Below are 576,716 nucleotides of genomic sequence, written 5' to 3'. Positions count from 1 at the left end.
CAAAGCCCAGCAAATGACAATCTCACAATCTCAAGTGATTTTCCAGTTTAGGAACACAATGGGAAGTGATTGATGGTACGGATGCTTTGGTGGTGTGAGAGAGGAAACAAGTCAATCTTTAGGCTTGTGATAGACCCTGGAGTGATTGGACACCTTCCAATATTTTCAAACGTGTCTGATTTTTAAGACTGAATATGTTGAATCCTGTAGTGTGAGATGGTCAGCAATGTAACTCAACAGGTGATCCCTGCAACATCCAAAGAGAGCTAGCAGAGTGGAGAAAAAAAGGTGAAGGACTTGCTTAAAGATCACAAGCGAATAAGCATCTTTATAATGTGTGAATCCACTTTCTTTACAATTTCTTCTTTTTTTCTTGTGAATGATATTTGATTGGGTTTTACAAAAATATCCATATTAACACATGAACATACATATACATAAAAATGATCTCCGTGATTAGACTTGCATTATGGAGCTTAGCTGTAGACTGTTTCATGATCAGAATGTCCAAGAAGTACTGCAGCCATATGTTCATAGTCACACTTTAGAATCATTTTTATAGACACTGTCATGAATCTTTCTTTTGTGGAGATTCAGGTTAATACCAGAGTCATTGGATAATTAGAATTCAGAACAATTGATCAATTGTGCTTTTACACAGAGGAATTTGACCTCCACTTTTAACCCATCTGTGCAGCAAAACACCCACATACACACACACTAGAGAATGCACACACTAGAGGGCAGTGAGCACACTTGCCCGGAGCGGTGGGCCGCCCTATCCATGGTGCCCAGGGGTTTAGGTGCCTTGCTCAAGGGCACTTCAGTCACATCCTGTCAGCACAGGGGATCGAAGCAGTGACTTTCCAGTCACAAGGCTTGTTCCCTAACCTCCAGCCAGCAATGGCCTCCAAAACGCAGGAGTTGTTCTTCTCCATGTTGTAGCTGCCGGCATGCAGGGCTTTCTTGAAGGCGGCGAGAGACACGCCTCTCCTCTCCTCGGACTGCAAAACAGCCTTGACGATGAGCTTGCAGACGCAGGGGCTGGCTTTCTTAGGCCGGGCGGCAGTATTCTTCCCGGAAGCTTTGGCCGCCATGGTGGCGGCTGGAGTGGGAGCAACAAACGGCACCGTTCAGAGGAAACTTATAACTGAAGAGCCAGACACATTGGTAACCCAGTATCTAACAGTTCAGAATTAAATTTAGTTACAAAAGGTCTTTTGCTACAACTGAACATTCCCAATGAGTACACACCAACGCAAGACGGCATCTGCTGCAGTTTTTGTCAGTACTATGTTTCATCTGGAAGGCCAATCTCTTTACAATTTAAGTCACTGCCAGTTTGTAGGGAAATGTTCTCCAGCTCTCACTGTGATTTCTGTTTTCCAATCCCATTTTCATCCTCAGTTTGCATTTTCGCTACGCATTAAAGCATGAACATGTCCTGTCCAGTTTAGTTTTATTTGTGTCACAGAAAAATGGGGAGATTCAATGTTTTGATTTTCTCATAGACAAGACTGTTTTTTTGCTTATTTTTTTTGACTAGTCATCTAGAGTTTGTGCCTTTACAATAAAATACTCTGAAAGACTGATGTTAGGTTGGAGCTCTCCATTATAGAATCTTCTTAGGATTTTAGAAATGATGCAGTGTATGCCTTTAGTTTGCATGTATCAACATTTGTACTTTGACTCTTTAAGAAGCTCATAAATCAGATGATCCAGTGTTATTCATTCAGGTGACAAAATGTACCAAGAACAAAACATAGTTGCTTTGGGACACTTGTTCGCCACATGTTGCAATAGCAGCAATTTTTAAAAATGCCATTCGCTTTTCACATAGAGAAAAACAGCCTAGACCTGATTTACCTTATTTTGGCACTGACTACAGAACGGCACACAACTTTGGAGGTCTATGCAACCGTATCATCAGATACAGCAGAGCGGGCCTAGCTGTGGTTCACTCACAAATGCATTCTTTCATAGCAAGTGTTGTCAGTTTGGACAGGCTTGGTAAAACTCTCAGTCTATGTAATGAGAAACTGAAGTCAACATGTGTTAATTTAGTAAGTATTTATTTCAAAAGAATCTATGTGAGTGTAAAAAGTCACACCATTGGAGCAGTTTGGGTGTAATTTTCTCATCTTCTAACAGGTGGTGTTTAATTACCTACGTTATGAGAACACTTGGGCCCAATTTCATTTCACCCCTTGCCCCTTCCACTTAGCCCTACTTCTCCATTTTACGCGTTCATGTCTAGGGTTAGGGTGTCCTGATTTTTGTTGAGATAGAGGGGTAGGGCGAAGTGTTAGGGCTACATGGCCCTCCAAACGGAGGTTTTTCAGAGACACAATCCAAACAGAGTGTTATGAGAAAAAAAGAAAAACCGGCAAGATTGCTGCACAAGCGACTAAAGAAACCTACAAATGTGAGTATTTTCTCTGTTAAAAATTTACTATAACTATTGTATTATCTTAGTTTAATGTCGTTTCTATGTATTATGGTACTTTTCATCATAACAAGCATAAAAATTCACGAATAGTATGCGGATGTCTCAGTAGCTAGATGTCTTAATTTCCCATTCCACCTTTAATGGTGCAGCAGTTACATTCTAGCACCTCAGGCTTCAGAACTGCTGCACCATTTAAGGTGGAACTGTAAAATTTGAACGAAAAGCTGGCGAATAGCTGACTTCAGCTTCATATCACTGAAGAATTAGGGGTGGGTGATAATAAATAATTGTCCATCCCCCCTCTTTGAAAGCATATAATTCCCTAAAATTAACTAAAGCCCATCAGCGAGGTTGATGAACCCTCCTCTGCTATCACTGCAGACTGACAGGGTCGCCTACAGAGCACCGCTACTAGCCTGTTAATGAAGTAATATTTGAGGGTTGTTCCATTTCATAGGGGAAGATTTCAACCACTACACTCAAAAACAAAAGGGGAAGGGTTTAAAAATAAGAAATGGGATTGGGCCCTAAAGCATACCAGCATAGGAAATGCCAGCTTTCCTAACATTTAGCTAGCTGTACACTTGTAATGTGACATTATAACCATATTATGTAATGTGAATGTGTTTATGCAGCAACAGCAAATGTTCATACATCTTTAAAAGCAACTTTCATGCAGTTGATTAGAGTATATGTGTTGTAATAAACCAAAAGCAAGGTAGATTCTGGATTACCAATCTGTAATTTGACTGTAACACTGTAACTGTAACTACAGGAACTGTCCATTCATATTAACATGTAGCTTTTATATAGGTACTGTGGAATATTTGTGTTGTAACATGGTAATTGGATCACAAAAATTAAAATTTGTAATTACACTGTACCTACAAAATATATATTTTTTAAAAATAAACAGATGTCTACTGTTCCTGTATATACCGTCACATTACAGTTACCATGCCACAACACAAGCGTAACACTGCAGCTAACTAATTGTTAGGAAATTGTAGTTGGCATTTCCTGTGCCTAATGTAGGTAATTACACAAAGCCTTGCTGGAAAAACAACAGTCCACTCTATTACACATATGTAAATACATAAGAGAAAATATGCTGCTACAACTATCAAGATGCGCTTGTGTACTTCTATATGTACAAACTGAAGTTGATACGCATATACAGCTACATAAGCTATACGACGGTAATCCATCTGTAATGGTGAATACATCCTTAGTAGTTACATTGTTGTTGCTTTGTTGTTAATGTGTAACTACACATTTTGTAGTGACACAATATAAAGTGGGCCCAATAGTATTTAGCAACTAAACAAACACTGTATTTGATGCATTTCTCATTAGGTTACCGGGAATTGTTGTAAACATTCTCCAAAGCTTGTCCAATCAGCAACAGTTGATACAAAAGAACAATTTTTGGCAGTGGAGCATGGATCGATTTGAGGTCGATTTGTGCTTAACATTGAACACCTCCAAAAGTCTACTGACCAGTGTGACACAGGTGAAATAAGCAGTGACACTTCACAGCCTTTATGAAAAGACAAGCGAACCTCAACTTGAAAGGTGTTTTACCAGCCATTCCCCCTGAACACTGTAATCAATCAAGCCTCCTGTCAGCTGTGCACCCTGTAAACCCTTTCTCGGTGCTTTCAGAGCTTCAATGACCTAAAAAGAGGTATATGTAAGATATATGACCTAGCAAATGAAAGGGGGGGAAGTCTGAGTGTAAAAAATGTCAAGAAAACAGAATGAGAATTTCAGACAGATCTGTGTTGTAACTGTGAACATGTTGGTGGTGAGAATGTTTGTGATTTTTGTGTTGATGGTAACACCATTGCGCTGAAATAACAGGGCAAATGCTGAGAGGAAAAAGAGGGAAAAGGGGGAAATTTTCCTTTCCTGCACCGCACTGCAGCCTGAAAGCAGCAGTACTGATCACGCACACGTACACACATACAATGAGGGATGGGGGCGCTGGTGGGGGGAGATGTAGAGACATTTACATTAACTGGAGCTTTGCTGCCATCATGTGGTCAACAAGATATTACACACACACACACACACACACACACACACACACACACACACACACACACAAACACAAAATATATATATAATTTAATGGTAATTTCATGATGAATGGACCAAAAGAAACGGCTCAAAATTACTTAGAACAATGTCTGGTTCCACTGACTTACATTAAAAGTAAAGTGCGTTTTTTCCTTCTCCTGTAAACTATTTTGGAGATATGAGGTTTTGTATGAAAAATATGAAATATGAAATAATTGTAAGATATATATATATACATATAAAACCACTGAGGAATGATTTTATTACCCTGTAAAAATGGCTCATCAATTCACCAGTCATAATTTTTTGAGTTGAAAAAACTAGTTCAGTTGATTGTTACTGCATAAGTAATATTTTAGGCTGATCTGATGAGCCACTTTTTACAGTGCAGAATATCTATTAGAATAATTAGAATTAATTTTTATTTTTAGAAAAAGGAAATGAATGTTAAATTCATGGAAATATTTAAAAAATTCTACTTTTCACTCAAATAGTTATGCTGATAATGTAATTGTTAATATATCTGTATTGAATTATGAAACATTCAATTAAAGAGTCAATCCACTTTCTAAATGTAGAGGTCAATGACTCCAGCATTACAAGAGAGAGGTCTCTGTTTTGAATATAGATGAGCAACACATCTATTGCCAAATGTAAAAGATGAACTTGTGTTGTGGTAGTATATTTCACTCATGTGGAAATGATGTCATTTCAGTGGAGCATGCTTTTTTTAGTGTTTACCATTTAGAAAAACTGGCAGTGAAATCTATGTGTAATATGTGTAATATTTAAAAATGTATGTGCTAAAAATACTTAACTGTGACATTTTTAAATATGTAAATGTATGCTAATATATGCATCTGTATGCAACTTGTAGATGAAATATATGCAACAGTGTCACACTGTCCCTGTCTAAAATAAATAAATAAATAAATAAATAAATGACCAAAAGAAGTGTACACTATTTTACATCCACTTACATTGAAAGTGAACATGTTTGCCTTCTCCTGTAAAACTTACTATCTTGGAGATACAGGTTTCTCTTTTGACTGCAACAATATGGCATTGGAAAGACATTACAAACTTCATATACGTTTTGAAAAATATAAAGAATGTAATCTGTGAAAATGAAAAAAAAAAAAGCAACACAGTTAAACCTTTGCTTCACTTTGTTGACTTTAAATCTAATATGGACATGGATTAATGGACTCCCCTCAGTATACCCCACTATGACTATGGGCTGAAACAAACTAAAGAGTGTAGCAATGGTCCTGGACCTGTGGAGATCAATACTGAGATTAGAAAGAAGAGCAGAGAACAGAGTGGGTGACATTCTCCCAGCTGCCGCCGTGTTGCCGATAAACAGAAACTCCGTAAATAACAGAGTGCACCTGCTGAACACAGCTGATCACCTGAGGCCATCGTTATTGATTTTCTACTATCAGTCAGAAATGATGGATTCAGTGGAGTCCCTGCACACAATTACCATCTAATGACTGCATGTGTGCCATAGATCATCAGGAGATAAAATGCTATGAAGAAACACTTGTTGTTTGGGGAAAAAAAAGTAGGAAAAAAACAAGAAAGAAAAGAAAACAGTGCAGGATTTACAGGTGCTGTGATTTATCTAAGTAAACAGTGCCTTATCATCTCTGGGCATAAACACATTTCAGTATTAGATATTAGAAAAACAATGTAAAAAAAAAATGTGTGTTTGTTTTTAGCAGCAGCACGCAGGGCTGAAAGCGCAAGCACAAATAAAACATGTAAACATACTATATGCTCTCACAATCATCTGTAGAAATGTTGCTCAACAATCAAAAATAGATTTCAATGATTAAATGATTCAAAACTATAGAGAAAATGGGGCTCCTAACAAGCACCTGGAAGACCTGGTAGACCCCAAAACTGTCCCCATCAGATAAGCAGCACTTAAAGCTTTCATTTTTGAGAAAGAGGAGAAAATCAAGCTGCTTCAGATTTGAAAACATCCACAGGTGTTTCTGTCCATCCTTCCACGGTGAGAAGACAACTCAGCACTATGAGTCTGAAAGGATGTGTAGCTGTTACTCAGATCTACTTGGACCTCTCCACAAACAACTATAGTCTCCTTGACTCACTTTGTAAGTGCCTTGAGCTCATCACTGCCTGGATGGGACAAAACTTTCTGCAGTGGAATAAATATAAAACAGAGATCATTTTATCTCGAAATAGCAAATAATGGCACAGACTAGCTGCCTATCTGGATTGAAGAGCCCTAAAATCTAAAGAACTAGTATGTAAGCTTGGTGTACTAATGGACTCGGATCTCAGCTTATTATCACCTTAAGAACATCAACAAGATCAGAGATTTTCTGACTAAAGCAGACTTGGAGAAACTCATCCAGTTCTTTATTTCTAGCAGGAAAATTGATCACTGTAATAGTTTCCTAACTGGACTTCCAAAAAAGACAATCAAACAACCTCAGATAATTCAAAATGCATCTGCCAGAGTCTAGAAGTAAAAGAAGGGAACACATCACCCCCATTCTTAAATCTTTACATGGCCTTAAAGATACTATTACTGCTCTATAAATGTCTTTATGGTGCAGGAGCAACATATTTATCTGATCTGCTGCAGCGATATGAGCCAAGCACAACTCTCAGATCATTAGGAACTAGTCAGTTAGTCCTGCAGAAGGTGAAGACTAAACATGGAGAAGCAGCATTGAGCTACTATGCTACTCTTAAATGGAACCAGTTGACAGACAGCATTAGAAGAGCCCTGACACTGGACACTTAAATCCAGCCTGAAAATGTTTCTACTTGAGCAGCTACCTTTTGTAGAGCTTTGGTGTAGATGTCATCTTTTTGCATGCTTGAAGTGGCTCTGGTCATGTGCCATTTGCTCCAACCACATAAAACTCAAAGTTTCAGAGATGTGAGTGATTTGATCAGATACATTTGCAGTCCATAAGCACCAACAAATGGTGCTGAACCACAGAGTGCAATAAAACACCAACACAAAAACTAGCCTTGCCCAGCCGTCTCCTGCACACCTGCCCTGAAGATCTAGCTCCAAACCTAATCTAATAAAGTCTGCTGGTAGATTTGCAATAAGTTGTTTCAGAAGTTATCTACTACTTTGAGGCCTAAATTGGATTTAATGTCTGGCAGTTGGCCATGTCGGTTATATAATTCAGTACACAAGCCAAAATCCAATTAGATAACTTTGTCCAGAATTAGCCTGAAGAAGAAGGGTAGGGCTCTATGATGCCCAAACATGCCTTTGCAAATTTAGCCTACTAACCTGAAGAGTTTGACTGAACTTTTGTTTGATTAATCTGACACACCTTTGTTTCATGTGCTTAGGAGTGTACAGGAGCAGGTTTGGGCAGCAGGTGTGTTGGTTTAGGGTTAGATCTAAATCTTCTGGAATGACAGCTCTCAAAGAGCAAGGCTTGGTGTCACTAATGTAAACAAAATTTTACAATACAAAAACATCTTTTTCTATAACAGCTCTCGTTATGTAAGCTGTCAGTTCTGCTTTGACACACTATCACAAGCCTTGAAGCTTTAATCTTATGTAATATTGTGTATCATCAGCATCCAGTAAAACATTCAAGTAATAAATAAAAGATCATTTGCACATACATACTATGTTTAAAATTCTTAATTTAAAGATTGAAGTTGTCATTTTCTTTGCAGTGGTGGTGATAGGGGTCACAGTGTCTGCAACACAAATATAGACATTATATTTATGATTCAAAACCACCAGTGAGCCTGCATGTGTCCTCTGAGCTTTTATGCCAAAACCTCCTCTAAATTGTATTTAAACAATGTCTCCAGCAGTGTGTTTGTAACTATTTCATTATAACTTTCTGTGAGGGAGATTTTAGAGGTGGACGTGTGGTTCCTGTCACCACCACTGTGAACAATTCTGACTCTGTAAGTTTCTCTACATCAGAGCATTTCACACCAAACCACTCAGAATGGTTCTGTTTACATCTACATGTGAAATTTAAAGTGTCTTATAGGAGATGAAATAGTGTTCAATTATTAACCTCAACTATGGTTCTTCATGCTAAGCAAATATTCCTCACCCACTTCACAGTTAACTAACTAGATTGGATATATTGTATATATATGATCATAATGTTATGCCTGATTGCTGTATATATCTTTATATATATATGAAATTTGCCCAATGTATGTGTATGAGAGGCCGTTTAGGCCAAAACTCCAACTTACCTCTCACATTCACTATCAAACCTCTCACACTCACTACCAAACCTCTCACACTCACTATCAAACTCTCTCACACTCACTATCAAACCTCTCATACACACCATCAAACCCTCTCACACTCGCCATCAAACTCTCTCACACTCACCATCAAACTCTCTCACACTCACCATCAAACCCTCTCACACTCACTATCAAACTCTCCCACACTCACCATCAAACTCTCTCACACTCACCATCAAACTCTCTCACACTCGGCATCAAACCCTCTCACACTCACTATCAAACTCTCCCACACTCACCATCAAACTCTCTCACACTCACCATCAAACTCTCTCACACTCGGCATCAAATCCTCTCACACTCACCATCAAACTCTCTCACACTCGCCATCAAACTCTTTCACACTCGCCATCAAACTCTCTCAAACTCACTATCAAACTCTCTCACACTCGCCATCAAACTCTCTCACACTCACCATCAAACTCTCTCACACTCACCATCAAACTCTAAGGCGTTCTTGATAGTGAGTGTGAGAGAACTTAATAGAGTGTATGAGAGAACTCGATGGTCGCATTTTCTGACTGGCCCAGAGAGTTATCCTTTAAATTAGCAGTTTCTGATTCGCTCATAGTTAAATATGCCCGTCCCCCACATGCAGTAGTTCACTCTTAAAAACAGATGGTTCTTCAGAGGTCCTTTAGTAAAGACGGTGGTTCTATATAGAACTAGGACCACAAAAACAACCACTTCCCTGATTAAAGAGCTCTTTGCCTGGTGAAATGGTTCTTCAGATTGATAGACAATGTGCAGTAGATGGTATGACTGAAGTCCTTTTGGTGCTATAGCGGTCCGTGTGTGTCAGGTCTGACATCATCACATGCTTGCAAACACATAGAGATTTATGGTAACAGTCTTCAGATGAACTGCTCCACAAGACTCACATTTCTACATTTGTAAATCTCTGAGAAATCATTACTGGCATAGGCTATTATTGTTTCTCCAGATTAATAATTTGAACATATGTAGATATTTTATCCAAAATAACATGGCCCAACTTATGTGTAATGTTGAAAAATATGACCTCAGGATTTCTCTACTCAAATTTGGACATCTCAATATTAGGATGTGTAAAGACCTATGTGGAAAAACAAATCATATTGTTCCTGAAAGGAGCCAACATGGGCAGCATTCATAGCATTCATAAACTGCTCATTCCAAAGCATTAGTGGGAAAGCAAAGGGACCATGGCAGATGCTCAATACAAATTTTATGAAAAATATTTAGTGCCATCCGACTTTGACCTTAGATGTGCTAATGCATTTTGGAAAGCCAAATGTCCACCAATTTCTAACAACTAGAAGGTAGGCTAAACGTTGGCTCACCATAATAAACACAAACTACTGTCTTTTTGAAAGAAAGAGGTTCCCCTACATAACATCCCTTACCCTCACCTCTGTGAATTGTTCAGAAATTGCTGCTATGCACTTTATTTAAACTGGGTTATAACTATTGTGCTAAAATATGTGGAAAATGTAGCACTCTAACTAAATTTTCCAGCTGATTACACCAGAATGAGCCATTTGAATGATACAAAAGACAATACACCCTGGTTTCATTTCCTTTTACCTGAGACAAAAAGGTGCTGTTTGCACACATGGTTAGTGTAGATGATTGACCTGTGACTCTTTTCCATTGTTTACTTATGCAGCTAGACACATTTTCTAGACTGTGTGATGAGAGCAGCTTTACACACATTGCACAAGACACTGTACGTGACTTTGTGGCATCAGTTTTGTTGACGTGTGCTGCGTATGAGATAATACGGTGAAAATTCTCCAGTGATAGGTCTACTATGTAAATAATGACCATATTCTGTTTGCGATGTCCACCTTCTGAACAAAAACAGGCCCTGTTTTTATGCTTAATGTTAATGTTTTAACACAAAAATGATGAAAAAAATATAATTTCATGTAAATATGTATGATTAATAAAACCAGAAGCAAACTAGATTTTCATCTTTATATGTGAGCAAGCAAATAAACATTTATGAGTGTTTTAGTGTGTTAGTTGTACATGCTTGTTTGATGTGAAGAAAATAAGTACATATGTTGTTCAGTTTATCTCTGTCTTTTTGGAGACTGTGACTTGTATTCACAGCAGGGGGTTCTCATCCCTCCCCTTTCACCACTCATTGCTCACTAGTAACTCAACACAGTCACAACATTTCACAGACAGAGAGAAAACACAGTCTTACTTTCAGGGTAAAAATATGTGATAATATTAATTACAAATATTTGAGTTGATTTTCATTTCACCGCTGGAATGATCACTTGGGGGCCTGCAGAAAGAGTCAAAGGCAAAGTTTTTATCTATTAAGAGGTTTAAGGGGGGAGGTGCCCCCACTGGACTATGGAACAGTGGAAACGTATTCTGTGTAGTGATGAATCACGCTTCTCTATCTGGCAGCCTGATGGACAAGTCTGGGTTTGGCAAATGCCAAATTACTGACACTGCCTGACTGCATTGTGCTAAGTGTGACATTTGGTGGAGGAGGGATAATGCTATGGGGTTGTTTTTTTCAGGGTTTGGCCTAGAACCCGTAGTTCCAGTGAAGGGAAATCTTAATGCTTCAGCAGACCAATACATTTTGGACAATTTTATGCTTCTACCTTTGTGGGAACAGTTTGGGGAAGACCCTTTTATGTTCCAGCATGACTGAGTCCCAGTGTACAAAGCAAGACTCATAAAGGCATGGCTGGGTGAGTTTGGTGTGGAAGAACTTGACTGGCCCACACAGAGCCCTGACCTCAACCCCGTCAAACACCTTTGGGATGAACTAGGACGGAGATTGTGAGCCAGGTGCTCTCATCTGACATCAGTCTGACCACACAAATGCTCTTCTGAATGAATAGATCAAAAATTCACACAGACACACTCCAGAATCTTGTAGAAAGCTTCCCAGATGAGTGGAAGCTGTTATAGCTGCAAAGGGGGGATCCAACTCCAAATAAATGTCTATGGATTTAGAAGGGGATGCCATAACAGCTCCTGTAAGTGTAAAGTGTAAGTGTCCCAATAATTTTGTCCACAAAGTATATCGGTTCATAGCTGGATCATTGTGCATCATTCCATGCTGCTTTCTTTTGGCTGTTTTTTTTGTTTGTTTTTTTTTTGCATTATAGCAGTGATCTTAGTTTTAAATTTTGGTCCCAATTTTCTGATTCTCCAACATTTTTGGTGCATGTACTTTCTGATGACCATCTAAATGTGTCCCATTTCTCAAGTGTGCAAAAAGACAAAACTATACACACACTTTTCCCAATTCTGCATCAAAGCAGTGTGGGACAGCTAGTTACAGAGTTTCTCACAGTCTGTGGGATATTGCCCCAATACCACATGGAAGTGGGATCACAAGAACAAATCCCACAAAAGCATAAGCTGTTCTGGTACATATCAGCACACTTGCAGCCTTAATGAGCATTTGTTTACGTCCACTAAATTCAGAAGTACACTATATGGCCAAAAGTATGTGGACAACTGACCATCACATCTAAATGAGCTTGTTGGATGTCCCATTCCAAAACCATGGTCATCAATTTTGAGTTGCCCCTCTCTTTCCGACTACAACAGCCTCCACTCTTCTGGGAAGCTTTCCACAAGATTTTGGAGTGTGTCTGTGGGAATTAGTGCCTATCCAGTCAAAAGAGCATTTTTGAGGTCAGGCACTGATGTTGGAAGAGGAGGCCTGGTAGCAACTGATGTTCCAATTTGTCTCAACAGTGTTCAGTGGGGATAAAGGCAGGGCTCTGTGCTCTCAGTGGCCCTGCTTCACAGCTGAACTGTTGTTGTTGATAGATGCTTCCATCTTACAATAAAAGCACATACAGATGACTGGGGTAGATCTATCAGGACTAGCGTTTGTCTATAGAGATTGCATGGCTACGTGCTAGAGTTTATACACCTGTTGGCAATGGTATGGCTAAAACACCTGAACTCAATAATGTCCACATACTTTTGGCCATGTTGTGGATGTCATGCAAGTGTGTGCATGTAAGCAAAACCATAATCCACCAGCAGTGGAGGAAACTCGAGGTACTTGAGTAACTGTACTTTGTTACTGTCCTTAAGCTTCTTAACTGCTTAAGCATTTTATTTTCTCAAATCTCTCATAACTACATGAATTATTTGTTTTTAGGAAGGACTGAGTCTTTACTTTACATTTCCAACAGAAAACATACACTTTTAACTCCTTACATTTTCAATTAGTCCTTCTAAATAAATTGTATAGGGTCCCAGAAGGCCCTCAAGAATGACATTGTATATTTTATTGTTATTTTTATATTAGCCTATTTTACATTCCGTAGGAGCGGCAGATGTGACAGAAAGGCTTTGAAGCACCGTTTACCATCAGGGGCTGAAAAAAATAGCTGACAGTGAGATGAGACAACAAGATGCAGGTAGCTACATGTAGTATCACTCATATAAGTAATCATTACAACCTGTCGTCTCAGCGAGCGATCAAAAGGGTTTGAATGCTTTCTGGCACTTACTTGCTGCTGCTGGAGTACATAGGAGGACTGTGCCAGTTAACATTCTACCATCAAGTCAGTCTAAAAGGGTCCCAAACTCTGATCACTGTTGAAGGGTTGACACAGTTAGAAATTCTAAGTTTACAAGCTAAACTGCATGACATGGCACAATGTGAGGGCTGTTTGCCATATGACAACATCATTGACTTTGCATCCAGAAAATGTAGAAAAGCTCAATTCTACAATAAAGTCTTCTTCATCAAAGACTTAATTAAGTACACAAATATAACTGAAGAAGCACTAGATCAAAATTATGATTAACAGCAGATACTTGTAAAGGGAATTAAGAGATGTGTGTTCAAGTTTAAGTTGTTAGAGGACTCAGATATGCAGATTACATTGCGGGGGTGTTGCCATAGGAGCAAGCCAAGCTTTGCTCAAGGCCCAAGTATGGCTAGGAGTGGCTTTGGTTTTAATTATTAGAATATCATTCATATCATAGCTAATTTATCTTTGTTGGAAAACCAGTATTGAGAATTAGTCATCGCACCACACCACCAAACAAGTAAAGCTTTTGATCTATCTGTTAAAGCGTTTACTTTTTACTTTTATACACTTGAGTATTTCCAAATGTAGATACTTTTTATTTTCACTAACTACACTGATTATCAGGATCTGACGTGTTCAATGAAGGGCTGGCCAAAAACCAAAACCAAAACCAAAATCTCATACCCAAAAAGCAGAATTGGGTAGCTTTGTACAGTCATGCTGTTATTGAGTCTTGTTCCAACATTAGTCCAGCTGGACACAAATGAACACTGTATAAGTTAGTCCATGACAAATACTAGCAAGTAAGCAAAGCACAATATTTTGATCTCAAATGTTTTTAATTTAAATTTTTTTACATATTAAAATGGGTAAAAGTATTAGAACTACTTAAAAACGTCCATACTGACAAAACATATATGAGGTCATTGAAAGGAAAACAACAGACCATTAGATTACAGGCAAACTTACTCTCTGACATGTTTTACCAAGAAGAATATTCATCAGGAAGTCTTTATTAACACATAAATGTCTGTCTATGAAACATGCATTTAATTAATATGCTCTTTTATATTAAATTAAATAAGCTATACATTACAGCATGTAGACTATACATTATAGTCTACGTGCTGTAGATAGATAGATAGATAGATAGATAGATAGATAGATAGATAGATAGATAGATAGATAAATGAAGGTTCGACTGCAGTGCATCAGGTTGATCTATGAGTAAGACTTCAGCTGATGTCACAACATTGAATTTTTAAATCGGAAAGATATAGCGCCATACTGCATGAGAAAACTTTGACCCTTGCCTTGAACAAGAATGTTTGGTATGTAATCTGCATTGCTAAGGGTAGCGTTGTGTGTGTGTGTGTGTGTGTGTGTGTGTGTGTGTGTGTGTGTGTGTGTGTGCGTATGGGGGTGTGTGTTAAGAGGTGATCCTTATGTGCTTTGGTGGTGCGTCACTACATTTCGATGACTGACAGTCAGATGTGAAACAGGGCAGATGATAAAAGCAATGAGCTTCAGCAATCCAGATCTCAGATACATGTCAAATTAACCTCTGACCACAGTGTGCACGGCATATTGTGGTAACCCTTTATTTTAAGGTCTGCTTCTGAACTATTACTTATCTACTAGCAAGTGATTAATAATGCCCTAGTAAATAGTAATATATCATTGCAAGCTTTAGAATGTGATATAAATGCATTTATAAGATGTGTTACTAAGGTTGTCTGGAATTCTATAACGTGTGACCAATTGTTTCCAGATACTCTATGTACAAGCGATCATGTAAGCATGATTCTACACGAAAATAATGCATTAAATGTCCATAGAAAGCTGTGTAGGATGTGGCTAAAACAAAAAAGGTTTTAAAATTGGCATATTTTACCATTATTTTGGGTGTAGAGTTCATCATTTCAGTCTATGCAGTGAACTACATAGGGAGTTTGGAGCCCCTTCAGACTGACTCGATGGTGGAACGTTAGCTAGCATAGTCCTCCTGCCCTGTTAAAAATGATTTAATCTTTTAAGTTAAAAAAGTCGGAAACCTGGTTGCCTTAAAATTTTGAGTTTATTATACTTCAAATAATAGATTAACATAATATAAAACACATTGTTCTGTTAACTTACTATTAGAAGTTCAGTGAACTCAAAATTTCAAGACAACCAAGTTTCTTACTTTTTAAGTTAAAACACAGAACCATTTTTAACAGTGCAGGAGGACTGTGCTAGCTAACTTTCCACCACTGAGTCAATGTGAAAGGGTCCCAAATTCCCTATCTAGTGCACTACATAGACTGAAATGATGAACACTACACCCCCAAATAAAACCATTAGAGTTTTAGCTATATCCTGCACAGTTTTCCATAGATATTTAATGCATTATTTGTGTGTAGAAGTCATACGTATGTGATTTAAGTAGTGCCATATAAAGACAGGGTATGCCACTTTACCTGAAAATACAAACATACATCATCTAGAAGATGAAGAGTATTTAAATCCTTTATTTCGTCAAGCATGTAGTCGGTTTCAGCGTCACTCCAAAAGTGTTTTGCTGCCGTCTTGCTGCAGCGCTACTTGCTTATTTCCAGTACCACAGTCTGTGTTCGCACATGCGCAGACAGAAAAATTTAGAAAGAAATCAGAGTAAGAGTTTACATGCACTAAGAAATCTGATTACTGAGCTAAAATCCAGCTCTCTTTATCAGATTTCTTAATAATTTTTCCAGACCTCACTCTGATCTAAGAAATTAGAGTGTGCTGCTTACATGACCATTTGAATAATTAATTAACTGCAGAAATCCGATTATGATAGGATTATTATGTGCATGTAAACACACTCACTGTTAAATGGTTAGAAATTGTGAGTTTACAAGCTGAACTTCATGACATGGCACAATGTGGTAGCTGGTTGTGTTATGACAACATCATTGACAGTTTTGAAAGGTTTCTTCATCAATAATTTAATAAAGTATGTAAATATAATAGAAATACATAAATATAATAGAAGAACCACTGGGTTAACATTATGATTAACAGCAGATAATTGTAAAGGAAATTAAGAGATGTGTGTGAACGTTTAATATTATGTTTGTAGAGGATGCAGATATGTAGATTATGTGGGAGGTGGCATAGGAACAAGCCAAGCTTTGCTCAAGGCCCCAGTACAGCTAGGAGTGGCTCTGATTTTTCTTATTAGAAAATTATTCATATTATAGCTAATTTGTCTTTGTTGGAAAACCAGTATTGCAGATTAGTCACTGCACCACACCACCACACAAAGAAAACTTGCAATTTATCTGTTAAAGCGTTTACTTTTTACTTTTATATACATGAGTATTTCCAAATGGAAATACTTTTTTATTTTCACTAAGGTATATTTGGATTTTCTCCATATGTCAGTAAGAGTTTTACACAATACTCATAATTTACTAAGGTACAGTTTCATAACAGTTTCACTGTCAGGCCCAGTTAGGATGACTTCCATCAGGCTGTATGTCAGAACTTTGGATAGAAATTACTCAATTGGCCTCCAGAGACAAAACGCTTTAAGACTACTGATTTTAACATCTATGTATCTGTCTATAAAACATGCATTTTACTAATATGCTCTTTCATAATTAATTAAATAAACCATACATCAGTACATAGCCTACATACTGTACATAGATATATATAGATTTATATACTAGATAGATAGATAGATAGATAGATGGAGGTTCCACTGCAGTACATCAGGTTGATCTACGAGGACTTCAGCTGATCTCACAACATTTAATTCATATCTTAAATTTTAAATTAAATTGACTCTAATTATCTAAAAACATCTTTTTTTTCAAACCGGAAAGATATAGCGCAATACTACATGAGAAAACTTTGACCCTTGTCTTGAACAAGAATGTGCGGTATGTAAACTGCGTTGCTAAGGGTAACATTGTGTGTGTGGGGGTTGGGGCGGGGGGGGGTGTTGGGAGGGTGTCCTTTGGTGGTGCGTCACTGCATTTTGATGACTGACAGTCAGCAAGCCAGATGTGAAACAGGGCAGAGAGCCTGAGGTAAGACAGGGACACAAACCTGTTCTTGAATATGACTTTTAGTGCTCTTATTAAACCTGCATACCAAACCACTCTGTGGTTAAGAGGAGAAGGGAGAGGTAAAAGTAAATACTGGACACTGTTTCCCAATCCTGCTCCTACATTTACACAGATCCTACATGAGTTTCATGTGATCACAAGCAGTTATATCTGTTATATTCTGATTAAAATAATTCAAAATAAAAGTTCATATGATAAAAGCGACGTGCTTCAGCAAACCAGATCTCAGATAGATGTGAAATTAACCTCTGGCCTTTTACAGTTTTACAGTGTGCACAGCATGTGATATTTACTAGGGCTCTATTGGTTATTTGCTAAAATTGCTGACCTTGAAATAAAGTGCTACACATGAGTTATAGTATTTCTAATCTGCTTCTCCTGTTTTAACTTCTCAGCCAACCACTTTAAGAGGTGAACATGCATGATTCTTAGCAGGGAAACACAACCATGTGCAGCACAGAAGGACAATGGGAGGAGTTTTGTGAAACAAGTGGGGAGAAGCATTGATTTCAGTTGTGAAATCTGCCCTCACCCTTTTCGAGGCATGGCTGCAACCCGAGCCCACCCACAGAGCAGCTACTGGCAGAACTATGAGCAAAACTGTGAAGGCGGATCTTTCGGTTGCGATGTGCAATTGGGGGCGTTACTGCATTTGGGTGTTTCTGTACGACACACCCTCATGTCCTCATGTAGATGTTTGGTGTGGTTTATAAAGCATTCAGACAGTGAGCGTGTCGGTAGCCGATGCTTTTGTCTTGTTTTTGATTCTCAAGGTATTTTCTACTCCATTTCAGATGGTCTTGTTGAAATAGATTTCTGAACAACACCAAAGGCAGTAAGTAAAATCCACTTTTATTTGATTTATTGTGCAAATGTTGGGCTATTACTGCCATTTTCACTCTAATTATCAAATTATTTTCTATGCAGAAACATTATTTTAGCCAACCATGGGTTATTTCACTCATAGTTTTAGAACTGCACAGTGCTTTAACGTGAGGGTTAAGAAAGTTAAGGTTCTTCCTTCCCTTTCTGTGGCCATTTGGCTGGCCTTAGGTCATCCTATAGCCAGGGTTCAATGCTGTTGTGCAGAAGTGTGAAATACAGTGCAATCATGGCATTCTTTAACTTTTTAAACCATCTGTCTCTTTTCAGTGCACTTTTGAATCAGAGGACGCGGTGTTTATTGACCAAAAATGACTGCTGCCAAGTAAGTCCTAGATAAGTCACCCCGGGCATGTTAAAGCAATGCAAAGTTCCATCTGCTCCAACATTCCTGATCCAACTCATCACTTCATTAAGTTGTACTCAGACATGTTAGAACAGGGAAATTGATAAACTGTACACAAAGCTTCTTAGTTACCAGCTTCTTACTGGAATTTCCCTTCCCACTTTGAATGATGCAGGAGTTACTTTTTGGCACATGGAAAGGTGATATAAAAGTAATGTAACTGCTGCACCATTCAAAGTACAACAGAAAGTTCAAATAAAAAGCTGGCGAATTAGGTTTTCAGTACTGCACAGACTACTTTTCAAGAACATTTAAGTGTTTAAAGCACTAGTTTGGTGAAAAAATAATCAATCTTGCGCACCCTTCTCCTAACCCCAAGTGTACTCAATACGCTTTTTAGTTCTTTTGTTTTGCAAAGGGTAATGTAACAACAAGTGCTGGAAATTTAAACCTCATCTGGTTAGCACTTTGCTAACTGCATGCATGAATCATCACTTACCTCAAACTGTGTTGAGTTGTTACGTAACCTCAAATAGACTCGCTTATGAGGTTTCCGATGCTGTATGATGAACTGTTCTCTAATTAGGCCTAAATGTGGCTGCTATTACTGTTTTTTTGCTATGTGACATAATTTTATCCATGTCATACAGAATATGTGGTGCTAATTGGTATTGTATTAGCTTCCATTGCTTATTAGCTACATTAGCCTCCTGTGAAATACTATAGGAATAGCAAAGGACACCAAACACATCTTAATTCATCACCTACATTTGGAGTTAGGGGAAAAATTATGTAAATTTTGCTAAATTATCCCTTGATAAAACACTTTACCAGCTATTATCATGACTATCCATAGTATCCGATGGTTCAGGGCCTAACTGCTCCATCATCTGTTTCTTCCCACCAGAGTGATGCCTGTGGACCTAACCATGCATATGGGGCTGAGCCGGCGGGCTGCTGTACGCCAACGTTCAGACATCTCGCTTAGATATCAACACACAATCCCAAGGTCCAGCACACCTACAGACAACTCCCATCCATCTGGAGCTGCTTCACCACCCCAGCTTTCTCTAACTCCTGTCATTCCAATGAACTCTGCTAGCAGTGGTGGGACACTGAAAAAGAAAAAGCGTGTTGTATTTGCAGACGCTAAGGGACTGGCTCTTACAGCCGTGAGGCTTTTCACTGTGGATCCGCCAGAGCCTGAACCTGATACCATCCCTCAATCAGAAAAGCCGAAAGACCAGCCCCCTGTCCAGGGCAGGATTCTGCGGCTACGGCTTGGGTTCCCTCAACCTTCTGCTGATCTACAGTCATTTCTTGGAGGCTTGGCAGGTTCTCTGGTGCAGCTGGAAAGCTGCAGTCTGATGGGTGGTTTGCTGAGTGGAATGGTGCGGGTCTGCAACATTAGCCTAGAGAAGGCCGTACACATTCGCATCACGTTTGACTCCTGGAGAACCCACAAGGACATCCCTTGCACCCACGTAAAACAGCAGCCTGGCTCAGAGACTGACCTTTTTGTCTTTCAGTGTGTCTTTTCCTTCTGACCTGAACCTTCAGGATCGTGTGGAGTTCTGTGTGTCGTTCCGTCCCGGAAGTGGCAGCACACTTCTGTGGGACAACAATAGTGGACAGAACTATAGAATCTTTGTTGACGTTGTGGACCCTGAGGATGTCCCTTTGGCTTGGAGCAGACCCTTCATGACACAAAGCCCTAAGAGGCCCAAAGCTTGGCCCAAAAGACAAAGTCAAATTGTCCATTACCCAGCATGCTTCAAGCCACGTTCTCCAAATAATATGACCCTTCCGCCCATGTGTAGGCAAGAGAACATCATGCCATTGTGTTGAAGTAGGAGGCTAGGTCACCCCAAAATTCTAACATGGCTAACAATGAAGGGAAACCAATGAGAGCCAATTAGCATGACACCATTAGAGTAATGCAAGCTGGCCTCTTCTAATCTTCATTATTAGCAATGTTATTATTTTTACATGAAGTATTCCTTTAGAGAGAGTGAACTGGGCCAAAAGTCTCTCTTTAGAGCAATGCCATAGAAGAACCACTTTCGGGTCCCTACAGAACCTTTCAATTGATGGTTCTTTAAAGAAACATTTTTGTTAAATTTGAGTGTGAAGAATGTTTTGAGGGGTTAAATGCTTGCAAAATGGTTGCAAGTACTGCCACCCCAGTCAAGAACTATTTTACTAGTTCAGCCCATGCCTTGGTCATAGGTAGGTAGAAACGCAAGGTAGAAATGGAAATTTATAGGATATTAGATCGGAAGGACAAAGAACTTTAGGCACAGTCCTCCTCCTAAACTTTAGTTATTCCAAAACTTCATTTAAGTCCCTGTTTTGTTTTGTTTTGTTTTGTTTTGTCTGTACTACAGTATGCCTGATTGAATTAGTAGTGGATTTGAGGTTTCTTAGGAGTAGGGGCCCCAACCTCTGTTCCCAGGGGGCTGGTGTCCAGCAGAGTTTGGTGTTCAAGCAAACTACCAAACCTTGTAATTATCTGATGAGTTTGAGCTGGATTACAGCCCTCTAGGACCAAAGTTTAAGACCCTTGACCTAATACAGTGGTTCAAATCAGTCCTCAGGGACCCCAACACATGGAGATAAAGCCAAAAATGTGGACCGTCCAGGGGCCCCTGGGGACTAGTCTGCAAATCAGTGCCCTAGAGCATGTATTTCAATTCCAGTGCAGTCAACTATTTGTGATTCCATTTGCTAATAAAACATCAGCATCTACAGCAGCCAGGTCAGCAAATTTCCTGTTATGAGATTATTCAGGTTCAACTGGGACCTATCGGAGACCCGTCTTACTTTTAATGAATGTTGCTACAAATGTGAAAATGTACAATATGTAAAACTATATAATATGTGAAATTTGTAAAATATGTAATATTGTAAAAATGCCTTATTTATTTGTGCCTACACGATGATGTGAAATGATTCCAATGTCAAATAAACAAGCATTCAAGCATGACAGTGGGTTTCTTTTTTTTTAATGGTACCAGAACAGCATGTCACTGTTTTGTACTCTTCCACAAGAACTCTATCATATGACGTCTGGTGTGTAAACCGAGCCGCTGAAGTTGTCAGGCATGAGAACAGTTCTAAAAGTTGTGGGACATGTTGTTCCCTGTCTGAGGGTAACACACCCAAACATTGCACTTTGAGTTTCTCAAATGCCCTGAATTGTTACCTGCCTGAGGCGTGTTCACATCCTAATACTGCACTTTGAAACATATCTTTGCCCTAAGTTACCTTTGCACTTGAACAAGCAAGAATACAACACATCTCTTAGATTATGAATACTCTCATTTTCATCCTAGTCAGTCACTCGGAAAAAGAGTCTCTGCCAAATGACTGAATATAAAATGTTATTTTAGGTTTTAGAGAAGGCTGTCCTTGATCTCTAACATCTGCATCCCTGAATATAGATCCCTATAGTCATTTGCAAAAGTTTTAGCACCCTGATAAATATTTTGTGAAAAAGTTAACACGTCCTCTACGCACCTCTGCACATTTATTGTAAATTTACTGAATTGAGGGAAAAAATAAAACACAATTTGGCCTGTGCAAAAGCTATGGCACTTTTTAAGTATTACTATGTATTATTATTTTCCCCAGTGTGTTAAACTCAGCAAATTTTGGTGTGTACTCTTTTAAAGTTGTGTTAACTTATTTTCATGAAATGTCAGTGACTGGGGTGCCCAAACTTTTGCAACATTTGCTGGTTTAACTGGGTTAGGTCTACTGGATGAGAAGTACCCTAATTTGAAACCATTACTTTTTAATTAAATAAGGACAAATGCTTGCATAAAGCAGCAATGTGCTAATCCAATGTAAATATTTATATATATTTATATAGTATATTTATCTTTAACACTCATCTTCAGTTTCAACAAAGTGTTCTCCTTGGCATACAGAGCAAGTTTTGCCTAAATAATGTTCTCTCTTCCATATTATTGTTAAAAGCACAGGCTCCCAAGTGGTGCAAAACGTTGACCCTACCTTCAGGAGAGAACACACTTGATCCCTGGTGACACCACATGTTCATTCATGATCTGCACTCATGTATTAGTATTCATTGTGTTTGCCCAACATCATGAGCACTAAAGCTATGCTTTGCTCTTGTGTCTGGTTTAAAAATTCAAATTACATCTATTAGCTGACCTAACTGAATTAGCAATAAGAGCTCTCCTTAAAGTGTGTTGAGCTGTACAATGGTGTTGTGTTAGTAGCAGTTGGAAAAGATGTAGTGGTGCTTCATGTATCTTGGAGAAAGCTTGTGCTCACCCTCCTAGATGATCGTTGATAGAGGGAAGCCTAGCTAACAGTTGGAATTGGTCATGACTAAACTGGAGAGAACACACTAGACTTGACTGTTCAGATCTTCTTGAAGGCATCAATTATCTAGGTGTGTTAGATCAGGGTTGGAACCAAAGTTATGCAGGACATAGATTTTCAGGAGTCAGGGCAACCAGATCACTGTGTAGCATTGTTTAATGCTTTATCTGATTTACCAAATCTGGCTTGGATAGTCATGCTTTTCATGAGCAGAAACCGTGAACATTTCTGCATTTTTGCATTTCCTGTTTTGTTATAACAAACAAAAACATGAGCCAATGCATAATGAATACCCACAGCTGTAGAGAACAGCATTAATTATCTCATACCAATGGTGTACTTTAAAGTCTGGGATATATTAGATGGCAAGCAAAGAGCCAGATCTCATAGTCGACATGTTGAATGTTGGAGAAATCCAAGCTAAGCCCTGATTATCATTAAAAGTACCTACAATGGACATGTGAGCATCAGAACTGGACTTTGGAGCTATAGAAGAAAGTTGCCTGGTCTGATAAGTCCCATTTTCTTTTACATCATATGGACAGCTAGGAAAGTGTGCACCATTTACCCGGGTAAGTGATGGCACCAGGATGCACTGCGGGAAGAAGACAAGTTGGTAGAGGGAGTGTGATGCTCTGGGCAATGTTCTGCTGGGAAACCCTGGGTCAATTTGACACATGCCACCTACATAAACATCGTTGTGGGCCAGCAACTCTCCTTCATGGCAATGGTATTCTTTCAGGAATTCTATTCAGGAATGGTTTGAGGAGCATGATAAAGAGTTCAAGGTGTTCCACAGATCTCAATTCAAGCATCTGTGGGATGGGCCGGACCAAGAAGTCGAATCTATGCCTGCTCCACCCTACAACTTCCAGGACTGCTGCCAACAACTTTGTGTCAGATACCACAGGACACTTTCAGAGGTCTTGAAGAGTCCATGCCATGTGGAGGACCAACAGCATATTAGGCAGGTGGTCATAATGCCATATTCATATGCAACAATTTTAGAAATAGTGAGTTTTTGAAAAAAAAAAACAACAACTTTTTTTCTGCCATATCATGAAGAGATGTTTGGAAATTTGGCAGACATAAAATCACTACTTATTGTATTAATGTTATTTGTATTTGTTCTGATATTATTGTTGAGCAAATAAACTGACTGCCTAGATAAACATCTTACATTATAGGAAAAATAAATTTCTCAAGTGCACAGTACTGTATATATTAAAACTCTTTTGACTAAAAAGTGGTTTAAGAGTGCTGACATCACAACAAGGAGATAACATGTATGGCCTTTGACAAATATTCCTGCTTGTGATATTGCTTTAATACATATAAACCTGCTCAGTCTTTAACATGTTAAGTTTTTGCAAAACAACAAAGAAAACTATTTTTGGAAAAGCTACATGTCCTAAAGCAGCGGTTGGCAACCCAAATGTTAAGAAAAACTATTTTATGCTTTTAGCAAAAATCAAACCACATTGGGAGCCACAATGTATTATGTCTATTTTACCATTTTGTCTGTAAATATGTCTCAGTATGTGCTAATGTACTAGTATAGGCTAATAATATAATATTAATCAAAATGCATTCTACTTTTGTGGAAATTTTCCAGTTCCACCATAAATGGTGCCTGAGGTACCAGAATGTAACTGCTGCACCATTTAAGGTGAAAGGGGAGCAAGAAGCTGGCAAATGAGAAACTGACTTAAGCTTCACAACTCTTTAGTGTTTGACAGTTTCTCGCTGCAGATTAAACATATCAGGAAACCAGCTGGAGTGATTATAAATGCAAATAATTCCACATGTCTCTAAATTATCGGTGTTCATCTTAAATCTTAAATCTGCCGTTAGCTACTTGCTAGCAAGACTGTCATCTGCATTGCTATGAACCTGCAGTCTGTGTGCGAACCTTCAGGGTTAAAGGGTGAATTAGCAGTTCTACACTAACTCCAGCATTTAAGACCATTTATTGTTAGAACCGTGTCAGAAGAATTAGCAGAGCTTTATTTTACTGCAAAGGAGGATTAAATCATTTTCACCAACAAATCTAATTCTGCTGTGGAGCCACAACAGGGCAGTAAAAGAGCTGCATGATGCTGACCACTGTCCTAAACTTTTTAAAAACAGTGCATTTTGTGAGCTAAAAGTTTTCCAGGTACAGGCCTTGAATCATCGTCCCCTAAGACATCTTTTAATACCACTAATGGCTTGACAATTAGTTTCTAAGTGTGCTCTAGTCTGGAAAACTTTGTGGCTCTTCAGGACTTTAGCTTTTGCCCAAAGCTTATCCATTACTTCTATTTTAGGAAATCTAATAGAGGAAGAGAAGTATAGCACTCCTGCTGACTAAAACTACCATTATTTAGCTCTTTCATTCCATGATTCATCTTGATTTCACAATACTGTAGGTGTATCAGATCTTTTATAGGGGTGCCCAACCCTGATCTACCTTTCAGCTGAATTCGATTGCAACTCTAATCCAACACACTAGACATGACCGTTCAGATCCTTTTGAAGGCATTGATTAGCTGTATCAGGTGTGTTAGATTAGGGTTTGAACCAAAGTTATGCAGGACGTAGATCTCCAGGAGTCAGGGCTTGGCAGCCTGAGTCACACCATGGTGCCGGGGTGTTAAAATCTAATTCTGGAGAACCAGTCCACTGTGTAGCATTGTTTACTGCTTTATCTGATTTACCACATTAGGCTCGGCTAGTCAGGCTTTTCATGAGCAGAAACCTTGAACATTTCTGCATTTCTTGGTTTGTTATATCAACAATCTTGTTATCAACAAAACATGATAGTCTTTTAAAATGGAGCTGTTTTAAAGCAAATCCAGGAAAAAAAAAAACATCTTGATTCTTTTAACATACCTAAATGTATGAATGGACTCCTTAATTAACCATTTTTAAATGAGATGTATAAATGTGAAGAATATTATTAAAGTTTAATCATTTTTTTACATAATATAAAGGTTCTATACACTGTTGAAGTTCTTTAACGAGTCATGGCTTGGATGCAAGGACACAGTGCTAACAGTGCCTCCTTACGGAGAATCATCAGTGAGTACATGAGTAAGCCAAGTCTTTTCATCTTATGTAAGACGTCTTTAAACATTTCATACTTGCTTTTTAAACAACCAAAAGAGTTTATTCTATGGTGCAGCTCAAAAGAAATCTCTTTTGAAGAGTGTTTTTTCTAATTTATCTAGTTTTTAGCATAACATCATTGTCAGAACAAAACCACATATCTCAAAATTGGTAATCTTACGCTTTTATCCAGCTAATTTTGGAGCTAATATTGGTGTATCAATCATGAAACCTTAACACAAAGCAAAGGGTAACTAGACTTTTCAAATTATGGAAATAAATAAATAAATAAATAAATGAAAATGACAAAAAAGAGAAAACAAGTTTTTGTGCAAAATTAAGCATAACAATGACATGATTTGCGTTATTAAGAATATTCACCATCTTTTCAAAGATGACCAACCATAAAGGAAGTCAAGTCATTATGAAAACCAGTAATAATGAAACATAGTGTTTAGCATTTAAGCACTAAAGTGCAGTTAGGTAAACCACTGAACTATTATGTCCCAACCCTTCAGGGGAATGCCCCACAGATGGTTCATGTTTTTACTCTCCACACACTTCCAACACATTTAAACCAAGCAAACATGAATACGTGAGTCTTTGAGTAGAGCAAAAAAGTGGACCCCTGTGGGAAAGGGTCTCTGAGGACCAGGATTTAATCCTTGTCATGTTGGAATTTAGACATCTAAAGCATACATGCCTATGGGAATCTCTCTAATTGTCCTTTCCTCATTAAAACAATAGTTCAATGAAAAATGAATGTAATTTCCCCATAAATTTCCTCCTTACACCTAATGTAGTCAATCAGCCAAGACATGTCTGCTGTCTGGAGTCTGCTTCTTTAGTTTTTTCACTGGAGCTATGAGGCTAATGCAGCTAAAGTAATATAAGCTTATATTTCTCCAATTAGCACTGTACAAACCCCCCCCAGCATGGTAACATCGTGTGACAGGGGAGACTTAACAAGCTGGTGGGAATTGGCCATGACCAAATGCCCCAGTACTTTTGTGCAACTCAAGCTGCTACTACTGTTTTTAGCTATTTAACATGCTTGTGCACATTTTTACAGATAAAAGTGAATGTGTACAGTACAGAACCAAAAACCGAAAAAGTCAGAGACCACAGCATTTAACAGCATTTAAGTACAAATGAATCATATTTCAGGAAATATTTCTGAGGAGATTAAATATAAAATAATCCACTTGTAATACTGGAGTTCAAAATTCAAAGAAATAAAGAAAACCTTATAAGACCTGGCAGACCACCAAAACTGTCCCCATCAGATAAACATCACTTAAAGCTTTCATCTTTCAGAGAGAGGAGAAAATCAAGCTGCTTCAGATCTGAAACAATCCACAGGTGTTTCTGTCCATCCTTCCACTGTGAAAAGACAACTCAGCACTATGGGTCTGAAAGGATGTGTGGCTGTCAAGAAGCCTTCAGTGTCTGTGTTTACACGCAAAGATTTTTACCAATTATATATATCTGCTCACTCTACTCAACAATCTGATGGAAAATCTCTGTTTACATGCACACTACAAATAATCTGATCCAAAATTGCATGCTTGCATAGAGAACCACTTAGTGTGGACATTACCATAACAACAAGCATCATGTGAGTCCAGTCAGAGTGAGATGAGTAGCAGTGAGCAGTGCTTGTGTTTTTATTACTTCAAAATGATGTCAGACTCAGGAAAACATACTTCACATGTCCTTATTAAAGAAGGGCGAGAGGAAGATGTTGTGTTCTGAGACACATAAGATGGACGCCCATCCAACCACTGCCTTTTAAAGTTCAAAGCATAAACTTTGTCTCCTCTGCAGACCAGTTTCTGCTTCCGCCATGTTAACCGTTATAAAGTTTTGCTATGACACGAACAAACATGCACAGAATGTACTTTAACTTTCCTATTGGGAATGTAATCAGATACAGGCGTTTACAAGGTTATTATTCTATTTAACAGATTATTTACAGAATTACCCACCTCGTTCAGTAGGATAGAATTTGTATTCTGAGTGGCTTCAATCGGACTAGTCTATTGTATTGAGGTATATTTATAGATGTATTCTATTCCGATTGAGCTATTAGTCAGATTATTAACGGATTGTTAGGCTGCATGTAAACATGGCTACTGAGAAAAGGAGACAGATTTAAGAAGGAGAATCATTGTGAGAGGCAGAAAATGCAAACACAACTTGTAAGAAAATAATAATAATAAAAAAAATTTCAGTGCAGATACTCTCACATGTTATTATACTTGGATTATGTCATTTTTAGCATTTAGCATAATTGGGTCATTAAAAAGCACTATATAAATGAAACGCGTTATTATTATCAGTAGTATTAGTATTATTACATCAACCATTTAGCTCATTTAAACTTGAGGCAAAGGAGAAAAACTGTAATTTTTTGTTTGTTTTGCCAAATTATTGCTTTCAGCAAGCACAAAAACAAATAGGCAAACAGTAAACAGGCATAAACAAACAATACATAGAGAATACAGAAATAGGCCCAGCATGGTTTAAACACACAGAAATGCTTCTGTTGCGGGTGTTAACACAGGAACCAGGAGCGAACATGTGAGCTCAAGCTCACCTGGCCTAAAATACCAGCAGGCCGCATGTTACTATGGCAACGCAACTCTCTGTTTGTACCAGCGGGAGGGTAGAGTCCTGTTGGAGTCTTGCAGGAGAGAGAGAGAGAGAGAAAGAGAGAGAGATAGAGAGGGAATTCCTTTCTCTTTCTCACTTGCCTCCAGGTGTTTAATGTCTGCCTCGCGTGTCTCGCTCAGCACAGCAGGATGGAAAACTACACTGTAATTTTCTCACACTCCCTCTGAGCCTGGCTGGGTGCGCTGTGTTCTAACACCTCTTACGTATCAACAGTTATGATATTAAAGCAGCGTTTACTGTCTGATCCAGCTATGCTTCTTTTAGAACGAAGCCTCTGCCTGCTGGCACAAAAACACAACTCACAATGAGGTGTATATTTTGAGAAGACAGGAGCTTCACAGAAGTGTGTAAAATAAATCCTGCCCCCAAGAATTTATCCTAAATAATACACACACAGTGCCACGCTGAGAGGTCTCAGGTGTACACAGTTTGGGCGCCCCTGGTCAAATGACATGTTCTGTTGATTTTCTAGGTGAAAATAAGTTAACAAATCCTCTACAGAGAAGGCATTTGAATATGCGATTTCTTTGCCAATTCTACTGTACAATTTCTGATTATTTGCAGAGTTTAACACACAGATAAACAGACAAAATATAAAAAGTGCCATAACTTTTTTCTCTTTTTTGGAAAAAAAGGTGCATTAAAATGTTCCGGCTGTGCACTTATTTTCACTTAGAAACTTTTGCATATGACTGTATATTTAACTGTCACTCCGGCCCATTACACAGTACTTCTGGATAAATAAATATATATGAATAAAGCATACTACATCAACACAAAAATTATCCCAAAAGTTTCTGTATAATTAGATGGGTAAGATGTAAACAGTCATTTAGAGTGGTTTGGTATGAAATGCTCTGTTCTAGAGAAACGTACCGAGAATTGCTCACAGTGGTGGTGATAGGAACCAGACCTCCACCTATAAAAGCTCCCTCACAGAAAGTTATTACATGAAATGCTTATGAAAACACTGCCTGATATGAAGTTTTCCATTATTGGTGAAGAGTTTAAAAATATAGTTCTTCAATGGTGCTTTAGTAAAGACAATGTTTCTAATAGCACCAAAAAGAAGTCTTCTATTGTCACAAGCTTGACATCATAAAAATAGAAGAACTCTTTTTGGTACTATATGGAACCATTTTCAAAAAGTCTCTATATAGAACTTTACACAACACATTCTCCATCAGTCTGAAGAATTGTTTCACCATGCAAAGAACACTTTCAGCAGGCAAATGGTACTTTAAGTGTTCATGGTTCTACATAGAGCCATCGTCTTTGCTAAAGAATGCTTGAAGAACCATCTTTTTAAGGAAGGAAAAATAGTCCCCTAAGATTTAGCACTGTTATATCACTATCAACATTACATATAAAAACACAGACACATGTAAGTAGAGAATGCACACATTCAATCAGATGTTTTTCAGTGCTGATTAGTTATTATTACTGCTACTGAGTGCTGATTGGTTAGCATTTCTGCCACTGAGTGCTGATTGATTAGGATTACTGCAACGGAGTGCTGATTGGCTATCATTACTGCTACTGAGTGCTGATTGATTAGCATTACTGTATAAAAGCATTTAAAATATAACAGCAGTGTTTATATATTTCATGCAGTTCTTTGTTCAAAAAGGTATATTTTTCTGTATTAAAGATGATTAAGCTGGAATGATAAAGGTGATTTACAAAAACCATTAGAACCAATTCCTTGTGGACTCACTTGGGAGCGCCCTTTAGTGTCTGACCAAGTAGAAACACATTTCTGAGTAGCAATTCTCTTTGCTAGGATTTCTCTGTCACTTTTTTGTGCCACTCAGAAAAGTCCTTGTTTACTTGTAATATTGCAATGACAATCAGCCGTTAAAAGAATTAGCCACAACTTTATTATAAGTAATAAGCATGCTGAAAAGAGCTGTAATGAAACCTAGCAATGCAAGTTAGCAACAACGACAACACTAAAACACTTCCATTGTAATCAACATAGCTGATTTCACCAAACATGAGTGACAGAGTTTCATTTTTTTCATTTTTTTGTTTTTGACATGTCACATTGCACTAATGTTCCACCTTAAATGCTGCGTTTAAGCTGACGACTTTTGTCAAAACTCTGTTAAATTAGCCAAAAACAGATGAGAAAGTGAGCTGTGTGACCCTTCCTCATATTTTTGAGGACACTGCTGGAAGTTTCAGTTGTTAGTACCATGTTTTATTCTGCCATGAGCTTCTCAAATCACTTTTTCTTTTTTCTTTCTGTTTGTTTATTTTTGTCTAGACAAGCAGGCTCTACATGGTGATGCTTCATTTACATGAAGCAGTGCTGGATTGGAGCCATTTTTCTTTGCAGAGTATGAAAAAACGTCCTTGTTAGCCAGTTTTTGTGCCAGTATTTCACAGTATAGCACTTCCTCTAGTGCATTACTGTGTCAATAAACTGCAAAATGTATATGAAATATATTGTAGCGTAATTTCAATATATATATATATATATATATATATTTTACCAGTAGACCTTAAAAAGGATTTCAATGGAGTATGAACACGATATGGACTGAGGTAGTATTAAACTGCAATGCTAATGGTGATTCATCATTTAAAAAGCATTTGTAGTCACGACTAAGGCTAATCTGGGTCTGGAAAACCAGCTGTTAGAATGCGAGATGACACAAGAGTGACTCTTTATCTGTCGTATGAATAATCAATGTCTCTGTCTAACAGATACTGCACAAGCTGTTCACCAACAGCTTTCTTATGACTAAGAGCACATTCCACCCCGCTGCATTCTTTTCTATTAACGTCTATTCATTCATTCATTCATTCAGAACGGTGAGAACAGGAACAGACAAGTGCAGGTTTGAGCAATCCTCAGAAATCTCACCACTCTCAAAATATTACCTCAGTGCTTCAATAAAACAGAACCTTTATTCTAATAATCTGGAGAGGTCACTGGTGCATTTGGATAGGAAAGTCATTTTCTTTCCATAGAAGAATGGAACACTGGACATACTTCACTTTATTTATTTATTTCTTGCTTTTTTAATTCATTCTTATTTATTTATTTATTTATAGCTGACATTTAAATATTAACACTACTTCACACATACCCAAAACAAAAATCTATAAGGTAACATTAAGAAGGCACTTGCAGAACTTATACTGCAAAAAATTGATTTGTGTCAAGTAAAATTTTTGTAAATATAGTCAATAAATCCAATATTTCTCATGTTGAGATTGTTGTTGTAAGCTCAATGCAAGATTATCTATCTTATTTCTAGACATTATTTACTTGGTTTAAGTAATTTATTGAGTAAAATGTGCTTGAAACCAGCAATATTATATGCCAGTATAGTATACTACTTAATAAAATGACCTAAAACAAGTGAATAATGTCTAGAAATAAGCTAAATAATCTTATAATAAGTGCACAACTATCTTAAAATGGGAAATATTATATATATTGACTAGATTTCAGATCATTTCACTTGACAAGATACCATTTTTTGCAGTATAAACATCTAAAGCAAGAAAGTAAAGAGTAAACACATAAAACTGAATTACAATACATATACAATATATATATATATATATATATATATATATAGGGATTAGGGGTGGAAATCTCTAGGCACCTCACGATTCGATTCGATTACGATCCAGAGGGCTGCGATGTGATTATAAAACGATTATCGATGCATCTCGATGCATCTTTTTTTTCTATACAGCGTTTCTGTTTTCTCACTGTGTGAGTTCAAGTTTCAAGTTTATTTGTCACTTGCACAACATGTCAGGACATTTATGCATTGAAATGCTTGTGGTGAGGCTCAGCTAATCACTCTACAGAAAGTAAATAAGTAAAAATAAAAATACAAGAAAAACCAACTGAAATATATTAAATATACACAAAATATACACAAAATATACACAGAATATAGAGACAATATACATTTTAAAGTGACTAAGTAACTCAGTGTTGTTATTTAAAGTGACTTGGTACTTTTAAAGCAAAGTATTTGTAATGATCCATAATGAATTTACTTCCAATATCTCTTATTAATAAATCAAATGGAAGTGATGTGGCAAATGAACTGGAAGACTCTCATCCACTGCTTTTGTTTAGAGCACATGAGACGCTGCTCCAACTCATCTGCGATAAAATGCGCAGTTACGGTGACAAAAGATCCTGTAGTAATGGATGTCCGCGCAGCACGTTACAGCTATTCTACCCGTTTTCTTTATTTCTTTGGTCTCGTTGTAGACAGAGGGGTGGGGGGATCGCTGTGTCAGTAAAGTATCTTTGAGACGGGTCGTGTGCAACATAGCGCGAAAACCCTGTTTCGCAACGACTGAGAATTGCCGTGCAGACTGCAGGTCACCTAGCAACGATGCGTTATTCGCATTTATTAGCGGCGCAGTTGGTTTCCTGGTACTTTAAATCTGCAACGAGAGACTGTCTCTCTCTAAAAAGTGGCGAAGCTGAAGTCGCTTCTCTTTCGAATTTTCCTGTTCCACCTTAAATAGTGTCGCATTTACATTCGGCGCCTCAGTCAGAATTTAAGGTGGAACGGGAAAATTCGAACAAGAAGCTGGAGAATAAGAAGCAACTTCAGCCTCGTAAAACAGTCGAACGCTGAGAGACATTTTACAAGAAACTGATCTAGTTTTGAATAAACGTTTCCTGAGGGAAAGGGGGGGGAAAGCGGCTATAGCTAAAGCTTAAAGCAGAGCAAAGTAACGCTAAGTGCGCTCTCGTTTATATTGTTTAGTCTATACTAGGACATTATCACATACCAACACATACTGGACATTAAATGTTGCGGCTCCCAAGGTGGTTTGATTTTTGTTGAAAGGACAAAATGTCTCTTATTAACGTTTGTGCTGTGACTCCTGACCTAACCTGGCTTTTAATGCAGGGGGAGCCGGTCGGATTTCTCGCTCATCCAGTGGTTTTTTTGTTATGTGCCGCCACGGACTGTCCGGGCGCTGCACTTCCGCACTTCCAAGTTCCGCCGTTTGCGTTCCGTCAACATTACGTTATAAATTAAATATTTAGAAAATCGATTTTTGACATTTCTTAATCGATTCAGAATCGTTCACGACCGCATCGCGATGCATCTAAGAATCGATTTTTTTCCCGCACCCCTAATATAAATATATAAAAAATCATCATTCATAGGGAATTTTCTCTAAGGAGGTGTCTCTCCCAAGCCCTAACCTCCAAATGTATACTTTTTTGTCAACTAGGTTTTTTTTAAAGATCATTTTGATTTCTTTTAAAGTGGAAGATTTATATTTATCAAGAGTTTAATTTTAAAAAAATAATTTCAAAACACTTCTATATTTTCATGTCATTACTGAAACACAAAGAGTAGGAGGAGCCTTATTTTGGGCACACCCCTGTATTTTAGAGCAGGAAGTGAGACTGCATCCCTGTCCCTCATGGCCACATGGTGAGCAGTTAGATCCCATTGTTTTGAAATAAATGTGTCCCAAAATCTGAAAAGTCAGTGTGGAATATTAAAAATTGTCACTACTGAAACACATTTTCTATGATTAAGTAAACATTTTTTGTGTGCTTTAATGAATTGTATGTTTGTACAGCTGCTCAATGCTGTGTTTGCTAGTCATGTACTGGCTAGTGTTTTTGAGTTCTGCTCAAAATGAGGCAAAATTGTCACTACCGAAACAGTCACTACTGAAACATTGGGTTAATTTTTACTAGTGGCAAAATGAGATGTTCAATCATTTGCTTCAATAAAATGAAAATAACTAAGTTATAGGGTCACTCAAAGCTAAAAAATTTTAGTCTAAATTCCAAGTCAGTTAAAAGTCTGAAATATAATTTGAACTCTGACTTTGAACCCATTCAGCTCAATAATTTATACATTAAATTTTCATATGGATTTGCAGAGAAAGGTCTTTTGTTCCTTTAACTGTCTAACCCTGCAATGCTAAACATGAGAAATTGTTCAGTTTTGTGGTTGGGTTGGGTAGCCTGGGGTCGGATTCCCCGCCCAGGCAAACACACCGCACTCTATCAAAAACTTGCCCTGGGTAAGACTCCTATTGCTACATTAACCTAGCCAATCTTTCACTTATCCCAGATGTAGTTGATCAGGTAAGGCTTGAGTCCAAATTTCGATTTCCTGGTTTAGAAAAGGAGCTAGCACAGCTAACAAACACTAAAACTCAATAGTCACCCAAATTGTTTCTGTAAGAATCATCACCAAAACGTCTCTTAACCTACTCAACCTGCATCCAGGACTCAATTGAGCACAGTGTGACTTACTGTGAGCTATAAAAATGAACAAACCTTCAACCACTTCAGATAACAGAGCTGCTATTCACAAAACAGGACTGATCTTGGATCAGATTCCTCTGTATTTATGATAATCATTGTCACAATACTAATTCTAGATCAGCCTTCAAATCCTGAGGTGGTTTTGTGAATATAAGTCTTGTTGTCCAAAGTGTCTGCCCACAGTTTTGCTAATGTTTATAGTTCACAGTAAGTCACACTGTGTTCTAAATCATATCAACAAGTCTGCATGACCTCAACAAAGACTTGGATGCAGTTTGAGCAAGTTTTGGTGATGTATTTTTTACAAATAAATTTGGGCTGTTTGGGTGACTATTGAGTTCTGGTGTTTGGTAGCAATGTTAGCCCTATTGCTCCAGTTCTAAGCTAAAGAAGCAAAATTTGTACATCAAACATCTATATCTGTTTTTTTTTCCTTAGAACTATTCCTTTAAGGTCAGATTACATCCATTAAGCTGCTTATCCTTCTGGGTTACAAGGGGTGCTGGAGCCAGAAACCTGCAAACTCCACACAGAAAGGACCCTGGTCAAACAAACCCAGACCCTTCTTGCTGCGAGATCACAGCACAACCCACTGTGCCACCTGTCCAAGTACACACCTTGACTAAGCTTTAAATGTACACTACATTCACTTTTCCAGGGTAAAAATGTGTATATTTGTATTTTTTCATAATGTATGATTTTTAAATAGAAATATATAACAAAAAGCCTTGAGTCAAGACACAGGAGTCAATGCAACATAAAAATATGACTTCAGTGGAATATGGTACAATTATTTTCTCCAACTAAAGGTATTGAAGACAAGCCTCAAGGGTCTAGTGTTTGTACCCTGAAAGGGAGAAAGGGCAGAAAGGAACTGACCATTGTTGTTGTGGACAAATGGGAAGCAGACGCAAAGAAAATCAGCTTATTTTACAGTATTTTCTGTACATATGAATGTTCTGTCTGAAGAAAAAGAGGAACATGGGCGTGTTATGTTTCAGGAATTTCACAATGAACAATGAACAACCATTCTTCATACAGCAGCACTGTCTTAACAGGAGGCGTGCCCAGCCACACCGCGTGATATACGATGCCTTAAAAGGACAATGCTTCAAATGATCTCATCCCACACAATAGACATCAGATACTGTATGTCATATCATGTCTTAGCAGTCTTAAATGCGGCTCTGACTTTCTCATCACACCGCTGCCATACACCAATGCCATAGAATGACCACTTTTGGTTCCCTAAAGAACCTTTCAATTAATGTTTCCTTAGAGAATCATTTTTCTAAATGTGTCAGACTGAAGGACCTTTTTAACAGTGAAAGAAGCTCCATAGAGATAAAGGTTTCTAGAAGAACCCTCTACTTGGTGAAGAACCTTAGGTAATGTGAGCATTTGTTAATACTTTACAAATTTCTTCACACTCATAAGTCTCTTTTTCATAGATGGTGGTCTAGGGAACCTAAAGTGGTTCTTTAATGGCATCGTTGCCACAAACCTAGGCTGGTGGACTTAATTTCAGTACAGATGGAATGGCTGTAACAATACACCACATACAACACCAGGGCAAACATAGAGATGAAACATAAGTGCCTAAGTGCAAACATAAGGACATAACAAGAAAAAACATACAGTACACGACAATACATACGCTGTTATTTTTCGTTCATCAAGGTACAAACAATGTAAATGTTTCCTCAAAGATACAACAGATGTTTTAAGGTCCAATTGTAAACCTTAAATAAGTGTTTCCAGGTGAAAAGTGCAACTTTGCACCTTTTCATAACCTAAAGTTTTAAAACAGATCAATAAAATAAAAAGCCTGGAGACGAGATGGGGTGTGTGGAGTCAATCCAACTTAGAAAATATATTTTTAATGGATTATGGTACCATTATGTTCCTTGACTAAAGGTACTGAGATGTACCCTTGAGGGTCCCATCCCAGTGACAAGAGGGGTCCTGCCTCAGTGACAGTTCTGTTCCTTTGTTTGTGAGAATACATCATTCAATTAGTCTGACTTTTGTGTATTTATCAACTATATTGCTTTGGGGAAGAAGCTCCAGTTAAGATGTTCTGTCCTGCCCCCTATTGTGACCTCTACCTTATGCCAAAGGGAAGACCCTGAAAAAGACAGTGAGCTGTTTGGAGAGGGTCACCTGCTGGCTCGTGAGATGGTGTGTTGGGTGTATATGGAGTCCAGTAGAGGGAGTTTGCAGCCTATGATCTTTAATGCTCTAGTGATAATTCTGTCCACTTTCTTTATTGTGTGTTTAGATGTGTTTCCATACCAGAAAGTAATTGAAAGTGACATGTTCTTGATAATAGCTGTGCAAAACTGGGCCAGTAGAACCTGCCAGATTCTGTGTTTTCTTAGTTGTCTCAGGAATTAGAGTCTCTGTTGAGCATTTTCGTGAGACGAGTGGCGTTGAGGTTCCATTGCAAGTTATTGTTGATGCTGTGTGCCAAAGAACTTGAAGGAGTCAGTTATTGTTACCGTCAGCTGTTGATGAGCATAGCTGCTTTTATTGATTGTTCTGAAGTTGATCATATAGTCTTTGTTTTCATCCAGGACCAGGTCATTTTCCTGCACTGACTTCTCAACCTCCAGCCTGTAGGTATCTTCATTATCTTTCTACTACAAACTCAATTGTGGGGTCTTAATGTCATTAAGAAAAAAGGAGAAGAGCAACAGGGATGGAATACATCCCAGTGGCACCCTATCAATTCAACTAAATCATGTGAGAACCATATATTGCTGCCATATGATGTCATGGATTTAATAGGTTTGCAGATGTTCTCGCAAACATCTATGTATGATGTCATTGTGTCTGTGTATTCATCCAGAGTTTCACATTACTCACTAAAAAGGCTCCAGTCGGTGCCTTCATAGGAGGCTTTTAGTGGTTTATTTGCACCATTTGATTTTAACAGTTCTTGTTTGGGGTTAGACAGACATTACCTTTTGGCTGTAGCTAACTGTTGCATGGTGGGCAGAGATGGGAAACAGGTCACTAAGTTGTAAGTAACAAATACATCTCAAGTCCTGACACTTGAGTCCTGAGTCAAGTTCCAAGTCAAGACAATCGAGTTTTGACTTCTGTACTGAGTGAGTACAGGCAAGTCTTAAGTCGAGTACCAAGTCCTCAACAAGTCAGTATGCATTCTTCAACTAATAGAAGCCCATTTCAACACTGAAAACCAAAAATGATGGTAACAGTATTAGAGCCTTTTAATGACAGCATGTTAGTAGTGTATGGCTGTACATTAAGTTTTTTTTTTTTACCTTTCCAAATAAAATACAAAATACATGGTACATGGCGACAACCATGACAGACACAATGTCATACACAAAGAATAGTGCATCTAGACATGAAAAGAATTTTCAAAGTACTATTGAACTAAAAAAACAACAAAAAAATATTTAAAGATAATATTTTTATGATTTCTGGGAGCAATGAGAGCACAGATTTCAAATAAAAACTAGCTCAGCAAACTAAAAAACAACTGCTAGTTGAATTTAATTTATACAACAACAGAAACTAAAACAAGCAAGCTGAACAAAGTTTACAGAAAAGACAGTAAAATGGTGGTGAATGTATGAGGCTGAAGTTGGCTTCTTCAAATTTTGTGCTCCACCTTAAACGGTGCAGCAGTCAAGCGCCGGAATACTGCTGCACCGTTTAAGATGGAACAGCAAATTTGAATATGAAGCTGGCAAGTAACAAGTCAACCTTGGCTTTGTGGTGAATGTTGCACTTGTTTTTACTGCAGAAGTGAAAACTGGTCAGATAGACAGAGCTGTGATTGTTTTGCTATCATAAGAAAAATGGTAATTCTCTCTAATATGACTGGAGACTGGGGCCTATTGATGCTTTGCTTGTTTCTAGCTTTTGGAGGTGAACTTGAATTCTAAACGCTTCACTTGTTGTCTGAAATAAAATAAGCCAAGCATAAGTGCAGTAACAGACATTTGATGACGTTGCTGTACAGCAAATTTATGGTAGTAAACGAATCCCTTTACATGAAAAGTAACTGACTGTGTAGCAGTTTGCAGACAGACGCCGCTCCACATTTCTTCTGATTTGGGTCTCTTTCCACATCCCAAGGCTCAAGTCTGAGTCAAAGTCATAGTTATTGATGTTCAAATCAAAGCTGAGTCGCAAGTCTTTCTTGATTTTGTTGAGTCTAAAGTCATCGAATTAGTGACTTGATTCTGACTCGAGTCCAAGTCACACTTCTGGTGGTCAGATGTTCCCAGAAGAGCTTTTGCGTACACATGATAGGCAGATGTTATTGTGTTGGAGCAGTGGTCCAAGATCTGATTCTCTCTCATGAGGCAGTCAAGTTGTTGTTTGTAATTAGAGGATCTTTAGATATGTCAGTCCAGTTATGACACTGTAATGTTGCAGTCGAGGTGGTCTCGGCCAGTTTGGAGATACATTGCGCCAGCTCGTTAATGATCCAGTCTCTGTGACCTTTTTACGTGGAATATAGACTCCTGTTAGGATCACCAACACAAACTCTCTTGGGATGTAGTACAGTCTGCATTTGATGGATATGTATTCCAAATGCTTATGAAGCAGAGTGGAGTACACTAGCATATCCCACCTCCCATGGATATCTGGCTAAGAGCCTTTAAACTGTTGGTCCAGTATGTTGGGAAGCCAAGAGGGAAAACCACTGAGTCCAGGATAGACCCATCCAGCCATGTTAGGCAGATTGCAAAGCAGTTCTTAAGGTCCAGATTGGTTTGGATCAACAGCAAGAATTCGTCAGTCTTATTCCTGAGTGATCAGACATTTGCAAACCACAGAGCTGAGGTTTGAAAGGGCATCTCCTGTGTGAGGAGAGGGTTCCAAATTGCCTGCTGGTGCACAGTTTGTGCTGCTGGCTGCATCGGTCCCTGGTGGAATTCTATTGCCTCCATCCAAGTAAGTTGCTGTTTGTTCATATCTCTTCAGGTAGAGGGTGGTTGCATATTTATAGACCATAAGCAGTTCTCCCAATTTCCAGTAGCGTATTTTTGCTGCCAATGTTGCAGCATATCATCGCTGTCCAAAAAAAAACGTGCATCTCCATTTTCTTCATCTTTTATTTACTACATCATTTGAGCACAGTAGCTGTGGTTTACACTGTGTGAAAATGTCATGACGATTAGACCAACAGAAATGCTCCAAAAATGCCTGGAATAAAAGTTCTTCACATTAACTTACATAGAATGTAAAAAACATTTTTTCCCTCTGCTGGACAACGACGATATGTTTGCCTATTGTAGCAGTGCCAGTCTTTCCTCTTTAGAGAAGTGTCGACATCACTGATGTGCTGTAGCACCATCTAGTGGCTATGATTGTTGGCATTGTTGAAATCAACAAAGAAATCAACACCACCCCCATAACTAATTTCAGTAATTCATGATACATAAGTAGAGTGGACTTAGATAAAGGATCAGGATAGTAGAACATAAACCAATTCTAACAAATTCAGAATTTCTTGACAGAAGCTGGCTTCATGAAACCAAATACTCCTCGTCCTTAATCTGGTGGTTAAAAGCTAGTTCTCTCAAAAAGGGTTGGATCTAGCATGATCCCTAACAAATTTAAAAAATAATAATTGTTTCGCATCATGTCACTGTTTCAAACTGGAGAATGTTGAAAAATTTATGAGAAAGCTAGTTTAATAGACAGGAATTAAGACCTACCTTGGTGGTTCACCATTAAAAAATCCTGTTTAGTCTGGGTTTAGGCTTACTCTGGGTTTGGGAAACCATTTTGCATGTACTGCCATTAAAGGCTTCACAATTCATATGTATTATATTACATTTATTGCCCACATAAAGTCATACAAGTCTATCAAAAGAATATATTTATTCCATTAAAAGTACAACAAAAAACACTGTTTGTTCGTATCTCTTCAGGTAGAGGGTGGTTGCATATTTATAGACCATTCTCCCAATTTCCAGCAGCGTATTTTAGTCATATGTATTCAGACAAAAGATTGACTTGACACACAGCAAGAACAGAAGAACAAACACAAACACCTGGTGTATTGCCAGAGCTTGTACTGTGACTGGTCTCTGTGGTGCCATCTTGTCAGTATCATATTCACTACTCAAAGAACTCTATGCAGCACCTTTATTCTTAAGAGTGTAGTTATTTTTTATAATCTTATAAAACATTTTACAGAAATGATTGTGTGGGAAATCAATGTTTTTAATATATAACAAAGTTGTTGCTGACAGATGTTTAAAGGAGGTCCGTTATGATGCTGCTACCCCACAACTTGTAGACGTCACATAATTAAAGTAGCAGGAAGCTGTGAACAATGAAGAAATACTGTATGTAAAGTTATAACATAAATATCCAGAATGCTTCATATGTGAAATGTAGTGATCAAAGTTTGCAGCAGAAAACAAGAAATTACTATAAACAAATACAGTGTATTCTTCTTCATTTACTAACTGGTGTCAAGTGTGTAGTATTTCAATCTACATTGTACAAGTTACCATTGAATAAAACAGACAGCAATAGTACAAGGGATTCAACACTTTGGAATAGCATTGTATAACTATTACATGCTTCATAGTGGTTTAATATTTATCCACTTATATTCACTTAATATTAAATATTTGTCTTCAGGGTCCAGTTTTTCAAAAGCTCTTAATGGAGTTTGGTTTAGACTGATCTCCAAATCTTTCTGGATCCCCAGATCTACAAATAGTAAAACAAGCAACATTTCTCAGTTATCCAGGTAATAGCCAAAGTAGGTGTTCAGTATAGCAATTATCAGTGTTGTTGGAACTTCTAATTCTTCAATAGAATCCTTGTTAAGCCTTTACTCAGACCATGGGATTAATTATTGATTATCGGTCAGCTGAAAAAGAAAAATGGGGGTGAAGCAGAGGTGAGTAATATGGCAATAATACAATGACAATACTTCAAGAAATGGTCATGATGCTTAATGATATTTATGATACTTCATGATATTTATTTTATCTGACATCTAATAAGTCAGGATGAACAGAAACAACTAGTAGTGCCACCTCTTTACAGAAAAATCTGTGTCCGAGCCCCCATGAGCGTCGACAGTGGCAAGGAAAGACTCCCTAAAGCAAGAGGAAGAAACCTTGAAAGGAACCAAGACTCTGAAGGGAACCCATCCTCTTCTGGTCGACACGAGATAGCAAACAATAACACAAGAGCAATATGAACACAGAATAAGGTTTGAATATTAGTATAAGACACAGAAAAGGGGAAAAGCAGGAGAAGCAATGGCTCTAATTAAATAGAGTCTGTGCAGCAGCAGTAGGATCAGGAGGGTCAGTTCAGGCTGGTGAGGTTTGCACAGCGTTGTACAACAACATTGTATGTTCAGTATTTCACATGTTAAACTGCAGTAAATCCAGTCAAACAGGACTGTTTATGCTTACTTTGTAATGAAACAAACTGTCTTTTTGTAATGACAGTAAACATCAATGATTGTTTTCCTAAACCCAGATTAGGTTGGTACGAATTTCAGTTTATTTAATTATTCTTTTAGGTAGCATCTCATCGTATATATATTATTTTCTTATAATCTCATGAAGATATTCTCCATATTTACATGCATTGCTCTATAAATGCAATTGCTCAGTACAATGTGTAAATGTTTCATGACTAGAAAAAAAAAAAAAAGAACATTGTTCTTCCCCTACAGTTCCTGTTGTGGAGATATGATGTTCCATTAAAGCTTAGAAATGCTTTTTCGTCGTGTAGTTCAAGACGTCAAGGTGGCTCATTAAAACTTTTTGCTCAACCCAAATAAATAATGAATTACCACATTAAACTATTGCCTGCCTACACTAAGCTCACATCTCCTGCATTATAGCACCCCGCTGTCTTTCGGCGGTGCTGTTCTGATTGATTGCTGATTTTAATATGTATGTAGAGTCATAGGGAAATATTTGGGCACCCCTGGTCAACTGACATGTTTAGCTGATGTTCTAAGTAAGAATATGTTAACACAGCCTCTCCAGGAAATATACTTTTAAGTATGACAATTTTCTGCAAATTTTAGTGCACAAATTCTATTTATTTGCTGAGTTTAACATATTGGAAAAAATACAGCACAAAATATGAAACGTGCCATAACCCCCACCCCCCATTTTAAGTTCAGTAAATAAACAGTTATTGTGCATTAAGATGTGCAGTAGTGTGTTCTTTGTAGAAGATGTGTTAACTTATTTTCACTTCAAATCAACACAATGTCATTTGACCAGGAGTGCTCAAACTTTTGCATATGACTGTATAAAGGCAGACAGACAGACAGACAGACAGTAAGGTGGTATGGATGGTAAGGTATAATAAGTGTAACAGTTTTATAAAGTTAAGCAAAAACAAGTTCTTTACCACCACACTGTTCGCCTTTCTACTGAAAACACAATATATTGACGATCTGTCAGATGAATAAATTAAACAATGTATATAAAGCAAAACAAGTTTCATACTGGTATAAAATTGATTTAACTGAAATAGTGTTAACATACAAATGATAACCTGTCCCTGAACCTTACAAATACAGATCATCACAGCTTATTATCTCTCCCATACAGTTTAATGTAGCAGCATATCATCGCTGTCCAAAACATGCATCTCCATTTTTTTCATCTTTTACTTTACTGCATCATTTGAGCACAGTAGCTGTGGTTTACACTGTGTGAAAATGTCATGACGATAAGACCAACAGAAATGCTCCAAAAATGCCTGGAATAAAAGTTCTTCACATTAACTTACATAGAATGTAAAAAACATTTTTTCCCTCTGCTGGACAACGACGATATGTTTGCCTATTGTAGCAGTGCCAGTCTTTCCTCTTTAGAGAAGTGTCAACATCACCGATGTGCTGTAGCACCATCTAGTGGCTATGATTGTTGGCATTGTTGAAATCAACAAAGAAATCAACACCACCCCCATCCCAGCCCCCACAACTAATTTCAGTAATTCATGATACATAAGTAGAGTGGACTTAGATAAAGGATCAGGATAGTAGAACATAAACCAATTCTAACAAATTCAGAATTTCTTGACAGAAGCTGGCTTCATGAAACCAAATATTGCTCATCCTTAATCTGGTGGTTAAAAGCTAGTTCTCTCAAAAAGGGTTGGATCTAGCATGATCCCTAACAAATTAAAAAAAAAAGGCTTCACAATTCATAAATATTATATTACATTTATTGCTTGTATGACACAAAGTCATACAAGTCTATCAAAAGAATATATTTATTCCATTAAAAGTACAACAAAAACCACAGACACAAACGAAGCAAACATTTCAACTACTTGCTATCATCAGTGCTCATTAAGCAACTCTCTCAACTTACTTCCTTTTGAAGACCCAGACAAATTGCCCTCACCTGTGTAGGTTCTGCTAAGGCCTTCTTAAAGTAACAGTCCACCAGCAAGAGGATTTACTCAGTTGCAAAAACAAAAAATCAAGTATGTCAAAAATATCAGAAACCATTTCAAAATATAATACATTACTCAAAGATAATCTTTTTACAGAAAACAACTGAGATTAAGATCCTCATTCTTACCTTTAGGGAACAGAGATAAAAGTACCTCCAAAAGGCCTCCCTCTGTCATAATCTTTTGTCCCGATCTCCATCTCCTCTTTGCAGTGAAATATTTTTGAATCAATATATACTTTCGATAGACTTGTCTGACTTTTCAACAGCATGACTGCCCAATTGACAATATATCCACATGTTATGATGCCTGAAGATACAAACACAACTCATCATCATTAACTTCATTTTTAACTGCTTAGTCCAGATAGGGTTGGGGCACAAACACAGCTCCTCTAGACAAATTTTTTAAAAACACTGTAAACAACATTTTTTGAACAAAGGACTACTGGAGGCACCGTAAGGCTGAACCAACACATTTTCACTTTCGCTGCAAACAGAAAGGTTTTAAATTTTAAAAAATATTTAAAAATGCATTCAAGAGACACTCAAGAATAATTTTGAGGAAAGCATTTGGAAAAATAATATTAACTATAATAATACGGGGCCTCATTCACCAAGCATTCTTAAGGAGAAATTTCCTCTTAAAACCCTCTTATGCAGTTTTCACAAAGATTCTGACATTTACTAATTTGGGACTAACTAATTTGGGACTACCTTTCTTATTTGGGATTTGTTCTTCGGTAAGAACAGAATCCACACACACTCAAGAGCACAAAACTGAGAACAATTCTGCAGTTTAAGAACACGTGATAAATCTGATGTAAACTTTTTCTTAGGACCTTTCTGAAGAACGCATTTAAGAAAAAACTTAGGAAGATATTGTTAAATGAGATCCATTGTTTTTCAGGACAATTTCTCTGGGACACACCAGAAAGAATCTGATGTCATTGGTCATGTGACAAGTGAGCAGGTGATACTAATTAGGATTCTTTACCAAAACGCTCAAAAAGACAATCAGATGCAGGATTGGTGGTGTTTGTAGTGTTTTGGGTGGTGTGTGTTTTAGGAGTTTGTCTTCTCTCATTTATATTTCAAAAAAAATGGGATGGGAGTGGAAGAGGTATTTATACAATTTCCCTTTGTTTCTCAGATTTAATTCATGTGTAAATCCTGTGTAAATGTCTCTTTGTGTTGCAGACTGTACTTATTTTCCATTGGTTTGATCCTCTTGGGGAATACAGATGGATTTAGTGGTAAGATCTCAAAAATCTTTCAAATCTAACCAAGTCATGATTATCTATATTTTAGCTGACTTCTTGTTGTCCTGCACAGTTCAGCCTAAACCATCTACCAGTGACTGGCAACCTGTAGGTTCTGTTGTCTCAAAGAACCAACCTCGTCCTCCTCCCCAAAACCACTTTAACTTTGACACAGCTAGAACCCAACCTTCTGAGCTGCCCTCCACAAATACTGCAAGTGGTAAATCTGGGTGGGCAGAATTTGACCCTAAAATCCACATGTCCACCTCTAAGTCCCAAATTGCTCAGCATGGTGCTGTTTCAGTTCAGACTTCTGGTGCTGGTAAACCTGTACTAAATGTCCAGAACCAATATGGTCAGCCCCTTATGCGTCAGGGAAGCTACAGGACCCCACCGTCAAGGCCATATTGGTATGCTTCAAATAATTGGAAGCCTGTTAACTGTGGACATCTTGCTTCCCGATATCCTGCCAGAAATCAAGATGTACCCAGGCCTGTGGCCAAATCCCAGAGCTCAGAAAATGAGCTTATGTCTACCTATAATCAGAACAGCTATGGTGCTCAACTCTCAGGAGCTTCTCGCTGGTATACTTTGGAGGGACGGCAGACTCCATCTTCATACCAAAGCACCCCAAACCAGCCAAACAAGCCCATGCCTCAATCATCTTGGAGTTTAGCAAACCAGTATTCTGCCACCTCTCTGAATCAAGGTACCTATAGAGATCAGCCCACTGTACCTTCAAGCCAATATAGCTCTTCAGGGAGGCTGAGTGTTCCATCACCACCTAAATCTCAAAGCAAGCCTAGTGACTATATCTTGGGATCTTTGACCCAGCCAGCAAACCAGCTCATGACCCTATCCCAGACTTCAGGTGCATCTCCTGTTGTCTCTTTGGGTCAGAGCAGATATGGGGCTCAATCCACAGCTGCCTCTGGATCGTACAATGTCCAGGCCTCTAGCCAGTATACCTTTTCCCGGGGGCAGAGCACTCCTTCATTTTCCCAGTCAAGAGACACCCTGACTCAAGTCCAGTCCCAGCCTTTGTCCAAGCCCATGATCCCAACAGAGAGTTTAGGCACTAAGTACATGTCTTCAATTCCAACTAGCTCAGGTGCTAAATGGTATAGGGTGGATCCTCTTAGGCTCCAGGTTTTGCAATTATCCCACTAGGGGATGACCAGGCTGCCTCAAGCAACTATCCTCCTACAACTGAAAGCCAAAGCACCCCAACCATATTTGTATTTCAAAGCCAACGTTAACATACTTTTTTAAATGCAGCCTTGACCCAGAGTGGTGTTCAGCCTCCAACTTTACAAACCTCAAATGCTTCCAACCCTTCAGTCCTCATGTCCCAGGCCCCCTAGAGAGTCCAAAAATAGTGCAGAGAACGCAATCCATCATCTCCTAGCCAAATTTCAATTACTTCTCAAAGCCAAAGCACCCCAGGCACTTTTATAATTGCTTTCAAAGCCAAAATTTCAGTTGGAGCCTTGACCCAGAGAGGCCAGTTTCCATCTTTCCAAACCTTCAGCAGATTCTCTAGTATATCCCAAGATGCCTCCACTTCTGTTTCTGAGCCATCCCAGAGGGCCCAAAGCTCAATAAGACCCCCATGGGTTCTCACCCTTTGCTTCAGAGTGGTGCATCTCAGGTGGGACATATTGACCAGTACAGCCCACTAAGTAGTCCCTCATCCAGAGCCTTCATGTCTGCTCAAAGAACCCCAACCAACTTTGGACTTGTGCAATGGCAGAGCAGCCAGGCACTGGGGGACCTCTGACCAACCAACATCTGCTGTAGGCTCTTACCTCAACCAGCAGATATTTGAAGCACAAGAGTCAAGTGGCTCTTCAGCTTTTCAGGTTGCTCCAAGCCTTACTGATTCCTCTAATAGGTTGTGGTCAACCAGCTACAGCTTTGCTCAAAACCTAAATGACCCCAGTGACTGCAAACCTGCAACCTGGCATTTGTCTGAACTGTTTTGACTCTGTGGTCAAGTGCCGAGTATTGTATCAATTGCCACATGTTCCTGACCAAGTCTTGCTTATTTGAATGGTACTATGTTTGAATGTTCAGCATTAAAAAAAATAAGCTGATTGGCCATTTTGTTCTGGTTCTTTTTGATGGTCCTTGTTCTGGTTCTTGCATGTTAACATAAATGCATTGATTCATTGCTGTTTTTGTATTTAAAAATACAAGGGTTACTCCCCAGGTTACTTGTGCGCTGCGTACACAAGTGTCTTTCTATTTATTTTTGTGTGTTGAATGCTTTTAAGATCAAGACTGAGTAAAGCTAGTGAAAATAATTCTGTAAAATATATACCATAGCAACCAGTCAAGCCCTACTCACAGTGTACATAAAATGTGGCCTGTGCAAAAGTTGCAGTTTGCATAATGTGTTGCCTTTTTTACATTTCAAAAATCAAGGAAGTGTCATTTGACCAGGGTTGTTGAAACTTCTGGATATGACTGTATAAGCTGGTATCAAACACTTGATCAGGTGGAGAAGTACAAATTCGGTACAATCCACTTTTGTAGACTTGTTTTACACTTTCTAAGAACTTGTATACTTAAAATCTGAGCTGAGCTCATTGTCTCCTGGATGAATAATCTGGGTCTTTGCACTAAATGATATCTAAACCTGACACTGTGACAAACAGCAACATGTTTGATATGCAGTAAACACATTATGTATTTGCCATAATCTTCCAAAAGGAATGCCTGTGTTATATGGAGAAGTCATAATGTGTAAAATAAGAAGCAGACACCAGATGATGTGTCATGACAGCTGCTTGTTTATGCTGAGTTTATTGCTTAATGCACAAAAGGTTTTCATATCTGTCCAGTCAGAAGCTCTGTGTGGTTCATTTGCAGCGATCGCTGGGCAGGTGCTTATTCTCCTCATTGTAGCCAGCAACAGCAAAGCACTCAGCAGCCTTCCTGTCACACTCGCAGATGAACATCTCGCACTCGTTGTTGTTGCCTGAGAAAGATTAATTGAATTTTATTTAAATAAAAAAAAACTGTTTTCCTTGCTATGGGCCCTTTAAGCGATAATCATGTCCACAAATTGTTTACTTTTTTCGGCATGAAATTCCACTTAAAAAAAGCCTCATGCTGATCAAATTGCTGTGTGCCACTTACTTTTGCAGGTGATCTTCTTATTGGCTTTGTCACACTGGTAGGCATAGATCTCAGTGTAGGGATTGTCCAGGATGGGCCAGCAGGCGTCATGCTGCATAGCATCACTGTAGCACTGGTCATGAACATGACAGCATCTGTAGGCATGGGAGAGAATTTAAGGAGGTTTCATTTTTGCTCAAATAAATGCATTATGACAACATTAGATGAAAACATGACCAATATATCTAGGATCTTGTAAAACTGTTCATATTCACCTTCTACACTTTCTTCAAGCATTATTTAGTAAAGAAAATGGTTCTACATAGAACCATGAACACTCAAAGAACCCTTTGCATGATTAAAGGGTTTTTGCATCATTAAAACATTTAATAGTTCTTCAAATTGATGGAGAACGTGTTGTAGATGGTTCTACAAAGAATCCCTTTGAAAAGGGTTCTGTATAGCCTCAAAAAGGGTTCTTCTACTGTTACAAGATTGACATCATAACAATAGAAGAAGGTTTTGGTGCTATACAGAGCCATTTTCAGAAAGGTCATCTACAGCCCTTTTTTTGTCATGCAAAGGGTTCTTTAAGTATTTATGGTTCTATATAGAACCATTTTCTTTACTAAAGAACCCTTGAATAAACATCTTTTTTAAGTGTGTACAGGGGTGCAAATCCATGCTACAACCAATTATTCAATGTGTAAAAAGAGTTTTTTTTTTCCTGGTTCGTTGTCTCTGACCTGTCCAGCTCGTCGACAGGGGTTCCTGAGCCACCCTTGCCGCAGTAGCAGCCGTAGTCGCTGTAATCCAGGGCTGGCCAGCTGTCAGGCATGGTGCAGAGGATCATACCCCTGAACTGCCACAGAGCCCTGTAGTCGAGGTAGGCCTGAGCTGAATCAAACAAACACACATACACAGTTAATTAAGGTACATGATATTCAACAAGGTGAATCTGACACTGATGTGGTGGTGGTCTGTTAGTGTGTGTTGTGCTGATGTTGTTGGTCCACCTTATATATGTAAAGTCAAAGACAGTAGCTCATCTGTTGCTGCACAGTTTGTGTTGGTCATCCTCTAGTCCTTCATCAGAGGTCAAGGACGCTGCCCACAGGACACTGTTGACCGGATGTTTTTTGGTTGGTGGACGATTCTCACTGCTGTGTCTGATCCACTCGCACCAGCACAACACACACTAAAACACGACCACCATGTCAGTGTCACAGCAGTGGTGAGAATGCTCCACCACCCAAATATTACCTGCTGTGTGGGGGTCCTGTGGGGGTTCTGACCCTTGAAGAACAGGGTGAAAGTGGGCTAACAGAGTATGTAGAAACAGATAGACTACAGTCTGTAAATGTAGAACTACAAAGTGCTCCTATATGGTAGGAGATGCAAGGAGGCAGGTTTAATATGTGTGTGTGTGTGTGTGTGTGTGTATATGTATGTATGTATGTATATATATATATGTATATATATATATATATATATACTAGCAAACACAGCTTTAAACAGTTGTACACACTATAAAATCATAATGACTTTCTTTAAAATACAAAAGTTTTCTAATCGCAGAAAGTGCGTGTTTCGGTAGTGATCATTTTTAATGTTCCTCTCATTAAGAATTACCCAATACCCAATTAAAAATACCCAATAAATGATGCTGTTGTATATATTTATTATTATCTTATATACTGTGGGGCCTCAATTTGAACTTATTCAGTAGAATGACCCATATATAAATAAACTTTTGTTTGCGCACCAGATAAGTTGGCTTGCTCATGAGAAAGCATGCTCCCGATACTAAGCGTAAACATTTCTCATGTGCACATGAAACTCTCTGGTGAGCATGTTCATTTTTGGTGCACATGCAAATGTTTGTATGCTCACCTGAAAGCTTCAGGACTTTTATTTTGCTATAGTATGTGGCTCAGTATGTGGAGCTCTGGGCTCTGCTCTAAACTCATTCTAATAAAAAAAACAGGCACTTACTGACTGTGAGGCCAAGGGCCAACAAGAGCACAGTGTGGAGGGTCTTCATGGTGTCCAATAGAGAGATCGACTCAGACTCATCTCTCAGCCAGCTCTCCTTATGTAGCCTCAACGCAACCTTGAAATGTTTAACTGGCACAGATAACATAGAGAGCTGCAGGCAAGTTTCAGAGCACATATGGAACCACGCCTGGAAACTCTCACAGCCTGACAGGCATTGCCTTATCTCACACCATGACAGCCTGACATGATATGCACTGGTAAGAAATGTAGTTTCTTTAAAATAAGCTATGCTTTGCAAGGCATAATTGATGCTGAAATATTTAGAGCTGGTGCATTACAGCAGGGAAGACTGAAGTGTGCATTTTTTTTTTTTTTTTCCTATTTTGAGATTGCTGTAAAAATATAAGATTACTCAACATACTTTTATTCATTTTCCTGTTTTAAGCAATTTTATCTAGTAAACCTGTCTTATTCTTTTGGGAGATAATTGTGCTTGTTTCACGCATTAAGCCTGCATTCCCAGTTTTTCTCCTGCTGTGCAGAAAGCCTCACCTGCAGGCCCTATTCACGCTCCTAATGATAATGGTGCCTGCATGGACTCTAACTAGCTCTATTAAATCTTGGTGTTTACCTGCCTCCACACTTCACTGAGTTGAGTTCTACACATGCTATTGTGTTGTCATGATAGGACTCTAACAGAGGTCATTGGTTTTCACGGATTTAGGTCTCATTTTCACAGTGATGCGCTTCCAACAGTCTGGTTTTCATAGATCTATTTTTCATGTGTTACTCTGACTTCTAAAGTAGTCATCTGTTGTCTTTGGTTAATTTAAATATTTCTGTCATCAGTCATCATTGGTTAATCTAAACACCTCTGTCATCGATTGTCATCGGTTGTCACTGGTTAATCTAAATAGTTCTGTCATCGGTTATCATGGGTTAATTTAAATAATTGTTATCAGTTGTCATTGGTTAATCTAAATTCCTCTGTCATTCTTCCATCAGTTGTCATTGGTTAAGCTAAGCACTTTTGTCATCAATTTTCATGGTTAAATCTAAATATGTCTGTCATTGGTCTGTCATCATTATTATTGGTTAACCTAAATACTTGTCATGGTTATGATTGCTTAATCTAAATAATTCTGTCCAATGACAGGCTCAATTATTTTCTTTATTCCATATTCACTATTGTATATTCATCATAATTTCTTTGTTTTGTTTATATTGCAATTTTCGTTTTGCTATCCAGTGTTGACCAGAGCAGTTTCTCAAAATAAAAATATACATTGACCTAAGATACGTGTGTGTGTGTGTGTGTGTCAAGACCTCATTTTGCTGTGCTTTTGCATGGTTTCTTGAGCCATGCTGTGGTTCCCATAATGTAAAGCTTCTTAAACTTTTTTTAATGTTCCTTAAACGTAAAAAAAACGTTCATCACACACATCTCATTTACAAAAAATGTTTCTCTAACGAAACATCCACTGACCAGTTAATTAGGGAACCAAATGTGGTTTTTCTATGGTGTCACTCAACGAACCCCTTCTGGAACCTTTACTGTTAAGACGTACATGGAGGCATTTAGCATTTAGGAAAAAGGAACTGCACTGTTCGTTATCTGTCCAAGGTCACTCTGATCTTTTCAACACACAGAATAAACAGAGGAAACAACATATTAAGGGTGCTAAAAACAGACAAATGCTTTATTTAAAACTGGTTTCCATTGTTTTACATTCAGGAGTGTCTGTTAAAACAACAGGAAGAAGTCCAAAAAGTGCAAACAATAAATTAGACAATAAAATGATTAGTCAGATATTTGGAGAGAAACATACAAAAATACAAAGGAAATCATGCTTTGTCAGTTAACGGCAAAAAACTGGCACCAGAAAAAAAAAAAACTGGCATTCTGTATGTGACATAAACCTCCCGCCTCGCCTCAATGCTTTCTGTATGTTACATTAAAATGTACATATTTCATACCTTTAATGTTGGTCCACTCTCTGACTGACAGAACAACACGCTACATGAAATGATTAAAGTCAAAACTCTTATTTAATATATTAAAAAAACTATACTATAACTATGACACAGCAAGTACCTTCATTGCGTTAATGCCCTCAATATCAAACACTTCATTTAACATCTCAACAAACTGATCACTTTCTCACTTTAGCACCGGATTTATGGTCCAGAACTGATGCAATCAGCTTTTTCGATCTCCGTCAAGCAAAGTCTAACAAACCCACCCTGAGAACTTCTGGACCCACTTCTGCTGGAGTAATTCTCTCAATTTTATCCAAAATTTCATCACTGTCGGAAAAGAACTTGTATCTCTAAATGGATTACTTTACACAAAAAAGAAAAACTTTTCTTTGATGAATGCTGAAAATATTTTTCTTTTCAATTATTCTAATAAATATTACCTAAATATCTGAATATCCTATAAGAATTAAGAAAGATCAAGATGTGTGTTTCACTCTAATGATTTTTCTTGTAATTTACTGTTATTATTATTACAATTCATCTTTTTATTAAAGAAACAAAATAAAACAAGATAGTGGAAAAAACATCGCTGATAAACAACTACTGTCATAACAAATGGCATAAAATGCTATTCAAACAGATCCTGCACTGTTTGAATGTGTCAGTGATGAGCAGTGCAGGACAGCAGTGCAGCGTCTTTATATACATAATGTGACCTTGTTTTAGATTCTACGCATCATAAGCAAAAGTTTGTGCACCTGTCAAAGTCTTTTTTTTTTTTTATTTTCTAAGTGCAAACAAGTGAACACATCCTCTACAGAGAGGATTTTAATGTAAGATTACTGTTTATGTGCTGAATTTAACATGTTGGAAAATAATAAAACAGAAAATGTGACCTGTGCAAAAGTTATGGCACATTTTATATTTTACATTTTATTTTATCCCCAATAAGTTCAACTGAAAAAAACATAGAAACTGTACACGAATTTGCAGAAAATGTTACATTTCAATTTGTTCCATGTAGGGAATGTGGTATTTTTACATAGAAAATCAAAAAACAGTTTTAACTGGGTGCACACAACTGAAAGTTTTTTAAGCTGCTATATATTCTAGTGTGCACTAAACTGTATTACTCTTAACATCTTGGGCAGTTTTAATAAGTTTCTGCTCCGGATGGATGGCTCTCTAACCTGCATATTCTCGTTTATTCTCAGAAAATTCTCAGAAAGCATTTGGACTCTGGCAGGCAATTTAAACCAACACTATCCACTGAAATTAGAGCTCTAATATAGACGTCTGACTACTGCCGAGATGTCACTGCCGCTTTGACAGGAAAGGTTTGAGCAACATGAAAAAAGAGTTTAAATCGCTGCTTTTGCATAAAGTGCAGGCAGATTCTTTCTCTCTTTAGATGCACTGCTGCTGCTGACTTGCTAGCATTTAGCTTCAGAAATAAAACTGATAGAATTTGGTGCATTGAAGCGTGTGCTTTCATAAAATTGGGTAAAAGAACCATTTATTCAAATTGCTTTTCAGTTTCCAAATATTTTAATAATCCAATTTTACTAATTATCTGTTTATTCCAATTTTGGAGCATTTCTATTGGTCCGCTCATCCATTCATCAAGAAAAACCACACAATGTAAAGGACAGCTGGTGTTTTCAAATCATGTCAAAAAATAAATCATGACAAAAAAGAGATACAATGTTTTGTTCCAACCAGAACCATATTCTGGGATCTGATATGGCTTGGAGAGTACCTACATGATCCAAGCAGTCATATACATGTGCTTTGGCTCAGTTACCAAAGTGGGTGGGGTTTATTTCTGCAATGATATTGTTATTTATGCCTGTATTCACTTGGCAACACCCAAATGCTGAGCACTTGGCATCAACCCCACAGAAGCACTAATAAAAACCAAAAAGGGAGAGGAATAAACCTACACTAGACAGCAGTTCTTCAGGGTGGAACAAACAGAAGCGTGGCAGATGCAGTGTAGTTTATGAGCTGGCATCAGTCAGATTGGTTTGTACAGCAGAGTGGTGACGTACTTCTTCTTATAACGATGTGTGGCACTGAGGACCATTACTCCGTCCTGTAAAAGACACAGCAAGGGAACATTTACAATCAGTAATTGTGTCACTAAAAGCCTACTCACACCAAGGCTGACTGTTAGGGATGGAAAAAAACATTTTATTTTAGTTTTTTTTTCATGAAACACCCCGAGAATGTGTTAAGAATGCAACCGCCAGCAAAAGTCTGGGTGCCCCTGTCAAATAATGTTTGAGATTCTAAGTGAGTCATATGCAAAAAGCTGGGTGCCCGGTTAAATGCTCTAACACATCCATCTAAAGATGTGCACATTTTAACACACAATTACTGTTTACTTGCTGAATTTAACATATTGAAAAAAAAAGTTATGTGCACAGGTTATGGCACATATCACAGGTTGTGTTATATGTTATACCCAATTTTCTCCCCAAAATTTAGACGTATCCAATCCACCCACTAGTTAGGACTCCCCCAGTCACACGATACCTTCAGCGCTGAGAGGGTGAAAGCTAGCATAGGCTTCCTCCAAGACCTGTGAAGCACCACCACATATTTTCAAACTGCCACTAACACAATGTCATTGGACAGCCAGCGCTCAGAGGAAAGCACCGACCACCAATTCTCTCACATCAGCTAACAGATGACTGCACTGACTGGCATCACACTGAGTGATTGGGGGAGACAGGTGGGTCATCCTAGCCACCCAGAGAGCGAGGCGCTCTCTTGGACTCCCGGCCACGGATGGCTGTAGCATCACCAGGGATCAAACTCATGATCTCCTGAAGAGAGGGCCAACGCTTAGACAGTTGCACCACTCAGGAGCCTAAGCGAATTAAGGTGTTAACTCACTATAGGTTGGACATTGCTTTGAAAATGCAAATAAAAATTTCGGCAACAGAAATATTTGTTTATAATTTTTGTGTCAACGTTATCAATAATGACGAACAACTGTTTCATACCCAGGAAAGATCTTGGTTTAAATGCACACATACAGTGAGTCTGACACCGCTCTCACTGACCGTAATAAAAGAGAGGTCTTTCAAAATGAGTGAATCAGAGACTGGGTGGCTTCTAAATAAGCACTGGATGCTTAATGCATTTCAAATCCTGCACGTCAGAACTCATTCAACCCATAATTTTCTGGGCACAGTAAAAATGTTCCAAAATGAGAGAAAGCAGTTACAGACTGTAATAGAAAAGGTAGAAAGGGTCCAGTTCCCTAAAAGCAATGTAACATTACAATTATCTTCACTGCTAGGAGAGTGTGTTCGAAATGGTGTGAATTCTACCATCTTCGATTTTCTAATAATGCTAGTTTAACACCCTTATCAGTTTCAGACCTGCCTCTTACCTTGATGGACAGAGCGTAGAGGTGGTTCAGCATGACGTGATTTGGCTCAGGGAGTAAGGCAGGGTCACACTGGCGAAGGAAAAAAAAAGACATTTTTCTATGGTTGGACAAATCTTAACATGCAATTCAGGAGATTTTCCAAAATGTCTGCATAATTAAATCATTAAGATGTAAAAAAAAAAAGTCATTCAGAGTGGTTTGATATGAAATGCTCAGAATTTGTCAGAGCGATGGTGATGGGAACCAAATGTCTAAAAACTTTAATGCCTCTAAAAGCTCCCTCATAGAAGGTTATTACATAAAATGATTATAAATACGCTGCCTGATGCCTAAAACACTATTTTACAGTAGTTCTGAGTTCTTTTCTTATTTCTTTCAGATTCTACTATTTGACCATCAATATTACATACAAAAACTCAGAAGACACGTATAGGTTCATTGGTCTTGAATAATACATAAAATGATTTTATTTGTGTTGTAGACATGGCAACCCCTGGTTCACATCACCACCACTGTAGAGTGTCTGCAAAAATTTGAAAACTGGTTCCTCTTTAAGCATGCTATATGTTAGACACTGCATTTACAGTTTAATTTCTGAATAAAGAGGAAAAAAATTATGGTTTAGTAGCAAAAGGTAGCAAATTTGGAATTTTAACAATTTGGAATCAACACATACAATTCAGGATATACATACATATTCAAATTTAGCATTTTATCATTTTATTCAGAAGTAAGGGTATCATGGTGTACAACCATATACAATTTGGTGACAATCAGCCAACTGTTCATGAATTATAGCTGTTTAAGGTAAATAAGCCACACTTGTAAAACTGTATTTGCTATGATATACAGGCAAATCTGCTATTCATTCAAGCTCATTTTGATGCAGATCTGATGAAAGGCCTAGTACTAGTTTGCAAAAATAAGTCAAACATATGATGCAAATAATCTCAAAATGAATTTTGGTGGATGAGCACTACAACCACAATAACGTCAAATTAAGTCAGTTCAGTTGTCTGAGTAGCGGGGCGGATTCTGCACCAAATTTAGTGTGACGTTCTATGCAGCCTGTTCTATATTAGAAAAATAAGAAAAAAAAGAATCTAACAAAAGCAAATGTTCCTGCACCTTTCGCTTGCATTAATACTAATAATATAGTACTCTGCAAAGTTTTAGACACCTGAGAAAATGATTTACAAAACTAAAAGAAACTGTTCTTCAAACTAGCTCACAAGATATCAACTACTTTTCTCTAAATAACATTCTTTTTTTTAAATGTACTTAAGTTTATTTGCATTTGTTTTTGCATTTGTTTTTTTTTTTGTTTTTTTTGTAATGACATACAGTGTTTAATAACCAGCATAACAATCTGAATGACAGTTAGAATCCTTGAAATTTCAGCTTGCATTTCAGAATTTCTTAGTGTTTGGAGGTGTGTCCCACTTTTGCATTTATGACACCTGAGTTGCCATGGACTTCTCAGGTTTGTGCAAAAGTCTCTGATGACAAGATCAAATCCACCTGAAAGTCATCTGAACAAGAGCTTCAGTGAAAGAGATAAACCTACAAAAATGTACCTTTTTTGTACAAAGGCCTGAACATACTCAATTTCACAAATTTGACAGTTATCTAGAAACAATGTAGAATTTCACTTCTTCTTCTAAAATCTAAAACTTGCTTACTTTTAGGCTTAAAGGAAAAAAAATCCAGATGGTCAAAGCAGTCTCAGACTTTTGGACTGTACTTTGTGTGTGTGTGTGTGAGTACATGAAGTCTCTCCTCAGTGATGGAAGGGACTTCATGTACTCAGTAAAACAGAACATTTAGAACTCAGTAATAATTTAACAAAACTTGTAAAAATTTTAGACTGGTGGTTGTGAGCATTGTGAATTAAGTACAGTGGCTATCAGCGCAATACACAATGAGCAGCACCTCTTAGGGTCTATTCTGTGCTTGGAAACCAACCACAGAACAAGCTACCCAAGACTGTCCTTACATCTGGACATAATGCAGATATAATCAATATATGATTTCAATCCCAAGAGATCAGCAAACATAAAATAAAAGAGACATAACTGTTTGCATTGTTGTTAGACTACTTTTTACTGTAGACACATTTATATAAGTTTAATTTATTCAGTTATAGTTGTATGACTGGACATTTAAGCTTCATCAGCATTTGAACGAGAGGGTTACAATTGCAGATTAACAGCACCACACAGCACAATGCAGCTGGGCCTCAGCCTGCACTCTACAGATGGTTAAAGGCTCAATCTAGGAACATGCGTTAACTCTGTTAAGAAAATATAAGTACCATTAATAAATTACACCCTGTTATTATCACGTTTACTTTGACAGCTCTGTAAGTTTACCATCTAGAAACCTTTATGGGTACTGGAGGAGGAAAGGATAAGATATTAGACTTACTGAGATGCCTGTGTCCTTATTGAGGATGACCTGTAGAAGGTGAGGGGGGAGGATGGGGGGAGACTTGAACTTCTCATCCTGTTTGGGGACGTAAGCGTCCTGATGATATGGACCAGGAGGAGAGCTTGATAAATCTGAAGATTAGAGACAAAATCAGATGTCTCAATAGGATTGACATGTGAAACAATACGCTAAAATAATAATTCTGTACTTTCTCCAATCCAAAATGCTTAAGTATGCCTCAGGATTAAAATTTTCCACTGCACTTTGCAGGAAATTTTATTTAATAGCATTCAGATTTTTAATTGTGCTACGAATAACCTTCCTGACAGTTAACAGTTAACATGACAGTGATTTATAAATCTACTTTGACATGCATTTGAATGAAAACTTGACATAACTTGAGATATTTATTGTTTTTCCTTATCAACACATTTACAAAAGAAAATTATGTGTTCATTCTGAAATTGATGCCTGCAACACGTTCTAAAAAAGTTTAGCATTTTGAAAGTATCAAAATGACCTAGTTAAAATATAACAGCAAAGCAAACATGCCATTTAGAATGAGTGTATGTTTAGGGAAAAAACAATGCCATTTGTAGAGTGTATGTGTATATATATATATATATATATATATATATATATATATATATATATACACACACACACACACATTATATACATAAAGGCATTCATATCTGCATTTGTACAGATATCCAAACATCTTATATATACACATCTCCTGAGCCCTTTCACACATTATATATCACTCTTTATTCTATATTATATTCTTTGTATTTTATTTTACTTTTGCCTTAGCTCAGTACTTGTTAATAGTCTGTGTGCCTGCCTGGTCTGTTTAGTATGTCATACCTGTGTGCACTCACCAAGACTAATTCCTTGTATGTGTAACAGACTTGGCAAAATAAAGCAATTTAGATTCTGGTTCTAAAACATGAAATATTGCGTTTTTGTACCATTTTCAATTTAACACACATCAAACAGAAAGTGAAGCTTGACCATACCTGACATGTCAGAGCACTTCTGCGAGTCCACCATGAGGGCGTCGAAAACCTCAAAGTCTGTCTTCTTCACCTGAATGATGTTGTTGACAGTGCCCAGCTGATTGGTCACTACAGGCTGATAAAAAATACAATTACGCAAAGTGAGTTAGCATGTTGCGGCACAGGAACATCAGCAGTAGATGATAGAGCGTTACAGTATACTGTAACTTTGTCAGGTAAATCATAAGCGTTGGCCCAAATAATCTGAATAATCAAGTATTTGCTATGTTGTTATGTTGGTTTGTTTCCTTGTTTGGTATTCAAAAGCTTTGTTACCCTTTAGGCCCCAACAGATTTACAGAACACTTGTGGATTCAGAGTTAGAGGCTTATTTATCACTGTTTTAAACAAAACATTATCATGAAACCAGGAAAATGGTAATTACTTAACAAAAGATGTGATATTAGGCAATAAAAAATCATGTCATATCCAGGTAACATTAGTTAAAGGCTACCCCTCTAAGATTTCACAACGTCACCCCTTTTCTTTGAAAGGCTGAAGCAAGATAAGTTGGTGAAATGTGTTAAAATAGCAAACAGTGTTTAAGGACCATTCAACTCAACTGGTTCAAACTGCAGTTTAGAAAGACTATTCAAAAATTATTTAGATCATAGACATAATGCAAGCAATATACTATGATATATTTAAACACAATAGGCATTATAAAAGGCATTAATTGAGATTCTTTTCAAAAACTTTACTCAAAACAGGTTGTCCCAAGTTTCCATGTCACTACCAAAACATGAAGAGTTTTAGTCTATAGGCAGAGCCTTATTTTAGCCATGTCCCAGCATTTTACAGCAGGAAGTGAAACTGCATCCCTGCCGCCACAGAGAGACAGGCAGTGAGAGCAGGCTACTTAATTGGTTACGCTGATTCCTATAAGACATAAATGGCTGTAATCTGATCTCAGAGTCGTAAGTCCTAACTGGTATTTATGTTCTCTTATAGAAGTCATTTCATTTGGGAAGGACCTTGAACTTGAACCACTAAGCAATCAGTGGAATCTGAACTTGTATGCATTCAATAAACCAGCTAAAGTAGAATGTTTGATCAAAAAACAAAACTATTTAAAATAAAAAAAACAAATATACTTAAATTAAGTTTAACTGAAATGTAAATATGATTTTTAAGAGTAGTAACACCAACTGGTTTCTGACACCTGTAAAAAGCTGTTCAGGCCAACCTTAGAAATTGCAACACATTCTGCTTGAGTATTGTGACATTTGTGAGTGAAACATGGTATCAGAGAGGGGCTCTGAGCAAAATAATGCAGGTCAATCTTTAACTATGTCACAATGTTTCATCAGGGCATCTTTAACATACTGCAAGGCATATCGCAATCACAATATGGATCAATACATTCCCAATATAGCATTTTGTCCATATTATGCATGTTATTTGTGTGTCAGTGGACTCTGCATAGATTGACTTAAACCCACAGGTAGCTGTAGCTTCACCCACAGCTCAAGCAGTAAGAAAGTAGGTCATTTTACATCAGGGTAGCCAGGTACCAGATAAAGCAGCATACTGCCAAAGGATAACAGCATCAATAATTAAATAACCCCCCCTCAGTTGTCCATTTTCTGGATTAAATTTGTATTAAGTTAGATCCTAATGAGATTTTTCTATTCTACTCTACTCTATTCTATTATCTAAGGCTCACTATAAACACTTATATCAGTGACTGAAGGGAAAATGTGATGCTCAAGTTGGTCACCTCTGAGGGGTCGTGCGTCCATTGTCCATCCACATAGAATTTATACTGGTGTTCACCCTCAGGTAAGTCCACAATTGCCACAAAATTGTTTTGACTAGTGGAGAGAAAGAGAGAGAGCAAGGCTTTGAATCAAATCTCATATGAAGCCAGATACAGCAAGATAATAAAGGCAGAAAATGAAAGGCAGAAAGCAGCTCTAAGCCACAGGCGGCAATGCTCCACCTGGAGTTCTCTGCTCTAGTTCTAACCTTGATATCATACTATTCAAATATTCATTTGTAGATGCAAGGATGAGGTATAAGACTGGCTCACTGAAAAACACTTAAGCAGTGAAGTTAGTGGTGTCAAAGTTTATGTGTTAATATCATCAAGTTTATCATCAAACTATGTCAAGTCTGAAGTATCATTTACAAGCAAAACGCACCACTGATGCCTGAATACCAGTAAATTGTCAGAGTAAACTATACAGCACTATCAGGAGAGAAATTCACAAAGGAAAGCTCCCTCAAAACAAGACATAACGTAACAATACGACAGTGGGAGGCTACAATCGCAGAGGAGTTCGAACCGTTGACTTGTTTTATTGTTTTTCTAAGAGAAAAATATGTAAAGACATGCTCTACAGGGAAAAAACGTAAATATAGTGTTTTTCTGCAAATTTTACTGCACAAGAATTTAACATTTTGAAAAAACGAATATATAAACATATATAAAATGTGCCATAACGTTTACACAAGCCACATTTTTTGTTTTGCTTTTATGTTAAATTCAGCAAATAAAAAGTAATTGTGCACTAAAATGTGCTGAAGTGTGTTCTTTGTATAGGATGTGTTCACATATTTGCACTTAAAAAAATCAATAACAAATGTCATTTGACCAGGGGTGCCTAAACTTTTGCATATAACCGTATGTGATATATACACTCACTATAATAAATAACAAATAATTTTGTACTTTTTGTAAGTCTTTTTAAATAGAAATAAATAGGTTCAAATGAGGAAAGAAGACAAATGAAATTAATCACAACAGACTACCCAAAAGGATGCGACTGATCCTGATTAATTATTTATTAATTATTAATTGTTTGACAGCCTTAACTGAATTTACTGTGTACATCAATATTTCTCTTTCTGTTTTCTTAGATTTGGCAACACCTCTGCTGATATATTTTATTCATGTGGAAATGATGTGCACATTTGAAATGAGTAGATTCAATGCAGAACTTTGCTCAGTGTGTGTAATATAAGACGCCTCAGGAGCATTTTTTAATATCTCCTTCAATTGCATTACAGGTAATACAGCCCTACTGGCCAAATAATGAAGTTTCCTTTCATACCTCCTAGTCAGAGGAATCTTATTTGTCCAGTTGTTAAAGGATCCAGAGATATAGACTTCTTTCCCTACACCTGTCCAGCGAAATACAGTGGGTCGTGCCAAGGGACCTTTATCTCTGCCCTCTATGTCCTGCCTCCAGTCAAGAAACTCTTCTTTCTCTAAAGGAGCCTGAGAGGAGAGGAGGAGAAACACAATACAACCACAGAAACAGCTAAATTACTCCAATAATGATGTTTTTCAGGCAACTGAGCACAGTCCTAAACAGCACCTAGTTTAATAATATAACCGTTTACTTGCACACCTATGGTTTGATATTAGTCTAAGACTGCTAGTTCTAAGAAATGACTGTGTAAGCAGCACATTTTAACTAGTGCAGACCGAATAAGCTTGCACTTTGGAACATGTAAACACTTTGACCACTCCACTGACTTTAATGCAGAGATTTGTGACAGTTTAAGAGACTTCCTGCAATGTGTCTGATGATGGCTTTCTGACACCAAAACAAGCCGCACTTGCTGTAATCTATTTTTAAACAGAGCTATTAAAAAGGCTTGGAGCAAAGCGTTTCTCAATATTTGCATTACTACCACAGCTAGAGTGGAAAACAGGAAACATAGAATGGAGGGAAACTCATACCCTAACTTTTAAAAGTTTAGAATCACAATTCAGAAGTTTGGATTCACTGTTTTAAACAATACAAAACCAGTTTAGTTACAGATACATGTGTAATGACTTTAATGCAGAGATCTTTAATTAAAATTCAATAACGTCTAGTTAAAGAAAATTTCCTCAAGCAAAGGTCTGGAACATCATAATGTCTACCTTGCATCATGATTCAGTGCCATACACTGTATACTGAAGTAGCCTAGTAGTTATATCAATATCTTATACAGTCAACAACTGAATGTCAAATCAATACACAATTCAGTACAATTCAGTAATATTTTAACAATATTTATTGTCAGTTTTCTCTTTTAGAGCACACCATGTAAAATAATATCTCACCTCGTCCCTCCCCTGTGTGTGCGTCACTCACTCGAGTCTCAGTGCTCATCGTAATGCACCGATCTGATTTTTACAACGCATGCGATTGGTCTGTGAGTTTCCCGGGCTGCTAAACCGGTACCGTAATGACTAGAAATGATACGCCAATTAAAATAGGACTAATTCTCCATAGTTTATCGGTTGTAGGTCCCGGTCCGCATAGCGCCTGGGTCCGGACTCGGACCGTGGTCCGCCTATTTTTGACCTCTGCTCTAGTGTGATGCTAAGACTCTACAACTTCTCAGGTTTCTAATACTTTAAGGAGGCTACAGTCCAACATGATGGACAGAGAAAAAACTGGTGAACAGTGATACAATAAAAAAGTCACAAGATGTTTATGGGCGGGGCAAAAGTCCATAAAATTTTGACAGAACAATTTTGTTTTGTAAATGATGTTTTGATGTTGTTGATGTCTGATGTTTCAGGCTGACTATAACGAAGAAAAAACACAACAACGTTCAGCTCCCCCATCCTCCCATAAAAAGAGATTGATGCTCATGATGAACAGGTTGGAGAATTTGTAAAAGATTCACAGCTTACAAATTAAATCACGCTGCCAAAGTACCTTAATGTCATCCCCGTGAAAAATATCAGCATCTTCAGGACTGTCCATCAGGATTTTTGGACGATCCCCCTCCTTAGCTCCACGGCTGTCTCTGCGATGGGCTTTCTCGCCCTGCCCAACAGCTGCCCTTTCGCTGCTTGTATTCCCCATTGTGCCTTCAGAAGTGCCGCAAAGAGATCACACGGGGCACCTGGCCAAGGCTTTGATTACACTGTGGGCAAACAGATAAAACATGGTCCACTGCAGTGGGAAACATACTGCAAAAGCACATGCCAACCTGTAACTTGCACTGCTGTATCAACAAATACATGTTTGGATAGAGCTGGTGGATATGTTGTCTATATTCAGACATGCAAACTCATGAAAAAGGTGACAAGTTCAGATACCAACCACCACCCACCCCTACGCACCACACGGAAGTCTGGAAGCTCTGCCCCCCGGAGAAATTCTAATGATTTTAAAATAAACTTAACCATTACTGCTCACTGCAAGACTAAAATATAGGAAAAGACATAAAAATGAACGTCAAAAATGATAAATGAATGTCATTATAAAAATCATAAAAACTCACTTTATTTGTGTTCCATCTGCTAAAAGGTCTATTTTGGTTCCTAAGTGTTTGTATTGGCGCACTGTGCTTGGACCCCATTGATCGTTGCTTGTGGCTATATTTATCGACTGCCGCTTAGCAAGTCATAGCTTTCACAACAGCTCATAAAAATCAGCATGTTGTATGAAGAACAGCATCAATTCCAGATGAAACTTGGTTGCAAACAATGATAATTTACACTTATTAACCTATGTTCGAAAGCTTAGAGAGAAATCCTATAGCTTATTTTACTGTTAAGCTAATATATGCTAAGAGTTTATTTCCAAATTGCTGCTGTAGCATCTGAAACCAGGTTAAAGGAGAATCTGCTTCCAATCTGTAGGGAGATGCTGCAGATGTTTATCTTGGTTCTGAATGGCTCACAGAAATAAAACACTATATAGACTGGATGAAAATAACATGCTGCAACATTTCCCTTAGAATTATCCTTGCTGGCAGGAGAACAGTAACTTTTACTGATGTCTCTTCAATGGTTATTTAATAAAGAAAATGGTTCTGTTTAGAATCATGAACACTCAAAAAACCCTTTGCATGATTAAAGGGCTCTTTGCATTACGAAAGTGTTCTTCAGATTGATGGAGAGTGTGTTTTATATGGTTCTACATAGAGTCTTTAAAAAAAGGGTTGAAAAGGACTCTATATAGCATCAAGAACCCTTTTTGGTGCTATATAGAGTCCTTTTCAAAACGGTTTCTATATAGAACAATCTACAGCACATTCAGTTCCTCAATCTGCTGAACCATTTAATGATGCAAAAGGTTCTTTGAGTGGTCATGGATCTATACAGAACCATTTTCTTAACTAAAGAACCCCTAAAGAACCATCACTTTTAAGAGTGATAAGAGAGGTAAGTTATGTTTTGTATTTTAAGGAGTTAGTTATTAACTGTATCATTAATGTAAAGCAAAAATCTTTAAATAGAACAGATAGTTAGATCATTTGTTTCTATCAGTGTGCACTAATATTTTCTATTTTACCGTTATGATTTATGTTGTAACACTCACATTACACACACTTCTACCAATACAAGTACACCAAAGGTGAAACTGATGAATAACAAAACTGAGTGAAATCTGTGTGCACTCATTTTATGATCAGATTCCACCACACACAACTTACTATACCGATCATACAAACACTGCAGACTTCAGCACACTGCCTCATTAAACACACCTGATTTGGCTCATCAGCTAATTAGCAATGCCTTCATGAACTGTATTCAGAGCGTTAGATGAGGGTAAACGCTACTATCTGCAGCTCTTTGGCCCGGAAGGACCCCAGTTTGACCTGCCTGATATAGGAGCACTTTGTAGTTCTACAACTGCAGACTGTATTCCATCTGTTTCTCTACATACTTTCGTAGTCCCCTTTCACTCTGTTCTTCAATGGTCAGGACCACCAAAGAGCAGGTATTAATCAGTGTAGATCCATGTAGGCATCCCTAATAAAGCGGCCATGCATAGAGGTACTGGTAAGAGAGCACACTTTCACTGCTCCTCAGCCCAGAGCTGGGGGTCTTAATACCCGTCCAGCCGACACCAGGCACTGGGCATGAAGACCCCAGGCTCATGTGCAGCTGCTCCAGGGGATCCCATTCTATTGGTCAATGCTTTTCTATTGAGATTATAAACTGTGCATGCACAGCAATGAGTGCAGCTGAATTCAGAAGGGATCTTAACAAACTCCTGGGTGTATAGTATACCTATAATAATCACATGTCCGTCAATTCCTTGCCTATGCAGCAAAATGTACCATTCCTCCTGCTCTATTCCAAGAAGCAGGACTGGTACCTGGAAAACACAAAGGTTTTCCACCCACGTAGCAACACGTAGGATTTACCCCAGGCACAACGTTACATTTTTTCCCCACAAATGAGTTGCAATTTAAGCACAAGGTCAAACTGACCGAGCAAACTAGTAGAGCAAACAGAGTCTGCTGCATTTCAAGGACGACTGCTTATAGCAACACATGGTGGGAATGTAAAGTGATGCATATTCCACCATCTGCTGGACTTTAAATGGTTAGTGGTGCTGCATGTTCACCTGCAATCACAAGCCACAATGAAGCTGAAGTTAGCTTCTTGTTTGCCAGCTTCTTTGAACTTCCCGTTCCACCTTAAATAGTGCAGCAGTTGCATGTATTTAAGGTGGAACAGGAATTTCAAATATTGAGCCGGCGATTAAAGGGGTATTTTTCACAAATGCTACGTAATTAAATGGTTAAGATGTAAAATAAATCGGTCAGAGTGGTTTGGTGTGAAATGCTCTGTTCTAGAGAAACTCACTGAGTCAGAACTGTTCACAGTGGTGGTGATAGGAACCAGACGTCCATCTCTAAAAGCTCACAGAAAGTTATTACATGAAGTGGTTATGAATACACTGCCTGATGTCCGACACATAGTTTTGTGATAATGTTTTGGCTTACAATGTATTTGAAACCTTTTATTTTATTCCATTCTTGGTGGAGAGGTAAATGCAGGGTGTTGTGAGGCAAAACAGTCCCCCCTAAAAACTTATATATACGACTATTTTACCATAATCAACATTACATATAAAAGCTCAGAAGACTAGGTTAAGTGGTTTTGGATAGAAAACAATATGTCTATATTTGTGTTGTAGACATGGTGACCCCTGGTTCCTACCACCACTAGAAAGAAACCAGAGTCTCTACAATGAACCATTTTACATCAAACTACTCTGAATGACTCTATTTACAGCTCAACCACTAAATTATGCAGAACTTTTGAAAGAAAATGGCATAATTCCCCTTTAAGCATCCAACATCAGCCTCCACAAGTTAGCCAGCTAACCTAGCGAGCTAAATGTAAACAGTACTGTTGCTAGCTGGTAGCCGGTAACCAACAACAAGAGGGTGGGCAATGTGGGCATCAGCTGAACCTAGCTACGTTTTACAGTTTTTACGACTGGAACTGCTAGTTGTTCCCTACTACGCTAAAGTGACTACAAAGACTAAATAAACAAATATATTTTTGCAAAAATACATAAAAAATAAAAGCTAACGTTAGTGGTAGATGGTCCAAACTTGAAAGCTACACCCAACACATTAACCCAGACCGTTAACTACCCTGCATTTCTCGCTCAAACGAGGCTAAAGTCAGCTTCATATTCGCCAGCTTCTTGTTCGAATTTCCCCGTTCCACCTTAAATGGTGCCGCAATTACATTCCGGCTCTTGGTGCGTTATAATCATAACTGCTGCACCTTTTAAGGTGGAACGGGGAAATTTCGAACAAGAAGCTGGCGATAAGAAGCTGACTTCAGCCTCGCCGCACTCAAGGTCGTTAGCAGTTTCATCGTCACTCTAATGAATGGTTGTTAAATCTATCACTCACCTTATTCCTTTTCTGAACAGCTGGTACGCCTTTTATACGGCAGACAGAGACCTTCAGCTGATTTTACCTCATTTTTTAATCCACATTTATTTTTTATCGCTACATCACATCTCCGCCCCCTACAGTGCTAATCCCACTGCGCATGCGTGGGTTTAACCACTGTGGGCCACTAGATGGAGACAAACAACAGAGGGCGTTAAACTGGAGTGGCGCTGGAGTCATAGCACCGAAATAAAATATATAATACATAACAAAATACATGGAAACAAGCTATAAATACTGTTTTCTTGTTTAAAGTTGAGTGTGTCTTTTGTTTATTTGTTTGTTTGTCCTGTTTTTGAGATCTCTCACACAACTCATGGAAAAAATCCTGTAACAAGACTGAACAAGCAGAAGACTGGATTCTAAAAACTCTTAAATTTATATTTTGCAGCAACTCAGAGTCTTCTTGTTCGCTACACAGACCAACTTTTCCCAGCTATGTGCAAACATGAACTTTACTTTTTGAATTTAACACAAACTATAAGCCTTTTTCAAAGGTTTGGGCACCCCTAGGCAAATTACCTTTTTTGTTGATTTTTGTGATAAACTACTAAAAAAACAGAAAATATGAGTGCACATATGAGTGTTACTTTATGTTTGATGCACTTAAAAACTAAAACAGAAACAATAATAAAATAAAAACATAATTGTGACGTGCAAAAGTTTGGACACCCTACTAAGTCAGTACCTCTTCTGGCAGACCTCATAGCTTGCACACGCTTTTTGTAGGCATCTAGGAGTCTTTCACTCATATGTTAGCTAAACCTTCCCGCAGGTCCTGCACTCATCAGCTGACAGTCCCTAATAATGATTCTTTCTGCCTAAGCGGTCCTAAAAGTCAGTTAAGGCTAAATGAGTTCAGTAAGTTCTGAGACTGTGTAACTGGAAGGGTGTCCAAACCTTTTCACCACTATCCTTTTCTTCTATTTTTTAAGTTCATCAGATACAAAGTAACCATACATTAGCATTTGCTGGAATTGGTATTTTTAAAAATAATTTGGTGCAGAGGTTGTGTTTACTTCTTTTCAATTAAAAAATATAAAAAATAATAAAAGTAATTTGGCCAGGGGTGCCCAAACTTTTGCATACAACTGACTTGCACTTTAGACTTTTGCTTTGGCTAGCCCTATACCTCAATTCTGTTTATTTCATTGAAATATTGGCAAAGTTTCAGTAGTGTTATGATTTTTTTATTAGTGACGGTTTTGGTAGTGAGAATTTTAGCTAATTTCAAGCAGAACTCAAAATGGCTAGCAGGTACATGACTAGCAAACACAGCTTTGAACAACTGTATACAAATAAAATCATCATATTTTCATTAAAACACTAAAAGATTTACTTAATTGCAGAAAATATGTGTTATATATGGGTAGCGACAATTCTTAATGTTCCACACTGATTTTCAGATTTTGGGACACACTTACTTCAAAACAATGAGATCTTACTGCTCACCATGTGGCCAAATCTTGACTAAATCTTCTTGTTTCAGTAGTGACATGAAAATAGGAGACAGCAAGGTTTTTTTGTTTCGCTTTAGTTTTTTATTTATTTATTTATAAATAAAGCTAAACATAAATCTATACCTTTCAACTTCACTTGAAAAGAAATACAAAAGATCTTTAAAAAAATGTCAAAAAGTTTCACAAGTGTAAATTTAGGGTTAGGGTTTGGGACAGACACCTCACAACAGAAAATACTCAATAAATGATGATTTTATATATATTTTACTTATTACTATCTCTATTAATGTGTTGGGTTTAAATAGATAATTCTTGTAAATGTCTGAATACGTAAATAAATGAATACTAAAGTTTTGTTTGTTTGTTTGTTGTTATAGTGGGTCTGTAGTTTATATTGTAGTATGTGTGGTGCTCAGAAGAAGCTTAGAGAAGTCAAGCCCATAGTGAAGCTTTATTTAGAACCAACTCCAGCGTACAAGAAAGGAAAATCTCTGTTATTTCCAACAGACAGAACCGTGCTTTTTTAAACCTATAGTGCAGCTGTAGCTCTACAGAATCCTGCCGGGATTATGAATCAGGACCCAAACCTGGATGTCAGTAGCTCCACTCACAAATGCAATGCCTACCCGAACTGCTCCAGCATGGTTCACACAACCTGGATATATTAATATCACACACTTGAAAATGCAACTGAAAACCTTAAAAGCTTTACTTACTGTTGTATGAAGGAAATATAGCATGGATATGCATAAGCAAAACATATATATATATATATATATATATATATGTGTGTGTGTGTGTGTGTGTGTGTGTGTGTGTGTGTGTGTGTATTTTGTTTATTTGTTTACACTAATATTACACATTGCACACTGCACTGTCACTTTGTCTTTGCATCACATATTACCCTTAATGTTTATTGTTTGGTTTACTGTTTAGTAGGGGTGGAAATCTCTAGGCACCTCACGATTCGATTCAAATACGATTCAGAGGGCTGCGATGCGATTATAAAACGATTATCGATGCATCTCGATGCATCTTTTTTTTCTATACAGCGTTTCTGTTTTCTCACTGTGTGAGCTCAAGTTTCAAGTTTATTTGTCACTTGCACAACATGTCAGGACATTTATGCATTGAAATGCTTGTGGTGAGGCTCAGCTAATCACTCTACAGAAAGTAAATAAGTAAAAGTAAAAATACAAGAAAAACCAACTGAAATATATTAAATATACACAAAATATACACAGAATATACACAGAATATAGAGACAATATACATTTTAAAGTGACTAAGTAACTCAGTGCTGTTATTTAAAGTGACTTGGTACTTTTAAAGCAAAGTATTTGTAATGATTTTCACTTATCACTGCTTTTGTTTAGAGCACATGAGACGCTGCTGCCACTCATCTGCGATAAAATGCGCAGTTACGGTGACAAAAGATCCTGTGGTAATGGATGTCCGCGCAGCACGTTACAGCTATTCTACCCGTTTTCTTTATTTCTTTGGTCTCGTTGTAGACAGAGGGGTGGGGGGGGATCGCTGTGTCAGTAAAGTATCTTTGAGACGGGTCGTGTGCAACATAGCGCGAAAACCCTGTTTCGCAACGACTGAGAATTGCCGTGCAGACTGCAGGTCTCATAGCAACGATGCGTTATTCGCATTTATAAGCAGCGCAGTTGGTTTCATGGTACTTTAAATCTGCAACGAGAGACTGTCTCTCTCTAAAAGGTTGCGAAGCTGAAGTCGCTTCTCTTTCGAATTTTCCTGTTCCACCTTAAATAGTGTCGCATTTACATTCGGCGCCTCAGTCAGAATTTAAGGTGGAACGGGAAAATTCGAACAAGAAGCTGGAGAATAAGAAGCGACTTCAGCCTCGTAAAACAGTCGAATGCTGAGAGACATTTTACAAGAAACTGATCTAGTTTTGAATAAACGTTTCCTGAGGGAAAGGGGGAGGAAAGCGGCTATAGCTAAAGCTTAAAGCAGAGCAAAGTAACGCTAAGTTCGCTCTCATTTATATTGTTTAGTCTATACTAGGACATTATCACATACCGACACATACTGGACATTAAATGTTGCGGCTCCCAAGGTGGTTTGATTTTTGTTGAAAGGACAAAATGTCTCTTATTAACATTTGTGTTGTGACTCGTGACCTAACCTGGCTTTTAATGCAGGGGGAGCCGGTCGGATTTCTCGCTCATCCAGTTGTGTTTTTGTTATGTGCCGCCACGGACTGTCCAGGCACTGCACTTCCGCACTTCCAAGTTCCGCCTTTTGCGTTCTGTCAACATTACGTTATAAATTAAATATTTAGAAAATCGATTTTTGACATTTCTTAATCGATTCAGAATCGTTCACGACCGCATCGCGATGCATCTAAGAATCAATTTTTTTCCCGCACCCCTATTGTTTAGTATATTTTATTCTATTATTTATTTTACGGCAATACTCTACTTCTGTTCATTTTGCTCTTATTTGCTCTTTACTGTGCTTTGTACTGCTGCAATAGAAGAATTTCCCTTTGGGGTTAATAATCTATCTATCTATCTATCTATCTATATATATATATATGATCCACACATTGAAACAGTAATATTAATGACCCTGTAGGTTCCCTGGATGGAGGCGAGCAGGAGACTGGTGCTGCTGGCAAATGTGTCATTTGAAATGAATTAATATGTTTAATTAAACTCAGATGGGCAGAAATACACATGCAGAGAAATGTACTTCACACTTCAGTCACATTTTTTATAATGTATATTAAAATCAAGGTTTTTTTTTTCTTCTCCTGTAAAGTTATCATTGTGACAGTGATGCTCTCTCTGTCTGAACGCTGCCTCCTACTGGCACTCCTTCCTTCCTCACACTGCACTTTAGGATTCACGCCTGCAGGATAACTACAAAATGAGGAGCGATGTGAAAGAGTAAAGCAGGAGTAAACAATAAAGGAGGAACTCTCAGTGTTGCAGGTTGGTGTGGTACAGTGTGTGGTGTTTATACCCTGCCAGGAAAGCAGCACCACCCCCCACCCACATCACCCACCCTCCACCACCACCACCACTTGTGCTGCTAAAATGTCACACTGCCTTCATCCTCTAGTGCTATTGTCCTCTCTGTTTCAGTATAGAGAGAGAGAGTGAGAGAAAGAGAGAGAGAGAGGGGGGTGGGAGAGGGAGAGGGAGAGGAGAGGGGGTGGGAAAGGGAGAGAGCGAGAGAGAGGGGAGAGAGGGTGGGAGAGGGAGAGAGAGGGGGGCTGGGAAAGGAAGAGAGAGGGTGGGAGAAGGAGAGAGACAGAGGGGGAGAGAAAGAGAGAGAGAGGGAGAGGGTAGGGAGGTAGAGAAAGATGGGAGGGAGAGGGGGAGCAGGGGAGAGTGAGAGAGAGAGAAGGAGACAGTAGTAATGGAGAAAGAAAGGAGAAAGAGGAATAGAAATTAAGAGAATGGGAGAAAGAAAAGAAAGAGAAGAGCAGAAGGAGGGAAATAAAAGAAAGAAAAAGAAAGAAGATAGATCATAGAGAAGAAAAATCTAGAGATAACAAGAAGAAAGGAGGGAAGGAGAAAAAGATGAGGAAGTAGAGAGAGAATGAGTATAAGAGAATAAGAATAAGATAATTTCTTTACAAGATTTCTGTTTCATGCATGTCTCTCTCTCTCTCTCTCTCTCTCTCTCTCTCTCTCTCTCTCTCCCCCCCCATCCACCCCCCGTTATAGGTTATTTCAGTAGTGTATCTCTGTGCTGTGGTGCTCTGTGAACTGCTGCTTGTTTAAGTGACGTGTCTTAAGCAGGTCGTTCTCCCTCCTGTCTGAGAGGCTATATTTGAATATAATATCAGTATTTGCATTTCCAATTTCCTGTCATTGCGCCTTCATCCCTGAAGAGATGACAGTCTGCAGAGAAGGAAGAGAAGAGGAGCATGAGCAGCTAAAACCGTCAGCACTGACGGTTAATTTAGCACATGTAGGACTTCTTTATGTAACATTATAGCAAAGGACACTACATGTACAAGGTAACCAACAGTATTTCTATAATTACCATAAATATGCATATTTCCAAATAGACTGATCTAGTGCACTTTTCTTGCAAGTAATTTTCCATATTATTTTCATAATTTTGTGTTTAAAGGGGAATTCCACCAATTATTTAAATTTTCTGCACAATTTAATTGTTAAGATCATTTCTAGTGGTTTGATGTGAAAAAGTTAATTGTAGAGAAACTTACCAACTCTTTACGGTGGTGCTGACAGATTCCTGTCATAGTATTTATAACAGAAACTAGTACTATCCAAAACCACCAGTGAACCTTCCGAGTTCCTCTTAGTTTTAATATGTGAAGTTAATAATATTAAAATAGTGTTAAAGTTTTCTTTACAAACATAGGCCAAAATCTTCTCAAAACTACCATGAAACAATGTCTCAGACAGTGCATTCATGACCATTTCATGACCATTCATGACCATTTCATGACCATTCATGACCATTTCATGTAATAACTTTCTGTGAGCTTTTAGAGGTGGACGTCTGGTTTCTGTCACCACCACTGTGAACAATTCTGACGCGGTAAGTTTCTCTAGAACACAGCATTTCACACCAAACCACTCTGAATGACTGTTTGCATCTTAACCATTTGATTATACAGAAATTTGGAAAAAGGAGTGGAATTCCCCTTTAAATAGGCTCTGTTTTAGTTTCTTTTCATTTGAAAGCATTTTTTAATTGATCACTGATACTTTAATGATCAGCTTTTATTTCCCTTTCTCTTTGCAAACATTGTTTATGGTTTATATTTTTACTTTCCAATAATTTTAATGTCTTTATTTGCTTTATATTCCTTGTTTATCTGTTAAACTGATGGTTTGAACTGAGACTAAATGATAATTTTCTGCCACTGAATGTAATTCCTCTGTGCTAGAACCCTTTCCTTCCCTTTTTGTCCTCTATCACGCATGCAGATGACCTCGCTGTGGGGCAGGTCTCATCTCAAGATCTTTAGATTTACTCATGCATGCAAAAAGCAACCAAGAAATCAAGGCCAAAGCAGAGTGCCTCTGGTTGTTAAAAGCATTCTCAGTGGTTTTAGAACAACAGTGGTGGTGGTGATGCTGCTGTTTATTGTACTTCAAAGCTGAAAGAAAGGGCTGAAGACACAGTGACCTCTGCAGACTCATTAAGCAAGGGCTAATAGTCGGTTTAGCCTGAGGAAACACATTTCTTCTCTCTTCTATATGTGCCTATTCTTTCTTTTATAAAGAGTACGGTTCAGTCACTGAACCTTAACTATTCAAGCTAGGCTTAAGGGTTCAGCCATGAAAGTCAAAACTTGGTCAAATAATGAGAAAAAACACCTCAGTGATAATGCAAATATCAGCTAGAGCCCTTATGGGATTTCTAATGACATGTTAGCACTATGGCTGGTGCTTATTTTTGGCCACTGTAGATTAAACACGGACATTTGAAGTTCATGAAATTGGTCCCATCTGTTGTAAATCCAGAAGGAGCTTAGCTTTCCTGAAAGAGATGTGTGCTTCCCTGAAAACAATAACATCTGATGTTTGGAGGAGTCAGTTTATGTGGCTTTGGTTAATGTGAAAAATACAAATTAGATCAAACTCCAGAGATTCCTGTCTCTCCAGTGTGTTTCTAATAAAGTGACCAGTGACTGAAAGTACAAGAAAGGGTGTTTCTAAAGAAGTGGCCAATTAGTGGAAGTATGATGTAGTTATTTCTAATAAAGTGGCCTATAAGCATGAGTAGAAGGTATGTGTTTCTAATAAAGTGGCCAGTGAACGTAAGTGGAAGGTTGGCATTTCTAACAAAGTGGTCAGTGAGTTGACGTACAAGGTGGGTGTTTTACAATAAAGTAACCAGTGACTGAAAGTACAAGAAGTGTGTTTCTAATAAAGTGGCCAATTAGTGGAAGTATGATATAGTTATTTCTAATAAAGTGGCCAGTAAGCATAACAAGAAGGTAGGTGTTTCTAATAATGTGGCCAGTGAGTGGACACACAAGGTAGTTGTTTCTAATGAAGTGACCAGTGAGCATAAGTGGTAAGTGAGTGTTTCTAGTAAAGTGGCCAGTGAGCGTAAGTAGAAGGTAGGTGTTTTTAATAAAGTGGCCAGTGAGTGGACATACAATGTAGGTATTTCTAAAAAGGCGGCCAGTGAGCTTAAGTAGAAGGTAAGTGTTTCTAATGATGTGGCCGGTGAGCATAGGTAGAAGGCAGGTGTTTCTGATTAAGTGGCCAGTGAGTATAAGTGCAAGATAGGTGTTTCTAATAAAGTGGCCAGTGAGTGGAAGTAGAATGTATGTGTTTCTAATAAAGTGGCCAGTGAGTGGAAGTACATGTAAGGTGTTTCTTATAAAGTGGCCAGTGATTGGAAATAAAAGGTTGGTGTTTCCATTAAAGTGGCCGTTAAGCATATCATTATACATATTCACATTCATCAGCTCCTCCATGCTAAAGCTAGGCCCATCCTTATCTTCCTTATTTTCAGCTCCATATACATTGAAAAGGCGAGCTTTGGCAAGAAATCTCACACGCCACAGAAATAAAAGTGTGGAGGAAGTGTTGCAGAGGAGTATGTGCAACTGTGACCCACAAAGCACTGAATTCTTGCTATGAGTAGTATTTTTCTTCTACTGCCATGGTGTATATTTAGTGCAGTGTTGAGGGGGGTTAGAGGTACTGCATTCTGTCTGAGAAAGCTTTCAGAGGAGCCTCTTAATTTTTCATGAAAATGTGCTTAAAAAAGATGGAGACAAAGTAACAAGACAGGATTTCCCTCAGGCTACAGCACAGACTCCACCAGCTGGCTTTCTTTCTGTGTGCTCGTGTATTTTGGCACAGGTCACCTTTACTGTGAGATGTGGAATGTTCCTGTAAGCGTTCACCGGCATTTCAGTGTGTGTGTGTGTGTGTGTGTGTGTGTGCGTGTGTGTGTGTGTGTGCATGTGTGTGTGCGTGTGCGCGTGCGCGTGTGGGTGGGTGGGTGGTCAGTTGTTTGTAGCTGATGTTGTTCTGTTTGTGTGGGTGAGGCTTATTCCCTCCAACAGGCATTATTGCCTTCAAATCCCGTAGAATAAATCAGCGTTTTCTTCCTCTTCTCATTAATGAAGGATAAAAATAAACTAAAAAAATCCCTCAGAAAATAAACAAGACAAATGCCCTTTTCAGCCTGTTTGCATTGCAGAATTTCCCCTCTTGAGACTAATTGGTGCCCTCTGATATCCTCTGAGTTCACGATGGTGATCAGAAGACCCGTTTGAGCGCTGAGACAAGGCCGATGTTGTGACCTTTCAGGCCTCTCTGTCCACCCCCGCTCTCAGCACAGCAGCAGTGCTACCTAACAACACCCTGATTCACCCTGCAGATTCACTCTTCATGACATATCCACCCCCGGTAGCCAACTGCAAGATTAAAGGGCCCATACACTACATTTTCTTGTATTTGTTCCCTCTGATGTTCACTTACAATATTTTTCGAAGGTTTATGTACCAAAACCAGTCATAATTCATTTTTACATTTCCGTGACCATTTCCACCCTCTCTTTATCACTTAGAATTAAACCGGCTGCCTTTCTTACTGTGCCGTTAAAGGGAAATTCCACCAATTTTCCAAAATATCAAAAATCATTGAGAACATTAACACAAATTAATTCAGAGTGGTTTGGTGTGAAATGGTTGATTGTAGAGACTCAGATTTCTTTACAGTGGTGGTGATAGGAACCAGGGGTCGCTATGACTACAACACAAATATAACCATTTTATTTACTATCCAAAACCACCAGTGAACCTACACGAGTCTTCTGAGCTTTATATGTAATGTTGATGATGGTAAAATAGTGGCAAATCTGAAAATAAATCTGAATGTTTATCTTTGGGGACTATTTTACTTTCCAGTGCTGTGCATGTACCTCTCCACCATGAATGATATTTAAGGCCAAAATCTTATTACAAAACTATCATAAATTATTTAAATATTCATAACTATTTCATGTAACAACATTAAACTCTTCAGACGTCTGGCTGTCATCACCACCACTGTGAACAATTCCCTGTAAAATTGATCATTGTGTTCACTGTTTTTACATCTTAACCATTTTATTATGCAGAAATTTTGAAAAATCAGTGAAATTCCTTTTTAAGACTGATGCATCTAGATGACCTCTAATTGCCTGCCTCTCATCTGGGCTGCAACGCTCCTTATAACTTCAGCATTAATGGGTTGAGCTTAACTGCTGTAGGCCAAATAGGCGGTTATATGTAAATAAGTTGCTTTTTGTGGCATCACAAAAGAACTGAATTTAAAACAGGCTGTTTTTCCAGCTTAGTTTCCATATATGGACTGACAAGTGAACATTTAAAAACTTTTATTTAAAAAAAGGGCAAACAAGACGAAAAAGGGAGGTTTTCCATGATATGGATTCTTTATCTTATTTATATTAGCAGTTACCAGTCCCAGTCATGAGGAACCCATGCTCTGAACATTTTTGTGTTTTTCTGCTCTAACATATGTGACTCAGCACACAAAGAGCTCATTAATCAGTTAATGAGTTGAATTAGATTGGAGGAAAATAAAAAATATTCAGTGCATGGAGTCCCTGAGACTGAGATTTGCTTACATTGTAGATATTTAATAAGATATATTTAACTTGTTGTGTTTAAAGGAGAATTTCACCAATTTTTCAAAATTTCAGTATAATTCAACAATACGTTTGAAGTCCTTTCTTGAAATATTTCAAGAAAGTAAGAAAAATTCACTTTTCCATAAAATGGGGCCTTTAAGGGGCAAGTCTTCCCATAAAGCACTTTGTAGAATCAATAGACACAGTATAGTTCTCATAGACTTCTATATGTAATCTGGCCACAGGCATCAGGCCATGGGCATCTGCTGATCTCTCTTGTTGAGGCTGATGTTCTAAGTGGCGATCTGGTGTTTAGCTTGGAATGTCAGATTGTGGACATGTCTCCAGAGGAAAGACAGCAGAGCAGCACAGCTCACACAAACTGTTCTCCTGTAAAAATCAGCCAGCCTGAGGGGACTGTTTCACTGCCATTACTGCAGCCTCAGCCCAGCTCCCACAGGAGATTATACTGGAGCTCTGTTAGATCTCATCACCCTGCACATCACTTACAGCAGTGGCATTTCCCAGGACAGTCCTAGTCTGGGCTTTTTCTCAAATATTGTGTATGTGTCCCTTATTAGAGTAAGAAAGCTTCACTAGCACAGAATATGCATGTCTGCTCGTCCTGAATTTCTGATTTCAATAAATTGTGAATGAAAAGCTAAACTGGCATGTCACTTTGCATGCGCTTTCAGCCATATTTGAGGTCTGCTTGAAGAAGATGGGGTTCAGTGCTGGAGCACAACAGCCTGCAGAAAGTAATGTTTTTATTATACAACATGTCGTCAAAAATATGTGGACTCCCCTCCTAGTTAATGAGTTCAGGTGTTTCAGATACACCTATTGCCAACAGGTGTATATAATCAAGCACATAGCCATGCAATCTCCATAGACAAACATTCTATCGGTTTGTGACATTCATTTTTGCTCAGACAGCAGACATAGAAAATTGAAATTAGTGCACTAATAAAAGCTTGATGGATAGCTGTCGGTTGAAATTACTTCCAGAGTTGAAGTTGAATGGTTGCTCGGGGGGTCCCATACCTCCCCTTAGAGTAAAGAGACTCCCCATAATAGAGCCAAAATTGAGCTTGGGTATTCCTGACAAAATGAATGTCCTCACACAAGGTGACCATCTTCTTTTACTACTTATGGGCTTCACCAAACCTACCTAGACCACCAAGCCTACTAAATCATTTTTTTTACTACCCACTACCCACATACACATAAGACACCCCCGGTCAAACAACATGTTTCTGTTGATTTTCTAGGTGAAAATAAGTTCACACATCCTCTACAGAGAACACACTTCTGCACATTTTAATACACAATTACTGATTATTTACTGAACTTACCATATTGAAAAAAAAAAACATAAAATGTAGCCTGTACGAAACTATGCCTTATTTATTTATTTATCATTTTCAATATGTAAAACTCAGCAAATTAACAGAAACTGTGCACTAAACTTGGCAGAAAATTGCCATGTTTATGTTTTTTTTTCTTTGCACAGAATATGTTCATTTATTTTCACTTAGAAAATCAAAAAAACATGTTATCTGACCAGGGATGCACACAAACGTCTGCATACAACTGTATGTATTTTCATGAATTAACTGAGAATGTAACCGATGACATTGTCAGCTTGTAAGTCATAAAGAACTTGAAGCACCACGGTCATATGACATGTTTTGTTGATTTTCTAAATGAGACTTAAGTTTGCACTTCCTCTACACATTTTAAGTTACTGTTTATTTACTGAATTTAAGATACTGGACAAAAAAGAACATAAATGTGGACTGTGCAAAAATTATGTCACATATATCATATATTTTCCAAAATGTTAAGTTTGCTCCTGGTGCAAATTTATGTGTTAACCATGTGTGCTAGGTGGAGCAGATATGTTTTGATTTATATTATGTAAACCACTGATCAATACATAAGTCACCTCATAGACAGACCTCCCAACAGGGGACCCCTACCCCCCAGACCTCTTTCACAATTTCAACCCTGATCATTACGCTCAGTATAAAGATGGCATACACAGTTTATTTTTGGAGTTAATGCCATGCGTTTATTTCCATCACTGTTGCAAAACGTGGAGATTTGCACTTTCATTGGAACCTGTTTCTCCTTCAAGGAGTGATTAACGCGGAAGCAAATACACGGCCTTGGACCCTCATAAAAAAAAAAAAACACAGAATAAGCCACTCAATACCATTTTATAAGAGCTTTTAGACAGTGTAAACAGAGTTATTTATTTATTTATTATTTATTTTTTAGGAGTGTGCATGTTTTGCTTCTAATAACAATCTAAGATTTTGACACGTTCAATTTTTTTCCCTCCTTTCCTCCATATCTAACTGCAAAAAGATAATAAGTAAAAAAACATTCAGGGATTGTTCAGGAGAATCTAATAATCAATAATCAGAAGGCTAATTTAATTACATGCCAATATATTAGTCTTTGATAGTGGGCCTCTGTAATGACTATTAGGTCAACACTGATTAATTTAACCTATATAATAATATTACTTTTTTAAAAAATAACAACATCTAAAACCATTTTGAAAAAACAGCAGGTCATCTGGAAGGTTCAGGAATAAATACACATATATAATACATATTAATATATACTGTGTATATTCATATTTATATGTCTATATCTTATATGCAGATAGCTTTCATTCCTTGTTTAGTCCCTGTGCTATCCACAAATTTATGGCCTTAGTAACTGGGGTTTGTGGTGGTCCCCACATGTGCTCTGATCACGAGTGACTAACACTGTAAAATTAAAGGCTGACAGTACAATACTATGGGTCTGCTATTGTTCCTATGCAGTAGATTGCAGTGCTCCTTACAGCTTTACATACAGAAATAGCTATTTCTTTCCCCACTGGACCAACCACAGAGCCATGATCAGAAGTGTTACATGTTTGCAGATAATACATCTCACAAAAATCCTAAAATCTCAGTTTTTTTTTTTCCCATGTGGCCACTGGCGTGCTGAAGTTTTGAAGTAAGAGCGAAAAACAGTATGCAGTTTGACAGAGTGGTCTGAGAAAAGGTGCGTCGATGGCTTATACAGTCTCTGAGTGTTGTGTCTTGTTTAGTCGTTTAGTCCAGTCCTCTTGCCGTGCCGGGGCTTATCCCACGCCTCTTCGCCGCTGTGTGACCCTCGCTGCTGTGTGTGTGCTCCAGGGTGCATTAGCCGTGGTTACAGTGGCAGGCGAATGTGCATGGCGGAGCTGTTGGGCCGAGCAGCCAGGATGTAGATGGCGCTCTCACGCAGAAACGCGTCCCACGTCACCGGCCTGAAAAACACGCAAAGAAAGTGTAGAACACTTTCAGTCTTGACAGACAAATGCTGTCAGTAAAAGGGTCATACTAAAGAACTAAAGAACATATTCTGTGTAGTGATGAATCACGCTTCTCCAGCAGGCAGTCTGATGGACGAGTCTGGGTTTGGCGAATGATAGGAGAACATTACCTGCCTGACTGCATTGTGCCAACTGTAAAGTTTGGTGGAGGAGGGATAATGCTATGCTGTAGGGTTGTTTTTCAGGGGTTGGCCTAGGACCCTTAGTTCCAGTGAAGGGAAATCTTAATATTTCATTATACCAAGATATTTTGGACAACTGTATGTTTCCAACTTTGTGGGAACAGTTTGTAGAAGACCCTTTTCTGTTCTAGCATGACTGAGCCCCAGTGCACAAAGCAAGGTCCATAAAGCCATGGCTGGGTGAGCCAGGCCCTCTCATCCAAGATAAGTGTCTGACCTCACAAATGCGTTTCTGGATGATTGGGCAAAAATTCCCACAGACAGACTCCAAAATCTTGTAGAAAGCTTCCCAGAAGAGCGGAAGCTGTTATATCTGCAAAGGAGGACCATCTTATATATATGGATAGATAGTTACAACATAGCACACTCTCCTTACAGACCTGTTGTCGTATTTCTCCATGGCTTTGTCTCTGCTCTTGTCACTACTGGAGCTGGCTGGGCTGCTCTCTGATATTGGGCCGACGTGGCTGATACTGCAGGGAAGAAAAACAAGTTAAAACACGACACATTCAAGCACAGTCTGCTCCATCACTCTGTTTCTTTTCTCTCCCTCACACACACTCACGCGCACTGACAGGGTCACTGAACACAGCTCAGGGTTTCATTTCTAGACAGTTATTCTTTTGTTTACTCACAGGCTTGACAGGACCTGCCATAACAGCCTACACAAATTCTAAACAGCTAGCATTCGCTACACGTATATGCTTTCGTGTATATATTCAAACTTCAGTTCCACAGTAAAAAAAACTGTTTAAAAAAACAATGAAGAATTCAGACTTTAGATATTTACAAGATTATATTCTGATTCTGTAGGCTTAAAATAAAAAGGGGTCACTAAAGCATAAATACAGCACAGTTTGGCTTTTTAATATAAAAGGTTGTACAAAATAAGATACATATAATAAGAGAACAAATAACAGATGGAAAAAAGTGTGGAATAGTATGTGTATGGTTTTTGTTTGTAAGGGATCAACTGTTCAAAGCTGTTTGCTAGTCATGTACTGGCTAGGAATTTTATGAGTTCTGCTCAAAATGAGATAAAATTGTCAAAACTGAAACATTTAGTTAAGATTCAGTAGCGTTATAAATGTTTTGGTAGTGAAAAAATGGAGTGTTCAATTGTTTATTTTAACAGAATATACAGTACATAATTAAGGTATATGGTCATTCAAAGCAAAGGGATTTTAGTCTAAAGTCCAAGTCAGTTAAGTCTGAAATGTGTTTTCAACTCTAAAGTGGGAACTTTACAGGAGAAAGAAAAAACATTCTTAACTTGGAATTGAAGTTAATGTAGCAAGATATGTTTTTTTTACTTTATGTACTTTTAGACTATTTCTATTTCATTCATCATGGAATTTTAACACAAAGCAAAAGCTTTCTGGAATTTATTTATTATGCAAAATGACAAAAACAGAGATACAACAATTTTGAGCAACAGCTATAATGTGTGTGTGTGTGTGTGTGTGTTGTTTTAGACGCATCCATAATCAACAGCGATCTGAATGTTTCTGAAATGAGAATCTGTACAGAAATGTATATATTTGCGTTAATTGATGCATGTATATATAATAAAATGATTACAGTCAGTGGTGTGTGATGTTTTCAGAGCAGATAAAGTAGGTCAGTGGTAGAAGGTCTTAAGCTCCGGGCATAAGCCCAATTCAGCACAGGTGGTGGTCAACACAGCTTTAATAATATATCATCATAGTCTGAAAAGATGTTTTATCATTAATACAACATCATTTCACACATTACTACAGATAGGGTACTATAGTTATGTGTAGTACACAGTGCTCCATTGCTGATGTGATAATTTTGTGTATAGATATCAGTGTTTTAAAATCGAATGTGCATGTGTGCATAAGCCACTTAATGTGTTCACATGGAGGCAGAAAGTGAGTTGAAAAACATTGATTACTTAGCGAACGGTGAGTCTATGCCATTGCATTCAAAGCGCCTTACTTGGTGCATGATCTTGTTTGTTGTATGTCTATATAATCAGGGCTTAACTTGTGAATCATACATTTATTTCCTACAAACAGCATATAAAATAATGAAATGCGGAGAAGTTAATTAAAAAGCAGCATGCTGTGCCACGGTGCACACTGACTTTCACTTTTAGTTCCTGCTTGGGTGTAAAAACAACACCTGTAAAATACTGTTTATCACTCGCAAATGTGCCACGACTGCTATGACTGTTCATTTCTCAAAAGAGCTCAGAACGAACAATTAAAAAGCTTAAAGATTCAAAAGAATTTATTTTAGTGCTATATAGAACACCTTTCAAAAAGTTCTATATAGAGCCATATAAAACACACTCTCCATCAATCTGTAGAAACCTTTCATGATGCAAAGAACCTTTTAATCATTCAAAGCATTCTTTGAGTCTATATAGAACCATTTACTTTACTAAAGAACCCTTTAAGAAATTTTTTATTTTTTTAAATTGGTAGTTCCTCATTCTGGTTCCGGAGAACCCATGTACTGAATTGATGTTTTGTTCCTGCCTCCAACTCCCAATTTAGACAAGTTCAAGCACTTTTTTTATCATATTGACTGTGTTGTACCTTATTGACATATTGAATAAGGGTGTAACAGTATACAAATTTCATAATATGATATGTTTTGTGAGTCCAGGGTGTATCCTGCCTTCCGCCCAATGACAGCTGGGATAGGCTCCAGCACCCCACCGTGATCCAGAAGGATAAGCGGTTTAGATGATGGATGGATGGATGGATATGTTTTGTGATTTTTGCACCACATTTTGATACATTTTCAATACAGAAATGAAATGTCAACACTGATTTTACATCTACCTTTTCAGTCCGAGTTCCACTGCCAAAACAAGAACGCATCTAACAAAATGAAACTGTGTTCGATTCACGGTGCACATCTTCTCACAATCTCCATAAAACGAATATTAATATGCATATTCTGACACTTCTAGTAGGTCTTGATAACTTTCATAATATTTACATAGCACTTCTAACTCTTTTACAAAAATACAAGAAAATAAAATCCCACGAAATCTTTGAAACGAGCATGTTTTGAACATTAAAATGTGCAGTGCAGGTCATCACTTTAAGTGTGAATCTGCCACTCTGTAGTGAAACAGTGCCCTGTAAACAAACCTAAACAGCCTCTCCAGACTCCTCTCTTTCATCTTCAGCATTCAGCTGATTTTAATGAGCACATATTAGAATGAAATCTTGTTTATGGAAAGTGGAGGCCAAACGCACAGAGCCGTTTAACCTGCAGTGCCCATTTAATCAGATGAGAGATGTTCCTAAGGGCTTCTCTGAGGAGAACAAAAGCCTCTTGTTTGATCCTGAAAATGGAAAGGTTGGGTCAGCTTTAGCTAACAAAGCCATAAGGACCAACAGAGAGATGCTGAGAAAAGCGATGAGGATGAGGATGAGGAGGATGATGATGGTAATGATGATTAGAATGATTAGAGAAAGCACTCTTCCTTTTGTTTTTAATACAAATGTTCACTTGTTTGTTTTTGCTGTCATAGGAAAAACTTCACAAAGTTTTTTGGAGAAATAATAAGTACAATGTTCTTAACTTCACTGTACATCAGTGAGTGTGTTTACATGCACTTAATAATCCGATAACTGCAGAAAATCAGGTTTTGTCAGTAATTCGATCAACACCTTTACACGCTCTTGGGCAATCAGATAATGGGGAAACTCCAGGTCTACATGAGTCAGACAGTAATCAGATAAACTCACAGAAGAAGACATGACATAGTCGTAACAGAAAAATAATGCCGTGGCTTTTTTTTAAAACATCGCACCACTTTACCTGAAAATATGTACATACATCATCTGTAAGATGAAGAATATTTAAATCCTTTATTTCATCAAGCATCGCTCCAAAAGTTTTTTGCTTCCATCTCACACCAATGTTGCTTGCTTATTTCCAGTACCACAGTCTGTTTTTGCACATGCGCAGACTGAGAAAACCGAAATCTGATTACTGAACTAAAATCCAGCTCTCTTTTGTCAGATTTTATGACACCCTGTCTACTCATTTTCGTGATTTTCTTGTGACTGTTAATTGTAAGTTTTGCGATGTTTAACTGTAAGCTGGTGGAGAAAGAATGCTCTAAGTATTTTCTGTTGAGAGATTTTTTTAATTATATTTTTCTTCAGTTAAGTTTGAGCTGGGTGGGACTAAATTTGGCACAAGTGATGTCACATCTGTCAATGTACCAATCAGAGCCAGCGCTGTATACACTGTATACTCATGTTCCTCTCCATCACATGCAGTGACCTCTGCATGTGATGGAGTTCTCAGACAAAACTCTCAGCGAGTAGCTTATTTAAGGTTTTCTAAACCTGCTGCAGGGTTCTACTATAAGTGCTTAACTTCATCTACAAGAACGTGATTAATAGCAGTCTACCTTAACTGTAACCCCGCCAAAAAACACACAGATCAAGGCTCACACTGTTGTGTACAATTGTACTTTACAGGTGTAATGCACAGCAGGCCACATGAGAAATCACTCCACAGTGTCCGCAAACATGACCGACTCATAACGGCAGCTTATGTGGTCTCAATTTTCAAGAGCGCGGTCCCAGTTAGCAAGCTGGATAGGTCACGGATATAACATTGTTGCTGACCATTCAAAAATCAGACATGATGCCCATGATCTGCCAGTCATAAGATGAAAACTTGAGTTCAAGAACATTTGCTGCAAAATGCAATTAGATCTCTGAAAAAATGACCATTAGCCATCTTATTTTCCATTTTGCACTCACCATATAAAGGGCAGTGGAGTAGAGTGAAGTGGTCTACTTTTCTGCAAGGGGGCTTGAAAGTGTAGGGCTGAACACTGTTTGGCAGGGTTGCTTAGCACTGCCACTGGTGCTGGGCTTTTTACACTGCCTTTGAGATGCCACCGTCAATCATTTTGCCTTCTGACACGCCCACACAGTTCTGAACAGGCAGCAGCTCAAAGTTTTTGGAGCATTTATCTACTCTTAAATTGCATTCATTTGGATATTAATATGTATTTATTGAAAATAACAGTGGTAAATGTTTTTACCGCATCATATCTCTACTGTCAAAAACCAAAAATTCACACATTTGAAACTATGTTGAGTGAGACTATGTTAAATAAACCTATTTTTGCAGGTTAAGAGTGGCTTAGTATTCTGAGATAAGCAATTTTAACAACCAAAGTAAATCTGAAATATTTCTATTACGCAAAATAGTAAAAATAAAACTGAACAGTAGATATATAAACCTATGCTAATGTTTCTTTCTAACACTAGCCCCACGGATCTGGCAAAAACAGTGCTAAATGTTTGCTGGGGGCTGAAGATGAAGATTCTAATTCACCAGCTTTTTGTTTGAATTGTCTGTTCTACCCTAAATGGAGCGGTTACAGGCACCTGAATGTAACTGCTGCACTATTTAAGGTGGAACAGGAATTTCAAATAAGAAGCAAACTTCATCTTCATTACATTTCCCAAATCATTTGTCTCATACATGCATCCTGTACAGTCACCCCTCTGACCATCAGCAAGGTGTGAAATACAGGGGGTTCTGGGGGGGTCCAGGATCCCCTAATCAACCTCTTGGGCCCCCTGAGTACCACAAAATCAAAATTCTGGGGTGTCTCTAAAAAGAAACTTATTAAGACGTTATGCTGTCTGTTCGGAAAAAAATACCCTCTAATACAAATTCAGGGAAAGGTCATTGTTTAGCTTCTTCACTCATAATCAGCAAGCTTCTGACTCTGGTATTCTTACTAGGGATGCAGCACTGGTCTGCCTCAGGGTGGCGCTGTAGCAAATTGGTTCGCCCAGTTGGTCCACAGCCTAACAACTGTAACTATGTCCAGGATTCCTCTGAAAAACTTTGTAATATACTGTAGCATATTTGTAAATCAGAAGACCTGCCCAATTTCCCAAGAGACTGGCAGAAAGAATGAACTCTTAGTCATTTCTCAGACTGAAAACAGAAGAGGAGATGTGCAAAATCTTCTCAATGTGTGGAAGTTACCAAACTAGTGAAGAGCATTTCCAGTAGGAGAATGGTTAAACCAAACATTTTGGTTCCATTAAAGCTAGCATCAGAGCCACTATGGCTAGTGAGTTAGCAGCCAGTCAGTGCTGGAGTAGCCAACATGGGACCCCTTGAATACTAGGGAGTATTTTGCATACTGATCAGACACTGCTGGGATTTGGATAATATTACAGTCATTCACGTTTCAGTTCCAGCAGGTCTACAGCAATCTGTTCACGTTAGGCTAAGGCTAATCCCAAATGGCAGGCCATATCTTTATGTTCCTTCCTGCCTCAGAAACAAAGTGAACTGGACCAGAAAGCGTGGGTGATTAAGGGGCTGCTGAAACATCCCTGACTCAGTCATTCAGCTAAATGGTATAAAGTTAGTGTGGTTTGCATTACTTGTAGGTTGAGTTATCTTCTCTTATTTGTGGCACACCGGTATAATAGTCATGACAAAACTTACACTTGAATTTTGGTACAAGTCTGGTATACTGGACGCATTTTACCAGTATACCAGCTAAACTGGTATACCACCCACTACTAATATGAGGACAAACTGGGGCGTATCTATGACAACTTATATGAAAGTTCAGAACTGAAGCACATTTGTTAATTGATGAAGGATGATAGTTTCTTGAATTAGACACCATCTTGAGCACAACTTTGATGAACTGGGAGCCGTTGTGAACCAATCAGCATTTTGCAACTGCTGGGCTAACTGGTCACCACTAGTTTTCACATGTTAGCCATGTTAGCTACACTTTAACATTTTCCAACAAGTTTGTATACAATGGAAGCTCATGCTGATTGTGACTTACCCCATATTCACTATAGGGGAACACAATCCCATGAGTCTGTGCGGGAAACACACATGCAGTAGCCACAATGAGGATGGAAAGATGGATGACAGCAGTGAGTGAGCATGGAAGACAAAAGCAGCAGAAAGACATTATGGAGAGAAGCAAAGGCTGATTCCAAAACAGCTCCTGAATTGACCAACAGGGGCAGATTTACTAAAAGAGGCACTAATTACTGACCGTCTTAAGACACTTTGTCCTGGTGGGGGCCAATTTAGCAGCTTATCTGCTAAAAACTTCCATGCACATGAACATTGAAAATTAAAGCTTGTTTTTACCAGATTACAAAGAATACAAAGAATTTTTTTTGTCCAAATTAAATCTGGTTCCATTTTTGATTTCATGGTCGAAATAATGACCCTTTTTTCCTGAGATGTTGACTTAATAAGTCAAAATTAGTGAACAATAATAATTAAGTGAAAATTATTGTTATCACTCATCAAGAAAGTACATGATAATACATAATATGTACTTTGATAGTGTTGTAAAATTTACCAAACTTTTTAGGAAAAAGCAGCTTAAAATATATTTTTTCTAAAACTTTTTGGCTTTGTATCATACAGTCAGTCACTATCAGTCTTGGTAAATGGGAGTATTTTATTATACTAATCTCCTCCCAGTAAAGTTTTTTATAAATGCATATTGTCACTGTCCAAAGAAAAACATGTATTTCCAAAGTAGTAACTTTACAGGAGAGGGCAAAACTTTCTTAACTTTTAATGTAAAATAATGTAAAGCATTTTTCATTCCAGGTGATTTTGGAGCACTTCTGTTGGTCCGCTCATCATGACATTTTCACACAATGTAAAGGACAACGGCTGGGTTCAAATTATACAGAAATATAAAAATGACAAATATGGAGATACATTTTTTTTTCCTTTTTTTCCTTTTTTCCTTTGGACAGCATCAACATGCCAATAGGTATAAAGCACAAAAGAGCGGTGACCACCCCTTTGGTCTTATTATAGACACTAAAGGGCTGCTGCTCCTATTTAGTATGTTTTAACAGCCAAAAAAGGACTGAAAGCGTTTTGTCAGAAAGCGTTAGTAAATCTGCCCCACAGTGTCCCAACTAACATGTACAGTGGTGCTTGAAAGTTTGTGAACCCTTTAGAATTTTCTATATTTCCGCATAAATTTGACCTAAACTTCATCAGAAGTCTTAATAGTAGATAAAGAGAACCAAATTGAACAAATGAGACCAAAATTATTACACTTGGTCATCTATGTAATGAGGAAAATGATCCAGTATTACATATCTGTGAGTTGTTGTATGTAAGCCTTTAGGATTAGCAGATAATTTGAAGGTGAAATTTGAGTCAGGTATCAGGTTTCGATGAATGGGATGGCAATCCAGTGTGAGTCACCACCCTGTTTTATTTAAAGAACAGGGATCTATCACAGTCTGATTTTCACTACACATGTTTGTGGAACTGTATCATGGCATGAACAAAGGAGATTTCTGATGACTTCAGAAGAAGAGTTGTTGATGCTCATCAGACTAGAAAACCCTAGAAGACCGATCCACAGTCAGGCCCAGGCGTGGTCGACCAACAAAGATCACACCAAAAGCAAGGTGTGTAATAGTCAGCGAGGCCGCAAAGGAACCCAGGGTAACTTCTATGCAACTAAAGGCCAGTCTCACAGTGGCTAATGTTAATGTTTATAAATCCACCATCAAAAAAAACATTGCTGCCTGTCTGCAGTTTGCTAAAGATCACATGGATAAGCCAGAAGGCTTTTGGAACAGTGCTTTGTGGACGGATGAGACCAAAATCGATTTCTTTGGTTTAAATGAGAAACGTTGCTTGGAGAAAGGAAAACACTGCATTCCAGTATAAAAACCTTATCCCATCTATGAAACATGTTGGTGGTAGTATCATGGTTTGGGTCTGTTTGGCTGCATCTGGGCCTGTACAGTTTGCCATCATTGATGGAACAATGAACTCTGAATTATCCCAGTGAATTCTAAAAGAAAATATCAGGACATCTATCTGTGAGCTGAAACCTAAGAGAATCTGAGTCATGCAGCAAGACAACAACCCTAAGCACACATGCCATTCTACCAAAGAATGGTTAAAGAAGAGTAAAACTGACCAAGTCAAAATCCTGAACTTTGTCCTATAGAATTGTTGTGGCAGGACCTGAAGCAAGCAGTTCATGGGAGAAAACAACCAACAGTTACCAGAAATGTTTAGTTGCAGTTATTGCTGCATAAGGGGGTCAGACCAGATAATGAAAGCAAAGGTTCACACACTTTTGCCAATCACAGAGATGTAATATTGGATCATTTTCCTTAATAAATAAATGACTAAGTCTATTTTTTTTTTCTAATTCGTTTATTTTGGTTCTCTTTATCTACTATTAGGACTTTTGTGAAAATGTGATGAAGTTTTAGGTCAAAATTATGCAGAAATATAGAAAATTCTAAAGGGTTCACAAACTTTCAAGCACCACCGTACAAGCCATTAGCTCATGCTACACTGTATGCAGTGTAATGTTTAGCTATACGTAGCTCGTGAGTAAAAAGCATTTGAGATTCAGCCTGAGATTTTCATGCACTTCTTTAACCCAAAAATACCTTCTCTAAGACATATGACAGACAGGCTTTCAGACAGCTTTCACAGTGTGTTGATGCAATGTGCCTTCAAACTGAAAGACAGAGCTATACAGAGAGGAAAATAATTATGCTAACTTTCACAAGAACAAAGAAGAGGGTTATGGGATCATGTGGCATTAACTTCATTCATCTAATTCAGCTAATTCAAAACTTATACATGTGATAAATTGATCTGTTACAGAGAAATTTGCTAAAATGGTGTCAATCACACATCGCAAACCTTCCACGAGGCTTTGAGCTGGCTGACAGCGCATTCACAGCTGATGCTGAATACATTATTTCTGAGTTATTAGCTCTCAGATGCTGCTTGACATGACAGGATTGTCAAAAATTGCTCCGTTAATGTCAGTCTTTATCTCTCTCCCTGCCTAGCTTATGCATTTTCCTGAAACTTTTCAATTCTCGCTTTTCATTTCCCACTACTGATGAGCTGGCATGGCTTCCCCTTCACTTAATATGTCAGGCCTGAAATCCCTCAGTGTGGCTCAGTGCTGTGCAAAAGTCTTAAGGCTACCTTCTTAAGGCACAGCACATAGCATCTCATACTAGAGAGTATAAAGTGCAGCAAGAATGCATTGCAGTGAGAGCGCCAGTAAAACAAGCTCAGTTTCATTTTACACTCTATTTGTGTAGATTTAATGGAATAATACATTCAACACAATCTGGTGAATTTATCACATTTGGTATCAGCTAACTAACTCCTCGAGGGACGAGGTGAGGTTATGATGGGACTCAGGTACTAACATTAGTTGAAGTAGCAAATGATTCTGTTGTTAATTAAAGTCTGTTTATGATTCCTGCCCTCATGTTTGATGGTGCCGTTGATTTTACCAAGGGGAGATTATCATTGACCCTACCACAGACCAAATAATTATATGATTCTGTCACGTGGCCCTCCGGCTCAGACTCGCACTCGGACTCCATTTCCCAGAATCCTCAATCCTCCTATCACTGTTCATAATCACCAGAGTACTGATATGTTGAACCTATTTTCTATGACCATCTATTCAGGCTACATCAGTTTAGCCCCGACCACTCACACAGAAGTTATAAGGAGGCCAGAATTCATTTACATATATCAGTCTTAAAGGCATAACAACAAAAATAGCCTGTAGAGAGAAAATGGTCCTGTTTTTGGTACATAAAACAACAAAAATAAATAAATAAAATACAGGAAAAATGTAGGATATGGGCCCTTTTATATAAAAGGTAGTGATTTTATGTATGTCAATGTACAGTTACCACTAATACCTACTTTAACCAATTCATTAATGCTGAGATGAATGGTTTTAGACAATTTGCTTAAGAGCCTTAGGCTTTTGCACAGCACTGTACATCTAGCTAATTGCTAAGGTGGCTAATCTGTCAAAGTAATACTGAGACTATACTGGATCTTCCAAAGAGCAGCAGTTTCATTTGCTAACAGTAGACAACTGCACTGGCTGCTGCTGTCATTGTTATTTTTGCGTTAAAACTGAGGTGCATATGCAGATTTATTGGTCTTCTGCGGGTGGAGAAGGGCTTGAGATTGATTGAATTTGACTTCTTTAAATCCCAGGCTTATTACATAATAAGGCTTATTTTTTCAGTAACTACAGGAATTTCAATGCAAACTGGCTGAGCTATTCTTAGATTATAGAAGTGTGTAATAAAACTTGGGGCCCGCAGGTGGGCCCTGGCCTTTTAAGGTGTTAACTGCATCTTACCTCTGATTATTTAAGTGCCTGTTATCGACAGTGAGTGAAGAGTCTTTTGGGGCGGTGATTACTCTGAATGATGGGCAGATTCTTGGCTCACCTGACATTGCAGGACTGAGACTCTTTGCTGATTTTGTGGAACCAGGAGGCCTGGGCCCGTCGGCTCTCTCCACCTGTGATGACCCCGTCTTTATCCTGGTCCAGGCTCTGGAAGATGGCCCGCGCTCTGTCACGCTCTTTAGCCGTTAGCAGACGCACCAGCGAGTTCTGGAGACAAAACCATAAATTAGAGCTAGACCACAGATGGTTTGACAATCATTATCAAAATGTTGGCCTTACAGTCATTTGCAAACGTTTGAACACCCTTGGACAAATGACATGATGTTGATTATCTAAGTGAAAATAAGTTAACACATCCTCTACAGGGAACATGCTTAAATATGGCATTTTCCTGCAGATTTTAGTGCATGAGTTTTATTTATTTGCTGAGTTTTAACACATTGGAAAAAGAATTAACATAAAATATAAAATGTGCATAACTTCTGCACTGGCCACATTTTATGTTTTATTTTTCCCCAATAAGTTAAATTCAGCAAATAAACAGTAATTGTGCATTAAAGTGTGCAGAAATGTGTTCTGTGTAGAGGATGTGTTCACTTAGGCAGGTAAAAGCAACCCAAGCCAATCTTTTTCTTTATATTTGACACAGGAGTGTTATCTGTGTGTCAGTGTGAACAGCAAAAAACGCACTGAATCTGACAATTTAAATTCCGATTTGAGACGCTTTCATATGTGGTACTGAAATCCGACACGTATCTGATATGTGGCAGTGTGACTCAGTCTGAACGGCCAGATCAGAATTCATGCTACATTTATGCCAATTCAACTCGACATTTGTGATACTTTCGAGCTGCTGAGACCTCATAAACATTTAGGCTGATGTTTCTGTACCAAAAAATTAGAAGAGACTTCTCCAAAACCCCTCCATGTTCGAAGAGATTTTGAAAGAAATGCCGTAAGAGAACAAGGCTGCAGCGTCAAAGAACAGTTAAAAGCTTGAAAACAAAGTTTAAAGAATGCGAGGACATGAACCAAAGAAGTGACCGTGACTTTTTACAGCTAGCTCAAACACATTCTGGGTGATGAGCCCAGCTGTCAGTTAATGAAGCTTCATGATGGCTCCTGTGATGGTGGCAAAGATGAAACTAAACCCTCTGGGAGCGAGTGGAGTTCGTTGGCAGTTATGATTTTTTACCTCTGAATGAGCCACAGAAAGCAATGTGAAGCCCTGTTCTTTTGTGTATGCAGGTCAGTTTAGGAGCGTGATCTGTCTAATGCAAATAATGTCGCATTAGACAGATGACGGATTACAGGTCACATTTAAAAGATAATGTGAACAGCCACACAAAAAAATCAGATTTGGTGAGAAAATCAGATTTGGGCCACGTTTACCTGCTGTGTGAACGTAGCTTTTTTATAGTTAAATAAGCAACAAAACATGTCATTTGACCAGGGGTGCCCAAACTTTTGCACATGAGAGCACATCTCTGATTGTGTATGTATTTATTAGTCAGTATGATTATTAAAGACTATGTCACAGTAAATCAAATTAAAACTGTATAAAATGCTGTTTTTGCTAATGATTTTAACGTTGCAAATTCACTATGACAGGTTTCAGTGAATTTGGAGGCTGTGAACATAAAGCTTACTATATCTAGACTTACGCAGACAAAACATGTCCCATGTGAACTCCCCTTTAAGGGGTTACAGGATTCCAGAGTGGTTCTTAGCAAGGACAAATAGAATTTTAATTAAAACATATCTTTTACATTCCAAAAATAGTTCTTTATCCTGTGATTTTTTTCTTTTAGGGGCTAAAATGTTTTTTCTGCGTCACTCCAAAATAAAACCTTTGTAAGACCTTTGTTTTTAAAACTACACCTTTAAAAAAAAGATAGTTCTTCAAGGGTTCTTTAGTAAAGAAAATGGCTCCATATAGAACTATGAACACTCAAAGAACCCTTTGCATGATTAAGGGTTCTTTGCACCATGAAAGAGTTCTTCATATTGATGGAGAGTGTGTTTTATATAGTTCCATATAGAACCTTTTTGAAAAGGGTTCTGTATAGCACCATTAAGTGTTCTTCTATTGTTACAGGCTTGACTTAACATGTAACAACCGAAGAACCCATGTACCCGGACCCTCATTACCTCTGTTCGAAATTTCTGCAGTACTGACAGGGACTCATGATACAGGAAGTCTGACCACTCTATTTGACCCTTCTTCTCCGGGTCAAGGGCAGCGAACTGGGCCAGAACCTCCTCCTCCTGCTCATCCGTCAGATCCTTCTCAAACAGCTGCTTCGACACAAAGTGCCTATACTGGAGGAGCTCATCTGAGACGAGGCAGGATTCTGAAATGCAGCGACAGAGCACAAGAACCTCAGCCATCATCAGACACAAAGCTAACTGACCTATCTAGGCTTTGCTAACAAATGCATTTTTAAGAGCTCCTACTGCGAAATTGAACAAGCTGGTAAAAATCCTTTTCAATCTTATTAGAAACTCCAGTGCACGACTCTTTTCAGAATATGTGAATGTATGATTAAATCCAAGTGATAGAGATTTGATACAAATTATTGTTGATTTTGTGAAGGAAAACAGTAAACACATTTAAATGCACCATTTTTTCTGAAAATGTTTCAAGCTTAATGTGCCATACTTATTCATAACATAACATAATCTTATTTTATGTTTTATTGTTTCCTAGTATGTTAAATTCAGGAAAAAAGCTGTAATTGTGCATTAAAATGTGCTTATTTTCAACAATATCAACAATACATGGAATATTACCAGGGAGCCAAAACTTTTCCACATGACTGATGTTAGCATGATGGCAAAATCACTGAAGCTTTTGAATCTGGAATCTTAATGTTATGTTGCGACCCTATATAAACACTGGAATGACCCAAAGTACATGGGTGTTTTTCAGTGGTGAACTGAGACTGTTAGAGCTAGTGCTTTAGTTCAATACATAAAAGTCAAAACTCAAGGAAAAAAACACCTCTAAGATAATGCTGATTTCTAGCTAACTCTAGCGCTAAGCTAACAACAATTCACATGAACATTTTTTGGGCACACTAGATTTAACGTGGACATCTAAAGGTTGTAAAGACATTTTGTACGTAATTTGAAGCTTCTAACAGACATTATCAGACATTGGACTTTGCATGTATCTGTTTTACAGTGACTCTTTCAGTAAAGAGTGCCATAAAGCTGCTGCTACTGCTTTCCATTCCTAACAACTGACCAAAACCTGCTTAGACCATGGCTCATTTTCAAAGTCAGCGATCACTCCCAAATCTCTCTTTCTCTTTTTCTCTCTGTCTCTCATTTCTGGAGTTCGCTGACTGACACATAGCAGACTAATGGAACACTCAGCACTCTCGGCCCAGATCGGACCACCAGGGTCACAAAGAGCTCTGTGCTTGAGAAGCGAGATGGGGTCCGGTTCCAAAGACGAAACGTGCCTAAAGACACAAAGTCCACACTACATTAAAAATCAGAAAGGGAAACACTTTGATTAACTTCCAGTTACTACATGAACACAAGCTACATTCCAAACAGCATGTACTTTGTAGACAGGCTGAGCCAATGAGAACCCAGTAATCTTTAGATGTCTGTTGAGCCATTATGTTTCAGTGGGATCCTATTCATTTTCCTCTTAAAGGAATAATCCAGCATTGTCAACCTAATCTCTTTCTGATGCAGCTATAGTAGACAACTAGTTACCACTAGAACTATCTAGAACTTCCAGATGAACTAGAGTTGTCACGCTTCCCAGCTCTTAGACAAACTTGAATTCTCTTACGTTACATCAGCGTTACAAGAGTGCAGTTTTTTCTCACAACACGGGTCCCACTGTAAATCAAAATATGATGGGTTGATTCTTCTGTCACGTCTTTATTAGACTGGTGGTTAATCTAGCTTGGCTGCTGCAGTAGATACCATAGAGAAAAACCCACAATTCTCAAATACCATAGAAAAAGAATCCTGATTGAATCATTTCCTATTGGTGATTTAATATTCTACTGATTTGTTTCTGAACTTAAAAACAAAATAAGAGTATTACTGCAATATATGCAGAGTTTTTTTATCTTACAGAAATTTATTGGCCTTCTCTGAAGGCCTAAAATACCCTGAGGGCTCCCTACTGGTGTTCTGACAAAACTAGCTGTGTGCTGCAGTTTCTCATTAAGTTGAATGGGATTCTGACCAACGTTTTGCAAACCTTGTCTAACTTGGCAACAGTCGCTATGAAAGGAGACATTTCTGAGCAGAGAATGAACAGGTCAACAAGCCACCACACTGATTTATGAATGATGGTTTTAAGTTTTTAATATGTTAAAACCATCTGAGGTGCGCGTTTTTATGCTGAGTCACAGAAGGGTGATTTAAACTGTACATAAATGTGGACATACCTGGAATGATTTTGCATTGCTTGAATGTTTCCATCAGGCTGTACATTTCTTCTTCAGTCAGAAGCAGGTTCACATTGTCCTGAAGTGGAGAGTGGAGGAAAAGGCTTTTAGAAGGCATATGATGTACATTTAAATGATTATGAGTTATTTTCTGAAGAAAAGTTAATGTAATTGGTTAACATCATTATTATTTATTATTACTGTCACTACGGTTAGTCTTATTTGATGTAAAAATATAAACAAATAGGGCTGTCAAATTATTAAAACAATTAATCATGACTATTACGTCATTCTTTGTAGTTAATCATGATTATTCTCTTTCTGCAGACTCTCTAGGGGCCAATCCGCTGGATAATTTTGATTATTGTACTCAAATAAAATGTCTTCCCGCAAAACTCTGCTATCAGATGAACTAGGACACTGTTGTCGCTCTGTGTGTTGAAGAATCCAAACCCACCAAAACCAGAGAGCAGCCTCATGTCTGGGGAACTGAATCTTTATTTCTTGCATGCAGGTACCAGACATTAGACAGCCCGTTAAACAATGGATGGTCACAATTATATAGGCTGGACTGATGCCAAGATTATGCCCAGCCTATACATGAGCAGTGACAGACATGACCATGTAGGGATAAACCAAAATAGGCAGAACAGAATGAGTATAATCACATCACATGCATGGTACAACACAGACAATACTGAATATAATAACATATAACACAGCACTAAACACATTACAGAGCAGTACATTCCTTCAGTGTTACACAGCTTTTATAACACTTTTTAATAAGACCTTTATAAATGTTGATGTGCTTGGTCACCTGCAAAGACGAAAATTCATTTTACAGTTTCATAAATCATACACATATCCATCTTTATATATTTCATCAACATTATAAAAAAAAAATGGGATAGTGTAACCCTCTGGGGTCTGAGGGCAGATTCTCAATTTGTGCGTATCTTCTTAAATTCTCCTTTAAAGGCTCTTGCATTTGACATAATTCTAATATATTTCATATCAAAAAGCAAAGTTATCTTCATCACTACTTTCCAAAACCGCTGCAGCAACTTCAGCAGCTGTAAACTCTCTGCACATCATTTCACATGTGCCTCCGATGTGGACTGAGTGAATAATGAAGGGTTTCCGGCGTGATGTGTCAGTCCTTAGTGATTTCCTCAGTATCCATTGGTCAGTTTTGCTCAGATTGAAGATGGACACATGAATCCAGTAGTTCCAAATGGTGAGAGGCAGATGACGTGTATCTCATCCCCTCTTCATAGCCTCATAACTCCGGATGTGAGTCACATACGATCTCGTGGTGAGATGGAATGGAAAGGGCGACTCTACAGATTCAGGAAATGTTTGCACTGTATTTTTGTGCTGTATTATCACAAAGATAGATCCTTTTAAAAGCAGTGCATTTTGTTATAGCTATATGAGTGCACAAAATTTATTACTTTCAAAACTTCACTAACAGCACTGTCATCATGTAAACACAGAACCTGAACATGAGAATTTCCACAGAGTAAATACTGTATTAAATTTTCATGTCCAAAGTCCAGTGAGAGCAACACTGGCTGCATGTTTCAAATAGAAGTCAACGATATGGCAAAAAAGTAATAATGCTTCAAGACGTTTTCACAGTACATGATATGTCACAATATTTATATTTTTCTGATAGTTGGAGCGAAAACTATAAATACAGTGATTTGTATTCAACAATTTACTACCTGTGCTGACCTAAATCCAACTAATAAAAGAAATAACTATGCTCTCTTTGCAATCAAAGATGGAGTTTGTAAATGTTTTTTTTAATAAGGATGATATTTGCAATATGCTTAGAAAAGCAAATTCTGACAATTTGTGATGTATTTTATTATGGTAACAATAAATAGTAGGTCCAACCATATTCTATCACAGCAACATTCAGCGCACTGCAGTTGGGCTTTAGCCTGCACTGCTGTCAACAGTTCAGAGGATCAAATTAGTAAAATGTATTAACGATGTTAGAAAAGTGGTGTTAATAATTTAGCATGTTTACAGCCCTAATCCAAATCAAACAAACATTTCAAATCAACCTCTGGCTTTCCTCACAAGCCAGTGAGTGTGTTTATTTGCAGTTCACATCATATCCTAATCAGACTTCTGCAGTTATCTGATTATTCAAATGGTCATGTAAACAGCATACTCTGCTTTCTTAGATCGGAGTAAAGTCTAGAAATCAGATAAAGAGAGCAGGATTTTCGCTCAGTAATTCTCAGATTCTCAGTGCATGTTTATACTTTGATTTCTTTCATATTTCTCAGTCTGCACATGTGCAAAAACAGACTGCTGTACTGGAAATAAGCAGGCAGCACTGACACGGGACAGCAACCTAACACTTTTGGAGTGACGCTGAAACCAACTACATGCTTAATGAAATGAAGGATTTAAATATTCTTCATCTTCTAGATGATGTACGTTCCAGTTGCAAAGCAGAAATCTGATTACTTCCTGACTGATGTAGACCCCGAGTTTCCCCATTATCTGATTACCCAAGGGCATGTAAACACACTAAACCAGTTACAGACAAAATCTGATTTTCTGCCATTATTGACCGATTGAGTGCATGTAAATGCACAGAGTGTTTACTCATACCCGTCCTGGTGGACTTTCCCTGCACTTTTTCCCATCTCAACTCACCTGCTTCAACTTTTCAGATAATTAATAGCCATTGAGGAGTTTAACATGAGTCTGTCGGAGCTGGGAGGCAGAAAAAAGTACAGGACATTGTCTGTATTTAGGAACCAAACATGGAAAAACCATCATGAACTTGCAAGCTATTTTGAAAAGGTTAGAAATAAGATTTTGTTTTAAACAAAAAATAATGAATTAATCATCCTTTTATGAAGCTAATTTTAACAAGCTTTTATAAGGTAATTACCTTAAGCTATTGTATCATTGTATGTAGGCCTCACCTCTCTCTCTCCTTCTCTCTCTCTCTCTTTTGCTCTCTCTGAAAGAGGTGGTTGAATATGACATGAAGAGAGAGGATAATAATCACGCTGGCTAATTGGACTCTTAAAAAGGCCTGATGAGTTTGCGGTGTGTGGAGGAAGACGCTCTTCAACATCAAATGCAGGCAGGTCCCTTTGATATCAAAAGCTCATCCTCAGCCACACTGCTCGTTTCACTAACCACTGGCCTTCAAACGGAAGCTTTTAAAAGCCGTTAGGGCCGGGGGCGACTGAGATCCGCGTTTTTATCGGCTCTGCCCAGCCCCGTCTTAACAGTGGGGACAGAAGCGGGAGGGGAAGACCCTCAGGGCATTGAATCATCGTACACTTAAATGCAGAGAGAAACCCTGACATGATCTGGTCCAGTAGGGTTGAAATATGAAAGATTGTGGTAGCGTAGCACTGGCAAAGACTAAAAACAGAAACTGATTAGCTTTTATAAAGTAACAAAACATTATTATAAACAGTGTTCTTTAGCACAGCACCGTATCCTTCAGCCTCAGCAGTTTGTCATAATTCATGATTTCATAGTTTTTGTTTTCATTCATCCAGGACAATCAATGTTCTCTCATTACAATCCCCAGCATGCATCACACAAACGCATCATACAACCATTGGGAATCCCTGTGGTGTCAACCAATCCTGACTTCTAGCCTAGCCACTGAGCTACAGGCGAATAAATACAACCAAGCAAGCATTAGCGCAACTCTTACCTCAGTCGTCGAAACAAAATCATAAAGAAAACAATCTTTGTTTAATACCAAATGAGAGTGGGACATCAAAATAGCCAATAGTAACCTTGCTAACTGTTGCTTTTAGCCTGCTGTCCTCCTCATCTTGTCATTTCAGTGGTTTGAGTAATTTATTCTCTACATCGTAATGATGATTTTAAGACAGTTACTATAGTTCTAGGGCTGCAATATTATAGGGCTATATAGGGCTGTTCGACTGCAAAAAATGTTGTACATTTCTGAAAAAATAATAGCTCATATAGAATCTGATTTGACAGCCTGCAGTGGGAAAATACAAATTTTTTGAAGGTTAAGCACTTACTGTGATTAATACTCTGTCAAAAACACCACAGAAAAAAGTACATTTTTAAAGAGTTTTGAGGCCTAAAATGAACACTATTCATAGAAGGTGCCAAAAATATATTTCAGAGCTAAAAGCAGCAGTGGCAGCCATCTTAAAGCCTGAATTTTGTCTGTAGCTTTGCTAGATACATTTTTATAAACCTCATAAGCAAGTCTATTTGAGATGGCGTAAAAGTTTGAGGCCAGCATGTGATGATTTAGGCATGAGGTTAGCAAGATGCTAATTTCTGGAGTGCAAGCTTTCAGTACTTGTTAGCTACATTAGAAGAAGGAAACTTCAGACACCAATCATGTCTTAGCTGATCAACTACATTTGCAGTAACAGGGGAAAATGTGTGAAACTTGGTTTTTCTTTGCCAAACTATTATTTAGGGAGTTTTCCCGCTGCCTGGGGAGAGGTGGCTGTGCAGGTATCAGACAGATTCCTGAATTGCAAAGGAATACTTCATCCAAACAACACCAATAGCAGTCACTAGCAATACTTCTGTCTTGGTTAGACTATGTTAGTTTGTCCTTATTCCCTTTCATTTATTGTTAGCCATGTTAGCATTTTAGAGTAGCATTTCTGGAGTTAAAGAGTACACTCTAAAAAAGATGGTTCCTCAAAGGTTCTTTAATAAAGAAAATGGTTCTATATTGAACCATGAACACTCATAGAACCCTTTGCATGATTAAATGGTTCTTTGCATCATAAAAATGGTTATTCAGATTGATGGAAAATTGTGCTGTAGATTGTCCAATACAGAACCTTTTTGAAAAGGGTTCTATATAGCACCGTCTTTTACTGTAACAAATCTTGCAACAACAGAGGAACCCTATTTGGTGCTATATAGAACCCTTTTCAAAAGAGGTTCCATATAGAACCATCTACAGCACATTCTCTAGCAATCTGAAGAGCTTTTCCATGGCAGAAAGATCTCTTAATCATGCAAAGGGTTCTTTGAGTGTTCATGGTTCTATATAGAACCATTTTCTTTATTAAAGAACCCTTGAACAACCATCCTTTTTAAATGTCTAATTCACCTTTAGACAAAATTCCCATTAGCTGAAATTTAAATAAGCCAAGACATGTTGAATATCAATGATATTGAATAATAAATATAAATGTAATTTTTATGGCATGCTTTCATAAGAACACTGCAAGAACACTGTGTCCTAAATGTAATCAATATATCTAACATTTCTCTTTTTATTATATATATATTGCTTCTATAGTTTTGCACTGTGGCTAATGTGAGTGGAGTAAGAGAAAAATGATGCAAATGAGATTTTCACCACATTTTCCTTTTCCTTTAAGAGCCTAAGGCATTTCTGCTTGCTGTGCTCCAGATTGAGGGTGGTACCTGCTGATGCATAAATGCCTAGAAAAGCATGTCTGATATCAGCAAAATGTCTAATAGGTGTAAGATGAGGTGCATCGCGGATAAGACTTTAGGAAGCTGTGTCACGGTTAAAAGTGCATTAAAAGCACCTCGGCTGATGATAGTGGCAGTTACATCATTCATGACTGGAAAGAGTTGGCTGGGATGACAAGGACTGTCTAAAAATCAATGTGACAACTTGGCTAAGCGTCTTTTCTAACTGATTTTCAATGACTGTCCTTTTGCTGGAACCTGCGAGATGCTGCTGTCGTTACTGATTATCCTTCAGTTCAGTTCGATCTGTGCTGAAACTTGCCTAATAAGAGCGACTACACAGAACAACATGCAACAAATCATGTCCACTGATGACTGAGAGAAGTACTTGAACTCAGATCTAGCAGGAGGCCAACACAGACGCAGACGCAGGGGATTAGGCAGTGGGGAATATGGAGTGAGAAAAGCAGACAGATGAGCTGTGAAATGAGTCCTCTGAGGAAACACGTGTGAGACGCATCGGCAATAACAATCACAAACTGTGGAACGAGGCCGCATCACAGCTGCTAATAGCTGTTTGTAGTCCAACATGTGGAGCAGCAGGCTGGTGGGTGAGAAACTGCCCTGAAAACTGTGGAAGAGGAGAAGTGTGGGTGGGTGTGTAGGCGTGTGTGTGTTGTTATGATACATACAGCACTGAATCCGAGAGACGATTCTAGAACAGAGTGAATGGACTCTAGAACAATGTGAATGAGAAGAAAACATTCTAGAGCAAAGTGAATAGACCCTACTACAGTGTGAATGAGAGGAGAACATTCTAGAACAGAGTGAACAGACACTAGAACAGAGTAAATGGGAGAGACAATTCTATATCAGATTAAATATGAAAAACAGTTGTGGTATGGTGTGAATATGGAGAACATTCTAGAACAGTGTGAATGAACTCTAGAACAGTGTGAGTGAGGGTAGAACATTCTAGAACAGTCTGAATGGACTATAGAACAGAGTGAATGATAGAGACAATTCTAGAACAGTGCGAATGATCTCTAGAACAGTGTGAAAGGGAGAGACAATTCTAGAACAGTGAACGAATTCAAGGACAGTGGGAATGGGACAGACAATTCTAGAACAGAGTAAATGAACTCTAGAACAGTGTGAATGAGAGGCGAACATTCTAGAACAGAGTGAACAGACTCTACTACAGTGTGAATGAACTTGAGAACAGCGTGAATGGGAGAGACAATTCTAGAAAAGAGAGAATAATAGCTAGAACAGAGTGAATGGTAGGAGAACAATCTATATCAGAGTAAACTGGAAAAACAGTTTTAGTACAGCGTTAATATGGAGAACATTCTAGAACAGAGTGAATGGACTCTAAGAAAGTGTGAATGAGGGTAGAACATTCTATAACAGTGTGAATGGACTTTACAACAGAGTGAATGAGAGAGACGATTCAAGAACAGAGTGAATGAACCCTAGAACAGTGTGAATGGGAGGGACAATTCTAGAACAGAGTGAATGAACTCTAGAACAGTGTGAATGGGAGGGACAATTCTAGAACAGAGTGAATGAACTCTAGAACAGTGTGAATGAGAGGAAAACATTCTAGAACAGAGTGAAAGAACCCTAGAACAGTGTGAGTGAGAGTAGAACATTCTATGAGAGATGATTCTAGAACAGTGTGAATGAGAGGAGAACATTTTAGAACAGAGTGAATGGGCTCTGGAACAGAGTGAATGTGAGGGGAACATTCTAGAACTAAGGGGATGATAGGAAAACATTCTATATCAGAGTAAAAGGGAGACACAGTTCTAGTACAGTGTGAATGCGGAGAACATTCTAGAACAGCATGAATGTGGGAGTGTTCTTGAAAAGCCTGAATGTGGTAGAACTGCACATGTGTGCATTTTCTTGTATTTGCATACAAGTGTAAGTGTGCATGAACTTTTGGAACCAGACCAGTTCACAGACAACACCACAGTCTCCGCCACATGGCTCTATTAATGGCCTCTTTTGGCTGTTCTATGCATGCGCATAGATGCAGGAATTGTGTGCATGAATTGGTGTGCATGCATCTATAGAGGCAGTTGTGAAGACCAGTAATGGAGACCAATTCTGATTCTGATCTGATTTTTGCTCGCTAAAACACTTCATACTCTTCCAAAGAAAGCAGACCCATGATGTTGTAACAAAGCATGCTTGTAAAGCATAAGCATGAATGTGTGCATGCATTTTTGTGTTTGGATGCATGCATTGGTCTGTGTATGTATAGAATAAAGCCAATTCCCAGTCTTCAGACTCTCACACATAAAACAACGCCTCACACTCTCCACAAGCCCGCAGAACAGTTTAAGCCTGAGCGGCCTGCAAGGCTGTGATAAGCCGTGTGCTTCAGTCTGAAAGACGCTGGCAGAGTCTGACAGCCGCTCTCCGCACATACAGCTTACAAACCTCCAGCAGCCACAGAGACCACTCCATCAGACGAGTACAAACCCTCCAACATGACACAATGATCCACTACATGCTCTTTTTTCCCTTAACCTTTCCCAAGCGCAGCACCAGGGGGAATCTTGATGTAAATGAGTTGAGCCTGACCTAAGTAAATGCAAAATGACCTTAAGGGTAAAAGGTGGTTAGATACACTCTATGTTGTGTATGGAATAAACACGGAGACAATGGATTGAAATGGCTGGTTTGCTCTGAGAATAGTCAAACTGATACCAACTCATTTTCGGGTATTGTAGCATCCAGCTACTGGCTCATATATCCACAAATGTTGTTAGTGAAAAGTGTGTACATGTTTGTGTGCTATTATGTTGGTCTGTGGGCTAGTTAGTGCAGTGCCTACAGTCAGGTGAAAGTGTACGGGTGAAGTGACCTGCCTGCTGTCTTATCCATTTCAGCAGTGATTAAGATTCTCACCTACTGCTATGTTCAATAAAAGAGCATTTACTTAAAGCGCTATTTTTCCCGCTGTTTATTTTTTTGCTGATGCCACAGTATCACACATTTCCCAAGGTTGAGATGAGGGCTCAGATCAGTCAGGGTTATCTATTAGTGCACACAGTATTGTGCAAAAGTCAGAAACCACTCTTCACCTTTATTTATTTCATTTCCATTAAATATTAAGATAATTTAATATAAGATAACCCATGTGCACAAGGATTGAGAAAGTCAAAAGAAAACAAGTTAAAAATAGAAGTTTCCAAAATTAGTGTTCCTAACAACCAACTGGGACACATAACTACAGCAGGACTCTTTTTTAGTCCTGCTCCCGCCCACTCCCAAAAGATTTCATCCCACTCCCACAGAAAATCAGAGTGATTTGTCCTGCTCCAGCTCATAACCAAAATGTTTTGGCTTGCTCCCACCTGTGCAGTTCCATCAATGCAAACTGACATCCAATATTTGATATAGTCTATTCACAAATACACTATTCTCTGCGGAAATAACACAGCAGTCATGGTCATCAGGCTCTTCATCCTATAACTTCATCCTATGCCACTTACATCCAGTAAAGACAAAGCAGGAATTAAACCACAGAGTGGTTATTTTTGGTGTTTTGGCAGCTGTGGCTGTCGGAATGAAGGCTCTGCCATTTCTGTAAGCTACAAGAATTTGCATATTGTTCATGATCGGCTGCTTCGCAACTCTTTAGAATGACTTAATTCATTTTTAATGGTTTACTGTTTTCATTTTATACTGTTTATATATATATATATATATATATGATTTGATGATCATTCTACTTTATTTAGGCTGTTTATTAATTTGCAGGATTTCTCATCCTCGTCCCTCGTCCCTCTCCTGCCTGCAGGGGGCTTGTTACCCACCCACTCCCATGCCCAGCACTGAAAATTAGTCCTGTGTCGCAAGATATTGTGGTGGGTCCTGCAGGTACAGGGGGAATCCTCTGAGAGTGCAGACCTCTACTCCTAATTACCGTGCAAAAAAGTAAACAGTATATTACGCTTTCATCTTTGAGAGAGAGGAGAAAATCAAGCTGATTCAGATCTGGAAAAATCCACAGGTGTTTCTGTCCATCCTTCCACTGTGAGAAGACAACTCAGCGCTATGGGTCTGAAAGGATATGTAGCTGTCAAAAAGCCTCACTGAGAAAAGGAGACAGGATTGGAAATACCACTAATTCTCTTTTCTTATTTTCAAGGCAAATATCCCAGTGCCAATACCAATACTTTCAAAAGAGGGAATTCTATTTGCTTTCTACAGTGAAAACCAGAAGAACAGTGGATGTTAAAATTATATTTGAAAGTCTTTGCATTGCTAAAAAATAAACTGCCACATAAATTGTCTGTTTAGAGAAAAACAGCCAATTTTAATGTCACACATCCCTCCGGCTCTGAGATGCTCATGAACTCCATTTCCCAGAACCCTCTTGGGGATTACATGACCGATGACTCTTCTCAGCGATCATCGATCACCTTCTCCTGAGTACTAATCTTGCACACCTGTTCTGTCATGTGTCTAGTTAGACTGAGTATAAATCCCTGGCTTTTAGACTAGTTACTTTGCGAGGTATTGCTTCTTCGAGTGAGAGCTACTGAGCGTTTTTCCGATTGCCTTCTTGTTACTGTTTTGTCTGCCTGGAATTTTTCGACTCTGTCTGCTTGTCTCTGCCCCTTTGAATTGGTTGCCTGGTTGTAATGATTTTTCTTTTCTGTCTTTGGATTTTTTCGTATTTGACCTCTGCCTGTTTCACGACTACAAGTTTCGCTTGAGCCCTTGACAAAAAAAGGCCTCTCTTTTTGATTTTTACCACAAGCGTCTGATTCGTCTGGTTGCATCACATTTAACATATATACAGCAAAATTTAACACCCCAATCAAAGTACATTTTGTTGATTTTCTTAGTGAAAATAAGATAATAAGTAAGGAATGTAAAAAAGACATTTTAGTGCACAGTTAAATTGCTGAATTTAACATACTGTAAAAACATAAAATGTAAAATGTGCCAAAACTTTTGCATGACCATTTTTTCTTTCCCCCAATATGTTCAATGCAGCAAATAAACAGTAATTGTGCATTAACAGAAGTTAACTTCTCTGTAGAGGAACTTATTTTCAAAACCAACAAAACATGAAATTTGCCCAGGGCGCACAAACGTTTGCATACGACTGTAACTCCAAATGATGTGCAATTAAAGAGCATTCACTGTGTCTCATGGGGCTGTCTGTGCTTGTGTGTGTGTGGGTGAGAAGTAGAGGGAGAGTTCGGAGCAGAAAATAGTTCCTATCCTTCACATTAATTTGCTCTTTGATTTTCCTTTTTTTTAACTTTTTCTCTGTCTGTTTAAGACTGATGTAGATTCAGTTTATATAAAGAAAACACCTAGTTTTGATAAGGTCATATGAGGATCGACCGTCAAAAAGAAACATCAGGCTCAGAAGAATCACCATTTCAGAATCGATCTGCACATCTCTTATCAGACCAATGGATTGTCCACCCTCAACATCACTAAATTTGGGATTACCAAAAGTGCAACCAACTTCTGAAACTGAACTTTGGAGGTGTGGCTGCAGATTCCTTTGAAAAACTGAAAGTGAGTCTCGTAAAAAGAATGGAAGCTGTAGTAAAGGTTAAGAGTGGACACACAGAATCTAACATTATGTTTAGTTGTTGATGCTTCTGCGTAAATTTCTATTTAATGAATGATATAAATTGACAAATTCTATACAAGCCAGTTTTATTTACAGTGAGTAGGTTTGCAGTTACTGCAGGCCACAGACTTACAGAGTGCAGCTCATTTTTTGCTGCACTGTAAAAATGAGGGGGCAGCTCTACTGAAAATGATATAGTAGCTGATTACATGGCTTTTCTTGAGTTGACTCAGCTTGAGGATACAAGAGTTCACATAACTCAAATGTCTCAGTTGAGTAAAAAATCTCAAAGCTACAGTTTCTAGGCTTGTATCTCAGTTAGATAAACAAAATAGAATTCACATTTTTCACCCAGTTTCCCCACTAGCTGACAATCCTTCCATCACACAGTTTCGTCTGGCTTTTTTTTTCCTCCTGGGCTTCTGGATATAGACACCTGTGGCATTGCTGGAACTCAAACTCACAATCTTCTGATGTTGGGATGACTTATTAGACAGTTGCACAACATGAGACCACACCATTAAGCAAAGCTGAAAGAACAAATATTGCCTATTGCGTATTATGCTTTGTGCTTCATGTGTTCCTGAGTGGTACAAAGACCTAATCATTACTACACCAGGAGTTGGTCAGTTTGAACCCTTGTCAACTCAAGAAAAGCCATGTAATCAGTTACTACATTAGAGTTCATTTACCAGCTCCCTCTGCCCTCCAGCATGGTCACTGACAGGTTGAGAGTGGTCCACCACCCAAAAATGTCCAGAACAAAGAGTGGCTCTGTGAGGGAAAATGGTTAGCACAAACTGTGCATCTATAGATGGTCTCTAACTGTACACCAGCAAGGTGGAGCTAAGAGAGGGGTTTCTGATAAAGTGAGCTAAGAGTTTATGTGTGTAGACTCACGCAGTAGTAGCAGCTCCAGCCTGTAGTTGTGTGTGCTGACTCCCGCATCTCCTGCAAAGCGTCTGCCCGCAGGTATCCAATCTCTCGCAAGCAGCCATCGTGAAACACCCTCGTACACGTCCGGCACGGGAACAGATCATCCGCCGTCCATACCTCACACACCTCACACATCTCATCATTGACCGGCTGACCAGAGAAGAGCCAGAAAGAGAACAAACAACAGACACGTTGGGGTCAGTCAGCAGTAAAATATAATAAGACTGTAATAAAGGTCAGTAGTAGGTAGCTGACCATAATATCGCTATAAATAAACAGAAGTTAAATCTGATATCTTGTGAATCTCATTAGAAACTGAATAGAATCCACACTAGACATGACACATCAGTGTAGCGTGTATGTGAAACATGAGTGACCAGTCCAAGACTTCAGCTCTGTAGTATAAACACTTCAGGCGGGAACATCTGCTCTTTTTTTATTCCTAATTAAAAGTTTGGTAACACTTACTTGAAGGGTGTCTACATAACACATTTGTAATATCTTACATAAACACTTAATAATAATAATTCATAACTATTTAAATCAACATAAATTCATAAAGCATACATGATACATGATACTAATATGAAATACTATGTCATTTCACTGAAAGATTTTTTTTTCAAAATAAAAGTCCTCCTTTTCTATTTCGATAAACTATATTATTTTCAGTGAAATGCCTCATCTCAGGGCAGCCAAAATAATAATGACCTGGCTTTACCCCTTTGGTCATTAAGTGCTTTGACGCTTTCAACTTCTTTGTAATTCTTTGTTTCTTCTTAAGCATTTATATTTTGCATTTTTGTTCTTTCCGCCTTTTACTTTATATGTTCTTTAACATTTTTATTGTGCCAAAGGGTAAAATCAACAAAACATTGTTGAGGAAAATGTTATTTATACTAAGTTTAACTCCCTTGGAGTTAAATGCTAGCCTTGTTAGTGATGTTCCTCCTCGCTTATGGTACTGAAGAAGGCACAGTTGTGCGTTGGTTACCCCATTTAATTGCCACTCTTTGAGGCTAAATGTTGCACTGTTATCCCAAGTATTAATAAATTCTGTTTTACCTCAAAAGTGATGGAACCTAACCAGACTGAAATGCATGTTCTGTGAATCTTTAAACTGCAATGCAAAGTAGTCTACTTATATTAATCTGGCTATTTAGCATCTACAGAGAATGGATGAGTATTATGGTCCTGTAAAATTCCCACCACCATACTAAGATTCAGTCAAATGATTGTTCATAGCATATTTATGAGTAATTTACTGTCCATATAATAACTGACACGGAAATCAACAAATGTTTAAGAAAAATCAAAAAAAGAATTAGATGAAACTATAGGTGAAAAATGTCAAAGCACTTAATGGCCAAAGGGATGGCTAAAAATGAGGTGTTTACTGAAAATAAAATGACATTGTAGTCCATATTAATGTCATGTAAAACATGTACACTTTATAAATGTTGATTTAAACATTCATTAAAATGTTATGAGGTGTAAATGTAAGATGTTGTAAATGTGTTATGTAGACACCCTTCAAGTAAAGTGTTACCAAAATTTTCATAGTTTTCAAGTTTTTTTGATGAAAACATAATTATAAATTTTTACTGTTGTTTCCTCACATAAAACAATCATATGCACTTCAACTCCTGCATTGTTAAAAAGCTGTGCCCAGCACTGACACTAACTAATTAGCTAAATAAATAAATCAATACAAGAGTGTTAACATGCACCTTGCAAAATGCAAATTAGTTTCTTCTTTGTTTAGAAAAGAAAATTGGGCCTCATTCGCCCACACACATCTTCCTATGTTTTTTCTTAAATTAGTTCTTGAGAGGGCAGCACGGTGGCGCAGTGGGTAGCGCTGTCGCCTCACAGCAAGAATGGCCTGGGTTCGATTCCCGGCTGGGTGACCAGGGTCATTTCTGTGTGGAGTTTGCCTGTTCTCCCCGTGTCTGCGTGGGTTTCCTCCGGGTACTCCGGTTTCCTCCCACAGTCCAAAGACATGCAGTTAGGCTGATTGGACATGCTGAATTGCCCCTAGGTGTGAGTGAGTGTGTGAATGTGTATGTCTGTCTGTCTGCCCTGCGATGGACTGGCGTATCCTGCCTTCCGCCCAATGACAGCTGGGATAGGCTCCAGCACCCCACCGCGACCCAGAGGGATAAGCGGTTTAGATGATGGATGGATGGATAGTTCTTGAGAAAGGTCCTAAGAAAAAGTCTATGTCAGATTCATGACATGTTCTTAAAGCACTGAATTGTTCGCCCCTCAGTGCTCTTGAGTGTGCGTAGATTCTGTTCTTACCTAAGAACAAATCCCAAACAAGAAAACACTGGTGAATGCCAGAATGTTCGTGAAAACTGCGTAAGTGGATTTTAGAAGAAATTTCTTCTTAAAAACAGTTGGTGAATGAGACCCAATGATTAGCCGTGTTAATGTGTGATATACTGTTGTGTCTAGATTGTGACAGTTTGTACCTGTGCAAGATCTGTATGTCTAAAGATAAACTTGAATCGTGATAGTAGTAGTAGTACTACATGCTTTGAAGGGTAGAATCTACAACCATCACACCATCTAAAACATCCCTTTTGAACAGCAACAGCAAAATCTCATATTTGATCTTGTAAATCTTGTATTTGAGCCTCTTTGGGCCTGTGGCCGTCCGAGGCCGTTCGAGGCCCCATGACAGTCAAATCAAATCATGTTTATTGTTACATCACATTGACACAGTTGTGAAGGTGAGTGAAAATCTTAGGTGTGTACCCAACATTGTAGTCCTTAAATACAGAAGTAAATAAAAAGTATATAAAAACATACACATTAGACACTAAATACATATCGTCAGAGAGTCTATGTTGTCTATTGTCATTGTAACATGTAATTTGTTTTGATATTGAAATGTTATCTATGTTTTCTCTTTATTATTGTTGAAAATGTTTATGGGGGGTGGGTTAATGGATTTCAATGACAAGCAAATATACCTGAGACAGTGATTTGAGAGAACACAAGACGCCGAGGTGCTCAAGAGTGCCATAAGAATAACATTAGAAAAAAACAGTCCTGTGAAATGAACTGTAGACTAAGAAATACAAGCTAATTAGCAGAAACAAAACCACAAGTGAGCCTCTGTTCAGAGGCAGGCTCCTCAAGACTGCACAAATTAAGTTACTTTCCCAATTTACTTCGCAAATAATAGTTAATTACTTCTATTTCTTTTTGGACAAGAAGCTTGACCTGTATCGCTTAGAATGTATAATTTTTACAATGAGACTTTAATTACTGTTTTATTTCAAGTCCAGTTCAGAGCCACAACAACAAAAACTGTCAGCTGTGCAGTTACTTAATGTCTGCACTGTATAAAGCAGTCTAAACCGCAGCCTCATCATTCTTATATAAAGGTTTACCCAAATCAAATTAAAGGGCCCTGATGTGGTTTTATGTACTAACAATGCTCATAGTTCATCTTTACACAACTGTTTTCCAACCTCTCTTTATCCCCTAGAATTAAATAGGCTGTTTTTTGTTACTGACTGATATGTATATAAGCCTTGCTCTGATTGGCTGCCCTGTGTTGCACCTCATTCAATAAGCTCACAGAGCAGAAACACTCAATATGACTGGGTGGAGCTGAACTGCTGTAGTCCGAACAGGTGCATATATGTAAATGTGTTGGCTTTCATGACATCACAGAAATAGTAATTTAAAAATGGCCTGTTTTTACAGCTTAGTTTCCATATATGGACTGCATTTTGAAACTTTTACAATGTCTACCTATAATACTTTCATCTCTTTTATATCAAAAAAATGTAAGTATTAACCCATTCTTGATTCAGCGATACAGTGCTTGCACATGAATAAACTTTATTGCCTCCAAACAATTATTGTCAAAAGTAAGTAAACAGAAAGACAGTGATTGTGTTGATGTGATGTATTTCATTAATGTGGAGATGAACTAAATCAAAGCTCTTTTCTCTGTCAGTTGCGTAAACTGTGTAAGAGAGGAGACCATAAACTATCATTTCAACATTTCAACTACTGTCTTTCCTCTTCTGCCCACACTGAGATGCAGCCAGTATGTACTAACAGGATAATACAGTCATTTTGTCTGTAGATTTGACTGCGCTGTAGAGCAGTTTGGTCTGCTGTCTTCGACCCTCATCTGAACTTGTATTTCCATAATCAAATTTTTATAGTCACTCCATTAACCCTCTTCCATTTGCGAGATTTAAATATAGAAATAATCTCCCCTGCGTGGCTCTGAGTGTTGCAGCGGCACAGCTGCTTCAGCCGCTGCTCAGTTTACATCTCGCAATTTCATAGCAGGAGTCCATACAGGCTGAGCTGCTTTATGAAGCAATGAAGCCAAATAAGTTGTATATATACTTTATAAGAGGTTACATTTTGAAAGATACCTCCACTAAACATCTCACCTGCAGTGTTTTTTCTTCCAAAATATATTTGATTATTAAAGTACTTATTAAAGAAAAGTGAAGTAAAACACTCTTAACTGTTATAAAATCACACACTCACCTCAAGTGACTTATTGCATTTCTTAAATGCCGACAACATGAATACCTTTCAGTTATTATTAATTATAATCATAATAAACAATTCTTTCACAAAGAAACTCATTTAGAGTGAACTAATATTGCCAATACACAATGGGCCTCATTCACCAACCATAAAACTCACTTTCGCAGTTTTCACAAAGATTCTGACATTTATCAATGTTTTATGTGGAATAAGTTCTTAGGTAAGAACAGAATCTACACACATTCAAGAGCACAAAGGTGTGAACAGTTCTGCGGTTTAAGAACACATCATGAATCTGATGTAGACTTTTTCTTAGGACCTTCACAAGAAGAAGTTTAAGAAGAAACTTACTGAGATATTAGTGAACAAGGCCCAATGTCCTCCTGCTCACAGACATTTCTGTTCATCATTTCAATTATCATATAATAATGAAAATGTCATCACTTAGTGGCATTTAATACAGAAACCCCTGCCTTGTGGCTGACTTTACACAGTGACACGTTCATGCTGCTAGTTGCATGTTGTAAGTTGCATGCAAGTTAACAACTTGACACATCTTTCTGTGAAATTAGGGGTTATCAAGTGAGAAAAAAAAATTAATAACTTAGCTACGTAGATGATGACAGCAGCCTAGAAGAATGAACGGCGGTACAAGCTGCTGTTGAATTAGCTGGTAGCATTAGCTGGCTAATTAGCTGTTTGCAAAAACGATAGCTTTGAGAAACCCTATGTGTCAGTTATCGTGGCTCAGGATGGCTACCAACCTTGCATTAAGTCAATCAAGATGATTTCCTTTTCAACCATCTGGTGAACATCCTCTGTTTTATTTTCTATGTCCATTAATTCAGTGAAAGTGAGTTGCATGACACTTGCCATTATGCAGCCCAAGTAAATTTTAGTTTCATGTAAGTTTCAAGCAACCAAAATTCCTAAATGGGACTTTTTTGCATATATGCACTGGTATATTTTGGTGCAGAAGCCATTATTTTAAGTGATACATAGTGCACTATGTAAGGAGTCGAGAGCCATTTGAAAGTCAGGCCTATTAGGGGAAAAATGTACAGTACAGTGTGAATTAGCATTAACTTTGCAGTGGTAATTTGGTGAGTGTAAAAATAATGCTAAGTTCCACTGTGTCGCACATCCTCTCGACTCCTTATATAGTGCACTTAAAATAATGGCTCCTGCACCCAAACAGTATCTAATTAAGAGCCATTTAGGATTTAACCACATGTGCACAATTCCATATACACACATAAGATATTCTTTACTTTTTACCTTGCAGTTTTCAGTGAATCATTCAGTTAACAAAGCCTCACACTGAATTCTAATGGAGGGGCAGTTCAGTCTGGCAGCCATCTGCCAAGTTGATGTACCTAGTTCTAGTTGTTTAGAAGTTGTCAGCCACTTATGTTTCAACTAAACTGGGTTCTTACTTCATCTATCACTACTCTGTGATTCATGTGAGCACAGCACAATGTTCTTTACTGATTTGGCGTATTAATACAGAATGTGGGCGTGTGTGTATTTTACCTTGGCAATTAGAACCGGAAGTAACTCAATTATCAAGTCAATTTTCCAAAATCAATAGAGTGGAATCACCACCTTTAGATCAATTATTTACAATGCATTTTTACACCCCTACTAACTGGCATTCATTATGTATACCTTCAAACGTCACCGCAGTCAAATGTAATAAATAAAAAACAGCATGTTTCCGGCCTGTCACCGTTATTCCTGTCCACGTCCTCAGAGCACATTTAACTGCAGCCGCTTGGGCTGTAAAATCAATTCAGAGCTACTTATGTAATGGATGGTTATATTTTTTTATGCTCTTCATGCCAGAACTGGCTGACCTCATTAATGTCAGCTTAATCAGCATTCCAATTAGCCTCCCACAAAACACCCATACAGGGGAACAAGCGTTCCTCATTCTGCCTCTCTCCTCATAATCCCAGCACTAGCAAAATTGTGAATGTGCTACAATTTGGATATGAAACAGAGGATTTTAGGCGCCTTATGATTTAATCCGCTGTATAATACACTGATAAAAAAACAATTTAGCCTTCGTCATTGGTGTACACAGGATAACAAATAACAAATGTCATTCAACCTTAAAACATACATCTTGTGGTAGCACAGTCATGTCAAATATGCAGATAGTGCTTCTAATGAGTGAATTCAGCTACTTTGCTGGAGCTCTGGAGTAGTCATGGAGCGTAAGGTCACCAAGCCCTATGCCAAGCGTGGGTTAGAGGTGTATAAAGCCCCCCCAGCACTGGGCTGTGGGGCAGTGGAACTGTGTTCTCTGGAGTGATGGAGCTCCATCCAGCTGCACCTATAGAGTAAGTGGAGCTGATAAAATGGACAGTGAGCGCAGAAACAAGGAGGTGGTCATAATGTTATGCCTGATTGGTGTATTTATTTATTTAAAATATTGAAGCTTATTGAAGCTTTGCTAGATAACTTGCTACACTGCAAAAACTGATGTTGTAGCAGGTGAACACATCTTTAATCCTTAATATTAATATCAAAAATATTATTTTTGATTATGAGAATGTGAATGTAAGAATATTGCAAGGTGATTCAACCCATTTCCACACGTTGCTGCTTGTTTTAAGTAATTTTATCTAGTCAAGTTGTCTTATTTCATTGGTAGATGATTGTACTTATTTCATGCAATAATACTTTAAACAACTAAAATGGTCTCCCCATGAAATAAGACACTTTAATTAGATAAAATGGCTTAAAACAAGTAAAAAACGCCCAGAAATAAGTACAATAATGTTATAATATAATATTTTCAAGTCAAGTCAAAGTTTATTTATATAGCGCTTTTTACAACAGCCCCCATGAGCACCGCCAATGGCCACATTGGCAGGAAAACTCTCTAAGAGCAGGAGAAGGAAACCTTGAGAGGAACCAAGCCTCAAAAGAGGAACCCATCCTCCTCTGGTCGACATCAGATAGCAAACAATAACAGCAAAGAATGAGGTTTGACCATCAGTATAAGATACGGAACAAGGGAAAAGCAGGAAAAGCAACGTCTATGATTTAAATAATGCAGCAGCATCATCAGGAGGGTCAGTTCATGCAGGTGAGGTCTGCTGTGCTCTACAGCAGGAAGCTCCATGGTGGTCAGATTGGTCCAGAAAGCTGGCGAGCAGCGGGCACGTTTGACTGCATGTCAGTCAAACAGCCCCTTCCTGTCAATCTAAGTGGTTCTTGGTCATTCTATGCAACAAAATCCATCAGTTTCTCTGAGAGTTAGTGATGCGTCGGTGGCACACGAGTCAGGGCTTTGAGCCAATGTTTTAGGTGAACGTTGGGATTCATCTTGCATTAAGGAGCTGTTTTTTTTTCCAGTAAATTAGAACAAAACAAATGGTTACACAGTTTTACTATCCACAACACCTGTTGCTTGATGTGTTGTACTCTTTGGGTGTGGTTTTGTTCTGGGGGGTTTTCATATAATTCTTAGCTGTGTTTCCAAGTGTGCCTTATTAGTTCTTCTGATTTTTGACTTCTACCTGCCTTTGTGTATTGATGACTGGTGGTGGGATTTGCCTGCATTTTGCTCGTCTGCCTTGTGATTTCTGCCTCTCAAAGCTCATCCTGTGAAACCACTTATCAACATCTGACTTATTAGATGTTTGTTTTTTTTAAATAACAAACATAACACAATTTTTGTTCATTATATTATTATATTATTACAAGTATTATAAATGTTTAATTGAATAATAAACAACAGCACTAACACAGCTAGTTTTGATTAATTCAAAATAGACAAAGCTACTGAATGAAGAGCCAGACTGTTATTCATAAGCTGAACCAATTGATCTGACTCACTAAAACCGATAGAATGCACACACTGCTGTGAATAATCAGAAGTAGGACATACTAGAGGCTGAAACTGCTGCCATTTTTATCCGATATTAATGAGTTTAAATGATTTACCTTACTTGTTCTAATCTTTAATGAATTATTGTAAACACCAGGATGAATTCACTGTAATATAAATTCTGATTTCTCATCTGCATAGTTATATATTTGTCTGGAAACAGATTAAACATTAATATCACACAGTGTATCACATATATGTTTCATTCATATACTAGAATACTGCATTTCCTGAAGAAAATGCAGAGTGACTGCACAGTTGCTAAGGTGTTGCTAGCTGTTTTTACTGGTTTACTGAGTGGTTTTAGGGAGTTGGCAAGAGGTAGCTATGTGTTGTTGAAAATGAACAGGAATCTGTGAGAGGAAGGAGGGATGAAAAAACAACACATAGGGGTCAGTTTGCCTGTGGATTAGAGCTTAGGGATCTGCCCTGAGTTACTACTTGCAGTTTGGTGGCTGTCATAATAAATAAAGATTAGGGCTGAGAAAAAATGACAAACAGATGAGTGCGGGTCAGAACAACATTGAATTCATGCTTGGGGGCCTGCCCTGAGATAATATATGCGAAATGGTGTCTTTCGGTCGAGCAGAAGTAGAGTAAAAGAAAAAAGAAGAAGAATGCAAATCAGGTAACGATAGTGTTGCGCATTGCAAAGCATTGCAAATCACTAATAAACCCATTCTGAGTGATTTAATGTGAAATAAATCATTATAGAGAAACTCACAGACTCAGATTTCTTTACAGTGGTGGTGATAGGAAGCAGGGGTCGCCATGACTACAACACAAATATAGACATTTTATTTATTATCCAAAACCACCAGAACCTACAGTCTTCTGAGTTTTATATGGAATGAAGATGAAGATGATGATGATGATGATGATGATGATGATGATGATAAAATAGTGGTAGATCTGAAAAAATTAAGTTTTCTTTGGAGACTATTTTGCCTCATAACACCCTGCATGTACCCTTCCAGCAATAAGGTTTTCAGAATAATGTAAAATAGTGTACCGAACTATCATAAAACACTGTCTCAGACATCAGGCAGTGTATTCATAACCATTTTGTGCAATAATGTTCTGTGGAGAGCTTTTATGCTAATATGTAAGCATTAAACTCTTTAGACGTCTGGTTCCTATCACAGTGAACAGTTGTGACTCAGTTTGTTTCTATAGAACGGAACATTTCACACCAAACCACTCTGACCTCTGGGGCCTTGTTTACATATGAACAACCGAAATACACAGTTTTTCCGTTTTCTGTTTTTTTACAATGCAGGAGGGTCGTTGATTAAGAATTTTGGTCTTTCCTTCCCTCACAGCCTCCATCAGTGAAGCAGAGTGACATCAGTCTCTGAGTGTGTGGGTGTAAGACGTCCTTTCTCACTCTGGGCTGATCCCGACTGCCAGAAATGGTCACAGTCACCTTGTCACTCGCCAATCATTCTCACTGTCAGAGGGATTTCATTTGACCCAGAACAGCGGCCCACCTTCTCTGAGTTGAGAAGAGTCTGCCTGCCAATGCAATTACCCCCCAATTTCCTCTGAGCTTTAACCCTGCTAGGTCCTCAACGGCATAGACACCCTGGAATGCCTCTTTTTTGCATGTTGTTTAATTATCTATCTCTCACAGCTCATTGAAACAAGCAGAGAAACCATGTGGAAAATGCAGGTACTGTCAATCCACACCACAGTTGTGTCTGTAAGTAGTAGAGGAGATATTTTTTGCTGTGTTTTTGCTGTTGTTTGACTTCAGAACAAACAGACTGATCAGGCTCAATCCTGTATATACAGAATATAAATCAAATGTAAATGTAACTCATCACATAACTAACTATATCCTGAGGTATGTACTTATGCTATATGCTTATTCCACCCATTTTTCAATTTTTTTTACATAACGCAGTGGTTGAGATGTAAAAAAGTCATTCAGAGTGGTGTGAAATGGTTCATTCTAGAGAAGCTAGCTGACTTTACAGCAGTTTTGATAGGGGTCACCATGTCTACAACACAAATATAGCCATTTTATTTATAGTTCAAAACCACCAGTGAACCTATACATGTCTTCTGAGTTTTTATTTGGAATGTTAATATTGGCAACATAGTGGAAAACCTGAAAATATAAGTTTTCTTTGGGGTCTATCTTGTCTCACAACATCCTGCATATACCCCTCCACCATGTCTGTATTTTAAAAAGACCAAATTCTTACCTCAAAACTTACGTTAAACAACAGTTTAGACATAAGGCAACATATTCGCAACCCTTTTGTGTAAAAACTTTCTCAGAGGGAGGTTTTAGAGGTGAACGTCTGGTTCCTATTACCACCACTGTGAATAATTCAGACTGAATAAGTCTCTCTAGAACGGAGCATTTCACACTTTGTTTAAATGTTAATCATTTTGTTATGCAGAAATTTTGAAAAATTCTCCTTTGAGTCTGGTAAATGGATACAAACATAATTAATTTAATGCAGTTATTTGATGTTTGAACCAGACAAGCTTTTCAAAATAAATACAGATGAATATTTTTGTCATAATAAATATGATTAGTGCAAAGAGGCTTTGTCAAACATTGACAGATTTATTTTAGACCAGAATAAGAGGAAATATCAGAAAAATAAAATAAAATATAAATGACATCTATAGTATGTTTTTGATGAATCAGTGTATAAAGTGTATATAGGGGGAATATTGACTTATTTTCATTGCAAGTCTGAGTTGTAACAATGTGTTGAACTAACCACAGCCGCTCACTTAAGCCACCCACCCCCACTATCCCCAACCCTGTGCTGTGACTGTACTGTTTTTGTACTGTGACTGTACTATTACTGTACTATGACTGTATTATTACAGTACTGTTACTGTACTGTGGCTGTACTGTTACTGTGCTGTGACTGTACTGTGACTGTACTATTACTGTACTGTGACTGTTACTGTACTGTGACTGTATGATTACAGTACTGTGACTGTACTATTACTGTACTATGACTGTATTATTACAGTACTGTTACTGTACTGTGGCTGTACTGTTACTGTGCTGGAACTGTACTGTACTGTACTGTTACTGTACTGTGACTGTTACTGTTGGACTGATTACAGTACTGTGACTGTACTATTACTGTACTATGACTGTATTATTACAGTACTGTTACTGTACTGTGGCTGTACTGTTACTGTGCTGTGACTGTACTGTGACTGTACTGTTACTGTGCTGTGACTGTACTATTACTGTACTTTGACTGTACTATTACTGTACGATTTGGCGTCCTGTTTCATAACTATCCATTTGCTTTCAGCTCTCCAACTAAATAGCCCAACACCTTTACCATCGACTTCACAAGACCCTCTGAGTGAGCGTGAACGCTCACAGCAAACGAGTGCAGAGTGAGGAGCCTCTCTCTCCGCTCTCCTGCGCCGCACTGCCGCCAAGAGAGCGGCTGAGTAAACAAAGCCTCAGTGTGGAGGGTCCTCAACCAGCAGCACGCTGTCAGCCTCACTGACCCGAATTAATCAGCTGGACCCTAGTGGCGCTCGCCCACTCTCTCTCTCTCTCTCTCTCTCTCTCTCTCTCTCTCTCTCTCTCTCACCCTCTCTCTTTTTCTTTCTCTCTCTATCTCTCTCTCTCTCACTCTTTTTCTTTCAATTTCTCTTACACACGCTCTCTTCTCTCTTTCACCTTTTGACCCTGTCTCTCGCTCCTTTCTCTTTTCAGTTTTCAGTTTCAGTTCAAGGTGCTCTCTCTTTCTCTCTCTCTCTTTCTCTCTCTCTCTTTCTCCTTCTGTCTCTCTTATTCTGTGTGTCATGCTCTCTCTTTTAATTTCTTTCTTGCGTGCTCTCTTCTCTTTCACCTTTTTGCCTTTTCTCTTTCTCACTGTGTTTTTCCTCTCTCTCTCTCTCTCTGTTTCTCTCTCTCTCTCTCTGCTGTAGGATGTTCTGTTTGTGGTAATGATGCAGGTGAGCTGTAGATAAGTAGGTTAAGTAGGTAAATCTGTTTTTCTTTCCTGTTTTTCTTCCGGCCTCTTTTCTCTTTTAACTGCTTAATTGCGACTCTTCTCTAAATGATGCATAAATAAGGGGATTTCAGGTCAAAGTCTCTCTCTCTTTCTCTTTCTTTCTCTCTTGCCTTTTTCTCTCAGTCTCTTTACTTCCCTCTTCTCTCTCTCCATCATGTCTCTCTCCCTTTTATCTTTCTCTCATTCTTCTCTCTCTCCATCTTATCTCTCATATCCTCTTCTCATTCGCTCTCTCTCTCTCTCTCTTCTGCCTTTTTCTCTCCCTGTTCTTTTTCTCAATATCTTCTCTTTCTCTATCCTCTCTCTCTGTCTCTCTCTTTTCTTTATCTTTCCCTCTCTCTCTTTTGCTTTTTTACCTATCTCTTTCTCTTTCTTTATTTATTTGTTGTCTCTCTCTTCTTTCTTATTTCTTTTGTTTCTCTTTCTTTCTTTCCTTCTTTCTTTCTTTCTTTTTTCCTCTCTCTTTCTTTCTTTCTTTCTTTCTTTTCTCTCTCTCTCTTTTTTCTCTCACTCTTTCTTTATTTGTTTTCTCTCCCTCTCTCTCTCTCTCTCTCTCTCTCTCTCTCTCTCTCTCTCTCTCCTCATTCCGCCCACAGACTGTTTGGAAGTAAACAGGAGAAACAGAGTAACGGTCACTCAGCTCTGCCGATGAAGCAGAAGTTACCCTTTAACAGAGAGCTGGAATCCAACTCTAACTTTCTGAGGATGAAAGACTGAAGTGGTCTGAGGAAACAGAGCCGCCCCCGCAGCCGAGCGCGCTGGGCCCGTTTGGGATCAGTGTGGGAATAAAAGGCCGGACTGACGCGCGTTTTGTACCTCTCATGAAAGAAGGTCTCAGATGGGTGAGATGTGAATCAGGGCTCTGGATCGGCTCGCTGGGCTGCGCACTAGATGACATTTACACAGGTTAAGAGAACGATGAGTCTGACAGCAGCATGTGAAAAAGAGGAAGAGAGCAAATCTGTGTTTGTTGCCATGGCATCCCGTCCACGACAGGGGCTTTGTTTGGATTGTGATTTTATGGTTTGATGTTTATTCTTATTACTGTTGTTTTGTTTTTGTCTCCATTGGAGCTGTCTTCTCTAAGTCCACTAACCAGTCATATCATTCTGCCTTGCGATTCACTACTGGAGACCCATATAACACTCATCACTGCAGACTGTATGAAAGAGTTGGTTGGTCCTCACTAGCAGTACGACGGGAGTCACAACCTACTCTAGTGATTGGATCACCTGTCAGGTGCTGAGGTTTTTTACTGAACTGGGAAAATCTGCTTTTAGCTACAGAGCAGCAGTGAGCTGGAATTTACTACACTCCAACCACCTTTAGAAAGCCTGTAACTTTATTATTATTATTATTATTATTATTATTATTATTAACGTTTTATTGCTTCTGTTTTATTTAATTTTAATTCTTTTACTGTTGTACCTTAATTGTTTGTTTCTTTTTGTTTGTTTTATTTTTACTTTATTTTATTTAGTCATTCATTCATTCAGTCAGTCATTCATATTTTTTTAATTAGTTTTACTGGTGAATTACATTCTTTGAAACATAATGTTTGGTTCTAGCAAAAACCAGTTGGCCCTGGTTGTTCATATTAATTGGAGACTTTAAAAGGGCTTGTTGCACTTTTTAAGCATCTCATTTATAAAAATAGTACCACTGATAGACCATTCGTTGATAAAAATCTTTCTTCTATGGTAGCATTTCTCAACCCTGACCCTGAAGGCCCACTGTCCTGTACATTCTAGAACAGGGGATGGCAACCCAAATGTTAAGAAGAGCCGTTTTGTCCCTTTATGTTTCTTTATTTAAGTAACATTTTACCATCTTGGCTGTAAATATGTCATAACATGTGCTAATGTACTAGTGTAAGCTAAAAAATTATAATAGAAATGAAAAAACAGACTTACTTTGCTCTGCTTTAAGCTTTAGCTCAGCTATAGCTGTTTTTCTCGCATTTCTCGCAGAGTCACATACGGCTCTGAAGCCGCATGTTGCCGACCCCTGTTTTAGTGCTTTCCTTGCCTTAATACAGCCACTTTAACTCAGTAATGGGCTGTTAATGAGCTGGTGTGTTAAGTGCAGGACAGTCGGCCTCCAGGACCAGGGCTGAGAAATAGTGTTTTATGGCATGACTCCAAAGAAGCTTTTTTGGCCTTATTCTGAACAGTTCCTAGTTAAAATTGTAGATATTCCAGCAAATAGAAGCCTGGCCCATACAGCTACTGAATCTGTTTATGAATATCAGCATCATTCTGTTTTACTGAATGTACAGTCATGCACTGTGTAATAACAGCAAGGTGGATGTATCACAGGAAAAAATACTCTATGTAGGTGCACGTCTAAATGTGAAACAATGATTTCCAGAAGGGAGAATGTCAACTCTGCAGACATCATTTTACCTTTCACAATACAGCCTTAAACATTGTGTATCACCTAAAAACATGCAAAAAAGTTCATGCTAAATTGTAGCATGCTTAGGTTCCCCTTTAAAAACTAATAAGGAGCCTAGATGACCAAACATATCATTGCTGTCCAAAAAAAACATGTATCTCCACTTTTGTCCATTTTTATTTTTCTACATCTTTTGAACATGGCAGTTCTTCTTTACATTGTGTGAAAATTTCATGATGATTGGACCAATAGAAATGCCCCAAAATCAATCAATTTTCATTAAAGTTAAGGGTGTTTGCCCTCTCCTGTAAAGTTACCATTTTGGAGATGCCTGTGTTCCTTTAGACAGCGATGATATGGACCATTATGCGGAATTGGCTCAAACTTTTTAAAAACATCATACTGTTCTCTTTCCTTAGTCATTGCAGTCCAAAAATGAGAAATAACCTGCAAAACAGCCCATTTGAAATGTACTGTTTTTATGATGTCACCAAAAACAAAGCTTTTGCACATATCTACCTATTCAGCCAGCAGCAGTTTAGCCCAAGCCACTTATATGGGGTGTATTAGCCCGGGCTGCTTTTTGTGAACAAGACACAGTAAGGATAAGCCAAAGAGGACAGAGGTCATTCACATATATCAGTTCTAAAGGCACAGTAACAAAAAAAAAGCCTGTTTAATTGTAAAGGATGAAGAGGGGTTGGAAAATGATCGTGTTAAAATTAATTATGATTGTTTGCTGGTGCATAAACCCAGACCCAAATAAAATTGGACCTAAGTGGAAAAAATGTGTGTGCAGCACTCTTACCTGCTCTCTCTGTCCGAGCTCTATCAGTACAGGCTGGTCATCGTTGGGTTGCCTTTTCGGCCTCACGAACGCTGGGGGAGTGAGCTGATGTGCCTTTTTTAACTCCTCTGGCTCCACCCCTTTTCCATCGCGGAGGCGGCCCCAGGCCTCCTGATTGGCCTTGTTCTCCTCTCTAGGCGGGGCGGAGGCAGGCTGGGCCGAGGACGGACCTGGTTTCCCCTCATCCTCTTTACGGCCGGACTCCTCCGCGTCCGGCTGCTCCGGAGCATCGTCTCCAGCGTTTTCGGCACCGTTGTGGGCCTGCACAGAGCTGGACTGGTTCTTCAGGCCCTCTCGAAAGGCGGAGACCACCACGCTGCATTTCTGCACCTTCTCCACCTGTTGCTTCTTGGACATCAGAACGCCCATGGCTGCAGCACAGAGAGATAGAGAGAGTAATAGAAAGAGAGAGAGAGATTAGAATCAGGAATCAGCAGAAAACCTTGCTTCAGCTGTCTTTCACACTCACGGAGCTGAGCTGTTTAATCAGTGCAAATCAGCCTGAATCAGCTGCTCTTTTTTATGACTGGTTTAAAATGCTGAGCAATTCACATTAAATATTACATTGAGAAGAGCGTGCTAGAAGGCAAGCTGGGTGATTGAATTTTGAAGAAAGAGGTCATTTAGCACTTGAGTGTCGAGTGCTGGGTGAAGCAGTTAAAGTGAAAAATGTGATTTCCAAAATTTTCCTATCTTGATCCAAATGCAGCCGATCTTGTTTGATGTCCAAAGTTTTCTTCCTTGGCTTTCTTCCTATCTCTAATAGACTTGCTTATGTGGTTTCTGACACTGTAACATACTGTTATGGACATAGGAATTCCATTAGTATGGGTAGATAACTGGGTAATGCTTTATTTTGAGTGGTTCTTTTTAGATTAAATAAACACTCAACAGACACTCAGTAACATCAACAACATCACAATGATGTAGCAGCAGTGAATACATTCAGAAGATAATCAAGAGACTTTTAATTAACTGTAAATAAAATGTGTTTATAATCTACCGAATTCAGTTGTTTTTCACTTTATTTGGTGTCCAAGTTCATATCTGTAGGTTTTAACCTGAGATGAACTGAATATGTAACAGATTTAATACTGACCATCTCAACATCCTCAACAAGCTGTTACAGACACACTGACAACATTCTGTACCTGGAGCTTAACTGGATTATGTTGTGGTTAAGTTTAGGATTAGGTTTTGGGTTGAGGTTAAGGTTAAGGATAGGGCCAGAGTAAAGGTTGAAGTCAAGTTTAGGGTTAGGTTTAGGGCCAGAGTGAAGGTTTAGGTTAAGGTTAGGTAAAGTTAGGATTAGGTTTTGAGTTAAGGTTAAAGTTAAGGTTAGTATTAGGGCCAGTGTTATGGTTATGTTTTAGGGTAGGGTTGGGTAAGGTTAGGTTTTGCGGAATCTAAGTGATGTATGAAGTTTGCTTCATGTAACATATTAACAACACATCTACTTAATCTACTTAATGTAAGTGATGTATCAACAGCACATCTTTAAGATATTTACCTCAATGTATTCAGATGCTTCACTACTGCTACTTCACTGATATGTTGTTGATGTGTTACTGATAATCTGTTAAGAGTTTATTAATCATCTACAAAGGACCACTCCAAAAAGTGTCACAGATAATTGGCCAAAAATTACCGCTAGTGGACAGATACTAAGATTTAACCAATATTGCAATCCAACATTTGATAATGTATTTACTTAACTCTGGTAGAGCAGACCCCATCTACACTGTTGTTATTTAGCATCTCCAAAGAGAAGCGCTGACCCAGAATCAGCTGATATTAGCGTATTCATTAGAATGTAAAAGTTAAAAAAATCATCCTCAGTATTGATGAATGTGGGCCATTCTGTCCCATTTTATTCCAGTTTCTATAGTGCCTTTGTCAAATTCAAGGTTCCTACACAACAAAAGGGAATTCTATTAAAAAAATAACACTAAACAGATCAACAAGAAAGGACAGTGATTTGGACAGTAGGGGTGAAACCCACACCCCCACCCCCTTGCCAGTTTTAGGATTATTTTACTGTAACTGCTAAAAACAGCAACGGCAAAATAACAACAGAACAGAGGGCGTTTATTCCATCTGTGAGTTCATACATAGACTACACTGTTAAAAAGATGGTTCTCCAAGAAAATGGTTCTATATGGAACCATGAATGCTCAAAGAATCCTTTGCATGAATGCATCATGAAAGGGTTCTGATATTGATGTAGAATGTGCTGTAGGTGGTTCTATATAGAACATCTCTTTGATACGGACAAAAATACATTGCAAAGATAAAACCAGTATTAGTAGCCGTTTCATTTCCGCTTTAGGGGGAGACGCACTGCTCGTACCACCTGACTTATCATTACACTTCGATGCTCAAAAAAATTGTAATATCTCTGATCTCTCTAACACAGATCAGTATAGCTGTTCGACAGAGCGCTGAGACGGAAGAGCAATGACGAGGCTAGAACAGCACTTTATCGGCTTCAGCAACTCCAGAGCCTTTAGACTGAGAATGAACTAGACAGGGACACAGGAAGATTGACTGCTACTGCTAAAAAATAATAATACCAATAAAAAGGTCTGAACTTTAAAATGATTTGAATGTAGTTAAAGGCCTATGTGTGCTTGATTTAGAGTGGATATTTTTAATTTAGATATTTTCAAAATCAAATTTTTCAATTTGAGAATCTGCAACATTTAAACAAACAATATGTTTTCATTACAGCATGCTAAATCAATGTTGAGGTGTGAAAGGGGAACGCGTTTGCAGAGCAGGCTATTTCTGTACCACAAAGCTGCTAATGCAGTTTTTAACTTTAAGAAGCCATCAAATGTAATTATCCTTTGAATACATTCATTTTTTCCAACTGTTTTATCTCCTGCTGTGTGTGTTCTAGTGTTGAATCTCAGTGTGTGACTGTGGATGTGACACAATCAGTTACCTCAGCTCATTTACAGCCACGCAGCTTATTTGCATAAAGTTAGTCCAGAAGGAAAGACAGCAGGGTGAGCAGCTTTGATGTGTCAGTTATATGTGCAACATTATCTCTCACCACATTACTGCAGATGATGGTACGTTCTGTTTGCTGTAAATGATCAAAAAGAAATAAAATAAAAAAGGCAAATCATCTTGGCTTCCTTCAGAGGCGTCAGGTCGAGAGTTTTTCAGACTCCCATGTGTCTTTAAGTATTAATATTACATGCACAGACTTAAGATGATTCAGCTCGATGTTTATGTCTCAAATGTAAATGAATATTATACTGATGAAGATTTACTGACAATAGTACATAATTCACTCACATTCATGGAAGATGTGTCCTTTGCCCAGGTTTGACTGAGTTTTCTTTCACTCATCACATTTATTCACTTGAAAATAAGGGCCAAAACACAAAATATTCTTCTGACTTAATATTCTTCTGACAATTACACATTTGCACCAGAGAGGTCTCCAAATCCCTAAAACTTGTATAGTGCAACTTTTAGTTTGATTGATGTATTTTCACTTTCATTCAAAAAAATTGACCAGGGGTGCCCAAACTGTATCATAGGGCTACCATGGCCATAACTAGTTATGAGGACACAGAGGTACGGACCTTGATAGTTTCAGAAGGAATGCTTTTTTTCACTTTTCTCTATCCATGAGATTAAATGTAGAAACAGTGCCATCATGATAATACAGTAGTCCACTCAGGGCCACAGCCACAGTGTCACAGACCACCCAATCAAATGGGGAACGCATATTTACAATGCATTATTTTTTATTATATGAAATTTGATTTGTTTTCCGTGAGCACTGTCAGTCTACTCTGGCTAATCAAAATTTGCCAAGCTCTGCCTTATTTTTCTCAACCCTCCAGTAACTGCTTAGCAACCATCCATTGCCACCCGCAATTGCTTCAGTAACCAGCACCTGTCATGTTTGTAACTAGCGTTAGGAATCCTCAGATATTTCTGAAGGGTTTTATGAGATTCATTGTGGAAAAAAGTGACAAAACTACCCAGTGAGCAGTCACTGGTTGTCAGCTGACCTTAGAACAGCTGTGGCTCAGCCAAAGACTTAACTGCCCACTCTGTTTATCTCTGTATGAGTTGCTATACTGCCCTGAGTAACGTTACCAGAGTAACTTTGATTTTCAGGTATGCAGCACACGTGCTATAGGCTAACAAATGACATTGCTATGGTAAAAATGTAGCTAGCTAAGAGTTTATGAGCACAATTAACACATTACGCTTGGAAAATGCAAAACCTATATTTCATTATTTGTTTGAACAGCTCGTAACATGGCCAACTCAAGTCAGCATGCTTTAGTCTGGCTCCAGAAGCTGCTCAGTTTAGGCTACAGGCTCTGTAGTTGGCTACATTAGTGATTAGATGATCAAAGTTATATTGTGTTACTGACTCATAACATACAACAACCAGCATGAGTAAGTTCACTGTTAACCAGCATAGTGATGGCCTAGCATCATGTAGCTAACATTATTAAGGAATCAGAAGGTACATTAGGCTGTATTTTGCCTCATTTGGTACAGACAGCCTTTTATGACATGTTTAATTTGTGCCTTTTCAGTAATCAATGAGGACAGAGATTCAACAGAGACAAGCAAAGATCGAGAGGGAGAGAGGGGTAAATGAAATAAATTCAGTTTGAAACTATCACTTGATTTAGTGTAGGTTTCAACACGTTTTTTCAGCCAAAAATAAACATATAAATAGTTAAACGAGTAATTAAATAAACTTAAACAGGGCAACTGGAGTCAAATATGTTTATGGAAGCGTAATAGCAATTAATGAAAAGGTCCATAACAGTTATGGATGGTTAAAAAAAGGAGCAAATATTTGGTAAAACCTTGAAGATGAAACTTACAGTTGGTGTAATACCCATTTTCGACAGTTAGTTTATTCACTATGAGATGCAGGTCACTTTTCAGCAAAATGGACCTCACTAAAAATGTGATCCTAGTTACAGCCCTTACGACTACATTTCTTCAGTCATACTGTGTCGGAAACTACATTAACAAGTCTCTGCAACCTTAACACAGACCTGGATGTGGGTCAAGAGAAGTTTTGGGCGATGTATTTACAGAAAGGATTTAAGTGACTATTGACTTCTAGTTTTGCAAAGTTAGCCCCTTAGCCCTTATGCTAAAGAAGCAACATCTGGACACTAAACATGTCTTATTTAATCGACTACATGTAGGATAAGTGAAAAACTTAATTTTTAAACAAGCTGTTTTGAAAAAGCTAAATAAAATTGAATTTGAGCCTTCAGTCATTGTTTTCATTATAAACACGCTCCTGCATTTACTGCAGCTAAAGTGCAAAGTGGGAGAAGTCCTTCCTCCCTTCTCCTCCAGTGTCTCTTGGGTTCTGGGTCATGTGATCAGCTGCAGTAAGCTCAGTGTCTATACTGAGAGGCATACCAGTCACGGATAAAGAACATGCTTCATCAAAATGAAACAGAACAATGACAGCGCTGCATGAGGCTAATCTGAAGCTTTCTGCTTGGCCAGGTTCTTCTGCGCTGGAGCTATAATTGCACAGCACTTACAGCAGCTGTGCCTCAACCTGAATCACAGTTAAATGAGCTAACTGTATGAAACCTGATCTGAATAAGATCCTGAAACAGTCCTCTCTCTCTCTCCACAGCATTTCCTGTGAATGAAACTCATCAACAGCCTCGATGTCCTTGAAGTCCCAGACCCATATTTGTCTAGTCGGGTGTAAACACGCATCTGAAGATGGCAAATCATTCGATTTGTTATGTTATAACTGATAATAATAGATAATATTCAAAGCATGCGTCTATTTTTTTGTCCAAAATAAAATTCTTAAAATAAAATGCTATTTTCAAACCAGAAAATCCCAAACAAAACTAGGTATATTGTTGTATTCAGTGAGTGAATTGTCAGCTACATTGAATTGTACTAGAGTATTTGAATGAAGCACTAAAAAAAAATAATGTAGTGAATTTATTTGATTCAAATATGTAAATAATTTCCAGGTTGATAAAATAAATGTCATCAAAACGACTCTTGTCAAAAGTACTGCTGTTAAATTGTTTAACGAAGAGGATGTGTTAATGTATTTTCACTTGCATTAAGAAAAAAAATCAGTAAAACTTGCAACTTGACCAGAGACGCACAAACTTTTTTACAAAATATTTTCATATGTTCAGTCATACTGTGTCTGAAACTACATGAACAGGTCTCTACAGCCTTTTTGAAGACCTTGAGGGTTGAGAGAAGTTTTGGGGATGTATTTACAGAAAGGATTTAGGTGACTATTGACTTCTAGTTTATTCCCTTATCTCCAGCACTAAGCCAAAGAAGCAACATTTGGACACTAAACACGTCTTGTCTGATCAATTACATATCATCATCAAAACGACTCTTGCTAAAAGTACTGAAAGACAGTATTGTGTTAAAGTAGGGGAGAGCGGGGCACAACCTAACACATTTGTTGAATATTTAATCATATTTTTATACAAGCAACATATACATCTCTGCTACAAATAAACACTTGGACTTTGTTTCTAGCACCTAGAGTTCATGTTCAGTTACACCAAAAATGATAGGAAGTGCAATGTTACAATTTGCCCCATGGGTGGGTTCACTGTAACAGACAGAGGGTCAGTTTAACACTTGCTAGAAAAGTCTGATGAATTTGTGCAAATAAAGAGAATTCAATATAATTCTATGTTGTAAGAAATATATTCTCCAACCATACTGCATGATATATTATTTATAACAGAGAGATAGATCAACTGATACAAACACATTCAATTATATTTAAAAACTGACATAAGACTGTGTGTCAAACAATGACCGATTTATTTTTTGTCCAGTGAAGGACAGCAAATAAAAACATCACACATCAGTAAAATATGGAACACTGTTTCTGAATAACTACAGCTTTACCAACTGTTACTGAGTTTCATTAATATACGTATTTAAAATCAAAATACTAACATCTAAAATATACTAATGAAGTAGAAGAAAATCCCTGTTTCCAGATGTTTTCTCTTTTTATCTTGAAATCTGTGTAAACATGTGTGTGAACAAAAAGACTGAAATTACTTTATTTGTCTTTGTTTACTAAAGGTGGCTTAGTTGTAACACCCTGTAACAACTAACCCCGCAGTAAGGAGGCTGTACTCAAACCCAGCTAGTGCTTGCTGTGAGCTTGACAGCTGCTTCAAAATGATGCTATATTGTAGACAACAAGATGTTGATTACAGTAATATGGGGTTGGATTTTGTGATTTACACAAACAGCTCAGAAACCGAAAAAAGTTCTGTTGAAAAAAAATTACTTACAAGCCCTGAAAACACTCCTTGCCACAGATCGCTTTAAAACGCTGACGAATCACTCAATTTTGGTGGGAGACTGTGGCTAGGAAATGTGGTAATGTGGCCAGAAGCACGCGCAGCTTGACCCTCTTTAACAATGTAAAGTCTGTAATTTGTGCACCGCATTAGGCTGTTCCCTGCGCTCCTCATATATATTACATTCATATGGACATTATGTTCACATCTGAATCAAGTGAACTAAATGCATCACTTTTTTTTAATTGAATCTAACTGAAACTTCATGATGCACTGAATCATTTCCTAAAGTATCAGAACTGAATTGCATCACTGAGATGCCATCTGAACTGTTGTTATTTAGCATCTCCAAAGAAAAGTGCTGACCCAGAATCAGCTGATATTAGTGTATTCACTAGAATGTAAAAGTAAAAAAAAAGCATCCTTATTATTGATGAATGTGGGTTATTTTGTTCCACTTTATTCCAATTTCTTTAGTGCCTTTGTCAAACTTAAAGTTCCTTCATAACAAAAATGTAATGCAATTAAAAAATAACACTGAACAGATCAACAAGAAAGGACAGTGATGTGGACAGTAGGGGTGCAGTGGGGGCTGCAGCACCTCCAGATTTCAGGATTACATTACTGCAACTGTAACGGCAAATTTAACAAAAGAACAGGGGCCGTTTACTCCATCTGTACACAAGTTCATCCATAGAATACACTCTTAAAAAGATGGTTCTTCCACAGGTTCTTTAGTAAAGAAATTGTTCTATATGGAACCATGAATACTCAAAGAACCCCTTGCATGATTAAAGGGTTCTTTGCATCATGAAATGGTTCTTCAGATTGACGGAGATAATGTTTCTTTATAGAACTTTTTTGAAAAGGGTTCTATATAGCACCTAAAAGGGTTCTTCTATTGTTATAAGCTTGACATCTTAACAATAGAAGAATTATTTTGGGTGCTACATAGAAGCCTTTTCAAAACAGTTCTATACAGAAACATCTACAATACATTTTGAAGAACGCTTTCACTCTGAAGAACCCTTTAATGATGCAAAGAACCCTTTAATCATGCAAAGCATTCTTTGAGTGTTTGTGGCTCTATATAGAGCCATTTTCTTTACTAAAGAACCCTCGAAGAAACATTTTTAAGAGTGTAGGCTAAATATAGCAGAATTGTTTACTCAGTTCAGGCTTACGCATTACTAAATTAAAACGAGTTCAACAACAAACTAGTTTTAACAGAGAACTTAGTAGTTACTAACTGTTTACACCTCTCTCTCAGCAGCTGTGAGTGTTGGAGAAACTAATAGACTAACTCATAACAACACATAAAGCATAAAACAGACCAAAAACATGATACTTTGGTCAACTAAGCTAAAAACAGTAAATGTAATTTTACTTACAGCTCTAAATATTGCCCTGGTTTTAACTCTGAACATGAAGCATCTATAGCTCCATTTCAGTGAGACTCAGCAACTCTAAACTGATGCTTCTGTTCACAGAAAAACTACCTAAACTCGAACTTAATTAACATGCTGGAGCAGGAACTGAAGGGCCAATATTGTTTAGAGAAAGCCAAAGAGCTGAATGCTCTTAAATCAGAGCTAAAGCGTATATTTTTAAGAAGAGCAGAATTTGTCATGCATCGTACTAAACAGTCCTACTACTTCAATGTTGAATGACCTAGTAAACTTCTAGCTTTACAGTTACAATTTAATGAACAGAGAGCTAATATACATGCAGTTAGAGATGAGGGTATATTGTATACTCATCCGAATGAGGTGAATAGAGCCTTTGAGGGATTTTATCAGTGGTTATACACTTCAGAATTTCAGACAAGCCATAATGAGTACCAAAGTTTCTTAGACAAATTACAACTCCCCAAACTAACAAATGATCAGCGTGATTTTTTGGATGGTCAGTTTTTCTATGGTCAGCTTTGGAACACTTTGGTTTCGGGCCCAATTTCTTGAAAACGGTAAAAACAATTTATTGTAACTCCTCAGCTTGTGTACTTACTGGCTCCTCTGTCATTCAAACTCGGCAGAGGCACACAGCAAGGGTGTCCTTTATCACCATATTTGTTCAATATATCTTTAGAACCCTTGGCTCAAGCAGTGCGGTTAAACTCAGCAATATTCCCTATTATATGTAGGAATACACCCCACAAAATCTCCCTTTACACCAATGATGTTTTGCTTTACATATCCAATATTACCGACTCTGTTCATGAGTGTCTAGAACTTTTTGAAAGATTTGGCAAACTTTCTGGTTATACAATTAACTGGCATAAATCAGTACTACTACCTCTAAATGAAAATGCAAAAGCAATCATAGATACTATTCCCACCCGAATTCCAATAACCAAGAACTTCACCTACTTGGGTATTTCAATTTTTTCAACATTATTACAAACAATTAAATATAACTATTTTTCCCTCTTAGATAAGATTAAGAATGATCTTGACAGATGGTCCCCACTATGTCTAGCTCTGCATGGTAGAATAGCAACTGTTAAAATGAATGTTCTACCTAGATTAAATTTCCTTTTCTCAATGCTTCCAGCAGCACCACCTAATGGGTATTTTAAGGAACTTAATTCTGTGGTGAGTAAATTTATATGGAACAACAAGAGACCCAGAATTCGACTCAAAAATGTACAACGCCTAAAATGTAATGGAGGATTATCTCTTCCAGATTTTAAATTATACTATTTGGCATTTCAAATTAGACCTCTGAAGACCTGGAATAATGCTGATTCCTCTGTACCTTGGGGCAGTCTAGAAGCTAATATTGTTCACCCCATTAGACTTCAGGACTTGCCCTTTACAGGGATCCCTAAAAGACTTTTAAAAACGTTTGGCTCTATAGTTGCCCACTCTTTTAGAATCTGGAAGGAGGTGGAAGCAATTATGGGAGGCCCCTTTCCATATACTAGTAAAACACCTCTCTGGCATAATAGTAACTTCAGTACAGGCAATAAGCCATTTGTATATAAAGTTTGGTCTAAACAAGGCATACATACCCTAAAAGATATTTTTAATGATGAGGGTTTGAAGTCATTTCAAGATTTCAGAGAAGAGTTTGTCTTGCCTGTTTTTTCTTTTTTTTATATCTAAGACTGAGATCTGCCCTAAAGGCTTATGGTGTCCCCTGGTCCAACCAAATTACCGCACACCCTCTACAGAAATGGATAGATTCTACTACTATATCAAGAGGCATGGTATCTGTGGTGTCTATGTCACTCCTTAAACAATCATATTCTAATCCCTCAGTGTCTTTGTTTTGGGAGAAAGAACTTAATGTTAAACCTAATTGGGTTACGGTGTGGAAGAATTGCTTTATTACTTCAAAAAACCCAGCACACCATATAATTCATTTTAAGTTCATACAAAAAGCATATGTCACTCCTAATCTGTCAAATACTGAGAAAGAGTTGTTAAAAGCAGTGAGAGCATAGCAACCTTTTCTAACTGATATGAGGGTGTAAACTTCAGTATACTGAGTTTATTCATTTATCTATTTAGGTATTAATTTGTTTATATGTCTTTTGCTTTGGTGTGTATGTCTTTTCCTCTTGTGTGGTTCTGCCACTGACCATCACTGCTGTCGTCGTCTGTGTTGCTACTTTGATGTCTAGCGATGATTGTTGACTCCGTACTATGTTTGTTGTGGGAAGCTCTGTGGGCATGTCCTGGGCTTTTTGAACATAGTTCTCATGTTTTTTTTTTTTTGTTTTTTTTGTTTACTTGTTAATAAAATATTGATCAAAAAAAAAGAAAAACTACCTAAACTCACCTCAGCCGCCTTCAGATTTCTCTCTCATGCACATCTAAAATGACTAAAAGAGATGTTTCAGAGGAGATTAGCTATAAAATAATCCACCTGCATAAGGAAAGTCAAAGAAAAATAAGTGAAAAAACAGGAGTTTTCAAAACTGGAACTCAAAGAAAATAAGCTACAGGGAAAATCAGACTCCTAACAAGCACCTGGAAGACCTGGTAGACCACCAAACATGTCCCTATCAGATAAACAGCACTTAAAGCTTTCATCTTTGAGAGAGAGGAGAAAATCAAGCTGCTTCAGATCTGAAAACATCCACAGGTGTTTCTGTCCATCCTTCCACTGTGAGAAGACAACTCAGCACGATGGGTCTGAAAGGATGTGTAGCTGTCAAGAAGCTCTTACTGAGAAAAGGAGACGGACACATCAAACAAAGAAGCTGAACAATGGACTGACCACCCCGGAGTCCAGACCTCAACATCCCTGAATGTGTTGGATGATCAACCAACATCTAAGACTGAACTTTGGAGGTGTGTCTGCAGATTTCTTTAAAAAACTGAAAGTGAGTCTCCTGAAAAGAATGCAAGCTATAATAAAGACAAAGAGTGGACACAATAAATAGTGAAAGAAGTCATACTATATTTAGTTGTTGAGGCTTTTGTGTAATGTTTCTGTTAACTATGTTTTTCTGATGCTGAAAAATGAATAACTTGAACTTAATGGCAATCTTTACTGGAAATTTAATAAATAGTTAGAGTGTTAAAAAACATTTTAAAATATCCTCTTCATAATATTAAGGTTCTACAACACTTAAAGGGTTTTCCTAGAACACAACATCCAGGCCAAGACTCATTTAGGAGCATTTCTGTGGAAACGTAGCAGGCAGAAAAGAGAGAAGTCTGATGCTGATTTGAAAGAAGAAACAGAAGGGATATCAGAGAGATTCTGCGGAAGTGAGTTTGATCATTTTGGAGTTGTGACTGCCCGCTGTCCTCAGCCAGACCTTCTCACACAGCTTTCCTCTCTTCTCGCCAATCAGTGCTGTTATGTCACCACTGTTTCCTGAGGGCTGGGGGTTCTGTGGCCAACTCTAATTACAGGCGAAGGCGGGAAAGCGCTCTGGAGCTTCAGATCCCCACTCGGTCTGCATGTGTGTGACAGAAAGCTCGCTGCAGTAATTAATCTGAGTCCTGTGGACTCAATCTGAGCTTTACCACCACAACCCGGCGCTTGCTTCTTCAGCATCAGCCACCGGACAGACGCACGTCTGGCTTTTCAGACAGCCAAGAGGGAGAAATGCGCTGATCTGGAGTCTCTGTCTGCTCGATTTATGAATTAATATGTTTGATTTAAGCGATGATCAATAAATTGTAAAATGCTGCAGCTCTGACTTATAATAGATCAAGCGTGGTGCTCATAAAGCATTCCGGGAAGCTCTAGAATCTGCCTCTGTGAGTGATTTATACAGAGAAACCTGCATTTTATCATGCTTTTGTCTGAATTAGCTTACATTCACTATGAAGCTCCCCATGCTGGTAATAGTTTGGTATGAAAAAAATCCAATTTTTTACAATATTCCACTTACAAAAATGGAGCCTGGAGCCAGTCTGGACTTTGCTTCTTTACTTTTGCACTGAGCTAATGTAGACTCTTAAATATGATGGTTCCTAAAGTTTCTTTGGTAAACAAATAAACCACGAACACTCAAAGAATCCTTTGCATGATTACAGGATTCTTTGCATGGTGAAATGGTTCTTCAGAATGTGTTGTAGATGGTTCTATACAGAACGTTTTTGAAAAGGGTTGTATACACCAAAAAAAACTCCAGCAGCACTGCTGTGTCTGATCCACTCGTACCACCACAACACACACTAACATAACACCACTATATCAGTGTTACTGCAGGACTGAGAATGATCCACCACCCAAATAGTACCTGCTCTGTGAGGGTCCATGGGGGTCCTGACCACAGAAGAACAGGGTACAAGGGGGCTCACAAAGTATGCAGAGAAACAGATGGACTACAGTCTGTAACTGTAGAACTACAATGTGCACCTATATAGTAAGTGGAGCTGATAAAATGGACAATGAGCGTAGAAACAAGGAGGTGGTCATAATGTTATGCCTGATCAGTGTATAGCACCAGAAAGGGTTCTGCTATTGTTAGGATGTGAAGCCTCTAACAATAGAAGAACTCTTTTTGGTGCCATATAGAACACTTTTCAAAATGATTCTATACTGAACCATTTACAGCACATTTTCCATCAATCTGACGAGCCATTTCACCATGCAAAGAACCCTTTAATCATGCAAAGTGTCCTTTGGTTGTTCATGATTCTATATAGAACCATTTTAATTACTAAAGAACCCTTGAAGAACCATCTTTTTTAAGAGTTTGGCTAACACACAATTAGGGACATTTTTGTGCAATGTAAATAGTTTATAAGCAGAATTATACGATTCTAACTGACATTTTTTGCTGTGATTGACTTGAAAATATACATATAGTTTACCATTTACTGCTGATTGTTGTTGCTGTGGTGATTTTTTTTTTAAAACAAACATAGAGTCTGTATTTTAAAAAGTTAAAGGTTCTTACTTAAAATAGCATACTAATGTGTTCAGGTGCACATCAGAAGGCTGAATGTACTAGATGGTAAAATAGTAAATATGACTTCACTCCTTTGGGTACTCATTCATAGATACCCCCACTACAAAGTGAAAGAATTGAAAAGCACATAGATTTAATAGAAGCATGTCAGTATATATTTTAGACATTCACTGCAAGTTGAGTATTTTTCACTTGAGTAAAAAGGTTCAAGCTTGTGTTATATGTCACATCTTATAAGACGGAGTATCGCCTAGAATCCCGAGTTTATCAGTTGTAAATATGACTTTGTCAGCTGTTTGAGCACAATTTACATGTGGGAAAATTGGTATTTCTTAGTTTCCAACACCACGAAAGCAGCATAAGTTAGCGTCATAAGGTGCTATCTCCATCAGCCAATCAGGATGGCCAATGAATCAAAGTTCTTGTTTTACCCATATGCCCAAGCTCAGCTATAAGCTCTTTACAGGGCTAGTTAAATGAGCCTGTAAACTTTTTTAACGATTTAGTAAGAAATCATAGCAGCAAAACGTTTGTTAAGAAGGTAGTAACACTTCCAACTGACCAGCTAATTTAAAAATAGCCTTTTTTTTTAGTGAATGCTGATGTTCACTAGGTTTGTTAGCTTGGTCAGCTTGGTAGCCAGCTAGCTAAATTATCATCTCTACAAATCAGGGCAACTAACTATCTCATCAAAAGCTGAGCTCAAAGATCAATCATTGATCTGCTAATGTGGCCATCTTTGGAGATTTTAAGCTACTTAAAAATAAATATTAAAGTTAGTGAACTTACCTTCCTTATCTAGCTGGTGTTAGCTAGCCAGCTAACAAACTAATATCCAGTTCAATTAGTTACTTTACCTAATCTGCATAGCAGAAAGCTAGCTACAAGAGTAACAAGATAAATTAGCTAGCTAGCTAAAATAATGTCATAACAGTATATTTTAAACATGGACGTAGATAGAAACATACACCCGTAGAACAGAAATACTTCTTTTCTTCATATGGGGACATAAGAGGGTGTATTGAACTAATTTTTAATCTAACAATCTGTTTTAAAGTAACATTTTCTCCTTTTGAGCTAGCATACATGTACATAGCGCTATGGGTGTTTTGAAAAGTATTTTTTTATTTTGCTATATCGCTGCAAATTTGGTCTGAAATTACATTTTATTATATAAATATAATAAAGGACATTTTAATTTGAGCAGAAACCCTGATTTATTAAACTTTTTTGAACATGGACAATATGCCACAGAGCTAACTCATGATGCCTGAACATTGCCTGTTCTTTTGTCCATTTTTATAGATAACTGTGTCATGCAGTGTCAGAATCCACATAAGCAAGTCTACTAGAGATGACTAGATACTAGAGATGTTTTGAGTCAAGTGATTATTTAGGCATGCAGTAAGCACAATGCTAATTAGTCTACACAAACTGCCATTACATTAGACTTGTAACTCCAGAGCAAAACCTAAGAAGCAACACTTGAACACCAAACATGTGTTGTCTGTTTAACTACATTCAGAGTAGAAAGTCATGCAAGGTCGATTTATTTTTTAAATAAAAATATTCCTTTAATACCCCTTCAAAACTAATTTTGAGATCCTCAGTGGTTTTTGTGCAACCAAAACTTTAATACAACATACTCAAGCACACGCAGTGCTTGTATTTGACAGCATGCCTGGGCACACATTATTAATGCAGAGGAGGCCTCTATATGGAATAAACGATAATGACATTGGACTGAAACACCTGAGCACCTGCTGAATACTAATTGGATAGCAAAGTGTCCCAAGTGTCCTCAGGTACACAGCCAAGAAAGTCCAATTCCCAGACACAATTTATCAGAGGGAAACTTTCCACAGAATAAAATCAGTCTGACCAACATGATGAATAATGAATTGAAAGGAAATAAACCTGTTTAAAGAATGAAATTGCATCTGCAGTGGGAAGCTGTTAATAGCTATTTAGTGACTTGTAGTGACTTCTGTTCTGTGTTAGTAAAGTAATGTGTTTGCAGAGAATCAAAAGGTTTAATTTTTTTTTTCTAATTTTTGCATAATTAAAACTTGCACAAGCACCCTGGCCATAATGAACATTTTAACCTTGACTTCATCTGTTGTAAAGATGTCTACTTGCCTCCTACTGCAGTGCCACAATGGTCTCCAAAGTGGGATTTTCTTCTTTAAAGACTGGAAAACCTCCTTCTGATGACGTATCTTGAAAGCAAGAGGAACTTTGTAAAACTACAGCTGCTTTTGGGGTGGAGTTTTGTGGGCTATGTGAAATGTGTTCCTTCCAGCTTGAAGAATGGAAGCTAGATGCTAATATTACTGCTAGGAAGCCATATATTAGATCTATCTCTATTAGCCATTTATTATCCTCACGCCAGGAAGTTATTAAATGAAAAGGTTATGAACACATTACCTTTTATGTATATGCAGGGCAGTAAAAGCCAGAAAAGTCCCAAAGGGAAACATTTTTTCCTGATTTACCACTATTTTATCATAATTAACATTACATATAAAAACTCAGAAGACATGTGTAGGTTCACTGTTGGTTTTGCTTGGTAAATTGAATGTCTATATTTGTGTTGTAGACATGGCGACCCCTGGTTCCTATCACCACCAGTATAAAGAAATCCAAGCTTGTAAGTTTCTCTACATTGAACCATTTCACATCAAGCCACTCTAAATGACTTGTTTACATTTTGACGTTTAAATTATGCAGCCATGGTGAAAAATAGATGGAATTCTTCCCAAAAAACTGTGACATGATCAGACAGACCAACATCACTGAAGCAGAAAGACTAACATGCCCTGCTTTGTCTTTTAGACTTGATCAATATTTCATTTAACTTAGCTGGAGCACCAGTTTTTAGTCTCTTCGGGGAAATACTGGGGGTCAAATTCAGAGTTTCGCTTCAGGCTCTTAAAAAAATGCAACACTTTAATGTTTAACAAGACTGCTCAGGCATGGGGTAATTACATTGCCTCTGCTTTGCTTGGCCTTCTTTAAAGCTGAGTTAAACTTAAAAGTTTCAAATTCCATCTGATTTAATGCAAAATGCATTCAATGCATATTTGTGACATTCTAAACATTTTCTGCCTTAAAACAGACTAAATAGCTCTTCTTCTGGAATATAAATAACCTCACTGTCTTAGTCATTTATAATCTAGTCCTTCTACGGAAATTGATACAGGCCTGAATTTAGAGTCTGCACTCATTCAGAGGTATAAGCAGCCATCACTCATGTCAAGTTTTGCTTCGGGGTTGTCATCTTTTCCCCTCCCCTCAAATCTGTTTTTTAAAGCAGAGGCGTTTAAATTTTCCCCGAGAGCCATGATTGTGAGGATGCCGATTGGCTCAGCACAGGGGTTTGTGGGCAATAATTTGCCACTTTACACATACATGTTATATATACACACATACAAACGTAATAATTTGCCACTTAAAGATTACTTATCGCTGCTGACAGCACAAAACCTTGTATCTCCAATTTTGTTGCTTTTCAGTTTTTGACATTATTTGAAAATGCCAGTAGCCATTTATATAGTGTGTACACTTCCTGATGAATGGACCAAAAGAAATGGCCCAAAATTACTTGTAAAAAATCTGGTTACATTGACTTACATTTAAAGTAAAGTGAGTTTTTTTTTCTTCTCCTGTAAATTTCTCACTTTAGAGATACAGGTTTTGTTCTGAGAGCAGCTTTATACACATATGCAAATGTAATAATTTGCCACTTCACATGAACAGATTAGGGGTTGCATTGAATACTTGACTAGTTGACTAATAATCCACTGGTCGATCCACTGGTCGGTGCTGTGGGCAGCAGTTGACTAGTTGAGGACAGTGCCTGGACTACAGCAGTGGTAACAGCTGAAGTGATCAAGCTGGAGGAGAGGGTACTGTGCAATAAAATCAGATCTAGAGTAGTTGGTAAATGCACAAGGATATCTCATTGACTTGCTGTGGTTACAACTGAGGAATAACTGGGAATGTTTCCTGGTTCAGTAACTTGGCCTGCATCTTGCTCTGAAAAGCTCAATGGTGAGTAGATGCTACTGTGTGCTACTAGCTTGATAAACAATTGTATGTTTCCCCTCAGACAGTGCATGGACCAGAACCAGGTTCAATTCTTTGTGAGATTCTGAGAGCTGTGGTGATTTTAGTGTGCAGTTTACATCAGACAGTCTGTGCACTTCTGAGAGCAGAGTGCCAGAGACAGAAAACCTGAAATACAACAAAAAAATCTTCTTAAGTGCACATCTCGCACCTCAAACCGTAGCATCTGCCACCCCATTAGCAAACTTCTAACAAAATACTTTGCACAGATGTCGGACATTTTTTAAAAAGTGGAAATAACAACTAGTTCCAAAGTTTTTTGAATGACTAGTCCCTATTATTTATTATTTATCTTTAGCTTAGCTGGTTGTATCTAAGGATGGTTTTCCATGGTGAAACTTTAATGCAATTAGGTGCAATTTGTGAGTTGAACGCAAAATTATTTCTAGTTACAGTGGACAGTTACGCAAAGCAATTAAAAAACAAAGCACGCAGCACGTTCCATTACTTCACTAAATAGACAAATTAGCAGATTGTATTTTTTGATACGCCTGATGTAGATGTTATGTATAATTAAACTTGGCAAATGCAATCTCTATGACAAATGATGCCTATTAGAATAAGTGTTTATAAATGTTTCTGTAAGTCTGTCAGTTGTCATGACAAGCTTATATAGGTGTCATACAGCCTTATGAACACTGACCCACAGTAAAGTACTACCAAAAAGCTCTATAAAGGCTAAAATTAGTCTGCCAGTTGTATCCATGACATTAGAATCCACACAATAGCTGCTGAAAATCGCTCGCTGTACCAGTTTGCAAAGCCCACTTTCCATCCCTAAACTCAGTTATGAAAGCACTGATAGAGACGTTGGCATCAAACCTGCCAGAGAAGAGGAAAATAATTAGACTTTCCGTTTAAAATTCATAGGTTTGGCTCAGAATATTCTCTTCCTCTTCACGTCAGAGACCGTCTCCCACTGGAGAATATTAAGAAGCGGGTGATGTGTGTAACGCTTTAGTAGCTGTGGGGGTATATTCCGCGAGAGGAGTCAATTTGCAGAGTGATGAACAGGATTCTGTCATAATCTCAGAGCTGGCAGATTCAGACCTTTTTCCAGAGGCCCAGCGAGCCTCTCATAGCTGCCCATGTTTTACTTTTTCATCAAACACACGTCCCACTGCGAATACTCTTTCCATTTGTGTTCTTGCTCTCAGGCTATCCTCTTAACCGGGGCCTGCTGCTTCACACGGGAGCTCAGAGTAGGAGGACAAGCTGTGTTTCTGGTATTTCTGGTACTTTACAAGCCAGGAAACTTGGACATGGGTCAAGAGGTCGAGGGGTTGATCTCCAAACACGGCTTTAAATAAGCAAAGCACTTAAAGTCATTATGAATGAGAAATCACATTTACCTTGGGTGGTGCACTCGCGAGTGAAATGCAGCATCAGGAAGGGTCTCTGAGCTAGCTGAGCATTGCCTCTCAGGGTCTGTGTTTACATGTAAACTTACATGTAACTTTACATGTAACTTCACATGTACTTATTAAAGAAGGGCGAGAGGCAGGCGTCCTGTTCTGAGACACATAAGATGGACGGCCGTCCCACCGCCGTCTTTTAAAGATCAAAGCATAAACTTCGTCTCCTCTGCAGACCAGTTTCTGCTCCCGCCATGTTGAACGGCGTAATTTTTCACTTTGACGCAAACACACATGCGCAGAACGTATTTAAACTTTCAGATTGGAAATGTAATCAGATTCAGGCATTTACACAGCTATTATTCTTCTATTTAACAGATTATTTACAGGATTACCCACCTACCCAGAAATTGTGTTCTAAATGGCCTCAATCTGACTATTCTAGTCTATTCCGATTAAGGTGTTTACATGAATGTATTCTATTCTAATTGAGCTATTAGTCTGATTATTAACAAATTATTAGGCTGCATGCAAACATGGCTAGTGACAGATAAGGGTGATGGGAGGGAGGAGGTGGTGGAACTTGATGATATTATTGGTTAATATCATATTATTTTTGTGCACAGTGACATAATCCAAACTCATAAGATGTTTTGTTAACATTTTATTTAGACCTTGCTACATAACAATGACATGCAATTATTATTATTATAACGTCTGTTGTATTATTATTATTAAATGCCATTAAGTCAATTCTGACTTCTAGTGACCATATGGATAGTGTTTCTCCAGAAAATCTTGTCTTTAGGCTTCTTAATGGCTTGTTCATGAGTCCTCTGACTGTATCCATCCATCTGGTAGCTGTTCTCTTCCTCTTTTGCCTTTAACTGTTCCAAGTATAATGGTCTTTTCCAATGAATTCTAAGAATATGTACAAAATATGACAGCTTCAGATTCTCTGGGCTTCAAATAAGAGATGAGGTTTAACCCATTTTATTACACACTTCTATAACCTAAGAATAGCTCAACGAGTTGGCACTGAAGTCCCTGCAGTTATTGAATAATAAGCCTTAAGTATGTAAGCCTGAGATTTTAAGGGGTTAAATTTATTTGAGGATCCATTCATTTGTTCTCTTTGCCATCCAAGCTTCTCTTAAAAGTCTATGCCAACACAAAAGTTTAAAGGCACGAATATCTTTCTTGTCTCAGTTCTCTCTTGTCCAACGTTCTCATCTATAAAAACACCAAAGACTACAGGACAATTCTGATTATTGTTTGTTGAGACAAGTCATTGCATTTGAAGATCTTTTCAAGCTTCTCCTTCCTCGTTCTGCTGAGCTGGATTCTTTGTTGTAAATAATTGATCAGAGTTGGCAAAAGCTGTCCACCGTTTCCAGATCGTCTCCATCAGTGGTAAAGTTAGTGGTCTTTTTTGTTGTCCTAACATTAGCCTCCTTCATGTTGAACAGGAGTCCCATCTCTTCACTCTGTTCTTTAACCCTCCTTGTTCCAGGTTTTCCACTATGAGTGTTTTATCCGCATGTCGAAGGTTATTGATGTTTTTTCCACCAATCCTGAATCCTCATCTTCCTGCAGTCTTGTGATAAAGTGTAGCCTTGTCTAATCGCCTTTTCTGATGTGGAACCAGTGTGTCTGTCAATTATCTGCTTGTTTGAGTGAGTGCGTTTACATTGCTGCGAGACAGCAGCAAAACACTTTTGGAGCGAGGCTGAAACCAAATACATGCTTGACGAAAACAAGAATTTAAACATTCTTCATCTTTCTGGATGATGTGTGTTCATATTTTCAGGTAAAGTGGGGCAGCGTTTTGTAAAAAAAGCCTCAGCATGAAGTTTGAGTATTACTTCACGTTTACGTTCTTCTTCTGTGAGTTTATTGTTTGGTTGCAAAGCAGAAATCTGAAATCTGACTCATGTAGACCCAGAGTTTCCCCATTATCTGATGACTCAAGTGCATGTAAACGCAGTGATGGGATTACTGACAAAATCTGATTTTCTGCAGTTATCGGATTATTAAGTGCACGTAAACTCATTCAGTGTAGAGGTTCCTGATTAGAACCATGAGTGCGTATACATGCACTCAATAATGTGATCATAATCGGATTTCTGCAGTTATCCGATTATTCAAAAGGCCATGTAAACACCATACTCCCGATCTAGAAATCCGATTAAGAAGTCAGATAAAGAGAGCTGGATTTTAGCTCAGTAATCAGATTTCTCAGTGCATGTAAACTTGTACTCCGATTTCTATCGGATTTCTCAGTCTGCGCATGTGCGAGAACAGAGGGTGGATGTCATGAGATGGCAGCAAAACACTTTTGGAGCAGCGCTGAAACCAAACACAAAATAACGGATTTAAATATCAATCTTATTAATCTTCTAAATTATTTAATAGAGTTTTATGTCATGTTTATGTCATGTTTTCTTCTGTGAGTTTATTGGCTGGTTGCAAAGCAGAAATCCGATTACTGCCCAACTCATGTTGACCTGGAGTTTCCCCATTATCTGATGACTCAAGTGCATTATTAAGTGCATGCAAACACACTCATTGTAGGGGTTCCTCATTAGAACAATGAGATGCTGTGGTATTCCTAATTTGCTGAGGACATTCCATAATTTCACATAGTTGACACAATCAAAGGCTTTGCTGTAGTCAATGATTCACATGTTGGCTTCCTTCTTGAACTCCTTGGCTTTTTGAACAATCCAGTGAACATCAGCAAGGATAATTCTCGTTCCTCTGCCTTTCCTGAATCCTGCTTGCACATCTGGAAGTTCTCTTTTGATACATTGTCATGGCAGATGTCATATGCTGTAATGTTGTCATGACAGTGTCAAGATTTAATTGCTAGTAACTGTCATGATGGATGTTAAAATGTTTGATGTCAGGACAGCTTATGTCACATCATTTTGGTTAAACATACTCTTTAAGCTGTCATGACATCAAACATTTTAACATCCTTCATGACAGTTGAAGATACTAGTAGGACAACAACTCATGACAGAATACAACCTCTTCCATGTTTCTGGCATGGTTAGGTCAACTATGTAGCAGGTCCCAATGATTTTGAGGTGGACAAATGTTGATGGAAGCTTATGGGAAAACAAAAGTGTTGTCCTGCTGAACATGACCAGGGATGTGAACTAACAAAAAAAGTAAAAAATTGATTCTAGGTCGACTTTAAAGTGGTAGTTTGTTGAAAAATCAGGTCTATGTGTGATTCTCCATTTGGTGTGGGAAACCACATCACATAGGTTGCAGGGCTTAAAAAGATGCTTAAAATATTAGACACAGCTCCAAAAGTCAATATGTACATTTACACAGTTGACCTATGATTACATAATACTTTATCCTTATGATTTCTCTGATTTTTCTGTTTTATCCTGTTTCATAATTGCTCTGCTTATGTAAAACAGCTCGTCACAAAACCAATTTCAACATTTGAAAAACTATTTTTAATATAAAACAATTTTTTTAAGAGATTTAACTTAGGAATTTGTATAAAACTGATTCATGTTTAGTTTATTAATTAATATTAATATCCTTTTTGCATATATGATAATAGGAGATGATAATGGACATATTAAGATTATTTAGTTTTGGGATAAAATATATTTTTTGCATTTTTTTAAAAATGTATCCACCTGAATTCCCACTCCAAATGGAGAATGACCTCTATAGATCTTTCAACTCACCACAAATGTAGTCAATCAGATGTATATGGTGTTCAAAGTTGACTTCTTTAGTTTTTCACTTTAGCTAAGAGCTAAGAGGCTAATAGTAAGCATAGAGACCAAGTAATGGAAGCTTCTATCCATCAATACCACCAATAAGGCAATTGAACTAGAAGATAATTGACCCTAGTAGTGACTTATCCATGCTCCACTCACAGAAACTTTTTGTTTAGTAGCTGCCCTTGTGAGATCTGGAGACGTTTAACAGAACTTTTAATTTGCTACCACACCACATAGCTTAATGCAATGCAGCAAACCCAAACAAATGTTTGAGTGCTCCAGTATGAACTCACTAGGTTGAATGGGATTTTGGCCAATGCTCTGTAAAGCTTGTCCAAGGTAGAAAGAGAACGCATTTATGGGCGGAGCATGCGTAGGTGAATTATTACAGTATTCTTAGTGTTAGACTGTAAAAACCATGGACGTTGAATCAGAAGTAGAATTCATACTTGGTTAAATTCTTGTCAGTAATCACTTCTATCATAGTACCTAAAATTAATGCTGCTCCAACAGGCCTGTAATTGTTTGCTTTCCCAAGAAACACTCCAAATCATGTGTTACGGTCTGTGACACTTTACCCCGACCATAATGAGGCATTGCTTTTACATGCTGTCATCACTGTAATATCATGTTTCACCGTGTTCTCCTTCAGCACCATTCCGCATCGCACTGACTGGAATCCCAACCAGCTCAGCCTTTCATTCCCTTCTCCTGCAGGGACACGCTGTGTGAATGAGGCAGCTACAAAGCTTTTATTCTCTCCATGGGAACGCTTTTTCCCATTGATTCTAGTCCCTCATCTCCGCAGCACACGGAGCAAAAGCCCTGGAACTAATCACTCTAACGAGTTCAGCAAGGCCACCTTCTGCCAGAGCGCCAGCAGAATCACAAACACCCACCCGAAAAAAACTCAGCCAAACAAAAGCACCGGCACGGCCAACGCTCGCTGTAAGACAGCGCGAGCGGCGGAGTGATAACTGCATAATCTCGTCACTCTGTGCAGTATTGGCTTGTACCGAGGAGCCTGAGCAGAATAGATGAGAGTAAATGTGCTGTTTTTGTTTGTTTGTTTGTTTCATTTGTCTAGATTTCTAATCTTTCTACCAAGCACAAGTCACACAGAGCACTTGTCCCTCATTCTCCCTCACTCTGTTTCTGTGTTTGTAACCCTGGGCCCCCTTAGATGCCCCAAACAAGAGCAGCCAAACAGCACACAGGGAAAGCTGTAAGTGGATTCTCACGCTGGCCCAATGACGGCTCACAGACGTGGAGGAATTTGAATGAAAATGCTCTGGAGGGAAAAAGAAAGAGAGAGAGAGAGAGAGAGAGAGAGAGAGATAGACCCTTAAGCTAGCATTCAAAAAATACTGTTTACTATTTCCTGTTTTATTACTTTTTTAACAGTGGACCTCTCCATGTCTCCAAATTGTGCAGCCTTAGTGTACATAGTGTCCAGAGACTTTCGCTACTTTAACACCCAAAACATCCAAGTGTCTGTCTATCTATCTATCTATCTATCTATCTATCTATCTATCTATCTATCTATCTATCTGTCTGTCTGTCTTTCTGTCTGTCTGTCTATCTGCTGAAGAGGCTGCAGTTAAGAGGAGCAGGCTGCGTGGCTCTAGAAGTGAATAGTGAATGAGCTGTTGGGGCTCTAGAGGCAGGGAGGCAGATCAGAGAGATTATCTGAGTGTTGAGACTAAGCTGGAGAAAAAGGTAAACCTGAACAGGAACTACACACGGCAAACACATCCGACACTGACTTGTTTAAAAATCTGCCTGAAGACATTTTTATTTAGAATGGCCTTTTATTAAATGTTATAGTGCTTCACTGCTTTTTTATTTATTTACTTATTTTTCTTTTCGGCTATGTCTTTTTCTAAATGTAATGATGTTACAATATTATTATTATTATTATTATTATTATTAAAGGAATCGTTCAGCAAAATTGGCTAACGTTGCTAGCTATGAATAAAAATGAATGGCCATGAATTAGCATTCTGTATTGAGTCATGCTTATAGATCCTTCTACAATGAAAAAAGTGATGTTCTAAAGTCATCTGATTGAAATACATGACAATTTCTATGATAATATGTGGCACATTGACACAATTATTATTATTTCATTTGTATTATTAATGAAAGACAATACGGTGTTGCCATTTTTTATTTATAATAGAACAAAACTTTTTATTTATTTATTTATTTATTTATTTATTTATTTCATCTGAACATACGAGCTGCTCTTTACATTCAAGGCCATTTCAAGCAAATTCCACTCATCACTTTTCTCAGCATAGCTTTGTTTCATGTTCACATGTTTGGTCAAGATTTTTTCACTCGAGGTCCACTAAAATAACTTGTGTGCTTTCATATACCAAAAACTGTTAAAATTCATTTTTACATTACGTTTTTCAACCTGTCTTAGAATTAAACTGGCTGTTTTGTCACTGTGCCTTTGAGACTGAAATATGTAAATGAACTCCGTTCAGAATGGATGCCCTGCATTGTGCCTCATTTAAAAAACAATTTAGGTTAAATACTGCTTATAACGTCAGCGTGAAGTGGAGGGCTGATGTGCTGTAGGCTGAACAGCTTGGTTTTGTGTCATCAAATTCAAATCAGGCTGCTATGCAGCTCAGTATCTATGACTCTGAATGGACAGCTGATCAAACGTTAGGAAAGACAAGGTTTACACCCACAGCACTGAGGTGGTCAGGAAACACAAGACAGGAAAGGAGTCTACTAAAGAAGGTCATTTCTTCTTCAGAAAAAAAGAAGTGTTACGTGTCAGAGAGAGGACCAGTGAACTGGCACAGGAACACTGCCAACAACCTGCAGTGATTACTGCTGGGAGACGGTCAGGGGAGCTGACCTCCACATGACATCCCATTGAAGGACATTTGCTGTTCAGAAAGAACTTGTATATGACAGATTTATACATATAAGCTGTGAATAAATTTGCCTGGCTAAAAAAACAGTTCACTGGAATGGACAAGGACAAGACTACTTGAAAAAGGAATCTACTATGAGTAGATGTTAATTTTGTTTGAGTTTACAGCTGGACGCATTTCTTTCTGTGGCCTCTGTAGTGTCCTTTCCGCCAGTGGAATGGAAACCAGCTCTGACATTTTTAATTTGCATAATCAAATAAGATATTTTACCCTGTAACTCTGTTATCAGATGAACGAGGACAATATTGTCTCTCTGTGAGTGTTGTGACTCTGTTGAGCTGCTAGCAAGCAATGAGGGGTGAAAGGGGAGGGGTGAGACCCCCTGCTGTGAAAACTATTCACTCCCCATAATTTTGCCAGTTCCATCCGTTAGCTAGGTCTTCTCCTCTCACTTCCTCAGAGACACATGAAGCTCCACCACATTAGAACATTCATTCACTGGAAAATACAAAGTTAGCAAGCAACCTAACAGTCACTCTGTTCCCTCAAACATCACATCACACCATTTCTGCTCATACTTTCATGTGTTTTGGTCCATTCTGGTGAAGACAATACTGAGGCAAAAGTGTGACGTGCTCAAGAAAAGCTAAACAGCTGCAGTTTTCAAGGCTGCCACTAATAAGCCACTTAGTCCAAAATAACTAACTATCCAATAGGCCTTAATATAACATTATACAACAGTTACTTCTGGCCAAGCAAGCTGATTGGTTGAGAAGCATTCTAGCTGTACTGATATTTCGCCATAACATCACCGGCTATTCACAAACACTATATCACTCCGCTAAGACGCCGTTGCTAAGCAACGAGTTTGACAGCTGTAGGAGACGCTCAAGCCATTTGAACGTTTTTACTTCTTACTTTGCACAAACAGAAAATGGATACTTTTAAAATCACATTTGACCTAAAGCCGATTTGGTCAGACTCTGAAGATGAGACTACACTAAATTCACAAACTATCATTACCACTGAGCAGCTTTTCAGTTAGCAGCTGTGACAGAAGAACACCTAAACAACCTGAAAGTAGCCAGACATGAGCCAAATACCATTCGCCAAACGTGTAGTCTCATCTTCAGAGTCTGACCAAATCGGACTGAGCCATAAAACTGCCGCAATAAAAAACAAGAAAGGTGCTCAGTGGTGATGACAGTTTGGGAATTTAGTGTAAGGAGCTGGAGAACGAACTGCCAGCTGTGTAGCGAGTGAGCGGAGCTCATTATTCTAACATAGCAACGAGTTGCTTGTTAAGGAACTATGATTTGGCGGAAGGAATTGCTAACATTAAAACATATTAAATGACACGTTCACGGCCCAGTTTATTAATTTCTTACTTTATTTATTTAACTGTTGTATAAAAGCAATAGAACACTCAAGGTTGTGTGTTATCACGAATAACATCACACATCATGGCTCGTGCCTGCGACCAAATCACAGCCGTGATGTTATTTCACGATAACACACTGCCTCTCGTGTTCTATTACTTAAGTATAAATTGTTACTTGTTATGTTAAGCAGTTTCTATAGATCAGCATTGTATCCCTCAGGCTAATCGGTTTGACAGAATTCATGATTCTATATCATTTTAATTTTTTCCTTTTTTCAGCATTCTCTCACCTAGTGTGCATTACACAAATACATCATATAGCCTTTGGGAATCCCTGTGGTGTCAACCAATCCTGACCAGTAGCCTAGCCAACAATCAATACAACCAAGCTAGCATTAGTTAGATAAAAGAAGCCAAACTGAGGTGAGGTATCTAGAAAGCCAGCTACCCTGCTAACTTTGGCTTTTAGCATGTTGTCCTCCTCATCAGACGAGACAATTCTGTGGCTTGAGTGATCCATTCTCTCCATTGTAATGATGACAATACTACAAGCATGAATAGCACAGAGCTTCAGCAGTGAATGTGACTTCATAATGACTCCTTGAAAAAGCCCAGTTGTTAAGAGTTGAAATCTGAGCCCATAAAATGCAACCAGATGATGAGCTTCCAGTTATTATTCACTATTTGCTGCTAACAGACTCACTTTAACAGGTTTACATGTTATATTCTCTTCATAACTCATTAGTAGGCCAAGCAGATAGCAGAAAGCTAACCAGCTATCAGGCTAACGCTGCAGTAATAAAATACAGGGTTCAAGTTCAGGCCTTTGAATAAAGCATTACTTAAAACTGAGACATACACAGTAAAAAATGTAACTTACATGCCTGTTATGAGCTGAAAAATGTCTGTTTAAACTAGACCTGGCATAAAATCTCATATAGTGGCAAGCAATCCTACTAGCTAGCTTGATGCTAACAAAGCTAGCTCCCATGGTGAAAAAAGTGCATTATTGAAATGCTGGTTGAAAAAGCAGATTTCTAGATTAGACATTGCTGTGAAAAGGGTATATGTTATGGTTCACTGCCTGATTCTCAGTGTAAACACAATTAAAAACTTTAAATGAAATGACTTTATTAGCATGAATAATTTATGTAGGATATAAACAGGATCCTCTGAATAAAGGATCTTTCATGCAGGTTCAGATTTCTGATGACAGATCGATTAAGCTACAAACGTCAGCACACAAGTATTCGAGTAGTGAAACAATGAAGATGACCACTATTTTTATTCATCCCCAATTTTCTGTCATGTTTGGATGTTATAAGCAGTCGAGACACTCAAGATACTGTCTGTTTACCAGAAATTCCGTCCATCTTGATATATTTATCAGAGTAATTTTTTGTTTCTTTGGTTTTTCTTTTTTAAATCAATGTGCTCCGTTTTACTAGTTGTTATTTTTTTATTTATTTATTTATTTTGCCTGCTTTATTTGACATTATTATTTTGGGGCTGCATCTTAAAAAATAAAAAAACATTTAATCACAAAAAAGTATCATGGTGTGCAGCAATAAGCTGGATACTATGTCTAATTCTTCAATTACACCTCAGTAAACATGAACAGGAGTTTGTAAACAGATCGTTTTCTCTAGATAGGATGTTCTCAGCATGGACAGACATCAAATTCAGTCACACTTTTTCATTGTTATACCATATAGCCAACTCTAACATCACATCATTGCATGTGACAAAGAAAGCTACCATATGCACATAAAAAAATCAAAGGGGTTATTTTAGGGGTGACTTAAAAACTGAAAATATGTTAAACATTGAATATGTAATGTAACAACTTCTCCCATAAAGACTACATTCAGTGTTTTTAACCCAGAAAGGCCCTGTGTGGTTTAGAGGCTTTGCAGCTGATACACAAATATTTTATCAAAATAGCCTGATCTGCCACACTTACACATAGAAACATATGATCATAAAACTCACTCACACTAATAAAACCATCACACTACATTAATATCACATCACCGGTTCTAAATAGGTTGCTTAAACCCATTCTATAGCTTATGTACACTGCTTTTAACCCTCTAAACCCCACAGGACATGACCCTCTAGAGAGCTTAGGGTCCAGTGGGATTTAGAGGGTTAACACATTAGAGCTGATGTAGAAATATTCTACCAAAATAGCCCTGGTTGATCTGGCACACTCATGCGTATAAACATATGATCATAAACCTTGGTTCACTCTATCACTTGCTGCATAGCCACCATCACTGATCACGTCACTGACCACATCAGTGACCACACTGGTCCCATATAGGATACTTAAAACCCATACCTCAGGCTACATACAATATATAAACCTTTCAAACCCCATAGAATCCTTAATGGCCTACAGCGTACATTGGAGGTTTTAGCGTCCATGTAAATGAATGATAGACCTCAGTGTGTATAGAGTATATAAATAGGCACCTGTACTCTTCTAACCAACATAGTAATAGCTTTTTTAATACATTTTACTATATTTATGTTAGTTTGTTTGTTTATTTATTTACATACAGCCATATGCAAAGGTTTTGGCACCCTTGTCATATTGCCTGTTTTGCTGCTTTGTTCATTTTTCCAAGTAAAAGAAAAAATCAATGCACAATTCATGTTTACATGAATAAAACATAAAATGTGGCATGTGCAAACTGCATTAAAATTAGCAGGAATGTGTTCCCTGTTGAGGTGCTGTGTGTTTTCATTTAGAAAATCAACAAGCCACGTAATATGATCAAGGGTGCCCAAACATTAGCACATGGCATATTTTGTTTTATTTTTTCCCAATATATTATAGAAACGTGCTACTGGCTCACACTGCTTCTGAGAAGCTTGGGAGGTGTGGCCATGTGGGCGGCCATGCACGGAGGCTCATGGTTTGTGCACAACTGCCTAAAAAAGTGTTTATTTTTGTTTATTGCTGTTGTTCATTAGTTTAAGTTGTGGGAATGTGTTGGTAATGTTTGTGTGTGAGGGAGGGTCACTGTGAGGTTGAAGCCTGTGGTTGGTGGTGACCTGCCCTGCGGGGTTGGCTGGATGTTACGTGCTGTTTCATCTTTCTGATGTTTAATAAATATCACTTATTGTGGTGGGATCATGGCCTTCCTTTTGTCTTACTTTACACTGACACCACAGTGGTGTCAGAAGTGGGGTAGTGCCTCTAGACAGTCCAGAGTGGTACTGTGCTACAAAGAACTTCAAGGCGAGACAGCATGGTAAGGCTCGATTACAGAGCTGGCACAGGAAGACTCGACAACGAAGCACCACGTGAGGCTTGATACTAGATGCGGCATTGCAAGCATGATGGCTGTGATGGGAAAAGGGAGGCCAGCGAAAGCAATTGTTGAAGGCTTCAGCGTTGAGGCACCACGGCAAGCAGCAGAGCAGTTGGTGAGCCGGCGTTGCAGAAAAAGAGAACACCGTGCCACATGGTGCCATGAACCTGAGCCAGTGGGTAAACGGAGGCCAGCCAGGAGGTCTGGTGGCCGCCGCAGGCTGTGGGTCAAGCGCAGCAGGAACCGCCATCATGGGCTTGCTGATATCCCCACTGTGCCCAGGCATGCTAACGCACACATACAAACTGCTGGAACGGCGACCATCCGGCTTAGATCAGTCACCAGCAGCAGAGGCAGCGCCTCAGCATTTGTGCTGGCCAGGACTACACATGACCAGGGATTTGGCTTGAGCTGGTGGGTTGCTCAAATGGTTGACTTTTGTGGGGGGGGCAGGGGGGTGTATTTAGCAACCTGCTACTGGCTTGTACTGCCTCTGAGTAGCTCAGGAGGCTCATAGTAGGGATGCACCCTCCTAAAAAGGGTTGCTTATTGTTGTTGTTTGTTAGTTTAAGCTGTAAGTATGGCTTGGTTATGTTTTAGTATGTCTGTGGCGCAGGTTGTTTGTGTGTGAGGGGTCACTGTGAGGGTTTATCCTGTGGCTGGTGGTGACCTCCTTCTGCCTGGCACATAACATAATAATAAAGGGCACTTCTTGTGGTGGAACTGTGACCTCCACTGTGGCTAACTATATACCAACAGCACAATATAAAATTCAGCAAGAAAATGGAAAATGTGCATTAAATTTTGCCAAGTTTAAACACATTTTTCCAATCTGTATATATCACAGTAAACCTTGGTCCACTGTGTCACCAGATAGCCAGCACTGAAAGGACATCAGCGACCCCAATGACAATGTGATATTATTCATGTGGAACCGACTGGAGGACCCTGTAAATCCTACAGGACCCTCAAGAGCTCATAAGGAGCCTATGGGGTTTGGGGTTGGGGGGTACATACGTCACGAGCTGATGCACGAATATTTTACCATGATAACCCAGACTGAGCTGATACAACACGCGGTGGAGATTTCAGTGCACACATAATAACACACGCACCTACACACTCTCCTCGAGAGAGTGTATAGCTGCACGCGCATAAACATCGAATAACTCCAATGCTAAAGTTCTACTTGCTTTTAAGTTGGTTGCCACCTTATTTTTTGCAGGAAAAGGTGATGCACGAAGTCAGGGTTGTTGTTTTTTTTTCTTTTTTTTTGTGCAAAAACGCACGAAGCCCATCCACACCCTTCAAGCTTACTCGCTGACCTACATCGAGCGAGTGGGATACGCACGAAAATGAGTAATTCACACCCTCGCCGCCTCGAGCTGCTGCACAAAGAAAGGCTCAAATGCGCTTTCAGAGGCGGTTTTTGAGGGAGATGAAAGGAAAAAAACATAAAAAACATAAAAACATAAGAAAACTCCCTTTTCTGCAGAACGAGAATCCGCGCGCGGTCACTGCAGATCCGGGACGCTGTCTGCGAGACGTTCGCGCACAATTTCGGCTTCCCAATCCTAAAAACAGCGAGCAAAGCCTTCCTTCTGATTCCCTGAGAGTTTTCAAAGAAACGGGCAGAAGGAGAGGACGGTCACTGCAGATCTTTTGGCGAGAAGCTCGTGCACAGTCGGAAAGCAAAAGCAAAAGCCTTCCTTCCCTTTTGCGCGAGAGTTATTATAGGAAACGGGTACATACCTGGACTAAGACCGGCTGGGTTTCTAGTAGTACTCCTGGACTTGGCGCTCGGGTTCTCCTCGTTTCCTTATGCGCTGCAGCCCGGCATTGCAAGGCGCCGCTTGCAGTGGGAAGGGTGTGTGTAGCGCGCGCGCGCGTATGTGTCTGGTCGTGACGGTGCACCGCACACTAGTGTTGGGTCTCGTTGGTGTAGCCCAGTCCCCTTTCGGCCACCAGCACGCGCGTAATTGGGGAAGAGACAAGTTTGAAGTTGACCGTCCAGTCAGGTCAGTTGTAGGAGCAGTGGACAGCGCCAGTGCTGAAATCTTCGCAGCGTCTGCAGCGGGCGAGATCTGCTTGGCTGGAACCGATAAACAGCACGCAGTAAAAGTTGCATGAACGGGGATTCGCCCGCCTTCTAATTGCCTCTCAGGGTACCAAAGCTCTTTCAGCTCCTCTGGTTTGGGGAGGGGGGTGAAGGGGAGGGGCTTGTCATCAACCTGCAAAACTTGAGGCTTTTCATTGGCTCGAATGGAAGCACAAAAATGACGTTCGTGCTAAGAACCAATACGTCTATAGCGATCCTGCGAACGTCAAACAGCCTCTGAAATGTGAAATGTGAAGAGTCCTCGTCTTCACTGCTTGTAAACACCATCATCATCATCATTTCAAGGAACAGAGACACTGACACAGATCAAATGCCTTAATGGGCTGCTCATGTGGGCTGCTTGGGCTTTTCAGAGGCTGCAGGACGAAGCAGAAAGAATATTTATAAAACTAGAATATTTATACGGGGGTGGATACATTAGATGCATAGACAGATGTCAGATGTTTCATTTGAGATGTAGTTAAGAATCGTTTTTCAAAGATTAGAACAGGCTGCTGGAAAAGGTTCTGTGCAGGTACATTTTTCGTTCATCAAGGTACAAACAGTGTATATGGTCCCTCAAAAGTACAAGTGATTTTAAGGTCCAACTGTGAACTATACATTTTTTTTCCCAGGTGAAAAGTACATATTTGTACCTTTTCATAACCGAATGTTTTAAAACAGAACAATAAAATAAAAAGCCTGGAGACAAGGCGGGGTGTGTGGAGTAGTACAATTTAGAAAATATAATTTCAATGGATTATGGTGCAGTTATGTTCCCTGACTAAAGGTACTGAGACATACGCTTGAGGGGCCCACCCCAGAGACAAGAGGGGGACTGCCCCAGTGACAGTTTAGTACCTTTTTTCTGAGAGTGCACCTTCTTGTGAACCTACAGGGCACCTAAATACATTGTTTACAACCATTTATTTTGAAAGTAAAAGAGTTTTTGCTGGTAGAAACATCATATATTGTTAGAATACAGTAGATGCAAATAAACATAAATACAGTAAAAAGTGACAGGAATTTCATATTTTGAAAAAAATAGTTGATACCATGTGAGCTAGTCTGAAGAATAAAGTTTGTTGCCAGATTTCTCCTGGATGCTACCACCTATCAGATTTATCAGCATTAAGTATTGGTTAGCAAAACCAAGTATTGGATAATAACTACACAAAATGCTGAGCTTCCTCCTGGAGAGGTTTGGAAATTGTTAAATAAATGTATTGACTGCGTGTTGTAGGAATATTATTTGTAGTTATTCTAATATTAGTGTTTTTCAGAATAAATGCACATAAACTGCTTTCTCAGGAGCCTAAAACTTTTGCACAGTACTGTCTGTAATCTTTGTTCTGCATCTGCAATGACAGCAACATCAATAACAGCAATAATACTAATACATCTTCTTATACTACAACAATAGCAATAACATCAAAAATAATACAAATACTATGTCTACAACATTGACAATAATGACATTTATATTGACACTACTTCTATAACAACAATGACAACAGCAACAAAAATACTAATGTAACTTCATTATTATTGTTGTTATTTTTATGATGATTATTTTTAGAACAATAAAAACTTGAATGATCCCATCATCATCATCACCATCATCATCATTTTTATTTTGATTATTTTTGTTGTCTCTAATATGTCTGTGATGAGGCTGTTATGAATTCACAGCTAAGGCAACTATTATGATTATTATTTAATTCCAGCAGTAAGCAAAGTCAATAAATCTTTAATGATGAGATTATCCTAAGAATCCTAAGTAACTGTAATGTCCAGTGCTTCCCAGCATGTGGTCCATATGTGCATAAGCCTGGTTAAATGGAGTGGGCAGAACTAATGGTCAGCTAAATACACATACTTTCATCCATGAGCTCCTTAGAGAGAGAGAGAGAGAGAGAGAGAGAAGAGAGAGAGAGAGAGAGAGAGAGAGAGAGAGAGAGAGACAGAAACAGAGAGAGAGAAAGAGAGAGAGAGAGAGAGAGAGAGAGAGAGAGAGAGAGAGACAGAAACAGAGAGAGAGAGAGAAACAGAGAGAGAGAGGGGCGGGGGGCTTAAGCTGGCATTCAAAAATATTGTTTAGTATTTCCTGTTTTATTATTTTAACTGTTGACCTTGAGAGACAGAATAGAAGAAAAAGAAGAAGAAGAAAGAAGAGGAGGAGGAGGAACAGGAGGAAAAAGAAGGAGGAAAATAAGGAGAAAAAGGAGGATGAGGAGGGAGAAGGAGGTGGAAAAGCAAAAAGGGGGAGGAAAAGGAAACAGAGGAAAAAGGGAAGAAGAAGAAGAAGAAGAAGAAGAAGGAGGAGGAGGAGGAAAAGGAAGAGGAACAGGAGGAACGGGAGGAAAACAAAGAGGAAAATAAGGAGGAAAAGGAGGATGAGGAGGGAGAAGTAGGTGGAAAAGCAAGAAGGGGGAGGAAAAAGGGAAGGAGTAGAATAAGAAAAAAAAGAAGAAAGAGAAGAAGAAGGAGGAGGAGGAATAGGAGAAAAAGGAGGAAAAAGGAGAAGGAAAATAAGGAGAAGGTGGAAACTAAGAAGGGAAAGAAGAAGAAACAGAGAATAAGGGAAAGAAGGAGGAGGAAAAGAAGAACAAGAAGAAGAGGAAATAAAAAGGGAGGGAAGGATATTATTGTTTTATTTATTGAGCACATCTCATTTCAGTTACAAACATTAAAACAGGTTACATAAAGAGTATAAGAAAAAAATACAAAATACAAAAGAAGAAAGAGAGAAAAAGATGAGCATAACTTCAAGAAGCAAATGAGCTCCTGTTACTGAAGCTGCTCTGTTCTATACTTTCTCAGACTCAATCTCTGTTCTTCAGTGCAGATGAGCCAGTAGTTGAACAGCCGTATCATTTTACAGCCTCTGTAATATAAAACCACTTTAAACAGCAGCTGAATAACCTCATCCTACATCAGGCAGTGTTAGAAGGAGATTTCAGAAGGTCAGAACTGTAAGAGTGAGAGATGAGACTCCATTCTGACCGTCTTCCTCACGAGAAGATGAGGAGGACAGTGTGTAGACACAACTTATCCAGCATATCTTTTGGTATTAATGGGGAGTTTAACACTCTTTAGCTCTACTCTTCTAGGGAGGCGTTACTCTAGATGTTGGAACATTGCTGTGTGGATTTGATTGAGCATTAGTGAGATCAGCTACTGATGTTGGATGATCAGTTCTGAATCACTCCGACTCAAACTAAAGGAATTGGATGGAGCTCTGTCATTCCAGAGAGCACAGCTCTACTGCTCCACAGCCCAATGCTGGGGTGCTTTATACCTCCAAATGTATTTTATTTGTGTGGATTTATATCAGTGAAATCCAGCTTTTCATTGCCTGGTGTACAATGAAAATTACCCCAAGGCCAAAGCACAGAATCGGTTCACTTAACTGTATTGTAACCTGCTTTGTGACAGGCTGACGCGCTTATGATGCATTTCATTTGCCATTTTCTGATCAGACTATTTTAATCTCATATTTACAAGCAATCATACATATAGATTTGGAATCATAAGAAACCCAATACATAATCAGTGTATGCACTCTATTTAATTACATTTGTTTGTTCTATGGCTGGCTGAACAGGAGCTGCAGCATTATTGGCTTAAACAGCCACTGGCATCACGTGCTGATCTCTACTTTCACCTGCCGATTTCTAGCAGCTTGTGGACTTATCTGGGGAGTTTGGATATGCAAATGAGCTTAACATGGATTCTTATTGAGATTATGGTCTGCGGATCAGATGCAATAAGCTTGGAAAGCATCACAGGATGGCTGCATGCAATAAAATCAATGCATTAGTTTTATCAGTGAATCGTCTGAGAGATCAACACACTTCAAATTCCACATTAATCCAGAGAAGCCCTTTATTTTTAAAGCTGATCTATGTAATATTTGGGGATTTGGAGACCTCTCTGGTGAAAATATGTAATTGCATGCAACGTGTGGAAGAACATTTTGTAGAGTGGGCTTCGGACCCTTCCCCAAGCGGCTGAAGTGAACTTAGTCTAAACTTGGTGAAAGACATTCCTTCTGAGGATGTGAGTGGATTATCTATTGTCTTCATCAGTATAATGTTGACTTTGAGGCCTAAACATCGAGCCAGACCTTCTTTTTGAGCCATTATGAAACATTAATACATAAAGATGTATGACATGGTGTGAAAAACCCTCAAAGCCTCTGACTTTTAAATAATTATTTTGAGGCTTCATAGGGCAAGTCGCAGCAGCACACGCTCACCATATTTTAGCATATTTTTACTCTCCAGACTCATAAATGACAGTTTGTTGAATTTTATCAAAGAAATCTTACATAGTGCAACTTTAACAAAGTAGGTAGAACCTTCCTGTGAAATCCCGGTACATCTGCGGAATCTTCTGGCCTAGCTGATCACTACACAGCAAATGGGCATGGTGATCATTTCTTTCTGCATACATTTCTTTCATTTTGTTACCTTTGGTTGTCAGTTTCTGGCAGACAATCAGAGGGCTCAGTCAAATATCCAGTTGAGGGTTTTAGCCTGTTTTTTCCACACTATGTTCAACCTGTGTCAAAAGTGAAAGTGAGAGTATCTGCTGAATTGGGAATTAAGATCACTTGATTACAGTGTAATATATCACCAGGTTACAGTAAACAATGTAAAATAAGGCAGAAACTTTGAAGATTCATTGTGGTTACAGAATAATTCATAGTAGATGCTGAATAATTAATAGTGGTTACTGACTAATTCACAGTAGATCCTAAATAATTCATAGTGGTTACTGAATTATTCATAATGGATACTGATTAATTCATAGTAGATACTGAATAATCCATAGTAGTTACTGAATAAGCTATAATAGTTACTGAATAATACATAGTTGATACTGTACCATGCATAGTAGATTCTGAATAATTCAGAGTAGTTACTGAATAATTCATAATGGATACTGAATAATTCATAGTAAATACTGAATAATTCATGATAGATCATGAAAAGTCATTGTAAATACTGAAAAATGAACTGTAGATACTGAATAATTCATGGTACTGAATGATTTATAAAAACAGACTGAATAGTTGATAGTAGTCAATGCATTGTATCATATCTAAACTCCTCAGAAATATCTCCAGAAAAAATAAACAACTTGCATAATATGGAATGACTTACTGTACTGGAATAAAGGTGCTTAGTTTATTTTACTCCATACTCCTCTATCACATATGCATGTATTCATTGAAATGTTGAATTACTGGTAGATACTACATATTTACCATTAAATTCTGAGTAAGTATTATTGTACACACCTAACACTTTTCATATAGTATGTGCAAAGTATGTACCATAAATGTATTAGTAAGTACTTCATATTTATGTAATAAATGTTAGTGTCAGGACTGGACAGAAGTCAGACACTCACGGATTAAGAATGGAGGATTTAATAAAGGAGGATTTAATAAAGGGCTTAGAAACAACGGGGTAGTCAAAAACAGTCCGGGTCAGCAACAGCAAAAAACACAAGTTGTAAAGGGGCATACCAAAAGGCGAAGTCGAAATACAAGCCAAGATCCAAACCGGAAAACAGAGTCCAAATGGAAGGGGCAAAACACGGAGTCAGAAACAGGCAAAGGTCAAAACACGAGAGAACATACAGACTTGGAACGCTTCGTATTGCTAGTAGGCTAGTCAAAACTCAACAAAGAACAATACAACAGGGTGAGTATATCTAGGCTGGAGAATCAGGAGATTGCGAAGGGGGGGGCGGGGGGGGTAAGTCATGTGACTCAGGTTGGGAGTCATGTGAAAGTCAGTGGTATCATGGGAAATGGAGTCCTGTTTGGCCTGGGAGCTGAAGGGAAGCGTGACAGTTAGTAACTTACCATACCACAAAATAAAGTCATACTAAAAATGTAATTGGTTTCTTGTAGTTGTTCATTTAAAGTATAGCTATGCAAAATTTCATTGTTTTAGGCCCAAACGCATTAGCCCTTAGTCTTCCGTTTTGCCTGTTCATTCCTAGGGGTAGGGTGTCCCGATTTTTGTTGAGACAGAGGGGTAGGACAAAGTGAGCTACATTGCCCTCCAAATGGAGGTTTGTAGAGGCACAATCCAAATGGAGTGTTATGAGAAAAACTGGCAAGATGGCTGTGCAAGCAAGCAAAGAAACACACAAATATGAGTATTTTCTTTGTTAAAAAAAAGGATGATAACCTTTGTGTTATCTTAGTTTAATGTTGTTTCAATGTATTATGATCATTTCCTTCATAACAAGCATAAAAATCGCTAATGCTAATGTCTTGCTAGCTAGCTAGCTAAGTTGCCGGTTCCACCTTAAATAGTCCAGCAGTACTGACACCTGAAGCGCCAGAATGTAACTGCTGCTCCATTTAAGGTGGAACAGGAAAATTCCAACAAGAAGCTGCCGAATAGTTGACTTCAGTTTCATATCACAGAACAATCATGGATGGGCAATAATAAATAATTATTATTTATAATTATTATTATATAAATAATTATTATCTCCATATTTTAAAGCATATGATTCCCTAAATTTAACTAAAGCTCAGCAGTGAAGCTGCTGAACTTTGCTCTCATTTGATATCACTACAGACTGGCAGGGTCACCTACAGAGCGCCACTAGTAGCCTGTAATGAAGGGTCCCATTTTGTAGCAGAAGATTTCAACCACCACCACTGTAACTCAGGTCCAAGGGGCAAGGGGACACTCAAAAACAAGGGGTAAGGGTAAAAATAAGAAATGGAATTGGGCCCTTAGACCAATCAGAACAAGTTCTTTGGCATAAAATCACTCGCATATAAGTTTCTAAAGAGTTATCAAATCCTTGATAGTAGTTATTGAATAATAAGTTTAAGTTCAATCACTGAATAATAATGTAGCCGGAGGCCGAGTGGAGCTCTTTCTGTGAAAGTTGTGGAGAAGGGCGCAGTCACAGTGCTTCCATCACCATTAGAGCTCCATCAGTGCAGCAATCGCTCCAGCATTAGTGTTCATTTGGCAGAACCCAGGGGAGGAGGCCAAGCACATCAGCCACTCTGTCCAGCACCTTGATGAATGGGTGTGCTTCAGCGCCAGACATACACTACACTCTAATCATACACACACATCACTCCTGCTAGGGGGGCAGGGGAGGGGGGTCAAACAAGGCCAAAAAATATGATGCTGTAAATTTACAGTATTTATTTTTCAGTGAAATACTGATTTGTGATTTTACAGGATCATACTGTGAAAGATTGGTCATTTAAAGTAGAGCATTGGTTCACAGTAACATACTAGCAATGCAATGCATAGTGGAACAGTATATAGTAAATAAATGTGAAGCAAATATATCGCTGTTGTCGGAAGAATATCTTGTATCTCCAAAATGATAACTTTACAGGAGAAGGAAAAAACTTACTTCAAGTCAATGGACATTTTTCCAAGTCATTTTGGGTTGTTTCTTTTAGTCTGTTCACCATGAAATTCACACACAAGGCTGATAGGCGTTTTCAAATTATGTCAAAAACTGAAAAATGACAAAAATGGAGATACGAGGTTTTGTCCCGACAGCAGCGATATATAGTGTGTTAAACAGGTTCTTCCAGTAAATATTTTGCAGTACTTCACTGTATATATGCTGTACAGTTATTCACTGTAAGTAACATAGCAACTCTGCCAGTAAATTACTGTAAATTGCACTGTTGTCATTTGTTTCAGTGCAAAAAAATGCAGAACATGGGCTCTTTAATATAGTGAATTACACACTGGCAATTAAAACAAACTCATTTATATGAAAAAAAAAAACAACAACCCTTTTGAATCCTTATGTGTCCCTGTACCTATAATGATGGCTAGTTCAGATCAATATGTAGGGGACTTTCCAGGAGAGCGTTGAGACCTGAATGAGGTCATGCTACATGTTATTCTAGCTGTTGATAGAGTCATGAGAGCATTCAATTTATTGAGGATCTGTCAGAGGTAGCAGCCTGAATGCATGGGGGAATTAGGTTAGCTGTGAATGAATACACAGCTAATATATTTGTGTAGTGTTTCCACAAGTGAATGTCAGCCCCTTGTGTTTTGAAGATTCCATTGTGAAAATTAAATCTAAAAAAAAAACTTTGTTTATGAATGTCATTGACTTCACTTGACCTTTGCTTCTGTTCCAGTGCAGATGGTGCTGACGGGGAAGAAAAAACAACAGCATGACGCTCAAATGCTCTTCACGGACACTGTTAGAGCACTTTACAGACTCTAAAGAGAGCTGCATGTAAGGTTCCTGAAAAATTGAATAAAACAACAAAAACACCTTTTGGTGAGTATTATTTAAAAAATATAATTGAAAAGCAAAAAATAGAGACACAAGGTTTTGGTCTGACAGCAGCTATATGCAAATGCGTCTATATATGGAATATATATATCCCTTCACTACTCACCCAGTAACACAAACATATCATGGCAAAATATGCTTCAGTATTTCAGGTACAGCTCTGGCAGCTCATCTGCTGCATGAGTCACTTCCTTTTCTCCCTGTGAATCTGTATTATATATAATGCATAAAACCTCCATTCATCCTTTCAATAGATGTACATAATTTCCACATGAATAAAATATGTTACATCAACACTATTATTGCCAAAAGTATGGAAATAAAGTATACATTTGAATTGAACTCTATGTCTAATTTGCACTGGGGATGGTGCAAGGGTTAGCTAGAGCAAGAGATTGTGGGGAAGAGACTAAATCTTCTGATTGCTAATTAGTCTAATAATGTTTTCTAATCCAGATAATAGAAACAGAATAAAGTGGCTGATTGATACAAACATTACAGGATACCTGGGTTGACTTCACTAATACTAATGTTAGCTGTTGCCATGCAGAACTTTAATCTTGCCCCAAAAATTAACTAGCTGTTAAAGCTAACATTATGTATGCAATTTGTACAAATTTACCTGCATGTATATGCGTGTTAGGGTGGGGCTCCAACTCCGCACTGTTCACCTCCCTCACCTTCCCACACACACACTTCCACACGCTTGAATTCAATGCATCACTTTTTCAGTGCATGGTGCAATAAAGGCCTGGTGTTAAAACCACTGTTCTTCTGAGCCCAGTTTTAGAAGATGATGTCTGCTGAGCGGATGGCAGAACTCAGACCGTCCTCACCTTGACGCTGGGTGTGCTCCAGCGTGCATCCCCCTCGGTGCCGGCGGCAGGCCTGTCAGCATTAGTTAGAGTTGATTCTGGGCTAATTCCCTGCTTTGACACAGCCTTCATGCATTAATAAAGCACAAAGGCAAGGCATGCGCACAGAAACGAGACCCAGCCAGCTGAAAATCGACTGTAACTTCTGCAAAAGGCAGAATGACATTGTGGGGTTTGGGTATTTTTAATAATAATGATACAATTTTGAGGAAAAAATGATTTTTTTGTATTGCAATAAAGGCTGTTCAAATATATGAAGAGTGCCATTGGATATAACCTTTCTTCAAGCTTTTGAACCCCAGTTCATAGAGCACCTTCAACATTTTTAGGTCTATTTTCCTACCAATAAAGGTTTTTGAAGATTGATGATAGAAATTTATCCATGGGCACTTTTACTTTCACTTTCTTAATTACATAAAAAGATTTAGAGAAAGCACATACAACTATATGTAGCAGAATTTAAAAGAGATAAACAATAAATCATGCATTAAAGATTTGTAGATTTCTCCATTTCATTACAGTCGCTTTGAGTTTTCAAAGAAATCTGCAGGGATATTTTTCCACACCAACAAAGTTCAGTCTTAGAAGTTGGCTTTGCACTGTCTACTTTCACCATCCAAGTAATCAAACACGTTCAGTGATGTTGAGATCTGGACTCTGGGGTGGTCAGTCCATTAGTGTCATTATTCATGGATCAAACAAGACTAGGAAACAATAAAATTAATAATATTGCAAATTTCATTTTAGTTACAAAATCTGAAAGTGCTTTACACAAGAAGATAAGCCCAATTAAACACTAAAATAATGAGAAAGTCAAAAGAATGAAATAACTACAATTGTAGAAAGAAAATGAAGGTACAAATGGAGAAGATTCAACCAAGCCTGCCTATTCAGAAGACTCGCAGGACACTGTAGAGCAATATGAAGAAGCAGAACCACACCCACAGAGATTAAACACTCATTAAACACCGCTCTCTCAGTGGCTACGCCACAGCAAAAAGAAAAACAACATGAATCTCCTACTGAGAGGAAGAAGAGCAACAATCTCTCATTTTTTTCTGCCAAAAGTGTTGCCTAGCAACCTTCTCTCTGTCTGATTTTAGCTCTGTCCCATTTGCAAAGGACTGTGCCAGGCCTGTGAACTTCCACAACCACCTATATTCAAAAGCAGCACCCATACGAAACAAACAGTAACAGTCATGTTGACCTAGTATTGGGCGAACATTTTACTGCATGGTTTCAAGATAATAAAGAACTTTATTGTCTTATAAATATTACAATGCAACCAAAAAAAAAATACAATGGAACAAAATAACACAGGACCATATGGTGCAAAGCAAAACAAATTAAGCAAGACACGCAGAACAAGATAGAATGAGACTCACAGCAAAGTGTTTAAAAATGTGAAAACTGCAAAATAACACACGAATAGTATAGAATACCCCAACCCTGTATTTCCACTCACTGGCCACTTTATTAGAAACACGTACCTTGTATTTCCACTCAGTGGCCACTTCATTAAAAACACCTGCTTTATACTTCCACTCACTGGCCACTTTATTAGAAACACCCACCTTGTGTTTCCACTCACTGGCCACTTTATTAGAAACACCCACCCTGTGTTTCCACTCACTGGCCACTTCATTGGAAACACCTTATATTTCCACTACCACTTAATTAGAAACACCTACCTTGTACTTCCACTCACTGGCCACTTTGTTACAAACACCCAACTTGTATTTTCACTCACTGGCCACTTTATAATAAACACCTACCTTGTAATTTTACATACTGGCCACTTTATTAGAAACACCTACCTTATATTTCCACTCACAGGCCAGTTTATTAGAAACACACACCTTGCACTTCCAATCGCTGGCCACCTATATATATTTTATGTAGAAACAAAGCTGTTCATCTATTTAATAAATCTTTACTACAGACCACCTTTCATACAGTTAGCAACACAAAGTCATTTACAGTCAAGTGATTATAAATCAAACTAAAGCAAACCAGAGTCTGGGCTAAAAGACAGACACACAGCAAAACTAAAAGACAGACACACAACAAAACTAAAAGACACAACATTCACTTTTCCATGTTTTTCTCCATAACATGTTCAAAGTGCGCCATAGCCACACCCTGTATCCGCACAGGCAGGATATGAAAAGAAAATGCTTCTCAGCTCGACATAATAGAATGGATCTCTAATTGTGTTAAGGCCAGTAATGCTGAAATCTGATAGAGAGCACTACAATCACTCCTCATTTTCATCTTCTCCTGATATCTGCAGGAGATAGAGGCAGCTTAGCAACACTGTGTTACACAGCAGAGTAATATCCTGAAAATACAGACTTTTTGCTTGATAATCTTTTAATCACATCTTTTAAAGAACATTAGTTCAGTAATGAGACAGTGATTAAAGCATTATTAGTCTTTTCACTCACGCCACTGCTGAATAAAAAACAGCTGTTATAGAGTTTGTATCAGTATTATTGCCTACATTAAAGCAGCAAGTTATTGTAAAACAAAATCTTTCATCTCTCAGTGAGAAAAAAAAGGATCCTTCTTATGTGTTTTCATTATTTTTGTTCTAAGGACTAATTCAAGTTATATCATATGTAAATATGAGGTTGTTTGAATTTGCTGTAACTACAATATTTCCTTAGAAATAAATGAAGATAAAGCCAGATAATCTATCTATCTATCTATCTATCTATCTATCTATCCATCCATCCATCCATCCATCCATCTATCCATCCATTCATTTCTGCACAGTTTCCCATGTTTTAACCCTCCTGCTATATTTTTACTGAGTTTTTGCTCACTGCTTTTGTTTCACTGCTAATTCAGAAGCTGTCTTGAGGTTAAACTCTGCACATGCACTGTGTGGGTGTTTCACTCTGACTCATTTCACTTAGTTTTTGTGTTTTTGTCCATGAGAGACTATGCTATGGAGAATAAAGTTGTCCTCAGTGCAATGAGGAAAAGAACTGCACAACATGATTGTTTTCTTTCGTATCAGAAAGGCGAGCTTGTAGCCACTACGCGAGACTCAGTTACAGTCCGCAAAACAGGTTGTACCACTTAAGGTGAGGGGCACTGGTTATCCCCTTAAATGGCCAGGGCCCACCGGTAGGCCCAAAGTTTTATCACACACTTCTATAACCTAAGAATAGCTCAGCCAGCACTGAAGTCTCTGTAGCTCCTGAATAATAAGCCTTAGCATGTAACAAGCCTGGAATTTAAAGGGGTTAAATTACAACAGATATACATTTACACTAACATTTATAGTTTGTCTGAGTGTTCTTGTGTTTACATGTGTGAGTGCACATTACACATTAGCACACAGTGACTCTCCCGATTACCCCCTAGCATTGGTACATAGTCCAATTATTCTTAGATGCCCCCCACTGATTCTGTGCCATATGTGGTGGAATAAGTAATGGAGTCGACTCAAAAGTTTCTGGAATTGAACAGCCCTACTTAACACCTTGACACCATTTAAAGCAAATGTGTGATGCAGTTAGCACAGTGCTAATTAATGGCTATAGGTTTTCACTGCTTATTAGCTGCATTAGCATCATTGGAGTCCAAAACAAAAGAAACTTGACACCAAACATGGCTGATCGACTACATTTGGGATAACCAGAAAATTGGTGCTAATTATGGCTTTAAAACACATTTATCTAAAACCGTAAGCAAAGCCAAAGCGGTCGACTCTTTCTGCGGTAGCTGTCGGACCACCCTGTGTTTTGCTTCGCCTCACTTCAACCTGTCGATGTGTTTCATTTACGCCTGTGGAGAGCTGTGTACAGAGCCTACACCACGACACTCTCCACAGTCCATCTGCTGCTGCATCATATCACCGTCCAGGCCAAGGCCCAGACCTGATAGATCAGCGTGAATGGGAGTGAATTGAACTGCAGCTCAGGCTTCAGGCTTTTTGCAGGATTTATTAAGAGAGTTTGCTTATGGAGGGTAAGCTACACCAACACATAATTCTGCTGGGCGGACCGCAGACATCCATTAAAGAGTGTTACAACGAGTCAGCGCAGCTTTAACACAGCACAAGCCACTGTTTTAATTAAATGTGTTGGACGTTTCGGGCTTATTTATTGCAGTAACTGGCACTGTGGGCAGTGGCTATTGTGGTCAGTTCATTAAAGTAAAAGCTTAAAAGGGATGAACATGAATTCACAATTCAAGCTGCTGTGTTGTCTCAGGAGAAAGACATTTGTGTGCAAAATGACTTGCAAAGTATTGTTCAGTATCATCAGCTTGTTTTGTTTATCTATGATATTTTCTGGAGCGATGTGTAACTAAGGCTGACATAGACACTCACATATTTGTGTATGGCTGAATGCAAGGCCACCTCTTCATGTAAATCCCATGTGTCAAACACAAGGTCCATCACACAATCCTGTCCAGCCCACAACAGTGTTTTAATTTTCTATTGTTACTAGCCCGTTTCACAGTGCACTGCACTACATTCCCCAGCATGCACTGCAATGTAATGTGCAATCCAACTCACCTTCCCCAACAATGCTGTCTCTGGGACAGCGGTGACACCTCAGTTATACACAATTCCACATCAGTCATATCACCAAACAAACTAGCTGCGTTTCAGTTGCAGTTCAACCAATATACTACATTATATACATTACATACATACATTATATACTCTGGCCCATAGATTTGTTGAGATTTTTTAATATGGCCCTTAAGGCCCCACAGGTTTTTTATTTATTTAAATAATTTGTGTTAGTCATGATGTTGGCAGAAAAATCTCTTATGGGGACCTCATTAATAATTTTGCTTCCAAAAACCGATGAAAGCACAAAAAGTGCCACTTAAACACATACTGTCATTTATTATATCACTGTATTTATATATTTCATTACATTTACATAAACCAGATTCTGTCCCTGTATAGAGTTCATTATGGTTTTATTGTGTTTTATTAGTACACTGTAAAAAGGTTTTGTCAGTTCGACATAAATTTGTATGTGTTAAAATTAGTTTATTCCTATTATTATTATTCTTATTATTCTTCTTCTTATTATTATTATATAGTGCTGTCAAGTCGGTCCCGACTCCTGCCGGTAGTGTTTACATCCTGTTTTCTATTTGAGTCTTTATTCAACTCAAATAAATACTTCGAATGAAACAATGCAAAACAAAATTTTAGTTCACATGAACAAAAGCAACATTTTATATCAGTTCAGACCTTAATTCTAACACTGTCATGAATGAATCCACACTGGCAGACTTAACTAACTGTTGGTCTAAATAAGAACCAATGTAGTTATAGCTAAATTAGAGTCATGCCTGGTCAGTGTGCAGCAATCATGCTGCATCAGGTTTTTCATTTGAATGCTTCTTGCATGCAGAACTCTGTTTTTGATTTTAAAATCATAAATATAAGTCTAAGCTAATTTCATAGGGCTAATGTTGGGTATCCAAGCTAGAGTGTCTGGTGGGTGAAGCCAGTCCACCTATCAAATAAACATTCCAGTAGCAGAAAAACAAACAAAATAAAATTTTGCAGGCCTGATTTAAAGATAAATGGTTAATATAATTATAATAAATGGTTAAAATATAGGCCTGTGGATCACCTTCGGACTTTTCAGTTTAGTTTAAACCAAAATAGCAAGTACCAAAATTTAGTCTAGCCAAAAGTGGTGGTCTCGGTCCGGATCAAACTAAACCATGGTTTGGTTTGTTTGCAATGTGCAAACACTGTTTTTGGATGGTTCAGACATTCTGACCAATTACAGGAAACTGAGGCAGGCTATCATCACCCTTTAAACAACTGAAGAAGAAAAAGAACCGGGAGAGAAGTAAAAATGAGCTAAGGTAGCACACAGGGAAAGGAGGAGACCAAATATTTGTAAGTGTAATTTACAAAAAAGTTACCTTGAAAAAATGCAGAAACTCATATCTTATTTTCTGAGAGGATGAGACAGAGCTAATTATTTTTCTCCATTCAAACAGAAAAGGCTACCTGCTGAATTTGACAACACTCCAACGTCAGACGCTCCTCTACAACCCAGTCAGTGTTATGTATAGGGACACGCAGCCCACTGATGAAGAAAGCATGCTCATTCATGTTCAAGCCTTTAGAAACGCTACATGTTCCCAAAATTTTGATGGACAGTGCATGATAACTCATTTCTACTGCTGTGGCCTCTGAAGGCCTGCTTGAGTCAATTAATTAGAAATGAAGTGACAGGGGGGGCGGAAGGATCCTCTAATTGGGGCTGAACCGCACCTTGGTTCTGTAATGAAAATACATGAGGATTTAACACAATTAAAAGCGTATTAGGCGTGCTAAATCTCAAGGAAATGCCAAATTCAATCAGATGGAGTGGAAAACTGTGATGTAGCCGAGCTAACAAACAAGCGTGTTACAGTTTCTGTTAGTTTTTGTACGTTTTCAGGACCAATGTTCTGAGTGAAATAAAAGAGAAACAGGAGGAACCTGCTGCTCCTCACTGCAAAAAGTATGTTTCATTTTTTTAAAATGGAAAAAGCAAAACAGTTCTTTTCGGTTCCTGAGGTTAACATTAAGGTTAAGTTTGGAATCCGGCTTAGAAAATTCTTATTACGTATAGATATAAATTATTATTATACAGAAGTGTTTATAAGTCCTGCACTGTAAAAGTACAGTGTTAGGCACCTAGGCATGTTATTTAAAACCAGTTCTTGGCAGTAAGATTGTTTTTTACTTTCTTTTTACTTTACTTTAAAAACATCATATATCTTTAGAATAAGTGCAAATAAGCATAAATAAAATACAAATTTTAATTCCACATTTCTTCTGGATGCCCTCAACTGTCACATAGGTTCCACTTTAACAGCTGAACATAATAAAGTATTGATTAAACAAATCAGGTATTGATAACTACAAGTAATACTGAGTAAACACATGGGCACACATAAAATCACTACTTATAGTGTTAATACTACTTGTATATAAATGAATAGCTTTTTAAATACAATTTATATCATCACTGTCAGAAAATAAAACTTTGTATCTCCAAAAAAGTAACTTTACAGTGGAATGAAAAAAATACATGGAAGTTAGATGACAGTGACAGTATTAGCAATATATATGGGAACATGTTTGACTGCACGTCCTGACACTGTATGAAAACAAGCATGTGTGTGTGTGATCTCATACCTGTTCTTAGCCTTTTTTTCCAGAATTAAGCAGCAGTGCATCTTTAATTCATCAGCACGGCACTTCAGCTAGATTAGACTATTTTAAAGTGGGATGCTCTTAAGAGTTTGAGGACATAATGAATTGAAAACGCATCAGGGTGGACGCTGAGAGGTGGGTGGAGTGATGATGGAAGAGAAGAACAGACAGGAGAAGCTTCCGTCTCATACGATTATCACTTAATGCCAAAGTTAATAGTGTTTACGGTAAGAGGAGGTATCCCTATCGTTTATTGGCTAACGGTACAGCCTTTTCCCACAATGAACTCTCTTCTTCTCTCAGCAAAGTCTCTACACAGTAACAAATGTGGGTTCTTTAAACTTCAAAAAAGTAAGCGAAACGCTCTAAAACATGAATCCAACAGAACTTTTACCACTGAGAAGTCATCGTTTTCAATGTTATTACAGGTGATAATAAAAGTATGTTCTAACAATATATATACACCGATCAGGCATAACATTATGACCACCTCCTTGTTTCTATGCTCATTGTCCATTTTATCAGCTCCACTTACTATATAGGTGCACTTTGTAGTTCTACAATTACAGACTGTAGTCCATCTGTTTCTCTGCATACTTTGTGAGCCCCCTTTTACCCTGTTCTTCAGTGGTCAGGACCCCCATGGACCCTCACAGAGCAGGTACTATTTGGGTGGTGGATCATTCTCAGCACTGCAGTGACACTGTAGTGGTGCTATGTTAGTGTGTGTTGTGCTGGTCAGACACAGCAGTGCTGCTGGAGTTTTCAAACACCTCAGTGTCACTGCAGGACTGAGAATAGTCCACCGACCAAAAATATCCAGCCAACAGCGTCCTGTGGGCAGCGTCCTGTGACCACTGATGAAGGACTAGAGGATGACCAACAGAAACTGTGCAGCAGCAGATGAGCTACTATCTCTGACTTTACATCTACAAGATGGACTGACAAGGTAGGAGTGTCTAATAGAGTGGACAGTGAGTGGACACAGTGTTCAAAAATTCCAGCAGCACTGCTGTGCCTGATCCACTCAGACCAGCACAACACACACTAACACACCACCACCACGCCAGTGTTACTGCAGTGCTGAGAATGATCCACCACCCAAATAGTACCTGCTCTGTGAGGGTCCATGGGGGTCCTGACCACTGAAGAACAGGGTAAAAGGGGGCTAAGAAAGTAAGCAGAGAAACAGATGGACTACAGTCTGTAACTGTAGAACTACAAAGTGCACCTATATAGTAAGTGGAGCTGATAAAATGGACAATGAGCGTAGAAACAAGGAGGTGGTCATAATGTTATGCCTGATATATATATTATATATATATATATATATATATATATATATATATATATATTATATATATATACACACACACATTGTTTCTACACTTCAGCAGTCAGAACCCCCACAGAGCAGGTATTATTTGGCTGGTGAATCATTCTCAGCACTGCAGTGACACTGATGTGGTGGTGTGTTAGTGTATGTTGAGCTGGTGTGAATGGATCAGACACAGCAGTGTCTGATCCATTGTCAGCATCACTGCAGTACAGACAATGTATATATATCTTTTTTTCAGATTCTAAACTTTCAGTCTACATTACATTTGTATCTGTGAGTAAAAGAGTAGAATGTTTATTATTTTATTTTGATGCTGAAAGTGACTCATTGTGTAATTCTAAAATTAAATAAAGCAATTAAATAATTGCACTTGAAACAAAACTGCTAAGTCTTAACATCTGTGGGTTACTATCAAGTTTATTCAGTTAAAGTTTTCTAGTTTGGCCAATTACCCATTTGCTGTGACCACTTATCTTGCCAGAAGGTGAAAAAACAAGTTGAGTTTAATGTAAAGGCTATGCAGTTCATCTCACCGTGGAAGTACAACATTCCAGGAAGAAAGACATTACCGGAGTCATTACCGCTAGAGCAACTCTTCAGAGGACCACAGCCAGCTCATATGTGGTAACTCAACACCACAGTGGTTCTTCTAGCCATTCACAAACTCTCTTTACTACAGTAAAAGTAGAAATAGCTTATAATGAACCTAATACAAGTAAAAGTCCAGCATTTAAACCATTTGGGCTAAAGTATTAAAGTACTTACATACTTAAAATGCACTCAAGTAAAAGTACATCTTATAACCTCCAGATAGTACACAGTATCACTACTGATGGAAGCCCAAATTATAACAGTTTTTACCGATGGTTTTCACTGGTCAGAGTCCAGTTTTAAACCCTATAGAGAATATTTGGTCTCACATTAAACACAATCTAGCTTGGCAGTGTTTTTAAACTGTTCGAAGCCATCAATGAGTGGAAAACACTGACTCTTCTTTCTGTAAAAGTTGTCTGCAAATTTACACTCAAAACTTCAACACTTAAAGAAATCAAAGGGAAACTTTCTCTTATATTAAGTTACTTTATCTATTTGTTTAATGATTTGTTGTTAAGACTATTAAAAGATTAATGTTTTATCATTTTGGCCCAGGAGTGTACAGTAATGAAACCAGATTTTATTTAAGTGTTCTTGGATTATTTCTATTGCTGCACTTGTCACAAGATGTGAAACTATAGAAATGGACAGCCGGTGTTTTCAAATTACACATAAATAAATATCATCCTATGCGAAAGTTCAAATGACATGTTTTATTGATTTTCTTAGTGCAAATAGTGGAAACATCCTCTACAGAGAACAGACAAGTTTACCATATGGTTCCTTTTTTTGTAAACAATAAGTTGAGTTCAGCAAATAAAGAGTAACAGTGCTGAAGTGCTTCTCTGTAGAGGATGTGTTAACTTATTTTCACTTAGAAAATCTATACAACATGGAATTAGACTAGGCGTCCAAACATTTGCACACAACTATACACACACATATATATATACACACATGTACATGTGGTGGTTCGATTGACACGTGTATTCTGTCTAAGAATAATATATTTAGATGGATGTTGAAACTTTGAAAACTACAAGCGTCTGTAGCCAACATTTGGTGGTTTCCACACAAGACTCACTAAACTTTAAAATATGTACAGTTAACAAGGTTTTGGAAATAGTCACTGGAGTGAAAAAGTAGGACAGGTCTAATTGTATTGGAGTAAAATTATTCAGGTAAAGTAAAAACACTCAAACATGGCTCTGGTAAAAGTGGAGTGTAAGTGCCCTGGTCATCTGTGATCAGGCCTCCCTCCATCCACAGCATTACGTCAATAAGAAAAACGTAATGCTTTTAAACTCCGCTGGAGCTGGATCAGTTTTATCCAGGTTGATTGTGTAATTCAAGTGTTGACTGACAAGATCTGTATTGATTTTAATCCAGTATGAATCTGAGGTGTGTTAGTTTTTACAGTCTGACAGTAATAATTGTGGAGTGATTTTAATTCAGTATGAATCTGCATTGTGTAGTTTTTACAGTCTGACCACAATAATTGTGGAGTGATTTTAATCCAGTATAAATCAGCAGTGTTTGTGTAGATTTTACAGTCTAATGGAATTACAAATCCTACTAATAAACGTGGCGAGGTGGGGTGTTGTTATTGTTATTAAGTCCTGTGATGGAATGTTGACATGACCATCCAGGCTATGACCTCTCAATTCGAGCTATCTGAGGGAATTTTGACAATTTACATACTTTATCCAGAACTAACTGACCGATCAGTCTCAACATGTTGCACTACACAACAACATGCTTTAATACATCTTTGGAATGTCACTGGTCATTAACATGTTTACAGACATGCTACTGATGTGAGGGAAGGCACAAACTGCATCAGAGTGAAGTGAGGAGAGTTGTGTGTATGTGTATGCTAAGTTGATGGGTGTTGTCAAGTGAAAGTAGAGCAGCTCTCACTGAGTGTGTTCTGCTATTAAAGAGGAGATTTCTCTGCTGGACCCAAACGAGCGGAAAATTCCCAATTACGCTGATGTGATTACCCACCTCCGCACATCCTCCACAATTACCGCATGCCTGTCCCCGCCGATCACTCGCCGCATTCGTAACGGTGTGTTTACACTCTGCCGGGCCAGGGACCACTCTTAGTAAACGAGCGGGAGGGGAGGATTTTTTTCCACTGAGGTTTCAGTCATAGTCAGAGCTGAAAGGTGTCTCTAATCCACTGGATCTGGAGTGACAGCATCTGATATACAGCACTGAGTACTTTACAACATTGCATCAATAAACAAAATTAAAATCAACATTAAGACATCTCGCCAAGACAAACTGCTTGCAAGTTTACTCAGCCAATAAAGGGATTTTGATTCTGAGTCTGAAGATACAAGAAAAGCAGATTATGCACTGACTGCATCTCATTTGACTCCCTATTACCAACATAGTGTACTATAAACATCATTAATTATTAGCTTCTACACTGAAATAGTGTACTATATGTGTACTATATCTAACAGAGAGTAATTCAGCCATAGACTAGCCATAGGCTGGGATTTAGCCATATGCTACACATATACTGTAGGTCTAAATGTTGGTAGACATCTAATCTAAGGTTTCGTCTGAAATGAAGATTAAGAGGAAGTTTATACTCCTTTGCTGTAGTAACAGCCTCTATTCTTCTCAGAAGGCTTTACACTAGATGTTGGAACATTGCTGTGAGGATTTGATTGCATTCAACCACAAGGGCATCAGTAAATCGAACTTGCAGTAGTAACTCCAGCTCATCCTAAATATACCAGAGAACACAGTTCCACTGCTCCACAGCCCAATGCTGGGGGGCTTTATACCCCTCTAACATCAGACATGGTGACCTTAGGCCTTGTGTGGCTGCTCCAGAGCATCCCATTCTATTGGTCAGTGATTTTCTGTGGAGATTATACATACGGCATGCGCACAGTTGAACACCAATCAGTGCACAAAGTAGCTGAATTCACTTATTAGAAGGGCTGCCTGGATATTTTTGGGCTGCCTGGATATTTTAAACAATGTACAGTCCACTGTTTGGCTGTAGTTCCTCTTGTAATAGTGAGCTATTTGAGATCCAGCTACTGGAAAAAGAGATATGAAAATTTTTAAATTAGGTCAAAAAGTCAGCTTGATGTCTAAATAAATATTAGCTGCATAGTTTGCTTGGCTTTTAAAGGGCTCTTGTTGTGGGAAACTGAACTTTCCTTGCTTTATTTAAAAAAAAAAGAGTTTGATGGACTAAATAAACATTACATTTCAAAACTGTTCACGCCCTAGTCTACAGGGACAGCTCGTTTCAAATTCATTTATTTTTGTGATGTCAAGAAAACTAACACATTTACATATTTTCACCTATTCAGTCTACAGCAGTTTAGTCCTATCCACTCACTCTGAAGTTGTAAGGAGTGTTTCAGCCTGAATTGTTTTTTGAATGAGCTACAAAACAGGGCAATCAGAACAGAGCTTATTTACATAGATCAATCCTAAAGGCACAGTAACAAAAGCAGCCTGTTTAACTTGAAGGGATAAAGAGAGGTTGAAATGGGCATGTAAAATGAATCACAAGTGTTTTTGGTACATAACACCTCAGAAATGTCATAAATGGACCTCAGTGTATTAGATTAATGTGAAAATGTTAGAAAAATGTGAGATGAGGGCCCTTTAATGAACAGAGTTCATTGTGTTGTGATGTAGCTCATGATAATGGGCTTATGAAAGACATTCAGCCATAACAAACTGCTCTACTTATTTATTTATTACTTCCAGTAGACTGTGTCATATACCTATTTCGACATGCTGTAAAGATTACATACACTCACCAGCCACTTTATCGGAAACCACTCCCTTGTAGCTCCACCTTGCTGGTGTACGCAGTTCATGTTAGCCCTTCATCAGTGGTCTATTTCTGACCACAGAGCTGCTCTTGGCTGGATATTTTTAGGTGGTGGTCCGCTCTCCACCTAGCAGTGACACTGATGTGTGTGACCTCAGCTCATTGCTTTCTGTAATGAACCCAAGCTGCAGTGACAGCAATGCATGTATAGTAATGCTCAAGCACACAGTGCTAAATGTGTGACATCATTAAGACAGTAAAAACAAGCTGGTTTATTGATGCTTAGCAGTTAATAGAGTTACCTTGGTAACAGCCCACAGTGACTGTAAAAACTCTGCCGGTTTTAAGAAACATTGTTCGTTTATTGATTTATTTCATGCAAGCCATAGCAAGGCACTAATATTCTCCGGTATAAATATGCAGTTGTAAGCAAACATTTGGGCACCCCTGCTCAAATTAAATGTTTTGTTGATACACCCCCTGCAGAGAATAATTGTTCAATTTAACATGTTGGGGGGGATCCGATATGTTAAATTCCACAATAAATAGAAATTGTGCAATACAATGTGCAGAAGTGTGTTCTCTGCAGACAGTGTGTTAACTTACTTTCACTTAGAAAATCAGCAAAATATGTAATTTGATTGGGATGCCCAAACTTTTGCATACGACTGTAACTGATGTGATATCTAACAACAAAACCACATTAATTGCACTGTGGCTTAGATGATGATGTTCTAAAAATGTGGCTGTTGAGCTGCACTGGTTAAATGTGTTTGAAGTGAAGGTGGACTGAGTGTATGTTTCAGGGCAGGGACGTGAGAAGGTGTTTTAAGTTGGGGGTGCTGAAATTTTAAGCATTATATACATGATGTGAATGCAAAATTATTTGCCTTTTTTTATTTTGTTTGATAAATTCAAAGCACAGGACATTATTATGTTGGGTTTTTTTTCGAGATTAAATAACAATATTAGGCAGATTTGGGGCTCAGAATTAGCCTACAGCTCTGCACACACTTTCCCACTTTGCATCTCAACCTGCATGTCTTTTTATGACATGCCCCCCAAAGTGGCCAGTAGGGTGGCGAGGGAAGCAGTTCAGCTCACTGTAATAAAAATGCATTGTTAATGTAAACAGTGCAGCTACTGCTGGCTTTTCAAATATATGAATAAAATATAAAGATACAAGCTTCACTCTAAAACAAAAAGATAGGTCTTTACTACATTCAAATTAGGTCAGGTCTTTTTTTAGCAGTTGCAGTCTGCCAACCCTGAAATCTCAGCATCCCCACTTCCCATGACCCTGTTTCCTCTGACCACAGCGTCAGGTTTCAGACATCAGACAAAAAAGCTTCAGGTCTCAGGAAAAATACTGTCACATGTTAGCTCTTGTACAATTTCACACATAAGGCAAAATGGCCTTGAACAAAAGGCATTAATCTAAGCTAAGAAGCCACAGTCAAAACATCAGACCGTAAAGTTCATGTGACATTCACATTTCCATTCTTTCTTAATAGATTAATTACAGTGTTAAAGGCCACAACAAAAAGAGTGTTTAAACACTTTCTAGAAGTCAAAATTAAAGGTAAAGCACCCCCATCACAGCGTAGCTGTTTACCATGGTTGTTTTCCACATGATTATCTGAACCAGAGGATTCTGTTACTGACATGGGCTATTTAAGTAAATATCTGTTATCATTATTTGAATGGTGGATAGTAAATATGCAAAATGTGCTTAGGATTGGGTCGATTTTCATATTGGCATGGTTTTTGTCCAAAAAGTCCTTATATATTCAGTTAAGTGTCAAACTAAAAGCTTACAACTGGTGGTTTCCTCTTGGAGTTCCCTCAATTTTTGAAATACACACCATTCACAAGATGTTTCTAATTCTAACCCTAACCTTAACCTCAACCCCGAATATAATCCTAGAGAGGATTAACCTAAAGAACAATAAAATTAAGATAAATACAAAGTTATGATTAACACAAAAATGAATCTATAGAAAAGACCACATTACAGATAACATTATAAAGGGTGGTTTGTTAATACTGACATTTAGCAGCTCTTCAGAAGATCTTCCACAGTTTTGGGGCTTTTTGAGAGGTGCAGTCACTTTTATCAGTATGTTTGAAAAATCTGTGAAGCTGATAAAGACCTAACATCTCAACACAGCAACTGGACAACAGAACACAAACTGCCTTTAAAGTGATAAGTAAAAATTTAAAGTCAGTGTCTAGTTTAACTGGCAACCAGCGCAAAGCATCAGGTACAGGAGAACTGTGGGGCATTTTTAGTCCTAGTTAAAAGCCTTAGCACCAGGATTTTGTACTAGGAGTCTAGCAATAGCCCCACTTAAAGTGGTGGAAACTTGAAGAGAAACTTAGATACTCATCGAAGTGGTGGTGATAGGAACCAGGTGTCACCGTGTCTACAACACAAATACAGCCATTTTACTTACTATCTAAAACCACCAGTGAACCCACACATGTCTTCTGAGTTTAATATGGAATGTTGATGATGGTAAACAGTGTTAAAATACATTTTAGGGCAAAAACTCTTCAGACGTCTGGTTCCTATCACTGCCACTGTGAACAATTCTGACTTTCTCTACAACAGATCACTTCACACCAAACCACTCTGAATGACCAGTAAACAGGGCAGTACTCTAGTCTAGTCTAAGAACTAAAAGCAATTGTTTTCTTAGTGTCCGGTGCCTTAGATAATTCAATTTAAAGTGGTTCTAAAACTAAACTAAACAAATACAGCAGCATGCTATCAATTTAATATACTTTTATCTTGTATGTAGAAAGCATTAAACAGATGATTCGATGTCTGTTGTCTACATATTTTCTGTTTCTGTGTCTATTGTATGTTGTGGTGTCACACTGTCTTTTTGTTTTATGATATTAATAACAGAATGGAAATAAGCTCTAAGGCTTATCCTATTTTTATCCTCTGAGATTTTAATGTGAGTAATGGCTGCAGCTCAGTATTATATACATTTTAATCATCAAATAAATTTATTCATTCATTCACTCAAAAGATAAAAGATGTCCAAGCAACATTTGTCATTTTGTTTTATGATATGAGGACCATAATAGAGGTAAGCTCTAGATCTCAGACTTTATCCTCAATGATTTTAATCTCTATAATTACTGCAGTGTAGCATTATATATGCATCGACCAGCCACTTCATTAAGTCCACCTCCTTGTTTCTATACTTAACGTCCATATCAGCTCCACTTATCATGTAGGCGCACTTTGTAGATCTACAATTACAGACTGTAGTCCACCTGTTTCTCTGCATACTTTGTTACCCTGTTCTTCAGTGGTCAGAACCCTCACAGAGCAGGTGTTATTTGGGTGAGGGATCATTCTCAGCACTGCAGTGACACTGACGTGGTGGTGGTGTGTTAGTGTGTGTTGCGCTAGCGCGAGTGGATCAGACACAGCAGTGCTGCTGGAATTTTTAAACACTGTGTTCACTCACTATGCACTGTTTTAGACACACCTACCTTATTGGTCCACCTTGTAGATGTATAGTCAGAGACGATTGCTCATCTGTTGCTGCACAGTTTGTGTTGGTCATCCTCTATTCCTTCATCAGTGGTCACAGGACACTGTCCACAGGATGCTGTTGGCTGGATGTTTTTGGTTCTCAGTCCAGCAGAGACACTGAGGTGTTTGAAAACTCCTGCAGCACTGCTGTGTCTGATCCACTTATACCAGCACAACACACACTAACACACCACCACTACGTCAGTGTCACTGCAGTGCTGAGAATGATCCCACCACCCAAATAATACCTGCTCTGTGGTGGTCCTGTGGGGGGTCCTGACCATTAAAGAACAGGGTAAAAAGGGGCTAACAAAATATGCAGAGAAACAGATGGACTACAGTCTGTAACTGTAGAACTACAAAGTGCTCCTATATGGTCAGTGGAGCTGATAAAATGAACAAGGAGTGTAGAAACAAGGAGGTGGACGTAATGAAGTTAGCTGGTGTATTTTAATAACAAAAGAAAATATTTTTTCCATTCACATCTGACTTTAACAATATTTGTCAGTATATAAGGTGACATCATGGCTCATATGCCCTACCAAACTAATATAGTTTGCATATATGAAGACTTAACGCTGTCTATCCCTGTGCATTGGGATACTGGACTGAGTATAAATTTGGTCCGTCTGAGGCTCCCAAGGACCAGTATGAGAATGAATATTTATGGAACCAAAGGTGGTTCCTCTATGGTGTCACTCTAAAGAACCCTTTTAGCACTTATATTTTTAAGAGACTGTCGGAGTGTCTGGGTAGCCCCAAAAGAAATGAGCCGACTTACCCATTATGGCTCTTTTGTCACTGGGGAGGAAATAAAAATCAAAGGAGTCAGAAGGTTAATAAGAGGTTAAAGAGAGCAGGGACCTGTAATGAAAGGCTTATAGGCCCAAGGCGATTTGCTGGAGGCTATTGCAAATGTTCACTGCTACTACTATTAGGGGGGGAATAGTTTTTTAATGAATCTCATAATCTCAGATTACACAAAGTGAGATTTACAAGTAGAGTTACACCATCCACTTCCACAGTGGAACTTCCTGCAGTCACTGCACCCCCTAAATCTTTATAGGGCTGCTCAAACTGATACTGACACAACTGACATCTATGACTCACAGGAGGATCCAGTTTCTTACCTGCATATCTCACCAGTTATCCTCCATCAACACTACAGAGAGAGAGCTGACGTCTATTTATCTCCCTCTTATTCATAATGCAGCTCATCCTTCAAATCTGCAGATGGATCCTTCACAACTGACAACATCACATATTCATTATTTGTAACTATAAAATTTTCAATAAATAGTCTAACAAAGACAGTTAAGGTTAGATGCTAGTAGGTGGAGTGGCATGCCTTGAGAGCATCAGTATAATAGTGAGTAAACAAGCAGATATAATCTTTTATTCACTGAATTATTTGATAGTTATTTGATATGGCATTGCACCAGGTCCATTAGATCCTTGCTGTGGACAAGCTTTACTGAACTATGGCAAAAGGGGTGCTCAATCAGAGAAAAAACATTGCATTGCAGGCACGCCCCAAACAAGCATTAGAAAATGCTGCCCTAAAGAACTCTACACTCTACACACAGTTACTGACGGACCACAGCGATTTGCTAATATTCACTTTAGCCTTGCTGAAGTGTCCTTGTGCCCACATTACTGATGCCACTAAAAAATAAACATATTTATCTACAGGGAGCAGTTCAGCAGTCCATCGTCTCCAACAGACTGTCTTATACAGTACTGTGCGAAACTAGAGACCAGCCTACATTTAGACCAGTGAGTGGAAGTACATGTGGAGTGTTTCTAATAAAGTGGCCAGTGAGAGGAAGTGCAAGGTAGGTGTTTCTAATAAAGAGGCCAGTGAGTGGACATACAAGATGGGTGTTTCTGATAAAGTGGGCAGTGAGTGGAAGTACAAGGTGAGCGTTTCTAATAACATGGCCAGTGAGTGGACAAACAAGGTCGACGTTTCTAATAATGTGGCCAGTGAGTGGAAGTACAAGGTAGGCGTTTCTAATAAAGTGGCCAGTGAGTGGACAAACAAGGTAGGTGTTTCTGATAAAGTGGCCAGTGAGTGGACATACAAGGTAGGTGTTTCTAATAAAGAGGCCAGTGAGTGGACATACAAGGTGGGTGTTTCTGATAAAGTGGGCAGTGAGTGGAAGTACAAGGTGAGCGTTTCTAATAACATGGCCAGTGAGTGGACAAACAAGGTCGACGTTTCTAATAAAGTGGCCAGTGAGTGGAAGTACAAGGTAGGCGTTTCTAATAAAGTGGCCAGTGAGTGGAAGTACAAGGTAGGTGTTTCTAATAAAGTGGCCAGTGATTTGAAGCACAAGGTAGGTGTTTCTAATAATGTGGCCAGTGAATGTATTTGCACAATGGTATTTATTTCCAATGCTACACCAAGCAGAAGCTATTTTTTTTCATTTTAGCACATCTAGTTGAGCTCATAAACGGCTTGATAATTAGCTGATGAGTGGAACCAGGTGTGGTGAGAGTAGTGTTACTACACTATGTCATGGGACCTTGAGGCCCACCGAGGAGATTCATTCTCATTTTTTCAGTCTCTGCTCAGTGGCCAAGTGAGACAACAATATAAAAAAGGAAAGGGTAAAGGCGTGATGGAAACCGCAGAGTAGTGCACTTCTTTAACAGCCAGTGGGCTGTGCAAATGAGCTTGTGCCATGGACTGCTCATTAATCATTCATAAGCATGGTGTCTAAGGTCCGATAGCTGCTGTGGCTCTTTTTTCTTCTCTATATACATCCATATGTGGTTATAAGACACCTTATCTAAGCCCATAGCATCATCCCTAAGACATGCTTCATGGGTGGGTTCATCCATATGAATGAATCTATGGTTTTTCTATTAGATTTCCTCACATTCATTTATTACTGGAGTGCATAGCCATTTGGTGTGCGGTCATACAGCGAGGCGATCCAATGTGTTTGGTGTTAAATGCCTATCTGTTCATGTTTACTCTGGCTCGCTATCTGTTTTCCACACTCTGTGAGCATGGTCTAGCTCAGCAAAGTTCTGCTGCTCCAATCTGTGGAGCCAGAGAAGCAATTAAGAGACGGGCTGCTGGGTTCAAAACAAGATAGATGACATCAAACTCACCACAATATGGTAAGAACTGAAGACGACATTATCTCAGCACTTCAGTTTCAGCATCTCTCTCTTACCTTCCCTCCCTCTCGCTCCCAACATGCCATAAATTTCCCAACGCTATCGATCTGTTGACTTTTTTGTTGTTCTTTCTGAGGAAGTAGAATGCAGGAGAAGCATGAGAAGCTTCCGTCTAGTTCCTCGCATAATGGCAGTCGTCTGATGTAGAGTACCTGAAGGAAGCCACTTTCCATCCTCCATCTCCTGCTCAGCCATCAATTAGGCCATTCTACTGCAGACCTCGTTAGCGTTCCTGCACTTCTGAAGGGCCTCAGGGCCAATGTCCAGCACTGCCCCCTTTTTTTTCCATGGACGTGCATGTGTAGGGCACTTAAGGGAATTACAGGAGAAGCAGAGTCAATCAAAGAATCCATACACATCTCCTTATCATGGGAAAGCACTGCTTATATCATTAAAAGCACATCAATTAAAGAAGCGCTTTAGCCGCCCACTGAGCCACAGCAGAGAGCACTCAAACACTAATGGTGAACAGGTGGATGCGCAGAAGTGGAAAGTGGCGAATTAGCTGCAACCAAACTAGTCATTTGACCATGTTTCCCCCTTTAAAAGTGTTGTGTGTAATAAAATTATATGTTTTAACTTTTCTTGAGTTGATTTCCAGTAAAGTATACGACTCAGAGATGTTGGTTTTAGCAACTGCTACAGAGTAAAAACAACAACAGTCATTTTTCACAACTTCTAACCTGAGGAAGCAATTAGCTGGCTAGCACATTACAAATCTAAGCTAAATAGCTGCTTTATTCTTTTGTTATTATCTTTTTATTTTGTTGTTTCAGAGTAGCAAGCAAAATATTGTAGATATTGTCAGTACTTGTAGAACATTGACCATTGAACACTGACTGCCTGTAAAGTTTTAAACTTGATACACAACTGTTATAATGTATGTAATTACAAAAGTTACAAAATTACCCGAAGTGTTTACGGAGGCTCGCACCTCACATGTGCTACGCTTACGTGTCACGTCCAGTGTGAATTCAGAGTTAGTGTCAAGAAAGGGGGCAGCATTTTACATGTAGATTGGAGCTGAATCCTAGAAAAAAGGAGGAAAGTTGGTGACCACTAATTTGAATTCTTATTTAAGTGCCTTGCTGAAGCGACTATGCTAAAGTAGATACTTTGTCCATGTTTACAGAAAACAGTACATTTACTTTACAAGTTACTTTACAATTGTACATGGTTTGAGGCAAGTGTAATGATTTTGGCATGCAGTTTTGATAATGCTAACTGGTGCATCATTAGCTTCCATTAGTTGTTGGCTACATTAGTCTCATAGCTCCAGTACAAAACTATACACTGCAAATGGTATCTTGGCAAGCAAAATTATCTGAAATGTAGTCTATTTATCTAATATTTCTGATTTTGAGATGTTGTCTCTCCTCTGGGGAGACTCCACTTGGACTCTCCCTGGCTCCACCCACTTTCTCCACATATGCACACCTGCAAGCGATGTAGGACTCAGTCATGTGCACTAAGCCTCCAACATCACAATAAGATTATTTAACTTATGGCCAGATATTTTTTACTTGTTTTAAACAAGCATATTTTATTTTTCAGTAACTGAAATTATCTGCCAATGTAGTGAGAATTCTACTTACCAAAAGTACTTGAAATGACTATAAAACAAAATAAATAAGTTATATAATCTTACAATAGTCCAACAGTCCTCTCAAAATAAGACATATTTGACATTTAGACTAGATTTGAGGCAATCTCACTTGCTAAGTGATCATTTTATTAGACACAACATTCAGGCATCAAACATGTTTTGGCTGATCAACTATTTGGAATAATGGGAGATAAAGTTGGGGACATGAGTGGGTTATTAATTTAATTGATATTGGGGAATTTTTAGCGTTTGGTTTACATAATTTTCTATTGCATTTGTGTTTTTAGTATTAGTCATATGTTCACCTGCCCAGGAACTACAGATGGTAAATGATCTTATTAGCTAACTCTGGTACAAAGCATCTCTTCTCTTTTGAGATGAATGTATTTTGTGCATGGCCCCTGACAAAAGAAACGTAATAAAAAAGTAAGTGAAAGTACATATTTGGCTGAATTCTTACTTTAAATTCACTGAAGCACTCTTTCCTTCCTTGTAGATGTTTTTCACTACCTTTTGAGGCTAATATTAATTTTGGAGACCAGGTAAAATCCCATGAAAAGAGCTTATTGACAATAAAAGACAGTACAGGATGTTCTTTCTCTGTCTCCCAGTGTGGCGTTCAAAGCCGGCTGTCAGCTCTATTAGATGCGGCGGCGTGGAATAGCAGGCCTTCCATGCCTGGCGTCAGTCGCGGGCAGAGCTGTGTGTATGGTCAGAGGTTGAGGAAGGAGCTTAATTGGCTTGTGAATAGATTCCTCATTATGAAACACAGCAGGGGGAAGCCTGCTCATGGCCCTTTCGTGACACATTGATCTACCTGATTAACAGAGCTAATAAGACTGTGCCATGCTTTGGTCTGTCAGCAGGGGCATCCCCACCTCCCTCAATTACATCAGACAGCAGGGGACACACGGGCCCTAAATATATGTGCTTTGAAGAGCTGTCTGAACAAAGCTTGCTTATTAAGCCCAATACACATTAACCCAGAGTTCCTCAACAATAACAAATACTCTAATGGTCACTGTGTTCACAGCTGGCTGTCAGACGTGCAGAGAAAGAACTGACAAGCTAAATGAACCAGTGTGAATGCCATGAATGGCAATGAAATACATAAGAAGCCAGAGAAAGGGAGCTGAGCTGAGCTGAGGTATCTATAGTAAGAGTGCAGTATTCTGTGCAGTACTTTGGTACTTTTGTGTTTCAGTAGTTATTGCAGTGTCTCAGATGTTTCACTGATAAATGATGAAAAAGTGTTTTTTATTACAGAATTAGGAAAAGTTAAATGTGTATGGAATACTGTGCTCCTACATTAGCTAGCTAGTTAGCCAAAAGGCTGACTTTACCATGTATCTTGTCATCACCTGTATAGCAAGATGTAAGTAGGGAGTCATTTCTCTTGCTCGAGTAATCCATGCATGCCACTGTAATGATGATTTGACTGTTAGTAAAGTTATACAATTGCAGTGAGATACTCAGCTTGATAGCAGTAACGTTAGCTAACTGTCTTCAAGCCTTTAGTCTGGCGAGTATCTTTGTACATACCAGAAATGGTTACACAGTCATTAACATTTGTGCTGTTCACGCATCTCAAAATATGACTTAGTTTCTTAACTTTTTGTCTTACTATGTTGAAAAAATTACTTATCGTCCTGAAATAATGATTTATTTTTTCAAAATTTAGACTTTAGACTGTTTTGAATTGATATCTAGTTTTCTTCAGGTTCTCTTTCTATGTCAAAATAATGGCCTATCTAGACATAATTACTTATTTTCTTGAAATTTTGCTATACAATATCAAAACAATAACTAAGTATATCAAAATATTGATTTATTTCCACATCATTTTGACTTACTACATTAAAACAATGGCTTTTTATAAATTTGACTTACTACATTAAAACAATGGCTTATTATAAATTTGACTTACTAAGTCAAAAGGAAGTGAGTTTATCTCACAATAACTGCTTACTTTCTTGAAATTCAATAACTCATTCATTCGAAATAGTATTGTAGTGTCCCACCACTGGCTCGCATGACTGTACACTGTTAGAAATAAAGATTCTGCGCAGGTACAAACAATGTAAATGTGCCTTCAAAGGTACAACAGTTGTTTTAAGGTCCAATTGTGCACCTTAAATAAGTTTTACCAGGTGAAAAGTACATTTTGGTACCTTTTCATGATTTAATGATTTAAAACAGAATTAGAAACATCATTAATATCACAGACTCAAGTTAAAGTACTTATGGCATGATAACTGTAAAACGGCAGTATTAAAGTCTAAAAATGTCACTTGAAGGACTTAAACACTTCAGATCTTCGTGTGTAAAATGACACAAAGTACATGCTGCAAAGTAGCGTCAAACCCAGACTGAATACCAAACAGCTCCATACTCCCTAAATAGTGTGCTAGCTAAGAAAGTTTAGAAATTCTAGCCTCTTCAGCCAAATAGTGCATCGTTTATTGAGTGTGGATGCGGCTGAATCCCAAATGACTATGTCTTAGCTGTATTTTGCAGGATCCAGTACTTAAATCCCTACGTAGTGCACTATGTAGGGAGCAGGGAGACATTTGAGATTCTGCCTCAGCAGAAGAAGAGAGACGCTTCTGGATTGGTGCTAAATAAGACTCACGGTGGTAATTTGGTGACCAAAAAGTACAGCAAAAAGCAAAGGTTTTTGCATTAAACAGTGCTGTGTTATCATATGTTTGTTGTTATATGACAAAGTTTAAAAATTCATGAAATGACTGCAATATACAGTGATGGGCGACTGAACGTTCTCCTCATTCAGCGATCCATGGTTGCTTGGCAACGATACCATACTCAAACTACATTTCTTGGCAGAATACTTGTTTATGTCAATTATTATTAATAATAATCTAAAAATTGTGTATTTTATCATATTTTATGTTGGCTGCCATTTTATAAAAACGCAGTAAGCTGTTTGAGGCTGTGTGTTACTGTGATTTTATCACAGGGAACAGAGTTTTAGGCACTTCGCTTCATGTTGTGCCTAAGAACACAGTAACAGTAACTTCCCGCAGTAACACACGGCCTCTCATGGCTATTTGCTTTATTAATAATAACTCAAAATCTTAAGAAAATAAATCATTATTTGGAGTCAATATTTCAAAAAAGTAAGTCATTATTTCCAGTAATAAATTGGAAAACTCTGAGAACATATGAAAAACAAATGTACAATTTTTTTAAGTATACATATCTATTCCAGAACACTGGGAATTTACTCTTACCTTCATAATCTAGTCATGTAGAGATTCCTAAAGCACTGCTGTACAAGGTGGGTCAGTGGGTTTGCAACACACTGACCCACCTGGTTACTTACTTCATTTTGTCTGCAGTGTCTCTTCAGTTGGTAAGGCTTTTTATTCAGCTTTAATTCAGAAATAACCCGCAGCAAGGGAATGACTGATCACACGTGACAATAAATCTCCTTGAAAATCCTTCAAAAGGGGAGCAGCCATGTTTGCAACAATCTAGGAGCTCCAGTCTCAGTGGAGATACAGACTGTGTGTAGGAGGCATTTAGAATCACTCTCAGTCAATGGAGAATGAAACCATTTGTCAGGCGTGTCAGAGGAGTCCTGTGTGTCTCTATGGCTGAGAGTATTGATATATCAATAAAACCTCTGCTTCTATACCCAGATCCTCTATTTCAGTCACTACTACTCTACTGCAGGCTTTGGCCACCCTGCAAAACCGCAATGTAAGTGATTCTCTGCTCTTTAGCGTGAATGGAAATAGAATTAGAAGTAAAACAGGTTGCCATTGGCCAAAAAAAATAAATATTTAGATTATTAAATATTTAGATTTATGATGAGCTTAATTTCTAAATACATAAAACTTTATCAGTAAAATGCTGTCCCACATTTTCATATTATTACCGAAACAAAGAGTTTTAGTCTGTAGGCGGACTCTTATTTTAGCCACGCCCTTGCATTATAGAGCAGGAAGTGAGGCTGCATCCCTGTCCCTCATGGCCACATGGTGAACAGTTTGATCCCATTGTTTTGAAGTAAATGTGTCCCAATGTCAGTGTGGAACATTAAGAATTGTCACTACTGAAACACAGTTTTCTGCGCTTTAATGAAATATATTATACTTTTACGTGTGTACAGCTGTTCAAAGCTGTATTGGCTAGTCATGTACTGGCTAGCGTTTTTGAGTTCTGCTCAAAATGAGCTAAAATTGTCACCACCGAAACGGTCACTATTGAAACATTTTGTAAAGTTTTGATAATGTTATGATTGTTTTGTTGGTGACAAAATGAAATTTTCAATCATTTATTTTGATAGAATAAACATAATTAAGGTATAGTGTCACTCAAAGCTAAAGGATTATAGTCTAAAGTCCAAGTCAGTTGAAAATCCAAAATATGTTTCAGTTCTGACTTCACAGTTCAAAAAATGATCCATTTTGAAATGAAAGTCATCATTTACAAGCAAAAATGTACATCCAGGTTTAACAATATACAAGGTTCACTGTAACTGTAGTGTATTGAAGACCCAGTGAAAACTGAAGTGGACTGTGGGTGCCCAGTCCTGTATATCAGCATTAATGGAAGTGCTAAAGAGAGCTACAGTCTTCCACTTCATGTGCAGGCGCAGACAGGAGCTTCAATGGCCACACTTCGCTTGTTTCGCTCTTTTTTTTTCTCCTCGAATGGGAGTTATTTTAGTGACAGCTATTGTTTTCTTTCTAAAGCCCTGCCAACAAAACAGCAGCACAGACAGCAGCTACAGTGAAAGCATCACCTGCCTGTTTGTGAGGAACTTTTTTGGGGTCCATTAGCTCGGAATGAAGCATCTGAACATGGACAAAGGCCATTCAGAAAAGGGCAAAGGTCACAGGTCACTCATTATTTTTTCATAACCCATTCTGTGGAAAAGCCGTCGATGCCACTCGTCCTTTCCATGAGAACTGAAGACATCACTGCTCCATAAAAAGCCTTTGTGTTGTATGTACAGGTTAGGCTCAGTCATTAGCTGGTTTCTCCAAAATAAATACACTATATGGAAAAGTATTGGGACACCTACACGTTACACCTACAAGAGCTGTTATGACATCTCATTCTAAATCTATAGGCATTAATATGGAGTTGGTCCCCCCTATGCAGCTATAACAGCTTCCACTCTTCTGGGAAGCTTTCTACGAGATTTTGGAGTGTATCCGTGGGAATTTTGCCATCCAGAAGAGCATTTGTGAGGTCAGACACTGATGTTGGACGAGAGGGCCTGGCTCTACCTGACCAGTCAGGCAGGTAATGTTCTCCTGGCATTCACCAAACCCAGACTCGTCCATCAGACTGCCAGATAGAGAAACGTGATTCATCACTTCATTCATGACTATGTTTCCACTGCTCCAGAGTACAATGGCAGTGTGCTTTACACTACTCCATCCGATGCTTGGCATTGTGGTTCTTGATGATAGGCTTGCATGCAGCTGCTGAGCCATTGCCATTAAGCTCCCTGCGCCCAGTTTTTGTGCTAATGTTAATGGCAGCAGAGGTTTGGAACTGCAGCTATTAAGTCAGCAGAACGTTGAAGACGTTTATGCACTATGTGCCTCAGCACTTGGTGATCTGCTCTAACTTTACCTGGTATTACACTTTGTGGCTGTGGTTCCTAAACACTTCCGCTTTTCAATAATAACACTCACAGTTCATCATGGAATATCTAGGAGGAAAGAAATTTTGTGAGCACCACACTTGAAATCAGTGAGCTCTTTAGAATGACACAATCTTTCACAAATGTGTGTAAAGGCAGACTGCATGGCTAGGTGCTTGATTTTATACTCCTGTGGCAATGAGACTGAATGAAACACTTGAATTCAATGATTAAGAGTTTTGTCCCAGTACTTTTGTCCATATAGAGTATGCAGCAGGTTATGTAGGTTACTTATTGGCGGAAGTGCAGATAAATGGGTACACAAAAGGACAACAATCAAGGTTTAAAATAACATACACAGTGTAAGAGCGAGTGCTCTCGAGTGGTGCAACCGTCTAAGCGTTGGCCCTATCATCAGGAGATCGCGAGTTCGATCCCTGGTGATGCTACAGCCATCCGTAGCCGGGGGTCCAAGAGTATGGGAGGCAAATCCACCCAAAAAAGAAATTAAAATTAAAACTATAAAATGAAAATGCAAGCCTCTTTTGCCATTTCTTTTTCCAAACATCTGCGCAAATATCCTGCTAAAATTGAAAATGAAATTTTTCACATGAGCACGAGCCATTTGTAACAAAAATAAAAATAAATGTAAAACAGCTGTTTGTCATTTCATTTTAGTCGTTATTCTGGTTTTTCATGGCCAAATCTAAAATGAAAAAGCTAATAGAGAAAAGAAAATCCAAGCTTCACTTTGGCTTTGGCTTTTCTCTATGAAATGCAGAATACGTGTCAAAACTAAAATCAAAATGCAGTGTTGACGTTCTCATTTCTTTTTCACAGCAATCGGCTGCAGATCTGACAAAATGAAAATGCAAAACTGATAAATCAACAGGAAAGTGACAGTTTGTGATTCAGTTTTCGGTGTGGACGCGCTTTAAGTGTCAAAATGAAAACGCAAATGCAAACGAACATCAGCGCCACCTGCTGGACATTTACTTTTCATTTTCCACTTTTCGATTTCGTTTTCAAACTGACCAACATGCAAATATATGTTAATTAGCACTGGGCGGGGCTACGGGGTACATTTTAGGACATCCTCAGACCTCCGAGTCAGAACGGCATTTTCAATTTTGGCAGGATATTTGCGCAGATGTTTGGAAAAAGAAATGGCAAAAGAGGTTTGCATTTACATTTTATGGTTTTAATTTTAATTTCTTTTTTGGGTGGATTTGCCTCCCATACAAGAGAGCACAACTGGCCTCGCTCTCCCTGGGTGGGTAAGATGGCCCCTCCTTCTCCCCCTATATCTTGACGCGATGCTAGTCAGAGCAGGCGTCTGTTAGCTGACGTAACAGATCTGGCGGTTGGCGCTTTCCTCCGAGCGCGTTCGGCTGTCCAGTGACGTTGCGTGAGCGGCAGTTCGAAAAGATGCGGTGGCTTCACAGGTCTCGGAGGAAGCCTGTGTTAGCCTTCACCCTCCTAGCGTTGATGGTATCGTGTGATTGGGGGAGCCCTAACTAGCGGGTGGAACTGGAGACGACTAAATTGGGTAAAAATCCAAAGAGAGAGAGAGAGAGAGAGAGAGAGATGAGTATTCTGCTGTGGTGCTCAGTAATAGCTCACCAAAGACAGTAAAGGAGAAAAAAAGGGGAGGTGGGGAGAGAGACAGATGGAAGGATGAGTGAGTAAGAAAGGCAGAGGAAGGAGGAGAGGAGGAACACAGCCGAGGTGATGAAAAAGAGAGAGAGAGAGAGACTCCCAAAGGAATTGAGATGCATGCAGAATAGAAGCTGTTCTATGCTTTCACTTGTTCAGAGCTCAGAGACTTTCTCAGACACTTTCTCTGAGCTCAGTCACTAGAGAGAGAGAGAGAGAGAGAGAGAGAGAGAGAACAGATGAGAGAGAGAAATAATGGGAAAGAAAGAGAGAGTGGAAAGAAAGAGAACAAGAGAGGAGAAAGAGAGAAATACAGAGAAGAAAAGGAGACAAAAGAAGAGAGGTGCAGAGAGCAAAAGAGAAAACGAGAGATAAACAGAAGAGCAAGAGAGATAGAGAAAAGCGAGAGAGAGCACATGTGTAGAGTGAAATGCAGCAGTATCTGTAGCAAAGCACTAGCAAACAATCAGAACCCCCCCACCCCCCACCCAGGGGGAGAGAATCAGCGCCAGTCCGGCCCACAGCTGATGCAGATGCTGATTCTGAGAATTAGCCGCCAGCTGAGAGAGAGTCTGCACACAGAGAGCAGCAGAGGAGAAATGTGCATTTATCTGTGATCATCACATTACGCTGAGATTATAATGCAGCTCTTCTGCTTTATCTCCCACCAGTAAATAGAATTTGCGCACATGATCTACCAGATAAGCTACCGAGTGCAGCGTTCACCTACATTACAGGCCAGAAAGATGGAAACAAGCAGTGATTTCAGGTTTAACAAATATTTTACAGTTATGCCAATTTGCCTGCAGCCAGCGGGTTGTCGCCTTCTAGTTTCCCCAAAGTGGTGTGTTAAGGATTATTCCACTGGTGTTGCAGTGGTGTACTTTCAGGTTGCCTTTACACGGTGAAACTTTAATGCAACTAGTTGCATGCTGTAAGTTGCATGCAACATAATTTCCTTGCAACTTCGTAGTAATTTTAATCCCCATTTAAATCCCCACAGCACATGTAACTTCTCCCCATCTCTCATACAGTCCTTTGATTGACTCAGACTCTGAGTTTAGTGCTGATAATCAGAAATTTACAGCCAAATACATGTAAAAATGATTCAAAATGCAGTCACACTTAGAAAAATTAGGCCACTGGGAGAGAAACAGAAAAACACAATAGAGCGCAGTGTTCCAAATCTACCACAGTGAGAGCACTTAAAACCTTCCCTCCAAATCACACAAAGAGGCCCCAAAACACAGTTTGACAGATAAATAACAATAAATATGACAAATATTGTTACAAAATTAATAATATTTAGCTCTGTATTTCAGTTTACATTGATTTTGAGTAATAAAAATATCTGATATTAAATATGCAACAATTTGTTAAAGGCTGTCTTGCTGTGTATCAGAGTTTTAGCACTCAGCATGAATCCAAGAGGACAGAAAATCAATAAAAACATGGCCACCCTATGGTAATTTTTTTACTTGTAATGACCAATAGAATGAAGCACCATTAAAATTCTTGCACTTTCAGCTCACAGACACTCCAGACTAACAATTTCCAAAAAGGTATCTGAGGTGCAACTTCTTTTCAACATCTCTATAAGCAAAATTTTACAACATTTTGCAGACACTAGGCAATTTTTTGACAAAAAATTAGCCAAATTCATTAAGATATCAAATTATGTATGTACCTATGTATATTATTATATGCTATTGTTATTATTGTTGTTACATGCACCCAAACTTTTGTCCTGTAATGTACCCCTCTGTATGCAGGGGTAAGGTTATTTTCTCTTTTTACCAGCAGGGGGCTCGCTTCCATAACAGATTTGCAGCCTGTTTGGCACACAGGAGGCTCATTCTGCATCTGCTCTTTCTTCTGACAAGCAGCACTGGTGGGATTTTGATTGACGTATCTAAAAACACTTTGCAACAACATCTTTTTTGTCAAACGTTTGATATGAGCTCCCCCGCTTTTTATCCGTCAGCTGGCTCTAAACACTGAAGAGAGAGTCAGAGAGTCTCAGTCTAACGTGATTCAGAAGGCCTGCTGTGGAGTAGCTGTGGGTATTAATAGACTCTTAAAGCTCAATCAGTGAGTCTTTGTGCTTCAATCGTAGGAGAGAGTTTGAGGGGAGCTGTAGTAGCACTATAAGAAGCTATTTGATTTCTCCAGTGCTATATAATACATCTTTAATAATCTATTATCTTCTCTTCCAGTAATATTGTTTTAATCTGTAACACTTATGTAGTGTCCTCTAGTAAACTACAGTAACTGCACAATATGATCCTTATAGAAGTCCAATAGAAATTCCTATAATGTTTGTATAGATCTTTTTTATAAGAATGCATTATGCTTTCAACAGTTCAATGGATAAAAAAAAAAATTGGATCATTCAGCCAATATTTTCCTCTTACGACCAGCCAAGACATGTTTGGTGTCTTAAAGCAGAATTCCAGCCCAAAACTAGTAATACATATATTTAAAAATAAAAATGACAATAAAAATAAAAATAAAAAAAGTTTTTCGAGGGTTCTTTCATAAAGAAAATGGTTCTATAGAGAACCTTTAAAGAACGCTTTGTATAATTAAAGGGTTCTTTGCGTTGTTAAATGGTTATTCAGATTGATGGAGACTGTGATGTAGATGAAAAGTGTTCTATACAAAGGCCAAAAGGGGTTCTTCTATTGTTACAATGTCAAGCTTGTCACAGTTGAAGAACCCTTTTTGGTGCTTTATAAAAAACACATTTTAAAAAGGTTCTACATAGAACCATCTACAGCACATTCTCCATCAATCTGAAGAACCATTTAAAGATGCAAAAAACCCTTTCATCATGCAAATGGTTATTTGAGTGTTCATGGTTCTATATAGAACCTTTTTCTTTACTAAAGAACCCTTGAAGAACTTTTTAAGAGTGTATATCGGTTTATTTCTACAGTTAGGCTGGGCCACTAGCTATCGCGCTCTCATAAATGAAGTTAATTGCTCATATTAGGATCCTGCAACAGATGGCTTATGCAAGTAGGACACAGCATCTAGCTAAGCTACAAACAACGGTATAATAAACCTTCATAACAAGCACTTTTAAAAGTTTAAAAAGGTTAAATAAGCCACTTGCTGGGAGTTTCCTCTGGGACCTGGAGCAGCAGGAATCAGTCACTTTATGTGAGGGAGGGGAACGCGAGTAGCTGACGCATACATATTGCTAACTCTGATAAAAAACACTATATATCGCTGCTGTTGGAACAAAACCTCATATCTCCAAAATGGTAACTTTACAGGAGAAGGAAAAAACATACTTTACTTTTAATGTAAGTCAATGGAACCAGACTTTTTTCCAAGCACTTTTGGGCCGTTTCTTTTGATTCATTCATCATGAAATTTACACACAATGTAAAGGAGAACAGGCATTTTCAAATTATGTCAAAAAACTGAAAAAACGACAAAAATAGAGATACGAGGTTTTGTTCCGACAGCTGCGAAATAACAGTTAGAATTAAATATGATAGAAGAAATTAATGAAAAAGAGTAAACAGAGGCTTTAAGAAAACATTTGTTACAATATAAATACAAGAATAAATTCACTGCTAAATACAATAAAAAACTTTATTTGTACAACTGCACAGTAGAAACCTGCATTTACATTAATAATAAAAATACACAGCTTATGCCTACACATACATAGCTTCATGTGATATACAGTAGTTACAAACAGGACTAGTAAAATAAACCATCCACTGACAGCGTCCATCTTCTGGTCTTTCAAAGATAAACAAGCTCATAGCTTTAGCAGTGTTGTTGGTGGTTGGTTGGGATACACAGATAAATAATAATATCTTAGTAATGTTAGATAAGAGTTTGCTCCCTTGGCTGTGGTTTCAGTTTTGGGCTTCAACCCAGAGACCACCCCACAGGAGTGTGAGAGCCCACAGACAGGTGTCCTGGGATCAGCGTCTCAGAGTGAACTCGAGGGTCATCCTGACACTGGACCTGCATTTCTCCATCTTTAGGTCAGAAATTGTCCTCTACTGCTTCTTACCTGCACATATTAGAGAGGTCAGTTTGTAAGAACGTATTATTTAAGGATGCAGGAAATAATCAATTCAGATTCGGTGGAAATGTGGGGACTCACCTTTGGATTTCCTTTTGGGGGTTTTCTTTAATCTATCAGTCAGTTTTCTAACCCAGTCACTTTTTGTCAGAGGAGGTGCACAGAGTTTTCTCCCCTTTTTTGTGACAAACCTGTAAATAATAAAAGATTTTTAGAAACTTTCACCATGCAGAAGATTTATAACTCTTACAAATCAGCCTCGTGATGATCGTGTATAATATAAACAACAAAAAATGCTAGATTTGCAAGTTGAAAAATGTTAAATGAAACAATATTTCCTATCACAAGATTATTCAATCTATTTAATTAAATTTATTTCTAGACATTTTCTACCTTTACATTAAGTGAAATAATCTTACGACATCTGCATATTTTGTTTAGAAAATGGTTAAAACAGCCAATTGAAAACTGTGCCATCTGGATTGTGTTGTCTGTTGGATCTAGATAGATTCAGCCAAGAGTGCTTTCCCATTGGTCAAGACTTCAGGAGCTGAACTGAAGGCCTCACACATTAGATTACCAACATGATTAGGAAGTGACGGAGGAATCAACCAAATGCCTTTTTATTTCCAGTGGAGGCAATTTCATGAGACAAAACATCACTCTAGGTTTTCTGGAAGTTCTAAATGCGTCACTGACTGTGAATACGAGCCGCGGCCTAAGCAAGTTTCGGTGAGTTGTCAAAAGAGTCACAGTAAAACTGTATTTTATACAAGATAAAATTCATGGTAATGTCTGTTACAATCTAGAACCATCCTTGTTAGGTTAGCACTAACATACTACTAGAAGTCCCATAGGGGTTACTAGCAAAAATATCATTATTATAGAGGTGTTTTTTTTTTCCTGTGTTTCGACATTTAGGGCCCAAACTGAAGGCCTAGCTGTAATAGTCAAGGTTCACCTAACAGGGTCACTTGATAAGATTGGGTTATATAAATAGAAATGTCTAGAAATAGGTTGAATAAGCTTATAGTATCCAGCATCATAATGAGAAACCTTAATACATATATTATATAACCATATATAAACTATATATATATATATGTGTTGCAGTGTATGTAATATAAAGCAGTGATGCTGAAGGTGTATAATATGAGTAATATAACTCACACTGTGGCAGAAACATTGCAGCCCTTGTCTACTGTCTGCAAGTAGAAAGACTTCACCATTTTGTGTGGGATAGTTTTGTCCAGGGTTGACAAACAGCAGTCTTCTCCTTCAGCTGTAGCAGACAAATAAACAGTGCATGTCAAATACATACTTGAATGCCAGTGTGTATATATATATATATATATATATATATTCACATGATATATGATATATGATATAATATCTGATATTTCATCCGTATCTGATTTCAAAATAACAACAGTATGTCTCACCTACTGCGTAGCACCAGCCGCAAAAGACCAATAGCAGCAGCAGTAAAACAGTTGTGTGTGCCGTCATGCTGTTACTGACCATCCTGCCTCAGTGTGCCTGTGTTCCTCCTCGTGTGCAGACTCCACTGAAAGCAGCCGCTATATATCCCTCCAGTTTAACTTTCACTTTCACATATCAGTTTTCCTGGAAGTCTTGGCCCTTTCACCTGTTTTTTTAACAAAGAGCAGAACTGCCTGCCAAGTGCAAGTAAAGCTGCAGCACCTCCCGCGTGATTTTGTAATGTTCTTATCAGTGTCAAAACTCCTCATGAGAAAAAATGTCTTGGCACAAGAAAGATCTCTTACTGTCAGTGCACTGTGACCATCCTCAGGGGAATTTCACCATTTAGCTTTGAAAGGGATGGACTGTCATCAGCTTCTTAAGTACTGAATGCAGTGAATAAAAGGATAGAACTTTTAAATGATTGAGATTAATGATGTTTGTCCTATCCATCTGCAAAAGCAAGAAAATAGTGAAATAAAAACATGTTTAATTTACACATGAAGAAAATACATTAGGACTAGGATCACAGCCATAAAATATATAAATATATAATACATTTTTTTCTTTTCATTTTGTAAGCGTTAGCGTTCTGCGTTCTGATCCAGTTTGTTAAGTCTGTTGTGACGTCTTTCCGCGTTTGATTTTTACAGATAATTTTATCGCGCTGAAGCTTTTGCCCAGTGCACTTTTCTATTAAACTTGAGAAAAGAAGAAGAATGTTTTTTTAGCCAGTGCAACTCAGAGATGCAGACACTGGTTAACAGCCCATTCTGATAAAAAAAAAACATTCATCACTGACTCTGAAACTGCAAAGCAGGCACTGTATGAGCCTCTGCTTCAGCTCTGAGCTTCAAGCGTTAAAAAAACAAAGCACAAGCAACCATGAGCTCAGACGGCTTTAGTGTTAATGTGTAAATTTTCAACATGACTTTTGTTTTGTTTTTTTTCTTGCTAGTTTTGTCTCAAAAACTCAATGCAATTTGGCAAAAAATCTGATTTCCACTAATTTTCTACTAACTCCAGATGCAGTTGATCAGCGAGCACATGTTTGGATTCCAATTTTATGTCTTTGGTTTAGAATTGGAGCTACAATACAGCTCACATGTAGCAGTAAGTCATACTGTGCACTAAACTATATATTGACCTAAATGAAGACCTGGATGCATTTTGAGGTTGAGACAATTTTGTATTTTACCAAAATCATTTGGGCTATTTTGGGTGACTTTGAAGTTCTACACCCTTGAAAATGATGGCCCCTTTAAGGGTTCTTTAGTAATGCAAATGGTTCTATATAGAACTGTGAACATTTAAAGAACCCTTTGCATGATTAATCTAACTTTTATTAATGCAAAACCATCACACACATTTGAATGGAATAATTACAAAGCACAATTCTTTCAGTACACTGAGTGTTGAATATGTAAAAATATATGAACACTGTCTCAGCTCCTCCACTAATAATCAATTATGGCTGCTGTGTTAATCCAAATCTCTCCTATTCAATATAATATGCAGTCATCATAAAAATAACACAAGCAACCGCTCACATTAGAAGGAATATGGCATGACATCACACACTGCTCTGCATCAGTCACTCATTTCTCCTGATATTTGCTAAACAGGCAGTGAGCTGATATGGACTCAGCAGAGCGAGCGAGTGAAGTTAATAATGAACCCGGGAAAAATGTGGCAGCGATTAGGTGTGACATTTCATTACACAGCGGAAAAACCCCGGAAAGTTTCGTTCTAACTCCATCACTAGTTAATCTACAACCGCGCTTTATTTACACAGCGCAGGTACAACTAATTCACTTAATGGCTTTTTTGGTTAATTTACTACAGTTGTTCCTAATAAACAGACACACGTTCAGCTCAGTCTTCTCATTATTGACCGCCATCACTGTAATACTTTATTTTTTTGTCAATATTAACACATGAAGGTAATAAGAGGGGACAGTGGAGATCGTGGACATCAGAGAACACAGTTAAAAAAGAAAAACACCTCTGAAAGCAGCATTTTACAGTACCTGTAACAACTGCTTAAAAATGATAGAAATGGACAGTTAAAACAGAAGTTAGGTCACCACTGGGGTGGTCTTAAAGTTAGGACAGTATTTAGGAGATTTAGTCTAGTTAGGATGTTTGTGTAATACTGCTTTCTTATCTGGAGTCAATGGAGAAGATAATAAACTTAAGAACTGTTGTTCTGTAATAGCCTCTGTCCTAAATTCAGTCTTAACGGAAGTTATTATGGTGACTAAAGAGATAAGATAAGATTTCAGATTGAAGATACTTCTACAGTCTGGCCCCTGAAGAACTAAAAGCCTACTAAGTTAATACACTCTCAGAAAAAAGGTAGTAAACTGTCACTGGGGCAGTACCCCTCCTGTCACTGGGGTGGTACCCTCAATGGTACATCTCAGTACCTTTAGTCAGGGAACATTATTGTATCATAATCCATGGAAATTAAGTTTTATTGACTCCACACACCCCACCTCATCTCCAGGCTTTTTATTTTATTGTTCTGTTTAAAAATATTAGGTTATGAAAAGGTACAAATATGTACTTTTCACCTGGTAAAATTATTATTATTAATAAATAAATTCTTATTCAAGGTACACAGTTGGACCTTAAAACCATTGTTGTACCTTTGAGGGTACATTAACATCGTTTGTACCTTGATGAGTGAAAATGTACCTGCATAGAACCTTTATTTCTAACAGTGTATGGGGGCTAAACTGTACCTGATTGTAGCCAATTTGTTCTTACAAATTTTACATTGTACTTTGTTTTTCATTTTGTCTAAAGTAAAATACAGCATGTCAATGGGGAAGGATGTATTTTGCAGTGACAGCAGAATATCTCTCGCTCCATGTGTGCTCGGGTGGCGGCAGGCTTGAACATCCCTGTGTGGAATCGGGTCCCACACTTGGACTCTTGATTTCTTAAAGGGGAACTTTATAGTGTGATTCTGAAGCTACACTCAAATACTGAAGTCAAACAAAACCGACAAAGACTAACTTTCTCAAGACCAGTGAAAAAATGCAGAGCAGATTTCTTCAAATGCTCGCTGCTAAAGAAAACTTTTTCCACCACATAAACTGGAATCAAGGTAAGAAATGTTAGTGAGTGAAATAGATTAGCCATCATTAGCCACCATATCTCTGTTAGCCATTAGCTTACAGACTGTCTAAAGTACGCCACGCAATAAAATAACCTAAATAAATAAAAATAAAAATAAATAATCTACCTCACTATTCTACCGCATAAACTGGTAAGCAGAATAGTTTGTTGCTGACCCCACAAATTTCCATTCGCCCTGGGTTGTTCTGCTTCGGCCCGGTGGGCTCAGTCTCTCTCTCTCTCTCCTTTTTGCCTCCTTCTTCTTCAAGCCACTGCAACTCATTTGTCTATTCTGCTTCAAATCGATTTGGCGCTACGAGATTTTGGACACACATCTCCTCAAAGTGCTCCACATACTCTGCCATCTTCCAAAAAAGCGTAAGAAAACTGTAAAAATAAACTGTAAACAAAAGCTGCTGCTGGCATTAGCCATGTTGAACGGCTGTAGCTACAGACTAGAAACAACAAAAGCATGTTAGTTTGCATGTATTGGTCTCAGTTCAGAATGTGGGTCCAAGAGAGGAACATGGAAGTGATCCTGGAGTAATAGTTTATACTAAAAATACATTTTTGGCTAAAATGTTATAACAAAATTATCACAAAACAATGTCTCAGGTATCAAGCAATGCATTCCTAACCATTTTGTGTAACAACTTAATGGGATGTAGCTTTTAGAGCCATTAAATGCTTCGTAACGTCTGGTTCCTAGTACTATAATGGTGGGCAATTTTGACTCTGTAAATTTCTCTAGAAAGGTGCATTTCACACCAAACCACTCTAAATGACTTTGTTTACATCTAAACCATTGAATGATTAAGTAATTTTGCAAAATCGGTGGAGTTCTCCTTTAATGCTTGAAATGAAGGAATCGACTCCCAGCCTTATTTCAGTGTAAAACTGAAAAAGCAAACTTCAGACACCAAACGTGTCTTGGCTCATCAACTACATGTAGTTTTTGAGGCCAACAAAAGAGTACATACACATACGCCTCAGGCCTCCTCTCTGAGCACTCACCTGGATGCTGAAAAAAACAGGTGGAATTTCACTGGAACTCAGGGATGATGAAAGAGGCTGAATAAGGAAGCAAGTCATGTTGGGAAAAGAGACAAAAATGCTTCAGACAAGCAGGAAATCCAACACTTTGTGATCTTTCACGAAGATTAGCAAGACAAAGGGTGAACAGAAGATGGAAGTTATGGAACTGGAGTTAAAAGTGCATTAAAAATGTATTAAAATGTATTAAAGTGACCTGGATGTCACAGCAGTCAGAGAAGAGGTGCTGGGAGGCGCTAAAATAAGAATAGCGCTATGCTAATTCATGCTAATTCATGCTAATTAATGCTAGTCATTGGAACGACTGTATTCTTAACACATTAATCAACACACACATGTAGTATAGTGTTACATCCCAACCCGCACCAGTATTCTCAGGAGATCTATGTCAGGATCAGTGCAAAGGATCCAGTTAATCTGGAATCTGGTGCTGGGTCTGGTCATCTATTCCAAGATGTTTTGTGAATAGAGAATCAGATAAAAGGTGAGTTGGAGCTATTGTAATGGGCTGTGTATGTATCATGTTATGTTTCTTCATGAGTAACAATCCACTATCTGTCTGTTCTGTCTGTTTGAAAAATTATAAATGCGGGCTGTCGGGAAGACACTACAAATGAAAGTACACACCGCATTGGTAGAAGGCTAAGACTCGGCTAGTCACTGTTATAAAATTTATCTAAGTAAAAGAATAAATAACATTGGTTATTGACATGCGGTAAAAGGAAAATTCCATTAATTTTTGAACATTTCTGCATGATTTCGTGGTTTAGATGTAAACAAACTCATTCAAAGTGATTTGGTGTGAAATGGTTCACTGTAGAGAAACTCACAGGTTCAGATTTCTTTACAGTGGTGGTGATAGGAACCAGGGGTCACCATGTCTACAATACAAATATAGCCATTTTATTTACTATCCAAAACCACCAGTGAACCTATATGTGTCCCCTGAGCTTTTCTATGTAATATTGTGGTAAACACGAAAAATATAAATTTTCTTTGGGGACTATTTTGCCTTACAACACTCTGCATGTATCTTTCCACTATGAATGGATTAAATCAATTGATTTAGATACAACCTCATTTCCAAAAAGTTGGGATGCTGTGCAAAATGTAAATAAAAATGAAATGCAATAATGTTCAAATCACGTAAACCCTATATTTAATTGAATTTAGTATAAAGACAATATATCAAATGCTGAAGCTGAGAAATTGTATTGTTCTTTAAAAAATATATGCCCATTTTGAATTTGATTCAAAAACACGTTTTAAAAAAGTTGGGACGGGGCAACAAAAGGCTGGTAAAATTGTGTATTGCTAAAAAAACAATTGGTGGTTAATTGGCAACAGGTCAGTAATATGATTGGGTATAAAAAGAGCATCCCAGAGAGGCTGAGTCTTTCAGAAGTAAAGATGAGGAAAGATTCACCACTCTGTGAAAGACTGAGTGGGCAAATAGTGCAACAATTCAAGAATAACATTTCTCAACATAAAATAGCAAAGAACTTTTGCTTTTCATCATCTACAGTACGTAATAACATTAAAAGATTCAGAGAATCTGGAGAAATCTCTGTATGCAAGGGACAAGGCCAAAAACCAGTATTTGCTGACCATGACCTTGGAGCCCTCAGGTGGCACAGCATTAAAAGCAGACATGAGGAAATCACTGCATGGGCTCAAAAAAACTTATGAAAACCACTGTCTGTTTGTCGCTGCATCCACAAATGCAAGTTAAAACTCTAAAATGCAAAAAAGAAATCATATATAAACAGGATCCAGAAACACTGCCACCTTCTCTGGGCCTGAGTTCATTTAAAATGGACTGAGGTGAAGTGGACAAGTGTCCTGTGGTCTGACAAATCAAAATTTGAAATTCTTTTTAGAAATCATGGACACTGTGTCCTCCAGGCTAAAAACCACTCAGCTTGTTATCATTGCACAGTTCAAAAGCCAGCATCCATGATGAAATAGGGGAGCATTAGTGCACATGATATGGGTGATGTGCACATCTGTGAAGGCACCATTAATGAACAATATATACATGTTTCAGCAACATATGCTGCCATCCAGACAATGTCTTTTTCAGGGAAGGCCTTGTTTATGTCAGCAAGACAATGTAAAACCACATTCTGCATGTGTCACCACAGCACAGCAGCGTATTAAAAGAGTCCGGTTGCTGGATGCCTGCCTGCAGTCCAGACCTGTCACCACTAAAAACATTTAGCACGTTATGAAATGAAAAATACGACAAAGGAGACCGTGAACTGTTGAGCAGCTGAAATCCTATATCAAATAAGAATGGAACAACATTTCACATTCAAAACTACAGCAGTGTCTCCTCAGTTCCCAAACAATTACAGTGCTGTTAAAAGAAGAGGTGATGAAACACAGTGGCAAACATGCCCCGTCCCAACTTTTTCGGAACGTTTTGTTGGCATCAAATTCAAAATGGGCATGTATTTTTCAAAAAACAGTAAAATTCCTCAGTTTCAACATTTCATATGTTGTCTTGGCAGTATTTTCCTCTAAAATATGGTTTACATAATTATAATATCATTGCATCCTATTATTATTTACATTCTGCACAGCTTCCCAACGTTTTTTGGAAATGGCTACATTTTAGGCCAAAACTACATCACAAAACTATCAGAATGGATCAGATGCTTGCAGATTAAAACACAAGGTAGAGCTTTACTTGAGGTTAAGGGATTCACACAACAATCGTGGTGAAAACAGTCCAAGGTCAGAACCAGAAAGTAGCCTATCCAGAATAGGAGTATCAAACAGAGAGGTCCAAAAACACAGTCCAGGGTCAAATACAGGAATGTAAAACAACAACAACAGAGCAAAGTGGAAAAGGCAAAAGACCGGTCAGGAAATGGCAAAAAGCTCATACACAGGTAATCAGCAATAATAATAATAATAATAATTTTATTTATATAGCACTTTTCATGCTGGTGGCAGCTCAAAGTGCTTTACAGACAGGTGATAAAACAGTTATAGAAGAGATCATTAGTATTTAATTAGAATCAGAAGAAAATGAAGATTAAATTACAAGATAAACACCACGAGACATTCAGTTTTAGTTAAATGCTAATTTAAAGAGATACGTTTTTAGGTGCTTCTTAAAAGTGAGCACTGAGCTTGCCTGTCTAATAAAAGGTGGAATTGAGTTCCACAGTTTAGAAGCATAATAACTGAAAGAGTCTCTCCATGTTTTCTGTGTTTTACAGAGGGCATCTGTAGAAGGCCACTATCTGCAGATCTTAGATTATGTGCCAGAACATAAACAGACAGACAGGATGTTGGCAATACTTTGCAATTGAGTGACCTAAAGCTTGGGCTTATATACTGCTTAGCTGCTTAAGTTGAGACAGGTGAGACCTAAGAAAATAAGAAAATAATTCGGAATTCCATGATATGGGCCCTTTAAACAAATTGGTTTTCCATTATTGAAGAAACTGTGCTTATTTCATCAGAAAATCATTCATTATTCTCTTCAACTTACTTTTTTTGTTTTGTTTTTCTTGCACATTTGCCTCACCGAATTTCTGCTTCAGCCGTACACCAGAATAAATACATGAGGCAGGTGATGCATGGGAACTTCTTGAGCACAGTTATATTGAATTGCATCTCATGGTTTATAGCACTGGGTGAAAAGAATGAGTGCCAAGTTAAAAAGCTGCTTTATGGATAGATGAGATCCTGTAACAATGGCCAGTAAAAATCCATAAGCTTTTATTTTTCAGGGCAGGTGGAACTGAGGGCTGTTTTTCTGCCTGTTTGGCTCTGCCAAGCTCTTTTTTCTCCATGACTGATAATAATGAACAGCTTCTTTAAACCTATGTGGCCTGGCTGCTGTTCCAGTTGTTTACATTTCATGTTTACTTCTCTTTCATGGGTGATGATAAATGCATTGCAACCTTACAGTGTCATGCTACAACATTTTTGGTAATACAGTTGAGCTTGGGCCTAATCTCTGTGTGACCTTCAAGTGGTAAACAATCCGCGAGAACATTCAGGCATATTTAAAATGACTTGTCAACCTGAAGCTTGCCCAGGGCTTAAGAACGCAGCAGCTGGTATAATGTCTTTCAGTCAGTGCACATATTCTCTGACAATCCACAATAAACAAGTGGTAATTATGCTGCCAAGCATTTGTAAGCTTACAGGAAATTGCTCAGTGGGGTCATAGAGGGCAGCTGAGAAAGCGGCTGCACTCTCATAACTCGCTTTTTTATTAAGATTATGGGCTGCTTTCACTGAAAGGGGGGTTTTTGAGCACAACTAGAGCTTTTCAGCCTTTGTGTTCTCCTGTTTTAGTATGTTAAACATTCATGATGTGAATTGTGCATTTCTGTGCAAAAAGCTTTAAGCAAGCCAAGGCACTGTGGGTGATGTGTGCTATTGTATAGCATTAAAGTACACAAAACACAAATAAACATACATAAGAGAACATGAAAGAGCACAAGTCTAGATTTGTTCATATGTAAAATTTCAGGTTTTCTTTAGTCCATATGTTCTTTGAGCACAAATGCAAGGAAAATTTGCTCAGTAACACTGAGATTAATAACTGATCATCACACTGATTTATCAGTCTACTCAGGCTTTAGTAGAGCTCAGTAACACTGAGATTAATAACTGATCGTCACATTGATTTGTCAGTCTACTCAGGCTTTAGTAGAGCTCAGTAACACTGAGATTAATAACTGATCATCACATTGATTGATCAGTCTACTCAGGCTTTAGCAGAGCTCAGTCTAGATTTGTTCATATGTACAATTTTAGGTTTTCTTTGGTCCATATGTTCTTTCAGCACAAATGTACAGATCAAATTGAAACTGTATCACTTTTATCACTTCATAGGCCAAAATTAAAAGCGTAACCATTGCTACATCTGTTCTTAGTCTACTGACCTCCTATAGAGGACCCGCAGTGGTCTCTGTTTAAATGACTATGAAAACCCCCTTATGATGATGAAGGTGGGAGGAACCTTTGAAAAACTGCAAGCACTTTAGAGCAGATACTTGAGGGCTGCTAGCTGCTATTGCAGACGGAAGCCAGATAGCTAACGTTAGAGCTGGGAATCACATCTATATTTATTAGCCTCATCACTGTTTTTGCTATGCTGTTTCTTTATAACAATAGTGGGGATTCCCAATGTTTGTACGAGGTGACATGCTTTGGATTAAAAGCAGTTCCTTCCTTACCCCATCCTCTTCTTTTCCCATCATTCTGGTGCAAGTTTATCTTTGTCTCATCTGTCCATTAAATGTTGTTCCAGAATTATCTAGGTTTTTTTTTGGGTTTTTTTTGTTTTTTTTTGGCAAACTCTACTCTGGTTTTCTGGCTTGCTAATAGTTTATATCTTTTGGAAAACCGTCTGTATTTTCTTTGAATTGAGGTCAGATGATAGACTGAGCGATTACAGAATATTCCACTTCTTTAGCTTGAAAAAGTCTTGGGTTGCTTTTGCAGTAAGCTTCGGGTCATTGTCCATGTGCAACGAGGCTCTTTGGATTTCATATTGAGAGTTAGCAGCAACAGATTCCAAATCCAAATGCCACACTTGAAATCAACTCTAGACCTTTTATCTGCTCACTTGAAAGTGAAATAATTAGGGAAAAACACACACCTGGCCATGGAACAGCTGAGCAGCCAATTGTCTAATAGTTTTGAGCCCCTTAAAATGTAGGGCTCTGTGCCAGTTTAGATGTAACTACCCTCAAGTTAAAGCTGAATGTCTGCACTTTGAGCTCAAATCCATTATGTAATGTTCTATTTGAAGCTTCTTAGAGATATTAACATATATTTGTATGTTTACAGTGATTCTTTTAGTCAAGTGTGGCTTAGAGCTGCCGCTGCTGTTCTCCATTCCTATCAACTACCTGAAACCTGCAACTTGTATTTACAGTCAGTGATGTATCTAGACCTTCCAGAAGGGCTAGTCCAGGGGTCGGCAACCCAAATGTTAAGAAGAGCCATCGTGTCCTTTCAACAAAAATCAAACCACCTTGGGAGCCACAACATTTTATGTCCATTTTATTGAAGTAACACCATCTTAGCTGAAAATATGTCTTAATATGTGCTAATACTGTCCTGGTACAGACAAAAAAATATAATCTAAACAAAAACGCAGACTTACTTTGAGATTTAGTTCAGTTGTAGTCACTTTTCTCACATCTCCTGCAGGAAACCTTTCCTCAAAAGTAGAACAGTTTCTTGTAAACTGTCTCTCAAAGTTCGACTTTTTACGAGGATGAAGTCGCTTCTAATTTTCCCATTCCACTTTAAATGGCAACTGAGGTGCCGGAATGCAACTGCTACACCATTTAAGTTGGATCAGAAAAATTCGAACAAGAAGCTGACTTCAGCTTTGTCACTTTTTAGTGTTTGACAGTTTCTCGTTGCAGATTAAACATATCAGGAAACCAGATGAAGTAATTATGAATGCAAATATGAATGCAAATGAGTCAATTTGTCTCCAAATCATCAATGACATGACCTGTAACAAGATACTACAGTGAAAAAAAACCTAATTGGATATTGGGCATTTCAAGAATGTAACCCTTTTGTTTCCTCCCAAACCTAACCATGAAATAAAAATATTACTACAGTACCTGAAAAACAACAAATATGATTATTTAATAATTGTGAAGGCTCTGAGGGTTCCACACAGCTTTAGACCAATCAGAATAAGTTCTGTGCATTTGTCCTGATCAAACTATATATATGCACACTTATGTCTGCACGTTTGCACTTTGTACCGTCTATTTCACTCCACTGTATACGTGTACATAGATGGAATGACAATAAAAGCCTCTTATATATATATATATATATGAGAAAAAAATGCTTACTGCCCAAATAAACTCAGGTAGAATTACACTTTGGCACAGTACTGTAGTTAGTATATGCTTAAGCACAGATAATCAGAGGTAATCGTTGATGTTTTTGGCTTATCTTTGTTTCCCTTTGGACTGCAGCCAGCTTGCAGAAATCCCCTCAGTACTGCCAAGATCTGTATAGGGGTGGGGGGGGTGGGTGTCACTTTCCAGGAAGAAAAGGAGCAGCTTGTCAGCACGGCATTTCATCACTGTGTGACAAAATCATTCCGGTAGGTGTGTAAAGCTAACTGTGCACTGAAAAAATGCACTGCACTGCAGTTTATATGATCCATATGCTGGGCTGGGATGTAATGGAATACAAGTAGTATTGGAAAAACATATTCAGAATCCAGAAATATCTTATCTGTATTCAGGCAGTGTTACATTTTGAGAAGTACTCAGAATACAGTTGAGTACACTGATAAATCAATGCGATGAGTCAGTTATTGATCTCAGTGTTACTGAGCTCTGCTAAAGCCTGAGTAGACTGATAAATCAATGTGATGATCAGTTATTAATCTCAATGTTACTGAGCTCTGCTAAAGCCTGAGTACACTGATAAATCAATGTGATGATCAGTTATTAATCTCAGCGTTACTGAACTCTGCTAAAGCCTGAGTAGACTGATAAATCAATGTGATGACCAGTTATTAATCTCAGTGTTACTGAGCTCTGCTAAAGCCTGAGTAGACTGATAAATCAATGTGATGATCAGTTATTAATCTCAGTGTTATGTTATGGAACTAAGGTCACAAAACACTGACAGGAATCAAGTGTACTTTCAAACGTTTGCAATGACAATGACAAACAGGCAGATGTTTTAGAGAATGATGAAGCGTTAGAACACTTTCCCTTTTGTCTCTCCAATATAATGAAACAACTGGTCCATAAAAGGAATCAGGTGTATTGGACTGTATCGCACTTCGGTGATGGGGTTAACTGCTTACAGATAGTGTTTCATATTGACAAGATGTATAAACAGTTTCAGCTCTGATAACCACATCTGGCATCTACACATAAATCTCCACTGGACAAGAAGAAACAAAGTGAGTCAACTCCCTGATCTGTTACTGTTTTGTTTCAGTTACTTGAGCCTGTTTGTAATGTAATGATGCCATTAAACCAGAAAATTTGATTTCAACAGATGCACCGACTCACACCTTTCACTTTCCGTCAAAAGTAAAAAAGTCAAAAGTAAAAAAAAAGTAAAAGAAAAACAGGAGTTCAAAGATTAAAGGCTACAGAGAAAATGTGACTCCTAACAACCACCTGGAAGACCTGGTAGACACCGAAACTGCCCCCATCAGATAAACAGCACTTAAAGCTTTCATCTTTGAGAGAGAGGAGAAAATCAAGCGGCTTCAGAACTGAAAACATCCACAGGTGTTTCTGTCCATCCTTCCACTGTGAGAAGACAACTCAGCGCTATGGGTCTGAAAGGATGTGTAGCTGTCAAGAAGCCACACTGAGAAAAGGAGACAGACTGAATATCTGAGATGTACTGAAAAATGTGATATTATATTTAGTTATATATTACTGTTTGTTTCCCTAACAAAAATGAATAAGTTATGCAGTGGTGCTTGAAAGTTTGTGAACCCTTTAGAATTTTCAATATTTCTGCTTAAATTTGACCTAAAACTTCATCAGATTTTCACACAAGTCCTAACAGTAGATAAAGAGAACCAAAATAAACAAAAGAAACAAAGATATTAAACTTGGTCATTTATTTAAAGAGGAAAATGATCCAATGTAACATATCTGTGAGTGGCAAAAGTATGTGAACCTTTGCTTTCAGTATCTGGTGTGACCCCCTTGTGCAGCAATAACTGCAACTAAACGTTTCTGGTAACTCTTGATTAGTCCTGCACATCAGCTTGGTGGAATTTTAGCACATTCCTCTGTACAAAACAGCTTCAACTCTGTTATGTTGGTGGGTTTCCTCCCATGAACTGCTTCCTTCAGGTTCTTCCACAACATTTCTATAGTTAGAAGTCAGGACTTGGCCATTCCAAAACATTCATTTTATTCTTCTTGACCCATTCTTTAGGTCAAATTTACGCAGAAATACCGAAAATTCTAAAGGGTTCACAAACTTTCAAGCACCACTGTACACCCAATCAAAATGACTGCAAATCCTTTAACATGCTAAGGCAAACACAACAGGGAAAATGCTGTTTAAACACAAAAGATGACGCAAGACAAACGAATCACTTTAGCATTATGAAGCGCTACAAAGCAAAAAACAAATCTGAACCAGTAACACTCTGAGTATCGCTTGCTGCCTCAGCTGATCTGGCTCCTGTTTAATAGCCAGAGGGTTACTGGTTCAGGTACGCATACACTCTGTGGGGAGTGTAAGAGTGCTGTTTTGCCCTTCGGCAAGACACTTAACCTCCATTCATTTCTTGACCTACACGGTGCAACTTCCCTGTAAAAGCAAAGAAAAAAGATCACCATTATTTCACACACTGCCCGAGATCATAATCTGAAAGTACTGGCCTGGAGGTGAAGGATTTATGATGCAATAGAAGGAAGGTTTGTCTAAATCTGATAAATGTCTGTATGAAACCATTCATTCCACTGTCATCTACTCCCCACCACAAACTTCTACAGAAGCTGTAGACACAACGATAATTTTCCATTTTCTCAAGTTCCTGAACCAGTCGGGACACGTGGCATAAACAACCTAATGACAATTTCGACAACATGCTTAACATAGCAGAACAAATGAACAACATTATATATACTATACTATAGTATACTATAATCATTATCTAGAGCAGTAAACTATAGTAATTGTGTAGTATATTACAGTAATTGTCTAATAAACTATAGTAATTGTCTAGACTTCCTGCTTTTTTCTGTTCACTGCCGTTCTCTGCTTAGCTCTACTGTCTTTCATTTCTCTTAGTTTTTTCCGAGCCACAGTGTTTGAGCTTGTTATATATTGACAAGTCAGCAGCCAAGTCAGAGGCCACAGCACAAAGCCAGAGCAGAATATCAGTCCCAGTTACTTCATTTGCAGAACAGATCTGAACCACTGCAATGCCTCAGTGAGTTTCCTTGAGGAAGTAAACATAAAGCAGAAAGAACTAGAAGTGTCCGCTGGTCAGAGTGCCCCAGCAGAGCCACAGGGTCCCAGCTTGTGGCCACAGCGGACATCACTGTTTTCGGGGATGACTCTGTTAGTGGCATGAAAAACCAAAACTCATAGTTCCATGTGAGCTGAAAAAAGTTTCCTACATCACTGACTGAATACACAACAGTGAAGGGGATCACCATTTTTGGGGAAAGAAGCAGGAGTCAGAAGTGTTAAAAAGAGACTAATGATCTCTTTAACACACTCAGCAAACTCAGCTTGCATTTATCATTGGTCCTCTGCCTGCATGGAGAAACAATGTGTTCTCAAGGCTACTTGGAGTAAACACTTGGCTACATGAAAGCTGCAGGTCAAACAGAGTGAACTCCACTCCCATTCCAGTACTTATCAGAAACAGAAAGAACAGGGGATACATGTCAGATAATGTGAATGTTTCCTATCTGTAGCATGTGGAATGTAAGGCACAGCGTTCAAAGCAAAGCACACAGGTTACTTAGTTAGCTCCTCTCAATATAAGATCTCTTACAAAAAAGTCTCATTTGATTAACAATTTTATCAAAGTTTGATTTAACAGAAACATGGTTAAATGAATGTATTTATTGAGTCAGTCACTCCAAACTTTCTAAATGTCTCACATGTTGGCAAGAAAGGTGGAGGTATAGCTGCTCTATTTGATGATTCTTTCCAATGCAAGCAATTATCATTTAGTGACTTCACATTCTTTGAGTATCTTTGTGTAGTTCTAAAGGGGCACGAAGAATATTACTAGTTATCATCTACAGGCTCCCAAATACAATGTTAATTATATTGATGAATTTACAGATGTTATCTTTTATTTCCATTGATTTTGACCATTTTCTTATTGCTGGTGATTTTAAAATGCATATTGACAATCCCAATGACAATTATGTCAAGGAACTCCCATATTTGACTCTTCTAGTTCATCCCAAAGCTGGTTGATGGGGTTGAGGTCAGGGCTCTGTGTGGGCCAGTCAAATTCTTCCACACCAAACTCACCCAGCCATGCCTTTATGGACCTTGCTTTGTGCACTGGGGCTCAGTCATGCTGGAACAGAAAACTTCCCCAAACTGTTCCTACAAAGTTAGAAGCATACAATTGTCCAAAATGTCTTGGTCTGCTAAAGCATTAAGATTTCCTTCACTGGAAGGGGTCTAGGCCAACCCCTGAAAAATAGCCCCATAGCATTATCCCTCCTCCACCAAACTTTACAGTTAGCACAATGCAGTCAGGCAGGTAATGTTCTCCTGGCATTCGCCAAATCCAGACTCATCCATCAGACTGCCTGATAGAGAAGCGTGATTCGTCACTCCACAGAATACATTTCCACTGCTCCAGAGTCCAGTGGCACATGCCTTACACAACTCCTTCCAATGCTTGGCATTGTGCTTTGTGATGTAAGACTTGCAAGCAGCTGTTTGGCCATGGAAACCCATGCCATGAAGCTTCTGGCACAGTTTTTGTGCTGATGTTAATGCCAGAGGAGGTTTGAACTCTGCAGTTACTGAGTCAGCAGAGAGTTGGCGACTTTTATGCACTCTGCACCTCAGCACTCGACGACCCGCTCTGTAACTTTACGTGTTCTGATACTTTGTGGCTGAGTTGCTGTGGTTTCTAAACACTTCCACGTTTCAATAAAACCACTCACAGTTGTTCATGGAATATCTAGAAGGGAAGAAACAGTGGCATCCTATTACAGTACCAGGCTCAAATTCAGTGAGCTCTTTAGAACGACACATTCTTTCAGAAATGTTAGTAAAGGCAGACTGAATGGCTAGGTGCCTGATTTTATACACCTGTGGCAATGGGACTGAATGAAACACCTAAACTTAATGATTAAGAGGTGTGTCCCAATACTTTTGTCCATATAGTGTATCAGGCCCCTGAATTAGTGTTAACTGGGAGATATAATGACTTTGTGTCTTTTTTAAAACTAAAATCCATAACATTAAACAAGCCATTAGTACATGTATATGCTCCACTCCACCACAGTGTTAAGATATCTTGGTAAAAATGTCCCAGTTTAATGTTATTAATAATGGAATTATCAACATACGGAGCCATCTCAAATCACCCACTTGCATGCACTAGCAGTGGACACACTTCAGATAGTAAATACCTCACTTATGTCCAGCATTTTTCCTAACACATTAAAAGTTGTGAAGCCGCTCATAAAAAGGAAAAATCTAGAAGCAGCCCTGTTAATTAATTACAGACGTATTCAAATCTACCTTTCATCGGAAAAATCATTGAGAAAATCGTCTTCGAGCAACTCACTGGCTTTCTGTCTCTAGATAGCTGTCTACACCAATTTCAGTCAGGATTTCGGCCCAATTATAGTAGAGAGACGGCTCTAATTAAGGTTATTAATGACATTACTTTAAACACAGACTCTAAAAAATGATCTCTTCTACTAATGCTTGATCCCAGTGCTGGTGTTCATCTTGTACTTTTTACCTCAGCTCAGTTAGCATACAAGATGTTTGTTGAAGTAATACTGTAAGTTTCAAGGTGGGAGACAATAATTCTGCAATCTGCACAGCATGCGGGCTGAGAAGAATGCTGGAAAGTCCCTCCTGTCTCCAGCAGAGATAAGGACGTGACTGCCACCATCCCAGTCAAAAACACTTTATCACATAGCAGATAAGAGATTAAGATTAGATTGCTGAACACACAGCTGAGCTTCTGAAACAATCTGTGAAATATCTATTGATATGGATTATGAAGTTAACAATTAAAAATGAAATTTGCTTCTCTTGCTTTTCTACAGAAAACGGCTCCCTCTGCTCGCTAATGATTATTTTTTGTTGTTGTTATTGTCTGGGCTATGTATCAGGGCTAGAGCTTGATCTTAAGGCCATAAAACCATAAGAATTCCAGAGCAAAATGCTCTTCTATAATTTGGTAAATCAGGAGCTCCTGCAGTCGTGTTTGATAGTGTTTACTCGTACGTATACTGCTATATGTACACTTTTCAGTTTGCATATGATGTGTACAAAGTTTTACTTTAAAATAATAATAATAATAATAATTTCAAGTAAAAAAGCATCCATAATAGTTAATGAACTAAAATCCAGTTAAGGTGAAAAACAAACAAAAAAATGGCTGAAATGAATGTAGGGCTGGAAGCTGAAAGCATAGTGTTAACAGTCTTAAAACAAATCAGTAGCACAAAATGTTTAGCAGCAAGCACACAAATACATTTCTAACCACGTTTCATTATTCAAAAATAGCCAAAGGGAATTGTTTTGTGCTGGATGAGCTAACTGGTACAACACAGAGTAGTAAGCCTAGTTAGTAATAAAGCCACACTACCTCAGGCAGTTGTGGGCTGGAGGTTAGTGTACTAGCCTTGTGAAAAGTTGGAAAGTTGCTGGTTTAATCCGCCAAGCTGACAGGATGTGACTAAAGTGCCCTTGAGCAAGGCACTTAACGCCCAACTGCTCTCCAGTCTCCATGGAAAGGGCTGTTTACTAGTGTGTATGTGGGTGTTTCACTGCACAGAGGGGTTACATTCAGATGTCAAGTTCCTCTGTGAGCGCAAGCACAACTGGTTATTGGTTCTGAATTCTCTACCTTCTCACTCACGTCCTTGGCAATGAATTCACATTCAGTGGTTTGGTGTAATATGCATACTTACTCAAGCAAAACCATAAGACTTTACAGTCCTGTTAAAACATAAGCATTTTATTGAACTGGTATATTTTCTCTCACTGTGTCCAAAATGATGCCCTAATCACTGTACCTTACATGCTAAAATCCGGATCACTCAACGGAACATTATAGGGAACAGAATTGATGGTAGTAAAAGATTAGGGACACTATGTCGTACAGGTTTGCTCATTACTGTGTGACAGCAGATTCTGTCACATAAACACTATGAACGTTAGGGCACTAAGACCGCCGAGTTTGACTGCACATGTGTGAAGAGCTCACTTAGATCTGTAACACATCTGCAGAGAGCTTTGTGGAGATGCTACTATTGTAGCAGGGCTCGCTAATCCTTCTCAGAAGAGTTGCATGTAAATATTCAAATTAAACAACACAATGCATTGTGGGCATCCTCTCTTTACTAGGGTACATTGGTTGTACACTACTTATTGCGGTGCACTGTGGGTTTGTTTGAGAGCACTGCACTGTTTTCAGACACCACTACAAAATGGCGGAACTCCAAAATAGTGCACTATATAGTGAATAAGGTACAGTTTGGAACACTGCTTCCATCTTCCTGTGATGAAGCAGAACACATACCAGAATAGTTACGTTAGTATTTGAATACAGACACCTTGAACGGTTAAACAAGTGTTGCACATCTATTTGTTTTATCAAGGGAGTCATATGCTTTCAAAGAGGGGGAATGACAATAATGTATTATCGCCTACCCATAATTCCTCAGTGATATGAAGCTGAAGTCAGCTATTCGCTAGCTTCTCGTTTGAATTTTCTGTTCCACCTTAAACGGAGCAGCAGTTACATTCTGGTGCTTAAGGCGTCAGAACTGCTAGACTATTTAAGGTGGAACGGGAAATTTAGCTACCTAGCTACCAATACATTAGCATACTATTAGCGATTTTTTATGTTTGTTATGAAGAAAAGGACCATAATACATTGAAATGACATTAAACTAAGACAATACAATGGTTATCGTAATTTATTTAATGGAGAAAATACTCACACTTGTGTTTCTTTGGTCGCTCGTGCAGCCATCTTGCTGATATTTCTTTTTTCTTATAACACTCTTTGGATTGTGCCTCTGAAAAACCTCCATTTGGAGGGCCAAGCAGCCCTAACACTTCACCCTACCCCTCTATCTCAAGAAAAATCGGGACACCCTACCCCTAGGCGTGAACACACAAAATGGAGGGGTAAGGGCTAAGTGGTAGGGGCAAAGAGGGAAATGGGATTGGGCTTTAATCTGGGTTAGTATTTTGGGGTTTACTCTGGTTTTTGAGGCTTGTGCTCCATACTGCCCTGTGATGAAGATAAGCCATTAAAAACACACAATTCAAATAGATTTTTAAACCGTATAAAATATTTAATCAGTTTCTCCCTCATTCACTACAACATTTAATTTAAGACAATTTTAAGACAATTAAAAAGATTTCATTCATACCCTCTAAATCAACCTGCTTCCTTTCATTAATATATTAGTAAAATCCACTGAATGTATTTCAGTAAAAGTTACAACTGGCCAAAACCATCCCACACACAATGCACAACCCCACACCAGATGAGCAGTAACACAGCTGTTCAATTTATGGCTAAAAGTGAACCTGATCAGGCTTCACCCATTCATTTCTCATCAAAACAAGAACAATGAAATTATTTATTCATCAGCAACGCAAAAAATATGAAAAACAAATAAATAACAGTCAATGTGCACTGAGCGCATTTCATCAGACCACATGAGACCTCAAGGCAGCCGATAAAGCTAGTGACCTCTTACTTGACCAGACCAGCTGAACAGAGACAAGGTATTGACAAAAACGGCAAAGTAACATTACTGTTTAATGTTACTGGACTGACCCTGAAACTGATAGAGGTTATTGCTAAGAAAGAGTTCCATTAGAAAAGTAAGTAAGCTAATTAGAAAGGTAAGTAAGCTAACCATGGAGCTGTTACTCAACAGAAGCAAACAGAGAAAGATTTAAAACCAGAGTTCAAAAGAGAAAACTAGTGAGAAGAAATACCGTTCCTGCAGGCTTCATATGTTGTGGCAGCAGCATGGCAAAATATTGAATTTTGTTATGTTAAAAAAGTTTCTCACCTCAAAATAACGACTTATTTTCAAGATATTGACTCATCTCAAAATAATCACATTTTCTTGAGGCTTTAAGATAGTATGAAGAAATAATGACCTATTTTCTCAACAAATGTATTTATAATCTTGGGATTTTGGTGACACTTTATTTTAAGTGGTCATTTTAAATAAAACGAACACTCAACAGACTCTCAGGACATTGTCAAGAACATATGAGGGTTAGGATCAGGTTTTGGGTTGAAGTTGAGGTTAGGGTTAGGATTAGTGCCAGTGTTAGGGTTAGGGGTTGGGTAAGGTTGGGTTTTTGTAATGGAAGTAACATATTAACAATACATCTACTTCATCTAGGTAATGTATCACCTCATTTTCAAGTTTTTTTCTTCAGTGTATTCAGATGCTTCACTACTGCTACTTCACTGAAATGCTGTTGATGTGTTACTGACGATCTGCTAAGAGTTTATTAATCACCTACAAAGGACTAAAATAAGGTGTTACCGGGATTTTGAGTTATTAAGACATTCTGTGTTCTGACAAAGTTAAGTAATTATTCCAGGATAAGTCATTATTTTAAGATACGTTGTCCAAATTTTCACATACTGCTGCCAGAAACGAAGAAGGAGATTTTTTCTCTTCTACCTGGCAAAACTGTTCTTCTTTAGGGAGATATAAACTGGTGGGCAGGTTTGGAGTCTATTACTCTACACCAGTGATGCCCACTTACAGCCCTGGAGTATCCCTGCACTGCACAGTTAACCCACTGCTGTAACCCAGCAGATCAGACTCATCAGCTTATTGAGCGATTCAATTTGCTGGATGGTTGCATTATAGTCAGAGGTGAATAATAACTACTTTAAATCATATTACTTTACTTCTATACAAGTACATTAGTGTGGGAAGTAATATCCTTTTCCTCAGTTACAATTTAGACTGAAAGGATCCACACAGAGCTGTATGAACTTCAGTTTCTGTGCTGGATGTCCTAAGACGGGGGTCAGCAACCCAAATGTTAGGAACAGCCATTTTGCCCTTTCAACAAAAATCAAGGAGCCACATTTTATGTCCATTTTGCCATCTTGGCTGTAAATATGTCTCAGTATGTGCTAATGTACCAGTATAGGCTAAAAATTTAAATGAAAATGCAGACTTTGCTCTGCTTTAAGCTTTAGCTCAGCTATAGCCACTTTTCTCACATCTCTAGCAGGATACTTTTCCACAAAAGTGGAATGTTTCTTGTAAAATGTCTCTCAGCATTCGGGTTTTTATGAGGTTGAAGTCAGCTTCTCATCCACAATCTTCTTGTTCTAATTTTCCCGTTTCACCTTAAATGGTGCCTGTGGTGTCAGAATGTAACTGCTGCACCCTTTAAGGTGGAATGGGAGAATTTGCACAAGAAACTGACTTCAGCTTCATGACTTTTTAGTGTTTGACAGTTTCTCGTTGCAGATTAAACGTATCCGGAAACCAGCTGGAGTGATTATAAATGCAAATAAGTCCAATCGCCTCCAAATTATTAACGTTCGTCTTAAGTCTTTCTCTGTGCCTTTTTTGTTAGGTGTTCGCTAGGGGAGATTGTTGTTGTTGCTATGGTGACCAGCAGTCTGCATGCCAACCTTCAAGGTTAAAGGGTGAACCAGTAGCACTCTGCGTTCTGCGTTTAAGACCATTTATTGTTAAAACTGTGTTAGAACGATAAGCAGAGCTTTATTTTACTGCAAAGGAGGATTATTTTATTTTTACCTAACAATCTAATTCTGCTGTGGAGCCACAACAGGGCAGTAAAACAGCCACATGCGGCTCCGGAGCCTCATGTTTCTGACACCTGTCCTAAGAAGTTCCTTTACAGTTCTACAGGCTATTTAAAGTAGGTTTCTGAGTTCGTACTTTTGTATTTCTACTTCTGAGTATGGATTTAGGCTGCTCCACCCACCACTAACCTAGGGCTGCAACAATCAGTCCACAAAGTTGATTATTTGTCTGTTATGTAAAGTAGTTGAATTATCCAAAAGCTCTCTATACAAAAATGTAATATACTGAAATTATACTGCAACGCATTCTATTTATATTTTGCAATATATTGACAACATATAGAATTGGCTTGGCTTCTGTTTTGTTGCACCATAAAAGAAGTGGCTTGTTACTCCACAGAACTTTGAATGATGTACTTTTGAAAGGAAATGAGAAAAGACACAACAGTTCGATTAATCAAATACTAGGTGATTAATTGGATACAGAAATAACCGTTATAGCTGCAGCCCTACACCAAGCTATGCAGTTCAGGGGTAATCCAGAGTATATGTAAAGTTGGATTGACTGGTTACCATGACAACAGGTTTAATTTAAGCTAGTCTGAGCTCAGCGTTGTGTAAATGCAGTCAGTTCAACTCAGTGCTACCTTGAATTGAGCCCAAATTTAGCTTATCCTGCTTCATGATATATTCTGAATGATTGTTCTACATTAACATCCCCTTGAGGTCAGCCTTCATCACAGTAACTCTCCCAATCTGTACATTTCATTAAAATACTGCAGACGTCCAGCCTTTAAAGCCCTTCAGTAAACCAGCCGCAGAGTCAGTGGTGTGTATGGCAGTATAAAGGCATGCTTGACTATCTCTCCCACTTCGACTACAAAGGCAGCGGTGCCACAGATGGCTCAGATTAAGAGTCAAGAGTGTCTGTGTGTTAACAAAACCAGTGTAAAACATTAGCAGCTGTCCATTTACCCCCTCACGAGTTCAGAGAAACAGAGGCCATTCATGACCTCTTTGGTCCAGACATGACAGCGGCCTGCAGAAGAGTCTGATTCTGTTTTCTTTCCATCTTGTTGGCAGTTGTTTTGGTGAAGATGACCTTTAGTGCTACCTGGAATTTTCTGGAAGGAGTTTCTGAAATAAGCAAGCCACGGCCACGTCCACCCTCATGACCAGAGTGACTCCCACCAGCACAAACACGCTGCTCACGATGAAGCCGCTAGCCTCAAACATCAGCCTACATCAAAACACAAACATATAAAGTCATAAATGAGGGGGAAAAAAAATCATAATAAAGCAAGTCCACTCCTAAAACTTGCATCAAATATTGTCCTGTTATATAATAATCTATAGTGCTGCACTGTATCTCTCAGCCTCATCCATTTGACAAACTTTTCTATTGTTTTAATGTTTTAATTCATCAGTGTTCTACAATACCCAGCAGGCATTTAGCAAATGCATTATATAACTCCTAGGAATTCTTGTGGTGTCAACCAATCCTGCTGGCCCAATAAACTATCTGTAAGCTAATAAAAAAAGCAAATCAAGCATTACTGTAACAATATGATACAGAATTCATTGTATTTATTTAGAATTTATGTGATTAATGTATTTATTTAAGACAAAATGGGTGTCAGAGAGAAGGTTTTTACACATTTAGCCAGAAAAAAAGCCACACTGAGGTAAAGTATCTATAGCTGTGCTACCTTGCTAACTTTATATCCTTAAAGTTGTGCTTGTGCTCCAGCCCCCTTCCCCAAGCAGATGAACATCAAGCCGGACCTTCTTTTTAAGTCATTATGTGACATAAAGATGTACAACGTGGTGTGAAAAACTCCTGACCCGACACCTCTGACTTTAAAAAGATTATTTCAGGCTTACAGCAGCGCATGCTAATCAAATTTTGGTTTGTTTTATTCTCTGGACTCAGTATTGCTGCTTATTTCAATTTTAACAGCAAAAAAATCTTAGTGGAGCTTAGCGCAAGTTGTGAACTGATAAAAATGTAATAAATAAAGCTGAATTCCGGAGTATCTCCTCTATAACAGAAACATCGCTGTATGAGTTTGTTTACAACTTACAGACTTAATTATGCAGAAATATTGATTGAAAAATTGTTATGATTCTTCTTTAAAGGGAGAGAATGGAAAGTGTGTGTGTCTGTGTGTGAGACTGTGTCTGTCACTCACTTTGGTGCGAACACTTTCCACACCATGAGGTGCCTCCTGAGGATCGCCGCAGCACACACTGACGCCAAAACCTGCGCGCGCACACGTGCACACACACACACACACACACACACACACACACACACACACACAAACGAGAGTGTGAGCCAAAACAAAAATAAACAACACAAACACAAACACACCCCGATATCAACACCTGCACATATAAGGCCAGCCAACCAACAACAACTGACAACTTCTGGGGTCTGTCTCAGGCCAACGACATACGAAGCTCATGATCACCTTCTGTCAGCTCACAGTTGCCTTGTTTCCAGTGAAAAACTGCATTTGAACACACCGTGAAGACTACAACACGCACAAATTTACTGCACCTGTCTAAAACTGTAAAACTGCATGTACAAAGTAAATAATATGTTGTTTGAATTTATTATAAGCTTCAAAATGTTCGCGTTTAAGCTCAATCTAGGATGTGAAAGTGAAGCAAACCACCGGTAGCAGCGCTGAGTGGATATAAAAAGTCGACTTAACAGTGAATGTTTGTATATTAAACAGGGAACTGAAATGTCTGGTCACATGTTCATAATTATATGACAAAAAGTAAAGTCCATGAAATGAGTATCTCATGCTTTACTTAAATGTTAGTGTGTTAGCTGAACACCTTCAGAGCTGTTTATTCATAACAATATATATTTTTTTCCTTGTTGAGAATACGATAATCACATACTAATAGTTTAAATACTTGGACATTCAAATAGCAAAAACAGTTAAATGCACATTCTTGATGCAAAACTTGCAACTTGCGGTGAAAAATGAGGCAATGAATAGGGTTTTTGAAAAAAGGGTTTTTGTTAAATAAAAATCTTCAGAACCCCATACATTTTGTCCTGTGTACATTTTTCTCCCGAATATCACTGGATCCTCTGAATAATGAGGTCGTTAAAGAGCTATAATACTAATATTGCTACATGCGAGCTAAAGCTATTGTGCATCAATTTGATGTCACTAAGCTACATCAACGTAAGGTGGGCTGTGGTGGTGCTCTGGTGAGTTGTGCTACATCGAAATGTTCTACTGTTACAGGCACAATTGCACAATTACAGGTATTCCCATAAATAAAACCTCTAGGTAGGATATTTTGATAGACTAAAACTCCTTATCAAAAATACTACCCGTGTTAAAACCACGAGGCTGAATTTAGCTTCTTTTTCGCAGCTTCTTATCAGAATTTTCCCGTTCCACCTTAAATAGTGCAGCAGTTGTGATTACCTATCACAAACATTAACACGACAAAACAATACTGACCTGTTAGTTCTGTGAAACAGCAGAAATAAGTTAATGTCACTCAGCTCTCAAGCACAAATACAGAAACCTGCTCATATTATGCCTTTCAACTCTCCTTGAAGCTAAAGTCAGCTTCTTTTTCGCCGGCTGCTTGTTCAAATTTCCATGTTCCACCTTAAATGGTGCAGTGGTTCAGAATGTAAGGTTAACTGCTGCACCATTTAAGGTGGAACAGGAAAATGAATAAGTAGCTGTTGAATGTCCTGAGAAAATGTTTTTAGAAAATGTTACCAGCATTAAAATAATAATTAGGATATTTTGACAGCCTTAATCAGCTTATTAGGGATCAGCGGTAATATTAAGCTGAGTCTGTACTGAATTAGCCTGAGTGCAGGCAAGTTTGTAGAGCTTTTCAAATCAAGCTGTACAGAACAGAAAGATCTATCACGTTTCAGTGAGTATCAGATGAAGAACAGAGAACCGCAGGGGAACCTGCTTCTTTTGTTCTGACTTCTCTTCATCTGCCCTCAGTCTGTACATGGAAATACTCCACCACTTTAGGAGCCTGCCAGTCGTGAATTCAGGGCACAGTAGCATTAATTTACATGTAGCAATGTTCATATTTCAACTCTTTAACGACCTCGTAATTCAGTATTCAATATTCGTATTCATTCTGCCCATAGAGAAATTGAGCTCAGAGCCAGAGTTCCTAATATGGGCATAAGAGCATGACGACGACTACAAAACGATGACATGACTACAGTGCTCTATGGCCTGATGGCGTCTTTGAAGGTATCAGCTTGGTGTGTTCCTGTTTAGCCCGCTAACTTGAAACTTTCACGACAATGGCTCACTTTTTCCCAGGCTACATCACCCTGGCAGCTTATGCTATACGTCTGACCTGCTCCATGGCAAGTTAAGTTTGGGATTTTGGATCAAAAACAGCTCTTCAAACAACTAGGGTCAAGCTTCTTTTATTTTGTCGTGACACTTCAGGTGAAAATGGTCAAAAATAGCACTTTTTTGGCCAAAAGAGAAGGAAAGCAGAAAAAAGCAAAAGACTAAACAGAACTACAACAAACTGTCAAAATCTAACACTTAAATTATTTGAATGGTAATGCAAATGAGAAATTGTGATTAAAAACAGTTTTTTTTTCCTTTCGCTGTCCAGTGCTGGTCAGCGCAGATGCGTTTGAGCAGCAGCAGATAAACAGTAAACATGTTGACTGTGTGGAACTATTTCATGGTTTCTACAAGGAATTTTAGACTTTATGTTGAGTATCAAGAGGAGGTATTTAAGATTTAAGGACTTCTTCACACGTGACAGCTGTAGAGCTTTAGTTTAAAATGATGAAAAAATTCACAAATGACAGCCAAAGAGTTAAATATAACTGAAAAATTATGGAATTCATTGCCTTGGATGACCAACTGTCCGTGAATTTTATACTGTAGCTATGCACTATAATCATTTCAGTGGGTTTACTTTTCATGGACTGTTTATTTTTTGTGAGGTCAGTTTTGTCCTACCGCAAACAGGTATTAAAATACTTTCTTAACTAGAATCAAAAGCATAAATAAAATGGCAAATTAAAAAAAATACATAGATATCAAATAAAAAATACATAGATATCAAATAAAAAATACAGGTATCAAGAATATAAAGCAGCAATTTCCTCAGTAAGCACAAACACAGTGGTGTTGCTTTTTCATTAATATACATGCTTTACGTTTTACATATTTACGTAGAATATTTTCTTTTTCCTTCTTTACAAAATAAGCCCCTTGACTTGTTAGCTACTGTTGTAAAACGAGTTAACCGCGTCTTTTTTGTTAGGTTTTGTGAAGCTGAAATTTAGGAATCCAGTCTAATATGAACCTGTTTCGTGAGACTCCTGAAGACACTGCTGAAGCCAGACAGGACTCTGAGAGGCAATGAATGAGTATATTTATTTTCAAGTTTTTTTAAACTGAAAAAAAGAAAAAAAGAAAAAATATATATATATATATTTTGGAAACAGTACTAAGACTTTCTAAGGGCATAAAGAAACAGCGTGTGTGTACCTGAGCTCCAATGATGAACAGATAGCGCGCCGCAAGCTGCAGCAGTGCTGAGCTGAACTGCTGAGGGTTTTCCCGCAGCCTCATCTCCATGACAACGTCATCCCCATCCTCACCTGCACCCGAGCGACCGGTTCGAGTCCCGCGCACCTCACGCACCAACGGCCAGAACAGCAGCAGCGGACAGCCAACTGAGCAGCCAGAGGAAAAGAGCAAGGTTACGTTAGTGCCCTATGCCTTACGCCAGCCTTACACCAAATGGCTTTTCAAGCGATTTCACTGTCACAGACAAATTTATAATGGCGCAATAAAATCAGAGAGAGCCTTGCTAGAGTTGTGTCTCACTCGCGTCATCTCGATTGTTTAATGTGAGGTGGTCAGGATGGTTGTCTTAGGTCTGTCTCGCATGCCCTGGGCACATCACTATTTGCATATAAATTTTATCACAGTGTAATGATGAGAAACCTGACCGCTAAACTCTAAACGATCGAGATGATGCGAGTACGATGCAACTCTTCCAAGAGTTGTTTATTCCAACATTGGAAATTTGTCTGCGACAGTGAAATCGCTTGAAAAGTCATTTGATGTAAGGCCGGCATTAGTTTTAAGCTGGAGCTATGATGCTAATGTTGCTAAAGACTAGTCAATAGTCACCCTAATTCTTTCCTGTGAATATATCTCCAAAACCTCTCTCAACCCACTCAAACTGCATTCATCTTCGATCTTGCAGACAGCATGATTTAGTGTGAACTATGAAAATGAACAGAACTTCACTGTGTAGTCAAAGGAACAGGAGCTAGCTGAGCAGTTTTCGTGACTGAACCTCCTGCCGTCCATAATAATACACTGTCCTCCAACATCACTCTTCTTCTTGCCATCATCATCTAAAATTGAGGTCAACTGCACCTGCCCACAATTTTTATACATGCCAGAGAGCATAATGCAGTACATCGAAAGCATCTGCACTCATTTAATTCTAGTTTTTCCTTTAATTTGTCTCCCGTCTGCACATTTGGCTGCTAGTAAAAGCCTCTCTTCATGATAAAGATGGATGTCTTTTGAAGCCGCCATATGATTAAGTGGGCGAATCATGACTTTGATCACTGCTTTGTGATCTTGCTTAAATGTGCTCCATAAGAACTTCAGACAAGGTGTTCATAAAGGTCCTCAACACTCCAATTCAATATTACATCTTTACTTCAAAGCCCAAAAGTTATTAACCTTTTAGCCCCCCTTATAATGAATTACTGAGTATGAGAAATAGACGCTACATTAAGAGTCATTAACAATCAAAGAACAGCCGAACCTGAAACGCAAACTCCATCTGACAGCACACATATTAAAGCTTCTAAAAGCGATGAATTTACACAACTTTCCCTTTACCTCCAAAAAAAATCTCCATAATAAATTTATGATGGTCATTCAGAGTGGTTTGGTGTGAAATGCTTCAGTCTAGAGAAGCTTACCGAGTCAGAATTGTTCACAGTGGTGGTGATAGGAACCAGACGTCCACCTCTAAAAGCTCCCTCTCATAAAGTTATTAAATGAAAAGGTTATGAATACTCTGCTGTTTGAGACATTGTTTTACGATAGTTTTGAGAAGATTTCAGCAGCAAATGTATTGCTTTATATCTATTCATGACAGAAAGGTACATGCAGGACACCATAAGACAAAATAGTCCCCAAAGAAAACATATATTTTTTTAATTTACCAGTATAAAAACTACTCAAAAGGCACATGTAAGTCCACCAGTGGTTTTGGATAGTAAATAAATGTCTATATTTGTGTTTGTGACCTTACTTCCCATCACCACCACTGTAAAGAAACTGGAGTCGCCAAGTTTAGCTACAGTGATTCATTTGACATCAAACCACTCTAAATGACTCTGTTTACATCTCAATAACTGAATTATGCAGAAATTTGTAAATTACACATATTCTATACCTTGGCTGATGGGCTATATGTTTAAAAGCATCTAGACAGCCCTTCTGATTAATAAATTCAGTGCACCTGTTGCTGACACAGGTGTTTAACTGTACACATACAGCTTTGTACAATCTCCAAAGCAAAGGATTGACTAATAGAACGTGATGCTCTGGAGCAGCAGGTCACCATGCCCAGTGCCAGGCGTCAGCTGGAGGGGTATAGAGCCCCCCAGCATTGGGCTGTGGAGCAGAGGAGTTCTCTGGAGTGATGGAGCTCCATACAATACTTTGTGGAAGTTGAAGTGATCCAGAACTGATCATCCAACATCAGTACCTGACCTCAATAATGTTCTTGTGGCTGAATGCAGCACCACCCCCCAGTGGGTCATGGTGGTACTGTTAGTGGGATGTTGGCCATCATTTGTTTTATTTTTTAATCCAAAAATCTCAAGAGAACCAAGAAAACCAAGCATATGGCTGGGCAATGTGACTATATATCATTATCATGATAAATGATGTCACAATATAGTATAAGCTTTTCTGAACAGATCATGTATATTATCAGTACTTGTAGTACACTGACAAACAGCACGCTTCATTATAAAGAGAGCAAAATTAGTTCTGTTAAACTGGATTTAGTTCAACACAGTACTCCAAATATTGAATAAAAATCATTGTATTTACAATTTTTCGATAGTATTTCTTAAACTGTAGTATTACTGGTTCCTTTTTCTCTGTTTCAACTGATCAGAATATTGTTATGCATTGTGAAAATTTCTTGAAGTATTGTGATATTATATTTTTGCCATATCGCCCACCTCTATTAGGTGAATCAGAAAAATGATCAGATTGGTAAAATCTGTAGGTTGCGAAAGCTTTCGTGGTCGTTTGTGTGAGCTGTGAGTAGCAAAAGTTTGGGGTCCCCTGAGAGTGTAAAGCCTTCCAAGAAGACTAGAGGATGTTACTGCAGCAAAAGGGGACAAACTCCCTATTCATACCCTCGATTTCAGAAGAAATGCTGTCTACAGACTTTCGGACATATACAGTAGTGTATCTGGTGTCTCAAGTTTGCTTATTTAGTTTTGCACTGGAGGTGCGAGGATAAGAAGTAAATCAACAACAGCATGGATAAACTTTCTTTCACCCATTTTTTTTTATAGATAACATTGTAATATACAGATGTTAGACGTTAGATGATGCATTATGTTAAGTTTCCATTACCTATTAGCTACATTAGCATTATAGCTCCAGTTTCCTACATTTTAGGTAAGGGGCGAACATTTGCATGTACCTGCAAACATAATGTGCGAGGCGAAGGTGTTGAGGGTGACGAGCGAGGCGGGCAGCACCGTTCCCGAGTGGCCCTGTGGGAAGCCAACAAACGCAGCACCCCACTGGATGGAGGGAAAGGTGGGCAGGTGACCTGTAGCATGGAAAAACTGGGAGGCAGCAAGAGACCACAGAACCACTGGAGCCCAGGGCACGCTGAATATACCTGTGGAGGGATCAGAACAAACAGCAGGACAGAAATCAGAGACAAAACTCAGTCAGAAAGTGACCTCAACAAGTCACAATACACGAGTATCTTACATTATCAACTAATGTTACTTCATTAATCTTAGCTACATTAGCACTTACGCTACCTGGCTCCTAGCTTTGCTTAATTCTATGCTACTAGGTTTAATTAAATATGATCACTGTTGGCCCTTATGCTAAATTTTCATTAGTTACTACCAACCTAAGCATTCTAGCTTTTATTCATTATTAGCAATGTTATTATTTACACTAACTGGTTTATTTATTATTTATTATTAGTAAGCAGCCATTATTTTACCTAATTTACCTACTACAGACCTACTATTTGTTAGCATTCTTTGCTGTAGTTTCTGTTTTAAGTAACTGATTTATACTTGCTTTTATTTATTAATAAAATAGCACTCTTCTAATAAAGAACCATTATCAATATATTAATGATTGTAGTATCTGCAGTAACTGGTCGATGTTTGCTTTTATTTTGCCATTAATGAGCAAAATATTTCATTTTTGCTTACTAACTACAAATTATTTACTAGCAATGCAGCAATTCTTCATCAACAGCAAGAACAGACACACTGAACTGAAAGCCATAACTGAGAAACAAGGGTGCTTTTACATCTAATTTGATGATTTATTTATGCTTCTGAATTAACATAATGCTGATAATGCTTTAAAGGTGATATTTGGTGCATTGGGAAAGAGAACTAAGAGGACTATAAGAGTCGTTTAATTTATATTGCATAGTAAAATTACGAAAATAAAATACTTCACAGTTTCCCAAACACATTTAAAGCTGAATTCCAGAGCACCTCTGCTATAATGTAAAGCACATGGACATGGATATAGAGTGTAACAGTGTGAAGTTTCTCCAGCAGGGGGCACTGTAACAGAAGTTGCTTCAGTATTCATCATTTTAGTGAAGAAACAGCTATTAACCTCTGCAAGATCTAACGCACACAGTAACAGCTTTTAAACCAGGGGTTTATAGTTGTTATTTATGTGATATTATTTATGTGATTTCCATTAAAGAATTTCATTTAATCAATTAATGCTTAAAAGCTGACCCTTTTTCCTCTTTTGGATGAGAACTGAACGTGCCACTTTAGACCATTTTTGGCCAAACATTTTCAGTGGCTGGAACTTCAGTGCATCCCTGTTAAAATAATAGGTGGCAAATATTAAAATTGACATGATTTTGTACTTGCCCCAAATACTGTCGATCAGCCAAGACATGTTTGGTAGCGACGTTTTGCTTCTTTGGTTTAGAAATGGAGCTGCTAAGATAACAGAGCTAACAAACACTGGAAGTCAACAGTCACCCAAACCATTTCTAAAATCACATGCAAAAATCTTTATATATTGGCTTCAGATTACATGAATAATTTGGTAAAATGGCATGGATAAACCTTATTTATGCATTTAATCTAAAATTGGAATCATCATCTGCGTAACGTCACACTTTATGGTATTATTCCACCTTTAAACTCGGGGAGAAGGGAGTGCAGGGGTGTGTTGAGAAACATCACTGAAACATAGACCCACAGAGAAGAAGCATAGCATTACATTTAGCAACAATCAGAACATAGAAAAGTTTAAAGTAAGTTTCACTGCACTCTGAACCACACTGACTTGTCTGCGTGACCTGCATTAAGACCTGGATGAGGTTTGAGAGACATTCCGAGCATGAATTTGCAGAAACGGTTTGGGAAACTATTGACTTTCAGGGCTTGTAAGCACTGTTGGCCTCATAGTTCTAGACTTTTGACACCAAACCTGTCTACGTTCATTGACTGCATTTGAAAACCAAGTATGATTTTTTTTTTTACCAAACTATTCCTTTAACTTCCAAGTAAGAAAGAAAGCTGGAGCTTACTGGAGTGACTCTGCAGGCTGGAGAGGGTGCTGGAGGAGGAGTGGAGGTGCAGCATGGCTGCGGCCTGCAGCAGCATTAGCAGGAAGGCTAGTGCCATGCCTTCAGGGTGCAGCAGCAGCAGCCCCAAACCCAGCAGCCCACAGAGCAAGACCAGCGGAGCCGAGTAAACAGTGCCCAGCCCGTAGGCCTCCACAGCTGGACGCCCGTCCGCCTCGTCCCCCTCAGACCCTCCATCCTCCAGGGACTGCCGGATACGCTGGTACAGCTGCGGCACAAGGTGGTGCAGCTCTGCTTGAGGGCTAATTCCAGTACTGGCGCGGTACCTGGGTGGGGGCATGGACGTCGCACGGGGGTTCAGAGGTGCTCGCATCTTCAGGAACACAGTCAGCGGGTCCAGCCACAGCAGCAGCAGCCCGAGGCCCAGGAGGCCAAAGGCGATCCGCGGCAAAACCACCTGTGCAAGGCTAATCAGAAATCAGGAATGTAAATCAGGGCTTTAAAGTCAACCAAAATCAAAAAAGGAACCTTTTTTTTAAACCTTATTAGTTAATGTTCCTGATCATATTAAAGGGAAATTCCTCCGGTTTTCAAAATTTGAGCATAATTAAATGGTTAAGATGTAAACATTCAGAGAGGGTTGGTATGAAAGGATCTGTTCTAGAAAAACTTACCTAGTCAGAATTGATTACAGTGGTGGTGATGGGAACCAAACGTCCTTAGCATTTAAATGCCTCTAAAAGCTCCCTCAGAGAAAGTTATTATATAAAATGGTTATGAATATGCTGCCTGATGACTTTTTTACGACAGTTTTGAGAAGCCGTTCATGGCGGAGAGGTACATGCAGAACATTGTAAGTAATAGTCTCCATTGAAAACTTTTTTTTCAGATTTATCGCTATTTTACCATCATCAACATTCCACATAAAACTCAGAGGAGATGTGTAGGTTTACTGGTGGTTTTGGACAGTAAATAAAATGGCTATATTTGTGTTACAGACATCATGACTCCTGGTTCCTATCACCACCACTGTAAAGAAACCAGTCTGTAAATTTGTCTGTACGTTTACATCTCAACGACTAAATTTTGCAGAAGTTTTGAAAAATCGGTGGAATTCCCTTTTAAGGACTCATCTGTCAATACCAATATGATTACAATATCATGGCTCGTTCCTAGTTTGCACAATGCCAACCGGTTCAGACACTAAAAATCACTTGACTACATTAAGAATTTAAGAAATGTAGTAAGTTTAAAAGAAAATCCATCTTTTACCTAATCAGCTCTGCCAGGTTTCTGAAGCTGTCCTCAGGAGTGGCACTAACTGCCCAGTGCAGACCCATGCAGATAGAAGCCAAAGGGAGCAGGCAGCGGGCAGTGAACACAGCCACACTGGTGCAGTTTAAGTTGCCGTAGTGCCTCAGCCAGCGGTGCAGAAGGAACGCCCAGGCAGACAGCGAGGCGAGGGACAGGATGTAGTGCAGGTTGCGCATGCGGCTGTCCTGCACTCGTGAAAGCGGTGTGAGGAAGGCCGAGGGCTGGCAGGAGCCCTGCTCCTCGCGGCAGCTGTGGAACGACAGGGAAAGGTAGAGGCAGCCCACCAAAACGGCTACACTGACCAGCAGGGCGGTGCTCTCGCGGCGGACTGTGGAGAGTGGCAGAGCCAGTGGGAGAAGCCCAGGAGGTTTCTGCGTGTCCGACGGAGGACTGGGCACCAGGAGCCCATCCCAGTTCAGCCGAAGCGGAACAAAGAGGCCCAATGTGAAGAGCAGGAAGGTGACCACGCGTCCCTCGGAGATGACATAGCTGTCCGAGAGCAAAGAGGCACAGCGCAGGAAGAGGACAAGGAGCGGTGGGGTGAGGAGGCGCCACACAGACAGACGGGCACTAGAGCTGCACAAAGACCACAAAAAACACCACGTTATTACACCACATCATGACTGTGATACTACTTTCAAGATGCAATTGTTTTAATAAGAAAAACCTGTATCTCCCAAACCGTAACTTTACAGGAGAAGGAAAAGCTGTTAATGTGACACACTGTGCTTTTTAACAGTTCTACTGGGCCATTTTTCATGAGAAGTTCACACCAGGTAAAGAGCAGCTTGCATTTTCAATAGAAATTAAAAGTTTACACACACACTTTTTTTGAATATATATATATATACACATGTATGTATATACACACATATATATATATATACATATATATATATATATATATATATATGATATATATAATTATATATATATATATATATACACACACACACACACATATACATATATATATATATATATATATATATATATATATATATATATATATGCACATTTGTATGTACATATTTATATTTACTTTTAACACACACATATAAACATATAAACACACATATACATATATAAAATATGTGTGTGTGTGTGTGTGTGTGTGTGTGTGTATATATATATATATATATATATGAAGTGTGTGTGCGTGTGTGTTAAAATACATACCTTTAACATGTTGAAAATGAAGATTTTCTATATAAGTATATATACTCACACAGTCACATTGTTGATGTTTTCTAAGCGGAAATTATCCTTTTTTATTTGCAGTAGAATTTCTATGCTTCCAATTCTGACCAAAAACCATAAGATGCAAGCTTAACACTGCCCTCTGTTGGAGCATAAAGTTCAGACATCTCCATGGTCTTAAATATGAAAAAATAACATTTGGGAGAAGCTCATTTGTATATACAAAATCTACCTAATTTAGTTTTTTTTTACCTCTTTTTATATTGACTATTCAATGTATGTGATGATCACATACAGGCTCTTATGGGCAAATAACTAAAGATTAGCGTGTATTGCTCAGACCTGTATTGTATTAAACTTACAGAGAAGAATCTGAGTTTGGTCAAGATTTTCACAGCGCGAATGTAATTTGTAATCAACATTACAGAGGCCTATGTTGCCTTACCTGCCACGAGTAAAAGCCCGTCGAGTCCTCCACAAGAACGTGACCTCAGACATCAGTGCCGCCGCTCCAAAACACCATGAAACTTCCACGAAGCCCAGTGTGAAGAGCTGACATGCAGCTATGGCTCCACCCGCCAGTAGCCCGGAGAGCAAGGGAGCCTTCAGCACGCTGCCCTGTAGGACAATGAGGGACAGCTCCGACAGAACGAAACACGCTACACAAGCAAAGCCTAGGACCAGCAGACCTGCTGCCATTTTAAGAGGGTTAAAACGGGCCCACGAGGCGCGGCAGGTCTCCCTAACGGAGCTCAGGTAAGCCTGCATGGAGGCCGTGAGCTCAGCTGAGGGTGGAGCACCTTCGCTGACTGAGCTCAGGTACTGAGAGGACAGCTGGGTGAAGTGGGACTGAAGCTGGGACAGACTGCTTGCTGGAATGTCTTTGGCCATGTTGGAGTAGGTCTCCAGGAACCGGTTTACCTGATAAAAAATAAAAAAAAATACATTGTATTATTAAAACCGAGATCCATATTTATTTTACGTCTTAAATAGAATGTCTTTGTTACTGTGCATTTAAGACTGAAACATGGATATGATCTCTATTCTGATTGGCCCCCTGTATTGTTCATTCAAAAAGCAGTCCAGTCTGAAACTATTTTTACTTTCTTTTCTAACCAATTTCATAAGGAATGGAACAACACAAATGGTCCAAACTTTTTACAATAACATACATTAAATTAAATGATCTATATTCGACTACATAAAGCAATGTGCAAAAGTCTTAAGCATGTTATATAAATAACTGGCGGCTCCCATCTTGGCAATAAGGCCCGATCTCATGTCTTCTTTTTACCCCTACCCCTTGTTTTCGAGTGTCACCCTAACCCCTTGGAACTGAGTTACAAGGGGTAGTGGTGAAATCTTGCCCTACTTAATGGGACAACCCCCCCCCCAAAAAAATAAAAACATTGCTACATTAACAGCTACTAGTGGTGCTCTGCAGACGACCTAGCCCGTCTTTAGTGATAGCAGAGGAGGGTAATGTTCAGCAACCTCACTGCTGGGCTTTAGTTACATTTAGGGCATCATATGCCTTCAAAGAGGGGGTATAAGACAATTATTTATTATCGCCCACCTCTAATTCTTTGGTGATACGAGGCTGAAATCAGCTATTCATCAGCTTCTTGTTCGAATTTTCCATTTCCACCTTAAATGGTGCTGCAGTTACATTTTGGTGCTTCAGGCGTCAGAACAGCTGTACTATTTAAGGTGGAACAGGACAGTTAGCTAGCTAGCTACCGAAACATTAGCATGCTATTAGCGAATTTTTATGCTTGTTATGAAGAAAACGACCATAATACATTGAAACGACATTAAACTAAAATAATACAATGGTTATTGTAATTTTTTTAACGGAGAAAATATATTTGTGGGTTTCTTTGGTCACTCGGGCGGCCATCTTGCCGGTTTTTCTTTTTTTCTCATAAAACTCCATTTGGAGTGTGCTTCTGTAAAACCTCTGTTTGGAGGGCCATGTAGCTCTAACAGTTTGCCCTACCCCTCTATCTCAACAAAAATTGGGACACCCTAACCCTTGATGTGAACACGCAAAACAGAGGGCTAAGTGGTAGGGGCAAGGGGTTAAACGGGATTGGGCCTGAGTGTTTTTGCTTGTTAAAACATTGTTTAACATGAGAATAAATCTGGTAAAAAGTAACAAGAATAATAACTACAAATAATACTGGGTTTCCTCAGCGAGACATTTGGAAACAAACACACTGACTTACACAGAATCACACCTTAATCTATTATTATTTGTGGTTATTGTAATATTATTGTTTTTTCAAGCATATAAGTGCCCTCTGACAAGATAAATAGCTTTGCAGGGAACTAAAACATACATATATAAACACGTTTTACAGTTTATTAGTGAAGTTATTATTTCTCAATAAACAACTTTGCTTCAACTTCTCTTATTGTTCACCTGTTTGACGTTGATCCACAGCGCCTCTGCCTGGCTGAGACTCATAGATGCACCCAGAGAGCTGTTGAGGGGGAAGAGGGGCAGAAGAACCTGTCCTACGCTGCTGTATGGAATAGGCACTCCCAGCAGCAGGGCCAGCGTGGGCACCAGATCAGTCTGAGGAACCACCTCTGGCTCCACCTGCACACATTTCACACAGACACTCCTTCAGTAATCTTCAAATCATTCTTCCACTCTTCTACTTTAAACAGATCTGTGCAAACTCTACATTATGAAAGATATGCACATTACACCATAAACACAGAGCATGTTAATGCAGCTTCTTAACTAACGTGTATCAAACTTATTTTGAACACACTAGAAGGTTTGTGGATGAGGAACCTTTAGTTCGGGGGGCATTTCCCAAAGTGGGATTTCTCGATTAACTAGATCTAGACCTGTGAGCCGGGTGCTGGGAACAGAGGGGATCCGCTGTAGAGAAAGAGAGCTGCATCCGTCTCCTTCTGGCTCTCTCCACCATGGTCTCCTGTGTCCGTCATGCCGTGATCCCCCATCACCACCAACAGGGTGTCGTTCTGCAGTCGCTTAATCACTGACCTGGAGTCAGAAACGGAAGAACACAGACTCTTTTACAACACTGAAAGCAGTGGTTGTTTAGCCAAACATGCTAATGCTGCCAATAAGAATTAATGACCTCTCCTGCTCCTCCTACTCCTCTTTGATAATGTGTGATGTGGTGAGTAATCGGTGGTCCTCACAAAAAGATGAATTACCATAGCATTTCATTTTACAATGATATGAATTTGGATGTATATTTAAATAAATACAATATCTTCAAAGGCACAGGAACTCGACTGATTGGGGAGAGAATAAAAGAAAACTAACCGGGTCTAACGTGGTCTACAGACCAAGACTAACTGGATCAGATGTGTTATTTTGGGGCTAGTTCTCCTGTCACAGGGCTCTGCTTTAAACCATACAACACTGCCACTGACCTGATGACTTCGTCCATCTGTGTGAGCTTCTCTGCCATGGCAGGATGGTCAGGGCCAAATCTGTGTCCACAATGATCCACTCCCAGAAAGTGAGCAATCAGGACATCCCAATCGTCTCCCTCCACTGTGAGGAAGACATGGGGCTGTTACGGTTCTCCATTAAAAAGACATTTCAGAAAAAAGGATATATAGCATATAATGCATAGTAACATACAGACAGAATTCAGGCCTTAAGCTGTCAGCTAACATCCTTTTTAGCTTTGCATTGTTCTTTATATGTTTATAGAAGAATGTCATACAGTGTCAGAAACCGCATAAGAAGGTTTGCCAGAGATACTCACTGGTGGGGAAGATGTTCTGGAGGATTCCGTTGTCTACAGTGTGCAGATCCTTTACGTTGAAGGAGGGGAAAGGGAGTGAGCGGTGGAACTTTCTGGGGAAAAGACTGACCCACGTGTCATCGCCCATGAAGACCACTCGCTTGCCTTCATACAGCACAAAAAAAGGCAGTATGATCAATGACCTGTGTAAACGCTGTATTAGGGTAGCACAGCCAAATGTATTAGGGTAGCACAGCCAGGGTAGCACAGCCAAATGAACCCCCTGCCTGGATTCTACACTCTGATATACAATACAGATTATGTTGTCTTTCTTAATGTTAATGAATAATGTATTTAATTTGATGATCAATCCATGAGAGCTGCGCACACATCATTCCATTCTCCATCTTCTCAAGATCAACACTGCAAAAAACGATATCTCAAATCTACTTAATATAGGTTACATTTTTCATTGTGTGATGCATCTTATTTCTAGATATTTTTACTTGTTTTAAAGGGGAACTCCACTGATTTTTCAAAAATTTTGTATAATTAAATGGTTAAGATGTAGACAAAGCCATATAGAGTAAAAAGCCATTTCTCTAAATAAAAACTTAGTAAGTCAGAATTGTTCACAGCAGCAGTGACAAAATGAATTTAAGTTATTACATTAAATGGTTATGAATACTCTGAGATATTGTTTTACAGTAGCTTTGAGATCGTAATCAGTTTGTTCTGATCTGTTCATGGTGGAGCGATACATTAAGGGTGATCTATGGCAAAACAGCCCCCAAAAAACCTGTCTTTTTTTAAATTTCCCATTATTTTACCATCATTAACATTACATATAAAAACCTCAGAAGACAAAGTGTAGGCTCACTGCTGGTTTTGGATAGTAAATAAAATGGCTTTATTTGTGTTCTAGACATTGTGGCCCCTGGTTCCTATCACCACCACTGTGAAGAAATCAGAGTCAGTAAGCTTCTCTACAAATAAACTATTTCACACTAAACCAATCTAAATGATATTATTTACAGTTCAACCACTGAATTATGCAGAAAAAATGGTGGAATTCCCCTTTAAGGACCCAAATCCTAGATTTTTCTTTAATTTGACTTTTTCTTTCTTGTGGTTCACTTATGTTCTGGTTTTGTTTACCAAAAACAGCCTAATTCATTTTTATATGACCACTTTCCAACTTCACTGCATCCTAGGCTTTTCTTTCTTACTGTGCCTTTAAGGTGTATATATGTAAATGACCTCTGCTCTGATTGGCCACCCTCTATTGTGCCTTATTCAAACAAAAAATATCAGTGTCAATGTTTCTGTGGGTGTTTTTTAATGAATCAAGGTCCAGCAAAGACAAAAGTATTGTGGCCCAAATAATGCGACTACATCCCAATACTGATTCAGCAACACAATAAAGGCCAATATTCTACAATTTTCTTGCATTTTATTATTTTTTTCTATTTTTTTTTCAGTAACACTTTTTTAATAAACCATAAAATATGATTTCAGTCTGTTTTGGAGGTCCTTCAGTTCAGCCTAGAATTTTAATATTTTTATTTAAATTAGTTTTTTTATCTTTACATTACTAAAAATATCAGTTGAGTCAATTTCTACTAACAGGCCACTATCCCTTAACAGGCCAGCAGGGAGTGTTTAAACATGGTGTTTTTGTTACTGTGCCTTTGTTACACGCCAGTGCAGCACATGTTCTTTTTTTATTTTTGTCTTTCTTGTTCCGTTTTTGTTTTTTTCCTCCTCTATCTACCTTTAACCAGGTGGAGAGAGGATTTAACGGGAGGAGCTGTTGCTGGTTGGCTGCGTTAGCACTGTTTCCTCATCTGTGGGCGGGCCTTGGCAAACAAAAGAGCCTTGGTCTACATGACTAGAAGAAATTCCTTTACTCCACGTGTGAGATGAGCTGCCTTCACCTCAGAGCGGTGTGATGGTCGTGGGTCTAAGTCACCCTGTATGTCTGACGCAAGACGCAAGTTTTTATCAGTATAGAACATTTAATGTATGCTAAGTTTAAGCTTTGTTTACATCCTTGACTGCTAATGTGAGGGGTCTTGCCCTACTCTAAACGTGGTCAGGAAAGCTTGAGCACCTGTACATTCACAATAGGTTCTTACACTAGGTTAGGGATGGGTGCCACCTTTTGTATTTTGTTAGGGTTTAGCTGTGGTGAGGCAGGTTAGCTTGACTTTTGTTTCTTTCTTTCCTTGGGCACCATCCCAAGTCCACCTTTATGATTAGCTGGTGGGGTTGTGTTGATGCTGTAAGCCTTCACTCTATAACTTGTGGATCTGCATTAGTTGTCTTTTCACTTTTGTACTTTAACACATTTTTAATATATAACTAAAGCACTGCATATTACAGCCTTTAAGACTGACCACATAAAAGCAGTGAATTAAAAATCTTCAGTTTTCGTTGCTCATGTTTCATATATGGACCTCTGACAATTTACATATATATCAAACAGTTTTATTTCAAAAAAGCTAAGAAAATGTCCATGATATGGGTTTTCAATGTACTGCAAGATGTATCACAATTGCAATATGCAGAATTATAATTGCACTATCCATATTTTGTCTATACAGTGGAGCCCTACTCCTCTGCTCTAACTCACCTGCTTGACCCAGCTGGTGGACAAGGTTATCCTCAAGGACAGCGCTGGAGGCAAAGTTGTTCCCCACGTCGATGAAGGTGGGCAGGGAGCCGGTGGTGAATCCTTTGATCCTCTGCATGGTGGTGGTGGGCGGATCGGCCCTGAAGGTGTACAGCCTGGTCTGGGACGGCCAAGACGAAGCCATCTCATCCAGGACGGGCAGTTTGTTCTCAAAAGCTCTGGGCGAAGTGTTCCCCGGGTCATAACGAGCGAAGTCGGCCTTCAGGGCGTCGATTATGAGGACGACAGCTCTGCGGAAGCGCGGCTCCTTCAGGCAGAAGTCTCCTTTCACATCAGCCCCTGGGGGAAGGACGTCCGCACAGGTGCTGGTCCTGTTGACCTCCAGCCGCACCAGCAGGAAGCCCCCGACGAAAAGAAAGATGCCCACATAAAATATAGAGCATATCCAGAGGAGGAGGGCCAGGACAGGCAGTCTCTTCATCCTGTAGAGGAGGTTATAGCAGAGAATGAATGAAAAGATGGAAATTTCTCCCTTTTTTAAATGAAAGCATTTAATGTAGCATATAAAGAGTGTTTCAAAACATATCATTTGCTCCACAGTCCACAGAGTCCATACAGTCCATATTAAAAACTGAGCTACAAAAACAGCCTGTTTTGAATTTTTGTGATGTCATAAAACCAACACATTTACATATATCCACATATTCAGCCTACAGCAGCTTAGCTCTGCCCAGTAAAGCTGAAATTATAAGGAGTGTTTCAGCCCAGATTGCTTTTGAATGAGAGTAGCCAATCAGAACAGAGATCATTTACATGCATAGTAACAAAAAAGGTCACTCCAAGGGATAAACAAAAGCTGGAAAGGGTCACGTACAAACTAACTGTTTCTGGTACATGCAACCACACAAACATCCTAAGTGGACATCAGGCAAACCGTAGAAAACTGAAAACTGTAGGATATGGACCCTTTAAAGGGTATATATATAACATGCTGAAGCCACTGAGTAAGCCAGACTTAATGTAAAGCGAATAGATACTAATGTGCCAACATGAAATAAAGATAAAGTAAAGTTAGTTCTCAATCCATAATTTTCTGCTGTTGACTCAGGTTGAAGATACTGCCAGTTTAACCAGTTTAACCCAAATGGGGTGCTGATAACTACAGTCACAGTCATGACAGCGACAGGTTTGGCTCAGAGAGAGAGGTGCATTCAGATTCAGGGCTGCTGTGACATTGAGTACAGTAAATGAACTGTATAAGCTCTCTGTCCAGCACGCTTTATCGTTATACTGACCTTGCACAGCTCTGCTCGTCCTCCCTCGCTCTCCCTTGCTCTCTCTCTCAGCTCAGTCTGGTAAAGGACCGTAAAGGCTCACTCCACGTCCGCTCTCAGCGAAGCTCCACAGCCACATCAACAGCGGCTGACAGAGTAAATTAGACCCCGTGTTGTTGAGCCTCAGTTCGGGCGTCGCTGCTGCGAGACTGCGGTTCAATTCATCTCGGACGCCTCGCTGCCCGGTTTCCTTTTCCGTCGACATGCGCTCCTCTCTCCGACAGAACGGAGTGTCAAAATAAAAGTCACGTTTTTTTTCCGTTTTCTTTTATTTTTGTATTTTTTTTTATTCGTTTGTGTGTTTTTAAGTGCCAAAAAAACAGTCCAGTCTACACGACGCTTTTCCAGCTTCTCTTTATTCTTTTGGATTAAACAGAATGTTTTTAATGGGAATTCTTGTTTGTATGGATTTTAAAATAGATTTTAAGGCAAAGTCTCCTCAAAACTATCATAATAGTCTCAGACATCAGGCAGTGTATTCATAACCATTTCATGTAATAACTTTCTGTGAGGGAGCTGTTCCTTTAAAACTTTTATATGTAGTGGGTCTCTGTTCTGATTGGCTGCCCTATATTGCGCTTTGTTTAGAAAGATGTCCGGGCTGAAACACTCCTTATAACTTCAGCATGAATGGGCGGGGTTAAACTGCTATAGGCTGAATAGGCAGATATTTGGATATGACATCACAAAAACAATGTTGTCAATATACTAAGCTGTTTTTGCAGCTTAGTATATTGACCCATGTGGACTGTATGTTATATTTTTAAACTTTAATAATGTTTACATAATTCATCAAACTTAATTGAAAAAATTGTTTTCAATGAAATTTTACATCTTTAATTTTATGACGCTTTCATTACATGCACCAATATTCAAAAAATAATTTATTATCAACAATAAACTCAGTAAGCAATTCTTCCACCAAGCAATGTAGTTCTTCATCAGTAGACTATGGTTACCAAGCAGCCTGATGATACAGAACAACCTGGCACATCAATACAGAATTCAACTGATACGTGCAGACAGTTGTATGTATATTGCATTTTTTTTTGTTTTTTGTTTTTTTTTTACAGCAGATCAGCCAATCAGATTTTAGGACTAGATCTGGCTTATACGCACCACTAATGTTTAGTTTACATTTTTTATTTGAGATCTTATGCAAGTAGGCAACTAAAGACGTTCATCCAAAACTAGTATATTTAAATATATTAGTTTATACTATATTTCCCCAATTACAGGTTACCTAGTGCCATTTTAACATAAAGAAAAGCTGACTAAAGGATGGTCAGCATAAGACAATATTGACAGTGTGTTATTATTTTAACATACAGTAGAAGTGTCTGCTTTTCCTTTGGAGGCCCTAAAAAAGATTAAATGTAAAGTCTCCCAACAACTAGCCAACAAGTCAAACATTACCAATGAGTGAAAGAGGGGTTTGAATATCTTTAAAATGATCACAGGTCTTTTCTGTAGGATAGTTTAAAGTTTCAGTGTATGAGGGGGGAAATCTTTTACAAACACTTCAAATGACTATACAAAAATAATAAAAATAGATTTGTTTCTGAGTGTAATTAGCCTTAAAGGATAATTCCACTTATTTTTCTAGACTTGTGTGTTATTCAGTGGTGGAGATGTAAACAAAGTAAGCGGTTTAATGTGGTTGACTGTAGAGAAACTACAGCTCTATCACCACCACGTGAACAATTCTGATGCGGTACGCTTCTCTAGAATGGAGCATTTCACACCAAACCACTCTGAACGACTCTGTTTACAGCTTAACCATGTAACAAATTTAAGAAAACTGGTGGAATTTCCCTTTAATTAAATCTGTGACACCTTTAATAGGGGCAAAAATTTTGAAAACCGATCTAATTTACTTTCCCTAATGAGTGATTTAATATCAATACCTACTGTTTTACAGTGCTGAAAAAAACAATAATAGGGTTCACACAATGCAGTCATCTGTAAATATGTATATTTTCTATCTTCTGACAGAAACATGGGTTTAAAGCAGAAGGGTAAATGCAACATACTTCAAATATCCCAAAATAAAAATGGTACAAAAAGGGAACAGCACACACCCACACACACACACACACACACACACACACACACACACAGAGAAAACAAAAACTACTCCAGTTACTGCCATCCCTAAAGCAGAAACAGCCACTGTGATCATCTTCTTCATTCACTCTCAGCCTACAACCAGTACTGTAAGGGTGAGTAGTCTCTCTCGTCCTTCTGTAGGACTCTCCGCAGGAATGGAATATCTCCTTATGGGTGTGCATGTGTCAGTCCGGTCCAGGATCAGTGACTGGATCCGAGGTTTGTATCTGGGCCTTGGCTGAAATCACTGAGTTAGACTATGTGAGCTAATGGCTGGAAGTGGACTGAGGTGCTGAGAGTTCAGGCACTGCTTTCTCCTCCAGCTCAGCTTCTGCAGGTATAGCAGCCACATTCTCCAGCGGTTTGGGATTTTGTGTCTTGGCTAAACTGCCATAAATAGCCATTGCCTGGTGAGAAAAAGAAAAAAAAAAGCATTGGATTTTATTAGAAGCACACAAATAAAAGTAAACTACTGAAGGCCTCAATCAGGGCAGTTAGTCATCAACAATGTTTACGTGGGGAATAAAAACACAAATGTGTCTATACTGCTTCAACAGTGGTCTGGTGTGGTCCTACAGTAATGTCTGGTCACTCTTTTTACATCTTGGCTCCACATTTCCAGTCACAGTTCAGTTACTGCTGGCATAAAACAAGTAGTCACGCTAGAAGCTTAAAGGGGGAGGAGAAAATCAATGCTGTATTTTTAATTTTGTGCTGTCAAAAACTTAGGGACTAAAATTTAATTAAATTAAAGTTGATTTTAAATGCAAAAAAAATCTAAACAATGTTTAACAAAACCATTTTGAAATATTGGCAATGACAATAATAATTATAATAATAATGATAAATAATGCATTAATAAGTATAACTACATGTAAGTATTGACCACTACTAAAAATGGCATACTAGCAATCCTAAATTTTATGAATGTGAAACTATATGAATATGCAAATACACCCCCCACTGCCCTGCACACCATCTCTGTTACAGATCAAACAGACTTTCTGTTCCACCTTAAATGGAGCAGTAGTTACATTCTGGCACTTCAGGCATCAGTACTGCTGGACTATTTAAGGTGGAATGGGAAATTTGTCTAGCTAGGTAACGAGACATCAGCATACTATTAGCGATTTTTTATGCTTGTTATGAAGAAAAAGATAATACGACATTAAAGACAATAATGTTATCGTAATTTAGTTATCGTAAATTGTTGAATTTACAGAGCCGTTTGGGATCCAGCCTGTGTTTGGCGTTTAAAGTGTGTAATCCACTCAAGTGACATTTTTATACTGCCGTTTTACAGTTAATCATACCGTACGTCCGTTAATTCAAGGCTGTGATATTAATGATGGAGCTGTTTAGGCTGTTGGCTATCTTTTAGCCTATTAGCTAGCTGACCAGCCTAGTTCTAGTTAAGAACATAAGTTGCCCCTCAGTTTAAACAAAAACGGATTCTTACTTTATCAGTATCCTCGGTGTTCCATACGAGCAGCATGAGAGTCAAAGATTAATCCATTAACAGCACAAGCAGCACAGCGCATTGATACAGAGTTTAGTTGTTGTGAGGCGGTCATGGGTGTGCCTATATCATATATTCTAAAACAGCTTGGAACGCAGCTTAGCAAACCAGATTTTAGGACCGGAACTATCTGTTTTCTAAACCCTCATTAAAATTTTTGGATGCTGGGTGACGCGGCGCATCCAGTGTGCGGTGGCCTTAAGCTCCTAGGTAGCACCCCACAAATCACTTTTTTTCGGATGTACTAAGAAAACCTGTGTTGTCAATGTAAAGATGTGAACTGTGCACTATGGCAACCAATTTATCACACATTCATATCAGTCTATATGAACATAATAAGCCCTCCAAGAGGAATTAACCATCCATATATCCATATATATATATATATATATATATATATATATATATATATATATATATATATATATATATATATATATATATAAAAATAACCAACCAACCAACCACAAATTTCTTGTTCAGGGGGTCTTTAAGGCCAAAATTCACTGAAGATATTTTATGCAAGCAGCCTATAGAGACCTATAAACCAAAAACTAACAGCCACTTCAAAAACATTTAAAAGCCCTGGTAAAATCTGAATAAATAAATAAATAAATAAATAGTTTGTAACCTTTGGCTCAAATAACAATTGTTCTGGCTACTATGCATGGAGATAACTTCACAACAAGTGGGGACTTTTCTTGTTTATGCCTTTACCAACAAGGCAATTGGCTCTTTTTATTCAAGGGCAGGACTTCAAGTAAGCTGAGCGTTACTAGCCATATCATTCAGATTTCAACCAGTGAACTGTCTTTCTATTATGACGTCTCTGCTTAAATCCACTTTCTAGTCCTGAATTTTATAATTATGACATTAGGAGGCCACTGGAGCTGTGTTCAGACTGCAGGCAAAATGAAGTTGACTCTCAAATCAAAATCAAATCTTTTGAGATGTCTGTCCGTACTGTTATTTGCAAGTGATCCGACTGGATTTGTGTGTTTTCAAACGTGGATGCAGGACAGACTTCAAAATCCTCTGGAAGAAGCATGAATCTTTGGTGCTCTTCTTGAATTCCGCACTTCCGTCACTCTGGATTTGACATCGTCGTTGTTTGTCGTGTTGCAAGTGATGCAAAAAAAACACTCTGAAATCCGATAAGAGCTAGAGCATCCAGACTGAGACGCATCTGTAAAAATCTGATTGTAATCATTTCATGTGTTTTTGCTGTCCAAAATATCAAATCAGATTGATTTGAATTGGAAACAATCTGGATATGCCAAAAATCAGATTCAGGCTGGCAGCCTGAACATGGCCTTAGTTATATTATCAGTTGTAACTGTAATCCAGAAAGTGGATTAAAGAAGAGGAACCAAAAGAAGGCACAAGTGTTTTATTATTCAACTAATCAAATAATAGTCAACAGATTAATAAAATCTAAAAATAATCATTAGTTATCTCTTACCAACAAGGCAACTGGTTCTTTTATTCAAGGGCAGGACTTTATGTAACACCAAGCTGGGCATTACGAGCCATAAAAAGCGGAACAGATCTGTTATCAACAGATTTATTAATCTGTTGACTATGTTGATTACTCTATGATTCATATAACGATTGTACAGGAAATTACTAAGGCAGTATCCCAATCACTCAAAGCAGAGAGAATATACTAATATTCCCTGCCTGATAAGTCTGAGGATGGTGACCAGTAGTTAAGTGTGCAGTAGAGTAAGGCAGTCTGACCTGAGTGACCATGCTGGAGATGTCTCCTGTGTTGGAGGGCAGGATGATGGTGTTTGACTCCTTGGCCAGGTTGGAGAAAGCTGAGACGTACTGCTCCGCCACACTAAGGGACGCAGCAGCATTTCCGTTCTGATGAAAACACAAACAGTACCGTCAGCATGTGCAGACCTTATTTGTGCTTTCTTTGGCAAAAAAAAGATGCAAAATAAAAAGTATTTCAAAACTCAGTTAGGATACCTGCTGTGTCAGCGCTTCAGACAGTAGTCTAATGGCCTTTGCTTTAGCTTCTGCTTTGGCAAGCACAGCATTTGCCTCACCTGGTGAAGAACAAACCGAGATTAAACCTCGAATTGAAAGTCAGTGTATATACAGTAGGTTACACACAAACATACGCTGGCAGAGAGTCTCACCTATTGTATCTAATACTAATCAAACTGCAGAGGCGTCTCCACTGCTCTCCACAGACTCTAGAGTTGTTACTCTACCTGCAGCTTTGTTGATCTGTTCCGCTTTCTGTCCCTCAGAAGCCAGAATCTGAGCCTGCTTGCGACCTTCTGCTACGTTTATAGCCGCCTCCCTTGTTCCCTCAGACTCCAGAACTGTGGCTCTTTTCCTTCGCTCTGCTTCAACCTGTACAAGAGTCATACGCCAGATTATTTATCAAACCTGTGTACAATAATTCAAAGATTTCTGTGGCACTGTACCTACTAAAATGTGCTCTAAATATATTTATCACACCGCCTGTGTAAAAATGATAGCAATATATTACAAGATTTACACAATTCCACCTATATAGCCTACAGTAGCCTCTCCCCTTCACACATAAGGAGCACTTCAGCTTTTTAATACAGGACCAATCAGACAGTCGATCCAAACCCTAATTTCAGAATCAGAATACTTTACTGATCCCAGAGGGAAATTTGCATATACATCAGTCTTAAAAGGCATAAGAGCAAAACCAGCCTGTTTGATTCTGAGGTATAAAGAGAGGTTGTGAAAAGGTCTTAGAAAAATAAATTGAGACAGTCTTTGACGCACAAAGCCATACAAACTTAATAGGTGGACTTCAGGGGGAAAAACAAAATACAAGAAAAAAGCAGGAAGGGGGGGCTATTAAAATAGAAAGAAGTAGCATCAGTGAGGAGAATACAAACAGGCTGAAATATGGTGAGCAGCATTGCTGCGGGTTCACAGCCTCTTACTAGAGCTAGCTGAAGTGGCATAATGAGCCATTCTGCAGGTCAGAGGGGAAATTCAAGACCCTGCTTCTGCTTGTTGCTCCTGTCATTAAAAAAAAAAAGCGAATGGTCATAGCCATTTAGTTCGTCATATATAGTCTTTAGTCAGCGTTTGCTTGCCATATAATTTTTTTTCCTCTGTTACAAGAGTTCTGCTGACATCCTGATGCATGTTTGTTTGGGTTGCAACCAAGACAATGGAGCTCTGATGGTCAGCCTGATTTTAACACATCCATAGAAAATAGAGCAGCTCTGATTAAAAATTCGTGCTGCATCACTGGCAATCAGTTTTAGACTCAGTGTGAAAGACATCATTAACATGTGTGTGTTCATTTTCAAAACATGACGTGTTTTTTTTTTGTCCATAAAACTCAGATTGTGTAAATAGGCCTTTAGTCCCGTAGTTAAAAGTTCAAAGACCTAACGTTTAAACAAGGAACTGCAGCGTCCTGTGATGAAGGGGCCTGACGAAGGGCAACAGCAAACCTTAAATTCGGTTCATATGTTTTACGTCACTGATCAGCTCTCAGGATTGGCAGAAGTTAGAGAAATATCACCGATCGCATATTTGGGCTAAAAATCGACCCATACCGATACACAGCCCTGATCTATCATTTCACCTAAAATAATCATTTAAAAGTCAAAAGCATCAGGGTTGGGAGTTTTTTGGACTATGTTGTATGTCTTTATGTATTAATGTCACAAGCGCAGACTAAAAAAGAAGCTCTGACTCAATGTTTAGCTCTCAAATGATCTCAATCAACATTATACTGATAAAGATTTGATGCCAATAGTAATTAATTCGCTTACATCCTCAGAAGATGCGTCCTTCACCAAGTTTTGAATGAATTCGCTTTGAATTCTCTTTCAACCGTCTCATATGCTCAAGGGTCCAAAGCACAACCCACATTACAAAATGTTTAAATCCCCAACACTAATGTAGTATAGCTTTGGGTAGCACTGAATAAGATTAAATAGACTGATTAGGCCTGATCTTAAATCAGTGCTCCTACTCTGAGATGCTTGATAAATGTGGACCAATGTTATTGTTGTTGTTGTTTTTTATCATTTATCACTCCGTGTTATCACTACCCCTGATTAAAAGGTGCTCACCTGCATCTGCATGGACTCTTTAACACGTGGGGGAACGTGAATGTCCTTAATTTCGTATCGCAGACAGCGAATTCCCCACTCATCTGACGCCTGGTTGATGGAGTGCACGATGTTGGCATTCAGGGACTCTCTCTCCTGTTAGAATGAAGCAGAACGTTTTTTTTCAACCACACAATCTAATTGATTGCAAAGTGTCCTACCTGTGCTTTTATATGTGATAACGGCACAGTTTTTTTCAACATGCTAGTATCACACAGAACAACTTACACAGTATACACCATACTAGTATTACACACACAATCATTTTGAAACATTCCCTGCACTTACAGTACCGTACACTTAAATAAAACTTCATAAAAACAACTTTAGTAAGACAATCTTTCAGTACATCACATCCAAGCCTTTCTAATTAGGCTGAAAAACGCTAGAATAGTCCTTTAATGTTCTAGTGAACACAATAAGATGTGGTGGTATGATTAAATGTATAAGAAAAAAACAAAAACAAATAAAGTGTCATACCCTAAAGACTTTGTCCAGAGTGAGTTTTCCTAATTCTGATCTCATAGTGGTCTGTGCCAGCTGGGTCACTGCATATTCTGGATCCTCCACTCCATAACTGGCCTGGGAAAAACAGAACAGAATGACATAAGACCAATGTAGAAGAAGCAGAGCTTAGAACCGCACTGCCTTCTATAACATACCTTAAAGGGGTCGAGTATCCGGAGGTATAAAACTCCATCAATCTGGAGTGTCACATTGTCTGAAAGAGGACACAGCAATTAATCCCTTACAGTGATGCTGAACCAAAATCCCCTCATTTCAGTGCAGCTAAACATTTGAAATACTTTTACTCACCAAGAGATACAGCGGATTGCTCTGGCACATCTATCACAATCTCTTTTAGGCTCTGCACATATCGGATTTTGTCCAGTATTGGTATTAGGAAGTTCAACCCCTGCAGAAATGAAATACACATGATATGTTCAAACATGTTAAAAGTATTAGTGGTTCATCTCTGTGTAATGTGTAATTAGCTCTCCACCTAGTCCCACCTAGACACCTAATACTAATACACACACACACACACGTATATTCACATAACATGGATTACAATTATATAGTATTTCACACTACTGCAATTATTTTGACAATAGAAAAAGTGAACATGTACAAGCTAGTTATAACAGCAAACATCCATCCATCCATCATCTAAACCGCTTATCCTTCTGGGTCGCGGTGGGGTGCTGGAGCCTATCCCAGCTGTCATTGGGCAGAAGGCAGGATACACCCTGGACAGGTCGCCAGTCCATCGCAGGGCAGACAGACAGACATACATATACTTTGGACTGTGGGAGGAAACCGGAGTACCCGGAGGAAACCCACACAGACACGGGGAGAACAGGCAAACTCCACACAGAAAATACCCTGGTCACCCGGCCAGGAATTGAACCCAGGCCCTTCTTGCTGTGAGGCGACAGCACTACCCACTGCGCCACCGTGCCGCCCATAACAGCAAACAATTAATTTTATTTAATAAATACATTTGTAACTATAAACATAGGTGCATTTGTGAGATCCTGCTGTTGTGTGTTTCTTCTTTTTCAGTGATGCACACAAAAGTGACATCAGCACCAACAGCTCCCCTTGTGAAGAACGTTCAGACTACTAAATATTGCTTCATGACGACCTGTGGATTCTCTGTTTAGTATTCCATTAGCAAACTAATCACTAAACAGATTAACCGGGAACATAAATTCTAACTGACTTCTTTAAAATCAAGCTTTGACTTTTAATCGAGTAATGAAGACAGTTCTAATACATATTTATTCATATAGAATGACACCTTGGGCACTAATTTCTTAAAATAATTTGTCATTTATCTGAGAATTGAGTGTGTTTCTGCTTGCAAAAACCCAATTTACACATACAAGAAGAAAAGCAAACAAATACATTACAAAGGAAAAATCTTGTATTTTTCTTTTCAGAAAAACGTAGTTGAGATGTTGAGCTGTTTAGAAGGACACAGGTTTGGTTCAGAATTTCTCCTCAAGGCTTTCAGACATTGTGCGAATTTGTTAACAGCAACAAACCTTTATTAAACCTTTATTAAAGAGTAACCAAACCAAGCATTTTTAAATATATGTACACACTGTTGTTTTTGTATACTGAACTAAAGAAGGCATTGGGGTGCAGGGAAGGGAAGTGGAATATAAATGATTACTGTCCATATCTATAGTCATATTTTGTCATTTTTGTTCACTATAAAAACAAACAAAATAAATCCTGCTGTCTACAACATTCTAAACCTCGCTGGATGATGGTAAACAAGGCTTAGCGTACCGGCTCCAGGATCCGGTGGAAGCGTCCCATCCTCTCTACCACCCACGCCTCCTGCTGTGGGACGAAGAGAACGACTGTGTTCATGGGGAGGCTGGAGGCCCAACGCTGCTGAGCCCGCGTCCCCCAGAGGACCGGGACGGTCTGTCGCGAGTGCTAAAATCATAACAACATACAAGGACACACTTTAGAGAGACAACTGGAGAACAGGACGAGCATTCAACTCCTACAAAGACTCTTTAAACAGTGTTCACTGTTTACACTGAGTTTTAAGCTTTCTTCACTGGTTTTACTTGAACAATAAATCACAACAGCGCAAAAATGTCATGCATGTCAGGACCGTGGAATGCTTTACAGAATCTGAGCTGCCAAACCCAAACAAGAGATTCAGGTAGAGCTGGAACTGAAATAAGATGATAATATAAGATGGTTCAAAGCCACAGACATTAAGATTGTTTTGGACCAGTCCGCCAAAAGCACCTTACTGTTAAGACCACCTTAAATGGTAGAGAGAGAGAGAGAGAGAGAGAGAGAGAGAGAGAGAGAGAGAGAGAGAGAGAGAGAGAGAGAGATGCTCGCTTTACCCTTTAAGAATAGTCTTGGTGCTAAGATACTTTTCGAAAACTCAGCTCAATATAAAACTGTTTTCCATTAATACTTATATATAGTATAGACAAAGTTCCACTTTAGCATTACGCTGTTACATACTGACGATATACACATGATATGTTCAGAAAAATTTAAAGTACATACTTTATCACAATGATGATATATATTGTCATATTGCCCGGCTCTAGTTTCTTCCTCATTCAACACACGGCCAAGAAGCAATAAGAGTAATGAGAGCCTAACTTGACTATCAAAGGCTCTGAATGGGTCTAGATAGACCATCATCATGTATATCAATACAATCTGTAGCAATACTGTCAGCAGAATACTCTGAGAATGCTAACCTGAAGTTGATTTCCTATTAGCCAGCTTCTCGTTCGAATTTTCCCGTTCCACCTTAAATGGTGCAGCAGTTCCATACACCATTTAAGGTGGAACGGGAAAATTCATACCAGAAGCTGGCGAATAGGAAGCGGTCTTAAACTCACCTTTACAAGGCCACTGCCAGCCCGCCAAACCACAGACCTCAGCATATTCACAGCGGATAAAACAGCTCAAAGCCCAGCTTCTCCTAAAAGCGCTCAGAAATGATGAAACTGCCCCGCAACCTTTCAACCCTTCAGCTGCAGCGTGACCCTCCTGCTGCTCTTCTTCTGCGAACCTGCTGCGAGCGGCACTAACGCGCTCAGAGCGCCCCCTACCGACGCTAAGAGCATTAAACAGCCCGGCTGGGAATCTCAAATCTGGTCTCAAAAAGCTTCATAGTGCTTTAATCAGAACCGTATTTGGGCCCCCAACCACCCCAGTAATATGATTAAAGATACTTAATCCTAATCATAAAAACTGAACACAATACAACATAATGAACTATATGTAAGGTAAACTGAATATCTTGGCTGCTAATACTAAAGTGGCAATGTAAACAAAATAAATGCACGATGAATAGGTAAAATACACTCTCTCTCTCATACACACACACACACACACACACACACACACACGCACACACACACACACACACACACACGCAAATCTGTTCGGAGAAGCGCAAGTTCACATTTCCGGTCTGGTTTCACTCAATCTCACCACTAGAGGGCGCTGTGGTGGAGTAAGTGTAAATCTTTTAGTCCGGATCTAGCAGCTACTTACTCCCTACATACTGCACTACATAGGTAATAAAAGTTTGCCTCTTACAATCTAATAGCCCATTAAATGTCCACCAGGCTGAATTCCAAACAGATCTCTAAACATTTAATGCACTGTTTAGATGCAGAAGACATTTTTCACTCCCTATTAAGGGCACCACACAGGGAGTAGGGAGCAATTTGAGATTCAGCCATAGTCTGAAAACGCGCTGCACAGTTATAACCTGACAGGCACTTTTGTCACTAAGCTTTGTCTCAAGTTTTATCCTCTCACTGTCTTCCTCGTCACCTAAATCGATGGCCAAATTAAGTGATGGAGACATATTTTGGACAAATGATAGAAAATCAGGGCAGGTTTTGCTCCTGTTACAGTTCCAGCAGGGCCAGCATGACACAAATAGGCCTACAAAGTACACAAAGGAGTTATATTTACATATATTGTTTAAAGTATGTGTTCAGTTTTAAATATATTTATATATGTTTGTGACAAATATGCAAATGTACGATTTGGACAGTACTACATAGTATAAGTTGTTTTTTTATTGAAAATGTAATATTTAATATGTGTATATGTATAAAAAAAATGTGCAGCTTTACTAAACACGATCTCTTAGGTATTAAAACATTACATTTTGTTTCTTAAAGTTAGCCTGTCTTTTGTTTATTTATGTTCCTGGTCATAATAAAAAACTATTCATCCAATCATCTCATTTAAAAGACAAAATTCATATTTTCACATCATCTTCCATCTAAATATAGTGACTTTAGTCCTCCCTTTACTCACAAAAAGATTATATTAGCAATAGCACTGGTTTAACCTTAAAAAATAAATATAAAAAAAAAATCAATAAGTATATAACGAATAAGCATAACGCTCAATGTTCGATCTACAGTTTCACGCTATTACCAACCGCACTTTCTAGGGCTCCGTGCGTCACACCTGTTCCTTCAACCTGTTTATTCAAGCACTGGCCCCGCCTCTTCACTCCTATTGGCTCTCACCTCGCGTTGCCCCTCCTTCTCGCGGAACTGTAGCGCTCGAATAGGCAGTTTTAGCGTCACTAAAACCTGCAGGCTCCGCCCCTTCTACTCAGTCAACTGATTTTTTTTCTAACCCTGAAGCGTTTTTATGATGGCGATGGGACATCCTGAGCGTCAGTAGGACACTTTAGATGAACTTAATCTAGTGAAAAACTCGAGAAAAGTCACTTTTTCACGCTTTGCAATGTACCCGGACTGCAGGCGGCTAAGCTGAATCTCAACATAAACACGAACGCGGGATTTAGCAGAGAGGAGAAAAGCCTGGCATGTCTCTGCTCTGTGTGAGAGGTAAGGCTTTTCGATATAACTGGAAGTTACTGAGCTTTTAACGTGTAAACAAGACTGTACTCACTTTGTCTGGTTGTTGTTTGTTGGAAAAGTTGCCGTCGCTAAGCGAGGATGAAGTTTATTCGCAGCTTCCCGTTCGAATTTTCCGTTCCACCTTAAATGGTGCAGCAGTTACATTCGGGCTCCACAGGCTCCCAAATAAAACTGCGGCACCATTTAAGGTGGAACGGAAAATTCGAATAGACACTTACAACTAACATTTTCACTGCTGCGTGGTACTTACTCAAGCACTTTTAAACCCTGTTTTTCACATTTCAGCTAAAAGTTTCTTCATATTAAGTAAATTTAAGGTCTAATTTCGTGCTTAAGTGTTATATAATCTGACGTGTGTGAGTCCACAACCTACAACCTGCCAGCTGTTTCTCCACTGGGACTGTGATGGAGCAGCAGTTACCTTCTAATTCATACAAAATGTACTGTTTGGCAGAGCTTTGGAGGGATATCACAACAGAAATTGAGCCAAAAGACATTTATTTTTAAAGTTTTTTTAGATTTAATTGTTTTAACCTGTAGGCCGGTGAACAAGTGCTGCTTTTAGCAGTGCTTTAAGTTTAAAATGTTCATTCAAAACAATGTTCAGAGGCATAAATGCATCAGTGTTTGTGAAAGAACTCATATTTAATTCATGACATACTGCGCTCTCCTGAATTCAGCTGGTGTTGGTGTTATCACCACTAAATTTGCTATTACAAATACTTATACCAATAATACTAACAGTAATGTATTTTTCCTTTCTTAGTCAATGGCATATAAAATTATTATGGTGTATATATTACTGTTAATCAGTTTGAAACAACAGTTAAATGACCTGAAGGGGAATTCCACCAATTTTCAAAATTAATTCATAATTCAGTAGTTGAGATTGGTTGTTTGATGTAAAATGGTTGATTGTAGAGACTCAGATTTCTTTACCGTGGTGGTGATAGGAACCAGGGGTCACCACAACATAAATATAGCTATTTTATTTACTATCCAAAAGCATCAGTGAAGCTACACGTGTCTTGTGAGTTTTATATGGAATGTTGATTTTGAAATAGTAGTAAATGTTTTTATATTTTCCTGTTCAATGTTCTACATGTACCTCTCAACACTGAATGAATTTAAAACACACATTTTAGCTAAAAGACTCGTCAAAACTATCATAAAACAATATCTCCACATATTCATATCCATTTTATGTAATAACTTTCTGTGAGGGAGCTTTTAGAGGTGGACATCTGGTTCCTATCACCACCACTGTGCACAGTTTTTCTAGAACAGAGCACACCTCTGAATGACTTCACTTACATTTCAACCATTTAATTATGCAGAGATGTAGAAAAATCAGTGGAATTCTCTTTTAATTTGCATATGTTCGTGTGTGTCTCTGCTGGTGTATGTTGTTCCCATACACACTCATAGAAATGCCCTGTTTTTTGCTCCCTGGACAGTCGTAGATCAGTATCTCTCTGTTGTCTGACCTCGTGTGAGTGTCTCCTGGCTGGTCCTACTGTGTGCTCAGTGTGGTCTCTGTTTAATGTTGATGTCGTTTTGCTGCAGGACTGAGGGAGGGTGCTGGGACAGAGGCACACAATACAGCCAGTCATTGTTATTACACAGGTCAAAGTTAACAATAGGAGGCCTGAGTGGTAGTGGTTGGACAGAGATACAGATATAATGACTTTTATTCATCAAAGTCACATGTGATCAAATCTGATCGTAAAATGGGTTAAAATTTCGGTTTTGTTATTCGTCGATTTCTTTGGTGTATCTGTGCGATCAAACTCACATCTGGTAGAAGTGTGGATTATTTGAGCGGATTATTAACTAGCCAAAACTTTTAGTGTATTATCTATAATACCAATAGTAAGAATACAAATAGAAAATAACAAAATTAATAATTTGTGCACAAAAGTGTACTTATTTTACACGCACACTCATATACAAACACTGCAGCTATTCCACGTTCTATTTAAAGACATATTTCACTGTACTTTTGTTTTATACTACCGACTCTGCCCACAAAATACACAATACAAAACACAGCTAGTGCAACGGTGCAGTAATCCAGTGTTTACGTATTTTATTTTAGAAAAGTAATCACATCATTTTACCATCTTAAAAAACTAAGACGTTTTGTTTATGTCATTAGTTCATTCTTTCCAGTGGTTGTAATTTTAACGCTATAAAGTTTGGTCAGTAGGGGGAGCAGTGGGCTCACTGCTCCACCTCAAACTCCTCCTACGAACACAGCGGTTGGTTTGTGAGACGCTGAATGCTGTCGTTTTACTGGCGAAACACCTGCGTGAATAAGGGTGTGTTTCGTGTAAATTGTATTTAAATGAGGAGCTGGTAGGCCAGCACTTGATTTCACGCACTGAAGCCAGTTCATCATGTGAACTCAAATCTCCGCTTGTTTCCACGTTGTTTCATGACTTCATGTAATTTCATGATCTCAGACACAGAGAAATTCATATGTCATCAAAGGCGGTAAAATCTACGCTCACTTTTTCCACAACTTTGTTGAATAAGGGCCACTGTATTCTTAAAGGCGAGCAATGTTGTATTCACTTTGTAGGATTTGTTTTGATGAACACTTTTCTAAGGTCCAAACAAGAGTTTGGTTTGTTGTGACATCTTTTTTATTTGGTTTCATATTGCTACAGTGCTAAAGTGCACCAAACTACACATGTTGGTGTTTGCTGATTGGTCAGAAATTAGGCTGGGATACATATCTTTCACATTAGAGCACAAAACAGAGATCTTTGAGTTTAGCTGGATCACGGTCCGTTTGTTTAGTGCACACCTGACTACAGGTGGAGTGTTCACACCTGTCAAAACGAACTGAACTAAACACAAAGTTCGATTACTGCACACCAAGCAAGGTGAGTATGGAAGCACCCTAAAGCAATACAGTCTAAACAGACCAAACACAGAATGTTTTGCTGTCTCCTTTCTTCTTCTTCTGTATGTGGAAAAGATGACGCTGTTTTGACACATGCGTGTGTTTATTCATCCTTTCAGTAGATCTGAATATGTAATCATAGAACAGCCACAGCAGAGGGTTGAGCTTTTTCATACACAGTATCATTTCATCTATCCATTCATGATGAAATGTTAACTCAATGTTATGGACACGATGTTTACAAATGGTGTGAAAACATGACGTTCTACATTTTATCTTAAAGGACTATTTTCAGCTGTTTCTTCTGTAATTGATTGGTGTCAGAGTCCAGTGGTGTAAATTACACATGTTGCCAAGATAGTATACAGTTACCAGTATCATGTAAACAAAATGAAAAAGTAACTTGGAGTGGTTTGGTGTGAAATGCTCTGTTCTTGAAACTTACAGAGTCAGAATTGTTTACAGTGGTGGTGATAGGAACCAGACGTCCACCTCTAAATTTTCTTCACAGAAGGTTATTACATAAAATGTTTATGAATACATTGCCTGATATCTGAGACACTGTTTTATCATAATTTTGATATCAGCTTTTGTTCTAAAACATATTTTTAAAAGTATATTCATGGCAGACAGGTACATGCAGGGCATTGAAGGCAAACTAGCCCCCAAAGAAAACCTATATTTTCCACTATTTTGGCAAAATCAACATTCGGTATAAAGCTTAGAAAACACGTGTAGGTTCACTGATGGTTTTGGACAGTAAATAGAATGCCTATATTTGTGTTGTAGACATGGTGACTCCTGCTTCCTATCATCGCCACTGTAAAGAAAGCACAGATGTTACATTTTTCTGTAGAAAGGAGCATTTCACAACAAACTCTGAATGACTTTGTTTTCATCTCAACCATTAAATTATGCAGTAAATTAATTCTATTCATGTAAAATCCCCCTTTAAGCTTCATAATATGGATCCATCTATAGATATGAACACCCCTCATAGTGGTGTTCTCCGAACGAGATGTTTGTGTTTTTCTGCTGCGGCTATTTTCCACAGCTTTTCTTCCTTTCTGAAAGGAAATGGAGGTTGAACCTGAGCTGTGCCCTCCTCTTCTGTTCTGCCATGCCAGAACAATGACGTGACTTAAAGTTATGCAAACGATGCATAATGAACGATCAGTGGATCTCTACAGCACAAACATACAAACTCATAAAAAGACTTTTCATCTGAGATCTAAAACTGTAAATTATTCAAAAAGACGAGATGTTATGCCATCTTCAGGTCTTCACAGATGCAGCTGACAGTGTTGTGGTTTGGAGGGAGAAGTCCCTTTTGTCCTGTTACTAAAAAGATTTACCAGAACAGTTGTCTTTTTGCTGAAAGCATGTTTATGGTGCATTCGGATGGGCCATGAAAACTCATAAATGCACGAATCAAACAAGTTTACCACATGGAAGTTGCACTCAAAAGGCTGACAAATTCATAAAAGTGGCTAACTTAAACAACCTCCTTTTACGATGGGGTGGGGAATATGACAACGTTTAATTATCATGATAAATTACATCACAATATGCTTTTCTGGGCGTATCGTGGATATCTTTAGTACTGACCAACTTCATGTCTTCTTACAAAGAGGCTTTTACTCTACACACCGCAGCGTAGAGAAACAACTGTGGTAGATTTCGCGTTTGCTAATTTAATTTCCTTAAGCAAAGAATGTGGTAATTCATAATTATTACATGTATGAGGTTTCTGCTCTGTTAATAAAAACAGAAAGTGTTCTTGATGTTTACCACATTTTGGAATAATCCGCTTCAAGAGAAGAGCAATAGCAGCTAAGAGACAGTATCGAATGTGTATTGTATCTGGCCGATATCCAGTTTATTTAATGCGGTCGTTATTGGTGCTCGTCCGGTTCAGAATATTGGATCGGTGAATCACTACATGTAAAACTGAATTATGGCTGTTTTTTTGGTACATAAAAGAGTATAAACTGTACACTTGGGCCTGAGGGAAGGAAATAAGATAGAGAAAAATACAGGATAAAAGAGAAGAATACAGGCCCTTTAAAGACAATTTATTAATGATAAGCCCTTTTCCTGCCAGACAAGGTTGAAGTTGTGTCCATTGTAAAAATAGCCCTAGTTTAGACACAGTGCAGTGTGGTTGTTGACTTACATTAGACGAGGTGTACTGCAATTGTGCTTTCCGATCAGGCATAACATTATGACCACCTCCTTGTTTCTACGCTCATTGTCCATTTTATCAGCTCCTCTTACTATATAGGTGCACTTTGTAGTTCTACAATTACAGACTGTAGTCCATCTGTTTCTCTGCATACTTCGTTAGCCCCCTTTTACCCTGTTTTGGGTGGTGGATGTACCTGGTAGAAACAAGGTGGTCATAATGTTATGCCTGATCGGTGTGTGCATATATATATATATATATATATATATATATATATATATATATATTAAAACCTACTGACGCACTATAGGGGAGAGACCTACTACAATGAGCACTGTCTCTGACTAAATTAAATGGTCCGAGTGGAGAAGGTGTGGGTGTGTTGAGGTGCAGTAATTAAAGATATAGTGCGTAGGGCTTTTAACATTACAATAGCAGTGATTAGAAAAAAATCAGTTGCAATCATGTAATGAGTCACCGTCACGCACTTGTAACTACGACGTCTACATTTGCTGTTGTTTCATTGTTGTAGCTTTTCAGAAAGGTCCCTCCTGCTGTCCCAGACAGTACACAAGAAGCGAACAGCCAGATTGTGCTTGCGATAATGCCTATATGCCATTCAGGGGGCTTTTCTGCTCTCTTCACCCTTTAAATGCTTTTGGTTTTGGTTATGTAATAATCTGTGAAGCGTGTTCAGCTCTGTGCAGGTTAAAACGCCTGGAGTTTTGAGCTCCTGAATTAATCCCAACTCCAGACAGTGGTTATCTTCACACAGATGATGTCCTTGCTTGTGTGGCCAAAGCTGAGGAGTTTAGTTCACTGGAGATGCATCATATTCCACACACTCTCCACTGTAAAAGCAATGCTTTGCTGTTTTAACTTAAAGTTGGTAACCTGATTTCCTTAAAATGAGTTTGAGTTTACTGAACTCCTTATAGTGAGTTAACAGCATGGAAATCAGCCTCTTACATCCTGTAATATCATTAAAGTTCAGTGAACTCAACATTTCATACAACCAGCTTATTTACTTTTGTAAGTTAAAAGATTATTGTTATTTAATGTTGTTATTACACAACATTATTCCTATTTCAGTAGGAACAATGATCATCTGGAAAAAAAGCGAATTAGAACTGACTCATGGGTGTGGACCTCCAGAGACAGTAACCCTCATATTCGCAGCCTCCAAATTCACTGAAACCTGTGCAGTACATTTCTACCATTAAAATGAGTAGAAATGAATGAACATGCTGTGAAAAAAGGCTTATAAAGCACTAAATCCAGAATCCAACATTGACATGTTCCTCTTACTGATCGACAGATTGGTCAAGCCTTTCAGGTTCCTCCTCGTTTTTGTTATAAAATAGCCTCGAGTCTGAAGGACCACCTGGTTCAAGCTTATTCGGTGAAAAAAGTCATTTTTACTTTTTAAGATTTTAGAGCATAATATAAAATGTTACAATTGTGTGGTACGTAATTGCGTCATGGTGCAGAACAATTACACACATCCTCAAACTAAGAAGGTTAGGATCACAGGTTCGTCGACCTTTGTGGTTATTTGTTGGTTCGTCCATGTGGTCTTGACTATGAGCACGTTTACATGAACTTAATAATCCAAAAACTGCAGAAAATCAGATTTTGTCAGAAAGCCAATCAACGTGTTTACATGCACTTGAGTAATTAGATAATGGGAAAACTCCAGGTCTACATGAGTTTTCTGTTTTGCAACCAGCCAATAAACTCACAGAAGAACAGAAGAAGACATGACGTAAACATAATGTATAACTCAAACATCATTCTGCAGCTTTTTTTTTTTTAAACATCGAGTCACTTTACCTGAAAATATGAACATGCATCATCTAGAAGGTGAAGTATATTTTAATCCTTCATTTCGTCAAGCATGGAGTTGGTTTCAGTGTCGCTCCAAAAGTGTTTTGTTGCAACGCTGCTGGCTTATTTCCGGTACCACTGTCTGTTTTTGCACATGCGCAGACTGAGAGTTTACATACACTGAGAAATCTGATTGCTGTGCTAAAATCCAACTCTCTTTATCAGATTTCTCAATCAGATTTCTAGACCCTACTCCAATCTTAGAAATCAGATTGTGCTGTTTACATGACCATTTGAATAGTCAGATAACTGCAGAAATCAGATTATCATCGGATTATTGAGGGCATGTAAATGCACTCATTGTGGGGAAACTAAACAACAGTTAAAATGAGAGTTTGTGAACATATATGTGCAATTAGAAACAGAGATGAGAGATCTCCAGTAGCTGCACATTTTAATAATGCTATGCTGCTAGTTCCTTGTTTCATGGGTTTGCAAAGGCCGTGTGCCGAAACATGTCTTTGCATCTGTGAGTCCAATAAATATTTTGCAGTTATTACATGATTGCTGTTTGGCTTTTTTCATTTGTTTACCATTAAAATGTGAGCTGCACAATGTAGACATAAAATGTGATGTTCAGTGAAGCTGTTGGATATCATGTTGATGATATAAGAAGCAGTAAATTATCATTAAAACAAGTAAATATATAAGTAATTCCTTATGTAGCTACTTAACAGTGTTACTTACTGCATCATTCATTTTTACCATACAGTCTGCACACTTTACAAACAGCACTGAGAGTACTTATAGTCATGTTTTAAGCATTTTTAGATTTTGAGCTCTGCATGTATGTGTTTTGTAATTGGCTGTTTAGCTGAATGGTTAAGTCAAGCATCTGTTAGGCCTCTAATGCTACATTCACACTAATCTAATTCTATACTTTGGCGCTGCGCTAGTGAGGTAAATTGATTGGTTCTGTCATAACAGTGTGTTTATCTCATAAACTCTTATTGCGCTCGTGATATAAATATCAATTCATCCAGTTTTTATTTTCTTTACTGTGGTGTTCCTCTAGTAATCATACTTGCAGAATCTGAGGTTATTTTACTGTGTTTGAGTAAAACTGTAAATGTATTTAACAGAACATGTCATAAGGTGATGAAAGATGACAATAATATTCACATAAAGCTGACACATCAAAGCTCTGATGCTCTTCCTGCTCACTCTACCCTACCATCCTGGATTAACTTTATACAAATGAGCTGAGTGGCAGTCAATTAAAGTAACAGATTGTGTCACTCCCACAGTCACATGCTGAGGTTCAACACTTGAATGTACACAGAGCAGGAGATAAAATATCTGAAAAAACACCTGATGTATTCAAAAAGCGGGGCACTGTTACATTTGTAAGTTTAATAAACGATATTTGGCCGCTTTTGGAGCACAGAAATAGGCTACAACTCTGCATACACTCACTCTGGACACCAGAGTGACCAAAAGTTGGCAAAGGAAGCAACTCACTGTGCTTAACAAAGCACAGCTTTACAAAATACATAAATAAAACATAAAACAAAATGCAATCAATGCTGAATTCTCACCACACCCACTTCTAGCATTTTTCTACAAAGAACAGGAACTAAACTATAATCCCTTAAACAATTATCTGATTATTACAGCACAAGACTATTTAAAATTCTGGCATGTGACATTTTGATGGCATGTTTCTCACATGAGACAATACCTATTACACAAAATAAATCAGTATACCTACACCCCCCACCCCTCCAACCCTGATCTGATGCCCTTTTAGGCCAGAACGTCTAATAAAGAATGACAAACAAACATAAGCATGACAGAATTATTGATATTTAAGAGGAATTTCATCAATTTATTAAAATTTCTGCATAATTAAATGGTTAAGACAAGTCATTCAGAGTGGTTTGGTGTAAATTGCTCTGTTCTAGAGAAATCAGACGTCCACCTCTAAAACCTCCCTCATGGAAAGTTATTACATGAAATGTATTATGAATACACTGCCTGATGTCTGAGACACTGTTTCATGATAGTTTTGAGAAGATTTTTTAAATGCATTCATCATGGAGGGGTACACAAGCCCTGGTTCCTATCACCACCACTGTAAAGAAACCTGTGTCTGTAACTGAACCATTTCACACCAAACCACTCTGAGTGACTCTGTTTACATCACAAACATAAACTGTATAGTTCTAATGTTAATAAGCCTGCAACATTGTTACCATTCATGTTTACAAAAATCGTTTGATACAGACAAAAAAAATGTTTTTACCAGAGAAGTGATCTTTAAAGAGCCCACATCATGAAAGTCTGCTTTGTTTTCACAAAGAGTTTAATGTGTTGTGTAAACATTGCGCTTCCCAGTCCATGTTGCTGTGTCTTTGTTTTATAATGTCATTAAAACCAAAGTATTTCCATAAATCTGCCTGTTCAGCCTACAGCAGTTTAGCGCCACCCATTTATGCTGAAGTTATAAAGAATGTTTTAGAATGAGGCACAATACAGGGTAGCAGGACAGAGCTCAGTTTGAAATATCAGTCTTAAAGGGCCCATTTTTTTTCGCTTTTTGGCAGTACGAGTAGTGCCTTCCGCCCAATGACAGCTGGGATAGGCTCCAGCACGCCCCCCCCCCCGCGACCCAGAAGGATAAGCGGTTTAGATGGTGTGTTTGTGTGTGTGTGTGTGTTTGATGTATAGCATTTGCTTCCCAGTCTAAACAGTCCATATGTGGAAACTGAGCTGCAAAAACGGCCTGTTTTGAGTTTACTGTTATTGTGATGTCACAAAAACCAAAACATTTACATATATCTGCCTATTTAGCCTACAGCAGTTTAGCTCCACTCTGTCACAGTGAACAAGGGGGCTTTCAGCCTGAACTGCTATTTGAATGAGCATGCATAATACAGCCAATCAGAACAGAGCTTATTTACATGTATCAGAAAGGCAGAATGACAAAACAGTATGTTTAATTCTAGGGTATAAAGAGAGTAAATGGTTATTTAAGCAATAGAACAAGAGAGGGAGTGTTATCGCAAAATAACATCACGGCTGTGATTTGGTCGCCGTAGATCATCATAGCCATGATGGTATTTGTGGCAACACACAACTTCGGGTGTTCAGTTGCTTTTATACAACAGTTAAACAAATAAAGTAAGAAATAAATTAATTGGGCCGTAAACATGTCATTTAATATGTTTTAATGTTAGTGATTCCCTCTGCCGAATTATAATTCCTTAACAAACTGCTTGTTGCTACGTCAGAGTAACGAGCTCCTCTCATTCGCTGCACAGCCTGCAGTTCGTTCTCCAGCTCCTTACACAGACCAACTGACAGTTTCGGAAATTTGGCGAAATAATAGCACGGTTAGAACGCTTCTCAACGAATCAGCTTGTGTGGCCGGAACTAAATGTAATAACGGCTTTGTGTGTGTGTGTGTGTGTGTGTGTGTTTGTGTGTGTGTGTGTGTGTGTGTGTGTGTGTGTGTTTGATACAAAAAAAAACATGCAAATGTTATAAATGTGTCTCAAGAGAAAAAAATAAATATGCGAAAATATAGGATATGTGCTCTTTAAAGGCTTTGAAATAAAACAACCTGTTTAATTAGAAATAATTATATATCATATATAAAAAAAATCATATAAAAATAAATTTATCATTGTTTTGCTCTATAAAACCACATAAACTTTATGGCTAGACTTTGTGGGGAAAAATAAATACAAGCAAAACGTGAGATATGGGCCCTTTAAGGTGTCATATAGTGTGATACACGTACAGCTGGATACAGGCTGGCTGATCCCAGTTTTCTTTCGTTTCATTGTGATCTGTGCCAGTATTTTTTAGCTGAAGAGTCTGGCTTGGTGCTGCCCTGCATGTGAAACTACAGCCCAGGAAAACCAGATATTTGGGTCAGTTGTCTCTCAGGTCATTAAAAAATTCCACTCACACTAAACAGCTGTGCAATGAAATGCAATTCATCTTGCTGCTAAATCACTAGACCAATTGTGGGGATTGGCACCGCGATGACGCATGAACACGGAAAATAGTGTTTACACAACAGAAAAAGATGAATTAGTCGGAGAGTTTAACAAAGAAAATCCTCTCAGTGAGGACAACAGACAGAAAACAGCTATATTACACAGATCTGTTAAAAAACCAGGCTCAGATATGAAGCACAATTGCTTTAATTTAGTCCACAAACGTGTGATTTGTAGCTTAGAATACATAATACACAATGTGAAACTCCACATAATACTCAATATTATGGTGATGTCAAGCTTTGGGAGTTTTCCAAATGGCTTTTGTCTGTGGTTCTTTTCTGTGAATGAGTACAATGCTCCTTGTGGGAGTTTCCCCTCAGATTTAATTTCATGTTATCTTGAACGTCACATTCCAGCTGTAGGAGTTCCCACTGTTAGACTGTTAGTTAAGGCTTTGACCTCATCCTGAGCTTAGTCTTACATCTGCAGTAGGTGTTGACTATGTAGTGAGTGTAATGCCATTTAAAAAGCCAATATCCTTCTTGGTCTTGTTCCCGATTCCCTAAGGTCTGCTTATAGTATTTGTTTTGTTTTATATACCAAAACTGTGATAATTCATTTTTACCTGACATTTTCAACCTCTATAAATCACCTGCAGTTAAACAGGCTGCCTCTGCTATTGTGACTTTAAAAATTATGTTTGCAAATGAGCTCTAATGTATGTGCAATAATCAAACGTTACTCACCGCTGGCCTCTAAAGGGGCTATTAACAAACATCATATAAACAAACATTACTCACCACCGCCCTCTGAAGGTGATATTGACAAACATCAAATAAACAAACTCTACTCACTGTCGCCCTCTGAAGGTGATATTGACAAACATCAAATAAACAGACATTACTCACCACCGCCCTCTGAAGGTGATATTGACAAACATCAAATAAACAGACATTACTCACCACCGCCCTCTGAAGGTGATATTGACAAACATCAAATAAACAAACGCTACTCACTGTCGCCCTCTGAAGGTGATATTGACAAACATCAAAAAAAACAAACGCTACTCACTGTCGCCCTCTGAAGGTGATATTGACAAACATCAAAAAAAACAAACGCTACTCACTGTCGCCCTCTAAAGGTGTTATTGACAAACATCAAATAAACAAACATAACTCACTGTCGCCCTCTAAAGGTGTTATTAACAATCAAATAAATGTTACTCACCACCACCCTGTAAAGCCATTATTAACACACATCAAATAAACAAACATTAATCACTGTCGCCCTCCAAAGATGTTATTAACAATCAAATAAACAAACGTTACTCACCGCTGGCCTCTAAAGGGGCTATTAACAAACATCAAATAAACAGACATTACTCACCACCGCCCTCTGAAGGTGATATTGACAAACATTAACAAACGCTACTCACTGTCGCCCTCTAAAGGTGTTATTAACAAACATCAAATAAACAAACATAACTCACTGTCACTCTCTAAAGCCATTATTAACACATATCAAGTAAACAAACATTAATCACTGTCGCCCTCTAAAGATGTTATTAACAATCAAATAACCAAACGTTACTCACCGCTGGCCTCTAAAGAGGCTATTAACAAACATCAAATAAACAAACATTACTCACCACCGCCCTCTGAAGGTGTTATTAAAAACCATCAAATAAACAAACATTTCTCATTGCTGCCCTCTAAAGGTGTTATTAACAACCATCAAATAAACAAACGTTGCTCACCGCCACCCTCTAAAGGCACTGTTAACAAACATCAAATAAACAAACATTACTCACCACCACTATCTAAAGGTATCATTGACAAACGTCAAATAAACAAGTGTTACTCACCACCGCCCTCTAAAGTAGTTATTAACAATCAAATAAACAAACGTTACTCACCGTCACCCTCTAAAGGCACTGTTAACAAACATCAAATAAACAACTATTACTCACTACTGCCCTCTAAAGGCGTTATTGACAAACATCAAATAAACAAGTCACAGAGGGCATCACCGATGCCCTCTAAACGTATTTTAGCACCGCTTGCAAGGTTGGTTGTTTTTTTAAGATCCATGATATGTCTAAATAAATGTGTTTTTCCTTTTCTTTCTTTTGTTTACGTGTATTTGCTTCAGCACAACTGAGGAAGACACACTTGGTTCACCTTCTTCCTGTGAAATCTAACAAGTGTGGAAAATAATTATGATCAGCTCATACTATTGCGGTTATGTAATCATTCTGACAGGCCTACTTGATGAATCAGCGGTGACTTGTTGACAGTTTTCTTGATAATGCATATTTTTCTCTTCATTCTCTTGGTGGTCTAAGAAACAGAGCCTAAGGGACATGATGGACTTGTTTAAATGAATTTCTTTTCCCATGTAGTGTTTTTGTGGTTTTTGATGGCCTTTTTAAAGGTTTCCTAGTTTATTTTTTCAGTAAAGTATTTTAGAATTATCGCTATTGTTCAGTTAAGTGTATTTTTATGGCTTAAAAAACTCTGAAAAATGTTCCAAATAATAGGTAGGTTACTAATGTAATGATAATAACAGCCCTGTTTAAGACATACTACTTGGTAAAGTCTGTTTAGTTTAGTCTGAGCTGTATGGATTGGGGGCTTCTCTCGCTCAATATGTCTTTATCAGTTACGCTAGCCTGAGCAGAGTCACTGGAGCAAATGCTGATGCCTGATCTAGACTGTACTGAGAAAGACAGGTGTAAAAGGCCCGCTCCACGTGACCGGCACGCATGACTCACCTTCTTCCTTTTGTCGTCACTGCCATGCTTTAATTTTTTCTTTATTTATTTCAGTCCCAACAAAAGGCCCATCTCCATGGTGATGTCATTACATGCAGAAATAGCCAGCAAGAACCCATGTGAGATGAAAGCAAAGCGCAGCTCCCCCTATATCTGTCCCAGCTCTGTGGGGCTCCATTGCCAACCTTTAAAATTAATTTCTCAGTGGTTCTTGGTTGGGAGATTCCTTGGGGTAGTATTATGATATTATTTGGAGGTTCTTTAAACTTTTATGGGCAGATTTACTAACATTTTGCACTGTCACAAAGCATTTGTAGTGCAAAATATTCAAAATGGGATTATTATTTTTAAGCCCCTATTCTGGTTTACTAAATCTAAATAACACAAATGGTGCATTATTTAGTGACTGAGACAAGCTCATCTTATTTGTGATGCTATAATGGCTGCCATTGTTTCCGCTGAGAGAGAAAAGACAGAGTTTATTAGACAGATTTGTTTATTTCAGCTGAAAATTGTGTCATATTCTTTTTGCCTTATTCTTTGACCACAAAAAACTGAACCAGTTGGTTTTAGTTAAACAGTGTTAAGCTGGTAGTTTGCCTTAAAACTGTGTGTATATTTCACACTCATCAGAATGTCTTAAGAGCAGGTTTTGTCTAAGTAATGAGTTGACCATTTCTTTCTCAGGCTATTGTAGCTCTTTTGGCTCTCAAAGTCAAAGTGAACTTCATTGTCATTCAGACCACACAACAAGGAGTGCACAGCTGAACGAGACTGCGTTTCTCCAACTCCGATTGGCAAAATATAACATAAATATAAAGGCAAATGCATATAGACTTAATAGACAGCATAGAAAGATATGCAGCATACATATAGGGAAAATAATATATACATATTTAAAAAAAATGCATTGTATAGAAAAATTTTGCACATTGTTCTCAGTGATGGTCTTATTGCACAGTGTAACAGGGAATGTAAGCCTGACACTGGCGAATAGGGATAAAGTCATTAGAACATTGAAAATATTGCACAGAAAATATCTGCTTTGATTTGAAGATCAAACGAATGTCTTTCGAAACAGAAAATAATGACTTGTCTCAATTTTTGTTATTTTGAAATAATATCTTAAATTGTGATTTATTATGTCAAAATAATCACACACTTTCTACAAAAAGTAATAACTTGTTCTTTAGCAAATAGTCATCATTTTGACCTGCTAAGTCAAACTCTCAAGAAAATAAGACATTAATTCAACCTAATGAGTTAGAATTTGAGCCAGAATCAGAGGGTGGTGCACTAATTTTTACACACTGTGCTGTAGTATGTGGTTTGAGACACAGCCTTTTCTCCTACCTGGTGAAAATGGCATCCATACAAAAAGCATGTGGCTATATTGTGCTGCTCGTATGTTAATCATGCTGTTGTTTTCATTTGCATAGAAGATGAGTTGCTAAATTACCCACGTTCACAGATGCAAAGTGTCTGTAGACTGTCAGACTGTCAATTAGTGCCTCTTTTAGTAATTCTGAGCCTTAAAAAGAACAAAAATTGTTCTTTAAAGAGCCAAAAGCAGTTCTTCAGTCTCATTGCTCCAAACAGCCTTTATTTCTAAAGAGTGCAGGTTTATTTAAAGAGAATACGATGGTGTGGTTTATTCTGGGCCCTAATCCTATGTTTTCTTTGTGTTTTATTTTTTCCACTCATAACATTTGTGTGGTTTTAAGTACCAAAAAACAGTCATCATCCATTTTCACATGAACACTTTCTAGCCTCTCTTTATCCCTTAGCATTAAACAGACTGTTTTTGGGTAACACTTTATTCGAATAGTCCACTTTAGATGCTTTGTAGATACTTCATTTACTTTCAAGTTACATTCAACTAAATATCTACTAAATTGACCCTAATTTTCTTTAACTCTAAACCTGGGTCTAATCCTAATCCTAACCCTAACCTTAACCTCAACCCAAAACCTAAACCTGACCTCACCTTGGTCCTAACATTAACCCTAGTCCAAATCCTAAACCTAACCCCACCACTATTCAGAATCAACCAAGTTTTGACAGATAGTTTGTTAACAATTTGAACATTTGTAGATAATCTATAGGGGACTATAGTGGGCTATCCAGATACAGTGAGCTCTGTTCTGATTGCCTCATTGGAAAAGCACTTGGTGCTGAAACACACTCTAGAACTGCATTATGAATGGGCAGGGCTAAACTGCTGCAGGCTGAGTAGGTGGTTATATATAAATGTTGTTGGTTTTTGTGACATCACCAAAACAATTAATTCAAAACAGGCTGTTTTTGCAGCTTAGTTTCCATATATGGACTGTATGGAGTGGGTTGTGAATGGTACATTTTACATTTCATTACAAAGCCTGGCGCCACAGCATCTCCCACTCACCACTCACCATTCAAAGAGCTGAGAAATGCAGCCTTTCTCGGGCTTGGAGACACGGCTAAGCGATCGCTCATTAATCTTCACTAACAGTCTTGAATTAATTTCCTGTTTTGTCTTATTGTTTTTCTTTATTGGTTATTAACATGTATTTGGATTCATTTATCAAAGTTGGGACTTTATTGCAGTTGTTTAGGCCACTGCTTTACTGTGCTTATTCTGTTTGATTAAAGAAATGATGGATTTGCATGCAGTCTGTGCTGCACTGGGCTGAAGACGGGGCTGAGTTTTGCCTGTTATTTGGCTGAGGATGTGCATGGCTGGTCTAATCTTCATTCCTCTTCTCACTTCCCTGATGTGGGCACTGAGGTTTAGGAAACTGACCCTGCTGAATAGCTGCAAATTGATATGAAGCAGACATTGGCTACTAAGTGGTCAGTCAGGCCCTCTTCATCCCTGATATTAACATCCATCTGGACACAAGTGGACAGTGAGATGTGTCACCATTTACACCTGGCATTTCCAAATTCATCTTCAGTGACCATCTGTGGTCAAATTTCGTGACAGGAGGAGGGGTGCCACCCACATTTACTACATTAGTTTCTCAAAAATGTGCTCTTGGTTCGTGTAAATGTACAGGCTGCTTAAACATTTGCTGACGCAAATAATAAACAAACAGGAGGGGAAGAAAAACACCTCCCTGACCACCTCCAAATGTGTTCTTAGTAGTCTGATCACAACATGTCCCCATTCACACTTCTGCTAAGTGCTGTGCAGTACAGTAGTAAAAGTCAGAGACCGCCTTCATTTATTTAATTTCTCGTCAAAACGGCCATTAAACACAAGTAACTCGTTGCTCAATGTAAGAAAACGAACAGAAAATGTCTATTTAGTAGAAAATGACACAGAAGCCTTCGCAATTAAATGTAATATCAGTTTTTTCAGTGTCCGCTCTTTACCTTTGTTACAGCTTCTGTTCTTTTCAGGAGACTCATTTTCAGTTTCTCAAAGGAATCTGCAGGGATGTTTTTCACACGTCTAAAGTTCAGTCTTAGAAGTTGGTTGTATTTGCTTCTCGTGAACCTTCACTTGCTTTTCAAGTGATGTTGAGGTCTTTTCACATTCTTTTAGCATAGAGCTGCAGAAGTGAGGATGCATGAGTTGTTCCCTGTAGAGGATCTGTTAGAGGAAACTTATTTTCACTTAAAAAGTCAACAAAATGTGTAATATGACCAGGGGTGTTTAAACCTTTGCAGACAACTGTATAATGGTAAATATCAAGATATTAAATTCTATCCATACCACCAAGCAATACCTACCTAGCTATGAGAGCTGTGAGAAGGCCACTTGTTTGTTGAAGGCCTAGTTAAACATAGGCTCAGTATATTTGGATTAGATCATTTATCACATACTGATGTATTGATAGGTCGACTCTCATTTACTAAACTGAAAGTAAAATGTACAGAAAGCACAGAGCGATTAAAGAGACGTATACAAAATCGTCATTTATAGGGTACTTTCTATTGGGAGGTGTCTGTTCCAACCCCTAAAAAAATCAAGCAACAAAGAAAAATGTTGAAAAGTCACTCGTGTGGGGCGAAGCTTTTTAATGAGCTGAGTTTAGCATGAGCACAGCAGAGTTGATGTGTATTTAAAATTTTAAAAAAATACCACACTGATCACATTTTGATCCTCACTTTGATCCTCACAAATATGTTTACCTGCTGCTCCTTTACTGTGTCAGCGCAAACGGCAGAGAAAACAGAAGCAGCTGCGAGCTGCAGGCCACTCCACGTTTGTTTATTTGCATCTACTGGTAATGCAAGAGTTCACACGAGTTCAGTGAGTTCCGTTCGGTTCAGCAACAACTTAAAAGTTGAGTAGTGTGAGATTCAGAACAGAGTGTGGAAGTTAAAGTGCGAAAGATAAAGTGAGTTGCATGGCTGCAGTAGCACTTTAGGCTGGATGTTGCTTTAAAAATGTAAATGTAAATCCATTAATATATATATATATATATATATATATATATGTGTGTGTGTATATATATATATATATATATATATATATATATATATATATATATATATATATATATATATATAAATATACATATATATGTCAACATTATTTTTAATGTCAATTAATTGTTTCAACGATAGTACTAATTGGTACTAACTTTTGTCTAGACCAGTCCAGTACAACGACAGTGACACCCTGCCCACCGCTAGTTAATTAACTAGTTAGCTAATGAGCCAGTGTGTGATAGTACGTTAACATTAAGCTAGCCATTTGTAGCATTAGTGTACAAGTAGACTGAATAAACTTCTGCGCTTTGATCCTGTGGTTCCTCACTCCGGTGTCCATACACCCCCTATTATCCTATTTCTCTCTAGCTAGCCTTCGCGATTTAACTTTCCTGGTTCTTATCATTGTGCTTTGTTCTGGGGTCGGTGGCATTTGCATGACTGGCCAGTGATCACAAACTGAGAATGCAGTGAGCCATCAACATTATCTGGTTATGTGCACTCCAGTATTTGCCCAGCACATACTGTCTGTCTTGCCTGGTCTCTGTTGACTTTATGTAGGATTTACATTTGCGGCCCACCCACATAGCAGCCCACCGGTAACCGTCCCGGTCCTCCTAACGGCCAGTCCATTTGTAGTACTGATATGTTTGCCTTTCAGCGTTCACTAGTCAGTGTGCATTGTTTGACTCATATGAATGGGACACTAACAGCAGGTGTTTTGGTGATATGGGTCAAACATCTGTACAGGAAGGGCCAGCTGTGCCAGTGACCAACTTAGGAGGTGAGAGAAGGATTCCAAAATTAATATTTTTTTTGGTTAGGATCCCATTTAAACCTTTTTTCGTGTATGCAGTCTTATTCTGTAGCGTTGTGAGGACACTCTAGTGTTGTATTGCACATTACTGATGCTGCCATTAACACAAATGACTGGGCCAAAACTTACACAAGCGATAGAAGTGCTGATTGTCCAGATATATCATTAACTATTGTGGTGTAACTACACACATTTTTCAGGTTCAAGATGATTTTTGATTTGATTCAGACTTGTTTTTCTTTTTCATATTTTATGTGTTAAAAGGTCTTCATTCTGAGGAACTTTTATTATGTACTACACCAGGGGTCAGCAACCCAAATATTAAGAAGAGCCATTTTGTCCTTTCAACAAAAAACAAACCACCTTGGGAGCCACAACATTTTATGTCTATTTTACCACCTTGCCTGTAAATATGTCTCCGTATGTGCTGATGTCCTAGTATAGACTAAAAAATATAATAAGAACGAAAACGCAGCTCAGCTACAATTGATTTCTTGCATCTCTGGCTGCAAAAGTGGACTAGTTTATTGTAAAATGTCTCTCAACATTAGATTTTTTATGAAGCTGAAGTCAGCTTCTCATTCACCAGCTTCTCGTTGGAATTTTCCCGTTCCACGTCAAATGGTGTCTGGGGTGCCAGAATGTAACTGTAGCACCATTTGAGGTGGAACGGGACAATTCGAATGAGAAGCTTCATCTTCACGACTTTTTCAGTGTTTGGCAGTTTTGTTGCAGATGAAATGTATCAGGAAACCAGCTGGAGTGATTATAAAGACAAATAAGTCCATTCGTCTCCAAAATATCAATGTTAAATCTTAAATCTTTCTCTGTGCATTTTTGTTAGCTACTAGCTAGGCGAGACTGTTATCTGCGTTGCTATGGTGACCAGCAGTCTGTCAGTGCGTCAATCTTCAGAGTTAAAGAGTGGTGAATTAGCAGATATAGGCTGCATTACCTCCAGTGTTTACTACCATTTTATTGTTTAAACTGTGTTAGAAGGTTCAGCAGAGCTTTATTTTACTGCAAAGGGGGATTATTTTTTTTATCTAAATACTTATTCTGCTGTGGAGCAGCAACAGGGCAGTAAAAGAGCCGCCCATGTTTCCGACCCATGTACTACACAGGTTAGTTTGGGTGATGCACAACTCACCTGTCAAATGCAAAAAGATGGCAGTGTCAGTGGTGGAGCGCTGCTTCATTGCCCCAGAGGTGACCTGATCTAATCTACATTTATCCACCTATTCAGTCTATAGCAGTTCAGCCCCGCCCACTCACGCTTAAGTTACAAGAAGTGTTTCAGCCAAGATTACTCTTTGATTATGGCACAAAACAAGGCAACCAATCAGAACGGACGTCATCTACATATGTCAGTGTTAAAGGCACAGTAACAAAACCACAAAAACATCATAAGTGGACATAGGAAGAAAAATAATAAATGTAGGATACAATGAGAAACGAATCCTCTGTCATTTATTTTTAAGTGTAGATTATTTTTGGGAGATGTTACAGGGTTGGTAAAACTGCTGTTAGAGTATAAGGTAGGGCAGACAGCAATGAGTGATCAAGAGAGAGAGAGAGAGAGGGCGGGGGAGAAAGGGAAAGACAGGGAGATTGGAATTGTAATCCTCTGGCCATCTGTTGCACTCTCTGACAGACCAGTCATCTGACAGGCTAACAGGCTCCTCCTCTCTGGCTCTGGAATGGCAAAGATAAACAGCAAACTCTGGCAGCCCCTGCAGCAAACACCAGCTCCGCTTCCTGAAGCACAATTCCTGCTCCTCTTCCTGCTTGCTGACAGGGATTCCCACACTCTGCCCCACGCCTGCAGCCTGTGCATGGTTTTGCTGAAGTGCACACTTATGTGACGTATTTTTACGTGCAAAAGTACGTTAAGCACTCATTAAGATGACATTGATGATAAAAGAATCAATGGCAGTGAATGTTGTTATAGATTAGTTGGCATGATGACGTTTGCACTTCATATTTACAACAGTTTAAATGAAAGAAAACACAGATAACGGAGGCCACAGTAAAGGATTATGCACGACTCAAAAAATACATAATGTGAGAACCTTTCACTTTAAAATTATCTGGAAAATCTGTGATTTTTTATTAGATGTGTAAAACTGAGCGCACGTTTGATGGCAGCAGTGGTTCTCTGGAGTGATGGAGCTCCATTCAATACCTTTAGGAATGAGTTGGAGTAGCTTTTTGTAATCCAGAACTAATCATCCAACATCAGCATCTGACCTCACTAGTGCTCCCGCTGTTAAACACAATCAAATCCTCACAGCAATGTTTTAACACTTAGTGTAAAGCATTCTCAGAAGAGTAGAGACAGTTACTGCAGCAAAGAGGGACAAACTAATTTTTAATACTCTTGATTTTGGAAGAAACATCGGATGAGCAGGTGTCCACAAACTTTTGGCCATATAGTATATTTGTAATGCTCATGGACTTCCACGTTAGGACGTATTTTTTTGAAAGTGGACTTGCAATTTCAAAATTTTCAGTGAGCTTCAAGTCAGGAGATTGGCTAGGTCACACAAGCACCCTCACCTTCCTTGGAAACCAGCTTTAAGTTATTTTGGCTAAATGTTTTGGGGTCATTGTCTTGTTGAAACGTCCATCTTCTCCTCAGATTCAGTTTCATGGCAGATGAGATTCATTCTCCTCTAATATCTGCTAGTACATCACTCCAGTCATGTTTCTTTCAATGACGTGTTATGGCCCAGCTCTGTTCACAGAGAAGCAGCTGCATATAATGATACCCTCACCTTCATGCTTCACTGTTGGTGATCTTATATAGAGATCATATACACAACCTTCTTTCTCCACACATAAACAGCGGAATTATTGTCAAATATCTCTATTTTTGTTTTGTATAACTTGCAAACATTGTTTAGAAAATAGTCCTGATTTTAGACAATCATCTCTGGGCTTCTTTTTTAACAGAGGAGTTTTTACTGTGATGTAACGTTTAATATCGTTATCAGAAAGTGATATTGTGTTATCTGTTTATGTGGCGTACATGCACGTGTCCTCCTCCACGGCTTTAGGGTCTATGATCTTTATCACTGTTTCCTGACGCTGGTCCTGGAGTCCCCCTGCTCTGCTCTTCAGTGTTTTCCTGCTGTACTACTTTCATCTCAGGAAGAACTTGTTAATTAGCTGATTTGATTCGCTGATAAGCTGAGCAGGTGTGATGGAGCAGGGAAATGAGCCACAGGCTGAATTTGCAGGCCAGTGAAATGAACGCTCTGACACCCTATTAACATCTAGTAGGGAAACTCAGGAAGCACCTGCAGGGTTAAACATTCACTGAAAGTCTGCCGTCCCAGAGTTTAAACTCTCCCCGACACATTTTTGTGTTTAAAACACTCATTTCTATTATATTATCCTTCTGGGCTGCAGCGGGAGCTGGAGCCTATCCTAGCACTCATTGGGTGGAAGTCAGGAAACACCCTGGACCAGTCACCAGTCCATCACAGGATTTTTAAAAGATTTTTTTCAAATACAACCCATTTCCAAAAACGTTGGGACGCTGTGCAAAATGTAAATAAAAACAAAATGCAATGATTTGCAAATAAATAAAACCGTATATTTCATTGAAAATAGTACAAAGACAACAAATCAAATGTTGAAACTGAGAAATTGTATTGTTTTTTTTTAAAATATACGGCCTTTTTGAATTTGATGCCAACAGCACGTTCCAAAAAAGTTGGGACGGGAGCAACAAAAGGCTAGTAAAGTTGTGCATGCTAAAAAAAACACCTGCTGGTTAATTGGCAACAGGTCAGTAACATGACTGGGTATAAAAACAGCATCTCAGAGAGGCTGAGTCTTTGAGAGGTAAAGATGAGGAGGTTCACCACTTTGTGAGAGACTGCAACAATTTAAGAATAATGTTTCTCAACATAAAATAGCACAGAACTTTTGCTTTCCATCATCTACGGTACATAATAACATTAAAAGATTCAGAGAACATGGAGAAATCTCTGTATGCAAGAGACAGGGCCAAAAACCAGAATTTGCTGGCCAAGATCTTTGGGCCCTCAGGCAGCACTGCATTAAAAACAGACATGATTCTGTAGTGGAAATCACTGCATTGGTTCAGATTAATTAAATAAAATTATTATTAGCTTAATTAAATTAAAAGTAATTAGTATTCTTTAGTAATAGTATTAGTAGAAATAATATTAGTAGAATTATGTATCTGATATATGTACTCTTACTCGTCAGTGCAAAAGCAGTCATAGCAATTTTTTTTTTTTGAGGTAGGCAGAATGGAAAATAAATGGAATATCACAATAATTAAAACGTTTTCATGATAGATTTCATGATGAATATTTTTGGCTAAAATAGTGTCACATTTCAAAAATACTATCAAAAACTATACATTTAGTGATTTATATTCTATATTTCACATACTTCTCTGTGCTAAATCCAGTTAAAAAGGACTAATTAAGCTCTCATTGTGCAGAAAAATCAGTTGAGAACTGTTTTTTAGTACTGACTATATCCACAATATACTCAGAAAAGCATACTGTGCTATATTATGATGTGATATATTGCAATAACGATAAGTAATGTCATATTGCCCAGCTCTATCGTGTTGTCGTGTTATACCAAAGGTTAGGTTTGGACGCATTTTACATGTTTTTGTTATTTTAGCCCTGATGGTGTTGTGTTCAAAATGACCTTTTTAGCCTACATCACTGTTATAAGGTAAAAAAACTCTTATTGGGTCCCTCAGTGGTACAACTGTCAGGAAAACAGCTGCTAATTGAAAGTGCATCATCTGTGATTTTATGCTGATACCAATGAAACCTCCGGTCATCAGTATCTGATGGTCATCAGCTGACCAGTGTATCAAGCAAGTGGTTCTTTAAAGAAATCTAAAATAGCCAGAAATCTAAAATAAGCCTCTGTTTCCATCATTACTCACCAGCTAAGTGCAGCATCAGGAAGCGACTTTAAGGGACATTTATTCAGGTGGTGTGTGTGTCTGCACTCCAGAGCCACGACCAAACTTTCCATGGAAAAGCTGCGTGCTTGACTCCTATTTTCCAGCACGTGTGTCTCTCTTAGTGTGTAACTTGCTGTTTTTGTTTTAATTTGCATTTATCTTTGAATATGCAGTCTTGCCAGATGCTTGCCTTTCATTGGATGATTTCTGCCTCAGATTTTAGGGAGTAAAATCAGGATCAGAATTGCTCTCTTTGTAATTTTCATTTTTTTATGACTGATAATGAGCTCTCTGTGTTTCTTCTATTATTACTCGAAATAGCCATGCTGCGCTATCACAGTTACTCAGTGGTGAACCTTGTCTGTTAGAGCTGGGCCTTCAATTCAGGCCATAAATGTGAAAACCTCATGAGGGAAAAACCCGCCTCTACAATAATGCTAACTTTTGCTAGCCCCCCAGAGGATTATAGTATTTTTACACAATGTAAAGGACAGTGACTGAGCTTAAATTGTGTGCAAAATTAAAAAAAAAGCACAAAATGGAGATGCTTTTCTTTTGGGGTGATATATTTTAGCAGTGTCACAGTAACCAAATTATGTGCAGCCTGATAGTCTGTTAATAATCCGACTAATAGAATACGTACATGTAAACACCTCAATCGGAATAGACCAGTCTGAGTTTGAGCCCATTCGGACTACGGTTTCTATCTGATTTAAGGAGGTGGGTAACCCTGTAAATAATCCGTTAAACAGAAGGATAATAATGTAAACGCCTGTATCTTATAACATTCGCAATCGGAAAGTTTCAGTATGTTCTGCGCATGTGTGTCACATCATAGCAAAAGTTTATAATGTTCAACGTGGCGGGAGCAGAAACTGGACTGCAGAGGAGACAAAGTTTATGCTTTGATCTTTAAAAGACGGCGGTGGGACGGGTGTCCAGCTTATGTGTCTCAGAGCGCGACATCTTCCTCTCGCCCTTCTTTAATAAGGACATGTGAAGTACATTTTCCTGAGTCTGACATTATTTTAAAGTAATAAAAAACACAACCACTGCTCACTGCTACTCATCTCACTCTGACTGGATACATGTGATACTCGTTGTCATGGTAACGTCTACACTAAGTGGCACTCTACGCATATGCATCATTTTGGAACTGATTACTTGTAGTGTGCATGTCAACAGAGATTTTTGTCAGATTGTTGAGTAGAGTGAGAAATAAACACCTCAGTCTTAGTCTATAATCTGAATGTATTCAATCAGATTGGCAAAAATCTTTGCATGTAAACACAGCCTGTGACTCTTTCAGTAGAGAGTTTTGGTTTGGAGCTGCCGACACTGTTTTCCATTTCTAACAACCCGCATATTCACAGTCAATGACATCACTAGAACGTTTATTTCTCACAAAATTGGTCCCACTGGAAATCAAAACATGACTGGTTGATTCCTCTTTTTCTTTGGTAATCTAATCTCTATAGTTAATCTAAAGTGTTAGGTCTTTTCCTCAGCTCTTAAGGTCCTAACCAATAGGAGAGCTCACTTAGCTGTATCTATCTAATACCACAGAGAAAGACAGTTTTGATTGGCCAACTTTCTGCTGAGCTTTCCAAGAATCTGAAACAATGAATGAAACAATAAAACTGCAGTACTGAAATATGTGTGGAGTTTAAATACAAACCCACCTCTACAATAATGCTAACTTTTGCTAGTGGCCCTATGGGAGTCTAATAGTTTGTTAGCGCTAAGATAATGGCAATGAGAGCATAATTAGTCCTATTTTATTGGATTAGTGCAGTGCAAAATGTGAAATGTTAAATATATAAAAGACTTGATGGTTTTGATGGTACACACACACACACACACACACACACACACACACACACACACGCACACACATCTTCTAAGCCGCTTATCCTTCTGGGTCAGGGGGTAGCTGGAGCCTATCCCAGAAGTCATTGGGTGGAAAGCAGGATACACCATGGACAGGTTGCCAGTCCATCACAGGGCAGACAAACAGATATATACAGTCACACACACACTCACACCTTGGGGCAATTTAGCATATCCAGTTGGCCTGACTGCATGTCTTTGGACTGTGACTCCACACAGAAGGTTTTGATAGTAATGAAGACTAAATATTACAGACATGTATTTTTAAGTTCCCTTAAATCGCTAGGCCTCCACAAATCTCTGAAGGCCTAGAAGGTCATGAGGGTTTCCTACTGCAGCTACTGCTGTACCGGTAGTAGAGAATTATAACCAGCTAACTTGCTGTTTTTAGGCTATCATGCTTTTTTGGGGCAAAAAAAACCATTTATAATGTTCCAAAAATGTTAAAAAAGGGCATACAAACAAACAAACAAAGGAACAAAAAAACAAAGAAAAAAAGATATATGATTATGGCAGTGTTGTGCTAGCCTACTACTATTGCACAATTACTGCCCTATTTTCAACTTTAAAATATGCTAAAGTCCCAAACAGGGTTTCAGACTTGACAGCACCTGAGCAGCGCACTGTAAATCAAGCATGCCTAAACAGTGTATTCAGAAGTATTGCAGGACAGCACAAATCCATGCACAGTCTCTAGAGCGTGCTATCTTTGGCCTTACTTTTCTTCTCGTGGATCTCACAGCTTGCGTCCACGTGCAGGTTTTAGCACTTTAACCACTTAACCTGATCATCATCAGCACAAAAGACTATAGTAAACAAACAGGCCTGCATGTAACAGGGCCTCCTGTTTCCTCAGATATGCAGGGAAAGGTTTAGTGCAGTGGACGTTATAATAATCCAGTGATGCCTCGAAGCCCGCCGTTCAATCCCAGCATCCATCTGCCAGATCCATCCAGCAGCGAGTAATCTCCTTTAAAGCAGCACTCAATCCTGTAATAGTTATTGTGTGGATGTAGGAGTGAGCTAAAAAATCACGTGTGGACTTTAGTGCGCAAAAACATTTTTAAAACTGTGAGAAATGTATTTTATCCTGGCAAGCATGAGTAAGCAATAGAAATGGTAGATGTTATTTTGCATCTAGGGCATTCTGTTTGGACAGAAAAGCCAGAGGAAAACATCTCTGAACGTGGGGTCCATTTTAGGTTGTCCTGTGTGGTTTTGTGCCAGAGCAGAGCAGGCGATTATGTGCCACAATATGAACACAAACGCTAGCATCGTTCCCACAATGGAAGTGGATTGAGTACTAAAGCCGGTCGTTGTGGCCCAGATTACAGCTGTCAGGTGACCAAGGAGATGTAATGTTGTGTACGACAGTGTGGTGAAGGAGAAAAGTGGTGTGAAACGGTGATGCTAACGACCATGTGTTCAACAAAGCAGCAACAATTTTGTAAATGCAATTTTGACAACATGTTGTAGACGTTAGGGATGCATGATACTAGTGAAATTTCATATTGTGATTATATTGCTACATGTTGCATTTGTAGTAACTTACCATATGTTCAAAATACTTTAGTAGGTCCTTGATATGGTTACAAATAAGCCTGCATTACATTGCACCAAAGTAATTGACACTTATCTTAATTAAATAATTTCCCTCAATTTTATTCTTGCATTTTATTTTTCCCTTTGAGATGCACTTATAACATTTATGTGCATTTGTGTACCAAAAACAGTCATAATTCATACGTACATGACCATTTTCCACTCTCTCTTTTAAAACTTAGAATTAAACAGGTTGTTTTTGTTACTATGCCTTTAAGACTGATGTAAATGAGCTCTGGTTTGATTCAAAAAGCCCTGAAACACCATGCTGAAACACTCCTTATAACTTCAGGCTGGACTGGGGAATGAATGGTACTATGTGGAACCTTTCAACCTTCAGTGGATATTTTTTAAAGAACCTCCACATCATGTGAAGGTGTTCTACCAATTAAAAGTAAAACCCAATAAAACCTCTACCAATTGTACGTTTGGAAAATTTAACAGTGTTTACATACATCAAACTCTTTAATTTAAAAAAAAGTGAGAACATTGAGTTTTCAATTATATTTAAAACTACCCACAGAAATACTGGCACTGTGCTTCTCATTGCACTTAGTAAACATTTGGTGATTGCACAATGCAGTCATCAAAAAACACTTAGAAAGGAAGAAAATTCATAAAATGTCCAAAAATTTTACTGAGGTCTGGAAAAGTGTGTATTTGGGACACTGAGATGACATATTTTAGCATATTCTTTGCATATTTTTAGCTGCTAATGCTCAGTTTGAATGTCTTTCCATACAGTAAATCCATACAGCCCTTCTAATGAGTGAATTCAGTACTGTACGTTGCACTCATTGCTGACAATATAATCTCCAAAGAAAAGCATTGACCAAAAGAAAGGGTCACTTCAGAGCAGCCATACATGAGCCCCTATGTGTCACCATGACACCATCATAGGGCCCTTTAGCCACTGTCATTACCTGTTGGATGGGACGTTGAATGTAGGCGCGTACAAACTTTTGGACATATCGTATACTTATTGTAGTTTTTAATGCTGCAGTGGACTCATGTGGACACGTGGACATTCTGCAGTGTGTAATGTTCACTTCTAATCATCCAGTAAAAGTAAATGAATGAAATGATTCACAGAGGAGGGGTTTATGGTTTGATGATTCACTAAGTGGTCATCAGATGTTTAATTATTGACTTTAATATTAAGGATGACGACAGATGTGCATCACTTTGAGATTACATGTCGTGAGCAACAGTTGTCATGCGTACAAGTTCTGGAAAATGACTTCCTTAGAAGTGATAGTGACACCATACAAGAGACACTTTTGGCACTATGAAGAACCTTTCAATGGATGATTTTTGAAGAACCTCCACATAATGTGAAAGTGCTCTACCAATTAAAATAAAACTTGTTTAAAACTCTACCGATGACCGTACTGTTTAGATATCTTAATATTTAAGGCCAGAGAGCGAGAAATCTGCAGCAGTTGGTAGTGAATGAGGCTCAGTCGCTGCGAATATATCGCATTTTAACCCTCCAATCAAATTCTTTCCATAGCTGGCCCCTGTAACATCTAGAACATACAGTTTCCCAGACTTGTCCTCCCGCTACTGTATTCAGCTCCAGTTCCCATTGTCCAATGATATGTAAAGTGTTGTCTTGAAAGTCAATCATTAGTTTCTTGTAGATACAAGATATTTGTTTTTTTGTTAAAGCACAGTGTTCAAACAAATGTATAAAATGGGTTTCTATATTGGTTGGTTCTCTTTTAATAATATCACAGTTTGTGTTTCTTGTAATGTAATGTCCAGTTTGTAAATATCTAAATGAGTCACTTGATGGTAGAGCAAACTGGTCTGGGAGTTGTGAGAAAAATTTATTAATTTAGGAAATTTGACCTAATGATGTAGAGAAAAAATGGATGAGATGACATCACATTTCATCACATTTGAATTGCAATACTGAAAAATCCCCAAATGGTTGAACAGTAGGTTTTGGTCGTGAGAGAATCCTGTGTCAGATCTGGATGGTGCCGACTGGTTGTACGTATATAGAGTGTTTTGCATGCTTTTTTCACATGCTAACCATTGTTTCTCTCTCTCTCTCTCTCTCTCTCTCTCTCTCTCTCTCTCTCTCTCTCTCTTTTCAGTAAAGAAAGCCAAACTCCAGGGGCCTTCAGGTAAGTGCATATTGTTCTTTGTTGTTCAGTCTCCAGTTTACATCCTTGCCTGTTTATATATAATGTAACCTAAGACAGGGCCGGATTCTTGTGTGTAAATCCAGTGGAAAGCTATTTGGTTTCATTTTCCTGAGCCATGTAGCTCTTTCAGGCTAAGGTTGTTGGTTAAAGAATTAGTGCTGATCTTGACGCTTTTACACACATCATAAAGAACACACTGTATGAGGAAATGATGAGATGTATTGTGTGTTTATGATAAGTGCATTTTGTGCTACGCATCTTGATTTGTATTGTGATGCAATTTTTCAGCAATAACATTGATAAGCGTAGTTTTAAACTTGAAGAAGCTTTTGTCAAGTTATGGAATTGTATATGTTATACTAGAAATAGCCTTTTGTTTCATTCAGGGTTCAGGATTCGTACTGCTCAGACCAAGAACTCAGCAGTACAAAATGCATATATTAATAATCAGTCATGATCGATACAGAATCATACTGGAAATGCCATCTCTTGTAAACATATCTACTCGCGTCCTACAGTGGTGCCACAGTACACCATAGAGTGAGATTTTCCAATTTAATGACTACGAAACCCTTTTTCTGATGAGTCTTGAAGGTGGAAGGAACCTTTTTTATTTTTATTTTTTTTAGATAATTTTATTAAGTAAAATTATCTTACTGTATTGGCAGATAATTTTGCTGGTTGTCTGCCAGTACAGTGAGATCATTTTACTTAATAAAATTACTTAAAAGTGTCTAGAAATAAGCTAGATAACCTTATAATAAGTGCACAACCATATAAAAATAGGAAATATTAGATATATTGACTAGATTTAAGATCACTTCACTTGAGAAGATACCATTCTTTGCAGTGTATGCATGGATTTTTCAGGGCAAGGTGTTGTAGAAGGGAAGGCAGATAGCTGACGTTACTGCCAGGAAGCTGAATCGTATTTCAGCCATAAAACTCTCTTTAGTCATCAATAAAATGCAGAGAATGGATTTCTCAAGCAACAGAAATGACTCAGAGGATGAGGACAAGCTGAAAGCTAAGGTTAGCAAGGTAGCTACCTGGATACTTTACCTCAGTTTGGCTTCTTTTCTCTGCACTCTTGAATTGAATTGTGTATTATGGAAGGGTGAGTTAGCAAACCTGAAGTACAAAACCTGGGTGTAATCTTAGATTCTGAACTCTGTTTTATCCCACGTTTTATAATTTGAGAATATCACTAAAGTTCAGCCTTTTCTATCTCAGAGTGACGCAGAGAAACTTGTTGATGTGTTTGTTACAGCAGAGTTGATCACTGTAATGATCCTCTTACTGGGGAAAACAGTCCATCCTCAATTTGTCCAGAACGCAGCAGAATGGATTCAACATCAACAGCTCTGTTGTGTTCACTGGCTGCCTACATATTTATTATTAGTTTTTAAAGCTTTAAATGACCTTAAAGCACCTGAATGTCTGTCTGTTTGTGTTCCAACATGTGATCTTAGATCTGCAGATACTGATGTTCTGCAAAAAATACAGAAAAAGTGGAGAGACTCTTTGTTATTGTGCCTCTTAACTATGGAACTAGACAGTCAAGCTCAGTGCTCACTTTAAGAGACATTTGTAACTGTATCTCTTTAATTTAGCTTTTAATTAAAGTTATACCTCTCTTCTTTGTATTTATCTTGTTCATTTGATTTCTGTCATCACTTCATATTATTTTAATACTCATCTTTTATTTATTTAATTTTATTTATTTTTTCCTTGTTGCTGCTGCTGCTGCATAAACTAAAACTAATCAAGTTAAACATTTGCTCCACCTGTTTTCCCCGTTTTGTACTATAATACTTTATACTAACAATGTTTGCTATCCAGTGTCGACCAGAGGAGGATGGGTTCCCCTTCTGAGTCTTGGTTCCTCTCAAGGTTTCTTCCTCCTGCTCTTAGGGAGTTTTTCCTTGCCACTGTTGCCACTGGCTTGCTCATGGGGGTTTGGACCCGGATTTTTCTTTCTATAATGCTGATTTTTCTGTAAAGCTGCTTTGTGACAACACCTGTTGTAAAAAGCACTATATAAATAAACTTTGCTTGCTTGCTTGCTTGCCTTATGTTGGAAATACCAAACAATAACTACAATATCTTCTTTTACTGTTTAGCTTTATCGCCCTTTTGTAAAGCACTTTGAGCTGCTACTGGTACTAATGAAGTTACCATTATTATTATTATTATTATTATTATTATTATTATTATTATTATCTAATAGCTATCTTGGTGAACTTTATTAGCCTACAACTCACAGTCAGATGTGGTTGACACCACAGGGCTTCCCAGTGGCTGTTTTTATAATGCATGCTAATGCATGCTAGAATTGAAACAACACTGATGAGTGAAAATACGAAAACAATATAAAGTTGTCATAAAACATGATAAATAACAAATTAAATAACATATATTTTATGTCAAAATTTGCCTTTATGCAGATATTGAAACTCTTTTGGCCTAAAGGTGTTTAGGCCACATCTAACATAGTTTTTTATAATTTGAGAATATCACTAAAGTTCAGCCTTTTCTATCTCAGAGTGACGCAGAGAAACTTGTCGATGCGTTTGTTACAGCAGAGTTGATCACTGTAATGATCCTCTTACTGGGGAAAACAGTCCATCCTCAATTTGTACAGAACGCAGCAGAATGGATTCATTCCCAAGCAAGCACTGGCCCTTAAACTGTCTCTAATGTTTACACACATGATATAGTTTTCCTCTAAACCTGCTTAGCAGTTCATTTGGAACTGAATGAAGGTGAGCAGTGAAAGATGTTGCAAAAAAAACTTGCAGTGCAGCTTTACACCATCGCTCAGTCTGATTAATTGATTCTGTGTTAAGTAATCTTGTCAGGCTGCGTGTCCTTCCTTGGCTGGATTTCTTGGCTTGCTGGGAATAAGATCAGTGTAGGTTAAGCCCAGATCCCCATGCTCTCCTCCTCAGCAAATACCCTGCACTGTTTGCCCTCACACCCATCTCATAAGCCCTGTGACTGTGGAGGAAGTAAGGGAATGCTGGGATTGCCCCTGTGTGACTTTCCTGCTCTTCCTTATATAGCAGCACTGTAGACATTATACCTACTCCTCATTTGTCTTCCTGCAAATAATACAGCGCTATTGATAACACTCTAAATGTCAAACCTAGCAAGAGTTGCTTGTAAGACTACATCTGTGGGCGGAGCATGGATAGATCAATTAACTTGTGAATCAAGTGCATTAGAGTGAGGAAGACAACACTCAAGCTCCTCCTCAGGACTAGGTTTGGATACGGTTGTTTATGATACAGTATTACACTCCCTATCCAAGTCCAACATCCAAGGCCCAATCCCGTTTTTGCCCTCTCCCCTACCTTTTAGCCCTTACCCCTCCATTTTGCACGTTCATGCATAGTGTTAGGGTGTCCTGATTTTTGTTGAGGCTACATGGCCCTCCAAATGGAGGTTTTCAGAGACACACTCAAAACAGAGTGTTATGAGAAAAAAATGCAAGATGGCAGCACAAGCGACCAAAGAAATACTCAAATGTTCTCTGTTAAAAATTATGATAACCATTGTATTATCTTAGTTTAATGTACTTTCAGTGTATTATATCATAACAAGCATAAAATGTTGCTAGTAGCATGATGATGTCTCGGTCGCTAGCTAGCTAAATTTCCCATTCCACCTTAAATGGTGCAGCAGTTTTGATACCTGATGCTCCAGAATGTAACTACTGCACCATTTAAGGTGGAATGGGAAATTTAGCTAGCTAGCTACCAAGACATCAGCATACTACGAGCAACATTTTATGCTTGTTATGATATAATACACTGAAAGTACATGAAACTAAGATAATACAATGGTATTTTTATATTTAAGGTAAAATGGGAAAACTCGAACAAGAATCTGGTGAATAGCTGACTTCAGCTTCATATCACTGAAGAATTAAGGGTCGGCGATAATAAATAATTGTCCATCCCCCCTCTTTGAAAGCATATGATACCTAAAAAGCCCAGCAGTGAGGTTGCTGAACTTTACCCTCCTCTGCTATCAGTGCGGACGGACAGGGTCACCTACAGAGCACCGCTAGTAACCTGTTAATGAAGTAATGTTCTTTTTTTATTTGAGGGTTGTCCTTTTTGTAGGGAAGATTTCAACCACTACCCCTTGTAGCTCAGCTCCAATGGGCAAGGTGACACTCAAAAACAAAGGGTAGGGGTAAAAATAAGAAATGGGATTGGGCCCAAATATGAAGTACAACTCATCAGCTCTTCTCTTCTTTTTCAGTGTTTTCAGTGACTTTAGCCAGTTTGAATGCTGAGTTACCCATCTAGCACAGCTAGTATACCTGTTCCTCCTTCACTCGGAGAGGCAGACAGGACTGTAGGGAGATGTTAGCTTGATCTTGGCTCTGTCTCAGCTCTTATACAAACACAGGATCAGATCAGCAGACTGCAATATTGTCCCATTGCTTCCCTTATGGCTGAGGGTAAACAGGCCTGCCAGCCTTGCTTTCATTACTGACAGTTGGCTCTTTTGTTTCCCTGCGATCCAGCATGTTTGCTTAGCTCTGTAAACGACACATCGTCTATTATGCATCGCCTCCTTTGTTCCCTCAATGCCACATTTGTCCTGTGACCAAAAGATGCGTGTCACACATTTTCCCAGGAAGAATTGGTTGAGTGCAATTGCAGTACTACACTGTTAGAAATGAAGGTACTGTGCAGGTACATTTTTGTTCATCAAGGTACAAACAATGTAAATGTTCTCTCAAAGGTACGACAGTGGTTTTAAGGTCCAATTGTGTACCTTAATTTCTATTTGTCCAGTCATCATGAAACATCCACACTATGTGAAGAGCAGCTGCTCTGCTCAAATAATGTAAAAAAAAGAAGAAGCAGAAAAAAATGTAGATATTTGGTTTTGATATGACCTTTGAATGTGTATTTGTTATATACATGTTCAAATTCCATGTTGTGTTGATTTTCTAAGAGAAAATAAATTAACACATCCACTACAGAGGATTTTTCTGCAAATTTTAGTGCACAGGTTCTATTTTATACATGTTTAGAAAAGAACATGCCATAACTTTTGCACAGGCCACATTTTATGTTTTTTCCCCAATATGTTAAATATAGCAAATAAGTAATAATTGTATATTGAAATGTGCAGAAGTGTTTTCTCTGTAGAGGATGTGTTTACTTATTTACTCTTAGAAAATCAACAGCAAATAAACATTAAGTACAAGTTAGTCATTTTTCAGGAGAGGTTTCTGAGGAAATGAATTGCAAGATAATCCGCTTACATAAATAAGGAGAAAGTCAAAGGAAAATGAGCAAAGTTTTAGAAAACAGAGAAAATGGGACTCCCAACAACCACCTGGAAGACCTGGTAGACACCAAAACTGTCCCCATCGGATAAACAGCACCTAAAGCTTTCATCTTTGAGTGAAATGATGGGAGAATGGTAAAAGAAGCTGGTAATCTCCTAACAATGGACTGACCTCCCCAGAATTCAGAACCCAGCATCACAGAATGTGTTTGGGATTATTTGGATGCTAAACCAACTTCTAAGACTGAACTTTGGAGGTGTGGAAAAATATCCCTGCAGATTTTTCTTTGAAAAACTGAAAGTGAGTCTCCTGAAAAGAATGCACAGTATTCTATGCATCAATATTTGTGATGTGCGTTCTCAGACCAGCTCAGTCATTTGATCCCCCTAGAATGTTACCTTTATTATGGAGACCAAAAAAGGCAAATATATTTAATGGTCTTGAGTGAAAAAAAAGCTTAAAAATGAGCAGTTATTCTGAAAAGCTTGTGTAGTGCTTGTTCTCTGTAGTGCCACATGTTTCTCCGCATTAGCCGCTGGGTTTCGAGTGGCATCAGGCCGAGTCTTTGGTCGAGATGATGATCTGTAAAAGCCTGTATGAGAGCCGATGTCTGTGCTTTGCTGTTATTATCGACCGGCCATCATGGTCAGGACGCCGTGTAGGGGGAAGAGAGCTTCCGCTTTGAAGGTGAATAGGTTGAAGCTTGAAGTATGGTGAACTCTTTTTTGCTTTCAGGAAAGTGCAAGTTGTTTTAGTTGTCATAACAACAGTGTACAGTGTACGCTTGAACCCTGCTATATAACATTGACATGAACTTAAACATGTCATGGCAGATTTTGTTCACTAATATAGCAGTGTCATTTTACTATCACTATTAATTGTTGTAACAGATAACTAGACTATACTTATCAAAAATCAGAATGGATATCTGTACATATGCAGATATGAAAGTAGGGCCTAATCTAATTTCTTATTTTTACCCCTACCCCTTGTTTTTGAGTGTCACCTTGCCCATTGGAACTGAGCTACAAGGGGTAGTGGTTGAAATCTTCCCTTGCAAAATGGAACAACCCTCAAATAAAAAAGAACATTACTTCATTAACACGTTACTAGCGGTGCTCTGTAGGCGACCCTTTCAGTCTGCAGTGACAGCAGAGGAGGGTAAAGTTCAGCAACATTTAGGGAATCATATGTTTTTAAAGAGGGGAATGTGATAATTATTTATTATTGCCCATCCCTGATTATTCGGTGATATGAAGCTGAAATCAGCTGTTTGCCAGCTTCTTGTTCGAATTTTCCTGTTCCACCTTAAATGGAGCCGCAGTTACATTCTGGCACTTCAGGTGTCAGTACTACTGGACTATTTAAGGTGTAATGGAAATTTAGCTAGCTAGCTACCAAGACATTAGCATGCTATTATCGATTTTTTTATGCTTGTTATGAAGAAAAGGAGCATAATACATTGAATCGACATTAAACTATAATGCCAAAACATAATACAATGGTTTTCATATTTCTAACGGAGAAAATACTCACATTTGTGGGTTTCTTTGTTCTCTTGCACAGGCATCTTGCTAATTTTTCTTTTTTGTCTCATAACACTCTGTTTGGAGTGTGTCTCTGAAAAACCTCTGTTTGGAGGGCCGTGTAGCCCTAACACTTCACCCTAACCCTCTATCTCAACAAAACATGAGCATGCAAAATGGAGGGCTAAGGGCTAAGAGGTAGGGGTGAGGAGAGAAATGGGATTGGGCCTAAGTGTGCAGGTCAAGTAGACATGTACTCTAAAATAAACTATAAAAACTATTGAATATGGAATATTACAGAGTGATATGAATATTTGCAAAACTTTACTTGTACAAATAAATGGTATGCTACAGGAGGAGTTATGCTCCACCACCATCTCCACCGTCTTTTCCTTGTTCGGCAGCAGGTGGTTGCTACTTCACCAGGAGACCAGCTGCTCGACTTTCTTTCTGTAGGCAGACTTATCCCTGTTGGCTATGAGGCCAACCACAGTGGTGTCATCTGTAAACTTCAGGATCTTCACAGCTGGTTCCTCAGACACACATTAGCATGACATAACATAAGATGTCATGACATCAAGCATTATGGGATTGATCTTGACAGTTGCTGGTAATGGTAATCTGGAAGTGTTATTTTAGTAAACAAAATTTGTCATGACCGCATATGTTTCTCTACTATGGATATGTTTATGGTGTGGTAATGGAAATGTGCCGTAGCAGAAGTCCAGTCGAATGTTACCAACTCTGTCCACTTTCCTTTTTACAGGAATAAATCAGAAAATCTAATTAACATGATTTATCAACCCCACATACAGTCGATCAACGAAGACTTGAGCAGTTTCACGAAGAGGAGTAGGGAAAAATTTCAGTGGCCATATGTGCAAAGCTATCCACATACATCTGTTTAAGTAGTGGCTTGAAGGAGGTGAATACTTATGCAGGTACTTTGCGTTTATATTTGTAATTACAGAACACTTTCTGTTTTCACCTTGAAATATAAAGTATAACCGCATTATAACATGGCAATATGCGGGGTCCACAAATCTGCTCAAGTGAAGCAGACGGAATATAAATAACAGGGAGTCAGAGTTCATCAAATGTCCCTTCATATGCCATGATTATTGATTAGGGACCTTCAATTAAGATATTTTTCAAGTTTTTTATAGATTGACAACACTTAACAGCTTAGTATACTGGACATTGATATACTGAACTGCAGACTTTTAAAAAAAAGTGAAAATTCAGACAAATGACAATTTCTGACATAGCTTGTAATTGCAAGGTTGTTCAGCTAAAAAGCAGATCATATGAGAACTGTTTTTTATCTGTAGGAAACTAAAAATAATTGCAGTTGGATTTTTAATCATTTTAAGTCTAGTTGCACACTGTAGCACCCCTTGAAGGCCAGACTGGGTCAAAATTGCTTGCCTCACTGGACAATGCATGATTCATTTTAGTGGAGAGAATTTTATGCTACGTCCAGCATGGCGCTTGGACCCCTAAAAATAAAATAAAATTCACTTTCATTCAGTGTTTTGTCATAATAAAACATGCAGACTTCCGAAGAAGTGAATACTTTTTGAAGGCGCTATAAACATTAAACTATGCCATCCCATACCAGCCTTTTCTCACTGCGGTGCACAAACATCCAACTTCGGAATTCTCTGCAGTCCGTTGCCTCACTCATACAAGATTTATCAGGGGTCCACGGCGGAAATGTCAGCTCCTGAACATGCTCCATCTCTGACTAATTTATCGAAAAGCTCAATGGGCGTCAATAATGAATGAACATGTTTGTTATGCTGCTGGCTGGTTAGCTTTGTAGAAAACAGAAAGAACCTTAAAAAGTTTAATCCTGCCTTCTGTTTCACATTCACACAGCAATCTAATACAAAAAAGGACAATTTTCTTAGCTTTGTAGCAGTGAACCTCATGATGTTTTTATATAAATTTAATTATATATTTAAATAGGTATGAAATTATTATTTTTTTATTTCAGAAGATTTGGCACAGTAGATGCGGTGATCCTTGCCATCCTGTGTTCAGTTGAAAACACCAACTAATTAACTTCGTTTTTTGAATATATACTGTGAAATTTAATGCCTGCAACATTTTCCAAAAAAGTTATAACAGGAGTGTGTTACCAGTGTGTTACATCATGTTTCCTTTCAACAATGTTCACTGATCATTTGGGATTTCATCTAGACTACAGACAGGCTAGTCTAGTATTTGACCTCTCTTACTACGAAGCAGTAAGGCATGCTGGATGTGGCTCAGTGTTGTCTTCTTGAAACAAGCAGGGACGTCCCTGAAAAAGATGTTGTCTAGATGGCTGTTAATGTTGCTACAAAATGTGTATGTACCCCACTGCATTAATGGTGCCTCACCCTCCCCAACCCATCCCCATGCTATGACAGAGGCTGGCTTTTGACCTTTACACTGGTAACAGTCAGAATGGTCCTTTTCTTCTGTGCCTCTAAGAACATGACATCTATTATTTCCAAAACTGACGTTGACTCGTCAGACCATCTAAGATGAGCTTTAGCCTAGAGATGCACCGATACCACTTTTCCCCTTCTGATACTGATACCTGATCCTTTAGTATCGGCCGATACCAAGAACAGATACCGATAAATCTATCTAACCCAACTCACATAAGTCCTGATATCTATACAGTTACATGTTTAAATATTTTATTTTGGTAAAATCTTTGTTCTGCATTACAAATAATACACATTTAGCCTGGCTAGATGGCATCTACTTGTTGGATTATATTTATTTGATGCTTAAGAAAGCTTACTTTTGTTTATTTACTGTATGTATTTAGTATTTACTATTATATGATTGGTAATAAGAAGCATGTATAACAACTTAAATAAATGTAAAATATCTTTATTGTGCAAAACAGTCAAAAACAGACCTGAACAGTATGCAGATGATCCTGAGGTGTTTACACATCAGCACACAGCAGCTTCTCTGGCTCAAAAATGCAGCTGAATGTTGTTTCACATCCAAATATCCAAATAAAGTCATTTGTCTCATATGTGTGTCTTCTTCATTCACGCTGCATCTCTGGGTATCACCATCGTCAGTATCAGCGACTTTCAGTGGTTTTCTGGCGTGGTTGAAGCAACGGGCCGTGAGACCCCGCTGAGAGATACAGCTGACTGATGGAGGCACAGCACAGGCAGGACTAGTGGATTCACAGGAACGGCTAGCAGGCTGGTATGCTAAAGGCTAGATCAAGGCTGAATGCTATCATTACGCTGAGAGTCCGGTGGTTCCTTCTGTTCTCTTAGTAACATTAACTAAGTGACCACACAGCGGCAGATGAGTGATTACTAAAAGAAGCAGTTCAAGTAAGCGGCTCTGTTAGTGTGTGTCAGCGTTACCGCTGACGTGTTGTTAAGTTCTGTCTACTGGCGCCTGTGCACACATCAGAAATCATATATATCGGTATCCCCATCACTGATGTCGATATTGCAAAAATTCCTTGCAATCCTGCATTGAGAAACATTGTTCTGAAACTACTTGGCTGTTTGCTCAGGCAGTTTTTCAGAAAATGGCAAATGAGTCATTCATGAATGCTCCTTTCATACCCAATCATGAAAGTATTACCCGTTACCTGTTCACCTGGTTACCGGTAGAAAGTTCAATAACGGATTTTTTTGGCCATTTCACAAACTTCCAAGTCTTTCAACTTTTTCGGAATGTGTTCCAAGCATCAAATGTGGAATTGGTGTGTATTATCAAAAATCAATCAAGTTAATAAGGTGAAATTTGAAATTTTTATGCTATTTTCAGTTAAATACCTGACAGTTTGCAAATCACAGCTTTCTGTTTTATTCGCATTTTACCTACTGTCCTAACTTTGGAATTGGGTTTGTATAATGGCTGATAATAGTTCTAAATTGCTCTGCACAAAAAACAGCGCCCAAAACATCTCTTCCACTGAAAACAATAGAAAAGAAACATACATGAGTCTGCAAAAAATCTTTCAGTGTGAACCCCTCATAATAATGTTTGCTGCTTGTTGTGTAAATTCATTCCTCCTCCATGTCGTGGTCTTTGTCTCTGGGTTCTTAAGCTACTTAAGATTCAGGGCAGTAAAATGGAAAACGTGCGTGTGCGTGAAAGAAAAGTGTCATTCCGCTCATCCTCCCAGGTGCCTAGGTGTAAGTGAATAGCCTTTTGTCTTGTAGGCCTCTCTTGGGACGCTAATGCTAATACCTAAAATCTACTCCGGCTGCAGCCTTAGCGGTGCTAATAGTCCCTTAGAGCAAACACTGGCTGTCGCTGTCTGCTGGCTTTTTCAATTAGAGGCTGAATATTCAGCAAAATTGAGTTTTCTCCTTTTGCATCATATCTTTAATGCCACTGCTTTTTGCAGTTTATTAGTTTAGGATAACATCTTGCAGTGTTATGCAAGACAAATAGATCATCTTTGCCATTTAATCTGATTTTGGACTGTATGGTGGATTGTTTGGCTCTTCTTGCCAGGCCATTTCTGTTCATGCGGGGACACTAAGCGACATCCTATTCATTATCTTATGCAATTATTTTATGGGCAAGAATGAAAAAGAATGAATAGTTCATTATTTTGATTGGGAAAAAAAAAACATTAAAGCACAGTATTTTCCATTCTTAGTTAAAATCTTAACCCAGTTTGCAAGTTTATGAAAAGTCTGCATGGCCACCGTTTTGCCATTACACTTCATTTGGTGTCATCATACACAGCAGTTATTAACTACAGCAAGTCACAGTCGAGCATATCCTGTACAGTGAACACACTTCTTCACATTTTAATGCACAATTTTTGTTTAATTAAATTTAACATGTTGAAAAAACATGAAATGTGGCCTGTGGCCTTAGCAAATACCTAGACATTGTGAACTTAAATACACAGGAAAATGCCATCAGTAAGTTTTTTTCCCTCTTAAATCACTTGCCATTGAATGTTAGCATCAAGCTAACAAAGTTGTTCGTTCACTTTCCTCCAGAGCGTTTAGCAGCTTGTCCTGACAGCAAGTAGCATGAGCAAGAATAGAATAGTTAAATAATTATTCTATATAAATGTGATTTATGAGTAAAATAAGTAGAAATACAACTAATGACATTGTGAATAAATAGTGTGTTTATCATGTTTTCATCATTTTCAGTGATTCTTTAGCTTATGAAGGGCTAGCTTCCTGGCTTTTGAGCTTAGTCAGCTGTTGTCCTGGCCACAGATACATCCTTTTCTCTCTCTCTCAGACAGTCAGACCATTTGTCCTACTTCTACTAACTTCTTTTGCTGTGAATGAACTGAGGGTCACTATTGTTCCTGTACATTTTTGTATAAATTAGTTGTATTGTTGACGCTGTTGTCGTGGACAAATCTGGTTCCTTTGTTGATCACCACGGTAACATGAGAAAACAAGCAGGCAAACACAGGAGACTGAAGTTTGCGGAATCTGCTCTGGCAGTTGATGCTCCTTTCAAGCTCTCACACAGGCGACGTCTGTCTTTGTAAAGCTGTACAGAGCTGTACGTGCAGACTTTTATGGCACATGCCTGCGCTCGTCCACAGCCGCTCTCTGAACTCTTACAGCATGGTGTTTGTGTGTGTGTGTGTGGGGGTATGTTTTTTCTGTATATATATATATATATATATATATATATATATATATATATATATATATATATATACATATATACATATGTGTGTGTGTCTGTGTGTATGTATATATAAAAAAACCTTGTCCCGACAAGGTATAAAAACAAACATATGTGTGGATTGCTTTGGCGACTATTAATCCTTGTCCACTCTATCAGTGTGGTTCAGAGGGGGTCAGAGGGTGGGTGTGGAGGGGCAAAGCACATTACTGAGCATGTGTTATTAACTCCCCCAACATTCTCTCTCTCTCTCTCGCTCTCTCTCTCTCTCTCTATATATATATATATATATTTATCTCTCTCTGTCTCTGCCTGTCTCTCTATTTCTATCTGTCAAATTCATATTCAGATAACTTTGTTGGCATGAATTGTCTTGAACAGTTGCTACCAAAGTAATTAATAGAATACTTAATACAGTACTAAATAACATAATGTTGAGAAAGACAGTAATGTACTGGCTCTCCGGTGTTTCTTATGGTGCCGTTTTTCTATTTCTAAACTATAGATGGTCACTTAGTCTGTACTTTGTTAAGATATTTCTTTCTTTAGGATTTTTTATTTTAATCAGATAGTGTTAGTGTAATAGTAATCTATCTTTATTTCCGTCTTTCTCTCTTTATCTGTGTCTATCTCTCTCTTTCTTTCTCTCCTGTTTAGAGCAGGAAATGAAGTGGATGGTTATGTCATCATCTCTGTAATCTCATCCTCCACTTTAACACAGTGTATAAAAACAGTGCAACAAGCAATATATATATATATATATATATATATATATAGTGTATTAGTTGTTTGTATATGCATGTTTAGTTGATTTTCTTATTGAAGTTAACACGCCCTCTACAGTGAACACATTTGGCGTTGCTCTGCTCTGGACCTTGATATAATTAATGAAGTGATATATATTGATGATGTGTTATTGATTTGAGTTGTTTTGGATATGATCATTTCTTGGTGTGTCATACTGTCAAATTACACATCCTCCACAGGGAACAGACTTAAATATGGTATTTTTTTTCTGGAATTTTTTGTGCACAATTTCTATTTATTTGCTGAGTTTAACATATTATGATTATGGGGTTATTTCTACAGTTCATTTTGTAGCCCGAAGTTAATATAAACTAGTTTGTTTTATTGATTATTATAAACTCTGCCTGTTTGTTATTCCTGTTCACCTGTGCTGTGTGTGTAACTCCGCCCAGTGACTGTTCTCAGATGTTTCTAGTCTGTGTAAATAGGACTTGCCTTCGTTTGGGTGCTTGTTGAGGGACACAACCGCATGAAAAGCCTACGCTAGGACATGTTTGTCTTTGTCTTTGCTTAGCATTACACTTATGTTGTTCTGGGTATTCTACCATGATTTAAATTGTGAATGTTTGTTTTCTAGAAACTGATGTATGGGCCTTTTTTGGCTTGAGGCTTGAACACTTAAAACCAGCCTGCCAGTTATTTATGGTTGTAATGTCACAGCACACGGATGTTTGGTTGCTTGTGATTCGTCGAATTCATCTAAAAGCAGTTTACAAGCTCCATGTTATAACTTCCCTACTTAAGCCTTGCAATGTATCAACATTCACACTTAAAAAAGGTGGTTCTTTATGGGTTCTTTAGTACAGAAAATGGTTCTATATACAACCATGAACCCTCCAAGAACCCTTTGCATGATTAAATAACGGTTCTTCTGACTGATGGAAAATGTGTTGTATATGGTTCTATATAGCACCAAAAAGGGATCTGCTATTGTTACAAGCTTGACATCGTAAGAATAGAAGAACTACTTCTGGTGCTATTTAGAACCCTTTTCAAAAAGATTTGGTTAGAACCATATATAGCACATTCTTCATAAATTTGAAGAACTCTCTCATTATGCAAAGAACCATTTCATGATGCAAAGTGTTCCTTGAGTTTCATGGTTCTATATATAACCATTTTCTTTACTAAAGACCCTTGATAAACCATCTTTTTTAAGAGTGTTATTGATAATAGACTATAATGAAAATTGCACTCTTTAAATTGCAATTTCTATATAAAAATGATTAATCTTTCATCCAAACCGTGTACCATTAGCCTTATTATCCTTAGTCTAGTTCTTTTTGTGTGTTTATTTTTGCTCCTTGTGTTATTTTCTGGTCTGTGTTTCTAGTTTCCTTTATTATGTTATGGATTTTTATGTGTTCTGCATCTCTTATGAATTCATTTCATCTGAAATGTACATGGATTTTAAAAATGCACGCTACCGTCGTAAACGTTTTTCCTTCTCCTATAAAGGATTTCTGAGATTCATGGTTTACAGCAGTGATGCTATGGAATAATAATTTCTGTGCGCATGCACAGAATATACAGTAATACGATATTATTTTTTCCATGTTCCTTGTGATATCATGATGTCAGTAAATCATTATGTAAGTTATGTTGTTAAAAATGTGTCTTTCTCTGTCTTTTGTATCTTCACACCAGACAAGTTCAATGCCTATGTGACCCTGAAAGTGCAGAATGTCAAGAGTACGACCATCACTGTGCGAGGAGACCAGCCATGCTGGGAGCAGGACTTCATGTTGTAAGTAAACAAAGTGACCAGTACAACATTTCCCAACAGCACTAACCAGACTGAAAAGTGTGACTGATAACATCACATGAATGATGCCTTGCTAACTTGTCCTTTCATTCATTGTTGGGGTCATTGTCCATTTGGAGTGGGAAATCATGTCACACAGGTTGCAGGGCTTGAAAAGATGCTTAAAATATTAGGCACAGCTCCAAAAATCAGTATGTTCATTTACACAGTTGATCTAAGATTAAATAATACTTTTCCCTTATGTTTTCTCTGATTTTTCTATCCTGTTTCATAGTCGCTCTGCATATGTACAACAGCTCATCACAAAACCAATTTTCAACATTTGAAAAAACATTTTTTATATAAAACAACATTTTTTAAGAGGTTTCAACTTAGGAATTTGCATAAAACAGATTCATGTTCACTTTTTATATGATTACCGTTATACTACATTTAAAAATATGTATTTTATTTAAAAATTCATTTGTCACAGAGATTTTGGTCACTAGTGTTATCAGGACTCTTATGTTATATTTTACATTATTTTCAGCTCTATTAAACTGCTTCTTGGGTCAAGGCTCATCATAGAGGAAGCCTCTCAAGACATGAGAAGGCCACGCTTGCTCACTATATTTCATGAATTTATTATTTTGTTTATTGGGCAGCTCATCACTTCCATGTGTCACCAGCGCTATGTGTTTTAATGGCTGGGTAAGTAAAATTTGGTCAGAACAATGCCAAATATCATTTTTATTACTTAATTCCCACTCCAAATGGAGAATGACATGTTAGCAATGTTATCATTACTACATTCAGTGAGTTTTTGTCATGCTAGGGTTGTAATGCCACGAAGGTCCCCATTCACTTCAATTCATCACTTAATTCTTTGGTAAAGCATTCATTGATAGCAGTGTTTGCATTTTTTAGTTTGAATATATCTTTTGCACCACACTACTTTCAGTGCCAGTTATCATCATGCTAATGAGGTTGTGTTAACTGGCCCCCCTTTACTTTTATTCATTGCTAGTGTTAAGGCTCATTTATACACGCTTTACGTACAAAAATCAATACGTCTGTTTCCAACGATGTAACCGTCACAGCCCACATGCTTCCAGGCATCCTTTATGTTGGCATGGATGTTAAGCAGTAATTCAGGGGCAGTCCAGAGTCAAAGGTTTCTGACAACAACAAACATAAGGACTATGGAGGAGGTCTTAATAATGTGCCCATAGATATACATACATAGATGCAGTGTTGTCTGTTGTTTTCTGTGTGAGACAATGCATCCACCATGTTGGAGTGGTCAAGATCCGCTTGTAAACAAATACACATGTATTGCGAGAAATTAGTTTTGTTATAATCCACAGATACAGATTAATCTAGGTTGCACAACCTCTCTCGGTAGCATTTATTTCTGTAATAACTGATGGCTAGCTGTCTGGAGCAGCAGGAAAGTATTCAGTCTGCACCTGACATTAAAAACCAAATTTAGTGCAAGCTCTCACACATATCCATCAGTGTGTGAATCACGTCTAATTTTGCACATGAAAATGAAATAAACCCCCCAAAACACAGTAAGAAAGACGAAACTGTAGGTGGCTTATTATGTAAGTTGGCCTTTTCGCCAGCTTTTCAATTTTTACCCGATTTTCTCCCCAATTTAGTCGTCTCCAATTCCACCCGCTTGTTAGGACTCCCCCAATCACACATGACGCTATCAACGCTAGGAGGGTGAAGGCTAACACAGGCTTCCTCCATGACCTGTGAAGCCAACCACCGCTTCTTTTCGAGCTGCCGCTCACACAACGTCATTGGACAGCCGAACGCGCTCGGAGGAAAGCGCCAACCGCCAGATCTGTTACGTCAGCTAATAGACGCCTGCGCTGACTAGCATCGCGCTGAGTGAGTGATGGGGGGAGAAAGGCAGCCATCCCACCCACCCAGAGAGAGCGAGGCCAATTGTGCTCTCTTGGACTCCCAGCTATGGATGGCTGTAGCATCACCAGGGATCGAACTCGCGATCTCCTGATGATAGGGCCAACGCTTAGACAGTTGCGCCACTTGGGAGCCGCCAGCTTCTTTTTTGAATTTTTCCATTCCTCCTTTTTGAAAAAGGTTCTATATGACACCGAAAAGGGTTGTTCTATTGTAACAAGCCTGACATCTTAACAATAGAAGAACTCTTTGGGGTGCTATGTAGAACCATTTTCAAAAAGGTTCTAAATAGAAGCACATATACATATTCATTAAATGCGATGTTTTGGAGAAGCACAGTGAGCCGATCGGGGGTTGTGGTCAGAGCAGATTTTTTTAAGGCTGATGGCCAAGGCTGGAGCGTCTTGTAAAGCCTTGTGCTGGCAAACTGATGATCTCCTCCAGGCCGTCCGTTTAACAGCGCAGATAATCAGGCTGGATTTCACCATGCAACAGCTTATCGCTCTCAGCATTACAGACCTGCTGGCCTCTTAAAAACACATGCTTTTCAACCCATAATTTTCTCATGTGAAAAATAATTAAGAACACATTTTATTATTATTATCAAAAGATATGTAATACATGCTAAAAATGATGATAAAATATAATAATATATGCTTTCATTTTTATATATACAGTATATTCATTATTGTTTATAATAAATGTATTTGTTTTTATTAAGAAAAGATATTTCATAGATAAATACAATAAATATGTAATTATGTGTATACAGTACTGTGCAAAAGTCAGTGACCACCATTGATGTATCAAAGTTCAAGTCAAAATCAAGCTACTAAGTACAAGTTATTCATTTTTCGGGAGATATTTTTCAGGAGATTAGACAAAATATAATCCATTTGCATGAGAAACAGCTGTGCAAGACCTGGTAGACACCAAAACTGTCTCCATCAGATAAACAGCACTTAACAGCTTTCACCTTTGAGAGAGAGGAGAAAACTAAAGCTGCTTCAGATCTGAAAACATCCACAAGTGTTTCAGTCGATCCTTCCACTGTGAGAAGACAACTCAGCGCTATGGATCTGAAAGGATGTGTAGCTGTCAAGAAGCCTCACTGAGAAAAAGAGACAGACTCATCAAACAAAGAAGCTGAACAATGGACTGACCACCCCAGAGTCCAGACCTCAACATCACTGAATGTGTTTGATTACTTCAGAAAATGATCAACCAACTTGTAAGACTGAACTTTGGAGATGTGTCTGCAGATTTCTTTGAGAAACTGAAAGTGAGTCTCCTGAAAAGAATGAAAGCTGTAATAAAGGTAAAGAGTAACATACTAAACACTGAAAAAGGGAATATTATGTTTACTTGAGTTAAATATGTCTTATGCTTTTCTCTGGTGCTGAAAAGTGAATAACTTGTACTCAATGGAAGTTTTAACTGCAAATGAAATAAATGAAGGGTGATCTCAAACTTTTGCCTATTACTATATATTTTAAATAAAAAATATAAATGAAATATTGAAGATTTTATTCATATACATGTGATTAGACTGCTGGTGTCATATTAGAGTTTGAGAATATTAACAAAATGCCTCTATGCTTTAACATCAACTTGAGCACAAAAATTGATTATGTGTGAGAGAGAGGAGCTTTCAGGACCCGGTCCAGCTGCAGATACACCTGTCACCTGAATGAAGTGAACAGTGTGATGTCTGGCGCTGGCATGGTGTGTCTTTATGGCCCTATCGCCGTGAAAGTGGCAGACTGTGTCCCTTCTCTGATTTCCAGGAATGTGGAGGTGTTTTTTTTTTTGGTTTTTTTTTGTTTTTTTTCTGCCATCCACCACGTGAGTTGTGTGTTTCAGGGGAAGGAAGTCAACTCGCTGTTCTTTGACTGTTGACTTTCATTGGCTGATATCCATGTCCTCTCTCGGGTAACCGTGTGGAAAAATAACAACAGTATACGGGTTTTGGGAAGTCGAGTATTAATATTTGTCAAATAAAAGAACATAATAAAGCACAGTTCTGTCAAAGTTATGGTTGTACTATGCTGCCATCTTTAATTTGGCCATGTAACTGTAATTAATCTCATAAGAATAAATGTAATTGTGAATGTCTCACAAACTTTACTATATGAAAGTTTGTGGCTGCTTAGCTTACTACTTTGCCCTTTCTCTGAAGCCATTTCTCCTGAGGCCATTTGAAACAACCCATTTTGCCTGATGGACGAGAGCTGAGACCAAGACCAAAAACCAGACGATTGGTGTGTTTTGCTGAAGCCGCTAATCTTAATACTAAAGAGAAGACTGACAACAACTCAGCTTACTTAAAGCTGCACTAAATCTACACTGTGTTTTGGAGACTTCTCTAGTGGAAATCTATGTGTAATTGCACACAACATGCGGAAAATATTACGACTCACAGTAGCGCACACTCACCATATTTTAAAGTGTTTTTTTATTCTCCTGACTCAGTAATGATACTTCTTTCAACTCTAACAATAAAACCTTACATGTTGTACCCTGTCAAAAAAAGATACTGTGCAGGTTTTTTTTTGTTCAACAAGGTACAAACAATGTAAATGTACCTTTAAAGGTACAACAGTGGTTTTAAGGTCCAACAGTGTACCTTAAATAAGTAGCGGGTCTATTTTTATGTTTTAAAACAGAACAATAAAATAAAAAGCTGGAGACAAGACTTGTGTAGAGTTAACATTTAATTATTACAGATACTAAGAGATGTACCTTTGAGGGTACCATCCCAATGATGAGGGGTACCACCTTAGTGACAGTTTTGTACCTTTGTTTCTGAGAGTTTGTCTAATATAACAACTCTGTTTTATGGTGTAATTACAAAAAATATTCAAGCATCTTCCAGACTTTTTGCCTATAAGCAGCCATCCACACTCTGTATAACAGAGCCTTAAACTAAACCTCAATTCACCGTGCTATAATAAAACTATACCAAAGTAAAAAAGGTGATAAAAATCAAAAATTGTGTCTTTGTCATATTGCCAAATATCCATCATACTTCAAGACATTTTATCAGTACACGATATCACAGTGTTTGATTTTTATGAGATTTGCTAAGTTTGGGGGTCCAACCTATTCCACTATGTGATGGCGTATGGAAGGCCTACTTGATTAACATGAGCTGTGAATCAGCTCCAAAACTGACATAACTGATTTACTGCCTTTTATGAGCCAAAATTGTCTTCTCATTTGATGTTGTTTGTTTTTATAGCTGCACTTAAGATGCAGTTGGATAATAGTTTGAAAGTCCCATTAGCAAAGTTCACAGTCATATACGCTGCTGTCTGGATTGCTGGAAGTGATTTCTGAAATAGGAGGTCGTAATATTGTTACTCCACGTAAAACTTCTCTTTCCTTCTTCATGTATGTGTACGTTTTATTGATTTTCTAAGTGAAAATAAGTGAACACATTATCTACAGAGAACATTTTAATCCACAATTACTGTTTATTTGCTGAATTTAACATACTGGGGTCAATTAAAATGCGCAGAAATTGGCAGAAAGCAGTATTTAAGTGTGTTCTCTGTGAGGGATGTGTTAACTTATTTTCACAAAATCAACAGAACATGACGTTTGCTTTTGCTTACGGCTGTGTCTCTTTCCTTTTCTGAAGCCGGGCTGAATTCATTCTCCAGTCTTTGGTAGATGTTATCTTAAAGGGTTTTAGGTGCAGCCTGTAAAACAATAACCTGGTCTTGGGAACCGGAAATGTACTTAAGGCCAGTTTAATGACTGCGTGCATTCTCTTCTAGTTTGACTCCGGAAGAGCCAGATGTCCGCCTGAACAGGAGTCCTTATAGTGTGTCTTTGCTCTCAGAGAAGCATTACAGATAATAAGATAATGTACAAGATGCCGTCCCCTGAGGGAACAGCGCAGGCTACCAGAGGGAATTAGAAAGCAGCCACAGACAATACATTGCCTCCTACTTGTTAGAAGTTCCTAGAGGGAATTGGTGGAAGTGGGTCTTTTTAAGCAGAGGTGGCTTAATGTAATGAATTTTGATTGATTGATTGATTTTATTAAACCTTTTCATAGTTTTAAAATAACAGCACTTTAAAGGGTTATGCCATAATATAAAGACATAAAGGCTTATTTCTATTGTATTCCATTTCTATTGAGTCTGTTGTGTAGTGGATCAAAGCACAAACCTTTTTGAAGGAATTTGCTTGTATGTTGGCTTTTCCCAGGACCAAGACCAGTCCCGCTGTTTGATTCATGATAGTTTCAAAGCTTATGTAAGTTTAAAGGGGAATTCCACCAATGCTCGTCTGCATAATTCAGTGGTTGAGATGTAAGCAGTCATTACAGAATCAGAGTGATTTGGTGTGAAATGGTTGATTGTAGAGACTCTGATTTCTTTACAGCGGTGGTGATAGGAACCAGGGGTCACCATGACATGAACACAAATATAGCCATTTGATTTACCACCCAAAACCACCAGTAAACCTACATGTGTCTTCTGAGTTTTATATGGGATGTTGATGATGGTAAAATAGTGGTAAATGTGAAAAAAGAAGTTTTATCTTTTGCCTTTTGTCTAATAAAATTATCGTAGAACAATCTTAGGCATCAGGCAGGGTATTATTTTATGCAATAAGTTTCTGTAGAACTGAGAATTTCTCTCCAACTCACTCTGAATGACTTTGTTTCTCAATGGTTTATTTATGCAGAAATTAAAAAAACAGTGGAATTCCCCTTCAAGATGGGAAATGTTAACTTGTAACGAGACCACTTGGAATGCATAAATGCATCGGTGCATCAATCTGAAATTGGAATGTTAGTATCATTTATAGGGGTGTACACATATCAGTCTACAGCAGTTAAGCTCCACTCATTCAGGCTGAGTAAGTTATAAGAAGTGTTTCATGTGAGGTGTGTGAATGAGACACAATCCAGGCAATCAGAACAAAGCTCATTTTACATCTACATTTTACAAGGCACAGTGTCTGAAATAACCTGTTTAATTCAAAGGGTTAAAGAGAGGTTAGAAAATTGTCATGTTAGCATATATTATGGTAGGAAATCTCTTTTGGACTAATTATACCTTGTAACACGATCTTATTTGACAAACCTGCAGTGCTCAGATACGTATTAGTTATGAAATCTTGCGTCATGACGTTTTAGGCTACAACCCGTCTCCATAGCAACCAATTAACTTGTAATTACTCTGTCCCTCTGTTGCTGCTGCTGAGTGTGTTTTTTTTAGGAAATAAAAGGAAGAAATAAATAAATAAACACAGTAAACATGCACGTTCTTCATCATGCTGTCCTCCGGCTGGGAGTCGTCTGGTCCTCGTTGCACTTAGCAGACAATTGAGGGAATAAATGAATAATGAATGGATTTCAGAACGCTGCTCTCATGGCGCTTTTGCGAGAGCGCTGGTTAGAGATGGAGAGATAGAGGGATGAAAGAAGTGTTTGCAGCCAGTAGAAATGCATGGAGCCAACGTCATTTCAGCAAACACCCATTTCATAATGTCCATCAGTTCAGCAGAGGAAAAACATTAATGTAACAAAGGTTAATTCCAAATTTCTATCCATCCGATCACCTGGAAATGTTCACACAAAGGGGAATTCAACCCATTTCTCAAAATTTCTGCATAATTAAATGCTTACGAGAGGCTTGATGTAGGGTTGGGCGATATCCCCTTATATAATATTTAAAATGAACTGCTCAGATCATCTCCAGATATTACTGTGGTATACAGTATTACGGTTGGGGGGGGGTGGTGGTGGTAGTGGTGGTGGTTTTAATACCATCAACATTTTAAGTACAGAGGTTTACCTTATTACTTTTATGCCACCCAACCCTAGTGTAAGGTGAAATGCTCCATTCTAGAGAAACCAGTGCTGTATTTAATGTATTCATGGGTTGTGTCAGTATTTAGGTTTGTCAGTTAACAATTAATCACTGACTTACAGCAAAAGAATCTGCCAAAATTTGCATCCCTCATCAAAGTTAAAACACTGGACAGTGGAATCTTCCTGGGATTTCCAATACGTTGTGATTTTTAAAGGTAGATACAGTTTCTCTTCATGCTGAAACCTGTTGGAAGTGGTGTGTGTTTGATCCCTGTTGTTTCTCTGCATGATGCACCTGATATTAATAAAGCTGGAGACCAAAGAGCTGGAGGATGTGTTAATGAGCTCGGCTCTTTCATACTGAACTGCTCCTGTCTTCTTTTGTCTGGTCTCATCGTGTCGTATGAAGTGGCATCTTACAGACAGCATGTGTGGAGATCAGACGCTGTGGGTGAGGAAAGAGAAATGAAGTGTGTTTATACACTGTGGGTGTTCGTATGAGCGCAGGCACTGCACTGAATGTGCCTTGATTTGACCACAGTATGCACCCACAATGCGCCTCACGTTAAATCTGTTTAGTAAGGCTACACAGAGGACCCCACACTGCGCATAGCCCTGTCCACTAGCCACTCGCTCATGAGGCACAGAGTTTAAAAGGCATGGTGAGATGATAAGCTTGAGACAAAACAAATAATGGAAGTTCGTGGTGAACAGAGAACTGCATTAATAAGTTAACATTCATTCTACAGAGGAGAGAGTGTGTGAAATGATAGCACGGACTGCGAGCACATGTTGCCGCCGCATTTTGACGTATTTTGCACCATATTTTGTGCTGAAGTTTAACACGTCCTCTAATGCACATGTGTCAGGATCCAGTCCTTGCAGGCCAAAACACTGCATACTTCCGCACTCTGCCTCATTAAACACACCTGATTCAGCTCGTCGTCTAATTAGCAAGGCTTTCATGAACTGAATTCAGAGCGCTAGATGAGGCTAAACGCTAATCTCTGCAGCTCTTTGGCCTGCAAGGTCCCCAGTTTGACATGCCTGATCTAATGCTTCAGATATGGAAAATGCCATTCATGCCTTCGTGACATGTAGATTGGATTACTGTAATGCGCTATATTTTAGAATTAATGAAGCATCTCTTGCTCATCTACAACTAGTTAGCAGCCAGAATATAAAGTGGTATGAAGAAAAGAGAGCACATTACTCCGGTTTTAGCATCTTTAAACTGGCTCCCAGTGCATTACAATGTCCAATATAAAATGGCATTGATGGTTTTTAAGGCCTTAAATGGTCAGGCACCATTTGCAAATGTTGTGTACATGCTTTGTATGCATGTGCCTTCCAGATCTTTAAGGTCTGCTTCCCAATTACTTTGAACTGTTCTATGGTCTCGTCTCAAAGAAAAAGGGGATTGTGCTTTTGCTGTCGCTTCCAAGACTTTGGAATGGTCTCCTAAATGACATTTGGCGTGTTCCATCTGTAGATGTTTTTAAAACCAAGCTTGAAACACACTTTTATCGATTAGCATTCAAAATGTTGAACTGTAGATTGAGGACTGTACACTGTTGTGTTAGTGTACATTGGTGGTGATCAGAGGTGGAAATCCTTTTTGTGTTTTATTGTAAAGCACTTTGGTTTTAAGTGTGCGCTATAAATAAAATTTACTTACTTACTCTACAGAGCAAATTTTAATACACAATTTCAATGCTTTGTTTAACATAAAATAAAAAATGTGCCATACGTTTTGCACAGGCCATGTTTTATGTTATATTATTTTTCCTAATTTGTTACATTAAGCAAAGAAATGGCAAGTAATTGTGTATTAAAACGTGCAGACATGTGTAGAGGAGTGTTAACTTATTTTCACTAAGAAAATCAATAAAACATAATTTGCCTAGGGGTACACAGACTCTTGCATATGACCTTATAAAGCAGCAAGAGGTGCAGTATCAGCTGCTTGTGTTCTGGGATTCCGTGCAGCGGTACATCCTGTAAAAACATCTTTACATAATTTAGAATAATGCCCTCAAGTGTGTGTGTGTGTGTGTGTGTTTTTTTTATCTCAGTCTACAAGTAAACATTATGTACATGAATACTATGATTAGTTTGGATATCTGTATAGTTGAATAACCGCACACATCTCCCTAAAAAAATGACTTTTCAGAATAAAACTAAAAATGAAGCACCTCTGCTCTTTGTGTGATCCCGCAGTGAGATCAGTCGGCTGGACCTGGGCCTGATTGTGGAGGTATGGAACAAAGGCTTGATCTGGGACACCATGTTGGGAACGGCTTGGATTCCTCTCAAAAGCATCCGGCAGTCAGAGGAGGTGAGGTCATCATACAAAAACACCCATAATTAATTGATACATGAAGAACATATACACTGACCGCCCACTTCATCCACCTCCTTGTATCTGCACTCCTTGTCCATTTTATCAGCTCCACTGATCATATAGGAGCGCTTTATATTTCTGCAGTTACAGACTGTAGTCCATCTGTTTCTCTGCATACTTTGTTAACCCCCTTTCACCCTGTTCTTCAGTGGTCAGGACCCCCACAGCACCGCCACAGAGCAGATGTTATTTGGGTGGTGGATCGTTGTCAGCATTGCAGTGATGGTGGTGTGTTAGTGTGTGTTGCTCTTGTAAGAGTGGATCAGACACAGTAGTGCTGCAGGAGGTTTTAAACTGTAGATGTAAAGTCAGAGACAATAGCTCAGTCATCCTCTAGTCCTTCATCAGTGGTCACAGGACGCTGCCCACAGGACGCTGTTGACTGGATATTTTTGTTTGGTGGACTATTCTCAGTCCAGCAGTGACACTGAGGTGTTTAAAAACTCCAGCAGCACTGCTGTGTCTGATCCACTCACACCAGTGCAACACACACTAACACACCACCACCACCACGTCAGTGTCACACAGAGTTTTAGTCCACAGGCAGAGCCTTATTTTAGCCACGCCCCTGCATTTTAGAGCAGGAAGTCAGACTGCATCCCTGTCCCTCATGGCCACATGGTGAGCAGTTAGATCCCATTGTTTTGAAGTAAATGTGTCCCAAAGTCTGAAAATCAGTGTGGAATGTTAAGAATTTTTATCAAGTCACTTAAAAGTCTGAAATTTGTTTTGAACTCTGACTTTGAACCAGTTTGGTTGAATGATCCATATACAAAAGGTGGCAAATGAGAGACTCTCAGAAAAGAGTGAACAGCGCATCATCAAGACAACACTGTTTCAAACCACTGTTTCGAAACCTTGATTATTCCAAATTTTTGATACTGTGTCTACTGGCAGTTTAGTGTCGACACCCTCTTTGTTTATGCTGGACAGCCTTTAAAATGACCACCCCCCACTTCCATTTCACCATGGGTTTGTTTTTCTTTGGTTGATCAGTGTGGAAGGGCTTTAAGTCAAGGTGCTGTTGGTTTACTAGTCATAGTCACATGTGATGGCCCAGGTCTTTCTTACAGTTGAATGTTGTCTTGATAACTAATTATTCCCAATTACCTTTATCAGGAAGGTCCAGGAGAATGGACATTTCTGGACTCTGAGGTTTTGATGAAAGCAGATGAAATATATGGCACCAAAAACCCCACACCTCATCGAGTCCTGCTGGACACACGCTTCGAGCTGCCCTTTGGTGAGATGCCTGGTTTATATTTTTATTCTATATTAAGGATATGTTATTGTTATCCTGCTAAATGACACCATGGTAGTCTTTTCTGTGTACATGATAGATATGGTTATTAATTTATTGCGTTAATGCATTATTGACTCTTTAACTTTGACCCTACTAATATATGTCTTAGCAGACGTCAGCTGTAAATGGCCAGCATGGCAGAAACTGCCAGCCTCTTTTCCACTAGGAGTTCTGGTTACTGATCAGCCTGAGATAATGGCACTTACGGTTCAAATGATATTGAACTGTATTAGTTTGGGTTTGTGGGCAGCTGCTCATGTTGCTGTTGCTGTTCCATCTGTGTCCTTTATCCAGTGTTTCCCATTGATTCACTTAAATGTCATTAAGGTTGAGTGAGTCTCAGAGAAAGCACTGCCATCTTAAAGGAGCTTCACCCAAAAATGCTAACATGGCATCAAAAGAACGAATGCCTGTGACCGTCTATTGATAGGTAGCATTTAGGATGAAGTAACCCAGGGCCGTCAAACTCTAAATTTTAAATAAAATAAAAGCACAGCTGGCCCACAGATCTGTTCAGATTTTTTAATTTGACCCTTTTAGTGGCCATATTAAAAAATCTCAACAGATCTATGGGCCAGCTGTGCTTTTATTTTATTTTTACATAACATTTTGCCAACTGGCCATTATTTATGTAAAATATGCCAAAACTACAATGGCCAAAAATAGGCACCGAATACTGAAAGACAATTCAAAATTATTTTAAATAAAAACAATTGTTTTATATAAAAACAATAGATTACATTAGCTGCAGATAACTCTTAAACCTCTTTAAATGTCCCCAGTGTACAGTAGGTTGGGGAGGGGGTGGGAGCACATATTACATTGCAGTGATTGCTGGGAACTGTAGTGCAGCTCATGGTGAAATGGGCTAATATTAATAGAAAATTAAAATAATTTCCCGGGCCGAATAGGATTGTTCATCCAAATATAGCATCCAAATGGGTTCTTTTATTATTGTAAGCGTGACATCATAACAATAGACGAACCCTATTGGGTGCTACATAGAACCATTTTTAAAAAGTTCTAAATAGAACCATTTACAGCACATTCTCCATCAGTCTGAAAAACAAATACATGATACAAAGAACCTTTAATCATGGAAAGAGTTGTTTGAGTGTTCATGGTTCTATATAGGACCATTTTATTCACTAAAGAACCCTTGAAGAACTTTTTTAAGAGTGTATAAAAACAAAATTCCTATCATTAATGGTTACAAAAGATTAAATCCTCTTAATATCTAGGCCTGAACGATTTGTGCGAAATATGTAATTGCAGTTTTTCTGACCGATATTGTGACTGTAGTTTAAGTTTTGATTATCAAATCAAATCAAATCAAATCACGTTTGTTGCCACATCACTTTTACACAGCTGCGAAGGTGAGTGCAAATCTTAGGTGCGAATCCCCCTTTGTAGTACTTACATTTACTGTATAGCTATATATATATACATGAACATTATATATATATATATATATTTGTAGTTGTGTTGGGTGTTTGGTTGCTTCTGATTAGTCAAACTCATCTATAGGCGGTTCACAGGCTTCATGTTATTGTGTTTAAGTTTCCCCACTTAAAACGATACTAATTGTTTTAAGTGGGGAAAACAATTAGTATTGTTTTAATACTATAACTGAAATTGCGATTTTAACATGAAACAATTAATCCTTCAGCCCTGTTTAGATCTGTACCCAGTCACAGTATATTACAATGCTGATGATAAAGGATAAAAAAAATAACATGAATGATAATATTAATTTAGAAAAAAGAAACTGACAAAACTGTTTTTCTGATAGCTTTACAGTAGTGGGATTTGAATGGCAGCTCTCAGATCAGTCGTCTGTAATGTATTGTTGTCTTTTCGTTTGATATTGGATATAATAAATGCGCTGTTTGATAGATAGTTAAAGGCATATGTGCTGCTGGTGATGGAGGGTCAAGCTTCGCTAAAGCAGCATGTCTTTGGTCTGCTAAACCAGGCTGTGCCTGCGATTGATCCCATTCATACAGCTGCCTGTTTCATCTGAGCTCTTTGAAGCTGCTGTTTTTTAATGCTCAGCTGTCTTCAATGTCCAATGTACCTTCAAAGCCTGGTCATGTGACATGAGAACAAATGTGTCTGATGCTCCTCCGAGTCCCTGTTCTCTGTTACTTAGTTACATATAGTGGGCCTATTATTGAATGTTTAAACAAGATAGAATAGTGTTTGCCATTGTGGTCAGGACTGGTTGTATTCATAATTGTGTTGTGGCAGTGGCTGAATATGACTTTTACTCTTGTTGCAGGTCATATTGAGGCCAGAATTTTGTTCATACTTTTGTTAATAGTTAACTTTGGGGGTAAACAATATATTAAAAATATAATATGGTACTTCAAGACATTTCTTGATACATAATAAACATGACATTTTGTTCCTCTGAGGTTTCATAAGTTGGAACAGAACAAAGAACCATTTAACTAATAAAAAAAAAAATGGGTGAATCATTTCACACAGTGCACAGAACTACATCCAATTAATTATGAATTCCACAGCTTTTTCATAATTTCTGCATAATTCAGTGGTTGAGATGTAAATAGTTATTCGGGGTGGTTTGGTGTGAAATTGTTGATTGTAGAGATTTCTTTTCAGTGGTGGTGATAAGAACCAGGGGTTGCCATGTCTACAACACAAATATAGCTGTTTTATTCACTGTCCACAACCACCAGTTAACCAACAAATGTTTTACATGTAACATCGATAATAGTAAACAAAAAAAATCAACATTTTCTTTGCCTAACAACCTGTTACATGCACATCTACGCCATGAAGTAATTTAAAAATAGGTGTTTTAGGCCAAAACTTTATTGCAAAACTGTCATAAAATAGTGTCTCATGCGTGAGACGATGGATTTCATGTAATCATTTTTTGTGAGGGAGCTTTTAGAGGCACTAAACTCTCCAGACGTCTGGTTCCTATCACCACCACTGTGAACAGTTCTTGCTAAGGTTCTCTACAACAGAGCATTTCACATAAAACCTCTCTAAATTACTTACATCTTAACCATTTAATATAGCAGCAATTTTGAAAAATATATGGAAATTCTCTTTAAACAAGACTAATTATGCTCTCTTTGTAATGAAACATGCAGTTGTCGGTGTTCCTTAAGTACTGCGATATCCACAATGTCCTCAGAAAAGTGTATTGTGATGTGGTGTGATGTAATTTATCAGGACAACAATATTGTTATATTGCCACTGCCAAACTATAGCATATTGTCAGAAACCACACAAGCAAGTCTATTAGAGATTACTAAATAGCGCCACACAGTTTGAGGCAAGTTTGCATGCTGTTTGCTGGATGCTAATTATCAGGTCCTGATTGATATGAACATGTTGGTGCTTAAACTAATATTCATTTCAAAGGGCTAAAATTATGTTAATAAAATCTAAAAATGGAAGATTTTATATTTTAATTTTAATGTTTTTTATGTAAAAGTGCTTTACTGATTGCAGTGATTGTCACAATGGTTACACTTCTAAAACCTCAAATAAACAGCAGAAGCTCACAGTCTTAAATAGTGTAAAGATTGTAACAGTGGGGGTGGACCTACCTGGAATTTGTGTTTTTGGTTTTTTTAACTTTTATTTTATTTCTTTTAATCAGTTTTCTTAAACGTTTGTGTGTTCTTGTTGTTTTAACCATGTTTTTTTAAGTTCTGCATTTAGATGTGCTGGTTAGGCATGTATTCTTGCATGTACAGTCGTATGTAAACAAACACCCCCAGTCAAATGATTTACTTTATTGATTTTTTTATTTGATTTTTTTTTTTAAATAAGCTAACATGTCTAACACATGGAATTATGGCATTTTCTGCCAATTTTAGTGCACAGTGTCTAATTTGGCAAAAATATAAAAAGTGCTATAACCTCTGCACACGGTTGTAGTTAAACTGGGTCACCCAGTGTCTAAGATTTTGCCCAGCTGATATTATTGGCCAACCAATATATCTGTCAGCCTCTACTGGCTTAAGTGTCGTAACTCCAGTGCAAAAAAGAAGCCGACACCAAATATGACTGTACAACCACATTTGGAAAAAGAGGATTGGCTAAAAAATTGGCTAAAAAAATAGATTTTTCTGTGAACTTTAAGGTTTGAGGTTTGTATTTGAGGTTTGTATTCTGAGTAGCTCATTACAAACAGTGTTCAGACATTTAGAATTCATAGTCTTTGCACTGTACTTCACCTTACACCATTTCTCCCTCTCTGACAGAAATCCCAGAGGACGAGGCTCGGTACTGGTCCGGCAAACTCGAGCGTATTAACACTCTGGGGTTACATGATGAGGTAAGGCACTCGGCATAACCTACCTGCATCACATTAAAGGGCCCATATCCTACATTTTTATTGTGTTTTATTTTTTACCCCTGAGGTTCACTTAGAACATTTGTTTGGATTTATAAACAGTCATCAGTTGCTTTTTTACATGACCATTTTTAACCTCAATCTTTTAGAATCAAACAAGTTGTTTTTGTTACTGTGCCTTTAAGATATATGTATATGACCTCTGTTCTGATTGACAGTCAGAGCTGAAACACTCCCTAAAATGCTAATATGAATGAGCAGGGTTAAACTGCTGGGGGCTAAAGAGGTGGATGTATGTAAAAGAGCTGGTTCATGTGACATTGCAGAACCAATGCACGGGCAGTTTTTGCAGCTTAGTGTCTATATATGGACTGTATGTACTGAATGGTCTGTTTTGAAATTTTGATAATGTTTACATATTACTTCAGCTTCCTTTTTTTCCAAAAAAGTGAAGGAAATATTCCTATTGAAAAGTTTCTCATATATAATATCCCTGTTGTTGGAAGAAAACTTCATATCTACAAAATGGTAACTTTACCGGAGAAGGAAAAAACCTGCTTTACTTGTAATGTAAGTAAATGGAACCAGATTTATTTCCAAGTCCTTTAGGGATGTTTCTTTAGGTCCATTCATAATGAAATTTACACACAATGTAAAGGGTAACAGGCATTTTCAAATTATACCAAAAACTGAAAAATGGAGATACAAGGTTTTCTTCAAACAATAGCGATATGCTTGTGTATGTCTTGGTGTAAGATTTCTGCTGATGCAATATCAGGTTTTCAAATGACACAGTGGAGCTTTCAGTCATGAATCTTAGTTTTGATTTTTTCTCCAACTATGGGTTGTTACAGTTGTGTGCAAAAGTTTGGGTGCCACTAGACAAATTGCATGCTTAGTTGATGTTTTTAAGTAAAAAGAACACACCTCTGCACACTTTAATGCACAGTTACTGTTTATTTGCTGAATTTAATTTATAAAATGTGGCCTGTGCAACAGTTATGTCATTTAATGGTTTTAGTTTCATTTTTCACCATATAATAAACTCAGCAAATAAATAGAAATTATGCACTAAAATTTGCAGAAAAGTGTGTTCCCTGTAGAGAATATGGTGCATATGGGATTGTTAGTTGTTAACCTATTTTCACCTAGGAACTTAACAAAACCTAACCTGATCAGAGGCACTTAAACTTTTGCAAACAACAGTACTAAGAGGCACATATAAGGAATTGATTTAGTTCTGGTGGAACTGTTCAAATGATGGAAAAACTTAGAATGTTAGTAATTTTTGTTGTTTTATATACATAGTAGCTTATACAGTGTGGATTTAATGATTAACAACTGTTCAGCAAAAAGGTTTTATTCACTATTTCAAGAATTCTGTGTAGGATGCAATTCACTTACAAATAGTGTACTGTAATCATTTATTTACATTCATTTCTTTTAGACGTATCCAAGCTTCTAAGATTTGATCTCCTTTTTTGGAAACATGATGAATTCTGGGTGTTAATTTGATCAAAACTTTTATTTACAGCTTCTTAGCGTCTTACTTATCATTTGAAGCACATGAAGTGATATTAGAATCATTATGTACACTGGCCTGGAACCCAATTTGTTTATTATTGAAAATTTTGATTCCAAACTTTTGATCAGCAATTCCAAAATATTGAACCGTAGTGTATGTAAGATCAATCTGCCCTAATAATAATTGGCTCCTGAATGTGTTATGACAGAGAAACTGGAGGTGGGTTAAATGAAAAAAAAAATTGTAATTACTTCTCACTTATTCTCTCTAAATACTTCTCTGAGAATATCCTAATGTCAGTGCATAAAGAATGTTGGCATGTTTCATTACAAAAAGCATAAATAAGCCTGTTAATTTGATCAGAGCAAATTTTGATGTCTGCATGTCAAAATACAGTGATACATTTTGTGTATCGTGCAAATGTCTGTAGGTATTTTTATATAACTTTTTTACCCATATCGCCCACCCCTAAGAGACACTCATTCTGTTTCGTTCACATCTGTCTGCCTTGTGTCAGTATCCGCTGCCGGACGATGGAGGGAGACACCCGCTGCCCTTTGCCGCCTCTCAGTGCTGTGAGTACTTCTTCCATTTTCACACTAGATGGTGCCATGCCGTTACATCTGTATGCACCTCACTGCCAGTGTGCACGCTTTCTAGACTTTTCTGCAGCTTTGATTAACATTTATCAGCTGTACACATTTTACTGAGAGGTGATATATTTGTATGGCAGTGCTGCGGAAACTGGAAGTAGATTTTTGGTAAAATAAGTCATTTTTGCCCCTCCCTCCTTTCATATCTCTGATGTTTGATTTACCAGGCAACTATTTTGGATGGGCCAACTCACAGAGTATGTAATTATTTTGCCATTTTATGGTACAGATGACCCTGTTTTTTACCCTAACCCAGGACGACCCCAGTACTGTACAGTTTAGTGTTCTCCCTGCACTCTTTATTCTGTTGGTTGAAGCTGGGAAAGCATTAGACAGTGCAGTGCCATGCTGGAATAATGCACCTTTACCCTAATGGCTGTTTTTTTCCCCTTGAATTCTCCTTCATCATACCCAGCTTATGTGCACATTCCCTGGCTAATAAATTCTTCCCTGGCCATGGGATATTCATGCACACAGAGTGTAGCAAACAAACACATACAGATTTAAACAAATTCACATTCATATTCCAATAATGTAATTCATTTATTTGAATTACAAAGCTCCTTTGTGGTCTTGTAGAAACACTAAGGGCCTGATATACTAAGCCTTTTGTAGGGCAAATCAATGATGAAAAAGTACTGTGCAGAAGTCAGAGACCACCATTTATTTAATCATTTATTTCCAGTCAAAATAACCATAAAGTCCAAGTTGATCATTTTCAAGAGATTAGATATAAGATAATCCACTTGCTTAAGAAAGGGAAAGTCAGTGTGAAAAAACAAGAGCCTCCAAAACTGGATTTGAAAAAAAAAAATGTTGAAAGTTATTAGTAAAAGAGAAAATGGGATTCCTTACAACCACCTGCAAGACCTGGTAAACACCAAAACTGCCCCCCCATCAGATAAAAAGCTCTCAAAAAAATCTTTGAGAGAGAGGAGAAAATCAAGCTGCTTCAGATCTGAAAACATCCACAGGTGTTTCTGTCCCTCCTTCCACTGTGAGAAGACAACTCAGCGCTATGAGTCTGAAAGGATGTGTAACTGTCAAGAAGCCTCACTGAGAAAATGAGACAGACACATCAAACAAAGAAGCTGAATAATGGACTGACCACCCTAGAGTCCAGACCTCAACACCACTGAATGTGTTTGGGATTTTTTGAATGATGAGGAAAAAATGGAACCAACTTATAAGACTGAACTTTGGAGGTGTGGAAAAAAATTATATTTAGTTGTTAAGGCTTCTGTGTAGGTTTCTGTTAAATATACACTCACCAAGCATTTTATTAGGAACACCTCCTTGTTTCTACACTCATTGTCCATTTTATCAGCTCCACTTACCATATAGGAGCACTTTGTAGTTCTACAATTACAGACTGTAGTCCATCTGTTTCTCTGCATACTTTATTAGCCCTCTTTCACCCAGTTCTTCAATCTTCAGAACCCCCACAGGACCACCACAGAGCAGGTATTTTTTGATGTGTTAGTGGCATGTTAGTGTGTGTTGTGCTGGTCTGAGTGAATCAGACACAGCAGTACTGCTGGACAGTTTATAAAAACTCCAGCAGCACAACACACACTAACACACCACCACCATGTCAGTGTCAGTGCAGTGCTGAGAATGATCCACCACCCAAATAATAACTAAAATTAAATAAATGAAGGGCAGTCTCTGACTTTTTCCCACTACAGTGTAACAGCCCGTGTGCATGGAAAACCACAAAATAAGCTGTTCTCTGTCATGCATATGCAAAGCATGGCAGATTGTGCATTTACTAAAGAAAAGGCCAGTTTTGCATGGATTTTTCTCGCCATTTAAATTCAGGTAGCGGCATTAACAAACATGACTTCTTTTAACGATGACAGCAAAGACACAGTGGTTAAATGGAGGCACAAGCTCCTTAAAAAATATTTACCCACAGAATAACACAGAATTATCAGGATCTGATAAATGTGAAGACGCAGCACAAAATACGCAGTGATTTGGCAACAATATGCGCTCGCAGGGCATGTTACACACACACTCCTGGGTCGCGGGGGTGCTGGAGCCTATCCCAGCAATCATTGGGCGGAAGGTAGGAAACACCCTGGACTGGTCGCCAGTCCATCACAGGGCAGATACACAGACATATACAATCACACACACATTCACACCTACGGGCATCTCCAATCGGCCTGACTGCATGTCTTTGGACTGGGAGAACATGCAAACTCTACACAGAAAGGACGCTGGTTGTCCGGCTGGGGAATCGAACCCAGGCCCTTCTTGCTTAATATTGTTAAGAAATAATCACTAAACTTTTAGTTTCTGTTTAGTCCCCAGCCTGTCGACTGCTTCATTATTTCTCTATGCCTTTTAAACCTTGTGTCTCGTGAGCAGTTTGCAAAGTCTGCATGATATTAGTAAATCGAACGGTAATCTCAGACGCATTGTGAGCACATATTGCGGTCATACCAACACACATTCTGCGCTGCTCTTTTGCATTTTCTGCTCACTTTATGGTGTAAGAAACAGGACAACTAGACAGCGAGAGACAGTTTATTTCCTCTATCATGAAATCGGGGTCTAGACATCAAGCCAGGTCTTATCAAACTCAGCCATGCCCCTCAGCCAGACCGAGCACACCAAGGCCATTCAAAAGTCCGGAGGTCAACTAAACCTTGAAGACGTTTTAGTTTAGATGTGGGAATACTGTTCAACCTTCTTTAGCCCTCAAGTAATATTCTAAAATATTAAGTTTTTTTTTTCCATTTTGTGTATTAACACACAGTTAGCATATTTTCTTAGCACCATGCACCACAAACATTACTATCAGTAGATTCACGTTCCATAAAATTTGTCACGTGTCAGATTAAAAACCAGCTTGCATGAGTATTTTGGCTATGTGAAGCTCCCTAAGCCCCTTTTGAGTTACCGTGTCAGTTTACATTGCTGGCTATGCATTGTTTTTTACTTGTGTCAATTGTGTCTGTGTTCATCATTTATTTGTATATCACATCATTTAGTTGTATGTTTTATTTTGCTAAATGTTGTCAGACGCTTGTTTTTGCCATGTCTGTTCATGTTTGCTGTAATTGTGAATCTTATGTGGTGCTTTATTTTGCTGTAACATGGTCAATTCCTGCGACAGGTGGTCTAAAATTTAATCATTAAAGGAATACCCCAGCACTGTTCAACTGTAGTATATGGTAGATTACCACATACAGTTATTCTAACACATTTCCATTTGTAAAACAACAGAAAACCTCTTGACTCACAACACTTCTATAATACAAGACAGTGGGCAAGAGGTTTCTCTTCTTTTATTCACTAAATTAAAACTAGTTTAAAAATACTGTCTGCAGTGATCAACCACATTGCACAGATATGGCAGGTAGAGATTAGGTTTGAAAAATGCTGGAATATTGCTTTAAATACAAACTGAATATCAAGAAACTGCGTCATTGTGAAACAACATTGGACCTTTACACAATAAGCATAATTTTTTTTTTTTTTAGTTTTAGACCTTACAGTTGAGAAGTTCAGTCAAAGGTACGGGTAGATTTCAAATATATGGTACTCGTTTTTTTTTTGGTTTTTTTTTATGGACAAAATGAAAATTTTGATCAGCACTACCATCTGTTGTTAAACATGTTTACAATGGCAGTGCTGCAGTAGTCTCTAGAGGGAGGTTTAAAGCCAGAAAATCCCTTCTGGTGATGTATTTTGAAGGTGAGAGTAACCTTTAAAGAAACCTCAATTCCGTTGAGGTGAATTTCTGAAGGTGGTCAGGTTTAAAATGTGTTTTTTCATTAACTGGAGAATGCAGAAGCAAGGCAGAGAGCTAACATTACTGCTTGGGAGCCTTTTATGATATGCAGTCTAGGTTTCCCAAGAAAAATTCCCCCTGTTGGGACAATAAAGTTAATCACATCGAATCAAGCTGAATATCATATTGCAAACTGTCTTCAAGTCGTCATTACAAAGGCGGATTACTCAGAGCCCATCAGATGAAGAAGATAACTAGCTAAAAGCTAAAGTTAGCAGGGTCACTACCTGGCAATTTAAATATTTTAGTTTGGCTTTTTTTTTCTAACTGAAACAGTTAAAACCTTGTTTCTAGCATCCATTTTGTGCTGAATAAAGATAGTTTCACAGTTTTCCTTGTGATTTTGTTCAACAAACCGAAGTAAGAGTTGCTAGGGTGTATTTGTTAGCCTGTAGCTCGGTGGCTAGGATTGGTTGACACCACAAGAATTTCTAAAGGTTGTTTGATGCACTTGCGTAGTATATACATTTTGTCAAATATATGAGGCTGAGGGTTATAATAATACAGAATACTGCGTAACAAGACAAATAATATGTTAAGCTCTAGTTTTAGGCCAGAATGTCTCCTATTATTATCTTATTTTAGTGTAGTTTTGTTTGATTTAACCTAGTGTACAAAAACCTGTTTTTGTCTGATTGCTTTATCTCTAACCCTACAGCGCTGGATGATCTGGACAGTGCGGTGGACGATCGGGACAGTGACTACAGGAGTGAGACGAGCAATAGTCTTCCCCCACGCTATCACACCACAGCCCAGCCCAACTCCTCCCTACATCAGTACCCCATGGGACCACGTTTCCAGAAACACATTGACTCCTGCACGGATTCCGTGCATAGTTTTGAACTGGACTATAGAGACCATCATGCCAGCAGGTATTGTCCGTTGTTGTCCCAAAACAACATGTGTTTGTTTCTCATGGCACATGCGTTTTTTTACAAGCGATGGCAGTGGTCTCAGAATGCCCCTATGCAAAGCCAGAATAGAGGGGGCTTGTTTTTGAAATGTGGAATCACCAGCAGCACTGGAACTAGAGGCATTTGTATTATTGTCTGGTGCAGTCTTTAGAAAACAGCTTTACTTAGCCAAAAGTCCTTTTGTTGTCCATGAGATTCTCCCTTTGGCATTTCGCTGTCTAGTTTGGTTTGAAGCTATTTATCCACTCAAAGCCTCAGTACAAGTGGGCCGTAGAGAAATAGGGCAATTCCGGTTTAATTGTTGTTAGAGATATGTTGCAAATGTCCCATATTGCCGTGCTATCCACATTGGTGTCCACTGTGGAAGTATGTTGTTCAAAGAGCCATTTGAAGGGAATTGTTTATTCCTCCTTTAATTTAATTCAAACATTTAACAGAAACTCTGATATTCCAATAGACTACATACACTCACTCAGTTAATCACATTTCTTACATCTCTTGTGAATTGTGTGTTGGTTTAGACAATTCTACTGAGCTATACCCTAATGGTTGTCTGCTGCGTTTTGTGGAGGAATGGTGGATAAAGACGCAAAAGAGGAATTAGGTCTTTGAAATTGTGTTTATACTGTATAGTGTAATATATATTTTTGTGGAACGGACATGGCCTAGATTTGAAGGTGCACATACTTAGTGTTATTACAGTTATTATTTTTTGTTAATAAATTCTCTGCAAATGTATCTTATGCCTTTATATTCCAAAGTGTCCAATTGAAAATTCCTTCTTGTTTTTTGTCTGTCTTTTATTATATTTTGTGTTGAATTATTTTTTTCTCTTTCTCTTTCCTTTTTTAATTCCCCACTCATCCTTTAATCAATCTTTTATTTTTATTAGAACTCTAAATCAAAGAGGAAGGGTAAAAATTATTCCTGTAGATTCAGGTATGGGAGTGGAAGAGTGGGAGGCAAAATACAAAATCTGGGGTAAGAGTTCACTAGACGAATTCCTTGATAAAGAAGACGGGTACTGGGATGAAGAGGAAGGTGGACAAAATGACAAAGTCCTCCACATGGACAAGCCTGCGCATGACTCCACAGACAGTCAGCTGCCACTGAAAACAAAAAGCAAGGCCTCATTGAATGCTGCCTACCCCGAGGGCTATGACACAATTGACCGAAGACGCAGGAAAAAGATCAGAGATCCAGGAGGTCTTGTGAACGCTAGAGCAGAACACACTGGAGATGACTCTTTTCCTCCTGATCTTGCTCTCCTCCGTCAGAAAAGAGGAGAGCTTGTGATGCGTCAAGTGGCAGAAATGGAAGAAGAGGATGAAAAGATGATGCCGTGCCTGAGGCCGTACAAAAATGGCTTACTCTACAAGACTAGAATGTGGGCCAAAAACAAGCTGGAAAACACATTAGAGAACTACGAAGCATATCAAGAGGAAGAAGAGGCGAGACTTAGGGCAAGCTTTGGCCTTGATTCTGAGGGCTCGGATGAGATGCAGAATTCAGTGGGTTCTGAGGAGGAGTTAGAGGAAATTGTCTCTTTAGCTGAGGCATTCCGTTCTGAGGATGGTCGGGGTTATGACCACTGCAGGTATGCGTCGCCCTATGGTGGCTATAGTGACAAACTTCAGGGTTATCGTGATAAGAAGCCTGCAAAGGGTAAAATTGGGGGATGGGCCCCAGAGACCATGCTGTCCCCTGTGGAAGAACCCAGTGATGAGTATGTTGACCCCATGGATGAGCTTCAGTGTCTGGTTGAAACTGTGTCAGAATACCTAGCTGAAAAAGAGGAGGAGATCAGCAGATACGGTTCTCTGCCTAAATCTAGCAAATCAAGGCTGTCATCCCAGGGTAGTGCAAGAACAGAATCTACTGGAGATGAGCAAGGCATCACTTCCAAGGAGGTGAAAGGAGAAAATGAGCCTAAAGAAAGAATTTCAGTGGAACCAGGAACTTCAGGAGTGAAGAATGCCATGAGCTCATTGTTTAGCTCCCTCACTGATAAAGTTAGCTCAGGTTCAAAACAAACAAAATCGAATTCTGTTGAGCAGTCAGAAACATCAGCCAATGTTACAGGAAGCTCTGGTTTGTCAAAGCTGTTCTCTTTTATGCCAGTCAACAAGTCTCCAAGTCCAACGCCAGTAGCTGTGGTATCCCCCACGCAAGAAGCTGATAGGAAGTTTCCAATGCCTTTTCAACCAGCAGATGCCAAGTCACAGGAGAAAAATCAGCATGCCCATACCAGGAGTCTCACTCAGACCCAAAATAATAGTGGAATTACAATTCAAAAGATATCTGAAAGCCAACCACCCCCTTCTATAAACTCAGTGATGGGAAAAGCGAACCCTCTGAAGGGTGTTAATGACAAGAGCAAAAGTTTTTCTGAAGATGGGTATTTTTATCTCAACAAGCTAGATGGAAGTCATAAGCAGCAATTGGACCATCCTAAAACTGTGGGAGGTAGTTTAAGGGAAGGGAAATCAGGAAGTGCATATCAGACTAACTCTGGAAAATCTCATTTTGTAGAAACACATAGCAAAAGTGAACATACTGAAACCACATCACAAAAATCTGCAGATCAAGGATTTTTCAGTCCTTTTAAGAAATCTTTTGGTTCACTGATCTCACCTGTACCTCCTATGCCTCCTCAACATCAGACACAAACAGTGTTTCCTGTTTTCAGATCAGAAGAGGATATAAAAAAAGAAAATCCTGTGGATACCTCATTACTTGGGGGCAAAATCAAACTTCCTTTCCTTTCATCAGACAATGTATCTGCCCAGCAGCCCTCTAAAGCAGAAGGAGGAATGTTATCTGGACTGTTAAAATTTGCCTCAGGTGATGATAGTAATGTATCCAAAAACACACCACAAAATCCCATAAAGCCAGGTCAAACATCTGCTGCTAACAATAATTCTGCGTGCAAAGTTTCATCAATCCCTGACAGTGCCAAGTCTCCACCACAGAATGTTGCTAGTCTTTGTGAAACAGAGCCTAAAGGGAACATGGAGACAGGCTGGTTTTCCAATCTTTTTAAGACTGCACCAAATGAAAATGTGCAGGCTGCTGCTCCACAGGTCCAGAGGCCAGGGAACCAGAGTTCTCAACAACCAGTTGGGTCAAATCAGAAAATGACAAGAGGTGAACAACAAAAGAAGACTGTTAACCAGCAAATACAAAACACACAACAAAGTCCAGGTCCAGCTGGAGCCTGTACTGCAGAAAGCCATACTTCTCAGCCAGAACCTCAAGGTTTCTTTTCTAGTTTGTTTAAATCCACTTCCTCTGAGAATACATCGGGTTCTAGAGCAGGTCCTAATCAAATGCAACAAGGTTTGCGCTCTGGTGTCATGAAGTTTGCCTCTACCAGTGATGTGTCAGTGGGGGCCCAACCTAGTCAGATGCACTCAAAGAATAATCCAAGTCAAACATCAAATTCACAGCAGACCTATCTGCAACATCAGCCACATCAACAAAGTGCATCCAACCCATCTCAATCAGGAGGACTCTTCTCAGGGATTTTAAGGTTTTCTTCTGCCGAAAATGTGTCTGTAGCATCAGCAACAAATATACCACCTCAACAAAGAGACTCCACACACAGTCATCTCTCTCAACATCCTGCAGCATCTCAGCAAGCATCTCCTCAAAAAGTCCCTCCTCAGCAAGGAGGTATTTTGTCTGGCCTTTTTAAATTAGCTTCCAGTGACAATATCCCAAGTACTCAAGCTGACGTAACTCAGCAGCAACATGTACCGGTTACTGCTCAACCTTCCCATCAACCTCCCAAGCAAAATATACAGCAACAGAATAACACTGACAAGGAACAACATACAGGCATAGTAGAAGGATCTAGACAAACTCAAAATGCACCTCAACAAGCAACATCTCAACAAGGTGGCCTTCTCTCTGGGCTTTTCAAATTTGCTTCTTCAGATAATGTGTCTGCCTCTCAGTCTGCATTGACTCAGCAAGCAGATGCGTCCACCAGTCATATGAATGAATGTCACCCAAAGTCAAGACAAAGCCAAAGTTCTGCTCTAGAAAGTGTAACAACTAACCCTGAACAAAATCCTCCTATAACACAAAATAACCAATCAGGAATATTGTCTGGACTTTTTAGCAAATTAAGAACTTCATCTGAAGAAGTAGCACAGAGCAGCTCTATTCCTCTTGACCAGAAACAACCACAGCAGAGTTCACAAAAAGAAGGTCCTTTTCAAAATGTTCCATCATGTAGGCAGCTACCTCTGCTAACACCTCCTTGTCAGGCTACAACGAGAGACCAAAAGCCCACTGGTCAGCAAGGTTTCATATCTGGTCTTTTCAGTCGGACCTCAATGGAAGTGCCTTTATCTAAACCAGGGGAACAACCCATGCAATGTACAGATCCGAGGGCAAGTTCTAGAAACTCCCCAGGCTTCATCTCAAGCCTTTTCAAAAATAGTGCAAATGAAACCATGTCACAGGGCAGCTTAGAAATGGATAAAGAAACAAAGGAAAGTGGGGCTTTTGATCACCTCATGTCTAGACACAAGGGAGCTACTGTAAATGTGCCTGTCTACAGTGATAATAGTTTGGACCTGAGGACATCTGCAAGCTATGCAAGGTCGCAACAAAATCACTCAGCTTATACTTCAAACAGCACTGGTCATTTGCCTCAGATCTGTAACTCTTCTAACTCAAGCAATACAAGAAACATATCATACAGCACTGAAAATATTTACTCCTCTTTTGGTGCCACAGGTCAAGGAGCGCTGTCCCAACAATATTTACGGCAAAGTTACGCCTCCTTACATAGTGTGCCAGGACAGTATGGATATCAAAATGACTCTTTATTGTATACTAAATATGGACTTAGTCCTACGTATGAACATTCTTGGATGCAAGATTCTATTCTGTGGCAACAATTGAATGACCAGTCATTGGGCTACTATCCAGAGGAATATGGGCATCTACCAGGTGGAGAGCAATTGCAAGAATTTTCTCAGTCCCTGAGCAATATAAATGGGTATGAAAATCAGCAGTATTGTCCCACACAGCCTTGGATGGCATTGCCCGCTGACAGGGGACAGAGCTATCAGCAGCAAGAATACCATAAGGATATAGTCAACAACTCGGTTGTGCAGAAAATGTGGAGCAGCCATAACAGTTTGGATATAGTCAATAACCCTGGGTACTGCATTGAAGAAGGAGGTGCTCTAAATCTGAGCAAAAAAGGGAGCGTAAAATTTGGCAGGTGGAACTCATTCAATGGAGAGAGTTGCTATAGTTTGAATAGTGTAGCATATCATGAAGGATATTATGAGGAGAATCCACCAAATTTGTCTTACTCTGCTAATGGAGAATATATGTATAATGGCACATCAAATGTATACAGACAGCCTGTGAGCAATGAAAGCTATCCTGATTTGCCTGGCTACCCTAATGGCTGGAATTATTGTTCTACAACTAATGTAGATACGGAGGATTATGGGTATCTTGAGGAGTCTGAGTGGTACCAACAATGGCTCTCACTTCTAGAGCAAGGTATGTGGTGGCCAGCGGATGATGGAGATTTTGGCTACTTTGTCTACACTGATCATGAGTATATTTATGCACTGCTCACAGATGGGTCTGGTCAATATGTTTATGCATGTGCGCCAGAAGAGGAGATATGGGGAAATGGACAGATGTCTGACAACTATCCTAGTGCCTGGCTCCATAATGAAATGGTTATGGTATGTGGTTTCAAAATTCCTCTATACAATGATGATGAACTACTCTGGGTTTCAGGAAAAGATCAGAGTGTGGCTCAGCTTTTAAGTGCACCCCTTGATCTGTCTTCTGCATATAGGAAAGGTAACGAAATAATGAATCTGAACTTGGAACGTTTTTCTCAGATGTTTGAAAGCTCCATTCTTGCTCAAAAACAGCAGGTTACGGATTTTTCATCATATAGATTAAATAAGGTCAAAGTGGATACAAGACAGCAACTCCAGAACAGTACGGCCTACCAGGATCCTTTTCTGGAAGCTGTTGATCTCACAGTTAATGGAACTAATTGCAGTCGTTCAAAACTGACTAGCAAAGGGATGAAAGAACTCCTTTCTCAAAAAGTCTCTATTTCCTTTTGCCCAACTCCAACAACAGAGTCCTCAGTTGCAGACGTTTACAATTGTTACCAGCCTCGTCAGAGACGTCGTTCATCCACTGGGATACAAGTAAGACATATAGATGACACTTCAGAGGAAGAATGGCGAAAGAGAGTTCAGCCTGGAGTGGAACAGCCAAATCGATCCATCAAGAAGATATCATCTTTCCTGTCTTCTATTGTAGGAAAAGGTCCAGATTCAGAAACCAACAAAAACACAACTGTCTCAAGGACTTCCACAGCTACCAGAGATTTCACACGTGCTGGTGTTATTCAAGGGAAATCTGAGAAATCACTTTTCTCTGAAGTGCACAATGACCAGCAGACCAAAGGCATTTTTTCAACAGGTCTTGAGACTCTAAAATCAAAAATTATTAAAGATGATGCTTCTCCTGCTATATCCCCATCACAGAGTGCAAAACAGCAGACATCAAAATCTATTCCAGTATCTTCTAGAATCTTACCCAAAACTCCTACAGGGATTTCAGCATTCTCTGTAAATGGTCAGGGTGCAACTCAGAAGCCTAAACTGGCTAGACAAGCCACGATGTCTCAACAATCTGTTTTACCTTTTACATCACCAACTGCTGAGGGCTCTACAAACTCAGCAAGTCATATTACAAAACCGACTTATTCTCGAGATGAACAAAGTGGTGAAAAACCTTCTGAACAACCTCAAGGAGGCTTTCTAAGCTTTTTCAAAAATGCAGTTGGGATGGAAGAGCCAAAACAAGACAATGTGAAATCCTTTCAAACTACAGTAAAGCAACCACAGAAAAATGAATCTGCTTCAGGTGAAGTGAAAGGATTGAATGCAAATAAAGAGAGCACAGGAGTGTCCAGTCTTTTTGGGACAATAGGAGACTTTTTTAATGTGGAAAGCCCATCCTCTCAACTGCCACCTCAGTCACAGCAGTCCTCTTCACAACATCAACCTTCTACCATTAATTTGAGAAATGATGCTAAAACAGACACAGCGCATGCTCATCAAATGACAAAGTCTGAGAGGATTCAGAAACAATGGGCAACAAGTGAAATACGTCCTGGTGGTCATTCAGGTATGCCTGATATATCACAGACACCTCGGGGGCATTTAGCAAGTAAAAGCGCATCCCAGATATTTTCCCCTAGTGCTAGTGATGGAATCATTTCAGGGAGATCACAAACCATGCCACCAACTGGGCAAACAAAACCAGAAGCTTCCAACAAACCAACAAGTGCATTGTTTGGCTTCTCCATTGGGGATATAATTTCAAAGTCCACAGGCACCAAAGAGGAAGCTCCAGGAAAAGGGCTACTGTCTATGTTCAGTGGTTCTAGTGCACCACCTCAAACTGCATCTGCTTCCCATTGTCAAATGGAGGGTGAATCAGCAAAAGACACATCAGGCAAAACCACTACACCTTTATTTGATGATGCCAGCACACAACAGAATACACAGCCAAATGCATCCTTGAAACAAACTCCTGGAGCTGCTCCTCCAAAAGAGACAACAGGAATAGGTTTGCTTTCTATGTTCAGTGGCCCCAACACTCAACCATCTAGCACATCCCAGATGGAATCAACTTCTGGGCCCCCTCCTCCTAAAGAGACACCAGGCATAAATTTACTGTCTATGTTTAGTAGTCCTAGTGCACAACAGACTTCAACACAAACCACTCAGCCATCACCTCAAGGAGCTCCACCCCGACAAGATCATCCTGGTAAAGGGTTGCTTTCAATGTTTGGCAGTACAGAACCAGCTTCACAGCAGACAGGCTCTATTTTTGCTGGAATATTAGGTGGCTCTTCCACCTCCAGTGAGAGTCCCACTAAAGGATTGTTTTCTATGTTTGGGGGATCTAGCCCACAGCCCCCAGCCAGTGCACAACAAAGAACTGGGCCATTGTCAGGTGCGCAGAATCTGGGGACAGCACCACCCAAAGAGCCACAGGGGAAAGGCATCCTCTCCATGTTTGGTGGTCCTAGTCCTCAGATGACTTCACCACAACCTAATTCTGCCAGTGCAAGTAAACTTCAGGAACCAGCTCCTCAAAAAGAACCACCTGCAAAAGGTCTGCTGTCATTATTTAGTGGTCCTAGTCCACAACAAAATACGCCCCAGACAACATCAATTCTTGGTGGAATCCTGTCAGGCTCTAGTAGTAATGATGGATCAGCAAAAGGGCTACTCTCTATGTTTGGTGGACAGAGCTCCGAACCAAATGCACAGACTTCTGCTCAACCTAAAGTACTGATTGACACCCCACAAAACGCACAGGCTAGGGCAACCCCTGAATCAACTGCCCCCAAAAATGAACCATCTAAAGAGCCATCAATCAAAGATGTGACCTCAATGCCTGCAGTTCCTATCTCACAGCAGCATATACAACAGGAAGACTCTACTAATTGTACCTCATCAGATAGTAAAGAGCCTGACGTGTCTCCACCTAAAGGCACCTCAAATCAACAGCAAGATCCATCTCAACCCCCTCCTGTTCTCAGTGGAATACTTTCTGGGACATCTGTTGCAAATGAAACTCAAGGTAAAGGATCACTGTCAGTGCTCATTAGACCTAGTCCTCAGCCCAGTGAAACCCAACCTGTGCAGTCTTCCACTGCAGTTTCCTCAACTGCTCCAAAAGAAGTTGTTGACACTGAATCAACCACTCTAGAGGGATCAGCTTCTGGGGTCACCATCCAGGGAGCTGTTCCACCAAAAGAAGAAGCAACATCGAGTTTACCATCGTTGTTCAGTGGCTCAGGTTCTCAAAGTGCAGCTTCTCAGGCTGGAACTCTACTTGGTGGAATTCTCTCTGGTGCCACAGGACCAAAAGATGGTCCTGGCAAGGGTCTATTTTCCATGTTCTCAGACCAAAGTGAACAATCAAGTTCAGGTGCAGGGGCTTCAGCTTCTAAAGAACTACCAGGGAAAAGTTTGTTTTCCATGTTTGGTGGATCAAGTCCACAACAACCCACACCACCAACTTCTTCATTATTGGGGGGTATTTTACCTGGTGGCACAACTGCTAAAGATGCTCCTGGAAGAGGTCTGCTTTCCATGTTTGGTGGTGCTAGTCCCACACCCACACCTGGTTCGACAGGGACAACATCTAAACCACCTGAAACTGAGGGGCTTTTCAGTCTGTCCTCATTATTTTCCAGAGGAGATGCCACAGAAGATAATAAATCCAAGACTGGAGGATTTGGCCTCCTGAACATGTCATTTATGGATGAAAAGAAACCTGAAGTATCAAAATCTCAGGATGTGAATACTGGCCATCCTGCTGCTGGAGCTGACCATAAAGTAGCTCCATCAACTGATTCTGTTCCAGTTGATATTACTGAAAAAATGGAGGGTAAAGAAGAACCAGTGACAATGCAAGCATCAGTGGACACACTAACATACCCTGAGACCACCCCTCATCCTGAGTGCTCAGGACCCACTGAAACTGAGAAAGTAACTGTTGATGGAAAAGTTATTGCAGTAAGCCAAGACATAAGTAAGCCTCTTACATCCAGAGAAGTAGTTACTGATGCTCAGTCATGCTCAGAGCAATGTAAAAAACAGGAACAACCACAAGATATGAAATCCAATGAGACTCAATCTCAGGCTAAACAAGATAATGTGACTGCTACACAACCCATAACAGCTGAAAGCAGGCAAATACCCACTGAAGCAGAAAAGTCTGTATTAGACTCATCAGCTGAAGTGGTCTCTGGGTTCATGTCAAAAATGTTCTCTAGTGCCAGTGGACCACCCAAACCATCAGGTGGTTTTTTCTCTCAGGCACAATCTTCATTTTTTAAGTCATCTACATCAGGGTCTCAGACACAACAGAAAACTTCACTCTTTGGCTTTCCAAGTAGTCTACCAACCGAGTCTTTGAAAACTGACCTCTTTGGTATGTTTAAAACCCCTGAGGCACCCAAACCAACAGAGGCAATGCCATCTCCTTCCCTCACAAGTCAATCTGCTGTGCAAAATCAAAAAATAACTAAAGATATGGTTTCATCTCTAGGGAATGTACCTTTGCCTGAAAACAAAAATGATCAAATCAACACAGAATCTGAATTAGATACATTGGCTACATCTGCGCAAGACTCTATTAAAGGTTTAGCACCTGCAGTTGTGAACCCACCTGATGTTAGCCCATCTGATGGAACTATTAATAATGAGAAATTCATTGAAGTGATACATGAGAAGTCAGTTGTCATTGTTAGAGAACCTGAAGATAAAACAGTGAAGTCAGGACCTCCCACAGAAAGTCCTAAGCCAGTCCAACAGCCTCTGACATCAGAACCATCTCAGCCCATGTTTGGCATGGCTGGCTTATCACCCCCGACGTTTGGTTTCCTTCCAGGATCTGGAGATGCTGGAAAGTCTTTTGGATCTTTGTTTTCTTCAGCATCCAGCATACCAAAAGGCCTCCCCACAATGGCACAAACAGATGGTGGCGGACTTCTGTCTGGCTTTAAGTCATTCTCAACAGGTCTGTTTCAAGAAGAGAAGTCAGCTACGTCAAAGGAAGAACCAACAACAGCTTCTTTGTTCGGAGCAAAAATAAATTTACCATGGCAAAAAGAGACAGCAGCACCTCCCAAGCAACAGAATCCCTCTGTTGTCACAACTCAGCCTAAAGCCCAGGACAATCATGTAAATAGTATAGAAAGTGCACCTGGTAATAATGTAGACCCTAGCCATTTGGTCTCAAAGGCAGAAAATGTTAATAAAGGTTACAGTGAAATTAAACATGAAGCTGCGTCAGGCTCAGAGAAGACCTCTGAGGCAGACGTCCAAAAGAACGAAACTCTAGGTCCAGTAGGTGACTTGGCAGAACCCTGTGTTAGTGTCTCCACACCTGACATAGATCCTCCATCCCAAAAAGAGCAGGAATCCCAGGTCCAGCCCCCACCCTCTGCAGATCTCTCCTCAGGATTACAGCAGGAAAACAAGGAGCTTTTGAGTGCAAAAAGGCTAGTAGCATCATAAATGGTCTTCGAAGCAATTTATGATGAACTAACTTCAATATTAGCGTCAAAAGATGGAAATAGTTGTGATTATTGCAATCCACCCTTTGGACGTGTCATCAAACATGTTTTTAACTGTGTGTGTTTGTATGTGTCTGTATGTTAGTTATTGTTTTGTTTCCATACTTTTGCTCTCCTGTCTCAATACTTTCCCTATCCCATAGCTTTTTAGCATTGTTACCAGTACGTTTAAAACTGGTTTGTGACTTACTGAACTTTTTTTTTCTTCTTCTCCACCCAAATCAGCCCGGCAGACAGTAGTCGTTTTGGATCTTCAGGGAACCTCAGTCAAGCCAGTTCTCCACTCAGCGAGAATGGCCAGGAGAGTGTTGCATGTTCGGAACTAGAGGAGTCCCACCACTCTTTCCACAGTACAGGCTATCGTCCACCCACAAATGGACACCACCCTGCCAATGGACATACCTCCTGGGGGGAGGAGGAGGGGTTGAAATCCCATCAAGAAGCTGGAAGAGGTGTTAGCAATACCTTAAAGAAAGATAGTGTTCCTGTTCCCCAAGTGGAAAAGAAGCCAGAGAAATCACTGAAAAGGTAAGGATGTGCTGTCCAGCAAAGTCTAAAATTATTGGGACCTTTGGCTGATATTACCAAAATATGCTAAAGTAACATTATTTAAAGAAAACAAATCCTTTTTTTTTTTTGCTAGTATTTTTTCTTTGAATAATTTTAGCTTACTGAAAGGTTGGAATGATTATGAACCAGGGTGATTATGATAGTTTTGAAATTTTTATTATTATTATTATTGTTAATAATATTAATATTAGTTTTTGTTTTTTATTTCAGTTTAATTTTAGTTAGTCCTTAATTAGCATTAATAGTTTTAGCTTTTCTTAAATACAGCCAAACACAGAAAGAATTCACTTCTGAACTCTCATTCTCACACTGGAGAAGCAAAAAGCAAAAACTTTTGTTTTTTTTTAGTTAACAAGAACTTTTTCATCACCAGTTTTTGTTTTAGTAATATCTTTAGTTAACTATAATAACCCTGTTATGAAGTGCATGGTTTCAGATCATACTATAGGTGTTGCCATTGTACCCTTAAAGAATGCACCTAATCCTGTATTGCTCTGGGTTGTCCCTGCAGTTGTGCATAAAAACAGCTTTGAGCAACTGCTTGAACGTAGTAAGTTACACATTTCTGAAAATTAGCTACTCTCATGGCATGTGTGTTTGTCTCAGCTTTCAGGATGATGGACCACCTCTGCCGTTCTCCCCGTCTCGAGTGCGCTGGCTGAAGGCCATCAACAAAGTGAGAGTTCAGCTTCAGGAGGTATAGTAGGGACCCCATACCATCCGTCTCCTTTGTCTGTTCCTATTGCACCTTATCCTTTTTCACACAAAGACCGCCCAAAAGTACTTTTATCCCTGATATCCCTATTACCAACATCTTACCAATACACTCTACTGAAATTATAATGGACTGTTAGGTAAGTATGAATCACACCCACTTCAACTCACTCATGAGTCTGGGATTGGTTGTCTTTCACCACATTCATTTTTTGATGATATGTCTCAAGTCAATTCAGTTGGGTTTTAATGTTATTCCTTAATATAACTTGTATACATTGGAACAAAATGTTGCTTTTTAGACCCCATAGTGTAGCACGGAGCAGCAGCATATAGGGGATTGCATAAAGTGCAGATACACGACCTTACTCTGATCTAAGAAATCAGAGTGTGCTGGTTACACAACAATTTGAATAATCAGATAACTGCAGAAATCCGATTATGATCGGATTATTGGGTGCATGTAAATGTACTCAGTGTTAAATATCCAAAACGTAATAACTTTGTCCTCTCAAAAACGTCCAATGTGAGCATTTGCTGCTCTCAAATAACAAAATAGTCAATAACAATGATAACTGGAGCAGCTGTAGTGCCATCTCGACTCTTCTTGGTTGGAGCTTCTTCACAGCGCAGATCAGTCAGTCGGACTGAGAATGTGATGTGTGGTCCACTCTGCCAGACTAGAAGGACCCAGGGCATGGCTGTTAATCTTGGGCTTTGATATCAGTCAGGTGAAGCCACTCCAGACCCCACAGCACTAATCTGCAAAGGCCAAGGTCAGGCACTCCTGAGATGCTGTCTAGCCATCACTGATAAAGTCTAGAGGACTAATTAAACACGGGGAAGCAGGAGGCTGGAGATAGAAAGACAGAGAGAGAGAGAGGCGTGTGTCTATGCGTGTGTTGAGAAAAGAAAGATGTGCCAAGTAAAATTTAGAATGTCGTAAACATCCTGTAAATTGCTTGGATTTGTAGTGTCAAATCAAAAAATAATAATGAGGTCAAAAACTTAAAAGCTAACGGTAAAGACAAACAAATCCTAAATCACGACTGATAGCAACTGTTGCCCCAATGAATCATTATACTGAACTGTGGATCAGCTCAGAATTGTGTAGAAGGAGGAATAAATGTAAAAATATGTGATGTATATGCTAATGCAGGTTCTCATTTTTTGGAGGTGAAATTCACATTAGGTACTGCAGCTTAGTTCATTCATGCCTACAAACTGACTGTTAGAGCTAGGCCTATAATTCAGGCCTTAAATCTCGGTCAAAAAATGCAGAAAAAAACACTTCTATGATAAGGCTATTTTAAGCTAGTGTTCCTAAAGTAGTTCTAGTAGTGTATTAGTACTAAGTTGACGCTTCTGCACATAAACTTTTTATTTGAAGCTTGAAGCACAAATATATGCACTAGCATATATTTGTCCTGGTATGTAGCAGTTTTACAGTGATTCAGTGGCATATAGCTGCCACTGCTGTTTTGTATTCCTAACAACTACCAGAAACGTGGTTAGACTACAGCTTGTCACAGTCAGTGATGTATCTAGAGCTTCTGTGATTCCATTTTTTCTCACAAAATTGGTCCCATTAAAACAGATTAATTAAAATTAATTAAGTAAAACAGGATTCCACTGTCACTTCCTGATTATGTTGGTAGCTAATCTAGAGTGTAAGGCCTGTAGTCCAGCTTCTGAAGTCATGACCCAAGAGTTAGCAACCCAAATGTTAAGAGGAGCCATTCTGTCCTTTCAGTAAAAACCAAACCACCTTGGGAGCCACAACATTTTATGTCCATTTTACCATCTTGGCTGTAAATATGTCTCAGTATGTGATCATGTCCTAGTATATACTAAGAAACAAAATATAGACAAAATGCAGACTTACTTTGCTCTGCTTCAAGCTTTAGCTCAGGTACGGCCACTTTTCTCGCACCTCCAGCAGGAAACCTTTCCTCAAAAGTGGAATAGTTTCTTTAAAAATGTCTCTCAACATTGGATTTTTTTTTTCTGAAATCGGCTTCTCATTCAGATTTGCCGGCGCCAAAATGTAACTGCTACACCATTTAAGGTGGAACGGGACAATTCGAACAAGAAGCTGGCTTCAGTGTTTATCAGTTTCTCGCTGCAGATTAAACGTATCAGCAAACCAGCTAAGTGCCTGTAAATGCACATAAGTCTATCCGTCTCCAAATTATGTTCGTCTTAAATCTTTCTCTTTGCCTTTTCGATACCTACTAGCTAGGCCAGACTGTTGTCTGCATTACCATGGTGACCAGCAGTCTGCACGCCTGTCTTAAGGATTAAAGGCAGGGAAATTAGCAGTTCTACATTAACTTCAGCGTTTAAGACCATTTATTGTTAAAACTGTGTTAGAACCATCAGCAGAGCTTTATTTTACTGCAAATGAGGATTATTTTATTTTTACCTAAAAATCTAATTCTGCTGTGGAGCCACAACAGCAGTACAAGAGACACACGCAGTTCCAGAGCTAAAAACATCTAAACTAAACTAAAATTGATTGGATTATTTTCCATTTGTTTCCAGCCAAATCTTAACAATGAAGTAAGAGTATTGTTGCAATATTTGTAGACAGAAGGCCTTTAGAGAAGTGTAGTCTGAAATCTCCGTTTAATACTGCTGCCAGCATTGATTAGTCTGTATTTCTCTTTCTCTTGCTCCGTCTTATTTGTCTTTACAGTTTCTAATTGTGGGACCAAGCCTTCTGTGCCTTTGTGTGCCTGAACATATGTGATTCACTGGGGCTTAAATTAACCCCAAACTGTGATGGCAACACGTGACTGAGTGATCGCAAATGAGCCTTGTGAGCCTCTTAAGATATGAGCAGAATATGAAAATACCAAGTCTTACAAAACTAGTTATGGGAAGATGTTGAACATTGTTGGACTATAAGAACAATATGTAAGTCTATTGTCATGGTGGGCATGTGACGTTAGAGAAAAGCTTTCCATTAATATTACTTAGTTAATGCTAATTAAACTCTCTTACAGACTAGTCCTGTCTTGAGGCTCCATTATGGAGATTGCTGGTGTGAGGGTTGTTTGAGTTGCCTGCATAAATGCCTGCTAATCGAATAGAGTGGGAGTGAGAACAGGCATGATTTTAGCACAGCGTACGGAGATATAAATTTTGTCATGAAGGACATAAAGTGGCACTCAAAACACAAGCCTGTTGCCTTAAAAGGCACTAATGAAGCATGAATCATTTCTTCAGTGTGCCGTCCCGCTGCCACAACTGGCTGAAATACAGATTTATACCTTTTTAGCTTAACAAAAGCAACCTTTTTGCTGTCTTAAAAGATGGTGCTTGCATTTGAGCGCATTGTTGTTCTTGTCGTAGTCATGGTTGCATGAAAATGAAGCATAGTTTTGCTAACTTGATGTAGTTCATATCATTGCTGTCAGAATAAAGCCTTGTATCTCCATTTTTGCTTTTTAAAATTATTTTTATATAATTTGAAAGTACCAGCTGCTCTTCACTCTGTCAAATTGCATGATACTGTACAAAACAACTAAAATTAATGTACGTTAACTTGTGTTTCATTGTAAGAATGTTTTTTGCCTTTTTTTTTTTGAGATACTCGAAACGCCAGCACCGATATGTGCATTTGTGCAGTGTCCTTAATGTTTTATATAGGAGTCAAAGGAAGAGAGGGAGCAGGAGGGAAGGAGAGAATGAAAGAGAGCGAGAGGGAGGGAGGGAGCCGATAAGAGAGTAGAGAGTAGAGGAATGGAGGAGAGACAGAGCGCTGGCATTTTGACAGTTTCAGATTAGCTTTGTGCTGGAATACATCGCCAGAGGACAGAAGGAGAGAGAGGGAGGGAAAGGGGAGAGAAAGAAAGAGAGGGAGGGGGTTAGAGAGAGTGAGGAGGGAGAGATATTAGACTGTTACCGTGTCATGCCAGCCTGGACAGTACCACACTCAACTGTATTTCACTGTGAAGAGGGTTGCCAGTCCCTCCTTTTTCAAGTTTGTTTCATTGCCAAAAGTCAGTCCCTTCAGATCTGATACGGATTTTGCTTATAATGATGGATTTTATATCTTGGCGGTACTTTCATCACGCCTGACGCTCTTCAATGTGGATCAGATGGATCTCTGAAAGTGAAGTGTGCCTTTTCTTGGTGCTTCGGCGGAAAATGTAAGGTAAGATTTGTTATGTATAGTTTTCTGTAGGTTATTTTTGTGATATAATAATGCACTCTAAAAAATAAAGGTTCCTAAATGGTTCTTGGCTTTGATATACAGTTTTTACAGGAAATGTTTAATTTGTATGGAGCTTTTACACCATGTGGACGTTCTTTAAACTTTAAAAAAAGCTTCTTCATCTCATTTATGGCAGTGGCTCTTTAAAGACACCAACTTTTTTAGGTGGTTCCTCAGTGGATGGCACTTTAAATAGCAAAACAAAAGTTTTTATTTGAGTGCCTCAGTCATGCGAGAACCTCCAAGGTTCCCTGAGTGGTTCTTGGCTTGGATATGCAGTTCTAGGAATCACCTTTTGTTGGTATAGACTCTTGGAGGTTCTCACATGACCAGTGCACTCAAATGACAACCTTGAAGGTTCCTGAGTGGATCTTTGCTTGGACGTACAGTTCTAGGAAGAACCTTTAATTGGTATAAAACCTTTACATCATATGGAGTTTCTTTTAAGCTTCACACTCACATCTCTTTTACAAATGTGGCTCTTTAAAGAACTGTCCAATAAAAGATTTCTTATGGAACCAGATGTGGTTCTTCATCAGATGGTTCTTTATAGAGCAAAACAAAAGATGCTCAGTTTTTGTTTGAGGACATCAGTCATTCCAGAACCTCTGCATGGGGCAAAGGTTCCTAAATGGTTCTTAGTTTGGGCATGCAGTTCTAAGTAAAGCCTTTGATTGGTATAGAAGCACATTTGATTCTTCAACTGATGGTTCTTTAAAGAGCAGAACAGCAAATGTTCAGTTTTTATTTTAATGTGTAAGTCATACAAGAACCTCCAAGGTTCCCAAACAGTTCCTGGCTTGGACTTCCAGTTCTAAGAAACACTTTTGATTGCTATGGAGCTTGCACATCATGTGGAGGTTCTTTAAAAAGGTTCGTCACGCTCACATCTCATTTACAGAAGTGGCTTTTTAAGGGGCGAGTTACAGAAAGGTCCTTAAGGGAACCCAGTGTGGTTTTTCTAGGTCATTGCTCCAAAGAACCCTTTTGGTGCCTTTATTTTTTAACAGATCTTATAATCGTTTGTTAAAAAAATATATGACTCATAAGTGCAAGTGTTCCCTTCTCATCAAACTGTTACAAAACTGGAAATGATGTTGCTTGAAATAGACACACAGAGTTATTTAAGTGGTGAGTCAAACTAATTAATGCATGTAAAACAACACAAATGAAGCAACTCAACCCTTCTGAAGTGCATGTAATCATTATCGGGCATATTAAAGCATTTTCCCATAATGAATGACCAACACCGTCACCATTTCCTTCCAGTCCGTAGGGAGATCAGCGTTAACTAGGTTAAACAGGACAGGCCACCAAGAGCTGATTAACGTGATTTCTCAAATGCCCTGGAGTCTTTTTCACTGTGACACAACTCTGACCTAAAAACTAGGCTCAACTTGTGCCAGGGGTAGTGGAGTTTCTGATTAGGAATTTGGAAGCGTTTCTCTCGGTCTCTGGGATTGTATTGTAAATGAAGTAGAGATGGGGAGCATTATGACACCTGTGAAATAGCGATTTAACGGCTCTACTCGCCCCCCCGGCTCTACTGGGGGGCTTAAACCTCAGATGGAAGAAGTGGAATTCATGATTATTAATATGTTATCATCATTATTATCATGTTATTACTTACACGGCATCCTGGATTTTCATTGCCAGTAGATTTAGGATGTACAGTGAAATATTTAGTTGCTTAAAAATTATTGATTTGACAGATTCCAATAATCCAGTCATGTAAAATGTGCTTTTCAGTTCATGTTCATGCACACAGTTTACTGTTTTTAATATTCTGAAGCATTTATATGACTGTAAAATGGCAACCTACCAGCTCCTCTAAGCTTTTAATCATCTATCATTGGTAACCATTTGTCTGGCAGGCTTTCCTACAGAATGTGTGATTCATTAATTTCTATTGGACATTCTCTTGCCAAGCAAGTGCACACGTCCTGTTCTTCAGTGGTACTGGACAGAGGTTAAGCTTCACATTGAGGAAGCCTAAGCCTAAACTAAAAGCAATTTCCAATGGTGCATTTCCAATGGTGCATTTCCAATGGCAATTTGCCATTTACTGTAATTTAGTGTAAGACTGGGTTTGATATGTCCAAGAAGCTGGTCCATAAGTGTTTTTCACCACAAATAATGCTATGATACAGTTTAGAGTGTAGACTGTTGGGAGATTCAGATGTAAGCATAAATATAGTACTTTAAACTGTTGCAGTTTTGACTCTGAGGGATATCATTTACTGATAAAACGTTTTGTTGATAACATTCGGAATCAGTAACACAATGATATTTTTAACAAAAATTAAACAGGCATCATGGTGACAAGAACTGGAGTATGTTTTAGACAGCCCTGATTCCAGAACAGGCACTGAATGTCTAGAAGAATATCATATATAAGATCCCATTTCAAACTCCAGGCACCAAGCCAAGGCTTGCCCTTGAGTGCCACCACCTCAAGCGCACATTGCTGGAGTCACTGTTACAATCATGTCGGCCATTGAGTGCATTTAGGAGCGTAGCAGGACCGTCCCTGAATTTCAATGACCACCTCGTTGTGGAGTAATAGACATTAGCTGTGCTCGGAATGGTCGCTGGAGCACATTACAGTGAAATGTATTCCATTGCTTGCTTCAGATGATGACTCACAACTAACTGTGGTTCTGGCCAAACCGCTGATCCACCATTAGCATCAACAGGACATTGGAGGCTGCTGTAGAGGGCTGCATGTGGGCATCTTCTGTTTAAATAATACAGTAAAATACAGATATTTTTTTATTTGCAACTATGGGCACCTTTAGGTCTCAGTTGTGGATTTGGATAAATGCTGAAATTTTTAGCATAAAGCACATAAAGTATTTGAAGAGTGTCACAGCTCATTATTACATAGAAAATGAAAGCTACATTTAATGAGTGCATGTAATGCATAAAGGATATTTTATGTCAAAATGTCAGTTTTGTTGAGAAGTGTTTTCTCAAGGGATTTACACACGCATTTTCACTCCAGCGGTTTCAGGCCAGAGGAAGGCCTGTGCAGTAGGACAGCACGATTGTGCCATGTAAACAAAGTCCTTATAGGAAAGTTGAGCGTTACGAGTGTCCCAATCATAATTCAACCATTGGCTGGTCTGCTCATTTATAACATCTCTGATGTAAACAGTGACTGTTTGTGCTGGTTGTATGTGTCACCATATGCATATTACCTTTCAGGAAGGGATACAGTTGCCAATATACAAATGAACCATTGGTAACCGGTTAAACCATGAGCCAAAACACATTACAAAACCATCAGAAACCGAAAGAAACACTTAATGGTTTCTATGGATTTTTTCAGTAGGGATATGTTCAAAAAACAAAGTTTGTTTTAGCCTAAAGCTTATTATGCTCAGTTTAAGCTGCTTAAGGTAAAGTTTTATTCCTGCACATGTAATATAAGTATACACATAAAGCCCCCGTATTAAGGGTAAGTTAATTGAGCTATATGTCTACATAACCCATTGGTTTACCAAGAACACATAAGCTGTAGTTTGTGTAATATTAACCCTGTGAATCTATTTATGTGTTCAAACCCAAGTTTGTTTTAGCCTAAAGCTTAAAATAGGAAAAAATATTTATTAGAAACCCACATAAATTGACTGAAATGTTCATTAGCCTAAAACTCGCTAAGAAAAACCAAAACGAATGTCGGCGCATGCGCTGAATGCCACTGCCTCGATCCTGCTGGAGTGAAACTGCTGGCATGAAACTGTGGCTCTGCGGCTCTGCAGACAGATATTCTTGGTATTGTTTATGTCCCACGTTTGTGAGTTCAATCTTTAGATGCATACAAACAATTAAAAAGTTCAATTATTGAAACTGAATTTGATAAATGTTAAAAACATACATCAAAATGTAATAATATTTTAAATTAAAACATTGCAACGCTTAACAAATGGCAATAAAGTAATTCCAAAGCCAAGCAAATATAGTTTACATGGAAACATGAGATAGCAAAAGAGTTGTCGCTGAATTCACAAGGAAACATAGTTATCATCATTTCATTTTCAGTACCTTCTGCATGCCCTTTTATTGTTCAGCTTACAAATACTATATTTTGAATTAGACCTTTGAAATGTGACGTTCCTCTTAATTTCAAATATATTAGAAGTTGTGCATTAAAGCTGATGTAGTACACCAGGCTGTACACAATTTACATTCAAAAACAGTGAAAAGTAGCTGTCAACAAGAGCAGTTTGCAGGGCTTCTTCACACGTATTAGATATTTGCTTTTTACCAACAAGGCTGATGAGGGGTGTGGGGGAGGGGTCACAATCCCATAAATTATTCTGCTGAAAAAAGACCAGCTAAATGTGGTGTCACCCTGTCAGGCTGGGGAAATGGTAAAGCAGCCATTAGACCCAGCAGGGTTCTGGGTAACAACTAAATGACACATGGTGCACACAGCTGGATTGCTATAACATTCACATAGACTCAGAATTACAAAGCCTTATTCTAAATAAGAATTACCCAACGCATGTGTCAAGCCTGTACACACTTTCTTGGACTGTAGTACATTCAGATAGGATAGTGTCTGAAAAGTATATAAAAACTATTTTGCCTGTATTCCGCTGGTGTAGACAACGTTATTAGCCAGAATCTGCTCTTGTGGACATACGTTTTTTAAACAGTGAAGTCCAACAAGCAGATTATTCACATGATGAATAGTTTAATGCATTATTTCTAGCATTCACACATAGTTGTTTAAATATGTTATTCAGAGACAAAGACAGATTTAGCAGAGTATTAAAGTACAGACACTTTACTGAACTGGACACAGACAAGATAATTGAGCTGTTGTCTAATTGCCATGTTGTCAGTTGCCTACTATATCATTTCAGTGAGTGAGTGGTCACTGATTTAAGACCAGCTTTACGGTACCCGCCATTTCTTCCTCAGTGACAAATAATGGTTTTCCAAAAGATAAAATATGAAGACGGTTTTGTTGATGATCCCTAAATATCATTGAGGGGTTTGCATTACACTGACCAACTGTTTTTCTTTAATAGTTTTCATCAGACCTAGCAATAGTTATACGTCAGTCTTTTAGGATTCCTCAACATTCATTACTGGATGCCTATACTCTTGAAAGTGAATTATTTGGGGGTGTTTCTCAAGCAGTTTGATTGAGAATGGAACATTTCTAGTGTCCTAGTGAGTCAATGGTTAAGTCCTCTATATATGCCAATTCTTTTAATTTCTTTCATTGCCAAATATTTTTGACAAATGCAATCCACTGTGTATGATTGTTCTGACTCTCCGGCAGCATAGAACTGAACAAGGCTTATTTATATGTTACAGGTGATATATGCAAGTGAAAAACAATTTTCTATGGCTTTAGTCACCCGAACCTCAAGCTGATGGTCAATATGTAGAGATTATCTAACCCAAAGGCGGTCAGCACCCAAGGGACACCTGAGCCCAAGGAATGTTATCCCTAAGTTGTAACAATGAACAAGATGAGACAAACGAAACTGGCATCTTCCAGCCGAACCTGGCCAAGAGAAAAGAAGTGGGCAAGAAAAGAGCCCAGAGCCCCAATGTTAGACGTGGCCTGCGCAAAAAGATCCAGAAATGTCTTCAGGGCCCCGAGGAGCATGACCTTCAGCACCCCAATCCAGAGGTGGAGGAAGACATGTTTGCCTGTGAAATAAATCAGGAATCGTCTAGCCATGAATGTGGTCTTACCTCTCTGCCAAATGCTAAAACTGATATTAAAGTGGACAGGAAACACCTCATTGAGGAAGCTGAGTTGAACAGAGAAGGTGCTGTCAGGATTCTGGGCCAAGTGCACACCAACACCCCTCTGTCTGACTACAGAGACTGTGTAGACAAAAGAGCTAAGATGGAAGAGATGAGAAGATCTGCGAACGAAGAGGAAGGAGGAGGCAAAAGCAAGGAAAAAAGTTCCAGCACCATAGTAGAACACATTTTAAAAGAGCTTCAGGGGATTAATAAAATTCAAGAGGAGATCTCAGACTTGAGGCAGTACTTGACATCGGTGAGTGGCTCCGTTGATGAAGTTTCCTGCTGTGTGGATGCTGTGCTGATGGAAATCGAGGAGCTTTATTCAGCTGGTGCCATTGGTCACCCCTCACCTCGAAGACTAATGACTCATCACAGGAGCTTAGGCAAACAGAAATTGATGGTGGCCACCCAGAAGAACAAAAGTCCTATGAAGAAGCCTGCGAAGTCCGAAAGGAATGGAACCCCGTTTTATCCTGATGCACCAAGAAAATCCAAATTGCATGATCCTGAGGTTTCAGATCACTCAGATGAATCATCTAGCAGGGTACCTCCTTCCAACTACCCCAGTCATGACAGGCTTTATGCCCAGGACTTCCCAAGTACGAGTTCTTTATCCTCATGTCACAGCTCCAAGAGTAGAGGCCAGGATTGTAGTTACCTTTTAAGGGAGGCAGACCTACAAAGGGATGGCTGGGGTACATCAGGCATGCCTTTAAGCATGAGTGGAGAGGGAGGGTGGAGTGGAGACACTGGATGGAGTGAAGAGGATTACTGTTCTTGCCAGAATAGTGCAGATGAGGTGGAAGATGTCACACAACCTGATACCTGGTGTAGGTACAATGGTGGAGAGACTAGCACTCCAGGCCACTCTTCCCGAAGCAGTTCTGAGCACCTATCCTTATTGTTTGGACACCAATACAACTCCCAGTCCAGCTTGTCTAGTGTGGCAGACTGGAGGCTTTCCAGGAAACAAGCAGTGCCTGATACAGATTGTGATTGCACACCAAATTGCCCATATTCCCGGAGTTCAGGGTACCATACCATGGATGCATATGCTGATGAGCTGTGTAGCGGTCCATCCAGAAGCCTTAGTTGTTCCACTATGGGACTGACGGACTATGACGATGGCTGCCAAGAAATGCACTCTTCTTGCGAGCACTGCCTTTGTGTCGGGCATGTTGACGTGGATTCTGCAGATAGCACAGAAAAAGAGTGGTCTGAGAGAATTTGCGTAAGCATGCCTGATGTACAGTGTGATCCAGATTTCTCTGAGAACACTGATACAGATGGTTCCCAGCCACCCAATGTCGGGATTGATGTTGTAAAGATTAGTAAGGCCATGCTCACTTTTCGATCTGCTCTTCGTGGAGCTCTGCAGAGGCTTGAGGTGGCCGATCCTCAAGATCAAGATGAGAATCTGTCGGATATAGCCTCTAGTCCTGACAAACTTTCAAATGATCTTTTGGAAGTTGAATCAACTGTGGATGGATCTGATTCGGATCGTTTCATGCCATCAAGCTGTGAAACCTTGGATCAAAGTTTATCACCTGAAAAGAGAGACAGTGCCTGTTTTCATGGAGAATATGACCTTAATGACCTAAAATTACACATGGACCAACCAGGTGACTCCCAGTTGTTTGATCTTCAGGGATCAACTTCTGGTACTGCGTCTCCCTCTTGTACTCCAACGGAATACTACTCAATGGACCATTCAGTCAGTGCAGAAGAACGTTTAACCGAACTAGAGGTTTCCCATGCAGACAGCTCTCCTGACCTCAGCTCAGAGAAAGTAGACCCCAGTTCAGGAACAGTGGAGAGTTGTCATGAAGAGCCGCTTCAAGCAGAAACACCTCACGTTGCGTGTGAAGGCATTGAGCCAAGATCACTGGGCACAGTCCTTGAAGCAGAGGTTGAGGTAAATCAGGCAGAGGCTCAGGTAGACCTAGACAATGACAACTCTGAACAACTAGACCCTCACCACCAGAAGTGCCTTGCCAATATCCAACGTGTTCTCAAGGAACAGAGACAAAGATATAAGCTGTCTAGGATTTCTAGTGGATCAAAGCATACTTTTTCTGAGGAGGAATTCAATCCAGGTATAATTTGCATGGTTGTGTGATTTATATGTTTAAAAGGTAGAACTTAGAAAATCTTTCTAACAAAACTCTTACTCAAAATAAGGCTTGTTTCTCTTGTTTTAAAATTGTTTACATGTGCTAATGCATGATCTTTGCACTTAACATGCCTGTTTTATTTTAACCTGTTTTACAGAGGAAAGCAGAGAAGATGAGCAGGTCAATTTAAAACTTTTTGGTCTATTTTTTTCTTTTACTGAAGTTGTGTTCTTGACTTACGTCTTGTACTGTTTTCAAATGCTCATAACTAAAGGCATGCTCTACAACATTGCATGTGAGGAGAACAGAATTTACAGTTTACAGTTGTTGTGTGAAATCAGCCTGTTATTTTTAAGCAAGATTTCTGTGTTTATTACTTAAATAAATTAGGAATGTATCATTATCATAAAATATTCAGCTTCAGATGTCTTTGTGTTGTGTTTGTTGTTGACTCTAACAGTTCTTTAATCTAGCTCAGTCCCATGGTTATTATTTTTTTTTATCCATTTGAAACATCAGCCCTTGCAGTCTTGCAGCATGGTTGCCTCATATGAGTGCTTCAAAGCATTCAGAGCTCTACAGTGGCACACCCTTTGGGCCTCCAGCTATCCTGCTTTACCTCCATTTATCTGCTCCATTTGTCTAAGGCTGAATGTTCAAGGCATTGGTCAGATGGTATACCTTGAAGGAAAAAGTAGAGGCACATCTCTTAAATGTGTACCAGAGTTTTTGTGTTTTTCCCCCATATTGTTGTTGATGCACAAGTAGTCTGTTTGATATTTGGTTGAGATCTAGAGTGTAAACAGTGGTAAACTTAGGAGCAAAGCATAAGAAATTTGAAATGTGTACATAACATAGTTGTCTGCCATATCGTTTTTTTTTTCCTCAAATATTTGAGATTTTAGGAGTCTAATTATTGGTAATGTGTATTTGTGAATGCAGTGTTAAAATGTTCTTTCATTGTGTGGCCCTTATTCATAAAAGTAGCATGCAGATAAATTGTAAAAAGAACGCATGCACATTTCACTGAAAGTTCTGCTATATATCTGTTTCACTTGGTGTTTATATATGGTCAAAGTCATGTCTGGAAGTGTTAATTTGAGCGTAAAAAATTTAAAATTCTTGATTTGCAGTCAACTATTCAAAATTATCATTAAAAGTTATCATCAATAATATCAGTTACAAAATAACAATTATAATACTTATAACTTCACATGGCAATGCGTATAATGAAAAGAATGTAAGACTGATATAAACAAATGCTACAACTATTATTGTTCCATTTCAAGACATATTGCACTTTTTCCTTTCAGTCTCCTGAATGTTTTCATTTTTTTTGGCTCACTATTCAAAATATCTGCATAAATTAGGTTGTGCTTTATGCAAATTCTTGTATATGACGAAAATTGGGGGGTGTCCTTTGCAAAAAATATGGAAATAAGATACATGAGCACTCATTTCAGTGCGCTGAAGCTGATTCAGTTGTGCTTAAATCACCCGTTTCAATGTCGTACTGTAGTTTCATTAATCAGATGTGGAGTGTTTCATACGTCATTCAGGGTGGTCAAATCTGCAAACTATGATGAATAAGGACCATTGTGTGTAAACTTCATAGAGCAAATAGTGGGAAGCAGAAGCAGCTACTTCAAAACCTGGACCGAAAAGTTTGGATTAGGTGTAACCCCTATACTGGGCTTCAGTTTTTCAGTTCGTGTGCATGTTTGTAGAAGTTGCATGTTCTATATGTTTATAACCTCTACAGTTGTAAGGAAAATTTTTGTCCCTGTGTTATTTTTGTTCAAAAGTCCTTTAACTTTTGACTGCTTCATGAAAGTGGTGAGACTCAACCAATCGTGTCTGTCATTTATCTTAGCTCTTGTTACGTTTGCGCTTTTTAAATTGTCTGATTGAAGTATTTTTGCTCTCTCTCTTGTCTTGTACAAGGACACAGTAACAATCAGAAATGTTTTTTTTTGACTGAAACAGGGTCGGCAGAGTGGAGAGAATTCCAGACATGCCTGGATTAAAGCAGGGTGAGTTCTTCCAACTTGATCAACACTTTAATGTGTCGTTATATATTCTTTATAGGGACATTGCTTGGAAACGTTTCTATTCGCATCCTGCAGCAGTGCAGCAGTAGCCTAGTAGTGATATTTTTCAGCTTAAAAACTGAAGATGATGTGTCTTGAAGGTGGGAGGAACTGTTGCAAGTGCTTCAAGGTGGATTTTTGAGGGCGGGGTTTGTTATATATATATATATATATATGTGTGTGTGTGTGTGTGTGTGTGTGTGTGTGAGTTTTTCCTTGTCCTGTAAACTTAACTTTTTGGAGAAAAGGTTTTGTTCCAACAGCAGCAATTTGTACACACACACACACACACACACACACACACACACACACACACACAAAACAGCTCTGGTCAAATGAAAATTTCTCAAAGTGAAAATGTATAACGTAAAATGTGATGAATGTGGTAAAAAGTTATGCCGTATATTATTTTTATATTTTATTTGTTTTATTTTTTTAGACAATTAACAAAACATATCATTTGATGTATGTCTATGCATGTAAATATATGTGTATGTATATGTATGCGTGTGTGTGTAAAGCTCTGACCCACACCGGCCATTTGTGGTCAGGATCAATCTGTTGATTGTGAAGAGTTTATGATGAGCATGTTGTGTGAGTGTAACTCTCTTAGAATCTGCACTGTTGTCCACAGAAGTGGGAGTGGCCTGTTCGGGATTGACAGCATGCCAGACTTACGAAAGAGGAAACCAATCCCACTCGTTAGTGATGTGGTAGGTGCTCTTCTGCGTTTCTCTGTCTAGGAACAGGGAACACAACAAACTTGTGTTTCTCAGTGTTGTTTCTTATATTAAAAAGTTTCAGACTTTGCACTGCTTCTGCTGCATTTGGGTGCTGTGTGATTGATTAGGATCTTGATTTCACGATCCCTTTTTTAAAGGTAAACTAATGATTTTTTTTATGATTTTATAATTTTATTATAAAATGATAATGGAATTATCCATTCCAATCGAAAAAAAATCTTAAAATTTTAGCTCAGACTCACTAACCAACATATATTGGTAACACTGTTTTACACTTTTTTAATTTCTATGTGTTAAATGGCTAAATGTTTAGTACAAACTCTGAAGTGCTGTGTAATCATTTGGGTAAAATGTTTTTAAGTAGCTGGGCAGTCTGACTGAATTAAACTGAATTTAACTGATGCCACTTACAATAATGTGACTTATTTAAGCAGGACTTTGAATCACAAAAATCACTGTGTACCAGGGAGTTAAATGTATTCTTAAAAAAACAGGTGGTTCTTTAAGGGCTCTTTAGTAAAGGAAAAGGTTCTATATAGAGCCATGAACACTCAAATAACGATCAGCATGTTTAAAGGGCTGTATGGTTGTGCTGTAGGATGTTTTTAAAAAGGGGTCTATATTACCCAAAAGAGTTCTGCTATTGTTATGATGTCAAGCTTGTAACAATAGCAGAACCCTTTTGGATGCTATTTTCAAAAAGGTTCTAAATAGAACCATCTACAACACATTCTCCATTAATGATGCAAAGAACCCTTTAATCAGGCAAGGCAATCTTTGAGTGTTCATGTTTTAATATAGAACCTTTTTCTTTACTAAAAAACTCAAGAAGAACTGTCTTTTTTAGAGTGTGCGATAAAAAGGCAGTACGAAGACACTTGAGGACATGAGTCTTATTTAGTATGTACCTGTCTGTTACTTATGAGCAACGCTGAATAAACAAATTATCTAAGTATATAGTTTTACTGAGTCTTTAACATTTTAGTTAGAGTTTGTTTGGACATTGTGTTAACATTCTTTGTATTTACCACATACGTAATCCAAATAATTTCTAATTCTGAGATGCTTTACTGTCCTTTTTCATTTTAATAGAACCTGTTTCATTGTAATTTCATTTTAATACTTGCTTCTTTTTACCCAAAATAATTAAACATCACTTTGGAGTCTGTGCCTCACATTTACCTAATTAATAGCTAGAACCTGCAGACCATTTCAGTGTAATTGAGACCTTAACATTTCAGTGTAAATGTAACACTGGATATAATTAGTTAGAAGTTTGGAGTTTGTTCCTCATATTTGCCCATTATTGTTTTGATTTTTGTTGTCAAATATTTTACATATAGGGTCAGTTTCCTGGACAGGGATTTTCTCTTGTGCTGGACTTTGCTTTCAGTGGAGAATTTCCATTCAGAATGTTTTGTAGTCCAGGAATAGACTAGGGAGTAAAATGGTTAAACAGTTAATAGTCATAGGTACTAATAATAACTCAGTTGTACACTGTTCTTTGTTTTTTGTTTTCTTTTTTTTTAAACAAATTCTGTGTGCATTTTGACAAGTTTAGGATGATTTAAGCCAGCTTAGATATTTACCAAAAAAAAAGCTTTTTATTGACAACAAGATAATTCATGTACAGTAGTGTGCAAAAGTCAAGGCACCGAAGAAAATACTATTTAAACAGCCATTTATCTGGACTGAACACAAACATTAGAATAAACACAAAGAACTGTAATACAATAAGTAGTGCATTTGAGTTAACTTGTTTATTTAACCCCTTTCTCCACCAGCCCACCATTATTTGCAGTTATCTACCAATTCCTGGTGTGGCTAATGAATGCTTCATTATGTTATACTGATGGAATTTAATAAAGCTATATGATGGCTGGAGGTAGGGCTGAATAATTTTGGGGAAAATATCTAATTGCATTTTTTCTGATTCATATTATAACTGCAGTTTAAAATGCAATTTCTTAATAAATGAAGATTCAGGCCTGATTTATTTTGGCCACAAAGACCAGAATATCCACCTTTTTTGGCTTGAGGCTTGACCCCTGAACAGTGTGCCAAACTGCCAGTAAGTTGTGGTATGATGTCCTAACACATGGTAGTTTGGTTGCCTCTGATTGGTCTAACTCATATACAGGCATTTCACAAACTCTTATTAGGTTCAATTTCCCCTCTGAAAACTTAAAACAATGTTTTTGCTAATGCCCACAGTTAAAAAAGATGGTTCTTTAAGGCTTCTTTAGTAAAGACAATGGTTGTGTATAGAACCATAAACACTCAACGACCCATTTGCATGCTTAAAAAGTTCTTTGCATGGTGAAATAGTTCTTTAAATTTATGGACAATGTGTTGTATATGGTTTTACATAACAACACCTTTTTAAAAAGGGTTCTATATATCAAAAATGTTCTTCTCCTGTTACAAGCTTGACATTGTAACAGTAGTTGAACCCTTTTTGGTGCTATACAGAACCATGTACAGCACATTCTCCATCAGACTGAAGAACGATGTCACCATGCTAAGAACTTTTTAAGCATGCAATTTGGTCTTTAAGTGTTCATGGCCCTATATAGAAGGACTGACTGTTTTTAGAGAAGAACAATCTTTTTAAGAACATTTTTAAGAGTGTAGGCTATAACAAGAAAATTTGCAGCTTCTGCATTTTGAAAATTGCACATAAATTGCGATTTCAGTATAAAAACAATTAATCTTTCAGCCCTAGCTGGAGGCGTCCAGAGGAAAATCTGGACTTTGTTCTTCAGACTAGCTTACAAGATACCAATTCACAAGATACTTTACTGAAAACATGACACTTATGCTACTTTATACTGTCTTTATGTTTATTTGTACGTATTTTAATGTTAGATAGAGATAACATTGGTGACATTGGCAAAAACAAAAAATGGTGCTAAGGTGCCCAAGACCTTTGCATAGTAGATGAGGCATATTTAACCCTCTAAATTGCAAAGTGAGTCCAGGCTTTCACTTGACACTGAAGAATAACTCCAGTCTTTGTTTATATTTTCATGTAGTTCCTGAATAATAAGCATTAGGATGTAATACATCTGGGAATTTAAGGAGTTAAAGTTCTCAGGGCAAGAGCTTATGGTGGCTCACCTGGTTGGCAAACGTTTTGGTGTAAAATCATGTGTTTCCTCTTTTCCCACATTGAAAAACATTTCAAATAAACCTCTATGCCTCTCCTTGAATGCATTCACTCAATGAATCAGGCTATGGTAAGTTTAATGAACCCTCTTTGCAGATATAGCAGCACTGGGTATTGTTTATGTTAAGTAGGAATGGACGATACTGAATTTGTGGAATTGGTATTGGTCCATTCCAGTAATGTGCAAATACTATTTCAAAACTTCTGCACACTTCTGTGAAGATTGGCTTCATCTTCTCTTCCTCGAAGTCAGTTTCAGTGAACCTGTTTGCAGCACATTACATGGTAGCACGTTGCTTACGTCTGCTCATGTATTTGCACAACTACTTAGCATAAAAAATACAGGAGTTTTTGTTTCCCCACCCGGACACTGGTTTGTTTTGGTTTGGTTTCACACCCTCCTGCTTTACATACTCCTATTAAGGTCATCACTTCCACAAGATAATATTACGCCTCCACAACAGGTGTTTTGATGGCTTTGTAGATTAGATTTTCTTGATAAGATGCCATATCTGCATCCTGTTTTACCAGATATTCAGGATCCCAAACATTGGTCTACCAGTGTTTTGGTTCCTTCCTCAACCCTCCATCCTTTTACTGTCTCTAACGTTTTGATTTCCCAGCACACCTGTTGCCTGGCGTAGTTTGAACCCCTGTTTTTTTACATGATTTTTTTTCTAGCAGTGAATTAATTTTAATTGTATTAGTTGAATCCTGCACCCTGTTGTAGCTATGTAATGAAGCAAAAAGTGTTATTTTAGTTTTTATTGGATTTTATTCTCATTTTTATTGTTTTACTGCTGTTGGGAATCTGTTGGGATTTTTTTTTTATCCTGCCATGGAATAATACCTGTTCTCTGTGGGACAGTCACTGGTCCAGGCCAGGAAAGCAGGCATCGCATCCGCCATGGCCTCACGCTCGTCCATCAAAGATGAGGAGCTGGTGAGTAAGAAACAAAGTCAAGGTCCCAAGACCTTACATAGTGTTAAAATAATAGGTTGACTAATTTAAATAGGAAAATGTAAAATATTACACTTAATTATAGCCAGTATTGCCATTATACAGCTACAGTATTGCTTGCAGTATATTAAGAACGTGCTGGTGAATCAGTAATATAGCATGGTTAAATATTAGCCTGCATTATTTTGACTAAATTAATTTACTTTTGTTGGGCTACTGAATACCTTAATTCATCAGAACACCCAGAGAAACTCATTTGGTGCTGTGATTGGTCAGTATAAAAAAAAATGTTTTTAAATTTGAACACAGAGCTCATTTTCATATTGAGTTCAAAACCCAGACATTTCAGACTTTTTGTTACTTTTTTTTTCTATAAAAATAAATGATTGAACATTCCATTTTGTCACTACCAAGACAATCAGAACACTACCGAAACATTACCAGATGTTTCAATAGTGACTGTTTCAGTAGTGACAATTTTAGCTCACTTTGAGCAGAAACCATAAACGCTAGTTAAGTATAAGACTAGCAAACATAGATTTGAACAGCTGTACACACGTAAAATTATATTTCATTAAAACTCTAAAAAGTTGCAATTCTTAATGTTCCATGCTGATTGTAGACTTGGGACACATTTGCTTCAAACCAGTGGAATCTAACTCACCATGTGGTCATGAGGGACAGGGATGCAGTCTCACTTCTTGCTTTAAAATGCAGAGGCATGGCTAAAATAAGGCTCTGCCAAGGGTTTAAAACTCTGTGTTTTGGTACTGACAGGAAAACCTGGGACAGCATTTTTTTATTTAAAAATAAAATTAACAATGAATCAAAATCAACTAACTTCACTCTATAAGAAATCAAAAATATTTTAAAAACATGAAAATGTAAGAATTATTTTCACAAGTGTAAATTTAGGGGTTTCAATAGAAAACACTCTAATATGATAATTTTGTACATAGCTTATTACTATCTCTATTGATGCTTAGGATTTAAATAGATCACAACATAATCCTTGTAAATACCTAAGGTTTTGCTGTATTTCTTGACATCACTTGGAACTGCTGTATTGCTGACCTATATGCCACTGTTCAAGAGTTAGTTATTGCTCTCTGGAAGTTTGGAGTCACTATTTGCATTAAATTAAAACCAGTATTGTTGAATATACATGTATACAATGATTTGGAAACTGCTGACATAATCCCAGGTACATAACTACACTATAAAGGACGAATTACAGTATATTATTTATAATCTAGAGGGCCCATATCTTGTAAAACCCTATTTTCCTTGTTTTTTCTGAATAAAAGAGTTTGATGTAGTATGCAGACATTGTTAAAGTTTCAAAACATATCATTCACTCCCAGTTCATACAGTCTGTATGTGTAAACTCTCAGCTTGTTTTGAATTTACTGTTCACGAAAACCAATATATTTACATATGTACACCAATTCAGGCTGCAGCAGTTTAGTGAACAGGCAGAGCTGTGAATGGGGAACAATACAGGACAGCTAATTAGACCAAATATATATATATATATATATGTATATATATATATATATATATATAGCAAGAGATAGATGTACATACATATAGATGACTGTATGAAAAATGAAAATAAAATGCAAGAAAAATATTGGATATGGACGCTTTAATAACTTTTTTTGCATTTTCACAAAAATCTATCTTGTCTATTTTATCACATTTTAATCTACACTGTACAAAATTTAACAAAACAACAATAATTAATATGACATGATTCCAAACTTTTATTTTCAGTAGTGTATATAAACCTTACCTAGACCTAAACCCTAAACCTTACACTCATTCTAACTCTAATCCCTGAACTATAGGGGGCTGTCCAAATAAAGTGAGACTGAATCTGTAACACAGTTCAGACCTTTCATCAAAGGGAACTTCTATTGATTTTTTTCACGTTTCATCTTAATTCTATGATTGAGATGTAAACAAAATCATTCAGAGTGGTTTGGTGTGAAATGGTTCATTGTGGAGAGACGTACAGACTCAGATTTCTTTACAGTGGTGGTGATAGGAATCAGGAGTCACCATGACTACAACACAAATATAGCCATTTACTATCCAAAACCACCAGTGAGTCTACACATGTCTTCTGAGTTTTTATTTGCAATGTTGGTGATGGTAAAACAGTAATATAATAAGTTTTCTTTGGTGACTATTTTGCCTCACAACACTCTGCATGTACGAGGGGTGTGAATCCCACCATGAAAAGATTTTAAAAGTATAGTTTAGACTAAAATGTTATGTAGAAATTTGGAAAAATCCATGGAATTCCCTTCCCTTTCCCTCTCCCTTCTCTCCTTTAATCTCTTCTACTTTCTCACCCCTGCAGAAGAGTCATGTATATAAGAAGACGCTGCAGGCTCTGATCTATCCCATCTCCTGCACCACACCCCATAACTTTGAAGTTTGGACGGCCACCACACCCACGTACTGCTACGAGTGTGAGGGGCTGCTGTGGGGCATTGCCCGGCAGGGCATGCGCTGCTCTGAGTGTGGGGTCAAATGTCACGAGAAGTGTCAGGAGCTGCTTAATGCGGACTGCCTGCAGCGTGAGTATGGGAAACGTGGACAGTTTTTGCCAGACTGTCGCTTTAAGGTAGCTTCAGCTTCAGTAGCTCATGGTCACAGGGTTGGCTTGCTTGTTCTCCTCACACATTCAAAACAACAGGAAGACACTGAAACGGGTCTTTCTTTAAACTTTCTCTAAAGCTTGTCCTTCAGAAACTCCCTCAGCCTGTTAAAGCTGGCCTACAATGTGCTTTAGATACCCATCGATTGCAGTGCATGTGTATACATTTCTAAGTGACACGCTAGCTGCTGCAGTGTCTGCTGACATGATTTATCCAAATGGGATCACATTGAGACCTGACTCCTTGAGCGACAGCTCCATTAGCTGCTCCAGAAATGATTTAAGGTGAATCTCCAAAAGCAGATGGCTGATTATTAGCGAAATGTTTTCCACAGGCTTGGATATTTGCAGGATTGATAGGCTTGCCAGATTGGTATCGAGTTTGTTTACTGGGTTTTGAAATTGGAACTGGTGATAATTAAACTGCGGAGCGTATCTGTCAGGGACAGTTGAAGCAGGGTGTAGATCCTAGTTTCAAATCTAATTCACAAAGACTGGTGATTTAAGTTCCCTTAAAGAGGGATTCCACCCATTTTTCAGCGTTTCTGCATAATTAAATGGTCGAGATAAAAACAAAGTCATTAAGAGTAGATTGGTGTGAAAATGTTCATTTGTGGAAAAACTTAATTTCTTTACAGTGGTCGTGGTAGGAATCAGGGGTCACCATGTCTACAACACAAATATAGACATTTTATTTACTATCCAAAACCACCAGTGAACCTACATGTGTCTTTTGAGCCTTTATGTGCAACGTTGATTATGGTAAAACAGTGAAACAGTAATGGATTTTTACAAGTATGTTTTTTTTTCAAAATGTTTTACATCTTTACCATTTAATTATGAAGAAATTTAGAAAAATCTGTGGAATTTCTCTTAAATGTCTAAACATATCTTACAGTACTGTCTTAATAAGGAAAGGATTTGTGATTTTTATAGTTTGAAATGACATTCGTGTGACATTGTGATTTCTAATTCTTATTTAGAGTAATTTTTTGTCAATTTCGCTGCCTTGTAATTTGATCCTCACTTTCAAATGCAAGGCACCCTGTATATTAATTCTATTATAACTTCATTCTGGATATTAATTTTACAGCTATTAAATGGCTTTTAAAGCGATAGCTTTAGCACTTTCAGCAGATTACACTGGGCAGTATTTGCAGGAGAACTATGATTAAATTAATGAAAGAAACAGCTTAGTGGAGCTCCAGTTCCCCTCTAAAGCCTCCACTGTAACCAAAATCTATGAGCTGTATGAACAAGAGTTGAGAGGCTACAATCATGGAGTTGAACGACTGACTGCATTTAAGATATATATGATGTGTGTGTGTGTGTGTGTGTGTGTGTGTGTGTGTGTGTATATATATATATATACACACACACTGGAGCTCCACCAAGCTGTTATATATATACATATATACTGATGTGGCCACTGTTTTTCTCCCAGGATGTTGGTGATTCTGTGTGTGGAAATAAAATGATTTTCATGTTCAGGTTCAACATTCACACTATAATATATTATTACTGAATTATTAAAAGTAATAAATACATCCTGATGAAGATCATTTTGCCCATTTATACTGTTCTATAAAGTTTGAACACCCGGTAAAATTCCACGTTTCTAATTTAAAGAATAAGTTAACACATCCTCTACTGGTAACACATTTAAATATGCCATTTTTCTGCATCTTTAGGGCCCAATTTTTATTTATTTGCAGAATTTAACATATTACAAAAAATAAAACATAGAATATAAAATGTGCTCTAACTTTTGCACAGGCCACATTCTTTCCAGTATGTTACATTCAGCAAATAAACGGTACTAGTGTATTAAAAAGTGCAAAATTGTGTTCTCTGTAGAGGATGTGTTCACTTATTTACACTTAGGAAATCAACAAGATGAAATTACCAAGGGTGTCCAAACTTTTGCATATGACTGTGTACCTATAACAAAACGCACTGCTTTAAAAATAGACAAATCCCTCTTTAGCATCACATTTGAGCTAATTTGACAAATATGAATAATCACAATGAATTTAGTACCTCTTCAGTCATTTTAGAATCTTCTACAGCTCTGTTCTTCATTCTGGACACATCTAACATTTCTACATTTTTTTTTACAGCTTCTTCCAGATTTGTTGAAATCTGTGATGTAGATTACTAACTTCATATTAAAATAATTTTATGCATGGATCTGCCACAAAATTAGTTTAATATCATTTCTATTCCAGGCTTGGATGGGGTAGTGTATATGTCTGTGTATATATGAGTGTTTATATAACTGTTCTACGCTGGCTGATGGGTGATTCTGTCCTTCACAGGTGCGGCAGAGAAGAGTTCAAAGCACGGCGCTGAGGATCGCACTCAGAACATCATCATGGCCATGAAAGACCGCATGAAGATCCGAGAGAGGAACAAGCCTGAGATCTTCGAGCTTATCAGGGACGTGTTTATGGTTACTAAGGCCATCCATGCCCAGCAGATGAAGACCATCAAGCAGAGCGTGCTGGATGGCACATCCAAGTGGTCAGCAAAGATCACCATTACCGGTATGGTCAACAGATACGTTAAAGCTTGTGTTAATGTAGGGAATAAAAGTACAGTAAAGGTTAGGGTTTAGGACAGACCCCTCCCCATATAAAGTACTTTAGAAATTATGATTTTGTAAATATTTATCCTAATATAATCTCTATTAATGTCTTGGGTTTAAGAAGATTTTTAGCAGTTTTACTGCAGGACTGTTAACTAACTTTGGTAGAATGGCCCATATAACTGTGTATAAGTAGTTATATAGTTAGATAATAGCAACATAGACACGTACATAATAATTTACATTCAGTGCTCTCATAATTTGTTACATCTCTACTGTCATTTGCAGTATGTCATGCCATCTAGTAAAGAAATGTTCTTAAATTTATATTTCTCAGCAATAGATTATAGAATTCAAATGTAATAATGTAAGAAGGAAAAAATATTCAGGGATGTTGGAAAGAAAGACAAGACAGACAAGAAAGGCAGGAAGAAAGAAAGAAAGAAGAGATAAACCAGAAAGAAGGAAAAGAAGAGATGAACCAGAAAGAAAGAAGAGATAAACCACAAAGAAACTAAAGAAGAGATAAACCAGAAAGAAAGTAAAGAAGAGAAAGAAAAGAAAAAACAAAATGAAGAAAGAACTTATCTCTGTCAGTAACTGTTAAACACTGTGAAGTTGATTGTTGTTTGTTTATGTTTGTTTCAGTACATCTTGAGCTTAATATAATCTCTCATTGAGTTATAACGTCCTCATCTGCTCTCTGCTCAAGCACCAGCAGATAGAAACAGTGCAGGTGATTAGGGATTCTCTCAGTGGTGCCTCCGTCTGTCTCTCTGTCTGAGTGTCTGTGTCTCTGTCTGTATGCTGCAGTGGTGTGTGCACAGGGGCTGCAGGCTAAAGATAAGACGGGTTCCAGTGACCCCTACGTGACCGTCCAGGTGGGGAAGACTAAAAAGAGGACCAAGACCATCTATGGCAACCTCAACCCTGTCTGGGACGAGAAGTTTCACTTGTGAGTGCCTAATGGACCGCTCCACTCCCACCTGTCATATTAAGGGTCTGTCTTTTTCTGGCAGCCCCTGGTTCTACATATTAAAATGTGTGTTGCCCCAGTTTGAAGGTTTGGTGTTCTTCCGATGGAGTGAACTGCTCTGGCCCTGGGCTAGACTCTGTATTCTCCTCCTCATGAATCTCTGCCACTCTGCTAGTTTATGCATGCCACTCGTCTGTAGCCTATTGCTTTAATGCAGTGGACCCCAATTCTATTCATAAAAAGACCCTTGAGGGCTCAATCTTAAGTGTGTATCAATAGGTAGAGTTTTTGTTGGGGATGGTAGAGACTTCTTAAAAGTTTTGTCCACTTTCTAAGTTTTAAGGTTTGCAGAGGAAATCTTGAAATAGTGTCGGTCTACTCTTACTGCCCAGCTGTCGTAATCCAGATGATAGAAACAGAATTATAGCATGAAATAATTGATAAAAAGCTGTCTGACAACTGTCTGAAGTCCAGTGATCCCAGTATCTCCACTGATACATGGATCATTGGACGACAGTCATTTCCATGGTTACACTACACTCATGTTCATAGGCACACTACACCCATTTCCATGGTTACGCTACACCTATTTCCATGGTTACACTACACCAATTTCCATGGTTATGCTACACTCATTTCCATAGGTACACTACACTCATTTCCATGGTTACAATACACCCATTTCCATGGTTACGCTACACCAATTTCCATGGTTACACTACACTCATGTCCATGATTATGCTACACCCATTTTCATGGTTACACGACAGTCATTTCCATGGTTACGCTACATCCATTTCCATGATTATGCTACTCCCATTTTCATGGTTATGCTACTCCCATTTTCATGGTTATGCTACACTCATTTTTGTGGTTACACTACAGTCATTTCCATGTTTACGCTGTCCAAACTACCCTTGAGCTCAGACACTGCCAGAAACAAAAGGCACTGCTCATACCTAGAAATATACAGAAATAAATATACACCCATTTCCACTACACTGAACCCATTTGCATCATTATAGTGCATCTGTTCCCATGGTTACGCTAGGAATAATACTAGCTGTTAGGCTAGGAATAATGATTTCTTGTTTTGTATTTGAGGAGTGGCAGGTGCCAACATGCTACGCCTCAGTTCTGCCCGCCTCAGTTCTGAAACCAAAACTACACATTTGTTCTACTAAGGAATTTTACTCAGCTGATCAAGCATTACTTGCTATATACAAAATCTACACTCACAATTCACACAACACTAGAAATTCACTCCATATTCAAGAAACGTGCAGGTTTTTCACTCTTTTGGTCAATAATACTGAGTAGCACTGCTCCAGTACTTCTAAAATTACCAGTGATGGAAGTGCATTGCAGTCTTTTTAATATGAGCTTTACAACTGGAGCCTTCTAGAATGTGTTCACAACCAGTTCATCATCAGACATTTACGTTTTTGAATGAAAATGCTCTCTTTACACTGGTCTATTTGGCATGACAGTAATAGTATGACTAAAGATCCTGCCTGATTGTTTTCCTGCTTCTCTCTCAGTGAGTGCCACAACTCGTCAGACCGTATTAAGGTGCGTGTGTGGGATGAGGATGATGACATTAAGTCCCGTGTGAAGCAGAGACTGAAAAGAGAATCTGATGACTTCCTGGGACAGAGCATCATTGAGGTGCGAACACTGAGCGGGGAGATGGACGTCTGGTACAATCTGGGTAAGTATGTGTGGGTGGATAAAATGTGATTTACCAGTTTACCTTTTTAAAACTGTTGTTAAAAGCGCATATTGAAGCATATTGATATTGTTTTGGGCCAAAGATGATTTAAGCACCTAAAAGATTTGGGTGCTAATGAGTGCTGACATCACAGCGGTCACTAATTATTATTATTAAGTGCCATCCAGTCAATTCCATCACTTGGCAGCTGAGCACACTGGACAAAAAATTAGTCACATGTGATTGAAATGTACCTAATAGCATGTAATACATCCACAAGCATGAATACAAACTGCGATTCGATTTGCCATGGACTGGACAAGTTTCTGGATGTAGGTGAAACCAATGTTCAGCCAGAATGTTGCATCAAAGAATTGCGTAGTTTGGCCTGATTTCGTGGATGCCTTCCCTGGCGTTTTACTCATTGTTCCAGGTAGTCCCACAGATTTTCAAGAGAATTCAAATCTGGGAATTTTGTGGGCCAGTCCAGATGTGTGAACACTCCTGAATGTTCATCATGCCAACCAATCACATTTGCACATCATCTTGGAATACAGGAGTAGGAACATTATGTTTCTCGTAAGATGATGAGCAAAAGGCAAAAACTGTCTGTCCAGCAGCCCAATGTAGGCACTGTGGTTCAAATTTACTGTCACCTCAACCAAAGGACCCATTTCTGTTTAATTTAAACACCCCAGAAGATCACAGAGGCTCCTCCAGCTTAAAACACACAGTGCTCATTGAAGGCTTCCTGAGAACTTTGATGAACACACCCCCAGCATCATTCCCATACAGGCAGAAACGAGATTCATCTGACCACGTTTCCAGTCATGAACAGTCCAATTTTTGTGTCTTTGCCGACTGTAACTGGGCAACTTTGTGAGCAGACGGGGATTTCTGCCACTGCTGGTAGACCCGTATGACGTACGCTTTGATACACCTGCAAATTCAGCTACTTCCTTCACACCATGGCCTTTGGCACGCCCCAATGCAATCACTCCTTTTTGCCAATCATAAATATCTGCTTTGCGACCCATTTTCCACACTCCGAACAAGACATTCACTGCACCTTTTTTCAATCTATGAATCCTGTTACACACCCCGCAGGTCTTTATAGCCCGATCGTCCTCGTGCAAAGCCATCTGCAGGAGCCTGAAGTTACTACCACCTTAAACATGCAAGGTGACTAAATTTTTGTCCAGGGAGCTTATATGGAGAGTGTTTCTTCAGAATATTCCATTTTCTCTTTGGGTTTTCAAGCATCTTGCTGGCTTGTTTGTGATTCCTATGATTGTTGATCCATCCTCTCGCTGGTCATTCTCTTCCTCTTTTACCCTCAACTGTTCCAAGCATAGTTGTCTTTTTCTAATGAATTCATTCTTCTCATAATGCCCAAAACAGGATTTCAGCTTGGTTATTTGGGCTTTGAGAATTCTGAACTTGGTCAAGGATCCATTTGTTTGTTTTCTTGCCATCTTGCCATAAAAAACACAAAGAAGACCAAAGTCTGGACAGTTCTGATCTTTGTTTGAAAAGACACATTATTACATTTGAAGATCATTTCAAGTTCCTGCATTCTGAGTGCCAATCTGTGTCGTATTTCTTAAGTTCTGGATCCTCTGTTGTTAATAACTGATCCAAGTAGACAAAAGCTGCCCAACATTTCCACATCTTCTCCATCACTGGTCAAGTTAGTGGTCTTTCCCATTGTCGTAATCTTTGTTTTCTTCATACTGAGCTGAAGTCCCATCTTTTCACTCTGTTCTTTAACCTTCCTTATAAGGACCTTCAGGTCTTCCTGATTTTCCACTGTGAGTGTCGTGTCATCTGTATATCTGAGGTTACTGATGTTTCTTCTACCAATCTTGAAGTCTCTCTCATCTTTCTCCAGTCCTGCTTCTCTTATTATATGCTCAGCTTGCAGGTTGAACCAGTACGGTGACAGTGGAGATCCTTGTCTTACTCCTTTGCTGATGTGGAACCAGTCTGTTTGTTCATTTCATTTCTTTAATGACTGTGAATTGTTCATATGGTCGCACATACTTACACATAAATAAATATGTTTTTATTGATGTAGTACTTACAGACATAAATTAAGTTATTTGACCAGTGGTCAATCACAGATTTCGGTATTTCTGTTTTCTCATGAGTATAAATAAAAAGTATGTGATATTCTATTTTATAGTCTTTATATGTTATTGCTTTATTAATTTGTTGTTTAATGCATTAATTCAAACACACAAAAAAAAACATTCATATTAAAACACTGAAAATCCAAGCATCCCCAGTCTGTTGAAGAGCGATGTATGTCTTACATATTTTTCATCAGTCTTATGTAAAGACTGATTGTTTGCACATTCTTGTTTATCAAAAGAGCCTGTTTACAAAGGATTTCTGCATTTCCACAAGCGTGTGGGAGTTATAGGAAGTTGAATAGGTGAGTTTGTAAGTGGGCCATTGTCAGAGCAGCGATGAACCCGAATCCCTCTCAGCTCTGAAGCCTCACCTCAGACGACACTCTGAGCCTTCAGCATGCCTGGCTGCTTCTATTTTAAGCGTTCTGGGCCTTTTGTGGAAATCCACTCGTGTTTAAAGTGCACTGAGTAATGCAAAAACACGCTTACATACTGTGCCAACACGGAAATAGAACCGTTACCTTCTGAGACTGGTGTTATTACATCTAGGTCAGTTGGATTGGAGTAATGTTGTAATGATGGGGTTTTTGATTTGATGGTTATATGCAATGATCTTGGCATGTATGACTCTTCCCCTGCTCCCAGCCTGCCATCTGGTTCATGTATGATATTGTATAATCACATTATTCCCTGATGCCATATGGCACAGGGGCTGCGTATATATGATACCATTCCTGTGCTATTCCTGACAGGCTGTTAATGACTATATTATACATTTTTCTTGCATTTTAGGTCCACTCAGGACTAAATTTGTGTGGTTTTATGCACCGGAATCAGTCAACCTTTCTTTATCTCTTAGTTAAACAGACTTGTTACTGTGCCTTTAAGACTAATGCATGTAAATGATCTGATTAGCTGTCCTGTTTTGTGCCTCATTCAAAAAACAGTCCAATCTGAAGTCCTTCAGAACTTTGTTGTGGGTTGGCGAAGCTAAACTGCTGTAGGCTAAATAGGTGGATTATTTTTTGTGACATCACAAAAGCAGTGAATTCAACATGTGCTAGTTTTTGCTGCGTAGTTTCCATACATGAGTAGTGAATGGTATATTTTGAAACTTTACCAGTGTTGAGATTATTACGACAGTTCCGTTTTTTTTTTTTTTTAATGGACCCTTTAAGCATTTAGAATATACATCGTATAGGAGAAAAGTTGTTAACAGCCAAAAGAGCTGACAGCCTCTCAGTCCAGCTCTAAATGGGAGGGCTTTTGATGTTCAGGATTTGTGTATGTGTCTGAACTCCATTACCCACGTCTCCCTGCCCTATGGCACATCTCTTCTTGCACAATTACCCCCAGTGTGGATGGAGAAGCCCTGAGGCTTCTGCATTACTCTCAGGAAAACATGCTCTGAATTCTCTTTCTCTCTCACTCTCACTATTTCTCTGCCTCTCTTTATCGCTTGCCTTTTATTCCTCTCTCTCTTAAGGGCAATGACATAAATATAATAAAATTACATGTAAAAACATATTCATGATACACAAAATGTATATCATGATTTTTTGTTTTTCTGGAATTGGAGGAGACAAAATGGATCAGTAAAGCAGTTGTGCCTAAATGATTTTTTAAAATCAACTATTTAAGAATATAAAAAAACTCCAACACTAAAAAAGATATTAATATAATGAGATGGTCATGATTAGCTGCCATCCAGTCAGCTGTGCAGTTTATGCAGTTACTGCACACTGGTTGCTGTTGTTTAGAGACTCTCTATAAATGGTCTCTGACCTATTTGATCTATGCATAGCGGGTTTTGCAAGGTTAGACTAGTAGGGCTAAAGTCAAGACCTTCTTTGTTGAGTCCAAGACCATGACTAGTCAAATGAGAGACCAAATAACAAATGAGATTCAGTAAGAGTCCTCTTAGTAGCCATACTTTTCTTTGCCACAGTTTACATACTGTTTGAGCCATTTAAAAGTGAGCTAACCCCTACAGAATCACTTGTGTTTCATTTAGCCAGTACCAGTTAACTAAATCTAACACAAACCGACAAAATAATTTTTTTCTGAGTTAACAGTGAGGCAGTGTGCACTGGTGACAGTTAAGTAAAAGAGTGTACATGTAAATATAATGTAAATTGTAAATTTGTTTTAGGTCTCCGTCAAAACCAGATGCTAATTTTGTCTAGGAAAGTAACTTTAAAAACTAACTACAGCACTATAGACAAAGTTTAGACATCATAACAAGAACAGAATAACCTCATGGGAAATTGTAGTACATGACTCAGGTTCAGACTGATCTATCCTAACAGTGTGACCTTTCAGATGTATACAGAAAAAATAATATTTGAAATTTATAACTCTCCAAATTTACTGCAAATGTCAGAGGCCACCCTTCAGTTGTGTGCTATGATTTCTCATTAGTTTGAATGCATTTTTTCCAGTGCGCTGTAAAGCTTGTCCAGCCTGGCAACAGCAGCTATGATAGATTGAGGAGCATGCATAGGTTAGTTGGTCTTAGGCCCAATTCCATTTCACCCCTAACCCCTACCATTTAGCCCTCCGTTTTGCATGTTCATGTCTAGGGGTAGCATGTCCTGATTTTTGTTGAGACAGAGGGGTGGGATGAAGTGTTAGGGCTACATGGCCCTCCAAACTGAGGTTTTCAGAGGCACACTCCAAACAGAGTGTTATCAGTAAAAAAGAAAAATCAGCAAGATGGCTGCGCAAGCGACCAAAGAAACCCACAAATGTGACAATTTTCTCTGTTAAAAAATTATGATAACTGTTGTATTATCTTTTATTGTCAATGTATTTTGGTCCTTTTCTTCATAACAAGCATAGAAAATCGCTGATCGTATACTGATGTCTTGGTAGCTAGCTAGCTAAATTTCCCATTCAATCTTAAATAGTCCAGCAGTACTGACACCTAAAGCGGCAGAATTTAACTGCTGCGCCATTTAAGGTGGAACAGGAAAATTGAGAAGCTGTGTATAGTTGACTTCAGCTTCATATCACTAAATAATAAGGGGTGGGCAATAATAAATAATACCCCCCCACCGCCCCCCACTTTAAAAGCATACGATGACCTAAATGTAACTAAAGCTCAGCAGCGAGGTTGCTGAAATTTACCCTCCTCTGCTATCACTGCAGACTAGCAGGGTCGCCTACAGAGCAGCGCTAGTAGCCTGTTAGTGAAGCAATGTTCTTTTTTTATTTGAGGGTCCCATTTCGTAGAGGAAGATTTCAACCACTACACTTTAACTCAGTTTCAAGGGGCAAGGTGACACTTGAAAACAAGGGGTAGGGGTAAAAATATGAAATAGGATTGGGCCTTAAATCTGTGAGGTTCTGACGATGCCCAACTTATACTCGGAGGAGAATATTGTAATGTAACTTATCACGATAACAATGGCTTTAGCCTCCTCTCTCTGCCTCTCTCTCTCCCTCCCTCCCTCACTTTCTCTCTTTCCATATATGTGTCTTTTCTGCTAGAGCTTGCTGAGGCTAATCGTTTGTTACTTTAAAATGTATTCTCTCTCTTCATTCCTTCATTGTCTTCGCTTGTTGTCTTCTGCATTCTTTTGCATTTATGTGCTCTTCTAATTGCCCTTTTCTGTAGCTTTGCTCTCTACAACAGCTCTAACAATTACAGTCAATACCAGTAATTGAGCCTCTCTCTCTTGTGCGCTGTCTCTCTCTCTCTCTCTCTCTCTCTCTCTCTCTCTCTCTCTCTTTCTCTTTCTCTCTCTCTCTCTCTCTCTCTTTCTCTTTCTCCCTCTCCTTTTTCCACTCCCACTTGTTCCCTCTGCGACCGGAGCGGTCCGCCTTGATTATTATGTACCCTGCTCCCGTCGGAAATCGACCGATCAGTCGACACGTACAAATTACCCCAATAATTTGCCTGTCAGGGGAAAACAGGCAGGAAGGAACAAACCCTGTGACTCTGAGAAAAGGCTGTTCTGCTCCCCGTTCAGTTTTTCCCATTTTACAGATGTTTTTACATAAAATATTCCACTGGCTCATTACGGTGATTTAATTCAGTGATTCTGGGAGCCGCTGCTCTAATGTGCCTTCTGCTCTCTGCAGAGAAAAGGACTGATAAATCTGCGGTGTCTGGCGCGATCCGTCTCCAGATCAGTGTGGAAATTAAAGGAGAAGAGAAAGTGGCTCCCTACCATGTGCAGTACACCTGCCTACACGAGGTACACATATTGCACACAAACACACCAGCTGGGTGAACTTAACTCACAGTGCACCTGCTGTCCTTTTAGAACAAGGTAACAGCACTAATAATGGGGCTGAATGTCAGGGAGTACTGAGTTCTGCTATTATAGTGATAATTCACTTAAAATTACTAAAGTAAGAGTAAATTATTTACTGGAAAACTATAAACCAAAGCTGAGTCTTTGCTTTACTTTTAGTTAAAGTAGTAACTTTAGTTTCAGTAGGTACTTGCAAGAGGATTTTCACAGATTTACTGAAAAGTCTGCATAATTAAATAGTTGAGATGTAAACAATCATTCAGAGTTGTTTGGTGTGAAATGGTTCAATGTAGAGAAACTTACAGACTCTGGTTTCTTTAAAGTGGTGGTGATAGGAACCAGGGGTCGCCATGACTACAACACAAATCTAGCCATTTTATTTACTATCTAAAACCACCAGTAGTGTCTCAGACATCAGATGATGTATTCATAACCATTTCAGGCAATAACTTTCAGTGAGGGAGCTTTTAGAGGTGAGAAGTTTCTGTACAGTAAACCATTTCACATCAAACCACTTTGAATGACTATTTACATCCCATTCATTTATTTATGCAGACAAATTTGAAAAAAAAATGGTGGAATTCCCCTTTAAGATAGTAGTCCAGTTCTAGCCAGGTTAACTGGCTTCCTAAGTTAACCCATTAGCTCATTTGCATGAAAGTTTGGGCACCACTGGTCAAGTTATATGCTTTTCTAAGTGAAAATATTCTGGACAAAAATACTACGCTTTTGGTTTTCCTCCCATTTTGCAGCTGTTTAATAAAGAAATGTGTCCTGCTGCTTTGGGAAATTGGAGGTCACACCAAATAGTAATGTGGGAATTTTTGCAGGGTTTAAGTTAAATCTTCACAGAAAAAGTGTGTATATTTTTGCTCAGTGTAAGTTAACACATCCTGCACAGAGAACACACGTCTGCACATTTTAATGCACAGTTACAGTCTATTTGTTAAACATATCATATTAGAAGAAAATAAAACATGCAAAAGTGTGGGCACATGCCACATTTTGTTTTTTTCAGTATGTTAAATCTGTCAGAATTTAAAATTACCCCCAGGTTTTTAGATTTGGTATACAAAGGAAAGAGGCCTAGCAGAATCACTGTTACGTTAAGCAAATATATCACTGTTTTTAGACTAAAACCTTGCGTCTCCAAAATGGTAACTTTACAGAAGGAAAAACCTACTTTACTTTTAATGTAAGTCAATGGAACCAGACTTGACCAAGTCATATTGGGCCGTTTCTTTTAGTCCATTGATCATGAAATTTACACACAATGTAAAGGGCAACAGGCATTTTCAAATTATGTCAAAAAAAAAAAAACGCCAAAAATGGAGATACATGTTTTTGTCCCGACAGCAGTGATTTAGTAATTGTGCATTAAAATGCAACATATTTAAATTTGTTCCATGTAGAAGGTGTTTTAATGTTTTTGCAGTTAGGAAATCAAGCACTTGCAGTAGAACATATTCACTGTCAGACAAAAACCATGTAAAACAGTAACTTTACAGGAGAAGGGAAAGCATCATGAAATTTTACACAGTGGTGTTTTTAAATATGTATAAAAATTTAAAAAGAACAGAAATGCAGTTACAAGGTTTTGTTCCAACAGTGACAATATATAAGCAGCAATAATAAAGAGCTGTCGTGCTTGTTATTCTATTAGGTAAGATTAATTAGCCAGCTGGCTTCTCTAGGTTTTGAAGAGATTTTTCATATTAATTATTAAAAATGAACATGGCTCTAGTGACTAATTCTAATAGAAATAAACACAAGTAAAAAAATCTATAATTTAGTTATATTCAAAGTACAGTAGCTCCCACAACTCTGTAGTAATTTGTTTCTGTCAACCTCTGCTAAAGGTGACTGAATGCAATAGAGGCCGGACTGAGGGCAAAATCCTCATATGTCATTAACGTGTACCATAAACCTCACTAATAAAACCTCTATAAATCTTTTCCAGAACCTCTTTCACCACACCACGGACGTCCTTGGCCAGGGCGTGGTGAAGATACCGGACGCCCGGGGAGACGATGCCTGGAAGGTTTATTTCGATGACGTGGCTCAGGAGATAGTGGACGAGTTTGCAATGCGTTACGGCATTGAATCGATCTACCAGGCCATGACGTACGTACCAAAGCATCTTCCAGCCTCCCTGACTCTTCCTCTTCCATCGCTACTAAGCCTCTTTCATCACCAAAGTCTATTAACAACAGGTCATGCTGGCAGATTAGCCTGTTAATTAGAAGCAGCCAAACAGTTCTGATTCATTGTACCTATTCTAGGCTTTTTTCCAGAAGAAGTGCAGGATAGACTGAGAGCAGGGCTTAATTAGTCACTTCCCTTTCTTACTTTATTCCTTTGTTGTTTTACATATTTGAAACAGTGATTTTAAATTGTGTTCTGCCCTGGCACATCTCATATAACTGAGAAAACCTTTTTTATTACTGTGCATTGAATGGGTTCTGTAGCAGGCGTAGTTCCCCTGAGAGAAATATGAGACATCTGGAGCTTTAGTCGCATCAGAAATAAAGTCCTAAGTGCACTTCATGTCTTTAGATGGTGATGTTATTAACATGAAGCAGCAGCAGTGTTTTATGACTGTCGATCTGCAGCCATAGCTGAGCTCATGGGCCGCAGAAATGGAGGAGAAGGGTGTCTGTCCTGACCTCATTTTCTTAAAGTGGACCAGAGAATTTATGGGTGTTTTTGGCCAATATGTTAAAAAGTGTCATATTTAAGTGTGTTCTCTGTAGAGGATGTGTTAATGTATTTACACTTAAAAAATCAACAAAACTTTAACCGGGAAACTTTTGCATATGACTTCAGGTGCAATTTGAGGGAGTGAAGATAAAAACTGTAACCCATCATTTGCTGCATAAGACAAAGCATGTACCGCATGTAGTAGGGCTGAAAGACTAATGGTTTTTACATCAAAATTGCACTTTAGGACGAGCTGATGAACAAAAAAAAATTAATTGAAGTCTACACGCTTAAAAAAGATCTTTAAGGTTCCTAAAAAAGATTATAGAACCATGAACAAGACTCATTTGCACGCTTAAAAGGTTCATTGTGACATCATTCTTCAGTCTGATGGAGAATGTGTTGAATATGATTCTATATAGCACCAAAGGGGGGTCTGCTATTGTGACGATGTCTGGTTTGTAACCATCAAAGAACATTTTGGTGCTAAATAGAACCCTTTTCAGAAAGGTACTATGTAGAACCATATACAACATATTCTCCATAAATCTAAAGAACCAACTTTTTAAGTGTTTATGATTCTATATAGAATCATTGTCTTTACTAAAGAATCTTTTTGAGTGTGCACATTAGCAAAAATGTTGTTTTAAGTTTAAGAGTTTGTGAAATACCTGTAGATAAATTAGACCAGTCAGAGACAACCAAACCTCCATGTGTTGTAACATCACAACCACAACTTACTGGCAGTTTGGCAAACTACGTTCAGGGGTCAAGCCTCAAGCCAAAAAAGGTGGATATTTTGGTCTTCTTGGCCAAAATAAATCAGGCTTGAATCTCGATGTCTAAAAATATTGCAGAAATGCAATTAGATATTTTCCCCAAATTGTTCAGCCCTGGCATGTAGACAAAGTAAAGGGGTGGTAGGAAATTTCAAGTACTGATCAGCTTGTAGTTTTCTGTTTAAAATGACATAAACCCATTTTGTTTGCCTTTCTCTCTCTCTCTCTCTCTCTCTCTCTCTCTCTCTCTCTCTCTCTCTCTCTCTCTCTGTAGGCATTTTGCCTGTCTCTCATCTAAGTACATGTGTCCCGGTGTTCCTGCGGTGATGAGCACCCTGCTGGCCAACATTAACGCCTTCTACGCTCACACCACCGCCTCCACCAACGTCTCCGCCTCCGACCGCTTTGCCGCCTCCAACTTCGGGGTAAAAGCCCAGCCAAGAATTATGATTTAAAGCAGGAGTATCCAAGCTTTTTTTTTTTTTATAAAGGACCATGTTGAATTACTCGAGGGCCGAAATATTATTCACAAATGATTAAAAATATTATGTTTTCAGGATTAAGTTTTCAAACATTTTGCTGGCAGTCCATTACAAGAATTTAGCTATGACCGCTTAGGCACACATAAATCTGCCACCCGAGGAGTTACAGCATCTGCATGTTTACACTGGTCAGAGTAAAACGCATCAACATGTAGGACCGGAGCTGTCTGTGTGCTACAATGTTTCCTATCACTGTATGTAAGACACACAAGGCTTCTTTTGTTGTTGGAAAGCTCATTCAGAGCAGTATGGATTCGTAAGTGCTTATAACAGCCAAGTTTTGTTTGGTCTTATTAAAGGATTAATATTTACAGAATTTTGCCGATCTGCAGGCCACGTTTGGCCCTGACGCTGGACTTTAGACACCCTTGTTTTAAAGCCATACAACCTCATACAGCATCTTCACTCATGAAGCTAGATTAGAAATGACCAAGCTGTTATGCAGTGGGGGGCTGTGGTGTTAGGGCAAGGTCAGTTCAGGCCATGAATGTCAAAACACGGTCAAAAAAAATAGTAAAAGAACACCTCTATGATAATAATGATGATATTTTCAGCTAGCATGCTACTACATTGCATGCACAGTTAAAATGCAACAAGTGTGATGACACTATTCAATAAAATTGAACTGGGAAATATATATTAGACCTTCTTTGAAGGCCCTGAGAGTTGCTGTAATGACAGTGCAGCACTATATGGAGATGTACTGCACTAGCAGATCTCTTAGAAGAGTAAAGCAACTGAAATTAGATGGAAGAAGTGAAGTTTTCTGTCATTTCTCTGCACCTCATCCCAGTCCCTCTCGAGGGAGGGCAAGAAGAACTTATTACAGACATAACACGAAAGAAGAAAGTCCCGTTAGTGTAGCCCATTCTCACGGGAGCTGTATTTTCCAACGGTAAGTGTGATTGCAAACCTGACACCAAGAGCAGGCAAGAGCGGAGTCATTTTAAAATGATGAGGTTATTGCTGGGTAACAGGAAATTATGTACAACTTAAAGATCACACTGAAAGTGGAGAAGCTGCACAAGTTAGCAGTTACAGTTTTATTCCGTTATTGACAGAATGAGTAGGTAAACGCAGTTCAGTATAATAACACTGCACTCAGTCCATTGTGTCCTAAAACACTGTCTCTGTTAATGTGTTGCTGTTACTAATGACCATAGGAAACAGTATCAATTTAAACTTGCCATCAGCAGCAAGCATAGTGTTTCACTGTGTCAAATGCTAATGCTTACTCTTCTAACTCTGTTCAATGATAAATAACCTTGCTAATGTTTTAAAGCCATGCCGTCTTCATGATAAATGAAAGCGGGCCATTTCTGAATCACAGTTAACTGATGGTGAATATATCACAGCTAAGTGTGTGCTGGTTCAGTTATGCTTTGAAGCTACTTTCTCATCTCACTGGCGCACCTTCTCTCCCAACAGAAAGAGCGGTTTGTCAAGCTCTTGGATCAGCTGCACAATTCTCTGCGCATTGACCTCTCCATGTACAGGGTGAGTCTCGCTGACCAGAACCTGTTTGACTGTATATCTAGCTGAATTTTGAACCCTGATGTATATCTTGTTGCAGAATAATTTTCCTGCTAGCAGTAAGGAGCGCCTGCAGGACCTCAAGTCTACCGTGGACTTGCTCACCAGCATCACTTTCTTCAGAATGAAGGTACAGGGAAAAAGACAGCTATGAGACTTTGGAAATGAGAGGTGTCACATTATGCTTGCATCTCATGTATTAAGTAATGCAGAAAGTTAGAAAAATCTGTGGAATATTCCTTTTAAGCTTATACAGATTTATAAGTATCAGTGTAAATACTGCATACAAAATAAGCCTTTTTTTGAAATGGTTTGTTTTTATATTATGAACTGTTGCCACTGCATGGGTCAGTATATGACTTCTTCTCACTTGTTAACGCCTCCTGCTGGACAGGTCCAGGAACTTCAGAGTCCTCCCAGAGCGAGCCAGGTGGTGCGGGACTGTGTGAAAGCGTGCCTCAACTCCACCTACGACTACATCTTCAACAACTGCCAGGAGCTCTACAGCCGCCAGTACCAGCCAACAGGAGACACGGTCAGCCATTCTCTCCTTTCTCGTCCAGCAGGGGTGTGGGAAACAAGGATGCTTGATATGGGTTAAACCAGTTCAGAACTAGGAGTATTAATGTTTTTAGGATAATTCATGCTTTCTGTTCATATAATTACAAATAGTAGGAAGCTATAAAAAAATAATAACAATTAATAAAAAAAAATTAAGGATGATTTTAAAGGAGACCTATTATGCTTTTCTGGTTTTTCCCCTTTCCTTTAGTGTGTTATGTAGGGTTTTTGTGCATATAAATGGTCTGCAAGGTTACAAAGCCCAAAGTACACAACAGAGGGAGAGACTCTATCCCACAGAATCCACTTTTCTCAGCTGCCGTAAACGCCTTGTTGGAATTCCAGCCCTTTTCCTTTGTTACAAGGTGACATCATCTTGTAACACAATGTTTATTGCCCACCTACCAGCAAGCCCGGCACACCCTCACAACGCACAGCAACTTCTAGAGGTGGGAGGAGTTTGTTAAGTTTTGTACGCATGTGGAGAAGACACTGACCTGACTTTTAGGATCAACTCGAACTGATACGGCAGAACCAACGTCACTGGAAAAACAGCCACAGCAGAGTTTACAGCTGCTCAGGAGAGAAGGGTCTGTCTGCAGACTGCAAGACAGGGGCGGAACCTGGAGGAGCGGAACCCCTCTGATGGTTGACCAGTCAGAACAGAATGGACGAGCAGACCAATCAGAGCACACTCGGCTCATCGGGTGTGTGGCTTAAAGTCACAGAAGCTCTAACAGACCATTTTTGACAGAGGGTGAATAGAGATGTACATTATATGAAAAATGTTGTGTTTTTGGAGCACTGAAGCATGTAAATCCATTCTAGTAGAATCCAAGAATAAAAGTATGAACATTGAAAATGAGCTTAATAGGTCTCCTTTAGTGATTTGACACATCTTTGAGTTACTGATTATTTGGCATTATTTCAGTATTGATTTAAAAGAATTTTTGCAAGAGTAATTTTTGTTTTTGGATCAGTTCAGAGTATCACGCTTGACTCAGATAATGTAGGTGATTGTATGTCTGATTTTGCTTTTGTCTGGTCCAGAATAAAGAAGAATGTCCCCCAGAGGAGCAGGGACCAAGCATCAAGAACCTGGACTTCTGGCCCAAACTCATCACCCTGATCGTCTCCATCATAGAGGAGGACCGCAACTCATACACACCTGTTCTTAACCAGTAAGTGACTGTACACATATTACAGTCTTTCAAACACACATACATAGTCCATAAAGAAGAATTATAAACCCTCAGCACACTTAATAACCAGCCTGGACCCAGATTTCTCTAAAGCTGCTTTATAGAATAGAACAGCATGCAAATAAAATTTAATTAAAGTGGACTGAACTGGTGAATGTTCTTCACTAACACAGCTCCTGTGTGAAATAATACAAACATTCCACAGAGGAGAATTATAGTCTGCATGCATTGGTTCAAGGCCACTGAAGGTGATCAGTTGCATTGTTTGCTGTTAGGACAAAATGTTATTTGCTGTAGTATTTTTCGGGCAGGCTTGTTACACTCTCATTATTATCAACGAAGCTGTTTTCACCAGACGCCAGCATTGCTCTGATGTTCTCCCTTAGCAAATACTGCAGTTAATCCTGCAACCTTTCATTAAAACTCAGTTAAACTAGTCAAAAATAGACAAGGAGAAACTAATAACAACCCTTTTTTTTGTTTTGTTTTTTAACTTTGCTGTCGATAGTAAATTTGAAAGGGTTACAAAAATGTTATGTGAAGCTAGTTAAGGTCTCGTTTCCAATGTAGACATCCTGAAGTCTTTTGATATTTGCATGTAGATCCGACTAATGTTTTTGCAGAGTGTAAATAAACTTTATTATTTATCAGTTTATGTGTTTTACTTTGTACAAAAAAAGTGCCAAAAAGTGCAAAAACAATTATCTCAAAAATAATCTGCACTAACACGACACTGTGTTTATTTAGAGTTATTTAAGCTGTTCATGCTCCTATTTAGTTTGTCTTTGGGGTGGGGCTGTTTAAGTTTTGCCATAGTTGAACTTAATCACAAGATCACAGTATGGCAAATCATAAGACGTCATAACCGATGTTCCCTTTTATACTGGTAAACCTCCCACCCCAGTTTCAATTAACAGTTATTTCTAAAATTGGTAAATGAATGAAGTATAACTTGATTAATTGACCTTCTTTATTCTATCACAGCACTAAAATCAATCAAATACTATGAATCTACAGACAGTTTCTTCTTATATAGCACCACGAACTCATTTTGCATTTTACTACATTTAATACAGTATACTTCAATCTGTTGGATCATTTGAATGTTATAGACAATTACTGAGTGCCTTTTTCCATAATCAGTGTTGATAATGACTATTCAGCTTCTAATCTTTGCAGCCATGTTATGAGAGTTGTGAGAGTTTAGTATGTTGCTGTCACTAAATGCAAATGCAGACCCATCTGCGCTGTATCTGAGCTGCTACTACTCACTCTGTTCCCTCAGGTTTCCTCAGGAACTGAACGTGGGGAAAGTGTGTGCTGAAGTCATGTGGATTCAGTTCTCTCAGGACATGAAGTACGCCACGGAGGGTGAGTTAAAACACAAGCTCAGTTTGGGTTGGCATGTTTTAACGATCTGTGTGAGCGCATGTTTATGTCCACATTTTGCTTCTTTGCTAACGTGTATTCCTATGACGTCCTTCTACTTTCTTTTTCTCACATCTACCATTAGTCAGTCTGTAATGGACAAGAGTGGACAAAAGTTTCAAACTGTGTTATGAATTTGCAGAGTGTCTTTTATTGAGATTGACCTGAAGTCAGTCATTAATAGTAAACAATAGCAGATCCCCAGCATGGGTCAGAAACAGAAAGGCAGAGTAATCACAAGCATATTCATAACATATAATAAGAAGATGTATGATATAGAGTACTATGCAAAAGTATTGGGCGGTTAAGCACAGAGTTCAAGTCAAGAGGCTTTTATTTTCATTCCATCTATGTACAAGTACATAGTGGAGCGAAAATACGTTCCTCCAGGAACAACAAGGTGCAACAAGGAACAAAAAGTACAAAAGTACAAAATTACAAAGTGCGAACGTGCAGACAGTGTGCAAACAAAAATTAAGCTAGAAACAATACATTAAATACGATAAATTAAACAGACATTAGACACAGTAAACAGACCGGACAGTGTAGCACCGACACAGCACAGATTTCTGGACATGAGGTAGTGGAATAAGGTGCAGACATACTAACATAATGTGATCTGTAATGTCACGTCAGATAACATACATATACACAGCAGTTACTGAGGTAGTAAAACAGTTACTAAGGTAGTGAAAACAGTGTAAACACAGTGTAAACACAGTATTGGCAACAATGTTCCAGATAGATCATCAAAAGAGGTGTGTATGAGTGTGTAGGGGGGGATTTAGTTCAGTCCTTGTGAGTTTAAAAACATGATTGCTTGAGGGACAAAGCTGTTGCTGAGTCTGGCACCGATGCTCTGGTACCTTCTGCCAGACGGCAGCAGTAAAAAAAAGTCTGTGTGAGGGATGGATGGGGTCGTTCACGATGCTGGTGGCTTTGCGGATGCAGCGTGTGGTGTAAATGTCCATGATGGAGGGGAGAGAGACCCCAATGATCTTCTCAGCTGTCCTCACTATGCGCTGTAGGGTCTTGCGGTCGGAGGCGGTGCAATTCCCAAACCAGGCGATGATGCAGCTGCTCAGAATGCTCTCCACAGTCCCCCCTGTAGAACATGGTGAGGATGGGAGGGGGGAGATTAACTTTCTTCAGTCTCCATAGGAAGTAGAGGCGCTGCTGGGCTCTCTTGGCTATGGAGTTGATGTTGAGGGACCAGGTGAGGTTCTCTGTGATGTGGACGCCGAGGAACTTGGTGCTCTGGATCATTTCCACAGCAGAGCCAGTGATGTTCAGTGGGGCGTGGTCACCCCGCACTCTTCGGAAGTCAACAACCATCTCCTTAGTTTTGTCTACATTCAGAGACAGATTGTTGGTTCCGCACCAGTCTGTTAGCCGCTGCACCTCCTCTCTGTGCGCTGACTCATCATTCTTGCTGATCAGACCCACCACAGTCGTGTCATCACCAAACTTGATGATGTGATTTGAGCTGTGCTTTGCAGTACAGTCATGAGTCAGCAGGGTAAACAGCAGCGGACTGAGCACACAGCCCTGAGGGGCGCCAGTGCTCAGTATGGTGGTGCTGGAGATGTTATTACCTATCCTGACTAACTGAGGTCTCTCAGTCAGGAAGTCCAGGACCCAGTTACAGAGGGAGGCATTCAGGCCCAGCAGGCTCAGTTTTCCAATCAGCTGCTGAAGGATGATGGTGTTGAATGCTGAACTGAAGTCTATGAACAGCATTCTGACATAGGTGTCTTTATTGTCCAGGTGGGTGAGAGCCAGGTGGAGTGTGGTGGAGATGGTGTCATCTATTGAGCGGTTGGGGCGATATGCAAATTGCAGTGGGTCCAGTGAAGGAGGAAGCTGATCTTTAATGTGCCTCATGACAAGCCTCTCAAAGCACTTCATGATGATTGGAGTGAGTGCAATGGGACGGTAGTCACTGAGGCAGGACACTGGAGACTTCTTCGGCACAGGGATGATGGTGGTAGACTTGAAGCACGTTGGAACGTCTGCAGTGCTCAGAGAGATGTTGAATATGTCCATGAGAACATCAGCCAGCTGTTCAGCGCATTCTCTGAGCACTCTGCCTGGTATGCTGTTGGATCCTGGAGCTTTCCGTGGGTTGACTCTGTGTAGAGTTCTCTGCACATCAGCTGTGGACAGACACAGTACTTGTTCGCTTGGAGGAGGAGTGGTTTTCCTCGCCGTCGTGCCGTTCTGTGCTTCAAACTGAGCATAGAAGTTGTTTAGTGCGTCTGGAAAGGAGGCATTACTGTCACAATCAGGTGGAGGTGACTTGTAATTGGTGATGGCCTGGATGCCCTGCCACATGCGCCCTGTGTCAGCAGTGTTTTGAAAATGTTCATGGATTTTCTTTGAGTAGGCACCCTTAGCCTCTTTGATGGCCCGGGAAAGCTTGGCTCTTGCTATCCTGAGGCTTGCTCTGTCCCTTGACTTGCAAGCCTTGTCACGGGTTCTCAGTAGCATGCGCACCTCTGCAGTCATCCATGGTTTCTGGTTAGGGTGAGTTGTGACGAGTTTGGAGACAGTAACATCATCAATGCACTTGCTGATGTAGCCAGTCACTGATTCTGTATACTCCTCCAGGTTGATGGAGTCACCGGAGGTTGTTGTTTCTCTGAACATCTCCCAGTCAGTGTGCTCAAAACAGTCCTGAAGAGCAGAGATAGCTCCTGGTGGCCATGTTCTCACTTGCTTCTGGTCTGGTTTGGCACGTCTGATGAGCGGTCTGTATGTTGGAATGAACATCACAGAGATGTGGTCTGAGTAGCTGTAGTGGGGGAGGGGCTCAGCCCTGTACGCGCCGGGGATGTTTGTGTAAACAAGATCCAGCACGTTAGCCCCCGGGTTGCAAAGTCCACATACTGGTGAAATTTGGGGAGCACTGACTTCAGATTTGCATGGTTGAAATCTCCAGCAACAATAAACAGTCAGTCTGGGTGTGTGTTTTGCAGATCGCTGATAGCGCTGTACAGCTCATTCAGTGCGGCATTAGCATTAGCACTGGGAGCTATGTACACCGCTACTATGAACAGCATATTTAGCTCTCTTGGCAAGTAAAATGGCCTGGCTCTGACCATCGCAAACTCCACCAGCGGTGAGCAGTGACTAGAGACTAGTGCCGCGTTTCTACACCATTCAGAGTTGATGTAAATGCACAGTCCCCCACCTCGAGTCTTACCGCACAGCTCAGCGTCTCTGTCCGCACGGAAGCCATTCACCATTTATCCAGACAATAGGTGGTTTTATGTCTGTCAAAACACCATATATTATTATTATAATTTAAAACAAACATTAAACAAGTAAAAATTAACACATCTTGTTTTTAAAATAGTTGATATTTTGTGAACTAGTTAAAAGTTTGTGGCTGAGCTGTTGTTCGTCCATTTCACAATAACAGCACTTACAGTTGACAGGGGCAGATCTAGCAGGGCAGAAATTTCACTAACTGACTTGTGGTAAAGGTGGCGTCCTATGACAGTGCCTTATATATATGAAATATGTTTAAAGTGTTGCGGATGTCCATGGATGGGTCAAATTACTGGTCGTGAGTGCTGATGATGTTTTAATATTCACACCATGTAGGCCTGTTTTTTCCTCTTAGAACATCTGTGTTGTCTGTATGTTAAATTAGTGCTGAGTGACATCAATATCATTCAAATATATCAGTGTCATTACTTATTATTAATAATAATAATTAACAAACCCTTGCTTCCTGAGTGCATTATGCTGAGAGTGCCTTACAAACCTGACATAGCTTTTTTGATTTGGCTGTTTTGTTGTTTTCTTCTTTTAAACGTGCACAGTGTATTGTAAGTGTTAACCATACAGAAAGCATATTTCCAGAAAGACAGTGTGTTATTTATTGTTATTCATTTTTTTTTCTCCTCAGAGCATGAGAAGCATCGCCTGTGTAAGAGTGCAGACTACATGAACCTGCACTTTAAAGTGAAGTGGCTCTATAACGAATATGTGAAGGATCTACCAGCCTTCAAAGGAGTGGTACCTGAATACCCCACGTGAGTGACCCTCAGTTTACTTCAACACGAATATCTGGAGGGTGGATTCTTATTATCTTTTTTCTTTAATTGTTTTATGTGCCATTCTAGCAAAGTTACCATTTTCATCATCACACATTCTCATTTTCAGGCCTATATGGATCATTCTGGGTTCAAAGTCAAAGCACATTTCAGACTTAAGACTAAAATCCTTTTGCTTTTTAATGACCCTGTATCTTAATTACGTTGATTTTATTAAAATAAATGATTGAACATTGAACATTTGGCACCACCAAAACAATCAAAACACTATCAAAACTGTACCAAATGTTTCAGTAGTGACAATTTTAGCTGATTAGGAGCAGAACTCAAACTCTAGCCGGGACATGACTAGCAAACACAGCTTTGAACAGTTTACTTCATTGCAGAAAATCTGTGTTTCGGTAGTGACAATTCTTAATGTTCCACACTGATTTTCAGACCTTGGGGCACATTTACTTAAAAACAGTGGGATCTAATTGCTCACACTGTGGCCATGAGGGACAGGGATGCAGTCTCACTGCCGGCTCTAAAATACAGGGGCTTGGCTAAGATTAGGCTCTGCCCATGGTCTAAAACTCATCATGAATGTAAATCTTTCAAGTTCACTTTAAAAGATCTTTAAAAGGGAAGTATTATTTTCACAGGTGTAAATTTGGAGGTTAGGGTTTGGGACAGACACCTCCCAATAGAAAATTGTTTTGTACATTGATGCCTTATCTTTTTGAATAGACCATAACCTGATCTTTGTAAATATCTAAGGTCTGAATGCTCACTTTGGTTGTTGTATTAATGACCTTGTTGTGCGTTTAGGTGGTTCCTGCAGTTTGTGCTACAGTGGCTGGATGAGAATGAAGATGTGTCCATGGAGTTCATGCATGGAGCCTTAGAGAGGGATAAGAAAGATGGCGTGAGTTGATCTTCTGTTCTGCCAGTCTTGTATAAACACACATAAAAACCACCACATAGAACATACAGACTCGGGAAACATTCATACCCATTCACTTAACTAGGATTTATACTTTCAGTGCAGTTTTGCAATTAAAGTTTGTTGATGCTACTGTTGATCAAGCGTGCCTTGATCAGTTTTTTGGGCAGTACACACATTATATGTAGTGAGGCCAATCCAGTTCAGGCAGAATACACTTGATAATCCAAATAGCTTTATATTAAGAAAGAAAATAGCGTCAAAGCTTTCAATTAATTGTTTTCAACAAAACTTTAAAATAATTCCTCACTGCAGACATTACAGTTCCTTTATTAAAAATATGTAATTTTGCTTACATTTGCACTGTGATATTTTGTGAAATAATGTATTTTAAAAAAGCTGCAGTTTTAAGTAAATCACATTGGTAGCCATTCTCTCTTTCTCTTGAGCAGTTTGAGCATGATACTTTTAGATGCCCACCTTAAGTGAAATAATTCAGTTAAAAACACCACCTTAACTGAAGTGATTCAGTTAAGATTACTACCTTATATGAAGTGATTTAAAATAAAAATACCACTTTAAATAAATTGATTTGATGAAAAATACCACCTTTTGTGAACTGATCAAATTAAAAAATACCACCTTAAGAGAAGTAATTCAGTTAGATGTAAAATGATTTATTTAAAAAAAAACACTTTATGTGAACTGATTGAAAAAAAAAATGCCACCTAAAATTAAGTGGTTCATTTAAAATGCCGTCTTAAGGAAAGTGATTTATTTAAAAATACTTCCTTAAGTGAAGTGATCATTTAAAAAAAATAATAAAATAGGTCATTTTAAAGCTTTGTTGTTTTGTAGTTTTGTATCTTTGTTGTAGTTTGGTATCCCATCTCAAAAGATTGGTGTCTCATCACTACCAATAGAATGTTGTTCCTTCGTTTCTCCTGCAGTTCCAGCAGACGTCGGAGCACGCTCTGTTCTCCTGCTCAGTGGTGGATGTGTTCACACAGCTTAACCAGAGCTTTGAGATCATAAAGAAACTGGACTGTCCGGACCCCAAAGTCATGGCCCACTACAGCCGCCGCTTTGCCAAGGTAAAGCCGGGCAGCACTGGGCACACTTACCTCTGACCTGTGTCATCCTGTGCTTTTATGCTTTGTGTAATTTCATTAGACATAGAGTCCTGTATGATGAGTATGTCCCGATATTTCACTTAAGTTTGGGTCTTATCTGCGTTTAGAGCGAGCTGGCCCAGTTTTGACCTCCACAAATGGTATCATCGGTGGAGAAAGCAGTTGAGGAATATCAATGGGACTGAAATACTTGTCTGAAAAAGAATGAGATTCTTCTGTAATCAAATGAAAAAGCCTAATGCGGCTCTATCCGTCAAACTGGAGCCGGCCCCGGGGACGAGCTTGGCTCACTCTGTCCCTGCTTTTCTGCAGAAATGGGATGTTCCCTCAGGAGTCTTTATCAGAAGTGCGGAGGCTTTAGCAGAGCGATTTTCAGCCGTTTATGACTGATAGTGCAGCAGAAGCAGCGGGAGTTTCAGGGGTTTGTTAGACACTCACTTGGGCGAATGCTGCTTCAGCATTCAGCTTTCACTGAATTGGTTTCAGTCATGCCTCTTCTTACAAACTGATATTTTGATTGCCCTGCTGATTTGAAAACACGCAATTTAGAAGTTTCTTTTTTTTCTTCAAAATTTAGTTTAGCTAAGTATTGGGGATTGAAACCATTGAAAATGTACAGCCAGAAAATGGTCAAAATAGTACGCTTGGTTTTTGAGAGAGAAAAACAGCCAAAATTTTGACCACAAATAATGACAAAGATCAAAATGTAAATGTAAATGTCAAAATGTAAAGTCTTATCCACAAAGAGCCAGTGTGGCTGCAGGTTTTCTTTCACCACAAGCTGGAGCTCTTCTGCTTCTACTCATCAAATAATTCAGTGTCAGTCATTAAACAAGTGCTGATCTGATGTACTGCTTTATTACGAGTGAAAACCTGCAGCCACACCAGCTCTTTATAGATAAATTGGTCACCACTGTCTCTGATTTTGTCTCTTTTAGTTGTTACTTTTGGTCAGATTAATGGCTTTTTTCACTGCACTGGTCAGCACAGACGCATTCAAGCAGTTTGAGCTGCTGCAGCAGATAAACAGTGAAAAAGTCTGTCGTGTGAATCTATTTCATGGTTTCTGTGAGGGACATTAGACAAACCAGCGACACTCAACCAGTCGCTGGCACAACTCTGATCTCTAACAGTGGCAAAAAGCCTCTGATCAGTAGATCAGATCCACTTCAGAGTCGCCTGAACCAGAGTTTCAGTGGAAGAGATTTTATTTATTTTTTTTATTTTTATTTTTTCAAATCTGAGCTTTTTGTTCAAAGGCCTTAACATAGTTGGTATCACAAATTTAGTACAGAATCTGGAATATTTCTCATTTGACTTGTCATAACTAATATATATATATATATATATATATTCCTTCTATCTCCATTTTTGTCATTTTTCAGTTTTTGTATTTTTCTTTTTTCTGCAAGATTTGTAATTGCTTAAAGTGGTATTTTGCCTGTTTCATATTTTCCCCATCAGACCATTGCCAAAGTGCTCCTACAGTACAGCGCTATTCTGAAAAAAAGCTTTCCCTCCTACTGCGACAAAGAGAAGATTGTGAGTCAGTCCACTACAGGACCATTTTTATTTTCTATTTTTGCTTTTTCTGTGAATTTGTCTCAAGTCATTTCCTACTTCAACTCCATTTCCTCTCCTCCAGCCATGTGTCCTGATGAATAACGTGCAGCAGCTGCGTGTTCAGCTTGAGAAGATGTTCGAGTCGATGGGTGCCAAACAGGTAGGAAGAACACAGCATGGAGGACAAGCTTGTCCTGAGAAAAGACGAAGAGAAATGTCTCTGTACGCTGAAAGTACAATATCTGTCTTGGCTGTTGCTGCGACTCTCGTTCCTGTTTTCTCTCGGTGTAAGAAGTATGTTTACCCAGCTGTCTGCAGGTGGAGGGAAGGGTGTATGGGTGTGGTGTAAGAACATTGTGTGAAACATTTCACTGTTTCCACTCCTCACTGAATCAATATCATCTTCGGAGGTCAAATGGTTTTGGAGTTCATCAAAGATTCGAGAGAATGAGTGCATAGTAGTGTAAAACTATCACCGTTATGCTGGTCATAAACACTGTCAGCAATCTAAACTCTATCTGATCTAATTGCTGCCCGCAATCTAAACTCTGTCTGATTTAATTGCTGCCCACAGTCTAAAGTCTGTCTGATCTAAAATCTAATATTTGCATCTTTTATTCTCAGATTGCCACAGAGGAGGCCAGGGTATGTTATGATAGTCTTTTAGAGACAAGCTGGAGTGTGTGTATATGTAGATGCCTCTAGATTTAATTTCCCTTTTAGAAGTAGAAGAAAGAATGAAACTCCTGTTAAGAAGAGTATTTAGTGTGGAACCCTTCAGTCTAAATACTAGCTGTGGATTTGAACAGTGGTGTTCTCTTCCATGTTGAAGCTGGATGAGATAGTGGACCCTGAGGAGGAGGAAGAGGTGGAGGTGGGTGTGAGTGAAAGTCTCATTAATTCTAATTGTGTCTCCAAAAGATAAAGATGGCCACTTAAACCATTAGCAAAGGTCACGTTTCAGTTAGATGAAAATAATTCTCTGTGCTAATGGCTCATTTAGACATTATATTGTCTTTGTCATGATGTCAACTCTCTTTGCGTTTGTGGTTGGCAGGTGACTGCAGAGGAGGAGAAGGTCTCTGGGACGGGTTTAGTAAGAGCTTCAGATAAACTATATGGAGCCCCCCACTACTATTAGTTCTAGTTATGAAACATCTGTAGTTACAGTACCAGTCAAACGTTTGCATTAGTGATGCACTGATCCAGTACACTGGATTGGCATTGACACCATTACTGACCTCATTACACAGATCAAGTTTGATTAGGCATGACTGATCATTTAAGGTATACAGATTCTGAATTCAAAATATTGAATCGGTGCTCAAGAGTTAAAGTATCAGAATCTGTAGCAGTAGAGAGAAAATTGGTGATTGGTGTATTGCCAAAATGTTGTCTTTACTAGACGAGGAAAAGGTGTTGTGAACTTTTATCGCAAGTTAATATAAAGCTTTTATAGTAAGTGATTTTGAGACTTTTTTAGTGATCTAGTAATTGTGAAATGTTGACACAGTGTAAATGTTTCTAACAGAGAGGATTTGTATGTGATACATAGTAACTTCCATATAGGCCTGCATCTCATTGCTGTCATATCAAACTCTAGCTTTCTGAACACATACTGCCCTTTATATTGCAAAAAGAAAATATATATATGTTATATATATATATATATATAGTATATATATATATATATATATATATATAAAAGTATCATTTTCCCAAGTGCAAATTTGGAGGTTAGGTTTTGGGACAGACACTTCCCAGTAGAAAGTACCACATAAATGATGATATTGTGTATATTTAAATTGCTACTATCTTTATTAATGCTTTGGGTTTAAATAGATCAGAACATAATTCTCGTAAATATCTAAGTTTTAATACTTTATTATTTTTTAATAGTTAATAATATATTAAACTCCCCAGACAAAAAATGAGTCACCTTGCATGTTTAAGGTTTAAAGTTGTAACTTTAGGCTCCTGCAGATGGCAATGCACGAGGATGATCAGGCTACAAATACCTGGAGGGTGTGAGATGAGATTCATAGATTGAGAAAAGGTGGTACAGTGCCGTTAATGTCTCATTCAATGTGTGGAAAATTAGTTGCAAAGCAAATGTTTATGATTGGCAAAAGGAAGAAACTGAATTTGCATGTATATTGAAGCAAACGGTCATACGGGTCTACCAGCAGTTGCAAAAATCCCAGTCTACAGGAAATTCTCATCAGAATTGAGTCCAAAAGACGAAGCTGACGGACAGGGACCGCCAGCATGTTTCACGACTTGTGAATACAAATCGCTTCACTTCCGTGCAAGAATTACTTCTAGAAGTTATTGCAGGTCCTTCACAACCAATTTCTAAAAGAACACGCCGTAGGGAAGAGATTTTTTTTTTAAAGCTGTGAAAAGCTTATGAATCCTGTCGCACACCACACGGGTATTTATAGCCTGATCACCCTCGTGCAACACCATCTGCAGGAGCCTGAGGTTACAACCTTAAACCTTAAACACGCAAGGTGACAATTTTTTTGTCTGGGGACCTTAGCTATGAGCTAGCTATATATTATAATGTGTAGTCTATTTAATCAGTCATTTCTGATGATTGAGGAGAGTGTGTGTGTGTGCATGCGTGTGTGCATGCATGTGTGTGCATGCATGTGTGTGCCTGCATGTGTGTGTGTGTGTGTGTGTGTGTGTGTGTGTGTGTGTGTGTGTGTGTGCGCGTGTGTGTGCGCGTGTGTGCGCGTGTGTGTGTGTGTGTGTGTGTGTGCGCGTGTATCAGAGAGAGAAAGCTGCAGTTTAAGCTGTGTGTGAAGGTTGTGTTGGGGGCTGATTACAGTGGGATTAGTGAACTGGAGTGTGTGTCCACACTCTGGAGGCTGAGAGACACACACAGTGACGGGATTTCATATCAGCGGAGAACGCTCGCTTTCATTTCTCCTCCTGCTTTGTTTTTCATTAAAATGCTGGAAGAAATTTCAATAACTGGTTTATAAAGTGGAGAAATGTGACAGTGGCGGTGATCTCAAATGGCTGGGTGTCTTTGTCGCAAGTAATATTTTTATGATGGTTACAATTAATTATTTATGCAGAGTAATGAACAAATATGTGTTTATCCAGTACTGTGCAAAAGTTTAAGGCCCCTGAGAAAAATTAGAATTAAAAAGCTGTTTATCTGGGCAGTGAGCAATTATTTGCTCATAAACACACACTAATGTTAGAATAAACATGAATAACATTAAACATTAATACAGTAAATAGTAAACCCCAGTATTCTGTAGTTTTCATCCAGTGAAATGTGCTGCTGATGGAATTTAACAAATTCTTATGATCGATGAAGGTGTCCTGGAGAAATTTGGAACCAAACCTGTGTTTTTCTAATCAGCACACAACTGTATTTTATTTAAATAAAAATTTCTTGTTACTTTTTACTGTCTTTATGTTTATTTGCATTTATTGTAATGGTATATAGTGTTTCTGCACACGCTCACTGCTGAGATTTTAAACAGTTTGCCAAGGTGTCTAAGACTTCTGCACAGTACTGTGTCTATTGAAAAATAGGTTCCTGTTAACTTATCATTCGTGGCCTTTCTTTTCTTCCTTTCTGTAGCATGACAGCCGTGCTATTAAGGTGGGTGTGATGTTAACAGCAGATATGCATCCATGTGTATACATGTATGCATACAACTATAGAACTGGTAATTCTCTATATATTTAGAAAGGAAAGAAACACACCTGTTGAAACTGTGGGGACACCAGCTTTGTTTTTAATACGAATATGCCGACATTCTTTGTCAGCTTGCACCATATTAACCATATTAAAGGCTCAATAGCACTTAAACCTTTCAGATGTTTAAACCACCATTGGGCCAAAAGAGTTCTAGTCTAGAGTCTAGTATCAGCTTTTAACAATAGATGAATAGTTTGGAAAGAAACTGTCATTATTGAGGCAAAACAAGGCCATCTGTTGAAGCTAAATCCTCCTGAAGGATTAGCGCATAGAGTTTGAAAAAATTTCCTTGTAAGTTGGTATGTTTGATGTAAACAGAGTGATTCAGGGTGGTTTGGTGTGAAATGGTTCAGATTTCTTTCCAGTGGTGGTGATAGGAACCAGGGGTTGCCATGACTACAACACAAATATAGCCATTTTATATACTATGCAAAACCACCAGTGAACCTACATGTGTCTTCTGAGTGTTTATATATAATGTTGATGATGGTAAAGTAATGGTTTTCATTGGGGGCTATTTTGGTATACAAAAGCCTGCATGTACCCCTCCACTATTATAGTGTTTTAAAAATATTTTCTAGTAAAACATGGTCATAAATATTGTCTCATGCATCAAGCAGGGTATTCATGACCATTTCATATTCTAACCTTCTGTAAGAGCTTTCAAGAGCCATTAAACTCTCCAGACGTATGGTTCCCATCACCACCTCTGTGAACAATTTTCTAGAATTGAGCATTTTACCTCAAACCACTCTGAATGTCTTTGTTTAGATCTTAACGGATACAGAAATTTTGAAAAATTGATGGACTTCCCCTTTAAGTGAAAATTAACGGAGAGAAAATGTATATATTAAATTAAGGAAAGCGGTTATTAAACTTTAGCTGGGCAGTAAATTTATACCTTCAGATTTAGGTTGAAATTTGAGATTAGGTCATGAAACATGAGCGAGTAGTCTACTGTCTTCACTCTGCCCTCTGCTGGAAAAATACATGGTCTGATTTCTCTTCAGTATCAAATAATGGAAGCAGACAGAATGGAGTTCTAGTGCTTTTCCCTGAGCAGCATGTGTAGAGTGCTCTCTAGTGGCAGGCTGACAGAACTGTGTTTTCTGTCTCCACCCTCCATCTCTCAGCTCTGTGACAGTGGGGATGAGGAGGAGGAAGGGGAGGAGCTGGCTAAGGTTTGTTTTTTGGCACAGAGTAGATTGATATTTTCCTCAAGTTGTCATGATTTCATGATTTTAGTTCCATCTCCCCATTCTCCCACACTAAGAGCCATACTTACACGCACACAAACACCATCCTGGTCCCGCTGCCACAGTGCGTCTTGTCTGAACTGTACTTGGTCTCTGTTGTATGACAAGCAGCATCAATTTAATCCTGGTGTGTTTTGTTGATTAAAACAATAGTTTGGTAAAAAAAAAAAATCAGGACCTCAGAACTTCATCCCAAATGTAGTAAATCAATCAAGATATGTTTGGTGTCCGAAGTTTGTTTGTGTAGTTTTTCACTGCAGACAGCATAAGCATTACTGGGGGGCTTGGGGGCTCTGACCTTCCTAATGAAAACTTTAACTCCTCCTCCAAAGCAAATTAAAACAATATAAGATAATAATATAGTGTGATATATTAATATTACACGATATGTAATAGATGTGGGCGATGTGGAAAAAATGTCACATCACAAAACTTTTTTTTACAATGCACGAAATGACACAATAATGATTAATGATTAGGCTGCAACAGACAAAGCAGCCACTTTTAAAAATACTATCAAAAACTATGAATCCAATGATTTATTCTCAACATTTCACATACTGCACTGCATTAAATCCAGTTAAACAGAACTAATTATGCTGTTTTTAATCAAGCATGCAGTTGGTCAGTGTGTGTTTAAGTACTGTTGATATCCACATATTGTAACATATTGTGATGTATTTTTGTCACAGTAACAATAAATTGCCAAGCTCTAAAATGGAATTTATTATCGCTGTCATACAAAATCTACAATTGTGTTTATTTTTGTTTTTTACTTTTTGCATAATTTAAAAGCCCCTTTTTCATTGTGTTAAAATTTCATGTTCAACGGACCAAAAAAATGGTCCAAAGATACACTGTGTTTAATTACATGTTAATGCGAATTGGCTTTCTTCTCAGCTAGGATAACCTTATAGCTCCCATACAAAACTAAAGAAGCAAGCTTCAGACTCCAAACATTTCTTGGTTTATCATCTGTATTTTCTCTACATGTGGGGAAACTGCATAAATTAGATTTTGCCAAACTATTTTTTTAAGTTGTACAGCTCTAACACCCACTCTCCCCTCATACTCTCCATTCACCACACTGGACCAGTCATCCAGTCTGAATTCCCCCAGTACAACCTGAATTCAACCTTAACACTGTGCTCTAAGGTGGCCATTAGCCAGGGAGAATGTCAGGGTTAGGTTTGGATCTATCTGTGCAAAACCATTCACAAACTAACTTGCCCAGTATATTTGTTTACTGCTGTCTGGTTACCCACAAACCACTTTCTATTAATCCGCCTGTTTAGTACCTTTAGCACTGGTGTGCACATGCAAAAGACATAACACAATCACTGACTGGCAGATTTGTTTATCTTTTGTCAGAAACACTGTAGGTTGTTGATTTTGTATGTGCACTAGATTTATACAATACTAAAGGCTATAGTTTTCCCCCATTCATAATTGGTTGGTTATTTTTCTTTGCATTCTCTCTTTTCAATAGACTGATGAGGAAAAGGTGGGTTTGTATACTTCGATAAACTTAATGTAACCAGATAAACTTAGATAGACATATAGACAAATTCTATACATATATCAAAAAGAATTTTTCTATATGGACAATACAAGTACGTCAAATATGTCCAGTTATTGTCCCATATAACCTTGTCTCCATGTTCTCTTTTCTGTTTTCAAAAGACTGATAAAGAGAAGGTGGGTTCATTATAACTTTCTGAAATGAAATTTTGATAATTACTATAAATCATTTCGCTCTGGCCCCATATCCTTATTTTTTATTAACGTGTGCCCTAGAGGTCATTTCCTGTGATGTGTGTGGAATTATGTTCTGCATCTTTAATTAGGATTTGGCCACTGTGTTTTACTTTAGTTCAATAGACCAGAAACTGATGTTTGCTTCGACATTGTTGTTAAAGGCCCAATCCCCCGCCCCTACCACTTAGCCCTTAGCCCTCTGTTTTGCACGTTCCTGTCTAGGGGTAGAGTGCCCCAATTTTTGTTGAGGTTGAGGGGTAGGGCGAAGTGTTAGGGCTACATGGTCCTCCATTTCAGAGACACACTCCAAACAGAGTGTTATGAGTAAACAGCAAGATGGCTGCGCAAGCAACCAAAGAAATCCACAAATGTGAGTATATTCTCCGTCAAAAATACGATGACCATTGTTTTATCTTAGTTTAATGTCATTTCAATATATTATGGTCCTTTTCTTCATAAGAAGCATAAAAAATCGCTAGTAGTTCGCTGATGTCTCAGTAGCTAGCTAGCTAGCTAAATTTCCCGTGCAGCATTCTGGTGCTGTAGAACTGCTACACCTTTTAAGGTGATACAGGAAAATTTGAAAAGGTACATAACAAATAGCTGACTTCAGCTTCATATCACTGATATGATGCCCTAAATGTAGCTAAAGCCCAGCAGTGAGGTTGCTGAACTTCCTCCTCTGTTATCACTGCAGACTGACAGGGTCACCTACAGAGCACCGCTAGTAGCCTGTTAATGAAGTAATGTTCTTTTTATTTGAGGGTCCCATTTCATAGGCAAAATTTCAACCACTAACCCTTGTAACTCAGTTTCAAGGGGCAAAGTGACACCTGAAAGCAAGGGGTAAAAATAAGAAATGGGATTGGGCCTAAGTCTCAGATTTCTTAGTTTTTTCTCAGGGTGATCTGTTTGTTTTTAGACAGTGGCCTGATTGATACCTTTACGCTACAGACAGATTCACCTTTCTGTGCTCCGCCCACAAATGTGTCCTTTCATAGTACACTCTCAGAAATTCCACTTAATTGTAATTCTTTTTGGTTCGAACGCTGTCACTGTGTCCTCAAAGGGACGTCTTCAGGGCCAGTCCGAGAACGTAATTGTGCCATATTTCGATACAGTTCTTTGTTTAAAGTGTTTAAAACTTGTAAGTCCTGCCTTCACTGCAAGTGTTTTATTTTGTTGTTCCATTTTAAACTTTTAAACTTTTGTTTAAGTCAAATATGCACCTTTTTCATGAGACGGTGAATGTAATGCACCTTTAAAACTCTTTATGTTGCAGAATTGGACCTTAAGACCTCAAGGGTATATGTATGTTGTTAGTACTTTGGAGCACAAAATGTTCCTCTTTATGGGACTGCAGCTGTTACCTGTTTGTTTAGTCTGTGCAGAGCATTGACAGCCATTCAACATAATGAGAAATTGTAGTGCTGTTTTAAGAGCTGCTAAATTACATTGACTTTCTTGTTGAAAATGCTGCACTTCTGAGCTGGACTGTGTTGTTGTACACCTCTTAAAAAGAGGTTCTTCAAGGGTTCTATAGTAAAGAAAATGGTTCTATTTAGAATCGTAAACACTCGAAGAATCCTTTGTATAATTAAAGGGTCCTTTGCATCATGAAATGGTTGTTCAGATTGCTAGATAATGTTCTGTTCTGCGTTCTTCTATTTTTACAATGTCAAGCTTGTAATGATAGAAGAACCCTTTTTGGTGCTGTAAAGAACCCTTTTTAAAAATGTTCTGTATAGAACCATACACAACACGTTCTCCATCAATCTGAACAACACTCACAATGCAGAGAACCCTTTAAACATGCAAAGGGCTCTTTGGGTCTTCATGGTTCTATATGGAACCTTGCTAAAGAACACTTGAAGAACACCCTTTTTTTTTAAGTGCGTAGCTAATTGAAAGAAGGCAGGTTAGAAACATTTGCCACCATGCTAATTTTAGCTCAATTACATGAGCAAATAAATAACGAAAATAAATAAATAAATAAAATATCTGATCTATCCGAACAGCATGACTTTTCACACATATACAAAATAGACATTATCAGCAATCAATCAATTATTCTTAATGTAGTTATTTATTTACATGTAACTGAGTGGTACAGTTTCTAATTGGACTGAATGTAAAGCTTGTCTAATCTAGCAGCAGTATCTATGAAAGAACACATTTGTGGGCGGAGCTGGAATTTCTATAAACCCTGTTATGTAGGTATGAGAGAAATTTAAGTGCAGGCTTTTGCAGTAGATGGTTTAAATTAAAATAGTATCACAGAAGGGAAAAAATGACCCGTTTGTCTCTTTCTTGCTGCTCTGTGATTAGCCTGAGAAAACTGACCATGAGAAGCAGGTGAGTTCAAGGTTTTAGGGATAAAAACACAGAAATGTCCCCCCTCTCATGTCCTTTTTACCTTCTGATATCTCTTCTTTCAAAATGCTGTATTGAATTACATAAGTATTCATCTCCCTTAATGGCCTTTATTATAGATGGTTCTGTTAGTCAAACTGACCTGATAAAAAAAGAAGAAATAAATGATAAATGCAGTTACTAACAGTCTCCAGGGGAAACACTGCATCAGATGAGGCTGAGGAGAGTTACTGCAGCAGGCAGTGATACAGGCCAATCAGATGTGTTCTGAGCTAATCAGCTCCACTCTTTCTTGCCATGGACCAGTGTGCAAAAAGAGTCTATAGCAACAGCTTTCTTCATGAATGATTTATGAAATAATAACCAAATAAATACACGAGTGTGAATTCTAAGTTGATAAGTATCTTCAGAACTTAGGTCCACCAATTTTTCAAAATGTCTACACAATTCAGAGTTTGAGAAGTGAAATGGTTGATTGTAGAGATTTCTTTACAGTGGTGGTGATAGGAAACAGGGGACACCATGTCTACAACACAAATGTAGCCATTTTATTTACTATCCAGAACCACCAGTGAACCTGCATGTGTCTTCTGAGCTTTTATATGTAATGTTGATGATGGTAAAGTAAAGTAGTGATAAATCTGAAAATAAATGAATACTTTGAGGACTATTTTGCCTCATAACATCCTGCATGTATGCCTCCACCAATAATATATTTAAAAATACTAATTTTAGGCCAAAATCTTCTCAGAACTATTGGAAAACAATGTGTCAGACATCAGGCAGTGGATTCATAACCATTTCATGTAATAACTTTCTGTGACAGAGCTTTTAAAGGTGGACGTCTGGTTCCTATCACCACCACTGTGAACAATTCTGACTCTGTAAGTTTCTCTAGAACAGAGCATTTCACACCAAACCACTCTGAATGACTGTTTGCATCTTAACCATTTAATTATGCAGACATTTTGAAAAAAAAATAGAATTTCCTTTCCTTTTTTCCTTTTTCAAACAGCACATCAACAAACTAGCCCTTTTTTAGCCACTAAAAATCATGATTCTACCCCTGGATCCCTGCTGTCCTTCTCCAGTTGAGTGTAGTGAAGCAGATCATGGTGTTAATATGGCAGTGAATAAGTTATTAAATATGTCTTTACTTTTCTCCCTCTGAAGGTGGAGTCTGCCGGTAAAAAGGTGGGTTTGAGCAGGCTGTACACGGCGTATCTGTTTAACAGCAGATGAATCATTAACCTAATGTGTGTTGATTGGAGTTTCTTTTCCTCGGGTCTTATCTGTGCCAGAGGGGTTTATCTCTGACTGGGGGGGAGTGCGGTGCTCTACTGTTTTCAATCACACCAGGTTTATGTTTTCTGATGTGTGTGAATGAAAAGAATCTCTGGTGCAGCTGTAATGAAACAGCACTGGGTGAAATAGGACAGCATGGAGATTTTGGAACCTGAGAAGGAATTAGGAACTGTCACACTAGCAATCGAGTATTGTATTGATTAAATTGACGAATAATGAATAATAAGGAATAAGGAATCAGAAAACAAGCAACTAAAATAGACTTTATTGAACAATTTAAATGATAATAAAACACTGGCAAAGGATAAACTAAGCATTAAGAGATTTATAGAATTTAAAATATGCATTATAATCATGCAGCTGCCATCTAATCTTGTGCAGATTTGTTGAGAAGGTATATGTTAATCAATGCTGTTTTTAATTGAATGATCGTAATAGTCCTAGTAGGAATATGAACAACGTCAGCCTGTAGTCTGAGTGACAGGTGTGTGTGTGTGTGTGTGTGTGTGTGTGTTTGTGTGTGTGTGTGTGTGTGCATGTATGTGTGCAGATGGACTCGGAAGCCAGTGACATCCTTAATGAACTGCAGGTGAAACTGAACAACGTGCTGGATGAGTTGAGCTCCACATTTGCAAACACGTAAGTCCGTTATCACATCGCCAGAGTAGTGAGTGACCACAGTACTGTATCATCCATCTAATAAACAGCAGTCACATGAGCCAGTGAATCACTGTGTCCTTCAATCTTCTGAATACTCTGAACTGTAAACACTGAATTTATTTTTAAATAAAAAAAAGGTTGATTTTGTCCTCATTTTTTTTAAGTGAGGCAGTCGTTTACTGATGATGCAAATCGACTTTAGCTTTAGTAAACTGTCGATTGTAAAGTACAGTAGTAGATAAATTACAGTTTAGATTAAAAGGTTAATATTTCTAAATATTGATTGAACATTAACTGAACTTTGTTTCCCTCCCTTACATTTTCATTTCATTTTGTTCTTTTCTTTCTTTACATTGAATTTCCTTCTTTCTTTCTTTCTTTCCCTTTTTACATAGAATTTCTTTTTCTTTTTCTTTCTTTCTTTCTTTCTGTCTTTCTTTCTTTCTTTCTTTCTTTCTTTTTTCTTCTTGTGCAGCACTTTTACACTTCATTGTTTTTCTCCTGCATTTTGTTATTATTATTATTATTAATATTATTATATATATCTCTCTCATGTGCGCTCTCTCTCTAATAATAACTGCCCGTGCAGTTTCCAGAGCCGTATTGATGAGTGCACGCGGCAGATGGCCAGTCTGCTTTACCAGATCAAAGGCCCAGTCAACGCCAACACCCGCAACCTGGTGGAGGCCGACTCGGACAACATGCTGCGGCCGCTCATGGACTTCCTGGACGGAAAGTGAGTCAAAGCTGCTCCTGCATGAAGCAAAACAGTTACTTCAAAGCTGAATCTAAAGGAACCTGAATGAACGTGATGTCTGGATTTGGTAGAACCTGACTGTGAATCAGAGAGTGTTAATCCTGACACATGACCACTTGTGTGTGTGTGTGTGTGTGTGTGTGTGTGTGCGCGTGTGCGTGTCTGTGTGTTCAGTCTGATGCTGTTTGCGTCAGTGTGTGAGAAGACGGTTCTGAAGCGTGTGCTGAAGGAGCTGTGGAGGATCGTGATGAACAGCCTGGAAAAAACCATCGTTCTGCCTCAGAGCAACGACACATTCGTAAGACTTACGCACACACATATACACACGCACACATACAGTCATGGTTTGGTTTGGTTTCACTTAGCTTGTTTAGTTTGTTTAGTTTTGTTTATTTTTTTTCTTTTTTGATTGTGGTTTGGCTTTGGTTTATTATGGTTTGTTTTTATATGTTTTGGATGTGTTTTGTATTGTTTGGTTTTGTTTTGTTTTGTTGTGATTTTTTTTGGTTGGTTTTGATTTGTTTTGATTTCTGTTAATTGTCGTTCTGTTTGGTTTCATTTTTGTTTTGGTTTGATTTTAGTTTTAGACTTGTTTTTTGTGGTTTCTGATAAGTAATTTCCTCACACTGTATTCATCTCTCTCTCTCTCTCTCTCTCTCTCTCTCTCTCTCTCTCTCTCTCTCTCTCTCTCTCTCTCTCTCTCTCTCTCTCTCTCTCTCTCTCTCTCTCAGGGAACAATATTTTCAGCAGCTAAAGACCTGGGCCAGCTCTCTAAACTTAAGGTACTATTTCAGATTGATTTATCACTTCACTTTTGAAAAAAGAAATTTGGAAACATACATTAGAAAAGCTTATTATATTTTTCAGTTCTTGAGTTAAATTATGCTTGTGTCAAGTCAAGTCAAGTCAAGAGGCTTTTATTGTCATTCCATCTATGTACAAGTACACAGTGGAGTGAAATTACGTTCCTCCAGGAACAAGGTGCAACAAGGAACAAAAAGTACAAAGTGCGAACATGCAGACAGTGTGCAAACAAAAAATTAAGCTAGAAACAATACAATAAATACAATAAATTAAACAGACATTAGACACAGTAAACAGACAGGACAGTGCAGCGCCGACACAGCACTCATTTCTGAGCATGAGGTAGTGGAATAAGGTGCAGAGATATTTAACATGCTGTGATCTACGAGTTTACACAGTCAGATAACATATGTGAGCACAGCAGTTACTGTTTACTAGTTTATCTGTAACTTCTCAGTGGTCAGATGGTCACCAGTTGAATATTAAATTATTAATATTCCCTGTCGTAATGTGAGGTTTGGTCTGTGACTGCAGGATCACATGTCTGGGGAGGCCAAAAGCCTCACGCCAAAGCAGTGTGCTGTAATGGACGTAGCACTGGACACTATAAAGGTATCAGAAACTATTACAGCTAATTACATTTTCATTACATACATACAATTACATTCATTATTTCAAAATATACACACTGACTTTCTTAGCTGGCTTTCTGGGTGGAGTATAACCGCCAGAGTGAAGTGTAATTTTATTGTACACTCTTAAAAAAGATGGTTCTTCAAGAGTTCTTTAGTAAAGAAAATGGTTCTATATAGAACCATAAACACAAAAAGAACACTTTGCATCATGAAAGGGTTCTTCAGATAGATGGAGAATCTTATGTATCTTTTTGAAAAGGTTCTATATAGCACAAAAAAGGGTTCAAGGGTTGACAATGTCAAGCTTGTAACAATAGATGAACCTTTTTGGTGCTACATAGAACTCTTTTCAAAAAGGTTCTAGATAGAACCATCTAAAACACATTCTCCATCAATCTGAAGAATGCTTTCCTTTAATCATGCAAAGAGTTTGTTTATTGTACGTGGTTATATATAGAACTATTTCCTTTATTAAAGAACCCTCAAAGAACCATTATTTTTAAACAGTGTAATCTGGTCCAGCACTAGACTTGAACTGGAGCATCAAGGCTCGTGTACTTAAGTAATGGAAGCTTAAACATTAGCATCCAGTCCACTTACTGTGTTAAACCATGGTACACTTGCCTGAGACGGTGGTGAGTTGTTTAGTGAGTTTGAGATTACTTATGTTGTTTCTGATGAAGCTGAAAGATTCATATATAGCTTTAGTTTTAATTGCAGCTTAGATTATCAGCCATGTTCTCTTAAGTGGCTGCCTCAACGAGGTTGTCACCTGCTCTGGGTTTGACCTAATAACCCAGAGCCAGCGAACTGCCTGTAGAGGAGTCAAATCAGAAGCAACCAAACATTCATGACAATCACAACTAACTAAAAGTCTGGTATACTACATTTAGCGTGCAGGCCTCAAGCCAGAAAAAGTGGACATGCTGGTCTTCCTGGCCAAAAAAGGACAATTTGAGGCCTGGACCTTAATTTCCAGTTACAGCATTGGTCAGAAAAATTGCAGTTAGATATTTTGCTCATGTCAGCCATACTTTCTGACAGCCTTTGTCATGCTGTTATCCATAGCAGTGTTTTTCAAACCAGTCCTCTGGACCTCTCAGCCAGTCCACATTTTTGCTCCAGCCCAGCTCCAAACCCAATACGTGAAGCCTTTTAGCTTTCATGCAACTAGTTGCACCCAACATAACTTCTGTGCAACTTGATAGTTACACCAAGCAATTCAACAACAGTCAAAGTCAGACACAGCACATTTGATTATTTTACTAGTTGGGAAAATTAGCAGCTTGTATTTTTTAAAAGCATTCGTGCTGTAAAGTCAGCTCGAGGTAATTACATTAATTACATTTGGAGTAATTTTAGCATTTATATATTATTTTTCCAGCTGGTAACTTTATAGGAGAAGCAAAAAGCACATACTTTACTTTTAATATAAGTCAATGGAACCAGACATTAAAGGGCAACAGGCATTTTTAAACTGTCAGAAACGGAAAAATAACAAAAATGGAGATACACTTACAAAGAACAAGGTAAAAAATCAATATATAAACAACTATGTATTTGATTTTTTAACTTGTTCTGTGTAAGTTAAGCCTTTAAATAATAATTGTTCAAGTAGTCATTATGGTTAGTTTCACTCATCCTGCCTTAGATGCCCAACACATTCATCTAGGACTGCATATCAGTCTCCTCTTTGGATCCAGAAGGAATCTGAGCTCTGTCTGAAATTAATATGCATCGTGAAAGGAGAAAATGAATTTAAATCACAATGTTTGCAACTCAAAATGAGTTGCACCTAAGGAGGCTGAATACCTAGATGTGTTGGAAGCTGAGTCACAGCAAAATTGTGGATTGGCTGCAGGACCTTGTGGACTCGGTGAAGAACCACTTATCTTTAAAAAGGGACAAAACTGTGTCACATAGTTAAAAACAGTAGTAGCAGATATCATGAATCTTTTGTAAAACTATAGAAGCAATCTGCAGACACCAAGCGCACTTTGCCTGATTACCTACGTTTGCATTAATAGGGAGCAATAGTGTAATTTTTTTTAGATTCATTTTTGTTCTACTATTGCTTTTTTGTGTCTTGTTCTCTCCTTTTCAGCAATATTTCCATGCTGGAGGAAACGGACTGAAGAAGGCCTTTCTGGAGAAAAGCCCAGAACTTTCATCACTCCGCCACGCGCTGTCCCTCTACACACAGACCACCGACACGCTCATCAAAACATTCGTCACCACGCAGCACGCACAGGGTACAACTCCGATATCTGTCTCTTTCTCTCTTTTTCTCTCTCTGCGTCTCTCTCACTTACTCACTCCTCACTTTTGATCACTCAGTCTGTTTCACTCTCTTTTCTGCCTCTCTTATGAGGTTTTATAGACGACTACAATGTTGGGAGTGGGCTTTTCTTTTCCAAAACACATTATATCCAAAATTATTAAAACACACGTACAGCTTTTTAATACAATTTTTAAATAATGTTTTTTTTTATTGAGGGCTTTTTCTTTCTTTATAGTTCTTATTTATTGTAAGCTCATGTGCACAAACACAAAATTTTCAAAGCCGTTGGTTTGCAGATATTTTCAAGATTTATATAAGTATATATGTCAATATGTGTTAATTCATTCACATACTTATTCATTTATTTTGCTCTCTTCAGCAACCAGAGTGGCCACCAGAGGTCACTAGTGCACTTAGACATTTCAGCTTCATGTTTGTAACCTTGCTGCTCTATGGCAAACATCTGGTATTTCAGATTGTGTCTGTTCTGTGTCTGTTCTTTGCCTCATTTCTCTGCTCTCTCATTTTTTCCTTGTCCTGTTTATTCTTCTTGCTTCACGTTCTTCTGCTGCACTGTGCTTTCGTCACCACTCTTTCTGCCCCAGTGCATGGTGGGAAGGGGATGAGGATAACTCTTAATGAGAGAATCCAGCCGACCAGGGGTAGGTGCTGACCCCAGACCAGTTTACCTACAGCCTGTCTTGTCTTGTCCCCTCAGTTAAGACATGTTGTGTATCTAAAATATTTGGATCACTATAACTTTTTTGGCAAAAAAGGTGTTAAAAAAACAAGCAGAATCTCATAATTTTCTTGCATTGTGTGCCTACCTTCAGATAGTCTTGATATTGATATTTGCCATGTAATGAACCTGCAAACAGGCTTAACACAGTATGCTAGAGCCTTGGTGGTAATCTTGTAACATCAACACTCACCTTGTACTTCCACTCACTGGCCACTTTATTAGAAACATCTATCTTGTGCTTCCACTCACTGACCACTTTATTAGAAACACCTATCTTGTGCTTCCACTCACTGGCCTCTTTATTGGAAACAGCCACCTTGTATTTCCACTCACTGGCCGCTTTGTTGGAAACACCCACCTTGTACTTACACTCACTGGCCTTTTTATTGGAAACAGCTACTTTGTGCTTCCACTTGCAGGCCACTTATCAGAAACAATGACATTGTGCTTCCATTCACTGGCCACTTTATTAGAAACACCTACCTTGTGCTTCTGCTTACTAGCGACTTTATCAGAAACACTGACCTTGTGCTTCTACTGACTGGCCTTTTCATTAAAAACACCTATATTGTGCTTCTACTCACTGGCCACTTTTTTTTTTGGAAACAGCCACCTTGTACTTCCACTCAATGGCCACTTTATTATAAACAAAATAATTAAAACATAATGAAAATTGAATCATGGACTTGCAATAAGTGTATAATAACTGACTTGCCCCTAGTCTGAACACTAATCCCAGAGCAGTTCAGTTTGTTCTCCTTCTATTGTTTTCAATTGCTCTGCCTCCATGTCTCACTTCCTGCATGTGTTTCATTTCAGGCTCAGGTGTGGATAACCCTGTGGGAGAGGTGTCCATTCAGATTGACTTGTTCACCCATCCAGGCACAGGGGAGCACAAGGTCACAGTCAAAGGTGAGTCTCCTGCCCAATGAAACCACTTTAGTGCATTTTGTAAAAATAAAAGATAAATGCTCAAGATTAATATCCGATACATCTGTCAGTTTGTATGTTTGTTCACTCAGAGTGAGTGTTGGCCACTTTTTCTTGAAACTGTTCAGTTTGCAACTAACAGATGAAACCTGGTGGTAGGCTATCTGTGATAAAGCTTTACGCTGGAGCTACGAGGTTAATATGACTTCTACCCATCGTAAACATCACACGTTTGCCTCAAACTGGGTTAAGTAATCCTATGCGGTTTTTGGCACTGTATAACACACTGTTACCTATAAACATAGACAGAAGTGTGTCACAGTGCAGTTTAAAAATATTGCAAACAAGATTTTTTTTAGCCTTCATTTCATATTTTGAGTAAAATAATTTTAATATGGGTCTTAATCAAAACAACCTAATCCTTTTGCTTTTTATCCATCTTCAGTCGTGGCAGCAAACGATCTGAAGTGGCAGACGTCTGGAATGTTCCGCCCCTTCGTGGAGGTCACCATGATCGGCCCACATCTCAGCGACAAGAAACGCAAATTCACCACAAAGTCCAAGAACAACAGCTGGGCACCAAAATTCAACGAGACATTCCACTTGTGAGTACAATAAAACATAGCATCCATTTCACCAGGACTTTATTTTCAAGGGTGATAGTGAGCCAATAAAACTACAGCATTCAGCTGTTTAACCTGTTATGCTCAAATTTTGTACACTCCTACCAGATGTAAGTTTGATTGTATGCCAGAGATGAAAATGATGAATAACAAAACCTGGTGTAATATCTGCAGCTCTAGTGTTTCTACTGTATTTAAACTAGCCGACCGCAGAATAGCATAATGTTCCCAAATATGTGTAGCTGTATTATCTATGAAAACACTCGGATCAGATTGGGCATCAAATTGGGCATCAAAAAAACTAATCCCTATTCAAACTGTAGGATGACTCCTAAAACTGAGTCATTATGTGTATTAAATTAACCAGTCCACCAAACCAGAATATCCATCCGACAGTGGTCCTGTGGTCAAAATTGCCTGCTAATTAGGTTTGGAAAGGACAGGAAAGCAGATAACAGTCACACTGGTTGTATTAATAACCAATACAGTACAAAGCAAATTCCAAAAAAACAATACATTAAAATACCAATAAAAACAGAGAGCAGTGATTAGTAAATTCTGTTTGTCCTGTATTAAATTAAAAACAGTACAGGAAACATGAAATTTCTGTAGTAGAGCTTCTTATATATATATATATATATATATATATATATATATATATATATCCTTGTTGGGGAAGGGGTTGGAGCACACATTATGTTGCAGTGCATGCTGGGAACTGTAGTGCAGTTTATGGTGAAATGGGCTAATATTAATAGAAAATTAAAATAATTTTGCAAGCCGAGTAGGATTGTGCCACTGGCCTGACTTGTGTTTCACACACTAAACTGTAAAGGTATTTTTCAGCCTTCACAGATGTGCAAATTACCCCTTCAAGTTGCTGTGGCCACTAATACCCCTCTATACCACTACTTTTGAACTTTATGCTGGTAACACTCTGGATGGCCCTTTTACTTCTTTGGCCCAGAAAACACGACATCTATTTCCACAAACAGTCCGGAAGGTTTATCTTATCTGACTACTATACACATTTCCACTGTCCAGAGAAGTCGGCAGCATATCTGGGCATTATTGTCATGGATGCAGCAGCGAACAGTGTTTATCGACAACAGTTTTTAAAGTATTCCTGAGCCCCTGTGGTGATGTCCATCACAAAAACATACCATCTGAGGGGTCAAAGGTTTGGGGCCTTTCCTTTTACGAGATTTTTTCTTTGTTTTTTGATGATGTTTTGCACTGTAAAGGGAAATAACTAATATTTTTTAAATCACTCATTGAGGAACATTGTTCTTAAACTGCTGGATGTTTTTGCTGATGCATTTTTGGCAAAGTTGCGAGCTCTGACACATCTTTGCTCATAAAGCTAAAAAAACAATTAAGTAGATAGGATAAAACATTAATTATCTTGTCTCTGTTTTAGTTTAAATACAGGTCAGAGTAGATTTTCAAGTTACTGCTTTCTGTTTTGATTGGCATTAAACAGACTTCTGTCTTTTTAATAGGTTTGTAGATATTTAATAGATGACATATTTGAGTATGTGCATTGTCATGCACCATTATTAAGTATTATTTTTGGTATTAGGTATTATTTTTAGAAAGAAAGTTGCAACTTTCTTATTGAATAAATATCTTTGGATTTTCCACTTTGTTAGATCACATTCTTATTACAATAAACGTAATAACAGCATTTAGATATCGCTTTATTAACAGAATAGACTACATAAAACAGCAGAAAGAGCCACTGTTTCGCGTCGGCCTTAAAGGGTTAAAAAAACACATTTTGTTCCTGTGTGTGAATTACAGTATCCTGGGGAACGAGGACGGGCCGGAGTGTTACGAGCTGCAGGTGTGCGTGAAGGATTACTGCTTTGGCCGTGCGGACCGTGTGGTCGGCATCGCGGTGATCCAGCTGCGGGACGTGGCTCAAAGAGCCAGCTGTGCCTGCTGGTGCCCGCTGGGGACACAGGTGCACATGGACGACACGGGCCTGACAGTAATGCGCATCCTGTCCCAGCGCTCCGGAGACGAGGTGGCCAAGGAGTTCGTCAAACTGAAGTCGGAAACACGTTCAGCGGAGGAGGGCAGATGAGGAAACGGAGGGAGTTCAGAAAAGCCTCTCTGAATCAGGACGGATGGCAGATGTGTAAAAACTTGAATGCTAGTAATAAAGAAAATGCTGCTGATCAATGGAGGAAGAATGTGAGGAGTGGACAGAGCAAAGTTGTGAGAGAGCTTTGTCCAGGTTCCTGTGTTATGGTGGGAGGAGTCTTCAATAATGTCCTTCCTGTCTGCTGTTTCTATAATGCACTGTTCTTACTTGGCTGCTTGTTGAGAAGCTTCACTTTTCACAAATGTGACATCATGCTCTCTCTCTCTCTCTCTCTCTCTCTCTTTAAAGCTCTCTCTCTCTCTGTGTATATTATTATATATGTATATTCCAGTGAAAGTGGCCAATTAATTTTTAGGAGATATTTCTGAGGAGATCATATATAATATAATCTACTCACATAAGGAAGAAGAAAGTCAAAGGAGGTTGGGAAAAAAACAGGGGTTTCCAAAACTGGAGTTTTAAAAATGATTATAAGCTACAGAGAAAATGAAACTCCTAACAACCACCTGGAAGACCTGGTAGACACCAAAACTGTCCCCATCAGATAAACAGTGTTTAAAGCTTTCATCTTTGAGAGAGAGGAGAAAATCAAGCTGCTTCAGATCTGAAAACATCCACAGGGGTTTCTGTCCATCCTTCCACTGTGATAAGACAACTCAGCGCTATGGGTCTGTAAGGATGTGTAGCTGTCAAGAAGCCCTCAGAAAAGAAAATAGACAAAAAGAAGAAACATGTAGAACACTGAAACTAGGTATCTGAGATGTGGAGTAAAGTTTTATAGACTGATGTGTCCAAATTAGTAACAGGTATTATGTAGATTATGAGATGCAGAAAATCCAACAAATTATAAGACTGAACTGAAGGGTGAAAGCAAAATCCTGAAAAAAATGGAAGCTGTTATAAGAGCGGAGTGGACACACTAACTACTGCCAAATTTGAGAATTTCCAGTTTTAATTTTTTTGTTAATTATGTTTTTTCCTGATGCTGAAGAATGAATAACATATATTAACCACAATGGATATTTTATTCACATTTCACTCTCACTCCCTTTATCCTGTGGTCTGTTTTTGTATTGTCGCTTTTGGTCACTGTATCAGATATGCCTCAAATAGTTGAGCATACAGGGTCCCTACTTGTATTGTGCACTTTTTTCACCCTGTTCTGCCATGAGTATAAATGCCTTATTTTGTTGATACGAATGTACTGTGATTGGGGTTTCTCTCACTGTTCACCAGTACATTCAGTTTGTGTTTAGACCCTGTATGCTGTAAACAGTGAACTGTATCATCTCACTGTGAGAGCAGTTAATGATGTGTTTGATAGCCAACTGTGTGCCTTTAGAACTACAGGCTCTGCGCTGTTGACGATGGTCTTTTTGCTCCTGTCCCTGCAGTATTCAACTGCTCGAGAGAGAGAGAGAGAGAGAGAGAGAGAGAGCCTTCCACCCAAAATACCGTCATATTTATTAACTGACAAATGGCAGAATTAAGTTCCCTGCAAAGGATGTGTGAACTTGTGTATATGAAGAAAATTAACAAAACATGTACTTCGACTGGTGGTTTTGAAACTTTTGCATATGACTATACATGAAATATCTCTTCACTTTATTTTCAGTAGAAATGGTCCAGAATTACTTCCTGTCTTCAAAGTAGTAACTTTACAGGACTATTAAAAACCATTCTTCATTTGAAAAGGAGGTTGATGGAACAAGTAATTTTGGATTGTTTCTCTTGGTTAATTTATCATGGAATTTTAATACAATGCAAAGGGTTACTGGAGTTTTCAAATTATGTAAAAAAAAAAGACAAAAATTGAGATACAAGGCTTTTATGCGACAGTGAGGATATGTTCTTACATTACATTGCATTAAAAGCTAGAATTGTTTTCTTTGGAGGTTTTATTTTGGAGATACAAGGTTTTGTTTTGGCACCAGCGATATGATTCCCTACCATGACAACAAGTTGGACTCGAGTTAAACTTTACTAGACCCTCTGGTCTTGGATTTTATAAACAATGGAGGTTAAATGGACTGTTAATGTAACTGGCCGTCTCGTGTCACCCACCAGTGATAACAAAATCCAGGACCGGAACGTGGATTCAGGTCTAAATTGGAAGCCTTCTGCTCCAGTTGCAAAAATAGCTGAAACTAGTCCTAAATACTCGACTGGCTACAAAAAAACACCAATAAGAGAGAGAAAAACACACTACTGGATGTAGTACGGTGGTGAGAACCTGTTGTTTAGACATCTAAACACGCCTCAGCATCCTCAGCAGTACACCAAGACTGAAGGCGTAAAGGGAACTCAACCACGAATGCTAATGCGGCAGCCCTGATTAGCGTATGTGATTTGCATAATGCTAATTGTCTCCGTGCATCCATTATTAACAACCGTTTTGATTGGATTTTTTTTCTTTAACATGGTTAAATCATCCACACACTCTTCACTGGACTCCTCACATCACAAATGTAGATTATGACACAAAAACTGATGTGGATATTGTGCTGGTTTGATTGTCTTTTTTATCCAGTCAGTTATATCTGAAGTGTTCAGTTACTCTAGGAGGAGGGCTGTTGTACTGTACTGTGAATGAATCGGTATGAATTTGTGCAAAGGTGTCGTATCCGTGTGGTGTAAATAGCCAGTACAAATGGATCCAGAGCTCAAGTGACCACCAGGGCTTATCAGAAAAGCATCCACTTTTTCTTACTGCTAAGCGGCCTTACTTCAAGTTTAGTTTTGGTCTACATTAACATTTTTTTGTTGCTGTTGTTGTTGTTATTGATGTTGTTTTCTTTGTTTTGTGAAGTAAAAACGAGTGAGTTTTCTGTTCCTGTGTATTCTGTTGCCTCTTATTTGTTGTTTTTTTTTTCCTTTTCATGTGGAAAGGTTATAAATCAGAGCAATATTTGTATCCATATCTCCCTTTATGGTTGTTTTTCCTCCAGTTGAAGAGTTTGGTGTTACTGTATGTGCTGTTTTTCCAGGTTATTTTTAATCCTGCATTTCTTTACACTGGAAAATCATCATGCAATCCAAGAAATGTGCAAAATACTCGCTTAAAATACTCAGTGTTCATTAAAACACTGCCTACGTTTGGGAAGTCTCTTGCCAATGGTGATAGAAAGACAGCTAAACGCAGCATGTCTGTATTAGAATCACTTTCACACTGTATACTGTATATACACTGGTAGTTACTGTGACAATGTTTTTCTTGGACCGTGAGGGATGAAGCTACCACTCTTTGTAAAATATATATTCCTCGTGCCAATTTGTGCAAGTGTTCACTTTTCTTTTTTCTTTTTTTTTTGTAAATGTATTTTTTTAAACTTGTGAATTCTTGCACTAAATGATGAAAACAGTGACTGAAAAACAGCATGTGATGCAACAAGAAGTCTGTTCAATCCACATGTTTGGGATTGTGAAGTTTTATTTATATTGTTTGCTGTCACTACTGCAAAAAACTGTGTTGGTGTGATCATTAAAATGTGTATGTATACACTCCAACAAATTACTTTTATATAAAATATTTAAAGGATAAGTTGCTGTGATGTGAGTTCTTACTATCAACATTTAAAAATATAGTCGAAAAACAGTCATAAAACTTTTTGGTGACACTTATTTTGAGTGGTCCTGTTTAGATGAAACAAACACTCAACAGACTCTCAGTAAGGAGTCAAAAACAGGGTTAGAATTAGGTTTTGGGTTGAGATTAATCTTAGGGTGAGGATTAGGGGCAGGGTGAAAGTTAGAATTAGTTTTGGGTTGAGGTTAATCTTAGGGTTAGCATGAGGGCCTTTGGTGTATTCAGATGCTTCACTACTGCAACTTTACTGATATGTTGTTAATGTGTTACTGATAATCTGTTAAGAGTTTATTACTCATCGACAAAAGACCACTCAAAGTGTTACCATCTTTTTTTGTGTGACCATTTTCTACACAACAAAGTTAAACAAGCTGCACCTTTGAGAGTAATGTAAATATAAGGCAGCTGTTATAAGAGCTGTTCTGCTTGGCTGCCTTATATTGTATCTCATTTTAAAAAGCAGTCTGGGCTGAGACACTCCTTATAACATCAGTGTGAATGGGTGGGGCCAAACTGCTGTAGGCTGAATAGGGTCAGTTGAAGACAACGCACAGCACGTAGTCATTTCACTGAACACGTTAGCGTTACATGCTAGCTGTAGCAACTGTTAACTACAGTTCATCAGCATTTTTATCCATCTTGTTGAAAATGAGATGAATATTTTTAGAATAATAATAATAATAACTAGATGAGCATTATATTGTGCAATTAATATAATCACAATAACCATTTCATTAATTAATAAATTTCAAACTTTGTGTTTCAGTTTTACTGTTTGTATTTTATCACAGCTCATTTAAGTGGTGAGATCATTAAGACATTGATTAATAAAGGCCTCAATTTCATTTACAATATGCTTTTTGTGTTTGATTAATAATGATTTTTGAAAAAGTGCAAACATTGTAACTTATTTTGACACATTAATTATAAATTTTGAAAAAAATTCACTGTGGTTTCTTACCCCACTATCAGAGCAAAATTTAGAAAAAAAAGATTGTTGGGCCATAAAGCAGAATTGTCTGGTGTTCTAGTTTCCTCTAAACTGCTAAACTCATGTACACATTTTATTTAGCTTTGCAGTAAATGAACACTCTTCTAAAAGATGGCATTTTCCCCCATTTCCCCTTATATAGAACTAGTACTAATTTTGTGTATTTTAACAAAAAACTGAAGGTATTCCATAATGTATGCCCCTTAATTTAGCCCTCAACCAGCTCATTTGTGTTCTATTTGCTAACAAATTCAAACCTAATGATTTGTGTTCTACCTGGACAAGGTGTTCTGCAAAGTAAACACAGACTAGCTGGAGATCTCACAAGACTGGATTGATAATATAGGGTGTAAAACCTTACACCATCTCAGTAACATATTACTTTTTATAGCCTCACATTTAAAGGAATGCTTTACTTTAATAGGAGCTAAAGGGCTGTTGCTTCAGGCTTCTATTATAAGTGTGACTAACTTACTTAGAAGCAGCAGAGAACTCTAATCCATAATTAATGTGATCAGTGATTTTCCTTGTGCTCTTAGAGAGTTTTTATGACACTTTCTCTATCTGTGATGTTCATTAGCAGTTACACCCACAGCTAAGGAGTGATGTCTGTAATAGAATGCACTGTAAACTGAGCTTCCTGTTTATTATATACCTCACACCTGCACTCGCGGGCCATTCAGAAACAACTACCACATAACACATTCAGGTCACTCTTTTGTTTATTTAATCTCCAGGCAAAACCAGAAAAAAGCAGAAACATATATTGAACAAAACATACACAGAGGTCTCAATTAAATCTTCAGACACACCTCCAAAGTTCAGTCTTAGAAGTTGGTTGATTATTTCCTGAAGTAATCAAACATCAGTGGTGTTGAGGTCTGGACTCTGGGGTGTTCAGCTTCTTTGTTTGATGTGTCTGTCTCCTTTTCTCAGTGAGGCTTTTTGACAGCTACACATCCTTTCAGACCCGTAGTGCTGAGTTGTCTTCTCACAGTGGAAGGATGGACAAAAACACCTGTGGATGTTTTCAGATCTGAAGCAGCTTGATTTTCTCCTCTCTCTCAAAGATGAAAGCTTTAAGTGCTGTTTATCTGATGGGGACAGTTTTGGTGTCTACCAGGTCATTCAGGTGGTTGTTAGGAGTCACCTTTTCTCTGTAGCTTTTAATCATTTTTAAAACTCCAGTTTTGGAAACACCTGTTTTTTCTCACCTTCCTTTAACTTTCTCCTATTTTATGTATTATAACTAATCTCCTCAGAAATATCTCAGTATCTGATGGGGGCAGTTTTGGTGTCTACCAGGTCTTCCAGGTGGTTGTTAGGAGCCCCATTTTCTCTGTAGCTTTTATTTATTTTTAAGCTCCAGTTGTTTGTTTTCTTTTGATTTTCTCCTTCTTTATGCAAGTGCATTATCGAGTATCTAACGTCCTGAAAAATGTAGTAATGGCCAATTTGACTGGAAATTAAATACACTAAGGGTGAGTTCTTAGTTTGGTACAGTGCTATAGGTGTACTTTGTAGGTTTGCAGTTACAGACTGCAGCCCATCTGTTGCTGTACAGTTTATCACCCACAAACCCCTCCCCCTTCCAACTTGTTACTGATAAGGGACAACCATTGTAGGACCACTGCTGACCATTCCAACCAGCATCATATACAATACTATGCCAGTGTCACTGCTGTGCTGAGTATAGGCCACTACCAAACTAGTACCTCTACAGTGGTCGTCCTACGGTGGTCCTTTTTCCACAGATGGAGAAAGGGGGGGCTGATAAATCAAACAGTAACAGGTGGGCTACAGTCTGTACCTGAATACAGCACCTATACGGCAGGTGTTTCTGATAAAGTGGCCAGTGAGTTAAGTACAAGGCAGTTGGACCAAATAAACACTATAAATTGAACTGTACTGAATTGTTCATTCAGGTAGTTCCTCTAAGCGAGCGACTGCATTGGTCATGTTCCGGTCCACGTCACTCATCCAGCCTGTGTTTTCACTGGTCTGCCCTTGAGTCCAAAGATCAGTTAATGTTTGCTTTCTGCGTGAAGCTCAGCCAGTTTCTATTGTGCTTCTCCATTTCATTCCAGCTACAGGTGCGTCCACACTCCCCCCGGCTTCACTTCCTCACTCCGTGACCTCTGACCTTTTCTCCTGACCTCACCTAGGCCTGACCTGAGGACCTTTCCTTAGCTTCATCTGGACCATCCATCAGATCATTTAGACCTGCTCTGGCCAAGTGGAGTGGACAAAAGTGTGTTGCAGTGCTGCATTGTGGGAATTGTAGTCCACACCACTTTGTTCCTGTGCTGGTGTATATGTGGGTGCGAAGTTTCGCCTGAGACGAGACTTTTTCTTCAGGAACTGGATGGGATATTTCTGGCTCAGGTATGTGTGATAACGCTGTTTTATTTTAACTTTAAATAAGGAAACTATTTGGTTCTTCACTTCGGCTGGTTTAGTAATTCCATTTGAGAGAGAAATCAGTCCACACTAGACATAGAGGTTGTAGCTCCATCATAGCCTTTAAGCAAAAAAGCTAATTACCTATTAATGTATCTCATTGCTGTTGCGACTAAATCTCATATCTCATATGGAACATTTTTACAAGTAATTTTGGAGTGTTTATATTGGTCCATATAAATATAAATATATTGAATTTGCATTATACTGAATTTGCATTATACTGAAATCCCCATCAATGTCACACATAGCTGTGTCACTGACCTGTTTTGAGTGTCTGTGACAAACTTGACTGGGCATTTGAAACAGTAATGATGTCATAGCTCAGTTTACAGAATATTTTGCAACACATCATACCATTTTTTTGCTGGGAAGTATAATCACTTCCTGTAAATTTCAGTAAAATGCTTGAAGGTGACTGGTTTCATTTAGCACCTCTTTGAAAAAGAGCATATTTCCTATAAAAAGATCTTCTGATTAGTACATTGTTATAGTTAAAGGAGAGTTCCATTTAAGATTTCTTTACAGTGGTGATGATAGAAACCAGGGGTCGCCATGACTACAACACATATAGCCATTGTATTTACTATCCAAAACCACAAGTGAACCTACACGAGTCTTCTAAGTGTTTATATGTAGCGTTGATGATGGTAAAATAGTGATAAATATGAAAAAAAAAAAAGATTTTTGAGGACTAATTTGCCACACAACACCCTACATGTACCCCTCCACTATGATTATACTTAAAGATAAGTTTTAGGCCAAAATTTCTTTTTTCAAAAATATCATAAATTAGCATCTTCATTACCATTTCATGCAATAAGTTTCTGACATTTCTGAACATTTCTGTCTGTTTGTTTCTCTAGAACACAGCATTTCAGACCAAACCACTCTGAATGACTCTCTTTATATCTTAACTATGCAGAAATGAAGAAAAATCATAAATCAGGGACACTATGGTTGTGAAAAGATTAGTGAATTTGTTAGTGATTATTAATCTTTTTGCAGAACATTACATATGCCTTGGTCTTGCTAAGTTGCACTTGTATTGTTATGTATTACATGCCAGTGTGTGTGCTGTCTGCAGAGCTGTACTGCCCCCCATTACAATGAAAACAATGACCACCAATACAGTGTGGCAGTGAAAGAATCTGTTTATCAGTGTGTCTATGTGAAAACAGAGAATTCCTCCATTTGAGTCATGAATGTGACGACTACAGCCGCTGGTAAATGTAGTCATTCACTTGTTAGAGGGTGGATCCACTACAAGCTCTGAATTTTGGAATTGGGAAGAGTTTTTAGGGAATTCTGTTCTTTATTCTGTCCTGATCTGGCGGTTTTAGATGGTTGAAATGAGATAAGATAAGTGAAGATAGGACAGGGTGTGAGTGACAGTCAGAAGGAGTGCTCAGGTCTAATGTTCAGGGTTATGGCTGACGTGTTATCACTACTGTAGTTTGTAATGATCTCAAAGGGCTGAATAAAGGAATGTTGTGGGCACAAATGCAATAATTACATTTTGAAATATATTTCTTTGTTTTTGTCCAAGCAGTTTTGGAGTATTTCTATTGGTCCATTCCTAATGCAACTTTAATCTTTAATACAATCAAAAACAATTTTTATATACACACTTTTCAAAGAGGTGCTAAATGACACCAACAAGCATTTTACCAAGATTATCAGGAAGTTATTCTATGTTCCAGTAAGACAAGCATAATGTATTGCAAAATAAAAGCTGAAATTCAGTGAACTGAACTGTGACATCATTAGCGTTTCAAATGCCCAGTCAAGTTTGTCACAGAGACTCGAAACAGGTCCATGTGACCACAGCTATATGTGACACAGTTGGGGATTTCAGTCTCGAGAACCCCCACCAGCCTCAGCCTTTACATGATTTGTATATATATATATATATATATATATATATATATATATATATATATATATGTATGTATATATACATATATATATATAGTTGCTGTTTAAACAGGTCCTCTACATTTTTGTCTTTTTTCATTGCATCATTTAAAAATGAAAAATTTCATGATGAATGGATTAACAGAAACAACCCATTAGAAAAGAATCTTCGTACAATGACTTGCATTAAAAAGTTACATATTAAAAAAATAAAAAAAATAAATACAAAATGTGCCATAACTTTTGCACAGGCCACATTTTATATTTTATTTTTTCCCCAATATGCTAAATTCAGCAAATGAGCAGTAATTGTGCGTTAAAATGTGTAGACGTGTTCTCTGTAGAGGACGTGTACTTAGTTTTACTTCAATTTAGTTGCATTTCAGTCATTAGCATTTAGTTCCTAGTTCTTTTTTTTGAAGTTGAATTGCTTTCTGTTGTGTTGGTTCAGCTCCTGTTTATTGTCCACTCCTCTCTCTCTGGAGCATTAGCATTTTATATTAGACGAAAAGGACCCAAAAAGAATAGAAAAGAATAGAGTGTAACAAACATCAGTTCCTATACTGATGTGGGATAAACCAAGAAGTTCCACATCAGTTCTGTATCTGTTTTTTGGAAAGGTGCTTTTACTTTTACTGCAATCATTACTCCACCAAAGAAACACATTTTACTTGAGTATGAGTTTAGACTGCTCTACTCACCTCTGCTATAAAATAAACGGTTCGGAATCAGTAAATAGAACACACACACACACACTAGAGAGAGAGAGAGATAGAGAGAGAGAGAGAGAGAGAGTATAATGTAAATGCATCACCATCTATCGACAGCTCAGCTCTGATAAGTGATCCAGCTATAAACGCTCAGAGTATTTCCTGAACTTTCTGTAGTTTATTATTAACTATATGGAGGCGAGAAACACCTTCAGTCCACTGATCATCTCACTCCATCTTAGCTGCAGTAGTGTAGCCTGCAAGTCACGCGTACACTTAAACACATTCCGTTTTAGTTATGCAATTGAACATGTGCTTCACAGTTTTTGGACTTCAGATTGAAGCTGAATTTTTTTTTGTGCTATTGACCCACAAAAGGAACCATAAGTCATTTGCTGAGCAATCAAGACTGAGGTTTCCTCATCAAAGATGCAGGAAAAACGTCTTTTTTGGCTGTTGCTGAACACAAAGAATTGTACTGTAGAATTCGTCACCATTAAAAAAGACACAACTTATGCACAAGTTGATGTAATTTATTAACCTGCTGTAGCTGGCCACAGCCATGCCATACCATCAGCAAGGCTTTAGGCTAAAAGCTTGCTCTACACTCAGCTCACGTCTGCATTTTCTCGCTTCCAGCTCTGACTGACACCCAGTTCTACTCTGAAGAGCAGAAGGTGAACTAGCCCCGCCTTCATATTAAGAGTCTTTGTCAGAATTAACCCAAAAAAATAACTGCAGGTGAACAAAACATGACCATTTCTCTAACACACAACAGTATTCTTGCTATTTTCTTATTTTTTCTTTCTTGAAGAAATATTATCTACGTTTTCCATTTATTAAATATGTATCGCTGATGTCCAAAAAGGCGGGTTCTATTTTTTCTACATCATTTGAGCTATTTTACATTGTGTGAAAATGTCATGATGAATGGACAAATAAAAAAATAAAAATTAGAGCATATTTCTCACCCTGGTTATTACAATATTAACATATTTAGAATACATCATGATAAGCCACATGGGAAAAACTGTGTCTGTCGTTATTGTTTGGCTGTTTTCTTCAGGTAATTCTCTTGTTAATATGTTTCATGAAAGTTAATTTTCAAAATTTTGGCTCTCATCACCCACTTCAGTCCACTGCTGCTCCATTAATCCCACTGCTGTCTCATGAACTCATTCCAATTCACCACATCTCAATAACCAAATCTTGCAAATTTGATTATAAAACCAGATAGCTTTGGAATTACCAGTTAATTGCATGTACAACCCCATTTCCAAAATAGGGTTGTACATGCTGTGCAAAATGTAAATAAAAAATTGCAATTATGTGCAAATCATTTAAACTCTATTTTAACTGAAAATAATATATAGACAACATATCAATCATTAACACTGAGAAATTGTATTTTCTTTTAAATATAGGCCAATTTTGAATCTGATGCCAGCAAAACGTTTAAGAAAAAACATGATTGTGTATAAAAAGAGCAATCCTAGAAAGGCTGAGTCTTTCAGAAGTAAAGATGGGGAGGAGTTCACCACTCTGAGAATGGCAAATTCAAGGACATTTCTCTATGCAAAATAGCACAGTACATGGGTACTTTATCATCTATGGAACATAATATCACTAAAAGATTCAGAGAATCCTGAGAAATCTCTGTATGCAAGGGACAAGGCCAAAACCCAATGTTGTCTGGCTGTGATCTTCAGGCCCTCAGGAGGCACTGCATTAAAAATAGACATGATTCTGTAGTGGAAATCACTGCATGGGCTCAGGAACACTTCCGAAAACCACTGTCTGTGAAAACAGTTTGTCGCTGTATTTACTAATGCAAGTTAAAACTCTACCATGCAAAGAAGAAACCATATAATATAAACAGTGATGGTATGGGGGTGCATTAGTGCGCATGTCATGGGTGACTTGCTTATCTGTGAAGGCACCATTAATGCTTAATAATATATATTCAGGTTTTGGAGAAAGTTATGGTGCCAGATGACGTCCAGATGATGCCTTTTTCAGGGAAGATCTTGCTTATTTCAGCAAGACAATGTCAAACTTCATTCGGCACATATTACAACAGGATTGCTCCATCTTAAAAACATTTTGAAAACATTTGGCACATTATGAAACAAAAATATGACAAAGACTTCAAACTATTGAGCAGCTACAATCCTATATCAAGCAAAAATGGATAAACATTTCACTTTCTAAGCCACAGCAGTTTGTCTCTCCAGTTGCCAAACACTTACAGAGTGTTGTTAAAAAAAGAGCTGATGCAACACAGAGGTTAACAGCTTTTTTGAAATTTGTTGCTGGCATCAAATTCAAAATGGGCACATATTTTTCAAAAAATAATATAATTTCTCGTTTTAAAAAATTTGACATGTTTTTGTACCACTTTCAATTACACATAGGATTCAAATAAATTGCACATAATGGGGTTCTGTTTTTATTTACATTTTGCACAGCATCCCAACTTTTTTGTAAAGGGGGTTTGTAATTTGTATGTAATTATGTGGGATACATGATTTGTTACAAAATGCATGCAGGAGTCCAGTACAACACTGCCGCTAGTTTTATCACATGTAAACATGTCCACCGTTGATGAGACTGTTCAATTTCATCATCCCTCAAAAAAGTTTAGTAACACTGAGATTAATAACTGATCATCATATTGATTTTTCAGTCTTCTCAGGATTCAGCAGAGCTCTTTAACACTGAGATTAATAACTGATCACATTGATTTACAGGCTTTAGCAGAGCTCAGTAACACTGAGATTAATAACTCATTATCACATTGATTTATCAGTCTACTCAGGCTTTAGCAGAACTTCAGTGATTGCAAATTTTGAGTTCCTCCTCAAAGTACGTATTTAAATGCCCTGCGCTGAATTTAAAATAGTTAATAAACAAACATTGGTGGTGTTCCCTTTACAAATATGTGTATTCTGTTACATCCCAGTCCTGGAAACTGACCACTGATAGAGTACTAGACGATGGCTAACACAAACTGTGCATCAACAGATGGGCTATAGTTTCTATCTGTACACCTGGGAGGGGTTTCTAAACACTACCATGTCAGTGTCATTGCTGTGCTGAGAATGACCCACCATCCAAATAATACCTCAACAACAGCAATCCTGTGATCAGAAAGTGACCAATGATGAACAGGATAGAGGGGGCTGATAAACTGTGCAGGCACAGATAGACTACAATCTGTAACTGTACACCTATATAGTAGAGCTATAAGGTAGGTGTTTCTGATAAAAATGGCCAAAGAGTGTAGACAAGCAGAAGATGTGCACTGACAATCGGTAAAACATGTTTTCTCAAGTCATCTATATGCAAAGTGTCTCCAGGATGTATATATATTTTGCTATTCTTCTCTCTTTAGCATGCAGCTGGATGTGTAGCGTGAAAAATGGGCTCCGTGCTGTCAGCGTGTGGACTGAATTTTAAGAAAGAGAAAGTACAAGGTAAATCATCGCCACCACCATCATGCTCATTCCTACAATAGTCTTAGTGTTTATCCTATGAAAATCTTGAGTTGAGTTGAGTTTTTGACATACTTTCATACTACATACTAACATATAGACAAGGTACCTACATGTTCACTTAAAGCTGAGGTGATTTTGTAGAAACCAGGAAGTGTAAGATAGTTTTTTAATAAATCCAACCGAAAAAAATCCCACCCTCTACTTTCAGCTCTCCCCAACCCCCCTAAAACATATGAACACACATGGACTGACTAGACAGAATTTGAAGAATCTTCTTCATAACTACAAATAAACAAAGATAAGCTACATCACCTCATTTGAACACCCTGTTCAAAGCCAATAAATGTACACACTGACATAAGATCCATCAAACCATCAAACGATGCTTGCTCAAAGTGTCAGTGCAGACACTGGCGAACATAAACCCACACAGATTACATAGAAGATAAACATAGCTAGCCAGCTTCTACCTACAGCTTAGCTAACGTTAGTGTGGGACTGATAAATAATGTAGGTACATAAGTAGCAGCTACAATGGCTACATTAGTCAGTAAAATAACAAATTCCCCCAAAATAAAACAGACCAGTTATTTACCTGTCCAACAGAAAATTAGCAACCTTGGCATCACTTTCCAGGCCTTTCAACTCCCTCAGGATTCGTCACTGTTAGAAAGCCACATCGATGTTCACTCTGGATTGACCTCGTTTTGTTTGAAGCCTTTTCTACTTTTGTCTTTCTTTTCTTTCTTTGTTATGATTTTTTTCTTTTACCGTCCAAGCATTGATTTATTGATTGCTAGCAGGATGTAAAGAGCATGTTCAAGAAATATAACAAATAAAAAATCTTTCTAAAATAAATCACCTACTTCACCATTATTCCCACCTTTGCTTTTGTGTTATAAGTGGCACAAAACACTAAGAATTTGTGTTCATTTTCCTTTTTTCTGCTGCAGAGGAGAGGCACCTGCGAGCTAACGACAGAGAATTTAATCTATCCTTCAAGTATGCTGTAAGTGAGAGCAGTGCATAAAAACAGTTATGCTTTATACAGTGTCAGTACATGTGAATACATTACGACATGCTCTCTGCGTGTCCCTGCAGAACAATGCCATCAAAACCTCCAAATACAACATCTTCACCTTCCTGCCCCTCAACCTGTTCGAGCAGTTCCAGAGGCTGGCCAATGCCTACTTTGTCTTCCTGCTGATCCTGCAGGTGAGGTTCAGTCTCTGAGCTGAAGATGAACTCTTATCTAACACTCAACACAAACTGCATGATAAGATACTGAACTAATGTAAGACCAGTTCATGTGTCCATAGCCAAATGATACAAAGAGACTTGACGAATGTGAACACTGTCCTATAAAACTCCACAGCTTGGTTCAAGAACATTAGCTGCGCTTTACATTGTGTGAACATTTCATGATTTACAATAATTTAATTTTATTATTTTCTTACTATGTTTTATCTTGTGTTTCTGCCTTTATTGTTTTATTTCACTGTCGAGCACTTTAAGCTGCTGCATATATTGTGCAAAAGTCAGAGACCATTAGATAAACAGTACTTAAAATCATTTTTAAAGAAGTGTGACCTTTCAAATTACATAAAGATACTACTTTGATAATCCTTACTGGGACTGATGATTCAGCTCTTGAATTCTTATAGAAATCCAACTCTTATGTCAGTGATAATGTGGATGTGTTGTGTGTGTTTGTGCTGCAGTTGATTCCAGCGATCTCCTCTCTCTCCTGGTTCACCACTGTGGTTCCTCTGCTGCTGGTATTGTGCATCACTCTGGCTAAAGATGGCTCTGATGACATTGTGAGTGCTGTTACTGCTGCAGGTCTTCAGTGGAAGAGCCTGCATTGACTCTACCTTTCCTTCAGTTCATACAGTTCAACTGTATGTTAGGGAGCCCTGCTGGTGACATCCCATATAAATAAAAATAATTCATGGCCACCAGTATTAGTAAGGTGTGGGAACAAGATTATTAAGTCTTGGCCACGACTTAGTAAGGCGTGGGAACGAGATCATGGTTTATTAAGCTGTGGTCAAGGCTGAATTATCTCATTCCCATGCCTTATTAAGCCAGGGCAACGCATTAGGATCTCGTTCACACACCTTACTAAGTCGTAGCTGCACATTATTTGTATTTATATGACATGTCACCAGCAGGGCTCTGTAGAATTTAATTTAAATTAGTTCTACTTTTTTAACTGAACTGAACTGAACTTAACTGAATCAACTGAACTGAAATGAATTTAAATGAGAAATCTAATGTTCAACATGGTGTCTATTTTTGGGGAAAGTCCCACCCTTCAATAAAAACAGTCAGTTAGCTTATTGTTAAAGCTGCAACCAGGAAAAGTCCCCCATCTTTGTGAAGATATGTGCTTATGCAGTAGCCTAAACAAGCTGAAAAATGGCATTGTTTGTGTATTATTGGACCAAATGCTGCAAATAATTGATGATATTTTGGCAGATTTTACCAGTGATTTTAAACATGTTTTAAAACAGTAATTTGCAGTAATATTACAGAACGACAGTTCTTAAGTTCATAATCTTATTCATTAACTCCAGAGAAGACAACAGCATTACAGAAAAAGCTAGTCAAAATGTCCTAAATACTGTCCTAACTTTCAGACAACCAATGAGGTGTCTTAACTTCTGTTTTAACTGTCTGTTTCTATCATTCTATGCAGTGACAAGCAGCAGAGTTCACTGTAACTAGTATAATGATTTTATATCTATCTACAGTGAAAACAGTGCTTTGATTTATGAGATTTTTAACAGCATTTTAAAAGCCCAGACACTGTAGACACTGTCCTCTCTCATTACCTTTGTGTGTTAATGTTGATGAAAACTCATCAGATAACATATTACAGTGATGTTGGTGAATAATAAGGAGACAAAGCTGAACATGTGGCTGTTTATTAGGAGGAATAACATTAGCATGGGTTGGATAAAGCATTTGGGAAACTGAAACTGAAACTGTAGAGCGGTGACGCTCTGAAAAATTGCACAAAGTGCTGACGCAATATTCTTAACTTCAGTAAGTTAAGAAACTTAAGTTCATTGCACTTTAGTTTTGTTTGACCTTTTTTTACATCAGTAACGGTAGCTAATATTAGCTGTCTGGCTAAATAACTTGATTATTTCGAATACATGTTTACTTTTCAGCTGTGTGTGTATGGTCAATTGCTAGATAACAGATATGACAGTTGATTGTCGACTTCAATCAAGTAAGTAAGATTTCCTAACTTGAGATCATGGATATATATGCATAGATGCCGCATTGGTTTCAACCAGAGCTGGTTTATGAGGAGCCTGGCCTCTTCCTTCTTCCCCTGTTATATCAAAAACATGACTGCAAAATGCCAGAGGGCGCCTGTGAGTCCTCAATGAATAGGGGTGAATTTAAGCTAAATGGCTATAAATGAAAAGTTGAAATGGTTCCTAATCACTTGCCCAGAACTTTCCTTTAAATTTAGAACGTAGAAGTTTGTATTTCACTAAAAAAGCAAAATAAAAGTTTCCTTTTTTCTACAGGTTTTGCAGCAGGATACTAACAACACCGCTACTGAGTGCTGATTGGTTGGCTGGGTGGAGCAGCTCATTGGCTGTTCCCGCTCACTGACTTCATGAACATACATTATAGGCACTTCTATAACTAAAAACTATTATAAATCTAACAGCAGTGTTAAAATATTTTTGCTGTTCTTTGCTTAAAAAATCTATGTATTCTTTCATACAAAAATTCTTAAGTTTTAAGTTTTTATATAAAAATGCTATGATTTCGCTCAAATGCTCCATCTTAACTCTTTCATTTTGGAGCGCACTCTACTGTATGAAGACATTTGGTGACAATCAATTAAGTAATAAGGATGTTATGGCCAATTTAATCATAAGAAGTCAATAGATGTGTATTTGTGTACAAGCGGCTCATGACCGCTCCAACATGGCAGACATGCAGACGTTTCTGGTAGAGAACAAAAGCCAACGTGGCATCTATGTATGTATATCTAAGCTTGAGATAAAATGAACATTACCAAACTAAGATAAGATTTGCTTCTGTAATACGAATTTGTGGAAAATCTTATCTTGACCTGTCAGATTGTAAGTTAAGACAAAAAGATAGGAAATTTCCAGATAGAAGATAATTAATGTATAGATAATCAATAATAATTCAATAATTGCCTTGCGGTGTTGCCAAGATGGCCGCTGGGTGGATAGACATTCCTATACGGACGTTGACTGAACTGAAATTAAATAAAATAGACTGGACTGAGCTAAACTGAACTGAAATGAAATTACATAAAATGGACTGAATTGAACTGACATCAAATAAAATGGCGTGAACTGAACTAAACTGAACAGAACTGAAATTAAAATTAAATGGACTGAACTGACTTGAACTGGACTGAACTGAAGTGAACTGAATTGAATTTAAATGAGTTCACTTAAACTGAACCGAATTCATACATACATACATACATACATCATCTAAACCGCTTATCCTTCTGGGTCGCGGTGGGGTGCTGGAGCCTATCCCAGCTGTCATTGGGCGGAAGGCAGGATACACCCTGGACAGGTCGCCAGTCCATCGCAGGGCAGACAGACATACACAGTCACAGTCACACACACACACTCACACCTATGGGCAATTTAGCATGTCCAATCAGCCTGACTGCATGTTTTTGGACTGTGGGAGGAAACCGGAGTACCCGGAGGAAACCCATGCAGACACGTGGAGAACATGCAAACTCCACACAGAAATGACCCTGGTCGCCCGGCTGGGAATCGAACCCAGGCCTTTCTTGCTGTGAGGCGACAGCGCTACCCACTGCGCCACCGTGCCGCCCCAAACTGAATTCAACTAAATTAAAAATAAATTGAATTCAATTCAACTGAGTTAACGTTACAATAATAAATTGAACTGATCTCTTCAACTGAACTAGAACTGAGGGCATTCACTTACTCACATATGCTCTCATCTCTCTCTCTCCTTCCCTTTCTTTCTGCAGAACAGACATAAAAACGACAGACAGGTGAATAACCGCAGGGTGGATGTCCTCATTGATGGACAGTGAGTCTCTGGGCCAAACTTCAAAAAATTAATATCAGTGTGATAGTATCATGTCTGCACTGTGTAAAGTGCCTTATACCTTAATCTTTGTATCGTCCATTAGGCTAAAGAGTGAGAAATGGATGAATGTTCAAGTTGGAGACATCATTAAGCTGGAGAACAACCAGTTTGTCACAGTAAGGATGCTCACACTCTTATACACAAACTCAGACCCTGGTGCACTAAGCTTTTGTGAATGACATTTTATTGGGTGTAATACAAATATGCATATTAACACATGCAAACATATATATAAATAAAACATCTCTCAGGGAACAGATTTAGACCCCCTCTCCCTATTTCAAATATGATCCTTCACAAACCAAAAGGCATTTGACCAATTTTCCACAGTAGTTGGATTTGCATTATGGAGCTTAGCTGTAAACTGTATAATAAGCTTTTTATAGCAGCTTCAGTAGCCAGTCAGACATGTTGTACCCACATGTTGTGCATAAAAAAAACAGTTTATGGGCTGTGTGCATGAAAAAACACAAATTGCACCTCTTTCCCTTTATGCATATACATTTGATGGAGGACCATGAAAATTAAGGGAGGAAAATGGGTAGAGATATGAAAGTGTGGCTGATTACATATAGCGCTCCATTTACAGCAGCTAGCGGCAGCCTGTTTTTGCATTCGCTTTTTAAAAAACAGGTGTAAGCTTACTTTGGGGTCTCAAAAGACATGTTGTTGAGAAACTTCCTTGACAGCAGACACAGAAATTAAACAGAGGCTTCAGAAAAACACTGTTTTATCCTCTCAGGATCAGAAATCATGTGTAGAAAGACGCTTGTGTTATTCTTTCACAAATTCTAGAGTAAAATATCATCCCTGTCGAATGATTTAGTGGGAAGGGTATCTCTTCATCACTGAACTTTCAGTTTCTCTTTTTTACAGAGTTAACTGATGGCTTCATTATTTTACTGTGCCTTTTAAACCATGTGCCCCACAAGCAGGTAGTTAGTTAGAATGAGGTCTTATGCGAAGTTTGCGTCCCTTTATGCAGTTTGCAGTCCTGTGCACAGGTTACGGTTCTATGCACAGTTATGTTTGCGAGTTGTATTCCTATGCATAGTTTGCGGTTTTAAGTGCAGGCTGCAGTTCTGTGTTAGTTTGCAGTCCTATGTAAAGTTTACGGCACTGTGTACACAGTTTGTGGTTCTACATGCAGCCTGCAGTCCTATGCACAGTTTGCAGTTTGTGGTCTTTTGTACGGTTTACAGTTCTGTGGCAGTTTGCAGTCTTATGTGAAGTTACGGCCCTGTGTGCACAGTTGGTGGTTATATATGCAATTTGCAGTCCTGTGCACAGTTTGTGTCTTAAGGTAGCATTGCTTTCAGAAACAGATACATCTGGCCTTGATACACTTTAATATAGTACATTTTGAATAGCCCATATATACATTTACATGTTGTTTTTTTTATCTTTTTTCTGGGCCAGCATATTTCATATCATTCCTTTGCTCCACTGTTTAGGCTGATCTGCTTTTACTGTCCAGCAGTGAGCCTCTGAACCTGGTCTACATCGAGACTGCTGAACTGGACGGGTTAGTTGCACTTATTAGAAGCACAGTCTTCACTAACTTCTGTAAAAGTATGTATTATACACGTTCAGTACTTTCTCATTCATTTTCACTTTCTCTCTCTCTCTCTCTCAGTGAGACTAATCTGAAGGTGAAGCAGGCTCTGACAATAACAGGTGATTTGGGAGAGAACATTGACAGACTGGCTGCCTTTAACGGTGAGTCACACAGAAGGTCAGAGTGTGTTTATACCTCATGGATACTGTGACAATTACAGTATATCATTTATCATTTAAAGGGTCCATATCAGGAAAAAAATAATTTTCCATGTTTTTTTTTGGTAAAAAAGAATTTGATGTAGTATGTAAACATTGCTAAACACACCATTTCCTTCCCAGTCCATACAGTCCCTATATGGAAACTAATCTGCTATTTCTTGTGATGTCATGAAAAACCAATTTACATTTTCATGTGTTAACCTATTTAGCTTACAGCAGATAAGCCTCACCCACTCACACTAAAGTTATAAGGAGTGTTTGAATCTGGACTGTTTTTTAAATGAGGCACAATACAGGGCAACCAGTCACAACAAAGCTCATTTACATACATCATTCTTAAAGGCACAGTAACAGAAACAGCCTGTTTATTTTGAGGAATAAGGATATATCCACTGTTGTAAATTCACTGTGGTAGTGTTTGACTCTGCTGTTTACTGTTTGATTGTGTGGCTGTTCAGGTGAGGTGCGCTGTGAGGCTCCAAACAACCGTCTGGATAAGTTCACGGGTACGCTAACGGTGCAAGGAGAGACCTACGCTCTGGATAATGAGAGGATTCTGCTTCGAGGCTGCACTCTACGCAACACTGAGTGGTGCTTCGGCCTGGTGCTGTTCGGAGGTACATCAGAAATTTCCTTGCAGTTATTCTTACATTTACATTAACCCTAAAACCTAAAAAGTATACCTTTTCTTGTGCTAGATTCAACATTTGTTGTTGTCATTTTACTATTTTCAATTACGTGTAGGGTTTAAATGATTTGCACATCATTCCAGTCTGTTTTTATTTACATTTTGCACAGCACTTCATTGTATGTTTACCAGTACCCTTCTCTGAACCCCACTAGGTCCTGACACGAAGCTGATGCAAAATTCAGGGAAGTCTGTATTCAAGCGCACAAGCATTGACCACCTGATGAACGTTCTAGTTCTGTTTGTAAGTGTTTAATGTTGCATGAGAGTGAATTCATAATTTCATTGGGCTTGGTCTCATATTGATGTGTGTAAATGGTCTGTCCTCTTATTCTGTAGATATTTGGACTTCTGGCTTGCATGTGCACCGTTCTGGCCATTGGGAATGGGATTTGGGAGCATCAGCAGGGCACCTCATTTATAGCTTTCCTCCCACGGCAGGACGGGGCAGATGCAGCCTTTTCTGGCTTCCTCTCCTTTTGGTCCTACGTCATCATTCTCAACACTGTCGTGCCCATCTCACTCTATGTCAGGTTGGTCTGTATTGGACATGCTTGTACTGGACTGAGACAGTTCAGAGTTTGTGAATTTTAAATTTTAAATAAGTCCATGAAATTTGAAACTCAACTCTAATGTTTAACCTAATCTGCATCTGCTGTATATGTAGTTGCCATAAACCATTACTTATTGTTATATGCATGTAAACAAGTACCTGTAGTATTGTTCCCATAAACATTATACTTTTTTTATACTCTTTTTCTTTACATAGAAGAGAACTAGTCTTAGCCTCCAGTGGTGGACAGTAACGAAGTAAATGTAATTCATTACTGTACCTAAGTAGTTTTTTCATATATCTGTACTTTACTGAAGTATTTCCATTTTTGGTGACTTTTTACTTTCTCTCCACTACATTTCAAAGTCAAATATCTTACTTTTTACTCCTCTACATTATGCAAAATCTGTCGTTCCTTTTGGCTTATATGTGTATAAAAACGCAACATGCCAAAACGAAGAAGCGTGAAGCAAGAGCACCAATAAGGGCACAGCACGCACTTTGTTTTGAGCTTGTTTTGACCTCTTGGACATACCGACCCAGTGGAAGCATACAGTTCAACGTCTGCAGCAGCGTGAAATTTTGGTAGTGCCTATTCCAAAATAAATAATGGAACTAACCTAAATTGTGTAAATAGACCGCAAAATAGAAATATGTACACATATGCAGTTGTGACTGGCATTTTCTTTTTTCTGAATATATACAAACACTATTTCATTTTATGGTAAATTTGTTTTTGCTAATTTATGTGGTAACACTTTCTATGAATGTCAACTTTGTAAGCATCTATAAACACATTCATAACATGTTATAATGCATTCATAAGGCATTATAAACATGGCTATAAATATTTTTAAAAATGCATTACACGTTATAGCCATGCTTATTATGCATTATGAATTGTCAACATAATACATTATAAGTACTGATCATAACAAGTTATAAGAGCTCATAAGTCGTATTTGTCCGCTCTAAGTAAAGTGAAGCATACTGTACTAAAGCCTCCTCCAGTGTTAAGAGTGAGGCTTCAAGTTGACTGAAGGATTTACTGAAACACTAAAACATACATAATAAAGCACATTACAGGCTTCAAATGTCAGAGTTTAATCTAGTGCTGCCATCAGTGTTTTACCCAATGTGGTATTTGTCTTTACTTTGCAGTCTCCAAGCTGGGACTGACTTCTTTGGCACTGACAGTATAACATGTTATCAACCCTACTTATAATGCATTATATTAACAATTCATAATGTATAATAAACATGGCTATAAAGTGTAATCTAGTGTAATTCATTTTTATAAATGTTTATAATCATGTTTATAATGTCGTATGAAGGCATTATAACATGTTATAAATGTGTTTATAGATGCTTACAAACGTGACATTCATAGAAAGTGTTACCGTTTATGTTTACAAACAGAGACCAACAGATGCAATACAGTACAGGAAAACTCATTTGTGAACCTGCGTTTAAAGCAAGATTTTCTATTAAAAAGATTGGTTTACCAAGAGTGACACTAGAGTATAGTATGACACTACACTAGAGTATTTTCACCTAAAATGAGTCTTGTTACAAAATTGGTAATTATTGGACATTAAAGTCATAATTAATCTTTTAGTACTTTTACTTTCGATACTTAAGTACATTTGAAGGCAAATACTTTTGTACTTTTACTCAAGTGGAGGTCTAAAGGGAGGACTTCTACTTTTACTGAAGTAATATTTTACCTTAGGTATCTCTACTTTAACTCAAGTACAGGATTTCTGTACTTCATCCACCACTGTTAGCCTCAGACGTTACGTTCATACCTCTGATATCTATTGTATGTTAAACTAGCCACAACTATTGGGATTTAGTCTGTTGCACTCTAAATGTACATCCAAGTTTAAGTACATTTCAGTCTGTCAGACAGGAAACTCTTGCAACTTTGCAAGCAGTTGCTCACTCTGCTCGCTCTGATGATTTTCACAGTAATTTTAGAGCAAGATGTGTTGCTGAATTTGTGAATTTCATAAAATCACTTGTGTAATAGTTATGCACAGTTTTTCTTAGAAGAATTTAAAATGCAATTAATGAGATATCCTCATGTGATTTTCCAGTGCATACCACTTTGTCTCATGTGCATGTGTTTTTGTTGAAGCTGTAAGTTTTAAAAGTCCTGTGCTCCTACACATCACATCAAAACAATAAGCTGTGGCTGGTTATTTTTAGTAATTAACTCAGGATCTTCTGAACAGTGGAATACTTCAGTATATAAAGCTAATGTTGCTAATAATGAATGAAAGCTATTTTCTGTTAAAGTAGGCAATTCTTCTCCAAGTTGGGTGAAAAAATTCACTCTTTCATGATAAGAAATAATTTAGCTTGTATTGCTTTTTATACAGTGTGGAGATCCTCCGGCTGGGGAACAGCTACTTCATTGACTGGGACAGGAAGATGTACCACACTAAGACTGATACTCCAGCCCAAGCCCGAACTACTACCCTAAACGAGGAGCTCGGGCAAATAAAATACATTTTCTCTGATAAGACTGGCACCTTGACCCAGAACATCATGACCTTCAACAGGTGCTCCATCAATGGGAAGTCATATGGTGAGGGTTTTTAGTAACTAAGTCAGGATCTTCTGAACAGTGAAATACTTCACTACATTAAGCTAATGTTGCTAATAATGAATGAAAGCTAGCAGGGCACAGATAGAGTGAAGATTATATTAACTTGTTTACATGCCACAGTTAGTCACATTAGCTTTTTAAGGTCTACTGGTCTTTTATTCTCATGTTCTCTGGTTGCTTGTTTTCTCCAGGTGAAGTTGTGGATTTCTCTGGGCAGCGGGTAGAGATTACTGAGGTAAGTTACTGGTTAAGTTCAGTGATATAACGTGCTTGTTTCTCCTTTACTGTTGTTAACAGAGGTGGATGAAGTACAGGAATGCAGAAGTAAACATATTCAGTAACACTTTACTGTAGGGCAGTGGTTATAAGGCTACATGACACCTACATAAGACCCTCACGACAACTGAGATAGACCTACACAAACATTTATAAAGACCTCATTTGTCATAGAGGTTGCATTTGCCAACTTTAATGTCAAGTTGACATAGCATCTATGTTAGGTGACACCGCAGTGTGTTTTCATTCACTTAATAATCTGATCATTATCAGATTTCGGCAGTTATCTGATTATTGAAGTGGTCATGTAAACAGCATACTCTGATTCCCTAGATTGGACTAAGGCCTAGAAATCTAGGTTTTCAGGTAATTAGGTTTTTGTATTTCTCAGTTCGCCCATTTGCAAAAACAGATCACTGTCCCACAAAAAGCAAGCAGCATTTGACCCAGCACCTGTGAGATGGCAACAAAACACCTTTGAAGTGATGCTGAAACCAACTACATGCTTGGCGAAATGAAGGATTTAAATATTCTTGATCTTGTAGATCAGGGATTGGCAAGCCAAATGTTAGGAGAGCCATTTCAGCAAAAAAACTACCTTGGGAACAACAACATGTTATGTCCATTTTACCATTTTGGCTGTAAATGTTTGTGCTAATGTACTAGAATAGGATATAAATGTAAAAGAAACGAAAACAGACTTACTTTGCTCTACTTTAAACTTTAGCTCAGCTATAGCCTTTTCTTGCATCTCTGGCAGGAAACAATTCCGAAAGTGGAATTGTTTCCGTAAAATGTCTACCAGCGTTCGATTTTTACTAGGCTGAAGTCAGCTTCTCATTCACTAACTTCTTGTTTGAATTTGAAGGCACCATTTATTAAAGTTAAAATGAGAAGCTGGCCAACGAGAAACTGACTTCAACTTCATGACTTTATAGTGTTTGACAGTTTCTTGTTGCAGATAAAACATATCAGGAAACCAGCTGAGTGCTTACAAATGCAAAGAAGTCCATTCATCTCCAAATTATCGATGTTCGTCTTAAAAATCTCTCTTTGCCTTTTCGTTAGGTGCTAGCTAGGAGAGACTGTTATCTGTGTTGCTATGTGACCAGCAGTCTGTGCGTCAACCTTAATGTTTGGTGAATTAGCAGTTATACATTAACTCCCATGTTTAAGACCATTTCTTGTTAAAGCTGTGTTAGAACGATCAGCTTTATTTTACTGTAAAGGAGGATTATTTTATTTTTATAATTTTAATCTCATTCTGCTGTGGAGCCACAACAATACAGTAAAAGAGCCGCTGACCCCTGTTCTAGATGATGTATATTCACATTTTTCCCTAAAGTGACTTGATGTTCAAAAAAAAAAAGCTGTGGTATGACAATATGTTTAACATTATGTTTACATCATTTCTTATTCTGTGAGTTTATTGTCTGAGATCCGATTACTGCCTGACTCATGTAGACCCAGAGTTTTCCCATCATCTGATTAACCAAGTGCATGTAAATGCATTAAATGAATTACTGACAAAAGCTGATTTTCCACAGTTATTGTATTATTAAGTGCGTGTAAACACACTCATTGATTGTTTTCTGTCGTGGCACTTTTTAGGGGTTTGGTGACAGACTTCGTAGCTCATTGTATGTCACAGTGACATAATGCTAATAATGCTGTAAAGGGTGGGATGAACCAGCATTTTCTGTCTCTGTTTCAAATGACCATGTATAACGTTTAATTAGGTAGCTTATGTGGGTGTCATGTAGCCCTACAGCAAAGTTTTAAAAGGTTTGGCAAAAAATCAATTTTACACAATTTTACACTTAATCCAGATGTAGTTGAACAGCCGAGACATGTTTGGAGTCCAAATTTAGCTTCTTTAGTTTAAAACTGGGGCGACAAGACTAACATTGATTGAACTCAGTCACCCAGATTGTTTCTGTGAAAATATAGCATTAAAACTTGGGCTCAAACCACATCCACCTTTGCATTAAGGTTGCGTGGACCAGTGGATGTGGTTTAGGACACGGTGTGACACAACAGAGTGAAATTAAACCCAAAAAAGAAAACTAAATGGTAATGACTAAAATTTATCTGAGAAAAGTAGCTCCTGTTCTCCACAAATATGCCTGAGTACAAGTAGAAGTATTAACATTTAAAAATATTTGAGTTTCACAATGGTACCTGTGTTCATGTGTCTCTGGCATGCAGAAGACAGAGAAGGTAGACTTTTCATGGAATTCGCTGGCAGACCCAAAGTTTTGTTTCCATGACCATGTGCTGGTGGAGGCGGTAAAGCAGGGTTCCTCAGATGTTCAGGCTTTCTTCCGTCTGCTTGCACTGTGCCACACCGTCATGCCAGAGGAGAAGACTGAGGGTGAGTGAGAGTCATTAAACTTCTGGTTAACATGGAATTTGTAACATGTCAGCATAATTCAATCACTGAGATGTAAACAGAGTCATTCAGAGTAGTTTGGTGTGAAATGGTTTGGTGTGAAATGGTTGAGTGTAGAGACTCAGATTTCTTTACAGTGGTGATGATAGGAACCAGGGGTCACCATGACTACAAGACAAATATAGACATTTTATTTACTATCCAAAACCACCAGTGAACCTACACGAGTCTTCTGAGTTTTTTATATGGAATGTTGATAAAGGGCAAATGTTGGTGAATCTGAAAAATAATGTTTTTTCTACCACATGGGAAGGTAACAGTACAACGAATCATACTGTATGATTAGTGTATCCTATGTATTGTGACCTGTTGGGACGTGGTGCAAAATGTAAATAAAAACAGATTGCAAAGATGTGCAAATCATATAAGCCCTATATATTTTATTATTACAACATATCAAATTATGAAACAGGATTTTTTATTGTTTTTTGAAAAATATATGCCCATTTTGAATTTGATGCCAGCAACACATTTCAAAAAAGTTGGGATGGGGGCAACAAAAGACTGGTAAAGTTGTATAAAAAACCTTGTGGTTATATGGCAACAGGTCAGTAACATGACTAAGTATACAAAGAGCATCCCAGAGAGGCTTTCAGAAATAAAGATTGGGAGGAGTTCACCACTCTGTGAAAGACTGCACGGGCAAATAGTGCAGTGATTCAAGAAGAATTTTTCTCAATATAAAATAGCAAAGAACTTGGCGATTTCATCATCTACGGTACATAATATAATTAAAGATTTAGAGAATCCAGATAAATCTGTCTATGCAAGGGACAAGGCCAAAAACTAATATTGGATGGCCATGATCTTCACACCCTCAGGCGGCACTGCATAAAAACAAACACTATTCAGTAGTGGAAATCACTGCATGGGCTCAGGAACACATCCGAAAACCACTGTCTGTGAACACAGTTCGTCACTGCATCCAGAAATACAAGTTAAAACTCTACCATGCAAAGAAGAAACCATATATAAACAGGATCCAAATTCGCTGCCGCCTTCTCTGGGTCCGAGCTCATTTAAGATGGACTGAGGCGTAGTGGAAAAGTGTCCTACGGTCCAACAATTCACAATTTTTGGAAGTCATGGATGTTGCATCTTCCGGGCTAAGGAGGAGAGGGCCCATCTGGCTTGTTATCAGTGCACAGTTCAAAAGCGTGCATCCGTAAAGATATGGGGGTGCATTAGTGCACATGATAGGGTAACATCTGTGATGGCACCATTAATGCTGAATGATACATACAGATTTTGCAGTAACATATGCTGCTGTCCAGATGACGTCTTTTTCAGGGAAGGCCTTGAGTATTTCAGCAAGACAATGTCAAACCACATTCTGCACGTATTATAAGAGCATGGCTACGTAGTAAAAGAGTCTGGGTGCTAAACTTGCTTGCCTTCAGTCCAGACCTGATGCTACTGAATATATTTTGCACATTATGAAACAACAAATATGACAAAGGAGACCCTGAACTCTTGAGCAACTGAAATCCTGTATCAATTAAGAACGGGAAAACATTTCACTTTCAAAACTACAGCAGTTCATCTCCTCAATTCCCAAACTAAGAGTATTGTTAAAAGAAGATAAAAGGTAAACATGCCCCTGTCCCAACTTTTTTGGAATGTGTTGCTGGCATCAAAATCCAAAATGGGCATACATTTTTCAAACAGCAAGAAAATTTCTCAGTTTCAACATTTGATATATTTTCAACATGTTGTTTTTGTAGTATTTTCAGTTTGAGAAAGCTATGATTTTGGAGCTTAGTAGTCAGGTGTAGTCACTCTTAAATTAATTGAAAAAGCAATTCACACCAGACCTTAATGTCCTATGGGCATTTGTGCAAACTACCCTGAAATAATTTCCTTAAGAAAGGAATTTTACACTTCTGCTTGATTTCTAAATTGAATACACAAGTTAGCATAGAATCAGCTAAGCAAGGTTCCTATTTGGTTGATTAGCGCTTTAGCTAGGCATCTATAAAAGCACTTGCAGTGTACATACATTTGTATTAAGTAATACATCATTGGTAAAACTCTAAGAAAGCTTGTGCATTGCCTCCTTCACACTCTGTAATAGGATGTCAGGGTTACAGCTCAGACTGTATTGACCCCCTCTGACATTCTAGAGGGGTGTGGCTAAAACTGAAAACTTAAATCGATGGAATAACTCTAAGTGTTACAATGGGAATGAGTACTTTAATGTGTCATCATTGCCAACAGTTTACTTTGACTATCAAATACAGTTAACCTAACATTATCTAACCTAATCTAAGGGATACATTGAAAAATGCAGTACAGTGCAGAAGAGATTATCTCAGAATGCTAGCCAGATATTAGCTTATCAGCCTGTTGCAAAAATGCAGAAAATATTTGTTAGCAAGTATACAATGTGTTTTGACCTTAAGCAGGGTTTGAGAGATAAACGCAAAAGCTTCTCAAGGTATTTGGTGGTACCCCTATACTGTCATCACGGCACCCACTTTGGGAAAGCCTGCCTTAGAGGGCACGTTGTAGGGGAGACTGCAAGGCATCTCATTTTCTTCCCTGGAATTTTTTTCTCCATTGCAAGGACACTTCTTCGGGTTTTCTCACATAGAAAGTAAATCCCATTGCGAGGGCACTTGTATGGGTATCCATTAGATTAGATTAGATTAGATTAGATAATCCTTTATTAATCCCACAACGGGGAAATTTGCGGTGTTACAGCAGCGCAGAAGACAGAGCAGCAGGAAATATACAAACAATATATAAAATAGAATAAACAATAAAAGTATAAAGATATACTCCTGACATTCTCATGCGTGTAGAGACACCCTTAAAAGCACTGCATCACATTTTATCCACTGGAGGGGGCACGTCTCCATTAGAGGATAACCTAATTAGTAATTTCATTTTGTTGTCTCAGCTGTAGGTACCCTATACAACACTGCATCCCATTTTCTCTGCTGAAAAGGGCATCCTTTGGGATACTGTCATGTAGGGGCAGCATAGAGGGCACTTTTCCAGCAAAACTCTCTTCTAACAGAAGGGCACCCATAGGAAACATGAAGTTTAGACCATTGTACTGCATCATGTTTTCTACACTAGAATGGCACTCATTAAGACACAATATTGTTTTTTTCCCCTCTAGATATCTTATAATCATAATTTATTACATGAATGGGCAGTCATTTTTTTCCACACAAAGGGCAGCCAATAGGGTACTTCCTCTCGTTTTCACCACTCTAGAGGGCACTTAAGCGATGCTTTGTCAACCATGGGACCACCAATGGGGCGGTCGTCCATGTCTGCCCCCCCGAGTTAGCCAGTGAATCCTGTCATCCCCACTGTGAACAATTATGGCTCTGTAAGTTTCTCTAGAATAGAGTATTTCACATCAAATCGCTCTCAATGATGTTATTTACATTGTAATGATTTATTCATTAATAAAATTTGAAAGCAAATAGTGAAATTCCACTTTAATTTCAGGCCCTTTACATCAGGTGTTGTAAGATTTATCAAAAAAAAATATTCAAAGCTGAACTGCACCAAGACTTTGCATAGAAAAACAGCACTGTATGTTGGTAATGCTCCTCTACAGGTCAGTTATTTTACCAGGCTCAGTCTCCTGATGAAGGAGCTCTGGTCACCGCTGCACGGAATTTTGGTTTTGTGTTTCGTGCTCGTACCCCTGAGACGATTTCTGTAGTGGAGATGGGGATCAACATCACCTATGAGCTGCTGGCAGTGTTGGACTTCAACAATGTCCGCAAAAGGATGTCTGTCATTGGTGAGGATGTTACTCTTAGTGTAAATGTTATATAACATGTAGAACATTCGTTGGTACTTTTTTATGGAGATTGTGTTTTCTAAACTCACACCACATTAATTACATATGATTGAATTTAAATGAATTTGAGGTGTTGTGGACCTGCATTGCATTCAGTAAATTTGTGCGTGTGTGTCTTTCAGTGCGAAGTCCAGATGGAAGGCTAACTCTGTATTGTAAAGGTGCAGACACCATCATCTACGAGAGGCTCCACCCCTCCTGCTCCAAACTCATGGAGGTCACCACTGAGCACCTCAACGTGAGTGTGTTACACTTACTATACTTGTTACACTTTAAGGACCTAGAAGGATTCAAATGAATATTAAAACTAAATGTTATTTATTAGGTATCTTTTGGGACTCATCACATATTTACATTCATTTTATAGAGGTAGACTTCCAAAAAAATGAAGAGAAAATTAAATTTCTGGTAAATGGATAATGTTAGGGTTATCTTTAGGTTTATAGCTGGAGTTTTTTTGTTTCAGTTTCATTGAAGTCAGTGTAGGTGTGTAGTAGGTTTGTGTGGGGCAGTGTAATTGGATATTGGTGATGACTGACAAGTTGCACAATGACAATTAGTATACAGAGTAAATTCCCCACTGTGTTTTCATGGCTTCTGTGTCCCAATGGTTTAAATGAGTTGTAAACTATATACATACCTCATGTTTTTTCCCCATGCATCTATAGATAAATTCCAAAACACCTCCACAATAACAGAAAGCTTTGTTTTTTACATTAAGCACAAGGAATTACACTTAAATATTTTCTCACGTTGTGTGTCATTGAAAAAAGAAACAGCCATGAACCCACATGAAAGAGGAGGAGCTCACAAATGCACAAGATCACAGGGACGATGTCATTTTATTGCAAAATAAACTACTCAATATTGTCAATTGATTTTTTAAAATCAGTTACAATAAACATACACTTAGAAATTTGCAATTTCTGATTACAACTGACAGGTCTCAAAGTAACAATTGAGTTGATTTTATAATAAATTAGTGCTAATTGTTTGTACATATCACCCAGGCCTAGTATACAGAATGTAAATGCATAGTGAGATCTAAATGGAAGGATTTGACCATCACTAAAACTTAAATTAGATGTGCTCAGTGGGGTGATAGCATTGACCAATTAAATGAGGCAAACGTTCTAGAGCCATCACAAATTCATGTCATTGTCAATAGAAACAGAAACACTGATATTGGAACACTCCACACTTGCAAAAGCCTTAACTTCTGTTCTGTCAGTAACATTTCTAATCCATGGCCATCACCAGTGGATTAATACATTGACATTGCTAATGGGAGCGTTCTGGAGCTGTGATATTTGAAAAGCCAATGAAAGTTCCTGACCACCAGCTACATCGCCTCACAATACACATACCCATCAACTAAACCCTAATAGAAATATTCAAGTAGATGTCAAAACCTGTCACATTTGTTAAAACTGTTGACAGTTCTGATCTTTATGGCCCAAACTGGAAGCATAGCTTTAAAGTCACAGTTTAACACTGAAAACAAGCTTGCGTTTCCTGTTTAAAGTGGGACAAAAGAGCAAAGAATTGGATTAAATTTGAGCAAAGTCACACCAACTAACCATTGCCATTTTAATAGTACACATTTAAATATGAAAGATCTACATTTGAGAGAGGAAACAGATCCAGAAGATGGTTGACACTTTATTACATTCAGACAAGACAGACTTGCCACTCAAATGAACAAAACATGCCATGTCAGGTTCCACAAATACATGGCAATAGAAAAGTTTAGGGCTTGACTGAGCTGAACTGGTCAGGGGAGCGCTGGGGGCCAGGTTTGTAGACATAGGGCTCATTCAGCCTCTGGGCAAAGCTGTAGCTGCTTGAAGTTGAGCTTCCTGAAGCACTGCAAGAGCTTGGTGAAATAGCCGCTGTGGAGCCGCTGGATGGTCCTTGTTCAAAAGTTGGCTGGTTTAGAGAGGAGTCCACAGTAGAGTCCTGCGGGCCAGAGGTCCCTAATGCCTGGCTGCTCTGGCTTTGCACTAGTCCAAAGGTTCCTGGGGCACCTTGAGCAGACGTGGAGGCTGGGACATTACTTACTGGGCTGTACTGGTCAAAGCGTCCTCCCAGGGGTGCACCACTCTGAAGCACAGGGCGGTAGTTTCCAGGAGTCTGCCAGGGGCTTGCAGCTTGAGACTGCAGAGCAGCATAATAGCTGATGCTTTGTGGCACCAATGCAGTACTGGGGAACTGTTGGCTTGTGGCTACAGATGCAGCAGTTCCAGGGGAAGTTTGGCCAAGGGACGAAGACACAGTCGGGGTTCTCCAAGCCGTTGAGGTTTGGGCCCTGCGGGATGGCTCGGACACAGAGGCCGAGGGACCGACAGCATGCTGGGATGTTGTGGAGAAGCTGTTGGAGGTTTGGAAGGCTGGAGAGCCGACACCACTCTGGGTCAAGGTTGCAGGTGAGGTTGGAGCGCTTTGGCCTGGAGACACAAATCCCCAAGTGCCTAGGGCGCTTTGGCTTTGAGACACAGAGGGATAGTTGCTTGGAGCTGCCTGGTCATACTGACTCCCTAAACTCTGGGGTGGGGACAAAGGCTTATTGGACTGCCAAGCCTGGACTTGGGAAAGATCAACCTTATACCACTGAGCTCGTCCTGAAGGGTCAGCCCTGGCTTGAGTTTGAGAGGGAGACGTGTATGGACTTGCTAAAGTCTGTGATGGGAGCACAGGCCTGTACAACGGCTGGGTTTGGACGTCAGGCACCTGGCGCGGGGTGTCAGACCACGAGGACGAAGTCTGGGATGGGGACGTGAGCTGGGTCAAAGATCCAGGGGCATACTGGCTTGGCGTGCTTTGAGACTGAGAGGGCGATAGAATGCTCTGCCTTCCCGAAGAGGTGGACCAGCTAGAAGATCCCATGGGTTGAGGCCCATAGCTGCCTTGTGCCACAGATGTAGTAGTGTCCCAGGAAGCTTGAGGGATGGGCTTGTTTGGTTGGGTCTGAAACACAGGAACGTCCTGCCTTGGCTGGCTAGCTGATGGAGTGCCCGGTCTCTGCGAAGCGTACCAGCTAGGCCCAACGGCGTAGCCGCTTTGCTGGGAGATTGGAGCATCACTTGCTAAACTCTGGGATGGTGACACAGGCCTACTAAACTGCTGAGTCTGAAGCCCAGGGACAACTAGGTTTGTGGGGCTTTGAGGCTTCACAGGGACAAGGCCAGATGGGCTTAGTCTCATAGAAGAGGCATAATTGGAAGACCTTGTAGATTCGGCCGTGTAGGCTTCCTGAGGCTGGGGAGGCGGTGCATATTGTCTGTAGACTTGTTGAGCTCTGAAACCCTGAGCATTCCCTAGAGCCTCTCCACTACCAGAAGAACTTAGAGGCCGAGTAGGAACAAAACCACTTGCAGCACTCTGGACATCAGAGCTGAGCTCATCACTGCTGGCAGCAACACCCTGAACAATTTGGCTCAAGCCAACAAGCCTCGTGTTTGGATTACTCAAGCTTCCAACATTTGTGGCTGGAACGTCTACAGATTGGACTCCATTTGCAGCAACACTGGAGTCTTGTTGGACAAAGAGAAGAGGCTGATCTCCAGGTGCTATCAAGTCAAAAGTTTGCCAGTATTGAGCAGGTCTTCCATTCCAAACTAAGGGAAAGAAAAAACAAGCGATGAGATCAAAGTGACTAATAACTGTCATTAAAATAAAAATCTCTTTTCTCTCTCTTTCTTACCCCCAATTCCACTAGCATTTTCCCAGAGAAGCAATGTGATGAAAATTAAATAGAGCCTGTAAAACAAAAAAAGTAACTCATTGTATGGTTATTAAACACACAGAATGACCTTGGGAATCACACAAGTCAGATTATTACCTTTTCCTCCACCACTCCATGTCCCAAAATCTGAGTCAGTGAGGACAAGCAATCACCCATGCACACTGTTTCACCAAACTGAAAGCACAAATCCAAACACATAAATCATCACAACTTGTGTGAGGGCTTTTAAAGGCACGCAATCACCTGCCATGAGGCAACGTCACATGGTTACATGGAACTCTGTTCAGCTGTGACCGATTAGCATTTGTGAGTGCAGCATTTCGAATGGGATGTATAACAGATACCCTGGGTGGCGGTATTGCACCCATCATTTGTCAACCACCATAAATCCACAGAAGAAGAAGAATAACCAGCTGCTGTGCAATTTAAGCACAGTTCCAAAGGGTGGCCTAAGCCCTGCGGCCCTGCTCATAGTGCACACTTTTGTGACGTCAGTAAAGTGCAAACCTATGGGGCAATAGACCTCAATTGTGCTTGGTTTAAACCTGTATTTGCGACAGACTCATGCAGCGTTAAGGGTCTGCATGTGCTGCACTCGCCGTATCATTGTGCTCTTTTTCGAGCTAAACAGCACATTTTAATGAGCTAATGACCTGATTTGCACATCTTTCCTAGGGAGCTGGACTGCAATTGGGATAACAGTAATCCATGGGTATAGGGACAAAATCTAGCTTTTTTCACATGGTGAAAACAGGAGTGGGGACAGACTTCTCTGTATTCCTGTGGGATTGGTAATGAAAGGACCATTTTCTGTTTTTTTTTTTTACAGCAGCTTAAGTCTATTTGAGCCTAACCCAGCATTTTTCCTTGACAGACTGATCTCATTCCCATACTTCATTTTCTTGGTCCTCCAGTCACTGCATGGACACCGTTGCAACCAACCTGTCCAGGAATTTTTCATTACCTTGAAGTCCTAGTTCTTTAGCAAGTGTTTCTCTTGTGCATATATTTTGAATGTAAAGCTCCAGGTATGGTCAGATGTCAGAAAACTTTAAAACATTAAGACAGCACAACACCTATGTTTGTTGAAAGGTCCGTTCGTTTTCTGTTTACTCGGTACTATGAAATAATTTGACTGAATAATGGGGACAGTGTTGAAATGCGTGAGGATAGGGACTGAGACGTCAGGGATGATTGAGGTAGGGACACAACCTCATCTGTTTGCAGCTGTCTAGTCTGCCGTATCTGAATTTATTTTACATTCATAATGCAGCTCAATGAAAATTTGAATTGACAAAAGAACAATTACTTACATCTCAATGTCTTCCTCTTCACTGTTTTTGTCATTTTGACATTAAATTTCAAACATTGTGAATGTATTCAGAATCTTACTGTTGCTGACATACACAAGAGCTGGGATGATTGCATTAACCTATTGAGTGGGGCAAAAAGTTCTAGAGCCATCACAAATTCATGTCATTATCACTACAAATAGACAGAAAATACAAGACAGACACTGATGTTGGAATGCTCCACACTTGCAAAAGCCTTAACTTCTGTTCTGTCAGTAACATTTCTAATCCATGGCCATCACCAGTGGATTAATACATTGACATTGCTAATGGGAGCGTTCTGGAGCTGTGATATTTGAAAAGCCAATGAAAGTTCCTGACCACCAGCTACATCGCCTCACAATACACATACCCATCAACTAAACCCTAATAGAAATATTCAAGTAGATGTCAAAACCTGTCACATTTGTTAAAACTGTTGACAGTTCTGATCTTTATGGCCCAAACTGGAAGCATAGCTTTAAAGTCACAGTTTAACACTGAAAACAAGCTTGCGTTTCCTGTTTAAAGTGGGACAAAAGAGCAAAGAATTGGATTAAATTTGAGCAAAGTCACACCAACTAACCATTGCCATTTTAATAGTACACATTTAAAAATGAAAGATCTACATTTGAGAGATGAAACAGATCCAGAAGATGGTTGACACTTTATTACATTCAGACAAGACAGACTTGCCACTCAAATGAACAAAACATGCCATGTCAGGTTCCACAAATACATGGCAATAGAAAAGTTTAGGGCTTGACTGAGCTGAACTGGTCAGGGGAGCGCTGGGGGCCAGGTTTGTAGACATAGGGCTCATTCAGCCTCTGGGCAAAGCTGTAGCTGCTTGAAGTTGAGCTTCCTGAAGCACTGCAAGAGCTTGGTGAAATAGCCGCTGTGGAGCCGCTGGATGGTCCTTGTTCAAAAGTTGGCTGGTTTAGAGAGGAGTCCACAGTAGAGTCCTGCGGGCCAGAGGTCCCTAATGCCTGGCTGCTCTGGCTTTGCACTAGTCCAAAGGTTCCTGGGGCACCTTGAGCAGACGTGGAGGCTGGGACATTACTTACTGGGCTGTACTGGTCAAAGCGTCCTCCCAGGGGTGCACCACTCTGAAGCACAGGGCGGTAGTTTCCAGGAGTCTGCCAGGGGCTTGCAGCTTGAGACTGCAGAGCAGCATAATAGCTGATGCTTTGTGGCACCAATGCAGTACTGGGGAACTGTTGGCTTGTGGCTACAGATGCAGCAGTTCCAGGGGAAGTTTGGCCAAGGGACGAAGACACAGTCGGGGTTCTCCAAGCCGTTGAGGTTTGGGCCCTGCGGGATGGCTCGGACACAGAGGCCGAGGGACCGACAGCATGCTGGGATGTTGTGGAGAAGCTGTTGGAGGTTTGGAAGGCTGGAGAGCCGACACCACTCTGGGTCAAGGTTGCAGGTGAGGTTGGAGCGCTTTGGCCTGGAGAGACAAATCCCCAAGTGCCTAGGGCGCTTTGGCTTTGAGACACAGAGGGATAGTTGCTTGGAGCTGCCTGGTCATACTGACTCCCTAAACTCTGGGGTGGGGACAAAGGCTTATTGGACTGCCAAGCCTGGACTTGGGAAAGATCAACCTTATACCACTGAGCTCGTCCTGAAGGGTCAGCCCTGGCTTGAGTTTGAGAGGGAGACGTGTATGGACTTGCTAAAGTCTGTGATGGGAGCACAGGCCTGTACAACGGCTGGGTTTGGACGTCAGGCACCTGGCGCGGGGTGTCAGACCACGAGGACGAAGTCTGGGATGGGGACGTGAGCTGGGTCAAAGATCCAGGGGCATACTGGCTTGGCGTGCTTTGAGACTGAGAGGGCGATAGAATGCTCTGCCTTCCCGAAGAGGTGGACCAGCTAGAAGATCCCATGGGTTGAGGCCCATAGCTGCCTTGTGCCACAGATGTAGTAGTGTCCCAGGAAGCTTGAGGGATGGGCTTGTTTGGTTGGGTCTGAAACACAGGAACGTCCTGCCTTGGCTGGCTAGCTGATGGAGTGCCCGGTCTCTGCGAAGCGTACCAGCTAGGCCCAACGGCGTAGCCGCTTTGCTGGGAGATTGGAGCATCACTTGCTAAACTCTGGGATGGTGACACAGGCCTACTAAACTGCTGAGTCTGAAGCCCAGGGACAACTAGGTTTGTGGGGCTTTGAGGCTTCACAGGGACAAGGCCAGATGGGCTTAGTCTCATAGAAGAGGCATAATTGGAAGACCTTGTAGATTGGGCCGTGTAGGCTTCCTGAGGCTGGGGAGACGGTGCATATTGTCTGTAGACTTGTTGAGCTCTGAAACCCTGAGCATTCCCTAGAGCCTCTCCACTACCAGAAGAACTTAGAGGCCGAGTAGGAACAGAACCACTTGCAGCACTCTGGACATCAGAGCTGAGCTCATCACTGCTGGCAGCAACACCCTGAACATTTTGGCTCAAGCCAACAAGCCTCGTGTTTGGATTTCTCAAGCTTCCAACATTTGTGGCTGGAACGTCTACAGATTGGACTCCATTTGCAGCAACACTGGAGTCTTGTTGGACAAAGAGAAGAGGCTGATCTCCAGGTGCTATCAAGTCAAAAGTTTGCCAGTATTGAGCAGGTCTTCCATTCCAAACTAAGGGAAAGAAAAAACAAGCGATGAGATCAAAGTGACTAATAACTGTCATTAAAATAAAAATCTCTTTTCTCTCTCTTTCTTACCCCCAATTCCACTAGCATTTTCCCAGAGAAGCAATGTGATGAAAATTAAATAGAGCCTGTAAAACAAAAAAAGTAACTCATTGTATGGTTATTAAACACACAGAATGACCTTGGGAATCACACAAGTCAGATTATTACCTTTTCCTCCACCACTCCATGTCCCAAAATCTGAGTCAGTGAGGACAAGCAATCACCCATGCACACTGTTTCACCAAACTGAAAGCACAAATCCAAACACATAAATCATCACAACTTGTGTGAGGGCTTTTAAAGGCACGCAATCACCTGCCATGAGGCAACGTCACATGGTTACATGGAACTCTGTTCAGCTGTGACTGATTAGCTTTTTAGAAATACAGCTTTTTGAAATGAACGTGGAGGTTAACAATTGCTTTACATTTACTGAGATCGAAGTATACACAATACGTATTTGTATCTTATATTGATTACGAATCTTTTCCTCGTGAGCACGCATGCTTATTAATGCTAACCGTATGCTAAGCTGGAAGACGTTTGAAAAAGTCGTGGAAAGTTTTTCCTCATGTCAACACCAATCAGTGTGTGGCATGCGCCCGCCCCCCGGGCCCCGACGATGACGGCCGCGAGAGTCGGCAGGAAGGCGGGGCCCGAACACCCAGCGGCGACGAACCTCGGCCAGGGCTGCAGGAAGAGAGCCGCGAGTGTGGAGGGGGCGGAGCGAAAAGCCCGAGCTCTTCAGAGTGGCGCGAGTGACGGCGGGAGGAGGAAGACGACGACGGTGCCGGTAAGGCACCAGGGGAAGGAGCGAGTCCCGAGCTCCGCCGCCTGGGCCCCGCCCCCTGTTACGCAGTGAGGCCGCGCCACTACACCTCACCTTCGTCCCTGGCGGCTGAGCCGCCAGCTGGGGGCGGTGACGAGGAGGCGGAGCAGCGAGCTCTCGTTCCCTCTCGGCTCAGGTGCTCTGATGCTGATCTGGCGGGCAGCGTGAGCGCCTTTTAAAAGAGCTGAGAGGGAACAGAGAGAGAGAGAGAGAGGGGGACACGCAGCAGCAACAAGAGACTGAGGAGCTGGAAAGCTCCTTATTGAGGATAAAGGGACTGAAGCCACTGAAGAGTGGCCAGCTTAGGTTCTTTGTATTGTTGGTTTTGTCTGTTTGGTGTTTTATTTGAGTAATTAAAGAGATGGCTGCTGCAACCCTGCCTCCAGCGTCCTCCTTGAGCCCGGGGTAGCACATACCGTGCTACAGTGTTTTCACTGTCACAGGCAAATTCCCAAGGTTGGATTAAAACCATTATATATCCTTCTAGAGTTGCGTCACTCTTGCATCATCTTATTTGTTTGGTGTAACATCGTTGTAATAGGTGTCTTAAAACAGTCTTACTGTTCAACCATGTTTTATACATATTTAGTCTTGGATCATGCAAGCAGCGACCCTTTTAACACTTGGAGTCAGTCTTGCTTCAATTTTCTCTCCAAAAATGATAGCGGTGGGCTTTGGTGATGAGAAATATGCAGATAGCACCTGAAGCACATTGAGTTGATGCTAACCAGTGACTCGCACACATGCTGGCAGTGTTTCAATTGAGAAGTTTATTAGCCATTGGATTGTATAAATCCGCATCTCACGGCTTCCACTGTTCATTCATACATGAATTAAAACTGTCCAAAGCTTCATAGTTTGTCAGCTTTTGTGACTCTCACGCCAAATAAGCCTTAAATGTTTGTAACCTCATGTAATAAAATCCTGTAATTTTTCTCTAAATTGTAAACAACTAAAGTCTAGTTTAGTTACACCACTGATGTAAATACAAATCGTGCTGCGAGCCCTCATACACAGCTATACACATGTATTTGTTGACAAGCTGAAAGATACAGAATTTGACTCCCCTGTGTGTGCATGCACATCATGCAGGCATATACACTTTACATATTGCACTCATGATTTTGGATGTTTCTATGTGCAAACAACCAACATCGCGAGTGTCCATGTGCCCAGGTGATGCATGTGCATGTGAAGGGGAGTCAGATACTACTGGCGAGACGGAATTCAGCTCAACACTGGCAAACACGACATCAAAAGAGATAGAACCATGCCAACTTAATATGTGCAGTGTTCTCTGCTCTGTCTGCTTCTTATAGATTGTTAAGGTAACCTTTTTTTGGGGCTTGCGACAAATGCCGTCAGATGGGTTCTCCTATTACAGAGAGTATGGCTGGATAAGGCTCAGTATCTGTGTCCTTGCAAAATGAGAGTATTCAAAGTACTAGATGTATGGGGTCTTGTAATGCAATAATACCGCACAGAAATACAGTTCAAAATGTCCTGAATCTGTAGACTCTCCCCTTCGACTGCATCTTATTTGCAAGATTGTACATGAATCACATCTGGAGTTATGAGGCTATGAATAAGGGTTGAAATACACTGTGTGTAATTGCTAAATTGGTGTGTCTGTTTACATTTTGTGTGAAAAATGGACACCATCGGTGGACACTTAAGAATCACTAAGGACTGACCCATCACTTCAGATACCCTTCAATTTTCATTGAGTTGACATTAGAGATACATGTAAAATTGGATAACTTTGTATTTTGTTTTGAAACATATGGATATCATATTACATGCAAGTGCCTTTAAAGGCAAATTGAAGAAGATATGTGAAAATCGAAAAAAATGCCCTTAGACCCCAGAGCGTTAAGTGCTATCAAGTTGTTTCTGATTCTGGGTGACCTTGTGGATAGGATTATTCTTAAATTTTGTTTGGGTCCTCAGGCTCCTGAATGGCTTGTTCATGGTTTTTTAAAAATTATATCCATGCATTTTGTTGCTGGTTGTCCTCTTTCTCTTTTACCTTCAACACTTCCATGTATAACAATCAGGGACATGGGAAGAGGTTGATTAGCTGGAACAGGTGTAGCAAATTTTGGTTGGAACTATGCTCTGCTGGAAGGTAGATCTCCAGGACCAGGGTGGGAGACCACTGGTCTGATGACATTATAGAAAGAAAAGCAGAAAATGGAGCTAAATATCTGCCCACATTATGATTTGAACCATATATCATTTGAAGTTCAAGTTTAGGTTTTGATTAAAACTTCAGTAGGGTGTAGGGCTGCTGGATGACAAGCATACCAGCATCCAAAACACAACATATTTTTCTAGCTGGGAGGTTTCATAGGCTTATATTATATTAACCACTAGGGGTGTCTAGTGGACACTTGAACCCTCCAGAAATGAACCACTTTGCAACACAGTTGGCTGGAGAACATCAACTCTTCATGAAGCTTTGTATGACTAAAAAATACAGCACTGTACATTTACTTGCTGTATGTATGACTGTCTAGGAGTATGCTGGTGAAGGTTTGCGGACTCTGGCTCTGGCTTATAAGGACTTGGATGAAGCAGAGTTTGAGATATGGAGAGAGCGCCACCATGAAGCCAGCACTGCACTGGAGGACCGTGAGGAAAAACTAGATGCCATATATGAAGAAATTGAAAAGGACCTTATGGTAGAGGCTCATGTTTGAAATTTATGTTATTTCAGTAAAAAACAATAATCCATGTTTTGGTACCAGTTAAGCTAGTTAGTATTTACAAATTGTTATACATTTCATCTGGTTATACATTTCATTACATTTCATACTTTATACGATCATCAGTATGTTTTTGCCTGAAATTACTGACAGATTGGTGTGGGTTTGTGAATAGCTCATAGGGGCGACTGCAGTGGAGGACAAGCTGCAGGATGGGGTTCCTCAGACCATCGAGCAACTCGCCAAGGCTGACATCAAGATTTGGGTCTTAACTGGTGACAAACAGGGTCAGACTACTACATTTGCCATTGCTTAAAAAGAATTGCTGCATGAATCATTCATGTTGTTTCTCGGTTAGTGCTTTTGTGTTTTTCTGCCTGCCCGGGGACCACAGTGAAAATGAGCTATGTTTATTTAATGTTAGTGTAACAATTTAAGCTTGTTAGAACTAATTTCTTAAAAAAGAAGTAAAGAAAATGGTTCTAGATAAAACCATGAACACTCAACTATTTGCATGTTTAAAGTATTCTTTGCATTATGAAAGGGTTCTTCAGAATGAAAGCGTTTAGAAAATGTGCATGAATTTGCTATATATGTTTCTACCTAGAACCTTTTTGAAAAGCGTTCTATATAGCACCCAAAAGGGTTCTTCTATTGTTACAAGCTTGACGTCATAACATTAGAATAACCTTTTTAGTGTTATAAAGAACTATTTTCAAAAGGTTTATATATAGAACCATCTACAGCACACTTTGCATCAATCAATAAAGAGATCTTTTGTTAAGCAAGGCACCCTTTATTCATGCAAAAGTTTCTTTGAGTGTTTGTGGTTCTATAGAATCATTTTCTTTACTAAAGAACCCTTGAAGAACCATCTTTTTTAAGAGTGTAGGGTTAAATAAAATTATTTTAGTTGCGGTCTCCTGCCAGCTTAATCATTTGGAAAATATACTTCCATCTGAAACTGGTGCTCAATTCTAATAATCACCTACTAACTGGCCATTGTGACACTGTAATTGATGCCTACACTCTAAAAAGTAATCATGTCTAAAACAGTTCCTTTGTATGATGCCATAGAAGAACCACTTTTGGTTCCCTGAAAACCTTTGAATGGATGAAGCTGAAAAATTTAGGGGAAGTATCTAATTGCTACCATAATTTTTTTCTGGCCAATATTTTAAATGCAAGTTTAAACTGCGATTTTTACAAATTAGGCCTGTTATTTTGGCCAAGAAGACCAGAGCAGCCTTTTCTGGCTTGAGACTTGTGCTGGACTGGTAGTTCATGTTACTCGGTTAAATTTTCTATTTAAAACTTGTGTTGATAGTATAGGCTGTAATTGAAGTGGCAGCTCTTGTGATTTGACATTTACACTCTTTTAAATTGTAATTTCGTAATAAAAGTAGTGAGTAGTATAGTAATGTAACAATAGATAGTTCTTTAGAAAGCCATTTTCACATGCACCTCATGCGCACATGCACTTCAAAGGACCTCATAGAAGTGGCTTGACATGTGGCAGGCTGAAACTTCTCCACAAGGGGATGCTACCAGCAGTCAGTTACCTTTTGATGCTTCATAAGAGCAGTGCTTTGCATCAGTAAGTCCAGATAAAATGTGCAAGAAATTTAGTATGTCTTAAAGCCACACTATGTAAGTTCTGAGAATTTGGGGACCTCTCTGGTGGAAATGTGTAATTGCATGCAATGTGCACAAGAACATTTTGTATCATGGGTTATGCTTCATCCCCCTTTCCCGAGTGGATGAATCTGATGATTGAAAGAGAATTCAAAGAGAACTCAGTCGAAACTTAGTGAAGGATCCGTCTTCTGAGGATGTGAGTGAATTATCTACTATTGTCATCATATCTTAATCAGTATGATGTTGATTTTGCATTTAAGACCTAAACATAGAGCTGGACCTTCTTTGTAAGCCTGTGCGTGTGATGTTAATATGTAACGATTTACAACATGGTCTAATAAACTTGACCTAATGCCTCTGACCTCCTTTTGTTGCCATATGAAGGCTAAAGTGGAGAGCTAATAGCAGGTTATACAGTGGATCTGTCTGTTTGGTGCTGTATTTCTGGATTGTGGAATGGTTAAAGCTGGTTTCTCTTACTATGGCTAGTAAAAACAGGTTCTGCTGAGTGATCCGATGTGTGAATTATGTCGCCTTTTTTTAACCCTTTGTTTATAATATAAAGGCCAAAATCAGAGATATATAACAGTAGCAAGTGTGGTTTGGGTGACTTTGGAGCTGGATTGTTGGCTGATAGATGGTCACAGGTGGATGAAATTATTCTAAATGGTGAAGGCACAGTCTGCTGAGTGCTGTGATCTGTGATACATGTAATTGTTTTGACCCTTTGTTGGAATATGAAGGCTAAAAGCAGAGCAATAACATTTGGATTTTTGTTGTTTTTTGAGCCAGATTACTCGCTGATGCTCAGCTCAAATTCTGAAGTTGTAAAGGCTAGGATTCAACTATGCATTTGACCGCAAAATGCAGGCTATGGGTTCAAGGGCTTAAATTATCATTTCAGGCTCGCAGAAGTGCACACTCACTGTATTTTAGAGTGTTTTTATTCTTCTGACTTATTAATTATAGTTCTTTCAGTTTTAACAAAATTATCTTGCAACTTTAAATTGGTATAAGACCTTCATATTATGTGAAGCTTTTCTAAACCTTTAAAAGGTTTTCCACATTCATAACTCCAATTTTTCAGGTATGATTCTCTGGGAAACCAAATGTGGCTTTTCTCTGGCAGTGCTCAGTTTTTGGGGCACCTTTTTTTTTTGTTACGGTTGTTGTTAAAGGCATGTACATCATCTTCTTAACAACACTCTTGGCCTTCAGGACTTAAGTTTGATTGTATAAAATGTGAGAAAATGCATAACTCTGTATTGACATGACCATTCTGTTATTGTGTAGAAACGGCTGAGAATATTGGCTATTCCTGCAACATGCTTCGAGAAGAGATGACAGAGGTGTTCATCATAGCAGCCGATACAGCAGAGGGCGTGAGAGAAGAGCTAGTGTGAGTGTCTCGCCCCTCCCTTACTGTCACCTTAAGTTGGAATCATAATTACATGACTTTTGTTACCAATGAGAGTGAGGCAGCAGTAGAGCGTGACCTGAAATAAGATTCTGAAGATAAATACATTTACAGCATTTAGCAGACGCTCTTATCTAGAGCGACATACAAAAGTGCTTTGTTGTCTGCTCAGAAAATGTATCTTTGCCAGTACAAATAGGTTACAGTAAGGCTACTCCCAAGCTCAGATATGGATAGAAACAATAGCCTATAGGAAACAGTAGTTAGACATAGTGTAATACATTTCAATAAGTGCAATACAATACATTACAATACATACTTAACTTAGTGCTCACTTAAGTGCTGTAAAAAGAGAAGTGTCTTCAGTCTGCATTTGAAGACCATGAGAGAGTCTACTGTTCAGACAGCCAGTGGGAGTTTGTTCCATCACTTGGGTGCCAGGACTGGGAAGAGTCGTGATCCTTGTCTTCCATGAGTCTTGAAGGATGGCGGGTCAAGCTGAGCTGTACTTGAAGCTCGAAGGGCTTGAGGCACAGTTTGAGTTTTGACCATTGCCATTAGGTAGTGAGGGGCTGGTCCATTTTTGGCTTTGTAGGCATCAGGGTTTTAAATCTGATGCAGGCAGCTACAGGAAGCCAGCGAATGGAGCGCAGCAGTGGAGTGACATGAGTGAACTTAGACAAATAGAACACTAGATATCAAAATGTGATTCTTTCAACACAACAACCTATTAATGCTGCTTCTGTAATAAATTATTAGTGATATACTTACTGAAACTTCCTTTTGATATTGAGTTGGCATCATGATTTGCCACTGACATCATCTCTCCCAATAATGTTTAGGAATGCCAGAAAAAAGATGTCGCCTGATTCACCAGAGGAGCCTCCCTTTCTAAAGAGCAAACTTAGGGGTAAAAAATCTCAGGTGGTGCTGGATGAAAAATCGAACGGAGAGTATGGGCTGGTGATTAATGGACACAGCTTGGTGAGTATAGCTCTCGATATTTCGTCACTTTGTAGATAGATGCCCAAATAAGAAAGTCTGGGTCAAAGCCGATATGCTTTGTTCTGTGTACATTTGCTTCTTGAACGTAACTGGATCCTCTGAATTATGAGGTTGTCAAGAAGTCAACAGACGACTATTGCTACATGCAAGCTAACGCTGCTGCGCATTGAGCCAAATCACCAAAATACCCGATTTAAGCAGGCAAGCTTTGGCAAATGTGGTAGTTAAGAGGCTTTGACGGTAGCCTACAGTTAAGTAGCTGGTGTTGTTTCAGTACCGTAAGTATTTGCCCCCTCCAGGTTTCTTCTGTTTTTGCATATTAGTTACACCTAATCAGAATTAGAGTTAGAATCACTTTATTTTGCCAAGTATGTTACACACACAAGGAATTAGTCTTGGTGAGTGAACACATGTATGACATATAATATACTAAACAGACCAGACAAGCACATAGACTGGTAATAAATACAACCCCATTCCCCAAAAAGTTGTGACTCTGTGCAAAATGTAAATGAGAACAAAATGCAATAATGTGCAAATCATTTAAACCCTATATTTATTTGAAAATGGTAGACAAAGACAGCTTATCAAATGTTGAAACTGAGAAATTTATATATATATATATATATATATATATAATTCTTTGTAACATCACTGGGTAGAAAAAGAGTATCGCAGAGAGTCTTTCAGAAGTAAAGATGACGAGGAGTTCACTGCACTGCATTAAAAACAGACATGATTCTGTAGTGTAAATCACTGCATGGGCTCAGAAAAACTTCTGAAAACCACTGTCTGTGAACACAGTTCATCACTGTATCTTTGAATGCAATTTAAAACTCTACCATGCAAAAAAGAAATCATATATAAACAGGACCCAGAAATGCTGCCATCTTCTCTAGGCCCAATCTCATTCAAGATGGACTGAGGTGAAGTGGAAAAGTGTCCTGTGGCCCGACAAATCAAAATTTTCAATTCTTTTTGGAAATCATGGACGCTGTGTCCTCCGGGCTAAAGACCACTCAGCTTGTTATCAGTGCACAGTCCAAATCCAGTATTCATGATTGTATAGGGGTGCATTAGTGCATATGGCATGGGTGACGTGCACATCTGTGAAGGCACCATTAATGCTGAATGATATATACAGGTTCTGGCAACATATGCTGCCATCCAGACAACGTCTTTTTCAGGGAAGGCCTTGATTATTTCAGCAAGATGTCAAACCACATTCTGCACATATTACAACAGCATAGCTCTATAGTAAAAAAGTTAGTGTGATAAACTGGCCTGCCTGCAGTCCAGACCTGTCACCACTGAAGACATGTGGCACTTTATGAAATGACAAATATGACAAAGCTGACCTCAAACTGTTGAGCAGGTGAAATTCTATATCAAACAAGAACAAGAAAACATTTCACTTTCAAAACTACAGCAGTTGGTCTCCTCAGTTCCCAAATGCTTACAGAGTGTTGTTAAAAGAAGAGGTGATGAAACACAGTAGTAAACATGCCCCCATCCCAACTTTTTTGGAATCTGCTGCTGGCGTCAAATTCGAAAAATGGGCATATATTTTTCAAAAAACAATAAGATTTCTCAGTTTTAGCATTTGATTTGTTGTCTTTGTACTATTTTCAAATAAATATAGGGTTTAAATGATTTGTATTTCTCTAAAGGACAAATAAAAAAATACAATAAATAAAATAAAGAATAAGAAAGAATTATTGTTTTAGATTTATTATTATTGAGACCTTTGAACAAAATTTAACATAAATCACAACCAAAGTAAACACAAAATGCAGTTTTTTAAATGATCATTACATTTTTTTGAAGGAAAAAACTGGAACCTCTCTGTCTTTTCTCTCTTTTTCCCTTTCTTTCTCTCTGTCTTCCTTTCTCTCTGTCTTTTCTCTTTCTCTCCTTCTCTTGCTTTTCTGTTTTTTTTTCTCTTTCTATCATTGTCTTTTCTCTTTCTCTTACTTTCCCTCTGTCTCTCTCTGACTTTTTCTTCTCTCTCTGTCCTTTCTCTCTCCCTTTTCTCTCTTTCTCTCTCTTTTTCTGTTTTTCTATTTCTCTCTCTCTCTCTCTTTTCTGTCTTTATCTCTCTGTTTTTCTCCAGGCCTATGGTCTGCAGAAAGACCTTCAGCTGGAACTGTTGCGGACGGCCTGTATGTGTCAGACGGTCATGTGCTGCAGGGTCACTCCTCTGCAGAAAGCCCAGGTGGTCGAGCTGGTCAAGAAGTACAAAAAAGCTGTTACCCTCGCCATCGGAGATGGAGCCAATGATGTCAGCATGATCAAGGGTGGGTGTGGCTATGAGCAGAGACACAGAGGGAGGATCAGGAACAAAAGGAGGGAGAGAAATGTTGAGTTAATGATACCTTCTTATTTTCCAGACCATCCTGGAAAATAAGGAAGTTGCACTGACAAATTAGAGAACACAAGTGATAAACTCATGTATCTCCTTGTATCTCCAAAATGAAAACTTTACAGGAGAAGGAAAAACATACTTTACTTTTAATGTAACTACTGGTAACCAGTGTAACCTTTTTCTAAGTCATTATGGGCCGTTTTTTTGGCCCATTCATCCTGAAATTTACACACAATGTAAAGGGCAACAGGCATTTTCAAATTATGTCAAAAACTCAAAGGGAGATACAAGGTTTTGTTTTGACAGCAGCAATAAGAATTTATTGACTTTTTAGGTTGTGATGAGTGTCCAAAAAACCCGATAACCAACACAGAGAAACAGGCTGAGAATCTGAAAATGTGTCTTTTCATATACACTAAAGTGTTTCTTTCTTTCTTTCTTTCTTTCTTTCTTTCTTTCTTTCTTTCTTTCTTTCTTTCTTTCGTTCTCACTCCCTCTCTCTCGTTTACACTCTATGCTCCCCTCTCTCCATCTCTCTAACTTTTTCACTTACTCTCATCCCATCTCTTTCCTTCCTTTCCTCTCTCTTTGTTACTTTGTTTGTTTCTTTCTTTCTTCCATTTTCACTACATCTCTCACACTCCGTTCCTCTCTCTCCTTTCTGTCTGCCTCTTCTTTTTTCTTTCTTTCTTGCTATCACTCACTCTCCCTCTGTCCTTCCTTCTATCTTTCTTTCTTTCTTTCTTTCTTTCTTTTTTTCATCTTCCCTGCCTTCCTCTTCTTTTTTTTGTCTTTATTACTTTGTTTGTTTATTTGTTTGTTTTTTCTTTTCTTTCTTTCTTTCTTTCTTTCTTTCTTTCTTTCTTTCTTTCTTTGTCTAGCTGCTCATATTGGAGTGGGTATCAGTGGTCAGGAGGGCATGCAGGCTGTTCTTTCCAGCGATTTTTCCTTCGCTCAGTTCCGATACCTACAGCGCCTCCTGCTGGTCCATGGCCGCTGGTCTTACCTGCGCATGTGCAAGTTCCTGCGTTACTTCTTTTACAAGAACTTCAGCTTCACCTTTGTGCACTTCTGGTATGGATTCTTCTGTGGCTTCTCTGCCCAGGTGACTATTTTACGGTTATTCCACTGTAAAGTGTGCAATGAATTTAGTGGCTAACTGCATTTTTGAAAACATCAGCTGAAACCAGATTTTCTTATAATATGAAAAATATTTGAAAAATAACTAAAGTATTTGTTCAATGCTAACTGTCTTGTCTGCTGAAACAGACGGTGTATGACGAATGGTTCATCACAATGTATAACTTGGTTTACACAGCATTACCCGTCATTGGCCTCAGTCTCTTTGATCAGGTTTGTGCCTCCAGTTCATGTGAACAGTTGTAGACTTGTGACTCCACATGTGTACAGCTAAATTAATACCTTAGCCTGACTGATTGATTTAGATAGCCTATTAGCATAAAGACATGTTTTCCAAATAAACAACAAAGCACATCTGTAATTTCCTTTTCATAACTGCATGTAAGCACACTGGAGATACAGATGTAAATATTTATGCATGTGTATGTTTAATGTCCAGGATGTAAATGACCGTTGGAGTATGCAGTACCCCCAGTTGTACGCCCCAGGGCAGCAAAATCAGTACTTCAGTAAAATGGCCTTCGTGAAGATCCTCCTGCACAGCTGCTACAGCTCCCTCATCCTTTTCTTCATCCCCTATGCTGCTATGCAAGACACTGTCCGAGATGATGGCAAAGACATCGCGGATTACCAGTCTTTCGCCCTGCTGGCCCAAACCTGCCTGCTTGTTGTTGTAAACGTGCAGGTAAGTGGCTTCAGTTAATATATAACACTGACCACTAGCCTCAACTGCAGATTCAAGGTTCAAGATACTTTATTGTCATTGCACAGTACAGCGAAATTGGACAGCAATCCTAATGGTGCGTTAACAGAAGAAGATTAAACTAGGAATTAAACAAAAATATAAGCTAATATTAAATTCAAGATATTAAAGGAAAGACTATATGATTTAAAATTATGTAAAAAATTAAATATGAAATAAAACTATAAAAAACGACCTTAATGACACCTTTAAAATACAGTAAACAGTGTATAAATCTCTGACCTCACATTGACACAAACTACTCTGTGTCTGATTCATGTAACTTTCATACGACGTGGAAACAAGCGGAGATTTGAGCGCAAATGAATGAGCTTCAGTGCGTGAAATGAAGCACAATCCTACCAGCACCTAATTTACATGTCATTTGCATTCCAACATCAAGCACACAGTGTAATGTCTTTAAAGGGAACATGGAATAGGTGCAGCATTTGTTTACACCAATGTGCATGTAAAATAAGTGCGTAAGTAGTTTCTGCAAATCAAGCATTTTTTTCAGGTTGTTGTGCACACATTTACACATTCCTCCCAGCCATGAGTTTCATATAGTGTACATACTTTATTGATGAGCATTATTGTAATCAGTTATTATCTATTCTAACATTCAAAATTTGATGCAAATGAATCAGCACCTTCAGATCAATCACGCTGACCAAAATCCTCTAATCACATCGCAGTACACAAGAGTAACAAACGAAGATATTAAAGGAAAGACTAAAGCTGCAGTAACAGCTTTAAAGTAAGTGAACACTGAAGGTAAAAGGAGATTAGCTTTGTTGTTTTTCGTTTGCAAGCAGACAAACATCAGAGTCAAGTTTTTAACCCTTTCAGCCAGAGAAAAGAAGCCAAACTGAGGTAACCTATCTAGATTAGATGTAATACTTCCAGAACTTTTCCCAATGCACAGTATGTCCCAATAGTTATTTTTTCTGGCATCTGATAAGTTGGAACAAACAAAGGAGTGCCACCTCTAAAAAAACTATAAATACAATGATTTACATTCAATATTTCACATAGTATGTGGCACTAAATCCACTTAAACAGGACTAATTAGGTGCATACCTTATTGATGAGTATTACTGTTATCAATTATAACATTCTAAATTTGACACAAATGAATCACCACCTTCAGATCAATCTTGCTGACCATCGCAGTAAACAAACTGCAGTAACAGCTGTAGAGTAGGTGAAGACTGGAGATAAATGGAGATTAGCTTTTTTGTGTTTCATTTACAAGCAGACAAAAGACTTTCAATTCATTTATCAAAACCTAAAAAAAATCAGAAAGCCAGTGAGAATGTTGCTAGTTGCACAATGGTCATTGGCAGCTGCTAGATCTTATTGACCTGGCTGCAAATGTTGTACTGCAGTTAAAGAAGCATTCTGACCTAAAACGAGAGTTTAATACATTATTTGTCAGTGTTCTGTAGTGCATCAAATGCCTCAGCCTCATCAATTTAACAGAGTTAATGTCATTTTCATCTTTTTGTTTATGAATTACTCAAGGACATCATTCAAACTTTGGGAATCTCTGTCAACCAATACCGACTGCTAGCTACAGGCTAATAAATACAACCAAACTAACATTAGTGGAAAAACAACAGCGATTCTGTCTTTGTTTAACACAAAATGAACATCAGAGTCAAGTTTTTATCCTTTCCAGCCAGAGGAAAGACACCAAACTGAGGTAACCTATCTAGATTAGAGGTGAATGATATGGCAAAAATGTAATATCGCAGTACTTCTAGCACTTTTCACGATATGTCCCAATATTTATTTTTTCTGACATCTGATAAGTTGTGACTAGCAAAGGAGTGCCACCTCTAAAACTATGAATAAAATGATTTGTATTCAGTGTTCCAGATAGTATATGACACTAAATCCAGTTAAACATGACTAAATAGGCTCTCTTTTAAATAAAACATGTCATTTTTAGGCACTGGCGATATTCACAATATGCTTATTGTGACATATTGGTATGTAATTTATTACAATAAACATAAATATTGTCATGTTGCCCAGCTCTGAACTACATAGTCAGCTTAGCTTGCTCTTTTCATCTGCTCAGTCATTTGTCATTTGTGTAATCAATTCTCTCTTTTCTGATGATGAAAAAAAAATCCACTCCCAAGCAGTTGTTCTTTTTTTTTTAATAATTCCTCCCACTATTAAGATACATCATCATAAGTGGGTTTTTCTGAACAAAACTTTCTAAACAAAAGGCGATTAAGTATGTTTACAACTTTCATTTTGGCCAGAGTGTCGCTTTATCTGCAATTTTTGTCTGAACATTTCAGCTTGGTCTGGACACGTACTATTGGACGGCGGTGAATCACTTTTTCCTGTGGGGAAGTTTATCTGTGTATTTTGCCGTCACCTTCACCTTGTACAGCAACGGCATGTTCCTCATCTTCACCTCATCTTTCCCCTTCATCGGTGAGTCACCCCATCACTCAGCATTTGTGAGAGGGAGCTAAATGAGCTGTATATTAAATGTTTATGTATTTTTGTGTTTTTCTAAGTGATTTTTTTAGTCCAGTTGTAGTGACCACTGATCTATTATTACAGTGTGACACAGCTACAGTGAGTAGTGTGCTACAGTTACTCATTAGGTGGAATAAGACTTTTCTTAACATTCCGTAAAACAACCTTGCAAGTGTTGCTTTTAGACATTGCATGATATCACTTCTTGTTTACTGATCATGAAACCTTGAGTATCAGCCAATTAAATATTTCCGAATATTTTATCTTTAACCTTTTAACCTTTATGGAGTTCTCTTAGTGCAGGGTTTCTCAACCTGTGGGCTGTGTTAGCCAGAGATGGAGACATTCCTCAGGGAGCTTTCTCCTACCTTGTTCGGTGCGGACCTATCAAACTTTTTTCTTTAGTTTGCTCCATTTTGACGTGTGTGAACACTCCACCCGTATTCGGGTCTGCACCAGACAGCTTGAACCGGTCCGGCAAAAACCCGCAGGTCTCAGTCCACTTTTAACCAAACCCCGTCCAGTTCACTGCTGGTAGGAAAGCATTTTACGATCAAACGAGGGAAATTCATCAATAGAGCTGACTTCTTCTACCAGCACATCAGCGCTGTATACTGTCAGTATAATCTGCCTGTTTTAACCTCTGACGCTTAACAGACTCTCATTGCTCTCATATTGTTCCTGCAGCTCAAGCTGCAGCTGATAAAAACAACAGAAGAGCCTTAAAATAATAGTGAAGGTCTGCGCTTGATTTCTGACCAAGCATCTGTGACCTGAGTAGTTAAACTCAAATTGATAAACTGACAAAGAAGCAGATATCTAGTTATGTTTATTATTATTGTTGATAGTGATGGTGCTAATCCAAAAGCCCACTGAGTGGAGTGAGGTTTATTTCAAATAAGGCAAAAAAACTAAAGAGACCAAACAGTCACTCCAGTGTGAAAGCCAACAGAGTAATTTCAGTGAAAATGTAATGGACTGCATCTGCAAATCACACTCAACATATACATTTTTTTCTTTTTCCTCCTTTTTGTTATGTTTGTTAACATCTTTAGAAGTGAAATGGACAATCAGATCTTTTACAGGCCCTAATTCAGATGTTTTCAGTGTAAGCAAAAAAGAAACAAAAAAGAGAAAAAGAAACAAAGAAAACTATTTAAAAAAAAGTTGATTGTAGTTTTTCTGTGGGCTGCTATGCTTTATGGTTATAAACAGTTGGGCCTTGGGGTGGAAAAGTTGAGAACCCCTGCATTAGTGGCCATTCAATAAATGGAAATTGTAACTGTAATATCAGATGAGCTAGAATACTGTTTCTGTCACACTGAGTGTGCAACTATGTTGAGCTGCTAGTGAGCAATGAGTTGTGAAAGGGGAGGGGTCAGAACCCCCTGCTGTGAAAACAATTCACGCCAACTGCAGCTTTCTTTGTATCAAACAAGGCTGTACAATGGACACAATAAAAACTAGCATTTAAACACTTATAAATGCTGACTTGCTTGCTTACCTACAAAAGCAAAAATCTATTTCTGGTTTGTGAATCATACACATTTCCATCAAAGTATAGTCTGTCAATGTTATTGAAGGTAAAAAAGTGCTTAGTGCTGTAGCTGAATAACCTCCAAAAACAGGTGGAAGAACTGAAAAGGGGTTATAAACTACTATGAAGAGTGATCTGTCACCTCTGGTTGCTAGATGAATAGGTCAACTGACCTGCACTAGGCTTGGTTCACTGATGGTCATGTTATCATTTTGGTTATCACTTCCATTAAAGCTCTAACATTGATCAGTGTCCGTTTGTGTAAATCAGGTACTGCAAGGAACTCTCTGAACCAGCCCAACGTCTGGCTGACCATCTTCCTGACTGCCCTCCTGTGTGTGCTGCCTGTTGTGGCCTTTAGATTTCTGCTCATTCAGCTCCAACCGACCGTTAACGACAAGGTAGATCAGAACACAAAAAAACATATACAGAGACCATCCTTTGTTTATTTACTGTCCAGTCAAAAGGGCCATTAAGTACAAGTTATTTACTTTCATTAGATATTAGATGATCCACTTGCATAAGAAAGAGGAAAGTAAAGGAAAAATAAGTGAAAAAACATGATTTTCCAAAACTGGAGTTAAAAAACTGATTAAAAGATCAGAGAAAATGGGACTCCTAACAACCACCTGGGAGACCTGGTAGACCACCAAAAACGGAAATAGACACAAAAAGAACAACATTTGCAAATCAAACTCTGGCCACCCCAGAATCCAAGCCTCAACATCACTGAATGTGTTTGGGCTTGAAAATCAGAAAATGCAAAACCAACTTCTAAGACTGAACTCTGGAGGTGTGGAAAAATATCCCTGCAGATTTCTAAAATCTAAAGGCAAGAAACTAAACAGAATGGAAGCTGTAATAAAGGCAAAGACTGGACACACTAAATCTGATATTATATTAAGTTGTTCATGCTTCTGTTCAATTTTCAGGCTTCTGTTTAATTTTTTATTTTTTTTCCCTGAGGTTTAAAATGAAAAACTTGATGGTCATTGTGACTGGAAATTAAATAAATGAAAGGTGGACTCTGTCTTATATATATCTGAGAGACAGATGTAAGATGCAGTGTGTGTGTGTGTGTGTGTGTGTGTGCGGTGCAGTGTTGGAGCAGTAGGAGGGCTCTGTGCTGACTCATATCAGCAGAGTTATTTCTGGCAGCAGGCTGATTGCAGTCACAGTCTTATGACCTGCACTCATTCACAACTAAACATCTCTCTGCTTTTACATTTACATTTGAACTCTTTCAGTTGTATTTATTAATTTTTTGATAGTGTGCCATAACACAAATCTCACAGTCTATTATGCTTCCCTCCAATTTTGCACAAACTTAATGCTTTTCCCTCCCACCCTTCCTTTCCTCTTCTCTGCTTTATTTCTACTATTCTGACCTCTTCTCCTCTCTTCTCCTTTTTCTCCTCCTTCAACCTTTCTCCTCTTTTCTCCCACCCTCTCCTCCATTCTTCTCTCCCTTCTTGTCTTCTCTCTTCTCCTCTCAACCCTTTTTATCTCCTCTCTCCTTTCCCTTCCTCTCCTTCCTCTTCTTTTCTCCTCTTTTCTCTGCTTCTCTCCACTCCTCTTATTTTTCCTTCTCTTCTCTTCTCTTCTCTTCTCTTCTCTTCTCTTCTCTTCTCCTCCCCTGTCCTCTCCTCCTTTCTTCTCCCATGCCCTCTCCTCTGTTTAGGTGCGCTATAAAGTGAGGCAGGCTAAAGCAGTGCTCCCTCCTCCTCCTCGCCGGTTCCCACGGCGACGCATCAGCACCCGTCGCTCTGGTTACGCCTTCTCCCACGCTCGTGGCTATGGTGACTTGGTAACATCGGGTCGCTTCCTGCGCAGGCCAGTGAAGACCAGGCCAGCACTGTTCCCCTTAGCGGAGTCACCTTTAGCAGAAAACTCACCACAGACTTACCGGAGCATCGGAGAAGGAGCACAAAGCTCCTAACAGGCCTGACACCAGGGGGCGCTCTCAGGGACAAACATACCCCCCCCCTCATTGTGAGTGTTTGGGTCGAGTGAAACTTCTACATCTGTGAATCTGCGAATATGTGCTAATATTGTGCACATTTTATAGAAGTGCCTGCTGGCATACTTGCACATATTTGTGCACTAGGGGGCAGTGGAACTTTTACTAAAGAAATCTAGTAGAAATAGCAAATCTGTAGAAATAGCAATCCATTTTCAACCCTGCGTAAAGTTGTTTGATCTTATACAACAAAAATTTCATTGTAGTTAAAGAAAGCATAGATAAAAGAGGTAAAATATTGGATATGATAAAGAAACTTTTCTTCATATTATTCTTTTCAATACTTTTTTGACATGACCTTCAAAATTCACCTCGCCACTTGGAAATGCATCACAACTACATTACACAAGTAGCCACTCTTAGCTTGAGTAGGGAAAAGCCACAACAAGGAGCATAACACACTCACTCATGGCTAGTTAGCCACAGTGAGCTAATCAGCTAGCCATGCAAACTTTATAATGCAGAATGTTTTCTTTGAGAAGTCTGAATGTAACGTACATAGATTTTATGAATAATTGCTTTGTTTGACTAAAAGCTTTGCTTTAGAGCTGCGGTGTTGTGCTTTTATTTATTTTTTGTTAGCTAGATGTGTTGCTTTTAGCTATCTAGCTAGCAGAGTAAAGTAATTAAGTTGTACCACACGTTATTGTCATTGTGAAATATTGAAAACGAAGTATTGAATTGATGCTGACAGTTTTGAATGACTGAAATCAAAACCTTCTACGGTTCTACAGTTGGGACCTTGGGTAACCCTTCCCCCAAATACCGGTTGTCCAGTCATAGCTTAGCAATGGTAACTAGGCCAATACCTAGACATAACAAGCTTTCAGGACTTTACAATGTGCTGTGGCTAGAGCAGTAAATCAGAATCCCAATGTGCCAAGTGTTTGGAGTAAAATATACCCATTTCTAAAAGGAAAGCACAGATGAAGAGATCTGGATTGAACAGTTTGAAAGACTTTTACAAATTGAAAAGTCAGTGAGACCGTAGACTTCTGGTTTAATGCATGTGGCTAGGTTAGCTAACTAGCAAGCCTAATTGACAGCTTATTTGTTAACTCACTGGCTCTAGGGAGTGGATTTAACCCACAAAAGGATCACAGCACATTTAGCCTTATCACTGATTGCTTGCCGACTAACACCAGAAGTACTTAATAATCCTCAATGTGCCTAAATGGTATCCTGAAAATGCATATAATTATACCCTGTAGTGCATTTGCTAGCTTGGCTAGTCTTGCTAAAAATTACGAACAGAGCGCCCACTGCTTTGGACGAGACTGCACTTCTGGTTTTGGGTCCCAACCCTCAATGCCGGTAGAAATTATGGTTGGTACTGCACTACTCCAATGACAATAACTTGCAAGTGCATATATACAAAACAAATGAATATTTTTTTGATATCATATTCTATGACTGACGTTCTAGTTGCCTTTAACAAGTTCAATGTACATTTTCAATTTTTAAAACACCTAAAAAGTCTTGTTAACCACCTACTTAATGTCAAAAATGAAGTGCTTTTGATTGGTTAAAAGTGTAGAGGGTCTTTTGCATGGGTGGAGCTGGGGGGTATATGGCTACTGTATAAGAAGGGGATCCCCTTCTTATTACAGGTTACTCAGACTGCCTGACACTGTGATTTTGCCTCTTTTTTATTCTGTTTGATGTGATGTATGATGTTGGTGTTTCATGTCTGAAATGTCTCTATGATGTTGTGTAGACTGCATGTGTCAAATTGCAGTCCAGAGGCCCACAACACAGGTGGGTTAGTGTCTTTCCTGTGGTCATCCTAAGTATATAATTAACATGCAAGATATAGGAGAGGACCTAGGACTAAACTAAACTAAATTTACTTCAGTTAAAGGTTAGATTTTTCAGTGTTGATGTTTTCAATGTGAAATTCCGCTAATTAACCATACAAACATTTTTCATGACCTTCTTTTCCAAGGGTGACAATAATTATAGAGCTGGCTGTATATACAAAATGTTATAATGTTATATTTAAAAAAACTGCATCATCTCTCCTGGCTAAAAAGAGTCACCTATAACTACAAAATCACAAAAAAGTCATTTATGTTATAGAATACATGTAGAACTAATACAGCTCACTTAATATAGCTTACTTTTTAAAGTTCATGAATCATTATCGTCCCTTCTTTAATCCATTACCTTCATGTGTTTGGCCTTGATGTGTTAAAGCATGGAAGAGTATAAACTCCACAGCGCTGTGGAAGTTCAGGACTGCGGTTTGACACTCCTGTCTGGACACTGGATACTGTAAAGCAAAACTTGAGCTGACGAGAGATTATATTTTGCTGCCCTTATGCATGTAGTTTCTTTTAGCCTACTGATATCTTTTAATTCAGCTGTGCTAAACAGGTTTTCAGGATGTGTGATATTTGTGTCTGGCTTTAACTAAGGTACCACTGACATTGACCTGCTCATTTGAAAGTGTCATCATGTTTTGTATGCTGATTAATGTTTCAATAAATTTTGTTAAATTACATTCTCCTAACATACTTTTTTTGCATTTTGATAAACAGTTGAGGCCAAATGTTTACAAACACCCAGGCTAAAGATATTAAAACTCCACACACATTTCATGGTACCATTTGTTTCCTGTGTCAAGTCAGTTGGGGTAAGTACTTTATTTCCAGAAGAGGTGATTTCAAAATAATTGCTATGATACCAATTTTCTGAAGTGTACTCGTTCAGCAAAACCCCACAACATGACACTGCCACTGCCATGCTTCACAGTTAGGGTGGTTTTCTTTTTTCAATTTTACCTGAATGGAAAACACTCTTCCAAAGGGTAAGTCTGTATCTTGGTGATCACCTACAAACTTCAGTCTAGCTTTTTTATGCCAGAGCTTCTTCTTAGCATGGCAGCCTTTTGGGACATGGTGATATAGAAGCTTCTTAATAGTGAATGTAGATGCTTTATTACTTGATGCCTCTAACTCATTCACTAGTTCATTTGTTGTTGTCTTGTGGTTCAGTTACACCTTTAAGGCCAAATATTGTTCAGCCCTTGGAGGTAATCTGTGCCTCCTTCCTGAAGCAGTGTGTGTCTGGTGCCAGGATTTTTATATTTCTGTACAATTTTTTGTACAAAAGCTTGGGGTTCCTTCAGTTGTTTGGAAATAACTCCTAAGGAGGAGCCGCACTTGTGGAGGTCTTGGCTGGGAAGTTTCCCATTGTATACAGGGCCGAAAGACACTAGCAGTAAAGGTGAGCCCTTAAATATAGCCATGGGGTAGTCCTAATTTTGACAGTTGGCCAACCATAACCTTCTAAAAGTCATTACACCAAACTGTTTTAAGAGATAACTTGGTGTACCCACTGGTTTGACCCACTGGAAATCTGATGTAGAGAATAAAACCTGAAACAAGTCTCTAATTGTTTTAAAATGACCTCAGAGAGATGTATGGCAGCGTGAAATGTGTGGAGTTGTAAAAAAAATTAAACTTGAATTTCTTTAGCTTAGATGTATGTAAATGTTTGGCTTCAACTGTAGCTGTATTGTGTACTATATTGTACTGTGTATTGTTAACTGTTTGGAATTCTCAGGCTAGTACAACTTTGGTCTAAGAAAATCCTGAAAACTCCTGAAAACTTGCTAACATGTCAATGGACACATTGTTTTACAGTATGTAAAAGCCACCTCAATAACAGAGATACTCTGTTCTTTTACATTACTACTACATCTCCAAGTGAAATTAATGCAGTCTGCGCAGTACTGAGGAGAGGAAACTAGTAAAGATGTCATTTCTTTGAAGCTGAACAGACAGCGTACTGTAAATTCTCCATTGTGAATTTGAAAACAGCTTTAGAGAAGAACAGACAGGAGTACAGCACTGTTTTAGCAAGCATGTTTTCTGTCTCCATTTCCAAGCACGTTATGTACTTCATATGCTGTAATGTAAACATGCAGGCTTTCTTTACTTCTTTACTTCTATGTGCTGGTGTTCATGCCAGAGCTGGTGCTTCTTCCCAGGAAATTCTCCCAAATCCTTTAAGAATGGGCCACTGTTTTCAATGGTTTGAGATCCAAGCCATTACCTATCTGGATATGGGTGTTCCCTAGCCTGGAAACAGAAGTCCTTTTTAAGTTTTTTATAATTTGCTTTGATGTGCTGCTGAATCAGACTTTGAGCATCTCCTGTTGTATTTTCTTGTACACCTTGGCCTTCCAATTTGTCTTGTATTTCTTGTGAAAACCAAATCGCAAGTAACATGTTGGTTTCTCTCACAGGCCACTGATGATTTATTTTCCTGCTGCCTTCACCATTTTCTCTCATCAATCTCCTGTTTTTTTGGGAAATGGCAGTGTCAACAACTTTACATGGTGATGGCAGTGCCATGCCCTTTTGCCACTTGTGTAATGGGTTCCTTGGTTCTAGACCAGCAAGTTTATGGGGCTGACAGCAACGATTCTGCCAGCCTAGAACCAGTGTGTTTGCAGTGGAAAAGCACAGAATGGTTTCGAGATTTTGGCAACGATGTTCTGATGAATTGAGCTACCTTGTCGAAATGTCCTACTGCAGCGCATATTTTTAGGTAGCACTCAACAGAAGTCTGTAGGTAAAGTATTTTGATGGCCTAAATTATAAGAAAATGCTACCAGCACTGAAATATATAGGTAGGATAATCTGATAGTGTAAATCTGCCTTTCAGAAAAAAATACCAGCATAAAAAGAATAATAATAATAATCACCTCATCAGGGAATAGTAGTACTAAGTAGAATCTCTCAAAGGGGTAGGACAAATTGTAAGAACACTGGTACCTGCACCGTGCCAGTGCTACTTATGAACAGAGGATGGTGTTCGTGCTGTATGTCAGCTGTGAGCTTTAATTTTCTTCTCCAGCATGTCCGAAATGACTGAAATCCATGTCTGTCACTGTCAGTTCCAGACAGCTTCATGTTGACTTTTCCAGCACTTTTTGAAAATATATCTTCTGGACCAAACAGGGGCCCATAATGATGTCCTCTAGCACCGTCTTCACAGAGCCTTATTATGGGCAGAGATCATTCTATCAGTCTGCACGCTTGTACATCACAGTCACGCTGCACTCCGATTACACATGCTCGGTGAGCATGGAGGGCAGACCTGACCAAAATATTCAGGTTAGTCACAGTCAGTTCAGTCTGAGACACAAATGTGCTTCAGGATGCCCTGCTGGAGTTTAAGCCTGTAAAACTGCATGCACAAAAAAAAATGGGCTCTGAAAAGAGGAAGGACTTCCAACCAAGACATTATGCACAGCTGCATTTGTAAATTTGACCTAAAATGGTATTATGCTGCTGTATTATGGTACTTATTGAAAGAGGACAGTGTCTGAAAAAGCAAACAACTGACCCGTCCGTGCTCAGCCCTCAAATGTGTCCTTTAATAGCTGCCAATTTGAGCAAGCTTCACACAGCATTGGTAAAAATCCCATTCAACCTAATGATAATTTTTTGGGGGGCTTTTGTCATTTTGTTAGTGTTTGGCAGAGGATGGACATTCCACTAATATTCAATCATTATATACAGTACATGTTCAGATTGTTGTCTATTATTTTACTGTTGTCAGAGCTTTATGTGTTTTATTTTTTTAATAGACTACTGGTTGTTTTGTAGCCTCTTTCTGCAGGTCCCTACAGATCAGTATAATGGAACTCGATTGAATTTATTTAATTAATAGATATAAAAATGAGATGATTCCTATGTAACTCTGTTATGAGATGAACATGGACGCTGTCGGTCCTCTGTGTGTGAAATGTTGTGACTTTGTTGAGCTGCTAGCGAGCAAAAAATGCATACAATTATAAGCAAAAGTTTGGGCATCACATTCAAATTCCATGTTTTGTGTATTTTCAAAGGGTAAATAAGTATTTACTGAATTTAACATATTGGGAAAAAATTAAATGTAAAAAGTTATGGCACATTTTATATTTTATAAGTAACTTTTTTTCTAATATGTTAAAGTCAGCAAATAAATAGAAACTGCCAAGTGCTCTGTAGAGCAGTGTTTCCTAAAAAAAAAATCTTAGAAGTTGCTTCTCTAATTAGTAATTTTGTCAGTTTATTAAATCTGCTTCAGGCATATCTAAAAACAGCTGGTGTCGAAAATGATTATTAGAGTTATTAATATCCACAAAGGGGGCTTTAGACTAATAAAGTCTGAGAACTGCTACTGGAGAGGATTTATTAACTTTGTTTCAATTAGAAAATCAATAAAACAATGGTGTTCAAATGTATTAGTATCACTGTAGTTCAACTGAAGGACCTCAAAAACAGGCAGAAATTGCATCTTATAGCTACTGTGAAAACGCATGAACCCAGATGCTGGTTACTAAATCTTTTCTTCTAAAATTTGTGAAGAGTTCACAATTCATTTTCAAAATAAAATTGACCTGAGGCTGAAACAAGTTCCTATAATGTTCCTGATAAGCCACCTACGTCAGTAACTACTGTAATTACTTACAACTGTTGTAAACAAGCTAAGTTTGTCCACATGTGATCTTGACCCTGCTCCTACTTTATTCCTTAAGAGGTTTTTTGATTGTGTTCAAAGTGATGTTTTAACTATTGTTAATTGTTCTCTGTCAACAGGTGTTTTTCCAGACACTTCCTTGGTGAAGCCTCTCCTAAAAAAGAGTGGCATGGATCCTTCCATACTAAATAATTTTAGACCAATTTCGAACTCACCTTTTTTAAGTAGTAGTAAAAGTAGTCTTAGTAAAAGTTGTTTTCAAACAACTAAATGGGTATCTAATATCAAACAAGTTATATGAGAAGTTTCAGTCAGGTTTTCGTTCTAACCATAGTACTGAGACAGCATTGGTTGGTGTTGTAAATGACCTCAGGCTCAGCGCTGATGCACAAAAACCTTCAATTCTGGTTTTATTAGATCTTGGTGCAACTTTTAATACCACTGACCACAAGATTTTAATCCAACATCTAGAATGCTGGGCCTCGGCCTCTCAGGCACAGTTTTAGAATGGTTTAAATCATATTTAAGTTATAGGCAGTTCATGGTTTCAATGGGAAATCATTCATCATAAAGATTTGGCATTTCTTATGGAGTCCCTCAAGGTTCAGTTGTAGGGCCTTTGATTTTCTCTTTGGACACGCTACCTCTAGGTAATGTAATTAGGAAATATAATACAAATTTTCATAGCTATGCTGATGACACCCAGTTATACATTTCCATTCCTTCTGATGATCAAGACTCTGTAGACAGACTGAAAAGCTATGTGTTAGATATTCTCAGTGGATGTCACAAAATTTTCTACAATTAAATCACGAAAAAAAAGAAATACTGATCATTGGTACAGAGACTCAGAGAAAAATGCTTTATAAGAAACTTGGTTATTTATTTTCATATACCAAACCTGAAGTAAGAAACTTGGGTCTGGTCTTAGACTCTGAACTCTGTTTTATCCTGAATGTAAACACAATCACTAAAGTAGCTTTTTATCGTTTGAGAAATATCACTAAAGTTCAACGTTTTCTATCTCAGAGCGACACAGACAAACTTGTTCATGTATTTGCTTCAAGCAAAGTTGATCACTGTAATGTTCTTCTTACTGGACTTCCTAAGAAAACAATACCTTTACAACTCTTACAAAATGCGTCAGCGAGCATCCTAACAAAAACAACACAGAGAGATCATATACCTCCCGTTTTAAAAGAACTGCACTGGCTACCTGTATCATTCAGGATAGATTTTAAATTCCTTCTACTAGTTTTTAAGGTTCTAAATGACCTTAAAGCACTGCTTACATCATAGAGTGTCTGTCTGTTTATGTTCCAGCATGTGATCTTAGATCTGCAGATACTGACTTTCTGAAAATGCCTTCTGTAAAATACAGAAAACATGGAGAGACTCGTTCAGTTATTCTGCTTCTAAACTGTTTAACTCAATTCACCTTTTATTAGACAGTTAAGCTTAGTGCTCACTTTTAAGAAGCATCTAAAAACATGTCTTTAACTTAGCATTTTATTACGTTTCGATTTTTATCTTTTAATTTGATCTGTGTCATTTTCTCATGTGGTTCTAAATTAATACTTGTAATGTCTTGTATTACTGTTAAACTTGATCACCTGTCTGTAAAGCACTTTGAGCTGCCACCAGCATGAAAAGTACTATATAAATAAATTATTATTATTATTATTATTATTATATTAATAATAATAATAATCTTATTATTATTATATTACTAGATTAACAGCAAAGCCATACCGGCATCCCTTTCGAGATTAACTCCAACTTGTTTGTCATATTCTAGGTATTATTGTAATGGATATGAGGCGTCGGTGGAGTTGTTTATTGTGACAGGCGGGTGGTGGGGGGGAAGTGATTACCTCTTTCTCTCAGCCTCCACAGCAGATGTTTGGGAGATTATTTACAGATTATTGCCAGCTGCCATTGGGATTGGGGGGCGTTTTTACGTCACTGATGGACAAAAGTGTGGTAAACAAACTAAACTGACTTGCTGAAGCAGCGTCTATGTCTGAGTGAGGATAAATACTGCAGCTCTGTGATAGTGTTGTTTTTTTATTTGCTGGGACTGTGTGGATTTTAAAGACCTACATTTTGAGCAATCAGTAGAGCTACTTTGTTACTTGAGAATCAGTACTTTACAGTAATTCTACTTTGGCCAAATTAAACAACTCCAATACATTCTGAGAGACAGCTTTACTTTCGTTCTTTTTCTTTTTTTAATCTTCTGCATTTCTCAAACACATTTGGTTGTTCTGTTATTTAGATAAAAGCAAAGCCAATAAATACTCTCAAATGCAGCTCATTTATTCCAGCCTGAAGTATTTTTAAACACAGATAATTAAAGACGCTGCTGAGGCTATGGACCACAGACATGGAATTGTAATATTTTTACCTAAAATCAGTTAAAAACTAAGGAGCTGTTCTAAATCACAGTCCTTTTACTGCTTTATATCATGTACCTATACAGTTCTATCCCAAAGTTTTGGCACCCCCTGTCAAATGACATGTTGATTTTCTGAGTGTAAATTACTGAACACATCTTCTGCAAAGAACCCACTTTAATACTGCACATTTTAATACACAATCACTTTAATACACAGTTTTTTATTGAATTTAAATACTGAAAAAAATAAACCATAAAATATGGCCTGGACAAAAGCACATTTTATTTATTTTATGGTTTATTTTTTCCAATATATTAAACTAAGCAAATAGATTAAAATTGTGCAGTAAAGTTTGCTGAGTTCTCTGTAGAGGATATGTTCACTTACTTTGACCTAGAAAAAACTATCATTTGTTCGAACTTTTGTCTCCATATGTAAATTTCTCTGACTGTCTCAAACAAAAATAGTTTGTGGATTATATTTTTAAAGATTTTGACAACTGTTCAAATTGTTTTAACATATGGTGCTTAAAAATGATTTAACTTTGTTAAATAGTAATCCCTTTAAAACAGGCCAGTATTTGTAAGGCTACATAACACCTACCTAAGCCTTTCATGACATCTGACAAAAACCTATGTTGACATTTATAAAGGCTTATTTCAACTAGCGTCTGTTATCGTAAAAGCTGCTTTTGTCTTTATTGATGTCATTTCATCTCAGCAATTGTTTTGAGAGTTTTAAAACAATTTTTTAGACCTTGGGATGCAGCCTCTCTTTCTGCTCGAAAATGCAGTGGTGTGGCTAAAATAAGGCTCCGCCTTTTTGTGTTTCGGTAGTGACATGACAACATGGGACAGCATTTTTTGAATACAGTTTTTTTAAATTATAATAATAAATCTACATTTTTTAACCTTATTTTAAAAGAAATAAAAATGATCTTACAAAAACATTTAAAAGGTATTAAGTGTCAATTTAGGGGTTAGGGTTTGGGACAGACACCCAACAGAAAATACCCTATATATGATAATTTTGTATATATATAGTATATTAATGCCTTATGTTTAAATAGATTATAACTATGGTCTAAATACATCATTGTTTTGAAATAGTTTTTTTTTCTGTGGGACTGCAGTTTGAACTAGTTGTGTAGAATGGTCTGTGTAGATTTTTGTCAGTTGTCATGAAGGGCTTATGTAGGTGTCATATAGCCTTATGATCACTGCCTTTCAGTAAAGTGTAACCAAACAAAGTAGATTTTAGAGAAGACACTTTTAGAGGATATTTTGTATGCCTGCTTTGAGTATTCAGTATTCAGATTATTTGACTCTAAGCCCAAAACAGAGATATCTGGCTCCAGTGGGGTTTAAAGCTGAAGAGCATTACTGAAAGCCATCAAAGTTTGCAGTCCCAAGTTGTGTGATATGGCTCATGTGTGAGTCAGCGTTTAGTCTCCTGCTGAGAGCAGAGGCAGCGCTGCCTTCCCCACAAGTCTGATCCCTCTCAGCAAATCACTGAGCATGCTCAGAGGGATCGCTGATGCTGTTGCTATAGGACTATGCAGGGCTCAGAACCGCTGTACCAGGAAAGAGAGAGAGAGAAGGAGACGGAGAGGGAGAGGGAGAGGGAGAGAGACAGTGGGTGGAAGAAAGCTTGACTGGAGAGAGACAGACATAAACAGTCAGTGGGAGAGTGAAAAAGCAAAGGAAGTATGACTGAAACTAAGCCAAGAAAATGACCTTACGCTTACCTTCTGACCTCTCTCTTTGTTTTCATGGCTTTTGTCTGGTAAGTGTACATTTCGGTGTGATGTGAATGTGGCTGCTCATATTATTGTGCATGTGAGTGAAGGATACGGGGCAGTAAGGGTGCGTTTGCCCCACTTACTGCACAGACCGAGTCAGAGTGGATGTGCGTTGTTGGCTCCCGGCTTGAGGATACAGTGTTACGGCTGACTGAGTTTTGATGCAGTAGCCCATTTCAGTGGTCTGACCTTAGGGTCGTTTTTTACAGTAACCTTAGCATTTGATTTTTATTCATGTTTTGACTTATAGAGCAGAGATGATAAGTGAAGAAATTCCACCAATTTTTCAAAATTTCTGCAGAATTTAGTGGATGGGATTTTGGGAGTTGTGAAATGGTTCACTGTAGAGAAACTTAATGAATCTCATTTCTTTGCAGTGGTGGTGATAGGAACCAGGGGTCACCATGTCTACAACACAAATATATATAGCCATTTTATTTACTATCCAAAACCACCAGTGAACCTACACGTGTATTCTGAGCTTTTTATATGGAATGTTGAAAATGGTAAAATAGTGATGAATCTGAATAAAAATACACACTTAAAAATGATGGTTCTTCAAGGGTTCTTTAGTAAAGAAAATGGTTCTATATAGAACCTGAACACTCAAAGAACCCTTTGCATGATTAAAGGATTCTTTGCATTGTGAAAGGGTTCTTCAGATTGATGGTGTAGATGGTTCTATATAGCAACAAAAAGGGTTCTTCTATTGTAATAAGCCTGACATTATAGCCCTTCTTGGTGCTATATAGAACACTTTTCAAAAAGGTTCTATACAGAACCATCTACAGCACACTCTCCATCAATCTGAAGAATCATGCAAAGGGTTCTTTGAGTGTTCAGGTTCTATACAGAACCATTTTCTTTACTAAAGAACCCTTGAAGAACCATCATTTTTAAATGTGTTGGTTTTCTTTTTCGGCACTATTACCTTGCATCTGTCTCTCTGTTCTGCATGTGTTTCAAAACTATCATAAAACATTGTCTCAGTCATCAGGCAGTGCATTCATAACCATTTCACATAATAACTTTCTGTGAGGGAGCTTCTAGAGGTGGATGCCTGGTTCCTATCACCACCATTGTGAACAAATCAGACTAAATCTGTAAGGTTCTCTAGAACAGAATATTTCACATAGAAACATCTCTGAATGGCTTTACATCTTAACCATTTAATGAATCAGTTTGATTGTGCAAATTTCCCTTTAAAACAGGTGATATTCACAAAGAAGTGACTTTACTAGACCAGGGTTTTTTGAACATCTGAAAGGAGCAAATCTGTTCCTGAATCTGCTGTTCTGTGTTGAAATACTTCGTGAATGCAAGCCTAAATGTTTGTAAAGGACTCAAATTGTTTACGAATTATTTTCTTTTATTTAAAGGGGTTTCCTGGATTGTGAAGTTTGGAAATTAATCTAAAAACTAAAAGTTACTTGAATGAGTTAATACAAGTGACTAGGAGTGTAACAACACAGCATATTGTGGTGTATTGTTCAGTACGAGCTTCTTAATTCAAAATGCACAGGCATCAAACAATACATTTGACAGTATTGCCTGTAGAGGGCAGCAATGAGTAATGTTTGTTTATTTGATGTTTGTTATTAACGCCATTAGAAGGTGGCATTGAGTAATGTTTGTTTATTTGATGTTTGTTATTAACGCCATTAGAAGGTGGCAGTAAGTAATGTTTGCTTATTTGATGTTTGGTAATAACGCCTTTAGAGGGCAGCAGTGAGTAATGTTTGTTTATTTGATGTTTGTTATTAACGCCATTAGAAGGTGGCAGTGAGTAATGTTTGCTTATTTTGATGTTTGGTAATAACGCCTTTAGAGGGCAGCAGTGAGTAATGTTTGTTTATTTGGTGTTTGTTATTAATGCCTGTAGAGTGTGGCGGTGAGTAACATTTGTTTATTTATTGCTTGTTTATAATACCTTTAGAGGGCAGCAGTGAGTAATGTTTGTTTATTTAAGTTTAAGCTGTATCTGTTGTCATTTGGGAGCTTCTTATGCTGCATTTGACTACAGCTCATAACCCGGAATTTCTGGCCTCCAACTAGGAAAAAACCTCACCAGGGAATGCCAAAAATTTGGTAGGGTGTCCTCAACCCTGAGTGCACCATTTGACGTCATGTGAACATGGCAGCTCACATCGTCACCAATACAAAGCGCAATTTTTCTACCAACACCAAAGTGCAATTTCTCTACCTTGCAATTATTTATAATGCAATACACGTCAGTCAAAATTTAATGAACGTGACAGGCCTACCCAAAATTGAGACCAGGGAGGAAAGCACACTCCATATGTGTATATTAGCTCTGAGCTAATATATTAGCTTGTGGCTTGCACATTATTATAAAAAATTGTGCTTTTATAATATAGAATACTCTAGGAAACTGAAAATGGAAATGTTTGCTTTTTAACATAAGACAGATTTTTAGGCACTCGTAATTGTTGCTGTATTGAAAAATGTGTCATATTAAGACACCACTGTATCTACAGGTGACATATTAAACATTCCTTTCCTTTCTCAGGTTTTCCTTTTGAATGACGGGCTTGGAGCATGATGTTGCAGGAGTCACTGCTGAGACATTTGTCCTGCTGAAACTGTTCCTTTGATGAATAGATGTTCCTAAAATGGCTGCTTCTGCTAAGCTGTCGGGTGAGACCTTGATCGTAAGGCACATCCCCCTGGCTCATGGTCAGTCTGTGGGTTGCCAGCTTTACAGCTCGGCAACGAGACCCACAAGGCCTTGTTCTTTAAAACTGACCCACAGTATTTCACTGCCTGAGAGAGAAGAACCCCCAAAGGAAGCACTGGACTGTGATTTCCAAAGCTACAGTAGCAAGTCCAGTTCCAATGATGAGGCAGTTAGCACAGATCATGGTGCTGAAAAGACCAGACGATACAATTCCTCTCCAAACGTCCAATTGAGCCCTTCTCAAAGAAAGTTGGAATTCACAGGCTGCAGAAGCACCTCACGGTGGCAAAACCCTTTCCTCCCTGATTTAGAGGTGCATGAGGATGAGGAGGAAGATGATGACTCAGATGGTGACAACCTGCATAAGTACCGTGAGGGCTCCTCCTTTCAGCTGCATGGAAACTCAAATGGGACCCAGGACGAAGCCTTGGGGTACACCACAGAGATCTGGCTCCCATGTAGCAACCGTGTATGGTCAATAGCCCTATTTGCAGCCACAAGCTTAAGATGTTGCACCAAGATATGAATCCCTTTGGGACCTGCCAAGAACACAAACAAATTAGGAGCCTATCAGACTCAGGTCTTCAACATCGCAGGGACAGCAAAGGCACACCGATATTAATGGACTGTGAGGAACAAGAGTGGGGGGATGAAGAGGACTATGAAGCATACATTCTTAAGGAAAGAGCTTATGAAAAACATGAGGGTTATAACTATATTCAGTCTAAAACATCAGATTCTGAATCTTCTCAAAAACAGGTAGAGTATGTAAGTGATTCTTCTTGCAACAGCTCTGATGGGGTGCTAGTTAACTTCAGTGCCATTTACAACAAAGCCAACAATGCAGTGCCTGCTACACCACATGGTCTGGACAGTCCTGCCAAAGATTCCCATGGATCTGGATCTATGTCCCAGGATGATGACTTTAAGCCTGTTCCCTGCTGGTCGCCTTGTCGAGTTGATCCAAATTGTAACATCTACCTGTTGGACTCTGATGGTCTGGCATCTGTTGAGATTTCTGATCTCACTGTTTGCCTACAAAGTCAAGCCCGGCTAATGGCTTCTACCCAGAATTATTACAAACTGGTGACTTGTGACCTTTCATCGCAATCCTCCCTGAGTCCAGCATGGTCATCAGTGACCAGTTGCTCTGAGGCTCACAGCCAGGGAAGCTTGACCCCTCCAACCGAATACTTCCTCTTCAGACAGCCACAAGAAGAGGAAGGGGATGTTCTCAAAGTTGACCAAAGTGACCTCCAGGTACAACATCCATTATATTGCATCTGGAAATTAAACAAATGAAGGTAGTATTTGACTTTTGCACAGTACTGTAAATAATTGAACTGTATTTCTTTAACATCTTGATATGTCCATTAGTTGAATCATTTGCATGTTCTAAGTGTTACATTCATGTACTTTTCTTCAGTTTAGCCCAGTCTCTTCATATATATTTTTTATCCCAAGGCTGATGAAGATATTGAACTGAAAAGAAGCAAAAGAACCATCAGGGACTCCTCAAAGGGAACAAGAGAACGAAAGGCACACAGCACAGCACACCCCAAGTCTAGAGATCCAGAACCCAGTAACCATGAATACAGAAGTGCTCAGAGCTGGGATGGGAGACGGGGGTACAGTTGCTCACCAAAACTGGAAGCGCTGCCACGTGTGCCAAGCTGTCCAAGCCAGATAAACTCAGACCTGTCCTCACGTGTGCCGAAGCAACATATCACCTCATTTGCAGAGCTTGCCCGCTGCAAGAAGGGTGGTGGGGATTCATCATCAATGGACAACAGCATGGAAGCTCCTACCTGCTCCAAGTTCACCCTGAACACTTCCCCCATTCAGAAGAAAACTCCACTAGGGCAAAATATAACTTTAATCACAAACCAGAGCACCAAGATACCTGATAGCTCTGAAATCTGTGAGACTCCATCTAAATTAGAAGGTAAGCAAACCAGTGCTACATTGCACCTAATTAAAGTTTATTAGATGTTTTCCAGTAAATGGCTCTTTTCCCTGAAGTATCTTTACTAAAAGGCCCATTTCATGGAAAACTGAACTGTCCTCACCTTTTTTAAATAAATGAGATAAAATTCATTATATACATATTGTTAAAGTTTCAGATCACACTATTCACACCTCATATAGAAATCAAGCTGCAAAACAAAACAATTCAGTTTTGTTATGTCACACATTAACATATTTCTGCCTACAGCAGCTTAGCTCCACTTATTCACGCTGAACTTAAAAGATGCATTTTAGCGTGGACTGAATTCATTTTTTGAATGAGGCACATTACAGGGTAGAGGTCATATATCAGTCTTAAAGGCACAGTGACAAAAACAGGCTAAGGGATAAGTCTAAGGCAGTGATCGGCAACATGCGGCTCCAGAGCTGCATGTGGCTCTTCTACTGCCCCGTTTGGGCTCCACAGCAGATTTACATTTTTTTGATAAAAATAAAATAGTCATCTATTGCAGTAAAATAAAGCTCTGCTGATCATTCTAACACAGTTTTAGGAATAAATGGTCTTAAACGCTGGAGTGAATGTAATCTATAACTACTTATTCACCAGCTTTTGACCCTGAAGGTTGGCATGTATAATGCTGGTCAGATAGAAATGCAGCAACACACATAACAGTCAAAAGGGCAAAGAGAAAAATTTAAGACGAACATCGATAATTTGGAGACAAATGGACTTATTTGCATTTGTATTCACTCCACCTGGTTTTCTGTTATGTTTACTCTGCAACAAGAAACTGTCAAACACTAAAAAGTCCCGAAGCTGAAGTTGGTTTCTCATTCGAATTTTCCCGTTCCACCTTAAATGGTGCAGCAGTTACATTCTGGCACCTCAGGCACCATTTAAGGTGGAACAGGACAATTAGAACAAGAATCTGGTGAATGAGAAGCGACTTCAGCCTAGTAAAAAAATTAAACATTGAGAGACATTTTACAAGAAACTGTTCTACATTTGTGGAAAAGTTTCCTGCCAAAGATGCGAGAAAAGTTGCTATAGCTGAGCTAAAGCTTAAAGCAGAGCAAAGTAAGTCTGGGTTTTTGTTTATTTTTTTTTATCCTATACTAGGATTACTTTGGCCAAGATGGACATAAAAATAAAATGGGCATAAGATGTGACTCTTAAGGTGGTTACATTTTTGTTGAAAGGAATGGCTCTTCTTAACATTTGGGTTACTGAACCCTGGTCTAAGGGATAAAGAGAGGTTGGAAAAATGGATCGTGACTGTTTTGGGTGCATAAAACCACATGAAAGTGACCTCTTGGTTAAATGTAAACACAAGAAAAATATAGGATATGGGCCCTTTCATGTAATGAATGCTTTAACTGAACAAATATGCCAATATGGCTATCAGTAAAAGAAGCTTATTTTGAACTAGTAGCTTGCAATCATAATTAATCTGCCATTTTGTGGGTGACATTTTCACTAAACAGATCACAATAAATAGGCCAGAGTTTAAACAGGTGTTAGGTGGTTGCTATTGTATTCCAGATGGTTGCCTGGAAAACTAGAAAAAATTCAAATCGCTGTGTGACAACCCTACGATCAGTCCAAAAAGCAAAAGCACACTATACTCTCATGTATACACTCTACAACTGTGCAAAGTTTGTTGGCTGTAGCTTGAAAACTGTAGAAGAAGCAGTAATGACAAAGAGTAGAATATATTAAATAATAAATTTAATAATTTAATAAAATTAGAGTAGAATAATAATAGAAAGACAACAAAAACTGTAAGTAGACAGTTAAATAAACTGTGAATTAATGTGCTTCTCTCTCATTGTTGCCTCTATAGGAGCTTGTGCCTCGTCCCCAGAAGTGGTGCGCTACACTAAAGCTCAGAGGCCCACTTTTCTTCCCATCCAGCCCTTTGTCCTTCAACCACCATCAGAAAAGCAGCACAGTAAAGGCCTGGGCTCCCTGCTAAACCAGTACATTAGCCACAGACACTGCAAGCCGAGCACATCCAAAAGCATAGGAAAATGCAAAGGGCTGACCAACTACTTAAGACCCTCACCTCTGGGCAGCTACTCCTCAATGCACCTAGAGGCAGAGACTAGCTCTGACACTTGTTCCACCTGTACCCCAAGCCCAGTTCAGCATCACAGTCGGACTCACTGGGCTCAACCCAGCCCACTGCTGGTCCAGAACCATCCAGAACCAGACAAGAAGCGAAGTAGTCCAAAGACATTAGACCCCAAACTGCCTGTAAAGAGCCCAAGAGCAGATCAAACGCATCCAACAGCGAAACAATCCGGGACTGGTCTGCGAGAGACCGCTCTCAAACCTTTTCTCACCATGGAACCTTTACAGAACCCCTGTCCTGAGCTGGTGTCTTCACCGTCTCCTGTCTTGAGAGAGGAACTTATAGCCCCAAAGCCAGGAACCCAAGAACAGTCTGTCCACGCTAATCACAGTTGCTCTCCAGCCATAACCTCAGTGACCTCTCTGACCTCTGACACCTCCCTCAAACCTTCACAAAGATTCTGGGGCCCATCAGAGGTTCCTCACACTGATGAGAAACTCAGCACCACTTCTGCACTCTTTGGATCAAGAAAGCTAGCTGGTATGAGCTCATTAAAGGGCCCATATCAAGTTTTGTAAAACTAAGTTGCAAAAACAACTCATTTGGACTGTGCTGTTTTTTGTGATGTCACAAAAATCAATGCATTACCATTAAATCTACAGCAGTTTAGCTTTGCCCATTCAAGCTGAAGTTGTTAGTAGTGTTTCTGCTCAGACTATTTTTTTTAATCAGGCCCAATACAGAGCAACCAATAAGAATGGGGCTCATTTACGTATAAGAGTCTTAAAGGCACCAAAAAAACAGGCTGTTTCATTCTACAGGGTAAAGAGAGGGTGGTCAAGTAAAAATGACTGACAAATGTTTTTGGTTCGTAAAACCTCACAGATGTTGTTAAGTGGACCTCAGGAAAAATAAAATGCAAAAAAATGCAGGATATTAATGGGCCCTTTAAATTTCAGCATGGTTTCAGATGTCTGAATACTAATGCTACTTTCTGGACGCTGTCTGTGTTTGTGCTCCTGTAGGTTTCTTGGTCAAAGAGCCACACCAGCGTAATAACTCAGTTTATCTGACTGACAGACCACCTGAGGAGTTCTGTCTGTCACCAGATGCCTCCAGTGAATTCCTGTCTGTCGATCTAAAGAGAGGTGAGAGGAAACCATTACTTTGTTTTTTCTTTTAGCACAGTTAATACAGATGTATGCAAATGTTTGAGCACTCCTGGTGATCTCATATGTTGTTGTTGATATGAATGATATATCATGTCATATATTGGTATATTATACTGTCTGACATTTGATGAAAACTAGATATCTCCTAGGAGCCTATGTCTCCATTAGTGTTGATATGCATGGCACCTTTAATAGCACTTTAAAGGGTAATTCCTCAGAAGTTTCTGCTTAATTACATGGTTACAGGGACAACAAAGTCATTCAGAGTGGATTGGTGTAAAATGCTCAGTACTAGAGACGCTTACTGAGTTTAATTCCTCTAAAAGCTCCAAAATAAAAAGTTACTACATGAAACGTTAAAGGTTATGAATATGCTGCCTGATATTGGTTTATGACAGTTTTGAGAAGGTTTTGGCTTAAAACATATTTTTTAATCCATTCATGGCTTGGATTAGGAATACTTGGAGTGTGCTGTAAAATAAAATAGTCCCCAAAGAAAATGTATTTTTTCAGTTTGTCACTATTTTGCCATCATCAGTATTACATATAACAACTCAAAAGATGCATGTAGGTTCACTGGTGGTTTTGGATAGTAAATAAAATGGCTATATTTGTGTTGTATTCATGATGCTCCCTGGTTCCTATCACCACCACTGTAAAGAAATCTAAGTCTCTACAATAAACCACTGCACACCAAACCACTTTGTTTACATCTCAATGATTTATTTAAACAGAAATCATGATAAATCTGTGAAATTCCTTTTTAACTACAAATAAAACATTCCAACCTTTTCTGATTGTTTGCTATTTATTGTAGGTGTGCTCGTTTAATTGCATCTGACGCTCTGCATTTGATAGTCATCATTGTTTTCCAGTGTCATGTTGTATGCAGGACTGAACTCACTATTGAGGGCTCCTTAATAGGCTTTCAGGCTTTCATGGAGAAGTGAAGTGCAGTATTTTATGCCGGCTCCGCACAATGAGAGACAGACTCAAATTTCTCTGCAGCCTCTGCTTCCCTGTAGGGGCTTGCTTTGAATTGTGACCTACTTTTGACTCTCCTTGCCTTGGATTGGCTAATGCACCATGTATGAGTGAGCATGTGTGCATAGGCCTATATGAGAGTGTGTGCCACTGTGGGCATATAAATGCAAGCCTATTTCTAGAAGGTTTCCATTTTTAGAAGATTTCTCATGCTTTGATTTGATGATTTATTAAAATGTTGATGCATGTGCAAATACGAGACCTAACATCTCGCATGCAATATAATAAATGCACATAATTAATGTTTTTTGGCAAACAAGACTGCCACACTTGTCACAGATGGAAAGGGGTGGGTACAAGTCATAATTCTCTGTTGTTCTGTGTTTTGCTTTTTTGAGGCATGCTGAAAAGCGTCAGCTTAGCGGTGGATTTGATCACAGCCCATTTCGGCTCCGGCAGAGACTCGGAGGAGAAGGTAGTATCAGGAAACAAACAAGAGGCAAAAGATGTGATTTATATAACAGGGCAAAATAGGGCAAAAACATCTCCCTCAGGTTCAACATGAAACATGTTACAGCAATACAAAACATATCCCATGAGATCCAATTAGAGCAGTACTAGCAATAGAAAATAACATGATTTGAGCTTCTTACTATTCCAGCTGAGCAGTTTAAGATGCTAATGGTTGTTTAGTAGGACTTTGCTAACTGTGCCGCAATCTGATCTCAGATCAGACTGGGAAAAAGCTCACTGTGTCCCAGCATCAGCCAGCTGGTCCTGAGTCAACTTTGCCCTGCTATCCGGAACGTTCTGCAGGATGGGCTGAAAGCCTTCAAGCTGGACTTGATTGTTGGACAGCGCCGAAATAAGCCATGGAGTGTGGTGGAGGCTTCAATACGGCCAGGTTTGTGAAAGCCAGTGATGCAAATGCAACAAGATGCATCCATTCAGTGAGCCAGAAGCTAGTTAAGGCATGAATAGATGTTTTTTTTTTTTCTGACACTGACATCTTGAGTGATATGCAGAATGTCCAATTTGCTGACACATTCTCTCACTACAATACCCAGCATGCATTACACAAATACATCATACAACCATTGGCAATCCCTGTGGTGTCAACCAGTCCTAGCTGCTAGCATAGCCACTGAGCTACAGGCCATTAGTGTAACTCCATGTTGTATAAAATCATAAAGAAAACTTTTTGCAGAATAAAATGGACCCCAGTGAGAGTTCTTTTTATCCTTTTAGATAGAAGCCTAAAGAAGCCATACTGGTGTAAGATATCTAGATAGCCAGATAGCTACCTTGCTAACTTTAGAATTTTAGCTTGTCATCCTCCTCATCTGACGAGTCGTTTCTGTTGTTTGAGTAATTCATTTTCTGCGCTGTTCTGATGACTGGAAGACAGTTACAACAGTTATATGCCTGAAATATGACACAGTTGTGTGGAAAGGTTTAGGCACTCTTAGTCAAATTCCATGGTTTGTTGATTTTCTAAGTGAACACATCCTCTACAGAGAACACACTTCTGGACATTTTAATGCTCAATTGCTGTTTATTTCCTGAATTTAAAATAAATGTGACCTGCACAAAAGTATTTAGTGCTTTTTTTTGGATATGTTGAACTGAGCTATTTTTTATGTGTGCTAGAAATTTACAGACAAATGCCTATTTAATGTTCATATGTTCCTTATAGAGTATGTCCCTGCTAGAAAAACCAGCATAGACAAGCATGGCTGGTCACCTGCAAAACCAGCATATCGCTGTTGTCGGAAGAAAACCTTGTATCTCCAAAATGATAAAAAAACCTACTTTACTTTTAATGTAAGTCAATGGAACCAGATTATTTCCAAGTAATTTTGGGCCATTTCCTGTGGTCCATTCTTCATTAAATTTACACAGAATGTAAAGGACAACAGGCATTTTGAAATTATGTCAAAAACTGAAAAACGGCAAAAATGGAAATACAAGGTTTTCTTCCGACAGCAGCCATATGTTGGTCAACCAGCATGACCATGCAGGGTGTCTCACCCTAGACACTAGTGTGGTATCACTGTAGGATACGAGTAGGCATATTTGCAACAACGATGGTTAAATTTTAAAATTTGACCAGCTTGTCCTTTTTGTAGCACACTGTCATTATATAGAAAACCAGCGATGCAATAAATGATGGTAAATATTAGTCCTATTAGTCATGAATGCAGCAGCTGGTCTTCATACCCATTATGCACAAGGGGCTTGTGGGTATTGTGGTTTTATGTATGCCTCACTCTTTTTTCAGGCCCATCTACTCGCATTCTGCATAGCCTGGTCTCAGTCGTTAGGAAGTGCTCACAGTTGACCAACCACAGTATGAGGGTTAATGCTTTCCTCCTGGGTCTACTGAAGTAAGTCCCTTACTCGACAAATGGGTTACATTTTTAATACTATCAAAGAAAAAGGGGGAATCAGGAAGTGTATTATGTACTAACGCTAATACTGTTTCTTAGCTTGCGTGCTTTGGAATCTTGGTTGGGTCACTTGCACGCCTGTACAGGTAAGCGTTGGTGTTTCAGAATAATAGTTGGCTGGTGGCTTTTACATAATGCCTGTCCCCATTACTCATACAGCACTGTGTAAAAGTCAGAGACCATCCTTCATTTATTTGATTTCCAGTCAAAAGAGCTGTGAAGTACAAATTATCCATGTTTTATCGTCAGGGAAAAAAGCAGAAAACATATGCAGAAATTGCACAGAAGCTCCATCAACTAAATGTAATGTCACAGTTTTCAGTATTAACCCCTTGAAATCCCAGGGTTCTCATATACTAAGGCTTATTTATCAGTAACTTCAGAGACGTCAATGCAAACTGGCTAAGCTATTCTTAGGTTATAGAAGTGTGCAATAAAACTTTGGGCTGACCAGTGGGCCCTGGCCATCTAAGGGGTTAAGTGTGTCCACTCTTCACCTTTATTAGAGCTTCCAAAGTTTTCAGGGAAACTTTCAAAGTTTAGACTTGGTTGAAGTTGGTTGAACTTTCTGCTTCACATGATCCAATTCCAGTTACAACTTTAGCCTCATCAGTTCATTTGTAGTCTCCTTTTCTTAGTGAGGCTTCTTGACAGCTACACATCCTTTCAGACCCAGAGACCTGAGTTGTCTTCTCACAGTAGAAGGATGGACAGAAACACCTGTGGTTGTTTTCAGATCTGAAGCAGCTTGATTTTCTCCTCTCTCTCACAGATGAAAGCTTTAAGTGCTGTTTATCTGATGGGGGCAGTTTTGGTGTCTACCAGGTGGTTGTTAGGAGCCCCATTTTCTTTGTAGCTGTTTTGAATTCCAGTTTTGTAAACTCAATTTTTTTTCTTACTTTCCTTTGACTTTCTTCTTCCTAGTGCAAGTGGATTACTTTACACCTAATCTCCTCAGAAATATCTGCTGAGAAATCAACAACTTGCACTTAATGGCTGTTTTGACTGGAAATTAAACAAATGAGTGGTGGTCTCTGACATTTGTACAGCACTGTAACTCAACCAGACTTGCTTAAATGGATAACTGAGAATGAAAGCTAGCAGTTAGCATAGTGTTAAATGGTGGCTGCTTGCTTGTATTCATTATTACAATTAGCATTCTTGATTCTCTGTGTCTCTCTCTCACTCTCTCTCATTCCCTCTAACTTTGCTCTTGTATCTCTCTTCCTCCCTCTTTTTCTTCCTCTCTCCCTTTATCTCCCTCTCCTTCCTTCTTTCTCAGATGTGGTGGCAGAGTACTACCACGACTGGGCATTCCTGGCTCTGTCTCAGGGCCCAGCATATAAGTCATTATTCCAGGAGCTTCTCCTCCTTCTTCAGCCACTGAACCAGTTGCCCTTTGACCTCCACCTCCTTTCTGAGCCGAAGCTGCAGAGGAGACTTGCTGAGAAGTCCTCAAGACCTCTTCCCCTGTCAGACTGCCCAATCCTTCATAAACCCTCCAACCAGAAGAATAATGGACATCCAGAGAGGCCTAAACTGAAGGAGGAAGGAGAACTGCACCCTCTGACTCAGAATCAAAGCTGTACATCTTGTGGAACCCACATTGCTGAGAACCTTAAAGGCTGTGCAGTTAAGTTCTGCAAACAGCCCAAGCCTTTCTCTCCAGAGGAGAGGGATGAACAGAAGTCTCTTGTTTCTTCAGAAAGGGACAGTGCTGGATGGTGGCTCGGTCAGACACCTGTCACTGAGGGCGTGATGTTAGGGGTTTGCTCTAACGGTGCTCCACATGAACGACACGAAAAGATATTGGAAGAAAATAGTGAAAGAGCGACGGAGGTGTTATTGCAAACATCTCAACAGGAGAATCCCCAAAAAGAGCTGCGCTGGGCTTGCTTATTCGGCTCTGGGATTGGCACGTCTGCAGGGGCTGTAAGGGCACAACAAAACAACAACCAAACCCAGAGAACCAGGTAAGTACCTTGAGCATACTGGGTCTATTGTAGTCTCAGCTTTAGGCACACTGCCCAGAGGTATGTTTGATGTATATTGTATCCTTTTTTTGGGGGGGAGGGGGGTTACTGAGCATTTCTCAACAACTCAATCACTGCCAATTCCTACATGGCAGGTAGGTGTAGGGCTCCCACCGATCCGGGATTTCCCTGGATTGTCCAGATTTTTAGTTTTTCGAATTAATCCATTCCTGGACACAAAACATCCAGGGATCCAAATGTTGTGAGACCCTCGAAATTACCCCCAATTTACGGACGACTGTTTCAGAAAGGTGCACTGCTGGTCACATGTTAAGGCACAAGGCAGTACTGCAGTAACTGAGAAGATTAGGTTCTGTAGCTGAACTGAAATTTATCTACCTTAGCTTTGTGAGCTAATAGAATTTAGAAAAAAAAAATTATCGAATGTCCAAAAATTTTACAGGGCTGAGATGGAAACCCTAGCTAGGCCTCCCCCTATCACTCAATGCTACCAAGTTGGGAGGGTGAAGACTTTGTCTGAGTCACATGAAGCACCCCTGGATCTTTTATAAAACCTTAAATTGCACATCTTTAAGTCAATCAAATGACAAATTTGAAGAGTTTACCTTGTTTTCTCTGAATGACCTGATGTCCATATCTCTTAGGGCAACAGACAACTAGTTTCACAAACCAAAGCACCCCAACATGACGAAATGTCGCTGGGTCAAAAACAATTATGAAATTCATGGCATTCCATCTTTAAAAGTTATACAAGACAGCCAGTGTATACCACTTTGTTTCACAGGGGTATGTTTTTGTTGTAGCAACATGTTTTCCTCCCCTTAGGCTACCTTCCCAATGGCTTAAGCTTGGAGCATCAAAGGTGGATCTGCTGGCACAGTCAGTTTGGGGTAGGGATGCGAGCAGAACCGTGCGTGGACCACAACCCAAACAGAGGCAGTGAGTACAAAGATTATAGCACAAGAGCAAGATGGACAGAAGAAGCACAAGTGCCACACTGACGTGGCATGAAGATATAAAAAGAAGCACAATCAACCTGCAGCAGCAACTGCACTGATAAAATGGCATTTTAACACTATTTTCTTTGGCAAATTGAAGAACCTAAATCAATCTTACAACCTTCAAGAAAAAACCACTAGACATTTCTGTCAGTATTTGAACATGATTGTTAAACAGTAACTGACTTTAGCATCATGGCTAACACCCAATAAATATTATTTGCTGGTAGAACAAAGTATTAAATTTTTGACGCAACGTAGAATAAATGTTCAGTTTCTTAAAAATGTCCAGTGAGATTTTGTCCAGAAAAAGAGTGCACTAGTGGAAATTGCTTTATGTTATATCATATAGATATATAATTGTAAGCATACCATTAGCCAACACACAAGCTGAGTTAATAGCATCTCCCCCTAGTGGGTAAAACCTTAAATTGCACATCTTTAAGTCAATCAAATGACAAATTTGAAGAGTTTATTTTATTCTCCCTGCATTACCTGATCTCCATGTCTCTCAGGGCAACAGATGACTAGTTTCATAAACCTGTTTACTCATGACAAATCCAGTCTAGGCATTCCTCCATAATGCCATTCACCATCAAGGTTCAGTGACCTCCAGAATCACTGGCATCTTTGGTACTTGAAAGAAATAAAGGATATAAAATGTCTTTTGTTTATTTTGCACTGAAAATATGAGAATCGCTTTTGAGAAAATTAATCTTTAAGCCCATATTTAAAACACACTCTCCAGAACTCATTTATCAAGGGTGCCAACAATTCTGGTGGGCATTATATATTATGTCATTGTACAAGGTAAAAGCTTATGGTTTGGTTACTTTTCAGTTCAAGGTAGCCCTTTTGGGCAGCTCCCAGCTGAAAAACACAAAGTGACTTATGTCTGAAGAACATTAAACTGGACCATTTGCCCTAATATTGACCACCGTTCACTCAGTGAGTTCCAACCATCTCAGCGTTCCCCAGCATGAGGATTAACATAAGGGTTAATGCATGGCAATGAACTGCTACAGAGATATTTTCCTGTGAATCATTTCATATGTAGTCAGTTTCTATGAACATTATGAACATTTTTTGTAAACATGCATGCCAAGTAAAATGTATAGGTGTTGCAGGTTCAGCATTTGGAGATAGTTTAGTTTTCCTATGAATGAATATGTACTATGCAGAAAGGTGAGGCCTGATCCCAGGCCAATGATACACAGAAAGAGCAGTGCTCAGCTGAGAGGTCAGTCCAAATCTGAGGCATTGCAGAGTACATTAATTTTATAATTTAATAATTTAATAGCAGTGTGTAGCACTATCGGAGCTGGATTAGTTTTCCTGGAGGAGGTGTGTAATGTAATGTACAGGATTGGTTTGGGATAAAGTATCTGTGTATGAAAGGTCATAGCATAGATGTTTACATTAATGTTATGCCATAAGACACTTTTGGAACAATAACAACACCCCACATGGCCATGTGGATTTGAGCAAGACTACTAATACTGAGGAAGCTCTGAATTCAGCCAATTACAGAAGACAGTTCACTCCACAGTTATTACTGTCAGACTGTAAACACTACATACACTTCAAATTCACACTGGATTAAAATCACTCCACAATTATTACTGCCAGACTGTAAAAACTACACAATGCAGATTCATGCTGGATTAAAATCACTCCACAATTATTACTGTCAGACTGTAAAAACTAAACACGCTGCAGATTCATACTGGATTAAAATCGCTCCACAGCTATAACTGTCAGACCATAAAAACTACACACACTGCAGATTCATACTGGATTAAAATCACTTCACAATTATTACTGTCTGACTGTAAAAACTACACACACTACAGATTCATACTGGATTAAAATCACTTCACAATTATTACTGTAAGACTGTAGAAACTAAACACTGTACATTCATACTGGATTAAAATGGCTCCACAGTTATTACTGTCAGACTGTAAGAACTACACACACTGTAGATTCATACTGGATTATAATCACAATTATTACTATCATTTTTGTGCAATAAATACAAAATGTTGCAGATTCGTACTGGATTAAAATCTCTAATCTCAAATATTAAAACATCCCAAAGTAAAGGGTAAACGTAATCCAGCTCCTACAGTGCTTATGTTAGATGAGTGATTTTGTGAGTGCCTCCCTTCTTTCCTCAGTGAGTGGTGTTAAAACATTGCTTGATGAGATTCCTGTGATAATAAAGATTTGTTGAATCATACCTACAGTTTGGACTTTTTTATGGAAATAATCTACTATGAAAATTTATAGTAAACATTATAAGGACAAAAGACACTTAATTTACCATTTTTATACATATTTTACAATCCTTCATTTGGCATATCAGATCTATTAAATCTCTCAGTGTCCTGAAATTCTATACACAGTAATATCTTCACCACTGAACACACTCCCTGTCCAAACCAAAACATTTCATTAACTTCAACACCAAAGCAGCTTCGTTCATGTTGCATTTTAGCCCGATTCCTTTAATTGCAATTAGATGTTTAACTTTTTAGCTGGTGGGGTCCAACTAAAAGTCCCAAGATCCATCACTTGCTCTTTAAATCTCTGCGGGCACCACTGTGTGCCAGGGCATTGTTGGTCAGCTGCCCAAACGTCTCGCCATACCGAAATTTGTAACCTGTTGGAATAAGAAAATATCAGCCAACCTTTTGCAAGTCTGCTTTTGGTGTACATTGTACATTTGCTAAAAGTGAAAACAACACTTTCAACAACACCAGAGACCACAAATGATAGGTTTGTTAGTTCATACTGACAAAATGTACACTAATGTTTATCTATATACATGTAACCCTCTAAACTGCAGGCATTAAGTTATTAAGTTATTAATGTTACCCAAAAACTTCTATGAATTTGTTGTCATGTTCAAAATCAAAAGTCCTATTTGTCTTGTAATATATTTTTTTTTCCATTTATAATGATTTTACATCATATTGCCACTGCCATAATCTAAATGTGGTATGTCAGCTGTAATTACACATCCAAATCCCCAAAACGTATTAGTAAGTATTTATTTAGGTTGAATAAAACTAGTTAATTTACTTGTTACCACATGAAATGATTTTTTAGGTTGAAATGTAGATATGAAGTTGTGTTATGAATGGTATGTAGGTTATAAGTATATACTGAAGTCTTGATCTGCTCACAGTTCTCTGGAGATTAAAGGGTTAAAAAAGCAAAATAAAGTGCTTCGGTACCTGGAACATGGCCTGTATAAGAGGGCAGTAGGCCGTGGTGAGTTGGGTAGATGGTGGATGCTGAGGGCAGATTGTTGCCCCCCTCCCTCACACTGTGACCCACCTTCATCTCCTTACTGAATTGGATCAGAGCCTTGTTGGTGGTGATGGGATAGCTAGTTCCGATCAGGAATCGAGCTTTAGGGACATAACCGGTAAACCCTGTAGCACAAAAAAGCACAAACACATCCTCTACAGAGAACACACTTCTGCACATTTCAACATAATGCAATTTCTCATAATCTGCATCAAAAAGGCAGGGAAAACACTAAACTGTGCAGTGGGGAGCTCCCTCTGGGACCGAGAGCTATAAACAGTGTTAATTGCAGGCTGTGATGTCATTATGCCTGATATGGCTTGCCTGAAATGAAGTACTTGTATGGACTGCTGTCATCCATGAAATAAGGGGATCCACGTGGCTTCCAAGGGTCCACAGGTTTGTAAGGAGCAGCTTCCTTAGAGATGGCTTTTAAAGGGGTGATGAGGCTCCGCGGCTAAAGAAGAAAACAACCTAAGTAGTGTAGCCCCTTGACGCAGGCTCACCAGAAGCATCTGCACTTTAAGAGACTGTCTTTAACTTAATTTACTTAACAAATGTAAAAGTTATGCACCTGAATAGCAGCATACATTTTTTTATTTTACCAGACCTATAAAAATGTTAATAAAAAAAAAATCCATGAATTCACATTTTGAACTGTATATACACAGAAAAGCTCAAATATCCATTTTAAAAAATGCAAATACACATTTTACAGGCCTTTTAACTGCTTATAGTTTGCACAAACATGATCAAAAATTAATATCTGGCAATATCAATAAACAATAATGTTTTTGTGAACACCTCAGCATTCCAGCAGTTAAATAATAAAAATAAATAAATAAATATTTTTAATGTTGACACCTGTTTAACTCTCAGTTAACAATGCCGTGCTGTGAAGCTTAACATTAATCTTGCAGTAACTTGCTGTGTTATTACAGAAAATATAGGAAGATGGGATGTTTCTACAATAAAATGGTAAATACAGGCTTTTACTGTCAAAAGTGTTAAATTAGTGTTCATATAAAAAAAATGTAAAAATAATTTAAAACATATAAAACATATTAACTAAGTCTATATAGCACTGAGAACCCAATTTAAACCTCATGCTTTGTGTTGATTTTATAAGGGGAAAAAAATAAATACGGCATTTTACTAAATTTTGTACGTACAATTTCAATTTACTTGCTTAAGTAAGTAAGAATTTAACATATTGAAACAAAAACATGTTAAATATGCCATAACTTTTACATGCCATTAGGTTTTTTTTTTACAATATGTTAAATTCAGCAAATAAACAGTAATTGTGTGTTAAAATGTGCAGAGTGTTCTTTGTAGTGGATGTGTTAACTTATTTACACTTAAACAAAACATATCATTTGTTTAGGGGCAAATATCATTTTAACCCCTTACTGAGCCCAGCGGGCCCAAATTACACACTTCTACAACCTAAGAAAAGCTCCATTAATTTGCATTGAAGTCCCTGTAGTTACTGAATAATAGGCCTTACTATGTAATAAGCCTGGGATTTTAAGGGGTTAAAGGTCAAATGAACCGCTTACATTTGTTGAGTATGTGCTTGAATTGTGTCCCATTCAGAACAGAGGCCGAGCTGAGCTGCTAGTGGATGCAGTGAAGAGTGTTAGTGGTGGAGCGCAGACTGAAGGTTGATGTAATTATGTGGAGGATTCAGACGAGCCTAATTATGGTCTCGGTATTACAGCTTGGCAAAATGGGGCCTCATCCTCCCAAAAGCCTGAGTATAGGTGGAGTTTCGCTTCACTGATGTTTTCACATCACAGATTTTTTTTAGCAAACTTTAGATGGTGAAACTTACCACGCTGCTTATCTCAGCCCACCAAAGCTCAGCTCTATGCAAGTTTTGGTGAAACTTTATTTTAAGTGGGCCTTTTAGATGAAACAAACACTCAACAGACTCTCAGTAACATTTCAAAACATATGAGGGTTAGGATTTGGTTTTGGGTTGGAGTTAAGGTTAGGGTTGGGATTAGGGCAGGGTTAGGGTTAGATTTTGGGTAATGGAAATATCATATTAACAATATATCTACTTAATGTAAGTAGTGTATCAACAGTACGTTTACAAGATATTTACCTCAATGTATTCAGATTCTTCACTAATGCTACTTCACTGATTGGGAGTTTTTCACACCTCGTCATACGTCTTTACATATTAACATCAGATACACAGACTCAAAAAGAAGGTCTGGCTCAATGTTTAGGTCTCAAATGCAAAATCAACATCATACTCATAAAGATATATTGACAATAGTAGATAATTCACTCATATCCTCAGAAGACGCATCCTTCACCAAGTTTTGTCTGAGTCCTCTTTGAATTCTCTTTGAACGCGTTCGCAATCATCAGATTGATCCACTCGTGGGGTTCCGAAGTACAACTGATGATACAAAATGTTTCTCTGAATGTTGCGTGCAATTACACATTTCCACCAGAGCAATGTGTAATATATAGAGATTCGTTAAATATAGAGATAAAGTAGAGTTAAAAATGCTGTTTTCCTTTAACAGTAAGTAACAGCAATGTTGCCCTGTCAGTGCAGTTCAGTCTGCTCTGCACAATGAGCCTGCAATTGCAGTAAATCTGTAGTAGCTCCAGATTGTAAAAGCAGCGCTTCATCCTGTTTAATGAGAGCGCACCACATGACCTGCTCTGATACTCAATCTCTCCTGCATTCATAATTAAACGCCTCAGGTGCTGTGGCAGGCCAAGAAGAGGTGACACAGGTTACATAAAGCTGCTGTCTGTGTCCTGACTTTGGAGTAAAACCAGAGAAAAACAGTTCTAACCTACAGAACTGGAATATAGTCCCAACTTTATACAGTGCTTTTAATAAATATTTCTTTTATTAACACTGAAAGAGTAAAAACCTTTATTTTTAGTTACTGAGTTTAGGGTTGGGCTTAGAACATGCATATTACATTTAGATACCTACATACTGTGAAATGCTCATATGCATGAAATTCATATAATATTTATGATTATGTCATGGTCTGTTTAAATACAAGACTTTACTAGAGATAATAATAAGCTAAATACATACAAAATTATCATTTATGTCTCAAATCCTAACCCTGTTAAAATAAGACTTTTTTTGTTTTGCTTTTTTTCAATGTTTTTTTGTAAAGATCTTTTTGTAAAGTTGAAAGATTTAGATTTATCATGAATTAAATCTTTAAATTAAAAAAAATGTAAAAAAAAGTGTGTCCTAAGTTTTCATGTCACTACCGAAATGCAAAGGGTTTTAGTCCATAGGCGGAGCCTTATTTTAGCCGCGCCCTTGCATTTTAGAGCAGGAAGTGAGGCTGCATCCTTGTCCCTCATGGCCACATGGTGAGCAGTTAGATAATACTGTTTTGAAGAAAATGTGTCCCAAAGTCTGAAAATCAGTGTGGAGCATTAAGGACTGTCACTATGAAATAAATCATCAAAAAAATATGATGATTTAATGTGTACAACTGTTGAATGTAGTGTTCGCTAGTCATGTACTTGCTAACATTCTGCTCAAAACAAGCTTAAATTTGTTGCTACTGAAACAGTCATTCATCACTCATCATTTATAATGTGTATACACACACACACACACACACACACACATATATATATATATATATATATATATATATATACATAACACACAGTATATATATATATATGATGATGAGTGATGTTGAATGGAACAAGTCAAGAACCAAACCTGTGTTCTTCTTTATGTATTCCCAAACCAACATATTAATAACTTCACTGAAAACAACACATTCCATTGTTTTTCTGAATTCATGTTTATTTGTATTTATTCTAATATTATGTAGTGTTTTATTGGCAAAAACACATCTGATATAAATAGTTTTAAACAATTTTCTTGCCTTTTTTGAAACACATTACTATTTACATAAATATACTTACATATAATGTATATAATGCAAATGTGACATATGTAAACACCTTTGTGTGTGTGTGTGTGTGTGTGTGTGTGTGTGTCTTACTTTGAAGTCTGACATTGTGTAACTGACCGCAGGAAGCAGATCAGCTGACATTAGCTGGATCTTCCTTTTCTGATCCGACTCAAACTCACTGAGAGCCTCTCGACACGTCTCTGCGTACGTCTTTGAGAAGAAGTTCTGACTTTTAGGAACAAAACCTGTAGGGTACAACACACACACACACACACACACACACACACACACACACACACACACACACACACAAGCACATAAATACACAGTATTTAGTTTGAGCAAAAACGACAAACAAATATGATTCAACTGTCCAAAATCAAACACGTTCATGTGGCAAGAAGAGTGTGGGTGGTGGACAATCCAAAAACATCAATCAATCAATGAATCAATAAAGAAATAAATCACCCTAGCTCAAATATTTGTAATCACTGCTTCTAATACTGTAAAATACAGAGCCCCGCTGGTGACATCCTGTATAAATAAAAATAACGCATAACCACAAGTTAGTAAGGCGTGGCCACGACTTATTAAGTCTTAGTAGTCTTATTCCCACGCCTTAATAAGTCATGGCCAGGACTTAATTATCTTATTCCCACGCCTTAATAATTTGGGCTCTGTAGTAAAAACAATTTTGTTGCAAATAATGTTATAAAATGATTCTATTATGATGCTGGCACTAATTACAGTTGAATGTAAAGTTTGAACACCCCAGTCAAATTCCTTGTTTTGTTAATTTTTTAAGTGGCAATATGTTTTGCTAAATGTTAAATGTTAAATTCAGCAAATAAACAGTAATTGTGCAGTAAATTGTGCAGTAGTGTGTTCTCTGTAGAGGATGTATAACTTATTTACACTTAGAAAACCAGCAATCATAATTTGATCATGGGTGCCCAAACTTTTGCATACAACTGTAGTAGTCAGCTGTAAAGTGTTTGATGTGTCCAGAATGATAAGCAGAGCTGTAGATGATTACAAAAATGCCGATGAAAGCTGTATAGAGTGTGATGAGAATGATATTCATAGTACAATTACTGTCCATGATGCCTTGTATTTGTAAAATGGAGATAAAATCTTGAGGCTACAGAGCCCTGCTGCTGTATAAATAAAAATAATGCGTGGATACAACTTAGTAAGACGTGGGAACAAGATAATTAAGTTGTAGCCATGACTTAGTAAAGCGTGGGAATGAGATATTAATGCATGGCCACAACTTAGTAAGGTGTAGCCTTAACAACAGCTTAATAAGGCATGATCTTCCTACACCTAACAAAGTCATAGATATGACTTAATTATCTTGTTCCCATGCCTTACTAAGTCTTGGCCATGCATTAGGATCTCGTTCCTATGCGTTAATAAGGTGTGGCCACGCATTATTTTCATTTGTACAGGATGTCACCAGCAGGGCTCCGTATGAGGCAGGGAACTTTACTACAAATATAAAATAATGATAAATAGGTAATCACAATAAATTCTTATTAGTTAATGAAATAAAAGTAGCAGTAATCTTTTTTAATATCAGCAACAGTGGTGTGATTCCATATAAAGAGGTAAAAAGTATTTGTAAATGTTTAACCTGTGTATCCTGGTATCATTCTGTCCAGCTGTCTGCCCGATCCTGTCCGTCTCCTACAGGTATCGTCTTCCGTGTCCCTCTGTGTGGAGGGGAAACGTCCCGAGTGCAGAACCAGCCTCTGAGAGCGGGAAATCTCTGGAGAGGTCAGGAGCTGTGCCGTCAGCTGACCGTATGTCTCTCCCATGTGATATTTCAGCTGTGGACAGTAACCCGCATACCTGCACAGTTCATACAAATATGTGTTTATTATAAATAGATAGATAGATAGATAGATAGATAGATAGATAGATAGATAGATAGATAGATAGATAGATAGATTTAAATTAAACATGATATAAAGTCATTTTTCTTCTGCTTTGATCATATCAGCTGTATGGAGTGAGCCTATGCACACTTATTGTTCACAATCAAAAAAAGTTATTGTTAAAGACTCAATGCTTTCTGTCCCATAACAAGTAAATAAATGGGATTTTGTCTCAGTGTTAATCTCTACAGAACAGAGCATCAAGACGTGTTCAGGTTAAAACCTGCTTTATTTTCATCGGGAGATCTGTGTATAAACTCAAGAGAAACATCGCTGTAGATTTACAGTGTTTCAACTTTTTCACACTTTCTATGTTCTGCTCCTTGCTGGTCGTGGTCATTAGCTGCTCCATAGCAAAGGGAAAACATGAAATCTGATCCTCATTAAGCAGACTGCAGACTGCAGGAGGCACAGAATAGGACAATATCTCAGTAAATACCTTCACTCTCTCTGATTCACACTGTAGTGTTGTTGAAATGAGCCTAATGCACTCATAAGATGTTTAATGCATTATCATAATATATTTTTCCAAACGATGAAGCCCAAACACACCTAGTTCGAATGAATATAGTGTAGTAATAGAAAAGCAGAAAGGTAAACCTGGTCGTTCCTCACTTCATCTCACACTTACCCTGGGATATAATGTGGCTCAGGCGTCACTAACGTCCTGCTGAATTTAGGAGGGAATTTCTCCATGAGGACTCGGAGCGCACGAGGGAGTGTGTGTGTGTGTGTGTTTTAGCTCACTCAGACACAATGTGTGTGTGTGTGAGAGTGTTTCAGAGAGTGTTTTGAAGCGGTTGCTAGTCAGCGCGCCAAGGTGTGTGACGTAAGAGTGGCGCTCAGTTCGGCTCGGCCCCTTTAGAAAAGCGGCTCCGTTATTCTGTCACGAATTGCGTCATAAACAATGCACTAATACCTTGTTCTGTAAATTCGAATCTGATACAATAAATGGATTTCAAATATATGACATTTATAAGCATATTTGTGTTTCCCTTATATCCAAGTTTTGTCACATACAGATGCATATGACACATATATGATAGGGGGACCATTTTAAAATATGGGCCATATATTTCCGTCATACATCAACAACAGACAGACAGACAGATAGATGTGATGAAACACAGTAGTAAACATGCCCCTGTCCCAACTTTTTTGGAATATGTCGTTGGCATCAAATTCAAAATGGGCAAATATTTTTCGAAAAACATGTGATATGTTGTCTTTTTGGGGTTGTAGATAGATAGATAGATAGATAGATAGATAGATAGATAGATAGATAGAAAGACAGACAGACAGAAAGACAGACTGATTGATTGATTTATTGATTGATTGTTTGATTGATAAAAAGACAGCCAAAAAGAAACACAAACAGACAGATAGACAGTAAATGATGAAAATTAATATAACTAGCATAACTAAATCCTACAAACATGCACATTGTAAGCTATGCAATAAAACATTTTCTTATTTAAAATTACATTATTAATAGAAAAAGTAAGAAAATATGGAAGAAATACTCATGTACTCGCATAGTCTAATATAAATATTTTTATGCCATGTTATTTACGTGTATGTTATGACAGACATCGTCTATACACAGAGCAAAAGAAAAATCCTTAAAATTACTGTGACAACAATGAGGAGATTTTGAAAAGCATCAAAGATTCTGTTTACAGTGTGGAAACGCTATTGTACTCATTTTGAAAGGCATTTGGTTTTTAAGACTGATATGTAGCGGCCTCTGGCGGCCAGTAGCAGTACTACCTGAGTGGGTCATTTGTTTATAATGCACAGACGTAGCGTTTGCAATTTGGGGGCCTTAAGCTATATCAGCATGTCTTATCCAGCATGTTAAAAGGAGACATTTTATTATACACCCAAGATGTTTTTGTGCCTCTTTGAGCCTCAGTGGCTCAAACCCACCCCACCCTCTGCTGAACTGCTGAAATTGTTCTTCTCTGCTATCAGTGTCTGAAATTTGGAGGTAAGCAGGTGGAATTTGTGGTATTTGAACACGTGCAAGAACTCAAATCCAGATTCAGCTGAGTGGAAGGTGTAATCTGTGTGGTTTGTCACGCATTGTATGTGTTTGGACTGGATTAGTGGAAGCAGACATAACAGTGTTAGTCAGACAGAGACTCACGCAGACAGAGCCAAACACCAGCATTCTTTACTGAGAGAGCTGTGAATGTGAATGAGGCCAAAACAGTGTTTGCTGTATGTCCATATCCATACGCTGTCATAAAGCAAGGGTACTGCACAGGTTTATCCCCCCACAAAGTAAATGTACTAACAGAGGTAAAACATGGTCCTTAAATGGCCAGTAGCCTACATTTGTCTTGTATTTTTAAGTGAAGTTTTATGTACTAAAAACAACTATTTTCACCGGTAACACTGTCACCATGGCCGCATGTTTTTGTTACAGTACTTCTGAGACTGAAATATATATCGCTGTTGTCGGAACAAAACCTTTCCATTTTTGTTTCCAGTTTTTCAGTTTTTGCTATAATTTGAAAATGCTTGTTGCCTTTTACACTGTATGTAAAATTTCAAAGTGATGAATGAACCAAAAGAAATGACCCAAAGTTACTTGGAAAAAATTCTGGTTCCATTGACTTAGAAAGTAACGTATGTATTTTCCTTCACCTGTAAAGTTACCATTTGGGAGCCACAGGTAAGAACAGAATCTACACACACTCAAGAGCTCAAAAGTGCGACCAGTTCTTTGGTTTAAGAACACATCATGAATCTGACAGACTTTTTCTTAGGTCCTTTCTTAGAACACATTTAAGAAGAAACGTAGGAAGATATTGGTGAATGAGGCCCACTGAATTCAAAATGGGCTGTATTTGCTGCTTATCTTTCATATATGAAACTATGTGGATTGAGGAGTTCATGTTGTAGAAACCTTAATGTTTATGTACTACATCAAACTCTTTAATTTCAAAGAAGAAAGAAAAACTGCAATACGGGCCCTTTAAAGTCCGGTTGTGTTTTACAGTGCACCTTTAAGTGGTTGCTTCTGGGCTTCTGTTTTTTTTTGTTTTGAAAAGTACTGTTCATCATTTCATTTCATCATTTAAGTAAAGCAACAGTACTTTTCCTGCAGTATGTGTTCAGGCTACTCTGTATGGCTCTGTTAAGTGTAAGAGAAAAAACAGATTTTAAAAAGCTGGTTAGCTAACAATGAACTGCTTTTAAAAGTGCAGTGTGTAAGGTTTAGGAGGATCTATGAGCAGAAATTCAATATAGTATACAAAACCATGTTCATATTGGTATATAATCACCTGTAACAATGAATTATTGTTTTTCATTAGCTTAGAATGAGTCTTTTATTTCTACCTTATCCAACAGAGGCCACCATGTTGTGCTGTCATGTTTCTATAGTAGCCCAGGACAGACAAACCAAACACTGACTCTAGAGAGCACCTTTTGTGTTTTTACTTTGAAGCAGCAGCTTGAATTTGGCGGTGCTATAGTACAGGTTGGAAGATGTAAAAAGAAGAAGAATCAGTGTCTGCTGCCAGTGCTGGCTAAGCATTTCGTGTTGTGAGAAGGTTGAGAACCCACATTTTGACAAATGGAGAATCATACTTTTTATTTAGCAAGAGAGCAAGAGATGGTGAATCTTCATCATCTAAGAAGCAAAAACATGAAGAAGCAAAACAAAATCAGGGACAGGCGACAGCAGAAAACCTGACGGGCTGCCATAGACTCTACTACACGCTTGGAAAGGGAGGGGTGAGGGAGGGGGTTAGGAGCCAGGTGGTTGCAATCTGCAACCTCACCACTAGATGCCACTAAATCTTACATACTGCACCTTTAAGTAAATACTTACAGTAAAACTCCATCAAATTTTTTAACACGTCTGCATAATTCAAAGGTTAAGATGTAAAGAACATCATTCAGAGTGGTTTGGTGTGAAATGCTCCATAATAGAGAAACTTACCAAGTCAGAATTGTTCACAGAGGTGATGATAGGAACCAGACGTCCACCTCTAAAAGCGCCCTCACAGAAAATTATAACATGAAGTAATGTATTCTTTGTATATACATTCATGCTGGAGGATGCAGATTGTTGTAGGTCAAAATAGTGCCCCAGAAAACTTTTTTTTTTCAGATTTATCAATATTTTACCATCAACACCCCATATAAAACTCAGAAGACACACATAGGTTTACTGGCGGTTCTGGATAATAAATAAAATATTTGTGTTGTGTATAGACATGGTGACCCCCGGTTTCCATCATCCCCACTCTGAACCTCTACAATGAACCACTGCAGAAATATTGAAAAATTGGTGGAATTCCCTGTTAAGTATAGGAAAAAAGGTTCTGTCTTGTACCAAAAAAAGGTTCTAATGCTATCAGCATAGGAAATTGACGTGTGTTAGACTGTGTTCTTCTCTTTTTTTTCTGGTGTAAAATGCTAAAGTTCCAGAGTTAGAGGGGTGGTCATAGTGAAGCAGAACAGGAGCTGAACCAACACAACAGAATGAAATTAAGCCAAAAAAGAGAATTAGGAGCTAAATGTTAATGACTAAAATGGATCTGATGAAATATTGCTTCACTCACTAAGTGGAAGAAAAAACAATCATTTGAAAATACTCTGAAAAGTACAAATCAAAATTTTACTTAAGTACACAGTTCTAGGAGAGCGTGCATCATTGCTTCAGTTCAGTTACACAGACAAGAATGCAGACCTTATCAGACAAGAATGCTTTATTACGCAGGACATGCTTTGAGCTCTGTACATATTTGACAGTTGTGCAATGAAAGGGACTTTTTTGAAACTCCCAACCTGATGTTCATGGACCCCCAGATGGGTCACATTGCATTCTGTTTCAGCTCCCAGCACAGCTGTACCAGGGTTTTACTGTTTTTATCATTTGTTTCAGATCTGCTGGTAGCACAGGGGAGGTATGTGGGTCATTTTCGTTTGGAGTGGGTATTCAGGTGGATACATTTTTAAAAGATCTATTTCTTTCCTCCCAAAACTAAACAATCTTAATATGTCCATTAACATCTTCTGTTATCATATGTGCATAAAGAAGAGCTTAATTCCAAACACATTTTACAGTCACTGGTGTTATATGAATATAGTGTAACACCAGTGACATTCTAGTTAAAATTGAGGATTTCGTAAATTGGCTGACTCATTGCCAGTCAGGTGACCTTGTACAACTATTTAAAATCAGTAATAAAAGTGATATATGGCAGTATTTTTGACAAAATTTTAATTACCCAGCCATTAAAACACATAACACTGGTGACACCTAGAGGTTTTGTGCTGCCTGATAAACAAAATCATTAATAAATGAATGAAATATAGTGAGACGTGTGGTCTCACTTTCTCATGCCTTGAAATGCTTCCTCTCTGATGAGTCTTGATCCAAAAAAGCAGTAAAATAGAGCTGAAAATACTGTGTTAAAATGTAACATAAGAGTCCTGATAACACCAGTGACCAAAATCTCTGTGACAATTTTTTTTTTAATGAAATACATATTTTAACGTTAATGATATGAAAAGTAAACATGAAGTTAAATCTCTCAAAAATATTGTTTTATTTTAAAAATTGTTTCTTAAATTGTTGAAAATGGGTTTTGCGATGAACTGTTTTACATATGCAGAGTGATTATGAAACAGGATATAAAAGAAAAATTTGAGAAAACAAAAGGGAAACGTGTTATTTAATCTTTAGTCAACTGTGTAAATGTACATACCAACTCTTGGAGCTGCGTCTAATATTTTAAACATCTTTTTAAGCCCTGCAACCTTTGACATGGTTTCCCCCTCCAAATAGAGAATAACCCATGTACTGTATAGAAGCCTTTAAGGTCTGTTTTTGGGAATTGTGACTTAGTGTTCCTTATGTCATCAGTGGTAGTAAAGAGGAAGTGATGAGTCGTAGTTTGAGGTATGACAGGTGACGTGTCAGAGTAAATAGGTAGATTGATATCACAGGTACATAACATACATACCATTAGAAGTTTGGAAACACCTAAGCTTTCCAACAAAGCATGACCTTTTTTGTCACTTTGACATAACTGACCATATTAAAGCTTAAGCATGTTTATTTTGAGGAAACCAATGTCACACATATAAATATTAGTGAGAATATTTGTGCTACTTTGGGAAATAAAGCCAAAGGCCCTGCATTTTTATCTCTTCACTTACTAACTTGGAAAATAAAGGTTGCTAAATTGTTCTTGGCTTGAAAGTATGGCCTTTAATTGGTATATAATCTTTATATTGTTTGAAAGTTCTAAGCTCATTTTTAGCTCTAAAAATGTTCTTTACAGTCACACTTCTCATTTACAAAAAAAGAACCATTAAAGGAACTATTTGTTAAAAAAGACCAAAAAGACCAAAAAAATTGGTTCTCCCACAGTTCTTCAGCTAAAGCAATGGAGATATATATAGACAACTCAACAACCCATTTGAATACTTACACCTCTTCAACTCTTCAAAATTATTTTTATAAAATAATACAAAGAGCGTCTAAGATTTTTGGCTTTCAGCAGTAAATTGTAAGCATATAGCAAGTTATATGATCATAAAACACATGTTCTTCTCATTTGAAGGGAGCTTTTACAAAAAATAAATAAATAAATAAATAAATAAAATAAAAATGTACGTTTATTTCATGCAGTTACTGAATAATTTGCCTTACAGTTTGGTCGTGTAAATTCAGATGGACAAACCAAAATATAACCTGGAGAAAAAGTGGTTCTTTGCATTCGTAAATAATTAAATAAAATGATGGAGAACTGTCCTTAAAGATCCTTTTAAAAATAATTCTATATGTGCTGTACACTTAAAAAGGCGGCTCTCTTTAAGGGTTCTTTAGTAAAGAAATTGGTTCTATAGAGAACCATGATCATTCAAAGAACCATTTGCATGCTTAAATGGTTCTTTGCATGGTGAAATGGTTCTTCAGATTGCTGTTGTATATGATTTTATATAGAACCATTTTGAAACTGGTTCTGAACTACCAAAAAGGGTTCTTCTATTGTTACACAGGCTTGACATTGTAAACCTAGAAGAACCCTTTTGGTGCTATATAGAATCCTTTTCAAAAAGGTTCTATATAGGACCATCTACAGCACATTCTCCATCAATCTACATGCAAAATAAGCATGCAGAAGGTTCTTTGAGTGATCTGTATAGAACCATTTTCTTTACTAAAGAACCCTTAAAGAACCATCTTTTTTAGTATGAAACCATTTTTAAAAGTATTCTTTAAAGAACCATCTGCAACTGGTTTTCAGTCATAGAGAAGAACCATTTGACCATGCAAAGTTCTTTGAGTATTCATGGTTCTATATAGAATGCTGTCTTTACTAAAGAACATTTGAAGAACCATTGTTTAAGATTGTACCAGAAAAAAGTATTTGCTCAATGCCAATGTCAGAAAGTACTTTTGGTTCCCTAAAGAACCATGAAATGGATTTTTTTTTTTTTCATTTTTGTACATGAGCTGTGTAAGTGTGAGGAACCTTTGTAAAGTTTAAAGAACTCTGCATGATGTAAAATTTTTACAGCAGCAAAAAACCTTTATATTATGTCAAAGTTCTTCAAACGTACCTCTTTTTTAAACATAGTTCTTCAGAGAACTGAAGATGGTTCTACTGTTGTATTGCTCACTGGTAGAGTGTATTGTTACAAGCCTTAGAACCTTTTTTTGGTACAAGATAGAACCTTTTTTGCTAAGCGTGCAGGTCAGGAAGTTCCTACAAGGCCTTCTTTATGAGTTTCGGTACATGTTGCTTTCTGCATAGTTGCAGTTTCGGCGTGTCTTCATTCGGAGAATTCCGAGAGCTGGTGTGTTTGGACGTGTTGGGACAGATCAGGCAGTTGAGAGAGAAGGATGTAAGGAAGATCGGGAAAACTTGTGGCTTCGCAGAGCTTGAGTCCGCGCCGAGCCGTGGGAAAGAGAGGAATGTGGGCGGAGTTTTGGCGGATGCTTCAAATTCTGTGACAAGTTGTAGACTCACTTCCTGGTCGCTGCAGTCACTCATCACCTGTCAGGTAGGAGAGGAGTCGTGTGGAGGAATTTGGAGAAGAAACACAGGGGCTGTTGTGGTTCCTTGAACAAGAACAGCATTTAGAGACAGAAAACCATGGACTGATGAATCTGTACAGGAATTTCGGGTGTATGCTGGAGAGCTGGGTGGCTGATGGATTCCCAGAAGCCTCCTGTTACTCAGAAGAACCTTTGGAGAAGCAGCAGGACGCCAACAGCAGCGACTCTGCTTCTGCAGATTCAGTCAGACTCCCAGGAACCACTCTAAGGTCTGAATCTGAAGACTCTGGAGTGGATTTGTCCAATGTGGGCAGCCCTAAGGCCTCCAGGTCAAGTGTATTGACCTTTGTAGACTCCCTCACATTCAAACCAGCTGCTATATGTGAAATTGAAGAAAATATAAAACCTTCATGTTCTTCACCAGATCCATCCCTGCGCTCCTCATCATCCTCATGTTTCTCTGAGGCTCAGAATTTGTCCACAGCAGCAGACGGACCCTCAGTGGATCAGGCTGTAGGAAGAAATGAGCCAGACTGGACGCAGGCTACAGGGAGAGAATCCCCTTTCCTAGAGGAAGGCCTGGATGTTGGACCTCCCAGATGCTGCAACACAACCTCGCTGATCAGAGGCCTTGATGCAGCTCCATCCAGACTGCCCCACAGGACTCAAAGTATGGGGTCAGGAAGGCCTCACGGACAGTGTGCTGACCAGCACAGACAAGCACAAACTGTACAGCAGCTTGACCTCAATGACGGAGACCTAGCAGAGGTATGGTTCTGTTTAACCTCTATTTAACAGCATCATTTTTGTGTTATGACTATTTTAACATTCTAGAAAAACTAACCAAGTCAGAATACTTTTGTAAAGGTTTTGGCCTAAAATGCGTTTTTTAATCCATTCATGTTGGAGAGGTACATGCAGGCAAAATAGTTTCCAAAGAAATGTGACTTTTTCATATTTCCTATCATTTTGTCATCATCAACATTACATACAAAAACTCAGAAGACTCGTGTAGATTCACTGGTGGTTTTGGATAGTAAATAAAATGGCTAAATTTGTGTTGTAGACATGGTGACCCCTGGTTCCTATCACCACCACTGTAAAGAAATCTTAAAGCTTTAAAAGGTTCATCACAGAAATCTTTAAGGAACCAAAAGTGAGTTTGACAGAATTCAAATTTGGTCTCATTTTTGTGTCCTTCAGTGTTCTCTAACTACAGTACCCAGCATATCACTGTTGTCGGAACAAAACCTTGTATCTCCAAAATGATAACTTTACAGGAAAAGGAAAAAACATACTTTACTTTTAATGTAAGTCAATGGAAACAGACTTTTTTCTAAGTAATTTTGGGCCATTTTTATGGTCTGTTTATCATGAAATTTACACACTATGTAAAGAGCAACATACATTTTTAGATGATGTCAGAAACTGAAAAACAACAAAAATAAAGATACGAGGATTTTGTTCCGACGGCTGTGATATATTGCACAAATACATCATATAACTATTGTGAACTTTCCCCACATCAATAAAGAAATCCACTGATGTACAAACTTGATATTCAGCTTCTTAGCAGTAACATTAGCTCTCTGGCTTCCTGCTGCAATAGCCAGCTTCCTCAAGAACTGACCCTGAAGCAGCTTTTCACCAGTTCCTTCCACCTTCAAGATACATCATCAGAAGGTGGTGTTTCTGTTCTTTAAACTGTCAAATCTCACTCTCAAGAGTACTATGGCACCACTGTAGGAGGCGAGTGGGCACATTAACAGCAGATGTAGTGACAGTTACATTTTCATTTTAGTCGGAATTTCCCTTTAAGTGCTTCCTGAGGAGATGGGTGTGCTCAGGTCCTGGGAAGGTGGGAAGTTCGTTCCACCACCTGAGCTTTAACACAGGGAACAGTTTCGATGCTTGTCTTCGGTTAACACTGCTTAGCTATGCTGGCCTCTGTTCATACTGGAGACAAAGTACATTTCATACTGATAATACTCACTGATACATTGATATCAGCAAAAAAAGAGTATGAAACAAGGAAAGATAAAGACAAACTGATTTGAATTGAATTATCTGATAACTTATTCATTACCCGCAAAGTTGGAAGTTATTAATTATTCATAATAACACTGATAATACTGCACAGCTACACAGGTGTGGAAGGAAACACATAAAGAAATGTATTACATATGGACATGTTTTCAATTCATGTTTTCTGGCTGAGCTCCAAACACAATAAACATTAATCTGTCATGTGATATCTGCTTCAACCGTTATGTTCTTTGATATATAAAGAACACAAAAGAGTAATATACACCACTATTTAATGCATACCTACATATCAAACCAATATATCAGCGTCAGTTTTTATATCCCTGCCATTCATATAAAATATTCATTATAGTTTTGGCTGAGTAAGTTATGTTCCTGCCATAAAGGAGAAATGTTAACTGCTGCTTATCTGAGTGGGAGGGTTTTGGATATTTTTATATACACAGTTCAGAAGGAGGCTGTGTATCTGATGTTGGCACTGAGCGGTGTACGTGAACAGGACGTGAAGATACCATGGATAACTCTGCATGCACTCTGCAATTCATTCACATGACATTTAAAGACCAACAGATGACCAGCAATCCTCCAGTTTCATAACCATTTTACTGCAAAGCTCTGATAATGAGCTCTTTACCCCTCACATACTTGACTGAGGCAATAAACACACACACTTAGGTTTGTTTTTATACCTTATTGGGACACGCAGTCATATGCAAAAGTCTGAGACCACTCTTCACTTATTTAATTCCCAGTCCGAACAGCCATTCAGAGCATGAGGCTTTCAATCAGAAATTTGCATGGGATATTTTTCCACCCTTCCAAAGTTCAGTCTTAAAAGTTGATTGAATTTTCTACTTCCAATCCAAAAAAGCCCAAACACATTCAGTGATGTTGAGGTCTGGACTCTGGGGTGGTCAGTCCATTGTTCAGCTTCTTTGTTTGATGTGTCTGTCTCTTTTCTCAGTGAGGCTTCTTGACAGCTACACATCCTTTCAGACCCATAACGCTGAGTTGTCTTCTCACAGTGGAAGGATGGACAAAAACACTTGTGGATTTTTTCAGATCTGAAGCAGCTTGATTTTCTCCTCTCTCTCACAGATGAAAGCTTTAAGTGCTGTTTATCTGATAGGGACAGTGTTGGTGTCTACCAGGTCCTATTTTCTCTGTAGCTTTTAATCACTTTTTGAGCTCCAGTTTTAAAACTCCTGGTTTTTTTTTACTTATTTTCCTTTGACTTTCTCCTTCTTAATGCAAATATATTTTATCTAATCTCCTTAGAAATATCTATGAATGTCTGTAAATGATAGAATTTCCTGCTTTGTGAAAAATGGTTCCTCAGTTCAGCCTAAAAAAGTCAATTAAAAAAATTACTGAACTGACAAACCATTTTTTTATGATTTAACCTCTTAAATGGCCAGAGTCCACCGATGGGCCAATGTTTTATTACGCACTTCTATAACCAAAGAATAACTCAGCCAGTTTACATTGAAGTCCCTGTAGTTACTGAATAATAAGTCTTAGTATATAATAAGCCTAGGATTTTAACAGGTTTAGCCTAGACCTAACCCTTATCTTAACTTCAGGAACCAAAAAAAGATGAATTTGCACTTTCAATTTTAGAAAAGAAACATGAAACATGAAAAAGAAAACAAACGTAATTTTCAATATCAGGATCATTGTGTTGCAGGTTGGCCCGGTTTTCTCTGGTTTTGTTGTAAAGAAACGACACGTTTTGTCCTGAAAATGCACAAAAACAAACAAAGCTCACACGCACAGGTGCATTCTCGCATGTCTCCAGTCACTACGCGCCTCCTCATTAGTCACTCAGTCTGCTTTGGGCTTTGTTTGCGTGTGCACTGCTCTTTCCTCTCGTCTCTGAACCAGTCCGTTCAGGTGAGTGGAGCAGTGTAAAGTGGATTGTGAGGAATGCAGGGGTAGGGGTGTGTGTGTGTAGGTGTGTGTGTGTGTGTGTGTGTGTGTGTGTCTGTGTGGTTAGAGATAGCAGCATGTGGAGGACGTGTCTGAACACCAGCATTTTAAAGAGAAACATTTCCACAGTTATTATTTTTTCCATGCTGTGATTTTGTGCATCCTTGGCAAGAGATGGCAGACACCTGTAGGTGTGTATGATCCACTGTTACTGACAGCAAAGTGCCTCCAAATTATTGTCGTGTGCAGCAGGACGTTGTGCTAAATACTGTGTTTTAATTCCTTTTTTATTTGAATTGTTTGAAGAGAGATGACAAGACACAGCTGTCTTGGTCAGATGAGCTGAGCATTAGTCAATCAGATTGTTGATTTGAGGCCTGACACTGCTTGTGTCACACCCACAGTTGAGCTACATACAGCACATCCAATGGGAGATTATTAGAATGATTAAAAAAATGGATTGGGAGTGGGAGGTAAAGTTGGTTGAAAGGGGAATCCCACTGATTTTTTTAATTCCTGCATAATTCAGTTGCTAAAATATTTACTTAACCCAAGTCTAAGTAGTTTGATGTGAAATGCTCCATTCTCAAGAAACTTGCAGATTTCTTTACAGTGGTGATGATAGGAACCAGGGATCATAATGCCTACAACACAAATATAGCATATATATATATAGCCAACTAGTTTTTATATGTGATGTTGGTGTTCCAGTAGTAACAGATATGTTTTATTTGGGAACAGTTTTGCATTCATGTATTGATTTTAAAGAAAACGTACATTTTAGGCCAAAAGCTTGTCAAAACTATTATAAAAGAGTGTCTCAGACATTAGCATTAGACAGTGTATTCTTAACCATTTTATGTAGTAACTGAGGTAATATGTAGTAATATTTTACAAGTGTTGAACTCTTCAGACGTCTGGTTCCTATCACCACCACTTTGAACAACTTTGACTTGATAAATGTCTCTGGAATAACACATTTCATATCAAACCACTCTGAAATGTCTTGGTTTACATCTTAATCATTTAACAAATGAAGACATTTTGAAAAATTAGGTGGAATTTTTACATTTGTAAAACAATATCAGGCCACTTCAGAGCACAGAGCTAGTCTTTGGTATACTCAAAAATATTTAAGAATGTTGTTTTGGTGCTATTTTTATCTTTAATGTTTCAGTAGTTAAACAAGCCTGAAATCTGGGGTTGCTGCTGCCCCATCTGCAGCCCTAATACCCACAGTAATGCCAGCTGTTCACCATTAAAAATCTAATTTAGTCCAGGTATAGACTGAATCTGGCTCTGGTAAACTAGCCGTATGTGTCTAAGTTTATAGGCATGTAGAATTGAGTGTAATAGTACGTGTATGTGTTCACTGATTTCACATGAATAAAATATATTACATCAACCGTAACTAAGTTAACTAAACTGGAAGACAGTAACTGTGTTGATGTAGTCTATTTTATTCATGTGGAAATGATGTAGCTTTAAATCAGGTGATTTTAAGGCAGTGAATCAAATTAAATTTTAAACTGTATGTGTTATCAGGCTGCGTGCCACACGGAGCCTGGCTGGGACGGTCTCTCTCCTGGCCTGCTGTATCTGGAGCAGATGTGCCGGATGCTGGAGAAAATCGCTCGGTTACAGCAGCAGAACCAAAGCCTTCAGCTGGAGGTGAACAGCATCCGTGGCCAGAGGAAGGTGAGAATGTTCTTGTGTATTAAACTGCTTTGCATCAGCACTGTTATGTATTTTGTTGTACTGCTAAATAACTTCTAATAGTCTTGGTCACTTTTACTGTGAAAAAGGGAAAAGCTTGTGTCACGTGTGTAGATCCAGCATTTCTTTTGGTATTAATAGTGAGTTTGTCCTCTGTTTGCTGCAGTAACAGCCTCTGCTCTTCTGGGAAGGCTTTACACTAGAGATTTGATTGAGCATTATTGAGGTCAGGTACTGATGTTGGATGGTCTGTTCTGGATCACTCCAACTCATCCCAAAGGTGTTAGATGGAGCCTTATCAGTCCAGAGAACAGAGTGCCACTGCTCCACAGCCTAATGCTGGGGGGCTTTATACCCCTCTGTCCTCTACAGTTTCTGACAAAGTAACTTTCACCTGAAATGTTGTGGCTAGCGTAAGCTTCTATTGACCATTCAAATACAGTTAGGAATAGATTTCAATTTTGTGTCAACACTGGTCCTGTGATGCACTTGATGCACCGAAACAGAAGAATAGATAGATGGGACCTTCAAAACAGGACCCAAGTACCTATTTAATTCCATCGTTTACTTGAATATGGAAAGAATGATAGTACAGTTCTTACTTGACTTGATTAGCGTTTTTATACATGCAGAGCTCCCCACGGCCCAAAAGGATAAGCGGCTTGAAAAATGTGTGTGTGTGTGTGTGATTTTACTGAGGGGGCTCCTGAGCATCTAAGTGCTGGTCCCATCATCAGGAGACTGTGATTTAATCCTCGATGATGCCACAGCCATCTGTAACCAGGAGACCAAGACAGCATAACTGTTCTCGCTCCCTCTGGGTGGGTAGGGTGGTCCTCTCTCTCCCTCCATCACTCAGCGCAATGCTAAACAGTGCAGGTTATTTGTAGCTGACATAACTGGCAGTTGCCATATTTCTCCAAGTGTGTTGAGCTTCTATAGTGTTTTGTTTTTTAAATTGTGGTGTGTCTTGAAGGAAGCTCATACTAGCCTTCACCATCCCAGCTTGGTAGCATCATGTGATAAATGGAGACTTAGCTAGCGGGTGGTAATTGGCCATGACTTAATTAAATTGGTTTGAAGTAGCATCATAATTAGATGCTTAATACTCATTTACATAGTTGAATTTTAGTTCATCAGCACTGACGAACCACTGACGTCTCCAGTGCCTTGACAATTAAATTGAATCTACGTTAAATTTTACATAATGTCAAATATTTTATATTGACACAATATTTGCCAATAGTGACAAAAATTAATAAAATAAAATAAGATTTTATCAATATGTAACCAGGCAGCTGCACCTGTTTACTGTTATGAATTATTTTATCTTATTTTTAATCTAAAGCTCACTGGCCGCTGCTGCCCAGGAGATATCAGGTTACTTTTTCAGTTCCTTCTTCCTCTTATCCTCTCAGGGGTACGTTTATTATCACTGTTGACTATCATTAGGAATGTGTGAAGCTGCTTGAAAGTGTCCATTGTCAAAAGTGTTATTTACATAAATAAAACTGAACTATAATGTAGCTAAAAAACCTAATAGGATGACTGTTATACGTAGCAGACAAGGCATGTTTTTCTCCCAAAAAAGTTACTAGCATAAAGTATTTGACAGCTAAGTTCTTAGGTCAGTATTTGTTCAAATGCAGCTTTGATTTATCCAGTATTGTTGTTAATATTGTTCCTTCAACATTTGTGTCAACAAAGGCTTTTGATTTGTTTAGTGTTTTTGTTAATAAGGCATTGATTTGTTTAGTCTGTTTGTTTAAACTTTGATTTGTTTAGAGTTTTTGTTTAAGCTTTGATTTGTTTAGTGTTTTTTTTCAGGCTTTGGCTTGTTTAGTGTTTCTGTTTAGGCTTTGATTAGTGTTTTTGTTTAGGTTTTGATTTGTTTAGTGTTTTTGTTTAGGTCTTGATTTGTTTAGTGTTTTTGTTACTAAGCCTTTGATTTGTTTAGTCTTTTTGTTTAGGCTTTGATTAGTAGTTTTGTCTAGGCTTTGTTTTGTTTAGTGGTTTTATTTAGGCTTTGATTTGTTTAGTGCTTTTGTTATTAAGCCTTTGATTTGTTTAGTGTTTTTTTACTAAGCCTCTGATTTGTTTAGTGTTTTTGTTACTAAACCTTTGATTTGTTCAGGTTGTGTATTAACCTAACGTTTTGTTTTATGCAATAATTGTGTTAACAATGCAATCATTCAAGAAGCATTTGTGTTAATCAAAGTTTTGATTTGTTCAGAATTTGTCTTCACAGAGATTTTAATGTGTTCGCTAACAGTGTTAATGGGGCATTCCACCTATTTTTTTAGAATGTCTGTATGAGTCAGTTATTGAGATCAGTCATTCAGAGTGGTTTGACTGAAATGGTATATTTACAAAGTGGTGATTTGAGCCATGTCCATGACACAAAAGGCATCACCTTGTTTACTGTCCAAAGCTACATGTGTCTTTTGTAGTGTCAGTGTCAGTAATAGTGGCAAATCTGAAAACGCTTATTTTCTTCAGGGATTTTTTTATACTTACTGCATGTATCTTTCCATTTCAGGCTAAAACCATCTCAATATTCCTGTAAAATAATATCACGGGCACCAGGCATTGTATTAATAAACCTTTCATGTAATACCTGTATGTGAGGGAGCTTTTATAGACTTTGAACTCTTCTGAAGTCTGGTTCCTAACACCACGACTGTGAACGACCCTCTAGAACATTTCACACCAAACTACTACACTATGCTCTGTGTTTATGTTAATAAAATATAAATGTTTTGATGTGTTCAGAAGTTGTGTTAACCTAAATGTTTTGGTGGCCTAATAAGGTTTTGATGTGTTAATGGAGGTTTTAATGTGGGCAGCACTTCTGTTATTGTAAATGCTTCAGTGTATTTACGTTAATAAGGCTTTAATTTGAGTAGCATTCGTTAACTTACATTACTTATGCTTTCTGCAGACTGCCAGTTCACAGAATTGTGAAATCAGCTTCATGGCTAATGAAAGACCCAAGGTCCTGCGTTACGAGGAAAAGTCCAGCCCTTCTTCTCTACCTTACCGCCACAGGACTGCCTCTGACACATGGGCTTTTCTTAGGCCTCGAAGTGAGTCTTTATCTATCACAGCGATAACATTATATATAATTGTCTCAGTATACAAATGCCAAAAGAACATTACTTGTTCTGTAATTACAATAGAAGATATGGTTATATGACTTTACTATAATAGTAAATGCCTTCACTATCTTTAGGTCAGCATTAGTCAGCATTAGTGTAGATCCAGCAGCCATCACGTAAAGCCAGCCTGTTTTATGTAAGACTGATTATAGGGTTGTATTTTTGTCTCCTGCAGGAAAAGCTAAAACTCAAGCTGAAAAGTTCATGTCCACAGATTTTTTAGTGGAAGAGCCTGACAGCAACTTGCATATGGTAAGAAAAATGAGCTGGCGAATACAGTTTGAACTGTAGATAGAACTGAGCAAAACTGGTTTGGTGTGTGTTGATTTGCCATCATTTGCCAACATGTTGCAACATGAGATGGGATGTGAGTGTGAAATTACTATTGAAAGGTCGTTTGATCAGTACTGAAGTAATCAGCATACTTCACTTTTTATTTCACTTTAACATTGTCGTTTTCAACTTCATGGACACTTTCCAAATACATTTAGCAAATACCAAACTATCCCTCCTGAAGAAAAATCATAGAAACCATGCAAAGTGTCTGTTGGTTCCTGATGGTGTCCAAGGTGTTTTGTGTTTTCCTGATGGGTTAATATCACTGTAAATGACTCTAAAGGGTTAACAGTTGACCTGGGACTGATTCCAAATATAAATGTGTTGTATGAAGGGACCTAGTTTTTAATCTCCTCAAACAGATTTTAAATGCACAGAGTCTTTTATTTAAAAAAAAACTAAGTCAAATATTATAATCACCTTTGGGAGAAAAAAATAATGATTAGGCCTGATATAAATTGATTACATAGAAAATGTTGCTGACACTGTGCTAGATTAAAATTATTTACTAAACTAATTTACAAAGTATAACTAAACAAAGGAAGGAAGGAAAAATAAGTAAATTGGACTGACGCTGAGCAAAACACCAGTGGACCGCCAGCTTTGCTATCAGTGCGCTAACAGTGGCCTACTGTCCTCTTGCTATCAGGGTAATGGCAGGCATTAAGCCAATTCCCATTAGAAAGCAAAAACCTCAGGTTTTAATCCTAACAGTTCTAATGGTCATTTTTCAGCTGAGGTATCTTGGCTAAAAAGAAGCTCTGGGCCCTCTGGGAAAGTTACACAATCTAAATGTAATGCAGTCTCGAATGCTAAAACTGTGGCTGAATGTGCTAACCTGGTTACCGTTTATCTATTTGCTTATCCAGCCTGTGGAAACAGAGGAGAAGAAGGCGGGTAACAGCCTGAAGCGGGGGATTAGCTCACAAAGAAAGAATGAGAAGAAAGAGCACTCCAGGAACGGCAGGTGAGGCCTTGGTGCGCTGAGTTAGCGTTAGCAGATTTGCATTAGCACTGTCTGATAGCTGCATGGTGTGCCGTTTTATTGTTTGTCCAACTCACAAGGATACTTGACCGGAACAGATACCTTGATATTGTCGTATTTAAGACTCTAAATGTGTGCAAGTCTACCAGATGCAAAATTCAAATCAAAATTTATGTAAATTTAAGTTTCCCATTCAAATATGCAGTTCTCAGTTCTCTTCCATATTAATGAACTCAGTGAAGTGGAATAGCTTTAAAGTACAGATAAAGTGATTATGAAGCAATTTGTAAGCTAATTTAAGTGTACTTTGGTGTAGTTGTGATAAATGTGACCCTTCTGTCTCCCTCCAGCTTGCATGGCGAGAAGTCATTGCTAAGACTGTTCAAGAACAGAAGAAAGACCACTCAGCTCTGAGACCCTGTGACATTACCTCGACAAGACAGAAAGATGACATGAACTTCTGATGTACACTCATAAAAAAGATTCTTCAGGGGTTATTTTGTAAAGACAATAACTGTACAGTCAAATGCAACGCCTGGTCAAATGACATGTTTTGTTGATTTTCTGAGTGAAAATAAGTTAACACTCCTCTACAAGAAAGCACTTTAATATGTCATTGGTATTATTTTAAAATATCATTGTATTAATTTAAAAAAGTTATTTACTTTAATACACTGGGAAAAAAAAAATATTGTGCGATAACTTGCACAGGCCACATTATTTGTTTCAATATGTTAAATTCAGCCAACAAACAGAGTCGGGGTGCCCAATTTTTTGCATATGACCTTGACAATTCAAAACATCATTTGCATGTTTGAATCGTTATTTGTTGATTTAAATGGTTCTTCTCTATGATGGAGAACCTGCTGTACATATTTTTTAAAAGAACCTTTTACAAAATGGTTCTGTATAGCACAAAAAAGTGTTCTGCTATTGTTAGAAGTCAAACTTTGGTACTATATAGAACCCTCTTTGCTAAGAGATGGATTCCGCATTGTAAAATCAGGGGCTTGTTTTCGCAGATTACGGCTTTTTCAGCTAATGCTATAGCTAATGCTAACTCAGTGAGAATCTCCTCTTACTGTGGTAATTTAATCCATAACAAGTCTACATCTGTGTCCAGCAGCGCTGCCAGAAAAACCAGCATAGAGCAGCATGGCTGGTCACCAGCAAAACTGCAAATGTTGTGTTTTGGATGTTGGTATGACCATGCTGGGTGACCAGTTTAACCAGCACCAGACCAGCGTAAACAAGATTAGACTAGCTTTAACCAACATGGAATTCATGCCGCTTTGTGCTGTTTGTTTTTTCAGTAGTGAAAGCTTAGTGTTTTGTTGTAAAATTACACAATAGTGTACAGTTGTGGTATTACATCACAGCATTCGTATTGCATCATGCATTGTAGGGCATGGATTAGAGCCTGAGTCAGGCTGGGTAAGAGTTAGCGTTACAGACTGGCTTTAGCCAGTTTAATCTAGTCCTATATCTTGGTATTTAGCTAGAGCCTTAATAGGGAGTTCCACTGATTTTATAAAACGTCTACAATAAATAGTTAAGATATAAACAGTCATTCAGAGTGGTTTGGTGTAAAATGCTCTGTTTTAGAGAAACTTACAGAGTCAGAATTGTTCACAGTGGTAGTGTTAGGAACCAGACGTCTGAAGATTTTAATGCATCTAAAAGCTTTAAAAGTTATTACATGAAATGGTTAGAAATAAACTGCCTGATTACTGACTGAATTTATGGCCTAAAACAATTTTTTAAAGCCTTTCATAGTGGAGGGGAACATGCCTAGCAAAACAGTCCACAAAGAAAATGATTTTTTTCATATTCTATCATCATCAACACTGCATATAAAAACCATGTAGGTTCACTGGTGGTTTTGGATAGTATAAAAAATGGTTATATTTGTGTTGTAGTCATGGTGACCTCTGGTTCCCATTACCACCACTGTAAAGAAACCTGTACAATCAACCATTTCACACCAAACCACTCTGAATCACTCTGTTTACATCTTAACTATTTAATGCAGACATTTAATAAAATCAGTGGAACTCCATTTTAATAATAATAATAATAATAATAATAATAATAATAATAATGGTCTACACTGTGTATTATGTGTTAATATTGTTTATGATAGCACTTCCAATGCCTTACACTTTGTAATAGTTTATACAAGTGGAGTGAGTCTTTCATGGATTACCTTTTCTTCATACTCTCACGCAAATCTGAAATTTGTTCTTGATATGACGGCTCATTTTCCAGCTCAGGTAAAAGAACATACAGTCATATGCACAAGTTTGAACGCCCCCAGTCAAATTTCGTTTTTTTGATTCTCTAAGTGAAAATAACACATCCTCTACATATTTTCAGATATTTTACTGCATATTTTTGTGCACAACTTTAATTAACATACTAAGTTTAACATACTGGGGAGAAAATAAAATCTAAAATTTGCCATAACTTCTGTACAGCCCACATTTATATTGAGGCGCCCAAAGTTTTGCACACTACTGTATCATCGGGTCCAAAAGAATTTTGTATCTGCAAAATGGTTACTTTGTAGGAGAAAAAGAAAAAACAGTCTTATCATTTAATGGAAGTTAATGCAGCAATTATTTATTAGTAGTAATTTCTATTAGACCTTTTATTTTGAAATTTTGACTCAGCCGACAAATTATAAATATGTAGATTATATGGAGGTTAAAGGTTTTGTTCTGACAGCGAGGATATGTAACATGCTCAGAATCCAGAGTGATCTCTAGCATGATGAAATGGAATACATTGCAATTTGTTATTGATGTATTCTAAAGATGTAAACAGAATATGTAGATTGTAATGTATATTTTAATCTGTTACATATTTGTTTGGGCAAACCCTTCTGCTGCTAAGTAAGTTAATAAGGCTCTACATGATGTATTCTCTGTGGAATGTCTAAAGTGTTTCATGCTAAGCTTCTCAGCACATTCATTCCTTTCTCATGTTCTCAAAATAGTCACTGTTCCTCATATTTTCAACTGCAGTATTTTCTGAACTACTTGTGTACATTGTATGTAGCTTTTGTATTTCAGTCATGCTCAGAATGAGCTATGGATGTATATAGCACTGTTTACTGTGAGTCTTTTTTGTCTGAATATAATCATATTAGCATTTTGTCTCTAAACCTTCATGTCATTTTAAGTAAACTGTGTTCTTCTCAAGTGTTTTTTTCTCTACTTTAAGTCAGCATGAATCAGTAATCATAAATCATTTTACTGTGGTGGTGGGAGGGGGAGGTGAAACATGGTATGGTTAATATTATTCTTCCCCACCTGCCGGTGCACGGTAATATAATAAAAAATTAGAACATGTTTTAAAAGCAGAGCAAAAGTCATTACATTTAAATGAAATATTACAAGAAAACAAGAATTTTATCTTCTAAATGTTATGTTAAAATTAACTGTTTTATATGATCAGGGGTATTAAGTAACACGGTGTAATATGTCCACTGTGATTTTAGTTTGACTTTTAAGGACTAGTGATCCACTGTTTCAAGATCAGACCAAGCCATTCATTTCAATTAATTTATTTGCTTTACCCAGGAGGGGGGAGACAAAGTCTCCTTGGCATTCCCATGTGAAGAGATGTCAATGACAAACACATCCAAACAAGAGAAACAGGGCTTGGGGAAGGGGTCAATCAGTTCGTACATAAAATACATTTACTCTGATATTTCATTTTTCTTGGCTCCGCGCACAAGTGTCTCTTTCACTTAAAAGTCCAGACAGCAACCGTCTGTGCTATTAGATCTATAGATACATCTGTTGTGGGTGAGACAGAGGACTTGTGAGTAGCGTGGTCACGGCAAGTAGGGGTTGAGTTTTGGCATTTTGGCTCAAACAGCACCACTTGATGGACTGTTTTGGATCAAGATGATGCTCCAACAGGAAGGATAGCTTTGGAGAAGCAGGGTCGCGAAGTGGTTTTGGCTCAAACAGTGCCAACTGAGGGCCTGTTTCACATCTGATGGCCTGTTTTGGTCCAGCAGTTTGCATTGTCTAGCAGTTTACAATGTCCTATGTTATGCTGCAAGTGAAAGGATGTTGGGAGAGAAGGGGAGCTTTGGAAAAAACAGGGTCATGGGAAGGGTCTTGGTTTTGGCTCGAACAGTGCCACCTGGTGGGCTGTTTTTGGATCTACAGGAAGAAAGCTTTGGAAAAGCAGAGTGACAGGGGTGGTTTAGTTCTGTGGTTTGGCTCAAACAGTACCACTCAATGGCCCGTTTCAGATCTACATGATGCCGCAGGATGAGAGCGGGTTGGCAATGTGGCAGGTGCATGCCGACTGGCAGTACTGGCGCACTGTCTGGTAGCAGCTGCGGTCGGCGTCTCCGCCCCACTGCACTGTCCCTCCGGGATCAGACGGCAGCCGGCTCAGGATGCTGGTGTTGATGGCCAGCGCGGCCAGGCCGTAGTCGGTGAAGAGGACGGTCTCACGGCGGCACGTGGGGCAAGAGATGAACTTATACTTGGGGCAAGACTCGTACAGGATCTGCAGGCACTCCTCGCACACCGAGTGCAGGCAGGAAAGGATCCGGGGGCGCTTTCCTGCAAAGTTGTACATGTGTCCGCAAGTTGGGCAGTCCAGTGGTTCACATGGCATCACCGGCCCAGAGGATGTCGAGGAGGAAGAAGAAGAAGAAGTGGACGAAGAGCGAAGCACGTACTGGTTCACGATTACATCATCCATCTTGTAGTGAAACTGGTGGTAGCATATCTCGGTGGTGCTTGCCTTGCGTTGAGCTAAATAGCTAGCTTCCCGACGCAAGACGGGAGCTGGGGGGGATACCATAGGCCGTGGATTGACCACGGTGTTCCCATTGACCTCCAGGGACAAGTCGCTGCAGGCTTGGTTGACAATGACTTCCCCTTCACCTCCTCCATCCCAGGCCACCCGTGGAGGAGGCGCGAAACGAGGCTGAGTGACTGGCACTGGGCACTCCCGGGGGAACTTCTCAGATTGGATGATCTTGACGGTATCCATTGGGATGGTCACAGGCTGGCGTCGCAGACAGGACATTCGCTCTGGGAAGTGAAGGGTGGTCTTTGCAGGTGTTTGAGTGTGTGTTTGTGGTGTCAGACTCACAGCCCTTTGGACGATGTCTTCTGTATACTCAGAGGATGACACTCAGCCATTGGAGGGAACGTATGGACGGATGCTTTTGTCCATTGTTCTTCTGAAGTCTCTCACTGGTCAAGCACAGTTCTTATGCGGTCACACTAGTTCCTCAAGAAGGTAAAGCAAGTTGCAATGTGAAGTTTGTAATGCCCAAAGTCTGCAATATCCAGTAGTTTGCAATGTCCAGTAGCTTAAAATGTCCAGTAGATTCAAATATCCAGTAGTTCAGAATGTTTGGCAGGTTGCAATGTCCACTGAGTTGATGACTTACACCCTGGTTATTAATATTTCAGTTTCTCTATGAGCAAAAATAATACTCTATATCCAGTTTTACAAATGAATGGTCAAACACAGCACAGCAGGAAATACTTAACCACAAAGATATTTCTTAATATTCAAGATGATACCATAAATACCTACTTTATAGACTTAGATACAATTAGCACCTACACAGAAAATCTCTTTAAGAAGGCATTTAAAGACTAAATCACAAGCTTATTAGGTTTTGGTTCTCACAGTTCTTGTGAGGTTTCTAAAAGGAACTAGAGCAGTTTGTGCTGGGGTACCACATCCACCTCAGTGGCACAGCTGACATGACTTCCTTCCTCCTCCAAAATTGAGCTCAGAAGCTCTGAAGACCCACCCCTTCTTGGAGATGATCAGCAGTGCCTCTTTTGGGCGAATGTTCTTGACACAAAGGAAAGATCTAGAAGGTCTGACACTGCTTGGAATTCCTCAAGAGGAGTGTGTGTATGAGGAAGGGTGTGCGTCCACTCTTCAGCGATGTGACAGGTTCAGGAGTGTCCCAGGAGTATGTCCAGATTCTGTTCCAGGCTTGTTTCCCAAGCAGGCCAGATGTGGAGTCTCTTGGGTAGTTTCTTTTCCTGGTGACAAAGACAAAAGAGGCCAGGTGATGGTTATGTAATAAAATGACAAAGCAATCTTTTTTTAGGTCCTTTGCCTGCAAGCCGAGGAACCTTCTGCAATACACAGGATTGAAGTTGAGCAGGAAAAGGCCAAATAAAACCCAAATTCATGAGACTAAGATGAACAAGCAATTTGAAATGTAGCTAATGTTTGGATATGCATTGTCTTCTTTTGAAATGTTTGGTTTTCAATTTAAATTTTCAAACAAGCAGTCTAAACAATACCTAAAAAACACCTGCATAAACTCAGCTTCATGTTCATTAAAGTGAAGAGCAGGTTTTACCTAAATAATAATTTGACAGTTTTCTTTTAGAAAATATGAAATCTCTAGGTCCACCACCACCACTGAATCCCCTCCCTGTTTCTCAGTTCTCTGTCAGTTCTACCTCTGTTTATCAAAAGGGTGGGAGGGGGCAGCATTCTAGCTCAAAGCAGACGCCACCCAGAACTCCAGCCCAAGCTCTCAGAGTGTTCTCTCCTCCTACATGTTTTCTTGTATTAAAACACAGTCTCTTCTAATACTACAGCAATATGTTGAAGACATGGTCTGAACTAGCAAACTATTGTTAAAAGCACCTATTGAAGGTGAGCCCAAAACATGGTTTAAGCTCTGTGGAAGGTTTGAGAGATGTGCTGACAACAGAATGGGATGAAATTTTGGATTTAATCTGAAGGTGGTACTTTTGTCAATTGTTCCCTTGGTTTTGCAGATTATAACATCTGTTTCTGCACAATCTATCAGCCCTCTTCTAACCCATCTATCAATGGTCACCAAAGAACTGCTGTTGACCAGATATGGTTAACCACTCTTAACCCAAGAGTGCCTCTGTGGTCAAAAACTGACCATTGATAAAGTGCTAGAACAGTGGTCACTGACGCTCCATCCTGCATCTAACATGCTGCCCATCCTTGAGCTTACACTAATGCATGTGCACCAGCCAATCAGGGACTTCTAAAGAAGCTAATTAGCTGGAGCAGGTGTGGCTGACTGTGGTTGGAACTAGATTCTGCAGAAAGGTAGACCTCCAGGACCAGGGTTGGCAACCATTGGGCGAGAGAAGGGCTACACAACCTGTACATCAACAGATGGGAAACAGTATCTAACTGTATGCCAGCAGAGGAGGGGTTCTAGTAACGTGGCCATTGTAAACTGACAAAGAAAACTTGTTCAAAAGGTAGGTGTCCCCAAACATTTGACTAGCAGTGTAAGAGAGCAGTTGAAACAGCTAGCTGCTTTCAAAGCCAAAAAGCTGCTCAGACCAGCAGCCATCTGCGATCCTGCAGGGGACTGAGCACTACAGCAGGGAGAGAAACTGACCTTGCTGCAGGACAACATGTCCAAGCACTACATAATAGCTGCCTAACTCCTAATTTCATGCACTTTTTTGGTTTCTAATGGAGGCCCACAGACCAGACTGCAAAATGGATGTTAGTGTGTAGGCCTGCAGTGAGTCAGCGGCGTATGAACAGCTCACGAACAAAAGCGGTTTATTCTGTGGTGTGACATGTATGAGCCAGTCATCTGTGAGAAACTCTGAGAATGTATGTGTGCATGCCAAGGACAGGAAACAGTAGGGAGAACTGACACATTTGCAGTGGTCCTCAGAGTGAGGGGGAGGATGGAGAGAGAGAGCAGAGTGAGAGAGGTGACCTAGATGCTGCATGAGTAGAGAGAGATAGATAGAGAGTGAGAGAGCGCTCTTTTAGTCAGAGTTGCTATTTATGAGCTTTTTATCTCCCCTCCATTTCACAGCAGCCCACCACGACCAGATTCACATGCTGACAGCGCTCTGCTTTGCCCACAACCAAGCATCCCCTCCACACATGTACACACACAGAGTGGTCTTATACTGACGTCCCACCCTGACTATATTAAATGATGACTAATAATATCCCTCCATCCACCTACACTGTGGATGCTCCTTCTAATGCTTTAATACACACATGTATTAGAGCTCCGCCCATAAATGCATTCTTTCACACTTGCTGTCGTGAGGTTGGGCAAGCTTTACAGAACAATGGTAAAAATGGCATTCAATCTAATGGCGAACTGTGGCAGCACATTGTTTACGTTCATTACACAACCATCGGCTGGGCTACACTACCCAGCTGGACTGTCCGCCCATTTCAATAATGTTAATATTTATACAAATTTTCCACTTGTACTCAAGCTGAGACATGTTTGGCGTCCAAATTTTGCTTCTTCAGTTTAGAACTGGAGCAGCGATGCTAGCATTGCTAACAAACACAACAACACAATAGTCGCCCAAATCAAACTCCCCAAACCGCATCCAGGTTTTCATTAAGGTCAAGCAGATTGTCATTGTGATTTAGGTCACAGTATGACTCACTGTGAGCTATAAAAATGAACAAAACTGTGGGCAGCCACTTTAGAAAGCAGGATTTATATTCACAAACCACCTCAGGAGTCAGAGAGCTGATCTAGAGTCAATATTTGTGACAATGACTGTTGTAAATATGAAGGAATCTGATCCAAGATCAGTCCTGCTTTGTGAACGTGGCTATGTGGCTACATGGCTAACAACAACAAAAAGTAAAGCAGTTCTACACCAAAATTTTTAGCCATACAAATTATTCACAATTTTTAAAAAATGTGTTATATTCAAACTATGAAGTATTGAAACAAGGCATGTGTTGCTAGTCAAAACTATGCAGGTTGGAAACAACAGTGTTTGCCACCATGCTAACATTGTCACCAGGTGACTGAAAATTGACATCTGATGGGTTGATTTGCTTCACTTAACATAATCAACCTAATGCAGCATAATTATAATGTGAATGTAATTTATTGTAACTGACTTATTAATATTATTATAGTTTAGACTGATAGTTAAATCTACCAGTGTTGATTCATTCACGACATAGCAGTAGACACATCATGTCAGAGTTAATAAATAAATGGAATTATCATATGAATCCACTGAGAACAAAGACTAACCCCTTTACCAGCAGTTTACTCACAATAATTCCATTAATGTTCACCAGAAACACAGCTGCTGTCACAATAAAAGTCCCATATAATTCTACTGTTAAATGTAAGTTTCTTGATTTAATTGAACATGAAAAAAAAATATGCTCTACATATTTAAACTTCTACTACTATTAATATTAATAAAATGTATGTATGTATGTATGTATTATTATTATTATTATTATTATTAGCAGTGGTAGTAGTAGTTGTTGTGGTTAAGGTTTATTTTTGTGTTAAAAATCTACCTGTGTTCAAAAAGATAATACCACACTGTTTATGTAGAAGGGGAACTCCACTAAGTTTTAAAGATTTCTGCACAATTAAATGGGTAAGACGTAAAGCAAAAAGTCACTGAGGGTGTTTAATTGTTCACTGTGATTATGATAGGAACCAGACATCTGAAGAGTTTAATGTTTCTAAAAGCTCTCTCACAGAAATAGGTATGAATGCACTCCCTGATGTTTGAGGCATTGGTTTATGATAGTTTTGAGAAAGTTTGGTTAAAATGTATTACAATTCATTTATGGTGGAGAGAAACATTCAAAGTGAAAACTTCTTTTTCAGATTTATCACTACTTTACCATCATCAAAATTCCATATAAAAACTCAGAAGACACGTGTAGGTCTACAGGTGTTTTGGATAGTAAATAAAATGGCTATATTTGTGTTGTAGTCATGGTGACACCTGGTTCCTATCAACACCACTGTAAGGAAATCTGAAGCTCTACAATCAATCATTTCATTAAACCACTCTAAATTTAATTATGTAAAATTTTTGAAAAGATGGTGGAATTCCCCTTTACAGTAAAACAAAAGTTGTTGCCCTTAACAGACACACAGATGAGTTAAAAAAATGTTAACACACTACCCGATTTTACTTAAATGGTTTACTACTGTCTTGTTTGTATTGATATCTAATACCTTCTTTTAGTACTGTATTGAGGGTGCGTTTTGCATTGCACACCCTGTTCTAGCCAATCCTGGAGAAGGAGGCGTGGGTTAATGAGCTGTTTCTCACTCACATTCATTTCTGACTGCGTTGCCATGGTGCCAGGGAGCTGCAAGGCAACTCTGGAAATAACCCCAAGTGTAGGCGCACACACACATATGTGCATGGCATAAAATAAGATCTTGATAAGTGAAATCATCTTAAATGTGGGCAATACACAGTCACAAGCAAAAGTTTTGGCACTCCTCTTTTCAGTACATGTTTTGTTGATTTTCTAAATGAAAAGAAATTAATACATACTCTACTTAACATTTCAAAACATACTCAGTCCATACAGTCCACATATGAAAACTACAAAAACAGCCCATTTTGAATTCATTTTGATGTCACAGAAAACAACCTATATACATAAATTTAGCGTATAGCGGTTTAGCTCCGTCCATTCACACCGAAGCTGTAAAGAGTGTTTCAGTAGGGACTGCTTTTTGAATGAGACAAAATAGAGGACAGCCAATCAGAACAGAGCTTATTTACATAATTTACATGTCAGTCAAGGCAAAGTAACAAAAATTGTAAGGGATAAGAAGAGGTTGGAAAATGATCATGCAAAAAATTATTATGAATGTTTTTGGTACAAAAAAAAAACATTAAAAGTAAAAGTGGACCTGAAGAACAAAAAAATAAAATAGAAGAAGAATGTAGAATATGGAATTTTTAACATAGAGGGAAAAAGTGGCCTGTGTAAAGGTTATGGCACATTGTATATTGTATGTTTTGTTTTTTCCAATGTGCTAAAGAAATCATGCACAAAAAAAATGTCAGAAAAATGTCATAGTTAAGTGTGTTCTCTGTAGAGGATGTGTTAACTCATTTTCACTTTGAAAATCAACAAAACGTAATTTGACAGGCAGCACTCAAACCTTTGCCTACAACTATATCTAATATTTGTAATGAACAGGTTGTTGTAAGAATATAATAAGGTTATTTAGACTACCATACCATTGCCATACAGACAATGTCTTTTTCAGGAAAAGCCTTGCAGCAAGACAATGCCAAACCACATTCTGCATGTATTACAACAACATGGCTCTGTATTAAAAGAGTCTGGGTGCTAAACTGGCCTGCCTGCAGTCCAGACCTGTCACCACTGAAAACATTTGGCGAGTTATAAAATGAAAAATATGACAAATGAGCCCCTGAACTGTTGAGCAGCTGAAATCCTATATCGAACAAGAATGGGAAAACATTTCTCTTTCAAAACTACAGCAGTTGGTCTCCTCAGTTCCCAAACACTTACAGTGTTGTTTGAAGAAGAGGTAATGAAACACAGTTGTAAACATGCCCCCGTCCCAATCCAAGTTTCAACATTTGATATCTTGTCTTTGTAGTATTTTCCTTTAAAAATATGGTTTTCATGTCTTGCACATCATTGCATTATATTTTATTTACATTCTGCACAGTGTCCCAACTTTTTTGGAAATGGGGTTGTAGAATCTTTTTGAAAAGTTTTCCATATATCACCAAAAAGGGTCCTTCTATTGTTACAAGCATGACATTGTAACAGTAGAACAAACCTTTTTGCTGCTGTATAGAACCTTTTTAAAAATGGTTCTATATAGAATCATCTATGGCACATTCTGAAGAACTCTTTTAGTATGCCAAGAACCTTTTAATCATGCAAAAGGTTCTTGGAGTGTTCATGGTTCTGTACAGAACCATTTTCTTTACTACAGGACCCTTGAAGAATCATCATTTTTGAGAGTGTAGGAGATAAACCAGGGTTGGAAAATAGTCATGTACATGTTTTTGGTACATAAAACAACACACTATAACCTTATAAGTGGACCTCAGGGGGAAAAATAAAATGCAGGGAAACTCTAGGATATAGGCCCTTTAATCTGTTGCCTCCGTCAAGTATTATTTTTCAAAACAAGTGAGATTACTTGCCACTCGTGTAATGAGATCATTTTAATCCATAAAATGAGAAATATGAAAAATAGACATGGGATAAATTAGGTTATAATATTCTTCCAGTGATCTCCTAATGAGAAATATTAGACATATTGCCTACAATTGAGACGATTTTATTTGCCAAGATGTTGTTTTTTGCAGCGTACACAACACACACATACACACACACACACACACACACACATACGCACACAGAGACAACAGCATGCGTGAGATGTGGCTGAGAAAATGGCTGCTGCACTCTCAGCCTCACAGTAAACAGATGAGATATAAGCGTGTCAGCGTGCTGCAGAAACAGCAACTCAAATCTTATCACGTCTTGCATCTTTACATGTTTAGTGGCTTTCTTCTATTTGTGTGTATTGACTGAAGTTGCTAAGGCCAATAACATGTTTAAAACACCAAACTGTAATCTCTACAGGACAGAAAGCAAATAAAAACAGTTTGCTGTTTCTCCAGAGGAGACCCATTGTTGGAGATACAAGGACTGATGATGTATAGAACGTACACAAAAGAGCCACCACAAAAGCATCGTCATGCCATTCTCTTCTCTAAAGGCCTCCTGCTCATATTCTGTCTAGAAGCCTCAAGTACAAACAGTATTGTACAAAAGTCAGAAAGCACCTTCATGTTTATTACATTTCCAAACAAAACAGCCATTAAGTAGCAGTTATACATTTTCTCATCTCATCTTCTCATCTTAAAACCAAAAAGTTTCAGCTCTGCCCTCCTGACAAAAGCTGCCTAAGCTGCCTCAGCACCTAAACTGACTAAAGCAGATATTTCTGAGGAGATCAGAGATTACAGAGAAATTTGGGCTCCTAACAACCACCTAGAAGACCTGGTAGACACCAAAACTGTCCAACAGCACTTGAAGCTTTCACCTCTGAGAAAGAGGAGAAAATTAAGCATATGTATAGCAAAATCAAGGTCTAGATTTTGCTATACATATGCTTAATTGCTTTGCCATACATATACATAATGACTTATAGAGTTAATAATAATAATATATTGTGTTAAGTAACAAATTCTAATTGCATTTGATTTACATCAGTTAGGTTTAAGTTTCCACTTCTGACTTTTTCTAGTTGACATAAAATAACAAAAGCACACCAAAAATGTAAAGGATATTGTTTTTATTAAAAATGATTTTCAATTAAATTAAATATCTCCACCTCTATTTACAAACACAAAAGTTTGGAAATGAAATCTGCACTTTCCACACAATTTCTCCACTGGTTACAATGAGCTATGAGTGAGAAATATCTAAAACACTGTAAGAAGTGTTTCAAGCCATATACACCAGCATATAAGGTGAGAAACAGTAAAGCCTCCTCTGTGTTCTTCGAGGTTATGCAACAGCCTCATCCCAAAAACAGCAGGAGTGTCAAAGCAGGTCAGCCAGTGCCATGCTAAGGCTACTGCTAGGCCCACTTCTATTCACTGCACCAAAATTATATCTGGACATGTGAGAGCATCTTATATGAAATATTTTTGAGATATACACAGTATACGGATCATTCTATCAAACTGGTTTAAAAAGATCTTTTTGATTTCTTTTAAAATGAAGTTCTGAGATTTACATTTATAATGAGCTTAATTTTTAAATAAAAAACTTTGTTAAAAACTTGCTGTCCCATGTTTTCATGTCACTACCAAAACATAGTTATAGTCAGTAGACCTTATATCTTGGCCACACTCCATCATTTTAGAGCAGAAAGTGAGACTGCAACCCTGTCCCTCATGGCCACATGGTGAGCAGCCCCAAAGGTCCGGGTTTAGATACTCAGACCATGATTAATCCAGGTTTAGATACTCACACCGTGATTAGTCCAGGCTTAGATACTCAGGCTGTGATTAATCTAGGTTTAGATACTCATACTGTAATTAATCCAGATTTAGATACTCAGGCTGTAATTAATCCAGGTTTCAGTACTCAGGCTGTGATTAATCCAGGTTTAGATACTCAGACTGTAATTAATTTAGGTTTAGATACTTAGACTGTAATTAATCCAGGTTTAGATACTCAGGCTGTTATTAATCCATGTTTATATACCCAGGTTGTGATTAGTCCAGGTTTAGATACTCAGACTGTAATTTATTTAGGTTTGAAAACACAGACTGTGATTAATCCAGGTGTAGATATCCAGACTGTGATTAAGTCAGGTTTACATACTCAGAGTATGATTAATCCAGGTTTAGATACTCAGGCTGTGATTAATACAGGTTTAGATACTTAGGCTGTGATGAATCCAGGTTTAGATACTCAGGCTGTGATTAATCCGGGTTTAGATACTTAGGCTGTGATTAATCCAGGCTCAGATACTCAGGCTGTGATTAATCCAGGTTTAGATACTCAGGCCATGATTAATCCAGGTTTAGATACTCAGACTGTGATTAATCCAAGTTTAGATGTTCAGACTGTGATTAATCCAGGCTTAGATACTCAGGCTGTGATTAATTCAGGTTTAGACACTCAGGCTGTGATTAATACAGGTTTAGATACTCAGGCTGTGACTAATTCAGGTTTAGATACTCAGACTGTGATTAATTCAGATTTAGACTCTCAGGCTGTGATTAACGCAGGCTTAGATACTCAGACTGTGATTAATCCAGGTTTAGATACTCAGACTGTGATTAAACATGTTATTTTAGTCAGTTCAGAGAGCTAGTACACACACAAGCAAACATTAATGCTGGAGACATTTTACACCAGCATCAATCATGTTCTATCAACCCATCAGACTAAGAGATACAGATCAGTGCCCCCCCACACACATGCCTGTAATATGAAGCGTTCTGTACCTGCTCCACCTCTGCATTCTTCACCCTCCATACCAGCTCATATACTAATGAACACTGAATAAACTCTCCAACACTGCAGACTCTCATTCACGTCCACAGCATTCCTGTACACATCCCCCATTCACTCCTGCACGCGCTAAATAAAAACAACACACACACGTACCACCCAGAACATTCCTCAGCCTCATCCTCCTCTCTCTCTCTCACTCTCTGCCTCGATCTCCCTATCTCTCTCTATCTGTGTCCACATGCAGGCATGAGTGTGTTTCAGTGTGTGCGTGCATGCTGGACACATTCCACCTGCCCAGATAGACAATCAGGAAAAGAACATCATGTTTCTATGCGAGATGCTGTCATTGTCCCTATCTGTTCTATCACAAACACACATACATATTTGTTTTTAACCCCTGTCAGTCTGTGAGCTCATATATGTGTCACCATATGTATTATCTACAGTGCAGAGAAACAAGTATTCAAACACCTGTTATTTAACATACTTCCAGTGCATATGTTCACTTCAAATTCACGCACATAATGTCTTTTGTCTTTGTGCTTACGAATACTAATGAAAGTATGCATCCATAAGAACGAACAAAGATATTGTCACTGTCCAAAAATCCCATGTATCTCAATTTTTTGCTATTTCTATTTTTCTACATTATTTGAGCAGCTGTTCTTCACATTGTGTGAAAATTCCATGATGCATAGACCAGTAGTAATGCTTCAAATGTAAATTTTGTATTTTGGAGATACTTGTTTACATCTTCGAGATGTTACTACTGCAAGAAGTAATTAGCTTTCTGCAGCACTGTGGTTCAATTTTGGTCCATTCTTCTCGGCAAACATCATTCAATTCCACAAAGTTACGAGGGTCCCTCTGATGGACTTGCAATTTCAAAATTCACGAATTTTCAAAGGCATTTGTTTTGCCTGTATGTTTGGGGTCTTCTCACCAGATTCAATTTCATTGCAAATTAGATTAAATTCTCCTCTAATATCTCCCAGGACATCAGTTCATTCATGTTTCCTTCAATGTTGTGTAACAGCCGAAAATTGCTTGCAGAAAAGCAGCTCCATTTACAGTGGCAGATCTATACAATTTTACTAGGGGTAGTAGGGGGGTTTCGGCAGTGTGGCAAAAGTTGGAGAGAGGTTGGACAGTTGTTCTGATAGCTAAACTATTAAAGTCAAAGCAGGACGTATGCTCGGTGAATGTGTGACCCCAGGGAGTGGCAAAGAGAAGCAAAACAAGCGAAACAACTTCCCTATTAAAGGTGCAAATACCTGCCCCACTGTGAAGTGGAAGTCAACGTCATAGCAGAAATGTTTGGGTGGCATCTAGGGTGGCCACTCAGATTTCAGGAAAGGCACCCCTTTAAAACCATGCAAGGCCATATCATGATGCTCCCGCCTTCATGCTTCACTGTGGGTGTTTGGTACATTGTTCTAAAAGAGTTCTGTTTTGTCTGAATGCTTGTGTGCAAACTTTAGACTGTTGTTTCTTCGACTTTCAGGCTGTCCTGCAACTCTTTTTGAGTGACTGCTGGCTTCTCTCTTACCTTCCTTATTATTAGTCTAAGAGTATGTTGTGAAACCAGTTGTCCTGACGGGGATGTGATGGAGAAACTGATATGTATGATTCTTTAAAGAACATTTTTAAAAATGGTTCTATATACCACCAAAAAGGGTTCTTCTGCTATTGGTACAAGTCAAAGAACATTATTTTGGTTCTATATACTAGGGGTGTAATGATGCTCCAAATCCACGGTTTGGTTCAGACATCAATTTTTGAGCCATGGTTTGGTTCGTAGCCCCTTTTATGGGGGGTGGGAGTGAATAAGAAAAAATGGGTAAAAAAGTTCTGGGTTTTATTAAATCACCAACAATTGGAACACGAAAGAGAAGTGGCATTGGGTTGGAGGTTGGGGGGCAGGTTATCAACACGAGACCGTGGACGTTTGTATCGTGGTTTTGGTACCGGTTTCAGAATTATTACATCCCTACTATATACCATGGCACTACAACAAAAACCTAGTAGATATGTCAAGAAATACGGTGCATAGTGTAATAGCAATGTTACAGTAACCTTATAAACATTAACATTACATCACTGTTATTACAAAACCTTTAAACTCCAAAACAGTAACAGGAGAAAAACACTATTAACTTTTAATGTAAGTTAATGCAATGATATTTTTTCCAAGTCATTTTGAACCTCTCCTGTTGGTCCATTCATTATATAATTTTAACAGAGCATAGAGGTCAGCTGCTGATTCTAAATCATGTACAAAATAGGGATACAAGGTTTTGGACAGTGATAATGTATAGCCTGTGTAAGGTATAAACATGGGTATGCTGAATTCTGATAGTATTCCTCCAAACACATGGCCTCAACTGTCAATCATGGATTGAAATCTGTAAGAGGCTCATGTTATTTCAGCCATGTATGCATGTGAGGAAGGCAGCAGTGTTTAATAATTCAGTGGCTGTCATTCAGAGCAGGCGTCAGCCATTTTGCCTCCAGTTCATTGAGGAGGACGCTTTGTTCCTGCTGCTGCTGCTGCTGCTGCTGCAAATCCTTCACATACACGCTCACCTTCACACACGCTCATCATTACACAGCAGTACACAACACTCACCTTTACAATGCTTATAATGTCATGACACTAACAGTACTTATACCATCAACACTCATCTTCACAATAATGATATCAATAATTTAATTGCAGGATAAAACATAATACTAGATACTACTATGATAGTAAGAGTAGTATAATATACAATGGGATAAAATACCACTATACACTAGTATAACCTATACTAGGTCAATACATACTATAAAATGTGTGCATACTAATACACTAGGCCTGTAATAGATGCATACAATATACTTCAATAGAACAATAGTATACTATGAAGTACTTGTTTCCTAGTATAATATACATTATTATAATAATACTACACTATAAAGTACTAGTGTGCTGGAATAACATTCAAGGACTAGTATTGTATACAGTACTAGTGGTAGTAGTATAATGTACAATGGCATAATACTAGTATACTATAAAGTGCTAGTATGCTAGTATAATACACTGTTATAGTGTACTAGGCATATGATACCTAAGTATAATATACACTAATATATTAGCAGTACACTACCAAGTACAAGTATATTATTATAATGCAATGTATAATAGTAGTATACTGTACTATGTAAAGGTCCTAGGCATGTAAGGATATAGTTTAAAACCATGCAACATTAGAATAAGTGCAAGCACACATTAACCCCTTAAAAACCCGGGTTTATTACATAAACATACGTATTACATAATAATATAAATAAGCTATTCTTAGGTTATAGAAGTGTGTTATAAAATCTTAGGCCTGCTGGTGGGCCCTGGCCATTTAAGGGATTAATGCAGTAAAATAACAAATTTGCTTGTTAGAAAATATCTTATATTTCATGATACTTTGTGCCTAAAACCATTGTAAAGTATTGTAGTAAAAGTTTAAAATGGACTAGTGTAATAATACTAATATACTATAAAGTAGTATAGTACAGACTAATATAATACTACTATTTTAAAGAGTACTAGCATACTAGTTTTATACTATATTGCACTAGTACAATGTACTATAATGTACTATTACGATATACATCAGTATAATAGTAAAAAAGTACAGTACTTTTTTATAGTACTGGAATAATATATAATAATACTAAATACTATATAATAATATTATCACTTAAGGAAAAAAACATACACAGTGCTCTTTGCAGTGCTGACACTAGTACTGCCTTTGCTGAAATCTCTGTGGCATTTTGCTTTGTATTACTTACATCAATGCTCCTAATAGCAAAAAACAAACATTAATGACGACGGCTTCTCTGACCATCACTAGAATGATTAATTGAACCTGCTGCTCATGCTGACATTTATATAAAACCACATTCCTGATATTAACCAACCAGCATAATTACAGACAAAGCAACTGCTTATCATGGCAACTCAGTGTCATGTTATTATAATCACCAAATGTCACAAAACTAATGATACCAACAATGATAATAATACGAACATTGTAACCAACAATCTTCACAACAGTGATATTAACCTCTTTAGATCAGTGCACAGAACTCTTATGAATAAAAACATATGCAGAGTCATTTGAACGCTGTCAATGCCAATAATAGTTAACACTTCTTAATAATAATAACCACAAAAGCTTCTCTGATCATCACAAGTATGAATAACTGCATATGATGTTTGTATAAAACCACGTTTCTGACACTAACCAACCACAAAGCATCTGCTTATTATAGCAATATGCTCTCAATGTTATAAAATGTATAATAATACTGACAGTTATCTATTGCAAACCCAGATCTTAAGAACAGTGGTATTCATATCATTACAACAATGCACAATGCTTTTGTGAATAAAAACAAATGCATTCACACACTGTAAATGCTAATAACAATGAATACTGTTAACAATATTAACAATAAACGCTAATGACAATGACCAAAGCTTCTCTTTCACCACAAGCGTAAATAATTGCACCTGCTGCTCATGCTGACACTTACATAAAACCATGTTACTGATAATAAGCAACCATAATAATTACGCAGACAAAGCAACCGCCTATTATAGCTGTAAAGGTATCCATTAACACAGATGCTAATTGGTGCATATTGAGCATTCTTATTAATGGAGGAGGACAACGAGGCGGATGTGACAGTGACCTGGGACGAATATCGATCGGGAAGCTTCTCTGGGAGGTGTGAGCGAGATGGTGGTTGGTATTCGGTGAGTGAGCTGCATGGAGGGAGGGGTGCTTGCCAGCAGCAGCAGTGGAGGTTATGCAATCAGAGCAACACACTGTGACTGCAGCAGCCGTGCATGGGCAGCATGGAGCCACACACATACAGGTCTGTCTTGGTCTCAGCTGCATGTCAATCAATGCATGTGGACAAGATGCCCGCACAGATAGCACGAGTCGTTCATGGAATTTGTGTTCCTCATTCCTTAGTGCCCTACTGGCACATGACTGTGTGGCACCTGCACTATAATAGACATACAAACACAATGTCACGCACCCACATTCAAAACACTGTTTAGTCTCCTCCATGTAAGTGTATACAAACCTGTGTGTCTGACGAAAAGCTTTGTAAAGGCTTGTGCTTGTCAGTTCATTTATAGACCACATACACATGTGTTTTTGTTGCATTTCATATATTTTTTTGCATAATCTGAAAACAGCTGCTCTTTACACTGAAGTAAAATTAAATAATTACTGAAAATGATCAAATTCCATTACATTCTCTCTCTCTCTCTCTCTCTCTCTCTCTCTCTCTCTATATATATATATATATATATATATATATATATACATATATTTGTATATATGCATATAGATAGATAGATGATAGATAGATAGATACAGCCACATAGAACACTACCACAAACATTCAGAGCAGTGGATGATAACGTATATATATATATATATATATATATATATATATATATAGATAGATAGATAGATAGATAGATAGAGCAGCGTACATACACCCACAGACACAAAGCTCAAGTTAGCTTCTTATTCTTCTCTTATTCGAATTTTCAGTTCCACCTTAAATGGCGCAGGTGGCTGAATGTAACGGTAGGCGCCAGAATGTAACTGCTGCACTATTTAAGGTGGAACGGAAAATTCCAGCAAGAAGCTGGCGAACAGGAACTCAAATTCAGTCTCGTCCAAAACACTCAGTCTTACCTGTGCATGTACAACAGTCAGTTCCAGTGATGATGATGATGAAGATGATGATGCTGATCCATGTATTCGTTGTGATGAAGCCTCAGAGTCACGTTCACTCGTCCGTATTGTTTCAGCTGTGGACGGAGGGATGAGAGAGAAAGCATCCCTTCCTCTGAGAGGAGAAGGAGAGAAGGGTGGAGGAGGGGAAAGATTGAGGGATGCGTCGTCACGGCGACAAGAATGATGGAGAAGGATGTGGTGGGCGAGCAGTTCTCCTTCTGTTCCGCCTTTTCTCCTCTTTCTCACCACTCTCCTCGTCCACTCTGCCGTCCTCTGACCATCTCTCTTTCCGACAGTTCACTCCTCTCCTTCTGTCTGCTCATTCCTCCCCCCCACCTCTCTCTCTCTCTTTCTCTCTCTCCCTCTTTTACATGCTTCTCTTCGTTCCCTCCCTCCTTTCTCTCTCTCAGCACCAGAGCATCTGCAGTCTGCATTTACTTCTCAGAAAATGTTTATCTGTCTCTCTCTGTCCCTCTATCACTCACTCTTTATCTCTATCACCCTCTTCCCTCTCTTCCTCTCCCTACCACTTACTCTCTCGCTGTCTTTCTCAACCGATCCCTTCTCTGCCTCTCGATCACTTACTCTTTATCACACTCTCTCAATCTATATCTGGCACCTTCTCTCTCTCTTGACACTATGTCTGTAACTCTCTCACCCTTTCTCTCTGTCTCTCTACCTTTTACTTTATATCTTACCCTCTCTCTCTCTCTCTCTCTCTCTCTCTCTCTCTCTCTCTCTCTCTCTCTCTCGCTCTCTCTCTCTCGTGAATGCTTCTCTGTGCTTCTCACCCCCCCTCGCCCGTGTGTGTGTGTGTGTGTGTAGAGCTCTGTCTCTGTATACTTTACTCATTTACTCTCTCTATCTCTCTCGTTTTTACCCTCCCCTTCATTTTTTGCGCTCCCTCCGCCTCTCTCTCCCTCTCGCTCTCTCAGTTTCTTTTCACACTCCCTCCTCCTCATATCTCTTTCTTCCTCCTCATCTCTCTCTCTCTCTCTCTCTCTCTCTCTCTTCCTCTCTCTGCACTCTGCAGTCTCCGCTGCAGTGCCTCTGCATACTGCATCACGTTTTCTCATCGCCAGTGAAAAATCCCAGCCAATCAGAATCCAGCTCGGCTTCCCCCTCCCCCTCACACACACACACACACACGCACGCACGCACGCACACACACACACACACACACACATACACATGCATTTTTTCAGAGCTTCCATTCATTCCGAATGACTAAGGACCATCTTCCTTTGTTGTGATGCTCACAGTAGCTCAGCCCCCACAAACACACAAACACAGGAGGTAAACACATACATCAAAAGCAGGTCAAACACTTAAACATCTGCTCTACAGAATACTGCACAGAAAAACCTCCATACACACCGAACCTGTTTAGGGACACATATCGTTACAAATAGATTTTGCATAGATTGAAAATGAAAAATCTTTTTCATTGGATTAAAATTTTACAATAAATGAACCGACAGCAATGGTGCACAATTACATGGAATAAATCTCACTACATTAACTTACATTAAAAGCTAAAAATGCATTTTCTTTCTCCTGTAGAGTTTCCATTTTGGGGATATGACATTTTGTTCCGACAGTATCGATATACAGTACAGTGCAAAAACATCATTAGAAATAGATAGAAATAAAAATTACATTATATATTGGAACAAAACCTTTTATCTCCATTTCCCTCATCTCTATTTTATTTTATTTTATTTAACATAATTTCAAAATGCCAGCTGCCATGTACACTGTGTCAAATAAAATCTTGCTGCACTTACTTACATTGAACATCAAAAATACTTTTCTTCTATAAAGTTCCTTTTTTTTGAAGATCATATCTCAAAAAAATGTGATCAATGTAATGTGCTAAATTCTCTGGCTCTTCAAACCTTGTGCTAATGCTCAACAACCTCTAAGCAGCTGGCTGAGGATCTAAAAAATAAAAAATGAAACTGATTGATGTTGACAAAGCAGGAGATCATATCAAATCACTTCAAGCTCACAATTTCCACTGTCCAAAATGTCATATAGAAATGGCAGACAAGTCAAGGCAAGATCTGAAAGACCAAGAACACTGTCAGGAAGAACTGCTTATATGCTTACCAGAAAGGCAAAGCAAAACCCCTGTATGACAGCAAAGAACCTGCAGGAAGGTTTAGCTGACACAGGAGTAGTACACCATTCTGCTGTGTAGCATTGCTTGCACAAACATGTTGTACATGGAAGAGTCTCTGGAAGGAAACCTCCTCACAAAAGCCAATGTCTGAAGTCTGCAGAGCCGGTCAGTCCTATATGCTCATTACACATGATGAATAGGGCCCTGCAAATTATACAAGGACCCGCATCTCCCTCGTGTCAGGGATGAGCAGATGAAGCTGAACTATCCATCGGGTCACGAAAAAGCAAAAAAGAAACACAATAAAAGAGAAATTTCAGGAACAGCAATCAGGTACACTTGTGTTCTCTACTCTCCAAGTTTAATAACAGAAATAACAATAACCTTTAATAAATGAAAGTTGATGTACTAGCTGGGCAGTGTATCTCTCCAATCCAGGGGTCAGCAACCAAAATGTTAAGAAGAGCCATTTTGGCCTTTCAACAAAAATCAAACCACCTTGGGAGCCACAACATTTTCTGTCCATTTTATTGAAGTAAAATTTTACTATCTTGGCTGAAAGTGTGTCTTAATATGTGCTAATGTCCTGGTATAGACTAAAAAATGTAATATGAACAAAAAAACAGACTTACTTTGCTCTGCTTTAAGCTTTAGCTCAGCCATCTCTGGCAGGAACCTTTTTTGCCAAAGTGGAATAATTTCTTGTAACTTAACGTTCAATTTTTACAAGGTTGAAGTCAGCTTCTCATTCACCAGCTTCTTCTTCAAATTTTCCCATCCCACCTTAAATGGTGCCTGAGGCGTCAGAACTCCTCCAACATTTAAGGTGGAAAAGGAAAATTCGAACAAGAGGCGGGCGAGTGAGAAGTTGACTTCAGCTTTCGCAACTTTTTAGTGTTTCTCATTGAAGATTAAATGTATTTAAAAAATAGCGAAGTGCTTATGAATGCAAATAAGTCCAATAAGTCCATTCGTCTCTAAATTATCAATGTTTGTCTTGTTCGGACTCTGTGGAGTCCAATCCAAACAGCATATGGGTGTGATGTCTCACTCCTCATAGGAGCTCATCATTTTAAAACAAGACAGTGATGATTTAGTCTCTCAGTCAGGGTTTAGTTACAACTCTGGACTAATGCAAAATGGAAAGTAATGGATTGACGTTGATTATTGATTAAATATCAAATTTAAAATGTTGATTAGCTGGACATTCTGGGCATTATGGACACATATCTCTCAGTAAATAATAACCATCAAATATTCAGTATTTTATGTTTGAAAATGTATGAAAGCAAATCTGGGGGAGCCAGTTTAAATGGGCCTGATGCAGCTGATAATAGTATTATTCTAATTGTTCAGGTATTATGTTTCAGTTCATCAGTAGAGGAGTAATACCTGAGATGGAGCAAACTAGTTTAAAGGAGGGAGGATTGTAGTGGGAGCACTGGGGTGTCAGGTGTCACTGTGTAGCAGTTACAAATGGTTTACATGGCTCACAGGTCAGGCAGAAGGACCCCTTTGTAGAGGGGAGGTCAAAACTAGCTCTGGAAGTATGCAAAACATTGGGACAAGCCAGAGGCATTTTGGAAAACAAGTGCTGTGAACTAATGAATTAAAATATAAGTCTTTAGCCAAAAGGAGCAGCATTTGACGAAAAGGACAATGATCCAAACAGGACAACGTCCAAAACATCTCAAAATCCACCATGAACTGCTTCATAAAACGCAAGCTGAAGCTTTTGCAATGGTCCTTACAGTGCCCTGACATGCTGTAGCAAATTGCCCATTAGTGTCACCATGTATTGATACACCCTTACTAAATGTTCATTTGTGTTCTTTTACCGATACTTTAGCAAAACAGTAACTAAATAAGAGCATGCCAATAAAGTGAAATTAACTAAACTGAATTGAAAAAATGAATAGAAAATGGACAGTTAGAGTTTATGAGTATGGAATGAAATTTCTCATTTCTGTGCAGCTAAGAAATCCACAGATGAATCCTCAATGTCCGAGTGTCCGTTTCTAAACCCGTGCACTGTCCAGAGCCTCTGTTACATAACAGTAGGATTTTAATCAGTTTTGGATGTGCTCAGATCAACATGTTGATCTATAGATAATCTGCAGCACTGAGGTGGAGGGGGGTTACTACTCAGACTACACACACACGCACTCTCATGTATGGATGTACACATAAAAACAAGTCTATTTAACCTGTATACATAAACAGTACACAGTATTTAGAGACCCGCCTTCATTTGTTTAACTTTCAAAACAGACGTTGTTATTCACTTTTCAGGAGTTTCTGAGGTGATTAGATATAAAATAATCCACTTGCATAAGAAAGGAGAGAATCATAACTGGAGTTCAAAACTGACTAAAAGCTACAGAGAAAATGGGGCTCCTAACAAACCATCAACCATCGTCTCCATCAGATAAACTACACTTAAAGCTTTCATCTTTGAGAGAGAGGAGAAAATCAAGCTGCTTCAGATCTGAAAACTTTCACAGGTGTTTCTGTCCATCCTTCCACTGTGAGAAGACAACTCAGCGCTATGGGTCTAAAAGGATGTGTAGCTGTCAAGAAGCCTCACTGACAAAAGGAGACACATCAAACAAAGAAGCTGAACAATGGACTGACCACCCCAGGGTCCAGACCTCAACATCACTGGATGTGTTTGGGATTACTTGGATCGGAAAATTTGGGATTACTTGGAGCAGAAAATGTAAAACCAACTTCTAAGACTATATATATATATATATATATATATATATATATATATATATATATATATATATATATATATATATATTTGTTCTTCTGTAAAGGGTAAATACCTCATATGGTAAATACCAGCATATGTTTTAAATGCACATTTACTGTTTATTTGCCGAACTTAGCAATACAAACATTAAATGTTGCCTGTGTATGAGTTATGGCATTTTTTCGATGTTATGTGTTTTCCCAATATGTTAAACTTAGCAAATAAAAACAAACTGTCACTGAAAATTGTCAGAAGAAATGTTTAAGAAATGTTTTTATTATTTAAGTGTGTTCTCTGTAGAGGACGTGTTAACTTATTTTCAATTAGTAAATCAACTACACAGTGTGCACTGTGTTCTAGAATAAAGAGGAAACTCAGAATACATGTGTAGGTTCACTGGTGGTTTTGGATAGTAAATGAAATGTCTATATTTGTGTTGTAGAAATTGCGACCCCTGCTTCCTGTCACCAACACTGTTTTCATCATCCTGGGGGATTTGACTCCTACACACACACACACACACACACACACACACACAGATTCTCACAGATGCACAGGCATGTGGAGACAGACACAGACAGCCATTCATCCTTCATATTACAGAAGAGCTCAGTGAACTGAATTACGCTTTCAGCACACACATCACGTGACGGGATTAGAAAATGCAATCTTTAAATTATCAGCATACATAGGCTTGGATATTATTTGTATTATCAGTATATATAGTATTGCATATTTTCAATATCATTAGCGTATATAGTATTGGATATTGTTGATCTTATTAGCACATATTATCTTTTATATTATTCATATTATTAGCACATATAGTATTGGATATTATTCTTATATTTAGCACAAATAGTCTTTAATATTATTCTAATTATTAGCACATACAGTCTTGGATATCATTCATATTATTAACATAAATAGTCTCTGATATTATTCATATTATTAACACATATAGTTTTGGATATTATTTCTACAACCCCATTTCCAAAAAAGTTGGGACGCTGTGCAAAATGTAAATAAAAACAAAATGGAATGATGTGCAAATAATTTAAACCTTATATTTCATTGAAACTAGTAAAAAGACAACAAATAAAATGTTGAAACTGAGAAATTATATTGTTTTTTGAAAAATATATGCCCATTCAGAATTTGATGCCAACAATACATTCCAAAAAAGTTGGGACGGGGCAATAAAAGTCTGGTAAAGTTGTGTAATGTGTACTGTGAAAGACTGCACAATCAAATAGTGCAACAGTTCAAGAATAACGATAATAAGTTTAAAAAATTCAGGGAACCTGGAGAAATCTCTGCATGCAAAGGACAAGGCCAAAAACCAGTATTTGCTGGCCATGATCTCTGGGCACTGAGGCAGCGCTGCATTAAAAACAGATATGATTCTGTAGTTGAAATCACTGCATGGGCTCAGAAAAACCTCTGAAAAACACTGTCTATGAAAACAGTTCATCGCTGCATCCACAAATGCAAGTTAAAACTCAAAAACAAAGAAGAAACCGTATATAAACAGGATCCAGAAACACTGCCACCCTCTTTGGGCCTGAGCTCATTTAAAATGGACTGAGGTGAAGTGGAAAAGTGTCCTGAGGTCAGACGAATCAACATTTGAAATTCTTTTTGGAAATCATGGACGCCGTGTCCTCTGGGATAAAGACCACTCAGCTTGTTTTCAGTGCATAATTCAAAAGCCAGTATTCATGATAGTACAGGGGTGCATTAGTGCACATGGCTTGGGTGATGGATGATCTGTGAAGGCACCATTAATGCTGAACGATATATACATCTTTTGACAGCATATGCTGCCATCCAGATGACGTCCTTTTCAGGGAAGGCCTTGCTTATTTCAGCAAGACAGTGTCAAACCACATTCTGCACATATTACAACAGCATTGCTCCATTTTAAAAGAGTCTGGATGTTAAACTGGCCTGCCTGCAGTCCAGACCTGTCACCACTGAAAACATTTGCATTTCATTTATGAAATTAAAAATATGACAAAGGAGGCCCCGAACTGTTGAGCAGCTAAAATCCTGTATCAAACAAGAGCGAGAAAGCATTTCACTTTCAAAACTACAGCAGTTCATCTCCTCAGTTCCCAAACACAGAGTGCTGTTAAAAGAAGAGGTGATGAAACACAGTTGTAAACATGCCCCCGTCCCAACTTTTTTGGAACGTGTTCTTGGCATCAAATTCAAAATGGGCATATATTTTTCAAAAACAATACAATTTTTTCAACATTTGATTTGTTGTCTTTGCACTATTTCCCTTTAAAAATATGGTTTACATGATTTGCATATCATTCCATCCTATTTTTATTTACATTTTACACAGCATCCCAACGTTTTTGGAAATGGGGTTGTATTATTAGCACTAATAGTGTTTTATGTTATTCTTACTATTAGCACATATAGTCTTGATTATTACTCATACTATTAGCACATATAGACTCAATTATAATTCTTATTGTTAGCACACATAGACTGGAACATTTTCACAATATTAGTACACATACATTCATATAGACTCAATATATAGCACATGTAGTGTCCTGCTTTTATTAAGTATTTTTTGGGAATTTTATTTTCTTCAGATACGAAAAAATTTAATTTAACTGAAATATGAACCTTCACTAAAGTCTTATCTGATCCAAAAGTAAACAGCTTGTCACATCAATCAAGATTAAGTTTGAATTAGTCACTCACAAGTCTGTACATTTGCCAGACTAAATACATGAATGACTGTCTTGTTTGTACTATTTCAAGGAAGTTCATTTCTGAAAAGTGGCAATGTGTTACTTATTACAACATAGAGAATGAAAGCGTGTGACCACTGCAAAGCTTCTGCACCTCCATTTCAAATGTGCTTATAAAATTATACTATAAACTTAAAATCATGTGATGGGTAAAAACATAGAACATTTTATACCCCTCTAGCTCACGTTTGCCATTAGTCATGGTGACTTCAGGTTCATGTGCAGCTACTGCAGAGTGACCCATTCCATTGGTTAGTGCTGTTCTATTGAGATTATCCCTGTCAGCAAGGTGTAATCTTAAAGTATCTGAATTCACTCCTTACAATGCAAAAGAATGTTATCTCATCAAGTAAAACTTAAATATAGTCAATAAATCTAATATTTCTCCTGTTGAGATTGTTGTAAGCATATTTTAAGAATATTTACCTTATTACTATTATATATATATATATATATATATATATATATATATATATATATATATATATATATATATTACCTTATTTCTAGACATTTTTTGCTTGTTTTACATGATTTTATTAAGTAAATTTTATCTCACCATATTGGCAGATAATTTTGCTTGTTTTGAGGAATGAGCTTGAAACCAGCAAAATTATTTGTCAGTATAGTGAGATAATTTTACTTGATAAAATTACTTAAAACAGGTAAAATGTCTAGAAATAAGCTGGATAATCTTATAATAAGTGCATAGCCATCTCAAAATAAGAAATATTAGAAATATTGACTAAATTTAAGATTGTTTCATTTACATACTATTTTTGCAGTGCACAAGAGCTGTCTGGAAACTTTTAGAAATGTGTTTATGAATGTGTATAAATGGTTTAGAATGAACAGAAAAGAGACAAAACCTGCTATTTAAATATTAAATATTATTTTCACTTTTATTACATAATATTTTACAGATTACAAATGGGAAATTTCTTAGTTTAGTCACATATACTTTTACACTCATTAACTTTAAATACAACCTTTGCTCAGATTATGTATCTAGCACCTAACAGATGAAATCTCTGAAGAGTATAAATTACTTCTGAAAGCAAAACAAATTAACCTTCACTAAAAAAAATCATTGACTCGGCATCTTGGCCACTAATTTTGGGCCTAAGCATTGATCTTTGATCAGAACCTTAAAAAATTACACAGAGACAGGTGAAATAGCAGATCTGCATCATAATCCAGATTAGATCATGTCACATCAGTATAGGGGCAGAAAAATGCAGGTATAAAAAGGGTTTCAGTTACAGGAATTAACAAAAAAAAATTCGAGTCAAAGGCACTTTCTGTGGCATTTTGCATCATTTAAGATTCCTTAAGAACATTTTTAAAAACACTTAGAACTTAAAAAAATATTTGTAGACTGTCTATTTAGTGTCTGAGTGTCTGTATCATGTAAAGGACACCCATAAAATATATAAAAAAAAGCTGAAAAACACAGAGCTGTCGCTAACCAATCTATATGTAAACCTCATAAATTAAAGTGTGCAGTATCACACATCCAGCTCAGCCAAATAGTTGTAGTAGTCCATCCTTCATAAAAGGTAATGGGTTTCATTAAATTATATTTAAATATATTTCTACACACATTTGAATGAGGACTCAGTGGTGCTCCCTTAACCAAAGAAGCCATGGAAGAACACACAGACGGTGAGGAGGATGATGGCGTTAGCGTTCACCACGTTCCTCCACAGCGGCTGCTCGGTTGTGTCCGTCAGCTGCTTCTTCAGCTCTGCCTCTTGTTCTTTGGTAAGTTTTGGTGCCTTCTTCTGCTCAAAGCCACAGAAACAGTTGTAGGCTTTCCTCCAGCAGCTTGGCTCTGTTTCCGGCTCTGCAAGATTAAACAGTGAAGAGGTCAGAGAAACTGTGATATCTTTATATCATTAAACTTCAAGGAACTGTATGTGGGACCACATTTCAATTACTCACTCTTGTGAAACATTAACATAATTTTAATTGTATTAGAATTTGTTGAAGTTGCAGTTATATGTTGCAGTTATCACCAATGATAACCCATGTTGTCATTTTTTTTTACTATTTCTCACTCGCAACTACAAACTACAGAGATATTAAAACTATTGTGGTGTATACAGTTCTGTTTCGTATAAAGACAAACCATATTTTGCATATGAATATTATGAATATTGTCACTCAGAATGCTGTACATTTAATGAAATTCATTATTGTAATTAATGAAGTGACTTACCATCTATATCCATTGAGTTGTCTTGTTCTTCGATTTTGTCATCTGCTTCAAGTTCGATTCTCTCCTCTTGGCTGTTTCTCAAACTCCAGCACAGCCTGTGCAGCTGCAAAATGAACAAAGACTAGTTACACACAGTACGGCAATTATGAGGACCAGTTATGAACATACCACCATTATGGGAACCAGTAATGAAGTGCACAGCATGAAATTTATGGGGACCAATTTTACACTAATTTCTAATTTCTACACTGATTTCTAATTACCAAATACAACACGTGTTTATGGTGAACAGTCATACATAAGGCATTGTATTTATGGGCACCAGTTAGACATATAGAGTTTTGTTTACAAGGGGCCTTTTATATGCATACCACTGCATTTCTGGGGACCAGTTATATACACACAGAACTGCATTTATGGGACCAGTTATATACACACAGCACTGCATTTATGGGACCAGTTATATACACACAGCACTGCATTTATGGGACCAGTTATGTACACACAGAACTGTATTTATGAGGACCAGTTATATACAAGCAGCACGGTATTAATGAGGACCAGTTATATACACACAGCTCTGCATTTATGAGGACCAGTTATATACAAGCAGCACTGCATTTATGGGACCAGTTATATAAACACAGCTCTTTGTTTATGGGACCACTTATATACACACAGCACTACATTTATGGGACCAGTTATATAGGCACAGCACTGCACTTATGGGACCAGTTATATACACACAGCACTGCATTTATGGGACCAGTTATATACACACAGCACTGCATTTATGATGACCAGTTATATACAAGCAGCACTGCATTTATGGGACCAGTTATATACACACAGCGCTGCATTTATGGGACCAGTTATGTACACTCAGCACTGCATTTATGATGACCAGTTATATACAGGCAGCACTGTATTTATGAGGTCCAGTTATATACACACAGCACTACATTTATGGGACCAGTTATATAGGCACAGCACTGCACTTATGGGGCCAGTTATGTACACACAGCACTGCATTTATGGGCCCAGTTTTATGCACACAGCTCCGCATTTATAAGGACCAGTTATATACACACAGCACTGCATTTATGGGACCAGCTATATACACACAGCTCTACATTTATGAGGACCAGTTATATACACACAGCACTGCATTTATGGGACCAGTTATATACACACAGCACTGCATTTATGGGACCAGTTATGTACACACAGAACTGTATTTATGAGGACCAGTTATATACAAGCAGCACGGTATTAATGAGGACCAGTTATATACACACAGCTCTGCATTTATGAGGACCAGTTATATACAAGCAGCACTGCATTTATGGGACCAGTTATATAAACACAGCTCTTTGTTTATGGGACCACTTATATACACACAGCACTACATTTATGGGACCAGTTATATAGGCACAGCACTGCACTTATGGGACCAGTTATATACACACAGCACTGCATTTATGGGACCAGTTATATACACACAGCACTGCATTTATGATGACCAGTTATATACAAGCAGCACTGCATTTATGGGACCAGTTATATACACACAGCGCTGCATTTATGGGACCAGTTATGTACACTCAGCACTGCATTTATGATGACCAGTTATATACAGGCAGCACTGTATTTATGAGGTCCAGTTATATACACACAGCACTACATTTATGGGACCAGTTATATAGGCACAGCACTGCACTTATGGGGCCAGTTATGTACACACAGCACTGCATTTATGGGCCCAGTTTTATGCACACAGCTCCGCATTTATAAGGACCAGTTATATACACACAGCACTGCATTTATGGGACCAGCTATATACACACAGCTCTACATTTATGAGGACCAGTTATATGCACACAGCACTGCATTTATGGGACCAGTTATATAAACACAGCTCTATGTTTATGGGACCACTTATATACACACAGCACTGCATTTATGGGACCAGTTATATAGGCACAGCACTGCACTTATAATGACCAGTTATATACAAGCAGCACTGTATTTATGAGGCCCAGTTATATACACATAGCTCTGCATTTATCAGGACCAGTTATATAAACACAGCACTGCACTTATGGGGCCAGTTATATACAGACAGCACAGCCTTTATGAGGAACACTAATGCACACAGCACTGCTTATTAGGAGACCAGTTATACACATAGCACAGCATGTATGGGACCAGCTACACAAAGAACAGAGTTTATGGGGACCAGTTAAACAGACAAAACAACATTAATGTGCAGCAGCTACACAGACAGCATGTTGTTTATGAAGACCAGTTATAAACACAGCAAATTGTTTATGAGTACTAGTTCTACACACAGCATTGCATTTATAGGGATTACTTATGCACACAGCACTGCATTTATGGGGACAAGTCATACACACACTACGGAATTCAAGGGAACCAGTTATACACAAACTAAAGGGGTCTGTACAGCAGGAATGGGCAAGTCTAGTCCTGGAAGGCCAGTGTCTATTTTCTTTATTTGTACTACTGTCCACAATTAAAATAGCAGAATGCATCTCAATTATAACACAGTGACCAAAAACGTGTGAAAGAAATCCACACTATATTCTTTTAGATTAATCAAAATAGTTGTAATAGTAGACGTGTGTGTTTGGTGTGTGCGTGCCTTACATGTTTATCGTCAATGGGTTTGGTCATTAGGGAAATCCCCAGCACTAATATGAGGGAGACCCCAAACAGAATGAGGCCGAAGTAGAGGTAGTGCACCCCACAGATGATGGAGGGACAGTTGCTGGGCTGAACGCAGCTTCCTGTCCCATATGCAAACTCAGTTATCATCCGGGCAAGGCCAATGGCCAGCCCAATCAGCATCCCATAGAAGGCCCCCTGGAGGAAAAATAACATTAATGCCACTGCCTTTGTTGTCTTATGACAGCGTTATCTCATATATCTAAATTAATTGACTGAAATTTGTAAAGAATACTTGGCAAAGGACACATGAGCGGGTGTGGAGACTTACCTGCTCATTGACTCTCTTACAGAAAATGGCCAGGGTGAATACAGCGGCGATGGGCGGGGCCAGGTAACTGGTGACCGACTGAATGTAATCAAACAGCTGCCCACTCTGAGCTGTTTGCACAATGGGAATCCAAGCAATACTGATGCCAATCAGAACCAAAATAAACAACCTACGCACATACACACACACAACACAGTTTCTTTAAGTTATGAAGACCCCACAAAATGCTTTTGTACATGTTTTGGGAGGAAAAGAAATACAGATGTATATACAGTACTGTGTAAAAACCAGGCTTTACCCTTCATTTTGTTTCTAATCAAAACAACCAAGCAAAGCAGCTAAATGTCTTTAGGATTACTTGGATTATGAGGACTTTGAAGACTGAACCTTGGAGGTGTGTCTCTCTACTGAAACAATGTCACTGTGAATCTGCTACAAGGTAAAATGCTAACACTAATACGTCTGTCACGAGCTTCCAGTAAAACATGGAATGTCTTTTTAAAACTTTAAATAAATGTGCTTAATCTAAAACTGCCTTTTGCAGATTTTCTGTTCCACCTTAAATGCTGCAGCAGTTACATTCTAGTGCCCAAATGCTGCACTGTTTCACATAATATTATATCTAGTGTGTATAAGTACAATCATTAAATTGTACTTAATGGCTGTTTTGGCTGGAAATTAAATAAATGAAGAGTAATATCTCATTGTCAATATTAAATAAATAATTAACAGTGGTTACTGGATAATGACTGAATAAAAAGTCTGCAGTTACAGGGGTCAAAGTAAAAATGCAAGGCATAACTAAACCAGCAAAATCTACCCTAGCAGTCTATAGTAAAACACGTGAACAGGTATTGTCATATTGTGCTGTATTTCTCTCAGCAGTAACACAGAGGTATTTCAAACCTGCCAGCAATCATCAACTCTTTCTCTGAGGCTCTACGGCGGATCTTGGCGTAGATGTCCATGGTGAAGAGGGTGCTGGCACTGTTGAAGATTGACGTGAGTGAGCTCATCAAAGACGCCAGCATAACTGACAGCATCAATCCCCTCAGACCTACACACAAGCACACAAACACACACAGTAGAGAAGTCAGTGAGAATCATTATGGCTACATAAATGGCCTTAACACTGAACCTTGAAAAAAATTCCACAGTTTTCCTTTTAGTCCAAATATAGTTGATCAGGCAAGACATGTCTGGTGTCTGAAGTTTGTTTCTTTAGTTTTGCACTAAGGTTACAAGGCTAACACGTAATGAAAGCTTATAACTCACCAATTAGCAAGGTGCTAACTGCATATCTGTTATTACACACACACTTTTACAAAGTCCATTTCAGGGCTAAAAACAGCAGTGGCAGTTCTAGAAACTTAAATTGCAACCACACTGGCCTTTTATGAATAAGACTGGACATACAGTGTCAGAAACCATATCAACACATCAGTAAGCACTTATTATTAATTTATTTAATCAGGGTGACAATAAAACACTTATATTTGTTCAAAAAGGCCGTTTGTAAGACAATATAAAATGGAATAAAAACTATGAATTCTTGGCTTTGTTACATGACAATCTTTACTTTAAATAAATGCAACAACAGCATTCAGAAATTGTGTTACTAACAACATAAAAATTTATTTTTTAATTGCTTTAAAATATGAACCACAGAATGTCCTCTGAAACTATGGACCTCCAGCTTACCATCAGGCATGAGGTCCAACACCATTTTGGGGTAGGCGATGTTGGTGCAGCCCACCTCAGTATCACACACGTCCTTACACACTTTGGGAACCACACACGCCACCTCATCTACAGAGACACAGACAAGATCAACGTGTGAGCAAATAACATTCATAAATACACGTGCAAACACACACTCATACACACACAACAGCATAGACCCACTCATAAACACAGACATACTGATGAAAAATTATAATACAGTAATTATTAACCTTTTCATAAGAAAACAACTAAAAAATATATATAACTTTATCAGAGAAGAAAACAATATACTTTTACAGTAAATCTACTCATCTTAAAAAAAAACTGAAGGGTTTGCTTTTCAAAATTTGTATTAGTCAATTTGTCAGCCATTTACACAGTGTTTTCAAAGAGTGTAAAGAAATCATAATAATTACAAAATTACGGAAGAAATACAGAAAAGTTACAGAAATTGGAGAAAGTCTCACTTTATTTGGATAGCCTTCAAGGGATTATCTACAGATGTTCAAATCATTAACTGCCCAATGTTAAGGAAAATTAAGGTAAATTTAATAGATAATCAATTGAATGTAAGTTAAAGGCAAGTTAAGTACATACAAAGTACCTACAGTTGAGAAAACAAGGGGAACATAAGTAAAAGAGATGCATACATAAACAAACATGTGCATATGTGCAAAATTCTCTCACCTGTATAGAGCACTCTGCTGATCATGCCGGGCATCACCATGAGGAACATGGGCAGAAGTTTGAGGTAACCACACAGAATACATCCGGCCTTCACATGGGACATGTTCTTCGCAGATAAACACCGCTGGACAATCACCTGAAAACACACACAGTCTCAGCACATGAAGGAATTTACTGAACAACCGTGGATAGATTTCCTGTCAAATGCAATAGTTTATGAATGCAACATTATTTTATAAATCAGAAGACCATAGTTTGATAAGTAAGCTTGGTGAGTACAATCCTCATACAACTTTGAATCCTAACTGATGTCTTTACAAGGTTCATGTAGTGAAGATGAATCGCATTGAAAGCTTTCATGCTGCTTTTACAAATCATTTTTGGCACAACCAGTGTGAAGGAAAACTCCAGACGTTTGACAGAAAAATCTCATGTTTTGAGAGTTTTGAGAAGCATGTGTGTCCAGTGTAAAAGAACACTGTGCGTAGACTGGGGTTTTGCTTTACATCAGGATTGTGTTGGCTTGCTTTGCATTGGTTGTGATTTGTTTTTAACTTTCCTAGTCTGGGAGCATTTTTTTACATTGTCCACTGAGAACTAGCCAAGCAACTTGGTAACAGAGTTCAATTAGCCTGAGAGCCGGGACACTTTTCACCACAGTAGCGAAGTCCGACTGGGTCCCTTTTTTTGACAGCAGAGTTTTACTAGGCTACGAGCTGGGGACTTTGCACCATGGCAACAAAGTTTCACTAGGCCACAAGCCAGGGACTTTACACCATGGCAATGGAGTTTGACTAGGCCACAAGCTAGGGACGTTACACCATGATAACGGAGTGTGACTAGGCCACAAGCCGGGGACTTGGCACCGTGGCAACGGAGTTTGACTAGGCCACAAGCTGGGGACTTTGCACCGTGGCAACGGAGTGTGACTAGGCCACAAGCCGGGGACTTTACACCATGGGACTCTACACTGTGGCAAGTTTGACTAGGCCGTAAGATGGGGACTTTACATCATGACAGCTGCATTTGAACAAGCCACAAGGTCAAATGCCTCACCTAGGCCACAAGCCAGGGACTTTGCACCTTGGCGACGGAGTTTGACTAGGCCAAAAGCTGGGGGCTTTGCACTGTCACATCAGAGTTTGACTAGGTCGTGAGCCGAGGACTATGCACCATGGCAACATAGTTTGACTAGGCCGTAAGATGGGGACTTTACATCGTGACAACTGCATTTGACCAAGCCACAAGCCAGGTCACTTTTTCACTGCGATAGCATAGTTTCCTTAGGCCATGAGCCGGGGACTTCAGTTTGACTAGACCACAAGATAAGGACTTTGCATTGTGACATCGGAGTTTGAGATCTAAGGCTTTCTTCACACAGCAAGGCAAAATGGGTTTGGTTCTTAATTCTTCTTAAACGGTTCTTAAATCAGATTTTTAGATTTTTAGAAGTGTGCATGAGTAACCAAATCTGAATTGTACAGACACACACATCCACACTGGCTGTCACAGTAATGACACAAGCCTTTACTTCTGCCAATGCAATTGATTTAGCCTGTGTGTGTGTGTGTGTGTGTGCGTGTGTGTGTGTGTGTGTGTGTGTGTGTGTGTCCTTTTCTAGAGGCTCGTTTATCTTATCTTATTTAGAAAGGGCCTATTTTCTAGTTAAAACTTAATTTAAAACTTCATTCAGGATATGAATTTTACTATAACTTTATTCTGAATATTGGTATTGTTTAAATACTAATATATTGAGATATAAGGGTTTTAGACAGTGCTGATATGTATTCATATATCACAGTTAAGATTCTTCTGCTTGCTTGATTATGTTTAGCATATTTTACCTGGTCAGTGCACCAGTACCATGCAGCCTGGATGGTCAGGCCAAAGATAAGTCCAGGCCAGGGCAGGTCTCCGGTTACTGCATCTCTGAAGATGTGGAAGGAATCAGCCCGTGGTGTGTAACAGTCCGCACTCACATTCGTCACGACTGTTGGGATGGCCTCCATATATAGATCCTGAAAATTATCATAGCCTCCAACCTTGTTGAAAGCTAAAGAGAGTCAAAATTAGTTTCATTTACATACATGAGGAGTTTTCTTGGTGAGTGGACCAACTTTCATAGTACATACTGAAAAACTCATAGTAGATAACGAATAATTCGAGTAGATACTGAAAAAATCATAGGAGTTACTGAATAATTCACAGGAGTTACTGAATCATTTATAGATTACTATTTTTTATATATAACAATAATAATAATAATTATTATTATTATTATTATTATTATTATTTTTATTATTTTATTATATTTTATAAATTATTTATAATTTATAGTAGTTCCAGAATAAATCATAGTGAATACTGAAAAGAATCATGATAGTTACTGACTAATTCAAAATAGATACTGAAGAATAAATCTTGCGCTTAATAATGAAATAATAAGCATACAGTAAATGCAAACATGGACATAATATGTATCTACAGAGAGTTTGGGGTGATAGACTGAGAGATCAAAGGGGGAGATACAGAGATTTGGGGAGCTGATCAGTTCAAACTAAACCTTTTTCTAATGAATCAGACTTTTTAAGTCTCTAAATGTTTGTTTTTGTTATTTATCTGATGCTTTAGCAGTGCTGTAAGTAAATATGGAGAGAGAGAGAGAGAGAGAGAGAAAGAGAGAGAGAGTTGAGCAGACAGACAATAAACAGTCTGCCCTTACCGAAGCCCATGAGGATGAAGGACCCAACCACCATGATGATGGTTTGCAGTGTATCTGTGTAAATGACTGCAGCGAGGCCACCTAGAGGAGAGGAGGAGAACTGCATCTGTTACAGGCCCACACTAATGCAGTCACTGACTAACAGACTGAAAGGAAGATGTGTACTCTGCCCATACAGCGTGTTGTAGAAGTAATTGAAGCTTAACCAACTGGTGTCATCCATATGGCAAAATTAACAAAGTACACAAATTCAGGCTTTAAGGTGGCTGATATCTATTATCTATTATCTAGTATCTATTAGCATGTCCTGAAACCTCAAAGGCAAGTCTTTTAACTAGATTAGTTCATGATTAGCTAGACATAATTTGAAGCGAGGGTTTGTGATGATTTAGGCATGAGGTTGTATGATGCTAAATGCTGGGCTTTCAGCTTTAAGTTAGCTACATAAGTATTGTAGCTTCAGTGCTAAAATGAACATGAACATGAAGCTGAGTGTTGTAGCTAACCTATACCCAAATGATGAGCACACAGATGTTTTATGACAACTAAATATTTGCAGGTTTTTCCTTATTAATTTTCCTTAAGGAAGAGCAAAAATCAGACATTACTTTCAACAGAAGGCAAACTTCTTGCTGGGTAATCTGGTGCACGTAGGAAATGGACAGATGAAGAGAAGGTAATTAACCTGCCAGTGACATGGAAAGTAAAAGTTCAGGTATCACTGTATTATGGTTTGATGCTGAACATTTGCCTCTGCCTGCGTAAAGCTTATCAGAGCGCATGAGCAATTACCACCCTGTGTCTCTCATACGACATAACAGCCTGGTCTACTCGTGAAAACTCATCTTCCAAATAACAAAGCCTGGACTTTACTCTCTGAGCTCTGTGCACTTCATTCAGGAGATAAGAGACCATTTAGAATGTGCGCACTCTTCTAACGGCAAACAACAGCCCCCGGGAAACTGAGGATTAGTAAGGTAGATATAGTCAATTTTAAAGTGATAGTAAAATTCCAAAATATAGAAAAGTTTAGTGTCTACAAGGCTAGTGTAGCTAACAAGTAATGGTAGTTTATACTGCACCAATTAGCACGGTGCTAATGACATGCCGAACTCTTTACAGCCACAAAGGGCCAGTGTGGCTGCAGGTTTTCACTCCAAACAAGTTGAAGCACACCTGATTCTACTTGTTTCATCAGTTGGTCTTAGTCTTCAAACATTTCATCCGGTGACCACCTGCTTTGTTGGAGACCCCTGTTGTACACACTTGCCTCAAACTGTGTGGAGTTGTTAAGTAAACTCTAACAGACTTGCTTAGGTGGCTGCTAACAACTTATGGAACACTAAGAAGCAGGACTAGACTAAGATGATCAATAACCTTCAACATCTGGATGGTACAACACTTATAGCAGAAAGTCAGGAAGACCTGAAGGCCCTTATAAGGAAAGATGGGATTTCAGCTCAATAGGAAGAAAACAAAGGCTTTGATCATGAAAAAGAACACTAACTTTACCACTGATGGTGAAGATGTAGAAGTTTTGAACAGCTTTTGCCAACTCAGATGAATTATTAACAAGCAATAAAGAAATACAACACAGGTTGGCACTTGGCAGAAGAAGCTTAATGGGATCTTTACATATAATGATGTATCTTTACGAACAAAGATCAGAACCGTCCAGACTGTGGTCTTCTCTGAGTTTCTTTATAGATGTGAAAGAAGAAAGAAGATCCGATTCACTTGAAAAGCTGAGGGTCTAGTTCACATACATCAGGCTCGAGTCCTCGCAGGCCGAAACACTGCAGACTTCAGCACCCTGCTTCATTAAACACCCATGATTCAATTCATCAGCTAATTAGCAAGGCCTTCATGAACTGCATTGAGAGTGTTAGATGAGGGTAATTGCTGACCTCTGCAGCACTTTGGCCCACAAGGTCTCCAGTTTGACATGCCTGGTCTAGTTGAAGATTTGAAGATTTTTAAGCACTTAGTACAACTGAAGTTAAAAGAGAAAGACTATGGCCAGGAACAAAACTGATGGAGACAATCAGAGAAACCATGAACAAGCCATTCAGAAGCTTAAAGACCCAAACAGAAGAGCATATTCCGGAGAAACACTTGGAAACATTCCTTTTAATAATCATAATAATGACATGCTGTTATCTACAAAAAGTATGCTGCACAGTTGCACAGTAGTAGCCGGCATCTTGAGGTCTGAATTTTGCTTACATTTTTGTTTATTTTTATTGATACTGGTGCCATTTCTCTGTACGATACTCACCTGTGACCGTGTACAGAGCGGTGATCAGCAGCAGCAGGATAACAGCCACGTAAATGTTCAGATCCAAAGCCTGTTTAATGAAGATGGCTCCAGAGAACATGTCAGCCTGGCAGAGAGAGTAAGAGACCCCAGAGCCTTATCAGAATTAGATTATTCTATTACGGGACTCATTGTTTGTCACTAATATAACTTTACAACTTAACTGTAAATCTTAATCTTAAAACAAATAAATAAGACCTTTGAACTCACAAACGAACCCCTAGCACCTGACATCATGTTTGGTTGTTGTTTAAAACAGCCTAACAATCTGCAAAGTGGTTTACTTCCATAACATTTAAAGACACGTCGCCAGTGGTTTGTTGGCGTATTTCTGCAAATGTCAAGAGCTCTAAGGAACTTTAACACCAACCTGTTTTATTGGCCTGACAATGTATCTGTTGGGTATTAAACCTTTTTCACAGCACCCCTTATTACTTACTAGCAGCTTAACATAGAGTCTTAACATTATGAGATTATGCTCCTGAGTGGCCCAACCGTGTAAGCGTTGGCTATTGACTACTATCAGGAGATCAATCCCTGGTGATGCTACAGCCATCCATGGCCAGGAGTCCAAGACAGCATGATTGGCGTTGCTCTCACTGGGTGGGTAGGATGGCTGATATAACAGAACTGGTGGTTAGTGTTCTCCTCTGAGCGTTCAGCTGTCCAATGATGTTGTGTAAGCAGCAGTTTGGTGCTTCACAGGTCTTGGAGGAAGCCTGTGCTAGCTTTTTCCCTCCTAGTGCTGGTGGTATCGTGTGACTGGGGGAGTCCTAAATAGTGGGTTTTCGGGTGGCATGTTTATTTCTACCAAGCATGTCTGGTCTGTCCCACTTTGTCTTTAAGGGAAGTCTTGTTTTGCTATTGATTTGCTAACTATAAATGACAGAAAACTCCTCAGTCTGTCTGCAAAACCTACAAGCACCAGGACCCCAGGCCTTTACAGTGGAACAACAGTGCAATTTACAAATGGTAAGTGCAATTTGCAAGCCTCTTAACTGTTTTGCTCTCAGCTCTGCTGCTCAGATGAAATACTAATGTTGACACTGTAGCCTATGTTATTTGGCTTAGGCTAAGTGGCCGGCTGGCTATTAGACCTGTGGTTCTCAACCAAAGTGCCATGAAGCAAGAACAAGTCTGCATGGAATTTTAGGACGACAAATGAACTTTGGTAGATAGACCATCTAGATCATCGTCCTCCATTCATCTTTTTTGGCCAGTTTGGTATCATATCAGTTTGGTTTCACTGGATTCCTTTGGTCAAATAGTTCAAGATTCTCTAGGTTACTACATTAAATCCCATAATGACACCATAACAACCCTACATAAATTTCAGATGTAGATGATAAATGCTAAACAAATGAATAAAATGAGTAGTGAGAACCATATTAGAGCTGCATTCAGTCTTGGCATTCAGAGTTTCACTACAGTTGGATTCATCTCAAGGCATGATTAGAAGTCTGTGCAGTTTAATTTGTGCGTCTTGATTTCAATTGCAGATTGTAACCCTTTTCGCAGCTTTTGGCCAGCCTATAAAATTGTTTGGTTAAACACGTAACATAGTCTACTCTACTTCATGTCTCAGCTTAGCTTCCTCACTTCTACTTTACATTCCTTCAGCTTTCGTTTTAACCAGCAGGTTTAGCAGGTTAAACTTTCATTGGACAGGGGCTTTATCTGTTCTGGACAGCTGATGAACCAATCTCTAAATGATTGAACTCCATTCCCCGTAAATGCTAAACTAGCCCAGAGGAATGCAGCCCATAGAGACACTCACAGAGATCTTGGTGAAGATGTAGAGGAACAGGGAGAGCACGGAGAGGTAGATACGGATCCGCTGACCACCAAAGCGCTTTTTTAGGTACTCTGGCATGGTCACCACCTGCAGATAGTCAGATAACAAACATAAACTGGTAAACCAGAGATAATAAAGAGAGATAGCACACAGGTGTAACATTCTCACCGTGCACTCACCACATACAGGCTCTGGGATTACTCAAGTTTATAAAAGCTGGGCAAGGTTTTGGCACACAGGATTTTATTATTTTACTCAGATTGTGGTTATGTCATCCATGCAGTCTGAAGTTTATACATGGTTATATTCAGTTCATGCAGTGTCCATGTCGTACAGCCACCGCCTCATTCCTTACCAGTGCAATTGTGCCATAGCTGAGAGTGTCTTTGTGATGTAATAGTGGTTTTCATCCAGCTCTAACAGTCAACTATTGTTAATTACAGAGACACAGACTTCTAGAGCTACACTCAGAAAGCTACTGTCTAGTGGAGTTGTAGGGTCACGTAGAGAATTTTGGAATCTATCTCTCTGGATTGGTGCATGGATTGATGAATGGAAAAATGAATAGATGGATCCTTAGATGGATCCATGGATTGATATGCATGGATGGATGGATATGTGATCAGACAGATGGATGAATGGATGGGTCTATAGATGGATGGATGGATTGATCTGTGGATATATGCATGGATGGATGGATGCATGGCCAGATGGCTGGATAAATGAAAGGATGGATGCTATGGATAGATGCATGGACTGATCCATGGATATGTGCATGAATGGATGAATGAATGGATGAATGATAGATGAATGGACAGATAGGTGGATGGATGGATTGATCTGTGCATATATGCATGCATGGATGGATGGATGAATGTGTGGTTAGATGGATGGATAAATGAATGGATAAATGGATGGATGGATAGATGACGGATGGATGAATGGAAAGGTGGATGAATGGAAAATCAATGAATGAACAGATGGTTGTATGGATGGACTGATCTGTGCATATATGCATGGATGAGTGAATTGATGGATCTGGGGATGGATGAATGAATTGATCTGCGCATTTATGCATGGATGGATGGATGTGTGGTTGGGATGGATGAATGGATGGATGGATGCATGGATAAATATGGTTTGATGGACAGATGAATGCATACATGAATGGATAGATGGATGGTGAATAGGTGAATGGATGGATATATGAACTGATGGGTGGATGAATTTGTAAATGGATATGTAGATGGAAGTATTCTAAAGCCAATGCTTACCCCAGCCTTGATGTAGATAGGAACAAAGAGCCATCCTAGAATGAGCACCACAATCAGAGCCTAAAAGAGGAGAAAAAAGAGAAAAAAAGTTTCTGAATATTCTGAGTAAAGTTGTTCTGAAGCCTTAATGTAAAGTTTCTATGGGATTAATCATTAATGCTATTCAAACTATTCAAACAATCACTCCACTGTAGTTTTCCTCTCACATTCCATTCGAATCCTCCAATGGCGATTCCTCCAGCAGCACCGGTGCCTGCCAGGCCCACAAAGTGACCAGAGCCGATGTTGCTGGCAAACAGAGATGCTCCAATCTGGACAAAAGGAGCGGCTATTATATTACAGAGGCAGCAACAACTTACACAGCTACTTACAGACATTTCATCATCAACACTGACGCAGTGTAAGTCAGCAGGAGAAATCCAAAGGCCTGACATGCTTTCATATGAACAAAATCAATGAATTAATCCTCAAATACGCCCAAAACTGCATATTTTAATCAGTGGCCCTATTAGTGAATCACAGCACTGCAAATTTTATTACTGAACTGATAACTGTATTTGTTAAGGGGCACGTAGAGCTGATAAGAGCTAAAGTGTGTAAAGAGCAAAAGAGTGTTCAGACGAAGAAGAAGAAAAAGAAAGGAAATGGCACATAGTGGACATTTCAGCCATGTTGGTTAAGTAAAAAGACATGTAGAATTGTATATGTTTATAGCCTAATAAAAGCTCTGATCTCTATTGAGCAGGAAAAAAACAGATAAGGCATATCAGAGCTATAATGAATTCTGAATCACATCTGGCATCTGACCATTATGGCCTCATAAAATCTTTTTTCCACCTTTTGCCCAAGAGATTAATGTTTCTTGACTGCTACTCTGATGTGCACTGGTCAGCTCATAGAATTGAAACAGTCATGACACACATTCTCATTCATTCACACTTACAACTGCATTTAAATACATCTATAAAGGTGTCGTTTTGGCAGATTGTACTTTTCTTTTTCACCTTACAAACATGTTTCTTTAAAGAATTTTCATTTAAAAGGATCTATAGGGAACTGACCAACTTACCGGCCACCACACCATGCTCCTGCCAGCCAGGAAGAATCCCCCGACTGTGGAGCGGTTGGTCCTCACCATGGCCTGCAGGGGGAAGGCACTGAGTTATACTGTGCTCATTCACACATTCAGATCAATTCATATTGGGATAGTGGTTTGTTTGTTTGTCTGTTTGTTTGTTTGTTTGCTTGTTTTCACCAGTCAGTGTTGCAAAGCAGCTTTACAGCAATAATAAAATGTCAACCCGAAACTAAAACCATAGCAATACCGCGCCGTCAATCGGGTTTAAGATTAATTGTGAATGAATTCATAGCCAACTATGTGAAACTATGATATTAACTCTGAAGTAACTGTTTGAAAAAGTTTTCTATGACTAAGTTATCAGCGAATGTCAGTCCTGGGTTGTATTTTAGCTTCTTGGTTTAAAAGGAACTGGATGGACAGGACTACCTTCATGGTAAAATTTTCAGAATTAACAAGGAATTCCACCAATTTTCCAAATTTCTCCATTATTCAGTACTCGGGATGTAAACCTAGTTAGTGTCAACTGTGCAAATATAGCCATTTTATTTACTATCCAAAACCACCAGTGAACCTATACATCCTCTGAGTTTCATTTGTAATTCAGATAATAGTAGAACAGTGATAATGATGTTTTTTGGAGGACTATTTTGCCCTAAAACGCCCTGCATGTGTCCCTCCACTAAAACGGTATTATATATTTTAAGTGCAAGTATTGAAAAATGTATAGACCAAACTCTATACAAAATGTTGTTTTAGGCAGCATATTCATAACCTTAAACTTTTTGTGAGGGAGCTTTTAGAAGTGGACGTCTGGTTCCTGTCACCACTTCTGTGAACAAATCTGACTCTGTAAGTTTCTCTAGAGCAGAGCATTTCACACCAAACCACTCTGAATGACTTTATTTACAGCTTAACTGTTTAATTATGCAGAATTCTTCTGACAATTGGTGGACTTTCCCTTAAATGCTGAGGGCGTAGTTTAAGACATGCACTCTGTTATGTAGTTTGACTGAAATTGCTGCATTAAACTGGTCATTTAAATGTCCAAATAATTTCAGCATGAATTGAATATATGGCAAAAGTAATAAAGCTGGAAGACGGTAAGTGTGTTGATGTACTATGTTTTATTCATGTGGAAATGATGTACACATTTGAATCGAGTCAGTTCAGTACATCAGCACACTCCAGTTATCTAAAGTTTTACAGCCCTGTTTGTTACATGGACAGTTTCTGTTCTTCATTATCATCATCATCATCATTGTCGTTTTCTACCGTTCCTGGTTATTGTATGTTTTCTTAACCTGAAGCACAGGATATGGAGTTTTCTCCATTCAGAGTAGCTTCGTACTCTGAAAAAAAGTCTGTCAACGAAATCATTTAAATATTTTTGAGCACACTTGTTATTTTTGTCACTCAGTTTCAGTTCAGTTGCATGCAAAAGTTTTTGCACCCTTGTCAAATGAGGTGTAAACAAGTGAACACATCCTCTACAGAGATCACACTTCTGGACATTTTAATACACAATTACTGTTAATTTGCTGAATTTAACACACATTTTGAAAATTATATATATATATATATATATATATATATATATATATATATATATATATATATATATATATATATATATATATAATTTTTAAAATGTGTGTTAAATTCATATATATATAATATATATACATATATAATATATATATATATTTTTTTTTCCCCAATATGTTTCATTTAGCAAATAAATATAAATTGTGCAGTAAAATTCACAGAAACATGCCATATTTCAGTTTATTCCTATGTTAACTTATTTTCTCTTAGAAAACCAACAAAAATATAATTTAATAATATAATATAATTTGACCAGGGGTGCACAAATGTTTGCAAACGACTGTATCTCCACAGGCAGTTTTAACCCTTTAAAATCCCCAACTTATTACATCCTAAGGCTTATTATGTTTATAAGGCTTATTATTCAGCAACTACACTCCTTAAAATTTGATTCCTTAAACCTTTCAGAGGGTGGCTCTTTAGAGAACCCATTTTTGCGAATGAGATCTATGGAGAACCTTTTAAAGAAGCTCCACATAATGTAAAGTTTCTTAGATGCACCCCTAGAGCCTTTATATTATGTGAAAGTTTAAAGCTTTTAAACCTCTAAAAGCTTCTTTGTACTTTGTACAAACCTCTTTTTCAAAAACAGTTGTTAAGGGAACCAAAAGTGGTTCTTCTATGGAATCGCTCAAAAACCTCTTTGTGGCATTCTCTTTTTAAGAGTGTACTTGGCATACATTGTAAACTGGCTGAGTGATTCCTAAGTTATAGACGTGTCCAATAAAAGTTTGGACCTGCTGGTGGATCTGCACCGTTTTAAGAACATTAGAAAAGTCTGAGAGGAATTTGGAAAGCAGAAAGCCTCCAAAGCTCCTGAGAAGTTAACAATAAATATGAGTAATAATTAGTATGTGACAATGAGAATTTCATAGTGTTTAGCTACAGCCACGTCTGAAAGCTCATTTACTAATAATTTGTGGACATTAAAGGATAATTCCACTGATTTTTCAAAATTCCTTCATAATTAAATGGTTAAGATGTAAACAGAGTCATTCAGAGTGGTTTGGTGTGAAATGCCCTGTTCTAGAGAAACTTACAGAGCCAGAATTATTCACAGTGGTGGTGATAGGAACCAGACGTCCACCTCTAAAAGCTCCCTCACAGAAAGTTTTTACATGAAATGGTTATGAATACACAGCCTGATGTCTGAGACTATGTTTAATGATGGTTTTGAGAAGGTTTTGGTCTAAAATCTATTTTTAATATCCACTCATGGTGGAGGGATACATTTAAATAAAATGGCTATATTTGTGTTGTAGTCATGGTGACCCCTGGTTCCTATCACCACCACTGTAAAGAAACTGTTTCTACATTTATCTCTAGTGTTTCATTACATCTAATCACACTGAAAAACTTTTTGTAAATCCTAACAATTGAATTATGCAGAAATGTGGAAATATCAGTGGAATACCACTTTAAAGCTTTATGAGAACAAAAGTTGGAGCTATTGCTGCAGCGAATTTCACCTTACATGTATAAGTATATATATAAAAAGTGTGTATATCATGATATACATTACTGTTATGATATAAATACATATTGCCTTTGTAGCTAAGATTGTGCATTATAAACATAGTACAGCTATCTATGCTTTTATATTGTGTAGAAAGTTTTGTTTTATTTCATTTTTTATTGCATTTTGCAGCTTTGTATGGCCACAAATTCTTTTTATGGGACAATGTACTTGCCTAATAAAATGATTCTGAATCTGGAATCGTCATCAGCCTTGGTCATGAATGCATTATAACCATTTTAAACTACTTTTTTTATTTAAAATGCCATTAAATCAAAGTACATTGCCTTTTATCTCATCTTAGCACTCTGCAGCTGACACTCTGTTCTTCTGTGTTGAAATAAAAGTTAACAATTCACAAACAGTGGTCAATGGAAGTTAAGGAAATACTGGTCAACGCAAGCCAGCAGGAAACTTACCCATACTCCAACAGCCAGGACCACCACAAAGTAAATGACGATGACAGAGATGTCCGCTGGGTTGTTGATGGCCGCATGTTGGTTTGTAGCGTTGGAGGAACTCCGAACTAGAGAGAAACCGAAGTATTCCCACGTCATGTTGGCACTGGTGGTCCAGCAGAGCAAGCTTCAGGTGAACTCTCTGCTAACGGCACTCAAACTGAGCGCACCTGCTTCTACAGCCAGCTTCAAATACTGCTGGAGCTGCGCAGGTGAGTCACCTGAGTCTGAGTGAGTGAGAGCGCATGCGTACACACCTCACCTGTGAGCTTTATATGTCTACCACACCTGGCTGTTCATGTGTGTATGTGTGCTTGTTTTTGTACATTTTCAGGACAAAACAGTTCTAAGCCACAGAACCAACAGAACCAACGGAACCAACAGAATGATCCAGACTTTAGAAAGTGCACTTTACAAAGGTGCCATGCTTACCTGAGGTTAAGATTGGGGTTAGGCTTAGCGTTAGGCCCAGAAATCTTACAATTAGCTTCTTATATTTATAGAATATATATGGGACAGATTATTTTTACATATAGGTAATTACATACATATACATACACTATAAAAAAATGGCTCGTCATTTAAGCCTAAAACATTTCTTGATGTGGTAACAAGTAAATTAACTAGTTTTATTCAGCCTAAATACTTTCAATAAACAATTTTTTCAATCAACGTAATTTTTTGAGTTAAAATAAAAAATAAAACTAGTCCAAGTGATTGTTAATATATGTAGTATTTTTTGTTTCATCTGATGAGCCATTTTTTGTAGTGTATATGGGAGAGCTTATTACTAAATATACACTTAATATGCATATTGTTACAAGAGGTTACAGAATATTATTACTGCAAAAGAAATGCCATTTTAACTCCTAAAAAAGTTTAAAAAGTTTTAAAGAAGTTTTGAAAAAGTTTTAAGTTAATTGCTGCTGCAGGATGGACAGAAACACCTGTGGATGTTTTCAGATCTGAAGCAGCCTGATTTTCTCCTCTCTCTCAAAGATGAAAGCTTTAAGTGTTGTTTATCTGATGGGGACAGTGTTTACCAGGTAGTTGTTAGGAGGCTCATTTTGTCTGTAGCTTTTGATAATTTACTTGAGTTTTGGAAACTCCTGTTTTCCTCTGACTTTCTCCTTCCTTCTGCAAATAGATTGTCCTATCTACTTTACTTCAGAAACCTCTCCTGAAAAAGTTATTTCTTGTACTGTAAATTAAATAAGTGACATTTTCCACAGTTCTGTACTATACGTGTGGAATATTTATGTGTATATATACACACACACACACACATATATATACATATAGAAAATACAGATGGGCCATATACAGGAACACACATTTCAACATGGTATTAAAACAAACCTGTGTGTGTGAGAGAAGGACACAGTGGGTGTTTACCTCTCAGGGTTAATTATGAAAGACAATTCGCTCCTCAGAGCTGTCAGAAATCAGTGCTTTTGGACTCTGAGAGTCATTAATGATCAACTTAGCAGGAAGAAAAAAAATTCCAGTAAATGAGATCACACACTGAATCCACTCAGATCCTGCAGACAGCATGCAGGTGAAACGTGCCAGTAATGAGTCTGCCAGCCTTTGCCATCCTGACACCCTGAGGTGCTTCTCAAACAGGGTCTCAGAAAAGTGGACCAGGCCTGGAGAAGCTTTGTTGGACTGAATGCAGTCAGAACCACTGGCTGATATCAGAGAAAAATCTGTGATAATAAGGGTCAAAGGTGGCTGATTACATGAGGTCGAGTTATTATACTAACTACTACTGCACTATACTTACCCCTTACACTGCAGGCCTGCGATTCAGCTGATTAATCACAGGACTTGTATTTCTGTAAATACTTTGAACCTCTGCATACTTTATTAGGAAAACCCTCCGTTGCTGATGCATAGTTTTGTTACTGATCATCTAGCCTTTCATCAGTGGTCAGTCTAAATGTGAGTAGACATACAAAGCAGGTGTTCCTAATAAAGTGGCCTGTGAGTGGAAGCACAGGCTGGGTGTTTCTAATAAAGTGGCCAGTTAATGGAAGTACAGAGTGGGTGTTTCTAATAAAGTGGCCAGTGAGTGGAAGCACAAGGTGGGTGTTTCTAATATAGTGGCCAGTGAGTGGATGCACAAGGTAGGTGTTTCTAATAAAGTGGCCAGTGAGTATAATGTGTGAGCTCTCTTCAGGCCTTAAAATCCACAATGTCTTAAAGGATTCAGTATAATGCAGCATATTTACTTCTTTGACAGTATTTTTTTGTGGACGGTACTTTTACACAAATGCATCTACAGCAGTTTCATGAACTTTTCAGTTTGTAGATTTGTCCTAGGTGGCAATAAGTAAAAATATTATTTATATTTGCACAATTGATTTACAACCCAATTTCCAAAAAAGTTTGGATGCTGTGCAGAATGTAAATAAAAATAGAATGCAATGATGAGCAAATCATGGGAACCATATTTTTAAAGGAAAATAGTAGAAAGACAACATATCAAATGTTGAAAATGAGAAATTTTATTGTTTTTTGAAAAATATGTGCCCATTTTTAATTTGATGCCTTCTTTTAACAACACTCTGTAAGTGTTTGGGAACTGAGGAAACCAACTGCTGTAGTTTTGAAAGTGAAATGTTTTCCCATTCTTGCTTGATATAGGATTTCAGCTGCTCATCAGATCGGGGTCTCCTTTGTCGTATTTTTCATTTAATAATGTGCAAAATGTTCTCAGTGGGTAGCAGGTCTGGATGGCAGGCAGGCCAGTTTAGCACCCGGACTCTTTTTAATAGAAGCCATGTTGGTGTAATACATGCAGAATGTGGTTTGACATTGTCTTGCTGAAATAATCAAGGCCTTCCCTGAAAAAGACGTCGTCTGGATGGCAGCATATGTTGCCAAAATATGTTTATATTGTTCAGCGTTAATGACGCCTTCACAGATGTGCACGTCACCCATGCCATGTGCACTAATGCTCACCTATACCATCATGAATACTGGCTTTTAAACTGAGCACTGATAACAAGCTGAGTGGTCTTTAGCCTGGAGGACACAGTGTCCATGATTTACAAAAACAATTTCAAATGTTGATTCGTCGGACCACAGAACACTTCTTTCACTTCACCTCAGTTCATTTTAAATGAGTTTTGGTAGCAGTGTTTCTGGATCCTGTTTATGTACAGTGTCTTCTTTGCTTTTTAGAGTTTTAATTAGCATTTGTGGATGCAGCAACAAACTGTGTTTATAGACAGTGGTTTTAAGAACTGTTTCTGAGCCCATGCAGTGATTTCCACTCCAGAATCGTGTCTGTTTTTAATGCAGTGCCGCCTGAGGTCCCAAAGATCACGGCCAGCAAATATTGGTCTTTGGCCTTATCCCTTACATACAGAGATTTCTCCAGATTCTCTGAATCTTTTAATGTTATTATGTACCGTAGATGATTAGTAGCAAAAGTTCTTTGCTATTTTACATTGAGAAACATTATTCTTGAATTGCTGCACTATATGATTGTGCAGTCTTTCACAGTGGCGAACCTCCTCATCTTTACTTCTGACAGACTCAGCCTCTCTGGGATGCTCTTTTAGACCCAATCATGCTACTGACCTGTTGCCAATCAACCACCAGGTGTTTTTTTTAGCATTACACAACTTTACCAGCCTTTTGTTGTCCTCGTACCAACTTTTTTGAAACGTGCTGTTGGCATATATATTTCGAAAAAATAATAAAATTTCTCAGTTTTGACATTGGATATGTTGTCTTTGTAGTATTTTCAATTAAATATAGGGTTTAAATTATTTGCACATCATACCATTTTGTTTCTATTTACATTTTGTGCAGCGTCCCAACATTTTTGGAAATGGGGTTGTATAAAAATGTAACATAAAAGTATTTTTACTTGAGGATTTGAATGTTAACTTGAAGGTTCTCTCCATGTAGGAGTGGTTATCCACTCATCGAAACTCTTCATGCTGCTTTTTCAAATTTGTTTTTGCAGTGCTGGTTTTTAGCACCCTTTTGATGAATGGTTCTTAAGCGGTTGGTCAACATTTGGGCTTCTCAAAAAAGAAAAGCACTCTGACTTCCTGCAGTTTGACTACTAATTATAAGGGGCGTAATATTAGGCTGAATTACAGATGCAACTGAGAATTTAACATCTGACCATCATAATGTTATGAAAGCAACCATAACAAAATTATAACAGCACAAATATAAAGGACCACTTTGGTCCTTTGAGTCACCCTGGTTATGTAACCAATGCTGTTACTCAAAAAATATTTTTAATAGTCAGGTTTAACACCAAAAACTAAAGTGGTTATGTATTAAAAATGTGTTTTTGTTTTGTTTGCTTTGGTCTGTAAAAGTACAGAGTGGTTCTGGGAAGAGAGCCCTCTTTTTTTCCTTTATACACCAGAACAAGGAAGTGACGTGCCCCTTTACTACTTCTTTAGAAAATTTCCAGCTAATCTGTGAGAGCGCGGTTTAACTGTATGTTCCTCTCTGGCTAATAATTCTGTCACAGAGTCCAAACTCAGATACATCAGTCAATCATGTGTTACCCAACGCTCTGAAAATGACTCTTAACTGACCCAAGTCCATATCACTCATCGTGACCCTGAACTTTAGCTGAAGGACTGGAACAATTCATGCTTATAAAAGCCCAGCCCTCTGCAGAGCAGCCTGATGAAAGACTACAGTCAGGATCATTAATGTGCTTTCCATTAACACAAACATTATAAATCAATATCAACACGCATATGATGTTTATTACCCATTAGGATAATCAGTATGGTGCTTCTGGCATCTACTGAGCTTTAAAGTGTATTTATCAATGAAAACCAGCAGTGTTTTTAATATGCGTGTGAATTATTATTGTTATTAGTACTTTTTAAACCTTCAGGTTTGGTTAGTGTGCATGCTGGTGTTGTGACAGAGAAAATATGCGTGTATGTTTGTGTGAGAGAGAAAAAGAGAAAGTGGGACAGAGAAAGAGAAAAACAGAAGGGGGGAGAGATTGAAAGAGAAAAGGATAGAGGAGAGAAAAGATAAAGAAATAAAGAGAGGCAAAGAGAGTGAGGGAGAAAAAAATAAAAAAAATAAAGGGAGGTGAAGAGGGTGAGGAGGAAAGAAATAGAAGCAAGGGAGAGAGAAAAAAGCAACAGAAAGGAAGAGAAAGGAAGAGAGAATGCGAAAAGGATGAAGGAAAGGGGGAGACAGAAAAGGAGGAGACAGAAAGGAGGAGACAGAAAAGAAAAAAGAGGTAAAGATAGAAGAGAAAGGGAGAGAGAAAAGAAGAAAGAAAGAAAGAAAGAAAGAAGGAAAGAAAATGCCAGGGAGAGACAGAAGAAAGAGGTAAAAAAGAAGAAAGAGGTAAAAAAGAGGAGACAGAAAAGAAAAAAGAGGTAAAGATAGAAGTAAAGAGAAAGGGAGAGAGAAAAGAAGAAAGAAAGAAAGAAAGAAAGAAAGAAAGAAAGAAAGAAAGAAAGAAAGAGAAAGAAAGAAAATGCCAGGGAGAGAGACAGAGAAGAAAAAAATAGGTATAGAAAGAAAGAAAGAAAGAAAGAAAGAAAGAAAGAAAATGCCAGGGAGAGAGAGAAGAAAAGAAACAGGAAAAGAAAGAAAGAAAGTGAGAAAAAAAGCAAAATAAGAGAAGTATATAGGGAGAGAGGCAGAAGAGAAAGAGAGGAGGAAAAAGGAGAGAAGGAGAAGAGATGTGTGTAACTGCAGTAAGTCAGTGAGATCTGTAATAAAGCAGACACTCACTCCAGGCTCAGAGGTCCTCGGCAGGCTTTTGTTTTTAATGGCATTCTTTCGCGCATTGCGCGTCACCTTAACCAAAGACTCTGGAGCCGCCGGGCATCCGGCCAGCCATCGCTAACTGACCGGAGATCAGCGGGCATACACAATTCACAAGGCTAGCAGTGTTCACAACAGGAGAGTGGCATAGGGGGCGACGACGGACACATACACATCTAAGCAGTGATAGAGGGGTACAGATGAGGAGACAGGTGAGGAGGAGGCTACGACCACACGATTCGGCAATAAAGTGGAACAACTTCACTGTAACGGCGCCACAGACAGAAACTCAAACACCCCCCCATAATTTAGTGTTAATTAAAAAGTCCCTATAGAGATCAAGTCCTTCAGAGAGAACACACTAAGTAAATGTCACTTGGAGACCAGTAGGCTAATTATCAGCGACTCATCAAGGGGTAGGGAGCAGGGAGGAGGGGGAGTGGGAGATGGCATACAGAAACAGGGTCAGGAACAGCAAGAGAGGGAAAACAGAGAGGGAGAGGGAGAGAGGGAGAGAGAGAGAGAGAGAGAGAGAGAGAGAGAGAGAGAGAGAGAGACCTAGGCTAAGTGATGAAAAGGTTTATAGAAAGTAAAAAAGGCTGCGTGGATCCATAAGGCAACAGCAACCCTGGTGGAATCAGAGAAAAGAAAAGAAACGAAAAAAGGGAAAAAAGAAAAAAAGAAACAAAAAAAGTGAAAAGAGAAAAGAAGAGGACAAAAAAAGAGAAGAAAACGAAAAAGAAAAGAGAAGAGAACAAAAAAGAGAAAAGAGAAAAGGAAATAAGAGAAAAGAAGAAAAGGAAGAGAGAAAAAAAAGAAAAGAAGAACCCTGATGAAAAGAGTGAATATCAATCAGGGGAACATCACAGAAACAGAAAAGAAGACAGGGGAGAGAAGAGAAGAGAAGATACAGGAAGAGAGCAGAAAAAGGCAGAGAGACTTATAAGGGGGGGGGGGCATGGGGGGCTACTACAGCTAGCTAAGATCGCAGGACAACAGAGTGAATTCTGGTTCAGTTATTGGGGTCTCCTCCTTCACTGTCCTGCTGGTCGCTGGTCCAGAGGGTCAGGTTGTCCCTCAGCAGCTGCATGATGAGCGTCGAGTCCTTGTAGGAATCCTCGTTCAGATTGTCCAGGTGACCAATGGCCTCGTCGAATGCCTCCTTGGCCAGCTGGCAGGCCTGCTCGGGTGCGTTCTGGATCTCGTAGTAGAAGACAGAGAAGTTGAGGGCCAGGCCGAGGCGGATGGGGTGCGTGGCCGCCATGCTCTTGCTGATGTCGAAGGCTTCCTTGTAGGCAGCTTCTGAAGCCTCCACGGCGGACGCTCGCTTTTCCCCGGTCGCCACTTCGGCCAGGTAGCGGTAGTAGTCTCCCTTCATCTTCAGGTAGAAGACCTTGCTCTCCAGCTGGCTTTCGTCGCAGTTCTTGATCAAATACTGGTCCAGCAGGGTCAGCACGTCCTGGCACACGGACTCCAGCTCCTTCTCAATGGTCTCGCGGTAGGCCCGCACCAGCTCCAGCTTCTTCTCGCTGCCGTCCGCCGCCGTCTTCTGCTCGATGCTGGAGGTCACTCGCCAGGACGAGCGCCGGGCTCCCACTACGTTCTTGTAGGCCACAGAGAGCAGGTTGCGGTCCTCGTTGGACAGTGGCTCGTTCAGTTCTGTCACCTGAGGAGAGAAGATATTTAGAAAAGTAGGTGCTGAATGAGCAAAAATGAGCAAATTCGGTTCTGTAGAATTATTTGTGGAAGGCTCTATTTATCTTAGCAAAAGATTAACCCTGCTGAAAAAAATTGAATAAAAAGTTTGTGTTGTTTCCTGGTGGCGTCCAGCAGTCATATTTAGTGTTCTCATCAGGAAAACACTAAATACCATTACCCTAAAAGCAAGAAGATAGTGGGCCACTGTTGGCTCGCTGACGGCAAAGCTGGTGGTCCACTAGCCTTTTCTGGGCAGCCCACTGGTGGTTTAGCAGAGTATTGGACACAATTCCCTTTATCATCGTTCATTTTTCATTCACAGTCAAATTTCCTTATTTTTCCTTTCTTCTTTAGTTTTACGTTGTAAATTAGTTCAGTAAATCATTTCAATCTAGCTCAGTGTCAGCAACATTTTCTATAAATTCATTTTATATTAGGCCTACTTTCGCCTAGGCTTTGGATGTAGGCTCGTTAGAAGTGGTCAGAGGACAGGAGTAAGCCATTAAAGTTTGGTGGAAGTGGGCCAACCACGGGGGGGGGGCCGCGTAACTACTTAGCATGAGGGAGTCTCATTCGTTATCGGAATTAACCAGACAAATGGCTCCACCAACTAAGAACGGCCATGCACCACCACCCACAGAATCGAGAAAGAGCTATCAATCTGTCAATCCTTTCCGTGTCCAGGCCGGGTGAGTTTTCCTGTGTTGAGTCAAAAATTAAGCTGCCATATGGGGACATTTGTATTACGCCGCTACAGGTAAAATTCTTGGACCGGCGCAAGACGGATAATAGCGAAAGCATTTCAGAGGTTCAAAGATGATCAGATACCGTCGTAGTTCTGACTGTAAACGATGCTGACTCACGATCTGCCATCATTATTCCAACGGTAAAAGCCCTCGCCTCGCCAGGGTGCATACATACAAACATCATCTAAACCGCTTATCCTTCTGGGTCGCAGTGGGGTGCTGGAGCCTATCCCAGCTGTCATTGGGCGGACACACTCACACCTAGGGGCAATTTTAGCATGTCCAATTGGCCTGATTGCATGTTTTTGGACTGTGGGAGGAAACCGGAGTACCCAGAGGAAACCCATGCAGACACGGGGAGAACAGGCAAACTCCACACAGAAATGACCCTGGCCTTTTTGCTGTGAGGCGACAGCGCTACCCACTGCGCCACCGTGCTGCCCTCGCCAGGGTGCAGTTCAAGCCTATTCTTTCTTTAAGTTGTTTGTAATATGTGTCTACGTTTATTTTCTAAAATAAAAGGCTCTGTGCATTTAACATCTGTTTGAGGAGATTAAAATCTATTTAGAGCTTGTATGCAGGACAATAATCTGGGTGGTCCGAGGGTGAACCAGCAGTAGCAAACAGTCAGCGGGGTGCCGACCTTATCAAGCTAGTGGACTGATATATGCTTGCTATCTGTGCACTGACTATTGGACACCACAATGAACAAACTTTTAGTAGTTTCTTTGGTGTTCAGGAAATGATTCCGGATACATTTGATGGCTTCCTAAAGGGATCTAAAGGTGTCCTACAGGAGACCAGTAGAAAACATTAAATCAATTCCCATTAGAAAGCAAAACCATCGGGTTTTAATCCTAATGGTTCTAGTGGTCTGAGTAATTTACACATTTCCTCTTTACCTCAAACATAGTCAATCAGCCAAAACACATTTTTTGTCCTAAGTTCGCTTCTTTTAGTGTTGTGCCGATGCCACAAGGCTAATGCAGCTAACAATTATTGGATCCTTCACCAGTTACTGTGAGGACTGCACGCTTAAAACCATCCTAAACCACGCTAAGCTGTTAAGTAATCTCCGATAGACTTGGTTATATGGTTTATGACACTATATGACTACTGTCAACAAAAATGGACAAAAGCAAATAACAAAGCTAAAAACAGCAGCAGCAGCAGCAATATACAGAGGCTGTATCTCAAATGGGTCACTACACCCTATGTAGTGCACTACATAAATCATGAAACTGCAGCTTCTACACCAAAAAAGGACACTGAATGCTAATCAGGAAGTCATACAGCATATTGCCCAGGGGTCGGCAACATGCAGCTCTTTTACTGCCCTGTTGTGGCTCCACAGCAGAATTAGATTTGTAGGTAAACATAAAATAATCCTCCTTGGCAGTAAAATAAAGCTCTGCTGACTGTTAGTTCTAACACAGTTTTAACAAACGCTGGTGTTTCATGTATAACTGCTAATTCACCCTTTAACCCTGAAGGTTGGCGCGCAGACTGCTGGTCACCATAGTAACGCAGATAAGACTCTGGCCTAGCTAGTAGCTAATGAAATGGCAAAGAGAAAGATTTAAGACGAACACTGATCATTTATTTGGACTTATTTGCATTTATAATCACTCCAGCTGGTTTCCTGATATGTTCATCTGCAACAAGAAACTGTCAAGTCACTCAAAAGTCGCAAAGCTGAAGTTAGTTCTTCATTGGAATTGTCCCATTCCACCTTAAAGGGTCCAGCTGTTACATTCGGACACCTCAGGCACCATGTAAAGTGGAACAGGAAAATACAAACAAGAAGCTGGCGAATGAGAAGCGACTTCAGCCTCATAAAAATTTTTACGTTGTGAGACGGTTTACAAGAAACTATTCCACTGCTGTGTAAAAGTTTCCTGCCAGAGATGCGAGAAAAGCAGCTATACCTGAGCTAAAGCTTAAAGCAGAGCAAAGTACGTCTGTGTTTTCCTTTATATTTTTGAACCTTAAAAAGTACATTAGCACAAACTGAGACATATTTACAGCCAAGATGATAAAATGGACATAAAACATTGTGGCTTTGATTATGGTGGTTTGACTTTTGTTGAAAGGAAAAAATGGCTCTTCTTAACATTTGGGTTGCCAACCCCTGCTATTGCTGAATACAAATAGCCTTGAATTAGACATATATTGCACTAAAAAGGCTATTATCTCATTAATCATGACTTTTGTAGGGCACTACATATGAAGTAAGGAATCATATGAGGTCCATCTTTATAGACAACATTATATCCAAGTGCATGAGCCATACTCCTGCTTTAAACACCTGCAGAATGCTAAAGAGGACGTCCTTGCATCCTCTTGCTCCTGCTCTAATGTATGCATCCACTATGTAGGCGACAAACAATATAAATACACCAAACAAAGCAGTTCCTAAGAAAGAGCTCAATTAAGCAAGGAACCAGGATGCTTAGAATGAGTGCTCAATCAACTGGGCTGCCCCTCGTTCTCCTTCCCTCCTGACCTTGCATACAATGTCAATGGAGGACCATCATCTTGGTGCATCAGTCATCAGCTCCACAATCAGGAAAATGACAGCAGATCAGTCAAACGTTGCATATGCACGTTATTTCTAAAGCAGAACAGAGCATTTATACACAGGCCATTTGCATCCAAAGGTCAACCTCGACCTGAGCCCAGATCCTGCCATTGACATCTCTTTATGCACTGATATCCATCTGGACATAATGACTGCTGCATTGCAGACCTGATGCTTTGCGCACTTTCCCAGTCCAAAAAATATAAAAAAAAGGCTTGAGGTAAATGTTTAATGACGGCAAACACCTTTAACACGAGCATTTTTTTCTTTAGAAAGGAAACAATAGACTAGTGAATGGCTAAGGGAGTCTGCAATGTTGTCAGCAGCGCCCCTAGCGGTCACTGGCAAAACCTGCATCTATTCTTCTTAATCTAAATCTACATTAGTTAACTTCAAAGACAAACAGCGCACATTGTGTGCTTCTTTATTTATGCTTTGTTTGCATTACATTCTAGTGAATATCTGCTATTAGAGGCTCGTGCATCCATGACAAAGCAGGATGCATGATGCACAAAGATGCGTTTCTCAGTACAACACTGAGAACAACAAACAAAACAACAATAACAACAACAACAATAAAGCATAAAACGCTGGACGTTGCTGGAAAGGCTTCATCTTGAGACCAGCTTCTTTCTCGAATCTATCCGCTCCACCTTAAATGGTGCAGCAGATACTCAGGCGCCAGAATGTAACTGCTGCACCATTTAAGGTGGAACGGGTAAATTCGAATAAGAAGCTTGGCGGATAGGAAGTTTCATCGTTTGGAGCATCTTGACATCTCACCAGCTTCATGGCTGAGGCCATGTCATCGTAGCGCTCCGCCTGCTCGGCCAGTCTGGCTCTCTGGATGAGCTGCTCCCTGTCTGCCATCCTCTCTCTCTCTCTCCTTCCTTCCTTCGCTCTCTCTGTCTTTCTCCTCGCTCTCTCCTCTTTCGCTCCTCTCTCGTGCACCGGCGCTCCGGCGATTTTCTTCTGTCGTTCCCCCTCCTTTCTTTCCCTTTTCACGCAGTCTTGGGCTTCTTCTCGATGGAGCGCTGGTGGAGTGCACTGATGGAGGAGATGCTGATGGTGGTGGTGATGATGGGGGGAGGCGGTGGTGAGGAAGATGGGTGGCGCTCGCGACCAGAGCACGCAAGCGCGAGCGGAATGTGGAGCAGTCGCGCACGTGAGAGGGTGTGTGTGTATTTGAAGAGGGGCGATGGCGGGGGTCAACCCCGATGCGGGGCAGAAAAACCCCCAAAAAATGAGGCAGATAGAATAAAAGTCGTTTATTCTGTCCCTCCGCTGCTGCGAACAGGGTGGAAGAAAGGAGGATGGGAGGCTGAAACGAGGTGGGGGGGTGGGCTAGTTGTATTTAATGTTGACGTCACTTTCTAAAAATAGCCACCCTTACACCGGCGGCGCGCCTGCGCACTGCGCCTTGCTGCATTCTTCGTTGCAGCGGTTCGGCTGCGCATGCGCGGCATGAATGGTTCAGCTCCAGCAGCTCTAGTGATTTTAAAAGCACGTTTTCCTGCTCCAACACACCTGATTCAGCTCATCAGCTCAGTCACAAGCTCTTCATGAGGTTTAAACAGGGTTGTAAGAACAAGAAGACAATAAAATAAGCAGGACTGGGAAACAGTGGCCTTAAACAAGTCCACTGGTCAGTTCTGCAGTCTGTTTAAAGTGCATGTAAAAAGGCATCTCGTAGGGTTGT

The 576,716-nt window shown here is 38.6% G+C and overlaps 16 protein-coding genes across 20 annotated transcripts; 6 read left to right on the top strand and 10 right to left on the bottom strand.

Moving 5' to 3' along the window:
* Positions 1-18,119: 18,119 nt before the first annotated feature.
* si:dkey-242g16.2 (uncharacterized protein LOC336380 homolog) lies at positions 18,120-21,649 on the top strand. The gene is given in 4 exon segments (XM_036595776.1): positions 18,120-18,270; positions 18,588-18,642; positions 19,571-20,183; positions 20,185-21,649. Coding segments are annotated over 3 exon segments (954 nt in total). The 5' UTR covers positions 18,120-18,270; positions 18,588-18,628; the 3' UTR covers positions 20,512-21,649.
* Positions 21,650-45,542: 23,893 nt separating this feature from the next.
* LOC118824856 lies at positions 45,543-47,095 on the top strand. The gene is made up of 3 exons (XM_036595295.1): positions 45,543-45,643; positions 45,721-45,776; positions 45,856-47,095. The coding sequence occupies exons 1-3, from the start codon at positions 45,624-45,626 to the stop codon at positions 46,950-46,952; spliced, it is 1,173 nt and encodes a 390-aa protein (XP_036451188.1). The 5' UTR covers positions 45,543-45,623; the 3' UTR covers positions 46,953-47,095.
* A 1,461-nt stretch (positions 47,096-48,556) lies between these two features.
* On the bottom strand, positions 48,557-51,037 carry LOC118825154 (phospholipase A2-like). Its single transcript, XM_036595706.1, has 4 exons — positions 50,901-51,037; positions 49,652-49,802; positions 48,927-49,060; positions 48,557-48,765 (listed from the first exon to the last, which is right to left on the bottom strand). Exons 1-4 carry the CDS (start codon positions 50,947-50,949, stop codon positions 48,647-48,649), a joined length of 453 nt encoding a protein of 150 aa, XP_036451599.1. The 5' UTR covers positions 50,950-51,037; the 3' UTR covers positions 48,557-48,646.
* Positions 51,038-53,786: 2,749 nt separating this feature from the next.
* On the bottom strand, positions 53,787-68,531 carry prkab1a (protein kinase, AMP-activated, beta 1 non-catalytic subunit, a). The gene is made up of 8 exons (XM_036595467.1): positions 68,403-68,531; positions 64,442-64,652; positions 62,834-63,000; positions 61,498-61,591; positions 59,739-59,853; positions 58,714-58,847; positions 56,287-56,355; positions 53,787-54,978 (listed from the first exon to the last, which is right to left on the bottom strand). Exons 2-8 carry the CDS (start codon positions 64,589-64,591, stop codon positions 54,901-54,903), a joined length of 807 nt encoding a protein of 268 aa, XP_036451360.1. The 5' UTR covers positions 64,592-64,652; positions 68,403-68,531; the 3' UTR covers positions 53,787-54,900.
* Positions 68,532-81,070: 12,539 nt separating this feature from the next.
* Positions 81,071-158,138, bottom strand: phf24 (PHD finger protein 24). 2 transcript variants are annotated; one of them, XM_036595765.1, is made up of 9 exons: positions 157,756-158,138; positions 125,413-125,822; positions 109,725-109,910; positions 97,763-97,841; positions 95,493-95,695; positions 93,382-93,548; positions 88,926-88,961; positions 82,465-82,557; positions 81,071-81,836 (listed from the first exon to the last, which is right to left on the bottom strand). In XM_036595765.1, exons 2-9 carry the CDS (start codon positions 125,818-125,820, stop codon positions 81,740-81,742), a joined length of 1,269 nt encoding a protein of 422 aa, XP_036451658.1. In that variant the 5' UTR covers positions 125,821-125,822; positions 157,756-158,138; the 3' UTR covers positions 81,071-81,739. The 2 variants fall into 2 exon arrangements, with proteins under 2 accessions (XP_036451658.1, XP_036451659.1); XM_036595766.1 differs by lacking the exon at positions 88,926-88,961.
* A 41,341-nt stretch (positions 158,139-199,479) lies between these two features.
* ccl19b (chemokine (C-C motif) ligand 19b) lies at positions 199,480-201,518 on the bottom strand. Its single transcript, XM_036594973.1, has 4 exons — positions 201,385-201,518; positions 201,113-201,224; positions 200,024-200,133; positions 199,480-199,930 (listed from the first exon to the last, which is right to left on the bottom strand). The coding sequence occupies exons 1-4, from the start codon at positions 201,464-201,466 to the stop codon at positions 199,917-199,919; spliced, it is 318 nt and encodes a 105-aa protein (XP_036450866.1). The 5' UTR covers positions 201,467-201,518; the 3' UTR covers positions 199,480-199,916.
* A 21,246-nt stretch (positions 201,519-222,764) lies between these two features.
* Positions 222,765-244,410, bottom strand: pigo (phosphatidylinositol glycan anchor biosynthesis, class O). The gene is made up of 13 exons (XM_036595768.1): positions 244,160-244,410; positions 242,865-243,346; positions 240,251-240,394; positions 239,910-240,033; positions 239,352-239,511; positions 238,915-239,094; positions 236,935-237,410; positions 235,248-235,865; positions 233,979-234,442; positions 231,861-232,064; positions 228,647-228,834; positions 225,305-225,375; positions 222,765-224,352 (listed from the first exon to the last, which is right to left on the bottom strand). The coding sequence occupies exons 2-13, from the start codon at positions 243,343-243,345 to the stop codon at positions 224,223-224,225; spliced, it is 3,240 nt and encodes a 1,079-aa protein (XP_036451661.1). The 5' UTR covers position 243,346; positions 244,160-244,410; the 3' UTR covers positions 222,765-224,222.
* An 812-nt stretch (positions 244,411-245,222) lies between these two features.
* On the bottom strand, positions 245,223-255,518 carry stoml2 (stomatin (EPB72)-like 2). Its single transcript, XM_036595541.1, has 10 exons — positions 255,352-255,518; positions 254,258-254,410; positions 252,773-252,872; positions 252,619-252,677; positions 252,437-252,538; positions 251,918-252,052; positions 250,052-250,196; positions 249,804-249,883; positions 249,567-249,695; positions 245,223-246,714 (listed from the first exon to the last, which is right to left on the bottom strand). Exons 1-10 carry the CDS (start codon positions 255,394-255,396, stop codon positions 246,574-246,576), a joined length of 1,089 nt encoding a protein of 362 aa, XP_036451434.1. The 5' UTR covers positions 255,397-255,518; the 3' UTR covers positions 245,223-246,573.
* A 1,598-nt stretch (positions 255,519-257,116) lies between these two features.
* unc13bb (unc-13 homolog Bb (C. elegans)) lies at positions 257,117-407,402 on the top strand. Its single transcript, XM_036594423.1, has 39 exons — positions 257,117-257,337; positions 286,882-286,911; positions 301,885-301,984; positions 311,970-312,087; positions 313,273-313,396; positions 317,704-317,777; positions 319,838-319,895; positions 324,437-324,650; positions 336,085-336,387; positions 337,036-337,126; positions 351,247-351,293; positions 351,985-352,063; positions 356,131-356,205; positions 358,592-358,811; positions 361,210-361,437; positions 362,292-362,433; positions 363,996-364,165; positions 370,387-370,502; positions 372,523-372,686; positions 374,316-374,466; positions 376,012-376,080; positions 376,157-376,246; positions 376,511-376,651; positions 377,728-377,858; positions 379,165-379,250; positions 383,224-383,350; positions 384,182-384,278; positions 385,247-385,390; positions 386,894-386,971; positions 387,075-387,152; positions 397,962-398,050; positions 398,661-398,807; positions 399,003-399,126; positions 399,560-399,610; positions 400,167-400,244; positions 402,372-402,519; positions 404,110-404,202; positions 404,666-404,825; positions 406,647-407,402. Exons 1-39 carry the CDS (start codon positions 257,316-257,318, stop codon positions 406,930-406,932), a joined length of 4,743 nt encoding a protein of 1,580 aa, XP_036450316.1. The 5' UTR covers positions 257,117-257,315; the 3' UTR covers positions 406,933-407,402.
* A 6,155-nt stretch (positions 407,403-413,557) lies between these two features.
* atp8b5b (ATPase phospholipid transporting 8B5b) lies at positions 413,558-465,609 on the top strand. 2 transcript variants are annotated; one of them, XM_036595835.1, is made up of 29 exons: positions 413,558-413,915; positions 417,257-417,294; positions 420,012-420,093; positions 421,068-421,123; positions 421,216-421,329; positions 421,836-421,934; positions 425,138-425,199; positions 425,303-425,375; positions 426,714-426,784; positions 426,896-426,978; positions 427,497-427,655; positions 427,882-427,970; positions 428,066-428,259; positions 430,664-430,872; positions 431,085-431,128; positions 433,378-433,543; positions 437,199-437,387; positions 437,570-437,685; positions 448,551-448,715; positions 448,915-449,026; positions 451,671-451,776; positions 452,637-452,778; positions 454,913-455,096; positions 456,046-456,269; positions 456,434-456,517; positions 456,744-456,989; positions 459,362-459,500; positions 461,356-461,486; positions 462,767-465,609. In XM_036595835.1, exons 3-29 carry the CDS (start codon positions 420,039-420,041, stop codon positions 463,022-463,024), a joined length of 3,570 nt encoding a protein of 1,189 aa, XP_036451728.1. In that variant the 5' UTR covers positions 413,558-413,915; positions 417,257-417,294; positions 420,012-420,038; the 3' UTR covers positions 463,025-465,609. The 2 variants fall into 2 exon arrangements, with proteins under 2 accessions (XP_036451728.1, XP_036451727.1); XM_036595834.1 differs by lacking the exon at positions 417,257-417,294 and having other exon boundaries at positions 413,559-413,915.
* Positions 465,610-476,342: 10,733 nt separating this feature from the next.
* LOC118824347 (iporin) lies at positions 476,343-488,066 on the top strand. Its single transcript, XM_036594437.1, has 11 exons — positions 476,343-476,949; positions 476,988-477,740; positions 477,945-478,425; positions 480,293-481,063; positions 481,549-481,671; positions 483,078-483,154; positions 483,409-483,583; positions 484,961-485,066; positions 485,169-485,215; positions 486,412-487,102; positions 487,949-488,066. Exons 1-11 carry the CDS (start codon positions 476,416-476,418, stop codon positions 488,064-488,066), a joined length of 3,876 nt encoding a protein of 1,291 aa, XP_036450330.1. The 5' UTR covers positions 476,343-476,415.
* Positions 488,067-490,305: 2,239 nt separating this feature from the next.
* Positions 490,306-498,041, bottom strand: fam166b (family with sequence similarity 166 member B). The gene is made up of 6 exons (XM_036595367.1): positions 497,943-498,041; positions 497,008-497,225; positions 495,462-495,616; positions 491,764-491,896; positions 491,364-491,564; positions 490,306-490,786 (listed from the first exon to the last, which is right to left on the bottom strand). The coding sequence occupies exons 1-6, from the start codon at positions 498,005-498,007 to the stop codon at positions 490,695-490,697; spliced, it is 864 nt and encodes a 287-aa protein (XP_036451260.1). The 5' UTR covers positions 498,008-498,041; the 3' UTR covers positions 490,306-490,694.
* A 7,162-nt stretch (positions 498,042-505,203) lies between these two features.
* si:dkey-106l3.7 lies at positions 505,204-516,818 on the top strand. 2 transcript variants are annotated; one of them, XM_036595808.1, is made up of 6 exons: positions 505,204-506,111; positions 510,864-511,016; positions 513,976-514,120; positions 514,368-514,444; positions 515,398-515,495; positions 515,864-516,818. In XM_036595808.1, exons 1-6 carry the CDS (start codon positions 505,449-505,451, stop codon positions 515,925-515,927), a joined length of 1,200 nt encoding a protein of 399 aa, XP_036451701.1. In that variant the 5' UTR covers positions 505,204-505,448; the 3' UTR covers positions 515,928-516,818. The 2 variants fall into 2 exon arrangements, with proteins under 2 accessions (XP_036451701.1, XP_036451702.1); XM_036595809.1 differs by lacking the exon at positions 505,204-506,111 and adding an exon at positions 509,163-509,282.
* A 2,247-nt stretch (positions 516,819-519,065) lies between these two features.
* rnf208 (ring finger protein 208) lies at positions 519,066-536,833 on the bottom strand. Of its 2 annotated transcripts, none has more exons than XM_036595309.1 (2): positions 536,093-536,833; positions 519,066-521,557 (listed from the first exon to the last, which is right to left on the bottom strand). In XM_036595309.1, exon 2 carries the CDS (start codon positions 520,572-520,574, stop codon positions 519,786-519,788), a length of 789 nt encoding a protein of 262 aa, XP_036451202.1. In that variant the 5' UTR covers positions 520,575-521,557; positions 536,093-536,833; the 3' UTR covers positions 519,066-519,785. The 2 variants fall into 2 exon arrangements, with proteins under 2 accessions (XP_036451202.1, XP_036451203.1); XM_036595310.1 differs by lacking the exon at positions 536,093-536,833 and adding an exon at positions 530,318-530,511.
* A 7,828-nt stretch (positions 536,834-544,661) lies between these two features.
* Positions 544,662-564,453, bottom strand: slc5a1 (solute carrier family 5 member 1). The gene is made up of 15 exons (XM_036594606.1): positions 564,173-564,453; positions 560,621-560,692; positions 559,758-559,862; positions 559,552-559,611; positions 558,260-558,364; positions 556,444-556,549; positions 554,166-554,246; positions 553,288-553,496; positions 551,444-551,579; positions 550,733-550,840; positions 549,938-550,088; positions 549,032-549,200; positions 548,683-548,898; positions 546,013-546,115; positions 544,662-545,637 (listed from the first exon to the last, which is right to left on the bottom strand). Exons 1-15 carry the CDS (start codon positions 564,308-564,310, stop codon positions 545,423-545,425), a joined length of 1,974 nt encoding a protein of 657 aa, XP_036450499.1. The 5' UTR covers positions 564,311-564,453; the 3' UTR covers positions 544,662-545,422.
* Positions 564,454-570,725: 6,272 nt separating this feature from the next.
* Positions 570,726-576,351, bottom strand: ywhah (tyrosine 3-monooxygenase/tryptophan 5-monooxygenase activation protein, eta polypeptide). The gene is made up of 2 exons (XM_036595171.1): positions 575,801-576,351; positions 570,726-571,658 (listed from the first exon to the last, which is right to left on the bottom strand). The coding sequence occupies exons 1-2, from the start codon at positions 575,885-575,887 to the stop codon at positions 571,005-571,007; spliced, it is 741 nt and encodes a 246-aa protein (XP_036451064.1). The 5' UTR covers positions 575,888-576,351; the 3' UTR covers positions 570,726-571,004.
* Between the last annotated feature and the right edge of the window lie 365 nt (positions 576,352-576,716).

This window comes from Colossoma macropomum, unplaced genomic scaffold (genome assembly GCF_904425465.1).
Source record: "Colossoma macropomum unplaced genomic scaffold, Colossoma_macropomum, whole genome shotgun sequence".
NCBI lineage: Eukaryota > Metazoa > Chordata > Actinopteri > Characiformes > Serrasalmidae > Colossoma > Colossoma macropomum.
Note: the sequence above shows the minus strand (reverse complement) of the source record. Positions and strands in the feature narration are given on the sequence as shown.

What these genes read in the sequence shown, in the direction of transcription:
- LOC118824856 (XM_036595295.1), top strand. Translation starts at nt 45,624, where the DNA reads ATGGGATGGGAGTGGAAGAG. An exon ending in ATGGGATGGGAGTGGAAGAG is followed by an intron (nt 45,644 to 45,720) that starts GTATTTATACAA and finishes TTTGTGTTGCAG; the next exon opens with ACTGTACTTATTTTCCATTG. An exon ending in GAATACAGATGGATTTAGTG is followed by an intron (nt 45,777 to 45,855) that starts GTAAGATCTCAA and finishes TGTCCTGCACAG; the next exon opens with TTCAGCCTAAACCATCTACC.
- LOC118825154 (XM_036595706.1), bottom strand. Translation starts at nt 50,949, where the DNA reads ATGAAGACCCTCCACACTGTGCTCTTGTTGGCCCTTGGCCTCACAGTC. An exon ending in CCTGTCGACGAGCTGGACAG is followed by an intron (nt 49,061 to 49,651) that starts GTCAGAGACAAC and finishes CCATGCCTACAG; the next exon opens with ATGCTGTCATGTTCATGACC. An exon ending in TAAGAAGATCACCTGCAAAA is followed by an intron (nt 48,766 to 48,926) that starts GTAAGTGGCACA and finishes AATCTTTCTCAG; the next exon opens with GCAACAACAACGAGTGCGAG.
- prkab1a (XM_036595467.1), bottom strand. Translation starts at nt 64,591, where the DNA reads ATGGGGAATACAAGCAGCGAAAGGGCAGCTGTTGGGCAGGGCGAGAAA. An exon ending in TTCACGGGGATGACATTAAG is followed by an intron (nt 63,001 to 64,441) that starts GTACTTTGGCAG and finishes CTCTCCTCTCAG; the next exon opens with GCTCCTTTAGAGAAAGAAGA. An exon ending in AAGATTCCTCTGACTAGGAG is followed by an intron (nt 61,592 to 62,833) that starts GTATGAAAGGAA and finishes TCTCTCCACTAG; the next exon opens with TCAAAACAATTTTGTGGCAA.
- phf24 (XM_036595765.1), bottom strand. Translation starts at nt 125,820, where the DNA reads ATGGGCGTTCTGATGTCCAAGAAGCAACAGGTGGAGAAGGTGCAGAAA. An exon ending in GCTGGAGCTGCTACTACTGC is followed by an intron (nt 97,842 to 109,724) that starts GTGAGTCTACAC and finishes TCTCCACTTCAG; the next exon opens with GACAATGTGAACCTGCTTCT. An exon ending in TCTCAGTCCTGCAATGTCAG is followed by an intron (nt 88,962 to 93,381) that starts GTGAGCCAAGAA and finishes TTTCCCGCACAG; the next exon opens with ACTCATGGGATTGTGTTCCC.
- ccl19b (XM_036594973.1), bottom strand. Translation starts at nt 201,466, where the DNA reads ATGGTCAGTAACAGCATGACGGCACACACAACTGTTTTACTGCTGCTG. An exon ending in CGGCTGGTGCTACGCAGTAG is followed by an intron (nt 201,225 to 201,384) that starts GTGAGACATACT and finishes TGTCTGCTACAG; the next exon opens with CTGAAGGAGAAGACTGCTGT. An exon ending in TGCAATGTTTCTGCCACAGT is followed by an intron (nt 200,134 to 201,112) that starts GTGAGTTATATT and finishes TATTATTTACAG; the next exon opens with GTTTGTCACAAAAAAGGGGA.
- pigo (XM_036595768.1), bottom strand. Translation starts at nt 243,345, where the DNA reads ATGAAGAGACTGCCTGTCCTGGCCCTCCTCCTCTGGATATGCTCTATA. An exon ending in CCACCAGCTGGGTCAAGCAG is followed by an intron (nt 240,395 to 242,864) that starts GTGAGTTAGAGC and finishes TGCTGTATGAAG; the next exon opens with GCAAGCGAGTGGTCTTCATG. An exon ending in CGGGCTTTTACTCGTGGCAG is followed by an intron (nt 235,866 to 236,934) that starts GTAAGGCAACAT and finishes GTCTTTGTGCAG; the next exon opens with CTCTAGTGCCCGTCTGTCTG.
- stoml2 (XM_036595541.1), bottom strand. Translation starts at nt 255,396, where the DNA reads ATGCTGAGGTCTGTGGTTTGGCGGGCTGGCAGTGGCCTTGTAAAG. An exon ending in CTCTGGACAAAGTCTTTAGG is followed by an intron (nt 252,053 to 252,436) that starts GTATGACACTTT and finishes TCATTCTAACAG; the next exon opens with GAGAGAGAGTCCCTGAATGC. An exon ending in ACAGATCAACAAAGCTGCAG is followed by an intron (nt 249,884 to 250,051) that starts GTAGAGTAACAA and finishes GTTCTTCACCAG; the next exon opens with GTGAGGCAAATGCTGTGCTT.
- unc13bb (XM_036594423.1), top strand. Translation starts at nt 257,316, where the DNA reads ATGTCTCTGCTCTGTGTGAGAG. An exon ending in GGACGTCTGGTACAATCTGG is followed by an intron (nt 364,166 to 370,386) that starts GTAAGTATGTGT and finishes TGCTCTCTGCAG; the next exon opens with AGAAAAGGACTGATAAATCT. An exon ending in TTGACCTCTCCATGTACAGG is followed by an intron (nt 376,081 to 376,156) that starts GTGAGTCTCGCT and finishes ATCTTGTTGCAG; the next exon opens with AATAATTTTCCTGCTAGCAG.
- atp8b5b (XM_036595835.1), top strand. Translation starts at nt 420,039, where the DNA reads ATGGGCTCCGTGCTGTCAGCGTGTGGACTGAATTTTAAGAAAGAGAAA. An exon ending in GGCGTGAGAGAAGAGCTAGT is followed by an intron (nt 451,777 to 452,636) that starts GTGAGTGTCTCG and finishes AATAATGTTTAG; the next exon opens with GAATGCCAGAAAAAAGATGT. An exon ending in CTCATCTTTCCCCTTCATCG is followed by an intron (nt 459,501 to 461,355) that starts GTGAGTCACCCC and finishes TGTGTAAATCAG; the next exon opens with GTACTGCAAGGAACTCTCTG.
- LOC118824347 (XM_036594437.1), top strand. Translation starts at nt 476,416, where the DNA reads ATGGCTGCTTCTGCTAAGCTGTCGGGTGAGACCTTGATCGTAAGGCAC. An exon ending in GTCTGTCGATCTAAAGAGAG is followed by an intron (nt 481,672 to 483,077) that starts GTGAGAGGAAAC and finishes TGCTTTTTTGAG; the next exon opens with GCATGCTGAAAAGCGTCAGC. An exon ending in GGAGGCTTCAATACGGCCAG is followed by an intron (nt 483,584 to 484,960) that starts GTTTGTGAAAGC and finishes CTCTTTTTTCAG; the next exon opens with GCCCATCTACTCGCATTCTG.
- fam166b (XM_036595367.1), bottom strand. Translation starts at nt 498,007, where the DNA reads ATGGAGAAATTCCCTCCTAAATTCAGCAGGACGTTAGTGACGCCTGAG. An exon ending in AATGATACCAGGATACACAG is followed by an intron (nt 495,617 to 497,007) that starts GTTAAACATTTA and finishes TGTACCCTACAG; the next exon opens with GTTTTGTTCCTAAAAGTCAG. An exon ending in ATACAAGTACTTCATTTCAG is followed by an intron (nt 491,565 to 491,763) that starts GCAAGCCATATC and finishes TTTGTGCTACAG; the next exon opens with GGTTTACCGGTTATGTCCCT.
- si:dkey-106l3.7 (XM_036595808.1), top strand. Translation starts at nt 505,449, where the DNA reads ATGAATCTGTACAGGAATTTCGGGTGTATGCTGGAGAGCTGGGTGGCT. An exon ending in GGCTTTTCTTAGGCCTCGAA is followed by an intron (nt 514,121 to 514,367) that starts GTGAGTCTTTAT and finishes TGTCTCCTGCAG; the next exon opens with GAAAAGCTAAAACTCAAGCT. An exon ending in CTGACAGCAACTTGCATATG is followed by an intron (nt 514,445 to 515,397) that starts GTAAGAAAAATG and finishes TTGCTTATCCAG; the next exon opens with CCTGTGGAAACAGAGGAGAA.
- rnf208 (XM_036595309.1), bottom strand. Translation starts at nt 520,574, where the DNA reads ATGTCCTGTCTGCGACGCCAGCCTGTGACCATCCCAATGGATACCGTC.
- slc5a1 (XM_036594606.1), bottom strand. Translation starts at nt 564,310, where the DNA reads ATGACGTGGGAATACTTCGGTTTCTCTCTAGTTCGGAGTTCCTCCAAC. An exon ending in GGAGCATGGTGTGGTGGCCG is followed by an intron (nt 559,863 to 560,620) that starts GTAAGTTGGTCA and finishes CCTTTTGTCCAG; the next exon opens with ATTGGAGCATCTCTGTTTGC. An exon ending in ACATCTTCACCAAGATCTCT is followed by an intron (nt 556,550 to 558,259) that starts GTGAGTGTCTCT and finishes TCTCTCTGCCAG; the next exon opens with GCTGACATGTTCTCTGGAGC.
- ywhah (XM_036595171.1), bottom strand. Translation starts at nt 575,887, where the DNA reads ATGGCAGACAGGGAGCAGCTCATCCAGAGAGCCAGACTGGCCGAGCAG. An exon ending in TGGCCTCAGCCATGAAGCTG is followed by an intron (nt 571,659 to 575,800) that starts GTGAGATGTCAA and finishes TTCTCTCCTCAG; the next exon opens with GTGACAGAACTGAACGAGCC.